Consider the following 554,375-nt stretch of genomic DNA (forward strand, 5'->3'; position numbering starts at 1 on the left):
CTTATCAAGGGATTAGGGGAGAAGCTCCAGGACAGAGAGCAGGACCTACCCACGACCCACAGTGAGCACCCGAGGGTGGAGCCACACACAGACACACACACACCTCAGCCTCACCGCTGTCCCCAGACCCCTACAGTCCTGGGGCAGGTGGAGTCCACACCTCCCTTCTCGATGTGAACAGCTTGCGAGCACAGGGAGCCAGGGCCACCGAGCAGCCTGAGAGCCGGCGTGGGGGCAGCAGGCCTGACTGGCTCCCAGGGGCACCTTGGTAATGCTGCAGGTGTGGCTGGTTGATCCCCTGTGGAGACAGTAAAGATTAAGAGAATCATAAGCTGCGTCCAGCACTGCCCTGGGAGAAACCTCCCCGAGCCAGAGCCGCCACTGTGAGGGGACGTTGGGGCAGCTCCTGCGTTTAGACAGAGGGGACAGGAGACAGGAGCACAGAGAGGAGAGACGAGGGAGAGAGACAGAGACAGAGGGAGAAGGAGAGATAGAAGAGAGACTGGGGCACAAACAGAGAGACAGAGGTTCAGAGAGGGAGGCAGAAGCTGGGGCCTGCCCAGCAAGCCTGAGGTCCCCCCTCAGGCAGGAAGGCGGAGGCTGCCCTGGGACTGGCCAGGACCAGGCCAACAGCGCCCACGAGCTCCAACATGGCTGCAGTGGTGCCAGCGGCTGTGGCTGCCTCCAGGAAGGAGTCTCCAGGCAGGTGGGGCCTGGGGGAGGAGCCAACAGGTACGGCTTTCCTGAAGGTAGGGTCTGGACCCTTGGGGTGTGGAGTGTGGGTCGGAGGTTTGCAGGGACCATGAAAGGAGCCAGAGCCACGCCGCACCAGCCCCAAGGGCTGTGGGCAAGTGTGAGGAAACCCGCTGGCAAACCCAGAACCCTGGAAACATGGGTGTCAGACAGGACAGCTGAGTGGATGGGGGAGAAAAGGAGAGAGAAGGGCCCTCGGGGGTTGGGAGCAGAGGTCCCTAGCGGTGATATTAAGAAAGCTTTTGTGCGTGATGGAGCCTGAAGCCACCTGCAGAGACAGGAATGGGAGGTGGGGCGGAGAGTGTGCTCGTTGAGAACTGGCCACGGAGAGAGGGGACAGGAGAAGGGGTGGGGGGGGTGATGAGGGAGACACGTTCCAGGTGGGAGAGACACAGATGGGCAGGAACCGGAGGACGAGGAAGGGAAGGAGGGTGGAGGGGTCCCTGAGGAGGTGGGGGGGGGGGGCGTGTGGCTGGCTCGGCCCAGCGCCCACCCAGCCCGGGCTGCCCTCAGGCGCGGGCCCCTCGCCCCAGTGCCGCGTGTGTGGGGACGGCAGCAGCGGGAAGCACTACGGCATCTACGCCTGCAACGGCTGCAGCGGCTTCTTCAAGAGGAGCGTGAGGAGGCGGCTCATCTACAGGTGAGGGAGGGCCGGCCGCCCCCCGGGACCCCCGCCAGCCTCCAGCCACGAAGGGCCCCTGGGAGGGATGGAGGATGTTCAGGGAAGAAGGGAGTCAGGACCCTGACGCCCTGGAGCCCCCCTCCACCCACAGGTGCCAGGTGGGGGCAGGCATGTGCCCAGTGGACAAGGCCCACCGCAACCAGTGCCAGGCCTGCCGGCTGAAGAAGTGCTTGCAGGCGGGCATGAACCAGGACGGTGAGTCGGGAGCCCCTCCAGGGACGCGTGGCAGCAGAGATGGGGGCGCGTGGCCCACGGGGTACCCTGACCCTCCCTGCCTCCCCAGCCGTGCAGCATGAGCGCCAGCCACGGAGCACCGCCCAGGTCCGAATGGACAGCGTGGAGTCAGACACGGAGCCCCGGCTGGAGGCCCTGGTGGCTCCCCCGACCCCGGCAGGGCCCAGCCCACGGGGCCCCACGCCGGTGTCTGCAGCCAGAGCCCTGGGGCCCCGGGCCCTTACACCTCCAGGGCACCACCACTTCATGGCCAGCCTGATAACGGCTGAAACCTGTGCTAAGCTGGAGCCAGAGGAAGGTAAGCGGGGAGAGGGCTGAGCTCCTGGGTCCTGCCTTCATCCCACACCTCGGCCCCCGTGAAGCCCCTGTCGCCTGCCTCGGAGCGGGGGCTGATGCACCACCTCCTCCTCCAACAGCCGATGAGAATATCGATGTCACCAGCAATGACCCCGAGTTCCCCTCGTCCCCATACTCCTCCTCCTCCCCGCCCTGTGGCCTGGACAGCATCCATGAGACGTCGGCTCGCCTGCTCTTCATGGCTGTCAAGTGGGCCAAGAACCTGCCCGTGTTCTCCAACCTGCCCTTCCGGGATCAGGTACTCCCGGCGGGGGGCTCACAAGAGTCAGCCGGGCTGGGGGCGCGTATACCTCCTTGCGCAGGTGATGATCGGAGGGGCACGCGACTTGGGGATGGTGACGGTCAGGGACAGCCAGGCTTCAGAGTCAGTGATGGTCAGGGGCACGGATCTCAGGGATGTGACTGTTGGCGGTGCTACATCTCTGGGCCGCGATGATGGCCGGGGTCACCACCCAGGGGAGAGTGACGGCCAGGGACACACAGGGACTAGGGATTTGAAGGCAATGTCTGTGCCCTTCTGGGTCTTCTTTCCTCCTAGACAAACCCTCAGGCCCTGCAGATGCTCCGTATGTCACAAGGCGGCCTGCACACCCTAAGCAGCATCAGTGGGCAAACCTGGGCTCCCTTGGAGCACAAACGCCCCTGACTTCAGCGCTTGTGTTTCAGCCCAGCCTCCTCACCACTAGGACACCCCTCGGGGCGTCTCACGAGCAAGGCGGCCTGTCATGACAAATCCAGGAAAGAGGCACTCTGAGAGTCTGAGTCCTTAGCCGGTGGCTTGGATGAAGCCGCTCAGAAGCCAGGCTGAGTCTGCGAAGTACACTCAGCTTAGGATGCTGGTGGCGAGTGTCCCCAAGGCTGCCCAGCGTCTCACAGCTCCAGGATTTCCTAAATGTTCCACTTGCAGCTTTGGATGGAGCCCGTAGAGTGTCTTGCAGCCTAGGCGCCTGGGCCAGATGGTGCCAAGTCCCAGCGCTCCGGGCCCCTGGCTGATGTCAGGCAGAGGTCAGAATGTTCTGGGCACTCGGGACCAGGCTTCCTTTTCCTAGGGCTCCTGAGTAGGTGGCAGAGGTTCCAGGCTGAGCCAGAGGAGCTGTGTATCAGCCATCACACGCGCCCCCTCTCTGGGCACAGGTGATCCTGCTGGAAGAGGCATGGAGTGAACTCTTCCTCCTTGGAGCCATCCAGTGGTCTCTGCCTCTGGACAGCTGCCCACTGCTGGCCCCGCCTGAGGCCTCTGCGGGCGGCAGCTCTCAGGGCCCCCTGGCACTGGCCAGTGCGGAGACTCGAATCCTGCAGGAAACCATCGCACGGTTCCGGGCACTGGCAGTGGACCCCACAGAGTTCGCCTGCATGAAGGCCCTGGTCCTCTTCAAACCAGGTTTCTGAGTCTTTGCTTAAACCTTAGAGGGAAATGGCTGGGGATAAAGAAAGGGAATTCTGGTGACTTACTCTGCCCCTCACTGTCCCTCCATCGCCCCACATAGACCCACATGTGTGCAGACTTCCCCGGGGGCAGGAGAGGAGGGCTGCAGGGCTGGGCTCACCCCTCCTGAGGCCCTGGCTGATTGTGAGGGAGGTGGAGGGGCTGGGAGAGAAGCTCACTGCTGCTCTTCTCTCCAGAAACGCGGGGCCTGAAGGATCCTGAGCACGTAGAGGCCTTGCAGGACCAGTCCCAAGTGATGCTGAGCCAGCACAGCAAGGCCCACCACCCCAGCCAGCCTGTGAGGTGACCTGAGCCTGTGCCTACCTGCCCATCTCTCCCTTCAGCTCCCCGCCCCCCTGCCCACCTCTCTGCCACCATCTCAGGGCTGCACTGTTTATATGGCACAAGGGTCTCTGTGCTGCCAGCACGTGACCGCCACCTACTGTGAGCCGGGCACAGCGCCAGCCCCGGGAGGAGGGACCAAAGTGTGCATGAGGCAAACTTGCAGCTTCCCAGGGATGTCCGGCGCAGTGACCAGGCTGACGCTGAGGGCCACCCTAGTCAGGCGTTGAGGGCTGCATGCATCCGAAGGAGACAGAGACCCCTGGAGGGGGCGGTGCAAAGCAGAGCTGAGAGGGACTTCGTGGAGGTAGGGCTGGACTTGGAGGAAGGATACGGTCTACAAGGAGAGAAGTCATCATTTACCAAGGGAGAAAGTGAGAGAGGCAAATATTCATATATTACGAGGTCAGGAGCCCAGTTTGGAAGGCATAAGAGATTGCTGCCAGGGAGAAGGTTGGGGACTCAGCCAGAACGGCTCTCTGACACCAGCCTGTTCAGGACTCTGAAGGCCAGCCAAAGGCCAGGTCTGATTTGGTAGGTGGAGGGGAGCCATGGCAGGTTTTTGAGCTGCAGAGCATTGTATACAGAACTGGGCTTCACGCACAGGCACGGCAGTAAGTACAGAGCATCCAACCAGGGAGGAAAGCAGACACGGCTATCGTGCAGGGGAGCCGTGGAAAGGCAGTGACAGATGTGAGAGCCCCTGTGAACTGGGATGGGTCAGACCTGGCGCTTGAATGGATATAAGGAACGAGGGAAGAGGAGCTATTTGGGAGAAGAGGTAGTCAAGAAATAAAAAGGAAAGTCAGGAGGAAACGGCTGGACACGCATGGACAGGAGCCCAGCCCTGGTTAGGTTTGGAGGACAGTGGCTGCTGGCTGAGACTGTGGCTCTGGGGACGGTGGAGGCAGGAGCCAGTGCTCTGGGACTGCCCGGCTCACCCAGGTGCCAGCAGATCCAAAGGAGCCTTGGCAAGATTGGACCACTTGGCCTCCAGGCACCTGTTGTCTATTTTAGACCATATTATGTGCATTCTCTTAGGGCTCCCAGCAGTTCTCTCGGAAGAAGTGAGCTAACAGGGGCACCCTCAAATCCCCTGTAATCTGAGAAATGATCAAAGGAAGAGGTAATTTTCCTTTAGAAAGAGTCAAAGTATACAAGGAATATACCTATTGCACAGGAAGATTTCTGCTGTTGAGGCGCACAGGGAGAACAAGTGTCCCTAAGGCTCAACGCAGCATCCTAAGAATAGTCGTCACAGCCACTCAGATACCAGCAGCCCTCCTTCACCAGGTTTCTGTTGGGATCAGCTCCCAGAGATGTCCAGGCATATTGCTTTTGTGTTAAATTTAAAAATTCTGATTAAGATTTCCCATGACACTCCTATAGTAGCATAGTACCAACTACAGGCAGAAAATGAGTGTCGAATGTTGGGTTCTCTAAGCTGGTGTATTTCAGTTTGTAAAAACTGCAACACCCAGGAAGCAATACACTTTCCATCAAAACCCAATAACACACAGATACTGGACAAAGTTTCACCAAGTAATACCTGCCCTTGCTTTGTATAATTAACTCTGATATTTCTATTTCTAGTTTATTTTCTTGAAAGGCTGGTTGTGACCCACTTCCGGCAGTTTGAAAAACGATTTCTGTACTTGGCTTTATAGTTACTCCTTCCTGACACGCCTCAGATCAGAGCAGCAGAAGAGGGAGGGGCACAAGGGAGGGGTGCATGACTGCTCAGTGCTACCCGCTTGGCTTCCACAAGAGAAAGCCCTTGGTCTGGCAAAACGAGTTCAGCAGATCACTGGGAGGTGGGGGAGACTTCCCGTAGACCTCCGTGGTAGAAGCTGAGCGTGGAGCTGCCTCATTTTGACGTGGCCTCCTTGACACAGGGCACTGATCCCAGCTGTCAGTCCTCCCACCCAAGGAAGGTCCGATGCCCTCTACCTGTCTCTCGGGGCTTCATCATCCACCGTCTCTTCCCTGGGGACCCCGGCCTTGGCAAACGGTTCTTATTTAAAACTACAATTACTTTTTGTCTGGATGAGTATTTCAGCCACAAAAATTGTTTCAATTTCAGAACATTTTCACTAATGGCTACTCTATTATTACAGGTGGCTTACAGAGGAGAATTTATATATATATACATATATATATATAGTTTTTGGTCATGCCAGGCGGCTTGCAGGATATTAGTTCCCCAACCAGGGATTGAACCCAGGGCCCATGAGCGCAAACACTGAGTCCTAACCACTGGACCACCAGGGAATGCCCAGAGATTTGTATTCTTATTCAAATATAGGTGGTATTAATCATCATGTAATCATATTTGATTAATAATAATATACTCACAGCCACTGTTAATATAACTTCTCACTTTATAATCTTTACACATAATAAACGATATTTATTCACTGCTTTCATCACTCCTCAACTGAACATCGGAGGAGGGCCACAGTGGGTCAGGGGTGAGTGAATGGGGCCTTCCCTCGAAATCCCTCCTTCCTCGCCCTGGGCGCCGCCCATCTCTCCTCTCGCTCCCCCTCTGCCTTTCCTGGGAAGACACGGGCCCCTAGGACTCAGGCTCAGAAGCTGATAAACTGATGGTGTCCCCTCTCCTGTTCAGGTTTGGGAAATTGCTCCTGCTCCTCCCGTCTCTGAAGTTTATCACTTCCGAACGTGTTGAGCTCCTCTTTTTCCGCAAGACCATAGGGAATACGCCAATGGAGAAGCTCCTTTGCGATATGTTCAAAAACTAGTGGAGGTGGAAATAAAATGGGTGCAACCACTCTGGAAGACAGTCTACTGAAGCTAAACATCTGCCTGGCCTTCGGTTCAGCCATTGCGCTCGTAGGTATGTGTACCTAGCAGAAAAGTCCACCAAAAGGTAGTACAAGAATGTTCGTAGCAGCTTTTCTCACAACAGCCCCAAACTGTACAATGACAGTAGGATGGATTAATAAATTGTGGTATATTCATATAATGGAAAACAGCAATAATAAGGAAAGAACCATCCATGTTATGTGACAACATGGATACATTTCACATAGACATTGAACAAAAGCATCCAGCACCAGCTCAAGAACAGGCAAGACGAATCCATGGTGGCAGAAGTTGGGGTGGTGGTTACCTCTGGGGTGGGGGGTGGGACTGATTGGGAAGGGGCCCGAGGGAACCTTCAGGTGTCCTAGAAATGTTCTTTATTGTGATCAGGGTGGTGATTTCACCAACTTATTCATTCATAAAAATCAGTCGAGCTGTGCATTTAAGATTTGCACCCTTTACCATATTGTTAGACCTCAAAGAAAAGTGAAAAAACAAAAATAGGACAACAAATGTGGCAAAAGTTCTCCCCTTGAGGACACTAAAGGAGTGAGCACAGGGCCATCTGGTTGCTACTCCGAGTCGGAGTCCAGGTGCCAGGAATCCAAGCCCAGTGAAAAATCTCCCAGAGGATTCAACAACCCAGCTTCTCTCCAGATGGCGTCCCACCACCCCATGGCTTCTCTCCATCCTTCTCCTCCTCATCCTTCCTCACCTCTTGGTAAACAAAGGCAAGCACCTTGCAGCTCAACACAAGGCAGCCACAGGCACTTTTCATGAAGGGGAATCTCCATCACTTGTTAGTTCCTTGCGCAAAGATGAAGTTCAGACAAACCTCTTCCTTTTCAAAGACAGATCCAGAAGACCTAGAAAATAATAATTTTAAAAAATGTTAACATGTATCAGGCACTCGATACACCAGGCAGTGAACAGAGCACTGAATGTGTATTGCTATCTAACCCTCAGATTAATCTGGCAGAGGGACCGATCCCCTTTTATAAATGAAAGAAAGCCGAGGCTTAGAGAGGACTCAAACCTTGGTGTGACTCTGCTCAGCTCTGGCACTGCCTCCTCTCCATGCTCCTCTGCCCCTGGAATCCGCTGAACAATTCTGTTGCGTTTTCTGTCTTCAAAGAAGAAGTGCTTAAAGCCAAGGAGGAAAAGGTCATGTGAGAAATCTGTGAAATCCGAGGGTTCTCTGCCCTTTGGCCTGTATATGAATTCTCCTAGTTATCCAGAGATGTCTTGCCTTGATGGAGGAAGGATGCTTCAGAACACTCTGCTCTGGAAATGACAATAGCTAGACTGGTGCCCAGAGAGCAAAGAGTATGGCAAATACCGCCCATCTTAAGCCCTTCCCACTTAAGCACTCAAACTACTCGAGACTCTTGATCTTCTAAAAGCATCAGAGTTGCCTCAGTTATTTGGGTCATTTAATGTCTATAATGCCATCAATACTATCCAATTCCCTATCCAAAGTTTTATCCATAACGTTTAAAGACCCACATAAAGAAAGCCTGAGCAAAGGCATGCTAGCAAGAAACATGGTGGAAATATGACCAAATAGGCCCTGAACATTATCCTGCAGTCCTGCTTGGGGGAACACAAGGCTGCAAAGGCAGCTTGCTGAAGTTCACAGGCTAGTGTCTGGGATGTGTGAGCACAGCAATTCTGTATTGAGAAAGAGATTGGGATCTCCAGGAAGAAGTCTTGCAGAATTCGAGGCGGTACTTATGCTGAGTTATCTGCTGTCAACCTAGCATTCATACCCACCCCGCCGGCCCTGCCCTGTGCCCCCTCTTAAGGTCTTGTCTTCCTTTCAGAGATGTCAGGAAGTACATTCCCTGGGATCTCCTTCCCCTATGGTTTGCTAATAGAAAGGGGGAACTCACATGAGGTTTGTAGAGTGAATGAGAAGCCATTATTCTCTGGAAGCAGTTGCAGCCAGGTATGGGGAACACGGAGGTTTCACAGCAGCCTCCTGTGAGTTGCAGGAGCTTCCAGGAAAGCTCTTGAGAGCTTTGGAAATTTTGGTTCAGATCTCCTGGCTTTCTCCACCTTCTGTGGGAGCTTTCTCTTATCTGTTTCCCCAGTTCTTCCAATGTTCATGTTAAGCCCCTAATTCCTGTATTAAGTCCTTTGTACCTGAAATATACTAAGTGGCTTCTGTTTTCCTAATACAACACAGCTCTTAGTTGATCCCAGGGTTTATTCAACATTTTGCTGTAAATTGACCCCACTGAAATTCAGATGGGTAACAGCTCTCTTCTGCTGCATTTAGGGCCCTTGCTAGGCGAGTGGATACTATGAAAACTCTTTTCTGCCCTCAATGCCAGAATGTCTTTGGCTGTAAAACACACAGAGGAAGACCCTGTGGGCCTATCCGGGCCTTTCTTTTCAACTGCAGTTTTCAGATCTGTGAGACACTTATCCTCTTTCACCCTTAAGGGAGTATTTAGAGGTAGGAAGGGCAGAGAGAGATTGAAAAATGCCAAGAAGCACCCATTCAAATAAATATAACCTGATAGTGGAACCCAGATATTGTGGATGTCTGGTCTCCATCTTGTGGACATCATTGGTTTTCCCCGCCAGGATGCAAGCTCCACAGGGGCAGGGGTTTTGTTAACCAACATACCCCCACCGCCTAGGACAGTGCCCATGGGTGCTCAGTCAATACTTGTTGAATGAATGGATAAAAGGCTACACAGAACCGGGAAGTGACATACTCCTCGGAGTCCGAGAAGCCTCACAAGATTCAGCAGACGTTACATGTGTCTTGTCCAAGTTCATGGTTATGTCCTGGCTAGGAGAAAGAACAAGTTTTTAAAAAGCAAAGCTCTGGTCTGCATCTTCTTACAACTTTCTGCTCTTGTCTTCATAATTGGAAAGGTTTGTTGTGGATTCAGTAATCACAGGGGCAATTTTTTAAAACAGCATTACTAGGTTTTATTTAGCCAAGTAAGGAAATCTTAAATAATCCACTATCCTTATTTTGTTGCAAATTAATACAAAATGTAAAAATAAACGGGAAGGATGATTTCAGAATTTTAAAACTTCAGTAAATTTGACATTAGGGAAAAATTGATCACGTTAATTTTCTTTCCATTACACCTTAGACTTGGTTTGGCATTTGAGAACGCCTGATCTCAGTCAACCCTCTCAACCAAAATGAAGTGTGGGCACCTTTTGTCAGGTGTTGAGGATCTAAGAGTCAGCAAGTGAGGCTCCCTTCTTGCCTTGGGAAGCTTACCCATCAAAGAGTTTTTTGATGCCACAAATACTGAGAGCTGCTGAGAACACAAGACATCTAAGCCAGTTCAAGGGGGAAGAGGAAATTTCCAAGTAGAACTGCCTTTTACACTAAGACCTGAGAGTCAGTAGGAGTAATCCAGAGACATAAACCTGGGGGAGAGAACACATTCCAGATAGAGGGCAAATGACTTTCCCAAAGTCATACAGTGCAGGGATGCACTAGGGCCCTCTATTAGCAGCTTTTGCTACTTCTTCATGGCCTTTTTTGGTGAGGGCTCGATGTAGGTTTATTGCCTTCCCTGCCCACCTAACTCTAAATTTATTAAATGAAATCTGGCCAGCTCAGCATTCATTCCAGAAAACTCACAGCTTGAATCTCACCTTCACTTGAACTCTGTTGAGTTCCAATAATTACCACCTCTGTACTTTGTCAATTTGGGGCTCATTCCTTTCCTTTGAAAAAAATCACTTTGACAAAAATCATTGCTGTTCCTTGGGTTCAGGTTGGAGTGAGTTGGGGTGGGAGCCAGGATAGTAAGAAAACAAACCACACGTACTGCTGCTTTTGGAAGCTTTGTTCTTTAATGAGCCATGGAGTGACCTGTTCATCAAGCTGCTCTTGTGTAGCCATACAGTGCATATTTTGAGCGACACAAACTGCACTTTACACAAATGATGTCCCCCGCCCCTCTGCCAAAAAAAAAATAAAAATAAAAAAAATTAAAAAAAAAAGAAATTACAAAGTGCCTGTTGATTGATTGCATCAGGAATGTAACCAGTTCTGGGGGTGAGACAAATCATTCTTCATATAGAATTATTCTGTTAAACAGTAAAATGATATTATGTTTCACAGGATATGTCCTTTTACAATACATAGTCTATAAATTTACACTCGGCATACTTATAAATTACTTTAAATCCATTAAAATAATATAATACTAATCTGTAGTCCACACCTTTCCCTTAGTAAATACAATTACTTGGTTCAAAAGGTGCAACTTTGACATGACCTACGAGGGCTGATGAATAGCCATTAGTTATGGATGGAGAGCAAGGGTGATAGACCGCTTGGTGGGGCTTTTTTGAAAACAGTTTCAACCAAGACCTAATAGATCCACCTCCACAATCATTGTTTTGCCCTTTACCACCAAATCAAATGTGGGAGTGGTTCCAGAGAAAAGTGGTTAACAGTATTTTAGGGGCACAGAAAGACAGCGGACTCCCACAAATACCAAGCCTAGCATGGCATTGGGGTACAGTGCCAACTGTCACAAAATTATGGGTAGACAAACACATCTGTCAACACAGAATGATGCTGTCCAGCTCCCCACAAAGGAGGGGAAAAGGGGAGAGAAGAGGATGAGGAAAGCTGTTTGTTTCTTCTTAAACCTCTCTTAGCTTTGAACACATCTTGAGAGTACTTTCTTCTCTCTAGTTCACCAAAGTGCTTGTGAAAGGTACACATTCATTAGTTATAGTTAAAAAACCATGGCCCACAGGCACTGAAGTGGGCCTGCAGGAACCTCCTCGTTCCAGCATGCTTCTGGGACCCTCTGTCTTTGACAGTGAAAACAACTCTATTGTTCTGATGGAAGACAGAAGCCTCCACTCACCCCCCAGCAAGGTAAGAGCTGGAGCTGGTTTCTAAAACATGAGAAGGTGGGGCTCTTGGATCCCATCCCCTGACCTCAGGTCCCTCTGTCTCTGCAAGGCTCGTCCTGAGCTGTATCTCCTTTGTGTTTTCAGAAGCCCAGAGTGGCAAAATAATTAAAACGGCAGGAAGTACAAAGTGCATTACAAACTCAGTGGGCCACCTTCTTGAATCCTTCCTGTATTTGCTGCACTTTGTGATACACAATGTGACCCTAAAATTATATTTCTCTGCTTCCATTACATCTCCATGATAAGAGATATGTTGACTTTAACAGGGAGAATTAAACATCCAGGCTGTGTTTGGGGCTGGGAATGTGTGATTAGAAAAGAATGCTCTGCATTTTAGAATACGGGCTCCAAATGAGGGGCTGCCCCCGCCCTGCCCCCGCCCCCCCCCCGCAGCTGCCACACACGGATTTCCTTTGAGGCATCTGACATCAAAGAAAATGAGCAAAGGAGAAGCAACAGAAAACACAAATTTGACACATATTAAGGTTAAATATCTTCATCATAAGTGATTGTGATACAGCATCACCCTGTGGTAACATAACTAACCACAGGGAGGACCAGTCAAGATCAGAGGGAAGGAGATGCAGCGCTTGGTTCTGACAGTTTTGAAGAGTCATGGCTTCATCTCTTTCCCAGACCAACAATGCCTGTTATCCTATGAGAACAACAGCTTGCTTTCCTTCAGAGGGAGGGTCCCACATTTGCTCTCCATTCTTACAATTCCCTGCATCTCCCTTTCCCCACCCTCCATTCTGGCAGATTGTTAAATGACTAGAAATCCACAAATCTAGCAACTGGAAAACAAATATTTATTTAATTTTATCCAAATTCAGGTTTTAGGTCCCTGAGAAAAATTATAAAGTCTCTTAACATCCATCGCCTGGTTCCTATAAAGTGACCTATATGAGTAGTTTTTTTTAACTGCCAAAAACTTATTTTGCAAAACAACAGCAACAAAACAAAAACTGCACAAAGATTTAGAGGGCAGACCATGTGCCAAGATGGGTTTCCCAGGCCATTCCTCTGGGCCAGAGAAAACTATTCAACAGGGTAATCTCTTTTTTTGTATGATATTCAACCAAGGTTCTGGAGCAAGCGGAGAGCGGTCGTCAACGCCAGCTGAGAGCCACCCTCCCGAGAAAAACGGGACAGACTACGCCTGGCATGGCCACTGGGGCACCCACGCTGACACAACCACGCTGAGGGGTTGGGGTTGACTCTGGGAGACTCTATGAAATTCAGATTTTTAAAGGCTTTACCTTTATTACTCCTCAGGACAGCATGAACAAGGTGGCAGATGTTTGCGGGATATAAAATCTAACATTTACTTAACTAACCATCACCATTCTGGAGATTTAAAAGGATTCCTTTCCCGAGGTCATTTCTGAACCCAAACCAGGGAGAGGTAAGCCTCCTGCTGCCTGTAGCTGCCACTCAGAATGATGTTCCACATCTGGCCTCTGGGGCTCGACACTAACCTCGGAGGCAGTGGCGTGAGGTTCAGTGTTGTGTAACAGGAGAGACTCTGCCTTAACAAAAGTCTTAACAGTTCCATAACTTCACATCAAAGAAGTATGAAAAGGAAGAATAACCAAAATTCAGGTTACAGACAGTAAAGGCTCTTTTTTTAGAACAGTGCATGTGTAGTTAGACAAGATGCATTTAGTAACTTAAAAACATTTTCACATACTTATCTCAAGAAAGGGTATCACGTTTCATTTTCCATATATTATAAATAGCAAAAACAGATTTCTAATCCCACAAATGCTAAGAAGCTTAAAATGCTTTTATAACTCAGGTATATGGAGACACCCAGTGGTGAGAAAAATGGTCTGACTTTTCCCTCAACCCAGGGATGAATGGCGTCTCACCACCACATCCAATGGCCCCTAATCTGTGGGAAGAAATTCCATGGGGAGGAAGGAAGCATAAAGTTAAAAAGAAATATGCATACTATACATATATATATTTACAGTAAACTTCAGTAACCAGAATATTAACAAAAATAGCTTCAAGTAGTCCTTGATTTTATTTTTCATCTGTTTAATACTGATGGTCTGAGGAAAAGAAGATAAAAGTTAAACGGGTCATATTAAAACCTTTTCTCTTTTACTTTTTGGCAGCTTTCTGTAACACTTATTCATGCAGTGCTGTGTGTGAATGTTTGGGGAAAAGTGATTAAATGGTCACATTATTTGTCTGAGCTCGTGGTGTAAATCCACCAGCAGATAAATAGGTTCATATATGATCTTCAGTTTAATCTATACAAAGAGAAAAGCCTGGATGGATTAGGATGAAACCCTCACGTTTAGGGATCACCATGTCTCTGGGACATTTAAAAAATATTAGAGGAACCTGATCCTAGGATCAGGGGATATAAGAACAGTATGGCTACTGAAACTTCGGCCCATGCAATATATTTGGCAGGAACTAACCAGGAGTTAAACCAGTATTGATTATTAAGACATCAAACATCATCAAAAAAAAAAAAAAGTATGTTCTTCTTCATTGTGTAACCACAGATGTCCGAGACATGCTCTGATGGCTTAATGGAGACAACTGCTTTTTTACTTTACCCAGAATATAACATGGAGTGTTTCTCAAAAATCTTAAAATAGAGGGCTTATTTTAGGCTTTTTGTTTATAAATCCTTGGAAAAAAATTATATTCTACCCCAGCTCCTAACTATCCCAAAATAAACCCAAAGGATTTTGCTTTCATGGTTAAGAAAGATTTATATGTTTTCTTCAAATGTCAGAAATTAGTGGGTCCCCCCCGGCCCACAATGTCCCCCTCGTTCCACACTCACCTCTGGGAAGGGAAAAGAGGAGGGAGGAGAGGCAACTACAAAGACCTCCATAACTGACCCAATCCCCAGGCCCTGGGTGCTTTGTTTAGTGAAATCTCTAGTCAGATACAGCAGCCAAGGCACAGCTGGCACCATCCCTAGCAGGCTTCAAAGAGGCCTTTTCGCTTCGGCAGGAGGCCCAGGAATTCAGCACACAAGGTCTTGGTTGTATGCTTGGGCAAGAGGCAGGACCACAACTAGGATAGATATTGTGGACCAGGTGATGAGGCCCCAAAGATGAGATGTGTTTACCACTCTGTAGCCATGAAGGGACACACATCCGCCAGTTCAGACCATAAACTCATTATTTCCAAAGAGAGCTAGCTGTTGGGTAGAGCTGCAGTCTGGGTCCACAGTTTTCTTGCGGCCAGACACAACTGTCCCCTCTGGGGTCTCTTTGGTTTTCTGAGGTGAGTTTTTCACATTCTTTAATTTTTGTTTGCCCTTTTCAGGGTTGAAGGTTCCTCTGCTGATGAATTGAGGCTTGTCTTCTAGGGATTTGGTCTGGCCCAATGGCCCTTCCACTCCTAGGGCCTCACCAGCTGAGGAAGCTCGGTAGAATGGAGATTTGGAATAAATCTGAAATCGTCTTCTGGTCCCATGAGAAGACGCAGTGCTAGATGAACATAAAGAAGAGACTGAAGAGTCCACTGAATCCAGTGAGTCCTGCTGCTTTCTCAGCTGCTTCCGCAACTTGCTTGAAGGTTCAGACTTGCCAGCTGCCTTCAGGGAGATAAGAGCTAAGCTTCTCTCTAATACAAGAAAGAGACCAAAGCTGTAAATGACAGTTCCCTCTAAAGCATATCATCATGTGATGAAGAGGTGTCACTGTTCACGTGTGAAAGTGGGTAGGCTAAGATCTGGAGGGTCCAAGTTGGCCTACTTTGTACCCAGTCATGACTTGAGAAGGGCTCACCACCCACTTCTACACCACCCATATTGTTTCAGAACCAACCCCAAGGAAGTCTGGAGTTGGACTGTGCCATCAGAAGAGGCCTACAGCTGTCTTTATCATTTAAAAAACTGCCAGGATATGTAGTAAATCCCACATCTTGCTGAGACATGCCAGGCAGTTACAGACCTCCTCTGATACAGCCCCATCTCACAGCAGGGCACAGCTCACCCTGCCCACCCTTAGAAAATAGGTCATAGGTCAGTAAGACAACATAAGCTGTGACTGCTGGCTTTCTCTGTGGTAAATAGATAGAAAACATTAAATGACAAAAGAACTGTCTTACACTGAAGGCTTGGTCTGATGAACAATTTATAGAGAAGCTTCACAAAGATCAGTATATTTCAACTCTTTAGGACTTTGTCACCTTTTCATGCAAAGCCAAAGGCCTGCTTAAAAGGGAGTTTGTCTTCAGTTGGGAATCCTTATTCCTTCTTTGCAAAACAAATCTGCAGTCTTGGGTCTAACACGTTCATTCACCTGATTTCTCAGAGATGGCACCTTCGGACTCAACATTCAAGTTTTCGGAGCTATCAGCAGTCCCTATGGAGGCCTCAGACTCAAGGGTTTCCTCATCAGAGGCACGGGGCTCCAGGACAAGCATCTCAAAAGTTAGCTCCTCCCTGTAAGATACAGTCAAGAAATCCATTATCATTTGATAAGAAATGAAAGGAAGACAACGGGAAAAGAGACCTTCCGTGAAAGTCAGGAACTGAGGTCGTAAAAACAGTCACATTTCTTACTGTTCCCTTCCAGGCTGGAGATGAGGACCTGTAAGCACAGTCACAGTGAAGGCTAAAGACAGCAAAGGCTGGGACCTAAAACAGAGCTAAGGGTGAGGTGGAGAAGGAAGCTGAAGCTATGAGATCTTTTGGTAAAATGAACTCTGGTCTGGTAATCAGGAGATCAGGATTCTAAACTCACTCTAAACTCATTCATAATACATTAGGAAAGTACTTTCCTCTCTCTGGACCTCAACTTTCTCATCCACAAAACAAAGAAATTAGATAGTCTCTAGGATTCCTTCTAGCTCTTAAACTATTTTCTACAAAATTTTATTAGCTGGCTACAGACTATATCCTCTACCTTGACTAAGGAGAGACCTCTAGATCTCCTAGATGAAGTAAAACACTGATTGACCTCTTCTGTCCATCTCCACTTAAAGTATTCTCCACCTCTCCTCATCAATCACCCACGTGCCTCTCAGTCATGCCCCCTCATTCTCTGAAGTCTTTGGTACTTGGCTCCTAATCTTGCTTTCTCACTACTGCCTGACACTACCCTGATCTATTTCAGTCAACATCTTTGTAAAAGCTCATGTTAATACCCTAACACCAAAGTTCATTTAGGTACAACTCTGCAACTCCTAACAACCTTTCCTCCACTTTATACAGACAATCTTCTCCAGTGGGCAGATCCTAGAGTTTGTTGATCCAACCCTCCACTCTGTCCACAACCTCCTTATCCTTGCAATTTTAACTTCATTTTTCATCAAGTCTCCTCCCTTTCAGAGCCCCCTTAGCTTCTCTTCCACTCTAACTAGCTTTATTTTTTTTTCTAACTAGCTTTAAATTATTCATCCTTTAATACCTCCAATACCAAGCTTGAAATTTATCGGCAATCTTTTCGAGGATAATCTCACCAGCAACTCACTGCTGCAATTACAACTGTCATAAGCAGTGTGCATTCACACCTCTGAAACTAGGCCCATGTGTTTTCCTTTCTCTGGAAAGACTTTCCTACCTGGCAAATTCCTACTCATCCTTCAATACTTCCAGTGCCACTTTCACCAAAGCTGAATTAGGTTCTCTTTTCAGATGTTTTTCATATCAAATAGCTAGCCCCTGGTCAAAGTAGGCCACTTCTGCCTTATTATGTTCAGCATAGCTGAGCCCAAGCTGCTTTTTTAGCTTGCCCAAATTCTAGAATCAATCCTGAGAGGCAAAAAGTACTTTAGTAGACTCATAACCTCTCACGAACCGAGCTCTCAGATCTAGGATTCTGGGATCCTGGAACGTGGGGACAAAACACCCCTTAAAACTTAAGGGTCATCATTGTCGACCAGAACCAGTACACAGTACCTTCAGGGAGAGCCGTGGGGTATCCGTATTATCCCCACGATGCAGCGTTACCCACCCTTGCTCCAGTGATGGTGGAGGTCACAGAGCGGCTTATTTGTCTCTCTCCTAAATTGCAAGCAATTTCCCTACCCAGTATCCCAGCAGCCGCTAGAGTTGCTGCCTGACCCTGACCGTCCGGTTGCTGGTCCCATGGCTATACTGATCTTCAGATAATAATCTTCCCTTATGGCGCTCTGAATAATCTTCACCTGGGAATCCTTATTCCTCCTTTTTAAGACAAATCTGTTCACCAAGGCTGGTGACCTGTCAGGAATCTTGGCTGAGAATGACACACCCCGTCCCAGTCAACTTCTCCAGCGTCGTTACTGCAGCAGCCTCAGGTCGGTCTCCCAGCTCATGGAGCACCCTCCCCTGAGGTGACAATTTTCACACTGCTTCCTAAGTACAGGCAACACGTCTTTGTCATCTCCACATCCCCTGTGTCACCTAACGCAGTGCCTGATTCACAACAAGGAAGAATAAAGAAAGGACAGAAGGAGGAAATGAAAACAGATAACTGGTTGTTCCTTTTCTCCCTAGAAACTCACTTCTCTTTCTGCAGGTTCTCAATCTGCTCAGTCAGGACTCTCTCCTCCTGCTGCATAGCTGCCTGCTGCTGTTCCGTGATGTCAGTTTCCAACGCTGCCTCAGTAGTCAAGGTCTCTTCTGGGACATCAGATATGGAGGGCAACCGAACTACAACAGGAGAGGATGGGCAGGGATAGTTTCCTCGACGAAGACGCCCCTTGCCCTGCAAAGAAAAATACATGTTAAAAGTTAAACTTAATGACTGCATTGGTTTTACTTGGCCCAATTAGGATAATAAGTGTAATGCTTCCGTCACCCCTTGTCAATGGTAGGAATAAGTGGAAACATTCTGTGGGCCTAAGATATTTAGTGAGATACCATCCGTCGAACGCATTTAGGTTAAGCACTTCTGGCAAGAGCACTGGAAAACGGGTATGTTGGTGGGTGGGAGTGTGAGAACACACTGTGTACAGAGACAAGATTCTTCTTTTAATCTATGCATCCCTTCCAAACTAAATATCTACACATGGCTATTTAACTTTAATTAATTAAAATTAAAAAGAAGTAAAAATTTAGTTCTGCATTCACACTAGCCAGATTTCAAGAGCTCAACAGCCACAGGTGGCTAGTGACTACCATGCTGAACAGTGCAGACATAGAGCATTCCCATCATGGAAGAAAGTTCTGATGGACAACACTGTTCTATAACATTAACCCTGGAATATACTATCTCGCTAGGAAGACTACAGAAACAGGTCCTAAAACTCAGTTTTATTTTTTAAAAAATGTCTATATATTACAGGGTGTTAGTGAGAGATATTCTCTAAGAACAACTCAAGAAACTTCTTTTGTTGAGGTCAAAGAGGAAAAAAATCTCATTGTTTTAATTGGTTACCTTGTATATGACTTTAGCTTCTGATAATGGCAGACTAGATATTTAAAATTAAACCTCCTGCTGAGAACAACTGGACCAAACATAAAAAACCCAACATATTCTTGAAAGCACGAGATAGTTAACAAGGTAGGCCAAGAAGAGGCTAGCCCAGCATTCAGGGCTAATTTAAATTTAAGATGAAGTGGATGAGAGTCTGAGCAGAGGTTTTGAAAGACTATAGCAGAAGTCAGCAAACTATGGCTCCTGGGCCAAATCTGTCCTTGTGCCAGATTTTGTAAATAAAGCTTTACTGAAATACTTTCATGCTCATGAATTCATGCGTTGTCTATGGCTCTTCTGCAAAATAATGGCAGCATTGATAGTTGCAACAGATTCTATGGTCCACAAAGCCTCCAGTATTTACTCTATGATCATTTACAGAAAAAGTTTGCCAACCCCTGGGGTAAAGAATAATAGTCCAAAACCAGGCATGGATGCGAGTTGCTGTCTGGTTTCAGTGTGGGCTACATCCATGTCTGATGCTGGGGCCCCTAAGGTTTGCGTCCTAGATATAAGGGTAAACTGAAATTATTCCAGTCCTTGCAGATACTAAAGCTTCAAGCTTCAAGTCATCTAAATGGTTCAGAAAACTGTAATCCCTAAAATTAGATTAAAGTAATCCCAGATTGCTAGTGCCCGAGGACCTGGCAGAAAAAATGAAAAGACTCTCTGGAGGAAAGTAACATCATCTCAGGTTTCAAAATATTTTTAAAAAATACTATGTCTGGCACACAATAAAAGGTAACCAAGCATAAAAGGAGACAAGACAATGTAAATGAAAACTAGTAAAAACAATAGAAACCCTCAATGACACCAGATATTGTGGCTATCAGAACAGACTTAAAATAACCATGCTGAAAGAGACAGAAAGACATAGTTGAATTAGTGGACCAGAAGTTAGGTCAGAAGAAAATACAAAGAATCAAACAGAGAAAACAAAACAAAACAAAAATTTTTCTAGAAAAATTCAGAAAAGTAGGGAAAAGACAGAATAGAATAAAAAGATCTATCCTATGTAAAAAGATTAACGGGAGAGAAAAGAGATCCTGTAGAAGAAATATCAAAGAGATAATGGAGAACATTTTTCAAAACCAATTAAAGATACCAATCTAAGGACTGAAGAAAGCCTTCGACCTCTAAGAAAGATAAGTAATAAGTCCATATACCTAGAGACAGCTGCTAAAAATTAAAGGCAAGAGAAAATCTCAAAAGCAGTCAGAAAAAAATGTACCTGCAACTATTTGATTCAAAGCTTACCTTTCAACAGAAATATTGGAAGTCACAAAACAATAAACGGTATTTTCAAAAGATGAAGAAAAGAAAGGTAACTGCCAATCCAGAATTCTGTATGTTGCAAAAACAACCTTCAACAATGAAGCTGAAATAAAGACATTTTTCAGACATAATAAGAAAGGAAATCTGTCACCAACAGATCTCCACTAAAGTAAGGGCAGACAGAAAATGACCCAAGAAGAAAAGTCAGGGAGGAAGAAATGAAGAGCAATGTAAATGGTAAATATGTAAGTGTAAATGAATTTGCATAAAACATAAGAATAACGTGTTGAATTTAAAATACACAGATAATTAAAACATAACAAGAACAGCAATTATATCATATAATAGCTAAAGCACATTAAAGTCCTTGCATTATCTGGGAAAAAAATAAAAGTACCAATAACAGACTTTGATAAACCACAGATTTATATTATAAACTTTAGGTTGACTACTAAAAGAAAAGTAAAAAAGTATAAATTTCAAAACTAACAAAGGAAAAAATGGAATAATAAAAAGTAGTCAAAAGAAAAAGGCAAGAGGGAACAAAAAAGGCAAGAAAGAAAAGAAATATATATCAGGTAGGAAAAATTTAAAGCACAAAATATATTTAAATCCAAATATATTACTGATTACATTAAATTAAGTAGATTAAATGCTCTAGTTAAAATCTGAAGATTATCAAACTGTATTAAAAAAAGAAAACCCAAAAATATTGTTCACAAGGCACACATATAAAACATTCAGGGGACCTTCCTAGGTGGCGCAGTGGTTAAGAATCCACCTGCCAATGCAGGGGACATGGGTTCGATCCCTGCCCCAGGAAGATACCACATGCCACAGAGCAACTAAGCCCGTGTGCCACAACTACTAAGCCTGCACTTTAGAGCCTGTGAGCCACAGCTATTGAGCCCATGTGCCACAACTACTGAAGCCCATGTGCCTAAAGCCCATGCTCTGTGAAAAGCAAAGCCAGCACAATGAGGAGCCCGCGCACCACAATGAAGAGTAGCCCCCATTCACCACAACTAGAGAAAGCCCACATGCAGCACTGAAGACCCAACACAGCCAATAAATAAATTTTAAAAATAAATAAAAATAAAACATTCTGAATTCAGAAAGGCTAAACATAAAAAGATTGGCATAAAAGACATACCATGTCAGCACAGAGAAAACAAGTGTGTACACATAAATCAGTAAAGTCATAGAACTGAACAACTTAATAAATGTAAGTGATCTAACAGACAACTACAGAATACTCATTATTTTAAAGCACATACAGCAAACAATAAATTTCTGAGGGTTGAAAAGTACTAGCCTAAAGGAAAAGACTGTTAAGTTAGACTGTATTACAATTAAGAACATCCTATTCATCAAAAGACACCTTTAAGAGTGGAGAAGAAAGCTGCAACAGAAGTAACCAATAAAAGGCTTGTTTCCAGAATTCATAAAGAACTCCTACAGGTCAGAGAAAGACAGACAACCCAATTAGAAAAAATGGGCAAGAGTTTTGAACAAGTCTTTCACAAAAGAGGATATCCAAACTGCCAACATACTTACGAAAAGGTGCTTAAGCACATTAGAGTCACAAAACATAAATTTAAAATAAAACATGAAAATGGCTAAAATTAAGGAATCTGGCAATATAAGTGCTAGGAAGGAAGTGGAGCAATTGGAAACCCTCATACACTGCTAGCTTAGTACAACCATTTTGGAAAATAAGTTTGGCATTGTGCACTCAGGTTGAAGATATATATATCCTGTGACCTAGTAATTCCACACCTATATAACCCCCACAAAAATAATCCATGTGTCCATCAAAATTGCATGTATCAGAATGTTCACAGCAGCATTATTCATAATTTCCCACAACATAAGCCAAACGTCCATCAACACTAGAATGGATGAACTGTGGTATGCACATACACTGGAATACTAATAAACATGAGCTACAACGAAACACAATAATAAGGATAAGTTTTACACACACACACATAAGGTTGAGTGAAATAAGTCAGATATAAAATAATACCTGTTATATGATTCAATTTATGTGCAGCTCAAAAACAGACAAAACAAAACTATAGTGCTCAGGGATACATACTTTAGTGGGAAAACAACAAAGAAAACAAAGTAAGTGATTAACATAAAACTCAGGTTACTGCTTACCTTTGGGGGAGAGAAAGGACTGTGATTGGAAAGAGAAAGAGAAGAGCTTCTGGGGGTGCTGGCAATGTTCTATTTCTTGACCTGAGGGCGGTATGTGGATGTTCACTTCATAGCTCTTTAAGACGTGTATGTGCTTTTCTATATATGTCGTACTTCTCAATAAATAAGAGCTCCTCTTCAAAGTTAGATATTTATGAAAATACACTATCTTTTGAATGGCATGGGACAATAAACTGACAGATTTCTGAGTTGATTTTGGGAAGAAGAAAGAAAGATATGCTGTCTCAGAAACAAACTGCTGAGCTAGCCCAAATGGTAAGGTGAAAGTAGAGAGTAGTTCTAAGGGCATTCAAGCTGACTCTTCCAAATGCATGCCCTCTAAAACACGCAGTGGGATGAAGAGCAGGAGGATGACAAGATTGCTATTCCACTTTTGGTCCTAAGATCAAGGAGTAAAGAATATCCTAAGAAAAAGGCCCTCGAAACAAAAGATCAGTCTGAAAATTTAACAAAGGATGACTCTGGATAAGGTAGCATTGTAGAATGGAGGCAGAGAACAGGGTTTGGAGTTAGTATCAACACAGTGTTAAAGTCCATTATGACTGGTCAGAATTACATTATAAATTCCAAGATATCTTTTCATTACATATGATTTTGACTATTTTAATGAAGCCAAATGAACAACTAAAACTTAAGGTGATATAAAAGCCTCAGGGAGCTGGAAAAATCTGAGCTTATTCCTGGTATTAACTTTCCAGTCTTCAATAAAAGAGCTGCTTTTGTTCATACCATCACCTGGCCACCTAAGTACTTCACCATGGGTTAGCTAAGAATTACTTAACAGAGCTGAGGGAAAATCAAACAAGCTCTACAGGTATCATCTCTCTTAAGATAATATTAAATAAAGATTAAGGAAAAGTTGGAACCCCTACAGCCCAGAGTTCTCTTACAAGGTTAGAGAAAGTAAAATTTAAAGTTATTTACATAGAGATTTTAGAAACACGGGAAAATGCTAATATTGTGTTAAAAATTAGACATAAACTGGTATACCATAGGTTCTTTTAAAATCTGCAAATACATCAAGGTATTTCTTGAGAGGAATAATATCCTTTATTCTCCATACTTTTCTGTACCTTCCAACTTTCCCATAATAAGCATAAATTATTTTTTTTAAATGGGATTTTTTTTATAGCAACATTCACTATATATTCACTTTCAGTGGTTTTACCCACAATTGTTTTTCTACCATCACTGCAGAAGTCAACACAGTGAGAAAGGCAAATACTTTCTTCGAATTGTGATAAAAATAGATTTGACCTCATGGACTACCTAGAAAGAGTTAGCAGTTAAAGCTTTGAGAAATGAATGGTTTGTAGTATCCTCTGTTCATTTTCCACTAGATAGCTGGTCTTTCTCCTACTTATTTATAGGGACTTCTCCTCACTAACTAGGAAAAAGCAGACTTTGTGATGTGAGTTGTACATATTTTCTCATGGTATATCATTTCCCTTTTGCCTTGCTTATGGTCATTTTTATTACCCATTAACACTTGATAACCTCCTCTACTCCAAGATCACAGTATAGTTTTCTATCATAATAGGGATTTTATTTCTTCTGATTGATGACACAGTTTATGAACAATGTGTACCCAATTCTTAATACAAGTACTGAAAAACCTATAAAGTCATATTGTAATCCCTTTCTGAACAGTTATCCCAGTGACTTCTCAGCTTAAACTTTAGAGAAAAATTATTCCTAAAATCAAGCTTTCAACTACGATTATTTTCAAATGGTGATGAGTGTTAGGTCTAAAATCTCACTAATCCATGATTTAATATCATACACAATATTCAAATTTCCAACCTCTCATTAACAGAGTAACTAAGAAAAGCTGGGCTACGATACCAAAGACATCACAGATAACACAGTTAAGACAGAGAGCCAAGATCAAGGAGCAGTTTAAGACATTACTATGCTTATGGAGAGTTAACTATTTTCAGTTTGTAAAGAAAAATAAACTAGCACTTGATTTCACCCTTTCAAAAGAGGAAGAGGTGGAATTCCCTTCTTCTTAAAAAACATGTTTGTAACTGAACTCATAGAAACAGAGAGTAGATGGGTGGTTGCCAGGGGCTGGGGTGTGGGGCAAATGGGTGATAGTGGTCAAAGGGTACAAATTCCCAGTTACGAGATGAATAAATTCTGGGGATGTAATGTACAGCATGCTGACTATAGTTAACAATACTGTATTGTATAATTAAAAGTTGCTAAGGAGAGTAGATCTTAAATGTTGTCACCACCAAAAAAAAAGAAATAAGTAACTACAGGAAGTGATGAATGTGTTAACTAACCTTATTGTGGTAATCATTTCATAATACACACCTATATCAAATCATCACATTGTACACTTAAATTTACACAATGTTGTAGGTCAACTAAATCTCAATATATATAATCTCAATACATATACTGGAAGAGAAAAGAAAAAACCAAAACACATGTATTTAGAGCTCTAAAAAAGTCACATTTAAAAAAATTGATAAAAAAAAATTCTCCTGGATTGTATAAGAAGTGCAATACAGTGCCCACTGACTTGATAAATTATATTCATTTAATCACACTTGGCTTCAGTTTCTCTGTTATCTTAAGATAAGTGTTTTTAGTTTAATGGTTAGCCACTTCAGTCTGTTTTTCTTTTGCTCCCCTTTTTCCTTTTGTTCCTATTCTTTTCCTTGAAGATTTATCTTTTTCCACCTTCTGTTATGCATTGGTTTCAACTTTTGTAGAAAAGGTATAGCTGATAACCTTCTTCATCTCTTCTTGGGCTCTTCTATAACTGCCCTTTCAGCTGAATTAAACTTCTTGGATATTTTGGTAATGTGAAGGTGAAGAGGTGTGGGATGCTTTTGCAGGATACAGGGCAGTAAATAGCTCTGCAAAGCTACACTGCCTGAGCTGTAAGACAGCCCTCTGTATCTGCAGGTTGTGCACTCTTGGATTCAACCAACTGCAGAATGAAAATACTTGAAAAAAATTTCTGCAAAGTTCCAAAAACCAAAACTTGAATTTGCCGTCATGCACTAACAACTATTTACATAGCATTTACGCTGAATTTACAACTATTTACATAACATTTACACTGTATTTACAACTATTTACATAGCATTTACATTGCATTAGGTATCATAAGTAATCTAGGGATGATTTAAAGTATACAGGACACCTATCCTTCTCAAAGTATCCTCACAAACTGAAGAGGAAGAAATGCCTCTGAACTCATTCTATGAGGCCAGCATCACCCTGATGTCAAAACCAGACACCATGAAAAAAGATAATTACTGACCAATGTCTCTGATGAACATAGATGCAAAAATCCTCAACAAAACACTAGCAAACCAAATTCAACAATACATTAAAAGGATCATACCATGATCAACTGGGATTTATCCCAGGGACTCAAGGATGGTTCCGTATCCACAAATCAATGAACGTGATACACTCCGTTAACAAACTGAAGAATAAAAATCACGATCATCTCAATAGATACAGAAAAAGCTTTTGACCAAATTCAACATCCATTTATGATAAAAACTCTCAACAAAGTTGAGTATAGAGGGAACACACCTCAACACAATAAAGGCTATATATAAGACAAACCTAACAACATACTCAATGGTGAAAAGTTGAAAGCATTTCTTTTAAGATCAGAAACAAGACAAGGATGCCCACTCTCATCACTTTTATTTAACATAGTATTGGAAGTCCTAGCCACAGTAATCAGACAAGAAAAATAAAAGGAATTCAAATTGCAAAGGAAGAAGTAAAACTGTCACTGTTTGCAGATGACATGATACAATACATACAGAAAATTCTAAAGATGCCACCAAAAAACTATGAGAATAAGTTAATTCACTAAACTTTCAGGATACAAAATTAATATACAGAAATTGGATGCATTTCTATACACTAATGATGAACTATCAGAAAGAGGAATTAAGAAAACAATTCCATTTACAACTGCACCAAAAAGAATAAAATACCTAGGAAATCTAACCAAGGAAAGACCTGTACTTAGAAAACGAAAAGACACTGATGGAAGGAGTTGAAGACAACACAAACAAATGGAAAGATATGCCATGTTCATGCAGTGGAAGAATTAATATTGTTACAGTCACCATACTACCCAAGGCAATCTACAGACTCAATGTAATCCCTATCAAAGTAGCTATGGCATTTTTCACACAGCCAGGACAAATAATTCTAAAATTTGTATGGAAACACAGAAGACCCCAAATAGCCAAACCAATCTTGAGAAAGAACAACAAAACTAGAAGTATCACACTGCCTGATTTCAAAATATACTGCAAAGCTACAGTAATCAAAACAGTATGGTACTGGAACAAAAACAGACACATAGATCAATGGAACATAAATACAGTGCCTAGAAATAAACTCATGCTTATATGGTTAATTAATCTACAGCAAAGGAGGCAATAATATACAAGGGGAAAAGACAAGCTTCTTCAACAAATGGTGTTGGGACAACTCGACCACTACATGCAAAAGAATCAAACTGGATTACTTTCTCACACCATATACAAAAACAAACACAAAATGCATTAAAGACTTAAATGTAAGACCTGAAACCATAAAACTCCTAGGCAATACACTCCTTGACATTGGTGTTTGCAATATTTTTTTGGATATGTCTCCTCAGGCAAGGGAAACAAAAACAAAAATAAACAAATGGGACTACATCAAACTAAAAAGCTTTTGCACTCTGAAGGAAGTTATCAACAAAATGAAAAGGCAGCCTATTGAATGGGATAAGCTATTTGCAAATGATATATATAAAAAGGCACTAATATCCAAAATATACAAAGAATTCATACAACTCAACTTCAAAAAAATCAAACAACCTAATTAAAAAATGAGCAAAGCACCTGAATAGAGATTTTCCCAAAGATGACATATAGATGGCCAACAGACAGATGAAAAGATGCTCAACATCACTATCATCAGGGAAATGCAAATCAAAACCACAATGAGATATCACCTCACACCTGTCAGAATGGCTCTTATCAAAAAGATAGCATGTAAGTGTTGGTGAGGATGTGGAGAAAAGGGAACCCTTGTGCATTGTTGGTGGGAATGTATATTGGTACAGCTGCTACGGAAAATAGTATGAAGGTTTCTCAAAAAATTAAATATAGAACTACCATATGATCTAGCAATTCTACTCCTAAGTATTTATCCAAAGAAATCAAAACTAATTCGAAAAGATATATACACCCGTATATTCACTGCAGCATTATTTACAATAGCCCATTTATGAAAGCAATCTAAGTATCCATTGATAGATGAATGAAAAAGATGTGGTATACACACTCACACACACACCAGAATATTACTCAGCCATAAAAAAGAATGAAATCCTGTCATTAGCAACAACATGGATGGACCTAGACTAGGGTAAGTGAAATAACTCAAACAAAAAAGACAAGTAACAAATGATTTCATTTATATGTTGGATCTAAAACAAAACAAAACAAACATAACAAAACAGATTAATACATACAGAGAACAAACTGGTGGTTGCCAAAGAGGAGGGAAGTAGGGGGATGAGTTAAATTGGTGAGGGAGATTAAGAGGTACAAGTTTCCAGTTTTAAAATAAATAAGTCACAGGGAAGTAACGAACAGCATAGGGAATATAGTCAGTAATATTGTAATAACTTTGTAGGGTGACAGATGGTAACTAGACTTGTGATCATTTTGTAATGTATAAAAATATCAAATCACTATATCATACAATGGAAATAAAAATAATATTCTAAATCAATTACACTTCAAATAAAAAATAAGGATGTGTGTGGGTTATATGCAAATACTATCCCATTTTATATAAGGAAATTGAGTGTCCTAGAAATTTGGTATCTATGGGGTGGGAGGGCAGGGAAGGTGTCCTGAAAACAATCCTCTGTGGATACTGAGAGATGACTATACTTCTAGCAGTTTTATTTTTAAATTTTTAGACTTTGATTCATTTAGATCAACATTTTAATTTTTCTTGTTTTTTTCTCCACATGGCTATCCTTTTTGCCTTCACCATTTATTGAATAGTATGCCTCTGAAATGCCACTCACTTTAATGTTTTATAATCCTTTTTCTTTTTTAAGGATTTTCTTAGTTTTTCTGCTTCTTTATTTTCTTATTATGAATTTTAGTAGCAACTTATCAAGGTCCTCCCAAATATTCTTTTGTTATTTTTACTGGCATCACATCTGTAGGTAAAATGTTACAAAACTCTTTCCTTGTCTATGAGAATTTGACCTTTGTTCAATGTTCTAGCTCAGGAAACCTAATAAGGCAGCATGTAAATGATGTTACTAGACAACACTGCCTCTGGCAAAAATTACCCTGATTGGTAAATTGCATCTGAAGAAGAAGGAATGATAAATTATAAATATCTGTTTGGAACCTATATATTTAGGCTTCCTTGAGTGTGGAGTCTGCTGTAATTAGACATATCCCTTGCAGGGACCCTGGAACACGTCTGGAATTTTATGAGAGATACTGACTCCTGTGGAGGCACGAAACTTTTAAGGCAGAATAGATCTGCACCCACTAAATTGGATCTCTTTTTCCTTGCACTTGACCTATGACTTGGGAGGCTAAAGAGTAACTAACACCCTGACGGCTGTGTGGCAGCATGGACTGCTACAAGGACTCCAGCACAAAAGGAAGGCCTTATGTTGTCTGCTGGCATGCTGTGCTTCCTGTCCCATATCCTCCTATATGATTCTGATGCCAAGCACAGCCCACAGCAGTCTATTGAGTCTGAAAGTTTAGTTGAGTCTCAACAGATCCTCTCCCCATCCTGTTGGGTGTTAGAACAATAAATGCATAAATTTAGGAAGAACTGACAACTTTATAAATCCAGTCTTGCTTTCCAAATACATTATTTGTTTGTCTTTTGTAATTCTTAGGGTTTAAGACTTTCTATGTATAAATTTTCCACATTTCTTGTTCTAGATTTCTTTGTTAAGTGTATTCCTTGGTATTTTATGTTGCTGTTTTGAGTGCATGTGTGTGTTAATACAAATGGGCATTTTTCTTCCATGATATCATCCAACTGGTAGTACATATCAAAGTTATTAATATACACTATAATTTGTAATTGCTTTTTAGTTGATTTTCTTGAGTTTTGCATATATACAATCATAATGAAAATAGTGATAATTTTACCTCTTCTCCTAAGTTTTATACCTTTGATTCCTTTTTATTATCTAATTGCATTAGCTAGTACCTACAGATTACAATCATATACAGTGAGGATAATGGACAGTGAGGATAACTTTTTCCTAATTTTAATTAGAAAGCTTCCAATGTTTCTCCACTAAGCAGGATACTGGTTTGGGGGATGAAACATATATTTTATCATGGTAAGGAATTACAGATATATCTCTACTTTAATAAGAATTAAAAAAATAATACCTATATAATTATATCAAATGCCTCAAACATCTATGAGGATAATATGATTTTTTTTCCTACAGATCAATTAACATGGTGAATTATGCTAATAGGATCATTCTTGCATTCCTAGGTTAAATCACACTTAATCAAAGTTTATGTTTATGGGCCACTGAGTTATGCTTGCTAATATTTTAACTTGGGATTTTTGGATTAATATTCACAGGTGAAGCAGTTCTGAATTTATATATCAAATGTTTTATTGATATGCATACATATCCATATGTATGGATCTATGTACACACACGTATATATGTGTGTATATTGATTATATATATTATGTATAATATATAAGTATCAAGTGCTGTTCTATGGATTTACAAATATAAACTCATTTAATCCTGTGAGTTAGGTAGTATTAACCCCAATTTATACATGAGACAACTGAGGTATGGAGACTAAATGACCTGTCCATGTCACAATAACTAGTAAACTGGTGCTGGGATTTAAACACAAAAGTTTAGTCCAGAGCCCATCCTGTACTCTGCTGCCTCTAATACTTTTGTGTAAAATTTTTATTAGTTTGTCTTTTGGGGAGGGGGCAATGTTACACTCTTTTCATAAAAAAAGACCTTTTCCCTCTCAGCTCTGGAACAGTTTAAACTGTATTGTAATCATATTTTTAAAGGGTTGGTGAAATTCCTCTGTGAAACTTTATGTCCAGTGCTTTTAAAAGAGGAAACTCTTAGACAACCTTTGATGGCCTTTCAAAGCCTAAAAGGATCAAATTCAAACTACATTCTTGGAATTTAAGAACCCAAAAACTTGTTTGCTAATTCATTGTATCTTATCACTCTCCCCTTCCTTTTTTCTTACCAAGAAATCTGACATTCTAGCCACTGCAGTTTATTCAACATTCTCAGGTATTAAGTTACCCAGCTCTCTATGCTACCCTATAGCTTTTTGCATAGACAAGATGAGATTTAGTAAACTGAACTGCAATTATTTATATCTTAGTTTACTAGACTGTTAATTTATCTAAAGAAGAGATCTTGTCATTTCTATACCTCCAGCACCTAGCACAAGTGCCTAAAACATATCAGAACTGTTAACATTTTTGTTGAAAAAAATTAATGCGAATAAATGAAATTGAATCAATGAGTGGGGTCAGGGGGACAGGCCTCATCTGCAGAAGAGGACGGGAAGGAAAAAAAGATGTGCCTAAAGTGTAGTCTAGGGACTTACATGCTCCCAATGCAGGGGGTCCAGGTTCAATCGATCCCTGGTCAGGAAACTAGATCCTGTATGCCACAACTAAAGATCCCGTGTGCCACAAATAAAGATCCCACATGCCGCAACTAAGACCTGGTGCAGCTGAATAAATAAATATTTTTTAAAAATTAAAAAGAAAGTGTAGTCTAAAAAGAGAAGTACCTCTGAAGAAACATGTATTGAAGGTAGTCTCATTTTTACTTAGTAAAATTGTAAGTTTAAAAATATTAAATGGATTTATAATATTGAATTGAATTCAAGTTTTAGCTCTACAAAAATCTTCCTAAAATAATAAAAGAAACATAAAACTATGAATACCATAGGCGTGTCATAACTTCACTAAATATATATAAGGAAAAAGTTCATGGGAAATATAAGTATTCTAAAATATTAATAGAAAATTGTGATTTTCTTCCTGTTTTTTGTACTTTACCCTACCGTTCAAATTTTTCCACAATTAACATGAAACGAGCTCTAAATATGTCTTTTATGTAGAAACATAAGATCTTAGATTTATCAAATGCCTAATTCTAAAAGACATTATATACTATAAGAGAAGGAAATAATTCGTGATTTGAAAATGATAAATATAAAATAACTTATCTTTCAAGTTTTGTGAGAAATTAGAAAACAGTTTCTTTAAAAGCACTAAGTACATTATTATACAAAAAGAGCTGGTATTAAGTTTCAAATCTGAATTTTTTTAAAAAAGGGAGATACAAGAGTGAAATGAAAATATTTAACAATTTTTTTGAATACAAATGGTAGATCTAGCAGCAAAAAATTGCATGTGGAGCCACCTCCATGCATTCTTGTCTAGTACTTTGTACTTCTTCTTCTCTAAACACTCAACCCCCCTGGATCATTCACGCTTGTTTATAAGTCTTCACCTTCTCTTCTCTCACACATGATCCTATCTTCCCAAGATCACATAATCCTTATATTTCCTTACTAACTTCTGACTTTTATTCCCCCAAACCTAATTTTCAGACCTCTTGAAAAGCATCACATTCCCTTGCCAGATATTATTGTACTTCTTCCACTCCTATGGGATTCTGTCTATAAGAATTCCCTGCGGGTGGGGGTGGGGGGGTTGGTTTGGGGGATGGGATGAATTGGGAGATTAGGATTCACATATATACACTATTGATACTATGTATAAAATAGATGACTAATGAGAACCTACTGTATAGCACAGGAAACTCCACTCAATGCTTTGTGGAGACCTAAATGGGAAAGAAATCCAAAAAGAGAGGATATATGTGTATATATATATATATATATATAGCTGATTCACTTTCCTGTACAGTAGAAACTAACATAATATTGTAAAGCAACTACAGTCCAATAAAAATTTAAAAAAATAGACTAAGACTCTAAAAAAGAAAGAAAGAAAGAAAGAACTGCCTACATTATTTTTCTTCCTGTTTGTCCGCATCTAAGAGAATAAGATGATTTCAAGGCTTCAAAAGAGATGCTTCTTTCACAGCACACAAAAAGAGCACAAATACTGTTCTCCTTTTGCCCACTCTGCCCAAGAGGTCCGGTACCTAATCCTGCTCACCAATGGCACTGCATGTTTCCTGCACGTGCATGGATCTTCAAGTAATACCTCTCACATACCACCATGATCTCTGAAAGAGGGTTTGGGAGGGATAGAAAGAGCAAGGGTCTTCTGGCTGTGGTGTTATCATAGAGAACCGTTCTCATCACAAGAAAAAAATTATAACTGTTGTGATGAATGTTAGCTAAACTTGTGATAATCACTTCACTATATATATATATATCAAATCATTACGTGCTACACCTAAAACTAATACAATTTTATATATCAATTATATTAAAAAAAAAAAGATTAACACTACAAAAATACCTTCTGGTCAGTACCAGAAACAGTCAGAATGGTTCTATATTGTCAGAAAATCTTCATTCTCTGGATCTGATTTTTATTATGTCAAGTCACCTGAATGTGAACAGTAGACTTAGACACCATGCACTAACATAAGGAAATGATAGGACCCTTTGCTAGAGTCAAGTCCACACCTGGAATATCTTTTTCCTTTGGAGCTCTTCAAAGCTGCCACATTTCAATTGATTCTTAACTTTCCAATTATTAATACTTAACTTCTGGAAGGGCATTTGTTGCTTTTTTTGGTGTCATCAACTGCAAAGCTTACCTCAGCAGATCCACATGGATACAGAATTACAGGTATGCCAATTTCTAACAGAGACATGCAGCTAAGTTCTTCAGTAAGCCCAGATGATGCAAAATTCACAAGTACTGCCAACCACTATGAGTGCAGCAAGGAAATCCTGAAAAGACTTAGAGCAATTTTAAAATTTCAAACTAAGTACATAAAATAGCAACTGATACTATTTTTAAAAATTAGAATGTTGTTTCTACAATGCCTTTTTCAGAACCCCTTTTCAACTAGACTCATTAGGAAGAAAGCACTCTACAACTAAAGTTTTGGAAGTGCTACCCATTATATTCTAAACTTTGTTTGGCTATGAAAACCTCTGTGTGTAACATCTTGAAGAGGATAATTTGTGAGGGTTTTACAGATTAGTAAACTTTATTTCAAATTATATTCTTCATATTATATTAGCTTAAATAATACCTAAATCAATACTTATGCTTATAATTATAAATAAGTTACAAAAAAACCCCATTTGTTATAGAAGAGGCATAACTGGATGGACATAACTGTGAGCACATCATATTCTGAAATCCTAGTCTGGGAACAGCCTAGTCAAAGACCATACTCTATAAATCTAATTATGTGGAAAGTACATGGTAGCAGAGACAGATGTTTTCAAAATGAAATGATCAGGAGTCAACCTATTTTAGTGGTGGCAAATATGATTACTTACAAGTCAAGATTCTCCTAAGTGATATATGGCTGCCAGTCTTGCCCATCTTCTTTAGAATGCTACCAGTTACTTTTCTAAAAGAATTGATGGTAACATTCCCCTACTCCAAAATCTTTCCATAGCTCCCAAGTGCTTCAAAACAGGAAAATTCAAAATTCTTAATGCTATGCATCTGGTTCCAGTCTACCTTCCCAAATTCTTCTGCCACTTCTATACTATCTGCCCAGATCTAGCTACACAAGGCAGTCATTCATAGATACCTGTTTCATGCTTCTTTGCCTCTGAAATTGTTGTTCCCCTTTCTTCTCTCCATTTGTTAAATTACTACTCATCTTTCAACACCCAACCCAAATGACTTTTACATGGACAATAATATAACACACTTATCAAAAATTCATTTCACTCTTCATTTCAGAAAAGTCACTATTGTATTTCATTACGGAATAGCAATTTTTTCATCTATGAAGACACGAATACTAGTGACTTTGATGAGTTTCTTTGTAGTGAATATCCTAAAACTCACTGCTCTCTCCTAGATTCAGTTCTCAGAGTCAATCCCTTAAATGCTTAACGAATACCAAGTACGTCCTAGACATGGTCTTGTTCTTAAGTCTGGGCCTAACACCTTTTCTACAGCTAGATGCATATGCAATAGGACGTTAAGTGGGATTTTCCTCTTGTTCCAAAATTGTGACTAAGGCCCAAAGCTGAGGATAATTAAGTACCCCTTCTTCTAGCTTTAAGGAGCCAACAGTAGCTGGTACCAGCTTCTCCTCTCAGGGCTTACTGAGAGTTGCACTGTATTCAACCAACACTGTCATCAGTATTCTAACAACTCTCCCTCAATATAAATCTAAATAGGCTAAAAAGAAAGAGGGTTATTGGACTTTGAGGGGAACACAGAGTTTATGAAAAGAGGATATTCCTTCCCCTCTTACAGGAAAAAATTCAGTGTCATAACTGAATTCAGACAGTAAGAATCAAAGTTTGAGGTCATCTAAGAGAAAGGTAGATCGGTATCTCATTCCCTGTTTCGTTGTCTGTATAGGCAAAAGACTTAACTGATTTGCAACTCTGTTATACGCATAGGGGAAAAGAGAAGTGGGGAGAGAGGGTGGTGGGAAGTGTCAGATAGAAAGGTAGGCAAGACTATCACCCACCTTGAGCTCTTGGCAACCAAGAGGTATAATGAAAAATGTAACCTTTCCCCCAGTGTGCCTGTAGGCCCTAGAACTGGCCATGGGAGGCAGATCTGATTGGGCAAAGTCTTGAGGCAAAAAAAAAAAAAAAAAGGATACATATCAGAGACACATATGAATGCCAACAGTCAGGTTTAGCCAGAAGATGTAACCAAATCTTGCAAGAGATTGCCAATGCCTACGGAAATGGGATAGGCTTCAGGTCATTGTCAGCAGGGTCATCTTCATTTAGCCTATTGACAATGAGTTTGAACAGTAGTGTTGAACAACAAAGAAGACTGTCACCTCAATACTGGTATATCATGTAGAATTCTGCCTATCCCATCAATCCTCCCAGTTTCAACACCAGAGGAAGAAACAGCACAAGAAAGAGGGAGGGCAAAAGTGGGCAACAAAAATCACCTACTCACTCACCCCCAAAGTTTTTAGCCCCAGATTAAGATCTACTTTATCCTGGGAGAAAGTGATAAGTACTGAATCAAGCCTGTGACTGATGTTATAATATGAAGAGAATTAAGTCATAAATACTGGACTGAGACTAAAGCGTTTAAAAATTATGGAATAGTGACAAGATGCTGTTAAGGTAGTTGATATCCAGTAGGAAAGGGGATTTTTGACATGGTAGAGTTGGAAGGTAGTTACTAAATAAAAAGCAAAACTGATTCACATTTATACCCCAGCAAACTGAGATTCTCCATGAACTGGTTACATATAAATGGATAGTCTCTGAAATTAGTTTCCATATATACTGGTGTTCCATCTCTCCATTCTTTTTTTTTTTTGTATGAAATCCTGGTATGAGCTCTATTCTACTATTAATATTTAAGACCAGAACCAGTCCATCAATTTGCGCATTACTACTCATAGCACTGTCTAAAAAATGCTGAGTACACAAGAGTCACACTTCTACATCTAGGAAGATACCATCAAAGTCACATATAAGAATGGGCAAATAAGCATTTCTAATGATGGAGGATGCTAAAAACAGTAATAGGTTTTTCAAGTAATAATGGAGGAGACTGATGAGAACAAAGCTCATAGAGCGGAAATTTATTTGATACCTCAGTGCTTTCAATGTTCACCTTTCAATGATCCAACCAAAGAAGAAATCCACAAAGAGGCTTATCTGACAAAGGGGAAAACCTAGTATATAATAAATGGACATTGTTCAACTGCATGATAAAGAGGAAAGAAAATAAAGGTTCTAAAGACAGAGAGTAAGAGAAAAGTAAGTGAAGGCTGATCAGGAAGTGGGACCTGAGTTGGGGCTGCACATGGAGGGTGGACAGGCATGGATGATAGACAGAGCAGAACAACTCCTGGATGGATGAGAGACAATAATGTAAAGTGGCTGTGACACATTGCAATATTAATACATACCGAGACTGAACTGCGGGTAATGCTCATAAATCTAACTGCAATTAGTACAGGTTTCTGGATTAGGAAGGACATGAAAAGGAAAGCAGAAGGTTAGAATGTACATGTCATTGCCCCTGTACAGAGGTTTAATCTTTCAATGGAATGAATATATCCATCTTCTGCAGCATCAGCAAAAAAGCACAGCTTGTCTACCTGCTTTGAAAAGTAGCCTTATAGTAAAAGGTCTCTCTCTTCCCTTCTTCCCTGGATGGCCACCGCTAACTTGGGCCTCTCAGAACTGAGTTCCTAAAAATTCAGAAAGCGTTTCACTTTTGAACTGGGTTTCTGTTTTCATTTTCTGGAGAAAAGATTTAGAACATGTTCTGTGATGAGCTTTATTTAATAACTTTAACAACTGGAAAAATTCCATGTTTATGTTTGTTTTTAGAGAACACCCTTCACTAACTTAATCTACAGACATTTGTTGAGCACTTGTCCTGTGCCAGGCAGTTTAACAGTAAAGGAAGAAACAGAGTTACTTTAATGCTAATCCAAGTATAAACTATCAAGTAGAGATGAAGGATTGCTGGGCCGCTGCAAAAGCATAGGCCTGATGATGGGGAAGCCTTGCTTCTCTGTAGAGATTCACTGGGGATCTGAGTGGGTGTTCACTAATATAATTTTGTTTTACAATTCAGGGGATGAGTAGTAAATGGGCAATAATTAAATTTTAATGCAGCAGTAGGTTTCCAGTTACTTAGACCCTACTGATTATTGGTCAGTGCAAAATGGAGTTATTTACATATGGGTCACTGGTTACAAAGGAAGATATTAAACAGAAAAGTGGGCAAATGGAAGAAATAAATTATCATTTTTCTAAGGCTTTTTTCAAAACCTAGCAATAAACCCTTAAAGAAATCCTTATTTGATAATAGTAGACTCATAGTGGAATTCTATATCCTATGACTCACATTCTTGCAGGTGATTAAGTTCTCTACATCCCCAAAGCATTGGCAGGACCACCAAAACTGACATGGTTGAGGGTAGAAACAGACAATGGAAGAAAGTAGACTCAAAAGTTAGGGTGGGTTAAGTTTTCACAGAAAGGACAGGAAAAGAAAACAGGGCAAATTATTAAACCACCAACGTTTTATCCAAATACTTGATTTTAAAAATTCTTCCCAGTTAACTGTATATATTTTGTACATATAACTAAAGAGAGCTCAGAGATCAAACATGAGGCATACATATTACCCCGAGATAAGGAGATATTTTTTTCACTTGCCCCATGTGAAAAAGATTTGGAGAATAATCCCTCTATACACATCATAATGTGCACTTAAAATTCAATGAAGGCTCCTATTTCCCGCTGTGATTCCACATCCTGCATCTTACCATTGATCTACGAATCAGTGATAGCCGGGTCTTTGCCTTATTCTCAGCAAATTCCAGGCTACTGATGTCTTTGAGACGAGCCTTATATTTATTCATTTGTTCCACAACAATCAGCTCCACACAGCTGAAACAGGAGGAAAGAGAGAAAACTGTTAAGAGCTGAAGTAAATCAAATAAACTGTAGTACCCACAGACTGTTTTTCAGCTAAGTGTGGTAGACAGTTTGAGGACAGAAGAAAAATCAACATCCCTTATTTTATGAGCTCAGAGACAGGGTTTATAATGGTGGTTCATAGTATCCATCTGAGAAGCAGTAATAAGTCCCCACACCTTGGCCACACCCCCAACCAATTAAATCAGACTCTCTGCAAATGGGATACAAACACCAGGTTTTTTTGGGGAAAAATCATTTTGCACAAAAGGTTAAGAATCGCCACTCTAGCAGGAAATCAGAGGTCTGTGAAAAAAAGCCAAGGTGAAATACAGGAATGTTGAAGTATTAAGACCAAAGGGACTCAGAGCCATAAAACTAGTTAGAATTACAGGAAAACACAAAGTACATGTAATCTGGTAAAAAATTCCTAAAGAAAAGCCAAATTTAAAAAATAAGACTGTTCAAAACAAATGATGCTTCATTTAATAGAACCTAAAGGAATCTTTCACCTTCAGCATAAAAAAGCCCAAAGGTGCCTAGCAATCTTATTAAAAACCTATGAACTTAAGAAATCATTCACTAGGGGAATTCCCTGGTGGGCCAGTGGTTAGGTCTCTTCGCTTCCACTGTAGGGCACCCAGGTTCAATCCCTGGTTCAGGAAACTAAGATCCCTGCAAGCCATGTGGCGCAGTCCAAAAAAAAGAAAAAGAAATCATTCACTGTGTTTAATATCTGGATAAAGTGACAACTACACTGACTCAAAAGTCCCTGGGGTCTTGCAGAGGTGATGGTGACTGGCCTTACGTGGTGGTCTTACTGATGTCCTGTACACTTTGTAGTGGGTCGATGGTGTCAGGGCAGCGGAGAATGCAGGGTGCAAACACAATGGCCAAAGCATTAGCAGACATTCGATTAGTGTCTTCCTGTAGAGCAATCCTAAGGAACCAAAAAAACCAAGTGAAACTGGGATAAAAAAGGAAAATTGCAGGGAGGTATGCAGGAGAGATGAGAGAAAGAAGATGAATGACATCAACTGCATAGTACTGGAAGGATATTCCTATCAGTTGAAGGGAGACACTGTAGACTCTCCCCAAAGTTGTTCCCTTGCCTCTGGAAAGTGTACTTTTACTCTGTTCCTTCCTTGAAGCAATTCACGCAAACAGATAGCTGATTAGGGGAAATTTGTGACTCACTGCCCCCGGTCACCATTACTAGATGAACATGTCTAAAGAATGCAGAGTAGAGACTTTAAGGCGTTTTCAGACAGTCATATAAGATATTTATCCAAAGAGAAAGATGGCTTTCTTCCCAACTACTGCTAATATTTACATTCAGGAGAAGAGAGACTACCCCTGAAGCCTCTTTGGTCAGTCAGTTCCTGAGCTCCATGTGAACCCTCCTCCTGTGAATTAGGTTATGTCAACAGATACACATCCTTTCCAGCTCGGGAGGCAGATAACAGGCTAGGCTACGTGGTACCACCGTGAGTCTGAGTTGTTACACGGCTCAAATAGGGCAGAGAAGTGCCTGCCACGCAGTTCAACTCAGCTGAGGATTTCTGCCCCAAGGAATCATAACCACCGGTTTGAGGCACTGACTTTATCAACAGGAAAAAAAAGATCTGTCAGTTTTTCATATGAAGGAGCTCTTCATTTATTTAACAGAATCCTAGGGAAACTGTTAAGTAATCCTTTGTTTCTTGAAGTTACCTGACTAGATGAAAGATGAGGCGTTCCAGTGTATTGAGATGAGTTCGGGAGAGCTGGTCAATCACAGAGTATACACCACGGATTGTCTCTTTCCTCTCCTGAAGGCCTGAAAGCAGTAAGAACAGCAAATAAGAACGAATATTCTCTCTTATACATGACATAAGAACCATAAGAACAAATATTCTCTCTTATACACTACATCTTCCTTCTAGACAGACATTACGTAGCAAGGCTCTAGGGCTGATTTTTAGGAGTTTTAGCTATACCTAAAGAGCAGAAGAACAACTCAGAGTTACCACCAATCTCCCTTTGCTTGAGTTCTATACTCACTAAGCAGTTGCCTAAGTTTTAGTCTATATCCTAGTAGTTCTTGATTACAGCAAAAGGCAAGAGGTGCCCTAGTTTTTCAGGCATTTTGTGACAAACCAATTCCTCATTAAAATTAATCAACTGCTATATAAGTCAGTCTTATGGGAATTTGAGGAGTCATGCCTCAGGACCTAAATACTTCTAGGTAGGTCTTCAATATCATACACATCTGTAGCACTGAAAAACTAAACCAACATGTTAGGCATGGCATAAAATAGATAGCCAACTTTACACTGAGTTCTTACCTAGATTCACAATTTAAATGAACAAAAACCTTCTATTTAATTTTTAAATTTGTTTACAACCCTAGTCTTTCAATCTCTTTGTGAGAAGCAACTAAGTGATTTGCTCAGAAAGTTTTTAGGACACTGACATTTTGATGAGTCTCTAAAAATGTCAACATTTGAATAGGTGAGAGGGTCACTGGCAGTTCTGTATTGACTGCATTAATTTTGGATCTATATGAACGAAACCAATTGAGAGGATGGCTAAATACTATGAAGATGGCACTCCTTTCCCCAGTGTAGGCCTTCCCTTGAACCCAGGAAGCCTGTGCTTACCCATAGCTCGAAGAAATTCCTCATAGAGTTCAAAGGTCATGAGTGGATTGGGCAAATCACGAAGCCATTGTTTGAATACACTTGCAATGACGTGTATGTTATAGTCATCTAGGTTTACATTCTCAGCATCTGTTCAGAAACAAGAGTTAGATAAGAAAGCCAAAACATGCAGAGAGTCAAATAATTCACTTTAGAAACTATCATGACCAAAAAAATGCCTTTGTGTTCTTAATCAAACTATCTTCTACAGTCTAATTCCATGCTTTGGAACAGTGGTCCTACTGTGGTAAAGGAACAGTTTTTGTCTGTTGTTTGTTTTTCAAATTGTTGTGGACTGATAGATGTGTGAAATAAAAGATCACATGTTTTCATGTCAAAGCACTGTTAAATTGCTATAAATGTTTCTAAATGTTGGTTCTAAATTTCTGTACTTCTCTTGTTGTAGATTGGTCTGTGAACCACACTTCTAGTAGCGATGCTTTAGATGACAAACATAAAAAAGGTGCAAAGAACAGTTTCTAAAAGTCAGACTGATTTAAGTCATTCTTAGAGATGAAACAATGGTGATAACTGAGCTTAGGAAATGTGAAGAAAATCTTTACTCTGCTTTACTTATTAACTCCCTAGGGTTATACATGACATGATTGGGATGATACAGGATGAATGATGCCTGTAGGTAGATTCTTGATGACACAGAGACAAACTCTGCACCTATACGTGATTCAAGAAGATCTATTCCTGGGAATTCCCTGGTGGTCCAGGGTTAGGCCTCTGTGCTTTCACTGCCGAGGGCCCAGGTTCAATCCCCAGTCGAGGAACTAAGATCCCACAAGCTGCACAGTGGGACCAAAAAAAATAATCTATTCCTTTCCAATAGTGGTAAAGAGTAGAAGTTGAACATAAAGCCAAAGTCAAATCTCTGCATACATTCCAGGACTGAGGCTAGAGCTCTACACAGATACATGTTCAATCCACTAATTATCAGTTTAAATAACTATGTCATCAATGTAGGAAGGCAAGAATATGCATCAGAAAGAGCACCACTTGCAGTCAGAATAACAGCGACTAACAGGCAATAGTTTAGATTATGGGTTAAATGCCAGCTTTGTCACTTATTAGTGGTGAGTCTTTGGGCAAGATCCTCTGTAAGCCTCAGTTTCTTCATCTGTAAATAGGAATAATCAATGTTTGTGAAGATTAGTACAAAGATTTATTGTGAAGATTAATATAAAAACATCAGCAGAGTGCCCTGCAGCTCATCAACAGCTCGTTATTTAATTTCCCTGAACCTAAATTTTCTTCTTTGTAAATTAAAGATATGATCTTACCAGACTGTTAGAAAGACTAGATGAGATATGTCTGAAGTACCTAATAATGCCTTGTACAAATCATACTCAATGTATGTCTGCTGAACTGACCACATAAAAACAAAGACTCTTTAGAAAGCTACAAATGATGACACAGGCACCACAGAAAAGACTGCATTCTTCTGGCCGCAAGAAAAGGATCAACATGTAACGAAAACTAAGAGTATAAGATGATCTGTTTAAATAAAAGTATTTGGTCTGGATTTAGAGGGCACTATCTTACCTGTATCTAGACCTTGTCGAAGCTCCTTGATTTTATTAGTTGAACCAGACTTTCGGTAAATACCTTCTGTGTACAATCCATGCATTTCAATGTAGTTTATGAGCTTTTCCACCACTAAAGGGACAGTTCGGTCTTCACTGGTCAAACGGGACAATTCAACTCCAAATTGTCGAGATGATAACTCTGGATCATACTAAATGGAAAATAAATTTTATTTCTAAATACATTCAAACATCGTTAAATATGTTTATCCAATTCTTCGAGAGTTAACTACTTTTTATTTTCCTCAAGTTTTACAAGCATAGTTATGAGAGTTGGGAGGAAAGGGAATTATGGTAAAAGCTGAGAATATAAATAAGGTGTTCGTTTCAATCCTCTTCCACCAGGAATCCCCCCCACCCCCTGCCAAATAATGGGGTAGAATGGAGGCAGTGGTAACAGGTTACTGTTTCCCTTGTTAAAAAAAAAATCTCTTCACGTAAAGATGGGATGTGGGCAAAGGAGAAAGGGGATAGACTTTTTGTGTGTTAAACATCTACCAAGTACCATTAGAAAATCTCTTGATTTGATATGAATTAGTTGTTACTAATTTCTGAAGCATAAGAATGCTTCGGTGTTCCTGTAAACTTTAGGGAAGTTTAACTGACTACTGATGTCAAGCTAAAGGCAGAGGCACGCACAGATTGGCCCATGAGTAGTGATCTGTTTTTTATTTACTTCAATAGTGTATTCTGAGGTTGTGCCTCACTAACTACATGTTATGCGACTGGGAAAAAATGGCTTATCCTTAAGATTATCTGAAGTAATTCAAAGAAAAGAAGAATGCCAGGTATTATCTCTGAGATTGAAAGTGAATGTACACTTCTTACCAGAACCCAAATCAAGAAATAGAATATAATCAGCAGTTATATCCCCCTCAAGACCTTCCCAGCTACTATGCGTTTTACTCTTCACAAATAACCAGTATCTGTATTTCTATCACTATAAATTAGTCTTAACTGCTTTTGAACATTATGTTAATGGTATCCTATAATATGCATTCCATGACTTAAGTTTCACTTATGTTTGAACTTTATTTAAATGGAATAATACAGTAGTATATACTCTTGTTTCTGGCTTTTTTCATTCAACATTATGTTTGTGAGTACCAACAGTTTAATCTCATTGCCATATGGTATTCCATTATACAAATATACCACAATTTATTTATTAATTCTACTGCTGATGGACATTTAGGTTTCTTTCAGTTTAGGGATATTTCAAATAGTGCTGATGTAAATGTTCTTTTCTCTTTTGGCACAGATACGTACGTATATCCATTGGGTATATACCTTGGAGTGGTACTGCTAAGTCATGAGAAATACTTATGTTCAGGTTTGAGGAGTACTGCCAAACAATTTCAAGAGCAGTTAGGTTAACTCAGACGCCTACCAGTAATGTATGGAAGTTCCAACTGATTTATATCCTTGCTAAGATATTTTTCATTTTAGCCATTCTAGTGGGTATATACCTCCCTATAATTGCAATTTGCATTTCCCTGAAGATTAATGAAGTTGGGCACCTTTTCATATGTTTATTGGTCTTTTGGAAACCCTCTTTTGTGAGGTGCTTGCTTAAGTTATGTGCTCATTTTTCTATAGAGTTGACCATCTTTCTTACTGATTTGTAGATGCTTTTTAGATATTGTAGATCCAAACTGTGAATATCTTCTTCCACTCTGTGGCTGATTACTTTCTGTTTGAATAGTGAGTGGTTTTTGAATTTTATCTAAAACTTTTCTTGTATTTATTGAAATGACCATATTTTTTTCTTTATAAATTCAACGTGTTGAATGACATCAACTGATTTTTGAATGATTTTTTTCAAAAAACGGGTTGGTTTTTCCATAAACCAACTTTGCATTTATGGATTAAAAACCAACTTTATCATGAAGTCTTTTTTTTTTTCATTTATCGTTAGCACAGACTCAATGTACTAGTATTTTGGTTAAGGCTTTTACATCTAAGCTTATGATACAGACTGAACTGCAATTTTCCTTTATCCTTTTCATGCTTGACTTCAAGGTTTCACTATCTTCATTAGTCACTTTGGGAAAAAAGTATTGAAGTATTTACTCTTTACCATTCTTTGGCAGGGTCTGCAAAAGACTGGTGTTGTTTCTTCCTTAAACACTGGGAAATATTCAATGGCAAAACCATCGGGGCCTGGAGATTTCTTTGTGGGAAGATTTTTTAATTACAGATCTATTTTAATAGATATAACTCTTCAGATTTTCTATTTTTCCTCGACTTAGTTTAACTAAGTTGTGTTTCCGTGGGAATTTGCCCAATTAATCTAAAATGTCAAATTTATTAGCAACAAGATATCCATAATAGCCTTTTATTTTCCTCTTAATGTATGCAGTATCTGTGGTATATATTTTTCTTCTTGTGAATGATTTTTTTAAATTCTCTTTATTGATCACCCTTGCTAAGAGTTTATGCATTGTTTTAGTCTTTTCAAAGAGCTTAAATTTAGCTTTGTAGCTTTTTATCTCTTGTATAAATGTTTTTCATTTCATTTATTTCTCTTTATTATCTTCTTTCTATTGTCTTTGGGTTTAATTTGCTGGGTTTTTTTTCCTCCTACCTTCTAGAGATGAAAGTTTACATAATTTCTATCCTTGTATCCTTTCTAATGTATACAATAATGTATTACACATTAAATGTTACTATTATTAATGTATATTAATATATACTTAAAGCTATAAATATTCCACTAATCACAAATTTAGCTATACCCACACTTTTGTTGTATCATACTTTTAAAAAAAAAGTACTTTTTTGGCTGCTTTGGGTCTTTGTTGCTGTGTGCAGGCTTATCTCTAGTTGCGACGAGCGGGGGCTACTCTTCGTTGTGGTGCAGGGGCTTCTCATTGTGGTGGTTTCTCTTGTTGCAGAGCACGGGCTGTAGGTGCATGGGCTTCAACAGTTGCAGTACATGGGCTCAGTAGTTGTGGCTCATGGGCTCTAGAGTGCAGACTCAGTAGTTGTGGTGTATGGGCTTAGTTGCTCTGCGGCATGTGGGATCTTCCTGGGCCAGGGATCGAACCTGTGTCCCCTGCATTGGCAGGCAGATTCTTAACCACTGACTGAGCCACCAGGGAAGTCCCTGTTGTGTCATACTTTCATAATCTCATTCAAAACATGTTTACATTTTCATTTGAGGATTGCCTAGTTATCTTTATATTGATTTATAGCTTAATTTTATTCTGATCAAAGAATACACTCTCAATACATTAAATCCTCTGAAATTTGTAGGGATTTGCTTTATGGTCCAATGTATGATCAGTTTTGTCAAGTGTTCCATGTGCACTTGAAAAGACTGTGTATTCAGGCAGTTGCAGGATGCAGGATTCAATACACATCAATTAGATAAGATTTTTAATCATGTTTTTCATATCAGTTGCATTCTTACTGAATTTTTGTCTTCTAGGTATTGAAGCTATAATAATAGACTCTTCTAAAGTTGGAATTTTTATAGCTCCCTGATGACTTGAACATTTTATCATTATGTAACACCTTTACCTGAAGTAATGTTTCTTGTCCTAAAGTACATTTTAATATTATTGCAGCTATACTACTTTTCTACTGGTTAGTCTCTGCATGCTTTATCTATCCTTTTGCTTTCAACTTTTCTGTATTTTTATATTTAAGTATGTTTCTTGTAAACAGCATATCATTGAAATTTTTCAGTTGGTTTGATCCTTGTCTTTTAATTGGAAGTATTTGGCCTCTTAACATTCAATGTAATCACCAATATATTTGGACTTCTATCTATCAATCCATTATTTCTTTGTCTGACCGGATTTATGAATCTGTTTCTCTCATTTCTTATCTTCTCTTAGATTAATTACGTATTTTTTTGTTTTTCCATTTTCCCATCTTTATTAGCTTTTTAGCTATATATTCATTTGCTATTCTTTTATTGGCTGAAGACTACAGCAAATATTCCTAACATATTTAAGTCAAATATCCTTTCAGCACTACCACTTCTCAGATAATCTAAGGACCTCAGAATAGTTTAACTCATTTACCCAACCACCTTGGTATTGTTGTTGTCACCCATTTTAATTCTCTTTGTATTTTAAGCCATAAGACATTATTATTGTTTTTAGTCAATATTCATTTATATTTACTCATATTATTTACTTTCTCCATTGCTCTTCATTCCTTCCTGTACTTCTGTTTCCATCTGAGATCATTTTCCTTCTGCCTGGAGAGCCTTTAGTACTGCTTTTATTGCAGGTCTGCTGCAAATTCTGAGTTTTTGTCTGGAAATGTTTTCACATCATTTTCACTTTTGAAGGCTACTGTCACTGAGTACAGAATTCTGAGTTAGCTTTATGTTCTTATAACACTTAAAATATGCTAAGCCACTGTCCTTTTTGGCTTCCATCATTTCTATTGATAAGTCAGTGGTCAGTCTTTTCACTGCTCCTTTAGCAGTGGTTATTTTTTCCCTCCTCTGACTGCTTTTAAGAAATTTTCTTTTTCTTTCATTTGGAGAACTGTTAATCTGGTATGATTTTCTTTGTATTTATCCCACTTTAGGTTGAAAGTGGTTCATGGATCCATGACTTGATGTGTTGGCCATCGGCTCTTAAAATGCTGCTTCTCCCTTGTTCCCTTTTCTCCCTGGACTCCAAATGCACACATTTAAGAAACTTCCATCCTTTCCCATATGTCTCTCATGTTTATCTCTGTATTTCCCTATTCTTTTTGCTCTCTATGCTTGGATGTTTCTACTGACCTATTTTTCAGCTCACCAATCTTCTCTTCTCCTATGGCCAATACATTGTCTTTTGAATTTATAATTTCAATTGCATTTTTTATTTTTATAATTTCCATTTGGCATATATATATATATATATTTCAGTTTTGTGACAGAAAAGATATTTCAATCTTTTTATTTAACATTTGAACATAGTAATTAAAATTTTTTAAGTACATGTTTGAATTCAGTAATAGGTCATCTATGAGTCTACAAATATCTGTTTATTTCTTAGTCTCATTTCTTAATGTCTGATTTCATATGTGAACAAATTGTAAAGGCTCTCAACAATGTTACCTCTCTTTAGAGAGAGTTTACCCTATTCTCTGCAGGTGGGTAGCTAGAAAAAGGAAGAGCTCATCTTAATCCAATCAAGGACTGCCTTGCTGTTTTTATAAAATTCAGTTTATCAGTGCTATCAATGCTTCATTCCCCTTCCTGGGGTATAGTTCTTCACAGGTCTCAATGAAGAGTCTAGACTACTGACTAGGGTTCCTCTTCAAAGGTGGGTCATACAACTCCAATTTTTCTCTCTTTGACCCTGTGAGACTGCAAAATACTCTAATCTGCTTTTCTGTTTAGCTTCTTAGCCTCTTGCCCTGTGCAGCTTAAGAGTTCAGAAAACACCTTGAGAGGAAAACTTCAGGCTCACTACTCTGTATGTTTGGATCATGGTCCCTCAAGTGCTGGCAATCCTAAACTCCAACTTTTGTCTCTATAACTGTATAAGATTTCTAAAAGCTTTACTGGCTTTTCTGACTCTTAAGTGTGGTCCTCTGCCCAGAATCTTGGTTTCTTGCCCTACAAGAAAAATTGGCAAACTCCCAGTAGGAGAAAAACATCTCACAGATATAGATTCACCAATCTTTAATTCTCTTCTCTGTAAAATCTAGGCCCCTAAGTTCCAATTTTCCTGGGCAGCTTTCTAATGCTAGGCAACAGACCCTTTTCAGTTGTTCTCAGCATGAGTATTAGTCTGCCACAAGCTACTCCATCTTAGCTGGAAGCAGATGCCCCACCTTCATTGTATTTTAAGCCCTAAGTCAAATTTCTCTTTGTACTTTGCAACGATTTGTCTACTAATTTGGAACAGATGCAAACTATACACATGGGCTGTAAACATGCACACACATTTTATTATAGTTCAGATTTGTAGAGTATTGTTAAAATTATATGTGACTAATAAACAAGAAAATGTGATTATACACCAATAAAAGCCTGAAATATTTCCAAAATGACTGCTTTGTTGAAACATAAAGATAGCAGAGTACATGTTCAGTATCATTTAGATCTGTCTGTGTATCCAGGTAGAAATACGTAAAAACACCAACTATGCTGGTGAATTTTACTGTTCATGCTAAAATCTTTAATTGTAGTGTACCACTTTCAAGACAATTTCTAGGAACACTTATGAATGCTTAAAGAAGTAGGAAACCTTAAAAAGAGTTGTTCTAATAAGTTGTGCGTTGTGAAATCAGTTTAGTAGCTGCCATGCAGGAAAGGTAAATATAGTTCCAGGAACATGAATTCAGTTAAATACACACCCCTCTACATGTGTCTGCTGGGTTATGATATAAAACGTATTTTTCACGTTTTGAAAAAACGGCCCAAAAGTTGGAAAACCGCTGCTCTATAAAATCATCAAAGAGGCCTTGATTTCTTTCCACAAGACACAAAAAAACCAACAGACCTGTTATTTATTATTCATAGATGATAACTTCTTACCTTTTTAGAGCACTTGGCTGTGGTTTTCAGACAGCACTTCTTATGACAAGCATACTTGCATACTGAAAAACGGGGTAAGAATGTAGCGTTTTCAGAAGTCTGTACATCAGTGCAAGAAGTCAACAAGTTTACTGCTTTATTTTGAACATAAATTTTTTTCTTTAAATCTGAGACTGCTAGAGTATCACATACTTACACTTTCTATGGTATTAGAATGAAAAATGGTCTTAACCCATTCAATTCAGAAAAATGAAGTTGAAAAACATGCCTAAAATTTCTAACCACTGTCTATGAAAAAGCTTTTAATTCTTTCAAGATTGCCTGCCCCTCCTCCCTGTCCCCACCATATTCCAGCAGAATATTTATCTTTGTGGTTTGATTCACAAACTAGTGCTCATGTTCCCTTCTTATTATTTACTCTATGATCCGCTAAAATGCAAGAAATACCTATTAAGAACCGTTCCAATAGGTAAGAAAAGTATTACTGTCAAAGACCTTTACTAAAATAAAAACAAATTTGGTAACATATTAAGATATAAGAAAGGCCTTATTTACTATCCTAGAAGGTCCAGAATAGAGCTCTGAGGAACCAGAACATAAAGAGTATCAGTAGTGGTTGGGAAGATGAGAAAAAGAAAAGGTTCAGAGCAGAAACAAATTCTTGGAGCAGGAGATAACAGGGTGGCTAGGCAGCAGTAGGTGCAAAGGGCATGCTGAGAGGAGGATACTGACAAGATACTTGGCCTGTGTCACTTTGGTACATCAGCTCTGGCTCCTACATATCAGCACCTGAATATCCTTTCTGAGCTTCTGAAGCATGACTTCAGGGGTTTTCAAAGCCAAGATCAAGGAGGGGAGGCCATATCACTGCACCAGTGAAATCACCAGTATAATCGCAAAAAAAGTTAGCTAATGCTAATAATAAATCAAACCAAACCCATCCAAGTCAAAAAAAAAAAAAAAAGCAGATACTTTACATTTTCAGTCTCAGATCACAGAGAAAATTATACCAAACCCACAGGAATCAGACTAACTTTAAACAGTCAAGTACATGGCAAACTACTCCCTATTTCACTCTCACTACAATTTTTTTGGACTACTGATAATAAAACAAAAAAGAAAACCAGTACTGAACCACAGCACAAGTGAACACATCCCAGTGCCGATTTCGCTGTGGTGAACATGATTTTCATCCTTGCTGCTCTACTGGACCCAGCCCTCCCTAATATTTCTTTCATTCAAGTCTCGGCCACTAGGAAACAAAGCCTCACAGATTTATTAAAAGTATCAGAACAGATGTATGGAATGACAGAGAGTGGAAGCTAAAGCTCTTCTGTAAGCCAGAACCAAGTTGACCTACAAAAAAATCTCTACTCACATTTTAGGATTTAAAGGTTCTCATGAAAGGATTATCGTAGAAAAAAGTACGTTTCTGGTTATAATCTAAGAATTTGTTCATTAATTCATCCAACCATTTATAGGTCCATCTACCCAATAAATATTTACTAAAACTTACAATGCGCCAGAACTGTTCTAGGCACTGGTAATACAGAAGAGACAGATAAGTTTCCTGACCTTATAGAGAATACATTCTAGTGGGACAGACAAGAAAACAAATGAATACTTAATATCATTTTGGGTGGTGATAAGTACTATAAAGACTAGAAAAGCTGAGTAAAGGGATAGAGAATTGGGAGACAGGGTGGCATTTTAGACAGGCAAGTAAGGAAAGAGCTATCTAACATACAAATGGAGACATGAATTAACTGAAGTAGTAAGTCATACTAACATCTGGGAGAAGAGTATTTCAGACAGAGTGAAATGCAAGTACAGTGACCAAAGAACACCAAAATATCTTATTTGCCTACAAAGAGCAGATGAAAGTGACTATAATAAGAGATGAGGTTAAAGAATTAGGGCATGTGAATTCTTAATGTTAAATAAGATGTAAGAAAACTCATGGAAACAGAAATATCAAGTGGTTAAAAAAATTCCTCAAAGATCTCTCATACTTACATTTGCAAACAGAGGCTCGGTCCATTATCCATATCAAAGAAGAACAGTACTCACAGTATGTAGGGATGCTATACTGGGTGGCCTTAAAGATGTGACCATTGTGCTCTTCTACCTAAAGGAAAAAAATACCTATTTATGTTAAAGCCAACACAGTAAGTGCTGCCCTAACATGTCAGGCAATGGGAAAACTTTCACTTCCTTGTTGTCTTCATTGCCATTTACTCCAGAAGGTGAAGTATGATATTCTGAGAAATAAAATAAAGGTAAAATACATGGTCCCTGCTTTCAAAAAGTTAACAATCTAGTAGAGAGACAAGACCAACTTACATGAAAATCAGAAAACAATGCTATAAACATATAAGAGCTGTCTTATGCAACTCTGAATCAGCATGTTAAATTAAAGGCAGCAGTTCTTGAATTTTTATTTTTAACCTAAAGAACTGCTCACACTTTTGAAAATTATTGATGATCTCAAGAAACTTGTTTATATGAGTTATGAGTTACAAATTAAGACTAAAAAAATACTTAACTATCCAATTCCCTTAAAATTAGCATTAAACATATTCCATGTTAACATAAGTAACATTTTAATGAAAAACAACTGTATCTTTAAAACAAAAAAAAAGTACTGACAAGAGGGGTATTGTTATACATTTTTGTAAATCTCTTTAATGTTTGGCTTAATGAAAGACACCTGGATTCTCATATCCACTTCTGTATGCAATCTGGTGGCAGTATGCAGTTCAGTTTGAAAAATAGGAAGAAAAGTCAGCTTCATACATAAAATTGGAAATGGAAAAATAATTTAATTGTCCTTTCAGAAAATGACACAATATTAAAACTCGGCAAATGGTAACTTAAAGGTTAATTGAAATATGGAATCTAAAACCACACCCATCAACTCTTCATATTCTGTAACATTAAAATCCCCTGTTCTAAACATATGGACACTGAGTGGGGAAAGCAGGGGGTGGGGTTGGGGTGGGATGAACTGGGAGATTGGGATTGCCATATATACATTACTAATAAAAAATATCAAATTGTACACTTTAAATATATGCAGTTTATTGGATGTCAACTGTATCTCAATAAAAGTTCTAAAAAAATAATCCATTGTTCTGGGCTTCACTAAAATTTACAGCTTTTACTCCAAAGTACCATTAAGAAAATAAAAAGATAAGCCACAGACTCAGAGAAAATATTTCCAAATCATATATCTGATAAAGGACTTCTACCTAGAATACAGGCAGAACTACATTAATAAGAAGACAACTCAATTTTTTAAATGGGCAAAATATTGAAAGAAATATAAATGGCCAACAGGCACATGAAAAGATGCTCAAAAAACATTAGTTATCAGAGAAATGCAATTAGAACCATGATGGGAAACCACCTCATGTCCACCAGAATGGCTGTAACTATTAGACAAAAATAACTATTGCTGAGGATATGGAGAGACTGGAACCCTCAGATACACCAGGAGGGATTGTAATATGGTATAGTTACTTGAAGAACTGTTTGGCAGTTTCTGAAAATGTTAAACACAGAGTTACCACATGATCCAGAAATTCCACTCTCAGGTACATACGCAAGAGAACTAAAAACACATGTCTACACAAAAACCTGTACATGAATGTTCATAGCAGTACTATTCACAAAAGCCCAAGAGTGAAAACAACCCAAATACCCAACAAATGACATAATGTGATACATCCATAAAATGGAATAGTATTTCAGCACTAAAAAGGACCAAAATTCTGATATACAAAACATGGATGAACCTCAAAAACATTATGCTAAGGAGCCCTATGCAAAAGACCACACATTATACGTTCCATTTATATGAAATGTCCAAAAAATGCAAAACTATAGAACTAGAAAGTAGATCAGTAGTTGCCTAGGGCTGGGGATGGCAAAGGGCAATGACTGCAAACTGACACAAAAAATCCTTTGGGGCCAATGTAGATGTTCTAACATTGGATTGAAGTGATGGTTATAACTGTGTAAATTTACTAAAAACCATTAAATTGTACACTTAGAAGGGATAAATTTCATGGCATTACCTCAATAAAGCTGCTTTAAAATACCCCTTGGTCTATCCTGCACTTTAAATGGACTATTTTATCTATATGTGATTTTATAGTATTACATACCAGTCATTTAAAAAATACTGGTTCACTGAGTTGTGCAGCTCTTCCAAATGTTGACACATTTCATACACAATATCAAAAAGTCACATTCCTTCATATTACCACAAGTCTCACGAGAAAACTCTTTACTGGAAAACTGTCATGCTCACAGTGGCCAATACAAGCTTTCCACAATTCTAATTTTTGCTTGAAAGCTCAAACTTTACCACTGATAACAAATATTTTCAGGTGATTTCCTTGATTTCCTTGACAGGGTCACTTTGTTCATTTTCAGAAAATGTCTGCCAAATACTGAAGTCTGAGTAAGTACAGCTTGTTAATAAAGTAAAAGTGATGTTCTTTTAAAAAAGTGGCTTGAAACACACATTGACATAGAAAGTTGTACACAAATGTTCCTAACAGCATTACTCTTAATTGCCAAAAAGGAAAAACTCAAAAGTACATAAACTAATGAATGGATAAATAAAATATAGTATATCTATACAATGTAATATTATTTGGTCATAAAAAGGAATGAAGTACCATACACGCTAAAACATGGATGGATGCTGAAAATATTATCGTAAGTGAAAGAAGATAGACACTAAAGGCCAATATTGTATCTTTTTTTCTTTTTTTTTTTTTAACCAATATGTAATGTCTCTAATAGGCAAATCTAAGACAGAAAGTAGACTACCAGTTGTCTAGGGGTGGGGGAAGAGGGTATGGGGAGGGACCGCTTAATGCCAAGTTTCCTCGGGGGGGGGGAGGGTGATGAAAATGTTCTGGAATTATATAATGGTGATAGCTGCCCAACATAGTGAATATACTGTAACCCACTAAAATGTACACTTTAAAATGGTTAAAATGGTGAATATTACGTTCCTTGAATTTAGGCACAATTTTCAAAAAGGCAAGATAAGCTTACAAGTCAATTGTACAAGTGATTTTTTGTAGACAACCATAATATGCAGCTATCACATCTTCATATTCCCTTAATTAAACTTTCCAAGTCCCTTTACAACAGGACCTAGATTAGTGTCTGAATGAATAACCAGGGGACAAGAACCTTAAGGGGGACTTCTTTAGGATTCCGTCTACCAGAGACATAGAGGGATATCCTGAATACTGTTCAATGATAAGAGCAAGGAACAAAAGAGTCTTACGGTGTTACAATATAAAATGCTGAAGTTTATGTTAAAAAGGAAAGAAAATAAGCATATGTCTTATTTATTATTCTGGATAAAGAAACATTGGGAAGATAAGAAAGAAACTAACAAAAATATACCTCTAGAGAACAAAATGGGGAAAAGGGCAGTTAGACTTCTCAGTACATACATTTTTTTAAAAGTTTGAATGATATAAATTTATAATTATTAGAAAAAGAAATATATGAGTGTGGACTCAAAGATTTTTATTCAATGGATTATAATTTTTTACTGTCATTTATTTTGATGCTCAAGTTGTCACGAATTTGGCCAGTGGGAGCTCCTTTGAGCTATAAATCAGAAGGGAATACTTGTCTTTATAGCAAAAATTCAACTAATAAATGCAGACTGAATGATAAAATTTTAAAAACTATTATTTGAGAACCATCACAGTAATAACTGAGTTAAGAATCACCAAGGAATACTAAAACTGTGAGTAAGCATTTAAGGAATAAGAAGATATCTATAGTCTCAAGTATCTTCCCAAAAGATACTCATTAATTACAAAGGAAAATAATGGTAACTTTTCTGGGTTTTCTGAAACACCCTTGTTGACATCAAATGTAATGGGACACACAGATATCATATACCTACTGACATCAAACACTGAAAAATCACAGTATCTCTTCTGTGGTAATCCATGCCAGAAATGAATCTAATCATGAAGAAATATAAGACAAACTCAAACTGAGGAATATTCTACAAAATAACGGGCTTATGTTCTTCAATAATGTCAATGTCATGAAACCCAAGAAATCAAAGGAACTATTCTAGATTAAAGGAAATTAAAGGACATGACTATTGAATGCAACAAAGATCGTTTGCATATTGGGACAATTGTGAGATCTAAATAAATCTGGGTGAGGGATTCTTTACTTCTCCTGCAACTTTTCTGTAACTCTGTGATTATGTCAAAATGAAAAAGAAGAGAGGGGAGGGGAGGGGAGAAGAAAGGGGAGAGGGAAAAGAGGAGGGGAAGGACCTAGGGAGGGGAGAAGAGGGGAAAGGGAGAGAAACAGAATGAAACAAAAAGCACTGGTGCAGGACAGCGAGAAGATTATGATGGCTGGAAACAGCTGGTGGAGGATAGTGAGAAATAAAAATGGACAGGCGTACAAGAGAGACTGTGCAGCCCTTTCAAATCACTCATGCAGTCACTCATTCAATTAAATATTTATAGAGATGCCTACTACATGTCAGGAATTAGAATAAGCACTTGTTATAGAAAAGAATGCTACCAGCATCCATTAAAAAGAAATTCTTTTAATATAGTGTTGCCAAGCTCTACATGGGCACATGACTATCTATCTAAAGTTTACATATTCCAGCTCCTTTTGCATCTATAAACCACCACATGAGTGGCTCTGGACAATGAAATGTGAACATAAGTGATGTGTGTCACTTGCAGGTCATGCCTGGAAGTTACGGCTCTTCCACCCTTTCCCCATCCCTGCTAGCTGAGATGCAGTCAAGAGATTGTGACCTGAAGCAGTAACTTTGAAAGAATATATTGAGGACAGCAGATGGTAAAAGTTTCAAAGTACTATGGAAGCAGAAAGCAAGGAGTAACTAAATGCTTCTGTAGAAGAAAAGGTGTCACGGAGGAGAGAAGAGGGAATGTCTGAGTTGAATACACAGAATTGAGCAAAGGCACACACACAAAAATGGTATGTTGACGGAAAAGTAAGCACTTCTACTTATTTAAGCTGGAAAATATGCAAGAATAGCCTTTAAGACTTTTTAGAGTCATGTGTATAGATGAGTATGCATGTACAAGTATTTGATAAAATAAAAAGCAATTCAAGAGTTTTGATACATGTCTAAACAGATCAGTGAATAAAAACAGGTAATTCGAAATTACATTTGGAATTGAATATACATAAAAATGGTATTTCAAATCAGTGAAAAAAAATGTATCATTCAACAGTGTTCAGACAACTGACATGCTTTTAAAAATAAATGAGGACCACCCCACATCCAGAGACAAAGGAGAAGCCGCAGTGAGATGGTAGAAGGGGCGCAATCGCATTAAAATCAAATCCCATAAATGCTGGGTGGGTGACTCACAAGCTGGAGAACAGTTATACCGCAGAAGTCCTGAGGGTTCTGAGCCCCACGTCAGGCTTCCTAACCTGGGGGTCCAGCAGCAGGAGGAATCCCCAGAGAATCAGACTTTGAAAGCCAGCAGGATTTGATTGCAGGACCTCCACAGGACTGGAGGAAACAGAGACTCCACTCTTGGAGGGCACACAAAACAGTGTGCTCACCAGGACCCAGGGGGAAGGAGCAGTGACCCCACAGGAGACTGAACCAGACCTACCTGCTGGTGTTGGAGGGTTACCTGCAGAGGTGGGGGGCAGCTATGGCTCACCGAGGAGACAGGGGCATTGGCAGCAGGGGTCCTGAGAAGTGCTCATTGGCGTGAGCCCTTCCAGAGTCCACCATTAGCTCCACCAAAGAGCCTGTAAGCTCCAGTGCTGGGTCGTCTCAGGCCAAATGACCACCAGGGTGGGAACACAGACCCACCCATTGGCAGACAAGCAGATTAAAGTTTTACTGAGCTCCACCCACCCAGCCCAACCCACCATCAGTCCCTCCCATCAGGAAGCACCCACGAGCCTCCGAGACAGCTCCTTCCACAAGAGGGCAGACAGCAGAATCAAGCAGTATCAGCAGTATTTCAACTTGTGGAACTGAAAATCACAGCCACAGAAAGACAGAGAAAATGAAAAGGCAAAAGACTTTGTACCAGATAAAGGGACAAGATAAAACACCAGAAAAACAACTAAATGAAGAGGAGATAGGCACTCTCTGGAAAAAGAATTCAGAATAATGATGGTGAAAATGATCCAGGACTTTGAAAAAAGACTGGATGCAAAGATCGAAAAGTTGCAAGAAAAGTTTACCAAAGACCTAGAAGAATTAAAGAACAAACAAACAGAGATATGCAACACAATAACTGAAATGAAAAATACACTGGAAGGAACCAATAGCAGATTAACTGAGGCAGAAGGGCGAATAAGTGACCTGGAAGACAGAACGGTGATAATCACTGATGCAGAAAAGAACAGAGAAATAAGAATGAAAAGAAGTGAAGACAGCCTAAGAGACCTCTGGGACAACGTTAAACGCACCAACATTCGCATTATAGAGGTCCCAGAAGGAGAAGAGAGAGAGAAAGGACCTGAGAAAATACTGGAAGAGATTATAGTTGAAAACTTCCCTAACGTGGGAAAGGAAGTAGCTACCCAAGTCCAGGAAGCACAGAGAGTCCCAGGCAGGATAAACCCAAGGAGAAACACACCAAGACACAGAGTAGTCAAATTGACAAAAATTAAAGACAGAGAAAAGTTATTAAAAGCAACAAGGGAAAAATGACAAATAACATACAAGGGAACTCCCATCAGGTTAACAGCTGATTTCTCAGCAGAAACTCTGCAAGCCAGAGGGAGTGGCACAATTTATTTAAAGTGATGACAGAGAAGAACCTACAACCTAGAATACTCTACCCAGCAAGGATCTCATTCAGATTCGAGGGAGAAATCAAAAGCTTTCCAGACAAGCAACAGCTAAGAGAATTCAGCACCACCAAACCAGCCCTACAACAAATGCTAAAGGAACTTCTCTAAGCGGGAAACATAAGAGAAGAAAAGGACCTACAGAAACAAAAACAAAACAATTAAGAAAATGGTAATAGGAACATACATATCGATAATTACCTTGAATGTAAATGGACTAAATGCACCAACCAAAAGACACAGACTGGCTGAATGGATACAAAAACAAGACCCTTATATATGCTGTCTACAAGAGACCCCCTTCAGACCTAGGGACACATACAGACTGAAAGTGAGGGGATGGAAAAAGATATTCCATGCAAATGGAAATCAAAAGAAAGCTGGAGTAGCGTTACTCATATCAGATAAAATAGACTTTAAAATAAAAATGTTACAAGAGACAAGAAAGGACATTACATAAAGATCGAGGGATCAATCCAAGAAGAAGTGATAACAATTATAAATATATATGCACCCAGTATAGGAGCACCTCAATACATAAGGCAAATGCTAACAACTATGAAAGAGGAAATCGACAGTAACACAGTCATAGTGGGGGACTTTAACACCCCACTTACACCAATGGACAGATCATCCACACAGAAAATTAATAAGGAAACACAAGCTTTAAATGACACAATAAATCAGCTGGATTTAATAGATATCTATAGGACATTACATCCCAAAACAGCAGATTACACGTTCTTCTCAAGTGCACATGGAACATTCTCCAGGATAGATCACATTTTGGATCATAAAAATAAATGAGACCTTGGGGCTTCCCTGGTGGCACAGTGGTTAAGAATCTGCCTGCCAATGCAGAGGACATGTGTTCAATACCTGGTCCAGGATGATCCCACATGCCATGCAGCAACTGAGCCTGTGAGCCACAACTACTGAGCCTGTTTTCTAGAGCCCACGAGCCACAACTATTGAGGCCATGTGCCATAGCTACTGAAGCCCACGTGCCTAGAGCCCATGCTCCGCAACAAGAAAAGCCACCACAATGAAAAGCCTGCGCGGCACAATGAGGAGTAGCCCCTGCTCACCGCAACTAGAGAAAGCTTGTGCATAGCAACGAAGACCCAACACAGCCAGTGAATAAATAAATAAATAAATTTATTAAAAATAAATAAATAAATCAGACCTTGATCCCTAGCTTACTCCTTTTTTTTTTTTTAAAGAAACATATTTATTTATTTATTGGCTGTGTTGGGTCTTCGTTGCTGTACACAGGCTTTGTCTAGTTGTGGCGAGTGGGGGCTACTCTTCATTGTGGTGCATGGGCTCCTCGCTGCCGTGGCTTCTCTTATTGCGGAACACCCTCTAGGCGTGTGGGCTTCAGTAGTTGTGGCACATGGGCTCAATAGTTATGGCACATGCACTTTGTTGTTCAATGGCATGTGGAATCTTCCTGGAGCAGGGATCGAACCCATGTCCCCTGCATTGGCAGGTGGATTCCTAACCACTGCACCACCTAGGAAGTTCACCTAGCTTACTCTTGAGACTGAAATCAATTACAGATGATTAAAGATTTTTATAGGGCAAAAAATGAAATAATAAATGTATGAAGAAAAGGCATGGAAAAAGGAAAGGAAAATTATCTGTAATAGTTACATAATTATTTGTCTAAGAAAGATAAAAACTTCAGGAACGTAAAAAGACTAAATAAATAATTCTGTCCTAAATAAATAAATCAACTATAAACAAAGTAACAAAACAATTCCACTTAGGCTATCCTGGAAGAGGAGGGGTAATGTATACATACATTTAAATGCTTGTAAGGGCACAGGGTAATTCTGGACCACCACCAAAAAGCTGGTTATTTCTAGGAAGAATGGCTGGGAAAGAGGCTGACTTTATAATGAATATAATTTTAAATTATCATGTTTGGCTTTTCCAATTGAAAATAAAAACTAGTTAAAAAATTTAAAAGCTTATGTTGATAAAACAGAACTAGACCAACAACAGCACTGATTCTGATTAGCAACAATGCCTGTATTAAAATACATGGCAGGAAAGTTTGTATAAACTTCCAGTTATAAAATAAATAAGTCATGGAAAAGTAATGTACAACACGGTGAGTATAGTTAATAATACAGTACCTGCATACTTGAAAGTTGCTAACAGAGTAAATCTTAAAAGTTCTCATCACAAGAAAAAAAATTCCATACCTATACAAGGTGATGGATGTTAACTAGACTTATTGTGGTGATCACGTCACAATATATACAAGTACTGAATCATCATGTTGTACACTTGAAACTAGTATAATGTTATATGTCAATTATATCTCAAAAAAATAAATACATATATATACACATATACACATACATATATACATATAGGGGAGTATTAGTAGTCATTTTTGTCTTGATAACGTAATCAAATAACCAATTAACTAAATGAAAAACATTTAACTCACAGTTCATCCAGCCCACAGTTTTGTAATATGGCCTTGTCTGTGATGTCTCAAATATTCCTAGATATTGACATTTTATCACACAGATATCCTTTTATTTAATGAAACTGTAAATCACACACATGCACATTCTTTTCCTCTACTGGAACTCTAATATTAAGTTAGTTTCATTAAAAAATTACTTTATTCTAAATGGATCAAAAGGTACAAAATAAAATACAATGAAAACCTTTCTCTTATCTCTGAATTCCAACTGTTTAGTTCCTCTTACAGAAATAATCACTGATACCAGTTTCCTGTGTATGCTTTCAGATATCTTATGTGTGTGTGTATGAGTACAGATATAAATGTATTTTGGTTTTTTAAAAATATACAAATAGTAGCTTTCTACATAGTGTTTGACTCTTTGCTCTTTTTAATTAATAAGACATCTTGGAGAATGGTTTCTTTTACTTTAGTGCCAAGCAGTATTATATTATATAGATGTATCTAATTTATTTAACCATTCCCTTACTGATTTAGGTTGTCTTCTGTTTATTTATTACAAATTCCTCTTCAATAAAGAGCCTGTACACGTTAGTGTGAACAAGTTGATATGTCCACTGGATAAATTCTAAGATGCGGGATTGCTGGGTCAAAGTTTTTCTGGTTTTGTTTTTAATATTTTAAGGCTTTTAATATACCATTATTAAAGTACCTTCTCCAAGAAGGTTATACAAATAACCACCCTATTTGCAGTATTGAAAAAAATCTATATATTTATCTTTCCAAACTAGGTAACTAATTTAAGTTTTGCTCATAGACAAATACTATTAAGTATAAACATTTATTTGTATATTTCTTAACATTTCTTTCTATGACCTGTACTTATCACAGGCCCTGAAATATAATAGCTGTTGAATTAATGAATTTTCCTTTTTTTTTAAATATCATATGTTTTACTCATTTTTATCTTGAGATATTGTTCTTTCCCACAGAGACATGAAAAAGACTATTCTTACAAGGCTTAAAATGTATAAAAGGCCTAAACACTACCTGTTAATAACAGGTACCTTCCTGTTATTCCTCCACCTTCCCTACCCTTACCTTCATACACAACCTCAGAACTCCTCAGTGGTGGGTGGCATTACTCCTATTTTACTCCTACCTTATATAATGTATACTCCTATTATATACATGTGGACATTGAGACTCAAGGATTAAGTTGTTTAAGGTTTCTCCACTGGTGTACAAAAGTAAGCCAGACTAAGGGCTTAGATATCCTACTTTCAGGATTCCTTTTCCTTCCATAAAAAGGAAGAAACTTTTTAACAGTTAAGATCATGCTAAAATAGAGTCAGATTACGCTTCTAACACACACAGTGGAAAAGTGACAAGCAATGATCTAAAAAACCTCAGAATCTGGTTTACAAGTGATAGGGGATGATTCATAATCCTGACTTATTAATAAGATTAACAATAAATATTCTAGGATAAGGATGAATTCAGGTTTTATAGATCCTAAAGCTTTAACACTTTCAGGAGAAAGGAAGATAGGAGGAGGAGGGGAAACAACTCGGGGAGAAGGAGGAGAAGGTGGTGGCAGCAAAGGCAGCTGAAGCAGAGGGAAAGGGGGAGAGTGGGAGGCGATGAAGCTTAGATAGGTCAAGATCAAGATCATGTCAAGTCTTGTAGGCACGGTAAGAACTCTGAGTTCTTATTTTTGGTTTTAAAGCTCTTTATTGGAATATAATTGCTTTACACTGTTATGCCAGTTTTTGCTGTACAACAAAGTGAATCAGCTGTATTTATACATATATCCCCACATCCCTTCCTTCCCACAACTCCCTCCCACCCTCCCTATCCCATCCCTCTGAGTCATCGCCCATCATCAAGTTGATGTCCCTGTTTTATGCAGCAGTTTCCTACTAGCTATCTGTTTTACATTCGGTAGTGTATATATGTCAATGCTATTCTCTAGCTTCGTCCCAGCTTCCCCTTCGCCCCCCCACCCCGTATCCTCAAGTCCATTCTCTAAAACTGCATCTTTATTCTTGCCCTGTCACTAGATTCATCAGTACCATTTTTTAAAATTCCATATATATGAGTTAGCGTACGGTATTTGTTTTTCTCTTTCTGGCTTACTTCACTCTGTATGATAGACTCTAGGTCCATCCACCTCACTACAAATAACTCAATTTCATTCCTTTTTATGGCTGTGTAATCTCCGAGTTTTATTCTGAGTAACATCGGAAGTCACTATAGAGTTCTGAGTAGAGGAGGAACATGACCTGATTTTTGTTTTTAAATGGTCATTATGGCTATTATGTAGAAAACTGTAAGGGGAGAAGAATATAAGAAGGCAGATCAATTATGAAACAATACATAGTGTACCGGACTTTTCTAATAGCAGTGGATGCGGTGTGAAATGGTCAGATATTAGATATATTTTGGAGGTAGCATGCTGACCAGAGTTCTACCTACTTTTCCCGCCACCTCCATATAAACATGCAATACTTGAGCCTATTAAAGCTACTGGCTCAACACACCAGGTTTTTCACTCATGTGTCTCTGGATATACTTTCCCTCTGGCTAGATATTGCCTGTCTAAACTACTACTCACTTGATAAGAACTAGCAAAAATATCTTTTCTTCTATAAAGTATTCCTTCATTCTCTCTGTATTTCAACATCACTTTGTACTATTTCTACTATAACACTTACATCTGAAAGTAGTAATTTTTTAAATGCCTGCCTTCATGAGCAGATTATGAGCTCCTCTAGGGCTTAACTCATGCCTGTAATTACAGAGATTATGGTAAAGTATGCAATAGAGATCTATAATACAAAAGGTAAGAACATGAACAATGGTAAAATATGCTCAGATGCCTTTGGGAATGTCTTTTGAATTAGAAGGGCTAATATTTGTAAAACCCTAAGTAGTCCTCATATTCTTTAGAAGGGAGAGAGAGTGCCTTAAAAAACTCCTTCCCTACCCCTACTTCTAAAAAGGGATCATATTTGTACCTTTCATGAGTAAACATTTCAGTTTTCTACCATTTTAGGAAGCCACCATTAATAACAAGTCAAGTCAAAGAATTCAAGCCATTTGTCATTCTAAATTTTTGTAAAAATATAAATGATTACCCCCAGGCATCTGATAAACTTATTCCTTAAATATATCCACAGAAATACTGTATGATATACTTCAGACTGGTGGTCTAAAAATTACTTTTTGATAACATAAAAAAACAGATTATAACTTACTAAATCAGTTTCTTTTTTCCTTCTTTTCTTTCTCTCTGTTTTTGGCACCTGGTGGGAGAGAAATACAGAAACTGTGATATAATAAAGCCTAACACGCTTTCTTAGTTCTTTGCAAATGCTGAGATATTTTGCTCAACAGGTAATAAAACAAGCAGCTCTTTATTCTTCAAGAGGAAATGTGCAGTGCTAGTAAGCAAATGTGAGAAACAAAATTTAAGTTTAGTAAAACACAGTGCTCATAAAAGCAGCAGAATGGAAGGATACTTTAGAAATTGTGTTTTTAAACCTCAGTTCTGCCCAGGAGCCACACCATTATTAATTTAAATGATTATTTTATTTTAATCATTAATTAACTGATTATTAATTTTAAAGATTGCACTTTCCACATTTTGGTTCTAGAAAACTCTCCATGCCAGAGCTAAATATAAAAAGGTATCATCTGGGACATGGAAAAACTCTTTTACATATGACATTTCCTGATAGCCATAGTAGAGGACAATCTAAACCTAACCTTTTAAAATTATAAACAAAGGCAGTATAAGCCTCGTAAGAATATTCTTCTGCATAATATAAAGACCTTAACTTAGATGTAGAACAGAAGAATTTTCAAGGATTTATTTATATCTGCTTAATTCAAAATGATTTCAGATGTTTTATAAATCTAAATATACATAAACCAGAATAACTGAAAATAAAATGGGACATAATCAATAAAAAGGATTAATAGTATTCCTGCTACCCAATGACTACATATCTAATTATTTCACCTGGGGTACTGAAAGGAAATAACTTTCTCTAAGCCTGCTTGCTATCTCTTCTGTAATAAGGATTTCATAACAGTTATTTAACAGGGCTGAAGCAAGAAGTATAATCTTAATGGCACAACATTATATTTTAACTCAGTGAAGAATGTATTCATTGCAGAAGACTTAATACAGTATGATGAACTTTTAAGACAGAATGCTGGATCTAAAGTAGTGCTAAGTTGACATGTTCACTGTAATGTTTTTCTCAAATACCAGATGTCCCAGACTCTTAAGAAGAATTTATAAATGAATCCTTTTAGAAATCAAAATATATTTACCTTTGTGGGTATATATTCCAAAGTCTTGAATTCATTCATATATTCATCTAAAAACACTTTAAAAGTGTTGACCCAAACTCTGACTGGAGATTCACTCCAATCACGCTGCTCAAGCCTCATGGTCTTTTCCAAAATCTGTTCAAATAGTGCGTAGAGGTCTTTATACCGTATGCTTTTCCCGTCATCTATCTAAAAAGCAATAAGAGAAGAAATGTAAGGTTTTATGAAGAAATTCTTTATATATAGAAGACTAATTCAATTTTTATTGGGTAGTATTTTGAATAAAAATTAGAATCTTGATATACTTTCTAATGGGCATGCCCATGAGGTCATGTTGTATTTGTAAATTTCCACTCTACTATGGAATGTCCGCAGAATAAAACCTGCTAAATTTTAGTAAAATACCTAACAGTTTAAACAATGTAATAATTGGAGAAAGTCCTGGGAATTTTTAACTATATTTAGCTATAAGGATTATTTGCATCCCTCTTAATTACCTATCTCCCCAGAAATGAACCTTGTTTAGATAGTTCCACTGTTAAAGTGAAAAAGTGAATACTTGATTTCTTGCCTAGTGAAACATTAGGTAACCTTTACTTTGATTCATTTTTCCAAAGAAGAATGACATGCCTAGAATAACATTGTATTTCTTGCAAAGGAGTCTACATGGAATCCCTTTTAACTTATTTAAATAAGGTGTGGAGTGTTCATGAGAAAGAAAATAATAGCATTTAAGTGACCAAAACGTGTTATATACATTTAAAATTTATTTCTCTTTCACCTCCTCAGAATTAGAAGTTGAACTTCTTTGACCCAGGGTTAGAAAACCACTATTAAGCTCTAGTTCATAATGTTGGCTCTTCCCACATGATTCAAAGTATACTGGTTCCTAATCTAGAAAATACAGCTATAAGTAGTTGGCAGGATTAGAAAAATATGGCCAACACTGTCTCTACCCAAACCTAGTCATTTGCCATAGCCTGATTACTACTTTATTAAGGTCTTGAAATTACTGGTCTCTAAGACTGTATGGTTCCTATCTTTAAAACGCATAAAAATCTTACACTGAGTGCAAGATACTCAGGACAGTTCCCCTAATTTCTCTTTTCACGTTAAATTACAGGTTAAACAAAGAAAAACCAATTAAATACAAATTATTTTTATAGAATAAATATGACAATTCAGAGACACTAATAGATTCTATATATCAAAAGTATTATTATATACTTTAGCACCAATAATAAATTTTCTAAAATATGACAAACATCATATGAAAGTATAAGGTAAATTTGAAAGTGATACAAACTCATATATAGAAATCAGTGAATATATACCTCTAATTCAACTGAATAAAAAAGTATAATAATTCCAACACAAATGAGAATTAGAAGCTGGAGCCAGAGCTAAAAGGATCATGAGAAGTCAAAACAGTACAGAGCCACTGGGTGAAAAAGAATCGTACCTAGAATATCTGAATTCAGTATCTTAAGAAGATGAAAATATATCCATAATAGGGGGAAAAAAAACTACTCAAGGAAATTTGAGGATGCTATTAATCTGAGGTCAGGCAGTATGCTTTTCCCTATCTATCCCTAAAGCAAAAAGATGACACTGGAGAAATCTCTAGTTGAACATGACCCCTGTATTATTTTTTATGGCATTGTGAAACTGTTCATATGTTGAACTTCTGAATATCTCCCTACACAGTCTAACTTACCGCCAATGCAGATGAATAAAAGCTGAAGATATTCTGCCGAAATTCTTTCAGAGCTTTTTTAAATACAACATCCACTAGTGTGTCTTTCTTGCTGTCTTCATTATCTAGGTCATTCATCTGGGGACCACAGAAAGAGTTTTTGTACACAATCAACTAAATTGAAAAGAAGTGAATGCCACACTGGACACATACTGTTGCTTCAACAATGACCGTCCTGAAAGGGCAAGCTACCGTGTGACCCAGGTAAAAGCATGACTAGATAGCCAAAGTTTTATTACTATTAGATGATTTCTAAGATCCCTTCTAACACTGTATGACTGCATAGTTCTCCCACCAGGAAAACAACCCAAAGTGTGCAATGACAAGCCTCACCTTCACATACGGAATACAACATGACAGTAAAATTGAAATCAACAATAAAGCCTAAAACCTTAAATCCTGTCTACCCAGTCTGACTCATGCATATCTTATTATTTGCACCTTTCTGGTAAAGAAACAGACCTTCTAACTTACTGAAGCATATATACTTTAGGGAGCATATTCTGATATATAAGCATTCTACAGTGAAAGCTGCTCAGTGGCCTAACTGAGTAGGCAAAGTATACCTTTTTCAGAAGAAATTCATCCATGCTTTTTAAATCACTGGCACTTGCTATGATCTGGACAGAGTCATTTTGCCAATGCATAGACTCCAAAGCCACGCTGCTGATCTTCACACTTCGCTTGCGCCTTGCCTTTGGAGAAGGCTCTTTGTTCTCTTTGAACTCCTTCCGGCAGCTCCCAGGCAATTCTGGACTCAAAGGAGGTGTTGGCTGATTCTGAGATAATTCTATAAATCAAGATAGAGTATCCAACAAAAAATTTTTTAGTAAAAATATTGAAATCTCCACATCCTTCTTTTTAAGTTAAAGTTCCTTTAGTAAGTCACTGAAAGAAACATGTAAATATCTGAAAAGTAAAGTAACATTAATGTTTGAGGTCAGGCATTTAGGCAGTAAATCCAGATTGTATATTTGTACAGAAAATGTATTTAAGAATTGTCACTTTTCAATGGGAAATGCTATCTTCCCAAAGAGATGAGGTCTGATACTGAAAACCTGGATGTCTTGTAGAACTGAAGCCTGGATCCCAAAGACCTCAGTTCCAAAGAAAAGAAAGAAGAGTACACAATTACATTAGCATGTTAAATGCTGACTGTAAACCCAGTCGTAACTTTACTAAATCTCTTTGGAAGAACATCCAGCTATATACAAATCCAATAAGCCAGTGAAGTTTGATAATTATTATTATTTGTTTACTAGGGTCCAAAGCCATAAATGCTTCAGTGACAATATCTTGTGTTAGGCTGGCAACCTCTATTTAGGGAACCATGTAACTCAACTGGTTCACTTCTGCTTGGGTCTCTTTACTATTTAGGATTTTCACATATATTTCCCAAATAACTATATGAATTTCTTGGACAACTCCTGGAATTAACTAGCTCTGTATATAATATTGGAAAACACAACAAATTTTCTCTGCAATTGTTTACACCAGAGAAATTGGGTTCCATGTAGTCCATTATAGTCTAGAACTACACTGGATATGCCAACACCTACCTGGGTCTTGATATGAATATTGGCCCCATTTCACATATGTTTCCCCCACATACATTTACCCCACCTTCTGTCCAATGGCATATCCTCATTCCATCTAAAAGCAAATTCTGATAATAAAGGAAAAAAATAGCCTCCTACATGCTAAATGCCGCCTTAGGCAGGAAGTGAGACAAACTCAATTTTAGATGTGGCACCAGAATAAAAATTGTAAAACTACAGGACATAAGTATATTCAAATTGGTGTCAACTAATATTAATTCCATTATATAACCTAGATATACAAGTAACTAATTGCTTCATTTAGCAAAGTCAATATTTCTTTATACTTAAAGATATAATGGTTACTAAAGAAATTGTCTATAATCCCATTTCTGTATTAAAAACAAGGGCCACCTTAATAAATTTGTACCCAAAGATAAATAAAGAGAATACAATCTTAATTTTTACACGTGTGTCCTTATTAAGCAAACACACAATGAAGTCTGCTAGTAATATATTCTTCAATCAAAGAGCTTCCTAATTCCTTCTTCGAAATGAGCAGTAGAGAATATAACTGTGAAATATGAAAAATTTAGAATGACTACTGCAAACCAGATAAGATACAAAAAATTGATCCTCTTAGGAATTTCAAATTTTCCAAACTGACCCTGTAGCATTCACTTAATTTACTACTGGTTTATTCATATCAGTTTGCAAAGTGACAGGAGCAAAGCCACAAGACAGAAAAACTGTTCTAATTAAATTTCTACCAGTTTTCCCTCGGACACACAGGTGCTCCACTCTGCCTGATCCATTTCTACGTGAAACTTGATCTTTCCTCCCTTTATCTTATCCTTATCTTATCCTTTGTCCCTTTATTTTTATCTCATCCTAGATATGAAAAGTTTTGTTTACTTACTTTAACTGGGTCTGTTCTGTCTCTACTTAGAGATAATAGCTTTCTTCCTAGGGCCTCTTTCTATTTTATTCAATACTGATATTTTACCCACCCACCAGTATTTTACCCACTCATTACTATATATCCACCTCTGATGTATGTCCCTGTTGAAGACAGCTGGCATCCTTACATTGTAATTAAAAATGCTCATACATACTTGAGCAAAGGACTTGGGAAAAATGGGCTAATCTAATACTGGGACTATTGGAATCCTTGGAGATCCCAGAATTTAGAAAGGTCATATCACAACAGATAAACTGTTGGGTACTTTCTAATGTGCTGTGATTGATGCCCCAAAAGTTAAAATAACTGCTACCACTATAAAGTCCCAGGAACATACAGTAGGTACTTCAGCACAATGGTTACAAACATGGACTCTGCAGCTCGATTGCTTGAATTTAAATCTCAGCTCTGCCGATTGCTATACATGTATAAGCAAGTAACTTCTCTGTGCCTCAGCTTTCTCATCTATAAACTAGGACTAATAATCATACCAACCTCAAAAAATTGTTGTGAGCATCAACTGAGTTAACACATACAATATGCTTAGTGCTTTGCACATAGTAAGCACTCAAATATTAGCTGCTATTATTAACTTTTACTAGGAATATACATTTGTTTAAGTGAATGAATGATGGCTAGATTTTTACACTTTAGAAAACTGTGGCTAATCGAAGATTCACAATCGTTCTTGAAGTTGTTACTTCACTGTTTCGTGCCACATTTCCTTGAAACTTCTATTATAGGTAAAATTTAATTTTATAATTATCTTTTAGTTAAGGACAGGTTTAACAATCTTGGTCGTATTTCATTAGAATATCCAACAGGATTACCATTACAAATACTAAAGGGATAGTAAACTTTCAGAAAGAGTAACAGAGATTATGAAGACAATCTGCACCCTTTGTCCATTTTTACCATCTGGAAACTGGTGAGCTGGAATCATATCTGAGCCAGCAAAGAGTGCCGAGACCTCCGAATGGATAGCAGGTTTTGCTCTGGTAGTCTTCTTCTCCCCTTGTTTCCCTTTGGCCCAGAATCTCATCTTAGCTCTCTGAGGTCTGTTTACAAAAAAAAAAAAAAAAAAGGTAACAATGGAAATCAGCATGTCCTATTGACAATATTTATACATCAATCACTTTACTTTTCATGTGAATTAACTCATTTAACCTTCACAGTTACGTTTAGTCCTTTTAATCTTCAATTGTACATTTGAACTTCATCTGGAAGGTAGATGATAGTTTCCTCATCTTGAATACAGAAATAATGAGACCCAGAGGTGTTAACAAAAACCACCATTTATCTCAGTTTTTATTGTGCTCCAGGCACAAGTGCTTATATAGAATTACCTTAATTAACTATAAGAACAAGTTTACATTCAAATCACAACATTTTTCAGGTGAAAAACTGGTGGCTTAAACATTAGGTAACTTTCCCAAGGTTATATAGCCAGGGAGTAACAAAGCTGAAAATCACACCTACTATGCTCTATTGCCTCCTTCTTAGTGTTCATGTACTCTCTCCCAACACATAAATCAAAGAAACATCCTGAGACAATAATAGCTCACATTTACTGACCATATATCATGTATCCTAACCTCGTACTAGGAGGCTTACTTATACATTAATTTGATTGCTCCTTTGTATGTTCATTCAGTCCACCAAAAAAAAAGGAATTTTTTTTTTTTGAGCACCTGCTAGGAGCCAGGCACTATGCCTTATTTATGATGCCTACTTTTCACAACTACCATCATAAGCAGGTATTTTTTATCATAACTTTACACATGAGCAACCTGAGGGTCAGAGGACTGATGGAGATGGAAATTAAAATCAGGTCTGTCTGCCTTTTTTATTTTTTACAATAAACTGCATATATTTAGAGTGTACAATTTGGTATCCCAATCTCCCAATTCATTCCTCCCCTCAACTCTCCCTGCTTTCCCCACCTGGTGTCCATATGTTTGTTCTCTACATCTGGGTCTCTATTTCTGCCTTGCAAACTGGCTGATCTGTACCATTATTCTATATTTCACATGTGCTAATATACAATATTAGTTTTTCCTTTTCTGACTCACTTCACTCTGTATGACAGTCTCTAGGTCCATCCATGTCTCTGCAAATGTCCCAGTTTCATTGCTTTTTACAGCTGAGTAATATTCCATTGTATGCATGTACCACAACTTCTTTATCCATTCATCTGTTGATGGACATTTAGGTTGCTTCCATGTCCTGGCTATTGTAAATAGCGCTGCAATGAACATTGGAGTCCATGTGTCTTTTTGAATTATGGTGTTCTCTGGGTATATGCCCAGCAGTGGGATTGCTGGGTCATATGGTAGCTGTATTTTTAGTTTTGCAAGGAATCTCCATACTGTTTTCCATAGTGGCTGTATCAATTTACATTCTCACAAGCAATGTAAGAGTGTTCCTTTTTCTCCACACCCTCTCCAGCATTTACTGTTTGTAGATTTTCTGATGATGCCCATTGTAGCTGGTGTGAGGTGATACCTCACTGTAGTTTTGATTTGCATTTCTCTAGTAATTAGTGATGTTGAGCATCTTTTCATGGGCCTCTTGGCCATCCGTATGTCTTCTTTGGAGAAATGCCTATTTAGGACTTCTGCCCATTTTTTGATTGGGTTGCTTGTATTTTTGAAATTGAGCTGGATAAACTGTTTATATATTTTGGAGATTAGTCCTTTGTCTGTTGATTCGTTTGCAAATATTTTTTTCCCATTCAGAGGGTTGTCTTTTCATCTTGCTTATAGTTTCCTTCGCTGTGTAGAAGCTTTGAAGTTTCATTAGGTCCCACTTATTTATTTTTGTTTTTATTTCCATTATTCTAGGGAATGGATCAGAAAAGATCTTGCTGTTATTTACGTCAAAGAGTGCTCTTCCTATGTTTTCCTCTAGGAGTTTTATAGTGTCTGGCCTTACATGTAGGTCTTTAATCCATTTGGAGTTTATTTTTGTGTATGGTGTTAGGAAGTGTTCTAATTTCATTCTTTTACATGTAGCTGTCCAGTTTTCCCAGCACCACTTATTGAAGAGGCTGCCTTTTCTCCATTGTATATCCTTGCCTCCTTTGTCATAGATTAGTTGACCACAGTTTATCTCTGGGCTTTCTATCCTGTTCCATCGATCTATATTTCTGTTTTTGTGCCAGTACCATACTGTCTTGATCACTGTAACCTTGTAGTATAGCATGAAGTCAGGAAGCCTGATTCCACCAACTCCATCTTTCCTTCTCAAGGTTGCTTTGGCTATTCGGGGTCTTTTGCGTTTCCATGCAAATCGTAAGATTTCTTGTTCTAGTTCTGTGAAAAACGCCATTGGTAATTTGATAGGGATTGCACTGAATCTGTAAATTGCTTTCGGTAATATAGTCATTTTCACAATGTTGATTCTTCCAATCCAAGAACATGGTATGTCCCTCCATTTGCTTGTGTCTTCTTTGATTTCTTTCATTAGTGTCTTACAGTTTTCTGAGTACAGGTCTTTTACCTCCTTGGTTAGGTTTATTCCTAGGTATTTTATTCTTTTTGTTTCAATGGTGAATGGGATTCCTTAATTTCTCTTTCTGATCTTTCATTGTTGGTGTATAGAAATGCAAGAGATTTCTGTGTGTTGATTTTGTATCCTGCAACTTTACCAAATTCATTGATTAGCTCAAGTAGTTTTCTGGTGGCATCTTTAGGATTTTCTATGTATAGTATCATGTCATCTGCAAACAGTGACAGTTTTACTTCTTTTCCAATTTGGATTCCTTTTATTTCTTTTTCTTCTCTGATTGCTGTGGCAAGGTCTTCCAAAACTATGTTGAATAGTAGTGGCGAGAGTGGACATCCTTGCCTTGTTCCTGATCTTAGAGGGAATGCTTCCAGTTTTTCACCATTGAGAAGGATGTTTGCTGTGGGTTTGTCATATATGGCCTTTATTATGCTGAGGTAGGTTCCCTCTATGCCCACCTTCTGGAGAGTTTTTATCATAAATGGGTGCTGAATTTTGTCAAAAGCTTTTTCTGCATCTATTGAGATAATCTTGTGGTTTTTATCCTTCAGTTTGTTAATATAGTGTATCACATTGATTGATTTGCGTATATTAAAGAATCCTTGCATTCCAGGGATAAACCCCACTTGATCATGGTGTATGATCCTTTTAATGTGTTGTTGGATTCTGTTAGCTAGCATTTTGTTGAGGATTTTTGCATCTAAATTCATCAGTGATATTGGTCTGTAGTTTTCTTTTTTTGTAGTATCTTTGTCTGGTTTTGGTATCAGGGTGATGGTGGCTTCATAAAATGAGTTTGGGAGTGTTCCTTCCTCTGTAATTTTTTGGAAGAGTTTGAGAATGATGGGTGTTAGCTCTTCTCTAAATTTGATAAAATTCACCTGTGAATCCATCTGGTCCTGGACTTTTCTTTGTTGGGAGATTTTTAATCCCAGTTTCAATTTCATTACTTGTGATTGGTCTGTTCATATTTTCTATGTCTTCCTGATTCAGTCTTGGAAGGTTATACCTTTCTAAAATCTGTCCATTTCATCCAGGTTGTCCATTTTATTGGCATATAGTTGCTTGTAGTAATCTCTTATGGTGCTTTTTATTTCTGCGGTGTCTGTTGTAACTTCTCCTGTTTCATTTCTAATTTTATTGATTTGAGTCCTCTCCCTCTTTTTCTTGATGAGTCTTGCTAGAGGTTTATCAATTTTATTTATCTTCTCAAAGAACCAGCTTTTAGTTTTATTGATTTTTGCTATTGTTTTCTTTGTCTCTATTTCATTTATTTCTGCTCTGATCTTTATGATTTCTCTCCATCTACTAACTTTGGGTTTTGTGGGCTCTTCTTTCTCTAGTTTCTTTAGATGTAAGATTAGATTGTTTATTTGGGGTTTTTTTTGTTTCTTGAGGTACGATTGTATCACTATCAACTTCCCTCTTAGAACTGCCTTTGCTGCATCCCATAGGTTTTGGATCATTGTGTTTTCATTGTCATTTGTCTCTAGGTATTTTTTGATTTCCTTTTTGATTTCCTCTTTGATTTCTTCAGTGATCTCTTGGTTATTTAGTAGTGTATTGTTTAGCCTCCATGTGTTTGTGTTTTTTACAGTTTTTTTCCTGTAATTGATTTCTAATCTCATAGCGTTGTGGTCAGAAAAGATGCTTGATAAGATTTCAATTTTCTTGAATTTATTAGGCTTGATTTATGACCCAAAACGTGATCTATCCTGGAGAATGTTCCATGTGCACTTGAGAAGAACGTGTAATCTGCTGTTTTGGGATGTAATGTCCTATAGATATCTATTAAATCCAGCTGATTTATTGTGTCATTTAAAGCTTGTGTTTCCTTATTAATTTTCTGTGTGGATGATCTGTCCATTGGTGTAAGTGGGGTGTTAAAGTCCCCCACTATGACTGTGTTACTGTCGATTTCCTCTTTCATAGTTGTTAGCATTTGCCTTATGTATTGAGGTGCTCCTATACTGGGTGCATATATATTTATAATTGTTATCACTTCTTCTTGGATTGATCCCTCGATCTTTATGTAATGTCCTTTCTTGTCTCTTGTAACATTTTTATTTTAAAGTCTATTTTATCTGATATGAGTAACGCTACTCCAGCTTTCTTTTGATTTCCATTTGCATGGAATATCTTTTTCCATCCCCTCACTTTCAGTCTGTATGTGTCCCTAGGTCTGAAGGGGGTCTCTAGTAGACAGCATATATAAGGGTCTTGTTTTTGTATCCATTCAGCCAGTCTGTGTCTTTTGGTTGGTGCATTTAGTCCATTTACATTCAAGGTAATTATCGATATGTATGTTCCTATTACCATTTTCTTAATTGTTTTGTTTTTGTTTCTGTAGGTCCTTTTCTTCTCTTATGTTTCCCGCTTAGAGAAGTTCCTTTAGCATTTGTTGTAGGGCTGGTTTGGTGGTGCTGAATTCTCTTAGCTGTTGCTTGTCTGGAAAGCTTTTGATTTCTCCCTCGAATCTGAATGAGATCCTTGCTGGGTAGAGTATTCTAGGTTGTAGGTTCTTCTCTGTCATCACCTTAAATAAATTGTGCCACTCCCTCTGGCTTGCAGAGTTTCTGCTGAGAAATCAGCTGTTAACCTGATGGGAGTTCCCTTGTATGTTATTTGTCATTTTTCCCTTGTTGCTTTTAATAACTTTTCTCTGTCTTTAATTTTTGTCAATTTGACTACTCTGTGTCTTGGTGTGTTTCTCCTTGGGTTTATCCTGCCTGGGACTCTCTGTGCTTCCTGGACTTGGGTAGCTACTTCCTTTCCCACGTTAGGGAAGTTTTCAACTATAATCTCTTCCAGTATTTTCTCAGGTCCTTTCTCTCTCTCTTCTCCTTCTGGGACCTCTATAATGCGAATGTTGGTGCGTTTAACGTTGTCCCAGAGGTCTCTTAGGCTGTCTTCACTTCTTTTCATTCTTATTTCTCTGTTCTTTTCTGCATCAGTGATTATCACCGTTCTGTCTTCCAGGTCACTTATTCGCCCTTCTGCCTCAGTTAATCTGCTATTGGTTCCTTCCAGTGTATTTTTCATTTCAGTTATTGTGTTGCATATCTCTGTTTGTTTGTTCTTTAATTCTTCTAGGTCTTTGGTAAACTTTTCTTGCAACTTTTCGATCTTTGCATCCAGTCTTTTTTCAAAGTCCTGGATCATTTTCACCATCATTATTCTGAATTCTTTTTCCAGAGAGTGCCTATCTCCTCTTCATTTAGTTGTTTTTCTGGTGTTTTATCTTGTCCCTTTATCTGGTACAAAGTCTTTTGCCTTTTCATTTTCTCTGTCTTTCTGTGGCTGTGATTTTCAGTTCCACAAGTTGAAATACTGCTGATACTGCTTGATTCTGCTGTCTGCCCTCTTGTGGAAGGAGCTGTCTCGGAGGCTCGTGGGTGCTTCCTGATGGGAGGGACTGATGGTGGGTTGGGCTGGGTGGGTGGAGCTCAGTAAAACTTTAATCTGCTTGTCTGCCAATGGGTGGGTCTGTGTTCCCACCCTGGTGGTCATTTGGCCTGAGACGACCCAGCACTGGAGCTTACAGGCTCTTTGGTGGAGCTAATGGTGGACTCTGGAAGGGCTCACGCCAATGAGCACTTCTCAGGACCCCTGCTGCCAATGCCCCTGTCTCCTCGGTGAGCCATAGCTGCCCCCCACCTCTGCAGGTAACCCTCCAACACCAGCAGGTAGGTCTGGTTCAGTCTCCTGTGGGGTCACTGCTCCTTCCCCCTGGGTCCTGGTGAGCACACTGTTTTGTGTGCCCTCCAAGAGTGGAGTCTCTGTTTCCTCCAGTCCTGTGGAGGTCCTGCAATCAAATCCTGCTGGCTTTCAAAGTCTGATTCTCTGGGGATTCCTCCTGCTGCTGGACCCCCAGGTTAGGAAGCCTGACGTGGGGCTCAGAACCCTCAGGACTTCTGCGGTATAACTGTTCTCCAGCTTGTGAGTCACCCACCCAGCATTTATGGGATTTGATTTTAATGCGATTGCGCCCCTCCTACCATCTCACTGCGGCTTCTCCTTTGTCTCTGGATGTGGGGTGGTTTTTTTTGGTGAGTTCCAGTGTCTTTCTGTCGATGGCTGTTTAACAGTTAGTTGTAATTCTGGTGCTCTCGCAAGAGGGAGTGAGCGCACGTCCTCCTGCTCCACCATCTTGATTCTTCCCCTCCAGGTCTGTCTGCTTTTGAAACCCATGTTTTTTTTTATCCATGCTTCCTTCTTTTTTTAATAGCTTATTAATAAGCTTATACATCCATATGAGCAATTGTTCTACAAGGCTTATTACAAATGATAGCATTTTCCTGCCATTCTCATTCCTTTTCTGCTCCCTAGAGCAACTCTTTTGAATTTATTTAACTGATTTTTTAAAATATTTACCATGCTTATACTGCTATCACACTTGTAATAATTAAGATAATAATTAAGCGTATTCCAACACTCCAGTTATATACCCTCCACAATCAGATGTTCTCCCAACAGAATATCATAATTGTAGTTAGGTCAATATATAGTATTTTCTTTTAGAAGTATTCACTAATTATTTGTACTATGTAAATAATATTCACAACTGAGGCATATACTACCCTCCATAACCTACATTTTTTTAGAGTCAGTGTTTTGTGTTACATTTGCTCACTTTCCTATCTAATTCACCTTCAAGTGTTTCCGCATTTGTGAATATCTCTTCTCAACATGTTGAAACATAGTAGGTACTCCATCAGTTCCATGTTCTTGAAGAAATCTTTCCCAGAGCCTTCTAACGTGCTCTAATCTGGCATGGTTCCCTCAGTGACTGCTGTGCAACAACCATCACTTGAAAAGCAACTTTCACCACTGTAATACAGATTTCTTTTGTCTCTATTGTTTTATGATGACGTGTCTTCTGGTATGGGTCTATTTTCATTCATTATGTTGGCCCTCAGGGGGCCCTTTCAATCTATAGAAACTCAAGTCCTTCGGTTCTGTGAAGTTGACTTGAATTACTCTATTTTTCTTTGTCGTATCTTTCCAGAGCTCTTATAAGTGGGTCACTGGATGCCCTGAATTGCTCCTCTAATTTTCTTATCTTTTCTTGTCTCTTCTATCCCTTTGTCTTTCTGCTCAACTTTCTGACAGATGTCCTCAACTTTCTAACTCTTCTAACTTCTTTAGGCACTCACAGTTTCAATTTTCAAATGCTCTTTTTTATTACGAGTGTTTCTCTTTCAAGTATTCTGTTTGGTTTCATGAATGTAGTTGTATTTATTTATGCAGAAGGTCTATTGATAGTTTTATTTGTCTTGAAGTTTTCTTTCCCCTGTATAGGTTATTGTTTACAAGTTATATTTTATTCATTAGTTTTAGTTTCTTTCATTTAAGATGTCTCCTCAAATGTGCGGTGATCAAAAGTAGGGTATAAACAAGCTGCTTGGAAGCTCTAGTGTGCATTGGTGGGGCTTTCAAACTGTGGTCATCCTTGTAGGGTTATCTGGCTGTCCAGTTTGTAGGGAGAGCCCCGATACCAATATCGTTAGGTCTTTCCTTGAGGGTTGGACAAAAGTCCCAAAGACTCTTTGAATCATCTGTTTAGGGGGTATGTGAAATGTGGAAGCTGAATACAGAAAAAAATCTGGGGGATATTAACATTCAGCATGTAAACATTCATTAAACCCCCCTGTTCCAAATATGTACCTCAATCCTCAACTATATCTGGTTACCTCCAAGTGCAGAAATCTTCTGTTTTATCCTTTCCAGAAAATAAATCTCCTGTTTTCTGCTGGGACTGGGGAAGACCAGGGGGCCAAATACTTCTTTCTCAGCTCTACCCAGTTGGTTAGGATTCAGTTTTCCTATCTATTAAGATATTTAAAATCTGTCTATTTACTTTTCGGATTCCACATTTTTATTATTGCTGTCTCCTGTTGTTTTGTTGTTGTTGTTGTTTTTGTCCTGTATAGGTTTTGTTATTTTAGGAGGATGTGGAAATTAAATTTGTATAGTTAATCTGCTATCTCCACCTATATGTTTTTTCTACTATGTTATATTTTGTTTCCCGAAAATTTGATCTCCAGAATTATCTACTCTAGATTTGTGTTACCCTTGGATTATGCCTCTATGGTCATTGAGAAAGTGATCTTTAATAGAGTTATGAACCAGATAAATTTCAATGTGATATTCAAGTATTCAGTGAGGGCCCAACTGCCTTACATAACACCATCAGGTACAAAGATGTACTCTTGACAAATAAAAACTTCATATACTCTCCTAAAGAGAACAGAGTTATTTCCTGAAAGTCTTTTCCAGTTCCATTTGTAAAACACTTAACTCAGAACAGAATTCTAGTCCAAAACTGGAAAATATTTTCAATCTCATCTAGTCTAATCTCTTCTTTTACAACCAAAAATCTTAAGTTATATAATGATGTAAAGACTTTGCCCAAATCACAATGCTGAACATATAAAAAGACAAAGCTCATTATATATATCTGAACTATTTCTGTTTCTGTCACACAGTAGGTACTTAGTATTTGTTGAAAAATAAATTTCAAAACTTTCAATATTGATAGCTGTTCTATCAATTATGCTTTTAAAAAGATGCTCAGTATTTAACTATAGTCTCTTAGTAAATAAAATCGTATTACCCCTATTAACAGTCAGTGTATGCTTTATACCTTATATCTGAATCTGAAGCCTTCTGTCTCACTTCCAACTTCGTAATCTCTCCTTGAGACATGGTCTTATGAAGCTTTGCTTCTTCATCAACTGAAGAAAAACGCTGTGATGTCTGTAATAATTACATATGTAAAGACTTTAAAACCAAGTAATTATATCATAGCGCTATAATTAAAACTCAGGTTATAGAATTATTTGAGAATTACACCTATTAAAAACATACAAAAATAGTCATATTATTCAGAAATTCATTAAAATAAAAAAACCTACTAAAAGCTTCATTAACTTTGTACAGTAATCTGAAGTAAGGAGAACTTTGGTCAATAAAAATGCTAAACAGGAACTGGTAGCTCATGTTTTCCGACAATTTAACAAAGAATATCAAGTAGGGTGAAAGGAAAAAAAAAAGAATATCAAGTGGAAAAGTAAGAAAAAAATCAAAACCATCTAAAGATAGAGACAAAAGATCCAGGACATGATAAATCTAGAATACTAAGTATAGTTTTTCATACCTCCTTTTGTCCCTAAAAAAATGATAACTATTTTTATGGCTTAACTTGCTATTATAGATTCTTATATCCAGTTAAGGATTTAAAAGAGCTAGAACACAGGAAGATAAATAAGAAAAACCAAAGGACCAAAGAATAAAAGATAATTATTCTCACTAATAGCCTAAATTATGAACAACTTACATGGCTATAAAAGTGGAACCTGAATTTCAATTGATAATTCTTGCTCCATTTGTTTACAGTGTGCCCCTTTAAAGACAATACTATTTGGAGGACAGAATTTCTTGTTACCTATCCAAGTCAGTTTCTAATATTTCATTTTTCTACAGTTACAAGCTTTTCTTTAACCTTTTGGTCTGCACGACTATGGCCTTATCAACAGAAATAGCAAATATCTTGAGTTGTTAAAATTTAAAGAACAGACTTCTGTGCTTCTGGCCAAGATGGAGTAACAAGAACCTGTTTTATCCTCTTGCCTGAAACAAAATAAAACAAAAACCTAGACAAAATAATATGAAACAGCAGTTATCAAGATAATGAACAGTTATCCCTGATAGAACAAAAACCGGGAAGAAATGAAAGGAGAGTTGAATGAACTCAGGAAAGAAATAAAAAGACAGTGAAATGAAGATTAACTTACAAGATGCCTAAGGCAGAAAAGGCACAAATGGAGAATTTAAAGGGGACAAAGGCAGGAAGATAATAAAACATATAAAATGACATAAAGAAATAAGTAAAAAGGGTCAGAGAGAAGGTAGCTGAAATGGGAGATAGGAAAAGAAAAAAGCTTGTTTGTAATTGCAGTCCCTAAACAAGAAAAACAGAACAATGGAACACAATATTTAAAACTATAATCCAGGAAAACTTTTCAAAAATAAGGCAAGACCAAAATTTATACATTGACAGAGTCCTGCAGATATACAGGATAATTAATCTGTTATGATCAACTTAAAGACATATCCAAAACTTTAAATATAAAGAAAAAATTCTGAAGGCATGCAAGTAAAGAGATCAAATAATTTATAAGGGCAAGAGATTTAGACTGGCTACAGACTTACCAACAGTAACAAAAAAAGTAAGACAACAATAAAACTGCATTTTCAAAAGACTCAGAGAAAGAAAATATGAATCAAGGACTTTATATGTAGCCAAGATGGCCCTCAAATATCAAGGCTATAGAAAGCTCTCAGGGAATACTGATGGACCTTCATGAGTAATTTACTAGGGGAAGTAAATTAAATTAATTTTAATTAATTTTATTTACTTTAAATTATTTAAGTTAATATTATTTATTTAAAAATGACTGATTAGAGTATAATTGTTAGATTAAAATAATATTAAAGGCATTTTTTAAAGTCATAAAGATAAACAGTCAACAGAACAAGAACACAACCTTTCCTAAACATCAAAAGAAATTTAAAAAAATAAAAGAGCAAAAAAATGTAACAAACACAGCAAATTTAACATAATGTAATAATAACAAAATTATAAGAAGGAGTGGAGAATTTATCAGTTACATCAATAATATGAAGAGATTTAACTCACCTATTAAGGGAAAAATTTTTTAATTTGGCTCACAAAACAGGGCCCAACTATACTGTGTAAAAAACATACCACTAAACAAAAGGATCCAGAAAGGCTAAAATTAAAGGGGTAAGCAAAAGTATTCTAGGCAAGTGAAAATAACAACAAAACAGAGGCTGTGATATTATTGTTTATGTTGAATTCAAGCAAAAAACATGGAATCTGACAAAGGACACTTCTTAATACTAAAAGCCTACTACTTAATACTCAATTCACAGTGAATAATAGGAGACATTAACACATTCTCTGCATAAGACAGATCAAAAATAATAAGGATATAGAAGACAAATAACATAATCAATAAGGTAGAGATTATGGATATACACTGACATTTTATACTCTGAATAGAGAATACACCTTCTTATCAAATACACATTCAACAAACAACAAATGTTGGCAAGGATATGGATAAAAGAGAACCCTTGTTTATTGTTGGTGGGCATGTAAATTGGTATGGAGGTTCCTCAAAAAATTAAAAATAGAACTATGAAATGACCTAGCAATTCCACTTCTGGGTATTTACCAAAGGAAAAAACCCCCACTAATATAAGATATATGCACTCCAGTGTCCACTGAAGCATTATTTACAATAGCCAAGCTACAGAAGCAACCTAAGTGCTCATCAATAGGTGACTGGGTAAAAAATATGTGGTATATATAAAAAATGGAATATTACTCAGCCATTAAAAAAATTAATTCTTGTCACTTGAGACAGCATGTATGGATCTAGAGGGTATTATGATAATTGAAATAAGTCAGTCAAAGACAAAAATTGCATGATCTCACTTTTATATGGAATCAAAAATCAAAACAAACAAACTGAACAAAATAAAAACAAACTTATCCATACAGAGAACAAATGGATGGTTGCCAGAAGGGAGGAGAGTAGGAGAGGTGGGCGAACTAGGTGTAGGGGATTAAGAGATACAAACCCTCAGTTTAATAATAAACAAGTCATGGAGATGTAGATACAGCATAAGGAGTATGGTCAGTAATGTTATAATTGCTTTGTGTGGGGACAGATGATTCCTAGACGTATCATGGTGATCATTTCATAATGTATACAAATACCAAATCATTACATAGTACATCTGAAAGTAACAATACTGTATGTCAACTGTATTGCAATTTAAACAATGCACATAATACACTCACAAAAATTGATCATATACTAAGTAACAAAGAAAATACCAGTAAATTTGATCAAATAGAAGCATTATAAATACTTTCATCAGAATACAATAAAACGAGAAACTAACAAAAGTTAAAAAACAGACTCTTCATCTGAAAACTAAAAAATTTTTATTAAACAAGTTTTGGGTAAAAAGAGAAATATAAACTAAAATTACAGATTTTCTTAAAAAATAATAAATCCTTTTCTCCTTAGAATAAACGAGATACATCTTAAGTGTGATCAGAGGAAAATTCATAGTCTTACAAACCTGTACCAATAAAAATAAATAAATGAATTAAATTACCCACTCAAAAGCTAGACAAATAAGAAAGTAAACCAAAAGAAAGCATAATAAAATAAATAATAAAGGTAAAAGCAGAAATCAGTGGAGACTGAAAAAAAAAGGAGGTATGATAAATAAACCAAATTCTGTTACTTTGGGAAAAATTAACAAAATAGACAAATGACTGGGTAAAGAAAAAAAATCTACAAAATAAGAAATGACAGAAGGGAAATAACCATTGAAACAAAGAATTTTTTTAAATCATGAGACTACTTTCCAGACCTCTAGGCAAGTAAATCTGAAAGTTAGATGAAATGGAAAAAACTAGTTGCCAAAATTGACCCCATTAGACAGAAAGCTTTAAAGACTAATTTTCCTAGAAGAAATAGAGGAACTTATCCAAGAATTATGCCACAAAAAAAGTATTAACCCCAGATGGTTTCACAGGGAAATTCTACCATATCAAATAGCAGAGTTGCAATGCTATGAACTGTCCCTGACTTTTGGGGGGAATAAAATACACATATAAATACTAAGTGTAGGGAGTTCCCTGGTGCCCTAGTGGTAAGGATTCTGGGTTTTCGCTGCTGTGGTCGGGGTTCAATCCCTATTCAGGGAACTGAGATCCTGTAAGCTGTACAGTGCAGCCAAAAACAAAACAAAACAAAACAAAAAAGAGTAAGAAAACTGAAAACCAGAGAGACCTAACAGGCTTGAAGAAATTAAACAAAATAAAATAGAAAACAGTATATTAAAAAATAAGTAAATACTAAGTGTACTCAATACTGTGGCTGCTGTGGCTGCTGTACTGGCCATCAATCTAAACCTTTTATGTCATAAACTCTGTTCAATTCACCCGGTTTTCCAACTTGCAAGACCCACCTCAAAATCACCAGCCAAGGCCCTAAAATCCTATAAATATCCTTTTCTTTGAAATTACTTTCCCTTTCTGAGAAATTACTAAGACCTAGTCAAGGCAGATTTTCCCTTACTGCAAAATAAGCTAATAAACTTAGCCTTGCTTCAATGGGTTTTTTTTTTTTTCTGGCAGTTTTTGGTTCAGTGGACAGTAAAGAAAATTCAACACATATAAAGATTGAAGAGTATCTGAGAGAAAAACAAACAGAAATAGGAATATAAGAAGTAGAGCAGTTTGGGGGGAAAATGAAAAACTTTGTTTTATCATACTGGAGATAAAGGCAACATATTCTGGAGAGCTGTTTGGGAGTCATACCCATGGGGATGACTGCTTTAAGTGCAGTGAATGACAGAAGAAACTATACAGAGAAAACTATGTTACCTTTACCAATCCTACAAATAAGGGATGAAATGATTTTATTAACTCACCATCCAGATGATTCAGAGACTAAGAAACTATATGAAAGCCACTTAAAAAATATTGCTTAGCAGAACTTGTTGTTCTTGGGTAAAAATCAACATGGTAGGTATAAAAACTAAGTGAAAGCAGCATACAAAGACTAAATAGTTACTCAAACGACAGAGTTAAAAGTAGGAAGTTAAAAAATAAAAGACTAAAGTCATAAGGAGAGAAACTACTGCTCTCACCTCCACTTCTCCACAGCAGGTAACAAACTAATTAACAATTTACCAACTTAGAAGGGAATGCTTATCAAACCCCCTTCAGGTACTTCATTTCTGTCTTTATCTCATTGGATCAGTTATTTCACAACTGGAAAGGTCAGTGGATGGTTTCCTCTAAGACTGAATGACACACTTCTTAGCAAATGTCAGAGTTATTAAAACACTTTGTCCAGAAAAAAACAAAAAACGAAAACTATCCATTTTTTAAAAAAATATCCAGTGCCCAGAAAATCAAGCCCATTTGAAATCCTGAAGCTATTTGGATTTTGACAATTCAGTAGATTCCATTTAGAAACAATTAGTCTTCATTTTCACAATATCAGATAACATTAGAACATGGCATATTTTCAAGATAAACAAACAGAAACACACTTTAAAACTGTCCCTACCCTTCCCACCCCAACCCCAATAGGTATCTATCAGCATATTCTAGAAAGCAAAGCTTCTTCATGCAAGTGTCCACCAGAAACGAAAACCACCACCTGTTCCTAAAATAGCTAGCAATGAAACAGAAGGACAGTGAGAAAGCTGAGAGGTGACTAACACACTGTGCAGGAGGGTGCTCTACAACTACAGGCATGCAGTGACCGTCAAGCAGGTGAACAGAACCACAGGCAGAGACTACCAGCTAGAACCCTTACAGGGGCTGAGTGCTCCAAGCAGAAAGCCCAACTTCCTGGTTCATCTCAGTAAGAGTTCTCAGTGCGAAAGAATTCTACCACCAAAAGGACTAAAGTTTGTAACAAAGGAAACTCTCAGGAACAAAATAGCAGTTACAAGTGCTAAATTCTTTGACAAATGAAAAATCTACGTACACTTTGGAGAATAATTTAAGTATGCTCCCTATTTACACTACAAATATAAAGCAGTGCTTTTCATTAAAATTAGTTTGCTCCATTACATAATTTCATTTTTAACAACTAAGCATATGATAGAGTATGTTTCATTATTTATAACTCAAAAATAGGGTACCTCTAAAGTGGAGTTATTTTATCCTACACTGAAGAGGAGGCTTTGGCTCTAATTACATATATCAATGGATATACAGGCTGCAACTTTTACAATCCTACAGTTTGGCTCACGGTAATGACATTTGTCTAATTAGAGAACTGGTCATTGCCTTTTTCTGTTTTTGTGGTTTTTATTTTTTCTTTCTTAGAATATAAATATTACCATTTAAAAACTGGGTCTATCTCCAACAAAGGTTAAAGACAATGAGAATATTCTGGAACTCTGCAAAAATTTTAATTACCTAGGTCTTTGGCATAGACAGCTTAAAATAGTTCAAAGATAAAATATGCAATGAGTCAAAAGAACACCATCCTAAAATGCTTCTCCCATAATGAACAGATACTAAAGAAGAACATTAGAGACCCAACTTAATTAAGGATATGCATGGAAATGAAATGCATATCACCCCACTTCCTCAGTGATAATGTTTTAGTACATAATAGACATGTAGGGCACTCATATTGTATTTTCCAGGACAACTCCAAAATCAAACACTTTATATCCATAAATACATTCATACTTATCAAAGTATCTATACCTAATTCACGTTGAGATATGATAATAGTTATTTTTTAATGCAGCTTTATTTAAACATAACTCATAACTCCAATGTTGTAATTTGTGATTAATACAAATTCAAATTATCTACAGCTTTTTAGTTCGCTGGGTTGGTCCAGGGAAACATTTTTGGCAGTGCTTATTAAATTTTAAAAATTCATGTTTATTTTCTATTACTAAAAAATGCAGAGGGGAAGCAAGTTTAAAGACAAAAAAAGAAAAAAAGAGAGAGAATATCATTTCAGTTAAAAGCTACTGGATTATTTAACATACACCCTATTCACTAGACCACGGAGGGATCAGGAAACCATGGCCAGCAGGTCAAATACAGCCCATTGCCTGTTTTTGTAAATAGTTTTATTGGAACACAGCCATGAACCGTTGTTTACTTATTGCCTACGGCTGTTTCCACTCTACAGTAGTAGAGTTAAGTAGTTGCAACAGAGACTGTATGACCCATAAAGTCTAAAATGTTTACTATCTGGCCCTTTACAAAAAAAAATTCTGGGGCTCCCTGTTCTAGATCTTTTAAGATATAACACAGAAAACATCTACATTAGTGCTAAGTTAAACAGCTTTAATATTTTTTGCCTAATGTATGATTTGACATAAACTGTTAAAGTGCCCTTTATCCAAGTCCTATTAAATTAAGGTTTAGCTTTAGTTGCTGTGTTCACTGAGGTTTCCTATGTACAAACCATTATATGGAGAAGAAGCTGTGAAGGTTAGCTTTAGATTAGCAAAGGCTATTCCCATCAGATTTGCTTGTTGCCTATTTTTCATATATTGCTGTAAAATTACCATTTCGGAGTCACTGTGAGAGGCCTGACCCAGGCTGGGTGCAGGCCCTAGCTCAGAGTGAGAAGCTTGGTCAAGGGAGAGAAGGGGCTCAATAATGTCATCGTAATCATCTTCCTCTGTATCCCCCTCCCCATCGGCAAAAGTACCTCTAGTCAAGAAATCGGAGCGCGTCCGCGCCATTCGAGCTTTCTTTTTATGGGCCGGTCTGGCAACCTGCTTGACCAAATGATAAAACAAATAACACAACAATGTTTTGTTTTGGTTTTTGGGGAGACGATGCCAATGAAAGACATCATAGAGCTCATGAATTTCTTGAAACCTCCCCTCCACCCCTGTGCCCTTTCCACTAGAAGTGACAGCCATAACCAAAAGCAATCCATATTCATTACTCTAGACAAAGAATAAGAATGGAAGCTAACCCTATCCTGTTTTTCTCTCTAGCCAAGGAAGTCATCTTTCACTGCCATAATAAGTCACCAAAGCCACTTGCATAAATTGCCTTCTTTTCCTCAGCAACTTCTTTTTTGTAAATATAATCTGGATTTTTAGGCACCCTTCCATGCCTGAAGTACTCCTCCTAAGTATAACAGATTACTCACGGCTTCCTTCTCTATAAATACTTGGGAGTAAATGAGTAGATGAGGTGCTCTACCTACAAGAATAATAATTTCCAAAACAGCATGCATTTATTTTGCATAGAAGATACATAAAACAAAATTCAATACTTACCTCTCCTTGGCCCGGCCCAGTTAACTTCACAGATTTCCAAGCTGGTTCATCTTGTTTATGGAGCTGAGGATTTCCACTGTTTAAAGCTTCCTTGGTGACACTTAAAACAACAGGATTACATTTCAATTCCTAGCAGATATCTCATGGCAGCAGTCTTAAAAGTACATGAAAAACAGTCTAACAAGCCAGGTCAAAGAAATGGATTTGATGATGGGAAAGGGAAAATACAAAATTCCCAAACTTTTAGAATTAGTCTTAGAAGGGGTCTTTAATCATTATAAAATACCTGATAAGTAGCCATCCAATGATGAGGACCTCATTACTTTGTTTTATACTGAGATGGTTCTATTGATAAGCAAATTTTCTTTCTGCAGTCTCTCTGTAGCTTTCATCTGTTGTCTTAGTTTTAAAATTTGAAGTTTTACAGAATAAAATCAACACTGGCAGAATAAGAAATTGTTATCAAGCTATAAGACGTATGCCCCAAACCATAAAGATGGTACAGTGTTAATTTGTGAAAATTTAATTTTGTTTGAATAACCACATGATATGACTGCTTTATCATTAAATTCTCTGTAGAAATGAATGTCTGTGTCTCATGAAAATCTGAACAGAACCTGTACTTTTATGGCCCCAATTATTTATATTAACTCAGAACCATGAGTCTTAAAAGTTGTCAATAACATATTGCTGTTTAATAGTGAATTGTTTAGTCTCCATGTGATTGTATTTTTCGCAGTTTTTTTTCCTGTAACTGATATCTAGTCTCATGGCACTGTAGTCTGAGAAGATGCTTGATATGATTTCAATTTTCTTGAATTTGCCGAGGTTTGATTTGTGACCCAATTATCTATATTAACTCAGAACCATGAGTCTTAAAAGTTGTATAACATATCACTAATCTCTTCTTAGCAGGCGGTAAACTTAAAATCATATCTTACCTTCTAGCACACTGCTAAGTTTAAAGTAGACACTAACATAATATCATTCGGCAGACTAATTGCCCTTGCATTCAAAATCTTCCACTTAATTTTTATAAATGAAGGCCTAGGTTATCTTGTCCTTTGCCCTATGCAATAATCCCTAAACAAACCTAATTATATGCCAATCTTTCTTATTGTTAAAAGTTTCTCAGAGATCTCCCTTTCTGACCAGTGTATAATCAAGTCCAGCAAGCCTAGGTTGTCCTGAAAGATTCCCTTTTGCTTATTAAAATCTCTCTTGCCACAGTTGGGCCATTTATCTTTGATTTGTTCTCCAAAAGAGAAACAATTAACAGGACCTCTGATAGCCCCTGACCATCCTAACTAACTTTTAAACTCACAGCATTTTTTCTAAGTTTCTCCATGACTTCTTTGTTCTCCCTTACTAACCAGATGAAGACTACTATGTACTTATCACCACTATGGCATAGAGAAAACACTAATCTAATGTTACTTCCTAATCATGACCCCCAATGCTGATTTCTAATTAGGAAACTCAAATTCTGGTCTCAGCTCTTTCTCTAAATATGAGACCTTTTACAAGTTATTTCACCCCCATGGGCACCAGTGACCTCATCCATAATATATGTGGGAACTAGACTAGATATTATAACTTGGAAACACTAACATTTATGATTCTATAAAATGCAAATGTTTCTAGTATTACTTATAGAACAAGAGAAGATGTGAAGTATGAATTTTACTTAAGCTTTCATGCTGATACATAATCATCTGGAAGATAAACCGATGTTAATAAGGTAACGCAGGCTAGGTCAAGTAGCTGCAAGACTTTATCTTGGCAAGATGATAAAAGGAATCATTCACAAGGATGATTAATGTTTTTGAAATCTGTAAGTCTTCTACAAAACAGATTCATGGATGTAACAACTATACACATGCACACACAGACACACACACACCCCCTCACATAACTAAACTTAATCAGAATGACAAAATAATATGTTTCAACACTGTCTGAAGGGCTTATATGCTACACAGAGTCTTTGAACTTCTGGGCAATCTCTGTGTTAATGGGCAGGACTAGGATCACAAGTTGTCACGTAGTCCAACTGCATTTCATAATCCTCTATAAAAATTATTAGTGGAAAAATAAAATATCAATGATCTCTTGCCCATATTTACAAAGAGATTCTATAAAATCTGCATGTAATTTTAAACATGGAAAGATTTAAAAGTTCAGGTTATGATGAGAAAAAGTTATTTTTATAGTTAATATTAAATTTAACTTGTTTAGCCCTAAGATATAGCCCTCCTTTCATTTATACAGTGTTATTCTCCCTCAAGAGCTGAAAGAATCCACTGTATACATAGCCTTAATACAAATATCTTAAATTTTATCAAATTTGTTTTTAGGTACCACTTAAGAAATGCTTTCTCACAGCTACCACTAGTTAAGACAACTTAAAAGTATAAAGAACTTCCACTTATATGAGGTATCTAAAATAGTCACAAGGAATTTCCTGGCAGTCCAGTGGTTAAGACTCCACACTTTCACTGCCAAAGACTCCGATTCAGTCCCTGGCTGGGGAACTAAGATCCCACAAGCCACGTGATGTGGCCAAAAATAAAAATAAAAAAAAAATTAAATTAAACTTAAAAAGAGGTCACATTTTTAGAAACAGAAAGTAGAATGGTGGTTGCCAGGGGCTGCGGCCAAGGGGAAAAGGGGAGTTGCTTTCAACGGATAATTGAGTTTGTTTTGCAAGATGAAAAAGTTCTAGAGATCTCTTGCACAGCGATGTGCACATAGTTAATATTACTGAACTGTACACTTTAAAATGGTTAAGATGGTAAATTTTATGTGGTTTTGATCCCACCTCCCCCACCAAAAAAAAAGTAACAAGAACTCAATGAAGACCATAAATAGGCCAATAGCTGTGAGAAAGCACATTAACTTCAAAGCCCGATACTAACAAGCTTGGACTGCTACACCTAACAGCTCTAGGGCAACCAGCAATTGCTGAATGCCTACTAAGTTTCCAGGCACTGTACAGCCCTTCACAAATGCTATCTCACTTAATGGAGGAACCGAAAACCCTGCTTTCTGTGCTTAGTCAAAGACTGCTAGGGTGTAATTATTTCCAATTTCAGGTGGCTGGTAGAGTCAACAATTAGGAAATTTTTTTGCATACAGAAAATAGCTAATTTGAGTAGCACCCATACAAATAGTTGAGGCAGATCAAGGCACCTCAATGAAAATTTCCCCAAAGTTTCCCATTTATACACAAAAGTAAATAAAGACTTCACTTACAGAGAACTACTCATATTTTCCTTTGGCGTGAAGAAAATGGCCCTAGTACTTCCATCTCTGAAAGGGTCATCAGATTTGTGGCTACAAGGCTGAGCCAGCCTAAGGTGTTCTCTTTTTGAAATGCGATTATTAGAGAGTTTACAGGCTGCATTCAGTTGGGTGGAAACTCTGTCTGCTTTGGATAATTCCTTGACAGCACTAGATTGGCATGGGCCTCCTTTCCTTTCAAAGAAGAGAGTGACAGGTCGGTCCCTCAAGGGTAAGTGAGTAGAGTGACTGTCTTTTGGGGCAAGAGCAGCATCTTTTACAGTTACTGATGGAGTCCCAACTGCACTGGGTTCGTCCTTATCTGGGGTATTCAGGATGAGGAGAGAGGATGGCCTCTCTAGTCTTTGCTTTGACTGACGGAAAGATGATACCAGAAAAGTCTCCCCAGTTCTCGGCTTTTCAATTGTCTTAAAGGCTTTACGCTCCTTTTCTAAAATATCTGTTTGCTGGCGAATCTGTTCCATCATCTCTTTCTCATTCTGCTGCTGCAACTGTTTTTGCCTTTCTTCCTTCTCAGTGTTTAGCTTTTCTAACTTCTTAAGCACAGTATTAGAAGAATCTGTATTCAAAGAAGCAACAACTTGATTTTCCCCTGGGAAGTGGTACTTTCTGGCTTCCCTGTTGATATCCAAAGTAAGAGATGGAAGTGTTTCTTCACTTTCCAATAGTTTGTTTCTCTGGACACTTGTGTCTAGTTGGGAACTTGTTTTCAGTGGGTCTTGCTGGGGAATATAAAAAAATGTAGGCAGACTATTTGAAATAAAGGAGTCTCTCAGCTGTGGTTTACAGGTAATAGATTCAGAACGGCAAACCAGTTTTTCCTTCATAGCCCCATTCTTTAAATGCACTGAGTCAGAAGGTGCCCCCTTTTGAATCAACGTATAGTTAGTCTCACTTGAGGTACTGAGGGCATTGTCCTGTAAATCAAAACTGGGACTGCTAGATATCTTAGGTGATAGAAACGGCAAGTCTCCTTCATCTAGAATTATGGGTTCCAGTTTGCTCTTTTGGCTTTCCTCACAGCTCAGAAGTTCCAAGCTTCCTTGAGAGCTTTCACTATCAGGTGTACCCTGTAAAGACTGAAAGCCCTCAGGCATCAGTTCCGTAGACCACCTACGTTCTTCTGAAGGAGACACACCACCAAGAGAACGGACTTTAAGCAATTCTAAACTAAATATAGCTTGCTCTAGTTCTCTCATTCTCCGACTTTCTCTTTTGGCCCGACCCACTTTTTTCTGGTGGAGATCTTCCAAGGACTTGGGTCTCTCTCTGACAATCACATCTCCCTGCAAGTCCACACCACTGTGACTTCTGGCTCTCTCCTGCCGCTTTTTTGGGGACTCGTTCAAGCGATCCACTGAACTTTCATGACTAATTCGATTACTCTCTATCACAGATTTACATTCCTCTATGGCTTTTACTCTGTTGTCAAATGAACAATCCTCCCATTCTGAAGGGTCTGAACCATGAATTTCCAGAGTTCCATATGGCTTGATATTTGCCAATCCAAGTTCTAGCTTTGTTTCTTTTAATCTTTGTTCTTTTAAAGCTTTAAATCTACATATAAAAAAAAATAGATTAGAGATATCTCTTGGTTACCACTGGAGAGAATACATTTACTGAGAATTTTTTTAAAATTGGAAAGTCTCAAAAATTTTCTTTTTATAATATTATTTCTTAAACCAATTTGGATACATATTTCATAATTCTATTTCTATGAGTGAGATGATATTTTATTAAGTGTATTATTCCTAATTGGGCATTCTAGTCAAAGCATAAGTTAACTCAGAGGCAAAGCTCTCATTTTAATAATATATTATTTTAAGATAAACTTTAAAAATGAAATTAAAGTTTCTTAAGGTAAAAACAATTGAATTTTTGAGGATTCAACGCACTGTGAAAGTTAACTCTTAGCAGTTATAACCAGAGACCATGTAGGTTTTCAATCCAATTTAACTCAGTAAACACTTACTTAGCTTCTATTATAGACTGCACAATGCGGTTTAAAATTGCTGGGAGTATCACAGTCTAGTGGAGAAGACAAACTGTTCATAACCAATTCTAACGCAAGTTAGGCACATGTTAGAGCAGACATATAAGCAAAGTATCTTGAGAAGTGAAGAGTTAATTATTATAGCAACAAAGAGTACCTTTGTCTTGCTTTGAATCCTCTACATAGTGATTGCAAAAGGATAATTTTGTTCCTTTGTTCTTGATACCTCTTACTTTCCCTGTAACCTTTCCATCTCGCTTGTATGCAGATAGCAGCCATGTGCCTCCGCCTACAGTGCTCCCTCCATCTCTGCTGGATGACGACGGCTGCAGTTCGGAGCTCCAAATACCGCTGCCTCTCTAAGTGAGCGCGCCAGGAGGCTTGAAGAAGAGTGGCTGCGCTAGCCATAACTAAAGCATCCTTCTGCACAGCTGCATCTCTGACTTGCTTCTGATTTAGGTAATTCCTCCAGAATCGCTGTGAGGAAGACAAAATAATGAAAACTGTAGCCATATAACACATTTTCACAGAAAAAAAAGGAAAAAGAAAAAATTGCTTACGTCGTAACTGGAGGTTAAGGGGCTAAACAGCTAAATTGTGGGTGCTTAAAGTAAGAAAAAGTTTCCTTTTCCAGATATGCCTGACTAAAGTAACTATTTTAGATAATATAACCTTGATGAAGTTAATTATACAACTTAAAATAATTTAAAATCTCTTGATGCTTTCATGCCCTACAAATTAATTTTAACAAATTACATTATATTCTCACCTACACTTGCCAGTACTAATGGGTTTAACGTCAACATGGATACATTTCAAAGATTAAAATATTAAAGGTTTTCTTGTACAAACAGAAAAGGTCCTGTGGAAAACAGCTGTCATAGAAATCAATGAGGGAGAAAATAAAAGATAAACGTAAGATATGATACCTTTCACCCAAAATGAACACATAACAACAACAACGTACATATAATTCTCAAATATCACTCAGAAAACTAAAAATAACTTGTCAACAAAAATTAAGGCACATAACTCCTCTGCCCCTAATCATACCTCGCAAGACATTACAACCATACATTCAACTTAATTTCAAATGAACTCCATTAATATTTACTAATAGTCTATTATTAATATGCCAGGTAATCTGTTGGATGCTGTGAACACTTAAAAAATGAGTAGGGCACATTCTCACCGCTGAAGAAATTTACATTCTTACTTAAATGTTTCACAGTAAAACAGCTCTAGCTACTAAAACACAGCCTAAATAAACTAGCCAATCTCATGCAAACAATCCTTTGTTTCCCACCTGGATGGTAATGGATGCCTGTCTCAGATGGAGGAAATGCTGCCTACACAGCAAGACCCTGAACCATTGCTGCAACAATATAATTCTGCGGAGCACCTCTTGGTGAAGTAGATCTTGTAGGTGTTGTCGTTCCCGCTCCTTGAGGAACACCTACCAGAAGGAAAAAAGGAGAGGAATACAGCTTAGGAAGAAATGAGAAATTTACTTCATGCGTCATTGTTCCTCTGGCAAGCTTTTCTAGAGGTACAGTGGCAGACATGTACAAGCAGTGCTGATACATATTTCTATTGACTTAGTTAAAGAAGTCATTCTCAAATTGGAAAGGAGGCATTAGGATATAGAAGGGGAACTGGAAACATGAGCATCAGTACAAAAATCCCAGTAACAGAGACTGTGATACATTATTCTCTTGGGAACTTCACCGCCATCAGGAGCCAAGGTAGTGCTGGTAACATTAGTATGTCCTATTTTTCAAGCATGTTGGAGTGGGGGAGAAAAAGATGACAACCATAGATTTTAAAGTTTGATCATAAAAGGAATAAACCAATAATGATAGTCTTTTTGAAACCCAGTATGCATCAAAGCCTTCTTGCTGTCTAAAGCTATTAATCAGTTTACTTATTTACTCCTTCATTCTATTATAAATCTTTAGGAATTTAGGGGGATACAAAGATAACTTAGACATAGTCCCTTTGGAAATAGGATTTGCACTTCAACTTTAAGAGCAAGTAGATATTAAAAATTGTATATATTTAAGATGTGCAAAGTGATGTTTTGATGTATGTATAAACATTTTGAAATGATTACCACAATCAAACTAATTAGCATATTCATCACCCCTCATTTTTGTCAAAAATAAAAAAGGATTTTTAAAAAGTACTGATAGATACGCGGTGGGTCAAAAATTATCCGCACTCTGGCTGTAGAATTTATTTTAATTCACTTTTAGAAAAGACAAATACATCATTTTTCGACATAACATCCTTGCTTTTCAATACGCTTTGTCCATTTGTCAACAAGCTTTCGTATTCCCTCATTAAAAGATGTTTCAGGCTGAGCTGCATGCCATGAATGCGCCATTGTCTTCACTTCTTCATCAGAAGTGAATCTTCGTCCTCGTAGGGCTGCTTTCAGGGGACCAAACAGGTGAAAGACTGATGGAGCAAGATCAGGACTATAGGGAGGGAGGATGCTCTAACACCTCAAAATGAAGTTTCTGCAGAGTGTTGACAGTGTGGGCAGAAGTGTGCAGATGTGCATTGTCATGCAAGATCACAACGCCCTTCGATGGCAGTCCTCTGCGTTTAATCCAAAGTTTAGACTTCAGCACAAATTTTTCGAAACCTAAGTCTGTCATGGATTATTTCATAGGCAGAGACATGGCTGATTTGCAAATGGTTTGCCACATAATTCACTGTCACTCGTCTATTCGACAGAATCATTTCAGGTATATGCTCAATGTTGCTACCAGCCATGGACGTGGATGGGTGTCTGGCTCCTTCTTGATAGCTAACACTTGTGCAACCTTCCTTGAACTTCTCTATCCATTTATACATATTTCTTTGCGACAAAACACCTCCTCCATACTGAGCACAAAGTCTTTGATAAATAATGGCACCAAGTACACCCTCAGACCACAAAAAACGAATCACTGCACGCTGCTCTTCTTTTGTGCAAATCACAAGTGGGGCATCCATTTTTACTCGCACCACAGTTACAAATGAACTGATGTAACATGTTCACACCTACACAGCAGTGACTGGGGAGACAGTAGCCTTGAACCGAAAGCTCTGATAAGACAGTGCAGCCAACAGAAGTTTTAATATAACCAGAGTGTGGATAATTTTTGACTGACCCTCATATTAAATACCCAAAGAGAAAAACAGTAAGCTTACAAGGTCAAAAGACAGAGGACCCCACCTGAGCAAAACAAGAAATTGGAAATAAGAATAAAGGGATATACTGGAGACAATGGAACAATTAATAGTGAGAAGTCACAACACGGAGGTTCTTGAAAAAGAGAAAGATGTTTAGATTCAATGAGCAGGTTATCGTGGGATTATTATTGAACAGAAAGCTGACATAAAGAAGTATATTCAGATGATGATTTTGATACTATGGGTAGAATGAGTTAAATGGAATAACAAATAGACTGGCATCAGATGATGGATCTGTTTACTATAAGAGATGTGTGAGAGCTACAAAACAGAACTAAAATGGAAACAGTAGGAATGAAGAAAAAAGGAAGAGATGTGAGAAACACCTGTAAGAAAAAAACAGAACTTTGTAAAATGATTAAAGTAAAGGGTAAGCCAAATATGATCATGGTTTCTAGCCTAAGAAACTTGAAGAAAGGTGACAGAGAAAAGGAGTAGCTGTTTAGTTAAAGACAGTAGGGAAATCTGTATAAGGTCACTTTGGACAAACTGAGTTGCAAAGTACCTAGGAAGAGATGCTTTTTAAGCATTAAAATTATAGGCAGCTCTAGAGTATTGGCCATATGTTCTTTGATTAATACTGACTATATTATTAAGTAAAAGTCTTGGCCTAATCAATTTTCTTATCATATCTGGTATATTATCTTTCTTATAAACATTCTCCTAGGCAAAGACTGCCATATTACTTAAATACAAAAATGCACTCAATTTTGACAAGAGCTGTATGTACTATATTTACCATGGATTTTCCAACTTGATAATTATCTGGATTAAGATTTATTTTCCTGAAGAAATCCTTAATGTTAAATTTGGATGGAATAATATTTCGGGGAAGAAGTACGTGGAAATGGCTCACAAAATCCTGAAAAATGAAAAGAAAATGTTGTAAAATCACAAGAGAATTATATGTAAACAAAATTCTAAACTAGCTAATTGTCCTTTTATTGATCCTTTTCCTCATTATTTTAAACAGAGTGAAACTAAGAAATTACTTGTTAATTTAAAATATTACAAAGGTTAATTAGTAAAATGGGGGGGGGAGACTGAGTTCTATATATTTTGTTATCAAAGGGGAATGAAAGAAGAAAAGAAGGGCAGAAACTAATTCTCCCTTTGAGAAAGCTGTACTAAAGAGCAACAAAAAAGTTATTTAACAAGAATCTGAATTTTTTAGCAGAAAAATAAGCAAAGGTGGCAGCTATTTCAGGGTATAACTGAGAATAAAGCTTTCCCTCAACGGTAAAGACCTGCTCAGCTGCTGAAAAGCTTCAAAATATTCTCATCAGTAGCTGATAAGAATAGTTGTGAGCCTTGTTGGCAGCCTCCTATGAAAGAAAATCCTGCGAGAAAACTTTAGGAAAAATCAAATGGGATCTTTTCTTTTGAACTAGGTAGCTCTGATGGAAGTATTTCAATTACTGAAGTAATCAGTGTGAAGAACTGCCATGTTATGAGTAAATTTATATTAGCAAACATTCAGATCAAATGAGAATAGCCAAGTAGTGGATTCTGCTACAACACAAGCTTAATGAGATTGCTGTCATTCAATGGAAATGAGTATTCTCTATCCCTCTTCAATTCTGTATACAAAAGATAGAATGGAAAGGAAGAATTAAGAGAAATAAACGTGAGCCCCAAATAAAAAATAAGCAAGACAGGAATAATTTACTTGACGTACATATATATTTAAATATCACTATAAAAGCATAACCTGGAAAGAATATTTGCAGCTGTATCCTGATTGGCGAATTCGAACTGTCTCCAGCATCCCAGTGTACCGAAGCTGTCTAAGTACCAACGCATCACTGAACCTTAATGGCAACTAAAACAAAGCAAATGGAAAAAAGATTAACCCCAGAAGAATGGATCTCCAAATAAACGTTTGTCTTATAAGTGTAGTTAAGTTTTGAATCTAGGAATTGACTGGAGGCTGTCTGGTTAAGATACAGCAGAGGTGACGGGACAATCTTACCTCCCCAGCTGGAAGCTTCAGAAAAGTTCTAACTGCCTGACCAAAGGGAAAAAAAGAGACACCAAACTTCCAGGTTTCTCTACTTGCAGAAAAAGAGGGCCTTCAAAGCACAAAAGGAATGTAGCTGCCCACAGGCCACATAGTCTAGTCACTATAAAATTTGTAACAAGATTAACTTACTTATACATAGTCAAGACTGTATTTTTATTAAGATTTTATCCACGATCTCACTCAGAAACCACTTAACTTCACACTCTTCCAGCTGCTTTGGTTAACTTGAGAGCTGACAGATACTTCTTGTATGATTAGTACAAGGTTAAAATAGTTTACTTCCCTAGTTTTTGCTGATGATACTGGTATGACACATTGAAAAAAAAAAAATTCGTATAGTCCCTGAGAACTGATCTCTCATTGTATAGGCATCGACAGGGAAGAGGCTAAAGGGAGGTATTCACTCATCACCGCAGTCACGACACAATCACTCCTAGGTATCTCACAGGCATGTTTTTAGACATTCAAAAGAGAATGTATTTGCAACTTCTGATATTTCTTCCTATTCTTTAAATACTACTTTCAATGATCCACAAAGGCAATCCCAAACATTTTCCTGCAAAAAGATGGGGTATACCAGCTGTCAAGAAAAAAAAAAAGTCAAGTGGACAATTTATGTTAAATAATAACAGCAGTTAACATTTATTTAGTACTTATTTTGTTCCCTTAAATATTGTATTAACTGAACTCTTTGTATAGGAAGGTCTCAATAATAGGGACTCAAACTTCAATTTAACTGTAAATAAAACGGTTTCCTTTTTTGTCACTGTGATAGAATAGCTAACGTTTACTAAGCACTTAGTTTGGGCCAGGAGCATTATAAGTACTTTATAGGTGTTGACTGATATGTGTCCACAAAACACTATGAGTTTGGTCCTACAATTACAGTATATTCTTACACAGATGAAAATATTTAAGGCATAGAAAGGTCAAGTAACTCATCTAAGTTGGAGACTGATTCTTAAGAATTAAGAAAGCCGAAACTAATTCCCACTACATTTTAGCAGCTTGGGCTAGAACTATTTTTTTCCTATGATGACATAAAGACGACAACTGTTTACACGTAATAGATATATTTTGCAAAGTTCTAATTAGCAGAACTGTCATATAAAACAAGGGGAATCAAGAATGTCGAGTATCTTCCCTATTTTAAAGAGACAAGAATCTCTAAACATGAGAAATGCCACATAAATTCTGTAAGAATGACTGATACCTTATATTTAAAGTAGAGATTATTCTTGGGGGTAACAAAAGTTGCTTAAAATTCTTTTATATGATGGAATTTCAAGAGATTTTCCTTCTGTAATAGATGATAAATTCTCCGAGATGCTAACTTGAACCCACATAAATACTTTACAGGCAGGTTAAGTGCGGAAATTAGAAGGATATTCATAGAAAATACAGAACACTGTTTTCCTTACAAAGATTATAGATCACTCTTGCCCTCTACTTATTCTCCTTAGAAAGAATTTAAAGCTTGGTTTGAAGTAAACTGAGCTAGAAGCTCAATCATTTACAGACATTTTTACCTTTTCAGCATTAGAGCGAATGCATTTTACAAAATATGGTTCTGCTTGACCAAGTGTTTCCATCAGCTTGCTTAATGAGGCCTGCAATACAAAAGAACATAATTAGCACTTCCTCTCATTCCAAACTGGCAACAAATGATTTACAAATATAAACAACAAAGTTGGTAAAATATGGAAAAAAAAAGTGGTATACATAGAAATAGGTTTGTTTCTGAAAAGCAAATTGTGTACCTTGCCACACTGATTAAACTGAGGACAGTTAAGGACGAGGACGGCAGTTTAACATTAAAGCTGACAGACTGGCAATGGTAAATATTGCAGATATATTTTATAGGAATTTAAAACTACAATAAATTCTTTACTTTTCTTCACATTTCATGAAACAACGTTATTGAAACTCATGCAGTCTCAGAGCAACTTTGGGAAACACATCCAGTAGGGTATCCAGGAAGGTACTGGTCCCCTGCTTCAATTTTAATGTTTGAGTATGTAGCGATGTTCCCTCTTTCATTCCTAATGCTGATAATCTGTGCTTTGCCTCTTTTTTTCCAGATTAGTCTGACTGGAGGTTTATAAATTTTCTGATATTTTCAACAAACCAGCTTTTTTAATTCACTGGTTTTTCTCTATTAACTTTTCTGTTTTTGATTACACTGATTACTTTATGATTTCACACCTGCTTACTTTGGGTTTTAATGTTTTCCTTTTTCTTGTTTCTTAGGGTAGATGTTTAGATTACTAACTTGAGGCCTTTCCCCTTTTCTAATAAGAGCATTTAATGTTATAAATTAACCTTAGAATACTGATTTAGCTGCACTGCACAAATTCTGGTATTTTATTTTCATTCCCTTTAAAATATTTTTTAAATTGTTCTTCCTCTTTGACTCATGTATTATTTAGATGTCTTTTTAATTTTCCAAATATTTGGGGATTGTTATCTTTTTTTAAATTGACTTCTGGTTTAATTACGGTCAGATAACATGTTCTGTTTATTAGTATTCTATTTATCTACTGGTTTTTCAGCTACATCTCTTTGTACTGCTTTTTGTGTGTGTGTCTGCTTTATGGATAACAATATACTAACCTAACTGCACAGTATACTTAGAGTCAATATTCTATGATTTCAAGTAAAACTTAGAAGCCTTACAATCATATATAGACTCCTGTTACTGCTGTCATATATACTACATCAATATACACATTCTTTTACTTTTAGGTGTTCTTTTTGTGTGTGTTACTGTAGTATAATATACATAATATAAAATGCTTAAATCATAAATATGATGAATTTTCACAAAGGGAATACACTCTTGAAACCAGAGCCCAAATCAATGAATAAATTAGAACCTCAGAAGTCCCTCTTTGCTCCATCCCACTGAATTTAGCAAGATAACTGTACATAAGCTACCTGCCTCCACTCTCCACACCTCAACCAAGAGTAATCGTTATCCTGACTTCCAAGATGCTAAGTCAGTTTGCCTACTATTAAACTTTATATAAAAAGAAAGATACACTATGTACTATTTTGTATTTGTTGCATACAATTGTATCTTGTCATTTTCAGGACTATATAGTCGTGATTCATTATGTGACTAAACCACAATTAAATTATCTATTTAGGATGGATATTTGGTTGCTCAAGTCTGGGCAGTTAGGAATAAAGTTACTATGAACAATCTTCTACATGTCTTTTAACCATTTTTCAAAATGCCTACATTAATTTATATTTCAATAGCAATATATAAAAATCCTGGTTGTTCCACATCCTTGCCAATACTTTGCATAATCAATCTTTGTTATTTCATCCATGCTGGAAAGTGTATAGTATTATTGCCTTATATGCAGTTTTAATTTTCATTTCCCTAAGGAATAACAATATTGAAGATGTATTTGATAGGCTCATAGGCCTTTTGGATAATATCTTTTGATATAAGAGAGTTTTGCTTGTTCAAGACCTTTGCCCATTTCTATTAGGTTGTCTTTTTAAGAACTGATTTGTGGTTTTTTGTATATTCCACATATAAGGTGTTTTTCAGATGTACAGCAAGTATATGCAAATACTCTGTAGCTTGCCCTTTCATTTTCTTATTAGTGACTTTCTGTTTTTAACAGTTTTATTGAATTACAATTTACATACTATAAAAATGTATCCATTGTAGTGTATAGATCAATGACTTTTTAGTAAATTTATACAATTGTGCAACCATCACTACAATCCAGATTTAGAAATCTTCCACCCTTCCCCTCAAAAGGTCCCCTCCTGCCCATTTGCAGCCAATAACTGCTCCCGCCCAGAGTCTTAGGCATCCACTGGTTCACTTTCTGCTGCTACAAATAAATCACTTTTGAAAAAAATACTCCTCTTTAGATATCTTTTTCACTCACTATAAAACCAATCTGTATCTACTGTAGAAAACAGAATACTTAGATACATGTTCAAGAATAAAAATCAGCTTGGTTGAGTTTGGGTAATGACTTAATTCCTAGTTCCAGAGGTAGAACCAGAAGTAGGTTATTTTCTTCAAACCAATGGGCCTTTATGCAGAGAACTCAAACTTCTGCCAAAAAACCCAAAGTTAGAAAAACCCTTAGGCCAAGGAAGAGAAACACTTAGAATTTCCACCACTCCAAGAAAAGGACTACACTGACTAATGATGTAGTGGTGGATATACTTCCCAGCAATCTGTGGGTCTCTGAGCAGCTAGGCATGCGTGCCTTGTCAGGCCGAGAGAGGGGCAGCAGTTTTATCAGCATATTTCAGCAGCTTTAACAGCAACAGTATGTGCATGACCTATTATCCTAGGAGAAAGCCACAAAACTCCTTTTAAAGAATTAACTGAGCAGACACGTGGTGCTTATGAAGTGGCCTGCTTTCACATACAGTGCTATGCGTAAACAATGCATAGTTTTTGCCTTGTTGATCAAGTTGTACCAGCTCACTCATAACTTAAGACTTTAGCTACTTTATTCGGCAGTCTTGTGGCTAAAAGGATAATTTCATACTAACATTTGCTTGCAGTAGACAAAGCCTCAAAAGAGAATAATCCAGAGTAGGGTGAGGGTAGATATTTACCTAACCATTGAAATAATCAAGAAAAACATACATATGGTCTACTACCTTGTTATTTCTCTCTATTTGTATAATCTGCTCTTTCTTTTATCCTGTCTTTTTAAAATTGAGTATACAGTTGACCCTTGAACAACATGGGGGTCAGGGGTACTGACGCTCTGTGCTGTTGAAAACCCACATATAATTTTAAAGTTGGCCCCCGGTATACTTGGTTCCACTCTACCTGGAGTTCCAAATCCTCAGATTCAACCGGCCACTGATTGTGTAATACTGTAGTGTAACTACTGAAAAAAATCCATGTATAAGTGGACCCATGCAGTTCAATCAAGGATCACCTGTATTTTATGATTCCATTTTAGTATTGCTATTAGCTCATTATCTATGATAAGCTTTTTTTCTAAGGATTTCTCAAGGGTTTACATCTTTAACATATTACAGTCTGCCTTCAAATAATGTTACACCATTACCTGTATAGTGTACAGCATACAGATAATGGTGTAACTTTACAAGAGTATGAACTTTACAACAGTATAAACTTACATTTAGCCCCCTCCCTTCTTTTGTGCTACTTTTGTCATATGTTTTATTTCTACCTCACAATATATTATTATTTTTTCTACAGTCAATTATCTTTTTAAAAGATTAAAAGAAAAGGTATTTTTTATAGTTAATTAAACTTCTATCATTCTGGCAATCCATGTTTTGTATACATCCAAAATCTGTGGTTTTCTCATCATTTGTATTCCTAATTTAACATTCTTATATTGTAGATTTCCTGGCAATGCATTCTCTCATCTTTTGTTTGTCTGAAAAAGTCTCTATATAACCTTCGTTACTCATGTGCATACAATTTTAGAGTGATAATTTTTTTCCTTTCAGTCTTTTAAAAATACTACTCTTGAATTCTGGCTTTCAGAGTTTTTAATGAGAAACCTACTGTTATTCTTATCTTCATTTCACTGCACATAAATAAATTTGCCTTTTTTCTCTGGATGTATTTAAAATTTTCTCCTTTTAACTCACTTTAACAATTTTATGAGATATGTGTTGGTGTGTTTAGGTTTGTTCTGCTTGGGATTTGTTAAGATTTTTTGACCTTTGAGCTTATACTATTCATAAAAATCAGGAATTATTTTAGTTATTATTTCTTCAAATTTTTTTCTGTATCCCCCTCTCTTGCCTTTCTTTCTGAGATGCCAATTACACCTATGTTCAATGACCTAGTATTCCCCCACAAGTTACTAATGCTTTTCTTCATTTTTTCCATCTCTGTGATTTCTCTCTGCACTTTATTTTAAAGTAAATGTAACTTCTAACTCACTACTTTGGCAAATAGGTGTTAATCCCATCTAGCTTATTTTTATTTTCAAATATTACATTTTTAATCTTTGAAAGTTTCATGTGAGCCTTTTTTGTATCTTTGTTATTTTTTTCTCATCATTATTTATGTTCTATCTTTAGACATATTTATATGATTTATAATAGGTATTTTGAGATCCTCATCTAAATACTATTTCCATCATTTCTGTCATTTTTCGATCTGTTTCTAATGACTGATTTTTCTCCCTTGTTACGGGTTGTTTTTTCCCTGACTCTTCTCATGCCTAATAATTTCAGATTGGATGCTAATGTGATTTACATTGTTGGATTTTGTTATATTCCTTTAAAGAACGACAGACATTTTCCCCTGGGGCTCTTAAGTTATATAGAATCACTTTGATTCTTTCAAGACTTGCTTTTATTAAGCTTTGTGAGGGCAGGTCCAGAGCAAAACCTTGGCATTTGTTTGGATTCCCTCTCCCTGGGCTATAGCAAACTGCCTTTAAGCAGTAACCTGGGACTTGCCTCATTTATTTCCCTTTTCTCAGGAATCATAATCTTGCAGTGCTTTTGGTCTAATATCTAAAACGTTCTATCTTTTGTCCAATTTTCTAGTTGTTTATAGCAGAAGGTCAATTCAGTTAATCCTTCATGAGTTCTATGATTTCATTTTGAGGAAAATAAACATTCATTCACAAGAAGTGTGTGAAGTCAAAGACACCTGGGTGCCATTTATCTTTATCACTTCTAATTTCCTCACCTGTACAATAAGAACGACAGTACTTATCTCACAGAATTGGAGGAAAAATAACGTCTATGTATAAATATTTGGTAAAAGACCTGGAAAATATAGTACATTCACCACTATCTTTGGATGGTAAGTGATTTTCATTTGTTTTTGTTCACTGTATTTTCTAAATAATCAAAAATTAACTCATTACTTTTGTAATATTTAACAATGTATTAGAAACATCACAGATGACTCTTTTTGCAAATATTCAACACAATACATGAATTTAATTTGAAAATATCCATAATTCCTGAATTTGGGGGATTTTAGGGGACATGATAGGATTGTAATTATAACTAAGTTTTTATTGTAGTCGTAATAATGTGTACTCTTCAGATTAAAGTCTGAGTTTGGTATACAGGCACCTGTAAAAGATCCAAGGTAACAAAACAAAGGACACAACAGCTTAATGGTTCTACCCTTGATAATTATGAGATTAATGCTTCTTTTTCAGATACCAAGCTCACCAAGTTACCTTTTGATCCGAATTTGGCTTTCCACCTTGGTCTGCTAATCAGGGAAATGTGATCATGAACTAACAATTATAACAACTCTGCTTATGACTCACTTCTTGTATATTAATAAACTTTAATACTGTTTTATAGCAGTGTTTATGGTTTTCAGTCAGCATGATTTTTTTTTCCTGTAACCCATTCATTTTTGAATTTCTAAACCTACAAAGTGAAAAGCCAAAACTCTGGGATGTGAAGACAGTACCAAGGTATAGACAGACCTGTCTGGCCAAGCAACATCTCTCTCTCTCTCATTTTTTAAATAATCAAATACCATTAACACACAACATTATGATTTAAAAGGATTTTTTTAAATTCATGGCAGAGCTTCCGTTATATACTCAATTGTCTTTCCTTTAACTTTATTAGCACCTAATAATTATTTGACTTTTCACATCTTGTTTTTTTATTTTTTTAATTTTTTTAAAAAGCACCTTGACCAGGTAGCTTTTATAGAATCAGATTTTTCTCTAGGCCAATGGTGAAAATTGTCTAAAATAAAATGACATTTCTAGCCTATAGTTTCAAGGATTGTGCTTATAAACCAAACAAGATCATATCCAGTGATATGTTAGTAGATAATTTACATTCAGATATCCTGGATTAAAGAGGAGCATTGAAGAAAGTGATATCATATAGAAATACTGCTATCGGCAAATAAAGACATTTTTAGTTAACAGTGAATGATGCTTCTGTGATAAAAGCATGAGGTAGAGTAAAATTATATAAAGCACTGTTACCCTTCAGATTTTCGGTTCATTTTCATAAACACCTCACAAATGAAGAGAATGTTAGAGATGATTTGAGAAGAACAGGAAGGATTAGAAGAGAATTTTGAAAAGTTATTCTGGTTATTTGGTTAATTTATTAGGATCATATTTATTCCTAAATGCCCAGTCACAATAAAAGGAACTGGAGTTCTATACACACAAAACTAAAATAAACAATCAAGGAAAAACTTACAATTCCATTTAGATAAATGCTGATGGCAGTAGCATGAGGTTTAAATATATATAGAAAAAAGCATACCTCATTATGTTAACAGTGACCATATCTGGGCAGGCAGTTTTTTGATGCTTTTCTCCTCACATTGAAAATAATGAATTACTCTTTGGGATGCACTATTCAGAGATACAAAGATGAAAAAGAAAAGCACCTGACTTTTTTTCCATCTTTGGTACTTATAATCAAAATGGCCATTATAGTATGGCATTTTAGTCACATGAATTGTATCTCATTCAGGTATCTTGTAGATCACTTTGACCTTACAATGTCAATCTGAACAAAACAGATTCCTCTTTGTTAAAAATAAAAGGAAAAAAAAGTAAAACAGGAAACTACCTGAAACTGTGCACTGATGCTGGGAGGTTTCTTCTTCTTGTGCAAATGAAGAAGAGACTTGGTAATGCGATCCTGTAAGGTCAGTCTTGTCAGGTGTTTTAAAGACTTTACTTCTAGTAAGTGCTGAAAAGCAGGAGGAAAAAAATCAAATTCTTCACGTAAATTTATCTAAGAATAAGAAAAACAAAATTATAAGCCAGTTTTCATTACTCCTGTGTATAATGACTGTGGTGAATATGGGTAATTAATATTCAACATCCATTTCTACCCTCTTTCTGCTTTCCTGCAGAAGCTTACCAGCTAAAAAAGAAACTACATTTCCCAAAGTCTCTTACATCTCAGGTTCTGGGTGTGACATAAGTTCATCAGTTCCCACACATGAAACTGGGAAGGTCTAACTGAGGCAGAGGCTTTGGCTACTAGCTTGTTTCTGCTGGCAAACAGGTACACAAAAGTACTTTAGTATTCTGTGGTCTCAGTGTCCAGCACTACTTTTTAAAATGTTGTGAGGCAGAGTGCAGGGCATTTGTGTTGTCATTGCAACTTTAGTAAAAGCACCTTAGCCACGAAGCCAACAGCTGTAGCAGCTTCTTCTTGATTCCTGTTATTACACCACAGGTGGTATGAGCCTGGAAGCAGCAGCAATGATAGCAGCTTCCTCATTTCCTAACTTTCTGCGTACAGCTGAGGTCAGTTCTGCTCTGCTTTGTTGTTTTTTAATACTCTGAAACTCTAAGGCTTCTGATGATTTCTGTAAGCACCTCTTTGAATTAAGTCCCTTTCTACTTAAAAAATATGTACGGTGGTTAGTTATCTGCAACTGAATCCTGACTCACAGAGACAATAAATTAAATTCAATCCCTGGGCTATACAATTGGTAAGCCAGGAACACATATACAGAAAAAAAGAAAACATAGTCCCTATCAACCCACATCCTGAGGTCCTAATTATTAACCTTAAAAATAAGATAGGAGTTACATATAAAGCAACTGAAGAATACAAAACAGGACATTAATAAAGTACTTTGGAGCTTTTTTAAGCCAATCGCTAATCAATTTTTTAAATCCTAATTTATGGCAGTGAGTTTGTCAATGGAAAGAATGTATCCATATAGATGTGCAACTGTATGTTACTTAAAAAGTAGTAAAAGTTCTGTTGTATGAGAAGCACAGAATTGAGTTAAAAGTATGACAAATTCAAAAGACTAAAAAGTATTAATTTTGACAAGATAAACATTAAAAAATAAAACCTTCCAAATGGCAATAAGTACAATACACATTTAAGCAATTCCACCTAAGAAAAAATATTTCCAATAATGACAAAGACTTATCATCTGTATATAAGAACTGTAAAAAATTCTTAAAAAAAAATACATCCCATGATAATGAGAAGATCTCAACAGGCAATTCTCAAAATATAATAAGTAACATAATGACAATCAACCTCACTTTTAATCAAAGAAACACACATTTTCTTTTAAGGAGATTTTCTGCACATCAGATGGGCAAGCATAGCAAAGACTGATAAAACTCAGTATACATGAAACAGGCATATTTATGCTCTGTTCTTAGGAATGCAAATCATTATAACCTTTCTGATTAGCAACTTCCTGTCTATGTATTTATCTAAGGAGAGCTCTGAATGTTATTTCTGACAATGTACTTCAAAAAAACAGTGAAAAATTCTGAACAGAGATAAGGAATTTCATGGAATTTTTTTTCATAAAGTATGCTTCATTCACACAACTGAATACTATACAGTTTCTAAAAATACTGTAACCTGTATTTATTGACACGGGAAAAATATCTGCAAATACTCATGACCAAAAAACCCCACACAAAACAATAATATATATGTATGTTGAATTTTGAGAGTTTTTACTTTATTTTTATTAGCATTTTTGAATTCTTACAAAAAGATTTATTGTATATTAAGAAAAAAATAATTTTACATACTAGTCAGGACTCGATTAGAAGAATTTTGTGGTTCATCCGTAAGTAAAAACAAATTGCCACTGAAGTCTAAAGTAATTTCCCCCCAAACACTTATGATACCTCTGATAAAAAGACCTCAGAGGGATTTCCCTGGTGGCGCAGTGAATAAGATTCTGTGTTCCCAATGCAGGGGGCTCGGGTTTGGCCTCAGGTCAGGAACTAGATCCCACATGCACGCTGCAACTAAGGAGCCTGCCTGCCGCAACTAAGACCCAGTGCACCCAAATAAATAAACATTAAAAAAAAAAAAAGACCTTGGAAATGGTTTTCATTTTATAAACCATACCTAAAGCGATGCTAAAATTAATTATTAAATGTCACTATGTGAAAAAGCGTCATGTGGACTGTGGAAAATATAAGCAACTATTTTTTTTTAAATATTAATAAGTCCTTCCCTTCAAGGAATTTAATTGGAAAAGTCAAACAAACAACAACAAAAATCCACATTCATTCTTATCTCAAGGTCTTTCCAATTTTTTCATTTGCTTGGAATACTCTATAGCTAGACATTTACATGGCTTGATTTTTCTTAGCATTCAACTTACAGCTTAAATACCCAAACTTTCTCATAAAGTTATTTCTTAAATATCCCAAAAGTAGGCCACCTCTAAGTCAATAATATTTTCCTCTATGCACATAATATCATCTAAATCCTCTATTGTTTACTTGTGTATTTTTTTCTCTTTCTCTAAAAGAATCCCCATGAGAGAGCAAGGATTCTCTGACTGGACTGTTTATCTCAGCACCTCCAATGCCTAAAACAGTGTCTGGTACTGAGTACTCAATAAATATTAGTTTAGATAAATGAATGAATGGTTAGCAAGTAATGATTTTTGAGAAATGTTTCCTCAGCAACTGGAGACCAGACTTCTGCCCATAAGACTCACCATCATTAGGTCCATCAACAAATATTCAGTGATTACTACAGATCAGGTTATGTTCTAAGTGCTAAGAATACACTGCAGTCAAGTACAGGGAAACAGACTATAAGGACATTAAAAAATAAATGATAATCTGAGGGTTACTAAGATTTATGAAAAAGATATAACAGGGCAAGGAAGAAAGGAGAAACAAGGCAGAGCAGAAGAATGTGGAAGACGGGAGGCTAAGGAGGCAAGAGAGAGAGAAATCCACTTGAGGGACAGCTTCAATAGCCAAGCATGATGTGACAAAAAACAGGAAATGAAATGTGGGCCCAAGATCTAGCAGAAAACAGATACGGAGTTAATTCCTTTCTTAAATCTTCTGTTCAATATCTACTTTATTCCTTTCTTAATTCCATCTTCATTGTTTAGTTTATTCAGATTAGTCAGTCCATTCTTTTTTAAACAATTATTTACTGCTTGCTGTGCAAGGTGCTGTAGACACAAAGATTAAGAAGACATTGCTCATGCTGTTAAAGAGAACCTAAATGGCTAAGAAAATTAACTTCAGTAGGGGAGTGACAAACCAAAACTGCTTTGCGGATCAAGTCTGAGAGATGAGCAGGGTGTCAAAGTAGAAATGTATAACAAGGGAACTGTCAGTAAAAGACTGAAAATTTAAAGATAGATCATATTAGAAAGGTATACTTAATAGAAGTGACGGTTTCAAGGTATGAGAGGGAAAGTACCCTCTTGGAAAGAAAAGTACTGTCAAAAGAGAATTACAGTAGCGGACGGCTAAGGGCTATTGGAGGTTACATGTGTTGAATATTTGCCTGTGTTTATTCAGAATTGTAATAAAGATAAAGCATTCTAAACCCTACCTACGTCAGTAAAATGAGATGCTAAGGGTGTCCTTAATACAGGTGACTGAATCTTCTTTCCAGTGGCAATAAAGGTTGTAGGGATGCGTACAATAAGGATTCACACTCAAGGCAAGAACGTGGCAGCAGGTCTCACAGAAGAGCAAAGGGGGAAAAGTTCAGGTTACCTATACTTCTGGTGCTTCCTTCCACATCACATATAAAACTAACCTAATGCAACCAAAATATCTTAATCAGCAAGTGACTATAGTCAATGAGGATACAGGACCAGACACTTTAATTTTATTACTATACATTTGTTTTGCCTTGGCTTGAAATGGACTGAAAGAAACAAGCAAAACATTCATTAAGCATAATTAGAAAAAATGAGGCATATTTAAATAAGGGTAGGAAAGTAAGATGAAGAGTTAGGTTACTAAACAAACCACACATCATGCATACATATATGTACACAGATAAGCCACAAATTCAGCTCGAACATTCTGGTAGCAAATACGAAGAATATACTTATTATTTATTGAATACTAATCATCCACATAGCAAATATAGATCTCTCATCCTAACATATATTAACCCCCACATTACAAACGAAGAGCCAGAGGTTAATACAAGTTAGAGAACTTACTCCAAAAATCAAAGAGCAAATAACAGATCCATCATTTGAATGTAGGTCAGTTTGACTCCAAGGTCTATACTCTCACAGACTATGCTGCCTCTCTGATGTTAAATATATGTACTTGAATACACAAGACACACTAAAATAAACAAAAAATTAGCCATATTTAATTTTTTTTCTTTTAAAAAGGTTAAGAAATAGGTGTGATTCCTGTGATTGATGATTGAATGGAATTATTTACTTCAGATGAATCCAACATATTCTTGTTGGCTAACATGCGAAGTTTAAAAAGTTATAAAAGAATGTGTATGTATATATATATAACAGTCACTTTGCTGTACAGCAGAAATTAACACAACATGGTAAATCAACTATACTTCAATTAAAAAAAATAAGTTCTCCATTTGAGGAGAGCATTCAAAATACTAAAAGGCTAGAGAGACAGTGAAGGAAAAAAGAAAGACGAATGATGATAATATTTGACAATGAATGTGGTCTCCTTCTCTCTACATAAAATCTTTTCATGGTAAGACCATAACCACAAACCACTTGAGTAAATTTTCTTTGTATTTGCCACTACCACAAACCACATCAGCAGTGTATTAAATTTTCTTTGGAAATATAAGGTGACTTAAGTAGAAGGAAAAATTATAGACAGATTCATTTCCGTCTTTCTTGCACTAGAGAATCATGAGAACAGCTCTTTTTCAGTTCTTTTAGAATTTTGAAATTATGTTCATTAACAAAGTTACAAAGGACAAGACTCCTTTGGGAGAGCACAAGAAAAACTCAGTAAGACTTTTCTTTCTTTAGTAAATTTAATAAATATTTTGGAATGTAGATTAGAGTAGTAGACAAATTACAACCCCTGGGTCAAATCCTGCCCACTGTTTTTATAAGATTTATATGGTTGAAAAAAAATTAAATAATATATAATGGCATGTGAAAATTATATGAGATTCAAATTTCACTGTCCATAAATAAAGTTTTACTATAATACAATCACTCTCATTCAGTTACATATTGTCTACAGCTACATTTGTGCTACAATAGCAGAGCTAAGTAGTTATAACACAGATCAGATAAGCCAGCAAGTCTAACTGGACCTTTACGGAAAAACCTGGCTAACTAATGCTAATGATGATGAGAGTTAGGTAAGCACCACTTAGAAATTATTTTTAAATCAGATAAAATTCAGAATTTTATCTTCACCTGACTCAAGGAGTAATGAAAAGATCTTATGCAAAGAGGCAGTTACTCAACAAAAATTTACACTTATATTCAGAAGCTTTTAAAACACTACAAAATGGGATATATCACAAATATTTATCTGAACCATTAAGCCTGGCCATTTCATAACATCTAACATTATTTCTAAAATGCTTTCAACTGAATATACACAATTAACCTCTATTTTGGGTAAAAATAAGATACTTCTTATTTTTGTTTATAAAGATTGTTTGCATGAATAATAATAAAAAAAATATTAAGTGGGGCACTAACAGAAAAAAGTTTTTCATAATACTCACCTTTGGAAGGCCAGGCTTGGATTTGAAATTTTTGTTTCTCCTATAGAGACAAATCATACATTAGGAAAAAAAACAAAACAAAACCCACCGTAAAGATGAATGATTTCAAGGTCTGTACTAAAACAACAGATTATATACCCATTTCCAAGTTAAAGGTCCTCTAAATGAAAATACTGTCTAATTCAACTAAGCAGGCACGTTTGGGAAGGAAGGATAAGTGAAGAAAAGTAATGCCTGATCTGTAATACAGGTACAAACAGATTTAAGCCTGATTATCAGTAACATAATATACACTCAAAGCTAAAATTTCTTTTTCTTTTGGATGTTAATAGGGCTCTATGTTCTTAAACCTACAGAGGCTTTGTTTCTGTCATTTTAAACTCAAATAGATGCCTAATGTCACGAATTTTTAAAATGTACTTTTCACTAAGACTTATGATCTTCCATTTTTAGAAATTAAAAATTCTCTTCTGTCCTTTTTTCCATTATTCATAATTCAATATCACACATATCAAATCTTTTTTTTAGATGGTTACATAAAGGGAATAAAGTTGATGCTTATGAACATGGGCTGAGGAGTCAGGAAGACCTGGGCTTGAATCTAAGCTCTATCACCTACTAATTCTGGAGTATATCAAGGCATAAATTGGGCCTATTAACACTGTTAAGCGATGACTTAGGGGTTAAGGAATCCAATTCAGTCACAAGTCTAGCTAGTGGTCAAAAAATATGCTTTGGAAGTGTTTGAAATATGTTGATACAGGCAGCTAAGAACTTTTTACTGGTCCACCATGCATAGTTATATCTATGTCCTCAAACCAGTTCTAGATGGAGGAATGGCAGACTTTGATAAGTGTTATATATCACCATACAGGTGCCCCTTGAACACAGGTTTCCACTGTGTGGGTCCACTTATAAGTGGAAGTTTTTCAACAGTAACTACTACAGTACTACTTGATCTGAGGTTGGTTGAATCTGTGGATGTGGAATCAAAGATACCGAGGAACAGTGGCTATGGAGGGCTGACTATAGGAAATACACAAAGTTTCCACTGGGTAAAGGGTTAGCATCTCTAATCCATGACGTGTTGAGGGGTCAACTGTATATGGTCCCATTCCCCATTTCATAAGGGATTTTCCTGCCCAAACTGGTATGACTGCCAGAATTAAAGGACAACTGCAGTTAAAGACTAGGAATTCTAAAAAGAGCTAACAGTTTTTGCTTTCTCTGATGTAGGGTCTGTTAAAGAGCAATAAAGAATCATCTCCATTATAAGTATATTCAGTCATGATTCTCCAGGTGAGATGAAAACAAGCAAACAAACACCAGCTTTATAATACATGAGATTGTCACAGCTCTAAATCCTGACTACTACTGAGTCTTGTTTCATTCAAAATTCTACTCATGAAAATAAAGCTTCATGATCACCTCTCTTCTTTTTTTAGCCAGAAATTTAAAATCAGTCATAAAAAAGCAATCCATATTATTGATCAATACTAACGTGAGAATTCCATGGGCTCTCTCCAAGAGTTTGCTGCTAGCTGAGTTAGCGAATATCCCATCTTTATCAAGCAAAGAGGTGTTATTTGACAGTCTGCTCTGACGAATCCCAGTTCTGCCATTCCAGGCAAAATCAAATGTTTCACTGTAAAAATTAAATACAGTACAATTTGCTTTGCTAATTGAGACATCCCTAACACTCTATAAATTTCTTTAAAAAGTAAAACAAAACTTTAAACACAGAAGTTAAAATTTAGAAAAAATGCTAAAGCAGCAGAAAATGGTTTTATCAGAGAGATTATTGGTCAATTTGGGCTTATCTTATACTCTTTCACAACAAAAAATTTCTATGGGTTCTAGCACATTCACATTTAAATGTGCAGGTAGATGAGCAAATCATATAGCTAATACCTTTAAATATACCATTTAACAAGCAGTAAATAATATAATGTATTATAATATAATGTCATGGCTTTTGATTTGAAGCCCAAATCCTTTTTTCCTTTTTAAAAAGGATGTATTAGTCCCTGAGTGTAACCACTTCTTTGAGTTTCACTTCTTTTCTGAGAATACTCATGTACGTAAAATATTAATAAAAACTGTATGCTTTTTCTCCTGTTAATTGTCTTTCATTAGTTTCACTTACAGGCCCACAGCCACTGAACCTAAGAAGGCAGAGGAAAAGTGTTTTTCTCCCTGATCGTTTCATACTATATAATTTGATTTATATAACATTCTCAAAATAACAAAACTATAGAAATGAAGAACAGATTAGTGGTTGCTGGAGGACAGGAAAGGGACATGAAAAAGGATAATACAAATAAGCAGCATGAACAAATTTTTTTACAATGATGAAAGAGTCCTGCATCCTGATTGTAGTGTTGGTTACACAAATCTATACATGGGATAAAATCGCAAAAAAAACACACATACACACACACAGATTTTTTTAAATGGTGAAAACTGCAGTCTAGTTAATATTGATGTACCAGTGTAACTTTCCTGATTTTGATAATGTACTACCACTATATAAAATGTCATTTAAGGAAAACTGAGTGAAGGATACATAGGACTCTATGAATTATTTTTTTCCTTTATACTATTTTTGAAACTTCCTGCTTTTGAAAAATGGAATATAACCTTAAAATATTTGTTTTCCAATTAGTTCTTTACTTAAACTCTATTACTTTTTAGATAGCCAGAACAATATCTTTAAAATCCTGTAATAGCTTTGCTCTGTCCTCCTGGTTAAACTTCTTACTAAGAACAACATAAGAAAATAATCAAACATGCAAAACTTCATCTACAAAAATTTTCATCAACATCAAGAGATAAGAAACAACCTAAATAACCAACACTTGGAAATAAATGAAAGAAGTTATGTTATAACCACTCCAACGGAAGTCTATAAGGTCATTAAAAATTATGTTGTAGATCAGTATTTAATGGCATAAAAAGCTGTCTGCATAAATTAGCAAATCTAAATAAAGTAGTTGCATGATACAGTTTTAAGACAATTATATTACATACATGGAAAGAATACATACCAAAAAAAATTTTTAATGGACAAAGTACACACTTATTCAAAGAAAATATATGAATCATCAAAAAAGATATACAAATCATCAATAACCACATAAAGATGCTGAACATCATTAGGTATTAGGGAAATACAAATCAAAACTACAATGAGATACTACTGCATTCCCACTAAGACAGGCAATAACAAAATGACAAAGATGTAGAGAAAATGGAACCCTTATCCATTACTAGTGGGGATGTAAAATGTCCTAGTCACTTTGGAAGATAGTTTGGCAAATTCTCAAAACGTTAAACAAAACAGAGTTACCACATGACACAGCAATTTCATTCCTAGGCATGTACTCAAAAGCACTGAAGACATATGTCCACACAAAAACTTACACATGAATGTTCAGAGCAGCATTATACACAATAGCCAAAAAGTAGAACCCAATTGTTCATTAACTGATAAATGTGTAACCAAAATATCCACACCATGAGATGTTATTCAGCCATAAAAAGGAATGAAGTACTGGTACATGTTATAACATGGATTATTGACAACGCTATGCTAAAAGAAAGAAGTCTCACACAAAAGGCCACATATTATAGATTCCATTTATACAAAATTTCCAAAAAATTTTTTTCCAGAATATGCAAAGGTATAGGGACAAAAAGTAGATTCGTATTTACCTACAGTGAGCGACAGTATGAGGAAAGGAAACAAACTAGTAAATAGGAAATTTTCTTTTGAAGTGATTAAAATGTTCTAAATTAGATTTTGGAATAGCTAACCAACTCTTAAATATACCAAACCCCACTGAATTGTATACTTTAAATGGTTTAAATTTTGTGGTATGTAAATTATATCTCAATAAAGCTATTTAAAACAAGACCTTAGAAATCAGCAATGCTGGAACTAAAAGGCAATGTAGCAGTGTCTTCAAAGTTCTGAAAAGTTATTTCCAACCAAGAGTCTATACACAATCAAATTTCCAATCAAGTGTGAGGGCAGAATAAATGCATGTTTAGTCATGCAGGGAAGCAAAAACATGTTAGTCCTATATATACTTTCTCATGGAACTTCTAGAGAACATACTCTAAAAGTTTACAAAGTAGATCTAAAAAAGGAAAAAATGGTAGAAAAAACTGTTGATACAAAACAGAAGAATAACATAAGGAATGACCAATACAAAGGTAAAGAAGATACCAATGTGACAGCTATGTGACAGATCTAGAGAACAAATCCTTCTAATAAAAAAATGCCAGGAGAGATTTCTATAGGAAGATGAAATTAATTCAAGATGCATCTGTTCATGATCAGAGGAAATTAGAACAACTGGCAAAAAAGCTTAGGGTTGAACTGGTGATAGGCACCACAAAAGTTTAAAAGAAAATCTGGCTGAATAGAGGATTTTGGACTAAGGAAACAATTCTTTAAGTTATTAAAAGGACAAATAATAGAGAAAAATTAATATATTTAACTACATTTACCACTTTAACCATTTTTAAGTGTATAATTCAGTGGAATTAAGTACATTTATTGCTGTGCAACCATCACTACTATGTACCTCCAGAACTTTTAGCCAAACTGAAACTTTGTACCCATTCAACAATAACTCCCCATGCCCTTTAATACCATATAATATTATATAGCAGCTAAAAAGAACAAATTACATGCCACAAGATGGATGAATCTTAGATACATACTGTTGAGAAGAAAAGTCACAGCGACCACATAGCATTTAGCATTTCTAAAAACTCAAAAACTAGGTAAGCCAAACAACTCTTTGTTTAGAAAAACATACATTTAGGGACTTCCTAGGTGGTGCAGTGGTTAAGAATCCGCCTGCCAACGCAGGGGACACAGGTTCGATCCCTGCTCCAGGAAGATCTCACATGTCGCGGAGCAACTAAGCCCACGTGCCACAACTATTGAGCCTGCACTCTAGTGCCTGTGAGCCACAACTATTGAGTCCATGTGGCACAAATATTGAAGCCCACACACCTAGAGCCCGTGCTCCGCAACAAGAGAAGCCACCACACTGAAAAGCCCATGCACCACAATGAAGAGTAGCCCCTGGTCTCCGCAACTAGAGAAAGCCCGTGTGCAGCAACGAAGCCCCACACAGCCAATCAATCGAACAATCAATCAATAAATTTATTTAAAAAAAAGAAAAAGAAAAACATACGTTTATTGTAAAACTATTTTATAAACATAAAATTCTGGATAGCACTTACCTGTGGGGAGACAGGGTGAATGATCAGAAAATATAAAAAAGTGGCTACAGTAATACTAATAATCTTCTGGTTCTAAACTTGGGTGGTAGATTTATTTTATTGATATGCTTCCTAATGTACATGTATGTTTTGTATATTCTCTTGTATCAAATGCTATGTTAATATATAAAGACTGAATCAAAGCTTCCAATTAACATGTATACTGCACACCTCTTATGTACCACTTCAAATCCCATAAGTCTCACCTTTTATTCTACCTACTGCTGTTGCAAACAGTACTGTAACTAGTCATACATACAAATTTTGTCCAGTCTCAAACAGATGCTACTGGCAGCACCTAGCTTCACACTCCAGATACTTGCTTCTCGTCTGATGTAGGCTTCAGCTCTGCACTTACACAAGCAGAACTCTCTGTAGGGCTAGCAACCCCTAAAGCAGTAGATAAGTACTTCCTCTTTTCTTCCCAAGGCAAACAGATGGTCATGAGACACAAATCATTAAGCTTCTCAGCTGGTCCCATGGGGCTGAGAACCCAGTGGCCAACTCATTCACTGATTCTTGTATGGATTCTCCATCCTTCCCTTTTTTATTCCCATATCCCCAGTTGGTTATTTCAATGAAATGACTTGACATAGGTATCTGTCTCAGTTTTTCTAGGGGCTTCCCTTAGCTTAGCACATTGCTATTAAGATTGATGGCATACACAAAGTCTTTCTTCTCCATATACAATGTACTCTTTATATATTCATTAGATCACTGCAATATATTTATTGCATACATATAAAAATTATTTGCACAAAGTATAGAAAATCCAATACACACTTCTCATAAACTCTGAATCCTCATAAAATAAGATGAGAGACATTCAGCTTTTCAATTTTCTCCTTAATACAAGTCCACATCAATGTACACCCATGACCACCTAATGCAAGCCATCATCTCTTGCCAGAACTGCTGGTCTCCCTGTATTCAATCCAGTGCCTATCCAAATCTTTCTCCATAAAGCAACACATAGAGATTCTCCTGAAATATTAGTCAGTCCTCTGCTTAAAACTGTTAAATAACTTCTTTATCCTTAAGAAGTCCAACCTCTTCAAATACGGCTAACGAAGCCCCACATGAACTAGTCCGTATCTTTTTGTCTTTCTAGAGTCAACTCTCATCATTTCTCTCTTCTTACTCACATTCTTTTAATTCTTTCTTTTTGCCATGCTCTCTAGAAAGAGCTCTCATTTTGCTCCTGGAGCATAATACAAGTTGTTCCTCTGCCTGTAATACATCACCATCCTCTTCAAACGGCTCACCCTTACTCTTCACTCAGATAATAGAAAGATTCTTCTTCTGGAAAACACTTCTGATGCATCTGGCCCCATATCCAATTCTTTAAATATAGTATTAGTATAAAAAATTTAAAGGTCTTCCTATATGTTTCCATAGTATCCTATATTTCTCCAATCATATCACTTATCACATCTATCTTACAAAGTACTGAATCTCCAGTTTCCACCACGTGACCTGGCACTAAGTACTTGTTAAATAAACAAAGGATCTGCCAGAACTAGAAGTTGTATTTGTCTTAATTTATCTCTTTATTTTTCTCTCAAGAACAATCTGACTTTCAGGAATGGATGTTACATGCAAATAATGCTCCAGTAAAAAAGCCACTAATTTTTAAAACAAACAAAGGACCAACAAAACTATGTAAAAACACATGAATATCATTTAGGATAACCAACATACTATATTTTAAAGTGAAAAAACTTAGAAGAGACTTTTAAAGTAACTACATAATACTTAATGTTTTAAATTTATACTAAAATATGAGTATTATTTTGTAATACTAATTTGCTATTATTATATGAATTGCTAATCACATACACCTGCTTACATTAATATCCAAGTTCTGTATTTTTCCATTAGGGTAAACAAAATACATTCTAAGACATGATCCAATGCCATGAGATTTATCTGGCTGTAACATATGAGAAATTACTCCAAGTTGTTTTACATGACTTCAAATCATATTGGTTCTAAAGATCCAATCGTTAAATATAATTCCTTTTAAAACCCTAGTAATAAATTATTTGATTTATCCTTCAAAAAAAGTATTTATTTTTGTTCTCATTGTTGCATTTTATAATACAATGCCTCAGATGGTAAGCAGTGATTTGCCCAGATCAAGAAGAAAAGTTGAATTTAAACGAAAATAATGCTTTAGACAATGAGTTTTCAGCTACATTAAGAAAAGAAATCAGGATCCACACACGCTACATAGTCAACTCTTAGAGGACAGGTTTATCCCAGTTCTCAAATACGTGGTTATCAATATATCCAAAGCCCTAAAAAATGGTGTCATAACCCAGGAGTTTTAATGAGATTTATTCTAGTTATTTAATGCCCTGGGATTAGCATGATAGTACAACAGACACCATTTAATTATAAAACCTACCATATACTTTCATAATGTACAAAATTCATTATGTACTTGTTGACAATAAATTCTGATAATACTTTTCCCTTCAAGACAACAAGTTTCCAAAGGCATATGTTCCCAATATAGGGTGGCATATTTTATTTTTCACACATTCTGCTCTATTCAAAAGACCTCATTTCACCTAGGGATGAATGTGTCTTTGGATACCAATGCAGTCTTTAGTTATTCATATTAACGGTCATTTCAGCAGCCTCTATTTACCATCTCGGCTTCACCATATGTGATTACAGGCTTCATATTTTTTTTCAAATCATGTTTTGATACAAAGACATTTCTTTCCAGTTTCTACTGCTACCAAAAAGCAACTGCCCACTCAACAATAATGAATGTTTTATCTCTCACTTGAGGAATATTTGCTATAAAAGTATAAAAATAGTTTTATATTTGCATTTCCTTGTTATTATACAGACTACATCAATTCTTAGCCCTATATCACAACCATATTGGATGTTCCACTCTTTCATTTAAGTGTCACTTATTAGGAGTATTTCATAGGGAAGGTCCAAAAACTCCACTTAGTAGATACAAGCTAATGATTTCATGACTGATTTGATTTTCTAAGTATCTATTATTCTGTCCCCTCCATCTTCTCACCAATTTTCTCTAAAATATGTCTAAAATAAACTCATCAATACAACAAATACAAGCTGGAAGGATCTCTTGTTAAGATTGCTAGCTGGGACTTCCTAGGTGGCGCAGTGGTAAAGAATCCACCTGCCAATGGAGGGTACATGGGTTCGAGCCCTGCTCTGGGAAGATTCCACATGCCACGGAGCAACTAAGCCTGTGTGCCACAACTATTGAGCCTGTGCTCTAGAGCCCATGAGCCGCAACTATTGAAGCCCACGCGCCTAGGGCCCGTGCTCCACAACAAGAGACGCCACTACAATGAGGAGCCTGCGCACCACAATGAAGAGTAGCCTCCACTCACAGCAAATAGAGAAAGCCCATGTGCAGCAACAAAGACCCAACGCAGCCAATAAATAAATTAAATAAATAAATAAATTTATTAAAAAAAAAAAAAAGTCCGCTAGCTGGCCTTTTCCTGATAACATGACTTCAATGCCATATATCTTTATTGTACGCAAAGGAAAAGAATCAAGCTGATGTGATCAATTTCCCTGTGAAGAAGGATCTCATAAATGAGCTTATACACACAACGTTACAAAATTAGTCATTCCATGAGTGCCTAAAATCAGTTAACTGCTTGAACCCAGACTAATCAAATCTTTTTTTTTTTAAATTTTGAAATTATTTTTACTTCTCCCAACATTGTTACTCTCTTTGAAGAAAAAAAAATCATTTGCCCTTAATTTGAAAGGTGAACTCTTTTATAATAATTGGTCATTTAGGAAGAGTTAAAAGGTCAAGAGGTATCTAGATAACAGTTATATTTTTAGAATTTAGGGCATACAAGTTTGTATGCATAGTGGCCACACTTAATCCTTTTAACTTTTGTTCCTCTGTTTTCCTTCAGATTAGCCATGGTTCACAAACATGCTCCCCATTTCCCCACCTGTGTATCCTTGCTTATGTTCAAACTTGTATTTAGAAAAGAACCCTCCTCCATCACTTGCTCTTCCGTGTTCTCTCTTGTGTGGGTGCTCTATCATGCTTTATTAGCAATGACTACTTTTTAATGTCTCTACAAAGCCAGACACATTAAATACTTTATCTCATCTAATCTTCACAACAACCCTGCAAACTAGGTATTACTATCCCCATTTTAAAGATAAGAAAACTGATCTTTTAGGAGGTTAATTAAAATGCACAATTACACAGCTTTAAAATGGCAGAGTTAGGATTTCAACCCAGGACAGACTAATTAATCTTAAACCAAAACATCAAACTATCCCAACTGATATATAAAAAACAGAAGCCCATATACATCACTTCAGGCATCCAAAATTGAAAGCAGTACAAAGAAACACAATTGAGAATTCCCTGGCAGTCCAGTGGTTAGGACATGACACTTTCACTGCCGTGGCCCAGGTTCAATCCCTAGTCGGGGAACTAAGATCCTGCAAGCCGCACAGAGTGGTCCAAAAAAAAACAAAAGCAAAAACAAAAAAACTACAAACTAAGAATTAGGAAAGTTATAACCATTAAATTGCTTTGGGAAATGCATTAATGACCAGGATGAGAATACTGCCAATAGACTGAAATAAAGGTACACAGGTCATCAGATTAATGATCTACCTTGTTCTTGGGTAAAATCTAACAGGCGCACATAATGGTGATTTTCATCATCAGCCAAGGATCATTGTTAAAAAAACAAAATGCACACGCAAGTAGTTCAATTTGCTGACATTAAAGATAAGTATAGTTGAGGCTGGATACTTCGGCTCTAACAGTGCTTGCAGGTTAAAATAGTGAACCTAGATTTCTTATAATAAGCAATAAAGAGTTATAAATAAAGTTATGGAACAAAGAAGTGACAATATACATTAGAAAGACAGTAACTCAAAATGGAAAACCTGATTGATGAAGAAGTCATGCTTTAATTTTAAATGATGTATCATCCTAATCTTAGTATCTTATCAGGACACTAAGAAGCTCAATTCTCTTGATGTTTAAAGTGTACACAGCAGACTCTAGACATTAAACAATGCTCTTTTGCTCATTTAACATACAATCTTTATAAAACAGTATGTGTAAAGGAAAAAGGAGCTTTATTTACAAACTCAGAAAATTTCAAATCCTACTCAAGAATTCCTCATTGAAAATGGTAAAAGGTAAGCTTTGATTATCACACTCATCAAGAAAAGGTATCAGATGGTTGGATGTAAATCAAAATATTCAAATATTACTTACCAATAAGACTTCTCTATGGAAAGCAGAATACCTATTACTTTTGTAAAAGACATAAAATGCAAGAAAGGTCTCAGGAATTAAAACACATGTGCTCATTTTTAATTATTCTGGGGAAACTTTTTTCAAACTGTACAATCATTTTACCAGAGGCAATATTAGATAATTTACTCTACTGTTAACTCTAACCTTATTAACTTATTACACTGTTTACAAAATCTTTAAGAAATAAAAAAAAAGGGCTGATTTTCTTCATATTTTTAAAGCCATAGAAGTATTAATAAGAATTCTAGTTATTTCTTCTTTACTTCCTTGAAAACTTAAACCAAACATACTTACTGTTGGTTTTTTTCATTTAGAGTATTCATGCCCTGGAGGTCAGAAAGAGGTGTTCTGGGATTTTTCCGAGTTATATCTAGGATAAAGAAAGCAAAAATTTTCAATCAATGCTAAGAGAAACTAAACATGAAAAATTTTCTAAGAACAAATGAAATTAATATACTTCAATAGTACATATTTGCTAAACATATCAGAAACATCTAAATAATAATAATATGAACCAAGTCCCATGACTGTTACTTATAAATCTGACTTAGTCAACAATGAAACCACTTAGGGAATTTAATAATAAATACTTTAATTTCTTTTCTCATTTAAATTATTATCAGGAAATACAAGGGTAACTGGGCTAAAGGTCTAGACGTGTACAAGCTCATTTCTTATTTTAATATTCAAAAAATTCCTAATGATTCCTTTGCATCATTTTTCAGCAATAGTATATTGCTGACATAAACTATAGATTTTAGAGATCAATTAATCTTATACACAAAGACACTAAGAATCAGAGATGACGAATTGCTTCCTCAATAATTACCAATATTTTTAAACATAAAATCTAATTAAAAATGGGCCAAAGACTTGAATAGACATTTTTCCAAAGGAGACACACAGATGGCTAACAGGTGCATAAAAAGATGCTCAACATCACTAATCACAGCGAAATGCAAATCAAAAGCAAAATGAGATATCACCTCACACCAGTCAGAATGGCTATCATCAAAAAACACAAATAAGAAATGTTGGCGAGGATATGGAGAAAAGGGAATGCTCATACACTATTGGTGGGAATGTAAATTGGTACAGCCACTGTGGAAAACAGTATGGAGGTTTCTCAAAAACTAAAACTGGAACTACCATATGATCCAGCAATTCCACTCCTGGGTACACATCTGGAAAAAATGAAAACACTAATTTGAAAAGATACATGCACTCCAATGTTCAGAGCAGCCCTGTTTATAATAGCTAAGACATGGAAGCAACCCACATGCCCTTCAGCTGACAACTGGCTTAAGAAGATGTGGTGTATATATATATATACAATGGTATATTATTCAGACACACAAAAAAATGAAATACTGCCATTTGCAGCAACGTAGAGGGACCTAGAGAATATTATGCTTAGTGAAATAAGCCAGTCAAAGGCAAAAACTATATATGACTTATATGTGGAATCTAAAAATAATACAAATGAATGTATATGTAAAACAGCAACAGACTCACAGATACAGAAAACAAACTTGTGGTTACCAAAGAGGAGAGGGAAGGGGAAAGAGACAAAACAGGGGTATGGGATTAACAGATAGACACTACTATATTTAAAATAGTAACTCTATTTGAGATAACAATCTTGTGTATGAAAAATCCTAAGTAATTCACGCAAAAAAATTAGGACTATTAAACAAGTTCAGCAAAATTACAAGATATAAGATCTATATTCAAAAATCAACTTTGTTTCTATGCAATAGCAATGAACAACTGGAAAATGAAATTAAGAAAACAATTCCATTAATAACAGCATCAAAATAATATAAAAGGAATAAAGTGAACAAAAATATAAAATGTCTACTGAAAAACTACAAAACATCATAAAAATAAATTAAAGGAAACCTAAATAAATGGAAAGCCATCCATGCTCTTGGATTGGAAAACTTGACATTGTTAAGATGGCAATGTTCCTGAAATTAATCTACAGACCAATGCAATCCCTATTAAAATTGCTTCTGCCCTTTTTTTAACTGAAATGAATAAGCTGATCCTAAAATTAATATGCAAATGCAAAGTATCCAGAATAGCCAAAACAATGTTGAAAAAAAAGAACATGACTGAGGGAATCATACTTCCTGAATTCAAAACTTACTACAAAGCTCTAGTAATGGAGACAGTGCAGTAACTGCATAAAGATAGACAAATAGATCAATGGAAAAGAAGTGACAATACAGAAATAAACCTTTACATTTATGATCAATTGAATTTTGACAAAGGTGCCAAGACAATTCAATGGGAAAAGAATAATCTTTTCAATAAAAACTGGTAAAACGAGATATCTACATGGAAAAGAATGAACTTGGATCAAAGACCAAAATACAAATGCTAAAAGTATAAAACTTACAACACTGGAGTAAATATTCCTGACACTGGATTAGGCAATGGTTACTTACACATGACACCAAAGGCACAAGTAACCAGAGAGAAAAATTTATAAACTACACATCATCAAAATCTAAAACTTCTATGCTTCAAAGGACACTATATCAAGAAAGTGAAAAGACAACCCACAGAATGGTATCAATAGAAAATGGCAAATCAAATATCTGATAAAAAACTTGAATCCAGGGACTTCCCTGGTGGTCCAGTGGTAAAGAATCTGTCTTGCAATGCAAGGGACACGGGTTTGCCCTGGTCTGGGAACTAAGATCCCACATGCCATGGGGCAACTAAGCCCATACGCCACAACTACTGAGCTCACACACCTCAACTAGACAGCCCACACGCTCTGGAACCCGTATGTCACAACTACCGAGCCCACGTGCATGGAGTCTTCATGCCACAGCTAGAGAGAAGCCCGTGTGCCACAACAAAAGATCCCTCATGCCTCAACCAAGATCCCATGTGCCACAACTAAGACCCAACACAGCCAAAAATAAAAATAAATAAATAAGGGCTTATGTGATTACATTTGAGCCCACCTGGATAATCCAGGATAATCGTCCCATTTTAAGATCCATAACCTTAATCACATCTATTCTCTTTTTCCAAAGAATACAAGAACCTTCAAATCTTTGGTTCAAGTTATCCCCTTCCTATCACAGCTATTGTTTGTATTTATTTATTTTCAGTATTTATTTTCACCTTATGTTCTTCCCATTAGTCAAAGCAAATCAGGCATTAAGTTTTATACAATAATAACTTTAGATTTACACACATATTTACAAGTTCCTCAAATCTTCCTAGCGAGGTCTTACCTAGTGGCGCAGTGGTTAAGAATCTGCCTGCCAACGCAGGAGACACGGGTTTGAGCCCTGGGCCGAGAAGATCTCACATGCCGTGGAGCTGCTAAGCCCATGCGCCACAACTACTGAGCCTGCACCCTAGAGCCCTTGAGCCACAACTATTGAGCCCACATGCCACAACTACTGAAGCCTGTGAGCCTAGAGCCCACGCTCCACAAGAGAAGCCACTGTAAAGAGAAGCCCAAGCACCATCACTGAGAAGTCCCTGCTCATCACAACTAGAGAAAGCCTGCACACAGCAACAAACACCCAATGCAGCCAAAAATAAATAAATAAATAAATAAATAAATAAATTTATTTATTTAAAAACAGAAAGCTTTCTAGTGAGTTCAGCTTCTGTCCTTCTCAACTAAATCTTTTTATAAATTCTACTGATGAAGGTCTGCTCAGATTACTATCTAGTTTTATTTACTGCTATTGTTCACCTTTGCCTGACATAGCTTTCTCCATCCTTTTATTTTTATCATTTTAAGAATCTAGATATTATTTAAAGTTTTTGAAAAATTCACTTTGAGATTCTAATTGGTGATGTTAATTTTTTTATTAACTTAAATCACAGTACTTGTTTCCTGTATTTTGTTTCACATTTATTTCACTCTTTGAACTCATATTTTCCCTTGTTAGTTTTCATTTGATAGATAACAGTTTCTCATGCTACTTTAAAAGACAGCAATTTGGGGAACTTCCTGAATCCAATGGTTATTTAGGACTCCGTGCTTTCACTGCCAAGGGTGCGGGTTCAATCCCTGGTTGGGGAACTAAAGTCCTGCGAGCTGCACAGAGCAGCCAAAATAAAAAAGATTCGAGATGGTCTAATGTGTCATTTAAAGCTTGTGTTTCCTTATTTATTTTCTGTTTGGATGATCTGTCCATTGGTATAATTGGGGTGTTAAAGTCTCCTACTATTATTGTGTTACTGTCAATTTCCCTTTTATGGCTGTTAGCATTTGCCTTATGTATTCAGGTGCTCCTGTGTTGGGTGCACAGATATTTACAATTGTTATATCTTCTTCTGAGGACTTAGAGAGGTGGGATAGGGAGGGTGGGATGCAGTCGTGGGAGGGAGGGGATATGGGGATATATGTATAAATATAGCTGATTCACTTTGTTGTACAGCAAAAACTGGCACAACAGGGTAAAGCAATTATATTCCAATAAAGAGACTAAAAAAGAAAAGATTCAATTTTGTTATTACTGTGGTTGTCTGTAAGGCAGACATTCATATATGTTTATCCATGTTGATTTCCTAAATTTGATAAACAGCCACATTCTACCAATTCAATAGAAACAGCTCCCTGGCTTTCTTGCAGGCTTCACCAAAATAAGTACTGGCATATGCCGTATTTATTTCGGTCTACCATTTTCCAACAAGAATTCTGATCATATAACATTTTTTTTAGAATATTTAAAATTTTTTTAAAAATTATTTTAATGCAAATCTCTGCAGTAGGTAGTAGACAAAGGGCTTTAGCATTCATTATCGAATTGCCTATCGAAGAGCCTCACATTGCCCCTGTGCAGTAGGGATTACCTTTCAGAGAAGGAAATTGAGCCTCTGAGAAACAACATCTTCCATACTCAGTAATACAGGGGCTAAGTGGCAGAGCCAGAATTTGGGTGCCAGATATAAATTCTGCCTGTCTCCAAATGCCAGGTTGTTTTTCATCTCTCTTTTGAGAGTAACATGGAGGTTTCCACCTCAGAATCTATATTTCCTGACACAAACCTGGCAAACAGCAAAAGATGGTCAAGTCTTTCTGGCACTGGAGCCTTCCCCAAGATCAGGCAAGCTGGCTGGTTCCCCCTCTGGTCCCTAGGAGGCCCTCATGAGTAAGGTGTGGGCATTTCCTGGGGTTCCCATATTTTTATTTTTGATAAGCTTAATTCCACATGAAAAACAGTCTCTTCTAGATATCTATGACTTACGTCAGGCTTCATGACATGCAATTAATTTTTTAAATTGTGGTAAAATTTACATATTGTAGAACATTTTCATCATAAGCATGTAGTTGGTTAAGTTTAGACAAAACTGTCACCAAAAGAAGATATAGAATATTTCGCTGGCAGTCCAGTGGTTAAGACTCCAAGCTTTCACTGCTGGGGCACAGATTCAATCCCTGGTCGGGAAACTAAGATCCCCCATGCCATGGGGCGCAGCCAAAGAAAGAAAAAATAAAATTCCATCAGCCCCCAAAGTCCCCTCATGCCCTTTCTTGGACAATCCCCCACACACCCTCCTGGGCTAAGGCAAACACTAACCTGCTGTCCACAGAGATCGGTTTGCGTTTTCTGGAATTTGATATAAATGAAATAAAACAGTATGCTCTTTTGTGTATGGTTTCACTCAGCATAACATTTTAGGGACTGATCTATAAAAAGTCTTCATGTGAACAAATGTGTTCATTTCTCACGTGGAGAGAACATAACATATGGAAAGCATATCTTACCTTTATAAAAAACTGACAGTTTTCCAAAATAATTGTACTATATTTCACATTGCCAGCAAAATGTATAAGCATTCCAGTTGCTCCACATACTCATCATCAGTATTGTCAACTTAAATTTTAGCCATGACACAGGGTGTTAATGTGACTTCACTGTGATTATAATTTGCATTTCCCTAATGACTAATAAAGTTGGTAATCTTTAATGTGCCTATAGATCATTCATATATCTTCTTTTCTAAGTATATGCTTAAACCTCTTGACCATTTTTTAAAAAATATTTATTTATTTATTTTACTTATTTATTTATTTTATTTTGGCTGTGTCTGGTCTTAATTGCAGCAGGGGGGCTCCTCCTTGCGGCATTCAGGCTTCTCGCTAGTTGTGGTGTGCAGGCTCCAGAATGCATGGGTTCTGCAGTTGTGGCATGCGGGCTTAGCTGCATGTGGGATCTTAGTTCCCCGACCAGGGATTGAACCCGTGTCCCCTGCACTGCAAGGCAGATTCTTAACAACTGGACCACCAGGGAAGTCCCTTGACCATTTTTTTTTAATCAGAGGGTAACATTTCATTTTTTTTACTTTATTTTTTTAATTTTATTTTTGGCTGTACCACATGGCATATGGAATCTTCCCCAACTAGGAATCAAACCCACGCCCCCTGCAGTGGAAACACTGAGTCTTCACCACAGACTGCCAGAGAAGTCCCCCTTGACCATTTGTTTGTTTTTATCATCTATGTATTTTTCCAGCTAATTTACATCTATTAGTTAAATGCTTGAGTTAAAATTTAAACTTCTGAAATAGACAGTTTTCAAAGTAACTAAGATAATATAGAATTTGAAAGAAATGCAATTCCCTTAAGAGCAATAATATAATTGCTACACATTTTTGGCTGGTTATCTAGAGCTACAAATATATTTGGACTTTTAAAAAATACATCATAAAAGAGTGGATATATGGATATGTATAACTGATTCACCTTGCTGTACACCTAAACTAACACAACACTGTAAATCAACCACACTCCAACAAAAAATTTTTTTAAATACATCATTAAAATCAATCTTTAAAGCCTTTATTTCTCCAAAGATTTATCTATGCCTCCTATCTCCACCTTCTCACCTCCCCCACACATTTCTCAAACCCCTGGAATTTGGCTTCTGCCCCATTGTTATCATCACCAAGAAGCTCCATGTCACTAATTTCAACTGATATTTTTCAGTCCTTGGATTACATTACTTGATCTTTCACAGTCTGCAAACAGTTGGGCCAATCACACTCTCTCTTTTTTGGATTGAGTCTGCCCTCTCCTGTGAGCCTCCTACCTTTCTAACCACTCCTTCTTATATCTTCATTGCAGGCTTATTCTTTTCTACCTGGCCATTAAATGTTGGAATCCCCTCAATAACAGTCTTAGATGCTATCTTCATCTGACTCCTCACCTTTTTTTTTATACATCTTTATTGGACTATAATTGCTTTACAATGTTGTGCTACTTTCTGCTGTACAACAAAGTGACTCAGCTATATGCATACACACATCCCCATATCTCCTCCCTCTTGAACCTCCCTCCCACCCTCCCTATCCCACCTCTCTAAGTCACCACAAAGGATGGAGCTTATCTCCCTGTGCCATGCAGCAGTTTCCCACTAGCTATCTATTTTACGTTTGGTAGTAAAATACACGTCAATGCTAGTCTCTCATTACGTCCCAGTTACCCCTTCCCCTCTGTGTCCTCTAGTCCGTTCTCTACATCTGCATCTTTATTCCTGCTCTGCCACTCTGTTCATCGGTACCATTTTTCTATATTCCACATACATGTGTTAGTATACAGTATTTGCTTTTCTCTTTCTGACTTACTTCACTCTGTATGACAGTCTCTAGGCCCATCCACCCCACTACAAGTAACTCAATTTCATTCCTTTTTATGGCTGAGTAATATTTCATTGTATATATGTGTCACATCTTCTTTATCCATTCATGTGTCCATGGACATTTAGGTTGTTTCCAAGTCCTGGCTATTGTAAATAGTGCTGCAATGAACACTGTGGTACATTTATCTTTTTGAATTATGGTTTTCTCAGGGTGATATGTCCAACAGTGGGATTGCTGGGTCATATGGTAGTTCTACTTTTAGTTTTTTAAGGAGGAACCTCCATACTGTTTTCCATAGTGGCTGTATCAATTTACAATCCCACACAACCTCTCCAGCATTTTCTGTTCCTGGATTTTTTGATGACGGCCATTCTGACTGGTGTGAGGTGATACCTCATTGTGGCTTTGATTTGCATTTCTCTAATGAGTAGTGATGTTGAGCATCTTTTCCTGTGCCTCTTGGTCATCTGTATGTTTTCTTTGGAGAAATGTCTATTTAGGTCTTCCACCCATTTTTGGATTGGGTTGTTTGTTTTTCTGATATTGAGCTGCATGAGCTGCTTGTATATTTTGGAGGTTAATCCTTTGTCAGCTGTTTCGCTTGCAAATGTTTTCTCCCATTCTGAGAGTTGTCTTTTCATTTTGTTTATGGGTTCCTTTGCTGTGCAAAAACGTTTAAGTTTCATTAGGTCCCATTTGTTTATTTTTGTTTTTATTTCAATTACTCTAGGAGGTGGGTCAAAAAGGACCTTGCTGTGATTTATGTCATAGAGTGCTCTATGTTTTCCTGTAAGAGTTTTATAGTGTCTGGCCTCACATTTAGGCCTTTAACCCATTTTGAGTTTTTTGTGTATGGTGTTAGGAAATATTCTAATTTCATTCTTTTACATGTAGCTGTCCAGTTTTTCCAGCACCACCTATTGAAGAGGTTGTGTTTTCTCCACTGTAGATTCTTGCCTCATTTGTCAAAGATAAGGTGACCCTATGCACGTGGGTTTCTCTCTGAGCTTTCTATCCTGTTCCATTGATCTATATTTCTGTTTTTGACCATTTTTAATTGAACTGTTCCTCTTACTACTGTAGGAGGTTTTTTTTTTTAATATATATTTTGTTTTCAAGTCCATTATCACTAATGTATTACAAATTATTATGAAAATTGTTTCCCAGGCTGTGATATGCTTTTTTTTTTTTTTAACAGTATCTTATTTAAAGTAGAAGTTTTCAACTTTAGTGACCTCCAGTTAATCAATTTTTTCCTCTTATAGTTCATGCTCTTATGTCTCATCTAATAAATTTTGTCTCAAGATTGCAAGATTTTCTCTCAGGTTTTCTTCTATCAATTTAATAGTTTTATGCTTTGCAAAGAGCTGTATGACCCATTTCAAGTTAATTTTTATGTATAAGGGTCAAAGTTCTCTTGAACATATGGATATTCAGTTGTTCCAGTGCCATTTTTTTTTTAAAGTCTATATATACTTCACCCCCACTGAATTACCTCAGGGCCTTTGGGGAAAATCAATTGCCAATATTTGTGTAGATCTTTTCCTGGACACTACTTGGTTCTATTGCTCTTTTTTTTTTTCTTTTTTCTACAGAAGAGGATTTTCACTTCAATTTTCTAAAATTAATAATTTTTTTATTGGGGTATAGCTGCTTTACAATATTGTGTTAGCGTCTACTGTACAGCAAAGTGAATCAGCTATACATATATCCCCTCTTTTAATTCCCTTCCCATTTAGGTCACCACAGAACATTGAGTAGAGTTCCCTGTGCTATACATTAGGTTACTATTTATCTCTTGATGCTTATACTAAGAGAACAATGTCATGATTATTTTAATCTTAAAATCACATAGTGTAAGATCTCCAGCTTCATTATTCTTCACAATTGTTTTGGTCATTCTACATATTCTACATTTCTATACATATCTTAGTTATAAGCTTGTGAATTTCTACCCCCAAATCTGCTGTGATATTCCACTGGGACTGCATTCAACCCAAAGATCCATCTAGGGGAGAACTGACATCTTAGAAATACAAAAACATGTATCGCTCTTCATTTATTTAGGTATTTTTCAGTTTCTCTCAGTTGTATACCGGTCTAACAGTATTTTGTTAAATTTATCCCTAAATATTTCATGTTTCGATATGTTATATTATAATCCATTGCATATCAAATCACTCCAAAACCTAGCACTTTAAAACAGCACATCATATCACAGACTTTGTAGAGGAACAGGTTTCAGAAGCCACTTAGATGGGTGGTTCTGGCAGCGTCTCTCATAAGGTTGTATTCAAGCTCTCAGCCAAGGCTGTGGTCTTTTCAAAACTAGAATGGAACTGAAGGATCTGCCTCTAAGGTCACTCATGTAGTTCGTGGCAAGCCTGAGTTCTTCACTGGTTTTGACTAGAGGTTTTTTTTTTTTTTTTTGCCTTTGACTAGTGGGATTCTCAATAGGGCTACTCAAAATGACAGCTTGATCCTCCAAGAGACAGTGATCTAAGAGAGAGCTAGCAAGTGAGAAGGTACCTAAGATGGAAACTGTAGACTTTTATAACAATTTTGGAAGTGACATACTATTACTTCTTCCATGTCTTACAGGTCACATAGACCAACACTGGTAAAATGTGGGAGGAGACCACACAAAGTTGCAAATACCAGACGAAGGGGATAATTGGGGAATATCTACTGTGGCTGGCTGCCACAGATATATAAATGGAATTCATAAATTTCATTTTCCAAGTGTTCATGGCTAGATCATTACATTTTTTTTCACATGCGCTCATATGTGGAATCTTTTTAAAATTTTTTTTAATCTTTATTGGAGTATAATTGCTTTACAGTATTGTGTCAGTTTCTGAAGTACAACAAAATGAAAAAGCCCCTGAAGAAAACCATAATTCAAAAAGATACATGTACCACAATGTTTACTGCAGCATTACTTAAAATAGCCAGGACATGTAAGCAACCTAAATGTCCATGGACAGATGAATGGATAAAGAAGATGTGACACATATATACAATGAAATATTACTCAGCCATAAAAAGGAATGAAATTGAGTTACTTGTAGTGGGGTGGATGGGCCTAGAGACTGTCATACAGAGTGAAGTAAGCCAGAAAGAGAAAAATACTGTATGCTAACACATATATACAGAATCTAGAAAAATGGTACTGATGAACCTAGTGGCAGGGTAGGAAAAGAGATGCAGACGTAGAGAATGGACTTGAGGACACTGGGGGAGGGGAAGCTGGGACATAGTGAGAAAGTAGTATCGACACATACACACTACCAAATCTAAAATAGATGGCTAGTGAGAAGGTACTACAGAGCACAGGGAGATCAGCTTGATGCTTTGTGGTGACCTAAAGGGGTGGGATGGGGGGGTGGGGTGGGGGGGGTGGGATAGGGAGGGTGGGAGGGAGGCTCAACAGGGAGGGGATATGGGGATATATGTACACATGTGGCTCTTTCATAGAATATTACAATTTAATTTTCTATATTTACCTGGTATATTGTGAGACTGTTAAATTCACTTCTTGGATTAAAGAAGCCTTTTTAAACCCCTTACTATTTTCTATGTAGATGATCATGTTGTCTACATCTTCTTTTTCAATCTATGTATCTCCTATTTCTTTTTGCTGCCTTATTGCACAATGACCTTTAGTACAATGTTAAATCTGAGAGGTAAAAGCAGATATTTTTGCCTTGTTGTCAAATGTTAGGGAAGAAGTGTTCAATCTTTCACCATTACACATGAATACTGCTGTAGAATTTTCACGTGTATTCTTTACAAAGTTGAGGAATTTGCCTTCTATTCCTAGGTGGCTAAAAGTTTTTAAATAGGAATGGGTATAGAATTATGACAAACTCTTTTTATCTACCTTCTAAGATGATATTTTTTTCTTTAGATGATTATATATTATAAATTATGACTATACACACACACACACACACACACACATATATATAATACATTATTTTGATTTTCTATATTAAACCAACCTTTCATTCCTGGATAAATTCCACTTGATCTTCATGTATTTTCCTTTAATATATCGCTGAATTCAGTCTGTTCTTATTTTGTTAAGGATTTTTATGCCTATCATTGTGAGGTATGTTAGACTGTAATTTTCTTGTAATGCTATCTAATTTTGGTTTTAGAGTAATAATAGTGGCCTCATGATATGATTTGTATAGTATTCCTTGCTCCTCTGTTTTTTGAAAGAGTTGAGTAGAACTGGTATTATTACTTTCTTAAACATTTCTTAAATAAAATTGACTATTGAAGCTATATGGGCCGGAACTTTTTTGTTTTCATGTGTGGGATAATTTTACTTATGAATCCAATCATTGACATAGGACTACACAGATTAACAGATTCTCTTATTTTTCCTTGGGTCAATTTTGTCAACTTGTTGACATTCACGGAATTTGTCCATTTCACCTAAACTGTTGAATATATTGGCATAAATGTTCATCATCTTTCCTCAACCTTTTGATATCTATACCATATGTAACCATGTCCACTCACTCATTTCAGTGATAACAGTATTTGTGTCTTCTCTCATATTTCTTGATCAGAATAGCCAGAACTACACTATCCAACAGCCACTTGCTGTATGTGGTCATTCAAATTTAAACTGATTTAATTAAAACTTCAGTTTAAAAACTTTCTTTTTTTAAGAACTTTAATTGAGATATAATTGACATACGATAAACTGCATGTATTTAAAGTGTACAATTTGATTTTTTTCTTATTAGTAATGTATATATGACAATCCCAAATTTAAACTGGTTTAATTAAAACTTCAGTTTAAAAATTTTCTAAAAGCTTCAGGTTTTTAACCACATGTGGCTAATGGCTACAGTTTTGAACAGTATAGTTGGAGAACATTTCCATCCTCACAGAAAGTTCTACTGAACAGTGTTGGGCTCAAGCCTTATTAACTTTACTGCTCTTTTCAAAATACCAGCTTTTTTTGTTGTTGTGTTTTTAATGTGGACCATTTTTTTTCAACTCTTTATTGAATTTGTTACAATATTGCTTGTTTTATGTTTTGGTTCTTTGGCCCTGAGGCATATGGGATCCTAGCTCCCCGACCAGGGATGGAATCCACACCCCCTGCATTGGAAGGCAAAGTCTCAACCACTCGACCACCAGGGAAGTCCCTCAAAATACCAGCTTTTGGTCTCCACTGATTTTCTCTACTGTTGGTCAGCTTCCTATTCTGTGATTTTAGCTCTTAACTTTATTAATCACTTCCTTCTACTTATTTATCACATTATGCTCTTCTTGTTGTAGCTTCATAAAGTAAAAGCATAGATCATTGATTTTTTTAACCTTATTTCTTTTCTTAAATAAGGATTTAAAGCTATCGATTTTCCTCTAAGCACTTCTTTAGCTGCATTATACAAGCTGTAATACGTTGTGTTTGCATTATCATTCAGACCAAAACATTTTCAAGCCGCCCTTCTAAGTTTTTCTTTAACTTATCAGTTACTTATATATGTTATTTTCCAAATATGTAAGGATTTCTCAGATGTCTTCCTGTTACTGATTTCTATTTTAATTCCATTTTGGTCAGACAACATACTTTAAATTTTCAATCATTTGTGTGACCATACTGATGCCTGAGGTCATGGACATTAAGGCAGGCACTGTCGGGAAGGTGACAAGCCCTTTTCTGACAGTTGCTGGTCCTTTATCTTGCTCATGAACATCACAATCTCCATTGTCCCAAGAAGGTCAGAAAGTATGGGCTTAAATTGAAGGGACATTCTACTATTCCACCCTCTCTCTCTCTTTCCCCAGCATCTTATTCTTCCCCTTTTCTAGGACTCCTGACCTTTGTGGAAGTGGGGCAGCAGCATGTGCTCCCAAGAACCCTAATTTCTCCCCACTCTTCTGATTTCCTCCCTGCAAATCTCAGAGAATAATCACTATAGAGAGAAGGTGGGAGTACCAGAATGAAATGAAGGAGGAAGAACCACAATACCTTTTATGTCTTAATCTTGAAGGACACACACTGTCATTTCTGCTATACTCCATCTCTTACAAGCAAGTCACTAAGTACAGCATATGCCTTTTGAAGGGAGGAATATCAAAAAATTTGTGGACACGTTTTAACCACCAGAACAATGTCATAATTTTTACCCCAAATAATAATATATCTTTTTAAAACAACTAAGAGAGGGAAAGAAAATACGTATAGTTGTTTATTTTTATACATATGTATTACCTCTGGTCTCTTTATTCCTTCCGATAGTTCATGGATCAGCAAACTAGAGTCTACAGGCCAAACCAAACCCACAGCCTATTTTTGCATGGCCTGTGAGCCAAGAATGGCTTTACATTTTTAAATGGTTGAGGGAAAAAAATCAATCGAAGAATATTTTTGTGACACGAAAATCATATGGAATTTAAATTTCAGTGTCTACAATAAAATTTTATTGGAATGTAGCCATGCTCATTTATGTATGTATTGTCTATGGCTCCTTTCATTGCAGAATTGATTTGTTTCAACAGACCATGTGACCCACAAAGCCTAAAATACTTACCATTTGTCTGACCCTTTGCAGAAAAAGTTTATCAACCACTAATATTCCATCCAAATTACCACCTGGTGTCATTTCCTTTTAGCCTAAAGAATTTGCATTATCATTTCTCATAGAACACATATTATGGTGACAAATCCCCTCAGATTATCTGTTTATCTGAAAATATCTTATTTTCAGCTTCTTTTTTTTTTGGCTTCATTGGGTTTTGGTTGCTGCATGTGGGCTTTCTCTAGTTGTGGGAATTGGGGGCTACTCTTTGTTGCGGTGTGCGGGCTTCTCATTGCGGCTTCTCTTGTTGTGGGCTCTAGGTGCGCACGCTTCAGTATTTGCAGCATGCAGGCTCAGTAGTTGTGGCTCACGGGCTCTAGAGCACAGGCTCAGTAGCTGTGGTGCAGAGGCTTAGTTGCTCCGCGGCATGTGGGATATTCCTGGACCAGGAATTGAACCCATGTCCCCTGCACTGGCAGGAGGATTCTTAACCACTGCACCACCAGGGAAGTCCTCAGCTTCATTTCTTTTTTTTAATATGATTCCATTTATTTGTAATGTTTAGAACAGACAAATCCATAGAGACAAAAAGATTCATTGCTTAGGCTGAGAGCAATGGGGCACAGAGGATAGAAGGGTGATGGCTAAAGGGTATTGGGTTTCTTTTTGAGGTGATGAAGATGTTCTAAAATTGACTGATGATGGTTGTGCATATCTGTGAATATAGTAAAAACTATTGAATTGGATGAACTGTAAATAGGTGAATTATATCTCAATAAAGCTGTTAAATTTTTTTAAAGGGGGAAACAATCTTTTCAAATCCTGTAAATATATACGTGTAGATATACAGACATACTTCAATGTTATTAGGGGGAAGCATGAAGCAAAACAGCTTAATTTTTAATGATCTATAATAAAATATATATAAAGTATTTTTCCTTTACAGATTACATAATCTTCAACAAATATTTCTGTGCATAGCTTATGCCTGGCAATTTGATTTGTACCATTACTCAGCTTCATTTTTGAAAGATACTTTTCCTAATTAACGATTGGAGATTGTGGATAATACATTGTAACAACAATGAATTCTGTTGTTTTCTGCAGACTTGATTTTTCTTCTAACAGACAATTAACTTGTCTGGAACCAAACTATAAATTAAGAAATTGCCTGAACATTACTTTTGTTTTTTGGGTCTTGTATTGTTTTGTTGGATTTTTATTATGATTTCTGAATATCTTTCAGCTTCCATTGTTTTTAATGAGAAGACAGGTGTTAAAATCATATCATTATAGGTAAACCTCATTTGGTTGCACTTCACTTTTACTGTGCTTGGCAAATACTGCACTTTTTACAAATTGAAGATTTGTAGCAAGCCTGTGTTGAGTATGTCTATCAGCACCATTTTTCCAACAGCATTTGCTCACAGTGTCTCTGTGTCACATTTTGATAATGCTTGCAGTATTTCAAAGTTTTCATATTATAATATTTGTTAAGGTGATCTGTGATCAGTGATCTGTGATGTAACTACTACTCTCTGAAGGCTCAGATGATGGTTACAATTTTTTAGCACTAAAGTATTTTTTAATTAAGGTATGTACATTCTTTTGACATAATGCTATACTGCAAACTTAACAGACTACAGTGTAGTATAAACATAAGTTTTATATGCACCAGGAAACCAAAAAATTCATGTGACTCCCTTTACTGTGATATTTGCTTTATTGCAGTGATCTCAAACTGACTCTGAAATTGCTCTGAGGTATGCCTATATTCCCCTGCATTTAATGTACCATATTTTCTCTGGGCTGCTTTCAAGATTTCCTTTCTATCTTTGGCATTTAGCGATTTGCCTATAATGTGTCTAGTTGTGGTTTTCTTTCGTATTGATTCTAGCTGGAGGTCACAGATTGTCTTGAATCTCCAAGCCAGTTTTTCTCAAACATGAGAAGTTTACAGCCACTATTTCTTCCAATATTTTTCTGCCTCTTTCTCTCTCACTTCTACTTATGGGATTCCAACTAAAGACAGTATGAATTCAGCTATCCCCTAAGAGGAGCTACGCAGAGATACAAAAGGCCCTCAGTTAAAAAAATTCAGTAAACTTACAAATCTCACCTACTGCACTTGTGTCTTTCAAAGGTTATCTCCTATTTGCTTTGCATTGCTCTTTGACAGAGCTCCTACAGTCCCCCCTGAATACCCACAAGAGTCAGCCAGGTAAAGATGGCAGAATTTATACTCTAACTTCGGGTTTTAGCCTTTTGGCAACTCTCTCCGTTCCAGGATTTTCCTCCTAAATTTCAAGCTTCTTTGCCAGTCCTCAACTTTATTATCTGACACGTCAAGCCAGCATGCTTGTGGTTTTCTGTCTCTGGAGCTCTGGGAGTTGGGGAGCATCTCGTGCAAAAAGCCACAAATTCACAATTCTTACCCACTACTTTACTTACTTTAATTTAAAGAATAAACTCCCCACTAGTTTCTGCTTTTTTTTTTTAGTCTTTTTGAGTCTGTTAGTCGTTTTGGTCTCTTTTCCAGTGCTTTCAAATAGTTTGTTACCTTACATTTTTTTCCAGGTGTTATCATTGTTACCTGTGTCAGGGTTCATTCACCTCACCAATTCATCATTACCTAAGGCTAGTAGTCCCTTGGTTTTTTAAAAACAATCTACCAAACTTGAATTTATAATTTTACATATTATAAAATTTTAATTATTGGTGGTACTGTAATGGAAAATAGAATAAACTACCTAAGTAATGGAAAAGACCAACTTCCACAAACGTAGAAATAAATTTGCATGTACACAATGTACAATATCCTCATGCAGCTCATGCTGAAATTGGTGCCTTCCTATTCTACGTGCATATATACTTAACTGGAATACAATCAGGTCTGGGGTTGTCAGGCTGAGAGTCGTGGAAATCAACAAAGCAAATAAACTATTTGCAATTATCTAAAGGTTAAAAAGAATTAAGTTTCCCCCAAAAGATGTGCAGACTGTTTTCAATAATGTCCCCTGAATTAAAAGACTTAGAAAAAGAAGATGGATATTTGGAATAAGGACTTGTATACCTTTTAGAAACAATAGCCATAATTAAGAGCAACATTTGAAGGTGTCTTTTTTAAATGAAATACTTACCTTTGTTCTTCTAAAATGAGAAAATATTTTAATAACATTTTTCAAAATTCATTACACATTTTCTTAGACCAAGACAGCATAAGTAAGAATAACTGAAGAAAGAACCCACAACCTTTGCCTTTAGGAATTCTACGTATATGCCCCTTTCAGTGATACTTAAATACTAATATTTCATGGAATTTCAATCACAGAACTGTGAAGTTAGCAAAGTAAATCTGTGATCTGTAAAAAGCACAGAACAGAATGCATAAGTTATTTAGGTCCATTATATGCAAACTGCTGAGTTAGGCTTTGCGTATTCTCAAGGATCCCTTTATTCTCACTATAGCAACAGCAGTAGCCAAATAACTGTTATCCCACAACAAGCAAAAGAACCATTTTCATGCAGAATGAGTATAACAAACAGAAAAGGAGAAAATGGAGACCAAGGGCATCTTTTTACACCAACTTTATAAATAAAAAAAAAAAAGAAAAGAAAAGAAAAAGAAAAAAGAGAACACCCAATATGATTCCGTCATTATTCCTTAAGCCAAAACATTAAGTAGTGGCTTTGTCTAAACCAGACACGGTAAAGTCTGATAGGAAGACTACAGTCAAACTAAGTAGATTTGCCAATGATACACGAAAGCAACACTGCTGATGTTGAAATTCAAGTATAAATAAGCATAAAAATCAGCAGGAATTTGAAAGAGACAAAGGAAACTGTTGGTAGTTTTAGACATGTTAATTATCTTGATTATGATGAGTTCATATATATGTCAAAACTTACCAAACTGTATGCTTTGGCATGCAGTTTATTCTACCTCAATCAGATTTCAAAAAAGTTATATAAAACAACAGGAAAGAAAATCATTATTCATTTTTACTCATCACTTGGATACTTTAAAGACAAAAGTGGAAGCCAATTCAAAGTCTGTAACCAAATATAATTAACAACTCAAGGATCACAGACAAATAGTCATCCAAGTTAAAAGAACAGGTATACCAACTTTTTCAAGAAAAAGAATGAAAGTCTCAATGGAAGTATCCTGAGACTCACTGGTCAAAGGATTACAGAGGTCGCATTGCCTGTGCTATTTACGTCCCACCCAGGTGTAGAATGCTCCTGGTTTCCATTTCCAAATGGATGTGATGACACACAGTTTATTTATCAGGATTTGCAGCCTTACTGTACTTCTCTTCCTTGCACCTCTGCAGAATCTCTAAGCTCCTCTGGTGGACTGGGTGTTGGAGAAAGCTAATACTATCCATACTTTTCAAAATTGCACATGGCGCTGTATCATCATGTCCTTAGGAAGCAAAAGAAAAACAAAAAAATGGAGAAAAGAAAAAGACATTATATAAGCCCAAACCAATAGAGAATCAAGGACAATGCTGCCAACTACCTTAGGAGTAAATAAAAATGCATCAAGTAACTGGGGTTAAATGTGAATAATTTTTCCAATTAATTTGAGGAAATTATACCAAAACAATAGGAAAAAATAAAGGTCCTGCTTAGGTATTCAAAGTATCCTTTTTTCAGTACTCAAAGTGTTGTGAGTTAACACCATACTAAAAATTTCTAATTTAAAATACTAGGGAAATTTCAGAAACAATTTGTATGGTGTTATTTTTTTTTAATGGACTCATTTTTGTCTGGTCTGAAATACAATTAGTATATAGTTGGCAACAATGCAGGAAACACTGATGGAATCCCAGAGAGAAATATACCCAAAACAATTTAATAAAAGTTAAATTTTCACAAATCTTGCAATTAACCACACTTGTAGGAATTCCAAGTGTGTCAATGTTGAAAGAGTAGGAAGAAAAGCACCATAAAGCAGGAAAACCCAGCAGCACTTCTGTATTTATAAATCTGAAAACAAAGCTGGAAAATCTGAGGGTACATTCAAGCAAGGACCAAAGCCCCAGATTGGTGCTACTGAAATAGTGAGTCACTTGAGCAGTAAAGAGGGAAGGAAGATTGTACCATAAATATTAGGAATAAATGGATTTAAAAGAGAATTCAGGTTTCCCAGGCTTGGGAGGAGTTGAGTATCATTTACACCTCTAGAGTTAGGACATTAAGTTCAAAGGTATGTAGGTTTGCCTTTAAAAAACAAAAGTGAATAGTTTAACAATAGATGGAGGCAAATTAAGCAACACATAATTATGAACTAAAGTTCTACTAGTACATATTTACTGTATAATTAGGAATAAGACACTATCTATGAATAGTTCTCAAGGCAGAGTCATTTTAAAAGTTAAGCAGAGGCGGAGTAATTCGAAGAGGTTTGCAAAGCACAGCTTAATCAAACTATAATTCCTTAACTGCATATCTACGCCCAGAGAATAAGCATCTATGGTTTAGCTAAGGAGACAGAATCTCGTGATACCATAATATCAGATTATAGATAGATAGACAAATAGATAGATAGATAGATATGGATACAGATATCTGACATAGATATAGATATCTGATATAGATATATAGATATATAGATGTAGATACAGCAGGCTTTTGTAAAATTAAAAAAAAAATTCGTATCCTATAATTAAAAAGTAAGCTAATAAAACACTATCTCATTTATCCAGTATGGTGACTCCATAGCTGCAAATGTTCAATGTTTCAAAAACAGACAAATATTGCCAAGTTACCATCATTTCTTAGTCAAAAGATACCTCAATAAAAATATTCTATTCTCAATAATTGCCTCCCCCCATAGGCTGCTTAGAAGAGGAATGCTTAAGCTCAGAGGAGCCTGCGCTTGGTTAGTAACAGGGTGGGGTAGGGGTTGGGGTGAGCTATCATTTGCGGGGGACCATTTGACGAAAAAAACACCTGGTGAGTTCTACTTATACTCCATCCAGATTGTAATTTTTGAAAGTTATCACCAGACTTTCAGGCCCTTCAATAGCTAATGATATATTGTTAGTCACAAACAATTTAAGAATATCGTGGCATGAGAGTGTTTTATGTAAAAATTCAGAATACTAAATATACTAAATTATTCTGTAACCTTAAGAAGTTAAAACTTGCTCAACATTACTACAGCCACTGTACTCAATTTTCCGTTTTCTCTAAATAAACTGTGGCAATGCCATTTGGATATGGGTAATTTTGTATCTGTGACTGTTTTGTGTCTCACCATCATAGCTGCAACTCAGGTTTTTTTTTTAACTTCTGTTCTTTCATTCTGCTTTCTATGCCTTCTTTTAACACTTTACAAATTTTAAACACTGCTTTACAAACTATAATACTATTTGCAAACCTTGAAGTGATCTTCTTCTCTGTTGTGTGTACCAACTTCCTGTCGAGGTGGTTTGGTTTCCTAGGGTGGTTTTACAAGTACATTTTCCAGTGGAATCTCATACTCTTAAAAGAGATTTATTTAGTGTTTGCTTATGCTAGTTCCTATTCTAGTTTTGATAATTTCTTAGTGTGCAATTATGCACCAAATAAACAGCATAAACACCCATGCACGGTGAAAAGCCATAATGCATACATGGTGAAGATACAGAGCACTAATTTTTTTAGGCAACTTTTTTTTTCAAGCTTCATCTAAGGCCTAACACATATTGATAAGATTCTTCTTGCTTCTCTAGGCAAGGCCAACAGACAGAATTTTACAATTATCTTCTCAGTGACAGAAAAGTTCAAGCTCTTTGAAGCTCCTACACCATATAACAGGGACTCAATCCCAGCTCCACTGTATCATTCAAACCTGAAGCCATGTCTCTGATCCTGTAACAGTTTCTATAATGTTAGCTCCCAGGCCTTAAAGCCATTTTTTTAAAGATATATTCCACACACCGTAAAATCCACTAATCTCAAGTATACAGTTTGATGAGCTTAAAAAGATAGTTACATCATGTTAATCCTCAATCAAGATATAGAACATTTCCATCATCTCAGCAAGTTATTTTATTTCCTTCCAGGATATACCACCCCAACCCCAGAGTCAATCAAGTAATCATCTATATATTACTTAGCCTGTTCTTAAATTAAGTGAAATCATACAGTACGTATTAAGTCTGACTTTTTGATAAATATTTTTTGTGACTCATTCATCCTGAGTATCACTAGTTTGTTCTTTTTTATTGCTCAATAATGTTACAAGGTAGGAATGTATCACAACTTGGTTATCCATTCTCCCACTTGATGGATATTTGGATGTTTTCATTTAGGAGTTATTAAAAATAAAGCCACTACAGACATCCTTTTCTTGTGTGTTTCTGTATAACAGCTTCATAGAAATACAATTCACCGAGCACACAATTCATCTTTTAAAGTGTACAATTCAATGGTTTTTAGCATAATTCCCAAAGCTGTTTAACCATCACCACAATCAATTTTAGAATATCTTCACCATATCAAAGAGAAACGCTATACTTTCATTTATTTTTGTGGGTTTTTTTTATTTTTTAATTTTATTGAAGTATAGTTGATTTTCAATGTTGTGTCAATCTCTGGTGCACAGCAAAGTGACTCAATTATACACATATATACATTCTTTTTAAAAATTCTTTTCCATTCTAAATGTAATAGTTTGCACCTACCAACCCCAAACTCCCAGTCCATCCCTCTCCCTCCCCCTCTTCCCTTTGGCAACCACAAGTCTGTTCTCTATGTCTATGAGTCTGTTTCCATTTTGTGGATAGGTTCATTTGTGCCATATTTCAGATTCCACATGTAAGCAATATCAAATGGTATTTCTCTTTCTCTTTCTCACTTCCTTCACTTAGTATGATAATCTCTAGTTGCATCCATGTTGCTGCAAATGGCATTATTTCATTCTTTTTTATGGCTGAGTAGTATTACATTGTATATAAGTACCACATCTTCCTTATCCATTCATCTGTCAATGGACATTGAGGTTGTTTCCATGTTTTAGCTATTGCGAACATTAATGCTGCTATGAACATATAGGTGTACATGTATCTTTTTGAACTATAGTTTTGTCTGGGTATATTCCCAGGAGTGGGATTGCTGGATCACATGGTAATTCTATTTTTAGTTTTCTGAGGAACCTCTATACTGTTTTCAATAGTGGCTGTACCAAGTTACATTTCCACCAACAGTATAAAAGGGATCCCTTTTCTCCACACCCTCTCCAACATGTGTTATTTGTATACTTTTTAATGATGGCCATTCTGATCAGTGTGAGGTGGTATCTCATTGTAGTTTTTATTTGCATTTCCCTAATAATTAGTAATGTTGAGCATCTTTTCATGTGCCTACTGGCCATCTGTATGTCTTCTTTGGAGAAATGTCTATGAAGGTCTTCTGCCCATTTTTCGATTGGGTTGTTTTTTTGTTGTTGAGTTGTATGAGCTGTTCGTATATTTTGGAGATTAAGCCCTTGTCTGTCGCATCATTTGCAAATATTTTCTCCCATTCTGTACACTGTCTCTTCGTTTTTTTAATGGTTTGCTTTGCTGTGCAAAAACTTGTAAGTTTGATTAGGTCCCATTTGTTTATTTTTGTTTTTATTTCTATTGTCTTGGGAGACTGACCTAAGAAAACATTGGTATGATTTATGTCAGAGAGTGTTTTGTGTATGTTCTCTTCTAGGAGTTTTATGCTGTCATGTCTTATGTTTAAGTCTTTAAGCCATTTGAGTTTATTTTTGTGCATGGTGTTAGGGTGTGTTCTAACTTCATTGATTTATATGCAGCTGTCCAACTTTCCCAGCACGACTTGCTGAAGAGACTGTCTTTTTCCCATTTTATATTCTTGCCTCCTTTGTCAAAGACTAATTGACCAAAGGTGTGTGGGTATATTTCTGGGTTCTCTATTCATATGTCTGTTTTTGTAGCAATACCATACTGTTTTGATTCCTGCAGCTCTGTAGTATTCTCTAAAGTCTGGGAGAGTTACGCCTCCTGCTTCGTTTTTTTCCCTCAGGATTGCTCTATCGATTCTGGGTCTTCTATGGTTCCATATAGGTTTTTGGATTATTTGTTCTAGTTCTGTGAAAAATATAATGGGTAATTTGATAGGGATTGCATTAAATCTGTAGATTCCTTTGGGTAGTATTGCCACTTTAACAATATTAATTCTTCCGATCCAAGAGCATGGATATCTTTCCATTTCTTTGACTCTTCTTTTATTTCCTTTATTAATGTTTTATAGTTCTCAGTGTATAAGTCTTTCACCTCGTCAGGTTTATTCCTAGTTTTATAATAGTTTTTTTTTTTGGTATGATTTTAAAAAGTATTGTTTTTTCACATTCTCTTTCTGATATTTCATTGCTAGTGTAAAAGAACGCAACTGATTTCTGAATGTTAATCGTGTATCCTGCTATTTTGCTGAATTCATTTATTAGATCTAGCAGTTTTTGCATGCAGTCTTTAGGGAGAAACTCTATACTCCTAACCTATCAGTCTCCTTATCATCTCCCAGTCTGCCCACTCCAGCCCTGGGCAAACACTAACCCACATTCCATCTCTATAGATTTGTCTATTCTAGAAAATGCATATAAATAGAATCATACGGTATGTGGCCTTTTGTGTCTTACTCTTTCCCTTAACAAAATACTTTCAAGGTTCACCCATGTTGTAGCATGTACTGGTACCACATTCATTTACATGACAGAATAGCATTCCATTGTTTTTGTTTATCCATTCATCCACTAACGAACATCTGAGTTCCTTCTACCTTTTGGCTATTATGAACATGTTGCTAAGAACATTAGGTACAAATTTTTGTTTGAACACCTGTTTTTCAATTCTTTTAGGTATCTACCTAAGAGTGGAATTGCTGGGTAAAATGTAACTACCAGGCTATTTTACAAACTGGCTGCACCATTTTACATGTTCACCAGCAGTATATGAGGCATCCAATTTCTCCACATCCTTACGAACATTTGTTATTACCTGTCTATTTTATTGCAGCCATCCTAGTAGATGTGAAGTTGTATCTCACTGTGGTTTTGACTTGCACTTCCCTGATGACAAATTATATTGAGCATCTTTTCATGTGTTTTATTGACTATTTGTATATCTTCTATGGAGAAATGTCTTTTCAGATCCTTTGCCCATTTTTTAATTGGGTTATTAGTTTTTTACTATTGAATTGCAAGAATTGTAAATATTTCAGATACCAGTTCCTTATCAGATACATAATTTATAAATGTTTTCTATCATTTTGTGAGTTGTCATTTCACTTTCTTAATAGTATCCTTTGAGGCACAAAACTTTTTAATTTTGATGATGTCTAATTTATCCATTTTTCCTTTGGTTGCTTATGCTGTAGGTGTCATACCTAAGAATCCACTGCCTAATCCAAACTGGGAAATGTGAATCCTCCAACTGTTGTCCTTCTTGCATTTCTGGACTCCTTTACATATCAATTTTAGGATTAGCTTGTCAATATCTGCATAAAAGTAGGTGTGGTTTTCACAGGACTATGCTGAATCTGTAGGTCCAGTATTGCCATCTTAACTATATTAAGCCTTCCAATCATGAACATAGAATATCTTTCCATTTATTGTGGTATTCTTTAACTTTTTTTCAACAATATTTTGTAGTTTCAGTGAACAAGTCTTGCAATTCTTTTCCTAAATTTATTAGTAAGAATTTTATACTTGTTGGTGCTCTTGTTATTGGAGCACCAACTTAATTTTGTTTTCAGGTTGTTCATTGTTAGTGTGTAGAAATACAACCGATTTTGCATATTGATCTTGTGTCTTGCAACGTGATGAGCTTACTTATCGCTAGTAGATTTTTTTTGGAAGATTACTCAGGAAATTTTATACACAATATGTCATCTACAAACAAAATGGTTTCTTCCTTTTCCATCTGGATGTCTTTTATTTCTTTTTCTTGCCTGATTTCTCTTACCAGGATCTCCAGGACAATGTTAAATAGAAGAGGTGAAAGCAGATATCCCGTCTTGTTTCTGATCTTAAGGGAAAATTATTCAGTCATTCACCATTAAGTATGATATAAGTTTTGGGTTTTTCACAGGTCCCCTTATCAGGTTGAGGAAGTCCCTTTCTGTTTCTAATTTGTTCAGCATTTTTATGATGAAACACATGAAAAAGTATTCACTCCTGTCAAGTGCCTCTTCTGTGTCTATTGAGGTGATGATGTGATTTTTGTCCTTTATTCTATCAATGTGGTGTTGTTACATTGATTTGATTTTTCTAAGTTGAACCAACCTTGCATTCCTGGGTAAATTCCACTAGATAATGTCATAAAATACTTTTCACATATTGCTGGACTCAGTTTGCAAGGATTTTGTTGAGGATTTTTGTTGAGGAATATTAGTTTGTGGTTTTCATTTTTGTGATGTCTTATCTGGTATCCTGGTAATACTGGCCTTCTGGAATGAGAATCAAAGTATTCCCTTACCTTCTATTTTTTTGGAAGAGTTTATTTATAAAGGATTGGTGTTAATTCTTCATTACGTATTTGATAAAATTTATCAGTGAATTCACTGTTCCTTGGTTTTGCTTTGTGGGAAGATTTTTTCATAATTAATTCAATCTCTTTTCTTGTGACAGGCCTCTTCACACTTTCTATTTCTTCTGGAGGCAGTATAGGCTGTTAACATATTTCTAAGGATTTTTTCCATTTCCACTAGGTTCTAATTTGTTGCCACACAACTGTTCATAGTAGTATAACCCTTTTTATTTCCATCAGTTCAGTAGCAACACCCCCCTTTCCCAAAATTAGTAATTTGAGTCTCCTCTCTCTTTTTCTTGGTCTGTCTACCTCAAGGTTTGTTGACTTTATTTACCTTTTTAAAAAAGAAATTTTTAGTTTTATTTGTTTTCTTTATTGTTTTCTACTCTCTATTTCATTTCTTTCATCCACTCTTTATTATGTCCTTCCTACTGCTTGCTTTGGGTTTAGTTTGCCCTTTTTCCCTAGAATCTTAAGGTGGGGCATTAAGTTACTGATTTGAGATATTCTTTCTTTTTTAATAGAGGTATTTGAGGCTATAAATTTCCCTTTAAGCACTGTTTTAGTGTATCCCATAAGATTTGGGTATATATTTTCTTCCATTCATTTCAAACTATTTTCTAATTTCCCCTGTGATTTCTTCTTTGTCCCACTGGTTATTAAGAAGCGTGTTATTCAGTTTCCACATACACCTTAGGACATATTATTTTTGTTCCTCTATTCTTTCATTACTCTACTCTCTGCTTTTGTATTGAATAGATGTTTTCTAGAATAGTATTTTAATATTTTGGTAATTTCTTTTACTATATTATTTTTTAGTTATTTTCTTAACACGTGCCAAGAGAATTAAAATTAGCATCTTAACAATTTCGTCTGGATTAAAAACTACTTAACATCAACAGTATATAAAAACTTTCCTCCTATATATAGCTTCATTCCCTTCCTCCTCCCTTTTGCTGTTATTGTCATGCAAATTACATCTTTAAAATGGCATGCCCTCCAAGAGAGACTTATAATTATTGCTTTTTAAAGTTGTCTTTTAAATCAGATTGGAGAAAAAAAGTTACAAAATGTAAAAAATACATTTATACTATCTTTTATATTTAACTCTCTAGCTGCCTTTAATAGTGATCTTTATTATTTCATGTGCTTTCAAGCTTCTGTCTAGGGTCCTTTCCTTTCAGCCAAAACTCCCTTTGGTATTTCTTGTGGGGCAGCTAGTAACGGTCACTCAGTATTTGTTCATCTGGGAATGTCTTAATTTCACGATATTTTGAAGGATAGTTTTAGTGAATATAGAATACTTGATTGAGAGTCTTTTTTTTTCTTTCAGCACTTTGAATATGCCAAGCTGCTGTCCTCTAGCCTCAATGGTTTCTAACGATGAATCAACTGTTAATATTACTGAGGATACTTTGTGCATGACTCATTTTTCTCTTGCTGCATTCAGTATTCTCTCTTTACCTGTAGACAGTTTAATTATGATATATCTAAGTTGGAATCTCTTTGAATTCACCCACCTTGTAGTTTGTTGAGCTTCTTAGATGTGTAGATTAACTTTCTCATCAAATTTGAGGAGGTCTTGGCCATTATTTCTTGAAATATTCTTTCTGTCTTTTTCCCTCTTTTCCTTCTGGACTCTCAGAAGTTTATGTGCTTCATGGTATCCCATAGGTCTAGAAGTTTTGTTTATTTTGCTTCATTTTTTATTCTTCCTGTTCTTTAGCCAGATCATCTCAACTGATCTGTCTTCATGCTCACCAATTCTGGCTTCTGCTTGTTCAAATCTGCTGTTGAACTCTTTCCTGAATTTCTAATCTCAGTTACTGTACATTTTTTCCTCACTTCAAAATTGATGTGTATGTGTGTGTATATATACAGATAGATAGATATGTATCAATCTATATATACAGATATCTATCTATATAATTAATATTCTCCATTTGGTGAGACATTGTTCTCACACTTTCCTTTTGCTCTTCATATATGGTTACTTTTAAGTCTTTAAATATAGTTAAAATAGTTTAAAGACTTTGTCTAGTAATATCAATGTCTAGAGTTTTCCAGAGATAGTTTCTATTGATTCCTTTTTTTCCCACATATGGGTCATATTTTCCTGTTTCTTTGCATATCTCAAAATTTTATGCAGGACACCAGACATTTTAAATAATATAACATGGCAACTCTGAAAATCAGATTCTCTCTTCTCCCCAAGATTTTCTGTTGTTGTTTCTTATAGTTGCTGCTATGTGTTTAGGACATTCCTGAGCTAATTTTGTAAAGTTTGTCACAGGTGACCAAGGAAATCTCTGCTCAGTTAGCTTAATGGTCAGTTATTGATAGGAGGCAGATATCTTTACATGCCTGAAACCAGAAATTCTCCCAGTTTTTGTCAAGGGTCACTGAGTGTGTATGTTGGTACATGCCTTCAACACTCAGCTAGGCAGTTTACGACTTTGCCTTACCCTGTTTGCACAGAATCTGAAGGTTATCCTGAAGTAAGAAATTAGGATCTCCTCAGGTCTTTACTGAACATATGCACAGCCCTGGGCACATACACTGTCCTGTGCATGTGCAGAGCTATCTAGAGTCCCATGGATATATGGGACCTTTTCATAGCCATTACAGAAACCTCATTCCCCAGACTTTCCTTTTAAATGTTTTGGTTAGTTTTTGCCGCAAATGTTATCTACTGCATCAGGGAGTTGCAATGTTCAACAACTGCTTCTGATTGTTTTGGACAAAACCCCTAGGTAAAAGGTCACTCATACTGGGCAAACTCCAAGTCAGGTTAAAGGATAGCCTTGTAAGTGGGGTCTTCCAGGGAACTACCAAATACGTTGAATAATGAAAACTCTCTGGGAATGGGGCTTTGAAGGAGCACCAACCCCTTTCTTTTCTCCCCAGTGGTTGCCACACTGCTAATTTCCACTGCGCTTCCAGACTATACCTTTTTAAGGCTACTCTAGAGCTCGGGAGGGAGGGAGGTGAGTAGTGCAAGTTAAAACACTACAAAGTGCACTGTCATCACCATTATTCAGCTTATATTCTCTTCCCAGATTACAGCAGGCCTTTGATGAATTTATGGAGCCCCAACGAAGTTATTCTGACAATTTTTGCAAGTGTTCTTGTTGCTTTTATGAAAGAGAGAATTTTCAGAGGTTCTTACTCCACCGTTTCACTGACATTCAATCTAAAACCCTTATTCTTAATCACCACACCATAGTGCCTGATACAGAAGTGATTTATAAATAATGGTCAGGGTTTTGTTTCTTAACAAAAATGCACTTAATTGTCTTAAGTACTGGGTAGAATTGTGGGTACAGTACCGCATAGAGATCCTAGACCCTGTTTAGGTGACATCTAAATTAGTTTTAGTACCTGGTCATTTCTGGAAATAGATGGTCACTGGAATCCTCCCATTTGCAGAACAAATGGGAATACATTAGAGTTATGCAGTCCATTGTGTGGGATGGGGAAGAAGAACAGGTTATGTGGGAACCATTAAAACTCTCTATCTGCAGTCACTATATAAATGGCTTCTGATTTTCTCCCTGTAGATAAAGAAATTGAATGACACTTTGTATTTTCATTCTTGCCTCTTATGCCAATGCCACAGCTGAATTCCCTGTCTCTGCCTAGTCTTTTCAGATGGATAAAATTCCTGTTTGGCTATACTTTTATTTGACTCCGAAAGAACCAAATAAGCATCACTGCACTCACATCTGCATATTGCATAATTCATGGTCAAGTTATGATCTCCCCTGTACTCTTTAGTCCAGGCTCCTTCTTATTCAGGAGGAGTAAATCAGAGGCAAGGTGGATGATACCACTGGAATATCTATTCTCCAGTACCTCATTGCTGACCAGAAAAATCATTACCATTTAAAAATTTTTAATTCCACCTCCCAGCAGGGCCAACATGTAGCTTCACTCAGATTGCTTATTTATATAACTCTACTAAGAGCATTTTATGATTTCCTGATAACCTGCCACAGTTATAACATACCACAACTATAACAAATTTATTCTTTAAAAGGATAAATTGAATTAATTTTTATCTAAAGACCTTAAAATGGCACTGTGTCCTCTAATTTGGAAGTCTATAAAAAAGAAAAAATAACAATCAAAAGTAGATTTAAATTTTATATTCCCATTTGTGTTCAGCTGGCTTGATGAAGAAAAAGAATGTTAGGAAATTCCTTAAGAAAATCCAGGATTTTTTTGGTTCACCATCGAGGTATTTGTTGACAATTAGCTAACAGTCCATTGAAATTTTTTATAAAGATAGTCTCAAAGGAAGTGAAAATATGCTGCACTTCTGCAGTCTACATCTTCTTTCCTTATTAGAAATATTATCTTTGACCTCTTCTTACTCTCATTCGAACTTGGTTACCTTCTGCCTTTCATATATTCTACTTCTGCTTAAATAATTTCCAATTCCTGTTTCACTCTGATATGTCTACCTACCACTTATGGTCATTATAAACATTCTGAATCTACTACTTAGTCCATTTCCACAGTTATTCTGTTAGTTCTCATTTTGCAATACTACAATGTTCTAATTTTATAATATCCTTTTATTCTAAACCCACCAGAAAACAGGTGGAGGAAAAATGCTAAACTTTGGCCTTGTAATATTCCCTGTAACAAATCTGTGGTCACTGCCTCAAAATGCAAATGAACTATCGCTTTTCTTTTTCTTGGTAAAAAGTGATATTTTAAAAGTTTATACAAGGGGGCTTCTAGCATGTTGGTAATAGTCTCTTTCTTAACCTAGAAGGTAGTTTCAGGGATGTTTTCACTTTGTGATAATTCATTGAGCTATATGTTTTTGTTCTGTGCACTTTTCTGTATACATGTTATATCCCAGTATAAAGGAGTTTTCAAATAGAGTTTCTTATATGGAAGCTCTATGCTGGCCATAAAGAAAAACTAGATTAGAAAACAAGAAGAATCTAGAAATTATCAAAGTAGAGATAATACAGGTTCAGTGGTTGATCATTGGTAACACTGCATATCTTTGTACTAATTAATACTAATATACATAGAACCAGCTTTCACAATATTTTAAATGCCAAAGGAACATACAATGTGAATAGTTTCTACAGACAGGAATGTATTTAATAGTAAATATAAGAGAAGTTTCCACATCTTAGCAGGATATGTATCAATTTTCAAAATTTTCAAAATTAAGTCCATTGTAATAAATAAGAATGGATCTTAAAAGAAAAAACTTTTCCTTAAAGCTTTTTGCTGGTAACTGTAGTCAATAATATTGCAGTACGGTACATATTTGAAAGTTGTCAAGAGATTAAATTGTAAAAGTTCTCATCACAAGAAAAAAAATTTGGGTAACTTTGTATAGTGATGGATGGTACCATTTGGCAGTATACACTAATACTGAATCATTATGTTATATACCTGAAACTAATATAATGTTTTATGTCCATTATACCTCAATTTAAAATTTTTTCAAGCTTTTTGCAAAGATAGCCTCTTAGAAATAATTTTGGCAAAGGCAAAGCAGTTTTAAGATATTCCTTTTATTTTCAAAAAAACAAAAACAAAAAAACCCCCAAAACTAGAGTTCTATCCACAAAAGCCAGTTTGCACATATTATAATCTGAAGTACAGAAATGAAATTCAATTAGCTTTGCCACTTATTTTAGAAATACAACCTTTCAAATATTTTAACCATTTAAAATACACAAATTTTAATATTTAAAATCTATAAAGCTGAATTTAAAGTTTTACTGCTAGTGCACATGCCAAAAAAGTCATATGAGTAAGTCTAGGAGTACTGAAAGCATAAAGCGTGTCCTCCCACACTTCTGCTGAAGCTTCTTGGCAGAAAAAATTATTTTAAATAATCACATAGGTACTAGAAAATCCTGACTATGAAGCAATGGTCTATCTAAGGCTAGAGCAAGTGTCGTTTCAAGTAGGTAGCAAGTGCTTTTGAGATGCCGCTTCCACAGAATGTGAAATTTTATGATTTAAGGAAGAGACACACAAAAGTATCCTGCTTTACCCATTTCTAATTTTTAAAATAAAAATTCAGCTAATTGAGTCAAGCATAAGAGGAAAAGAAAATTAGCACTTCATAAACAGATACTTTACATGTATTATTTGATTTTATCCTCATAATATTGAAGGCAGTATTAACACTCCAAGAAAAACAGCTAATGGTCACAAAATCAGTTGAGAGAAGAGATGGTGACTGATTACTGAAGCTGGGTTATCCCACTATACTCTACTACTTCCATCTTAATTTTTCTGTCTCCACATTATATTTCATTTATAGTAAAAATTATGACGTAAGAAAACAGAGGAAAGTATCAATATTAAATTCTATATAATTAAATAACAACTTCATTTTTGTTTAAAAATCATACCAATGTCTGAATGCCTAATAAATACCAGGTGCTTTGCACTCATTATTCCCATCAGTATTTATTAATAAAAATGTATGAACATATATATACACACACATACACCATATATCCACCTAATCAAATAAAGTTCAGCAGAGCTCATTAGATCTGAAACATGATGTTAGGGCATGGTAAGAAAACAGGCAGAAGCATGGTAGGATACTGATGTCTACTGCTTACCAGTTTTTCTCTGAATGTGTCTTTTCCCAGCTTCCCTGAAAGCAACCATGGCTCTGAAAAAAGCTCGGAGAACTGCCCATCGGAAAACAGCTACAGGATCAATTCCAATCATCCCAGAGATAAATGCATTCTTGCTACTTCTCAGAAGAGCTACAATGTCAGGGCGCATATGATCTGTATTTTTTTCCCGGAAATCCTACATGAAAAAAGTACCAGTGTCATTTCTGAAAAAATTATTAAACCAAGAAGATAATGGGTGACATATCTGAACAGTGGTTGAATAGAGCTACAGAAGTGATTTCTGTTCTAGGCAGCTAAATGGACCAGATAGATAACCTCTAAAAAGTCCCATCCAATCCTAAAACTATTTAATTCTATAATTCATTTAAATTAGAATGAACATTCCACAATCTTATTGCAGCTTGTTAAACACTAGTCAGGGAGAGACTCTCTAAAGGACTATCACATAAAATGACAAGAGAGTTGAATAACAAAAAGCAGCCAGAAATGAAAAGACCAAGAACAGCATTTCAAGCAAAGGGAACACCTATTACCTACAGGTGGTAATGAGTTGGACAAGTTAGGAGAAAACCAGTAAGACCAGGGGCTGGAGCATTCTGGGCAAGGGTGAGAATGGTAAAAGAATAGGCAAATAGGCTATGTAGGCTATGTAAGCCTGAGTCAGGAGTTTGGATTTTATTCAAGTGTAAAGGAAAGCCACTGGAAGGATAGTGACATGAGCTAACTGGTGTTTTATAAACATCACTGGTTGCTGCAGAGGGAATGAATTGTACAAAGAATGGAAAAGGGAGGCCACCTATCGCAGTATTCCAGATAAGAGCTGACAGTGATTTGGACACATTGATGGTACTAGTGGAAATGGAAAATGGTTATCATATCTGGGATATGTTTTAGAGGCAAGGACAAAGGACTTGCTGGTGGACTAGCGCATGGTGAGTGAATGAGGAAATTAAGTTAACACCAATACTTTGGGTTTGAGCAACAAAATGGGTAGAGGTGCCATATGTGGAGAAGGCTAAAGGGAAGAGAAGGTATAGGGATAGAAAATGATGATCAAGAGATAAGTTTTGTCCAAGTGAAGCTTGAGATGCTGAGAACAATGATAATATCAAGCGATATTTACTGAGAGGTTTCTAAGTGTATGACACACTTCTAAACATTTTACATGTGTTGTCTCACTGAAGTTCATTTCATCACCTTAACAACTCCTTGAGGTAGATATAATTATTCCTATTTTATAGATGAGGAAAGTGAGTCACAGAAAGCTTAACTATCTTGGCCCCTATCACACGGTAACTGGAAGAACAGAGGTTTAAACACAGCCACTCATAACCAGTATATACTATGTCTGCATACAGACATCAAGTAGGCAGATAGATATATGTGTCTAGAGTCTTACAGAGATTTCAGGAAATACATTTGCATATCATCAGCATATAGATTTGTAAAGCTGGATAAGGTCACCTAAGGACCAGTTAAAACCAGCTGTCAGTGGAGGTTAGCATTTAAACACCCCACAGAACGACAGGGAGTGCAAGAATCTTACACTCCTGGAATAAGGTCCCAGATTGATACATATAGTCTAGGCATTTGGAAGGATTAAAACTTGGTGAGTAAATCATTCCATGTCAGTGCAGCTTCGCAGAACAGCTCTAACTCAGAATTCTATGAGGATCATATGTAATATGACATCATCTATCCTCATGTCCAGAAGGCAGCTTGGACTCATCCTATTATCTTTGGGGCTTTCCTTTCCTAGTAATTCTTGGTTCTCCTGAGAACAGGGAAAAATGGGTAACAAGCCGAAAGTCTTGGTGCTTAGTTTGTCCCTAAGTACCCTTTGAGCAAAAGTATATATTATAAAAGTTAGTAAAACTGAGTAAGAATTTTCAAATCAAATCACCAGCAGTAGCAAATACCTACTGAGGGCAGACAAATGTCAGGCACTAAGTTAAGCACTAACAATTACCCGATAAAGTAGAATCAATTATAAACCACACTTTACTGATAAGTAAACAGAGAGGTAAAGAAGTTCATCAGAGGTCAAACATAAGTGCCTATAACAGGAACTAAAACATCAGTCTGCCCTATTCCAAATATCATCCTGTCCTATTAATAACTACACCGTAAAACCTAAAATTTTAGATTTCTTTTCCATGATGATGTCAAATGTTGACAGAGACCTTCCTTTTCCAAGTGTAATGGTCTTTTCTGTCTTTATATTTCTAGATTTCTAAGCACATTTCATAAATTCATCACATCATCCTTGAAACTCTCTTCTATTGGTTTCTGTAACAATGCACTTCATGATTTACTACTTACCTCTTGTGCAGTCTGTTCTCAGTCCCCACTGTTGGTTCTGTATTGAAAATTCTTAGGGTTTCATCTTGTGCACTCCTGTATTTTTCACTCAATCATCTTACATCAGCTGATCTCGACCACAATTATGGCTTGAAACACTATCTAAATGATGAAGCCCAAATCTACATTTCCAGCTCAAATATTTCTTGTTATGTCAGAGATCCATTTATACATCTTAAATGTATCTCAAACTTGAAAGAAAATACGTAACACTAGTATTGCTTACATGTTTGAACGCATTCACCAGTGAAACCATGTGGGCCTGGAATTTCCTTTGTGGAAAGTTTTAAACTACTGATTCAAATTACTTAACAGACATAGGGTATTTAGGTTTTCCTATATTTTCTGGTGTCAATTTTGGTAGTGTGTTTTTCATGGAATTTTCCATTTTATCTATGCTGCCAAACTTATTGGCAAAATACGTTCATATCTCTAACATCTGTAGAGTATGTAGTTAAATCCCCTTATTCATTTCTGCTATCTGTAATCCGTGAATCTCTTTTTTTCTTTCATTAGTTATTTTCTATTACCTTTTACTTACACAGTTTACCCTTGAACAACATGGGGGTTAGGGATGCCAACCCACCCACGCAGTTGAAAATCTCCGTTTAACTTTATAGTCAGCCCTTTATAGTAACTACAGTGCTGTATCCATGGAGTCAACCGATCATGGATCATGTAGCACTACAATACCTATTTATCGAAAAACACTTGTGTATAAGTGGACCCCCACAGTTCAAACCTGTGTTGTTCAAGGGTCAACTGTATTATTTTCTGTTATCTTTTCAAGGAACTAACTTTTGGCTTTGTTAATTTCTATACTGTATGTCTGCATTCTATTGCACTGAATTCTGGTCTTCCCTTTATTATTTCTTTCTTCTAATTCTGGGGGGGTTAATTTGTTGTTCTTTCCTTAGTGTATTTTCAACTAGTCTTCCTTTCTAACATATGCTTTTTTTAAAGTTATAAATCATTGCTTTAAATGCATCCTACAAATTTTGAGATGTTTTCTCTTCATTAATGTTCAGTTTAAAATATCATTTTAATTGCGATTTCTTTTTTAACTCAGGCATTATATAGAAGAATTTTACTTAATTTCTAAACACCCAAAAAATATCTAGTTATCCTTATGATATGCCAATGAGGTCAGTTGTTAAGTAGTGCTGTTCAATTTTTGTTTTATTGATTTTTGTCTGCATATTCTGTTACTGAGACATATATATTAAAATCTACAACGTTGATGGTTAACTTGTCTAGTTCTACTTTTGCTCCCCTTTTGGCTTATATACACTGAATGGAAGTCATTAGGTACGTACAACTTTTGATATGTCTCCTGTTGAACTAGCCAAACTGGCCCCTTTTATTGTTATGAAATGTGCTCCTTTATCTCTAATAATAATTCTTGTCTTAAAGTCTACCTTGTCTGAAAATAATGTAATTATACCAGCTTTCTTTTAGTTAAGGTTTGCCTGGTGTGTCTTTTTCCCATCCTTTTATTTCCTTTCAACCTATCTGATAGTATGAATGAATAATCACAGACACAATTGCATATATTATATGATTCCATTTATCTGAAATTTAATAACAAGTAAAAAAAACTAAGGATAAAAAAATTAGGGTAGGGACTTCCCCGGTGGCGCAGTGGTTAAGAATCCACCTGCCAGTGCAGGGCACATGGGTTTGATCCCTGGTCCAGGATGTTCCCACATGCCACGGAGCAACTAAGCCCAAGCACAACAACTACTGAAGCCCATGCACAGCTGCTGAAGCCCGTGCACCTAGAGCCCATGCTCTTCAACAAGAGAAGCCACCACAATGAGAAGCCTGTGCACCATAACAAAGAGAAGCCTCCACTCGCCACAACTAGAGAAAACCTGTATGCAGGAACAAAGACTCAATGCAGCCAATAAATTAATTAATTTTAAAAAAATTAGGGCAGTGTTTACCTCTGGGCGAGGAAGAATGAGCTAGGAAGGGGCATGAAAAAAATCTGTACACTTCAGATTTCTGCACCTTATGCGCCTCGCTATATGATTGTATAGTTTGAGTTTTTTTTGCTTTCATTTTATATTTTTAAATTGAGATATAACTGACACATAACATTGTTTAAGGTGTACAAAACATTGATTTGATATTTATATACTGCAATTTGATTACCACTTTGGAGTTAGCAAACACCTCTATTATGTCATATAATCATCATTTCTCTGTGTGGTAAGAACACTTAAGGTCTGGTCTCTTAAAAACTTTGAAGACAATGCTATAATCAGAATGCTAACTATAAATACAATGTTTACTTTAATTACAATGTTACACATTAGATCTCCAGAACTTAACTGCAGGTTTGTATCCTTTGCCAGCATCTATCTCCTCAATTCCCCTACTCCCTAGTAACCACTGTTCTACTCTGTTATTCTTAATGTTTGTTCTAAAATATGTTCCTTCCCATTTTTTCCATCTCAGGAAATAGCACCTCAAATTCACCCATCAGCTACAGTCAGAAGTCACTTACCTGGAATCCAACAATAAGGTTTACTGACTGTACCTCCAAAAAATATCTCATAATCATCTAGATCTCCTCCATCTCTACTGCCAACTCCGTGGTCCAGTTTACCTTAACATTTCACCTCAACTATTTTAAAAAGCTACCTAATTGATCTCCCAGCTCCCAACCTCTCCCTCTGCTATTCCTTCTCCTCCGAGAAATCAATCTTTTAAAAACACATATCATATCTTCTGCTTAAAATCTTTTCATGGCTTCTCATCTCATAATAGTTTCAACAAAAACAAAACTCCTTTAACTTGGTCTAGAAGCCCTGAAGAATTAACTTGCTGTCCATTCTCTGAATTCATTTCATGCCACTATTTTCTTTGATCACTATAATCTAGTAACACTGACCTGTTTTCAATTATTTTAATGTATTAAATTGTCCTATCTCGTGGCCTATACCATTCATCAACCCAACCCCTCACCAAGGTAACATTTACTTCAGGTCATCTCTTAAATTCTGAGTTTCTCAAAGAGGTGTTCATAGATCTACAAATTCAAAATCCACTGTTTCACTACTTTCTCTCACAGAACCCATTTGTTTATTTATACACACAGCCCCACTTCTCTATATTAAACACACACACATGCGTATATGTATATATGTGTGTATATGTATATATAAAGCCAGAAACATGTCTGCTAATTTATCACTAGATCATTCTAAACACAAGGCACAGGGTCTGGCATGTGTTCTGTGCTTAGTAGATATCAATACTTCCTGAGTAAATGAATCAGTGATGAATGAATGAGTGATCTTAATTCTGACTCTCACCTCAGGATCCAGGAGAAAACACATTGCTCCACCATTCTCCATATCGTCAGTGCCTTACTGTCTTAAATGTCTAAACTGTCTTAAATGGCAGGCTTAAACATCAAGTGGTTGAAGGTTAATGGGCTCATCAATTACAAACAAGGAATGGGCACAATTATGAAGAGTCCCTTCCATGGGAGATAAGAGTTTCAACATACTCATTAGGAGTACAAGCTCACAAATACCCAGTGGTACATGAAGACACAGCCTGTCAGGCCTCATGGATGTACAGAAGAGAAAAACTCAACCAACTACGTAGATAAACTAGTGGGTTTAAGACTTACTGATGGTATCTATTCTTTCAGATCTAAAAAGGCTATTACAATTCTGGAATGACCTATATGGAAAAAGAACCTGAAGAAGAATGGATATGTGCATGTATAGGTAAAACACTTTGCTGTATACCTGTACACCTGCTGTACACCTGAAACTAACACAACACTGTAAATCAACTATACCCCGATATAAAATAAAAATCAAATTTAAAAAAATTTAAAAAAAAAACAGAATATAAATAAATAGGCTATTACATATAGAATGGACTGACATCAGTTTTAGCTGCAGGAGGAAACAAACAAAACCATCTCCTAGTGACAGCAGAATACTGCAAAGTAGAGTATGAATTTTAGTAGTATCCTTATAAAATGTCTCCCACTGTTACTGACCAGCTGTAAAGGGGGTAGTGTGACAGGGATGCTGATGTAGTTAAGAACACTCCTCTGCCCTAAAGGCATATTCAATGAGAAATTTACTGACCTTTACCCCATATTTTACTTTCCCGGCATAATGCTTTATGATGAAAGCAGGCTCCATCACAGCTGGAAATTCAATGTAAGAATTCTCTTCATGCTGATGCTTAAATTTGTCCAGCAGTGTTTGATTTGTAGCCTGTGGAAAGCTGAATTAAAAATAAAAACAAAGGGGAGTCAAGGAAGGGAGGGAATACGGGGATATGTGTATAAAAACAGTTGATTGAACTTGGTGTACCCCCCCCCCAAAAAAATAAATAAATAAAATTTAAAAAAAAATACAAAAAAATAAAATAAAATAAAATAAATAAAAACAAAAACACTAAAGAAAGATGCAGCAGTTAATACAGTATTTTTTAAAATACATTTTAATTATATTTCCAACACATTTAGCAAATTACAGAGAGTTTTCATTTAGATAAATTTTCATAACAAGCTGAAAAAAGAGTAAAACAAGAATTGGTATTCCTATTTTGTACATGAGAGCTCAAAAGTTGTGATTTGCCTAACTCACGCTCTGCAAGTAGCAGAAGTGAGAAATTAACTCAGGTCTTTGGCTGTTTAATCTTAGGTCGCAGTGTGCTGCACTACCATAAAACCCAAAGGATAATAAAAACAAAATCATATGTTCTTTGGGGTCAAGAACTTGCAATAAGGGAATGATCTCTCAATTCGGACAGGTCCTTTAAATCACTGTCATTTTTTGTTTTTTCTTCATGTATGAATTAAGTAGTAATTTTCTTACCTACACCAGTTACTGCATATTTTTATATTATATCTATTATTATTTCAAATATATATCAATGGGTTTATACTCACTGATGAGCATTTCATATCCGGAAATCATTCAAATAATATTTATTAGGAAGTAACTATATAATAGTAGTACAGGCATATCAAACTTCAGGAGAGAAAAAAATCACTACTGGTTGGGAACAATGGAAAGGTTCACAGAGACTACAGGAGGCAATTATGAGCTAGATGTTAAAAGTTGGGTAGGAGTTTCAAATAGAGAAAATAATCACTGACAATAAAAAGGAGAGGGCAAGTATCTTTCAGAGAATAGTTTCATTTAACAGTAGCTGAAATAATGAAAAATAATATGACGAGACTGTAAAGATGCTGAATATGATATCTAATGTGTAAAGATGATTCCAAAATTATAACAAAAATGGTTAATTACATAGTATGTATTGAAATCAGGAAGGAGAATGATCTTTGATGTCAAATGGTCATTGCTTAAATTTCCAATTCTGTCTGTGACCTTGGGCAAGCTAGGTACAACCTTCTTTAAGAACTGGTTTGTTAATCCATGAAATGAGTAAAATGAGGTATCACAGTGCTAGTAGAATTAAACACTAGTAAAAACACCTAATAGTAGTTGACATCCTATTGGGATGGTATAAATGTTACCTACTTCTTTATGTTGCCAACACTGCCATTTTCCTAGTCAACTAGGCCTGCTTTTACATTCAAATACTACCCCTTCCTCAAACACCTCCACTATCTAGGCTCTTCCCTCTCCTTCCCAGAACTCTAAAACCATTCTAGAATGGATTACAATTCTTAAACAATTTCAATCAGCCTCCACAGTAGCCTCACTGATTTTAATTTTACCTTACTTCATGTCACCAAACAGAACTATCAAAATAAATTTTTCTACAACAGTGGTTTAATCGTGTACCTCCCCTACTCTGGAAAATTGAAATCCAAGCTCCTAAGCCTAGACCAACCCAAACTCCACAAACTTACCCCTCACTACTGCACAGAATGCTTCTTTTCAAGAAGGATGCTCACCTCATTGTCCCTAGGCAAAGGTTTATTTACCTTCTAATCCTCTGAGTAATCAGAAAGCTTGTGATTTGTTTTTCTCTTACTTTTAAATGGAGAAAAGAAATTTTGAAAGGAAGGAGGACAGAAATGAGAACAATTTTTATTCCAAACAAGGAAAGATGGAAAGAAAAGCTCCCCACATGTCCTGCATTCAACAAACATTTGTGGATACATCCTACATTATCAAGCAAAAGGGCTGCTTGGCACAGAGGCAGAGCAGACATTATTGTACATTTCAAAGCTCTTCATCTAGTGTTCCCCAAAGGCTACCTGCAAGGGCAGCCTTAGATTAGTGTTTCTTTGCATATAAGAAGTATCTCTGGGGCTTTCAAAAATACCAATGCCTGGACCCCATCTCCTGTGATTGATGCTAGGCCGGTGACATACCAGTACTTTTTTACAAGTTTCCCCAGGTAATTCTTATCAACAGGCAAGACTGATAAAATGCTGTCCTAAATGAATGCTCTGATGGTAACTTCAGTTTGTTAAAATGCAGATTCTGATTCAAGAAATCTGGGGTGTAGGACTTCCCTGGCAGTCCAGTGGCTAATACTCTGCACTTCCAGAGCAGGGGGCACGGGTTCAATCCCTGGTTGGGGAACTAAGATCCCACATGCCGCATAGCCAAAAAAAAGAAAGAAAGAAAAAGAAATCTGGGGTGGAAGTATGAGATTCTGTACTTACAACAACCTTCAAGGTGCTGCCAGTGCTGCTGTCAGAAGACCACAAGACTGATAACACTCCTAACTTTGCTTACACCATTCCTCCTTTCTAAATTCCACACTGCATCCTTTATAATCTAGTCTATAAAATTTGAACAGCCAGTAGACAGCAAAGACAAGATTAAATAAGACTTCTAACTTCCAACCCATGCGCCTAAAGCACTATGAACACACTGAATGAAGCAGGAACACCACTAAGGATATACTTCATGTAACATATTCCCTATAGAACAAAATATCTTTAGAGGAAAAATACTCAAAGTGATTCCCAAAACAGCTCTTTCTAAATGAGACTAATTTATTTTCAACCCCTCTTTATAGGTATATGACAAAGGGAAAATATTTCATGCCTTTGCATCTTCTGGAATGTTAAAGCACAGTGACAAAGGTGGTCCATTTACAAGGGGAGGTTATAATAGGACTGACATAACAAAAGGAAAATAATACTATGGTTTACTAAATTTTTTTTTGAAGAACTAATATAGAAGCATAACTGAAGCGACAATTAACAGGTTACTCAGTCCAATCTCCTACCTACAATAATACCCTAACATATGATGCAAAATAATTACTATAAGGGGAAATTTTACTACTTTATGAAGCAGCTGCTAATCAGCTCTAATGATTAGAAAGTTCTTCCTTAAACTGAGCCAAAGTCTGTCTCCCTGTAATCTCTGGCCACTTGGCTTAACCCAAGAAGCTTTTGGGTAACAGCAAAGAGGTGATATTCTCTTCACTGGGTAGTATTTACATTTACGTGAGGTAGTAACTGACTGGGTAAAGATGGTCTTTGTATAAATAAGATGTGCACTCAATGAAATTCTGCTTAAAGAATAACAGACCAGACAAAACCCCTTTGCTCTATTCATGTTTTAATTATATATCCACTAGCTCATTTGCTGCTTACAACCCCCATAAGATATACAGCAGACGGCATTATAATTTCTCATCATCACTTCCTTTTTGCATGCAAGAAAACTGAGGGCCAAAGATATTAAGCCATTTGCCAAGGGTAGTTAATAGAGTTGGAATACAACCCTGAACTGCTGACTCTACAGCCTAAGTATTATGGTGAAGCAATACAGGATAATACTTCAAAGCAAAAGCTTATTACTCTGCTCTCTGTATCTACATGTTTGTTTTTGTTTGGTTTATTCACTTATTTTGTTTTTGTTTGCTTACTCGTTTTTTATATACCAGCGCGGACGGGGCAGCGGGGAGGGCAAAATTGGTAAAAGGGATCAACTGTATGGCAACAGAGAGAAAATAAATTTTTGGTGGTGAGCACACTGTAGGGTATACAGAAGTAGAAATATAATGTTGTAAACATGAAACTTATATAATGTTATAAACCAATGCTACCTCAATAAAAAAGGGAAACAAAAGCTCAAGTAAAAGGAAAAACTAAAGCTTAGTCAGAAATACCTGGAGCATTTGAATCTCAAGTCTATCATTTACTATATATATGATCTTCTTCTCGATTGCTTAAACTTTCTTGTTCTTCTTTTACCATAAAAGAGCTCAAACAAAAAGAACTGCTTATCATTTCAATATCTAATCCTATGGATCTCAACACTAAATACAAAAGCTTTCCAAAATAAAATACACTAGAAGTCAGGTATGCAGGCTGAGTCAAGAACCAATAACCTTACAACTTTATAAGAGACAATATGTTTCAGGACATACAGAGCAATACAAGAAACTTTTACAACTCTGGACATAAAATTAAAATACTTTTTGTGTTAGCTGCATTTTAATTCATTTACATTAATGGAAATAAATGTGATAGGCTGGTGATAGAGTGGGTAGATGTAACTGTTAGCAGTCTCCTTTCCATTATATTTTGCATTCTGCCATATTACCTTGTAATTCTATGTAGCAATTCTGTGTGTTTATGGCATATTAATAGGGTGACATATAACTTACCATACATACCAGGAAATTCTGAGAGTAAAAGTAGGCACCTTTAATAACTAAAGTGAACAACAGGCATAAACTTTACATTGTCCCATGCAAACCTGGTATATAGTCATCCTATCTATGATAGTACATGCTTAATATTTTATATTGTAGTTTAATGGGTATAATACTAAGCTAGGGATCAGGTGACCTAATTCAATTTCTAAATATTTTACTAAATAGAAAACCAACACACCACCACTTTGGTTTCTCTAATTCTAGATCTGCCATCTCTTAGGATAATTAAACTATAAATAATACTTATAGAGCACTGAGAACTCTCTGGAGGATGCTATATGAAGCTTTAGTTCTGAAGCATATATATAAGTTTAGTATATTGAACAGTGTTATCAAGAGATGGCAAATATCTAGCATATGTTGCCACTTAAAACCTCCACAGCCATGGCAGATATCATGAATCTATTATTCTATTCTCTGCTAAACTGAAAACCTACAAACACATCTTATAAAACTTTTTAAAATTCATTTTTATTGGAGTATAGTTGACAACTACACTCCAATAAAAATGAATTAAAAATAAAAAATGAACCCATTCTTTTTTTTTTGAATCCATTCTTAAAACACATACACATGCATACACACACACACACACACACACACACACACACACAAACACAAACTTAATTCAAGAAGAGAGGAACACAAAACAAAAACAAAAAATAAATATATACCAACAAATGTAATATCAAAGTGACTCTGTAGAAGAAATCTGGAAAAACTCAAGGAAAAAATGAGTTCAACAGTGAAGTCCATCCAATTTTCTTTAAAAACACACAAACAGGGCTTCCTAGGTGGCACAGTGGTTGGGAATCTGCCTGCCAATGCAGAGGACATGAGTTCGATCCCTGCTCCAGGAAGATCCCACATGCCGCGGAGCAACTAAGCCCATGTGCCAAAAAAAACAAAAACACACAAACACACAAAAAATGCATACATGGGAAACTTTGGCTCTTTACTTAATAATGTTAAGAAGAAAGTTTAGGGCTTAAGAAGATGTGAAAAGCCCAAAAGGCCAATAACAAAATTGAAAAGAATCATACTCACTTGCTTTCTTCATCCAAAAGATGGAGCAGGCCTGTTGGTTTCTTGCTAATAAGATTTATGCAACAGGTATTATCAATATAATCGATATTGTGCCAGCTGATACCTTCAGCTCTATACTCCTCCTAGGAAATAACAAATTAACAATTTATTCATCTTGCAGAAAATAACAGGTATGTGAGAATAAGGACTAAAAAGCTTTTACCAGGATTAAAAGAATAGCTTAAGCTTTTCTCTTCTAAGTCATTACTCCACACAATGGAAGAATGTACAATTTCAGTTGTATAAAATCTTGATATAGTTCATGTCTGTTTTGTTTTTTTTTTTAAGTACATGCAACCAAATTTTCTGGTTAGAATCCTATTTGTGATTCCACTCAGATGAAAATTTAGGGCTGGATTTGTTTTTGCCACACTCTCCAATGACTGCACTAAGGAAAAATATAAAATAAAAAAGCCTAATTTCTCCCACACGACTCTAAGACATCAAAAGGAACTGCTGGATCATCAACAACGAATTTAATGAAACAATGTCTGGGAAAAGTGGAAAACTATCACCTCCAGTGATCACTGACATAAATCATATGGAATTCACACACACTGAACTTCGGCAAAATAAAACTCTTACAATATCTTTCAAAAGGTAGGGGCAGGGGCAGGGTAGTTTCCCAAATTTCAAGACTAAATAACTCAAAGTTCACACACTGAGCAACTATTCAAAACTCTCTTATGGGGACTTCCCTGGTGGCACAGTGGTTAAGAATCCGCCTGCCAATGCAGGGGACACGAGTTCAAGCCCTGGTCCGGGAAGATCCCACATGCTATGGAGCAACTAAGCCCGTGCACCATAACTACTGAGCCTGCGTGCCACAACTACTGAAGCCCATGCTCTGCAACAAGAGAAACCACCACAGTGAGAAGCCTATGCACCACAATGAAGAGTAGCCCCCACTCACCACAACCAGAGAAAGCCCTTGTGTAGCAACAAAGACCGAATGCAGCCAAAAATTAATTAATTAATTAATTAATTTAAAAAAAACTCTCTTATGAAGCCCTCATTGTTCCTTCCTCAATCTCTATTCTAGGAAATATTCTTTTATTCATCTCTGCGATGCTTTTACTTTTAAACTATTTGTCAGAAAATGCCCAGAGAATAAAGAAGTTTCTACATTGCAGTGATATTGAGGCACCAAATAAATATCCTGTTTATTTGATGGTTTTGTATTCACTGATTACAATTGCATACTTCTCTGCAAATACAGTAGTTTTGTGAAATAGTGATTTTGTAATTTTATCATTCTTTCTGTATTATCATTATCCATTGAAGTGAACCCTAGTATAAACCATAGTTACTCTAATTGGGAAAGGTAAATGCTTAATTGTTTCCTCTTAACTAACAATTTCACAAGTAAGTAATGCTATATAAAGGTCACCTCCAAACAGTGGTAAGGAAGTGTTTTACCTATTCTTTTTCATAGCATGGATAAAAATCGTACTAGATAGTACAAGCATATGGATTTTTATAGACATTACTAGCAGTCCAAAATCCCTTCTCATCCCCTTCTCCCAATGATGATTCAGACCCTCTTGCCCAAAGTTAACTATTATCCTAACTTCTAATACCACTGATAAGATTCACTTGTTCATAAATATTATATAATTAAAATCATATAATATTCTTTTCATCTGACTTTCACTCAACATTACGTTGTAGGATGCATCTGAAGTTCATTCACTTTAATTGCTGTAGGGCAGGGGTTGTGAAGTGCTGCATTTGCTCATTTATGCATTATCAAGGCTGCTTTCTCAATGTAACAGCAGAGCTGAGACCATATGCCCACCCCCCAAAACCTAGAAGACTGATTTATCCGGTCCCTTTACAGAAAAAGTATGCCAAAATCTGCTATGGAGATTAAGTCTCAAACTTTAATATACAACAGAATCATGTGGCGGGCTTGTTAAAAACAGAAGCCTCAAACCCAGAATTTGTGAATAAGTGGGTATAGGGTGGGATCCTATATTTGCATTTCTAAGGAATGCCTAGGTGATGCTGATGGTACCAGTAAGGTAGAAGAAGAAGAACTCTTTGAGAACCAACACTGTAGAGTATTTACATACAATGTATTCACCTATTTACATACTATGGATAGGCATTACACTTATTTCCAACTTTTGGCCATTAAAAATAATGACATTATGAACATTTCTGTACAAACCTTTTGGTGAACATTTATATATGTTTCGCGAGTGAAACCACGGGCTCATAAATTACACATGTATAACCTCAGAAGACAATGCCAAACAGCGTTCTAAAGTGGTTGTACCAATTTATACGCCTACCACCAGTGTATGCGACTTTCTGGTGCACAGTATTTCTCTAATACTTGTATTGCCAGTCTTTTTCATTTTAGTCATTCTGGTGAATGCCTAGGAATATTTAATTATGGTTTTAATTTTATCTTCCCGAATGACTAATAAGTGAAAAACCTTTTTGTATTTTACTTCCCATTTGGCTATCCTTACATGTCTATGTTGATGATAAAAATTCTTAGAAAACATCCTTGCCTTGTTTTCAGTCTTACGGGAAAATCATTCAGTCTATTTCCATTAAGTATGATATTAACTGCTGGGTTTTTTGTAAAAAATGCCCTTTATAAGGAAGTTCCCTTCTATATGTACCTAGTTTGCTAACGGTTTTGTTTTTAACAAGAATGAATATGTAAATTTACCAAACGTTTTTTATATTTCTATTGAGATCACCATGAACTTTTTTCTCTTCTGTTTTGTTAATACATAAATGAAACTGATAGGTGGTTAGATGTAACACACACGAGGAAAAACTCCTCTTGGTTCTGATGTTTCATCCTTTTACACATCTTGCTGGATTTAGAATATTTGTTTAGAATTTTTAAATCTACATTTATGAGTGAAATTGGAAATTTCCACTTCTAATAATATCCTTCACAGATTTATATATCAATGTTATCCTGGCCCCCAAAAATGTGTTGATAATTGTCCCCATTTTTACTATTCCACATAAGAACTTATGTCAAACTGAAAATAATTCTTTGAACGTTGGCAGAATGCATCAATGGTGCCATTTTGGCTTACAATGTTCTTTATGGAGAGGTTTTTAATTACATATTCAATTCCTTTAATAGAGAATTAAACTTTGTATTTCATCTGTGTCAGTTTTGAAAAGTTTTTTCTCATATCATTTGATAGGTCTACTTACAGACATAAAGTTGTTTAGTGTATCCTATTATCTTTCTAACACATATAGGATACACAATGATGCAGTCTTTATCACTGCTGTTCTGGCTATTTATATCCCTCTCTGTCTTTGTGTGTGTGTGTGTGTGTCTCTTACTCTCTCCCACCAACTTCTTGAGGGTTGTATCAATGTTATTAGTCATTTCAAAACATTACTTTTCACTTTATTGATCCTCTCCCATAATATATGTTTTCACTTTTATTTAATCTTCTCTTTTCTCTTTATTATTTCCTTCTTTCCACTTTCCTTTGGTTTAGTTTGCTAATCTTTTTCCACTTTGTTACTCATTGCTCTTCAACCTTAAAATCATCTAACAGCTATAAAATTTTCCTGTAAGTAAATCATTAGTCACATTTCTTTAGTGACTAAAGTGCACCTTTAGTCACAAGTTTTAATATGTAACATATGAAGTTCAATATATTTTCTAATTTTTTCAACTTCTAGGCTATTTAGAATTTCTTAATTTTTAATCATATTTTCTAGTTATCTTTTTGTTGTTGGTTTCTGATGTGACTTCATTATGGTATTGAGATCTGTGTGATTTCAAAACTGAAATCTGACCCTTGTTTTATGGTCCAGTACATAAACAAATTTTATAATCTGCAACTATATATATATATATATCAGATAAGTATTTGCTGTAAAAATCTTCTGTGTACTTATTTGATATAGGCCTCAAACCCAGGGAAACTGGCATTCTAATCAAGGCCAGGCAGGACTAAGTACCCTCAAAAGCACCCACCCAATCCTCTGGGTGCTTTAAAACATCTTCTGTATCCTTACCAACTTTTTGTCTACTTATTCTATCAGCTATTCAGCAAAGTACGTTAAAATATTCCACTAAAAGTGCAAATATATGTTGGTTTTTAGTTTTATCAATTTTTTGTTTTATGTACTTTGAGGCTGTATTATGAGGTACCTATAAGTTTGGAATTGTACACTTTCTGATGAACTGATCCTTTAGAATTATCAAATACTCCTTTTTATCTCTAGCAATGATTAAAGTGTGATATTAATATAGTTACATCAGTTCTTTGGTTTTTGTTAAGGTTTCCTAAATAGTTTTGCATCCTTTTACTTTTAACCTTTCTGTATGCTTACATTTAAAGAATCTCTCTTAGAAGCAGCAATTTAGTCTTATTTTCTATCCAAACTGATAATCTTTGGCTTCTAGCCAAAGTAATTAGTCCATTTATGTTTAATGTAATTACTGATATTGTGGGATTAAATCAACCATCTTACCATTTGTTATTCGTCCTACTTTCTTGTTATTGCTCTTATTTCTCTTTCTTGCTTTCTTTTGTATTACCAGAGTTGTTTTTACTTCACTTGCTTCCTATATTAACTTGACAGTTTTATATTCTTTTACTACTTAGTGGTTATCCTAAAATCATAAGGTACATTCTTAACTTATCAATGTCTAACAGAGAAAAAAATCTTCTATCACTTGGCATTTAATACAAAGATCTTAGAATGCCTTAAATTCTGTATCCCTTCCTGAATTAAATGCTATTGTACTCATGTGTTTTAGTTGTACATAGACATTAAGCCACAAAAGATATTTTTATTTTTGTCTAGTTTTGTTAATATTCATTTAGAGTCACCCACTTTTTTACATTGTTCATTGCTTTTCATTCCTTCCTGCATCTCTGAGTGACAATGGAAATAATTTAGTTACTGCCCAAATAACATACTTCAGTTTTAAGGAAAATACCCCACTGTCTTCTGGCACCCACTGTTTCCCCTGAAAGCCTAACTTCCAATCTTATTATTACTTCTTTATAGGTACTGCTTCACCCCATCTCTGGCTGCTTCTCAGATATTGTTTTCATTGTCTTTGGCTTACTATCTGGCTGTCTTTGCTATAACAGTTTGTATTCTCAGGGCTTCTCTTATGTGTGCTTGTTGAATTTTTTTTTGTTTTGTGTTTTAAGTTTTGGAAAATTTTCAGCCATCATTTTTTTCAAATACAGCTTCTATCCTACTCTCTCTCTTTCACATACGTCGTTCCAGAATTCCTGTTACACATGTTATACCTTTTCACTAAGCCCCATGTCTCCTACATTATTTGTATTTTCCTCTTTTACTTTATTCATCAGGCTGTTATTTCTTCTGGCTTATCTTCCAAATCACTAATTTTCTCTTAAGCTATATCTGTGAAAAACTAATATTATGTTTTTAATTTCATTCTACTTTTTATTCTAGATTTTCTTAAACTCAGGATTTTTTAAAACAGTTTGTAGTTCTTTAATAAAATTATCACTTTAAAAAAATTTCTTTAAACCATTGTTCTTTAAAGTTCATTTCTGGTAAGATTATTATCTGGATCCCCTATGATACAGTCTATTGTCTCACTTCTCTTGGTTTTTATTCATACTGGTTTCCTTCCTTGTACATCTTCAAACAAATTTATCAGTTAAGAAACTGAATGCTTGTATATAAAAAAGTATAGAGATAACTTTAGCACTAGGATGATCTCATCCTCCACTGGAGACTGAATTTGCTCTTGGTAGGTGGCTAAGAATACTGGAAATTCTACACTATTTTAACCCAATCAAGAACTGAGGTTATTTTGAACTGGGCTTTAGCCCCTATGATGTCTTCTCTATTTCTGCTTTACCTTTACTCTAAGATATTACCCTTTGGGGTCTTCAACCTAAAGCCTGTGGAAACTGCCAGTGGGTTCCTCCTTGTTCTTTAATCAGAAGAAAACCCTTTTAGGCTTCTCAGATTCTCAAGCCCGACTCTTTCAGAATCTGGCAGCCCTCTACCAGAATAGAAATGTCTCTAGGGACAAAGCAGTCCCCAAATGCTGGGCTCAACTCCCTGGGTTTCATGCTTACATATCTAAGCCCTGTAAAACCTCACTTATTTGAAGGTATTCCAATGCTTTCAAATATATTTGTTCAGTATTTTTTCAGGTGTTCTGCAAGGCAAGTTTGATCATAATTTCCTAGTCTGACATCCCCAGAAGTGAGACAAAAGAACAACTCACTAGATTATGAACTTCACAATAGGATCTGTGAACTCTAAATTGTATATCTTCAATGCCTAACAGTGCCTGATACATAATTGCTATTTGATTTACTGATGAATCACTGACCTCAGGAATAATTCTGAGCAAGTAAAGGAAATAAGAGCAATATTACAAATGATAACAGGAAACAGATTTTCAAATCACAGAAACCTCTTTTCATCTGTCTCTTATTCTACATTATCTCTATAAACACCTTGATTCAGGACTCAGAATCATTCTTCCATACTACTTCAACTGACTCATAGATTATGTCCTTCTCTCCAGTTCACCTCTCTTCAATCCATCTTCCACAATTCCAATTCAAATCCTCTGCTAAATATACTTTAAAAAGCTCCTCAGTCTCTAAAAGAAAAATTTTAATCTTCTCCGCACAACTATATGACGTTAGGTTATTTCATCAAACTTATCTCCTTCCTGCCTCCATCCTTATATCTTATATTTTAGTTATACTGAATTATTTCCAGTTCATCAAAAGTGCTGTGCTATTTTATGCCTTACCATTTTAAAGATATTGTTACCATTGTTTAAAATATCTTTTCCCCATTGACAGTCTGGTGAGCTCAACTTTCTATTCAAAACTCTATTTCAGAATCACCCTCGGGAAATCTTTGCAGACTTTCACTAAGTTCTAATCAATTTCATCCTTTATTTCACTACTTTACCTTATATCTGATTATGGTACCTATCAACCTGCATGGCAATTATTATATCTCTCTGCCATCCTATGTGCATAAGTACAAAATCTGGGCAAAATTTAGAAGTGAACTTCAGTAATCAAGGTTTTCAATATGTTTCCTCCCAAGACATCTTTGGTACTTTTCTATTTCTTTTTTTTTTTTTCTTAAAAAAATCTAATCTACTTAACTGACTCTGTATTCAATTGAATTTAACAAATAGTCACTGGGTACCCATCTCATACTAGGTACCAGACCAATGATACACAAATAAATAAAACACTCAATATTTAAACTGACTTAAATCTCTTATTTCCAGCAAATCCACTTTAAGTAGAAAAACATGAGGAGGGAGAGAAAAGAAGAATAAATAGATGCAGTGGCAAAAAGTATAAAGTCTCTAAGCTTTCCATAAATTACATCAAAAGCATACCCATTACATTACAAAGGACAAAAGAAAATACTGAGACTTAAAAAGAGAAAAAAAAAAGATATACCTTAGTATCTATGTCTTTTGATCCATAATTCCACCATATTGCCTACAACTATGATAACAAAGGGTAGCAAATAAATGAGGATCACCACCCCCAAGTAGTTTTGAACACATTTTCCATCAACTGTTAAGTAAGGCATTTCTCATGACTCCTCCATGGCTAATCTAGACGTCTAAATAAGGTAAGAATAATTTCAGTTCACAATAAGAGAACACCTTTCTTCTTCAAAAGCAACTAAATCAGTCTTCCGTTTAATGATTGACAGAGTAATTGATGCTTTACTTTGAAAAATTCAAAACACTGTCAACAAAATGCATTCCTCCACCCCTCCAACACACACACTCATTTCAGGAGATAAAAATATTAATTTAGCATGATCTAGTTAAAAGAACACTAGATTAAGTAAAGAGACCAATCCCAGCTCAGCTTCTGGTTAAAAGCAAGAATCATAAGGTCTGAATACAGGCTTTAGGCATCATCCATAACACCAGAATAAAAATACTACCCACCTAATAGTAAGAATTACATATATGTTAGGTGATATTATAACAAATAATACTACCTTTTAACAGCTTTATAAAAGTCTAGCTAAAAGGTCATGTGTTAAAAACTTTAAGGATTCATCAAAATGGCCAGGACTAATGCTGCTTGTGCTAATACTAATTAGTCCTTATAACTTTTTAAGTGAAATAGAGGTGCTTAAAGCCAGGACAGAGGACAGCAAGCCCCAACGATAGGAAAGACCTGTTGTGGTTTTCTGTTCATTTATTTTCTTCACTACTTCCTTTGAGTTGAATGTGAACCCTGCTTCTTTTTATACAAACTTCATATACAAACTGAAATTCTGGGCTACAATCTCAACTCCTTACTGAATTCAAACTTGGCTTGGAGAAAGAGCTCACATTTCCTTCGACCTTGCATTTACCCTAAAAATTCTCATGGAAACTGATGCCTTGCTCTTTCTACGCTAATTCAATAAATTTGAGCTTCTCACAAGAAATACCTAGTTACTCATTTTGGTATCTCTATACTGTCTTATTTCTTTGCATCCACATTCTGAGCTGATTTGAGGTTCTATTAATATGCTCCTCTATCCCATCTTTGAAGTAAGAGACCAAAGAAATCAAACAAGCATATTTAACATTACACACAGTGACCAAGCCCACAGCAGCAATTAAAAATCAAAAGCATCAACAAAAATTGAAAACAAACCCATGCATCTTTTCTTTCAAAGGTGCAGTCAAACAAGCACATATTATTGATTCTAATACTTGAGGCTTGTTAAAAAAGAAAACTCTGCGTGATAAGGCCCAAAAACTATGCTCTGATCTGTCATTTGCTTACACTAATATGAAGTCAATAATATCTTCATTGAAATACAATGCTTAAAATACTTACCATGACTATGACCCAAAAATTTACGTGTGTGTATATGAAGGTGGGGGTGGGGTTCAGGGAGTGGGAAGGGGGCAACTGAACACACATTCAGGTACTCACTTGCTCCAATTTAAAGATATGCTGATTAAAGTAGTGTTGTAAACGTTCATTAGCAAAATTAATACAGAACTGTTCAAAGCTGTTATTTTCATAATCTTCAAACCCAAAAATATCAAGAACACCAATGGACAAAGTCTATGAAACAGGAAAAGGTTATGGTTAAAAAAATGATGCTCAAATTTATTTCATGAATAATATTTACAACATAAGTAACAAAATGTTCAAAGTTCTTCAATAGCAGTAGAGAAGAAAACTTGGGGGGTCAGTATTCAACCAAAATATACTACAAATAAAAAGCATTTTAGTTCTCTTTATCTTCTTTTTCTTTTTATCTTAATTATAAAAATAGATCCAAAATCTTAACACATGTAATTCATTGATTACTTTACAGAAATGTTCAAAGCAGAGTTAATGTTCTGTTACCTCAATATCACAAATCTCTAAAACACAAGAGACAAAGGAAGCGAAAAAGCAGGCTACTGGAAAGTCAAAAGGTTACTAAAGTAAAGCTAGGTTATTCCTGGCTATGCCTGGTTATGCCAAAAGGACCATGTAATTTTTCCTAGTTTGACTTCTCTATCCCAATAAAATTCTGCTTTAAGAACCAAGCTAACAAGTATGTTCAATCAGCCTACGCAGGTCAGAAATGAAACTGGGTATCAGAATATGTAGTTTCTTAAAGTTAAAACTTTATTTTTATCAAAAAAAAACAAAAAACAAAAAACCACCCATACAAGATTTATGACATTAAACAGTTCTAAAAGGATTATAACAAAAAACAACAATCTCTTCTCCATCCTCAATTTCTGCTCCCTAAAGCCAAAAACACTCAAATCTTTGTAGTTGTTTGCTACAAAATAGAATAATATAGTAAAAAATGTTTATTCTATTTCTTGATATTTTACCTTCAGAAATTACCTTCTAACTTCTTCCTATGGATGATAAATATTCAATTCTAATATCCCAAACCAACATTTTTCTCACCACCCCACCTCATTCTTAAAATACAGTTGTATGACAATTTTCATTAAATGAAAACAATTTTTCTCCACTGGTGCTAATAGAGATACTGGGCAAACTGATGTAATGAATGATAAATAGTAAGACACTTTTAAAAGTCTCCATTAAGAGTATTTTGTTTGATTAATACTGCTGACTAATTCCAAGCCCTTACAAAAAACAGTAAAAATAATGATCTTCAAAATAAGTCAACTAGGTAAATTAGATTAGAATTAAAATCAATTTTCTACCTGTGGGCTTACTCAAAGCATGAGAAGGTCATGTAAGAGCAATTTTACGTTTAAATATTTACATTTTAAAAACAATGAGGTCCAGATATATTTCAAGACATAACCAAGGAAAAAGAATACAAACTAGAAACAATGAGGATAGCATGATCCTATTTTTATATTTAAAAGCAACTCTGTACATGTACATCTGTTGGAATTTAAGTACATAGGAAAAAAGCTCTGGAAAGACACACAAAACAGTTTCGCTGAAAAGGGTCATAGAAACAGAAATAAGGAGAGAACCAGCAGAGAATATAGAAAAAGGTGCTACTTACTTATTACTCTATATAGTCCTATGTTTTTAAATTGTATACATTAACCATTTTATTAAAACACTTTTCAGGAAAAATATATTATAATCCAATATATGTCTACCTTGGTATTTTGCTCCAAATCTTTACTATTCATAAGTGCGTGATTAATCCGAAAAACTATCCAGTCAAATAGGGCACTATATAAAGACTTAGCCATGGAGTTCCTTACTGTCACAGCCTAGGGAAAAGAAAAAAAAAAGTTAGGAGTCTAAATGAAATTGGCAACAATCTGACTAAGATACTATATAACAAAGTGTTTTGCTCTCATTCAAGAAAGAAAGCTTATTATCCTGAATAAGAAATTACTTTTTCTCTCAATATGAATAGCCTATAATTGAAGTTTTTTATACAGACTCATTAATTTAATCCAACTAAGGGAAACTAGCCTAAAACTGCCATGGAAGATAAAGGAAACAAAATGTAGGTCATACAAGTCAAAAAAGTTTTACTGAAAACTGGGATATACATTTCACCTAGTAAGGAAGGTAGAATAGGAAGTTTATAAAAGAATAAACTTTGCCAGCTAAAGTGGGGAAGGATATTCCAGGCATAAGAATAAATCTGTTAACAAAAAAGCATCAGCTATCTATGGAATCCTAGTCAGACTCTTAAAACAATCACAATACCGCCACAGTTACCTTCCTCGCTATCTTCAGCTTGTCACCCACAGTAACCTCCAAAATTTCTCCATCCCTAACAGTAACAATTCTTCCATTATAGAGTTAAGTGATTTACTTTCTTCCCTCACCTCAAGCTTTCCCCAGTTTATGGACGCTCTCTGTACTATCTGTTCACTTTTTGTGTAAATCTGAAATTAGTCTAAAAAATGAAGTTTATTACTTAAAGAAAATCCAACATTTAGAAAGTACTACAACCTAAAAAGAGGGTTGGTGGGGCACGTATCTTAGAAAATTGAGTCCTAACACTTAAAAGAAGAAAATTTCTAATAATTTATGTACTTACTATCTAGGGACTTATTTTGAAGCTTGTATATTCAGGTACATATTTATATCTATGTTCTCAATTTTAGAGGAAGTAGAGAGTGTTGACTGAGAGCTAAACCACCTTCCAATCCCAGTTTCTTTACTTATTCCAGCTATCTGAGCTTGGTCAAGTTACTTAAAGCTTTTTTTACGTTTGTAAAATGGAGACAGTACTATAACCAACCACACATAGATGATGAACGAATTTCTGAATTTCAGTGAAAAGAAAAAAAACCCTCAAGTTTCCAGAACAAAAAATAGCTACCTAAACTTTTACCTACACAGGAAAGAGAAGACAGGTATCAAATTCTCTGTCTTCAACACTAGACACTTGAAAATAACTGGAAAATGTTTAGACATTCTGAGAGAAAAAAAGGATATGGCCCTAAAATTCTATTCTCAGGCAAGTTATCAACAAATTATCTTTAAAATATCAAGAAAATCAATAGTAGAATATATAGAGAATAACCATTCTATTTTCCCAGAGGGGGCAGAAAAAGAATAAAGACAATCTGACTAAATTCAGCAAAAGCAAAATATTTTAAAACACAGAATTAGAAAACATGTTCGTTATCGCAATGAATATAAATGAGTTGAATTTTTTAGTTAAAAGACAAAACTTCATATCAAATTAAAAGATTCAGAGAGAATCCAAATATACCAAATATAAGAATACAAGGCCTACTTACATCATAACTCCCAATATTATAGTTTCAGCTTCTTTTCTCTGAAATGCAGTCCTGCCTATCACAGCTTAACCTCAATAAGCCCAAATAGCAATCAATTATTTTCTCACTCAAACAGGACCTCGTTCAATGTTTCCCATCTCACTGAATGGTACCAATATTCTTGGAGTTGTATGCACCAGAAAATCAGGATCCACCTTTGACATCTCCTTCTTCCTCACTGCTTCCCACTAAGAAAATCACTGTCAAATCTTGTTAATTTTACCATCTAAATTTCTTTCTTTTTAAATATATCCCATTTCTCCCTATCAGTATGTCACCATTCTAGAAATAGCAGCAAGCATCCTTCTCCTCAGGAGTACTAACTACTACAGCCTCCAAACTCATCTTTCTACATTCACTCTCGCCCTTTGTGTTAGAATCCTAAGATGGGTCCCAAGATTCCCACCACTGGGTGTATAGGCTCTCCATATCCCCTCCCAAAAAGTGTGAGCGGGACTGTAAAAATGATGGATTTCACTCTCATAATTATCTTATGTTATATGACAAAGGTGAAGGGATTTTACAGATATAACTGTGGCCCAAAATCAGCCGAATTTTTTAGTTAACCCAAGAGATACTGTCCTGGGTAAAGCTGACTTACTTAGGGACTGAGCCCATCCAGCAGATTCTCCTGCTGGCCTTGAGGAAGAAAACTGCCACACTGCGTACAGGACCACATGGCAGGAAATGGCAAGTAGACTCTAGCTGCTGAGAACGGCCCCTAAGAGCCAACAAGAAACTATGGATCTCAGTCCTACAACTGAAAGGAAGTGGATCCTGTCAACAACCTGCACACCTGGAAGAGGATGTTGAGTCTCAGATAAGATCACAGCCATCATGACTATCCTGACTTCAGCCTGGTGAAACCCTGAGCAGAGGACCCAGAATGATGATCCATGGAAACTGTCCGATAACAAATCTGTGTTGTATTAAGTCACTAAGTGTGCTACACAGCTATAGAAAACTAACACACTCCTCCAATTTATTTTTCACACTGCTGAAAGATGGTCCTTAAAAAAAAAAAAATCTAAGGCAACGTTTTTGCTTAAAACACTTCTTCCCATTGCCCTTCAGATGAAATACTGAAATCCTGCTCTTCATTTCACCCACAATGCCTAGCACAACTCTAGGCACAAAAAGCTTTTTCAAATATTTACTAAACAAATAAATATACCAAACAAACATAAACAAAAATAAAGCAAGGTCTACAGAAATTATCTCAGAAAGTTGAATTTAAAGTTAAAATGTAAATAAACATAAAGAAACATTTAATAATGTAAAAAGTTGAGAAAGAAAACATAAAAGCATGGAACCTTTATGGTAAAAGACAAGCAAAACTCTTCAAACAGTTTGGCTATTTCTGTTTTTAGAAAGATGCTCTCAGAGTTGGTGACTATAAAGTATGACATAAGATACCTGACATAATGAAGACATGTGGACTTGTAGGTACAATTAGAAGAGACCCAAAAATGGGATAAATGGATCAATGGGATAAATTTCTGCCTAGAAAGTATTCTCTACGGTTAAATCACTATTTCCCCACCTCTGTGTATTCCAATCTCATATTCCTGTCCTATCTTTATAATAATTGTCAGTTTGATTTCTCATCACTTTCATAAAATTTCACCATAAAATAGTAGGCTTTTCAATAATTTTCCTACTCCTATACACCTGAGTGGTATAATAGTAATATTGGCTCACTATAACAATAAAACTTACCTGGAAGCCTTACTATACAGATGATATTTAAAGCCAGGGGACTAAGTGAGACGATTTAGATAAAGAGTATAGAGAAGAAAAGACAAAGACTGTCCTAGGGCACGCCATCTTTAAGAAGTCATAAAGAAAAGAAAAATCAAACAAAAAGAACTGGAAAGGAGTGGCCAACAATGAAAAAGTAAACCTAAAGAGCACGGTGTGCTGGAAGATATGATGTGCTCAACAAGAAATAATCTTTTGGGTCAAATACTGCTCATTTATAATTCTACCTACTATCTACTTATCCCATATTAACAATATGAAATTTAAAAATGGTGATCAGATTAAGATCACTGAAAAAAACATAAGTGTATTGCTTAAAATCAAATTCAACATTAAGTTTCCAAGTTGACTAAAAGTTCATGATCAAATTTCAAGAGCCCAGAGAATATTTCAATCAACACTGTTGTTATTTTCATTCTGTTAAGAGAAAGAATATAAACCTAAACTTCTAAAAATGTTCAGTTTCTTGATTTCAAAGAAAATCTATTCATACCTCTGCCAGTTTGTATGGTAAAATAAGCTTTTCTCCCACTGTCACAGTCTTCCTTGTAACTAGTGCTTCAAATAGCATCTCTTCTTTAACCTATACAGCAGAAAAGTAAGATCAATATATGAGATTTATGACTATGGCTGAATTAGAGAAAAAAATTAACGAGATTAGCAAACATGCAATAGAGAAAAAACAAAAACAAAAAGATAATACACTGGGCAATTTAAATATTGGACAAAGTGGAACTTAAGTGTCCCACTCACCCCACTTCACCATAAAAAAGACACAAATGGTAAATAAGACAGATGGGTCTTTTTAAAGTAAAGTTTTCTTTCTGATCATAATACAGAAACATGTTTCATTGTGCAGAGTCCAAAAAATACAGAATAGCACAAAAAATATAAGACAATCAACCATAATCCCACAACCTGCGGATCATGACTAAAAAGTGACACTACTTCTTAAATTCCAGGAACATTACAATGGATACTCACTGATGTTTCAGATGTTTATTTTCACTTACAGATATTAAACGTTAAGGTAAAACTGATGCTTCCTTTGTTCTTACTCTCTCTCAAGAGGCCAATACAATCATGAATTTCACATGTATCATTTCATATTTTTATACACACATACATACATACATATATATGCATCAGTTCATGCTTTTGTATTATACACGTTTTTGAGATCTATGCTGATAATCTAGATCAAGCTTACTCATTTTAACTACTATACAGCATTTCACTATATAAATTATCACCATGCACAATCCATTCTCCTACTTACAGACGTTTACACTAGTCACAATTTTGCACCATCAGAAAATAAACTGCAGTGAATATTCTTGCATCTGTGTTCAAGAACATCTCTGAAGCACACAACTAAAAGTGGCATTATCAGGTTGTAGAGTACACATTTTCAGCTTTACAAGATATTGCCAAACTCCTGAACGTGGTTTTTACCAATTTGCTCTCTTAGCAGAAGCAGTGAGAATTCTAATTTCTTCAAACCTTGACTATACTTGTTATTATCAGCCTTTTGATTTTTGCCATGCTGATGGACATGAAATGGTAAACAAGGATGTTTTATAAAAGCATCCATACATAATAAAGCTTTAACATTTATAAAATTTTATGTGTACGATATGATATAAAATATATCAAGCAAAAAGATTTGATTGCAAGGAGAAACTGAGTTATAAAACAATAGAGTAGGGCATTACCCTGCTACCAGCAAATTCATGATAGGTCAATCATCTCTTAAAATACGTTTACACTGTAAAGAAAATACACCTTCTTTTGGAATGTCCATTGCTCAATATTCAAATTCCAAAAAATGAATTTTTGGCAAAATTTGAGGCACATTAACTTCACAAAATGAACAGCCAAAGTTTAAATGTAAAACCTCAACCTTTCAGATATATTTAAAATATTTCAAGGAACAAAAATAAAATAATACCAGATTACACAAAATGACAAAACTAAGGAAACTAAGAAAAAACATATGTGATAAAAAAAAACCACTGTAATATTCTGAGGTATATTTCTTCATGTAAGCAATTATTATTAAAACATTTAAAAATAAATGACCTATGCAGTAAACTCAAGAAATTTTTTTTTAAAGGAACACACAAGTGTAAGCTGGTAACAACACAGAGCACAGGTTACTTCCACACACTTGTATAAATTGGTACAAGCACTGTAGAGAGTAATTTGTCAGTGTCAGCAAAGCTCAATATGTGTATATACCATAACCCAAGAATTCTACTCCTTGGACTATACCCTACAATAACTCTCACACAAGTTAACAAGGAAACATGTACAAGAATGCCTATCATAGTATTACCTATAAATGGAAAACTATGAACAACCTCATTCCCAACTAAAAAAGATAAATTATGTTTTATTCATATAATAGAATTTTATACAACAGCTAAAAACATGAACCTAGACTATATAAACCAGCACTGAAAAATCTAAAAAACAAAATATGAAGTGAAAAGTCAAGTTTTAGAATGATACATACAGTATAACATTTACATAAAGTCTGAAAACATGCTGAACAACAAAACTATATATTCCTTATGGAAACATCTATCTATTCTGAAAATGTAAAAACAAGAAAGGGAATGATAAAAACTAAATTCAAGTCAAAAGATACAAACTTCTAGTTATAAAATAAATGTCAGATGTCATGGGGATCTAATGCACGGCATGGTGACAACAGTTAATAAAAACCATACTTCATATTTGAAAGTTGCTAAGACAGTAGATCTTAAAAGTCCTAATCACAGGAAAATAAATTTTTTGTAACTATATATGCTGAAAGATGTTGACTAGACTTACTGGGATCATTTTGAAACATATACAAATACTGAATTATTATGCTTTATACTTGAAAGTAATGTTGTATGTCAATTATAACTCAAGAAAAATAAGACACTGTAGGGAAATCATAAAAAAAGAAAGAAAATCTGAACACTATATATCTGAGACTAAAAATCACCTGTTAATTATTTTTAGGTGTTTTAATAATATTGTGAATTTTTAAAAAATTTTTGTTGTAGTTGATTTGCAGTGCTGTCTTAGTTTCGGGTGTGCAGCAAGGTGAATCATTTATACATATACATATATTCACTCTTTTTTTAGATTATTTTCCTATATAGGTCATTACAGAGTATTGAGTAGCATTCCCTGTGTTATATAGTAGGTTCTTAATTATTGTGAATATTTTTAAAAACATAGCCCTTATCTTTTAGATAATTGGGATTTTATTTTTCTTTTTTGGAATTTGTTTTAAAAGAATTGGGAAAGAACAGAAGTGAAGATACAGATGAAGAGAGAGAGGCCACATTAATAAGTGATAAAGCTTAACAATGGGTATTTGGGTTATGTTCATTATATGATGGGTACTTGGCGTTCTCTCTGCTTTTGACTGCTTTAAAATCTCAACTAATAAAAACTGAAAAAAAAATAAATTCATAGTGTTGTTTACTTCTGTTGGGGGCAGAGCACACAGGACTTCAATTGCAATATTTTATTACTTGGATGAGGTTTCAAGTACACAGGTATTTATTATACTGTTTTCCATATATACTGTATGCTGAAAACATTTCATAATTTAAAAGAAAGAAGAAAATATGTTAAAATAGAAATCAATAGATAATAAGTAAATAAGAAATGAAAGACAAATCTCACAAATCAAAAGAAAAAATTAAGAAACACAAAGTTAACACCATAGAGTAAAATTTTTAAACATCAACAAAATATTTACAAAGAATGCAAAAGTAATAAGTTTTAAACATTTAATCAACAAATTACTTCCAAGAAAAACACAAGTTATCAAAATTAACTTGAGCCAGATTTGAAAATCCTGAAAAATCAGTCAACACAAAACTAACTAGAAGAACATCAAATGTAACTGGTCAAAGGGTTGATATCGTTCAAATCTTTAAGGAACATATTATTTTCTGCTAATGATTCTTCTTTTAAATGCAGAAAAAAAATTTTAAAGAATGAAAAACCACCCAATTTATTTTAAGGAGCTGATTTAATGCTGGCACTAAAACCTGACAATGATCATATACAGATCTACACACATACACACAATCACACAAAACACACTAATCTTGCTTGTATTTGATAAACATCCTAAAAAAAATTACTGAATTCATATTTTAATCAGCTACCTCCATAGTTTTCCAAATAGTCTTAGTTGTACATATGACTTTAAATTTTTTAAATAAACTTTATTGGGGCAGTTCCCTGGCAGTCCAGTGGTTTGGATTTGGCACTTTCACTGCCAGGCCCCGAGTACAACCCCTGGTCAGGGAACTAAGATCCCTCAAGGCACATGCCAAGGCCAGTAAATAAATAAATAAACTTCATTAAAACAAAATAATTAGAAATGGGCTCAATATCCAATCTACAATGTTTCTCATAGTCACCTAATTGAGAAACTGATATATATGTTAAAATTTCATTCTTTACATTGTTTCAACAGATGTTAAATATACTCAAAACATATAAATTTACTAAAAACTGAAGGATTCTTGGTAATGATGATGGTTCTAATATCTCACAACAAAAACATGCTTCACAATTAAATACAGCTAATCTATTGGAGCTTGTTTGACTTTAATAATTTCACAAGTATCTATCCCAAACAGGATTTAGTACAGAGAAGACTCAAAACATTCACCACTGCCTGAGGTAAACACAAAACATAACTGGAAAAAATAAATAAAATTAAACCATTATTTGTTCTTAAAAACTAAATCTATATTTATTATTGAATTGAGTCACTTTGGGAAGGAGGGAAATCAAATTAAATCTTGCCTAAAGAGTTTACATTTTAATTAAACCAGTTATTGTGCCTTTCAATCTTATTTTAATGACAGCCTTAAGGCTGCAATTCCCATTATCAATGTTAATCAATTAGAGAAAATCATATTTAAAAATAAGATCTAACTATGGGAACTCCCTGGCAGTCCGGTGTTAGGACTCCATGCTCTCACTGCTACGGGCCCGGGTTCCATCCTTCGCTGGGGAACTAAAATTCCACAAGCCACACAGCTAAAAAAAAAAACTTTAAATAAAAAAATAATAATAAATAAAAATAAGATCTAACTATAGGCAGGATACCCTAACCATCTTCTCTAGCTCCTTAAGTTTGAAGATTATCTTCTTTCTACTTATTACTAAATCTCCATTCCTAGAACCTGTCCAAATTATACATTAACAAGAAGGAATTTGAGAAGCTGGAGTTCCAAAGTGAGATATGCTATCAAATCACATTTAGTTGTTAGTCTAACTTTGACACTGGTAAGTCCAATTCTCAGAACTGTATCTGAGTTCCTCTTTAAATTGCCTGAAGTGCTCTTACTAGTCTCTCACCAAAAAAGGAATACTGCACTAGGACCAGAAGCCTTGGGTACTTGTTGAATGCCTAAACTTATAAGAAAGACCACTAACCACAATGCTCTGTATTACCACAATACCAAATGTATGACTAAAATATCACCTGAAATGCCTGCCTGAAATACCACCTGTTTTCTGACCCTCATGACCTTCAAAATTACAGCTTTCAGATACCACACTCCACACCCTGAAACTTCTTTCCAATGAGTGAGTCTAGTTCCAATTCAAGGTACATGCTCCTGTCCCTTCTGCCAGGCTAACTCATTCATTTAAAGTTAATAAGCAACACCAAGCTATGTACAAAATAATAAACACTGTAAGGTTAAATAAATAAGAGGCATCCAATGCTCTCAAAGAACACTGCCGCCACCTTATAATGGACACAAACTGGTAAATAATTAACTATATGCTACAAAGCCAATACTGAATTATGCTGAAGAGAAGCAAATGTTCTATGCTGATGGAGTCAGTTTAGACAATTTAATATGGTTAAATTCCATGAAGTAGTAATATGAACCCAGATTTGAAAGATAAGTGATATTTTAATAGGAAAAAAAAGGTTATTCATAATTGCAAAAAACTGGAACAATCAGCATGCTCTTCAACAGATGAATGAACAAACTGTGGTACATCCACGCCATGGAAAATTACCCAGCAATAAAGAGAAATGAGCTATCAAGCCAGGAAAAGACATGATGCATCTTAAATGTACATCACTAAGTGAAACAAGTCAGTCTGAAAAGGCTACATAGTATATAATTCTAATTGTTACATTTTGGAAAAGGCAAACCTACAGAGCTAGTAAAAAGATCAGTAGTTTGAGGGGAGAGGTTGAATAGGTGAAGCACAGGGATTTTTAGGGCGGTGAAACTATTTTGTATGATACTGTAGTGGAGGATACACGACATCATGCATTTGTCACAATCCAAACAGCAAAAAGAGTGAATCTTAATGTATACAAATTTTAGAAACTTATTTAAGATGTTGTGGGAATCTTAGGAAAGAATTCAGACCATGACATGAGAACTGTATGACAAATATATGGAACAATCTCAATGAAGGGGATGGGAGGAAAAGGTGCTGACCTAAGTAATTTCGGAAATAAATGGAATCTGTAAAACTAGGCGCAAAATGACTTCATAAAGTTATTTCCCACAAGGATATGGGTTAAAAATTCTAATAGTGCTTTACTATTCCAATATGCCTGGAATAATACTATCCAATATACCTATACTGGAATTGAATACTAAAATGAATGGCAGGTTGATGGGAGACAGCTTCCTCACTGTTAAAGAGTATGAATTTACAGACAAGCAATGGGGGAAGGCTAGAATGACACATGTGCTAAAGGATTAGTTAGAAACAACATGATCTCATGTTTGTCTTTTTCTTTTAATTTTTTTTATTGACGTATAGTTTACTTACAATGTTTCAGGTGTACAGCAAAGTGACTGGGTTTTATTTATATATATATATACACACACATACAATACATATAATTACATATTCTTTTTCAGATTCTTTTCCATTATAGGTTATTACAAGATACTGAATACAGTTCCCTGTGCTATGCAGTAGGTCCTTGCTGTATATCTATTTTATATATAGTAGTACGTACCAGTTAATCCCAAATTCCTAATTCATCCCTTCCTCCCACTTTCCCTTCTGGTAACTATAAATTTGCTTTCTATGTCTATGAGTCTATTTCTGTGTTGTAAACAAGTTCACTTGTATCGTATTTTTAGATTTCACATATAAGTGATATCATATAATATTTGTCTTCCTCTGACTTACTTCACTTAGTATGATAACCTATAATTGCATCCATGTTGCTACAAATGGCATTATTTCATTCTTTTTTATGGCTGAGTAGTATTCCATTGTGTACACACACACGCGCGCACATGTGTGCACAGGTGAGTCAAAAATTCTCCGCACTCCAGTTATATTAAAACTTCTGTTGGCTGTACTCTTACCAGTGCTTTCCGTTCAAGGCTACTGTCTCCCCAGTCACTGCTGTGCAGGTGTGAACATGTTACATCAGTTCATTTGATGGGAGCAAAAATGGATGCCCCACTTGTGATTTGCACAAAAGAAGAGCAGGGTGCAGTGATTCATTTTTTGTGGTCCGAGGGTGTGCACATATGCACACTTCTGCCCACACTGTCGACACTTTGCAAAAACTTCATTTTGAGGTGTTAAAACATCCTCCCTGTAGTCCTGATCTTGCTCCATCAGACTTTCACCTATCTGGTTGCCTGAAAGCAGCCCTACAAGGATGAAGATTCACTTCTGACGAGGAAGTGAAGACGAGGAAGTGAAGATGAGTGCGTTTGTGGCTTGCAGCTCAGCCTAAGACATTTTTTAATGAGGGAATATGAAAGCTTGTTGACAGATGGACAGAGTGCATTGAAAAGCAAGATTATGTAGAAAAATGATGTATTTGTCTTTTCTAAAAGTGAATTAAAATAAATTCTACAGCCAGAGTGCGGATAATTTTTGACTCACCCTCATACATACATCACATCTTCTTTACACATTTATCTGTCAATGGGTACACTTTTGTTGCTCCCATCTCATGGCTACTGTAAATAGTGCTGCTATGAAAACTGGGGTGGATGTGCCTTTTCGAGTTAGAGTTTTCACTGGATATATGCCCAGGAGTGGGATTGCTGGATCATATGGTAGCTCTATTTTTAGTTTTTTAAGGAACCTCCATACTGTTCTGCGTTGCAGCTGCACCAATTTACATTCCCACCAGCAGTGTAGGAGGGTTCCTTTTTCTCCACACCCTCTCCAGCATTTACTATTTGTAGACTTTCTGATGACAGCCATTTTGACCAGTGTGAGATGATACTTCATCCATGGTTTTGATCTGCATTTCTCTAATAATTAGCAATGTTGAGCATCTTTTCATGTGCCTGTTGGCCATCTGTATGTCTTCTTTGAAGAAATACCTATTTAGGTCTTCTGCCCATTTTTTGATTGGGTTGTTTGCTTTTTTGATATTGAGCTGGATGAGATGTTTATGTATTTTGGAAATTAATCCCTTATCAGTTGCATTGTTTGGAAATATCTTCTCCCATTCCAGTTGTCTTTTCTTTTTAATTTATTAATTAATTAATTTATTGGCTGTGTTGGGTCTTCGTTGCTGCATGAAGGCTTTCTCTAGTTGTGGCAATTGGTGGCTCCTCTTGTTGCAGAGCACAGGCTCTAGGTGCACAGGCTTCCATAGTTGCGGCACATAGGCTCAATAGTTGTGGCTCATGGGCTCTAGAGCACAGGCTCAGTAGTTGTAGCACACAGGCTTAGTAACTCCACGGCATGTGGGATCCTCCCAGACCAGGACTCGAAACCGTGTCCCCTGCATTGGCAGGCGGATTCTTAACCACTGCACCACCAGGGAAGCCCCTGGTTGTCTTTACATTTTGTTTATGGTTTCCCTTGCAGTGCAGACATTTATCTTTATATAAATATAGATGGTTACATAAATATCTGTAGATATGTGAATACACTCAGGTAAGTATACACACATATATTTCCTGTTCTGTCAGAGGAGGCGGCCTATAAAAAATTGTACCCCTTTTAAGATGAGTAGTTACCTAGGAACACATGAGAAATCATCACTCCAAGAAGAAAGAATAAGGTAATAAGGACCTTGATATGGGAAGAAAAGTTACAGGAGATGAAGACCTCTGGCTCCAATTTAGCCATGAAGAAAGAAAAAGTAGTTTTCTTTTCTCCACCCATCCAGATACCGCATCTTCAAATAAAATAATCTAACCAACATCCTACTGTGGGAAAAAAATCTCAAATACAGAAGGAGAAAAATGACAAAGGCCTAGGACATGATACAGTATAGAGTGAAATACTCATCGTATTCAGCAAATTGAGGAATTATGGATATCTGAGGCAAAGGGAAGCAGAAAAGAAAACCCAAATCATCTAAAGATTCTGGCATACACAACCGCAAAAATTCCAACTTTTGGAGTAACATTATTAATAAAAGTATTAACCCATTTATACCTACAAAAGTTACACAAAATAAAAACTGAAAAGTTACCCAGTATTTGAAATGACAGCTAAGAATGTAATTACTCACTTCTAATAATTCTGAGACAACAGGAAGAACTTCAGGATTACAGATATCTATGGAGTCATCCCGGTATGTCTTCTTTTTATAACAGATATTACCCAAATGTAGTATTGCTGAGAGAAGAGAGAAAATCCTGTGAAAATAAAACCATAAATTACAACTTACTTATGTGCATTCTTTAAGCTTATTTCATTTCAAAATTCTAATCAAGCAAATTAACCAGTACAAAGTATTTAGTCTTCAGAAAAATAAGAAATATAAGGATAACAATGACTATGATAGCTAAAATTTACTGCGTGTTTACTATATCGGACACTGTGCAGAGTGCTTTACATAACCCTACTTTCAGAACTGTACCACCTGTCAGATATAGCTGTTTGAAGAGGACTTCTTACTATTGTCTGAATCTGCTGTAGTGTTTCAAAAGTCCATGGGCTTTCTACATGCTTTTCATCCTGCCTGGAATGTCCTTTCCCTACACTGTCTATTTCAGATCTACTGAATCAGAATCTTTAAGAGAAAGGTCTTAGAATCTGTATTTTTAACAAAGAACCTAGATGATTTTTTATTATTAGTTATATTTTTTTAAATGCTTTCTGCCCATCATATTATAAATGCTTTTTTTAAATAGTAGGAGGCCTGTGGTATATTCTCTAATATCAGGCCCTTAATGTGAAACATCTACATCTGGACTGACCTTCCTTCCTGTCTCAGAAGAACACACGCCCCTCTTCTGGCCAACAACTAATCCCTACACTTGCACTCTATACCTCATGAACTCGGTTTACTCTGGAACATTATTATACCTATTTTCTATCTCTCACTTGAACCTGACAAGAACTTTCTATCAAAATAATCTCATTTCTTTTTTACTTTAAACAACCCATCCTAGACCTACATCTCCTTCCCATCACAAATAAGCTTATTAAAGTGTTAACTTACACTCCTTGTCTTCAGTTTGTCATTCTTCACTTGCTAAAACATTCTGGCATCTGTCTCCCAGTAACTTAACTGGGAGAACCTCCAAGTAACTTAAAAAAGTATATTATGTCCTGGAAACTTCCCTGGTGGTGCAGTGGTTAAGAATCCACCTGCCAATGTAGGGAACACAGGTTCCAGCCCTGGGCCGGGAAGATCCCACATGCCGTGGAGCAACTAAGCCCATGCGCCACAACTACTGAGCCTGTGCTCTAGAGCCCATGAGCCACAACTATTGAGCCCACATGCCACAACTACTGAAGACCACATGCCTGGAGCCTGTGCTCTGCAACAAGAGAAACCACCTCAATGAGAAGCCCTCACACAGCAAAGAAGAGTAGCCCCTGCTGGCTGCAACTAGAGAAAGCCCGCACACAGCAACGAAGACCCAACACAGCCAATTAATTAATTAATTAATTATTTTTTAAAAAGTATATTATATCCTTAACTTACGTGATATCTCAAAGGTATTTAACACAGTTGAACACTCCATCTAAAAGCCCTTCCTAGAAATCTGTGTATATACACATCTTTGTGCCTTGTCCAGTTATTTCCTCAGAATAAGTCTGCTGTACTGGTGAAATTTTAACTATGCGTTTTCCTAAAATCAGGAAGCATTTTAAATAAAACAAAGGTGTTGCTTTAGGAACCTAACAGCTATACTTTCAGACGTCCAGCAGAAACATCTAATTCATAGCTGTAATTTTTCAAATAACTTAAAATTTTTAAATAAATGAGTCACTAACACAACTCAAACAAAATACAAGTCAATTATAAAGGAATATTTCATAAAAAACATTTTGAGTTAGAGAGGAAACTCAGTATCAACTGAAATATAAACACTACTGAAAGCCAAAAACATAAAAACAAACTATGAGCCATTTTTTTAAAAAACTATCTTTAGTAGTATTTTATACAGTTGCAAATTACACTATTTCAGAATTTTGGGTTCAATAATCGGCACAATAATGTTTCTCACACACAAATACGTGATGCATAGTCTCCAGCAATAATAAATGTCTTATAAACAACTGAATATACTATAATTCAATATAAAAAGATTAATAAATATGAATTAAGAATACCTGCTCTCAGAAAGCTTATAAAGTCAAGGTTATTTGTGTCTTTAATTTTAAGTAGTTTGTTTTATTTTAAATATAATTTACTTCATCTTTACCTCAACCTTTTCACATTTCTATTTTGTTTATACTTATAATAAAAAAATATGTTTAATACAATGCTACAGACATAAATTTACAGTTGAGATACATGGAAAATTATGTTTTACTTAAACGTATGCATGTCTTCATAAGATTAAAGATCAATGATACAGAAAACAAGGAGTTATAAAATTGTGTTATAAAGCAATGGTTTTTAAGTAAGGTACATGGAGAGGTTTGGGGGCACCATGAACTCTCTCAATCAATAATATGCAGTTGATTATGGAGTACATTTTTACAGGAGGAGGAGGTCCAACTTTCAACAGACTCTCAAAGAATTTATGACAAAAGAAAGCAATTCAAAACAAGTCTTTTAGAAAAGTAAATTTTCTAATTCTAAGTAAGGCTTAGGGTGGAAAAGGCACTAGATCAAGAATATAAGAAAATTGTTTCAAAGAATCAAGGAAGAGAAATTTTTGAAACACACATTATGATTTATTCTCTACTGAGGATATAAAAATACAATAAATAAACTCACTGTCTTCGTGTCTTGGGAAGAAATCCTACCATTTCCATGGCTAGCTGTAAGCGTTCAAAGTCATGCCTCAAATCTTCCCCCTCCACTGTGAAGCAATCCTGCTTTTTTAGGAAAAAAAGGGGAGAAAAATCAAGATTACCTACTGAAAAGTAACCTAAGCCACTCAGAAATATAGTAATTTAGGTAAGCGTACCTATGTATAAAAATTAGAGCTGGTGAAATATTTAGACAATGCCAAATTCATTAGACCTCTCATCTTACTATAAGTATGCAAACTAAACACATACATACCAAAATACCAGTAAGTTACCTTTTCTCTCTTTTTCACAATCACCCAAGCAAGGATAGCAAAAGTAACTTAAGGTAAAGAGCTAGCAATATGTATAAAATGTTCTGATACCAACTTTCCTTTTGACTTGTTTTGAAGAGTCTTGGAGATTTAAAGCACTTAAGAGAGCTCAATTCCACAAATGTTATTTATTCAACAAATATTTAATAAATGCCTACCCACACGCAAGGTGCTGAACTAGATCCTGGTACACAAAAATAAATTTTAGAAGAAGCAATAATTTAGCAGATGAGTGGAGCCTAAACTTTTATAATACAAAGATGTTTATATTATAGCAATATTAGATATAACATAAATAGTTACTAACAAATAATATAAATAACATGGTAATCAATCAGCAAAATGAAGTATATGTGAAAGTATAAAAGCCTGCAAAGAACAAACATGATATGAGTCAGTAAAAATAGTTACGGACTATGAAATAAAATTTAATTTTCTAACTATAAAATTTTTGGTAAGCAATTTTAAGACATATTTCTACAGACATGCCAACATTCTACCCACTAAAAAATTTTAAGTTAACACATTTTTCTTTTACCTATAGTAAAACTTTTTTTTTATAGTAAAACTTTTTAAAAGCTCTTGCTTTTCTTCCCCCTCAAACCACAAACAGCTCACTCATTTTATGATTTAGTAAAAAAAAAAAGTCTATAAACTCAATGATACAGTAATGATTCTCGTAACTGACAGCTGCTCTTATCTACCCCAAGAATGAATAAAACAATGTGTATAAAATATTGAGAACATAAATTTGAAAAAGAACTAAAATATAAATACATTTATACTTGCTGTTATCTATAATCAAATTGTTCTTCAGAAATATAAAGTGGTCTCAGTGAAGACCAAAATCATAATTAACTTTTAAATACTTATACTTAATGTGTATTTCCCTGATGACAACGGTATTAGAAAAACTAAGGATGGACAAATCTACCAGATCAGAAATACCCCTATCTTAATCTGGGTTTCTACAGAAGCAGACCATGAGAGCAAGATTTAGTACAAGTAGTAACAGAATGTAGAGAAGGCAATGTTGCCTAAACAGGGTATAATATTAAAGTAGCTACCACAGTGGGTAACTGGATTTTAATTCCAAAGTAACCTCTGGGAAACAATATAAAAAATAGAAAAGTGAAGAAGCCATAATACTTATATACCATCTCCCATCAGTTATTGGTTGTGGACTTCTGGAGATAAGCTGTTAATTTCTAGGCATTTCTAGAGGGCCAAGCAAGAGCAAAGGCCTTCCAGGGCTCTGAGAAAAGCCTTAAAGCACCAAGATACAAATACTGGCTATTAGAGGTTATTTACAAAACAATGAAATAGTAAGGGTCAAAGAGTAAGGCGGGGAACTAACCAACAACTGTTAACTCTTTCCACTGAAAGAAGACAGTTGATTCCTCTCGTCAAACTCAGGTCCGGCTCTAGTCTTACTTGGTAACATGCCACTGCACACTCCCCACAAATACACCAAAATGTTCTTTCATGCTATCAGCTTTTTTCCCTTTGTATGAGATGATGGGAACACTTCCTCATTTACAAGTACCCACAATAAGCCTGGCATGTAGTAAGCATTTATGAGGGAGAGAAAGTGAAAAGCAGAGTCAAATTACACATTTTTTTCCTAATCTGTCTATATTTCTTAGAACGGTGTTTATAAAAATCATACTTTTTTATAGCTACCAGTTGACAACACAGGACATAAATCTAAATAATTGACATTGAAAATTAGTAAAGATGCTGAAGAATCATTTAAGAACAAAGAATATAAAGAACATAGCCTGATGTGAATCCCAATTACACTATTAACTTGCTTCATCATCATAGGGAAGTCACTTAAATTCTGAGCCACTGCTGCTTCTTTTGTGAAAGGTAATCATACGAACTACAACCAGGGGTTTTATAATGATCAAATATAATATGGATGTTAAAGTGGTTTTTAAATGGAAAAATATATGCAAAGCAAGTTATGCAGTATGCAGAGACTTTCATATTGGACTGGCATAAAGCCAAAAAGGCAGTATTTGAGGGAGTGACCACAAATTTATAAACTGTTGGAGGGTGAATAGCATTAAGAGTGTTATGCTGTAAAAATACTTAAAATAGGGAGAATGGAAACATTATGGATTCAAAAGTTCCTGCCCAAGTTGTATCAGGATTCCTGCAGCAGGTCTACCTCATGGGAAAATGGGAGGCCAGCTATTATACAAATGGTTGGGTTCCTGTAAAGGCAGTAATGACCAGGATGGGAGCTTGGCCTCACTGAGATAGTAAATTCTAATCCCTCTGCAGCATGGTGGAATGTCAGTACCCTGAGACCTATTCTGGCAATTCTCACTAAACTCGCCTGATAGCTGGACCCTAACAAAATCATTCAAAGCTTAGTTCAGAAAAATTTAAAAATCAGGTGAAACTAACTGTTTACCTTGAAGTTATTCAGAATCAGCTTTAAGGCAAAACTGTTTGAACAGGTTATTACCTTTTAAAGCAGGGAAATTAGCATTTACGAAGTATCCTTTACGTATTAGTCAATATGAGTCACTTACCATATATAATCTCTAAATCCTCAAAACACAAGGAGTTAATTATGCATATGTATATTTAATTGTACGTACATTTACAGGGAAGAAAGACTCAGAGGTTAAATACGTCACTTAAATAACAGGAGTGGCCAAATCAAAATCCATCCAGTTCTAAATCCTCTGTTATCTCTCATGAAATACTAGCTGCTTGAACTTGTATTAATAGGATAACCCTTAAAAGGAATTAAATTACCATACAATAGGCAACAACAGCTCCCTTGTTAAAAGCAATTTTCTCACTATAGTTCCTCTTGGGATCATTTATACAATTCCATACATTGTATGTTAAGTAATATAGCACAAATTGCAGAACCCTCCTTAATCCTCTCTTCCTATAATGCTGGTCACCTAAGTTCTAATAACTCAGAGTGAAACAAATTTAGTTTGCCCCCAAGTATACTATGAGGAGAAGCTAAGAGGAAAGAATAAGAGGACTGCTTACTTCCATTAATTACCTTGCAAGAAAAAGCAACAGAAATTAATCAAAGTTCCAATTATAATAGATTTGAAAACATAATAAATGGGAGGATAGTGATGAAAGTTATGTTAAGGAAGTAGGCCAGTATGACTACAAAGTTCTTCTAAAAGGAAAAGATGGATAATGATGCTTTCAATGGTGGCAGCAATGGTGGAAACATTCACTGTGCACTTGCTAAGTATTAAGCAATCTATCAAGCTCTTTAGATGCACTAATCTAATACAAAAGTTAAAAACTATTATTTCTCCCTTAAATAGGTGATGGAAGCAAAAGAATAAGTGACCTGCTTGGGTTCTCAAAACTAGTAAGTAGATAAGCCAGTTCTGAAGTCAGGTCTATCTACTTCAGAACCCAAAAATTCTTAAGCATTACTTAGACTGCCTAGATAATAGCAGACCAGCTGACAATTTCACTGTAAGTTCCGTACAGGCAATCAAGTCTTATATTCACCTTATGAGCTTCCCAGTCTCCTACCTACTTCCCAATGAGACGCACATAGTCACTTGGTGTACTAAGCGAAAGATGAAAGCTTCTCAAGACTGACAAAACAGCATAAAATTTTTCTACTAAAAGTTATCAGTATCTATAAATTTAAATGCCTAAAACTTATTTTCCAAAATATTAAATCTGAAACCACAAATTACTTGATTTATTATGAAATGGTAATGCAATTAAATTGAAGGAAGAAGTTAATGTCATAATTACTAATCCTTCTCAACTCTGATAGTTTTGCAATTAGTGGAGTTTGTAATGACATGCAGTGAGAACTAAAGTGACGGTTACTTAAAGCAAGGATTAAGACATGTTATGTTTCCAGGAGGAATGGTTAACAAATTAGTTCATTAGTTAATGAATATAGATGAGTACATGTTTTTGGCCTTTCATATCTGACCTAATTACAAACTGAAGTAAAAGAAAAAGATTGTGTTCTTTTTATAATTACAAACTTGTTTTTATAAAATATAACAAATAAAGCTAAATTTTTCAATTCTTAATTTTTGGAAAATTACATAAAGGTTATAGCATCTCTTGCTACTTAAAAAAATGCATTCATTCGTCATGTGAAAAGACTGTTAACTGACACATAAAACAGGAAGGACGTAACTTTTTAAAATAAACAATAAAGACTGCCCATAATACGTAACTAAACTACTAAAAAAGAAGTGAAAAAAAATAAGTCTCAAGGAAAAAAAGCCTTGTACTTCATAAAGATCCATAACTATGCTGAAATCAGGAATGCAATCAATTTATTTTGTCAAACTGAATACAGTCTAAACATCTGCCAAAAAAATTCAAAAAAGGTAAATTGACTGGTTTTTAATCAACAAACCACACACATACAAATATATCAATTCAAATAAATTAAACACTGATTTATTTTCTTTCCTATATTCTTTGTATTTCAGCTGATTTTCTTCCTAAGTCACAAGATAGACTGCAAATGAGCAAGGTGAGAGTCCTTTAACAGGAACACAGGATAATTTAGGCACTTGTACTGACCGGCTCAGAGTCATAGCAAAAATCATCCCAGCTCTGTCTGAGAGGTTTCTTTGTTATCTGAAAGTAAGGCAGATTAGTTAGGTAGAAGTAATGATTATTACACTTTTCTAATCATCTCTTACATGTAGTGTTCAGGTAGCACTGCTGTTATGCAAAGAAAGTTATCTTGTATAGCAGTATAAAACAAGAAACAACTAAGCAAACATTCGGATACTGGGAGATCATATATTATTATAACCAATCCACACCTGCTATTGTTCAGTTACTCTGAAATTCAGAGTTAACTGCTGAGTCCCATAGTCTTTGAATACTGATCTTATGACAAGAATATGTATGGTATGGCCAGTGATTACAAAAAAGACCTGGAAAAGGAGCAATAAACTCTAGATTTCTCTAATGTTAACAACTATTAGGTCATTATAGGCAATGACTACTTTTTAAAAAGGAAAATATTTAATTGCCCAAATATAAGGCAAATAGTTTAAACAGGGAAGGGAAAAAACTCAGAAGCTAAATCAATGATTTTTTAAATATACTTAATTCAATACATAAAAATGCCTAGCATTATACCAGGAAGAGGTATTTTAAATAATTCTGAAATTCTCAATATAGTAATACAGAGTTATGTTAGCTTATATAAATATGTAGTTTCAAAACTGGGAAATATCAGTTATATAGCAAGCTCTATATCCTGCAAAAAGTCTGAGATGTACCTCTCATAACCCTAAATACATACAATAATCTTTGAGCCACCATCGAAGTGTCAATTTCCTTACAAAACCCTCAAAAGAATTTTTTAAATCACCATAAAGGAATTTCTTTCCATAGACATTACATCTTGCCTCAAACAATTAAATAAATGAGGGGAGACAATCTGTTATTGTTATCTAAATGATCTACTGTCAGACCAATTCCAGTATTATCGGTTCTAGAATTTTTGTTAAAATGAGAAATAAAACTGGAGAAACCAATGCAGTGTAAAGTTGTGAGAATTACTCCTTATGGAAGCTTAGGAGTGAATTTTGAGTTTCAAGCTAAGATACAAATTCTCTAAGTCATGTCCTGTAATGAATTTTCATATTTAATATATAATACTTTCATAGGACAATCACTAAATTATTAAAAATAACCATACTCTAAGTCAGTATCATAATATCATGCAAAGAGGTATATGTATGAGACTTCAAAGCATGCAAATAAAGTTTCAGTAATCCTCTGTCAAGGGCAAGCGTTAATCATTAGTAACATTTAACATGCTGTGGTCTGTAAAAGGTAAATCACTTTGGAAAGTATAAGCCATTTTTCTAAATTGGAGGTATCTATAAACAGTTTATTATTCTCTTAAAGAGTCTCACAAAAAGCAAAAGGCACACATACAACTAATCTTTTACAATTCATATAAGAATAATAATAATTTTTAAATTTGAGAACTGCATCACATAAATTTTTAGACAGTATGTATGAAAATGCTAGTTAATATCCACTACCAACCAGGCTTCAGAAACAAAGTACTAGGAAAAAAAACTTTTCTTTAAGGCTAAAATTTAATAATGCCCTACATTTCAAAATGCTTTTCATGAACTCTCACCTGATTGAGATAATGATATTCTTCTGGTTGTTTAAGATGGAATGCTAATCTCTCTTCTTCACTTGCTCCTGCCAGAAGGTAATAGAATACATGATAGTTCCTATTGGAAAAAAAGAAATATAGCTTTATAATGAACATGGTCTATGGTTATCATTTAACAACAACAAAAAAGGAAAACATTAATTAGTAAACTGTTTCAGCTTTGCTTCATTTTTTTAATACACAAGTGATAAACTCAATATTTAAGTACTACAGTGGAGATCCCTGGTGATCCACTGGTTAGGACTCAGCACTTTCACTGCTGTGGCCCGGGTTCAATCCCTGGTTGGGAAACTAAGATCCTACAAGCCAGGTGGTGTGGCCAAAAAAAAAATTAAGTACTACAAAATAAAACATTTTGTATGCTGAATTCAAAAGAGAAGGTGAAGCCAGCAATACAGTAAAGTTAAGACCTCTAAAAATTCTCTCCACAGAACCAATTAGAAAACTGGCAAATTTGTCAGAATCAACTCTAGAAATTAACCAAAAGTTTATAGCAATCCAGTGAGTTTTTATACAAGAAAAACAGCCGAATCTCAGTAAAATCAGAAGCCTGGAAGTGTTTTAACTTGCCCTATTCCCTCTCCTGCTTACCAGATCCACGGTAGCTTTCAATATTAACAGCTTATAACTGAGGTGGACACCAGAAGCCTGGCAGGCTCCAGAAGAGGGCAGGACAGGGTTGGGGCACATTCAGAGCCTCCTTCCCTGAGAAATATCATTATTTGAACTGTCTGGTAGGTCCCTGGAAGAAGCCATTTTCAAAACTATCCTTATTTGACCTGACTTAGAGTTAGCCCGGTACAAAACCTTTGCCCCAGAGATATTTGTGAGAAACAATCACAGACAAGTCTGGAAGGGCTGCTGCGGGAGTCCCCAGGTTTCCCTAGATGCCAGTTAAAATTCCTTGTCCTGACTGAAGATCATCTGTGAAAACCCTGGCCATGGCATCCGTATCAGATCCTATTACGTTCAGAGAGTTCTTCCCTTTGTATTATCGCCTCGGTGCCATTCCCACAAAGATCCAGAAGGGGTTCCGCTCCATGGTGGTCTACCTCACAGCCCTCAACACCAATGGGGACTACATTGCCGTGGGCAGCAGCACTGGCATGCTCTACCTATACTGCCAGCACTTGAATCAGATGAAGAAGTACAACTTTGAGACTGTGAGGCAGCATCTTTGTTTGCATCCTCACAAAAAGCACAGTGAAGCCATCCGTAAACACTTAACTGCTTAAATCTACTTCAACGTCCATCTCATTTTATTTTATTTTTTTTAATTTTTTTTTTATTGGAACTTCCCCAGTGGCACAGTGGTTAAGAATCCATCTGCCATTGATCCTTGGTGGATTGATCCTTGGTCCAGGAAGATCCCACATGCCACAGAGCAACTAAGCCCATGTACCACAACTTCTGACCCCGAGCTCTAGAGCCCATGAGCCACAACTACTGAAGCCCTTGCACCTAGAGCCTGTGCTCCTCTACAAGACAAGTCACTGCACTGAGAAGCCCACGTACCACAACGAAGAGTAGCCCCAGTTCGCCACAACTACAGAAAGCCTGCACACAGCAATGAAGACCCACTGCAACCAAAATAAATTAATTAAATAACTGACTTGAAAAAAAGAAAAAACTGAGGTATTTTATTAAGTAAAAAAAAAGAGTTTTGGGAAGATGGAATTATGAAGTTGACTGAAAAGTGGCAGAAGGTAGTGGAACAAAAGGGTGAATACATTGTTCAATAAAGTTCTTGGTGAAAATGTAAAAAAAGAAAAGAAACAATTACAGGCAATTTTTGAACATATTGGCTACCTGAAGCAATGAATAAATGTTAGGGCAAACAGTAGACTAACCAAAAAACTTAAAGGGAAAAGCTGGGAAATGAGACATCCACAGAGGCTTTGAAAAGCTCCAATATGTTCCTGGGACTCTAGAAAGCTATATGCATGCATAAGGTTGTGCCCATGTCCAGGGCTGCAAGTCTACTCAGCAAAGATAAGAGGAGATATTAAGCTCTCACCTATCACTAACTGTGAAAGTTTGCACAAGCAGGAAGTAAATACTAAGGCAGGATTATAAAATGCCTACCAAGGTGTTAAAAGTCATGGCCCAATACCCAAAGAGAGCCCTGAAGCAAAGACTATGAGACTTATTGTTACCAACCATTTAAGGAACTCTGTTCAATCATTAGCTGACAACTAAGCTAACCAAGCAGATATTTCAATGGCTAAACTTGAAAAAGAATACAGACTTCAGATTAGCTCAGAAAATTCACAAAACAAACAGCAGGAACAAAAGTAACAACCAGAAACCCTGGGAGGGGGAGGAACTCATTTCTAGAGCTACCACATGACTATTTTAAATGTCCAATTATTATTTAATATGTCCAAAAATTTATGAGTCATGTAAGGAAACCAGAAACTATAGCACATACAAAGGAGAAAAAACAATCAATAATAACTGTTCCTGGGGAGGTCCTGACATTAGACTTACTAGATAAGACTTTAATCAGCTGTTTTAAATACATTCAAAGAACTAAAGAAAACCACGTTTAAAGAACTAAAGTATGAGAATGATGTCTCATCAAAGAGAAGCTATCAATATATATACAGAACTTATTAAAAAAAATCAAAAAGGAATTCCAGAATTGAAAAACATAACAACTAAAATGGAAAAATATTTAGAGGAGCTCAACAGCAGACATGCAGGCAGAAGAAGGAATCAGTGGACTTGAAGAAAGGTCAGTTAAGGCTAATGAGTCTGAGGAAGAGAAAGAAAAATGAATGAAGAAAAACTATCAGTCTTAGAGGTCTGTGGGACACCATTAAGCAGACACCAACAAATGCACAATATGGAACACCAACATATGCACAGTGGGAGCCCTAAAAAGAGAAGAAAGAAAAGAGCAGAAAGAGTATTTGAAAAAATAATGCCCCCAAACTCCCCAAAGTTGATGAAAAACATTAATCTGTACATGCAAGAAACTCAATGAACTCCAGGAGGGAAAAACTCAAAGCAATACACACCTAGACAAATTAAAACTATTAAAAGACAAAGAAAAAATTTTCAAACCACCATGAGAGAAGTGTCTCATCAAGGGATCCTAATATATTTAAAATTACCACCTGATTTCTCATCAAGAACCATGGAAAGGAAACAGATTCAAAGTACTAAAAGAAAAAAACAATCAAGAATTACATATCCAGCAAAACTATCCTTCAAAAAATAAAGGGGAAATCAGGATATTCCCAGATCAACAAAAACTCATATATCTCATATACTTTATGGGCCCCATAAAAATGCTATATGGAGTTATTCTGGCTGAAATGAAAGGAAACTAGAAAAGATTCAATTAAGCATGAAGAAATAAATAACATTAGTAATGGTAACTACATAGGTAAATATAAAAGATAATATAAATTTCCATGTTATTTGTAAGGCTTTTTTCCCTTCCTGCTAGATTTTTAAAGACACCTGCAAAAAGCAGTAATTATAAAACTGTATTGATGGGTCTACTATTATAAAGATGTAATTTGTACAAAATAACAGCACAAAGTAGGGAGAGAGAAACAGACCTACCTAGGAGCAAAGTTATTTATATGCTATCAAAATTAACTTGTTATTAATTCAAACCAGATCATTAAACTTTTAACTGTGATCACCAGGACAACCATTAAAAAAATAACTCATGAAACATATAATAAAAGAAATATCAATAGAATTTAAGTGGTACACTAGAAAATATCTATTTAATACAAGATAAGGCAGTAACAGGAGAACAGAAGAATTCAAACATACACAAAACAAACAGCAAAATAGTATTCATAAGTCCCACCTTAGTAATTATTACATTAAATGTAAATCATTAAGCATTCCAGTCCAAAGATGGATAACTGGAAGAATGAAGTTTTGTTTTGCTTTTTTTTAAAAAAGGATCTAACTACATGCTGTCTATAACAGACATACTATAGATTCAGACATACAAATAGGTTGAAAGTAAAAGGATGAAAAAAAGATAAAAGTAACCAAAACAGTAACCAAAAGAAAGCTGAAGTGTCTATATTAATACCAGACAAAACAGACTTTAAAACAAAAATTGTTACCAGATGCAAAGGCCATTTTTTAATGACAAAAGGGCCAATCTCAAGAATATATAACAATTCTAAACATAAATGCATCTAAAAACAGAGCCCCAAAATACATGAAACAAAAATTGAAATAACTGAAGGAAGAAATAAACAGTGCAACAATAGTGCTGAGATATTTCAACATCCCACTTTCAATAAGAATACAGCAACTGAGAACAATCAAGATGGCAGAGTAGGAGGATGTGCGCTCACTCCCTCTTGCAAGAACACCGGAATTACAACTAACTGCTGAACAATCATCGACAGAAAGACACTGGAACTCACCAAAAAAAAACATCCCATATCCAGAGACAAAGGAGAAGCCCGCAATGAGACAACAGGAAGGGTGCAATCACGTTAAGAATACAGCAACTAGACAAAAGATCAACAAGGAAAAAGAGGACTTGAAACTTTCTAAATACCATCTAGAGCGAACAGACATCTGTAGAATACTCCATCCAACAACAGCAGGATACATACTTTCTCAAGTATTCATGTAACAGTCTCCAGGATAGACAATGTCAGACTATAAAACAAGTCTCAGTAAATTTAAGGGGATTGAAATCATACCAAGTATATTCTCTGGTCTCCTTAGAAATTAGAAATCAATAAAAACAGAATGGACTGGAGGACACGAGGTTGAGGGGGGCGGGGGATGAAGGGGAAGCTGGGACGAAGTGAGAGAGTAGCATAGACATATATATACTACCAACTGTAAAATAGATTGCCAGTGGGAAGTTGCTATATAACAAAGGGAGATCAACTCGATGATGGGTGATTCCTTAGAGGGCCAGGATGGGGAGGGTGGGAAGGAGGGAATATGGGGATATGTGTATAAATACAGCTGATTGACTTTGGTGTACCTCAAAAACTGGTACAAGAGTGTAAGGCAATTATATTCCAATAAAGAGATTTAAAAAAAAAAGAAATCAATAAAAGAAATTTCCAGAACTTAGGAATACGTGGCAATTCAATAACACACTCCTAAATAATCAATAAGCCCAATTACCTAGGAAATTAGAAAATACATTGAGATGCATGAAAATAAAAATACAGCATACCAAAACATGGGAAAATAGTTGAAGCAGTGCTCAGTGGGACTTTTACAGCTGTAAACCCATATTGAAAAAGAAGATCTCAATTCTATAACCTGACATTCACCTTAAAAAACTAGGGGAGGCCTTTCTCACCTTCTGAGATAGCCCACACTCTGTCTGCAGAGTGTGTTTCTCTCTAAATAAGTCTCTAAATAAACTTCTTACCTATCACTGTCTCTCACTGAATTCTTTCTGTGGTGAGACATCAAGAACCCGAGCTTCATTAAGTCCTGAAACCAGGTGTGTGATCTCAGTTGGAAGACCTTGGGTTTTGGCCAGGCTTGAGTCCCGGTCTCATGGGTTCAAGTCCCAATCAGGGTTTTGGCTGGGTGTGAGTCCCAGCCACATGGGTCCATGTCCCAATCAGGGTTTTGGTGAGGTCTGAGTCCCAGCCACATGAGTTCAAGTCCCAGTCAGGGTTTTGGCCGGGTTTGAGTCCAGGCCGCATGGGTTCAAGTCCCAATCTGGGTTTAGGCTGGGTTCGAGTCCCAGCATGCAGGTTCAAGTCCCAATCTCAGGTGCATGGTTTCAGCTGGCGACCATGAAGTAAACAGTGATAAGGTAAGAAAATACCGAGAGTTAGGTCTTGGTTCTAAAAAGTCCCCTGGAATGCCCATGAGCCAGGTATACTGGGGGGGACGCTCTGCTGATGTCTGCTCATTTCTGACAGGCAGATGAACCCTGTATGCTTATATATATCCAACAGCAGGTCCAGGATAAAATTTTTCATCTCTATACTCTTCTCCTTGACTCTGTGGTTTTTCGCCTATATTCTTGCATTCTTTCTGCTCTATTTCTTTTTTTCTTTCTTCTGTTAACCCCAAAAGACCTGTGTGACCACCAAGGTGTACTTTTTATTGCTTTTACTCCCCTCCCTCTGACCCTTACAAATGCTGACCCTTTAGTCCCAGCTTATAGCTGGACCAACTCCCACTCATCATCAACACTGTTGGAGATGTCTTCTGTGCCGTTTCTTTGTGACAACTTTTTGGGCACTAACAGCTGGTTGGGAGACTGCCTTGGAAGGGATAGCATCTAAAATCATATTTTGTACTCTGGCCACCTGTTACAAAAAGTGCTTCATCATCAAGGAGGTTTACAGGAAAGCTATGGAAGCAGTTACAACAGTTCCACACCAAGATGATGGCTATGCGAGGATTCCAGCCCATACTGACTTAAAACAAGGAGCTGTCCTGCCCCTGAGGCCCCTAGGTCAGGCATCCAGAGATTTTTATTTTCTGACAGGCAGGGTCAACACCCCTACTCAGCCTTGAAGCAGTTACAGAAGACGGACCATCGCCCTTCTGCTTCCCATAAGGATATAGGAGTAAAATCTCTGAGGGGGGGAATGAAACAGGAGGGAAGAGGGCAGGGCACAACCTCTGAAAGAATGACATAGCCCAAGGACATAACATAAACTGATTAGAACCAAATGGGTCCAAGATGGCAGACAAGTCAAATTCTAGGAGCCATGACAGTTCCAAGGCCGATCAAGAGGATCAAAAAGTGGGCAGTGGCCCAATTCTGTGATACTCCGCCCACTTGTTAGCCTATGAAATTACCCACCCTTACAAAAACTGACAAGCCCCATACCCTGGTGCCTTTCTCACCTTCTGAGATGGCCCATACTCTGTCTGCGGAGTGTGTTTCTCACTAAATAAATCTCTAAATAAACTTCTCACCTATCAAAAAAAAAGAAAGAAAGAAAAGAAAAAAGAAACTAAGGGCGAAAAGAGCAAACTAAACCCAAAGTAAGCAGAAGGAGGGAATACATGTGAGAGCAGAAATAAAACAGGGAATACGAAAAAATTAAAGAAAAATCAATAAAACCAAAACTTAGTCCTTTGTAAAGATCAACAAAACAGACAAACTTTCACCTAAACTAACCAAAAAGAGGGGAGAGGTTGCTGTCTCTGAATGTGTACCCCTCAAATTCCTATGTTAAAATCTTAACCCTAAAAGGTGATGGTATTAGGAGGTGGGGGTCTTCGGGAAGTGATTAGGTAATAATGGTGGAGCTCTCGTGAAAATAAAAAAGATTACAAGGGAATATTATATTTTTTTTCTTCCAACAAATTAGATAACTTAGACAAAATGGACAAGTTTCTAGAAAGATAAAAACTACCAAATCTGACTAAAGAAGAAACAGAAAATCTAAAGCAATCTGTAACAACTAAAATGTCTGAATCTGTAATCAAAACTTCCCACATATTACTCAGCCATAAAAAGGAATGAAATTGAGTTATTTATAATGAAGTGGATAGACCTAGAGGCTGTCATACAAAGCAAAGTAAGCCAGAAAGAGAAAAATAAATACCGTATGCTAACTCATATATATGGAATCTAAGAAAATGGTACTGATGAACCCAGTGACAGGGCGAGAAGAAAGATGTAGATGTAGAGAACAGACTTGAGGACACGGGGTTAGGGGGGTGGGGGGCAAAGGGGACACTGGGATGAAATGAGAGAGTAGCACTAACATATATACACTACCAAATGTAAGGAAGTTGCTGCATAACATAGGGAGATAAACTCGATGATGGGTGATGACTTAGAGGGCCAATATAGGGAGGGTGGGAAGGAGTCGCAGGAGGGAGGGAATATGAGGATATATGTATAAATATAGCTGATTCACTTTGGTGTACCTCAAAAACTGGAACAAGAGTGTAAAACAATTATATTCCAATAAAGAGCTTTAAATTAAAAAAAAAAAAAAATCCCAAATAAAAACCCACAACCAGATGGCTTCACTGGTGAATTCCATCAAACATTTAAAGAATTAACCCAATCCTTCACAAACTCTCCCTATTTCATTCTAAGAGCCAGTATTATCCTGATATCAAAACCAGATAAAGACATCAGGAGGAAAAAACCTTACAGTAATATCCCTTATGCATACAGACACAAAAAAATCTTCAACAAAATAACTAGCAAGCCAAATCCATCAACATGTAATAAGGATTATACATAAATCTACAAATCAAATCTAGCAAGATAACAGAGAATCAGTTTATAAGCTCTGGATCTTCTCCTGCTGTTGATTCTTCAAAACTAAGGAAACCAGGCTTATATCACTACCACTCCATTAAAATGTTAGAAAAAGTTACTAATAACCTTCTAATAGCAGTACATGTTAGCTCTGCTATTCTCTTCCTGAAACTCTTCCCTTCATTCTGAAACACCTCTAATTCAGATTTCCTCATCAGCTAGCCACAAAACCTCACAGGTATCTCATTATGATAATGTTTAATGAACCTTTATTATATACAAGGACTACACTAAGCATTTTATAAATGTTATTTCATTTAATCCTCTAAACAACTATAGGGTAGTCTTCCATCTGCAAAATGGGAAGAAGTATCTAAGAAGCAGAGAAGTTAGGTGAGGTGCCAAAGGCATACCCAATATTTGAATGTAGGTTTGTTTAACTTCAAACTCTTGCTCTTTATTTTGTCTCATTATAACATGAAGCAAATCATTTGCCTCTCTAAAGGAAGTTACAATATACATCATTTCTGAAATTCCACATACCTCAAAGATTATAATGAAATTAAGAGCTTTATTAAAAACTTTTCTCAAATTAGAGAAAGAATACTAAGATGTGGCACAAGGTCCAACGGCAAAACACTCACAAAAAGCTAACCAAAAGATACCACCTGAGATACCACTATTTTTCTGTTCTGATAATTTACCTAGAATTTAGCAAGGACAACAGTTCTACATACTCATTAAAAAAAATCTCCTAGCAGCTTCTTAAAAAGTACTGTACTCTACCCAAGACAGAAATAGCAATTATAAGTAAAGCTATGCATGGTATAAACTGAATTAAAGGTCATAATATACAAAGATCTGAAAAAATCTGCATGATACAAATGTTAACTCAATCTAATTACACAAATTAAAATATGTACCGTTCATTATGCTCTTGATAAACGAGTCTGGACTTCTCCAGTAGATACTTTTCGACATAGGCACTAGAAGAAAAATAAAATTAGCTGATATAAATAATAAATCTTAATATAAGATTGACAAATATTTTATCAGAAAAGATGCAGAAGTATAAAGAATACTATCCAGAGTACATTTACCACTGACATTAGTGGTATAGTGGTGAGCACAGTTGCCTCCCAGAGTACATATACCAGTATATTGCAATAATTGTGTTATGGACCTTGTTAGTATTATCCATATTAAATTCATAAACTCCTAAGTCTTTTTCTTTTTTTTGCTTTCAGTAAAGCAAAATAAAATCAGAAGTTCAAAACATGGCACACAAGACCCTCCCATTACACAGACATGATAATATTAATAGATCCAAAAATGAAGATCAGGCTAATTACCACAGATGTCGAAAAGGCCTTTAATAAAATGCAATAGCCATTACTGATGAAAACAGTCAAAGAAAATTCAATCAATGCTTAATTCATTAACATGATAAAATGTCCCAAAGCCAGTATTTTACTTAGTGAAGAAAGTAAAGGCAATCACACAAAGCTCTGAAACAATATTATCACAGTATAGGAGATATGTAATCAAATAAGATAGAAAATAATCAAAGATATAGAAACAGAAAAAAAGTTGAAATATCTATTTTTGCAGATATGATAATATACCTAGAAATAAGAGAAACAACAGTAACACTAAAACAAACTATAAAATAATTTAGTAAGATAACAAGATACAAAATTAATATAAAAATCAATAGCCTTCACACATACAAATAATGTTCAATTTTAGAAGATACAATACAGGAGAAAGATGACACTTTTAATAACAACAAAACATTAAAAATAAAATAAAATATTTAGGAATAAACTCAACAAGAAACATTTAAAAACTAAAAACAATTTCTAAACAACATAAAGATGTCAATTATCCCAAAATTTATTAGTCCAATAAAACCAAGCCATGAAAGACATGGAAGATGCTTCAATACATATTGCTAAAGAGGAAAGAATCCAATCAGTAAAGGCTATATACTATATAATTCCAACTATGTGACATTCTGGAAAAGGCAAACCTATTAAGATGGTGAAGAGATCAGTGGTTGCCAAAAGTTAGTGTATGGGAAGGGATGAATAGGTGGAGCACAGAGGATTTTTTGGGCAGTGAAACTATTCCATATAAAATTGTGATGGTGAACACATACCTTTATACATTTGTCAAAACCTATTCAATATACAACACAAATGGAACACACTAATGCAAGATATTACTAATAAGGGAAACTGGGAGTAGGGTGAAGAGATATATGGGAACTCTGTACTTTCTATTCATTTTTGTCATCAACCTAAAACTCTTCTAAAAATAGTCTATTAATTTTTAAAAAGTTATAAAGAATAAGAATATTGCTGGCACAACCAGAGGACTCTGATCACAGACTGTATAATAAGAATTCTTAATATGACAAAATTAAATATCTTAAGCGTAAAATAGTACTAGGTAGGAAAATGTCACCGTGGTTGCTTTTGGAAATACAGTAATTAGGGGGTCAAGTTACCTGCCGAACTTACTCAAAAACAATTTTTAAAAAATGAATGTATGTACAATATAGAAAGATAAAGCAAATGCATATAATTGTTAACAATTTATAAATCTAAGTTAAGGGTGTATGGGTGTTACACTATTCTTAGAACTTTTCTCAGGTTTGAACTTTTCCAAAAAAAAAAATTGAGAAGGAAAAAATTTAATATAAACACTAATGCCACTATTCTCATTAAAGAGCAAATGAACAACCTATGGCTTAAGAAGGGGCAATGGCAAAAATATAAATATGCTCCAAAGCCTGCTACTGCTACTTACCCAAGTACGGTGCCTGTTTCTTGGTAATTTACTTGAATAAACTTGCCAAAACGACTTGAATTGTTGTTATGAGCTGTCTTTGCATTTCCAAAGGCCTGTCAAAATAAGTAATTCTCATTAATTTTATTTTTTAAAAATGGAAAATCCTGCTTAGATCAGCTCAAAGAGAAAAAAATGCTACAGAGATAGCAGAAAAGCAATTCACTTATAGCTTCAGACTCTCATAGTTCAGCTAAAGTAAAAGAAAGCAACTAATATTTGAAATAAAACCAAGTAGATTGAATTTTACTCTACTCAGTAAAATATATCTTAACTTTAAAAACTTATTGCTCATTACAAATCAGATTTCACTTTCATATTCCAGGGCCAACAAATTTTCTTAACATATTTATACATATATATTTTAAAATCTTGCTAAACTGAAATAACAATGGGCTAGGAAAAGAGTAATTACATCAAAATAATTATGATTTTAGAACAGTATAAATGAAATAAAGTCTCATTACCTAATGTACTATGCTTTATTACACCTACTTAAAACAAAACTACAGTACTACTTTAGAAAGAATAAAAAATATATAAGCTTCCTAAGCTATAACCCAAAGTATACACCATGCAATGAAATACTATCTAGCAATAAAGATGGAATTAATGGTACAGACAACAACATTGATATACATTAAACACTACACTAAGTGGAAGAAACCACACACAAGAGTACATATTGCAATATGAAATTCTAGAAAAATCAAAACAAGAGTAACAAGAGGCAGATTAGAAGCTGTCTGGGAATGGGGGTGGGGGTGGGAAATGTCTACCAAGGGACACAAGGGGTAATGAAAATATTCTATAGTTTGCTTGTATTATGGTGGTTACATGGTACATATATTTATCAAAAAATCACTAAACTATACTTTTAAATAGCTATATTTTATTTCAAGTTATATCTCCATAAAATTAAAACTGAAATTTAAAAGAAAGAACCCACTGTTGAACTCACATATTCAACAACTTAAATGAAATCTAAGACATAATGCTGAATAAAAGCCAGTCAAAATATTACATACTGTATGATTCCATTTATATGACATTTTGAAAAACAAACAAACCAAAAAAACAACAGTAGTGAAGAGCAAAGCAGTTCCTATAAGTTATAGGAGTATAGGAGGGCAGAGAGTATGAAGATAAGGAATAGCATGACAGAGTTTTATGGCTTAGTGGAACTACTCTGTATCCACCTTGTATATAGATGGTTATACAAATTAACATTTTACAATTCATAGAATTTTACTGTAAAGTTATTTCTTTTACTTTTAATATCCACTTTTTAAAGTAAATCATTAAAAAATAAAGGCAAATAAAAGACAATTTCAGATATACAAATCTGAAAATATTCATCATAAATGAACCCACACTACAAGAAACAAAGGAAGTCCTTCCTGCAGAAGGAAAAGAATATCATGTTCAAATATGGATCAACATAAGAAATGGAGAACAGCAGAAACAGTGACTACATGAGTAAATCTACAAAATACATTTTATTACTTAGATCTCTTGAGAAGTTTACAGTGACATCCCTGGTGGTACAGTGGTTAAGAATCTGCCTGCCAATGCAGGGGATACGGGTTTGAGCCCTGGTCCGGGAAGATCCCACATGCTGCAGAGCAACTAAGCCCATGCGCCACAACTACTGAGCCTGCACTCTAGAGCCCGCGAGCCACAACTACTGAATCCCACATGCCTAGAGTCCATGCTCCACAACAAGAGAAGCCACCACAATGAGAAGCCCATGCCCCACAATGAAGAGTAGCCTCTGCTCACTGCAACTAGAGAAAGCCTGGTTGCAACAAAGACCCAACACAGCCAATAAATAAATAAATAAATTTATTAAAAAAAAAAACCTATTGAGAAGAAACATGGTGGCGAAGTAGAAGGATGTGGAATGCATCCCTCTCCACAGATGCATTAGGAATACACCAAAAGATGCAATAATTCCCACAGAGAACCAGCTGAACACCAGCAAACGACCTCAGACACCAGAAAGGACTGCAAGGATCCCGACATAACCAGCAGGGAGGCATTTGCCACTGTTCAAAGAGGGTGAAGTGGCTGAGCTGTGGCAGACGGGAAAGAGGGAGAAACACACGGAGGGTCTGCACCACAGCTCAGTGTGCCCAGACTGAGACAATTCACAGCTGAACAGGGGGTCTGGGAGAGGGAGTGTGGGAACTGGAGACCTGGTTTAGGGTGAGAAACATTGTTGGCGGTGGGGAGACTGACCAAGGGTACAGGAAGGAAGAGGTCCACAGTGAGGAGTGCCTACCGCAGAGAGCTGCGAGGCCATGGTGGTGGCTGGATACTGCTGACCCACAAGCAGGGCGGAGAGCCACGGGCGTAGCCTCTCTCTTGGCGCCTGCGACAGGCAGAGGAAGGACCCCTGTGGGCCAAGCACTCAGGGGTAACAAAGGCCCCCAGGTGGGGCTGGCTTAGAGTGCCTGCAGCCAAGAGCCAAAAGCCCACAGAGTGGCCCAACTCTGAGACATTATGTTTACACCTGAGCCACCGGCGTCCCTCTGAACAGGCACCGCCATGCCCAACTGAACCGCCATGACCCAGACAGGGCACCACTGCTCACTCACTCCCAGGGAAAGGAGCCACTATTGTACCTTCTCTTTCCCCACACACCAGCGCTTACAGATGAACAATAAAGGAAGCTTTGCTGGTCACAGAATAATACAAAAAACCCAAGGCGGGTAGAAGGACTCTTACAGCTGAGACCCCAAGGAAACAGAAATATTAGTATTAATTCTATTGAACTGGTCCATTCTGGGGTCAGTTCTAGTTTTGTTTTGCTTTCTTTTGTTTTGTTTTGTTTTTAATTACGATCTTAGTCCTAAGGGATCTACTACAAGTTTTATAACATTTTTTTATTCTATTTTTATTTTTAGCCTTTTTATATATTTTGATTTCAAGCTAAGCTTTTTGTAGTGCTGAATGTATCTCTCCTACCTTCTTTTCATCTCTATCTTTTATAATTTCTATTTCTTTCTCTTTTTTTTCATATTTCCATTCACACTATGCTCTTCTGTTGCCCTGTCTTCTATCCTTTTATAGTTTCCTTTATCTTAATGTATTTATCATAAATATTATCGCTCGCTCTATCTCCTTGCTTTATTCTCCAGATGACACACTGCTGTCTTTATCTCAGTTCTAAGTATAATTGTCTGATTTCATTCTGAGAATCTTCAGTCTGCCTGGTGGTATGCTAGCTCTTTATTATATTTGATCCTAGCTTTCAATATCTCCCTGGATTTGTGTGTGTGTGTGGTGTTATTTGTTTGTTTGTTTTTGCTTTTGTTTCCGTTTTGTTCTGTTTTTGCTTTGAATTTTTGTTGGCTTTCTCTTTGAATGTCTGATAGCATACTGGGGTTCTTCTGTCAGGACTTTCTAGTGCCTTATGTTCCATTGGATTCAGTACTTGTGTGTCTTATACGTGTATGTGTTTCCTTGAATTAGTATTTGTTTGATTCAACACTCTGCCATTAGTCTGGGGCTTGGACAGTCTTCTTTAAACCCCTTTATTGCTGGGACAAGCAACCTCTGAAGTTTGGACTACCATGAGAAAACAAAGAAACACCATGCAGGTAAAGGAGCAGGAAAAAAATCCATAAGACCAAATAAATGAAGAGGAAATAGGAAAAATGCCTGAAAAGGAATTCAGAGTAATGATAGTAAAAACAATACAAAATCTCAATAACAAAATACAGAAAATACAAGAAACAGTTAATAAGGACTCAGAAGAACTAAAGAACAAACAAACAGCAATGGACAACAAAATAACTGAAATTAAAAATGCTCTAGATGGTATAAACAGCAGAGTAACTGAGGCAGAAGAATGAATAAGTGAGTTAGAAGATAGAATGGGGGAAATAACTGCCACAGAGCAGGAAAAAGAAAAAAGAATAAAAACAATGGAAGACAGTCTCAGAGACCATGGTGATATTAAGTACACCAACATTCGAATCATAGGCATCCCAGAAGAAGAGGAAAAAAAGAAAGGGTCTGAGGAAATATTTGAAGAGGTTATAGTGGAAAACTTCCCCAACATGGGAAAGGAAATAATTAATCAAGTCCAAGAAGCGCAGAGAGTCCCATACAGGATAAACCCAAGGAGAAATACACCAAGGCACATATTAACCAAACTAACGAAAATTAAACACAAAGAAAAAATATTAAAAGCAGCAAGAGAAAAGCAACAAATAACATATAAGAGAAAATCCATAAGGATAACAGCTGACCTTTCTACAGAAACTCTGCAGACCAGAAGGGAATGGCAGGATATACTGAAAGTCATGAAAGAGAGAAACCTACAGCCAAGAAAACACTACCCAGCAAGAATCTCATTCAGATTCAACGGAGAAATCAAAAGCTTTCCAGACAAGCAAAAGTTAAGAGAATTCAGCACCACCAAACCAGCCTTACAACAAGTGCTAAAGGAACTTCTCTAAGTAGGAAACACAAGAGAAGGAAAACACCTACAAAAACAAGCCCAAAACAATTAAGAAAATGGAAATTGGAACACACATGTCAATTATCCCCTTAAATGTAAATGGATTAAATACTCCAACCAAAAGACACACACTGGCTGAATGGATACAAAAACAAGACCCTTCTATATGCTGTCTACAAGAAACCCACTTCAGACCAAGGGACACATATAGACTGAAAGTAAAGGGATAGAAAAAGATATTCCATGCAAATGGAAGTCAAAAGAAAGCCAGAGTAGCAATACTCATATCAGACAAATTAGACTTTAAAGTAAAGACTATTACAAGAGACAAGGAAGGACACTACATAATGATCAAGGGATCCATCCAAGAAGAACATATCACAATGGTAAATATCTATGCACCCAACATAGGAGAACCTCAATATATAAGGCAATTGCTAACAGCCATAAAGGGGGAAATCAACAGTAACACAATAATAGTAGGAGACTTAACACCCCACTTACATCAATGGACAGGTCATCCAAACAGAAAACAAATAAGGACACACAAGCTTTAAATGACACATTAGACCATTGTGACTTAATTGATATTTATAGGACATTCCATCCAAAAACGACAGACTACACTTTCTTCTCAAGTGCACACGGAACATTTTCCAGGATAGATCACATCTTGGGTCACAAATCAAGCCTCGGTTATTCAAGAAAATTGAAATCATATCACGCATCTTCTCTGACCACAACATCATGAGACTAGATATCAATTACAGAAAAAAAACTGCAAAAAATACAAACACATGGAGGCTAAACAATACACTATTAAATAACCAAGAAATCACTAAAGAAATCAAAGAGAAAATCAAAAAACATCTAGAAACAAATGACAATGAAAACACAATGACCCGAAACCTATGGGATGCAGCAAAAGCAGTTCTAAGAAGGAAGTTTATAGCAATACAGTCCTACCTCAAGAAACAAGAAAAATCTCGAATAAACAACCTAACCTTACACCTAAAACAATTAGAGAAAGAAGAACAAAGAAACCCCAAAGTGAGCAGAAGGAAAGAAATCATAAAGATCAGAGCAGAAATAAATGAAAAAGAAAGGAAGGAAACAATAGCAAAAATTAATAAAACTAAAAGCTGGTTCTTTGAGAAAATAAATAAAATTGATAAACCTCTAGCAAGACTCATCAGAAAAAAAAGGGAGAAAGTGCAAATCAACAGAATTAGAAATGAAAAGGAGAAGTAACAACGGACACCACAGAAATACAAAAGATTATGAGACTACTACAAGCAACTATATGCCAATAAATTGGATAACCTAGAAGAAATGGATAAATTCTTAGAAAAATACAATCTTCCAAGACTGAACCAGGAAGAAATAGAAAATATGAACAGACCAATCACAAGTACGGAAATTGAGACTGTGATTCAAAATCTCCCAACAAAAAAAGCCCAGGGCCAGATGGCTTCACAGGTGAATTCTATCAAACATTTAGAGAAGAGCTAACACCTATCCCTCTTAAACTCTTCAAAAATATAGCAGAAGGAGGAACACTCCCAAACTCATTCTATGAGGCCACCTGATCCCAAAACCAGGCAAAGATGTCACAAAAAAAGAAAATTACAGACCAATATCACTGATGAATATAGATGCAAAAATCCTCAACAAAATACTAGCTAACAGAATCCCACAGCACATTAAAAAAATCATACACCATGATCAAGTGGGGTTTATCCCTGGGATGCAAGGATTCTTCAATATATGCAAATCAATCAATGTGACACATTATATCAACAAACTGAAGGATAAAAACCACATGATCATCTCAATAGATGCAGAAAAAGCTTTTGACAAAATTCAACATCCATTTATGATAAAAACTCCCCAGAAAATGGGCATAGAAGAAAATTACCTCAACATAATAAAAGCCATATATGACAAACCAAAAGTCAACATTGGCCTAAATGGTGAAAAACTCAAAGCAGTTCCTCTAAGAACAGGAACAAGACAAGGGTGTCCACTCTCACCATTATTATTCAACATAGTTTTGGAAGTTTTAGCCACAGCAATCAGAGAAGAAAATGAAATAAAAGGAATACAAATTGGAAAGGAAGAAGTAAAATTGTCACTCTTTGCAGATGACATGATATTATATATAGAAAACCCTAAAGACTCTACCAGAAAACTGCTAGCAATAATTGATGAGTTTAGTAAAGTAGCAGGATACAAAATTAATGCACAGAAATCTCTTGCATTCCTATACACTAACAACGGAAGAGGAGAAAGAGAAATTAAGGAAACTCTCCCATTTACCATTGCAACAAAAAGAATAAAATACCTAGGAATAAACCTGCCTAAGGAAGCAAAAGATCTGTATGCAGAAAACTATAAGACACTGAGAAAGAAATCAAAGATGACACAAACAGATGGAGGGACATACCATGTTCTTGGATTGGAAGAATCAACATAGTGAAAATGACTATCCTACCCAAAGCAATTTACAGATTCAACGCAATCCCAATCAAATTACCAATGGCATTTTTCACAGAACTAGAGCAAGAAATCTTATCATTTGTATGGAAATGCAAAAGACCCCAAATAGCCAAAGCAATCTTGAGAAGGAAAGATGGAGTTGGTGGAACTAGGCTTCCTGACTTCAAACTATACTACAAGGCCACAGTGATCAAGACAGTATGGTACTGGCATAAAAACAGAAAGGAAGATCAATGGAACAGAATAGAGAACTCAGAGGTAAACCCAAGCACATATGGGCACCTTATCTTTGACAAAGGAAGCAAGAATATATAATGGAAAAAAGACAGCCTCTTCAATAAGTGGTGCTGGGAAAACTGGACAACAACATGTAAAAGAATGAAATTAGAGCACTTCCTAACACCATATACAAAAATAAACTCCAAATGGATTAAAGACCTAAATGTAAGGCCAGACACTATAAAACTCCTAGAGGAAAACATAGGCAGAACACTCTAGGACATACATCAAAGCAACATCCTTTTTGATATACCTCCTAGAATCATGGAAATAAAATCAAGAATAAACAAATGGGACCTCATGAAACTTAAAAGCTTTTGCACAGTGAAAGAAACCATAAACAAGACAAGAAGACAGCCCTCAGAATGGGAGAAAATATTTGCCAACGAAGCAACAGACAAAGGATTAATCCCCAAAATATACAAGCAGTTCATGCAGCTTAATACCAAAAAAGCAAATAACCCAATCCACAAATGGACGGAAGACTAAATAGACATTTCTCCAAAGAAGACATACAGATGGCCAACAAACACATGAAAAGATGCTCAACATCACTAATCATTAGAGAAATGCAAGTCAAAGCCACAATGAGGTATCACCTCACTCCGGTCAGAATGGCCATCATCAAAAAATCTAGAAACAACAAATGTTGGAGAGGGTGTGGAGAGAAAGGAACTCTCCTGCACTGTTGGTGGGACTGTAAGCTGGTACAGCCACTATGGAAAACAGTTTGGAGGTTCCTTAAAATACTAAAAATGGAACTACCATATGATCCAGGAATTCCACTACTGGGCATATACCCAGAGAAAACCATAAACCAAAAAGAAACATGTACCGTAACGTTCATTGCAGCAATATTTACAATAGCCAGGACATGGAAGCAACCTAAATGCCCATCAACAAATGAATGGATAAAGAAGATGTAGCATATATATACAATGGAATATTACTTAGCTATAAAAAGGAATGAGATGGAGCTATATTTAATGAGGTGGATAGACCAAGAGTCTGTCATACAGAGTGAAGTAAGCCAGAAAGAGAAAAACAAATATTGTATGCTAACTCATATATACAGAATCTTAAAAAAAAAAAAAAAAAAAAATGGTACTGATGATCCCAGTGACAGGACAAGAATAAGGATGCAGACACAGAGAATGTACTGGAGGACACGAGGTTGGGGGGATGGGGGGTGAAGGGGAAGCTGGGATGAAGTGAGAGAGTAGCATAGACATATATATACTACCAACTGTAAAACAGATAGCTAGTGGGAAGGTGCTGTATAACAAAGGGAGATCAACTTGATGATGGGTGATGCCTTAGAGGGCAGGGATGGGAAGGGTGGGGAGGAGTCGCAGGAGGGAGGGAATATAGGGATATGTGTATAAATACAGCTGATTGAGTTTGGTGTACCTCAAAAACTGGTACAAGAGTGTAAAGCAATTATATTGCATTAAAGAGCCTAAATAAAATAAAATAAAATAAAATTACATATTTCTGCAAAAAATAAATAAATAAAATAAAAAACTATAAGAAAAAGTTTACTGAGGCTGAGATCAGAGAAAATGGTAAAGATCTCTGAAACTCCTCTCCCCTTCATAAAAGAAATGACTAACAAAAACTGTCAAAATCAACTTTTTGATAATTCTGGAAATTAACAAAAGGTGTGGAATAATCCTTTGTGGAAGAACATTTAATCAAGGAAAACAGCTGATCTCGGTAAGAAAAGCAGGCATTAGTGGCATTTTAACTTACCTGATTAACAATTTCCTCTTACTAGCTCCACACTGAAAACCAACACCCTACAATTATAACCTTTTTTTTTTTTTAAGCAGTCTAGCCTAGAAGCCACTGGAAAGATTAGACTAGGGTTAGAGTCAAAGCCCTGTCCCATAGATAACTGTCAGAATTTGACCTATTTGGCATTTTCCTAGAAAACCTCATTCTAAGGACTATCTTCAGTTGAGCTGACTGGAAGATCACTCACTGAGAACAGTCTTTTCCCACAGATGTGTTTGTTAAAATCAAACTAAAAACAGAGTTGCCATATGATCCACCAATACCACTCCTGGGCATATATCCGGAGAAAACTCTAATTCAAAAAGATACATGCACCCCTATATTCATAGTGGCACTACTTACAATAGCCAAGACATGGAAACAACCTAAATGTCCATGGACAGATGAATGGATAAAAATGTGGTGTATATGCATAATGGAATACTACTTGGCCATAAAAAAGAATAAAATAATGCCATTTGCAACAACATGGATGGACCTAGAGATTATCATACTAAATGAAGTCAGAAAGAGAAAGACAAATACCATATGATATCATTTATATGGAAAATCTAAAATATGACACAAATAAGCTTATTTACAAAACAGAAACCAACTCACAGACATAGAAAACAAACTTATGGTTACCAAAGGGGAATGGGGGTGGGAGAGGGATAAATGTGGGATATGAGATTAGCAGATACGCACTACTACATATAAAACAGATAATAAACAAGGACCTACTGTATAGCATAGGGAACTAACTATAGTCAGTACCTATAATGGAAAAGAATATGAAAAATAATATGTATATATGTATAACTGAATCACTTTGTTGTAAACCAGAAACTAACACAACATTGTAAATCAACTATACTGCAATTAAAAAAAAAGAGACAAAAAAAGAAAAAAAAAAGAAATGGGTGAGAGCAGATATCTGGATATTCATTCTGATCAAAGGAAGAAAGTTTTCAGTCTTTCACCATTAAGTATGTTGTTAACCTATGTTTTTAACAGGTATTCTTAATCAGATTGAGAAAGTTCCTTCCTATTCCTAGTTTGTTGACAGTGTGTGTTTTCATTTGTTTTGTTTTTTTAATCACGAAAGAATGTTGTTTTTGTCAAATGCTTTTTCTGTATCTATTCAGATGATGGTGTGGCTTTTGTTCTTTAATCTGTTGTATATTACATTTATTTTTGCATTGTTTAGCCAATCTTTCATTCCTTAATATAAATCCTACTTTACCATGATGTATACCTCTTTGTACATTTTGCTGAATTAAGTTTGCTAGTACTTCCTTGAGAATTTTTGTGTTTCAAGGGATATCAGTCTGTAGTTTTCTTTTGTTATGGTGTCTGTCTAATTTTGGTATCGGTGAAATATTTGGGATCTTATAAAATTAGAAGGTGTTCCTCCCTCCTGTTCAATTTCTTGGAAGAATTTTTGAAGGATTTGTGTTAATTCTTCTTTAAATGTTTGGTAGAATTCAGTGAAGTCACCTGGTCCTGGGCAATTTTTTTTGTTTTTGGAAGTTTTTTTTGTTTTGTTTTTTATCTTTTGGCCACGCCACACAGAATGTAGGACCAGGGATTGAACCCTGTGTCCCCTGCATTGACAGCACAGAGTCTTAACCACTGCACCACTTGGGAAGTCCCTTTTTTGGGAAGTTTCTCACTGCTAAGAAACAGACTCATAGACACAGAAAACAAATTTATGGTTACCAAAGGGGAAAGTGGGTGGAAGAGGGATAAATTAGGACTTTGGGATTAGCAGATACAAACTACTATATATAAAATAGATAAACAACAAGGTCCTACTGTATAGCACAGGAAACCATATTCAATATCCTGTAATAAATCATAATGGAAAAGAATGTGAAAAAGAATACATATGTACATGTATAACTGAATCACTCTGCTACATACCAGAAACTAATACAACACTGTAAATCAACTATATTTCAATAAAAAAATTTAAAAATAAAAAAATTTTAATTTTAATTTTAAAAAAGAAAGGGTTAAATCTGGGAGAAAATGTGTATATATTTTCAAAACATATGTCTGATAAAGGATTTGCACCCAGTATACACAAAGAACTCTCAAAACACAACAATAACAAGTTGGGCAACAGATTTTGACAGACACGTCACCAAAGAAAATATATAGGTGGCAAATAAACACATGAAAAGGTGCTCACATCATTAGTCATTACAGAATGCAAATTAAAATCATGAGACACCATTGTATTCCTATTTGAATAGCTAAAAAAAATTAGAAAGGATGACTGTATCAAGGGTTAGCAAGGATAACTGGAACTGTATACACTGCTTGGTGGGAATACAAAATGGTATGTACAATTTATATTTAAGTTTGGCAGTTTCTTTAAAAGTTAAACATATACCTATCATATGACATAGTCATTCTACTCTTAGCTATTTACCCAAGAGAAAAGACAGTGTATGTCTTTACAAAAACTTGAATACTTTGTGTGTAATAGCCAAAAACTGCAAACAACCTATATGCCCATCAAAAAATGAATGAATAAACAAAGTGTAGCATATCCATACAATGGAATACTGTCTTAGCAAAAGGAATCAATTATTGACACACACACAAAATAACTATACCAACTGAGAGAAGTCAAACATAAAACAGTACATACTATATGATTCCATTTATGTAAAATTGTAGAATGTACTAACTAACCTACAGTGACAGAAAGCACATAAGTGGTTTCCTGTAGATGAGTGGGCTAGAAGGGGTGAGAAAGAGGTATTACAAAGGGATATGAGAAAACTTTAGGGAAAATGGATATGTTCGGCATCTTGACTGTGGTGGTGGTTTAATGGGTATATACATATGTCAAATTTATCAAATTGTACACTTTAAATATGTACAATTATACCTCACAAAATCTCTTTTAAAAAAATAAGTAATATTATCTTTCCTTTCAGCTTTAAAACAAAAATACTGTATTCTCTTTCCTTTCCATCCTTGATGGTATTACTTCTAAAACATAATAGAACTAAAAAAATTTTCCCATATCCTCTACATTTTCAAAAATGAACCCTTAGAATTTCAATCGTAGTCACAGATTTTAAGGCTGCAAAGATAAAAATATATTGACAAGAGTATTTTCCCAACTACCTATTTCCACAATCCAATTACAGGCAGGAGTCCGGCCCCTGTGAACTCCCTTTACAAAAGGATACATCTGACTCAAATCATCTCTTTCTTTTGCATCACTATGGCCCAAAGATACTCTTTGAAAAAAATATTGCCACTGTCACACTGCCCTTTTTGCTTTCCTATCGTCCAGTTTTCCTTGGTAACTAAAAATGATGTCTATACTTCTATTTAGTTTCATTTCATTTTCTCACATCTAACATTTTAATTTTTTTTAAAGATATGTTTAAGAGTAAGAAAAGTATTTCTCAACACTTACCTCAAGTACTGGTCCAGCTCCAAGAATAATTTGTTCCACTCCACTGGCAAATCCTTTCTGACTGAGGGCAGTAAGGTGATGAATAAGAAAGTTTGTGCTTTGAGTCTTCCCAGAACCACTCTCTCCTGAAATCACGATGCACTGATTCTTTTTGCGCTGAAGCATGGCGTGATAAGCTACATCAGCCACAGCATAAATATGAGGCTCAAGTTTTCCCAATTGGTGGTTATCATACATTTTGACATATTTGGGGTTATAAATAGGAAGAAACTTGAATGGGTTAATAGCTATCAGAATACTGCCAACATAGGTATAAATTTTTTCATGCTTAAAGCGATTTCGTAGGTTTTCTAAGAGAGTTTTCTCATTCAAATCAGGTAAGCTACATAAATCATCAAAGTCTTTCTGCTGAGGCTGTGGAAGAAAACCCCGCTCCATCATCCTGCGACGCTCTTCTGTTACCCGCAGCCATGACTGAAGACTGCCATAATGGATTGATCCATCAAGGTTTTTTTCTCTCAGAAGAAAACGGTAGTCCTCTCCACTCAGGCGATTTTCCAGAGCCATTCGGGGCCACAACATCATTCGCTGAACTGGACAGTCTGTCGGATTGAGTATCCATTCTTCTCCACCAAATTCTTTTACCTCTGCTAGAACATAACATTTTGTTTTATCAAGATGAAGTCTGTTTATAAGAGAGTCAATCACCTCAGCGGCTGTGGAGTTTTTTCTGGCAGGAATTGGACAGTAGATTGTCCCTTCTGAAATTGTCCCAGGATATATACGTAATGTGTGTTCATTATCCTCAAAGCGTCGTCTTCCTCCATCACTTATATTCATATTGGATCCTGTCCCATCAGCATGAATAGTATGTGTTCAAGACTGCGCAAATCATTTTCATGGCAAAAGAACTGCAACATAAAAGATGTTCAACATTAAGAAGTCATATTACACAATCACTGCTTTCTGATGCTCAAAAAAAGTAGCTTAACAATCATGTTGATTACATCTTTTAAAACAAAAAAATCCTGACTCTTCTAACTGTATAGGAACGGTTCTTGAAAACAGTCTCATTGAGACCGCATAATGTATTATGTTATTGTCCATATATGGACACTTTCTAAAATAGCCAAAAATTTTTTCAATGTTTTGCTATATTAATAATTCACAACCCAAAGAGTAAAAATAAAAATTACTTTGCTCTGTATTATATCTTGAATGTTTCTAAGGTACCTGGGATTAGAGTCAATGAAAAGAACCTTATTGAAGACTGGATTAAGATGGACAGAACAATCACACAAATCTAATCACCCCACACCCAAAAGCTCTTAAAGGTAAAGCAAAACCAAGAAAGACTGTCATCAATAGAGGAAAAATTTGTGAAATTAAAAACAGTGAGAAGATGAGATCAGATAAACAGAAATTAAACTAGATGAAGTTACAACCAAGAAAACAATGAGAGAAACCTGCTATACAACAGACATATTTTCCAGGACTTCTGGACTCTGTCCTCCTTAAGGTGAAGATGTAAAGGGAGAAACAAAATTGGTCCTGCCCCTGGTGCTTGCTGAACAAAGCTGACAAAATTATGCAACTAGGCACCATTACAAGTTTTATTCAACCTTCCCTTTTCCTCCAATGCTACCTTTTTTATCTAACTTTATTTCATTTCTTACAAGTATTCTGCATATCCTTTCAATTTCCTCAAACCCCACATATATCATACCTCTAGAAGAATGATTTCAACTTTTACACCTCACTGAGAAAATAGTGATTTCTTTTAAATGACTTCTCCAACTCAAAATGTATTCCTATTTTCATCTCATCTCAGTTCTTCCATTCCTGTCTATAGAGAAAATATGTTTCAGATCCTTCCCGTGGCTAATAAAACCCATTTCTTAGCACCTCCATCAGTAACTTGCCCCATCAAAAAACTGCTCCAAGGGACTTTCCTGGTGGTCCAGTGGTTAAGGATCCACCTTACAACAGTGGACATGGGAACTAAGATATCATATGCTGCAGGGCAACTAAGACCACATGCTGCAACTACTGAGCCCGCACTCTCTGGACCCCTTGTGCCACAACTAGAGAGAAGCCCGCCCACCTCAATGAAGATCCCGTGGGCTGCAACTAAGACCCGACACAGCCAAATAAGTAAATAAATTTTTTAAAATGTTACTTTAAAAACAAAACCGCTCCCATATGTTATCCATCTTTCCCTTTTTACTTATTGCATCCCTTAACATATAGATTCTATTTTTTTAATAAAGAATAACACCTTCAGTTGCTTCTCTCATACTACTACACTACTGTTGTCAAAGTCCTCTCTGCTGAAGAAACTCTGCTTACCTCTTTCCTAGATGATCTTTCAAAAGCAGAGAATACTACAGAATATATAAAAAGCAGCCATGTATCTACTACCCACATTCAACGTTTGAAAATTGCTATAATCGCTCCAGATCATTTTATAAACAAACAAAATACTAGAGAGATAATTAAAGCTCATTCCTTTGCTCTGCAGAGGTAACCATTATCCTAAGGTTGGTATTATTCCCATACATGTTTTTATATTTTTACTACATATGTGAGTCTCCATAAATTATAGACAGTATTGTTTCCATTTTTTAAGCTTTATAAAAAAAAGTGTCATACTAAATAGTCTGCATCTCACTATAACTTAACACTGTCTTTTCTATCTATAAATGGTGATACATGTAAAGCTCATTAACTGCCAAGAAATATGACATTGTATGCAGGCTCACTAACTGTAACAGAGGTACCACTCTGGCGGAGGATGCTGATAATGGGTGAGGCTATGCATATGTGGGGGCAGGGAAATCTCTGTACCTTCCACTCAATTTTGCTGTGAACCTGTAACTGTCCTAAAAATTCCCTTTGTATGGCTATACTACAATTTATTAATCTACTATTAATTATATCACAATTTATCAACCTACTACACCAAATCCTTCCAGGGAACACAAAGTGTTTCCAGTATTACACTATTAAAACAATGCTGCAATTCTCATACATGTCTCTTCATGTACCTTTGCTAGAATTTCTCTGGGCTTCATACCTAAGAATGGAATTGCTGGGTTTTGAGCACCTTCAACTTTACTAGATATGAACAAAATGCTCTCACAGCCTGTGTAGGAAGAGTTCGTGTTTCTCTGCCTCCTTAACAAAAGTCAGTATTATCGGACTTGAGTTTCTGCCAACATAAGAAATGTAAAAAGGTATTTCATTATTTCAATTTGTATTTCCCTGATGACCATGGATGAGGGGCAACAATTATCCTATCATTTGCCACTGGGGCTATGATTGTTTATTCATTTTCCCCTTTTTGACTTGTCTTCCCCTTATTAATCTGAATGAGTTTTTCATATATCCTGAATATTAATTTTCAGTTGAATGAATGAGTGTCAAATCTCTCCTACCATTCTGTAGCTTATCTTTCTATTTTGTTCATGTTGCCTTTTGTTATAGAGAAGTTTTATTTTTAATACATTTATCAATCCTTTACAGGTTATTATTTCTTTTTTAATAAGCAACATTAACAACAATTGCAGTTAACTCTTATGTGCTTATTTGTACTAGTCCTTTTTCTAAGCATTGCACATGGATTATTTACCTTAATCCTCACAATTCCTGAGGACTGTTTTCATCATCATTCTCATTTTACAAATGAGAAAACACAGAAATTTTACATAACTTGACTGAACATAATAAAGTTGAGATTTGAGGCAGGCAGTCTGGCTCTAAAACCTACATAGTATTATCTCCTAGTGTATATTTTTTTAAATCTTCCTTTATCCAAAGGATATAAAGTTATTATCCTATATTTTCTTCTAAAAGCCCTAAATTTTGCTTTTCTTATTTAGGTCTTTAATGCACACAGAACTTATTTTCATGTATGCTGTGAGACAGTGCTCGTGATGATTTTCAAATCAATTCAGATTAGCAACTGAATCAGCACCACAACTAAGAATCTACTCTTTCCCCACTGACTTATAATGCCACCTCTGTCATGTGGCAAATTCCATATGTGTCCATCTGTCCTGGGCTCTGTAATCTTTTCTACCAGTCTATTTATCCATCAATAAGTCTATCTTAATTATTACACCTCTATAATAAGTTTTGATATCTGGAAGGCATATCACCTCAATTTGTTCCTCTTTAATGTTACTTTGGCTATGTACCATAAAAATTTTAAGATCAGCGTATCAGCTACAATGAAAAAACCTTTTGGCATTTTGATGGGATACCGCACTGATTTTATAGATTAATATCGGAAAAAACTGACATCCTATTGACTTCCCAATTCATGAACACCATGTTGTTTTTTTTAATCACACTGTTTTCACTTCTAAGGTTTCTGTCATTTTCACATTCACACAATCTTTTTTCTATTTAAATTTCATAATTGTTTTAAGAGATAATACTCACTTACTTACCTCCTTGAAAATCCTAAATATAATTTGATATTTTTCAGACTAATATTTTAATGTCATCAGAGTGAATTGCTCTTCTGATTGTTGACTTTATTTCATATTTTTCTCAGAATTAGATGACAATTTGAGAATTTAGCTTCACAGGTGCAGAGTGAATTGCTCTTCTGATTGACTTTATTTCATATTTTTCTCAGCATTAGATGACAATTTGAGAATTTAGCTTCATAGGTGCATTTTTTTGATGGAAGACTTCTGTTTTTCATACCAATATTTACTAAGAACCCACTATTTACTGTTTTTTTAACACAACCACAATACCATTAATCACACCTTTAAAAATTAATATTTTAATACAACTGTCAGTGTTTAATTTCCCTAGTTATCTCATAAATATTTTTCCTACAGTTGATCTATTCAAATCAGGAGATTTGTCCTGCAGTAACAGTAAGGATATGCTTTAATCTAGGAGGTTTCTAGCTGTAAAGCTGTATTTGTGTTCTCCTGAATCCCTAGATACAAGGCCTCATATAAACTGCGGCCTCTGGCAATAGAAAGCAGCAAAGCTACTCCTTACAGTCACACAGGCTGTGCTCTGTACTATTCCAGGAGATGCACTGCGTAACTATAGTCTGATCGATAAAGGCAAATAATATGGCAGCCCCAGAATTAAACTCAGAAATACCTTTTTCAATAGAGGAACCCTGGCCCATGGTTACCAACAACGAGCCCAGTTCCAATGACACTTCCACATTATCTCAAAGAGGCCTTTTGGCTCTCAGTTGCTTTCTCTGCAAGTTCCCGGCCATAAGTCTCTCTCACTCCTCGTGTTCTATTCTCTTTCCAAGATAGAAATGTTTGCCTTTTTTTGAGCCCCATTTACGTTAGTTCGGTTTTCTCTTTTTGTAACTTTATCGGTCATTGCTTTGTGCTTAGAAAGAAGGGGTTGCCTCAAAATATCACTCATAGGGAATTCCCTGGCAGTCCAGTGGCGAAGACTCCACGCTTCCACTGCAGGGGGCCCAGGTTCAATCCCTAGTTGGGGAACTAGGATCCTGCAAGCCTTGCAGCACGGCCAAAAAAAATTCCTCACAAATACATCTTGACAGCAAGCCATGAGCGTTTATCAGAATCATCTGGGGAAAGTTTTAAAAATATACTCTAGGCCCAATAATGGTTCTGAGGTTGGGAAAACTAGGCGATTCTTTTGTTGCTGGTCCGGAGAACAGCATTTGGGAATCAATGGTCTATATTTCCACTTTCCACTCCCTTACCACGCTTTCCACATAGCAAGCTACAGCCAATGTTCTTTAAAAATATCACCAATTACCATAAAGTTGCCAAACCCAAAGGTAGCTTCTCGAGCCTCATCTTAACACACCACACTGTAGCATCTGACTAAGGTAGCCATCTTCTCATTCTTAAAACAGCCCTCACATGACAGTTATTTTTCTTATAATCTTCCTGACAGGTTCGTTCTTTTTCTGAATCACTCTTCCAGTTTCTCTTCCACTACCTCACTTTAAAGATAAAAATATTCTCCCAGTTTCTGGTCTCAACACAGTGCTCATCTACCTGGATGATTACATCTAGTCCTCTATAATTTATACTGTTACCTATTACCTATGGATGCTTTTCCACTACAATGGCAGAATTAAGAAGTTATGACAGAGACCATATAGTGTACAAAGCCAAAAACATTTACTATGTGGCCCTTAAAGAAAAAGTTTGCCAACTTTGCAACTACTGGAATGAAAATATGGAATGATTAAAAAAAAAATCAATTCAAAAGAAGGCGGGGGGGCGCATTTAGAACAGATGGAACAAATGGAAAGCAAACTAAATATATAAGTAACTGTATTAGGTGTGAATGCTCCTATTAAAAGACTAAGATTGTCAGAGCAGACTTTTTAAATCCACCTATGTGCTGCTTTCAACAGACACACACGTATAAATATGAGGATACAAAACCTAAAAGTTAAAAAAAAAAAAAGATACACCATGTAAATTCTAGCCAAAAGACAGTTGGCATAATCAAAATAACCTCAAGCAAAATGGAAAAAGTTGAGTTAAATAACTCTAAGGCCCTTTTTAGCCCTTACATACTGTAATACTAGGTTTTACACCTAAAAAGTAGAAAACAGGAAAGAACTATAAGAAGTTAAACAGGGGGACTTCACCGGTGGCACAGTGGATAAGAATCCTCCTTCCAATGCAGGGGACATGAGTTTGATCCCTGGTCTGGGAAGATCCCACATGCCGCGGAGGAACTAAGCTGGTGCGCCATAACTATTGAAGCCCACGCGCCTAGAGCCCATGCTCCGCAACAAGAGACCACAATGAGAAGCCCGTGCACTGCAACAAAGAGTAGCCACCGCTCACTGCAACTAGAGAAAGCCCGCACACTACAACAAAGACCCAACTCAGCCAATAAATAAATAAATTTATTAAAAAGAAAAAAAAGAAAAGATGATGGAAGAAATGAACTATCATATGACACATTATAGCATAGGTATCTTATGGACATCTATCAGTTTAGTCTTCCCAGTAAGTAACCTATACCTTCTTCTGTTGAAAGTATTGTGTTTTCCTTTGAAGAACTACTCCTCCTTCCTCGTCATTTGACACAGTTTGAATGGACTGACCTCATCCCCCAGTTAGTTGTGACCCAGGCCCAGCCAGTTTATTCCATTCCCCCTGCTTACTGGGATTCTCCACTGGAAATGTGCTGTAACTATTACGAAAGAAGCATTTTTTTTTCCCCACTAGGGCTGCTACTCTAGAAAGATGTAAATCTAGAACTGCTGGCAGTTGACTTTTCTGAATGCACAGAAGCCTCTCTGCAATAAAAGAAATTTTACTGCAAAACACAGCAAAACTTTATCAACACTGAGCCATTGAATCCAGCTGCGCCTCAGATAAACTCAACCACTGAACTTCCTTGTTAAGTGTGCCAATCAATCCCTTTTTATTCCCTGAGCCACTCTGAGTTGGGTTTCTGTTCTCTGTCATCAAAAGAACCCTCTGCAACAGGTTTAGTACAATATCCTTTGATAATATAGGTATCCCTGTTATACAAATTCCTCATATCCAAAAATCTCACAATCTCAACTCAGGAACCAAATATATCCGAATATACTTTTGGATACGTCCTTCACTATCACGCTATTTGCTATCCACTTGGGTAACCAAATAAATTCAAATAAGGCAGTACCCCTCATATATCCAAATTCACTATCAAAACTGAAGAATTAAACAGATTTGGATAGTGAAGGATATTTGTAGTAACAACTATGCAGAAATATGGCAAAGGATGTACAATATAATGTTGAATTAAAAAACATAAACTATAAAATTGTATTAAAAGGTATACAGGGACTTCCTAGGTGGCGCAGTGGTTTAGAATCCGCCTGCCAACGCAGGGGAAATGGGTTCAATCCCTGGTCCAGGAAGATCCCACATGCCATGGAGCAACTACGTCCATGTGCCACGACTATTGAGCCTGTGCTCTAGAGCCCATGAGCCACAACTATTGAGCCCTCGTGCCACAACTACTGAAGCCCACGTGCCTAGAGCCTGTGCTCCACAACAAGAGAAGCCACTGCAGTGAGGAGCCCACACACCACAATGGAGTAGTCCCTGCTCACCACAACTAGAGAAAGCCTCTGTGCAGCAAGGAAGACCCAATGCAGCCAATAAATAAATAAAGTTTATTTATTTTTTTAAAAAAGGTATACATATATTAAAAAATGGACCAAAATATTAGTCTTTGGGGAAATCTTCAAATTTTCCTTTTATAGTTTTCATCAAAATAAGTTTGGCGTGCATTACTTCTTTTGAGTTGAACAGCAATTCTCTGAGACAGGAAACAAAGTATTACCTTTCAAAACAGAAAATTAAGGCTTAAAGAGAAAAAAAAATCTATAATTGATGATATTTCAAATCAGCAGAGAAAAAGGGACTACTCAATAATGATGTGGGGATAAATGACTAACTGTAAAAATAAAATAAAACTGCATATTAAGAATTACTGGCACTTATGTAGAAATCAGACATTACTATATTTTCATAAAGAAAATTATTTAATATTCTTCTTATGCCCTGTCCCAAAGCAGTTATTTCAAAAGTATATGCTAACAGAGAAAAACAGTGTGGTGAGACAGTTGCTGTGGTCAGTAGGGTGTGGTTCAGAATAGGCTAGCTTATGATGTTATTCACTGGACTGAGTTAGAAGAGACTAATTATAGAGAAAAACTATGGTGAAGGAAACAGATCGGAATACAGTTTCCTTTAAATCAGAAGTTCAGTAAAAAAAGATAAAAGGAAATAACTAAAGATTTTTTATATATATTTTTTAATTTATTTATTATTTTTGGGGGGGTACACCAAGTTCAATCATTTGTTTTTATACACATATCCCCATATTCCTTCCCTCCCTTAACTCCCCCCCACCCTCCCACTAAAGATTTTTAATGCAGTTTTGTGTCTTTGAGCTAATAAAACTTAATTTTCAAAAAATATGCATTGTTGCTATTATTTTATCAAGTTTCCCAAAGTTGTTTTTTAGGAAGAAAAAAGAGGTGTCTTTTCTCTTTATACTTGCTTTAATCATAGGGATCCATTTATGAACGTCAGCAAGCAGGATCATATATTATCACTCAGTAGCAAGAGGATTAGAAGGATAGAATCAGGCAAACGTGTACCTGAAAAATAAAAATCTAGCTTTGCTACAGCTTCACTCAAAGCAAAAGCCTCACCAGCACATTTTGAAAGGAGAGCATTCTACTAACAAGGTAGGGTCCATTTGAGAAAACATTACTTGTACTGCTTCATGAGGAGAGAGCTTTTAAACATTTGAACTTACTTTAGAAAAATGACTCTGAGAAAGCAGTATTCATAATACTCATGTTTCTTCATTTTTTAGTATTTACAATTGATATGCTTTACAAGAAATATATTTATTACCATACTAGTGTATAATCATATGCAGGCACACCTTGGAGATACTGCAGTTTTCCACTCCAGACCGCAATAAAGCTGTATCTCAATAAAGCAACTCACAAAGATTTTTTAGTTTCCCATAAAATCTATATGCTATAAAAGATATGTTTATGCTATACTATAGTCTATTAAGTATGCAACAGCATTATGTCTAAAAAATGTACATACCTCAAATAAAAAATACTTTATTGCTAAAAAATTGCTAACCATCACTGAAGCGTTCAGCAAGTTGTCATCTTTTTTGCTAGTGGAGGGTCTTCCCTCAAGGCTGATAACTGCTGATTGATCGGGGTGGTAGTTTCTGAAGGTTGGGGTGCCAACTTCTTAAGACAACAATGAAGTTTGTTGCATCGACTGACTTCCTTTCATGAACGACTTCTCTGTAGCATGCAATGCTGTTTGATAACATTTTACCCTCAGAACTTCTTTCAAAACTGGAGTCAATCCTCTCAAACCCTGCCGCTGCTTTATGAACTAAGTTTATGTAATATTCTAAATCCTCTGTTGTCATTTCAATAATCTTCACAGCATCTTCATCAGGAGTAGATTCCACTTCAAGAAACCACTTTCTCTGCTCATCCATAAGAAGCAGCTCCTCATCCAATCAAGCTTTATCACGAAATTGCAGCAATTCAGTCACATCTTCAGGTTCCACTGCTAACTCTAATTCTCTTGCTGTTTCCACCACATCTGCAGTTACTTCCTCTATTGAAGTGTTAAACCCCTCAAAGTCATCCATGAGGGTTGGAATCTGCTTCTTCCAAACTTCTGTGTATTTTGCTATTTCAACATCTTCTCATGAATCACAAACATTCTCAATGGCTTCTAGAATGGTGAATCCTACCCAGAAGATTTTCAAATGACTTTCCCCAGAACCATAGAGGAATCACTAACTATGACAGCTACAGCCTTATGAAATGTTTTTCTTAAATAATAAGAGTTGAAAGTTGCAATTGCACCTTGATCCACGGGCTACAGAATGGATGTTGTGTAGGGGGCATGAAAACATTAATCTCACACATTGCTATCAGAGCTCTTGGATGACCAGGTGCATTGTCAATGAGCAGTAATATTTTGAAAGGAATCATTTTTTCTGAACAGGTCTCAACAGTGGGCTTAAAATATTCAGTAAACCATGTTGTAAACAGATGTGACGGCATCCAGGCTTTGTTGTTCCATTTTAGAGCATAGACAGAGTAGATTTAGCATAATTCTTAAAGGCCCCAGGATTTCTGGAATGGTAAATAAGCACTGGGCTTCAACTTCAAGTCACCAGCTGCATTAACCCCTAACAAGAGAGTCAGCACGTCCTTTGAAAACAGGCATTGACTTCTCCTCTTAGCTATGAAAGTTCTAGATGACTTCTTCTTCCAATAGAAAGCTGTTTCAGCTTTTCCGGCAAGCAGCCTGAGGTGACCTCTAAAAATGGTTCGCTATTCACTTGACCCAGAAAACCCCACAAAGTCATGCAAGTCAAGAGGTTCAAATCTTCGCGTTCACTTTAAGAACACTCGTGAAACTGCCCAGGCCATTAAGGGTATGCATATCCAAGAAGCCACCAAGTATCTGAAGGATGTCACTTTAAAGAAACAATGTGTGCCATTCCGTCCTTACAATGGTGGAGTTGGTAGGTGTGCCCAGGCCAAACTGTGGGGCTGGACACAGGGTCGGTGGCCCAAAAAGAGTGCTGAATTTTTACTGCACATGCTCAAAAATGCAGAGAGTAATGCTGAACTTAAGGGCTTAGATGTAGATTCTCTGGTCACTGAGCACATTCAGGTGAACAAAGCCCCCAAGATGCGGTGAAGGACTTACAGAGCTCATGGTCAGATTAACCCATACATGAGCTCTCCCTGCCACACTGAGATGATTCTTACTGAGAAAGAACAGATTGTTCTTAAACCAGAAGAGGAGGTTGCACAGAAGAAAAAGATATCCCAGAAGAAACTGAAGAAACAGAAACTTATGGCCCGGGAATAAATGCCACAAAAAAATAAATGCAAATGTAAAAGCAAAAAGAAAGAAAGAAAGAGAGAAAGAAAGAAAAAGCAAGCAAGCAAGCAAGCAAGCAAGCTGTTTCATCTACACTGAAAATCTGCTGTTTAGCATAGCAACCTTAGTTAATTATCTTAGCTAGATTTTCTGGATAACTTGGTGCAAATTCTACATCAGCACTTGCTGCTTCACCTTGCACTTTTATGTTATGGAGACAGCTTCTTTCCTTAAACCTCATGAACCAACCTCTGCTAGCTTCAAACTTTTCTTCTGCTGCTTCTCACCTCTCTTAGCCTTCACAGAACTGAAGAGAGTTAGGGCCTTGCTCTGGGTTGGACTTTGGCTTAAAGGAATACCGTAATTGGTTTGATCTTGTATCCATAACACTGAAACTTTCTCTTTATCAGCAATAAGGCTATTTTGCTTTCTTATTCGTGTTGCTTACTGGAGTAGCACTTCTAATTTCCTTCAAGAACTTTTCCTTTGCAATCACATCTTGGCTAACTGGCACAAGAGGCTTAGCTTTCAGCCTATCTCAGCTTTCTACATGCCTTCCTTTCTAGCTTTTGATTTAAAGTGAGAGACATACGACCCTTCCTTTCACTTAAACACTTAGAGGCCACTGCAGGGTTATTAGCTGGTGTAATCTCAACACTGTTATATCTCTCAGGGAACAGAGAGGCCTGAGGAGAGCAAAGAGGGGAATGTCCAATCGGTAGAGTAGCCAGAACACATACAACATATATCAATTAAGTTCATCGCCTTGTATGGGCATGGTTTCTGTCATTCCAAAACGATTACAATAGTAACATCAAAGATCACTGATCACCATAACAAATATAATAATAATGAGAAAGTTTGAAATATTGAGAGAATTACCAAAATGTGACTCAAAGACACACAGTGAGCGAGCACATGCTGTTGAAAAAATGGCGCCAATAAACTTGCTTGATGCAGTGGCCACTTCAATTTGTAAAAAATGCAGTATCTGTGAAGCACAATAAAGCAAAGTGTGTAAAACTAGATATATATGTATACAAACATACATGTAACTTATTTAGATACGTAAATATCCGTACTTTTAAACTCTGCAAACTATGAGTTTGTGATGATTTTTTTTTTCCAAAGGTCCCCAGATACTCTTCTTACAAACCCATTTCTTCCTTTTCCTAGACTTTATTTCCCAACCTTCCTTGCAGTTAGTTACATGTGACCATGTGGTCAAATCCCATGCCAATGATATGTGGGCAGGGGTAATGTACATCCCCTTCAGGCTGAGCCAATAAAAGCCCCTAAAATAAAGGTCTGCCTTTCCTTGTCTCCTAAAAGAATGCACAGGGTCCAGGGAAAAGCTCTAAGATCCTAAGGGACACAGAGCCAATAGATGGAAGGACCCTAGGTCCCCGCTGACCACGTGGAGAAGAGTACCCACCATCACCCCAATCCCAGCCACCTATATTGGATTGTGAAGTAAATAAGAAATAAAATTTTATTGAGTATAGCCACTGATAGTTGGAGGTTGTTTAGTTACAGTAGTTTAGCCCACCCTAACTAATGCATTACCTTTAAATTTTTCCAACCCCTTTCCTGTAAGGAATTTTGTAAGGAAGTTCCTCTTAGAGTCAATCCATCAATAATTACTATTGGTCTGCCTTTAAAATATATCCTGAATCTAACCAGTTTTTATCATTTCCATCTCTATCACCTAGTTCAAGCCCATCTGAACTTGAATATCATTCTCTCATCTGAGTGACCTGAAGTGTGATATCTTTGCTTCTATCATTGCTCCACTATAGTCTATTTTACACACAACAGAACAGGCAATCACCCTTTTTAAAGGTAAATCAGATCTTGCCACTCCCCTATTCAAAACCCTGAATGGCTCTCCATAACACAAATAGAATTGAAACTTCTTACTGTGGCCTAACCATCTTTCCCTCACTCCACTCCAGTCTAGCCTCACTGGTCTTTTTTCTGTGTTTAAACTTATACCTGAATCAGCACCTCTATGCTTCCTTCTTGCTCTCTCTGCCTGAACCTTCTTTCATATCACTGAGGTCTATGCTAAAATGTCAACTCCTCAGAAAGGCTCTTCTTTACTATGCTATCTAAAATAACCCTCTTTCCCCACTCTATTGTCCTTGCCCTGATTTATTTTTGATCAGAGGACTTGATGCACTACCTAGAATATTATTTATTTGTATTTTTATTGTCTGACTTTCCCATTAAAGGGAAAAGACTTGTCTTCTTTGCCATAGGTATCCACAGCTCAAAAATATATTTGTTAAAGTAATAAACAAATGCAAATCCACATTAATTCATGTATTTTACCAATCATTTTTATTGCTTAAGGTAGCTATTTTATTAAATTTCACTGTAGCTTTCTCCTACTAACTTTCTCATCTGTTTTCATGTATATACACCATTTTATTTGACTTCTTTGAGAGCTATTTTCAACAATTTGACAGTGTGTGGCTTTAAAAATGAGCAAGTAATCAAAGTCCTTTCCTAAGGAGGTAATCAATGTTACAGATACACTAAGCATGCCCAGCAACTATATATATATGTGTGTGTGTGTATATATATATGTGTGTATATATATATATTATACACATATATATATAGAAGAGTGACTGTGAAGAAAATACCCAAATGGCCAATAAAGACATGAAAAAGAACTCAACATCTGTGGTAGATTACTGTTCAAAAATATTCACTACCTACCTTCAGTGTCCATTGGGGAAGTATACCTCCCCGTTCCTTGAATTTAGGCTAGGACACATAATAATTTAGAGTGGGAGGTCAGCAGCCATGATGTAAACAAGGTCTTGAAATATGTGTGGTAAGCTAGATAAGCCTTCTTGCACTTTGTGCCACCACCATGAGAACATGCCTCAACTAGCCTTTTAGTCCCACTAGGAAGATGGGGTACACAGAGCAGAGCTGTCCCAGCCGACCCACAAAATCATGACCAACAAATGAATGCTTACTGTTGTACACCACCGGCAGTTTTCAGGTTGTTTATTAAGCAGTAATAGTTGACTAATACAACATCATCAGTCATCAGAGAAATGCAAATTGAAATCACAATGGAATACTTCAAACCTCCATCAAAATGGACTATGTCTACTAAAAGATTTGTACAAGAATGTCCATTGCCACTCCATTCATAAAATAGCCTCCAAAATGAAAACAATCAAAATATTCAACAATAAAATTAATAAATGGAATACAACACAGCATTAAAAAAAAGAACAAATTACTGATATAACATGAACTCACGGACATATGTTGAGTGAAAAAAAGCCAGATACAAGAAGATACATACTAAATTATCCCATTTATATGAAGTTCACAAACAGACAAAATAAATCTATGGTTATAAACTTCAGAAGCATGATTCCCTTTAGGGGAGGAGGAGTTTTGGAGGCAGGGCACAAAAGGAAGCCTTATGGGGTTTTATAAACATTCTCTATCTTGATTTAGATGGTACATAAGCAGGTATACACATGTAACTTTTAAACTGTGAACACCGAATACTTGTACACTTACTATATGTTACATCTCAATAGTCAGTGGGAAGTTGTTGTATAACAAAGGGAGTCCAACTCGAGGATGGAAGATGCCTTAGAGGACTGGGGCAGGGAGGGTGGGGGGGAATCGAGGGGGGGCGTCAAGGAAGGGAGGGAATATGGGGATATGTGTATAAAAACAGTTGATTGAACCTGGTGTACCCCCCAAAAAAAATAAAATTAAATTAAAAAATAGAAAAAAAAAAAAAAAAAGAGGAAAAACTTTAGCATAACTAGTGAAGTTGGTTATTTGAAGTTAAAATGGTACTCCATGTAATAAATATCAATCTGATATTGCAAGTACTATTGATAAGAATGTCTCAAAATTACACTTACCATAATCTCTAAATACCTGAGGAAGTACAAAAATTAGCATCTAAATTAAATATTATTCCAAAGATTTATTTTTTTATTGAAGTATAGTTGATTTAAAATATTCTATTGGTTTCAGGCATACAATGCAGTGATTCAATATTTTTACAGATTATACTCCACTTAAAGTTATTACATAATAATGGCTATATTTCCCTGTGCTGTACAATATATCCTCATTGCTTATTTATTTTTTAATAAATTATTTATTTATTTATTTATTGGATGCATTGGGTCTTCATTGCTGCACACAGGCTTTCTCTAGTTGTGGCGAGCAGGGCTGCTCTTCATTGCGGTGACTCCTCTTTGTTGTGGAGCATAGGCTCTAGCTACGTGGGCTTCAATAATTTTGTGGCATTCAGGCTCTGGAGCACAGGCTCAGTAGTTGTGGCGCATGACCTTAGTTGCTCCGAGGCATGTGGAATCCTCCCGGACCAGGGATCAAACCCATGTCCCCTGCATTGGCAGGAGGATTCTTAACCACTGCGCCACCAGGGAAGTCCCTGCTTATTTATTTTATACACAGTGGTTTGTATCTCTTAATCCCTTACCTCTATCTTCCCCCCATCCCCCACTGGTAATCACTAGTAGTTCTCTGTATCTGTAAGTCTGTTTCTGTTCACCCATTTGTTTTTTTAGATTCCACATATAAGTGATAACATACAGTATTTATCTTTCCAACTTATTTCACTAAGCATAATACCCTCTAAGTCCATCTACATTGTTGCTAAAGACAGGATTTCATTTTTTATGGCTAATATTCCATTGTATATATATACCACATCTTCCTTAGCCACTCATCTGTTGATGGACACTTAGGTTGCTTCCACATCTTGGCTACTGTAAATAATACTGCTACGAACACTGGGGTGCAATGTTTTCAAATTAGTATTTTCATTTTCTTTGGATATATACCCTGGAGTGGAATTGCTGGATCAGACAACAGTTATATTTTTAGTTTTTTGAGTATCCTCCATACTGTTTTCCATAGTGGCTGCACCAATTTACAACCCCACCACGGCATACTAGGGTTCCCTTTTCTCCACATCCTTGCCAACATTTGTTACTTATAGACTTTTTGATGACAGTCATTTTTCAGGTAGGAAGTGATACTTCATTGGGGTTTTTTAAAAAAATATTTATTTCATTTATTTATTTGGTTGCACTGGGTCTTAATTGCAGCAGGCAGCCTCCTTTGTTGCAGCTCACAGGCTCCTTAGTTGCAGCTTGCCTGATCCTTAGTTGAGGCTCAAGGGCTCCTTGGTTGCAGCAGGTGGGTTCCTTAGTTGCAGCTCAAGGGCTCCTTAGTTATGGCATGAGAACTTTTAGTTGTGGCATGCATGTGGGGTCTAGTTCCCTGACCAGGGATTGAACCCAGGCCCCCAGCATTGGGAGCATGGAGTCTTAACCACTGCATCACCAGGGAAGTCCCCTCATTGTGGGTTTTTAATTTTTTATAATTAATTTTTATTGGGGTATAGTTGTTAGTTTCTATGGTACAGCAAAGTGAATCAGTTATAGGTATCTCATTGTGGTTTTGATTTGCATTTCTCTAATTATTAGCAATGTTGAGCATTTTTTTCATGTGCCTCTTGGCCATCCGTATGTCTTCTTTGGAAAAATATCTATTCAGGTTTTAATCAAGTTGTTTGTTTTTTTGGTATTGAGTTGTACGAGCTGCTTATATATTTTGGTTATTAACCCCTTACCAGTCATATCATTTGCAAACAGTTTGTCCCATCCAGTAGGTTGTCTTTTCATTATATCAATGATTTCCTTTGCTATGCAAAAGTTTTTAAGTTTAACAAGCTCCCATTTGTTTTTGCTTTTGTTTCTTCTGCCTTAGGAGACAAATCCAAAACAATATTGCTATGATTCATGTCAAAGAGTGTTCTCCTTATGTTCTCTTCTAGGAGTTTTATGGTTTCAGGTCTTATATTTAGGTCTTTATCCCATTTTGAGTTCATTCTGTTAAACTATGCATTGTTTTGTAACTGAGTAAATTTGAAGGAGTTTCTACAGAGTAGAAAATTAGCAGAGTAAAACAATGTAAATCAAGAATATGTTATACATCTCAGCAGTACTTCACTTCTCCGAAGTGGAATTCTGCAACATTTCCTTTATTTCATTCACAGTTTTAAGAAAAGTATCTCCTCCTTATTGAGAATATACAGTTAGACACTGTGCTGTGTTTTATATGTATTACTTCATTTAATAAGAAACGTATGCTATAACCCTCATTTACGGATGAAGAAACCAATTCCAGAGAGGTTATGTGATGTTTCCGAGATAATATAACCAGTACATGGATGACTTGGAGTTAGAAACCAGGTCCCAATTTCTCAACCAATTTGCTATACTTAGCATAAACAAGAAACATGATGATAATTAATAATAATAGCAATAAATACTCATATAGCATTTACTATGTGCTTAAATCACTTAATCCTCATAACAATCCTAATTAAATGTATACTATTAGTATCCCTGTTTTAAAAAGCAGGAAACTGAAGTACATGGAGGTTGCCACTTGTCTAAGGTTACAGGCTAGTAAATGGCAAAGCCAAGATTTGGACCTCAGTGGTCTAGCCATAGAATTTGGGTTCTTAACCATTATGCTACTTTGTCTGTCATAAACTGCCTCATATTATAGTTGACAAGGGATATATCATATTTCCTCTATGAAACCAAATGCTCTTAAAGAGCAGAGATCAAGTCTCAGTACTAGGTTTTCTCTGGCATAGGGACTGGTAAATAATAACAGGAGACTAGGAGGCGCACTGGGGTCATAAGAAAGGCTTCTTTGCAATAGTGATGTTTGAGCTTAGCCTTGCCATTGAACTCCAAATGGTATACCTAAATGCTTAGTTCATATTTGGTAGTCTCCCCTACTAGTCTATAGGTTTGTTAAGGGCAGAGTACTTTTTTGTCTTTATATCTGCTACACAACATTTAGTACCTAGTAGAAACTCAAAAAAAGTTTGTTGAATAATATGTGAAACAAAGGGTTATACCTCATGATCCCCACTATCAACAGAACCAATAATATAATAGAGATTCATAAGCAATTATATGATTTGTGATAAACCACTATCTGGCTGTTAAAGCAGACAGGAGAGTAGGTAAAGAATGTGATAAAAAGTAGAAACATGTATTACATCCAGCAGTAAATACGGGAATGAGCAAAACAGAGAGACTTCTTCCTTTTCTTAATTTATATATTCATAAATTTTTATTCCTTCCATTTCTTTCAAGATATGCTTCATATGAGCCCCACTCCCTTTGACTTTCAATAAGAATCAGATACTAGGGAAGTTCATCTATAGGCTGATCCACTTAGGAGCTCCATAGATGTCTGCATATCTTGGAGGTCTTATTGACAAGATATACTCAATCACTAGAAAATGCACATCAAAATACTGAGACTCAGCATTACTTTCCACATGCTTAAGCCTGTGCAATCAGAATTCAGCACTTAATTTGGCCTTGGAATCTTTCAACTCTACTATACTTTGTCTACGGAACACATGCTTCCATAATATGATATCTTCCAGGTACTTAGTGACCTTTCGGATGTGCATACTCTCAAGCACTTCAAAGTATACGTTTCACACATACACTTTAAGCTCAGATTTGAGTCCTCCATATTCTGAGGGGCTTTCACAAGCAGTAGATCCTTTGAACAGACTATGTCTTCTTGTCCACTCTGAAAGAAGCCCACAGACACTTTAGTCTTTGTCCCTACTACATTTTTTATGTGTCCTGCTTTTCTATCCTTTTAACAATGATTCTAATGTTCCTTTCATTAACTATTGTTGGTCAATTCCTTAACCAATGTTCCAAAACTCTTCAACAATTAAGCATTCTGAGAACAACAACAACAAAAAATTACCAAGGAAACAAATGAACAAAGTAATTTTTTATAGCTAGAAGTTCTTTTCCTGTGAAGGGCCAGATAGTAAATATTTTATGCTTTGTGTATCACATATAGCCTTTGTCACATACTCAGGTTTTTTGTGGGTCTTCTTTTACTCTTTTAAAGGTTCAAAAATGTAAAAACCATTTTTAGCTTTCAGACAATACAAAAACAGGCCACCTGCCAGATGTGGCCTGTGGGCAGGAGCTTGTCTATCATTATACTAGAAGGCTTGGGTGTGTTATTTTAGTTATCAGTAGCACTCAGGGAGCTTCTGGGAGGTGGTAAGAAGACTATTCGACAATGAAGGCGCCAACTATGCTACATATGGGAGAAATACTCCAAGCTAAAGAGGAACAGACAGTACAAAATCAGAAACAAACTTCACATGGTTGATGAACAGAAAAGAGTTTAGTGTGGCTGAAGCAATCTATTCAAGGAAGAAAATGATGAGAGATGAGGTCAGAGGTAGGAAGGGACTGGATTGTGTAGTACTCTGCAGTGGGGGTTTTATTCTAAATGTAATAGAAAGCCTAGGGTATTGTATTGTTTTGTTTTGTTTTTATATACAGGGAATGATACAACCTGATTTATGTTTTTAAAAGATTATTCCACTTGCTTGAAAGAAAGTGGATTAGAGGAGAGAGGGAGGAAGGGGCAGAAGCAGGGAGGGATACCAGTTAGAAGGTTGTCGTAGCAGTCCAGGCAAAAGATAATGGTTGATGGACAGAGTAGCAGCAACGGAGACAGAAAGATGTGGTCAGATTGGGTATGTATTCTGGACTCACTGATGGATTAGATGTGGGAACAAACACAACACCCTGGTTTATTTGACTGAAAGCAGCCGGGTAAATAGTGGTTTTATCTACTAAAATGGGGGAAAGGGAGTAGAACAGGTTTGTTTACATGCATTTGTTGGTGTTGTTTTTGTTGTTGTTGTTTGGGAGGGAACAGGAAATATGGCTTAGACTGTATTTGGCCATATTAAATCTAAAATACCTAGAGGATAGGCAAGTGGAAATATCAAGTAAGCAACTGGATATACAAGTCTGTAAAAGAAATGAGGAAAGGACTAGAGATCTGGTACTTAGCATATGGATGGCATCTGAAGCAATCAGACTAGATGAACTCACATACACAGACTGCAGATAGAGAAAAAGGACTATGACCAAGCCCTTCAGTCGCCAATGTTTAGTGATTCAGCAGAGAAAAAATGAGAGTCAAAAATAGAGCAGCTAATGACTTAAAAACATATAGTAGTTAACAGTAGTAGTAATAATAGTAATAATGGTTAACGCTTAGAATACTTATTATGTGCCAAACTATTCATTTCAGTCATTAAATCTTAGAACAACTTTGTGGAGGTAAGCACTATTATCTCCATTTTCAAATGAAGAAGAACTGAGGATAAACAGCCTGCTCTAGATGACACATCTAAGTAGAGGAAAACCACCAGAAAAAATGAAGGGTCATGAAAAGAGAAGTATTTCAAGAAGCAGCAAATGAAGTCAGATAAAGATAGAGAAATGACCTATGGATCTGAAACCATGGAAATCATTTGTGACCATTTCTGTGCTTGATTCATGATTGCAGCTGGTTGAGTCTGGGAATGTACCTCAATTTCCTCACAGGGTTAGTGTGACAGATAAATAAGTTAACATGTGAAAAGAATTTAAAACAATATCTGGTACATATAACAGCCTATAAATTTTGGCAAGTATTCTTATTATTATTAAGTATTCCATTACGTACCTGTTACCTAAAGCAGGCATCTTATCTTTCCTATTACAAATCATTCATGGTTAGTAACCTATTTTTATAGTATCATCCTCTAATGATATGAATATTTAAGACATTATGGATATATAGGAAACCACTCCTTCCTAGAAGTTAAAGCTAAACCACTGCTAACCACCTGCCAAGTATGACCTTCCATTAAATTAGCATTTACCTCTAAAGACCACAAGACCTATAACAGATCAACAACTTGCAACATTTGCCTCAGATATTTTAAAGTCATTCAAGTGGCTCCTGTAACTAGGATGAATCAGAAAGTGAAGCTAACTCAACCAATTACCACTGCAATTATCAGGGTCAATGGAACACTGAAAAGTCATAACCAGGTAATGTATTTGGCAACAGCCATTAGATCTAGGCATAACCCCTGCTCTAGTAAATATATTCCATAGAGCTAACATGGTGTTTTCAGAGACACATCTCAAGAGAATCTAAATTAAAATATCATTGAACATCTCATAAGAACAAAGAAGAAACTTAGATTAGGAAGAGCCACACTTTGAAAAAAAAAAGTACATAAACTATAGCTGGGATTAACTGTTTAAGCAATGGTTCACCATGGCAACAATTTTACAGGAAAAGCCCCTTGGAGAGTTAAAAACAGCTAACGCAAAGTAGCTATGTGACCTGGGACAAGTTATTTAATTTGCAGTGTTATTCATTGCCATTTAATCATGGTTTAATGCAGGGGTTCACAAACTTTTTCCATAAGGGGATAGATAGTAAATATGTTAAACTTTGCAAGTCATATAGTCTCTTTCCCAAAAACTCAACTCTGCCCTTATAGCACAAAAACAGCCATAAACAAAAATTTATCCACATATCACCTGCCTTTTACTCATAAAAGCTGAAATCCAGAAAAAAACTTAACTGATCGAAAGTTAGATTCGACAGACATTCCTGTCCTAGTATAATAAAAAATTAAACATGCTCCATATTGTTTATATAATCTTCAATGGGAACAAAAAGGAAAGCAAAGCTTAAGTCACTTGGACATGCCAGCAAATCTGTTGACGCTATTAAGAAATTAATAGCACCACTTTTTCAAACTGTACAAATAAATAAACTAATATAATTTCTAACAAATTTTTAACTCAACTAACCAAATAACGTTGTGCTGAGGCTTTTTCTTCTCATTAGAATATATAAGGTCACAAGAGAGTGATTCCCACCATAAATAAAAGAAAAAAATCTGAACAAACTACTACTAAAAGTTGGACAAAATTAATTTTTAAAACCCATTAGAGAGCTGAGAACACAAAGAAGCCTAAAGAAACTCAAATCAATAGAGGGACAAGCCATTTTTAGGTAAAGAGACAAGTGACCAGTTTCAACTCTAATGCCATGGTGAACAAAGAGGCAAACAACCCCATCAACCGATATGATGGACTGAAATCCAGAGGAGTCCCACAAGTAGAGCTAATCAACACAATCTGAAAATCCTTCCCCAGGGAGCTTCAGGGAGTATGGCACATCATGCATAAACCTAGGGGGAGACTAGAAGGGCAGAGTGGGATCTTCTGGACAGCAGTAGGCCAAGCACAGGGCTATAAAGAAATGTCCAGACTCTAGCTGTACTTAAATTCCAAGCTCTGTTGTAGGGTGGAGACTGAATCCATCCTCAAAACACTGGAAACCAAAATACTATAGCTATAATCCAGCCCAGTTATAATTCAATTCTATGTCAGAATGAAGACATTACCCCCTCACCCTTTTCGTCTGTCTGAGGAGTCAGTATGCCTTTTTTCCAGGAGGAAGCAGTTATAAACTTCATTCCAACTGTTCTTTTTATATATAATATTCACATGCAATAAAAATTATAGGATATTCAAAGAATCATGAAAATGTGACCCACAGGCAACAGAAAAAATTCAAAACAAATCCACACATGACCCACATGTGGGAGTTAGCAAAGACTTTAAAATAAATCTTACAAATATATGGTTGAGAAAAATATGGATTTAATATATTTTGGCAGAGAAACGAAAACACTGGAAAAAAAAAAGAGCCAAATGGAAATTCTCAAACTACAAAAAGACAATATCTGAAACAAAAAGTTCACTGAATAGGCTTAAAAATAAGATATAGAAAAGATCACTGGATGCAAGAAACCAACAGAAATTATCCAAACTAAAGCACAGAGGAAAAAGAAACAAAAAAGTTCAAGATTAGAGCCAGATATCTGGTAAGTAATATCAAACAGTCTGGAAAGAGATGAAAAAGAGAATGGAGCAGAAGAAATATTTGAAGAGAAAATGGCAGAATTTTTTCAAAATTGATATAAAAATAAGTCCACAGGTCCAAAAAACTCAGCAAACCACAAACAAAATAAACACAAAGAAAACTGCATCTAGGCTCATCATAGGAAAACTGCTTAAAATCAAAAATAAAAAGAAAATCTTAAAAGTATCCAAAGAAAAAGGACAATTTATATTCAGGTTAATAAGAAGAATGACAGCTGATAATGTATTTTAAATGCTGAAAGTAAAAAAAAAAAAACAAAAAACTATCAACCTAGAATTCTAAACCTTGCAAGAAATATTCTTTAAACATGAAGGTTAAAGTAAAGATATTTTCGGACAAACAAAATCAGAAAGAACTCATCACCAGCAGACATACAAGAAATACTAAAGAAACTTCTTAAGACTGAAAGAAAAAAATCTCAAACAGAAGTCTGGATCTGCAGGAAAAAATGAGGAGTACCAGAAAATACTGGGAACAAGAAAGGTATGTCCACTCTCACCACTTTTATTCAATACTATACTGGAGGTACAAGAAGCAAGAAAAAGAACTGAAGGAATAAAGATTGAGAAGGAAGTAAAACTATGTTTATTCTCAGATAACATAACTATACACAGAGAATCCAATTTAATTTACCAAGTTCAAATGACACAAAGTCAATATATACAAATCAAGTAAATTCTAACTACTAGCACAACATAATTGGAAAAACAAAGTTAAAAAACAATACCATTTATAACAAAATCAAAAAACAACAAACACTTAGAAATGAAGTTATTAGCAAAAAGATGTGAAAGACCTTTAAAATGAAAACTATGAAACTTTACTCAAATAAATTAAAGACAATCTCAATAAACATAGAGATATACCATGTTCAAGAACAGGAAGGCTCAATATTATTAAGACGCAAACTCTCCCCACATTAATCTACAGATTTAACATAATCCTAATAAAAATCCCAGCAAGTTATTTTGTGGATATAAACATAGTGATTATAAAGTTTAAATGGAAAGCAAAAGACCCAGAAGAGCCAACAATAATATTGAAGGAGAAAAACAAGGTTGGAGAATCAAACTACAGTACTTCAAGACTTATTACAAAGCTACAGTAATCAAGACAGTTGGAATTGCTAAAAGAATTTATGGACAAATAGATCAATGGAATACAAAAGAAAGCCCAGAAATAGACAAATATGGTCAACAGATCTTTGACAAAGGAACAAAGGCAATGCAATGGAGAAAGGATAGTCTTTTCAACAAATGGTGCTGGAATACACTATTTACAATAGCCAGGACATGGAAGCAACCTAAATGTCCATCAACAGAGGACTGGATAAAGAAGATGTGGTATATATATACAATGGACTATTACTCAGCCATAAAAAAGAATGAAATGATGCCATGTGCAGTGACACGGATGGACCTAGAGATTGTCATACTGAGTGAAGTAAGTCAGACAAAGACAAATATCATATGATGTCACATATGTGGAATCTAAAAAATGATACAAATGAGCTTATTTACAATACAGAAATAGAGTCACAGATGTAGAAAATAAACTTAAGGTTACCAAAGGGGAAAAGGAGGGGAGGGATAAATTGGGAGACTGGGATTGACAATATACACACTATTATATATAAAATTGATAAGTAATAAGGACTTACTGTATAGCACAGTGAACTCTACTCAATACTCTGTAATGACCTACATGGGAAAAGAATCTAAAAAAAGTAGATATATGTATATGTATAACTGATTCACTTTGCTGTACAGCAGAAACTAACACAACATTGCAAATCAACTATACTCCAATAAAAATTAATTTTTTAAAAATGGTGCTGGAATAAATGGACATCTACATGTAAAAAAAAAAAAAAAGAGTATAGACATAAACCTCATGCCTTTCGCAAAAATTAACTCAAAATGGATCACAGCCCTAACTGGAAAAGAAAAACTATAAACTTCCTAGAAGACAACATAGGGGAAAACCTAGATAACCTTGAATTTGGTAATGATTTTTTAAATATAACACCAAGTCATGAAAAAAAAAAAAAGACAGTTGTACTTCATTAAAATCAAATAGAGCTCTGCGAAAGACACTATTAAGGAAATAAATAGACAAGCCACAGACTGGGAAAAAAATCTTTGCAAAACACATATCTGATAAAGGACTGGTATTCAAACTACACAAAGAACTCTTAAAACCTAACAATAAGGAAACAATCCAATTATGATAGTGAAACAGGAAAAAGATCTAGACACTCAACCAAAGAAGATATACAGGGACTTCCCTGGTGGCGCAGTGGTTAAGAATTTGTCTGCCAATGCAGAGGACATGGGTTTGATACCTGGTCTGGGAAGATCCCACATGAAGCAGAGCAACTAAGCCTGTGAGTGACAACTACTGAGCCCATGAGCAGCAACTACTGAAGCCTTCACGCCTAGAGCCCATGCTCCGCAACAAGAGAAGCCACTGCAATGAGAAGCCCGAGCACTGCAGCAAAGAGTAGCCACCACTCACCACAACTAGAGAAAGCCCCTGCCCAGCAACAAAGACCCAATGCAGCCTAATTAATTATTCAATTTTTAAAAAAGAATATAAGTGGATCGAGAATTGCAAGTAGAGAATAATTTTTTAAAGAATAAAAATAAAATAAAAAGGCTTAATACTGTGTGATTTTAATTATATGAACTCTGGAAAAGGCAAAAATATAAAGACAGTACAAATATCAGTAATTGCCAGGGGTTCAGAGAAGGGATGGAGGAATGAATAGACGAATGAAGCCCAGGAGATTTTAGGACTGTGAAACGATTCAGTATGATACTATAATGGAGGAGAAAACACAAAGAATGTACAATAAAAAGAGTAAACCTTAAAGTACACTATGGATTCCAATTAATAATAATGTACCAATACTAGCTTATCATTTGTAACAAACAAACCTCACTAATGCAAGATGTTAATAATAGAGGAAACTGAAGGGATAGGGTAGAGAGGTGTATGGGAATTCTATACTTTCTGCTTAATTTTTTTGTAAACCTAAAACTACTTTTAAAAACTTCTCTTAATTAAAAATAAATCTGTAACAAATTTGCATAAAGTCAACCTATACACTCTTAAGATTTAGTCATTTTAATCCATGTAAATTATACCTTAATTTTCAAAAATGAAATAGATGGTTCTTTAAAACTTTTATTTGAAAATGGGTATAGAACAAAGGACATATGATACATTTCTGTTTTTTACAACAAGATGATATATGTTCTACAAGTGCATATATATGCGTATAAGTAAATGCATAGATAACTATCTGAAAAAATATGTATCAAACAAAACAGCAGCACTAGGGAGCTAATTGTATGGGAAAACAACACTACTGTGAAGGGAACAGGATGGAAGGATGGGGGTGGGGGGTACACCTAATCTGTGTGTCTTAATCTCTGTTAGGAAAATCTACATTAATTTTTTAAATTGGCTACTTCTAGGTTTTAAATGCAGGCTTCAGAATTTGAAGAAAAATTTCAAAATGTTTTCTAAATCTTTAAGAATAAACAGGCTTGGAGTAAATTAACATTGGACATAGATCTTTATTTGTAAATATTTTCACACCTATGAGGAATTTTAATTCACTCAACTGTGACTGACCAAACTAGGAACAAGTATTCTTTGCTGATTCCTAGCTTATCAATAATTCCATCCCAACAATGACTACAGTATTTCCACTGCACTCTCCTCTTTCACTACTTAGCTGACCCCAGACCCCTTCCCCCACAAAAAATGTAATGCACAGTCTGACACCCTCATGGACATTAGTGAAGCTCTAACACAGCATTCAACAGCATCCATTATTTCAGAATGCAAAAGATTGCTCTAAGATATGCTATTACAGCACTGATAAACTAACAATGTACCAATCCCTCAAAACTATCCCAGGCTTGTCTTTCTTATATTCTTTTCCACTATGCCTTTCTCTAGACAAAATTCAGCTTCTATTCTGTTCTGCTGTCTGGGTACTACTGCTGTTACAGATTAAATTGTGTTCCCCCAAAATTAATATGTTGAAACCCTAACCCCCCAATGTGACTATATTTGGAGATAAAACCTTTAAAGAGGTAATTATGGTTAAACAAGGTCATCAAGGTGGGACCCTAATCCAATAGGACTGGTGTCCTTATAGAAAGAGGAAAAGACTACAGAGATACACAGAGAGAACAGACCATGTGAAGACACAGCAAAAAGGTGGCCATCTACAAGCCAAGGAGAGGCCTCAGCAGAAACCAAACCTGCCAAAACCTTGACCTTGGACTTTCAACCTTCAGAGCTGTGAGAAAATAAATTTTTGTTTCATAAGCCACAGAAATTTTGTTTATGGTATTTTGTTATGGCAGCCCTAGCAAACTAATACAACCATACAGCAGTCTATGGTACACAATTACTAATAAATCTTAACTTGACACCATATTATAAGGAATTCTACAGGATACTAACTCTAGTTTTTCTCCATTGACTAATAAGTACATCATCCTCTGTGCTTAGTGTCATATATGTATGGCTTTCTTTTTTTTACCAACAGAGCTTCAAACATTATACTCTAGGTCCTTTCTGTTCCATCCCTTCAACTATGATCATCTTGGATCTCTACTGTTAGTATCTGCCATTGCCAGAGGTCTATTTGCCAACACACTATCAAATTTGTAACCTGCCATATTTGCCACCTGCCACTCTTGACACCTTTCCCCCTCCCCGCAACTCACTCCTTTACCAGCTGCTTCATGTATACTTCTCAGCCTTGGTACTACTGACCTGAGGCAAGAAGCATCACCAACCAATGAGAGTACTTCTGGTCACTGAATAAGCCAATAACATGCTGGTTTCTGTTGATTATGTATCCTACTGCTCACACCAGTAGGTTATTTTTTTCTGACCGTTACACCTATCCTCAAGTTGAGAAAATTCAAATGTTAACTTTATGTAGCTGATCACAGTGAAAATCACTGCTCTTCACGTGACTATCTAAAGAGAGTCCAGCTTTGTTGCTTTCCATCAACAAAACACAAGCTAAGAATTTTTTCCACTTACAATGATATGTCTGTGCTCACTTATCCACAGTCATCCAGCCTCCCTTCTCTGACCAATGACGTACATTTTTGCAAAAACAAGTCTTCCAAAGGTAGGAGTATGATCAGCGAACAAAGTATCCCTTACTCAATAAACTTACTCAATAAAGCCTAAAATTTTGTTCTCATTAAAATGGTACAGTGAACAACAAAGTTAATGCTTCAAAATATTAATCGAATATTGCCTTACTGCCTCGAGTCAAAACATTATTGAAAAATTGATCATTTTTATTCCTTTAAGACCTTGATATTATCAACAGCAATGCTGCCCGATCATTTACAAAAAAGAACTTCAATCTTAAAAGTTTTCTTGGGTTCTGGTCCTTAATTTTTAAAAGGTGCCATCATTCACTATATGTCAAAAACTACATTATATGAATGACTTCAAGTGGGATTCTAAACAATCTTATCTCTCTTTTGTTAAACTGTGAGATTAAATGCTAAATTAATAACTTGTGAAGACTGAGTATTTATGAAAAGTTACTAGTTTTATGTAAAGTAAAAGTGCAAGTTAATCATTATTTTACTGTATAATAATTAGCATCAGATAGATAGCAAGTACAAATTATTTATTAGCACACCAGACAGTTTTCAGCTATTGTGAACTTTTAGAGAAGTCATTCTAGAAATCCAAGTTTCCCGACAAACTGGAATTTCAGCTCTCTAAGCGTTAGAAGTTGTTTTCAAACTCTCTGGATGAAATTATTTCTACAACACATTTCTAGCCTTATTATCCTTTTAAGCAGAGCACAGTCAGCCCTCAGTATCCATGCATGCAGAACCCACAGATACAGAAGGCCATATGTAAGGAACTCAAGTATCCTCAGATTTTTTTTTATAAATTTATTTATTTGTTTATTTATTTATTTATTGGCTGCATTTGGGTCTTCGTTGCTGTGCGGGCTTTCTCTAGTTGTGGCAAGCAGGGGCTACTCTTTGCTGTGGTGCGTGGGCTTCTTATTGCAGTGGCTTCTCTTGTTGCAGAGCACGGGCTCTAGGTGTGTGGACTTTAGCAGTTGTGGAACATGGGCTCAGTAGTTGCAGCTTGCAGGCTCTAGAGCACAAGCTCTGGTTGTGGCGCACGGGCTTAGTTGCTCCACAGCATGTGGGATCTTCCCAGATCAGAGATGGAACCAGTGTCCCCTGCATTGGCCGGCGGATGCTTAGCCACTGTGCCACCAGGGAAGTCCCTATCCTCAAATTTTGGTGCCCACAGCTGGGTGTCCTGGAATCAATCCCCGTGGATACCAAGGGACAACTGTATACTGAATATAATTTGTGTTTGTTAAGAATTTGGACTCCTGTAATAATTGTCAATTTTTATGATAGTGATACTCATAGAAACTACTAATACATAAAAGTAAGGTTGTCTGTCCCTATCCTCAGTATCACCAGATTGACTTACATTTAGTTTATAGAAAAAATTTCATCCTATCAGCATAAAAACCTACAAATGCCCCTCTGTTCTCATTGCTGCTTCTAATCCACGTGACCTTCGAAACCAAATACTACTTATCTGAATTGTCTAAAATAAGACTAACCTCTAAATGAAAGCCTAAGGGATTCTCATATTATTATAGAAATGTTAACCACATATTTTCATAAAATATCCATTAACCATTTAGAGACTAATTTTTTTTACAATATAATTTTATGGATAAAACATGGGCTTTATAGTCACAGAGGAGTTCAGATCCTACTTTTAGCACTTACTAGCTGCATATCCTGGGTAAATAAATAATAAACCATCTTCCCTAAATGTCTGCATACTTGTTAAATCAACACTATCACCTAACTCACAGTCGCTATGAAGTTGAATGTGATACTATATATATAAAAAACAATGACCGCTACAAAGTAGGTGCAAAATTAAAAGGCCTATTTTCATCTTTGATTCATATAGTTAACGTGGTAAATTTACTAAATTTTACTGTCTTTTATACAAAAAAATTTTCCATTTCTTTCTCAACATTTTTTATTTCTCGAATTTCTACATATGGTGCTTGTTTTCCCTGCCAAAGAGCTTATGAGTATTTTATGCTTTTCTTATCCTCTGTAACTAAGACACTTCTCCTGCCTGGCCCAAGTAGCAGAAATCCTAAAGACTGTATTGGGGACACGGGAAACAATGTACAATCCTAACTTCTCACACTCCTGGATGGTAAATAAGCTTCCTAAAGTCAAAGTTTCTGTCAGCTATTTACCTGTAATATAACTTTTGGGCTAACTACTCTATTTCTCTGAGCTTTAATTTCTTCATATTCCAAAAGAATATCAATCTCCAATAATATGGTCAATTATTTAGAACAAAACACCACTGAAATGTCTTAAATTAATAAAATAGAAAATATATATTCTAAAAAGTATCAAAGAGGTGACAAGATGGTAAGGAATTATAAGGCCAAAACATAAGAATTATAAGGCCCAAACACTCAGGTAAGCAGAATGGCAAAGCCAAGTTAGCGCCTGACTGAAGCCAAGGTTAGGCTTTGGTTTTTACAGTCTTATAAAGATAGAAGCCAAACCCAGAGCCCTCCCTTAGGACGTGAGTCAGTCTGACAGGAGACCCTATACGATACAACTGGAACTCATAAAATAAATCAAACTAAATCTGTCCGAGTCTGCCCTATCCCTCAAGAACTGCAAGGAAAGTTGCACTGGCGCTGAGCTATAAAGTTCCTGACAAGTTGTAATTTTTCTGTAAAGGGCCAGATATAAATACTTTAGGTTTTGGAGGCCATACTGACCTCTGTTGCAACCACTCGATTCTGTGGTTGTAGCATGCAAAGAGCCACAGACAATACAGAAACAAATAAACACAGTTGTGGTCCAATAAAACTTTACTTATGGACACTAAGATTTGAGTTCCATATAATTTTCCCATGTTGCAAAATATTACTCTTTTTTCCCAATCATTTAAAAATGTAAAAACCTTTTTAGCTTCTTGCAATCTTACAAAAACAGGTGGCATAGGCCACAGTATGCTTTGAATTATAACCACAAAACACACCGTCACCTTAGCTATTACTACCCAACACGCACGCATGCACACAACACTCACACACACATTTTTGTTGCCTTAACTCAAATCACCTGTATGACATAAAAACCCCCAGGTTATAGGTATGCAGAAGATGCATATGCAAATACCACAAATAATGTTCCAAGAAAGTCATTATTTAGACCAAGCAAGAAGGAAACAAAGCACCATGAATGAGAAGAAGCAAAGAATAGAAACAGATCTGCAAAACCTTCAGGTATTGAAAATGACCACACCGAAAATATAGTTGCTTACTAATGTTTCAAGTGATAAATGAGACTGAAAATATCTGAAAGCGGCAAGAACCATAAAAAATGACTGACTATTTTAAAAAGAACTAAAAAGCACCTCTAAAATTATAAAACAACTGAAATTTAAAATGGAATGGCTAAAATGAGTGAACTAAAAGACACATCTAAAGAAATTCCTCACAGTGAAAGAATAAAAATATAGAAAAAAAGTTAAGAAATGTGAGAGAGAAAATCTAACACACGTAAATTGGAGAGCCAGAAAAAGAAAAGAAACAGCACTGAAATCATGACATCATGTTCTAGAACAAACAGAAATCAGTAACAAAAAAAATGACTAGGAGGAACAAATAGTATCTTTCACACCAATATCCATCCCATCCCACATACACTTTTACAGTGTGATGTTTACACTTTTCCCTATGTTCCCTGCCCTTTGAACTTGGATGGACCTTTGTAACTGTCTTGACTAGCAGAATGCAGTGAAATGAAGCTGAGTGACTTCTGAGGCTAGATCAAAAACAGTAACTTGCTTCTTCCTGGTGCTTTCTCCCTCAGGAATTCTAGCGGTCATACCTTAACAACACTTAAAAAGCTCCATGGAAAAATCCACATGGAAAGGAACTCAGGTAAAACTGCCAAGCTGAACCATTCCTGACCCACAAAAACTGTAAACAATAATAAGCTACTAAGCTTGGGGCTTAACTTGTCATGCTGCAATAGATAACTAACACAGTAGGAAATCCTCACATACAAGCGTGAGTCAAAAATTATCCACACTCCAGTTATATTAAAACTTCTGTTGGCCGCACTGTCTTATCAGCACTTTCCGTTCAAGGCTACTGTCTCCCCAGTCACTGCTGTGTAGGTGTGAACATGTTATATCAATTCACTTGTAACTGTGGTGCAAGCAAAAATGGATGCCCCACTTGTGATTTGCACGAAAGAAGAGCAGCGTGCAGTGATTCGTTTTTTGTGGTCTGAGAGTGTACCTGGTGCCGTTATTTATCTAAGATTTCGTGCACAGTATGGAGAAAGTGTTTTGTCACGGAGAAGTATGTATGAATGGATAGAGATGCTTATTCAAGAGCTGAAGCCTAAACTTCAGATTAAACGCAGAGGACTGCTATCCAAGGGCAGGGCGTTGTGATCTTGCATGACAACACACGTCCACACACTCCTGCCCACACTGTCGACACTCTGCAAAAACTTCATTTTGAGGTGTTAGAGCATCCTCCCTATAGTCCTGATCTTGCCCCATTGGACTTTCACCTGTTTGGTCCCCTGAAAACAGCCCTACGAGGATGAAGATACACTTCTGATGAAGAAGTGAAGACAGAGGTGCATTCGTGGCTTGCGGCTCAGCCTAAAACATGTTTTAATGAGGGAACGCAAAAGCTTGTTGACAGATGGACAAAGTGTATTGAAAAGCAAGGATATTATGTCAAAAAATGATGTATCTGTCTTTTCTAAAAGTTAATTAAAATAAACTCTACAGCCAGAGTGCAGATAATTTTTGACTCACCCTCGTAGTTGTAAGCTTAAAAATATAGTCCTAAATAATCCATGTGACAATAAGTAAACAGAACATATTCTGAATAAACCTTAACAAAAATATTACATTTCAAAACTTGTGCAATGCAGCTAAAGCAATACTTTGTAGGGAAATTTATAACTAAATAGGTATAATAGAAAAAAAGCAAAAATTAGGGAACTGTCTTTTCAAGAAGACAGAAAAAAATAGCGAAGTAAAACTAGGACAAGTAAAAGGAAATAACAGAAATGAAAAATAAAAAAATATATAAAATAAAAAGGGTCAACAAAGCCAGAATTGGGTCTTTGAAAAAACTATAAATTGGCAAAACTCTGAAAAAAGTAACGAGGAAAAAAAGAGAAAGGGATCAGGGATGGAAAAAAGGGCAAAACTATCAATGCTGAAAACGTTAAAATGGTAAAAGGATTTTTTTAATTTAGATGAAATTGAAAATATCCTAAAATATATATATAACTTAACACAACTTACTCAAAAAAACTGACTGCTCCCATTTAAAAAAAAATCTTAATGACCCTAATTAAAAAATCTCCCCAACAAAAAAACTCCAGAGCCACACTGCTTGACCAGCAAATTCTCCCAAAAACTCAAGGAGTAAATAATACAATCTTAAATAAATTCTTCCCAATTCTTTTTATGAGGCTGATATAATATTCAAACCAAAAAAATCTGGCAAAGACCAGACAAGAAAGCAAAATCATAAGCCAACAGTACTCCAGAACTTGCACACAAAAATCCCAAACAAATACTAGCAAACAAAATCCAACAATGATAGGCAGAACACTCTTTGACATACATCAAAGCAACATCCTTTTTGACCCACCTCCTAGAATCATGGAAATAAAATCAAGAATAAACGAATGGGACCTCATGAAACTTAAAAGCTTTTGCACAGCAAAAGAAACCATAAACAAGACTAAAAGGCAACCCTCAGAATGGGAAAAAATAATTGCCTATGAAACAACGGACAAAGGATTAACCTCCAAAATATACAAGCATCTCATGCAGCTTCATACCAAAAAAGCAAATAACCCAATCCACAAATGGGCAGAAGACCTAAATAGACATTTCTCCAAAGAAGACATACAGATGGCCAACAAACACATGAAAAGATGCTCAACATCACTCATCATCAGAGAAATGCAAGTCAAAGCCACAATGAGGTATCACCTCACACCAATCAGAATGGCCATCATCACAAAGTCTGGAAACAACAAATGTTGGAGAGGGTGTGGAGAAAAGGCAACTCTCCTGCACTGTTGGTGGGACTGTAAGTTGGTACAGCCACTATGGAAAACAATTTGGAGGTTCCTTAAAAAACTACAAATAGAACTACCATATGATCCAGTAATCCCACTCCTGGGCATATACCCAAAGAAAACCATAATCCCAAAAGAAACTTGTACCATCATGTTTATTGCAGCACTCTTTACAATAGCCAGGACATGGAAGCAACCTAAATGCCCATCAACAAATGAATGGATACAGAAGATGTGGCATATATATACAATGGAATATTACTCAGCTATAAAAAGGGATGAGATGGAGCTATATGTAATGAGGTGGATAGAACTACAATCTGTCATACATAGTGAAGTAAGTCAGAAAGAGAAGGACAAATATTGTATGCTAACTCACATATACGGAATCTAAAAATGGTACTGATGAACTCAGTGACAAGAACAAGGAAGCAGATACAGAGAATGGACTGGAGAACTCGAGGTATGGGAGGGGGCGGGGGGTGAAGGGGAAACTGAGAAGAAGTGAGAGAGTAGCACAGACATATATATACTACCAACTGTAAAATAGTCAGTGGGAAGTTGTTGTATAACAAAGGGAGTCCAACTCGATGATGGAAGATGCCTTAGAGGACTGGGGCAGGGAGGGACTCGAGGGGGGGGGCGTCAAGGAAGGGAGGGAATACAGGGATATGTGTATAAAAACAGTTGATTGAACCTGGTGTACCCCCCAAAAAAAAAAAAAAAAAAAAAGACCCAATGCAACCAAAATAAATAAATAAATAAATAAATAAATAAATAAATAAATAAAAATTTAGAAAAAGTAAAAAAAAAAAAAAAAAAAAATCCAACAATGTAAGTACAGGATACTATAATCAAGTCAGGGATCCCAGGAAAGCAAAGATAAATCTGATATTTATATCAGAAAGCCAATTAATATAATCAACCATATTTTAAGATCCATAAAAACTCATTTATTTATTTACATCTCAAAAGCAGTCTTAGCAAACTAGGAATAGAACAAAACTTCATTTGATAAAAGATATCTACAAAAAGCTACAGCATATTTAATGGGGAAAGGATGAACATTTTTCCTTTGAGATAGGAAACAAGAAAAGGATGGCCCCATTTACTTCTATCAACATTATACAGGAGACAGCTGTATACTGTAGGCAGCACAAAAAAGCAAGAAAAAAATAAAGGATATAAGGATTAGAAACAAGAAACGAACTGTTATTTGCATATGACATAATTGTATATACATAAAATTTGAAAGAATCTACAATCTCTTATTAATTGTTTAAGACACAAGTTGAGATTAGCTTTATATAGCTCTATATACCAGCAACAAACAATTAGAAAATAATCTTTTAAAGATATCACTGCTTACAATTGCATCAGAAAATATGAAGTGCTCAGGAACAAATCTAACAAGTAATGTACAAAACCTCTACTGAAAAATTAAGACTTTATCATGAATCATTACAGAAATGGAAGGATATCCACGTTCATAGTTTGGAAGACTCAATGATGGAAAAATGTTAGCTCTCCCCATATTAATCTAAAGAATCAGTTCAATCTCAATAAAAATCTCAAATGTTGAATTATTTGTTGGGTTTTTTTTTTGTGAAATTTGACACAGTTATTCTAAATATTATGAAAGTGTAATGGGCCAAAAACAGCCAAGACTCTCCTGAAGAACAACAGCAAAGTGGGAAGACGTGCCTTACCAGGTATCAAAACTTCTAAAGCTATAAGTAGTTAAGATGGTGTGTTACTAGTACAGTAACAGACAAACAGACCGATAGAACAGAGAAGCAAGTCCAGAAACAGAAGTACACAAATATGGCTACTGGACATATGTGAGATGTGGCACTGCAGATAAGTAAAGATGACTTTTTCAAAATCAATGCTGGACCAGTTGAGTATCCGTTTGGGGTGGGAGAGAATAAGATTGGACCTCATACTATCCATAAAAATCTATTCCAGGTAAAGACCAAATTTGTGGAAGGTTAAAACTTAAAAGCTCTTAGAAGATAATACAGGAGAACATCTTCTATACCTCAGACTACAGAAGGGGTTCTTTAAAAGGATTCAAATAGCACTAGCCAAAGTTAATAAATTCAACTACATTAAAACTGAGAAATTCTGTTGATCAACAGGCACCACAGAAAGTGAAATAACACACCAAAAACGGGTGTCATTATCCGAAACACATATAGGGAATTCCCTGGCAGTCCAGTGGTTAGGATTCCACACTTTCATTGCCATGGGCCTGGGTTCAATCCCTGGTCAGGGAACAAAGATCCCACAAGCCAAGCAGCATGGCCAGATACACACACACACACACACACACACACACACAAATATAGAATTTCTAAAACTTAGTAAGAAAACTACAGACCACCTAACAGAAAAAAATTGGGCAAACAACTTGGTATAGCATAAGAAAACTCAAATGATTACGAAAAGATACTCAACTTCATTAGTAATCACAGAAATGCAAATTAAAACCATGAGATACCATCACACCTTTCAGATTGGTAAAAATTAGAGCCTGACAATACCAAGTGTTGAGAATGTAAAACAAAGGGAACTTTCATACATTGTGTTGTAATTATAAATTGAAGTAATTCTGAAAAACACTTCGTCATTATCAAAGTTGAATGTGTGCATACCTTGCGACCCAGAAATTCCATTCCTAGGAATTCTAGAGAAATACCTGTGCACTTGCAAACATGAAACAGTTACAAGAGCACTCACCACAGAATTATTTGTATAACAGCAAGAAATTGAAATCAACTCAAATGTCTATCAAAACTAGAATGAGGGGACTTCTCTGGTGGTGCAGTGGCTGGGAATCCACCTGCCAATGCAGGGGACACAGGTTCAATCCCTGGACCGGGAACATCCCACAGCTGTGGAGCAACTGAGCTGGTGTCCCACAACTACAGAGCCCACATGCTGCAACTACTGAAGCCCAAGTGCCTGAAGCCCATGCTCTGTAACAAGAGAAACCACTGCAATGAGAAGCCTATGCACCACAACGAAGAGCAGCCCCCACTCACCACAACTAGAGAAAGCCCTCGCAGAACTATGAAGACCCAACACAGTCAAAAAACAAATAAGTAAATCTTTAAAACAAAAAACTAAAACGATTAAGTGGTGGTATACGTTGGAATACACTGCCACAATGAAATCTAATGAACAACAGCTAACAACTTGGAATTAATTTCACAAGTGCTGAACCAAATTTTTTAAATCACATAAAATCTTCATATGAAGTTCAAAAACAAGGAAAACTAAACTACGATGCTTAAGGGTATATGATCTGGGATTTAAAATTATGAAGCAAAGCAAGAAAATGACAGTCACAAAAGGTCAGGATAATAGCCACCTCCACAGAGTGGGATATGTTGACAAGGGTAAGGGGAGGATGAGGTAATGGGGAGGCAATTCTTGTTTGTTGGCCTGGGCAATGACAACACAAATATTCACTTCATAATATTCTTTAAACTACACTGCATACGTTTTATTCACTCTCCTGTATATTTGAACAAAAAGAAAAAGTAACAACTACATATGATTGCTATAGTAATTTTTTTTTTTTTGGATGTTCTGTTTTTTTGGTGGTGGTGGTGGTTTTTTGTGGTGGTTTTCTGTGGGGGTTTTGTTTTGTTTTGTTTTTTGGCCACACCATGCAGCATGCAGGATCTTAGCTCCCTGACCAGGGATGGTACCTGTGCCCCTGCAGCGGAAGCACAGAGTCTCAACCACTGGATCCCCAGGGAAATCCCTGCTATAGTAATTTAATATGATAAAGCAATTTATATAAGCCATGGAGCTTGAATTCCTTGTATCCTAAGCAGGTACTCTTCCCTCTCTCTTCCATATTCCTATCTCTTACTCTTTACATTCATAGTATACGTTTATGCCTTACTAGACTCTAAGTATCTGTCCACTGAATGCTTGGATAATCTGAGAGATTTAGGGCAAAAAGAGGAAGAAGGCTAAAGTTAAGGAGAGGGGAAGTTGTGGGGGGAGAAAGTAACGAAAGAATCTGACTTATGCTTACACGAAAGCACCCAGGACATCAAATTTTTAGTTCCAATGCTTCAAGGAGTCAGAAGCAGGTTTTTAGTTCCAATGCTTCAAGGAGCCAGGAAGCACAGGAAGAGAAAGTAGGTAAATCATCTCGTGCCCCTTTTGACCCAGGTGCCATAAAACAAAGCAGATTAAGATCACTAATATCAATCACCTAACATTTAGGTGCAAGAAAGTATACCTATGTCCCAAAATATATCTACTTCTCCTGAAATCCTCGTAACAACAACAAAACAGAATTACAAAGCCCCTTTGGGGACCTCCCTGGTGGTCCAGCGGGTAAGACTCCGAGCTCCCAATGCAGGGGGCCCAGGTTCAATCCCTGGTCGGGGAACTAGATCCCACATGCATGTCGCAAAGAGTTTACATGCCATAACTAAGAAGTCTGCATGCTGCAACTAAGACCCAGAGCAGCATAGATAGATAGATAGATAGATAGAGATATTAAAAAAAAAAATCCCCCGTGGACTATAATGCTCTCTGGAACAAATCAACTCTTTCAAGTAATTACTTGAGGAAGAAACTTTATTTTTTAATTAATCTATTCAGTATGTATTACTTATTCATAGTTCAAAACAGTAAACACAAATATCTAGCAGATACAGACTTGTTGATAAAATTATAGTGTATCAACACAACAGAATATTATGCCTCCATAAAAAAGAATAAGATCTGTATGTACCAATATGGAGTATTCTCCTGAATATATTGTTAAATGGGAAAAAAAAAAGACGAAGAAGAGATACAGAACCATGCATATGGCATGATACCTCTGGTGTATGAAAGGAGAATACATACATACACATACACCTAACTTGAAAGAAAAAAAACCTGGAAAGATTGATCAGAAACTTACAAAAATGGTTATCTACAGGGGAGCAAGGAGGAAACAAAAGGCATGAAGATGCAAATAAGACTTCTACATATTCCTTTACATTTGGTTTCTCCTTTTGAACTATGTATCTTACATATTCAAAGGGTAACAGTAAATTTAAAAAAATAGAGGAAGCAAACCCTAAAATGAGAAACAAATGGACCTAAATACACACCAAACTGGTAATAATCACATTGAGAAAATAATGATTTCAAGTGACTTTTAAACACAGTACTAACAATAAGTATAACCTTGGTGGGATACATTCTAAGAACAAAATGAAATGCAAAGAAATCAAACTTTACAGAGTAGTTTTGTTTATTTTTTAACTACTTTAGCTATACTTAGGGAAAAAAACCAATGTTAATAAAAACTAAGATTTTCAATATAAAAGAGATTAAAACTGAAGTACTTTTTTTAAAAAAAAGATGAAGAAGCATGCAATGTTAAATCTGAATTACAATTATCAATATGACCTCATGCCTTTTTTTCCCTCCTGACAAGGCCTAGAAGTGATGACAGCTCCACAAAAAGGAGCATACTTAGCATCCAGATGTTGTGTTCGAAATATCCTCCTCCACTATAAGGAGACAGATCTCCTTGGAAAAATTGCTGATTCCTGTCTAAAACAGGAGAAGTTCTTGGTGAGCCAAGATATCTTATATCCAAAAGTAAGGAATCACTCAAAGACTAATAATAGGTTTATGCAAAAAGAACTCAGGTGTCTGCATGAAGGGACTCCCAATATCCTTATTTGAGACAATCTGAGCATCAAAAAAGAACAATGGGAGGGAAGGAATGGGAGTTTGGGATTAGCAGAGGCAAACTCTTACACACAGGATGGATAAACAAGGTCCCAGTGTACAACACAGGGAACAATATTCAATATCCTGTGACAAACCATATGGAAAAGAATATGAAAAAGAATACATATATGTATAACTGAGTCACTTTGCTATATAGAAGAAATTAACATGATATTGTAAATCAACTATACTTCAATAAAATCTTTAAAAAAAGAACATCTATAACTAATTATAATACAACAAATAAAAATCCAAGAGACCATTAACAAACTCATTTGTCACCACTGTAGATGACTATTAGACCAACTCCTCACTCTGAAAATTAGACAAGAAAAAATTAAGCATTTACTTACTCTTCCCTTTTAGGAAGAACTGAAGTTCACTCCCAGGTGATGAAGGTTATAAACCTTTTGTTAACAGAAGAATGACAGCTAATAAGTATTAAAAAACTATAGAATTAGAAAAATCACCATTTTTCAACCTTCAATTAAATAATTTGCCCAAGGCTCACAAAAGATGCTAAAATCACTAGGTAAAGAATATTTTGAAGAATGGAATATTTGTATGATACCAAAGTATCACCCCCACAGATTACTGTACTTGATGATAAGAGGAAAAAATATACTTTTACAATGGAAAGATTCAGCAAAGACCACTTTAAATTTCATAAAACTTAGATCACTAATAGTGACATCACATATTTCCCACAGTATGCAATATTAAATATAACATCACCTGTGAAGTATTCTTGCCAAAACTTTTTAACATGCATAATCAAGCCTTTAAACTGTAACTTTCAGTGTACAAGATATACATGGAACAGAGGAACAAGTCAAGCAAAAGCACAAAGAAATAATTAGGTAACTAGAAAACAGGCCATTTTATAAGATAATGATCTAGTATTGTAAAAGAAATTTCAATATCATAAGAAAAAGGAGTGGGATAAGAAACTTTTCTAGATTAAAAGAAACTATAAAAAGATAATCAAATGCAATGCAAAAATCTTGACTGAATTCTGGTTTGAAAAACTGGGAAAATTTAAATGTAGTCTGAATATTAAATGTTATTAGGAAATTACTGTTATTTTTCTTAGGTATTGGTAATGGCACTGTGGTGATATGGAGAATATTTTCTTGCTCAAGTGTTTTGAGGTAAAAGTCAAAATGGTTGCAACTTTCAAAAGGTTCAGTATACACACATACACATAGAAAACAATAAAGCAGGGACTTCCCTGGTGGCACAGTGGTTAAGAATCCGCCTGGATAAAGAAGATGTGGCATATATATACAATGGCATATTACTCAGCTATAAAAAGGAATGAGATGGAGCTATATGTAATGAGGTGGATAGACCTAGAGTCTGTCATACAGAGTGAAGTAAGTCAGAAAGAGAAAGACAAATATTGTATGCTAACTCATATATACGGAATCTAAAAACGGTACTGATGAACTCAGTGACAAGACAGGAACAAGGACACAGATGCAGAGAATGGACTGGAGAACTCGAGGTTTGGGGGGGCGGGGGGTGAAGGGGAAGCTGAGATGAAGTGAGAGAGTAGCATAGACATATATATACTACCAACCATAAAATAGATAGCCAGTGGGAAGTTGCTGTATAACAAAGGAGTTCAACTTGAGGATGGATGATGCCTTAGAGGACTGGGACGGGGAGGGTGGGAGGGAGTCGAGGGAGGGAGGGAATACGGGAATATGTGTATAAATACAGATGACTGAACTTGGTGTACCTCAAAAAAATAATAAATAAATAAATTAAAAAAAAAAAAAAGAATCCGCCTGCCTAAGAATCCGCCTGCCAATGCAGGGGACACGGGTTCCATCCCTACTCCAGGAAGATCCCACATGCCTCGGGGCAACTAAGCCCAGGCACCACAACTACTGAGCCTGCGCTCTAGAGCCCGTGAGCCACAACTACTGAGCCCGAGTGCCACAGCTACTAGAGTCTGCGCGCCTAGAGCCTGTACTCCGCAACGAGAGAAGCCACTGCAATGAGAGGCCTGCGAACTGCAACGAAGAGTAGCCCCCGCTTGCCACAACTAGAGAAAGCCCTCGCACAGCAACAAAGACCCAACGCAGCCAATAAATAAATAAATAAATGATTAAATAAATAAAAATAAATACAAAGATTAAAAAAAAAAGATTAAAAAAACAATAAAGCAAATATGGATGGCATATTGTTAACTTTTGAATCTAGGTGGCCGACTTATCAAAACAATGTTCTTTGTCCTATTCTTTCAACTTTTCAACTTTTTTTTTTTTTCAGCCACACCATGCAGCATGCAGGATCTTAGTTCCCCAACCAAATACTGAACCTGTGGGAGCACAGAGTCTTAACCACTGGACCTCCAAGGAAGTTCCTCAATATTTTCTAAATATTTTCATTATAAAGAAAAGCAGGGGGAAGGCAGGAAGAGAACTAAAACAAGGTAGAGCTGCAAAAGAAGGTAAGGAAAAAACATGATCGCAAGATCATTTATAAACTCATATCCACACAGTTATCTGAAGAACTTTCTTCCCTACATTAAAAAAAAAAAATCTCAGGAATTTCCCAGTGGTCCAGTGGTTAAGATTCCGAGTTTCCATTGCTGGGGGCCTGCGTTCGATCCCTGGTTGGGGAACTAAGATCCCACAAGCCACGTGACGTGGCCAAAAAAATAAAGTTACTGTCCTTAAAAAAAAAAAAAATCCAGAGACTACTCAGACCACTGTCATCTAATCAATATAAGTAAACAGATTTCAAACAAATACTTACACACTACAAACAGCAATAGTACTACAATCTGTCAATGATTTAAGGAATGTTTGTCATTGGCAAACACTTTGCTATGATACCTCACACTGAATCAAAATACATTCCAGCATCCATTAATCTGATATACTAAGACAGCAAGAAAAGCATTTCTTCAGAGACTTTTTGAATTGAAAAATATGATCACACTTGAAAGAGAGCTAGCAGCTAGCACACTATCCTTCTAGAAAATTTACTTCTGCTAGCAACAGACATTGATGGCCATTTATTATTGCCACACAGCGAAATTCTTTAAATTGTTGATCTCATATTTAAACATAACAAGAAATAGATATATTCAAGGAGGAAAATGAAGACTTGTTGAGTATCAACCATGTGCCTGGTGCTTTAGATAAACTGTTTAATGAAAATCTTGTGAGATGAACATTCTTGAAGCTCAGAAATGTTAAGTGACTAGCCCAGAAACGGCAGCTTGTAAGTGATGAGGCAGGAAGCTGCATCAAGGTCTGTTGGAAAGCCAGGTTTAAAAGTCTATTCTATTTTTTCCACTTAATTGGCCTTAACAAATTTAATATTTACAGATAGAAAAGTCCATCTAAGGAAAAAGTATGTTTAAAAGAATTCCTTCATATTCAAAGAGCCACATAAAATTTAAGAAAAATCAGAACTGAGTAAAAGAAAAAGTATGCTCTAAAATTACTGCAAGTTGTAAAAAAAAAAAAAAAAAAAAAAATTCTTAGCAAGCCAGCTGTCTATGACACAGGACAGCTAGTCCTTTCCTCACTGTACATGTAAAATTATACTCTAGTTGCCCGTTGGATGACCCCACTGTCAAAATATGCTAGCAACATAATTCACATTAAAACCCAGAGGCCAAACACCATTTGGAAAGTGCTTTACATGTTTACTATACCCATCTCAACCACGTTCCCCACTCAAAACAGGCAATTTTCAGCAAATATTCTTTGTTTTATCATATTCTTTTCCACTACTCTAAAATATTAAACTTACAACAAGAAAACCTACCTAAATACAAACATCCCATAACTGAATATTAACAATTATGTAATTTTTAATTTACCTATTGTCCAAAAGTATGCCAAAATTGCATTGTCTAATATAAATTATGTATGTTCCTTCTATAGGATCAAAATTCTAATACCTATGTCTCTTGTATATCTAAAGATACACACAAAATATGTAGAGAAATCTATGTTAAGGAGTTTTCCACTTAAAATTAAATCCTCTTTGAACTGGACTAGTGACCAGAAGAGGGCATAAGCTGGCTTGTGAGGCTGTACTGATAGTAATATCCTGTTATCGTGCTTGATATGGGTGTTGGTTACATTTGTGTATTCACTCTGTGAAAACCTATTGAACTGCACATTTATGATCTCTGTATTTTTGTACACATTATAATTTACAATAAGCATATTCTTTTTTAAAAATCCTCAATCTAAAAACCTGCCTTACTATATTACACTTATACCAAAGACGCTACAGCCCAGTGAAGAAAATAGACAAGCTATTAGGAATTTCATTACAGAACTGTGAAAAAAAGCAAGCACCACATACTACAGGAGCACACAGGAGTGGCACCTAATTTAACCTGGAGGAAGTAAAGGAAAGCTTCCTGAAGATACACATGAACTGAGTCCTGAAGATCAGATAGCAGATTACCAAGCAAAGAAAGGTGGAAGGGAAAGATGGGAAAGGGAAAAGGGAGCGCAAAGACCTACGTTCAATAAGTGGATCAAAGAATTTCAGGAAGAGAGCAAGGAAGGAAAGCCTAAAGAAGTTAAGAGTCAGATCACAAAGGATCTCACACACATGCCATGCTATAGTTTAAGCTTTATCCTGAAAGCAATGGGAAACCACTGAAGATCTTTCAACAGGAAAGGATATGATTAGATTTGTATTTGTACTTTGTCAATCATGGTGCCTGCCATATTTGCAACCCCATTTTGTGAGAAGTTAGCCTGTATACTGCCCCATGTTTTTCATCTGGGGTGGTGTGCAGGCTATGATCCTGCCCCACACCCACATGCACAAATAAACACACAGTCAACACTAAATGGCCAGAAGTGGTCACATGACCCAAGTACACAGGCTTGCTAGCAGCCCATGATTAAAAAGCTGAGCCAAAGAGATTGTTTCTTTGGAATTCAAACCAGAAAATCCTAGGAAGGAAGAAGTTAGTAACAGGAGCTCAAGTTAAAAAGACAGTAGCCAGGAGGCAAGATGTTGGCACGGGAGTGACACAGTAGTTGTAAGGAGGCAGAAATTAGGAATAAATGGAAGCTATGAGATGGGGGGGAAAGGGGGAGGGGAGAATAGAGAGAAAAAAATAATACAAAATAGAAAAAGTAGCTAAGACAAGTTAACAGCAGAGCACTAGAATGAAATCTGTCTTTTCCTGCTTCTTGTTTTATTTTCAAGCTCCTGTTCTTCCTGAGAGCAAGTTGTTTAACTTTTCCTGGGTTCCCTTGTATGTTTTCTTTCAATAAGCACTCCACTACCTAAGGTAACTTGAGTCTCTTCCTTGCAACTGAAAAAGAGCATTTTATTTTATTCATTTTTTTTTTAATTTGGTTGTGCTGGGTCTTGGTTGTGACAGGTGGGTTCCTTAGTTGTGGCTCAAGGGCTCCTTAGTGGCAGCTAGAAGACTCCTTAGTTGCAGCTGGTGGGCTCCTTAGTTGCAGACAGCAGGCTCCCTAGTTGTGGACAGCGGGCTCCTTAGTTGCAGCATGAATGTGGGATCTAGTTCCGTGACCAGGGATTGAACCCAGGTCCCCTGCATTAGGATCACAGAGTCTTAACCACCACACTGCCAGGGAAGTCCCTAAAAGAGCAATTTAGAACACTTATTCTGGCAACAGTGCAGAGAATAAACTAGAGGGTATGGCAAAACAAGAGGCAAACAAGAAGACAAGAAGACCAACAGACATTTGGGATTAAAATAGAGACAACACAAATAGCAATCAGGAATGATCTGAAATATCATGAGGGAGAATGTGCTGGACTTATTGACGTTGGTAGTATGATACAGAATGGAGTGGAGGATGATTCCCAGCTTCCTGAAGGCTTCATCAAGACAGGAAACTAATAAAAGAAAAAAATTTGTTGCAGTTTGTCTCCCTCTACCCCTACCTTTTTGGAGGGAAGAGAGGCAGAGAAGAGTTTTATTTTGTACATGTGTGACGTGCTTGTGAAATGTGAATTCAAGTGGAAATGTCCATGAGAAGTGATTTACAGGGGTCCAGAGTAAAGGCAAGAGCTCTACACAGCAGCTCGAGACTTAGGAATAAATACATTAAGTCAACGTTATGGTTTAAAAACATGACTGAAAAATCTTTGACTAATCTTTATTACTAATATAACTAGAAATCATACAAACTAAAAAACTTAATATTCTTGGCAAACCACATTTTCCAAGCTCTTATACTTCTCTGTAAACAATGAAGATTAAACAAACTTTTACAATAGTATAATCTAAATGATTAGAAAAAAATGGGGTTTATATTGCTAATTTCTACCAAGGTTTTTCCCTTTTAAAAATCTAAGTTTATTTCATTTCCCTCAGAACTATACACCACTCAGGAAAAACACTGTTAAAAAGTCTTGTCAGACAGTGAACCTATTGAAGTTTAAACTATAACAAGATTTTTTAGAGAACTTAATCACATAATTTACTAGCTTAAACATTCAACTCTACCTGTACTTAAAATGTTGGATTCCTATCCTACAGCCTCTTCTCCTCTCACCTGTACCTTTTGCACCCAAATCTATTACTGTCAGCCCAGAACTTGATAATGAGCTTAAGCCACAAATCCAGCTGCCTACTGGCTATCTACATCTGACAGAAGTATAATCACCCAAACTCAACATGTCACAAATTGAATTCCTCTTTCTTGACAAAAATTAAAAGTCCACGGCTCCCTCATATGGATCCCCACCTCAGTGAAAGGCACAAGCTAGAAGCCTAGATCTTATCCTCTATGAATCCTCACCCTAATCCCAAATCCCATGAAATCACCAAATCCTGTCTACTCTCAAAACCCAAATGAAGAGGGCACCATCATAATTTACCCTCCCGTACATTTAGTCTATCTTTCAATCCACCCTCCTCAAAGCAGAGTGATGTTTTAAAAATGCAAATCTTATCATTTCAGTCCCCTTCTTTAAACCCTTCAATAACTTACTTGATAAACATTATAATCTCTCAAAGCTAGTCACTCCATGGAAGCTCAGAGGTTCAATGAGAAATTTACTTTAGTTATACCCTTTTTTTGTAGGTTCTCAAAAGAATCTCAGGAAATTTTTCAAATCCTGAAAATTACTTAAAACATACATATAAGAGCTGATACATTTAAGAGAAACACATGGAGCACTGTTTGCAAAAACAAAGACTGAAAATAACCTCAAGATCACCAGAATGGAATACTATCCAGACAGTAAATGAGGCACTTCCAAATGTACTATTATTGAATGAACTCTAGGACCTATTATTAAGGGGGGGGGGGAGAAAGGCGTGGGGAGCTATATCCATAGTGTACAGTATGCAAGCATTTGTCTGTGGAGTGTTTTAAGAATATAAATGTATAGACTTTTATTCATACTCTTTTGAACCTTTTGACTTTTACACTTATGATCTATAATTTTAATATGATTTTCTGCCTCAGTTCCACACACACAAAATAAAAATTTTTATTTTAAAATACTGACTACAAAAATCTCTCTATACTTCATCCCTATACCAACACTAAAATTATGCACTGATCATTTGGTGTAAAATTACCTTTCCTTCTTGACAGTTCAGGAGCTCAACAAACTATATTTTATTCAATATTTTACTACTGCTGAGAAGGCTGCTGGTAATGACATCGGTGAACACCGCATAATTGTACCTGCTCCCTGGAAAACCAAGACAGCAGCACCAGGTAGCAGAATCTTACTATTAAACAGACATTAAAATCCTCAGAGATTAAGGAAAGCAAGAAATCTTATTTTTCCAGCAAATTCGAAAACAGCAAATCAAAAAAAAAAAAGCACCCTGGTATACTTCAAAAACAGTGCAAAAGATCTGTAAAAATCTACAAAAAGGTGAAGCAAATGATACCACATGGAGACAGTTACATTCACTAGTGTTATGTGATTTAATCCCTAAAATGTCACAATCTGGACTACCTCACACGTTCTACAGATGAGACAAGATGAGAAGCAGGCTGTGTGACCTTATAATAGCACACACCCCCTGCCCTGGGCTTCCATGCTCTTCCCTCTCCCTCTCTCTAGCCATCAGACTAAACGCTCCAAACATGGGCGTCACTTGGTCCCCTTAAACTCCACTGGAGGGAATACACTAGGTTACGCAAACACCCCTTCAGGATTTCATGGCAAAGCCCTTCCAACCAAAGAAAGGATCACGAGCGGGGAGGAAGATAATAAGGTCTGCCTAAGAAGAAGAGGTCTGTGGGAGAGGCTACAGTCGGAGTGGGGAGAGAGGCCGCTGTTGATGGTGTCTAAAGAGGGGCTGACACCAGATCTCCTGGGAGGTAAGATCATCACGAAATAGACTATCTGAGAGCCGAGTTGGGTAGGGGAAGCGCTAGTCGGCTGGGCGGTGAGCGAGTTGGGGCGGTGTGTGAGGAGGTCCGCTCGGAAGAGGGGTGGGCACGGTGGATCTGCACTAGAGCTGGGGGTCGCAATAGGTTACGGGATACCCGTAACTGGGTCTGAGGAACTGTGATCGGGTCGGCTCACGGGAGGATGTAACAGAGTCTCGAGGCCCCATTAAGCGTCCGAAGAGAGTCCAAAGAGGGTTCCAGTAGGGTGTGCTGGGGTGGGAGGCCCGTGACAGAACCCCAGGAGAGGTTGGAGGGCCAGAACAGTGTCTGGCCAATGGAACATACGATGGGTGGGGTCTACTGGGGACCCGGGGCAGCGATCGGGTGTCAGGGAGGCTGCGAGGCAGACCCGCTCGCGGGGCGTCTCCGCTGGGGCGGGGCGGAGCGGCCCCGCAGGAGCCAAAGAGAGAGACTGAGACGTGGGCCGGGCCGGGCGGCAGGGCCGCTGGGCGGCTTGGGCGGGTCTTACCTCGGGCTCCGCCGCGGTGGCCACCGCAGCCCCCTCCTCTTCGGCGGAAGCCGCCTCCCAGCCTCGGCCCCAGGGCCAGGCCGGAGGAGACAGCAGAGGCCGAGACCACCGAGGGTCGGACGGTTCCGGGAGGGTGGGCCCAGCTGCCTTAGGGTCCGGGCGAGCGGCCGCCGCGCATCCCCCGCCCTGTCAGAGAGACTCCGCCCGGCCTGGGAAGGCACATCCCCCGCCGCACCCGCCCAGAGAGCACGCGTTGGACCGTCGCCTCAACCGCTGTCGCCTCTTCTGCCGGTGCTGCGGCTGCCTCCGCCGCCGCCTCTCAGCGTCCTGGCTGGACTCTCAGCAGCCACAGCCAACCGCCGCCGCGTCCCTGTCCGCTCCGGCCCGCGCGCCCCCGACCCCGCGCACGCGGCCCCGCCCCGCGCGACTCCCCGGCTGCAGACGAGCAGGCGCGCGCGCACTTACCTCCCACGCCCCCTACAGCCTGCCTGAGCCGACCCGCCTACCCCGCCCCGCCCCCGCCCCCGCACGTGACGCCGCCTGCTAGTATAGCATGCGCTTGCGCGGACACGCCCCATTTCTTCCGCCCCTGGCGGCCCCGCCCAAACTTTTCTTCCTCACCTTACGGCAGAGCGGGGAACTCTGCCTTAGATTTTTCTCTCTGCTAGAGAGGAATGTCGCAATGTTGGGATAGAAAACTCTGGGTTTGCGACCGTAGCTCTCGCTTTCCGGCCAATAGAGAGCTGCCTGAAGGCTGGTTGGGGTGGTGAGGCCTGAGGCAGGTAAGAAGCCTGCCCCCCTCTTCTTCGGTTTGTTGGGCCGTGTGTCCGGGCAGGGGACCGCTTTGCCGCCCACGCAGATGTAGCGTATCCGTGCCCCCTCCCCAATTCTGGCGCAGGGTTCTTGGCGCCACCCCGTTTCCACACGCACGCCCCCTCCCCCAGCATTTCCCCGCCCCCGACCTCAGTTTCCTAGTCCTTTCCATTCATTCCTCAGACTTTTCGCTAAGTGATTTCCGTGCGTTAGACTCCAGAAAGTCAGAAGCAAGTGAGTCTCAGCCTTCTGAAGCGTTCTGTTATGTCGAGACGTTGAGAGACTCCGCAGTGGTAGTAAAGTAAAACTGTGATAGAAAAAAAAAAAAAGCACAGGATGGTCTGAGCATGATTGTGTAGAAGGACTTGAGAAAACCCTTTCCAAGGTGACTTTTGGGTCAATTTGTGTTAAAAGGCTAGTGAACAGTAGCTGGTCAAAGAAATATGAGAGGGTATAGAAGCAGAGGGAATGACGGGTACGAAAGCACATGCCACTACCGGCTGGAAGAGGTAAAAGTCGTAGAATATAGCTGGTGAAAACCATACAGGTGTAGGCTGCCCTTTAAAGAAACATTGTTGTAAAGTGATGAGATGAGGGGCACGCGTGTGGGCCATAAGAACGTTTTCGTTTAAAATGGGAGATTCTTAGGCATAAACGTGTACCACGGAACCAAGAAGTGGACAGTTTGTGGGTGAGAATAGCTAATTTACAGATCCGAGAACACTAGTGGAACTCAAGCTTGTATGCACATTAGTGTCACCTGGGAAGCTTTTTAAAAATAAAACCAATGCAGTTGCTCCATCTGAGGCCAGTTAAACAAACCCAGGCATCAGTATTTTTTTTAAAGCTCCTGAGGTGACTCTAATGCTGTGGGACTCTAATCCTAGAGCAGAGGAACAAATGGAAAGTAGGGGAGGGCGGAAGGTTGATGGATTTGGCTCTGTAACGTTAAGATGGGAGTCATTTGATGAGAGTTGGGGATGGAATGGGACGCTTGGTCAGAGTGATGAAAGTTTTGAATAACTGCTCTGGGAAATGGGAGGAGTCACTCCTGTCTTTCCCTTCAACATAATTCCATCCTTCAGTCTTAATCAGGTCCACCTCTGTTACTACTCTCTTTCCTTTCCCCTCTATCCAGGATTTATCAGCTGGGGATCCAGCCTGAGAGCTCAAGGGCATCCTCATTTCTATCCCCAAAAAGATCAGAGCTAGGCCAATTTATGAGATTCAAAGACTAACTTCACTGCCTTGGAGATTATTACTACACACAGTGCCTTGCCAATTTAGAATCTGTCTTTTATTATTCATTTCATCAATCATTTAAGTTAGGAATAAGAAAGATTTAAGATTCAGCCCTATTAGGACCTCATAGTATTAGAGAAAACAAACCTTTAAAAGAATTCACTTGGCAGGCAGAGAAGGTCTGTGTAAGGCAGAGCCCAAGCCAGTGCATGGCTACTGTCTATTAACTAGGGTTAACTCAAAAACCTATCTGCCACCAGATAAGAGAGCGTCACTATTGTCTGGTATGACTAGAGTTTAGTATGAAAAGTAGGGGTGGGACAGAGATAAAGATGATAAAGTGGGTGTGAACAGATAATGAGGAGCCTTGAATTCCATGCTGAAGTGTTTATAGATTATATACAATTAATAGGTGTAATAACAAAGGTAAAAATAAAATAACCTCTTTTATGTCATGGACCACTTTGGCAGCCTGGCCTGTGGACTCTCTCTCAGAGTAATGTTTTTAAAAGTATAAAATAAGATACATAGAAACATGAATGAAATTATTTTTATTGAAAGTTTTAAAAATATTAAAACGTGTGATGTAGTTATATAGGTGCTTCCTTACACATTTACTAACATCTGGCATCAGGTCTAATTATGTAATTTCAAACTAATGATGAGTGTAAATTATATTTTGAGATACCTGCAACAACAATGTGATATGAAAATATATTTCTATTGGTGACAGAGACATAGGGACTGCTAATACAACTGAGGATTATTTCCTACGCTTATTGAAGAAAATGCTAAATTTCAGCGAGAGTTTATTGAAAAGCTGCAATTTTTTTTTCCCAATCCAAGTTCATGGAACCCTTAATTCTAGCCACCTCCTGGCCCATGGATCCTGGATTTATAAAAAGCTCGCTGTAATGGTTTTAAGCAAGGGCATGACAGATCACATCTGTGTTTCAGAAAGGTACTTGAGCAGCGTTCACTTCTTAACCCCTCTGTTGGAGTGGGAGTGGGGAACTGGCTATTCTCTTTTTCTATACCTTAGTTGGAGTAACCAGTACTAATCCATTGTTGCCTAATAATTTGGGCCTGCAGAACTGAGCTTCTGGCTATAAATGTGGGAGAACTGCAAGGAAATAAATTGGGAAAGATAGGTTGGGGCTATTTTTGTGGAAATTATTTAATGCCATGCTGTAGTTTGTACTTTATTTTGGTAGACAATGGAGAAATGTTTAAAAATTTGGAGAAGAATAGTGAAACTAGAGTTCTGTTTGAAAAATAATCCAGCAGCGATGTATCATCAAAAGACAGGAATGAAGAGACTAGACCAATAATTAATTTTTTAAAAAAACTAAACTTTATTATAAAGTGATCTCTAATTAAAGAGTCTGCTTAGTTCTTTTTTTGCCCCAGTGTGACCAATCTAAAAAAAAAGATTGGACTAAATTACATACCTTTCATCAAGGATGCACACACCTGTGTAGAGATCAGTTAGCATTTTACATGGTTGAGAGGCTGGCCCGTTTTTTTGTATTATAAATGATAATGTTAGAACTTCTGATAAGTAATGACTTTACCACATATCTAAGTTCCTGGTTGTTGCTAAGGCCTTTCTTGGTTAAATTCCATCTACACGTGTAAGTCCTACATTTCTGACTTTGTAAGGTCAAGACTCCTCTCTCCTTGCCAATTCCTTAAACCTCTTGGATGGAACTTCCTAGGTGGTGCAGTGGTAAAGAATCCGCCTGCCAATGCAGGGGACACGGGTTCGAGCCCTGCCCTGGGAAGATTCCACATGCCACGGAGCAACTAAGCCTGTGTGCCACAGCTATTGAGCCTGCGCTCTAGAGCCCGTGAGCCACAGCTACTGAGCCCATGTGCTGCAATTATTGAAGTCCATGCGCCTAGAGCCCCTGCTCCACAACAAGAGAAGCCACGGCAATGAAGAGCCTGCGCACCGCAATGAAGAGTAGCCCCCGCTCGAAGCAACTAGAGGAAGTCCATGTGCAGCAATGAAGACCCAACGCAGCCAATAAATAAATAAAAATAAATAAATAAAAATTAAAAAAAAAAAACATCTTGGATGAGTAAAATGTATTAGTAAACAAAAAGGAAGTCCTCAAGGCCCAGATAACCCATCTCTTTGGAAACTGACCATATATATAGCCAGACTATATAAAACTTACCGCTCATATCCCAGCTACTCCCCAAATTATGTGCTTTTTTAACCATATTATTCAAAGAACTGAATTTGAGGTCTAAGTATTACTAATCCAAATGAGTAACGTAAACTTACTTATCTGAACCAGATTCTCTTGAGAGACTGCCTTCTTCAGTATGACTAGTTTATATGCACTTTGTCCATCTACCCATTGGAGACCATTTGGGTAATGATATGGCTCAGTACAGATTGAAAATCAAGTTTATGTAGACCTTGAGTTTCATCTATCTGTCTGCTTTTTTAGGGAAGGGGGGAATGGGTGAATACCTGAAGCTTATGAGGGATTTTAAGCATTTTTATTACTTACAGAAAATCTCTGAAAGTTCCTTTCTCTGGCTTCCAATTAGATGACTACACCTTCACACATCTGTTATAAAAGCACCAGAACACCGTCGTGATACTGAAAAAAAAATTGTCCTGGTTACAGTTATTATTTTTGAGTGTCTGTATTATAGGTTTAAAAATCTTAAGCCTGCCTTCCCTAATGGCCAAAAAATACATAAATGCTCTCTTAAAGCAGTGTGATAGGTTAAATTCCTTCAAAACAATAGCTTGTGGATTTCTGGCCTTAGTTGGCTATAATTTTCCCACTACTGTTTGTTGCAGCAACTTGGCACTTTATATTAACAGCTAAAATACGTAGTTGCTGGAAATTTTTAGTCCTACTTAATAATATATAATTCGAACCTGGTCAGATAAGTCACAAATACTCGTATTAATTAACATTTAAAGACAAATTGCTAAGAGAATTCTATATGTCATATTTGGGTGCCATCAGATCCCATTTTCCTGTCAGCACAGTACAGTAAAACAAATTCATTGTTTCTTTCATTTGTTCATTAAATATTTATTGAGCACCTGCTGTGCACCAAGTAGTTTTGAAACCCATTGAAGAGGAGTTTGTAATAACAATTTACCTCTTAACTATCTATGAAAAAAATAACTTACCAGGCTTTGAGATCTACAAAACAAATAAGAATGAGATGATGGCTTTTTCATACCCTTTCAAACAAAATGTCTGCGTATAGCTACTGTGTGCTAAACACAGTGATGATTTATGAAACCAGGCAGGTTATAACTTTAGCTTGACCATATCTTATCAGCTAAGGTATATTAGCTATATAGTAAATAAAATTCTGTCAACTCCTTTGTAAAATATCTTACTCAGACCTCTCATTAAATCCAGTGCCCTCCCCACACACTGTATTTATAATCCTAGTCATTTCCAATTTTGCAATTGTGTTAAGTCATTTCTCAGAAAATTTAAGCAAAACAAAATCGTTTTAAGAAAAGGCTGGTGTTTACATCAAATGTATAGTAAAGAAAAATAATTGTAGCATAGTTATAGATGGAACCTTTGAAGTAGAAATGGTAGACTAAGAATAAAGTTCTTTTTCTGGTCAATGACCCCTTAGCCATTGATAGCCATGCCTAATAAGTAACAGAACAGTAAATGGAGAGCCTCACCGCTAGAAGAAATCCTAAAAGATTACTTAGTCTATCTCCCTGACCTAAGGTAGGGCCAAATGGAATTTATGGCTGTAGAGTCACCAGGCATCATCATCATACCAAATGGTTTTTGTGCTTTGAGAGCTGAATGCTTCTATTTGTAAAATATTCACGTTAGAGGTATATTGTTCACTTATAAACAATTTATAAAATTGAGAATTCTTCCTATGTTTATTTTGTGTTTTCAGGAACTGAAGAGGGTTGAATAAAATCTAATCTCTGTCTTCAGTAGGGATATAAAATCTTGATGGTAATTTTTATATGCCACTTCACACAAATCTCTGGATGGTTTAGGCTAGCATTAAAAGGAAACATTTAATTAGGGGAAATTGAAACCAAAAAATAAGGCTTCAGCTTCCTTCCTGAAAATTTCTCTGCTTTGCTGCCATGAAAAGCACATTTGGTCTTGGAAGTGATTCTTTTTTGTGAAATTGCAAATGATATCGTACATTAGAAGTTGATGTAATCTAATTTTAATGAACATCAGATTATATTTAAATCTTGTGCTCAAAGTTTTGTAGAAGAGAGATTAGACTTACTGTTTTTCCCAGAGGACAAAAATGAGACCAGTGAGTTGAAGAAACAGGCATATTTTAGGTCAGTGTAAGAGTGGGAGGTGGTACATTTATTTTTTCTTGAGTGAAAATAGCTGTGTTTACTGGTTACGTGCTCATTATAAAAAGAAAGGGGAAAAAAATAAAGCAGTCACTATCAAAAGTTAGATGAAAAAAGCTTAAAAGTATTAAAATCCTATTCTTTAAGAAAACTGTATGTAACTTTAGATGACTGTCATTGTTGACTATTTTTGTGTATATTTTTGTACAAATTTTTATATAACCTTTCTTTTCATAGCATATTATGAATATCTTTCTATGTCAATAACTTTATTTCTTCAACTTCATTTTTTAATGGCTGAAAAGTATTCCACTAAATGGAAATCCTATTATTTAAATTTACCAGTCGTCTTTAAACTTTGAGATTGTTTCCAATTTTTCTGTTATAAAAATTAAATTTTTATAAAAATTTAAGTTTTTGCACATATTCTAATGTTTCCCTTCAGATAAATTTCTGAATGTGTAAAACCTACTTAGAGACATTTCTTAAGTATTAAAATGAAATGGCAAGTTATCCTTCAAAAAACTTGCATTTGTTTACACTTCTGTTAACAGAAAGAATGCCCATTTTCACAGTTACTCAGGAGTGCTGGTTATTATCGGTTTTCCACATCTTCGCTAATTTGACAAGTGAAAATGAAATCTTACTTCGACTTACATTTCTTTGATTACTAGTAAGGTGTTGAATATCTTTTCATGTGTTTATTGATCAGTTGTGTAAGTGTTTTATAAGCTCTTTTAATATTTTTCAGTTTTTAACATGCGGTCTGAAGTAGGGCTCTAACTTCATTTTTAATTGAATGATTAACAACTTGTCCCAGTGCCATTTATTAAATTACCCAGTTAGCATATCCCAAACTTCACAGCACAGACAATAAGGTGTTAAGAGATATTATACCGAAACAAAAACAAAAAGTATTTCATTGGTCAAATGAGTTGGGAAAAAATCAGACCAAGAAAAGCTGAATTTCTTTATTATAGAATCTCCCATAGCCTCTAATATGCTTGTGTGCATCATGAATCAATAAAATGGAGTTTTAGGGTACAGCATTTCCGTAACTTATTTAACCATGTAATCTTTTCTTCTTTCCAGAAATACCTATGAAATCCTATGGAATTATGCTGTCCAAAATAGTAGCCACTACCCACATGTAGCTGTTTAAATTTAAGTTAATTAAAATTAAATAAAATCAGTCCCTCAGTCTCACTAACCATTTTCAAGTGCTCAATTGCCACATGTAGCTAGTGACTATATTGGACATTGCAGATAAAGAACATTTCCATCATCACTCAAAGTCCTACTGGACAGCACTGCTATAGAACATAGTGTCCATTGAAAACATGGAATAATCCATAAATTTCTCCCATTGGTTTATGTCTTCATCATCATATTCAAAATCTCTAACATGCATGGATTTGTTTTTGTACTGTTCCATTGATTTATCTATTTCTCTTCTAATATTACACAGCTAGTTGTAAGTCAGGCTCCTGCACATTTTTCCCTGATTGCAGAATGAAAAATTCTTGCATGGAGTAGGAAGTTAGACTAGAAGGGAGAGTAAAGGCCTTTACATTTCTAAGACTCTATAAAGGTAAAAATTTCTCTGCAGAACATGATGTGTATCATGTGAGGATCCATACTCCACAACTCGTTCACTTATTCTCAACTCAACAATTATTATTTATTGAGTGTCTGGCCGACAAGTTTTGTTTTAGGCCCAGGGGACCAGGATGGTAAACAAGTTTAGGTCCTTTTTCTCTTATGTTCATGGAGCTTACATTTTTGGCCTGGGGAGGGGGAGTATTAATCGAGAAACAAATAAATGAAAAAGAAAACTGTCAGCCACAAGTGCTATGCAAGGACTTGAAATTAGAGGACAAGAGAGCAACTGGTGGCCTCTAATTTTGGCTGGTCATGGGAGATCTCTGTGAATAAGTGACATTTAAACTGAAATCTGCCCAACACATGGAGCCAACCACTGGAAGGTTCAGGCACAGCTAGTACCCCAGCCCTCAGGAGAAAAAAAGTGTGGTGTGTTTGAGGAATAAAAAGAAAGTTGGTGTGGCTGGAGCTTAGTGGGCAAGAGGAGGAGTAATGGAAATGAGATTGCAGAGGTGGCTTGGGCGGTGTGATCATGCAGGGTGTTTGTAAGCAGCTACAGCAGGGAATTCACATTTTTTCTGAGTGTGATAGTGCACTACCAGAGGTTTTTAAACAGGACAGATGTGACCTGACCTAAATTTTTAAACAGTTACTCTGACAGCTGTATGGAGAATTTACTGGAGGGGTCAATAGAAGTAAGGAGACCTGTTAGGCTGTATCAAGATAAGAAATGATAATGGACTGGACTAAGGGGATGGTAGTAAAAATGGAAAGCATTGGACAGGTTCAGAACATTTTGGCTGTAGGATCAATAGGACTTATCAATTAGGAGGTATGAAGAAAATAGAAAGCTCAGGGATGATGTCTATATTTCATTATATAGTATTAGGCTCCATTTCTGGTCTAATTACAGGCAAAATTGGCACACAGAAAACACCAAAAAATGTATTTTGACCAAATGAATAAATTTGCTTCAATAATTGTCTCGCTTCTATGCACATTTAAGCTACTAAAGCATAAGCTTTTGCTCATGCCTTTCTTAATTGTTAGGGAATCTGGTTCCTAAGAATCAGGGGGTTATGTTACAGACCTAATCAAGTGTGGAGAGTAACTGAACTGTTCCCCTGAAGTATCCAAGCCAGCAGAGTAGGGCTTCATTCATGAAGCAGAGAAAATTGCCTTCCCCAGGTGCAAAAGTTCTCTGGAAATCTCTTATTTAAAAACCTATGCTGATTTTGCATTTTGTACATGTTTATGTTAATTAAGATGTAAATTACTGATTAAAATATTTTAAGTATTTAAGATATTAACAATATCAATATTTAAGATTAAATTACTTAGCCCTTTCCCCCCAAAATTAGTGAAATTTTTGAAACTCTAGGCAGATGCACTGGGATTAGTCTGTGTTTGATTTTTGGTGTGTGTGTGTGTTTGTTTTGTTTATCTGTTGATACCTGCTGGAGCAGAGCCATGTGTCTAGTTGAGGTGCACAGACCCATTTGTGAGCATTTGCAGTTTGATACAATTTAAAACAAAAACTAAAGGGAGTGAGGAGGGGTAAGGGGAACTGCATTTAGAAACTGTTGTAATCTTCACTTAAAATGAGTAAACAGCTGCACTTTGCACTTTGTAGTGTTTAAAAACATAACTAAATAAGGCTGTTCCTTTTTTTTTTTCTTTTTAAGGAACCGTTACTGAATAATTAGGGGGAAAAATGAAAAAAGGTCACAATTCTGGGATAGTATCTTTTCTTTGGGGCTTAACAGTAAAACTTATCTGCATCACTACTGTGGTTTCAACCACAACAGGCATATTTTCCCAGAAGTTATGAGAATTGATGCATACCTTATGAAATGCTTGTTAATTAAAATCCTCATATATATTATTGATCTTATAAAATGAATATTTACTTATGCATCAATAAAGTAGGCAATTCTTATTTATATCCACTGTAATCAGTATTTTTAAGCATTTCCTCATCAAAAATTCCAATTGAATCAGCAGTAACACCTCTAGTTAAAGGTTAATCTACTTGGAAACTGCCTTTAAGATATTTTAACAAATAGCCCCAATGCTTTATTAGACCTCTGAAAGCTCCTAACACTAATTCTACCTGGACATTTACAATAGGTTACCTTATAGTGGTCTAGAACAGGGATTAGTAAAGTTTTTCTCGAAGAGGCCAAACAGTAAGTATATTAGACTTCGCAGGCTGCTCAGCTCTTGCAGCTCAAAAGCAGCCATAAAGAATATGTAAACAAATGAGCGTAACTTTGTTCCAGTAAAACTTTAAAGAGGAGGGGAAGATTTTTAAATTTGCAAAGATGAGAGCTTAGAATTGTACAGCCCTAGAGTTAGAGGAGTCTTTTAGAAATCATAATCACTTGGAAACATCTTTAAAGTACAGGTGCCCAGACCCTCCCCCACAGAGATAGATAATGTGTGTTTTTTAAAATCTCCATAGATGATTCTGACACGCATCCCTGGCTAGAACCACTATTTATCTAGTCCAAACCTCACTTTACAGATGGTGATGCTGAGACCCAGAGGTTTAAAATGTCTTCTCCAGAGTCAAACAACTGGTTGATTGCAGACCTGAACTGAATCCCAAGTGTACTGACTCCTAGCCTAGTTTTTTTTCTACCAAACCTGCAGCTTCTTGCCTTACTTATATCAGCAGGAAATCAGAATGGTTCCTATTGAATTATAAATTTTCCCTTTAAGATTTTTTTTGGGGGTGCAGGCTGTGTTGGGTCTTCATTGCTGCATGCAGGCTTTCTCTAATTGCAGTGAGTGGGGGCTACTCTTCATTGTGGTGTGCAGGCTTCTCATTGCGGTGGCTTTTCTTGTTGTGGAGCATGGGCTCCTCGTGCATGGGCTTCAGTAGTTGTGGCGCACAGGCTCTAGAGCACAGGTTCAATAGTTGCGGCTCAGGGGCTTAGTTGCCCCTCGGCATGTGGGATCTTCCTGGACCAGGGATCGAACCTGTGTCCCCTGCATTGGCAGGTGGATTCTTAACCACTGCAACACCAAGAAAGTCCCAAGATAATTTTTATTTTTATTTAATTGACCTATTTTTATAACAAACAGAAATGTTCAAGTAATATGCATTTTAAGGATTTTAAGATTGATATGAAAAATAGTCTCTTCCTTTTGTTAAAAATTAAATATTTGGGAAGTGTTCTCTGAATTCAATATTCACTTCATTTAGTTACAGAAGTTGGAAGGTATAATAAACTTAACCCTTTAACCACAAGGTTTGTGTATGCTGACAACACATTAACAGCATCGCTTCACCCAGGTTGAGAGACTACTTTTCTCTGGAGTTAGCATTCACTCTGCTTATGCCAAAGGTAAAGTGCAAGAGTGCAGAGTCATGCCCTGCTTAGATCTATCCTTGATGATTTTGTGGCTTTATATAAAGAGGCAAGCAGGTGCTTTATATTCAAGAAATCTTTAAGGTCCATTATTCCCATCCTAAATACATAGGGAACAGGAAAAGAAACTTTTTTTTTTGAGAGCTTGCTACCAGATAGCAAGCTCTCAAAATGTGCTGAGTCTTTTCACTCATGTTTTTAATTCACAAATGTGCTGAGTCTTTTCACTCATGTTTTTAATTCACAAAACAACTCAGACAGGTTTTATTATTACCTCACTTTACAGATGAGGAAAATAAGTCCGGGAAAGAGGATGATTAACTTGCCCAGAGTCACACAGATAACAATTAGCAAAGTCAGAGCCTGAACTCAAAGCCTCCTGGCTCCAAAACATAGAACTATACTAGATGTTGTAGGACTTTACAAATAGAACCATGAGGAGGTCATTGTCTCCCCAATATTCCTTACCATCCACCAAGACCAAATACATAGATCTTTTAATTCTGAAGGAATTTACTACTAATCAACAGAGGAAAATAGACAAAACGCAAAACCAAAGCAAAAGTGGGATCTTACAGAAAATACAAAAATCTTTAAATGCCTTATTTCCCTTTTTTCCCCAATCTGTATTTTCTGACTCCCTTTTTAAAATGTTTCATTCATCTGACAAACACTTATTGTACCTCAGATATGCCAAGCACAGTGCTCACTATATAGAAAGGAGATAACCCTAGGATGGTTCTAAATGGCCCCCGGTTCTTGTGCTAGGTCCCCTTCCGTCTCCTTTTCCCTTACCCCATTAATGATGGGGCCATTGTTCTTCCAGTCACTCCAACGAAACCCTGCAGACCATTTCTTAATTTTTCTCTGTTATCTACCTTCCTCTGGTCCCTTATTGATACTCTATCTATAATATGTTTTCCTCCTTGCCTCTCTCCTACTGCCATTTCCCCTGGTTTAGGTCATGTCTTCCTACCTTTACTTTCAATAAAAATCTAGTTAATCTCTACCTCCAATTTCTCTCCCTACCAATTAATCCTATACACTATGCCTGAATCGTTATAACAGCTGCACATTTCCTCCAGTATAACTTGTAGACTTTACACCTGAAAATCAGTCTATCAACATTTATCTTCTAATAATCTTCCTCCAACCTTCACCCTTCTCCCACTTCATCCAGCCAGACTGGACTACACACCTAAAGGCACTTTCCTTGCCTCTCTGCCTTCTTAATGCCCTTCTCCATGCATCCAACTCTACCTTCCTTTCAAGAGCCCACTTTTATGCACTTTCTCCTTGAAGTCATTCCCGATCTTAGCTCTCCATCCATTTCCCTCTTTTGAATTCCCATTCATTTTGTTTGTGACTTATGGGTTTTTTCTTTGAGTATAAGCCACCTTACGTATCTTTGTTTCTCCCACGACACCTAATATTAGGTATTGACTAGAAGAGATGTGTACGTTCATTATGTGTTCATGATAACATAATAGGCTTAAGCTCAGTGATGGTAGGAACTATGACTATTTTATTCCTGTTCTGATTTTCTAGCCTCTAACACATAGGAAGCAATAAACATTTGTTCAATGTGACACACTACAGTTATCAGTTGTTAGGATATAAATTTCCTGATGACCCAGTAGATATCTGGAAATACTACTTTATGTTATATTTTTTTAAATATTAGTTACCTATGTTTCTTCTTTTAATATTGACAAGTACCCTGTGGTAAAGGTCATGTATTAATAGCCTCACTTTACAGAAAAGGAAACTGTGGCTTAAAGAAATGAAGCACTTTGTTTATGATCACATAGCCAATGAGTTACAGAATGGAGTCTAAAATTCAAGTCTTCAGATGTGAAGCTTAGTGTCCATTTTCTTGGCCAAAGGCCAGTTTGGTTCCATTTACTTAAGAATTGTTGAGGTTAAACTATTGCAATCATGCTGTATGGAACAGAATTAAGTCCTCGACTGACCCGTTGTCTGTATGTTGGATGTTTTCAAGATCAAAACACAAAAACTGTTTTCTGAAGAAATTCTTGGCCCTGCCTTTGGGCCCTGCCTGTGGACACTCCCTCCAAGGTGAGATGCCTATCTATTCAGGCTCTCTTCTTGTGGGCTTCTACCCCTAGTTGGATTTGCTGTTAAGGTGTGGGTCTGATTTCAGCTGGCAGCACAGAGAGTAGGTTTCCAGGTGTTTGCCAGGCAGTACAATCTGGCACTTACCACTCCTAGTAGTCATTGAAGACATGAGGCAGAGAGTCAGGGAGCCTTGCTCAATGCACGTGCAGTCATACTCATATATTCTTAAATCTAGTCACATCCGGAGCCAGCTGAGCACCTAGCTTCCCCACAGCTGCTTTTAATAGATTGCTGTTTGTTCATTTGCCATCAGGGTGGATATTAAGAATAATTATAAGAAACAATCCTCTGAAACGATTTCATCTTTATAAGGATATCATGGGACATTCATTATACATACCATGTCTTTTATGAAAATTTCTTGAGCAAAATCTGTCTGACCTTAATAGAAAGAATGCTTTTACCTCTCCTGAGCAGTTGCTTTGTTTTTACCTTATGGACATTGTGAATGTTTAACTTAACACTCTCTGGTTAGCTGCCAGAAAGCTAAGAGCCATATTTGTGGCCCACCCATAACAAATGTGCTCTATGCCTCGTTAACTTCGTTCCTGGCTCCAGTTTATGTCTCTGCTCAAGTTATTCTTTCTTCTTAAGAAAATCTTAATTCGTGCCATCTTATTTTATATAGATAGCTGTAGATAGATACACACACTTATCAAACAGCCTTGTATTACTTCTGAAATAGTTCATATTGTGATATATCACATGCACAAAAAAAGTCTTCGGTGCTTCCTGGTTACCTCATTACTTTAGCTTTTTTTCTTCAGGGGTATATTTATTTTTCTGTGTGGGTTTTTGAAGGGTTCTGATTACATGAAAATGGTTGTGTCACAAAATTTTATTAGTGTAACCAAGTAGTAAAGTAACTGGTCTAATGGCCAGAACTGATTAAACTGATGTCACTCTTCTAGCCCAGTCTTTCATGGCAGTGTTATTTTCTTACAATATGCTTTGCCTTGTACTCTCAATCTGCATGTGACAGTTTATTGCTTTATGATTTTTAGAAATACTGTTATGCTGCCAAGTGAGTGCATAGCAGTGAACTCTGTTAGGTTCAAATATTATATCACCATACTTATCAGACTTCTTGTCTCTGCTAGCACCTTACCTCAGGTGATCATGAGCATATTAATCTTACTACGACTTGTCTTTCTCCCACTCTAAGTCCGTCATGCCTTTGTTTGAACAAGATAATATGAATAGATATTTTTTTCCAAATCTCATTTGCTTTATTTGGTTTAGAGCTCTATCCAGGTTGTCTGATCATCTTACTAATGTCATCCAGTTAATAACATAAGTACTATTTGTACAACATTTTATACTCTTTTAATACCCTTGAGCAAAATTATTTGGCCTTTTCTACAACTCTCTGGGGCCTTTTTACAGATGACCAAAAACAAGGACAAAATCATTTAAATGACTTGCTCAGGATGATACCAGTAAATCAGTGGTAGAACTAGGGCTAGACCTAGGTCTGCTGGTTCCTGTGCCACACTACCTTTCAGTGCCAAAAGAAATTCTAACTTACATTATAAACACTATACAGTCTTTATCTTACCCCTTGAGGTTAAAGATGGGAAAGACTATCGCTCATGTTCATAACTGGGCAGAATCAGGAATGAATTTCATTTGTGATACTCTCATGATTTTCTGTTCTTGAAATTACAGTTCCTTTTAACTACAGCTCTAATCACTGTCACTTTCCATTATGGAATGAGGAAGCAATATTTTATCTTATCTCTTGAAAATTAATGTTGAAATGGAAACTATTTCCCTTAGTAATTAGTAACATTTAAATTGGACTCTAAAAATTCATCTTTAGTATGAAAACAATTTGCCATTCTTATCATGCATATTCATTAAAGGGCCAAATATATGGCTAATGCTATAAAGTTTGGTAAAATATTAGTTATAATTTTAACCAATTTGTGCACTTAAAGAGGAGATTTTAAATCTATGCTTACTATTTCAGAGGGAGAATTTCCAAAGTTTTCATTCTAATTGTTAACGTAAAGCACATAAGCTAGTGGTTTTTTGAATGTTTACTCTTAGCCAGACATTGTTGCTAAACACTTTATATTTAATCTTTACCCAAAACCTTGTAAGAGTAGTTGTTATTTATGATCCCCATTTTACAGCCAAGTATCATATTCAACAATAAATATTGTCTTCTGCCTCTCCTTCAGCTTCTGGAATTTCTGAGCAGCCCTGGTCAGTACAAGATGGACCCAGTAGTCTTGAGTTACATGGACAGTCTACTGCGGCAGTCAGATGTCTCACTATTGGATCCTCCAAGCTGGCTCAATGACCATGTTATTGGGTTTGCCTTTGAGTACTTTGCCAACAGTCAGTTTCGTGACTGTTCTGACCACGTCTGCTTCATCAGCCCCGAAGTTACCCAGTTCATCAAGTGCGCTGGCAACCCAGCAGAGATCGCCATGTTCCTTGAACCCTTGGACCTCCCACACAAGAGAGTTGTATTTTTAGCCATCAACGATAATTCCAACCAGGCAGCTGGGGGAACCCATTGGAGTTTGTTGGTTTATCTTCAAGATAAAAATAGCTTTTTTCATTATGATTCTCATAGTAGGAGCAACTCAGTCCATGCAAAGCAGGTAGCAGAGAAACTGGAGGCTTTCTTAGGCAGAAAAGGAGACAAACTGGCCTTTGTGGAAGAGAAAGCCCCTGCTCAACAAAACAGCTATGACTGTGGGATGTACGTGATATGTAACACTGAGGCCTTGTGTCAGAACTTCTTCAGGCAACAGCCAGAATCACTACTGCAGCTACTCACTCCTACATACATCACAAAGAAGAGAGGAGAATGGAAAGATCTCATTGCCAGACTTGCTAAAAATTAGCCATTGAAATATATTTGTGACTTTTGAAGTCTCTTTCTGCCTGTCCCCATGTATTGGATGGCTGCAATCTCAGTGCCTGAGGGAAGACGCCTGGTAGAGTAAACCTTAGAATTCTTACTTTTTCCTAAGAGAATATTATCCTCTGCATTATCCTAATGGAAAGTTTCACTTTAACCCTAACTTGAGAGCAATATGTTCTGTGAAAATGTCTTCAAAATATGCACTAAAACCTTAAAACCAAGCTATCCTAACACTTGTTACTTCCCTTTTGGTCTCCCTTATCCACATTGGCTTATTCCAAAGGAAAAGCAGTGATCTGTAAAACAAGTTAAGAATATGTGAAATCCAGAGAAATGCAAGAAGAAAATTATAGAAGAACCAAAAATGTATTGCACAGCCCACATATTTCAAGAGATCAGCTGGCTGGAGGCAGATCAAGACCTAAGCTAATTCAAGATCTAAATATTATATGAGAATCAGTTACTCGGTTCTGTGAGTTCTCTTCCATTCACCATGCAAAGGCTTTCCCAGCTCTAACCTTAGCCAATACTTGATAAAGATGGTGTTAGCCCATCTTCCTCCACCTGATTCCTGGAGTGCTTTAAGAAAGGGGGAATCTTAAATAACTTCGTTAAAATAAATGTCTTGGTGGACCTCTTAGTTTGCTCAGTGAGTGAGCCGCCTTGCTACTGTGGGTTTATAACGCGCTTTCCTTCACTTTGCCTATTAGCCATGCACACACTCTTTCCTTATATCCAGAGCTCTGTGATTTTAAAACTTATAGCTGATAACTTCCCAAGGTTACCTGTTTTTTCAGATAAGTATTTCTGCTTTCTGATAGTCATTTTTCCTCACCTCTCTATCCTTAATCTGGCAGAATTGTTTTCAGTTAGTCATGGTGATTTGAGGACTATTGTTGTATCTGAAACTTACAGACTAAAAGTTGGTTTGTTTTTTAGATATAAAGGAGAAAAAGTGACCTTTCTCAACCCTTCCACTTAATTCAAAATGCAGACAATGTAATTTTTTAAATGTGGAACCAAGAGTGAAAAGAAAAGCTATCCCTCCTAAGTCACTGATTTTTTTTTCAGAGTTCTTTCAGATAATTAACAATTTAAATGATATGTTAGATACATATATTCTTTTCCTCATGAGAATTAGATACATATATTCTATTCCTAATGAGAATTAGGTTGGGATGCATATGGGACTTGAAAGCCAAAGATTAGCTTCAGCCATGAAACTTACTTCAGCTACCTCCCTACCCTGACCCTTCCCCCAGCCCTCACGGCCCAAAATAACCTCACCACTTAGTAACCACAGAGGCAGTAACCCAGTTCCTTTTAGTCAAGAAGGGAAAACCCAGTAAGTGTAAATAAGTACAGGTCACATAGAAGGCCTCAGTGAACACAAGTTGAAACTAAAAGTCAAAGAGAAAGCTACCAAAAAAGTTTCCCTTTCCAGCCAGTATATTTGGGATTGAAAAAAAAAGGATACCTAATAGAGGCCAGGAGCAGGGGAACAAGATTAGGAACTGGCATTCAGCCATAGAGGTGAAATAAGGATGGAGGGAGGGAGGGATAGCAAAAGGACACAGGTTGCTGAGGCCAGGAGTGTAGATAATGATAAGAAAGCAATATTGTTTCAATAACTGTTGACTTAGGCATCTAGTCTAGACTGTGAAAGGGTCAAATTCTCTCTGGGAAAAGTTGTCATCTTTCTGATAATGATAGTGTAAAGTATGTCTGTTTAAATGTCAGATTGTCTCCCTCTTAATACATATGGAAGCAATCTTTCCTGACTCCCTAAGATTCGTGCCAGAAATAAATTATTTTTTGAACTAAAGTGGTAAAGTCTTAAATCTAAGGTTTCCTTTTCTAGATACACAGCATGATTAGATTGTGCCACAGGTTAGTCTACTTCTGTAAAGGTTTGAATATTCCATTTGTAAGCGTTAGCATTGTAAATGACAGGAGAACTTAAGAGTCTACTTGTAATATTTCTCTAGATACTATAACAGCCTATAAGTTATACACCTGCTTGACCACATACCATTGTTATTGCATGGTACCCAATAGGAAAAAGATCTTTTGTTGGTATTGTGCTCCCTTCTTTTAGAGTCAAAAGAATCCAGTGTGCAAAATTTAGCTTCAAAATATTCAATGGGTAAGCAGGTTATTCACAATTGAATTGAGCAGTTATCACACTGAACCACTCTGCTTTCAAATACCTTGTTGTATTGGCCCTTGAGTATATTGATACTTGTCCAACCTGTGTCTCATGTGGAATTTAGAGAGGTAACCATATATAAACTGAGCTGCAGATGGTGGTCAAAAAATATCACTGAGTTTTCTATTTAACAGTGTCCAAATCATAAATATTTCTACCCTTTGGCTAGGTAGTTGTTGAAGTTCCTAAGCACTAGACCTAACTGGATCAGAATAATTTAAAAACCACAAGTGGATTATATTTCTGATTTGTCTTATTATTTTTATCTGTAGTTTTTACTATATCCATAGTGACTATATGTTTTGTTTTGTTTTTTAATTAATTAATTTATTGGCTGTGTTGGGTCTTCGTTACTACACGCAGGCTTTCTCTAGTTGCGGTGAGTGGGGGCTACTCTTCATTGTGGTGCATGGGCTCCTCATTGCCATAGCTTCTCTTGTTGCAGAGCACGGGCTCTCGGTGCGTGGGCTTCAGTAGTTGCAGCACACAGGCTCAATAGTTGTGGCTCACGGGCTCTAGAGCACAGGCTCAATAGTTGTGGTGCACGGGCTTAGTTGCTCCGCGGCATGTGGGATCTTTCTGGATCGAACCCGTGTCCTCTGCACTGGCAGGCAGGTTCTTAACCACTGCGCCACCTAGGAAGCCCTGACTATATATTTTAATAATAGGTATTCTGTTGAAATGGCAAAGTAGAATTTCTCAGTCATGGTTATTTACTGATATTGAAATTTTTTTCTTCCATCACTTAGAAAAGTGGAAAATATTTACAGAAATTTAATGCTGTGGTGTGGGAAAGAGCATGAATGTTCTAATCAAAAACAAGCACTATCAGTTATAAACTTACAGTCTTGGGCAAGTGTGAGATTCAGTAGCCTCATCTGCAAAATGAAGTTGTAGTCTGTTTAAGCAGATACAGTGAGGATTCAATATGGTACATAAAGCATGTAGTACACACGAAAATAAACCTATTTCTCTGTCCTACTACCAGTCCATTTTAAGACTAGAAGCAAGTTTGACAACTAGTTTTATATTGCACCCATCCAGCTGTGTAAAAAACAGCCTGGTAAATACTGTTACATCAAAAGAGAAAACTTATTCAAGGGTGGTAAATGGCAGCTAATCTTTGTATCACTCTATAAAGTGTGAAGTACTTTATATATGTTATTATATGTAATTATAATCTCATTTGATTATCATGTTTTTTTCCAGGTTATTATTTTCTTATTGAAGTATAGTTGATTTACAGTGTTTCAGGTCTACAGCAAAGTGATTCAATTATACATTATATATATTCTTTTTCAGATTCTTTTTCATTTTCCATTATGGGTTATAAAAAGATATTGAATATAGTTCCCTGTGCTATACAGTAGGTCCTTGTTTATTTTATATTATAGTAGTGTGTATCTGTTAATCCCAAATTCCTAATTTGTCCCTCACCCCCACTTTCCCCTTTGGTGACCATAAGTTTGTTTTCTGTGTCTTGTGAGTCTGTTTCTGTTTTGTAAATAAGGTCATTTGTGTCATGTTTTTAATTTCCGCATATAAGTGATATATGATATTTGTCTTTCTCTGCCTGACTTCACTTAGTATGATAATCTCTAGGTTCATCTGTGTTGCTGCAAATGGCGTTATTTTATTCTTTTCTATGGCTGAGTAATATCCCATTGTGTGTGTGTATGTGTATCACATCCTCTTTATCCATTCATCTGTTGATGGACATTTAGCAAATATTTCCTCCCATTCCATAGGTTCTTTTTGTTTATGGTTTCCTAAAGTTTAATTAGGTCCTTTTTTTTAAATTTTATTTTATTGAAGTATAGTTGATTTACTACATTGTTAATCTGTTCTGTACAGCAAAGTGATTCAGTTATACACACACACACACACACACACACACACACACACACACACACACACACACATATTCTTTTTCACATTCTCTTCCATTATGGTTTCTCACAGGATATTGTATTTTATTTTTTAATTTTTTTTCCTTATAAATTAATTTATTTATTTATTGGCTGTGTTGGGTCTTTGTTGCTGCACATGGGCTTTGTCTAGTTGTGGCAAGCGGGGGCTTCTCTTCATTGTAGTGCGCAGGCTCCTCATTGCCATGGCTTCTCTTGTTGCAGAACACGGGGTCTAGGTGCATGGGCTTCAGTAGTTGCAGCACAAGGGCTCAATAGTTGTGGCTCACAGGCTCTAAAGCACAGGCTCAACAGTTGTGGTACACGGGCTTAGTTGCTCCGCGGTATGCGGGATCTTCCTGGAGCAGGGATTGAACCCGTGTCTCCTGCATTGGCAGGTGGATTCTTAACCACTGCACCACATAGGAGGTCCCTCTCACAGGATATTGAATATAATTCTCTGTGCTATACAGTAGGACCTTGTTGTTTATCCATCCTATATATAATACTTTGCATCTGCTAATCCCAAACTACCAGTCCTTTCCTCCTCCACCTCCTTGTCCCCTTGGCAACCACAAGTCTGTTCTCTATGTCTGTGAGTCTGTTTCTCTTTCAGAGAGAGGTTCATTTGTGTCTTATTTTAGATTCCACATATAAGTGATATCATATGTTATTTGTCATTCTCTTTCTGACTTACTTTGTTTAGTATGTTAATCTCTAGATCCATCCATGTTGCTGCAAATGTCATTATTTCAGTTTTCATGGCTGAGTAGTATTCTGTTGTGTATGTGTGTATATCACTTTTTTTTAATCTATTCATCTTTTGATGGACATTTAGGTTATTTGCATGTCTTGGCTATTGTGAATAGTGCTGCTTTGAACATAGGGGTGCATGTATCTTTTTGAATTAGAATTATGTCTGAGTATATGCCCAGGAGTGGGATTGCTGGATCATATGGCAACTCTGTTTTTAGTTTTTTGAGGTATCTCCATACTATTCTCCATATTGGCTGCACCAATTTACATTCCCACCAACAGTGTAAGAGGGTTCCCTTTTCTCCACACCCTCTCAGCATTTGTTCTTTGTCGACTTTTTAATGATGGCCGTTCTGACTGGTGTGAGGTGTAACCTCATCATAGTTTTGATTTGCATTTCTCTAATAAGTAGCAATGATGAGCATCTTTTCATGTGCCTGTTAGCCATGTGTATGTCTGTATGTCTTCTTTGGAGAAATGTCTCTTTAGGTCTTCTGCCCAATTTTTGATTGGATTGTTTGTTTTGTTTAATATTGAACTATATGGCTGTATGAGCTGTCTGTATATTTTGGAAATTAATTCCTTATCAGTTCCATCATTTGCAAATATTTTCTCCCATTCTGTAAGTTGTCTTTTTGTTTTGTTTCCTTTGCTGTGCAAAAGCTTTTAAGTTTAATTAGGTCCCATTTGTTATTTTTGCTTTTGTTTCCGTTACTGTAGGAGACAGATCCAAAAAAATACTGTTGCGATTTAGGCCTATGTTTTCCTTTAGGAGGTTTATAGTATCCAGTCTTACATTTAGGTCTTTAATCCATTTGAGTTTATTTTTGTCTATGGTGTTAGAGAATGTTCTAATTTCATTCTTTTACTTGCTGCCGTCCAGTTTTCCTAGCACCACCTGTTGAAGAGACTGTCATTTCTCCATTCTATATTCTTGCATCCTTTATTGTATACTAACTGATCGTAAGTTCATGGGCTTATTTCTGGGCTTTCTATCCTGTTCCATTGATATATATGTGTTTTTGTGCCAGTACCATACTGTTTTGATTACTGTAGCTTTGTTATATAGTCTGAAGTCAAGGAGCCTAATTCTTCCAGCTCCATTCTTAAGATTGTTTTGGCTATTCAGGGTCTTCTGTGTTTACATACAAATTTAAAACTTTTTTGTTCTAGTTCTGTGAAAAATGACATTGGTAATTTGATAGGGATTGCATTAAATCTGTAGATTGCTTTAGATAGTATGGTCATTTTAGTAATATTGATTCTTCCAATCCAAGAACATGGTATATCTTTCCATCTGTTTGTATCATCTTCAGTTCTTTCATCAGCATCTTACAATTTTTGGAGTACAGGTATTTTGCCTCCTTAGGTAGGTTTATTCCTAGGTATTTTATTCTTTTTGATGTGATGGTAAATGGGATTGTTTCCTTAATTTCTCTTTTTGATATTTTGCTGTTAGTGTATAGAAATGCCACAGATTTCTGTATGTTAATTTTGTATTCTGCAACTTTACCAAATTCACTGATGTTCTCTAGTAGTTTTCTGGTAGCATCTTTAGGATTGTCTATGTATAGTATCATGGCATCTGCAAACAGTGACAGTTTGGATTCCTTTTATTTCTTTTTCTTCTCTGATTGTTGTGGCTAGGACTTCCAAAACTATGTTGAATAAAAGTGGCAAGAATGAGCATCCTTGTCTTGTTCCTAATCTCAGCAGGAATGCTTTCAGCTTTTCACCATTGAGTATGTTGTTAGCTGTGGGTTTGTCATATGTGGCCTTTATTATGTTGAGGTAGGTTCCCTTTATTCCCACTTTCTGGAGAGTTTTTTTCATAGTTGGATGTTGAATTTTATCAAAAGCTTTTTCTGCATCTATTGAGATGATCATATGGTTTTTATTCTTCAGTTTGTTACTGTGGTGTGTCACATTGATTGAATTGCAGATATTGAAAAATCTTTGCATCCCTGAGATAAATTCCACTTGATAATGGTGTATGATCCTTTTAATATATTGTCAGAGTTGGTTTGCTAGTATTTTGTTAAGAATTTTTGCATCTGTGTTCATCAGTGATATTGGCCTGTAATTTTCCTTTTGTGTGATATCTTTGGTTTTGGTCTCAAGGTGATGATGGTGGCCTCATAGAATGAGTTTGAAGGTGTTTCTTTCTCTGCAGTTTTTGGAATAGTTTCAGAAGGATAGGTGTTAACTCTTCTCTAAATGTTTAGTAGAATTCACCTGTGAAGCCATCTGGTCCTGGACTTTTTGTTTGTTGGGAGTTTTTAAATTACTGATTCAGTTTCAGTACTGGTAATTAGTCTGTTCATATTTTCTATATCTTCCTGGTTCAGTCTTGTGAGATTGTACTTCTCTAAGAATTTGTCTATCTCTTCTAGGTTCTACATTTTATTGGCATATAATTGCTCATAGTAGTCTCTTATGATCCTTTGTACTTCTGTGATGTTGGTTTTTCATTTCTGATTTTATTAATTTGGGCCTGCTCCCTTTTTTTCTTGATGAGTCTGTCTAAATATTCATCAATTTTGTTTATATTTTCAAAGAACCAGCTTTTCATTTCATTGATTTTTTTTCTCTATTTCATTTATTTCTGCTCTAATATTTGTGATTTATTGCCTTCTACTAACTTTGGGTTTTGTTTGTTCTTCTTTCTCTAGTTGCTTTAGGTGTAAGATTAGGTAGTTTGAGATATTTCTCTTTTCCTGAGGTAAGCTTGTATTGTTATAAACTTCCTTCTTAGAACTGCTTTTGATGAGTCCCATAGGTTTTGGATCATTATGTTTTCATTTTCATTTGTCTCTAGGTATTTTTTTTATTTCCTCTTTGATTTCTTCAATGATCCATTGGTTGTTTAGTAGGATATTGTTTAGCTCCACGTGTTTTTGTCTTTTGCATTTTTTTTTTTCCTTGTAGCTGATTTCTAGTCTCATGGTGTTGTGGTCAAGAAAAAAAAAGATGCTTGATATGATTTCGATTTTCTTAAAGTTACCAATGCTTGTTTTTTCGCCTAGCATTTGATCTATTCTGGAGAATGTTCCATGTGTACTTGAAAAGAATGTGTGTTCTGCTGCTTTCAGATGGAATGCTCTATAAATATCATCTGGTCTAATGTGTTATTTAAGGTCTGTGTTTTTTTATTGATATTCTGTCTGGATGAGCTGTCCATTGATGTAAGTGGGGTGTTAAAGTCACCTACTATTTTTTAAGGTATTTTTATTTTATTTATTTTTAATTTTTGGGGGGGTGGGGTGCTGCTTTGAGTGTTTATTGCTGTACACAGGCTTTTCTCTAGTTGTGGCAAGTGCGGGCTACTCTTTTTTGCAGTACTCAGGCTTCCCAGTGCAGTGGCTTCTCTTGTTGCAGAGCACAGGCTCTAGGCGCGCGGGCTTTAGTAGTTGCAGCAACAAGGCTCAGTAGTTGTGGCGCACAGGCTTAGTTGCTCCATGGCGTGTGGGATCTTCCCAGACCAGGGCTTGAACCTCTGTCCCCTGCATTGATTGGTAAGTGGATTCTTAACCACTGTACTACCAGGGAAGTCTCTCCCCTACTATTGTGTTACTATTGATTTCTCCTTTTATTTCTGTTGATATTTCCCTTATATATTGAGGTGCTCCTGTGGTGGGTGCATATATATTTACAATTGTTGTATCTTCTTCTTGGATTGATCCCTTGGTCATTATGTAGTATCCTTCTTTGTCTGTTGTAACAGTCTTTATTTTAAACTCTATTTTGTCTGATACAAATATTGCTAGTCTGGCTTTCCTTTGATTTCCATTTGTGTGAAATACCTTTTTCCATCCCCTCAATTTCAGTCTGTATGTGTCTCTAGATCTGTGAGTCTTTTGTAGGCAGCATACGTGCAGGTCTTGTTTTTGTATCCATTCAGCCAGTTTGTGTCTTGGTTGGACTAAACAGCATTTAGTCTGTTTTGTATTTAAGATAATTATCAGTATGTATGTTCTTATTGCCATTTTATTAATTGTTTTGGATTTGCTTTTGTAGGTCTTTCTCCTCCCCCTTTCTTCTTTTGTTCTCTTCTTTTGTGACTTGATGACTCTTAGTGTTGTATATGGATTCCTTTTTCTTTTTTGTGTGTTTGTCTAGTATAGATTTTTGGGTTTGCCATTACTGTGAGGTTTTTGTATAGTAGTCTGTTATATACGTGATCATTTTAAGTTGCTCATCTCTTAATTTCAAATGCATTTAATATACCCTGCATTTGTACTCTGCTCTCCTCACAATTTCTGTTTTTGATATCATATTTTACATCAAATTGTTTTTGTGTATCCCTTAAATGTTTATTGTGGATACAGATGATTTTACTACTTTTGTCTTTTAACCTCCCTACTAGCTTTGTGTGTGGATGATTCCCTACCTTTACTGTATGTTTGCCTTTACCAGTGAGCTTTTTCATTTTGTAATTTTCTTGTTGCTAATTGTAGCCTTTTCTTTTTCACCTAGAGAAGTTCCTTTAATGTGTTGTAAAGCTGGTTTGGTGGTGCTGAATTCTTTTAGCTTTTGCTTGTCTGTAAAGCTCTTGACTTCTCCATCAAATCTGAATGAGAAAAAAAAAAAAATCTGAATGAGAGCCTTGCTGGGTAGAGTATTTTTAGTTGTAGGGTTTTCCCTTTCGTCACTTTAAATATATGATGCCGCTCCCTTTTTGCCTGCAGATTTCTGCTGAAAAATCAGCTGATAGTCTTATGGGAGTTCCCTTGCATGTTGTTTGTTGCTTTTCCCTTGCTGCTTTTAGCATTCTCTCTTTATATTTAATTTTTGTCATTTTGGTTACAATGTGTCTTGTTGTGTTCCTCTTTGGGTTAATCCTGTATGGGGTGTATGCTTCCTGGAGTTGGGTGACTGTTTCTTTTCCCAGATTAGGGAAGTTTTTATTTATTATCTCTTCAAGTATTTTCTCAGGCTCTCTCTCCCTTCTCCTTCTGGGACCCCTATAATGCAAATATTAGTGAGCTTGATGTTGTCCCAGAGGTCTCTTAAACGGTCCTCATTTTTTTTCTTTTTTCTGTTTAACAGCAGTGATTTCCACTACTCTTGTCTTCCAGCTCACTGATCTGTTCTTCTGAATCATTTAGTTTACTATTGATTCCTTCTAGTGTATTTTTCATTTCAGTTATTGTATTGTTCATCTCTGTTTGGTTGTTCTTTATATTTTCTAACTCTTTGTTAAAAACTTCTAACTTCTCACTCTGTGCATCCATCCTCCTCCCAAGTTCTTTGATCATCTTTACAATCATTACTCTGAACTCTTTCTCAGGTAGATTGCCTGTCTGCACTTCGTTCTTCTTCTGCAGTTTTATCTTGTTCCTTCATCTGGAAGATATTCTTCTGCCACCTCGTTTTGTCTGATTTGCTGTTTGTATTTTTATGTATGTTGTAGCTTACTTACATTTCTCGCCCTTGGAGAAGTGGCCCTTTGTAGGAGGCATCCTATGCATCCCAGCAGTGCACTCCCCTCTCGTCACCCAAGCTATACGCTCTAGGGGGTCCCACTAAGACGGTTGCATGGGTCCTTCTGATGTGGTGGGCTGATTATATGGGCAGTCTGGTAGGCTTGGTTAGCCCTGGTCTGTTTGGTTGCCAGGCCCTGCCTTGTGTGGATTCTGCTGCTTGTTGTTTATCAGGGCCTGGTCCCAAGGTGGCTGGTTACAGAATCCTAGGGGGCCACAGGGCTAGTGCTGTCTCACTGGTAGGCAGAGTCAGGGTCCTGAAGATGCTGGGGCTGTTTGCCACCTACTGGCAGGTGAAGCCAGATCCTGCGGTTGGTGCCAGACTACTGGCAGGCAGAACTCGTTCCTGAAGTCTGGCTGCAGAGCCCAAGGATCCCCAAGCTCATTTCAGATTGTTGGTAAGAGGGGGCCAGTTCGTGACATAGTTGGGTATGGGGTCTGGAGTGTCCTGAAGATTGTATTGCCCTGCTAGTGGGCAGGGGCAGGGCCCAGCTAGTCCCAGGGTAGGGTCTGGCCTGTGTTGCAGGATCATAATTTTCTTGCTTCCGACATCTGCCGCCTGGTGGGTGATGCTGGTCTAGATGCTTGTGCAACTTTCCTGGCAGGAGGGGCTGGTGCCTGTCCGCTGGTTTGTGGAGCTGGGTCTTAGCCCTCTGGTGGGCTGGGCCAGGTCTAGGGGCCTGTCTAGAGGTGGCTGTGAGCTTGTTAGTCTAGGCTGCCTGTCTGCTGATGGGTGGGGTTGTGTCCCCACCCAGTTAGTTGTTTGTCCTGAGTCATCCCAGCACTAGAGCCTACAGGCTATTGAGTGGGGCCAGGTCTTGGCACTAATGAGCTAATATGGCAGCTGCCAGGAGTGTTCTTGCATGTTGAATGTTCTCCAACATGTCTTGAATGTTCCCCAGTATGTCTGCCACCAACGTCTATGTCCCCAGGGTTATACAAAGCCACTCTCCAACCTCTGCAGGAGACTCTCCAAGACCAGCAGGTAGGTCTGGCCCAGGCTCCTATCAAATTACTGCTTTTACCTTGGGTCCCAGTATGCATGAGGTTTTTTGTGTGCACCCTTTAAGAGTGAAGTCCCTGTTTCCCCCAGTCCTATGGGGCTCCTGTAATTAAGCCACACTGGCCTTCAAAGCCAAATGCTCTGGGGGCTCATCTTCCTGGTGCCAGACTCCCAGGCTGGGGAGTCTAATATGGGGCTCAGAACTCTCACTCCTGTAGGAGAACCTCTGCGATATAATTATTCTCCAGTTTGTGGATCTCCTACCCAAGGGATATGGGATTTAATTATATCATGAGTCCACACCTCCTCCCCAACTCATTGTGGTTATTTCTTTGTCTTTAATTGTAGAAGATCTCTTCTGGTAGGTTCCAGGATTTCTTTCATCAATGATTGTTCTGCAGATAGTTGTGATTTTGGTGTGCTTGTGAGTGGAGGTGAGCTCAGGGTCTTTCTACTCCACCATCATGGTCGTTCTCATTATTCTGATTTTATATATAAGAAACAAACTTAGAGGAGCTCAGTCACATGACTTCAAGTGACAGGGCCAAGACTCAAGTGCAGGGCCTTCATTTTCTCTTCTCACACTCTTTCCACCTGTACCTTTTTCCCTCTTCCATAAAATAACAAAAACTCCTTAAACATTTTAAATGTAATCTTACCTCACTTTATAAATTTCCTAAATTCAGTAGGTATATTACAGAAACCAGTAGTGAGAAACTGTCATCTCAATTAATTGCAGAACCTGTATAATAACTGGCTTTTTTTTAAAGCCCTTTATTGGAATGTAATAGCTTTACACTGTTGTGCCATTTTTGCTGTACAACAAAGTTAATCAGCTGCATCTACACATATATCCCTATATCCCCTCCCTCCTGCAACTCCTTCCTGCCTTCCCTTTCCCAGCGCTCTAAGTCCTCACCCATCATCCACTTGATCTCCCTGTGTTATGCAGCAGCTTCCCACTAGCTATCTGTTTTACATTTGGTAGTGTATATACGTCAGTGCTACTCTCTCACTTCATCCCAGCTTCCCCTTCAACCCCCACCCCATGTCCTCAAGTCCATTCTCTACATCTGCATCTTTATTCTTGCCCTGTCACTGGGTTCATTAGTAACATTTTTTTAGATTCCATATATATGAGTTAGCATACAGTATTTGTTTTTCTCTTTCTGGCTTACTTAACTCTGTATGACAGACTCTAGGTCCATCCACCTCACTACAGATAACTCAGTTTCATTCCTTTTTATGGCTGAGTAATATTCCATTGTATATGCGTGCCACATCTTTATCCATTCATCTGTTGATGGGCATTTAGGTTGCTTCCATGTCCTGGCTATTGTAAATAGTGCTGCAGTGAACATTGTGGCACATGGGGTTTTTTTTTGGATTATGGTCTTCTCAGGGTATATCTGGCTTTGTTTTATATATTAGGTCATATTTGGATCAGCTCCTGACATTGATGTGTTGACCTAAAGCATTTTAAAAGCCCTGCATTGTACTTTCTTTCAGATTTCATGTATATGAAAGATGAGAAGTAGAACAAGGGCAGCAACCGGGCAAATCTCATACAAAGGAGAGGACTTAAAGGAATTGGGTCAAATAAATGGTACTAAGCAGAGATGGCATGCTCTGTATAAAACTGGGGATATTGGTCACTAAGTTTCAAAACGAAGCAAGTGAAACTCCACCAAGGAAAAATCAAGTGCCAAATTCATTTAAGTGACATTTTCTTATGTAAGGAAAACTAACATGTCAGTGTCAAAGGGAGTGGTAGCCATCTAAAGTGTCAGTACTAGGGAAAGAGTTACCATTACTCAAGAAAAAAATTAATCTAGGATTCTGCAGTTAGGGTTAAAAACCAAAACAATTACTACCTGGCTCTTTTCCCTCCACGTACCAAAACAGAGCAATCTGTATTTAGAAGAAAACCTTTCCCCCACAACGCAGGCTAGGACAAGGTTCTCTGCACTAGGCCAGGCTTTCCTTGCCAGTTCACACTCTAAACTCTCCACAGCTGCTACCTCAGTCTTTGTTCCTCAAACCTGCAAAGCCCTCACCTCCTCCCACACTCTCCAACTTCGCAGAGAAAATAGAAACTGTCATCAACTTCAACTTTCCTGACACCAAATCTACAAATCTAACTATATCTGTACCCACCTCTGAGCCTTCCTCACTCCTGTTGCAGTGACTCTTGTAGCGGTGGCTAATGCCTTCTTCACCTGTGCACAGGGATCTTGTGCAGATAGTTCCTTCCCACACAGCAGCAGCAGCAGGAGCCTCTCTCTACTGGCTCCTTTCCATCAGCATTTAGATGTATTAAATCTCCCCATCTTTAAAAATAAATGAAAGCGTGACCTCATGTCTCCCTCTAGATACTGACCTTTTGCTTTCTTCCTCTTTACAGCCAGATCTAAAGTGTCACAGTTTCACACCTCCTGCCCACTTCTCAACCCACTTTATTCTAGACTCTGTTCCCACCACTCTACAAAAAATTCTCATTAAGATCATTAATGGTTCTCATTTTACTAGTCCTCCTAGCGACATTAAATCCTCGTTTTCAAACAACTCTTCCTTTAATTGATGTGATACCTAGTTTTTCTAGTACTCCTTTGACCACTTTTATTTGCCAGTTTCTTCTCTAGTCGCTGTAGATTCTCAGGTGTTTGTTCCCATATCCCTTTTCTCATTCTGTACACACTTCCTAGGCTCTCCCATCCTTTCCTCAGGCCAGTGATAGATTTGGGCACATCAGACCTATACTCCCGTCCTGAACTCTCCCAGACTTCTACCTGAATATCTATTTACCAGCCGACTAGACATCTTCCCTTGGATATTTCACAGGCAACTCAGATGCAACAGACACCAAAGCTCAACTCATCTTCCCCCATCAAATCTGCTCTACCAGTATTTCCTACCTCAGGAAATGGCACCACTGCCCCACCCAATTCTAGCCAGAAATCTAGGAGTGATCCTTGACTTGTCTCTCTCTCACGCTTCACATCTACCAATCTCCTAGTCGTGTTGATTCTACATCTTAAATATCCTTTAAATCCATGTATTTCTCTCACCAGTGCCACCACTCTCATCCAGACAACCATCGTCTCTGGACTGCCACAATAGCTTGTAAAGTAGGCTTCCAGTATTCACACATACTGTTCATCCCCCAGTCCATTTCATATCCTGCCAATATCTTTAATAAAGCTCTGCACAACCTGGCCCCTTCCTGCTTCTCCTGCCTCTTTATGAGCTAGACTTCTCTTGCCCTAGTTTACTGTGCCCCAACTCTGCGAACCTTCTTTTAGTTCCTCCAGCACGACACATTCTTTTCTCTCCTTAAAGCCTTCCTACTTGCTCTTCTCTCCGCCTCATCAGGGAAACTCCTATGTGATATCTTCCTGATGCACCAGACTAGTTAGCTTTCCTTGTTAAGCAATATCCTACAATCATGAACCCTTTCATTGTGCCCAAATCACATATAATTTTTGGTGGCATATCGCTCTTGCCACTAAACTGGAAGCCCTGGAGGCCAGGGACCATGTCGGATCACCTTTGAATCCCTGCTGCTTAGTACAGTGCCTGGAACATAGACACTTAGAACATATTCAACATTTGTTAAATAAATAAATACAAATATAGAAGCAATTTATCAAAAATCAGCCCATCATCATTCCATGGTATTAAAGCAGAAATCAAAATGTCCTGTTAAATCAGCATAACTTTTCATGCTTGTGTAAGACCAAGCTATTGTGGGGGGAGGGTTTGACAAACTTAAGCAACCTGACAAAACAAGGAACTCACTAAACATGTACGTGGACGTCTCTTCAACTTATCTGCTGATTTTTTAGAGATTTTCACATTTTACATAGTTGTAATCCATGCATAAGCACTATTTTAATTCTGCTTTTTACAGATTTCCTCCCTTAATCATTGTCTACTTGTTATGTTTAATGGTAACCTGGGGTTACAACAAGTTAATAGATCACAACTTTCTTAGCCATTTCCTCCCCAATGTTAGTTTTTTTTTGGTTAGTTCCCATGTTGTTTTGAAGAGCAGTGCTGCAGACCCTCAAATAACTTTTCCATCCCAGATTATCTCCTTGAGGAATATAAAAGTGGAGTTGAGTTGTCAAAGGATATGAGCAATTTATATCCCTTCATACAGATATCCAGAGAGTTCTCAAAAGAGAATCAATGTGAAGTACCATTCAAATTGTATAATAAAAACCTGTGTTTACTTCTGTGTAGCCGTATCAACACTGGGTTTTATACTCATTTAAGTTTATTTCTTGAGGTGTAATAGATAATAACTAACATTTATTGAGCTCTTTCTATGTGTCAGGGACTTCTAAGGATTTGATGTAAATTTTCCCATATAATAATAACCATAAAACTCTAGGGTAGATACTATTATCCTCCTTTTAGAGATAAGAAGACTAAAGCTGAGAATTGCCCAAGTGAATTAATGAGGTTTAAATGTAGTTGTGCTGATTCCAGAACCTCTGCTTTTAAGCAGCATGGTACGCTGCTGTACGGTTTGTTAGTGGTAGTGTTTTTTTCTGTTTTATTTACCCAAAGGGAAAAACTACTATTAAAAACAAAAACTGAATGTAGCCTTTCTGACTTCAGGAGTGTCGCATAATTTATTGCTAGAGAGCTCATTGTTTTGTTGAGGTGAATATCTAGATGGACCTTTTTGATTGAGAAAGGTCAACTTCCTGGGTTTAGCCTAAGTGGGCCAGGAGGATACAAAGAGAGATCAGTAACTCTAAATAATAAGAAGAAATCTGAATTTTCATTGGATGCCCTAGAAAAAGAGAATGAGGCCTAGGAAAGAAAGAAGTGGAGGGAGGTTGGTGAAAAGAACTGAGATGGGATACATGCCAGAAACATGGCAGGAGGCAGGGGCCTGCTGGAGGACATGGCTGGTGGGAATATTCCTGAGATAGTGGAGAATGGCTGTCAGATGTCTATAAGTAGTCACATGTGCACTGAATTTGAAGTTGTTTTTGGCTTTGTGCCATAGCCTTCCATTAACTAAATCTTTCGTGCAATTTGGATACATCCGATTATCTTGGTGGTGGACCATTTGGAGGAGTGAAGGATGAGGAGTGGCACATCATGAGCAAGAGGGCAGTAGCTACAGGAACAGGAGACACTAGACAGCAGACTGCATCATGGTCTGACCCAGGAGACACAGAAGCAACCTTGGAAACGCTTGCAGAAATTGAGTCTCAGCACTGACCACAATGGTTGGAAATGGGGCTCAGGCCATTTTTGTACTGAAAGAATAAGTCCTAAACATTAAATTATTTGGAGTTGTCCAGGTTGGAAACTTCTGGTTTATATTCAAGTGAAAAAGAACTTTTGTTGAGCCACAGTAAACGAAATTGGTTTATTAGCAGCCTTTGTCAGTCTCCTCCTTGCCATAAGGTAATTAGTTTCCAGAATACTATTCCAAACTCTTCTGGGTTTCCTCCTGCTTTATCAGGCACTCATCAGCTTCCTTTGCTAGTTCCTCCTTTTCTTCCTGACCTCTTAATGACAGTGTGCCACAGGGCACAGTCATCCATACTTTCCTCTATCAACAGACACTCAGTCCCTTGGTGATCTCAACCAGTCTCCTGCTATTAAATACCATCCATATGTCGACAGTTCCCAAATGCATACCTCCCAGACTTCTCTTCTGAACTCCAGGCCCATGTATCTGTTGCCCACTTGACATCCCCACTTAGGTGTCTAAAACTCATATCAAACTTTACATGTTCAGTAGTACATTTCTGATCGTCCTTCCAAAAAGTGCACCACTCCTGGCTTACTCCACCTCAGTTGATGGCAACTCTGTCCATCCTCTCAAGCCATAAACCATGAGTCATCCTTTATGACTTTCTGTTATTCTCCATCTCTAATTTGACAGGAAATTCTGTTGTTTTTACCATCAGAATATATCCAGAATCTGCCCATTTCCACCATCTCTGCTTCTACCACCTGAGTCAGAGCCACTGTCATCTCTCAATGAGATTGCCCCAAAGTCTCCTAAGAGTGACCTCCCTTCTTCCACCTTTCCCTCCCTCACAGCCAACCGTGATCCTTTTAAAGCCTACATAATAAAAGCTTATTATTCACTCCTTTGCCTCTCATTTCATTCAGAGTGAAAGCCAAAGTTCTTACAGTGGTCTTATCTGATCTTCACTGATTCCTGCTTTAGACAAAGATACATCTTGGTAAACCATAGCTCTTCATTGCAGGCCAGGCTCTATCCATCCACTCTACCAATTGCCAAAAACAAAATGTTTAAAAGGTGAATGCAAGCCTAGCAAAATTAGAGATCAGTAGCTTCTCTGCCTGTGGACAGATTGGGCATTCCTTATTCAAAATGGTGGCTAAGATGTGACTCGGAGGTGAGGGGCAGAGAGAGAAATCCTGATATCAGCCACTTTCTCGCTAATGAGTCTGAAACACATCTGTAGTTTTGGTGCATCCTCTAGAGGTTTCTAATATGCAGAATGATCTACTTCTGAAGCCTCTTTAGGCCATTAACTTCTTTGGCATTGATGACGAATTTCCTGTGGCAAGGAAATCACTGGTACTTTTGTCAGCTATTCTAAACATCAATAGATTGATTCGGTGAGTTATGAAAATACTTGCCTAACATTCTGAGGTCGAAGCCCTTACCTCCTGCCTTTTAGACTAATGATTCTCGGTCAGGGGCCACATTGCCCCCAGGGGACATTTGGCAATGTCTGGAGATGTTTTTGGTTGTCACAACTAGGGGTGAGAGGTGCTACTGGCATCAGGTGGGCCAAGGATGTGGCCAAGCCCCCTACAATGCACAGGGTAAACCCCCATAACAAAGGATTACGCAGCCCAAAATAGCAGTAGTGCTGAGGTTGAAAGACCGTGATCTAGACTATTCTGGTGACTTTTAATCTACCTTGTACTCCATTGCCAAGCCAGCATTCTTTTTTTTTTTTTAAGCTCTTTATTGGAATATAATTGCTTTACACTGTTGTGCCAGTTTTTGCTGTACAACAGTGAATCAGCTGTATTTATACATATATCCCCATATCCCCTCCCTCCTGCGACTCCCTTCCACCCTCCCTATCTCAGCCCTCAAAGTCATCACCCATCATCAAGTTGATACCCCTGTGTTATGCAGCAGCTTCCTGCTATCTATTTTACATTTGGTAGTGTATATATGTCAGTGCTGCTCTCTCACTTCATCCCAGCTTCCCCTTCGCCCCCCACCCTATGTCCTCTAGTCTGTTCTCTACATCTGCATCTTTATTCTTGCCCTGTCACAAACAAGCATTCTTAAACCATCATGTTTATCCATCACTCCTAAGCTCCATTAGCCCCAGTAGCTCTTCATTGCCTGAAAGATCAAGTCTCTCCTTCTCATCCTGGCATTTAGATCCTAAGGGGTTTTGCACACTTATGTATCCATTCCCCAGCAGGAACTCTGCTTCTCCTAAGCTTTCATCAACACCATCCTCTGCACCACCATCCTTTGACTGATGTTACCCCCAAACACACATCCTGTGAGGATCCTCCCCACAGCTCTCCTCTGATCCAAATCTTACTCATCCTTTTTAAGTCCACACATGCAGCACACCCCTTGCCACTGAGTCAGTCTGTACCACTCCCTTTTGTACTTACCAGGACTCACATCTTACACTGTTATGTAGCTATTCCCTCTATCTTGTCTCCTCCATAAGCTCTTTGAAGGGGTCCATATTGTATTTCTGGCCTATCGATCTCAGTTTCCACAGCGTAAGGTGTGAAAACTGTGTTGTTGTATTGAGAGTTTCTTGTTGTGAGAGTCAAATGAGCATAAAAAGCACCTTGTGCAGGGCCTGATATCCAGTTTGTTGCTCAGAAAATTATAGAATCATAGTATCTAAAGAAGTATACATTCAGGAGTCCATAGAAAGTGCTTAGTAAATCTTTTAAATGTAATTACAGACTGGAGAGAACATGCGTTCAGACTAGCCTGGTGTTTGGAACTAACAGCAAAGAAAAAGTTCCATCAGAAATCCTACACCAATTAACACGCCTTCATGCTAGAGTGAATCCAGGAGCAGTGGGTGTCACATTTCCCCAAAGTGGAGCCTAAGCCAGCCTTTCTGCGTTTAACAAGTTAATGAACAGCTTGTGAGTAACACTTTGCCCACCCTGGCCCAATTTAGAAGGTTGCCAAAAGGATAAGATGGCAGTGCCACTCTCTGCCGGGGTGCCAGCTGCGTCCTGCCTAAGTGCTTCTGCCCTCAGCCACTGGAGAGTCTGCTGTCCTCAGAAACATCGGCTCCAGTAGGATGAGGCTGCAGCAAGGGCCTGGCCTTTCCCCGAGCGGAAGGGAGCCTCGTCTCAGATCCTGTGAGAGAGCGAGTGGGGCCTGGTATTCTGAGCAGCCCAGGTTTGGCTTTGGGCCAGGCACTGAGTGGCAAACAAGAAGGAACACATTCCGGGAAGGCAAGGAGTCCTGCCAACGTGAAGGCGGGCCAGCCAGCAGGGCCTGCTGGGCGCCAGGTGCTCCTTGGCTCTGTGGAGGTCAGGCACGCAGAGGATGAGCTCGGGTTTCTCTGGATTATTGTTTCAGAGGCTTAAATGCCTCCCTCCCCCTCACTTTCAGTGGGCAAAGCATGTGTAGCCATGTAACCGTTAAATTTGAATCCTCCCTGCTCTGGGGTCCAGCCCCTCATCTCTAAATGCAGGTAGGCGGAGAAGGAGTGAAATCACACCTTGCAGGACCCAGGTTTTTGTAATTCTGTCACTCAGAGAAGATGCTACTGACAGCAAGGCAGAGCAGGGGAGAGCCAGGGGTTTCTGTGCCCTTGTGGAAGCTGAGCTCCCCACTCTCCCCCAGGGCCCCCCCACCACACACACACACACACACACACACACACACACACACACACACACGTACACGTTCTTCACACCTGCCACTTCTGCCTTCTGACTGACCTGACCTCGGAAGATCTGCAAAACCCTTGGGAATGCTTTCTTCTCAGAATCACCTCAGGCCTTTTCCCCCGGGTATGAAAGAAGAGGGGAGAGGAGAGAAAGGACCAAAGGGGACCAGCGAGAAGTGGCCACAGGAGCCTGCCCAGCTTCCCCTCTGCCACTGCCAGAGCCTGGGGACGGTGAGGCGGTGGGGGGGGGGGGGGGGAGGCCTCTTTTTGAGAAAGAAGAATGACGTCTGTTCCTCGCTGCCTTGGCTCTAGTTCCCGCTGGACTTTGCTGCCACCTAGTGGCCCAGTGGTATCTTGCCCCCCACCCCCCCACCCCATGCCCAGTGAGATCCGCCTAGGGATCTGGCCTGTCCAAGCCTGAGGCTGACAGGAGAGCCTTCTCTGAGAAGCTTCTCTGCCCTAGGATGCCCTGATTCCGCGGTCCAGCTGAGAGGAAAGAGGAGCAGCTCACAGGGTCACCACCTCACCTAGCTCGATAGGTGCCCTAATGTCATGGCCACCAGGTGAGAGGGCCAGGGCTGGCTGGGTGGGCGCCTGGGAGTGGGAGTGGGGGCAGTTTCTTACTCCCAGGATGTCTCTGGTGGGATGCTGTTCTCCCAGAGCCCACCTCACTCCTGAATGCCTTTTTCACAAGAACTCCTGCCCACTCCCACGACTCTTCCTCATCTGGCTAAAGCCTGTGTTGTAAACGGAGTCTCCCGCATGAAATATGTGTACAGCCCTCCATTTCTCCAAGTTTAAGGCTGTTGTTGCTCCCCTATAAAGTTAGCTCAACTTAGAAAATATACGCCCTCCCTGTGATGCTGCTGCTGTGAACCACCCCCTGGGAATAGTGAAAAGGAGGTGTACGATCATATATAGAAATTCAGCCGTATTTTTCTGCATGTTACATCCACATGTTTATTTCCTCTAGCAAAAGAAAGCACTTGGTTTCAGTAACCACTGATTCTACCAGCTCCAAACTTTCGGACCTGAGCTGCAGTACCCAGGGAGTGTATAAAATCCAATGTGTAAAATACATATAAGATTTATCATCTTAATCATTTTTAAGTGTGTAGATCCACAGTGTGAGGTACATTCACATTGTTGTACAACAATCATCACCATCTCCAGAACTCTGTTTATCTTGCGAAACTGAAACTCTATACACATTAAACAATAACTCCTGTTTCCCTTCCCCACAACTCCTGGCAACTACCGTTCTGCTTTCTGTTTCTATGAATATGACTGCCATAGGTACCACCTATAAGTAGAATCATACAGTATTTGTTTTTTTGTGACTGGCTTATTTCACTTAGCATGATGTCCTCAAGGTTCATCCATGTTGTAACATATGTCAAGATTTTCTTCCTTTTGAAGGTTGAATAATATTCCATTGCATGTATACACTACATTTTGTTTATCCATTCAGCTGTCAATAGATACTTGGGTTGCTTCTACCTTTTGGCTTATTGTGAATAACACTGCCATGAACATGGGTGTACAGATAGCTCTTCAAGCCCATATTTTCAATTCTTGTGGGTATATACCCAGAAGTGGAATTGCTGGATCATGTGGTAATTCTGTTTTTAATTTTTTGAACTGCCATACTGATTTCCACAGTGGCTGCACCATTTTACATTCCTACCAATAGTGCGTAAGGGTTCCAATTTCTCCACATCCTCAGTAACACTTTTGCTTCCCATTTCTTTGATAGTAGCCATCCTAATGGATATGAAGTGGTACCTAACTGTGGTTTTGATTTGTGTTTCCCTAATAACTAGTGATGTTGAAATGTCTATTCAGGTCCTTTACGAACTTTTTTTTTCTATTTTATTTATTTATTATTTTGGGGGGGAGAGTACACCAAGTTCAATCATCTGTTTTTATACACATATCCCCGTATTCCCTCCCTCCCTCGACTCCTCCCCACCCTCCCCATCCCAGTCCTCCAAGGCATCATCCATCCTTGAGTAGAACTCCTTTGTTATTCAGCAACTTCCCACTGGCTATCTATTTTACAGTTGGTAGTATATATATGTCTATGCTACTCTCTCACTTCGTCTCAGCTTCCCCTTCACCCCCCGCCCCCCCAAACCTCGAGTTCTCCAGTCCATTCTCTGCATCTGTGTCCTTGTTCCTGTCTTGTCACTGAGGTCATCAGTACCGTTTTTAGATTCCGTATATATGAGTTAGCATACAATATTTGTCTTTCTCTTTCTGACTTACTTCACTCTGTATGACAGACTCTAGGTCTATCCACCTCATTACATATAGCTCCATCTCATTCCTTTTTATAGCTGAGTAATATTCCATTGTATATATATGCCACATCTTTTAAATAGATTGTTTTGTTTTTGCTGAGTTGACCTCTGCAGCCTCTTTTCATGTCACTCTCCCATTGACTAGTGTTCTAGGCTCATGCAGATGGTCTCTCTGTTCCTCAGAGACATATATATGTGTTCTTTCCTACCTTTCACAGTTGCCAACCCTTTGCCAGGAATGCTGTTTTCCCAGCTTCTTCCATGACTGGCTCCTCATCCTTTAAGCACCAGCTTAAATCTCCCTTCAGAGAACATTTCTTGACCAGCCGTCTCCCTATTTACAGTATCTCATATCACCATTTCTTTCCTTCGTGGAACTTAATCACAGTCTGTAATTACCTTGTTTGTTCAGTTTACTTGGAACTTATGTTTACATGGAATGCAAGTGCCTTGGAGGCTGCAGAGATATTGCCTGACATGTTCACTGCTCTATCCTCAGTGCCTAGCTTAGTACCCGCTCATAGTCTGGGCTCAATATTTGCTGAATGAACAAACCAATACTAGAGGGGGCCTCCCAGGGAGAAAGAAAGGTGATGTGGCCCAAATTGGAATTTAATCTCCATAATCTAGGCTTGATGTCATAGAAAAGAACAGAGGCGTTTTCTAGCTCTGAGTTCCAGACTTTAATTCCTGAGTCAAGAGCACAGTACTACTCAAACCAGGGACATTGCTTTGGAGGTGCCCAGGAGAAATGGGGAAGCATTCTCAGTGTCCGCTCAACAGAGGCTGTGGTGGTGTGCTGTGGCCATCCTTACCATTCCCCATATACCTGAAGTATGAGTCAGCTCAGCTAAAGTCCTGTGAGATTTGCAAAGTACTTGGGATTCTGAGGATGACTTGGGCTCCATGAGTCTCCTTGGTGCCAAATATGTCAGTAAGAGTACACTTAGCAAGTAGTCAAAAGATAAAAATGAACTTCCCATACCACAGAACACTAGAAAAATTGGATTTTTTATTTTAAAATATTTTCAAAGGCTAATACCATAGTGGAACAACTGAAGGATAGTTGAACTAAATTCTCAGGATGTTAGAGGAACATCCACCAATGCAAGCAGGTCTGTATAAATACACATGGTTTATAAATGAGCACAACAGAAGGTACGCTGGCCAGAGGACCAGGCCGGGGGATAGAAGGGAGAAACAGAGGGCCCTCCAGAGAGCCATATATTCCTGGCACTCAAAGCCCTGGACCCCAAGAGGGCCCCCAAAGCCACCTACTCTACCGCACGCCTCTTGCCATCTCTGAGCCTGGGGGCATGGACACTGGAGACTAGGTTCACCAGCATGTTGGCATGGCCACCCATGACTTGGCACCTCTCATGGCCTCTGGCTCAACCCAGAAAGGCTCAGAGAATGGACCTGTTCTCCCTGCCCTTCAGCGAGGATCAGGGAGGGGAGGCGCTGGGGCAAGTAGGATTATTTCCCTGAAAATATGATGGAAAGCAGTGATTAAGAGGGCTGGATCCAAAAAATGGACGGGAATTCATCCAGTGTGGCACTGTGGGGAGAATGGAGCAGTGAGTTTCACCTGAGACATACAGATTTACTGCATGTATCCCACAAGGCCAGGCTCTAAGCCAAATGCTAGAACCTGGGATGGGAAGAGAATGAAGAGACCTCCAGTCTGAGTTTAGGAAGTTGTCACCTCCTGTCAGTTCCTCCAGTCTTCATTTGGGTTTGTCATATATAGGACAGTAACAGCTCTACAATAAATAGTTTCCACCTGGATTTCTCCCCAGTTAACCTCTCAGGTGTCTGAAGAGGGGAAAAGTGACTGTTTCTGACACCGCCCACCCCATCACCAGTGACTTTCCCTACTACGTCTGGCCGCCTCACCGAGGCCTTTCCAGAACCTCAAAAGGCACTGTCTTAGCAGATCAGAGTTCCCAGGGAGAACAGACCAGAGTTTTAAGGCACAGAGAAGCTTTTTAGAATTGAAGAGACCTTGACACAGAAGGAGGAATCTCTAAGGCAAAGCCACCACCATGTCCACTCTTCCTATTCTCTACCTCTCGTCCCCAAAGATATCAGACAGACCCCCTTGGCTAGGTCCCTGCGCTGTCCCAGGCCCACCTTGGACACCTGCATCATACTCATGGAGAACAGAGCCTGAGGAGTGGAGGACCCTCCTGCATGGCCTGCAGGTGACATAGTGAGCTCTGCCCTGTGATGGCCCAGCACCATCATGACCAGTGCCCAGCCAAGCCCGACAGGTGGCCGTTGGCCACACCCACAATCCAGGCAGTCAGGCAGACTTCAGATGAAAGCCACCATCTTTCCCATCCACCACTTCCCACCTGGGGCACCTAGGAAATGTTTGAGCACACCAGAGAACAATTCAGTACCTGGTCTGCGACCACAGTGATCAAAAGGCCCTGCCTGCTCCGCCTGTCTCACCAGGAAGTAGCAGCTGAGGACACAGAATGCTGGACCTCTGTTCTTCACAGCCACTGCCACTGTCCCCTGCTGTTGGTCACGTCCTCCCAGATTCAGCCAGCTTCCTCATGAGGGGCCCGGACAGAGCCTCTGCACAGAGTGTGAACACTCCTCTTGCGGGAATCCTGGCCACACGCCCTCCTCTCCTCATTCATAGCTTACTTCCCTCCCTCCAGTCTGCCCTGCAGAGAAGCCCTTTGGGCCCCAGTTCTCGGGGGTCCAAGTGAGAGCACAGTATGCTGGAGAGAGCAGAGCCCACACTGGTGGTTTGGGTTCCGGCCTCTGTCCCACCACTGGCGTGAGCCATGTAACAGGTATCAAAGCATGGCCTTTGTCCCTTGTGGTGGCCCCAACTGCTCTACCTGTGTGTCATAACTGTTTCCAAGGCTCAAGTTAAAAATTTTTTTTCATGTAAGTGGTTGCTGAAGCTTAGTGTACAGAATTCCTCAGCTAGTTCCAATCTGGCTTTTTGTCTGAGTCCCAAAATTGTAGGAGCTTTGTAAACACATACTTCAGATCACTCATTAAAGGAGGGAGAAGAGTTGGGGTGGGGAGGAGGAATCGGGAATATTTTCTTTCAGACTCAGTCTCTGCGCAGCAGCAGCATAAACCAAGGGGATCGTTGGCACCCAGAGCATTCTTCTTGGAGGAGTGGAAACAGGCCAAGTCGCTGCTACCTGCACACAGGAGAGATGGCCAGGTCAGACAGAGGGCCTCGAAGGCAGACAGATGAGTCAGTGAAGATTTTCTCCACCCATGAGAGCGGGTCAGTGTGGGGTCTGTGTACCGGGCATGCCCTGCCCAACCTTGCTGAGGGCCATCAAGCTGAGGACAAGGCCAAGACCAGCCAGACTAACAAGCAGCCTGGCCCTAGGTTTTGGCTCCTGTCCTTAACCCTCAATCCCAGAAGCATGAGAAAAAGAAAGGGCATCACCTGTGCCCAGGGACTGAGCTGCCCCAATTCAGGGAGCATAACTGCTGTTCTAGCCGGGAGATGCGGAACGCCAGATAGGATGAAGACATGACCAAGAAGCAGATCCTGGAGAAAGAGGGGTAAGGAGGAGTTGAATCTCTCTTATAGAAAAGGGGCATTTTTATAGGATCACCAAAAATAGGAGTGGGACTAAGCTAGTTCCTGCAGTTGGAGGAATTAAAGAACCCTTTGCCTGCAGCTATGTTCAGACCTGGTCATCTCTCTTCCCAGAGGCCAAATGGGGGTCCTGAGACTCGTTCCCATGGAGCTGTCCTTCAAGCCCAGCAGGAGTTCTGGGTCCTTCAGCTGAGCCCACCTTCCCTCTGACCAGCCCCCTCAGCAAGGCTGCTAAGATCACCCCCTAAGGCGGTAGCCCTTCCCCTGACAAGTGCTGAGGTTCACAGTCAAAACCCAGCCAGCAGAGACAGAGGAAAGTGATGAGGTAAGGTTAGGGAACCCAGAGGCTGGCTGTTCATAAAACATCCCACCATGCTCATTGCTCTGCTTAGGCAGAATTACAGGCAGTCCTGGGCTTCCAGAAAGCACGCCAGCGGTGGGCAGTAGGAAGGCTGTGGCTCTCCCCTAGTCTATCTGATGAGCCTCTCAGATTTTGCCAACCCTCCTCCTCCCCAATCCCGTGCAACTTTTTCTTTCTTCAACAGTTTCATATCTTGCCCTCCCCATAGCCTTAACCCTAAATTACAAGGTTGTAGGGATTTTAAACTGGAGATACTTTGTCTTGCTCCAGAAGGGCCTGCTGCATGGCCGCCAGACGCCACCTGGGAGCTTGCAGTTGACTCAGAACCTTCCCCTTGCTCCGAACACTGACCTCCTCACACACCAAGACCCTGGCTCTAAACACCCAGACGCCCATATGGGTCTGCCCGCCCCCCAAACAGTCACCTACAGCACGAAGAAGACCTTCAGGAGCCGGTAATCCCAGAGCCTCAGCTCCCCGTTGCTCTTGGGCTCCTCCTCCAGCTTCTCCTCCTCACAGTCAGCATTCTCTGCAATGGGACCGAGTTAGGCATCTTCCTGGAGCAGAAGGCAGGACCCCAGCCCACTCCGCTACCCCTGTTCTTTGAAGTCACTTGAGCTCTTGGCTTTCCATTATGGATTTGGAGAAAGAAAGAAACAGCTCTCAGAAGCCCTGCTGGCTGTGATGATCTCTTTTCACGGAAGTGGGAGGAGGGAAAGCCTGGTCTTTGCAAGCAGTTGCCATGGACCAGCACGCTGAACTCACCAGACCCCGTGGGCTTTCTGGAGGGGAAGAAGCTGTCTGTGGAGTCCATGGATGCCCGAGGGATACAAGGGATGTTGTCTTGGAGGGACAGGGACCTGGAAGCAGGGCACACTTTTCTCCACTTCATCTCAGGGATGAGGACCTCCTGCAGGGAAGGCAGGAGAAGCTATCTTACCACGGCCCTGGGGATCTCACTTGCCCTAAGGGGTCCACACTAGGGTTATCAAAGCCTTTCCAGATATTATCAATATGGATGCCGAGCAAGCATGAAAGCAGGTACCCAGAAGCAGGGAAACTACTGCCACAGCAATCACGTCTCATCTGCTCCCTTGCTGTGACCAGCCACTTCCAGGGAACGGTGTCTTTGAAGACTACTAGTGTAGAACCACAGTAGAATCTAAGACATGAACTAACCCAGGCACATGCTGAGTCCAAGAGAGCTTGGCACTGTACGTCTTAGGTGGGTTAGTCATGATTCCTGCTAATCTGGGCTCTAATGCTAAGTACGTCACTGACCTGGGCAGGGGCACAGAGGGTCCCCATCAATAAAAATGGGAACATCGCCTTCCATCCCCTGCATGGCATTGTGCATATTTTATGCTTGGCTAAACTCTTAATAGTTACAGAAGGAGACTTCAAACACCCTGGGGTCATTTCCACCCCATCGCCCACCCCTGCTCTAGAAACTCTGCTTACCCAGGATCCCAGGAGCAAAGAAATGGCTGGGATTTCAGCAAATCTAAAATGAGCCTGCCTGGGTTCTAGAATGATTGCCTTCAGAGCTCTTCCTCAGGGACATCTCCAGCCTCTTGAAGGCCCTCCTGACTCCACTAAAGGAAAGAGGATGGGTTTCGGGCTCTATACCCGTGAAGGTGTGGGGTCCAACCTGGGCAGCGTTGCTGGGGCTGGACGTCTGCTCTGCTCAGAAAGTCGGCAGCTCTGCCCGGGACATAGTGGCTCTGCATGGTATGGAGCGTGGCAGGTCTAGGGGACCCCCTGACACAGAATGGCCACTGGCTCCTGAGCCTGATGCGCCAGTTCCGCACTGTGGGCCCCTGCCTGGGAGGCCCTGAAGCCTCGGAGCCACGGGCAATCTCAGGCCAGATGCTTTTGCTCCCAAGCTCAGCTCTCACCAGAGACTCGCACTCAGGTTCCTCTGGAAATTCTCTTACACTCAGACTCTTCTTGCTGGAAGGCTGAGGAGGGAAGGGAACAGGGATCACTTGTCCATCTGGAACAGCCAAAGTCAGGCACGGGGAGGTATTAGCACTCTTCAAGAGAGCTTTACTTCCAAACAAGCTGCTTTGGGTCAGATGGAGCCTAAAGCTCCCAGAGTTTGCAGGGGGATCCCTAGTTAATGCTGGAGAAGAGGGCAAATCTAAGGCAACATCCTCGCCCTTCCTCACCATAGGCCAGAGAGGGTTGTTGGCATATTGGGAAGCGGCCACATGTTCCTATTTGTCTGTGCACCAAGGAAGCACAAGTGAGGGCTATACACGGGGACACACAAGGGTCCAGTGGCCCCAAAGAGACAGGCTCACAAGTACAGACGCATGGTCCAAGGACTGCCTCTGATTCACTGAGCCTGAGCCTGTTACTCCCCGTTCCCTGTACTGGAGAGATGGGCCAACCTCCCCCCCCAACAGCTGTGTCCCGAAACCTCAGTCCAGGCCTGAGCAGTCTCCCCAGCCCCAGCCCTGGCCCCAAGCTCCATACCTGTAGGTGGGTGCAGACCCTCCTCAGCATGTCGTATACACTGTCCCGGGAGAGCAGTGACACAAAGACATACTAGAACATAGAAAGAAAACAGAAAGGGGTGAGGTACGTAAAGACTTGGGAGAGTGCCAGGGTCAAGCTGTGGACTCCTGGGACTGGGATGGGGAGACAGACAGGGAGCGCTGGCCCAGAAACTCACTGACCTTCTGGCTGGTGGTGGTGGTGATGGTCAGGCCATTGGGAAGGAGCCGCGCCATCTTGTGTTTTTTGATCATTTGCACAGACACCACGGGAATGACCACCTGAAGCGGGGCAGAGGCGTGCTTCTCTCAGGACTCACCCCCAAGGACCCAGTCCCTTTGCCCCCTGCTCAGGGCCCCAGCCACAGCTGGCAGTGAGGCAAGCACGAACACCATGGAGCGTGTTCTGGCCCCACATGGGAGAATATCTGAGCCTCCCACCTTCTCATGCAGGCTCCCTTCCAGTTATCCCCCACCCTTCGGCAGCACACGCCGCTCCGGTCTCTCACCCCATCCCCCAGGAGGCAGGGATGGTTGCCCTGGTGAATCCTATACTCCAGTTAGAGTTCCCTGAGCCACCGCCTGGCCACTTCCTGGCCCCCATAAGTGTGACACCCACTCTGATTCTGAAGGCATTTTGGAGGTACCCGTAGGCAGGATAATTTGGCAGTGAGCTGTTCAGCTCATTCAGCCCAGATGTGAAGTCTAGATTGGGGCCCCTGCTTGGGAGCTGTGGAGCTACTGCCCTGGACACCAGGTGGGATGCCCCACAGTGAGAGGCCTCACCAAGCGGCATTGTGTGGAGGGACAGGCCTGACTTTAGGTGTGCCCACAGGGCGAGGGCTTCTCTTCCCTGGGTGGGGCCTCATTGGGCTGTGGCAGCCCTTCACTTATTCCTACCTTAATATCCTTGCCAAAGAGGCTGGCATGGAAGCAGAGCCAGTTGGGGGAGATGTAGAGCCGCCCCTGGAGAAGGAGGTCCCTCTGGAGGGCGCAGGAGCACACTGGGAGGTCACAGGAAAGAGACTGCTGTGAGCAAGACCAGCCCGGGAGCCCCAGGGCCTGGGTCCTCCCACGCACGAGTCCAGAGGCCAGCCTCAGGGACTGTCCTGCTCAGTCCCCTTCCCAATCCCAGGCCCCAACAACCCATTCCCCGAGCACCCTAGTGTCCTTTCCTGAGAAGCCTGACTGCCCCCAGCCCACCCACCCCCACCAGACGGGCAGATGTTTCCTCTTCTCCACCCGTGCCCCAAAAGGTCCGGCAGTGTTTCTGCCCTGGTCCGCCAAGCCTGGATGTACACGTCTACAGGAAGAACTCCTTGCCCTGCTCGGCTGCGGAGAAAGGACCTGGGTTGTGCAAATGCTTCCATATACTCCCTGACAGGCCTGAGCAAGAAAGAATAGTCATTCATAAGAGCAAAAGAGAAATAAGATTTGGACATTTCCTCAAGAAAACTTTCATGAATTCAACTTCATGTCTCAAATCAGCCCAGTCTTCTCACACTTTGAAAGAAAAAATGACCAACAATATTCAAGGGGCAGCCGGTTCCCATATCTGATTTGTGCCTGGAGGCTCCAGAGGGGAGGACCTGGGCCTCGGGCACTGCAGGCGCCTGTCCAGCTACCCCAGGGAGACAGCTCACCTTTGAGAACCACCTCCTCCAAGGGGATGTCCTTAAACAGCTTGTGATATTGCTGGTTGTATTTACTCAGTAGTGTCTGCAAACACATGAGCTGGGTCTGAGAAGTCCCGGGAGATCAGACCACCAGAGGGCCCTGCTCCAGCCACCAGGAAATAAGGCTACAGGGGCGGGGTCCTATGGGGACTTAGTGTGAAGCAGCTGGTAAAGCAGTCAGTGGGGGTGGAGGGCTAAGCTCCCAGCACAGCTGGCCTCCTGGTGATGCAAGATCATGACAGGCAGCCGATGACTGGAAGCGGACACAAGTCCCACCCAGGAGGGGACACCCTCTAGGCTTCCTGGTGACAGGCCTGTGGCCAAGGAGCCAACAGTCACCAAATTCAGGCAGCCCAGGATCCCTCCCTTGGTGGGCTGAGAAGTCGGCCTCCACACACTTACCTCTTCTCGGCCACACTTCTTTAGGTCTTCACCCTTCAAGCCTTCTGGCCAGTGCAGACTGCAAAGGAGACACGCCATTCCAGGGACAAGGTACCCTCAAGTCCAACCCACGCATCCTTAGTGCCAGTTCTGCCCTGGCCTCAAGCCACAGGCTCGGGGCAGAGATTGGACTCGGGGGCCCTTTTCTGGGGGCCACAGCAAAGTCGTAAGCACAGCCAGGGCGTAGCTCGCCCTGGGGAGGGGCACTCCTGATGCAGGGAGAGGTGGCTGAGAGCCCTCCTCCCCGACAGCTGCGAGCAGCAGCCCCAGGAGGCATGCTCAGCCTGAGCCTTGATCTCCCGCAGACACTCAGAGCTACCAACACCTGGGTGTCAAAAACTCCCATTTTTGTAGCCAAGGGGCAAGCAGAGGAGAGACCCCAAAATGAATGAGTAGGAGGCGCAGGGATGGGGACCAGTTTGGGGAGCGGGTGGGGTGGAGGTGTCAGACTCACGGTTCTAGGGCCTGGCCACGGGCCATGATCCCAGCAGAACTGCCCTCCTTGCAGCCGCCTCCCCTGGGCCTGCAGCTCTGCAGTGAGGAGCCGGGCAGACTCACCTGACCTGACAGAGGTTGCTAAGGCTGGCAGACAGGGGGTAGTGCTGAAACGCAAACCTTCGCCCTGGCCAGGTTGGCCTGAGTACAGGTGGGCAGGAAAGAGGCTGGTAACCTGAGAAGCCTGGACTCTGCTAGGTCCCAGTGCACTAGGACAGGCCTGGGAGTGGGAGGAAAGGGCCCCGGGCAGCCTATGCCCAACCTGCCCCCCGACGCAGCCTTAAGGCCCCCTGTCTAACAGGTCACCTCCAGAGGGCTTCCCACCCCCAATCTGTATGTATACCTGATTGGAAAAGGGGCCTCACCTGGAGTCTCGGGGTCTCTGGACCCTGCCTAGTTTCTCCGTGCTCTTCAGAGCTGTCTTTCCATGCATCTGTTGGTTGCTGAGGAGAAACAGGCCCTCATCAGGAAGGGGGGACTCTCCGCGGACACCTTTCCCAGCCAGCTCCACCATGCCTAGGGCAGCTGCATCTGCCCCCAACCCAGGACCAGCCCTGCTGTTCAAGGTGAGCTGAAGATGTCACAGTCCAGAGGCAGCAGCCCAGGCCAGGGTTCCGGGCAGCTGATGGAGAGAGGAGCCTCACTCACTGTCTTTGCTGGAAGCACGAAGTCCGGTTTATGCCTGGGTATGCTGTTATCCCAGGCAGTTGTTAGGCCTCCGGCCCCACCCTCGAGAAGGCAACTAGGAGGGAGGACCCTGAGACTTGCGCGTGACCGAAAGCAAAAGTTCAGAGGCGCCCAGGCAGGATTACCATAAACCGTCAGCTTCTGAGAAAGGATTCTGAGCACAGGAGACGTTGTCAAGGCTGAGCAACTGATGCAGCACAGGTGTGGACATGAACGTCCGCCCACAAGTAAGTATGGGCTGAGGGGGCGGGGCTGCCCCACACCAGGAAGTGGCCTTGACGCCTTCGGACCGTCAGGGTAGCTCGGCCCTGAGAGCCAAACCATCTCAAAAATGTCCCATAGAAAGAGCCCAGGAGGGGAGAAACACCTTCTCCCTAGGCAGGTGGGGCTCCCCAAAGGCTTTTGAGTTCATGCCTCCACGAAACAGCTCCAAAACCTAGGGTTCTCCCCTTCCTGCTCCTCCAGAGCAGAAAGACTAGGAACCAATAATGCCAGAGAGACAAACTGGCCACAGCTGAGTGGGCCCAGGGTTGATGGGAAGAAAGCGTGGCCAAGAAGCAGGACCAAGGCAGGGCAGTGTGGTAGTCATGAATAAGTAACAGGGTCTGTGCACTGGTTTCCCGGCAGGTAAAGAGCCGGAACCTGGAACCTGCAGCTCCCAGCGCTCAGTCCCTCTCAGCAGTGTAACTGTGAAAAGTCAAAGTTCTCTTCTTCAGGAACAGAGTTACCACCTCAGCTGAGATCTGGCAAACCCCTCCAAGATTATTAATCTGACCCCCTCCCCCCCACCACTGTACAAATAGGAAACTGAGATCTGCCAAGGGACAGGCTGTACCCAGTGTCACACGGCAAAGAGCCAGGTGATCTCACCCATCAAATGAGCCCAACCACAGCCATCTGGTGACCTCTGTCCTCAACCTTACAGAGTTTTGTGCACATACCTGAATCTTGCAAAGTGACAGGTTGTGCTAGTGATATGACCCTTTGACTCCTAAAGTTAATTTCTGAATTTATTTGGGTCCATCATTACACATTTCACAGAGATGTCCCCCCCGCCTTGATTTTTCAAATGCTTATTATAGAAAATATGAGAAATATAAAATATATAAAGTATGATGATCAAAAATCACCCATAAGAAAAAATCCCTCCCAAATCACCCAAAGAAAACATTTATGCAAAAATATATAATTTACGTAAGTGGGATTACATATCATATAATTTGTATGCCCTATTTCTGTTGCTTAACATAATTTCATGAGAAATTCCCCATGTCCCTATTCACTCCTTACATTCTCAGAAGTGAAATTAGTGGATGGAGAATGAGCAGTTTTCAGGATCCTTAGACCCACTTCCAAAATGCTTTTGAGGTGCTGTACCAATGAGCACGGCCATCAGCACTGTATGAGGGTACCCATTGCCCTACATCCAGGCCCTATGCTGGGTATTATCTTTTTCTCACCTTTGCAAATATGATAGGCAGAAAATATATTGTTTTCATTTCTATTTCTGCTTACTAGGTTAGGTTGAATGTTTTTGCCAAATACATATTAACCATTAGGATTTCATCTGTGAATTGTCTATAAGGATCTTCATGTCTTTTTTTTTAATTTGGTTGCACTGGGTTTTAGTTGCAGCACGTGGGCTCCTTAGTTGTGGCATGCGAACTCTTAGTTGCAGCATGCATGTGGGATCTAGTTCCCTGACGAGGGATCGAACCCAGGCCCCCTGCATTGGGAGCATGGAGTCTTAACCACTGTGCCACCAGGGAAGTCTGATGCCTTTCTTATTGATTTGTATACCTTCTTTGTTGAGATTAATCCTTAGTTTATCATTTTTGCAAATACTTCCCCCATTTGCCTTTTAGTACTTTGTGTTTAATTTTTGTGTGGCAGATCCCATCCCTCTCTTCCATCTCTCTGCTCCTTTTTTGCTTTGAGTGCTTTGATAGGAGACACCCCTGAGGCAGAGGGTGTACAAGTCAAACCACTGAGCCTTAGAGAGTTTGAAACCTGCAGCCCTGGAGCCCACTGGGCTGCGAGGGCAAAAGATGTGGGCTCCGCTCTAAGGAACACACTCCAGCCTGGAGGACCAAGGATAAAACAAGACCCCAAGAGGAAGGAGGAGCTTGACCATGCTTTCAGAGGCAGCGAGCCTGTCACTCAGGCACAGGAAGGTGATTCGAGTTGTCAGGGTTGCAGGAGCTCAGAGGACACACAGAGTGAAAGAATTACAGCAGGTTTCCCAGAGAAAAGGAAGCTGAGCCTTACCGACTGGGTGGGACCATAACCCTCCTCGACTTCCATCATTTAACCCTGCAAGATAATCATGCCTTTGCATGGATTCTAAACCCAACTCATTCTTAGGTTCACATGTGACCTCAGGGAGACGTTCCTTCCCTTGGTCTTTCCCCAGCCTAGTGAAGAGCCCTGCTTCATGTTCACAGCCCTGAACCCCGGGCTTCCTCTCAGGCACTTGTGGGTGAGCTCTAAGTGCCCATCTCCAGGGGCCCCAGGATGCCTCCTCCATCACCGCAGCCCCTGAGCCTGGGGCAACACCAGCGTGCAGCAGGCACTTGTGACATATCTGAGGAAGGACTGTGTGGACAGCGTAAGCGAGATCAAGAACAGAGGCTGGAGGAGAGACAGGCCATGAGAATGGCAAAAGAAGGCTGTCGTGGGATTTCCCTGGTGGTCCAGTGGTTAAGAATCCACCTCCCAATGCACCTGCAAGGGACCCGGGTTCGATCTCTGGTCAGGGAACTAGGATCCCACCTGCTGCAACTACTGAGCAAGCACACCACAAGTAGAGAGAAGCCTGTGCGCTGCGACAAAGAGCCCGCGTGCTGCCACTAAGACCCAACACAGCCAAAAACAAACAAACGAAAGAAGGCTATCTTGATTCCCATAGCATCTCCATGAAAATAATGACTGTAAGGAAACAGGAGTCACTTGGGGTAAATGACTAAAATATGTTTAAACTCAAAGCAACCCCTTTTCATGTGATGAACATGATAGTCATAGGCCAACCCTTCATGTCCATCCATTCAAACCAGCCCCGGCCCCGGCGATCCTGATAATGCTGTAGATAGAGACCCTGCTTATGGCTGAAACACTGCTTTCAAAATCACCTTCAAATCAGACTTTCTACTAAGTCATCTTCTTTCCTGTACTATTTGCTTAGATGAGTGAAAATAAAGAGATGGGAGCAAAGTAAGATGAAAAGATAGGTCTGGGGCAATGGCCATCAAGAATTCACCAACAGAACTAGTCAGGTGGGGTCCACCCAAGGGCCAACAGGGCCCTGACCCAGAGGAAAGAGGTGGCAAGAGCAGGGTGCTGGAGAATCGGGGGCCAGCCTGGGTCCCCCCACCCTGCTGGCAGCCTCTGTCCGTTCCCACAGAGACTTCCTTGACCTAGTTGCTCTTGCTCTGTGGGCTGTGAACTATACCCCCTGCCAATCCACCCCCATCACACCCCCACGTGCAGACCGTGGAATTAATATCAAGTGTCTTCAAAACCATATGTATTTTTTCAATCAAAGCCACAACAGGGACTTCCCTGGTGGTGCAGTGGTTAAGAATCTACCTGCCAATGCAGGGGACATAGGTTCAATCCCTGGCCCAGGAAGATCCCACATGCCACAGAGCAACCAAGCCTGTGCACCACAACTACTGAGCCTGCACTCTAGATCCTGCGAGCCACAACTACCGAGCCCGCGTGCCACAACTACTGAAGCATGCACACCTAGAGCCCGTGCTCGACAACAAGAGAAGTCACCGCAATGCGAAGCCCAAGCACCGCAATGAAGAGTAGCCCCTGCTCGCTGCAACTAGAGAAAGCCTGTGCGCAGCAACGAATACCCAATGCAGCCAATAAATTAGTTAATTAATTTTTTAAAAAGCCACAACAAAATGTCATTATTGTCATGAGGGTGATGGAGCAGGGGAGGCTCAGTATTCTGAGCATTGAAGGGGGTAGAAAAGGTTTGCGAATTCCTCAGCTGAGGCCCTTTCACCTTGCCGAGCCTGGTCGGAAGACACAATGCTGAGAGGACACAGCTCACACCTGCCCTGCCCTCAGGCCTCGCTGGCCCAAATGGGAACTCAGGCTACCTGCCCCTTCTTTCATTCCTTCCATGAATACTTACTGAGCTTATCACCCCCTGAGCCTGGTATGAGCCTGCCCAGCCCGGGGGGCTGCTGAGAGGGAGGGGATGGGCAGCTAGCACTGAGAGACATCGGGAGAGGAGCCAGGCCCGTCAGGAAAGGGGAGACACAGAGGTTAAGAGAGGGAGAAAGAGGCAGTGCAGAGGGGACCTGGTGATGCAGAGTCTAGCTGCTTTCCACGGACCCCGGGGATGAAGCCTCATGGACACCTGACATAGGCACTCTGCTCTGGATGCCTCTCCCAGGCTCAAAATATCCACCCCAGGCTGATACTCCCCGATCTAAATTCCTAACCTTGACACCTCATCCCTCCTGAGCGGCAGGCCCTGCCATCTAGATGAATCCATCAAAGTGAGCTCAGAATCATGTCCCCAAATCTGCTTCCCCTTGAAAGGCCCCATCCTCCAGAGTTACCCAAGCCAGAATCCTCAACTCATGCTTCTTCCCCACCCCCACAACCAGGCAACCCCCAAGGCCCCGAGAGCCTTGCCACTGCCTAACCCGTGATACCATCTACTCTCTCCACTCCTGCTGGGCCAGGCAAACCTAGGCTACCATCATCTTTTCCCTGGATGCTGCCAACAGCTTCCTAACTACACCTGCCCCCAGCCTTGCCCTTCCACCTCTGGCCCTCTCCCACATCCACACTGCCAACAGGGCCATCTGGGCACCCCCTCCTGCTGACTTTCCTCCTGTAGTTCCCTCTTGCCTCCTCAGCTGGCGTTCCCGACCTTCTTGCTGCCTTGCCAGCCTCACCTCTGCAGCTCAGCGGCAGCCCTTCACCTCTGCGTGTTTGCTCTTCCTGGAATTCCCTGCCATGCTTACCTACCTAGGGAATTCCCCGGTCATCTTTCAAGGCCCAGAGCAGATGTCACCTTCTCTGTGAAGCCTTCCTGCTTTTCCCCCGTGCAGAGCTGGTCATCCCTCCTCTGTGGTCTCTTGTCCCTTCTTTTGTGCTGCTGTTCCAGCACTTACCACCCCAGACTGTGCTTGTCTGTTTAGACATCTGAGCTCCGCAGGGGTGTGTCTTCTACATCTCTGTACTCCCAGAACCCAGCAGGCACCCAGTGTTTGCTAAATAAATGAGTGAAGGAGAAAAGAAAGTGACATCATGACACTTCAAGATGGAGGAGGGGAGAAAAAAGCCAGGCAGCAAGAGTGAAGGAGGCACAGAGCATGACGGATGCCCAGCAGTAAGGGGAGGGAGTGGTGGACAGGAGCCGATGGGGGTCACCCACAGAGGGGCCCTTCCCTCCAGGAGCCCCAGCCTGTGCAGTAGGCAGACAGCCCCGCCCAGCAGTGCCAGGCACTCAATCTGTGCTGGTTGACTGATCAAAGGGGGGGCTCAGATGGGAGGTAGAAAACATACAGAAAAGAATAAAGTGGCTCAGAAGAGATGGGATGGGGTATTTGGGGAAAAGCACAGGCTGGGTCCCTCCTGCTCCCACAGCAGTGCTCACTGGCTGTACACCCTTGGGCTGTTGCAGCAATGCTCCTCCAACTTTCCCAGCCTCTCCACCACAGCCCTCCTTAACCACAAGGCAAACCTCCCCCCATGGCTCCTCAAGCCTTGGGCAGCAGTAGTGCCAGCCAGGCCTGTCAGCCCAAGCCAGCTGGGCCTTTGTAGTCACAAGCAGGTCCCCTTGGGCGTCTCCTCCCACAGGGGGATGTCCACACTCTCCCAGTTGTCTTCTAGTGGACATCTGAGATGCAAGAGCGTCCTGTGAGTCCCATCAGCTCTTCTCAAGGCCAGGGACAGCTTCACCCCCTCCTGCAGGCAGCCAGGACGCTGGGTCCCAGTCAGCTCCAAGGAGAGACCTTCTTTTCGAAACAGAAAACACACCTTAGGGAATTCCCTGGCGGTCCAGTTATTAGGACTCTGCGCTTCCATTGTCGAGGGCCGGGGTTCAGTCCCTGCTAAGGGAACTAAGATCCTGCAAGCCGCGTGGCACGGCCAAAAAAGTAAGAAAACACATCTTAGCAGCAAGCCTCTGAGAGTGCAAAGCCAGAGACCACGGATAGAGCCATCTAAGGACAGGAAATGAGGGGGCACGTCCTGGAAGGAACGTCAGCCACTGGGGCTCAGTGGCCTGGACCTTAGGGCACCTCAGAGTTCCCCCAGGCTCCCCCACCCCACCCCCCTCCACCTCTACATCTCAGCACACAGCTCACTACCTACTTCAGAGAAAAGAGACTGTCCTGTTAACTCTAAAGTGTAGCCTGCTGGGTACACACTAGAATCACCTATAGAGCTTTTTAAAAAACCAACCAACCAAAAATGATGCCTGAGCGGTGTTCTCAGACCAATTAAATCAGAATCCCTGGGGGTAGCATTTAGGTAACTATATATTTTTCACTTGTTACTGACATGTAATTTACATATTAAAAAGTGCACATAAAGTAAGTGAACAGTGCATTTCACAAATGGAACATACCTGAAAACCTGCCTCCCCCCCCCCCACCACCCGCCAAGCCCCTCCTGCTCCTTCTAGTCTCACTGTCCGCTGCCCCCGCCCCGGTCGGGGATAACGACCGGCCCGACTTCCTACAACACGGATTGTCTTTTCCTCTTTGGGGACTTTCTGCGGATGGAATCATATGGTGCGTGTTCTGCTTTTATTTGGCAATGCCTTGTGAGATACGTGCACAGTGCTGTGTGTGGCTGCAGACTGCATTTTCACTAATGTTTAGAATTCCATTATCTGGACATATTGCAATTGATTTACAGTATTAATTTTACTGTTGAGGGGCATTTTACTATTGAGTTTCCAGTTTTTGCCTATTACAAAATTGTTGCTATAAACATTCCAGCACCTGTCTCATGGACACAAGTATTCATTTCTATGAGTAAACACTTAGCATTGGAATTGCTGGGTCATGAGATTCAGCTTCAGGCTTTTAAAAGCACTTGAATGATTTAAAACCCCTCCTTTCTTTGGGGCTCAGAGGGAGACTCATACCTCCTGGTCTCCAAGGCCAATCCTCCCCCCAGGCTCTGGACCTGACCCTTCTGTGCCTTCACCCAGCCCTCTGGAGTTCCAGGAACATCCTTGGCAAGACAGGGAATCACACTGTCAACAGAGATTTCCTTCATCTGTTAAGGTCGCAGAGTTCATTTACTGAGTTGTGCCAAAGAAGTAAGACCAGCCTTTCCGCGTGGCAGCGGCCAGCCCTGAATCACACTGTGTCCTTCCCAAGAGCCTCCCTAGCTTTCTCTCAGGGCCACTGTCCTGACATAGAGCCCAGAAACAGGTTGACAGGACCTCTCCCCAAGGGAAACTGGAATAATGTGGACAGATTCGTCATCAATACACTGAAACTTGAAGGTGAAAGGCAATCTCCTTTTGCAAAAACAAAACCCAAAAAAACTATTATTTCTTACATAGAAGCTGCACCTCACTTTTTATTTTCTAAGCTGATATTCCATATCCAGCATAACAACAGCTTCGCCCTTTCCACCCACTGGGAAAGGGGAGAGGATCCCATAACTGAATTCCGTACTGAGTGTAAGGGGCTGAGGCTCTGAGTTGGGGGCCACATGCTGGGCCCCAATCCACCTCTCTGGCTCAGCAGCCCCGGCAGAGGACCCAGGGTGGGGCAGGCGCCCAGCCTAGTCACAAACCCCTGAGAACCCCTGGGCCAGGAATATGCTCTGTTTCCCTTTACTACCTGTAGCACCTTTGAAGTGACGGGGGATGTGGAGGGCCAGAGGCCCGGCTTCCCAAGACAGCCTAGTTTGTACAGATGACCCTAGCCACAGGACCGAACCGTGGGGGTGCTCCAGACCCAGGCAAAGCCACCCACAAGTGACCCGCGCCCTTTTTTTTAATGAAAAGCTGAGCTGGCCCATCAGGTTCCCTTTCTGATGAATTCTAACTGGGAAATACAGGATGTGGAGGTGGGCGGCCAGAGGCAGTGAACAGGCAGCAGCGAGCCGCAGGTGTGCTGGGCCAGAGTCACCAGGTGCACCTGGAGATTGGGTCTAGAATGAGGAAGCATGAAAAGAGAAGCAGGTGGGCCGTGCCCCAAGGCCCCCCATCTGGTAGACAGCAAAGAGGGTCCGCACCCCTCTGCCGCTCCTTAACTTTCCATTCTGCTTCCAGGGCCCCGGCCCTTGCAGCCAAAACCAAAACCCCCCACACCTGGTTTGCCTGAAGACCACTAACAAGGGCGCACATATGATGTCCTTTAAGACATGATGTGGGGCAGGTGGTACAACTTACGTTTCACCCACAGTTGAAGAAGGGAGGCTCAGCTGGGCTCACCGGCAGGGCCAGGACTCCACAGAGGTCTGATAGCCACACCTGCGGGTACCATACCTGCAATGAGCCTTCAGGGCCAGGAAAGGGAAGAGGACTCTGAGGAAGGTTCAGACCCCGTCTGGCCCTATTAGCGAGGGAGCCCCTGGGGGGAAGGACCTGCCTCACGATCTGCTCTAATCCCAGTCCAGCTCTAGTCGTGCAGAGGGGATGCACCATCCCCCTGACACAGATGAGGAAACTGAGGCCCAGAAAGGTAAAGCACCTTGCTCCGGACCACATAACTGGAAAGTAGTGGAGCTCGAATTCAAACTCCAGTCTCGCTGGAAGTGTGCACCCTTTCTACAGCGGCACACTGCCTGCAGGGCTCAAGGGCCCCAAATTCTGCCCTTTCCTAGAGCCGTTCCTGCTGCAGGGCCAGGCCGCCACCCTCCCCACAGGCCCAGTAGAGGGAGACTAGGGGAAATGGAGGGGGGGTCTATTGGGTTGAGAGGACCACGTGGGAGCCCCTCTGGGAAGTGGGGTTCCCTAGATCAGAACCCCCCAGCCTTTGTCTCCCCTACTCCAAGAACGAAACAAACTGGGTGAACTAGTTGCTCAGCAGATGTGGGCTGCCCCAGTCCTCTGGGGGCGGCTGGATCTAGCCTGAACAAGGACCCCTTTGAGCTCTGGTGCTAACAAGAACTCCTTCTACCTACAGAGATCTCAGAAACCCTGGGTCCTCCCATCCAGTGGGAGCTGGGAGGGCCAAGAGCTAGGCTGGCCCCATCTCCCACTCTCAGAGCCAGAGTGACTGGTTGACCGGACCAGCCCTGGTTAAAGGGCCCCGACCCCTTTTCCCTGCTCCTGACCTCCCACCCAGGCCTGGGCTCTCAGCACACCAGAAAGGCCCTGCTCCTCCTGGGGACAGAAATCGGCAGCAAAGTGCTCAGGCTAACTCCTCTTCTGCCCCCGGGAGCTGTGCTAATGAGCCGCCCCTCCCAGCTCTGCCTCTCATCCCCCAGCACCTCTCCTCCCTGAAACCTGGCTGGCCTGTACCTCTGGGGAAAGAAGACCCTCCCTCCCTGTGCCCACGCAAGGTCTGCTCTTTGCTGCATTGCCTGGTGATGTGGCTGTCTCCCCACTAGACTGTCTTATTCATCCCTTACCCCAGGGCCTCGCACAACCTCAGGCATACAGTAAGTGCTCAATAACTGTTTACAAATGCTCCCTGTGGAAGACCCCTCTGTGTAGTTTGTTTAGCAGTAGTGGGGCCTCAGAAGGCAAACATAAGACCTGGAGTGAGGGAATTCCCTGGCGGCCCAGAGGTTGGGACTCCGCCCTCTCACTGCCAAGGGCCTGGATTCGGTCACTGGTTGGGGAACTAGAGTCCCACAAAACGCGCGGCACAGCAGGAAAAAAAAATGACCTGGAATGAGAACAACTCGCTCAAGTTTGCCTCTGGCTCCCCCGACCCTCTGCGTGACCCCCAGGCATCTCCCTCGGAGTCTTCTCCCTCCTCTATAAAATGGGAAGCATTCCCTCTCTGGCCTGCAGATGGTCAGGGCTGCTGTGAGGATCTGAGAGAGGTCACGGCCCAGCCCTGGGGAAGGAGCCGGTTCTCACAGTCTTGTCCACTGAGCCTCCCAAACCTCCCTGCACCACTGAGAGCTGAGTGGCTCCCGCACCTGTCCCATCACATCCCTTGAAGGATGCTTGGAGGTGAGCTCTTCCCAGGAAGTAGATATGGGGGCACCACCAGCCACAAAGCTCCATACATGTCCTGCGTGACTGAATCTTTCCCCTGGGACAGCGGCTGTGGGCAGGGCGCTCTTTACACCTGGGTTGCACCCACAGACTGTCTCCCACCCCCTCAGGCCCAGAGGTCCTCCCACAGCTCAGGCCCTACCATACTGAGGACCCCGCCCTCTCTTCTCCCTCCAGCAGAGGTTTGAGGCCAGCAATTGCTGCCCCGTTCCTGGCCGGAGCTCAAAGACCTCCAGAGTGAGAACAGTCACCAGGGAGACAGACAGACAAACGGCTGAAACCTGGAAGCTTTGCTTCTGGGATGTCCAGGATTTCCTACAAAGCCCGGGCTACGACGGAGCAGGGAACTGGTCGTGCAGATAGTGACCCGCGGGTTGCTGGCCCCGCCCCACAGTGGCCGCTGCTGGCGCAACCTCTGTGTGAGCTGGCGCCCCTGGACCTGGTTCAGACCACTTTTTCTTGGCAGGCCACTTGGGGCCTGGCCGTTTCCAGACAAGAAGCTGGTCCTTCAGGTCTAAACACAGGCTTGCATTCACTAAGAAACAGAGCACCCCTGTGCTCCTGGGGGCCACCCTCTGCCGGGCCTGCGCAGGGGAGGGCCCACCGACACCCTCAGAGGCTCACCCCTACTCAAGGCTTCCAGGAGGTGTGGCTCCTCCCGGGACAAGTCAACCCTGTCCATCCATGGCTAACACCCTGTGCACACTGGGACACCCACCTAGGAATCACTCTGGCTTTGGGGACCCACCTGGCTCTTCTCAGGGCACAAGCAGTCTTGAGTGGTCTCGGGGTCCTGCAAGAGCCTGGGCACGGGGACAGGAAGACAGGGAGGCAGGCCTGGAAGTACCTCTCACTGCTGAGGGGCCTCGGGAAGCCACTCTCTCCTGGGCCTCAGTTACTCCTCTGCAAAGGGGCAAGGACGTCTCAGGCAAGGAGGAAAAGCAAATGCCGTCTGAGGAATAACAAAGCCCGGCCAGGAAATGGGTGAGTGGCGGAGAGGCCGGTGGCCACTGGCTCTCTGTGGTCAGAAGAACCCCGGTCCCAGGAGAGGCTGGCGGGAGCACAGACCTCAAAGGGCCGACAGCCCCTCTACCTCTGTCCTACAAACGCCAATTGAATGCCCGTATTCGCTCGGCTCTGTGTAAGTGCTGTGTATACAAAGAGGGATAAAGCAAGCTACTATACCCAAAACCCCTGGAGGGAGAGGCAGACGTGAACCAAATATTTATAGACATCAATACATAATTATAGCTGTGCAATGTATGCTATGAAGGCAAAGCACAGCGTCCTAGGAGGACCTCTACCAAGAAGTCCTGAATCAACCGCTGAGAGCGGAGAGAACTTTGAAGAAGCAGCAGCAGCATTTGTGCTGGTAGCCAATAGATGCTAATCAGACCTAGGGGCTGACGGGGTGGGGGGTGGGGGGGATTGGAGGGTGCTGGGGTTTATTAGAGAGTTTATACAAAAGCCCTGAGGCCAGACGTGTGTGGCATGTATGAGAAACATAAACAGAGCCTTTGTGTCTGGAGGGTAGAGGTGAAAGTGGTGAGCAATGAGGCTGGGGAGGTTGGCAGGGTGAGCTCATACAGGGCCCTGTGGGCCCCAGTAAAGGTTTTTATCATTCTCTTAAAAGCTATGGGGATCTTTTGTGCTGCGGAAACGGAGAGGCTAGATATGGCTGGTTACGCCCGCAACTGGTTTCTTCTAGGGAGTTTGGACCCCCAGGTTTTGATATCTGATTTTCAGTATATACAGGAATTGGCTTTTTCTGGAAAATGTGAGATTGTGTTTTTAATATCCATCACTTTTATACTTACATGAAAATTCATAAATAAAGTCGTTTATAGTAAAAAAAAAAAAGCTATGAGGAAATGGGGAACGAATGAAGGGATTTAAAAGGGGAAATACACTCAACTTTGTATGTTAAAGGGGATGGATAGCACGTGTTGGAGCTGGCACCCTTGCACATGGTCACAGTTCACGCTAATGCACATAATTATTTCAAAGAAATCCAAAGGGTGTGGGGCAGGGCGAGTAGAGGATGAGTATTGATGAAATAGGGACAATCTTATGTTGATCATTATTGTAGTTGGTGGTGATGGATACATAGGGGTCCCTCCTACAACTCTCCTCTTCTGTATATATTTAGGATTTTCCATGGAGACAGACCAGTTAGGAGGCTGTACTCCAGCAGAGAGAGATGATGTCTCAGACTTGGTGACAGTAGTGGTGATGGAGGTTGAAGGATGGAGTCACAATATATAATTCTAAGCAGTGCCAACCTGAACTTGGTGATCAACTGGAAGTAGGGTATAAGGGAAAAAGTGTCAAATATGACTCTAGATTTCTGACTTAAGCAAGTAGGATGCTGCTCTGTTTTGCTGAGACAAAACAGGGGAAAATATAGTGGAAAAAGAACACATGTGAAGGAAAGAATCATGAGTTCAGTCTTAAACCTGTGAGAAACACTTAAGTGGAGATATCAAGTTACACATGAGTAAGAAGCTCAGAAGAAAGGTCCAGGCTGAAGGGATACATTTCTGAGTTATTAGCCCATGGATGAGTACAGGAGCTAGGAAGATCCCCCATGGAAAGTGGGTACATAAAAAAGAGAAGCTATTGACAAGGGTGCCAAGACCAACTCAATGGGGGAGAGAATAGTCTTTTCAACAAATGGTGCAGGGACAACTGGATATCCACACGCAAAAGAATTAAGTTGGATCCCTATCTCACACTATGTACAAAAATTAACTCAAAAATGTCAGAGCTAAAACTCTTAGAAGAAATCACATGAGTAAATCCTTTTTTGATTAGGCAATGGTCTCTTAAGGTATGGCACCAAAAGCACAAGAAAGAGAAGAAAAATAAATTGAACTGCATCAAAATTAAAAACTTTTGTGCTGCTAATGATATCGAGAAAGTGAAAAAGCAACTCATAGAATGAGAGAAAATATTTGTAAATCATATATCTGATAAGGGACTAGTATCTAGAATATGTTAAAAACTCTTATGACCTCACAGATATTACACTAAGTGAAAAAAATCAGTAACAAAAATACAAATGCTGTATGACTCCACTTATGTGAAGTACCTAGAGTAGTCAGATTCATAGAAACAGAAAGTAGAATGGCAGTTACCAGGGGCTGGAGGGAGTGGGGAATGGAGTGTTATTTAATGGGTATAGAGTATCAGTTTTGCAAGGTGAAAAAGTTCTGGAGATTGGTTGCACAACAATATTAATATGTATATTTAACTACTGAATTGTACAAATGAACTTAGAAATGGTTAAGGTAGTAAATTTTATGTTTTTATTAACCACCATTAAAATTTTTTTAAAGAACTCAATATGGAACAATAAAAAGACAAATAACCCAACTAAAACTGGACAAAAGTTTAAATAAGCATTTTTCCAAAGAAGATATCAAATGACCAATAGGTACACAAAAACATGCTGAACATCATTAGTCATCAGGGAAATACAAATCAAAACCACAATGTGATACCACTTCACACTCCCTAGAGGCTGTAATTCATATAAGGGTTGGTGAGAATAAGGAGAAATAGGAACCTTCATATACTGGTGGTGGGACTATAGAATGGTGCAACTGCTTTGGAAAACAGTTTGGTGGTTCCTCAAACAGTTGAACATTTACTATATGACCCAGCAATTATACTCCTAGGTATATACCCACGAAAATTGAAAATATATGTGCACACAGAATCTTACACAAGAATGTTCATAGCAAAGAGAAGCCTCCTACACTGTTGGTGGGAATGTAAATTGGTGCAGCCACTATGGAAAACAGTATGAAGATTCCTTAAAAAACTAAAAATTGAATTCCCATATGATCCAGCAATCCCACTCCTGGGCATACATCCAGACAAAACTACAATTCAAAAAGATACAGGACTTCCTAGGTGGCACAGTGGTTGAGAATCCACCTGCCAATGCAGGGGACACAGGTTCGAGCCCTGCTCTGGGAAGATTCCATATGCCACGGAGTAACTAAGCCCGTGCGCCACAACTATTGAGCCTGTGCTCTAGAGCCCATGAGCCACAGCTATTGAGCACATGTGCCGCAACTATTGAAGCCCATGCACCTAGAGCCCATGCTCCACAACAAGCGAAGCCACTGCAGTGAGGAGCCTGTGCACCACAATGAAGAGTAGCCCCCACTTGCAGCAACTAGAGAAAGCCTGTGTGCAGAAGCGAAGACCCAACACAGCCAATAAATAAATAAATAAAATAAAATAATTAATTAAAAAAATAAAAAAGATACATGCACCCCTGTGTTCATAGCAGCACTATTTACATAGCCAAGACATGGAAACAACCTAAATGTCCATTGACAGAGGAATGGATAAAGAAGATGTGGTACATATAGACAATGGAATATTACTCAGCAATTAAAAAAGAGAATGAAATGCCATTTGCAGCAACATAGGTGGATCTAGAGATTATCATACTAAGTGAAGTAAGTCAGAAATAGAAAGACAAGTACCATATGATATCATTTATATGTGGAATCTAAAATATGACACAAATGAACTTGTCTGCAAAACAGACTCACAGACATACAGAACAGACCTGTGGTTGCTAAGGGGGCGGGGAGGTGGAGGAGGGATGGATTGGGAGTTTGGGATTAGCAGACGCAAACTATTATATACAGAATGGATAAAAACAAGGTCCTACTGTATAGCACAGGGAACTATATTCAACATCCTGTAATAAACCACAGTGGAAAAGAATATTAAAAAGAATGTCATACATGTATAACTGAATCACTTTGCTGTAGAGCAGAAATTAACACAACATTGTAAATCAACGATACTTCAATTTTTTCAAGTTTTTAAAAAAGGAACGCTCATACCATTATGATAATTATTACCATAATGGCCAAAAAATGGAAACAACCCAAATACCCAACTGATGAATGGATAAGCAAAATGTGGGATATCCATACAGTGGAACATAACTCAGCCATACAAAGGGATGAAGTACTGATACATATTACAACATGAATGGACCTTAAAAACATTATGCTAAGTGAAAAGCCAGTCACAAAAGACCACATATTGTATGATTCCACGTACAGGAAATGTCCAGAATTGGCCAATCCACAGAGACAGAAAGTAGATTAGTAGTTGCCAGGGTTGGAGGAAGGGGAAATGGGAAGTGACTAATGCACACAGGGTTTCTTTTGGAGGTGATGAAACTGCTCGGGAATGAGGCAGGGGTGATGGTTACACAACTTTGTGAATACAGTAAAAGCTACAGGATTTCACTTTATAAGGATGAATTCTATGGTGTGTGAATGATATCTCCATGAGGAGGATGGGGAAGGGGGGAGGGGAAGGAGAGTGGCCTGGGACCTCAAGAACCACAACACTGAAAGGCTGTGTGGAGGAGGAAGAGGAGTGCCCCAAGAGATGAAGAGAGGGTGGCCCAAGAGGTAGGAATAAAACCAGGTGTATAGGTTGTCATGGCAGCTGAAGAAGCACTTCATAAAGGAGGAAGGAGAAAGCAGTGAAGTCTGCTGAGAGGCCGAGCAGCAGGAAGACTGAAAGGCAGTCTAAGTGACTTTAGCAACAAGGAGAGGAGTTGCAGCTTCAGCCAGGACCGTTTCGGTGCCGTAGTGAGGGGTCTGAATCCAGACTCAGGTACTGAAGGCCTGCTCCTCCTTCCTCCCTCCCACGCTGATGACGGCATCTCAGGGAAGGACAGTGAGGACAGGCCTCTGAGCACAAGCGAGGATGCTGCCAAGCACAGCCGGAAACCCAGGTCACCGGCCAGCTCAGCGCCACACCAGCCTCGGAGCCTGCCTTCCTCCCAGTGAAAGACCACGGAGATTCCGGGGGATGGGAGGACGGCGCTGTACCTCCCTCTCCTGGTTCCCTGAGGGGGTTGTCCACAGTCGCGGAGGGAGGGGGTGCTGCGCTTGACCACAGCCTCCCTGCCTGCTGCAGCCTTCCCCAGCCATCCTCACCTGACGCTCCGCCGCCCCTGATGCGTCTCTGCCGCAGCCCGAGAACCCCAAGTCCGTTTTCTGTGCCATCCCTTGGAAGGGCTGGAAAGCCCAGCGCCACCCGGCGCCGAGAGGGCAGCCACACCCAGAGTTGCAGCACCGCACGTCCCCGCGCCAGACAGCCCGCCGGCGTGGCCCTGCCTACCCCTTGGTGGGGGCCCGTGGGTCTGTAGGCGGAAGAGCAAACGCTTGTGTAGACTCGGGGCTGGTGGAAGTACAGCAATCGCGCCCGCACCTCTGCTCCCTGCAAAGGGAGCCCGCGCCCCATCCAAGACCCAAAGCCGGTAGCTGGCTCGGATTTGGGACGTCCCAGGCAGGGTCTAGCTCCCCGCAGTGCCGCAGGCTTCTGCTAACTAGCTGGTCTCTAAGGGTTCAGATTCCCGGGTGATGACCTACTCTTAGAGAGCTTACTGGGTCCTGGGGCCGCTTCCTCCAGGGAGAACCCCAGATTGTCCCAACTAGTGGAAACCCCCTAGGAAAGCCTGTTCTCGCCACTATTATTCAACATTGTTCTGGAAGTTCTAGCCATTGCACAAAGGCATGAAAAAGAAAGTGTTCATATATTATTGGGGTTGGCCGCAAAGTTCGGGTTTTTCGTAAGATGGTACGGAAAACCCCGAACGAACTTTTTAGCCAACCCAATAAAAAGAGAGGATTATTGTTTGAAGATGCTAAATAAACTGCCTAGAGACTACATAATCAACTGAAAAAATCATAATAAAGTGGCCCAGATATTCTTATATTTGGGCACTGGGAGAGGCAGACCTGTGATATGGACAGACACATAAAACACTCTCACAGACTTAATTGTTATTCTAGTGGTTACGAGACCAACATAAAACCCAAAAGTTTCTCAGCAGGTCTGCAATAAACAGTTATAAAATATATTTGGGGAAATGATTTTATTCATATGGCAACAACACATATAAGTTACCCAAGAATAAACTTTTAAAATGTAAAAACATCTATGAAAAGACAACCGTAGACATTTAAGACTTGAATAAATGGAGAGATAAACTTGTCCCTGAGTGGGAAGATTGAGTTTTAAAGAAGCGAATTTATCCCAAATTTCATGCAAAAAGCTGGAGCAATTAAAATATTTACTAGTTTAGGAAAATTTGATAGACAAATAGAACATAAGAGGGAGTCCAGAACATGATCTGTGGGTACCTGAGAATTTAGTATATAAGAAAGAAGCTGTTTCAAATAAGTAAGAGAAGAACAGATTTTCCAATAAGTGCCATTGGGGTAACTGGCTACCTCACACCATTCACAAAAATAAATTCCAGGTAGATTAAACATGCAAATATTTTCTAAATCAATAAAGAACTAAAATAAAATAGAAAAGAATATTAACATATCAAGAAAGGTCTTCCTAAGCAAGATATAAAACCCAGAACATATAAAAGATTTAATTGCATAAAAATTAAAAACCTTTGTACATCAAAATTTAAACTAATAGAGGACTTCCCTGGTGGTCCAGTGATTAGGACTCCACACTTCCACTGCAGCAGGCATGGGTTCCACCCCTGGTTGGGGAGCTAAGATCCCACATACCGCCCAATGTGGCCAAAATAAATAAATAAATAAAATTTTAAAAGGTGAAGTAAACAACATTTAAAAAAAATCAAACTGACATACGATTGGTGTTTTTAAATGATAATGGCTCATCCAAGTCAGTAAGAGAAAGGTAAACAATCTAATAAGAAAGTGGGTAAAGAATGTGAACAGGCAAGTCACAAAAGAAGAAATCTCTCTTACATATCTTACTGGTAAACACTAAAAAATTATAGTGCTCAATATTACCAAGAATGTGGAAAACAAGCATTCTTATTTTCCATGATGACTTAAAACTGAGTTAAACTTTCTGACATATATCAAATGCTTTAAGAAATCCTTTGATCCTACAACTCCATTTCATGGAACTTGGTATAAGGAAATAAATGGACAAGTAGGCAAAAATTTATATTCTTATAGTTAACAAGCATGAGGAAAAAGGTGGAAATACCAAAATAATATTTTATCAATATAATAGACTCCTATGCAATTGACTAAAAGACTTGAGTATAGCTGCATGTGCTACTATGGAAAAAAGTCCAAAATGTGTGTTTAAAGTATATATAAGTAACCAAGATATAACGCATTTATAAAATTAAACATTCTATATCAAACAATAGCGATTATATCTCAGGGAAGAATTCACTCTCAGTAGTTTCTGTTTTGTTTGAACTTATTACAACAGGAGTATAATACTTTTAAAGTCAACAAAAACAATAAAGATATTTAAAAATAAAAAAGTAGAAATGATATCTTTTTTTACTTCCTGAATTTCAAAGGCTTAAAAGTTTAATAACATCAACTGTTGATCAACAGGTTGGTGAATGGGCAGTCTCACACACTCCTGTGTGGGAGGGCAGTGTGTGAAAAGGTACATACATTTGTACGTAGGTACCCAACAGACACACAAATTCCACTTCTAACAATTTATCCTTAGGAAATAACTGGACGCAAATTTAAATGTATAAGAATGTTCACTGATATGTAGTTAGAAGAGGAAAAAAAACAATAGGGCATGAACAAATTATGATTTATTCATAGAATGAAAGGCTATGTAACTATTAAAATGATATCATTATTCAAACTTACTTATTAAAAATAAGCCTAACACAAAGGATAGCATTATTTAACATTGGAAAAAGCATTATGTAGAACAGCATGCGTTATAAAATATATTGGCAAGGATGCGCACAAAATTCTAACACTATTTTCCTCCTTGAGTTGGGATTATAGGTGTTTCTTTTCTTCATTATACTTTTCTGCAGTATACTTTGCCTAAATTTTATGATCACAATAAAACTATTTTCATTTGGTGAAAGAATGAAAAAGGAGAAAGACACAGAAAGAAAAAAACTGGTTCCAAAGGCACAGCAATATTAACTAATAGACACTTCTTAAATTCCAAATTTCGAAAACATGCTTCTTACATGAAAACCCTCAGAATCCAACAGAAAAAGAAACCTTGACTTTAAAAATGAACTTTGCCAAATTCCCACATGTAATAAAACTGCACAAAACTAAACATACACACACACACAAATGAATGCATGTAAAACTGGTGAATTCTGAATAAGGTCAAAGGGATTATATCAATGTCAATTTTCTGGTTGTGCTATTGTTGTGCAAGATATTACCACTGGGAGGGAATGGGGGAAAGGTACATGAGATCTATTATTTCATACAATTTCATGTGAATCTACAATTATCTAATGATTAAAAAGTTTATTTTTAAAAAATGAACTTCGCACCTTGAATAGGAAAACAGACCAAGCTTTTCTTAGAGCTGGGACTGAATCATCAGAGAGGCCTGGTTTTTGGTGAGCACGTACTCTGTACCAGGACATTACACAGCCCAAGAATCTTTGAAGTAGGCCGGGTGTAACTCTGTTTTATAGATGAAGAAATGGAGGCTCAGAGCCAGTAGTAACTCAGCAGTAACTTGTGGAGCAGCGATTTGAATCCAGGTCTCTCTGAAAGCTCAAGCTCTTCCTATTATTAGATCACAGTAACTACTAGATTTAAGTATCTGAGAATGACTTAAAAGGGAAAAAAACAAAAAACAAACAAAAAAAACTTATTCAGTGTTATTCATATCAAGGAACTTAGTGTAAGGAAACAAATATGAAAGTGGGTGAAAAAAGGTGAAGTTGCAATTCGGCACAAGAAATTTCAAAATGTGCACCTACAAGTAAGTAACTATGATCCATCAGGTATGTCACTGAAACTCTGATTATTAGAAAGTTCTTTCCAACACCCAAAGGGACCTCTCTCTATCTACTGATCCTTCACCAAAGAACAAACTTTTGACATCATGTTCCTTTCTTGATAAAACCAGATCTTCCGTGCTCGTGTGACCAGTGCAGTGTCTGGGCCATGACTGCTACTAATCTCTCTTCTCCTGTGTCTGATACTGCAAGACCCATTAGCTTTCGCATTCACTGCTTTTACATGGGGCCAACTGCTTATTTCCAGTCCTCCCAAGTCTTCCTGCATCATCACGGAGCCCAGTTGATAGTCTAATGGACCCTGGAATCCAAGAAAGGATTGCAGAGCAGGTCTGTGAACTCCTGGAACCTGGGGCAAAACTGTTGTGTCTGAACAAAGGGAGTAATATTTCACTTTCATTAGATTTTTAATATAGCTTGTGACTCCAAAAATGATAGGAAATGAACTTTAATTTGATCAGCAATAAAATGGGTTTAACACATAAACTCCCAAACTGATTACTTAAAAAAATAAATACTCAGCTAGCAATGAATACTCATGGTGCTTAGATTATGGTCACACCATTTCCCACTAAAGGGAACCAGTGTACCTTAGAGAAATGGCTGGTTCCAGATTTGGGGCAGGAAATACACAAATGAGTCCAAAATATCTCATCATACCAGAAAGCAAGGAAGCCATCAAAGACTGAGGTCATGGCACAAGCATGCAGGAGCCAACCTGAAGATAGGACAAGATGGGACAACTTGAGCAACAATAAGAATGATGTCTGCAATGAGCTAAAACATCAAATATGTTTAAATCCATGAGATCATAATAATACAAAAATGACTCATTGGTCATCTTTGGTGATTACAAGGGACCCATCTTATTATTTTGAAAACTCGTAAATAAAAGGAAAGCATTGAGGATTTATTCTGCCTTTCTAGTACTAGCTACACCTCAGGGTAACCAACTAGTTGAAGAAGGGACATTTCTCTTACAGAGATATTCAAGCTAATAAATAAGGAAAGAGTGATAGAATTGGAGTTCTACCATTTTGCAATCCCTAATGAAATAATGGGTCTACATGAAATAATCATCAATGGCTGTTAACATCCCCCAGAGAGAAAGAACCAGATCTTACATGTTTTCTCAGGTGTTCAATACCTCCCAAATCTGGGCTTCCTAGGTGGCGCAGTGGTTAAGAATCCACCTGACAATGCAGAGGTCACGGGTTTGATCCCAGCTCCAGGAAGATCCCACGTGCCACGGAGCAACGAAGCCCGTGTGCCAAAAAAAAAAAAAAAAAACCTCCCGAATCTGACCAATGTCTAGCTCCAACTGCCAATTTACAGGCAATACAGGTGTCAGGGGGACATTTTTGAATGACACCAATAAACTGGGGAATGGTACAGGAAAAATAACCTGATTTTTTCCCGACAAATAAATTACAAGGAAAAAAAAAAGAAGAAATGGGAGGGGAACTTATAGATTACAAGAGACTTACAGAGGCACAAATATATAGATTCAGTGTTTCAGCCAGTTGTATAAAGCTCACTTGGACCCTTATTAAAAACTATTTAAAATGGCACAAACACATTTATAAGATGATGGGGGAACTTTAAATGCCGACTAGCTATCTGATGATTTTAAGGAGTGATTGTTATTTTTCAGGTATGAAAATGTTTATGTGTTTAAAAGACCTTATCTTTTATAGGTATACACTGAAATAGTTGTGGATGAAGCAATATTTCTTAGATTTGCTTCAAAATAATCCAGGAGGGAGGGAGAGGGGAGGCCCATGACTTGATCATTGCTGAAGCCGGGCGATGGGCACATGCTGCTTATTGGACTACTCTCTCTTCTTTTGTATGTGTTTGAAATTCTCCGCGACAGAAAGATTTAATGATTAAATATATAAACATTTTCAGCTTGTTTGGTAATCAAAGAAGCCCAGTATGAATATCAATTCCGAGGTATTGCCACTGGGTTATTTTAAAATAAAATTGCTGAATAGTCCTTCAAAATTCAAAAATTGTTTTAAAAATAACATTTTGTGTGGCCCTGGTGATTATGAGCAAGTTTCAAATAATTTGATTAATGTCAACATAAATTAGAAATTTTTTTTTTTATAGACGAGGGAGTGAAAAAACCATTCTTAAAACAAGTCACAGCCATTGGCTCAGGCAACCCACCCCTGCTGCTCCTCTGACCCTGAGCCACCAATGACCCTAAGACAGCAATGAAATGAAATACCAGTATGATTTTGACAATTATTTAATATACCATGATGTGCCAGGTCAACACGTTAAAAGGAAAGGCAATTCGTGTTTGATTTAAACTAATTCTTTACATGCTTTTTAGTTCATATTTTTAAAAATTAGTCCCAGCCAAAACCAATGTCCTGTTTAAAAAGTAAAAATGTGATTTTGTAGTGGATTTTAAACATTGAGGAAACACTAATTTAGGACAAGGACTTAAAGATTGGCTCAACCTCCATAGGTTACTAAAACACTCCAGTCCTAAATTATGACCAAGCATTTGTAAACTAATGAAAATGTGGTTGTGGTGGGGAGAAGGGAGGCACGAGCCTGCCCTGTAGAGGCTTACATTCACCGGAACAGTGTCTTCCTTGGGTGCTGTGGCCAGCAGGGACTCCTGGGAAGGCAGGTACTTCGTAATTACAAAGGACGCTCCGTTCCCAGATGCTTCTGCCCTCCCTCTCCTCCTTCCTTTCCTATGTAAGCAAACAGCTGGGGAATTAATCAAAGCTTCAAAAGTTGGTTATAACAGGTGGTGACAGATTGGTGCCCTGCAGCCCAGGTGAATAGCAGCACAGTGGCCAAGACTGACTTCATGCCAAACTTACCCTTGCATAAGAGATGGCTGCAGAATTGGGGGGCATTATTCTCACTTCTCGGGAAAGGAAAAAGCGAATTATTTTCTGGTGTCTGGACTCAGACACTGGACACCAAAGTGGAATGCTGCATGGGTCTCGACTCCATGGGCTTTCCACAGGTAGTCATAGCAATGAAGTAATTATGTAAAGAGATAAGAAATCAAGGGGGAAACAGGCTAGTTAGCATAATCGCTGAATGTCTGCATGGAGGAGGCCTTTAAGGAGCCTACAATCCAATCTCCTTACCTTACGGTGGCAAAGCAGGCCCTGAGAGGGGACTCGACTTGTCCCAAGTAACAGCAAAATAGGAACTTCTGATGAGAGGCTCTTCATGCTGGTCTGATAAGTATGGTATGTGGCATTCAAGGGCCAAAGCCATAACCAGGTTAAGGACTAGGAGGGGCCACCCAAGCAGGCACATGGAAGAGCTTCAGGGAGGCTGACTGGTGTACCCATCTTGAGTACTACTGACCTCAGCCTCAGGGGGTCATCGTAGGTGGACAGATTGGCACACAGATCCTTCTGGTCTGCACTAAGGATTTGAAGACTCGTGTAAGCTCAGAAATTTCAAAGCAACCAGTAACATCAAGGCATGGATAGGTCCTGGGCTGTCCCCTGTAGGCTATTCAGAAAATTCTCCCAAAGGCAAGTCAGGAAGGAGAATTTGATTTGGCCTCAGCAGAAATACTCCTGGAAGCTCAGTAGCAGCTTCTGTCAGCTTTGTGCTCTAGATCTGCCCATTTGCCCCAGAGATGTTCACTGTTTAACTGGTCCTGTCGACCCATAACCTCAGACCCAAGAGTGTCTGTCAGCGTGGTCAGAGGACTACAGAAGGAGCATACTGGCCCCCTCACTGCAGGATGGGAAAGACACCCTCTACTCCACCTCTCCCTGCAACCCCATAAATCTTCACTCTGAAAGGAACTGGACTTCAGAGCCAGCTAGAGGTGTATATTGGGGCAAAGGCATCACGGATGGTCAGGACATTCTCTCATTCCCTAGGAGCCTGATTCCTGCAAGGATGGGTGGGGCAAGCAAAGCAGAGAAGGGCAAATGCCAGCAGTGTAAGGCCTCAACAGCCTCTTTGAAGACAGGACAGAGGGAGCCCTTCAACATTCCCCCAGCTCCATGCACTTGTGTGGATTGGGTCCTGGGCTCACACCACATTCACCCTATCTGCCCCAGTGCTAAATGGCCAGGGCTGCCAGGCTGCCCTTCAGAGCTCAGGCTGTGGGGTTTGGGACCTGGGCAAGAGCAAGAACTTACAGCTTCATCCACTGGCTCTGTCTTCCCCCAAATAATCCTACCCGCAGGGCCTCAAGACTTAAGGGGGCAGAGGCCACAATTCTTGGTGCCGCCTGAAACACCACCCCCTGCCTGCCCTGCCTCCCTGCTCCTTGCCCAGCTGCAAGAACTTTCCTTCCTCCGAGGGTGACTGTAGAACAGATCTCGAGGCTGAGAGACTGGCCCCAGCCCGCCCGACGGGGACGGGCCTGACTCACGGGTGCGGCCGAGTCGTGCTGGGACAGCTCCACGCTGCCTCCCAGGCAGTCGAGCGCCGCTACAACTGCAGACCCAGTTAGAAGAGAGAGGCTGACCCTCTCGGGGACCAGAAGGAAAGGGCCAGCCCTTGGGTGGGGGGCAGTCAGGACTGAGGGTCCGTATGGCTGGAGAATGAATGAATGAATGGCCAGCTACGGCGGCGGCGGAGGGTGATGGTGGACCACGGGAGGTATCCCGAGGAGGGTGCCCTCCACCTCCCTGATACCGCCCGGACGTCCCTCATCCCCCAGGTTCGAACCCCTCGCATGAAGCGCCGACAGCCTGACATCCCGCCCCCGCGCGAACACCTCGTAGCCGGGGAAGTGCCGGGGCCCGCGCGGCGCAGCTCTGGAGCGGAGTCCGCATTCCGGCGGCCCGGGAAGTGCCTGCCCCGCGAGGATAAGGCGGCGAGGCGCAGTGGCCGCCGGGTCCCGCCGGGCAGCGGCCCTTCGGGGCGGCCTCTGGGCCCCGGAGCCCGGTCCACAGGTCGCAGCCCCTTACCTGCCCGCCTTGGCGGCCTCGCCCGGGCTCAGAGCCGTCATTGCGGAGCCTCCTGCGAGCGCCGGGGACCGCGCGGCGGGACCGAATGCCCACTCCAGACCGCCTCGGATGACACGCCCCCGGCCGTCTATTGGTTGGTCGCGCGGGACGCGCGCAGCCCATTGGCTGTTCCTCCCTCTCTCCAGATCCAGGTGGGGCCGCAAGCTCTGCTCAGACCCTACTGCTCCGTCCACGGCGCCCGGACTGGAAAGTCCCGGAGGCCCGGGCTTGGGTCTGCACCGTTTGCCCTTCCCAGCGAGGGCCTCGGGTGCCTGCTCCAGATTCTTCCTCTTTAGCGCTTTAGTTTCGGAGCCCGATGCCCTCTGCAGCAACCCACTCCCGCCGTCCTCCAAAACCTCCCAACGCTAAGCTCCAGGGCAGTTTCAATTTCTCTCCACACCAGAGAAGTGAGGACATGAGTACGGAACATCAGAGGGGATTTTGAAAAAGAGCCCGATATCGGACAGCTCCGGAGCTGGAATGATTTTATGTGCTTTCCCCAGAGTTGGGGACTTTACAGTGTCTCCCCAGGCTTTTGCAGGTGTCTGGAAAGGGACTGCAGATGGCCAGAAATCGAGTGGGAAAGCACAGACAGAAGAGCTCAGATTGGTGGGGGTGTGACAATGAACCTGGCCTGGTGGGCCCCTTCCCTCTTATCCCCACCAGGAAAGCCTTGGTCCTTGGGAGTGATTAGGAGAGGAAAGGTGCAAGCCAGATTCAGTTCCATGCCCAACCCTCTCCCTGCTCCTAGGCCCTGCTTTATCAGGAGGGAGGGCATTGGAAAGAAGGGGCACAAAGGGAGCCCAGGGTTCCACAAATATTCTGTGTACTTGGAGCAGAACCTGATCTCGTATCAGGGACCTCTACTACAGGAAGACCTAAGGGAGAGGGGCAGGAAAGGGCCACTGCATTCCTTCCTGGTTTACCCAAGAGCAGGAGGGAGGGGCCCTTGTTGCCACCTTCTCCAATCTTGGGTCCAAATAAGCTGTTAAATTTTCCCAGCTGCAGGAGCTTTTAGACCCCAGGGTGCCGAAAAGGGTAACCTATATTCTCAAGATGGTCAGCCACTGCTTCCCCAGCACCTCCGCAACCTGGGGGACAGGATGGCAGGCAGCTTAAGCTGTTACACAGGAGTACTCACCAGGAGCCACAGGGCTCTTGCCATTTTCACCCCACTCAGAGGGCAGGGTTCAACCCCCCTCCTCCCCATCAGAAAAGAGAGGAAACAGGTGCTTCAACTGTTGTTTATTGACATACAGGTAGGCTCTATAGCAACAGGCCTGGAGGCGGCTGCAGTAGGGGGGGAAATGGAAGGTGGAGGGTGGAGTGTGTGTCTGCAGTGACAACCGAGTGGAGTGAAGGAACAGAAGTGCACGGTGCACAAGGTGGGAGTGAGGGAGGCTGAGGGGGTCAGAGAAGCAAGTAAGGGCCAGGGCCAGAGTCTGCTTAAACTGGAACCTCTGCCCTATGCCCTGAGGCCACTACTCTTAGCCGACTATCTCCTGACCCCAGGCCAGGGTTGGGAGTTCTCTGGGTATCCATTTTCTACAGGAACTGAATTGAGTACACAAAGGAAGAGAAGCAGGAGCTGTTGCCCTCTGTGTGAAGCTCTGGGGCTTCCAGTCCTGCCTGCACCCCTCCTTCGCCCCTTGCTTGGCTGGGGCCACATGACGGGTGGCCCAGATCTGAACTACCCCCCACCAAGCAGGGTCTTAAAAATAGCCACGTTTCACAGAGGCGTTCATCTTCTTTCCTGGCGTCCCAGCCCACCAGTGCCACCCCACAGCCCCAAGTGAGCACTACAAGCATTGCTGGCCTAATGGATGGGTTGGGGAAGGGAGATGGGACAGGGGCTGGAGGAGGGGCTTCTTCGGAGCCCATCACGGCACAGGAACCACACGCATGGTGTTGGTGAAGCCGGAACCAGGGCGCCACCCGGTCAGCACGATGACCACGTCTCCCTTCTTGAAGAAGCCTCGGGCCTTGCCTGGAGAAAGAAAAGAGACGCTGGTGAATAAAAAAATCAAGCCAAGAAGGTATGCACCTGGCAGACTGCTCCACAGTGGGAGGAAGCCCAGCAGGGCTGACGGGCCTTTACTTCCTTAGGCCACCAGGTGGCGCCAGCCTCACAGTCCAGGCAAAGGGGATGGGAGAAGCCTGGATATCCTTATCACTCAGATGGCAGGGCTGGCAGGGACCTTTGGACATCATTCATTTTCTACTCTAGAGGGTGGAGGGCCCAGCCCAAGGTCACAGCTATCTGCTTCCTCTCATCCCGTGACATCCTACTCTTACATTGGGACAAAGGCCATACAGTACATAATCTGTACTGTGCCAGCCCCACATGTAGAAGCTCTGACTAATTTTATGAAAAACCTCAATAACGAGCAGATGCCAAAGAATGGATAACCCTGATTATCCAGGATCCTTTGCTTTGGACTCCAGACTGGAAGAGAGTGAGGAGAGAAGCTTGGGTGCTCAGCCCCACAACTCAAAGGCCCCTCTCCCCTCCTGGACTCAGCCCAGGACCAGGGAATGGGATGAAGGATTCAGAGAACATCCCCAGTGAGGACAGCTAGGGCTCTTGCACCCAAAGGCCGACATGGTCCCCTCTCTACAGGAACTCAGAGAGGCCAGTACTCATCAAGCCCCTTCCCCAACCCTCCACCTCTAGCCCTTGCTCCCAGACACGCACCAACATTCATGGCGAAGTTCACCCGGAGGTCCACGTCCTCGGCCCAGGCCTCCTGCACTGGGTCCTTACAGACCACAGGGAAGATGCCGCGGTACAGGTGGGCCTGGCGAGCTGTCTGGCGATTCCGGGTCACAGCAATGATGGGGGCCCGGGGGCGATATCTGGCCACCTGATGTGCAGACCTGAGATGGGAGACAGGCAGATTCGAGACCATTAAACAGTGTCCCAGGAAGTCCCTCAGGGCCTTCAGCAACAGCTCATCCGCTAATCCGACTCACTATGTCAGCCTGAGGCGCTGGCCATTTCAACATCTGCTCCCAAGACTGGGGCGGCCCATCCTGTATCTTCCACGGCATGTAACTCTTCTCCACCGCTATGGTACCCATCTGCCCTGCACCCTCCAGACAGGCCAGGGCCCCAGGACCATGCTGACGCAGCATGGTTGGTCTCACCCACGTACCCCGCAAGGCCCATACTTGGCAGAACCCCCCTTCCCTGAACTTTTCCATTCTGGCATTGGGAAGCAGCCCTGCCCAACCTCACCACACCCATTTCCCCTGCTGCCAGCAACAGCCACAAGCCAAGCAGCATGTGAGTAGCACCTGACTCTTGACATCTGCAAAAAAACAAATAAAACAAACAAACAAAAAAAACCCAGGAGCAGAGCCCACCAGCCCCCCTGGGAATCTGGAATGCAAGACTTCCCTATTGCTGTGCCCTCTCCCGACCCCACGTGACACCCCAGGTCCCTGAAACAGCCTCAGCGACTGGACGATAAAGCCCCAGCATCAAACCTGAGTATCTAAGTGAGGCTTAGAAATGTAGGTGCTACCCAGGAGGCGAGAGCAGGAGATGGGAGTGTCAGTGGAGGAGGCTCTGCCTGTGAAGGCTCCTCTAGAGGGGAATGGACCCCTTTAAAGCCCCAATGCCAGGTGCTTCCTTCAACACTGACACTGTACACGTGTGGCTGCAGATGTGTCTCGGGAGTTGGAAGGGCCTGCAAGGGGAACTGGGGCCCAGAAGGCAAGCTATGAGGACACTCAACAGGTGTCAGGGAAACTTAAGCCGTGTCACAGCAGAGGATGCCCTGCTTAAGGCCTGGCCTCCATACAAGGCTTGCAGAGGGAAGCGCTGAAGTCAGGACTGGCTGAGAGTGAGATCCCAGAAGCCTGGAGCTAAAAATAGCCAAGTAGCAAAGGTTGGACTTTTTCACAAAGGTCAGCCCTAACGGTTGGAGCTTTTTATCCTGAGCCCTCTGCTGAGGGTATCTGCACTCATCTCGTGTCCTGGTCCTACAGGCAGTCCCAGCGGCTGCTCCTTGGTGCACAGGGGCTGCCTGTCTGCTCCTCGCCCACCCGCCTCCTCCAGGAAACCCTAGCTGCCCTGCGGAGGAGCAGCACACCCCCAGGCCCAGGGAGTGAAGGACAATAACTCAGGGATTTGGAAGGGACCCTGAGCCTGAGGCCAAGCAGAGGCCTTAGCCTGGCTGCTCGGCCCAAGTGCCAGCAAGACACCATGGTGACCTTTCCTGAGTAGCACCCACGTGTCTTTGGGACTCAAAGCCGGACGGGATGGGTGCACCAACCAAACGGCACGTCAGCAAGCAGCACTAGTTTTCCAAACTGAACCTGGTAAAGAGCACTCAGTACCTAGAATAAGCAAAACTGATTATCCTTTACTTTTTGAGAAGAACCGCTTTTAAATATCAAATAACGGTGTGTCATCCGTCTATCTGTAGTTATGTCATTAAGTCTCTAGTTCATCATAAGGATATAAACCTGCTTTGGACCCAAATGGTCTGACACGGCTGTGCGTGCTGCCTGGGGTCCTGGCCTTCAGGCCCAGGGCGGGGGCTCTGCTTGCTCCCAGAGCCTGGCCGGGGGGCCGGGGGAGCTCCTTCCCTGCAGGGTCCCGGGTGCAGGCAGAGGGGTCTTACCTTGGCTCGGCGCCACCTGAGCACCGTTCAGCGCACTGCTCCCAGGACCCTCAGGGAAAGGTGCCACCGAGCAGGGCGTTCCCAGGGAGCCGCTGCCCCCTCCTACCTGCCAGACTTGGTGAGGACGATTATGGCCCCACTGCAGCACTTGAAGGACGCCTCCACGGCACCCACGGCGGCGGCCTCGGTGGGGTCGCTGGTAATGGGCGACAGGCGGCGCAGTTCCTCAAATAACTGCAAATGGTAGATGGCAGCCTCTGCCTCACGGGCGATCTACGGGGGCAACACCCGTCCAGAGGGACGAGAGGAGGACAGAGCTTTGTCAGAGCCATGTCACGCGGGAGAGGGAGGGGAAGAGTCGCACAGACAGCTGGTGAGGGGCACGGCCCTGGGTGCAGAGGCCAAGGAGAGCCTGACACCGGAGGTGCTGAGCTGAGCGAGATCAAGACCCGCGGGAACCAGCCCTTCACCAGGTGCCTGTGACACGGCTGTGCCTACCGAGCTGAGGGACCCTGTGGTCCTGGCCTGCCCTGACCTCCCTGGCTGGCTTCCTGCAGATGAGAGAAGAGGTCCTGCGTGCGGGCCCCCGATGCAGGGCGGGGCCCTGGCTGTCTTCTAGAGCAGCTGGAGCAAAAAGCTGGTTATCCTATAGAGTTACCTGCCCTCGGGGCCCTACCTGCCAGACTCCGTCAGAACTATCAAAGCTGCTGCTAAACACTTATAAGAAGCCTCCACGCTGCCCATGGCCATGGCTTCCATGAGGTCTGTGGAGTGACTTGAGGCTCGCGCAAGTTCTTCAAACAGCTTGCGGTGGAACATGGCTGCCTCAGCCTCACGAGCTATCTGTAAGGTTTAGAGGGGAGGGGAGGCAAGGAAGAGGGAAGGAGGAGGGGGCAAAAACAAGAGACAACAACATGGAAAGACAGAATGGGGAATTAATCAGAGAGGAAGGTACCTTAGGTTAATTGGCTAAGTCTGTCCCTCAGGCAGATGCAAAGAGGCAGGGTGATGAAAGCCCGCTCAGGGATGTGTGGAGGATTTCAAACATCAACTGCTACTGCTTCTCCTCCAACAGAGGGGACATTGGGTCTTCCGTTCTGGAAGTAACTTTTGATCCTGGAAGGACTTTTTGATTGGGGGTGGGGGTGGAGGGAGACAATATGGCGGCAGGCTCTAGCGCCTGGGCAGGGAAACACGCGGAGGCTGGGCCCCCGTGGCTCCCAGGCCCCCACGGCTCCCTGGCAGGACTTGACCACACTGCCTCATGACACAGCTCACAGGAAGACACAGGCCTCCCTCCTCACATGGCTGTCTGCTTACCCCCGGGCCTCATGCCTGGCCTCCATGCACACATGGAGTGCCTGCCTGGCTTCAGACACACAGGGATGCTACCAGCCCGTCCAATGGCCTGCCATGGAAGCACAGTGAGCAGCGCTGGAAAGCTGGGGTCAGACAAAGCCCAGGCCACGCGGCTGGACTGCATTCTAAGCAGCTAGGTGGAACACTGGTGAGCTTGTGAGGGGCAGGCGGAACAGCCACGTGAAGAGACAGGTGCCTGTGGGAGCACTCAGGTATGTGTAACAAGACATTTGATTAAATTGAATGATTAAAACATCCACAAGAAAGCCACTGAGTTATTTACAGACCACCCGCTCAGGTAACACCAAGAATTAGACACAAAATGTAGGCTTTAGAGGGTTATAATGCAATTACCAGCATCTTAGAGAATGATGGGCAAGGGAAGAATCAGTAACACCACCTCATTAATTTGAGAGGAGAAGCAGATGAGTGGCAGAATTTGCTAGGTTAAAGGTTTTCTTCCTGCAAGAATGGAATGCATGCAGCCCAAAAGGACAGGGGACGTGAACAGGAAAGAGAACCATACCTGGTACTGCCTAGCCCTTAGTTAAGGAGCATCAGTGTGATATAGGAGAAACCAGTGGACAGTTAAGAGGGGAAGCTGTTGGCCACTGTTAACTGGTGACGTGGACAGGAGAGGCCTGCACCGCCCGGCCCAGACCCCAGAACTGATCTCCTGAGCAATCCCGGTCTCGCAGTTCTAAGGTGTCTGTCCGTTCAAAGCAAAGACTGGGGTGTGGAAAAATAGACATGGGTTCAGAGCCCAGAGCCTGGTTCTTAGTTTCTGTCCCCAGCACAGGCCCCACACGGACACCTGTCCTGATCTCCTGCTAGAAGTACCGTGTTGCAGGACAGAACACTGGCTTCGGAGTCAGCAGATCTGGGTCCAAACTCGAGCCCTATTACCATTTACCCTCATCTATAAAATGGGGTGACATCTATCTCACTGAGGTTATGAAGATTACATCAATCTACACAAGGACTTAACCAGACACTATGTAAAAGAGCAGTGAAATTTAATGCTAAGGCTATAAATAAACACATCCCATCGAATTCACTTCACAGATGAGGCCTTGAGAGGTTACATTTGGTAGAGACATAAAAGTCCCTGCAGTCTATGTGGTTTTGTGGTTCCATACATCAGGTCAAGGTCACTCTCGCATCTCAGTGGCCATGGGGCCACACGACGAAGCAAGGCAGTTATAGAGAAGGGATGTGTGGAGACCCATAAAGGCAGCCACTCTAGAGGGGGCGGGTTCAAGGTCGACTGTCTCCCAGGAGAGAGGAAGCACGCACCACTGGGGCAGCTGTGGGAATGGCCACGCGTCCAGAGTATGCACTGGGCATCAGGACAGCAATCATGTCACACACACAGGGTGGCATATCAGCCAGGAAACACAGCCGTCCAGGGACAGGGGTTGGTCTCTACCAGGGCAAGTCTACCTAGGATGCCAAGGACAGACCAGAAGACATCTGTACACAAGATGTCTTGTTTCACCCCTGAAAAAGTACTTAATATAACTGTCAAGGTCTTCTCTAGAAGCCATTTAAGCCTAATAATCACATAGAAAATGGAGGAGAAAAGGACGCTATCTAGTCCAGAGGTTCTTTTTGGTGGGTTGTTTTAAATTTGGGGGAATGCAGGGGAGGGGGTGTCACGCAAAGGGCTTGGGGTCCTTTGTTGGCTGGAAAGTGAATAGGAAGGTTAAAGAAACACCATTTCAGGCTAAGAGGCAAGTTTGCTGAGCTATACATTATCGACAGCGACCCAGGACTCTTGTGAAAGTTCATCTGCAACACTCGTTCTCCTAGGCCTGATGACCCATCCCTGTGTTAACGCTTCGGTTAAGCTCTAGAGCAGGAGCAGCCAGGCTGTGGGACGTGGCTGAGCAGGAGACCCTTGAAAAGCTAGAGGAGTGGCCTCCAGGGCTCCCCCAGATGCTCGTACCCCAGGGCCAGCAGGGATCAGCCAGCCTTCCACCTGTTTCTATTTGTGGGCTTGTCACCCGTCACTTAAACCCCACTTTTTAGCCTAGGGTGAGCGCAACAGCTCAGCAAAGCAGGCGCTGCTGCAGGCACCATGCAAGGCCAGCTTGCAGCCAAGTCAGCGTGGGCAAAGCCTCCAGTGCAGGCCCAGAGGCCCCCGTAGGGGAGGCACCTGGCTGGGGATGGGGACAAGATGGGGAACCAAAATGGAAGCCAAACACAGCACAGCTGGGAGCAGGAACCCCTGGCCTTTCCCAAAACAGGGCAGAGGTACTCAGGTCCTCTAGGCTGTCCAGAGGAAGAGGTACAGATATCCCAGTACTGGAGCCAAGGGAAGGATTCACCATCCTGAAGACAGGCGTGAACTGTGTGCTACATCTGATGAAGGAGGCCGCCTCCAGAACAGAAGGAGCCAGGAGAGGGGTGTGGGCAGGAAGGCAGAACAGGAAAAAAAAAAGCACAAGACACCTCCACGCCCCCGGCACTCCTCCTCTCTCTGCTTGTGACTTGGAGGACAATACAAGATCGTGGGCACAGAAGCCTAAAAGGTGCCTCAGAGCTCGCCCCCATCCCAGCCGCAGCCCGCGCCGGGGAGAGGGGCAGGCCCAAGAACTCACCAGGTGCTGCATGCGCACAGCTTCCAGCGGGTAGTCTCCTTTGGCCGTCTCTCCGGACAGCATGATGCAGTCGGCTCCATCCAAGACTGCGTTGGCCACGTCACTGCCCTCTGCCCTGGTGGGGCGGGGCTTCTTGATCATGCTCTCCAGCATCTGGGAGGGGACAGAGCACTTGTGAGCCGTGGCCCGGGCTGTCTGCAGACACAAGCGGACCCCCTGGGTAGCACGTATGTGCACAGAGTATGACTTTGTGTAGGTAGGGGCGTGGTGGTGAGGGGCTATGGGTGTGTCTGTGTGTGACGTGGGGCAGGGTCCACGGGAAGAGACCGGGTAGCCTCCACAGCTTCCCTGTGCAAGGATGCAAACTCGGAGGAACGCACCTGAGTAGCACAGATGACAGGCTTCCCAGCTCGGTTGCACCGCCCAATCATCATCTTCTGAGCAAGGAAGACCTTCTCTGCAGGAATCTCAATGCCTAGATCACCACGAGCCACCATGATCCCATCGCTGGCTTCCAGGATCTCATCAAACCTAACAGGGAAGTTGGAAAGAGAGAGAGGTTATCTGGAACAGGGGCCACAAGTAAGGTGACACAAAGGAAGCTTTCCTGGGAGTCTCTGACTTGGCTGTCCTTGTACCAGGACAGCCACACGTGACGTCATCATGGGTGCATGGAGGTGGTGGGGTGTTCCAGCTACCTCAGTCCCCGCAAAGGGGGCCAACAGTTCTGCTTGCTGGGCTTCTCTGGCACCAGCACGGACACATCACGGGGAGAGGGGAGGGGGCGAGGTCCCCTCCAAAGTCCCATGGGCTCACTTCCTCTCCATCCGCATCTTATGAAGCCCCTCTTAAGGCGTCTCTCTACCATCTTCATTCTAGTTGGCACTTTCGGGACAGAAAGGGAACCCGAGGCGGCTGACTGCTCCTGACACAAAGGTCCATGGCCTCTTCCAGCCAAGGACACTTGAGGCCCCCTCCGACCTGCTGAAGGCAGGAGGATGTGGCTTTGCCTGGCCTGGAGCCAAGGTCAGCAAGTACCCATGGCTTATCAGGACGGCAGAGGGAGGACCCCAAATTTCCCGGTACAAAGGACAGCAACACAAAGCTAAGGATGGCAAGGACACAACAGGATGGCGGCTCCTCCCACTCCTCCCAAGTACACACCTCCTCCCCACAAGTAGGTGTGGGCTGTCAGCAGTGCTGGGTTCTAGTAGGGAGCCAAAGAGGAACAGCTGTCACCCAGCTGGCCCTGCTCACATGGCTCTATCTGCTGAGCACTGGGAGACGGTGGACCTGCACTAGGACAACGTGGACCTGGAGGAGGACGGCACGCTTCCCCCTGACGACACCACGCCAGAGCTGGCCCGATCACCAAGCCAGCTGCTTTCCAAGCGAAGACTAGGAGGCCACACGCTTCAGTGTCAACACCAGGCCCTGAGCTTCCACCACAGGGCTCCCAAGTGGGGAGCCCCTTCCTGAGAGCCTGCTGTCTTCCCCCCTGGTGGCCCCCAATGCCAGCAAACACAGGCTGTGTTAGGAGCACAGCATGATGGCTCCTGAGCCTGGCAGCAGGGACCCTGTCCTCTCCAGTGCTGGTCCCTGGCCTTATGGAACAATGTCAAGATGCCGGCACCCCAATCACCAGGGAAGCTTTTTTTTTTTTTCCCTTAAAATACCAATGTCTTCTACTCCCCCAGGTAGGATACTCTGATTCAGTGGGTCTGAAATAAGCTTGAGAGTCTCATTCTGACGGGCAGGTAGCCAGGTTTGGGAGCCAAGCATTCACAGGATATGTTGTGCTCCTCAAGAGCGCTGGGCTGGGGCTGAAGGAGGCAGGGGACAGGCGGAGGGGACTTACCTTCGAACTCCCTCATGATTCTCAATTTTGCTGATTATCTTGATGTTCTTTCCTTTCTCTCCCAGGACCTTCCTGACTTCATGGACGTCAGATGCTTTGCGGATGAAAGACGCAAACACCATATCCACATCCTGCTCTACCCCGAACTTCAGATCCTGGATGTCCTTTTCCGACACGGCAGGCAGGTCCACAGCAGCCCCGGGGAGGTTCACACCCTTCTTGCTGCCCAAGGAGCCACCATTCTCCACCTCCGTCACCAGGAAGTCAGGACCTGTGGAAATGGAGAAGGTAGGGGAGGCAGAGCCGCGGGGGCGCGTGTCCTCACCAGGAAGCAGGCTCTCCCCAGTATAGAGAACCGGGAAATAGCATATGGTGGGGGCTGGAGCCACGCTGCCAGAGTTCACAGCCCAACTCCAAACACTGTTTACCTGCAGGCAAGTCAGTGAGCCTCTCTGTGCCTCAGGTAAATAGGGATAATAACATCTGCTCATAAGGTTGTTTTAAAATTTAAACAAATTATCATGTAAAATGCTGAGAACAGTGCCTGGCACTTCCATGTTCACTGTCACTCCCAGGCACACTGGGGTCCTGTGCACAACATATGGAGGGGATGGAGGAGGGAAGCAGAAAGCCTAAAGTAGTGAGGATGGCTAAAAAAGAAATCGTCTCAGGAATTGCCTGGTGGTCCAGTGGTTAAGACTCTGCGCTTTCACAGCAGAGGGCCCAGGTTTGATCCCTGGTTGGGGAACTAAGATCCCACAAGCCAAGCAGTGCAGCCGAGAAAAAAAAAAAAGAAACCTTCTCATGTGCTCCCCAAGAGCATGATTAAGCTGGAATGAAATCTGTTTTTGAGGATAGGAGTTCATTATAAAAGGATTCTCAAGAATAGAGAGACTCAATCTCGCTGCCAGCCAAACAAGCTATCTTCTGCCAAAGAAATTTACAGACAGGAGCTGGTTCTAGACAATTAGATCCCGACTCCTGTGCATACCTTTCTGCTTCACCAGCAGAGAAATAAGTCCGTCATCCACATAGATCTTGCTGCCCACATCCACCACCTTGCAGATGTTCTTGTAGTCCAGCCACAGGATGTTCTCGTCACACTTTTCCATGTAGGCGTTATCCAGGGTGATCTTAAGCGTGGCTCCTTTCTTCAGCTCCACCTCGGCGGTGCCGCTCTGTAGACAAGAAAGTAAGCCACAAGTCCAAAGAAGCTGGGCCCTCCTGGTAGGAGAAGAAAAGCTCTTTCCTCCAGGGAATAAGGATCACATCTCAGCTAGAAGTAACAATAAAGTCTCTTCCTTCAGAAAGAAATAATCATAATGTCTAACTTATACTTTCAAGGAAATAACCCAAGAAAAACCTACAATGTTTTAGTTATACTATTTAATGACAGGGAAAGAGAGACAAAGGAATTGCTCCCCAAAGTTAGACTTGGAAGTAGGTTTTATGTATAAAAGAGGTTCCTTTCTGGTATTGTTTCTTAGCGAAGCAGATCAAATCAATACTTTTTACAGTGACGGATACAACTCTCATTTATAGACCTAAACCCTGAGAAACATGGCTTCCAGGTGGGACAAACTGCTGAGGATGACGTCTCTGGGGTCCCCTGCGCCTTCCCTCCTGCTTTTCCCCAGGATACTCACGCCCTTGATGAGCCCGGTTCGGATCTCAGGTCCTTTGGTGTCCAGAGCCACAGCCACTGGCCGGTAGAGAATGGGGTCTGAAGCAAAGCTTTCTGTGGCTTCACGCACATTCTTGATGGTATCTGAGTGGTACTGGGGGAAATGAGGGGAGATAAGTGTCCTCCCACACACTAGGATCTAGGACCAGTGCTGAAGCTGGTCACTCAGGAAAGAGCTGTGGATGTTCTAGACCTCTGCCTCCAGCGTCTATCTAGCCTCAGTGCTGCCCACTCACTGAGCATCCTCTGCCTGCTTATATCAATCTCCTCTGCCTCCATCCACTTGTACCACAGCCTTCACCCACTCTAAGGGCTAATCTTAGGAACTTTAGAGTATTTTACACCCATACCTTTAATGGTTTTGGGTGGCAACACACGTCAACATAAAAGAGGCTTGTCTCCTTTTTCCCCGCCTAGGATTCATCAAACACCCTTAGCAAATAACGCAGACGACTGGGGTGAAAGACCTAGGACTTGTATCTGGATAACACTGATCGGGCCATCAGTGTCAGACTGATAAGTATAGTAATTCTGAGCTTTTCCTCTATTGACTGCAACTGCAATCCAAACTCAGTTATTTACTTAAGCGAACAGTGGCCCAAGCTAAATAACTCATTGCAAAGGTCACACAGGCCTGGTTCTGACAATCACTTCCTCGAGTCTGGTTAGAAGTGGACATGGAACGGGGAGAGCTGGGAATACGCCTTTCTCTGAGCTGACCTTCGCTAGTTCTCACGTGCAACAAATCTGACCAGGAGAGAATTGCCCACGAGAACTGCCAAAAGTGGGGGCTACAGACATTGTGGCAAAGCTGTCAAAAGATCAGATGCAATAACAGAAAAAAAAACCCCAGAAGATCAGATGCAGATGGTGTCAAAGTGAGGGGGAGAAAGCAATTCCGAGTTCTGCTTCGAAGAGTATTTCAAATTATCAAGAGCTGGAAATGCGTGTCCCAGGCACTTGTCAAACTAAGACTGTTTCCATTATATAATTAATATTAGAACAATTTCAGATCAGTTTCCAAAACCCTGATCCCAGGGACAACACAATTTTATCCTGGTCAAAAACCTCAAATTAAACCCACAAGAGGGACTTGGGTGTTTTGTTTTGTTTTTTTAATCTCAACTCTAATCTGGGAAGAAGAGTTAAAGCACAGATCATCTCCAAATGCCTCTTGTAGTTTAAAAAACCCCAAATGCCTGAGCCAGCCCTGCTCCAGCAGGTGCACATACCACTCGTCCTTGCCATTTCAGAGCTGTGTGGTATTATTTTACTGGGTGGAAAAGGCCATAAAGCCTAGTTAAAGGTCAACTTCTTAAAATCTATTTCTGCTCCTTCCCCTGCACCCAAGAGACTCTGGCACAGGCCAGCAGTAGGGATCAATTGTGAGATGACCTTCACTGATGTCTTTAGCTCTCTCTTTGGGCTAAGCTAACACTTGCAGGAACGCCTGGTGACTCCTGCTGAGGGCTCCCCGCCTTTGGAAAATTACAGAATGCCATTTGCGGGTGTCTTAACCTGCCTAAGGTGCCTGCTGAGCACAGTTCCTCTGAACTTGGTCAGGCCCCCATGACATTTGGAGGCCGGACACCTGCCAGGCCATAGGCTGTTTATGGAACATGGGTTAGAGAACCTACGATGAAGATTCTCATGTTTCCAGAAAGGAGGAATTCACCTCTTGGATTGCGCTTCCTGAGGGTTTATTTTTAGTTTAAACTTAACACCAACTTCCAAATGCCAGAGGGCAACCCCTGACCACTTGACCTTACAGGGTAGCATTTTCTTTATCCTGAACAGGAAATACAGAGGTCAAGAGGAGGGAACGTTTGCCTCATCCATTACTCATCTATCAATGACAGTATGAAATCCCATGGCCTAGGGTTGAACCTGAAGGTTAGGCACTGTCCCACAGGCAGCCCCCACGTTCCTCAAAGTGAGTTTGTTCTGATCTTAGGAACAGAAGCACGAATGGAGCACATCCCAATAGCTGCCACCTGGTCCCTGGGTGAGGTCCGACAGGTCAGGTCAGCTCATGAACAGCCCCAGCACTAATACACCCCTACCAGACTGCTGGGGAAGTATGCTGAGGTTATTTGACTTTAACGTAAAAGCATCCCCTCGCAGGGACAGGCTGGGAATACAATGCTGATGAAGTGGCGTATCACATGCCAGAGAGGGCTAGTGCATTAGACCCAGTCCTTCACTTGCAGTAGTGGAAACCTTTCTCCTGGGCCTGCCCAGTTTACCTTGGGTCTACACTAGGCCTGAATAATCTGCAGGGTGACTTACTGGTTCATCCCTGCAATCATGAGCTGTAACAGAAACCCTGGGGCAGGAGTGTCAAGCCCACGGCTTAGAGGGGTTTCCAGGAGAACCCTTGTACACTCTCCTTAGGGAGGGCTAATGGAGCACAGGTGTGGGGAAGAACCACGGCCAATGACAAAGTAGGTCTTCTGTGCTTAAGGAGACTTGGCCACTTGAGAGGGCAGGAGAGGGGGAAAGGAACGCAGGGATGGGCTGGTGAAGACAACCTTCCCGCTGGCTGTAGACCCCACTCTCTCTTGCCTGGTCCACCGTGGCTAAAGGAACACAGCATCCCCAGCCTATTTCCTACAAGCTGCCGCAGTGGCCAAACTGTCCAGCCAAGGCGCACCTCGTGAGTTCCGTGAGAGAAGTTCAACCGAGCCACGTTCATTCCAGACTTGATCATCTCCTTCAACGTCTCCACTGATCGGGAAGCTGGGCCTAGTTTAAAAAAAAAAAAAGTGTTAATTATCCAAAGGAGGAATAGCATGAAGTCTGCTTCAGTTTAAAGAACTCTTGATGTTTTTCTCCCCCAAAACTTTTCTTCCCCCAAATAACTCAAAATTCTTTTAAAAACATACACATGACTATTACTGTGCTAGCCCGCTTTCTTAATTTAGAAGGACACATCTCCCATTTCCTTCACATTCTACAGGCTCCACCTAATTAGGAGAGCCTAAGATTTGGCTAGCCCTGTATGTTCTCCCTGAAGCCCAGATGGATGTCCAACATAGAGAATTTTAGTTGTACAGAGCATGTCAAAAATATCTTCCCAGATGTGGCACATACATACAATGGAACATTAGCCACAAAAAAGGAACGAAATTGAGTTATCTGTAGTGAGGCGGATGGACCTAGAGTCTGTCATACAGAGTGAAGTAGGTCAGAAAGAGAAAAACAAACACTGCATGCTAATGCATATATATGGAACCTAGAAAAATGGTACTGACGAACCTAGTGGCAGGGCAGGAATGGAGACGCAGACGTAGAGGATGGACTTGAGGACACAGGGTGGGGAGGGGAAGCTGGTATGTAGTGAGAGAGTAGCATTGACATATATACAGCACCAAATGTAAAATAGATAGCTCGTGGGAAGCTGCTGCAGAGCGCAGGGAGATCAGTTCAATGCTTTGTGAAGACCTAAAGGGGTGGAATAGGGAGGATGGGAGGCTGGCTCAAGAGGGAGGGGATAGGGGGATATATGTACACACATAGCTGATTCCCTTTGTTGTACAGCAGACACTAACACAATACTACAAAGCAATTACATGCCAATAAAGATTTAAAAAAAAAAATCTTCCCTAGGTCTCTGAGATGCTCCTACAAAGAACTGCTAAGGAAGATACCCTCTAAATTTCTAAATTTTACCTTTAGCAGAACACATACAGCAAATGAATTCTTTATTGCAAATTCCTATGACCTCACTTCCCATGTTACTCTCTGTAACATCTTGCTCAGCATCCGGTTTGCTACATTTATTGAGTCTTTTCAGGAAAGAAAAGATCCTTGTCTCAGGAAGCCCTTGTTTCACGGCGAAGGGGCACCCCCACTCACCAATGGTACAGATGATGCCAGTGTTCCGGGCCGTGATGGGTGGCGAGTCAATGTCCAGGCGGCACATGTGCTCCAGGAATGTGTCAGCCATGGCCGCGTGCAGCTGCTGGGTCTGAATGAAGGCAGTTCCGGCATCACTATGGGGCTTCGACATGGCTTCTGAGGTCTTGGGTCCAGAGGGACTGAAGAGAGAGTGATCAGTCTGAGAAGGCTGGGGTGGCTAACGTACAGCTTGGCACAGGAAGCTGTTTCCTGCTTACACATTAACTCAACAAGCACGCTTTGTGCACAAGCCACAGGGAGCCCCGCCACGCTCTGGCTACATGGGTGCTCCTCAAGTCGGGCCACAGGCTCACATTATTGTGAGCAAGCGGAAAAGACCTCAAAGAACAAGTTAAAACCACGTACCCAACATGTGTACGTCCCAGGCATCCACGGTAAGCACACCTCCCTTACACTGGGCTAATATCTACCTAGACAGCTTCCCAGCTAACTCTATAGATAATACCACTTTACATGCACTGAAGGAGCTTCCTCAAAAGGAAACTGCAACCAATCTTCCAGGGAAATAAACAACTCGCCCCATCTAGTACCTTGGTCAATCTAGATCTTTGTATGAAAAGTTGTCTCAAAACTACAAACAACTGCTACGGGGTGGGGCACTCACACGGCCTCTTAACAATACACACCCAAACCCAAAGTGACCTTTCTGGTCATGGAGAAAACCATTATTCAGGTAGTCCTGCTAGTTCTGGAGTCCTAGGTTTTCATTAACCCACAGGGCCACATAAGTCCATTCACCCTAGCCTGGAGAGTAGGTCCGACCCTATTGAGAGGCAATAAAAACTCGTCCCTGGATAGGAAGCAAAGTTCAGCCAGAAACCTGAATGCAAAATCTTCCATCCCAGGAATCTGTACCTAAAAACTACATCTGGTACTTTTGGTCAGAAGGACTTTAGGACGTGCAAAGCAATTTGCATCAAACCAAGGATAACCATAATGGGACTAGTCTGGTTCTAAAATTATTACAATTGCATGAACAGGACAATTGCACCGTGAAGAAATTAAATTGCTTGTCAAATCCTTCCCCCAGCTGATCTTTCAATGCCCCACTCCATCCCCTTTCTGAGTCTGACAAGCACACCACTCGCAGAGACAAAGGCCATCTGTTCCAGGTAATTAGTCAGCCCAGGTCACAGTGCTGACCAGGGGCACAACTGCCCTGACCTTTGCTTTTCCTCATTACTGACTTTACAACTAAACTCACTCAGCTGGTTAGTTAGCTGATTACAGACAGAGGCTTGAGAAGCTTCCAGGCAGTGTCTGAAGAACCGTCAGGTAAGGATGTGAGCCAGAAGCTTGACATGCCTTATCAGAACGCCATTCCTTTCCTCAAGTTTTCAGACCAAGGGCTATTCCATCTCAAATCCTTGTGCCTAAGGGCTTCAGCCCAGGCTCAGCAACAAGCACTTCTTTTGCCCTGTCCCACCTCCTCCTAAATCTCAGGGCTCCCAATTAAGGCATCCCATACATGTAACCCTTACTCTTTCTCCTCCTTCATCCCCGACTTTGTGGCCTCTCTGGGTGGCTCGAGCAGAGCATGCATCTAAACCCATCTCTGCCACCTTCGAGATGTCCGGTAAAGCCCAAGAAGCTTTGTGACCAGTTGTGAGTGAATCTCCTGTAAGCTACTGAAAACCGATGGCTACAAGTCCCCAACTACAGAATCTAAATCTTTAAAAATGAGAAAATAAGATACCAGCTAGCTATTCCGCATGGCATATACACTGCTCCTTTCAATGTGTATTTCTTAATTTCCTACAGCATATCAGGTACCAAAATGAAAACAACATCCTCTCCTCCATGACCTATTTGGTTTTGTATCTCTTAGCACCAAGTACCTGGAGGTATTCCGGTTGTTTACTAAATGACATTTCAGAGTATCTTAATGCCTCTTTGTCAAAACAAAGTTATATCTTATGCCCCTTTCCCCACCAAATCTGAGGAACTTCTGAATCACTGACAGGATGGCCTGGGAAGCCAGGGTCCCTTTACCTGTACTCATGCTTGAAGGAGGGCTTACATAGCTCCAGAGCACCCGGGCTTAGGTGAGTCTGGCTGAAAAGGGAACATTACTGAAGAGATGGTACCCGGTGGCACACCAAGGCAACTGGAACACAAAGGCCTCACTGTGGCCTCCAGGTGAAGGGAGTCATCCAGTCCGAGGACTAAACTGTGATCTCCATGAGCGGGTTAAAGGAACTAACCCAACTCTTCCTAAAAATCATCAGTTGGATCTTCTCTAGACCTGAGACATTAGGGTCTCCTTGCAAAGACCCGGCTGGGGCCACTGATTATTGTGTCATACCTTGTGTTCTCTGGGCTTGGGCTTCCGGTGACATAATGCTCTTTTTTTGGCTCAGGGTGGCTCCTTGGCCCCACTTGCAAAGACTGCTCGGAGCTGAGAAAGGTTTGCCCTGCAGAGCTGTACAAGGATTAAGGTAAAAGCTGAGCGCAACTAAAGCTCTTTGGGATAATGGAGAAATTACCTTAATAAGCAGGTATCCAGGTGGTAGTAGGTAGCAGCTGTTCCTAGAGATTCAGCTATGTTACAAATGAAGACACAGACGCCACCCAAGAAAATACTAAGAAACTATCAACAAAATTCGCAGGTAAAACAGTTCTTACTGGCTCCTGTGCAATGCTCTCTCCCCTCCCCTAATACCCCAAAGATTGCCTCCCTTTAAAGTCTCTTTAAACCTTGGTTTACTAACATTTCACTATTCTATAGGAGAACCTGGTCCCTCCCCCTTTTCTTTGGGGGAGGGGGGCACTAAATTAAACATACATAACAGGACTGGAAGGATATCTAACAAGTGTTATTAGCATGTTATCTGGGTGGTAGGATTACTGCAAATTGCAAATTTCTTTCTTCATTTTACCAAAAAATTTACTGATCCTAAATTTACTGATGCCATTAGCAGATACAATTATACTGGGTTCAAACACTAACCCTATTTCACCCTCTCAAATTAAATCTGAGGACGACAAGATCTGATCTTTTGCTCACCCAGGCTACTAAGTACAAAAAGAACAAGTGAAATTTTGTTTGGCGTTTGAGTGCATTTACAGACCAGCAATCCAAAAAAGCTGGCTTGTCAGCAAGTCTGTCCAGATTCCTACAAGATCTCACCATGTCCTTAAAGCCCTCTACCGAACCAGACGTCTCATGTCTCATGCCCAGGTCACCAACTTCTTTTCTATCCCCTCAGGCCCTGCCCCAGAGCCTCCCTTGAGGGATCAGGGCTCTCCTGCCCGTCTCTAAGGTCCTCCACGAGCCTCTTTTCCCAAGCACAAGCTGTACACCCCACCTAAAACACCCTCCGGACTCTCCCCCAGCCCCTGGGCAGCAGCCTCAGCGCCAGTTTCTCAGGGTGGGCCTCTGGGAAGGGCTCGCCTCCCTCCGACTGGCCGTCTGGACAGTGCCTGCCAGCACAGGCAGCCCAGCTTGTGCCAGCCTGACTCACTACTGCAGCCTCCTCCTCGGGAGGCACAGACATGCAGAGCCAACCTGCGGCCAGCACTGGAAGCCTGGCGCATCCACTGACGGCGGCAAACGCCGTGCCCGGGTACGGGAGCCTTATTCTTGAGCCCGAGGGCATGTGGGCTGAAAGGACAGAGCAGGCAGTCACGGCTCAGCTCTGGGGGCCCCTACTCCCACCTTACCTTTTTCTCAAGTGGCTCCTGGCTCCCTAAAGCTAGTTTTGTTTGTGCCAGACATATTCTCTGGTCACTCTTCAAAAACCAGGGGGTGAAAATCATAAAAGAAAAAATACCCGACATGTCACTTAGAGCCAGTACTGTTGGCAGGTTGTGCTGGGAAAGATTCACGCTTCACTCCACTGATTCTAGCTTTCACAAAAGCCCACATCATTCTGCCCTAGTAAACCAGCCTGGTCTGTGAGCCCGTATTTGCATAAGCCAATCTTTAACCAGCCAGGGCTCCCTGCACCAATTTTTGCTCTGATGCCAATCTTACCACACAGACTAACTCAACAATGATGGCACCTGGCACCCATGATTGTGTTTCTCAGGCTGACATCAATTTGCTACCTACACCTCCAAGTCTCCAAGCCAGCATGAAGGTCGGATTCCCAAATCTTCAGGACACCAACATCCATTAGAAAGTTTGTATCACAATATGCTGGACAAGATATTCAGGCCAGCCTGCTCTCTAGGAGCTCTGTTCCTAGATGATGCAGCAGAAAAACATAATTCCCAAGACTGGCCCTAATCGGCCTATGGCAGTAACAAGATCAAAATGGGTGCCGGGCCAGCCTCAGAATCTAATAAGGCTGTTCATCCGCATACAGAGTTAGAGAAATGACAACAGTGTATTTGCCTATGGAATGGGGCGAAGACAAGCAGTTTTTAGAGGTGAAAGTATTAAGTCCATTCTACCCTCAGCAGGCCCCATACCAGAAAGCAAAGTCTGGTGTCACCAGTTTACACAAAACAAAATGAACCCACCTGCAGGTTCAAGTAAAATTCCCTTGCTCTTTTATTCAGGGCTAGAACTAAGTGACTTAAACATTATAAGCAGCAGCCCAAGGTCCTATTTCAAATCTGAGGGTGCAACAGGGCACAAAAGCTGATGCTAAATGAGCCTACCCCCTCAAAGGACCACCCAACTCCAAGGCAGGAAGTCCCGACAGAGAAACCTCTACCATCTCAGATGCCGAGGATTGCCTGGTTTGAACACAGGTGCTCAGAGAAGAGAGCTCGTTTCAGTCTGAAGGAAGTTTAGATGAAGCTTTTGCTGCCTTGTGCTCCTTACTAGGCTTAAAATTATGAGGCAGTGCTTCAGGGCATGATATGTACACTTAGAAAGCAGCAAGGGACCTGGGACACTGATTTAGGGCCCTTCCAAGTCAGGTACAATACCAGGATGGGTGATGGTCTCAGGAAAGGGAGGCACTGGCTCAGCATTTAAAGGAGGAGCTGCCCTGCATCACAGCTGCAGGGAGAAGGGGGGATGGAGGGAGGAAGGGCAGTGCCAGCTCTCCCAGAACTCTGACCTAGTTAGTATGCCTGGTCTTCCTACAGTGACCATTACAGGTCTGCTTCTATTTTGTTTTGTTTTGAAATAAAGAAAACAAAGAAATATTAATATCTGTATTTCTACCACCCAGAAGTGACCATTAAATTTATCCAGGGAGCTCCCTGGCAGTCCAGTGGTTAGGACTCTGCGCTTTCAGTGCCAAGGGCCTGGGTTCAGTCCCTGGTTGGGGAACTAAGAACCTGCAAGCCGTGAGGTGCGACCAAAAGTTAAAAAAAAAAATTATCTAGATTTTATTTGGACTTAAAAATTTTCCATTATATACAGTTCATTTTTCCTCCACCCCCAGGTCCCTCCAACCCTTCCACATCCCATCATAAACTCTGTAACCCAACCAGTGTCATGCATTTTGTATCCTTCTCGTTCATTTAAGGGTGTCTGTATCTATACTGAACCCTAAGATACTGCTATCTTCTAAAATACCCTAAGGAATATACTGTAAGGCATCACCAAACAACTTGTTTTTCCAGCACATTTAAGATCTATCCAGTTGGTACACAGATCTAGTTAATTCAGATCACCTGCTATACTAGTTCAGTGCATGACTAGACCATTTATCTATGTGTTCCCTTACTGATAGATCATTTCCCCATTGAACCCAATTTTTCCTCATTAATCAATACTATAACAACTCTCCTAGTACATGTCTCCTTGTGCAGATGTGAGCTTCTATATCCAGAGATGAATTCCTGGGCCACAGGGCCTGTTTCACTGTTTAGTAAAAGAGTGCTGCATTGCTCTCCAAAGTGGTTATGTCCATTTACAACCAACCAGTAAAGTGAGTTCCTGCCTTTCCACACCTTTGCCAACACTTGATACTGTCAGACTCTTAAATTGTTTGCCCATCTGATGGGTGACATGTGTTAATCTGCTCTCTAATGTAATAACAAAAGAGGGATATCGGTTATCATGATAGTTTTGTTTACCAAGTCTTTATTTCCCTGCCTCTTAACTAGATCAAAACTCCAGCGCTCCTCCAAAATGTGTAAAATTTTGTCTCATGTGCCATGACTGACTCAGCTGACTAATTATTTTGCATCACCAGAGATAGGGGCAATACCAAATGTCTAAAGTTAAATAAATGTTACTGATTAAATGTTTGGAAGGGTGGGACTCCTTTCAGAGAATTTTTTAAATTTTTTATTTTTTTTTTACTTCATCGGCTGAGCTGGTCCATACTCTGAAATGCTAAGACCAGCAACCTCTCTGCCCTATCATAGCTGGTCTTGGCATCTCCCCTACTAAAGCCCTTATCTGACTTCCAAACACAGCTTGCTGGCGTCAGGACAGAGAGGCTTACAGCTCCCCAGGAGTCCTGCCTATAGACAGAAGTGGGGGCGGTGAGTCACAGAGGCCACCAGAAGTATTGCAGGCTGGCTCTCCCTCCTACGTGCAGACCGGCACAGACCAGTGAAGGAAAAACGGCTGTAGGGGCGAGGCTGCACCACTTGGTGGCCCTGCCAACCTCCCCTCCTAAGCTGAGCAGTCATAGCAGGAGCCCAGAAGGTCCAGCAGAGGATGTACACCGCCATTCACCACCCACCCTGGCTCACCTTCCCAAAACAGCTTCTTTAACAAAGCCCCAAATAATCAGCCTACTTATTTATCTAGTCTAAGGCTGGCTTGTGGTTAAAGAAAAAGAAAAAAAGTTCCCAGAAGTATGGTAGTATTAAGAATGGTCTTCACTGGGAATTCCCTGGCGGTCCAGGGGTTAAGACTGCACTTTCACTGCCCAGGGCCCAGGTTCACCCCCTGGTAGGGGAACTAAGATTCCACAAGCTGTGCTGCGAAGCTCCTCCAACCCCCCAAAAGAATCGTCTTCACTTAATTCTACTCCTATCTGTACCAGAATTGATGCTTACAGTGATGGCTCCAGGTCCTGAAAGACCCTTCATGAAATAAATCACCTGCGTCACAAGATCCTCAACAAGACTGCAAGAAAACTGTGCTCACATGATGGACTCATTCTCGCGGTATACAAGGTAACTGGGATTTGACTGCAGATATTTTGAATGATTCGGAAATACAGATAATGTCAAATGAGTCATTTCTCCCTACCTTCACCTCAGTCTTAGCTCTTAGCCAAAATAACACATCCTGGCTTGCCTTCATAAACGCTGAAGAAAAATAAATGAAAACCCTTGAAGTGCAAGTTTGTAATGCAAGAGTTGCATTTTTTCTACCTTCCTGCTCTCAGCCATTTCCTCATTTCTTCCACTGCCTCAACATTAAGAAATAAACAGCTTTAAGAAATAAAAGGGCTTTTCCTGTGACCCCACATTAATGTCACAATATTCAAGGCACAGAAGCACCTCCCAGAATGTGCTAGCTGTTTGGAGTAACAGCTATCAAATTTGCCAAATCACTGGGGCCGCAATTCTTAAGACTCAGTAATCCTCTTGGTTAAACTGTGAATTCGACACTAAAATCATTTACTTCTAATGCAGTGCTTAAAATGAGAGCAGTGGTCCTAGACAGAAGCCTAATGTCCATATATTTTGGTTCAAGTCCAGTAACTCAGAAATGAGTTCAAGGATATCGTTTAAGTCATCGTTATTCAGGTCCACTACAACCCTTATTTCCAAAAGGGCAGCCATGCCCGCTGCACAGGGCTCAGGAATGCAGGTGCACAGACTGTATCAACTGGGCATGAGGCTCGGCCATGCTGCACCTGAGCACTGTACAGAGAGCCTGGGGACCTCCACCAACCATCTGTCACTTAGCTGAGACACTTTTAACTGGGGGAAATACATGCTTCATTATTTGACTCACTGAAAGGGGAGAGGGGATTTTTTAAGCCTGCAAAGACCACAATGCAGTTTCCTCACTCACCCAAAGAAGAGAGTTCTCTTAAAAGCGGATACATTCAAAGGTTGATTCATCTTCCCCACAGCCTCCCCCACCCACACACAGACCTGGTGATGGGTTACATACTCTTCTCCCTCAGAACCCCACTGCATTTCCAACAGCATCCTCAGGCAACCTGAGGACGAATTATTTGCTAACAATGCTGTAGAGTCCTGACCTAGGCCCTCCTCTGTACCCCAGGGAGTGGCCACACCCTCAGTACAGCCAACAAGGAGCTACTTGTCCTTTGCCTCTAATCCTCACCTCACATTTTACCAGCTGGTTGAGCAAATCCCAGAACCCTATCTGGAGTGGGTGGGAATGGAACTGGTGAAGATTTCAGTCTTGGGGTTGCAAGTTTCTTTCTACTCTTGTAGCCAAGCACCAAAGGCTTGCAAATCATCCCTCTCCCTGCCTTCCTTTGTCTAGAGGACCAAAGAGCCCCTGCTGTAAGTGGAGAGTTGCAAAGTAACATTATTAGTTACTTTGTAAACACTGTACCAGGATCCCGCAGGGGATTGGTTTCCAGGAGATGTCTGCTATTTAGAGAGCTTGACTCCCAAAGATTAACTATGAGTATGTGTTTGGGGATGACAGAAGAGGAGCCTTTACGTTCAATTGTGGATTAAGCAATTGGGCTCAGTGACCAAAAGAACACATTTGGAGGCATCTCACCAGAGATTAGACACTGCACTGAGTATCCAACACATACCCATGTAGGTGTGCATATATTGACCAACCCTTTCAACAATCAAGAGGGAAAATGTTACAAGTTACACACACGGGAAACTGAGGTCCGGAGGCTGAACTCCCTCTACTATTCGCATAAGTATGTTAATGAGTTAAACCTGATTCTAAAAGCCTGTTTCCAACTTCCCAATGCCTCTGTTCATCATGCCTGGACCTCAAGTATCAGGCTGATTTGTACAGAGGAAGATCCTGGGCTTGAATACTGATAACAAGCCAGGGGATGCCTTTCCATTACTGGGTCTTTAAGCTTCAGACTGGAAGGTACTTTCCTGCTTCTTCAAACCCAGAGTGATGCCACCTTGTGAAACCTCCAGCAGCCTTCACCCCTCAGCCCCCAGCAGGAAGTGCGTACCTTCCTCACAGCTCTTACCGCTGATAACTTTCAAGTTCGTTCCCTAATTAGACGGTGAGTTCCGTGGGCTGTGACCATTCTAGTCATCTTGGTCTCCGCGCCGCTCCCCTGAACAGCTCTTTGCACACGAGTTTGTACTGAATGAATGCCGGCACGTGGCACCAAGCTCTTGACACATTTCTACACTCCCCATAACCTGCTCCCACCCCAACCCGTGGCCCCCCACGCTCTACAATCGGGCTCATCTGTTAAGTAACGCGAAGCAGAAGCGGGGAGCCAGGTGAGTGCCTCGAACGCGAGGAGGCCTCTGAGCAGCACGCAGAGGCTTGTCTGGCCAGAGATGGTGCCTGGCCGGTAACGGGCCCGACGGTCAGTGGTCCGTGACCCCGCGGGGCGGGCCGCGGCAGGGCGGGTCCCGGGCCGCTACGTGCAGCCCCGCCTCGGCGGGATGGAGCCTAGTAACCCCCTAGGAGCAAGCGCGGCGCTGCGGCCGCCCCATCGTATTCGGGGAGGCACAAAACAGGAACGCGCCACAGGAAAGCCACGCTTTCTTCCTCTGCAGCGGCGAAGACCAAGGGTTATGCAACCCTCTGGCTGCGCCCCGGACCGCCGCTGCATCTCCTGGCCGCATGGGAGCCAGCCCGCCCATCCGCAGACCACTGCACTTCGGGCGGTGACCCCGGGACGCGGGCCAGGGCTGCAGGAGAGCCCGAGGCTGGGAAATCCTAATGGAGAAGGGAACAAGGCTGTGATGAGAGACCGAGGGGCGGGGGCGAGGGAGCAGGCGGACGTGACCAGAACAGAGGGGGAGGGGCGAGGACGCGGGTGGCGCGAAGGAGGGTGCGGAGGAGAGGGATGCGGCGGAGCGGAGGGGGGCGGGGGCGGGTACGAGGGGGTGGGGGTAGGTACGAGGCGGGGGACAGAATCTGAAAGGAGGAGGGACGGGGGGAGCAGGGCTAGAGGAGTTTCAAGGAGAGGTTACAAAGAAAGCATCAGAATGAAGGGGGCACGGGCAGGCTGCAGACGAAAAGCGAGTATTAAGGATGAAGGGGAGGAGGCGAGCATGGGAGCAGAGTGGGGGGGGGGGGAGAGACTGAGGAAGGAAAGTATCAAATTAGAAGAGAATAAGGAGAGGAAGACGAGGATGTGACCAGGTGGACGAGGGAGGTAGAGGGAGGCGAGGATGGGACCAGAAAGGGCGTGGGGGAAGCTCAGGGATTGGGACAGAAAAGGGGCTGGCTGACCCATCTGCCTTCTGAAGAAGCAGGAGCTGGGGGCCTTTGAAGAGGAGGCCCTAGGCGCCAGCAGCCTCTCTCTACTCTTCCGACCCAGCCGGGTGAGTCCAAGATGCCCAGGATCCTGCGCCACCCTGAGTACGCAGGCGGGCCAAGATTCCGCACCGGCCGGGGGGACGGAGCCCAGTGGGGACGGATGGCCCAGTCTCTCTCCACGCTCACCTCCGACGTGGTCCGGCTCGGGATGCGCTGCTACCGCAGAGAGACCCGGAGGCTCGCGACGCGTCGCTCCAGTGCGGGAACCGGCTGCCTCAGCCTCAAGGTTATCCCGGCTGCAGGGCCGCCGCAATCCCTCCGCCGCCCCGCCCCCCCACCCAATCCTGGCTCCCGGCTCGCGGGGCCCCGCCCCTCTGCGTCCTCGCCGGGCACAGTCACCTTCAGTAGGAAGTGCCGCGGAGGCGGGACGGGCGGTCAGGTTGCCCTTTGGGGGAGGACTACATTCCGTGGCGGACGGACACGTTACATAAAACTCGCAGCGTTGACGCCCTGTAGTGCCCAATGGGGAAGCGGCGAGGCAGCAGGAACCGCCCTCGGAGGTTCGGGGACCTCCCTCCCAGACCCCCCGGCGCCCGGGCCACCTGTTGCCGCCAACTTGGAATGCTGGACCAGGGCTCTCCTCTTGACCCTTGGCCCAGGCCGCCCCAGCTGAGCTGCCCTGGCCTACCCAGATGGTGCCTAGATTTATGGGTCCCCGGGCAGCATTCCCCCAGCCCTGCCCTGAGACTCCCCGCCTCCCCCCGCCCGGATGCCCGACCCAGCTCACACCCCCGAGACTGAGCCGAACTGGAGGTTCGGGAGCCCGAGGGGATCTGAGGTGGGGAGTGATGGAGAGGCGTAGGATGGCTGGAGGTCCCGGCCGCCTTCGGAGGGACTCCGACGCTGGAAAGGGGGTAGGGAGAACCAGGGAGGGCGGAGTGTGCATGGAGCGCGAGCACGAGGCCCTTTTGTTCTAGGGCTAGAACAAAGGAAGACAAGTTGGGGCCCCGTAAATACTTTAGTAGGGTCTGGAGTCCTGCAGAGCGAGTGCCTGAGGTATTATTAGTGCAGAACTGACCATTACGAAATATCAGAACGTTACAGGCCATAATCTCTGCCGAAGTAAGCACTTGTTTCCAACCTTGTGTATTTAAATCAGTATTGTTGGAGATTTTCTTACATTTTCCTCTAAGACATTTTCTGATTTCCCAGTGATTAGCCCACAAGTGATGAAAGCAGTTATCAACGAAACAGCTGTTAACTCTTGCCTTCTTTCAGCCAAGTTTTGAGAGCTGGTACAGTGTTGCCTCGTTAAAAACTGCGAATACTATAATCTTAAGTTCTTTCCTTTTCCTGGAAAATGAGACTAAAGGGTGTGACCTGCTCAGGCAGACACTCTGCCTGCAGCTAAATCACAGGCCTTCATATGCTTTCCTGTTAGCTCAGATAAGCTGACAAGGAAAAGGTGACGACCTGAATTTGTTTGAGATACAGTATTTTAATTTCTTCTGTAAGTCGTTCCTGGTCCCCTTAGTTGCAGTCAGGAAGTAAATGCTTGGTTATTGAGGTGGTAAGAGCACATGGAGTTGCTGAGAAGCAAAAAAGCCATGTCTCACCAGGGAGAATGATTTCTCCCTACCCAGAGAAAGAGGGATAGCATAAATGGCCGCATCTGGCCCCTGGGCTGAAGATGAAGTAAGTACAGTGCGGAACAACACTGGAGGGGCAACGATCTGGCCAATGCTGGACTATGTTGCATTTTAAAGATCTAAACCTAAATACATTGCCATGATTGAAAAGCACATGTATTACACTGGAGAGCTGATGGCAGCCTACTGCTCTTCAGCTGCAGATATTGATCATCCAACAGTTATACAAATGCTGTCCATGAAACTTTGGTGGAGGCTAATCCACCATGTTTTTGCTCACAAGGGTGGTTGTCATTACTTTGCTGAGCAGCAACACAGTCCAGAAGCTAGCGTGGGTTCCATCACATTAATTCTAATTCCACTCACTAGCCCTATGACCACATCCTGTAATTTAATGAGTCCAGTTCCCTAAAAGTAAATTGAAGACAATTCTTGCTCCACAGGCTGGGGTTTGATCAGATAATGTATGTGAGTAAGTACAGCACAGGGCCCAATAGGCATCCTCTTTGAGAACTGATTAGTCCTGGAGGTATTTCCTTGTGACTAGTGCCAGAACATCTTTCTCAATTCAGGTAACTCGGTTTGCCCTTCTCTGAGCCACCTTCCTGAACTGAATCTTCATTCCTTTGACCCAGCAACAAGCAACCCCAGGGCTACGGAAACTGGGGAGGCTGAGAGAGGACACAGACTCCCTTGGAAGCTAAGGTCCTCCTCCACGAGCCAGCCCTTCCACTGTGCTCACAGACCTGGCAGGACAGGAGGGGAGGCTGCTTGGTTCACTGGACCAAGGTGTGAATAAGGGCGTAGAGTGCTGTGCTACCTGTTTGGATTTTTGACCATGGAATCACAGAATCTGGAGTTTAATGACCGAACTCTTGATGGTCACTTGGAGTCCCTGGTGAGGTAGGTGTGTCAGCAAACAATACCTGACCGAAACTTGGAGCCTAAAGCCATGCTTTGGCACTGGTGAAGAGGGTACAGTTACAGGTTTTACCATTATGTGACCTCTTGGCCTCTGCCTGACACAGCACCGTTACTTCTCTCAGGCAAGTACACACTTTGGGCAGCCCAATGGCCTGAATGTCACATTTAGAAGTGCTTATCACTTTGGACTTTATATACCCTTTCCAGAGCCAGACCAAGTAGACTTAAATTTCTTCTATATCTTCCTTCAGATTCCCAAGGTCTCTTCAGGCCCACCAGGGTGGCAGAAAATCTTAATTCCAGAGTTTTCCCCAGACAAATCCTGGAAGGAAGAGAAAGCTGGCCTTTTGGAGTTAGGGATAAAGAGAGAACAGGTTGTCTCTGAGGGAAAGAGAAAGATTCATGGAGGGGAGACTTGGAGGGCTGGCTACCATAGAGATGGGTGTGGGAAGACCATTCCAGGGGAAAGGAACAGTAAAAAAAAAATGTTTTCTGAATGCAACTGTGTATCTAGGTCCCCCCTCCTGAAGAAATGCCTCATCAGATTCTTGAGGGGTCTTTGTTCATTCCAGCCCAGGAAGTACTGCCTCAGCCATCGTGACCTCCAACAATTTTTCTGTAGCCCAGAACAACTAGGGCTCATAGGACAAAGCCTCCTTAGCGTGGGTTAGACCTACCACCAAGCCACTCCCGTGGAGGCCCATGCTTTCTCCCTTTTTCCTACAAGTAGAGCCAGAGCTCAGGCTCCCTAAGATGCAAGTAGAACTGTAAGCAGACCCTATTCCCCCAAAGTAATCAAGATTTAGAAGACCAAGAAAGGCATGAGGGAGAATTCCCTGGCGGTCCAGTGGTTAAGACTCTGCCCTTCGACTGCAAGGCACACGGGTTAATTCCCTGGCTGGGGAACTAAAAGATCCCACGTGCCGCATGGCATGGCCAAAAAATAAAATAGAGAAGTTTTACAAAAAAAAAAAAAAGTATCAGCAAACAATAGATCAAATGTCCCCTTCCCCAGGAAGTCATCCTGCTATAGTTCAACCATAATCCACATTTTCCTTGGCACCATACTTCTAGTCTCTACCTCCATGCTCACTGGCTACCAGCTAACCTGACCCACTTATCCCAGGAAGGACAGCTAGAACAAGGAAGACTTTGGTTTTTTTCTCCTAGATAAAATAATTTCTGTAGGCAGTGCTTTCAGTTAAAGGGTGACACCTTTGGGCCCACTGCAGGCTGGCTCCGAAATATCTACACAGTACTGCAGAGAGATGAATGCCCCTTCAAATGAACTACGTTATTCTACCCTCCCCCACCCCCCCTTGGGGAGAAGGGCTCTGAAGGAATTATGTGACCCTGAAGCTTCCTCCTCGCCACTCCCAAATTGATCCCAGAAGCTGAGACATCACTGCCCAAATGTCCCGGAATCCATCCTGTGAGAAGCTGGTAAGTAGCCCAGTTATGACTCAGCACCAGACTCTTCCCTCTCTCCCCTCACTGGCCAGAATGAAAGGCAGAATCTAGCAGAAGGCTCCTCCCCTATGGATGGCCACATCCTCACCACAAACTGAGTCATGGCCACACCCTGCCTGGATGGAAAATTACCATGAGAGGGAAGGGGAAGTTTAAACTCCAGGAGTTTTAAGTTCTCAATTCAGAAATCACAGCCATCTACTCCACACCTGGAGCTAACGGAGGAAATTATTTTTCCCACCCTAGCCCTAACAAAGCATGTCCAGGTCTAAATGAGTAAGGCTGCTTGAGCCCAAGACTATGTGAAAGGTTGGAGGCTACCGTCAACCTCTGTGCGTAGTATTTGTTCTCCTGGCTTCCGTGAAGGATGATCTCTTGCTCGGACCTGGCTTTCATAGGTTCTACCTCCCCACCTCCAAGGCAGCCAGGCCTGGGTGGGAGAAAGGGGCAATCCTCCTTAAACTCCCACTCCAAGCTGTAGGAGGACTTCCCTCCAGAAACTCAGGGCCCCGTGCAATTTTCCCTGCAATGAAAGCATTCTTGTTATAGGAATGCTGCGGGTTTTAATTAGATTTGTTTTACACTATACATGTTCTGAATTTTTTAGATATGGTATGGCTTTCAAACTTCTTAGATTCAAAAAGTCCTATTGCTATTATGTAGAACACTATAAAATGGCATATTTAATTTCATTACAATTTTATTGGCATTGAAAGACTATTATGCATATGCTATTAAAAGTGATTCCCATGAGGCCAGCTCAGGTTTTTTTGTTTTTCTGGTAACACACACTATCTCTTCATTACTGCTCATTCCATCATTTGCTACTGCTTGCTATATCAGATGCCACTGATAAAGAGAAACTGTAAGAAATGGTTACAAATGAGAAAAATCTATTAACAATTTCTGAAAATTGAGCAAAAATGTTGTTATACCATTGAGTAGCCAAGCACCTACGTTCAACTGCTGGAACAACAGTGGGAGCAGTTGGAGAACCCCTGGGGAAGTAAGAGTCAAGAGCTCAGGCCCTGGAGTTGAGCAACTCTGGTTAAAAACCCAGCACGGCCACTAACCAGTTGTGAGACATTACCACATTATTTAAGATCTCTAAGAAAAACCCATCTTCCATCTTTATTGTCAGGATTAAATGAAAAAATATTTGTAGAGTTTGAAAGGCTATATAGCATAGAACCAGAGTGGCAGTTCTGGAGTTGGGTTGCCTGTCAGTCACTAGCTGTGGAATATGGGCAAATCACTTATCCTTTGTGCCTGTTTTCTCATCTACAAAATGGGAATACTGGCGTCTGCTTCATAGGCTTGTTTTGAGAATTATATTAGTCAACATGTAGAGAGCTTACACCACCACCACCAAGCACATAGTAAGTAACCCAAGGTATCAGCAAATTATTAAAGAGCTCAGCAGAATGCCCAGCACCTACCTAGTAAGAACTAAAAAATGTTAGCTATCTCTGATACCATACAGGTGAGCTGCAAGGGTCCTCCAGGGAGGCAGGAATTTCAGTTAGCGTGGACTCCCTGATGGGGTCATTTACTTAGAGAAGAGATATTTCTCCTAGACCTGAAACCAGAATGGGGGAAGAGACCTGTAGAGTCAGAATGTAGCAGTCTTTATCAAGAAGGGGTAAAGAAGTTTAAGAAACAGCTCTTGGGGGGATGGACCTTAAGAATGGTACTTCCATGTTAAGTCCAGGCTTTGTAGTCTTAACTACAAAGCAGGTAAGGTACCCAGGCAAAGAAGGTTATCTCCAAAGTAGGCTGAAGGTAATGAAAGACAACAGGTAGTCTAGCACAGGCTTTATAAATCAAGAAGCTATGACAATTTAAAAAGCCTATACTTAAAAGCTGTGCTTGTTTAATGCTTTTTGTAGTCTCTGTGCTTATGTTCCTGTTTTTCTTCATTAATAGTTCATAAAATATTTGGCAATATCCAACCTGTCTCTTAAAACTAACTTAGGGTTTTAGGTACATGGAGCACAGCGTAAAGGCCAGCAGAAGGTTGGCAGTGGGAATTTCAAGGATGGAGATGGCTTTCACTGAAACAATTAGGTCTCCTAGAAACAGCTGTCTTCCCTCACATTGCTAACCTTGGAGAATCTGGATTTTGTTTCATTAAGGTAGGCTCTGTTTCCTTAGGATTTCTTTATAGATTTCAAGTTAGAGACCAGCCTATTTCCTGCACCTACCAGCTCTCCCCTCACCTCCCTTATCCCAAAGAAATAGCTGGGAGGAGGAAGAGAGTAGGGCCCAGCCCCTGAGATATAGAGCAAGGGAGAGTGGATAGGTTTTGTGCAGAAAGTAGAGGTCCTAAGGATAGGAAATCTGAGCTGCTTGGATAGGTTTTGTGCAGAAAGTAGAGGTCCTAAGGATAGGAAATCTGAGCTGCTTTGGCCTTAATGGTCCTTTTAAATCTTGAAGAAGAGTTACCAGTGGTATTCTGTATCCTTCTCAGTTTGTGTCATCTGCATAAGTTTTCTTTATCTAATCCATTGATTAAAATGTTGATGCACCTGTAGTATACTATACCAGACGGACTCAGCTTTGACTCTATCCAACATAAATAGTCCGAACCCTCATGATATTCCACTCTCCCCACTCCCACCCCCATTTGGGGGCTTGGGGCAGGTGCTGGGCCAAGGCTAGTCAGACCACAGTGATCATATCCAGTCCACAGCACCTTCCATTTTATTGTTTTATTTACAAACAGGGTGAAGTCAACTGGGAAAATCAGGGGTAAGGAGTCAGTCTGGGCCATCCAAATGTGGAGTGGTTCCTGGGTCAGTCTCCACCATGAAGGCTGCCTCTTCTATCCTTTTCCTGCCCCTTGGTAATGGCCCCTTGATTCCTCAGGGCAGCCTTGTTTGCTGCTCCTGAGCCCTTTTACGAGGGCAGATGGGTCCTGGGGAAATGGGGGTGGTACGAGGGCTGGGGCCCCCTCAGTTTGTGTAAACCTGAGTTCCGATCACACGCATGATTTCCTTCTGTATCTTGGGGTCCTGAGTATTAATGTTGGCATCGCCCACCTGACCATCCTCATATCTGCCAAAGATAGGGCAAGTGTGAGCGTAAGAGGGAGGATACCATAATAATGTCAATCAATGGAACTCTCAACATCTGGAGGTATGGCCATCCCATCCCAGAAGTCAAAACCCTTTCTTGCTACACTTTAGTGTGGAAGAGATTCAGCTTATCTGGTTTCCTCTAAACAGACCTTGATCTGTACCCATCACCATCCTCCAAGGGCAAAGTCCCAGTGGCAGCGCCACTCAGGTAGCCAGGGACCAGTCTCCACTAACAGAAACAGACTTTCCTAGTAGTCACATACCATCATGCTCCCACCCTCACTCCTCCAAGTAACTCCCAAGGTACCCTCCTAGACTTACACAAAGAAGAACCGTGTGCAGACATGGTCGGACACAGGGCACACCCAGATGTTCCCATGCTTCTGGAGGTCCTTAGATGTAATCACTGGGAAGAGAAGGGCCAGAAATTATAGATACAAAACTTGGGTGAGAAAGTCCAGGCAGGGCAGGGAAGGTATGATGCTTCAACATCACCCTTGGCTGGATCATGTGCCAAAGCTGCACCAGAAGTAAAGGTCGGGGACCCAGAAAAACAGGAACTGGGTGAGCTACCTACCTTCACAAAGTGCTATACAGTTCAGATTCCGACTCTGCAGGAACCTTGACTGAATGGATCGGGCCTGGAAGAGGAGAGCAGAGCCACGCAGATGGTTACAGCTTTCTCTAGAGAGGCTAGTTGGCTGGTAATGGTTGTGGGTGGGGATTGGGATATCCTGGGCTCCCAACCACCCTCCAAAATTTGTGCTTCTCCATAATCAGTCTGGATGAGTCCAGAGCTCCATCTTTACATTTTCATGTCACTGGATTTAAACTCAGTCTCTGTTTTCATACTTATGACTGAGGCCACAAATGACTCTGGAAATGTGTTCATCTTGGAACATATCTGATTCCTTCAATTGATCTTTAAACCACCACCACCATCACCACCACCATTGTTTCCCATCCATCTCTGTAGCCTAAACTTATCTCAGAGGAAGGGTCCTGCCTCAGTGGAGCAAGGGCAATAATACCTGCGGGATGGTATTCATTCTGTTATATCTCTGGACCAGCTCGTCCTTGGAGGGCATCCTGTGCTGTCCTTTTCCCATTCCTGTCACAGAAAAACAAACCAGCTTATCCACCCATTCCTTAAGCAAATATTTATCAAAGTGCCTACTATGTGCCAGGCACTGAGCTAGAGACACTTGGTGATACAGCAGTAAATAAAGCAAACAATATATCTATCCTCACAGATTTAGTCTGATGGAGATTACAAGAAAGGAACAAATAATTACAACACAGCATGGTAAGAGTTATGATGGGGAGAATATAGAGCACTGTGTGAGCCAGAGGAGGGGAACTAGCCTAGCCCAGGGCTTTGAAGAAGGCTTCCTGGTGACAGCTAGGCTGAGAACTGTAGAATTAGGAAGAGTTAGCTAGATGAAGAGGGAGGAAGTGTTCTAGGCAGAGATAATAGGATACAAAAGGCCTGGAGGAAAGACAAAGCAGTGTGCCTTAGTTTGTATGGAGTACAGTCCATGGCAGAGAAGTGGTGAGAGAGGATATGGAATAGGTAAGCTAAGCTAAGATCAAGCAGGCCTTGTAGGCCATGGTAAGGCAACTAGAGTTTATCCTGAGAACATCAGGGAATTGCTGAAGGGTTCTAAGATAGGGAGTAACACATGAAATAAGCAGGAATGAGGGACCTAGGAGAGTGGTGACATCAACACCTTGGGTCAAATGCCAGGCTGAGTGAAATGAGTGGAGAGGAAGCAGGCAGAGCAAGTCAGATCTGCTCTAGTTTCAGTTACATAAAAAGCTCTGTCATAGCCATTCAGAGAAAAGGGAGAAAGCAGAGCAGTTAAGTGATGAATAGTTTTCCACAGGTAACCACGATGGCGACTACCTTGAGGAGTCCGGCTTCCTTCAGAAAGTCTTCCCAGACTTGAGGAAGTGGTGTCAATTCTCTCATTTTCACCCTATCTAAATCCATAAATCCTCCTCCACCCTTACCCCTCACTGAGTAGCCCTGTTTATAACATTTACAGACTCACTCCGGATTTTCCTATTTAGATACGCAACGGTGCTTGCGTGCCCCTATCCCCAACTCTTTCTGGCCTACAATTAGGACTTCAGTCTCTGTATTCAGCTTCATCACAGGCCCAGCCTCATCACAGTTAGGGATGAGTCTGCATGTGTGTGTATGAGCCCATGAGACCCAAGAGGGAGATGGATGAAGATGGGAAATGATGCTATCATTGTAGGCCATAAGCAGGGGCCCGTATCTCACCAGTCCACCCTGGAACTTTCTATTATTAGTCACTCCACTCTGCTGCAAGTCTTGGTTTTGTAATGGCCATGGTACAGAAGTAGGGATGATAACCACTGGACTGACACGCTTCACTGCTCAGGCTGTCAATTCATCATGCACTCACACTGAAGCCCCATGACAGATTCACTGCCTGAACAAAATTTAGGGCAATGAGAGCCTTAAGACTTGAATTGCAGCTTTCTCCTAGAAGACACCCACCACCCCTCTGTTTCCAGCTTCTCCATTACCCGTAACTAGGTTTAACTCTGCATCCAAACATGATGGCCTTCTCGGCCTGGGTATTTCAGTGCATGGTTCTGAGTGAAATTCCAACTTAGGTTCCACCCCAGAGGCTAAGAGAGAACAATCTGATTTCTATGGCTAGTCTTAGAGATGGCCCTGATGATAAAATCCAAACCTTGTCCCATCCCAATCCTGCTGCACATGGTCCTAACCATAATGATCCAATCATCTTCTCTCAGTTTCCCGAGACCAGACACCCTGAGAACCTGGAGGCCGGAATAATCCCTGCATGCTTTGTGTCCAGAGTATATACTTGTGAGAAGTTTCTAAACATGACTAAACGAACAGATGGAGTTTACCATCTCCTTTCCCACTGTCCCTCATTTTAACCTGCACATTATGGCCAAGTCGTTAGAGGCTCCGTTAGTTAAATGATGCTCTCTATTTACATTGACCCCCAAAGGGCACCTAATGTCACTAGGCTACAGATACCCTGAGGAAAAAGAGAGAAAACCAGAGCAGAAAGGAGTGGAAGGAAACATACAAAGAAGAAAGAGTTGGCCAAATGCTAGAGTAACTAAAATAACTAGGACATTTACATACATCTCACTCAATGTTAGAGAGACTCACATATTTATGGGGCCCTCAGAGACTCAGTCATTCAAGCAAAGCCTATCTTGTGAGTCCAATATAATAAGAACACTGGCCCAGAAGTTAGGAGAACTGGATTCCAGTCCTAACTCTGCTACTTAGATCTGTGTGACCCCAAGAAAGTCATTTAACTTTTCTGTACATCTACTTTCTTACCTGTAAAGTAGTAAGAGATTGGACAAGACGACCTATAACTCCAGTCGTAAAAGCATACGGTATTTTGTATCTATAATCAAATCGACCTTTGGGGAGAGAAGGATGGTGCCATATGATGCTTTTACATAATCAGTAAATGAAGAAGAAAGCTAAGAAGTTAATAGAGATTCCTGATAACTAATGGTATTCAGGCACTCAGTAATAAACAAAGGCTAATGGCAGAGGAGAGAGGGAGAGAATAGGGAGAAAACAGACAAGAAGAATTTTGTGGGCACCAGAAATCAGAAGAATCTCAATACTTAGAATAAGAGCTTAATCAGAGGGAAGCTCAGGCTGGGATAAACATAAACATTGTGGAACCTAGACAAAGTCAAAAGACTACCCCTATCCCACCCCCACTTTGGACCCCAGGCACACAGAATAAGATTCATTCACATATTTAATAAATATTCACTGGGCACTTACCCTCTGTGGATCAATCATAACCTTTGGTTCATGACACACTATCATTTATTTAACAGGACAAGGAATACCTACAGACCTAAGAACTAAACCCAAGAACTAAAACATTAGCAGTGACTTACACCTAAGTGCTCCTAACTCTATCCCAACTATCTACCTCCACTTGGGTGGTATCCACTACCCTGAAATTTAGGTTCTTTTTTCCTTCTGTTTTCTTTAGTCTCATCACATACACATAGCTAAATAATTTTCATTTTTGATCACTATAAAAAAGGCATCACACAGTAGTCCTCTGGGCTTGCATTTTTTTTTTTTTACTCAACTTTTACTCAACATTTTTTCCATGTTGCTGAATGCCACTGTTGGTTCATTTTCATTGCTGAATAATAATCCATCGTGAGAGTATACTAAAATGTATTTATCCATTCTCCTGATGATGAGTATTTGGGGTGTTTCTAAGATTTGCTGTTGCAAGCAAATATTACTCTGAACATTCATGTACACACCTTTGGGTGCACATATGCAGAAATGAAAATGCTGGGTTGCAGGGATAAAATTTCTCAGCTTTATGAAATTTAACACCAAATTGTTTTCCAAAGTGGTTGTACCAATTTATATTCCCATAAGCAATAAAAGAGATCCTGCTGATCCATAACCTCTGGTACAATCAGAGGTATTATCAGATTTTTAAATTTTTGCCAGTCCACATAGGTGCTAAATGGTAAGTCATTTTAGTCTTGCTTTTACTTCCTTGATTAATAGAGGTTGAGCAGCTGCTCATATTTTTTGGTCATTTCTTCAGTGAAATGCTTGTTCATGTCATCTGCCTATTTTTGTAATTGGGTTCTTTTTCTTATTTGTAAGAATTTTTAAAATGTATTTCTATTACTAATCTCTTGTAGTTATATGTGTTGCAAACGTCTTCTCCTGCTTTGTAACTTGCCTTTTCACTTTCTTAAGGTGTCTTTTAATGAATAGAAGCTTTTAGTTTTAATAAGGTCAAATTTACCAATGTTTTGTGATTTGTAATTCCATCTTTTTCTATTCTCTGGATGATTTTGTTTAAGATTGGGATAATTTGTCCTTTGAAAGTCTTAGGGACTTCCCTGGTGGCACAGTGGCTAAGAATCCACCTGCCAATGCAGGGGACATGGGTTCAAGCCCTGGTCCAGGAAGATCCCACATGCCACGGAGCAACTAAATAGTTATTTTTTTCTAGGGATTTTGACAAAGTCTTCAAATCACTGGCATAAAGTTGACAGAATTCTCCTATTAGCTTTTAAAATGGTGCTATGTCTATAGTTACGTTCCCTTTTTCATTCAGAATATTTAATTGTGCTCTTTTTCTTCTTAATCTAGTCAGGTTTATCTGTTTTGTTAGCTCTTTAAAAGAATCAACTTTTGGCTTTTTTGAGCCTATCTATTGTACCTGTTTTTATTTCATTGATTTTGGTTCTTACCTATACTAACTCTACTTTGTTTAGTTTATTCTGTCATTAGAGACTTTTCTAGTTCTGCTTTTCCGGAACTACGTGTTCTTATCTTTACAAGAGTTACAATTAGTGGAGAATACTACATAGTAATTTATAAAGAATCTAGCACTGGTCCCTTCATATGGTAGACATGCAACTATATGGTGGCTCTCTTTTATACAGATACTACACAATAAGAACAAAAGATGACTGAAAAGGAACTCAGACATAAACTTGAAACTATGAGAGAGCTAAGTCAGATTTGTTTTCTGAGCTGGACAAAGCTGAACTCTCCTGACTAGAATCTGGACGTTGTTCGTGCCTTGTCTTTGGAATAAAATGCTTCCTCCTGCATTCAATGTGACTAATATAATAGTGTGTAATTATAGATACATTTTAAAAGGTGGTTGACAGGGAAGAGAACGACGTCTTCAGAAATGTAAGCCAGTGGAAGGGGCTCAAGCTTTCCAGTGCATTCGTATACAAGCACGTATGCACATGTGCACATCACAATCTGTAATGACAAGTTATTGCCAACACCAAAAACGTGTTCCCCAAAGAGCCTAGTTTCATCTCCCAGTTATTCCTTAAACCAGGGCCAAGACCCCATGGAGAGGATACCTAAGAGAAAAGGGAGATAATTGGCCTCACCTTGCAAAGAATCTAAATTCCTAATGAGAGAAAATAGAGAAAGACTATGTATCCATGGTTGGGGAGAGAGTTGACACAGACCAAGTGTCCATGATGGAAGAGGAGACAGCATAGGGTTACGTATTCACAGAATGGATGCAATGTAATAGAGTCAATGTGGCCAAAGATTATTTCTTACCTGAGTATCCAAAGGAAATACTGGAGATGGGGCTCAGGTAGATGCCTTTGCCATAGGCTGCTCCATGCAGCTTGCAGGGAAACACCAGGATGAGCACTATGAGCCTGGGCCCTCCCGTGGCTGTGTGCCAGGCAGCCACAAGGCTTTTCCAGCCCTCTGTCCCTCCATTTAATCTTCTCACTCATTCAGATAACTTTAGGCACCTACTCTTGAAAAGCTGACTGGCTGAAAAGTGGACGCGGGTTAACCCCTCTGCCTGTGAAATACTAGATATTGATGCCTTGGAGAGTGAAGAGTGGCAGAGCCACTGAGTCAGTCCCTCAGAATCCATGCTCCTGTCCCTGGGCCTTGGTGCATATGCAGATCCCCTCCCTCCAAAAGGGAATACAGAACAGGCAGCCAAGAGGAGGAACAATAACCATTTCTTGGAGTCTGGCAGGGCAAAGAAATAAACCTGCTATATCCACTTTCTGAATGAATAGTCACATATACTGAAAAGCTCTAACAGGTTAACTGATCACAGTGGATGCAATCAGCAATTTATATTTCTGCCTACAGCTACATTCCCATTCCTAAAAACACCAAGAAAACACAGCCTAGGGTCAAAATACAACAGCTACATTCATGCTATACATATAGTTTCAACTTCCTCCCTAGGGAAGCCTCGCGGAAGGCTAGGTTTGAGGATGCTGAGGCAAACAATTGAGTACTCTAGAGTTCCCCAAAACTGAGTGGGGCAGGGAGCGGGGTGGAAAGAAAGAGAAATGGGGCACAGCCTCACCTGCAGTTTGGTGTAGGATGCATTGACGAGCCCATTGCGCAGGATCGAATGCCAGTTCTCAATGTGGGACCCACTGTAAGGCAGGGTAGAATACATGTCTCCTCATGGAATGGGGCTCCCAGGAGCACTTCCAAGACTGCCATTCCCACCCATTCTCACACACACAGGACATGAAGATGGACACAGATAAACCTAGCGATGGACGTGCACATGGAGGTAGTCACAGGCATGCAAGATGTGTGTATGTATGGCTAACCCTTACAACTTAACATTCAGTCCCTTCCTCTCTTCCACACTTCAAACAGTCCCATCCTAAACCCTCAGCTGCTGGTTCAATATGTTCATTTGCCTATTATCCTGATATTTCAAATTAAACAAATTCATCTCAAACTCAACAAGCTTATCACTAATATGGCTTCTTATCACCAAATATGGCTTCTAGTCATGACTTCACATCTCTTTTAAGGAACAGGTACCACCAACTCCCTTTAAGTTACTTTTAATCTTTTTCTCTCTCTCCTCTCACAATTAGGCATAAATTGCTGATTTCCTTCAAAGTAGCTTTCAAATCTATCCCTGCCAATCTGTTCCTTCAACCACATCCTTTTATATGTAAATGTCATTTCTCCTTAACTACATCATAAGTAGCTTGAGAGTAAAGACCATATCTTATGTATCTTTATCCTCTACAGCACCTACCACAACAGCATTGAGTATCTGGTAACTGACTGGTTGATGGACATAGGTAACACAAACTCATATTCCTCAATGTGAATATGACCTCCCATCCCCCTACATTATTTCTGCCTTATCCAGCACCCACCCCCCCAGCCCCACCCCACTCCTCACTGGAAGGCAAAAGTGCTGCCATAGAGCTTCTTGGCGGTCCGGAACCGAGCCTCCTTGGCAGGAGGGCTGCTCAGCAGGAGGAACTGGTGTGAGGTGTGCATGAACTTCAGCTGCTGCCCAGGGTGGGGGTTGGGTCAGGAAAACAGAGCAGAAATGGAGATCAGGGAGGGAAGGGTTGGGGGTAGGGAGCAAATTAAGCTTGTACTGACCCCAAATAAAGGAAATATGCGTAGGCCCAAAGACTATCATTGATGGACAAACCCAACCAGGTCTAGGACCAATTCGGTTAGCTGGTTTGGAGCCCCTCCCTGACCCTCACCAGAACTTTAGAGTTTAGAGGGAGAATGGTCACTTACCCTGCTGAGAGGTAGTTTGACAATGTGTGACCTGTTGCTAGAGATGATCCTAGGACAAAAGAGAGAAAGAGCAAAAAGGATAGAATAAGTGTGTGGTTAGGCCATCCTGAACAAAGTAGCAGGCTTGCTCTGCCCCTGGGAGAACAAGCAAGGATTCCAGGGCTGTTTGAATCCAGGACACTATCTGGATATTCCTGTGGGTGGTAATGTTTGCATATAAAAAAGTAAAAGCAAAGTTACTGACAAGAGACCAGCAAGTTACTGGGTAAACAATGGATGAAAGAAAGAGAGGGGTGCGTGGGCTGCTATATCTAGGGAGAGAAAAGGACAGATCAAAAAGAAGAGCACAAGAGGTCAGCTCCCCAAAAAAAATTACAATGGTGGGGTCTGTATTAGGATGGTGACAACTTACACTTGGGATTTAGAAATTTACAGCTGGGGCTCAGGAGCCATATTGCCTGAGTTCAAAGGAAGGCTGAAGGTTCTCAGAGATGGGGGGAATAGAAAGTTACTTTGAGCTCCAGGAAAAAACAGAAGAAACCAGAACAATTTCCTGAGGATTCGAGAACAGACTGTGCTATGTGCAGGCTGAACTTGGAAGACGAGAGAACAAAGGTATAAACCATTGAGGGCTCAGCAAGGGAGCACTGTCTCCTATAGTGGACATGTGTTTTTTTCTTTTGTGCTTCATTCATGTACCTGTGATGTGATCCTGGATGGTCTATGCCTAGTCATTGCTCGTGCTAAGAGGGAGCATGTTGCACTGAGAAAGTACTCACGTCAAAGGCTGACCAGACATAGGGAAGTAAGCTAGAAGGCGAAAGCTAGGTCAGGAAAAGAGAACAGAAATCAAGATCAGGAAGGGAGCACAAGGGATGGAGGGAAGCAGAGAAAGGTCAGAACCTTTGCTCAAAGGGAGTAATAATAGTGCTTCAAGGCTCTGGACAGTCAACATCAACAGGGAAGGGCATGAGATACAGAAAAGGAGTAGAAGGGGGAGACAGACCTCTCTGTATGCAGAGAAAACCTAACTGAAATGAAGTGTTAATTACTACATACAAGCAGCACTCAAAAATCTATTGGGAAACAAGAAACATCTAAAGAGAACTTGAGACATCATGTTAGAATTTGTGGGCTCTTTGCAGGATCTGAGCTCCTGCCAAGGCCAGCTGTATCAATAAAACCCAAGAAAAAGCAGCCATAATACCTATAACCTTGGGAAGGATGCTGAAACCATCTCTTAGAGAAGGTGTAGGCTCCATGTCTGATACTACTTCCCATCCCCCCACCTGGCAAAGGATGAACCATTCTACTCATACCATTGCAGGAGAGGATGGGCCAGGGGATCCAGTTTGTCCATCTGCTTCTTGATTTCCAGATATGAGCCCTGTAAGACAATGACCGTAAGGTTACCTCCCAGGAGAGGTGGCAGCCCTCCCACTTTCCACAGACTATCAGGGCCCAGGGCAAGGTAGGCACTGAAGACCACACCAAACCAAGAAGAGATGGGGTTCCCACCCTCAAGGATCCGAGTCAGGTTGGGAAGACTCATAAATATGAAAATGACTGAAGATGCTTACAAAACAACATGCAGGTGGGTCTCCCTCATTTTATGCAATTCCTACAGCCCTAAAAAGCTGATTATAAATCAAAAAAAAAATAAATAAAATCAATGTCCCAGAAAGATCAGGCAAAGGAATCCTGTGGTAAAACTTTACATAAAACAGAGTCCTTCTGACAAGTAAATCATCCCTCCTAGGTGTAGGTTATATGTTAATCTGAACTGTGCTATATAGGATTTGCTGAGAAGAGGCCCACCTGTAAATGTGAGTACAAATGAATGTCTATTCATGCAGAGATTGCAGACGAGGGGTGGGGAAGTCTGGTGAGGGACAGCCTTGAGTCAAAGGATGGTCACTGCTCCATGTGGCTGCCCCACCCCTAGAAGGATAGAAGATGTAGGCCCCTGGGTCTAGTTCCTTACCTCCAATCCCCCCTCCTCACCCTCCCAACCCTGTAGAGGTCTTTCCCTCACTTCTCTAATGCCCTAAGAATTATGGAAAAAACATTACATAAGAACAACCTGTGAAGGAATTAGCAGCAAAGATAAAGGTTGAGAAAAGACATAAGCAGTGAGAAATAGGAGTAACAGCTAACAAAACAGAGAACAGATTGGGAAGGCTAAAGAGGGAAAACTAGAGAGAATACAGTAAGGGATTTGAGCAGCATCTCTAAACCTTCACTCCACTCCCATGAATTTCAAACAGAATAGGGCACTTGAGCAGGCAGGCAGGGGACAGGCAGAGGGCAGAATACCTGGGTCATCTCCCGGATGGACATCACACTATCCAGAGCTTTCTGAAGTCGCTCATAATTCTTCTTCTGTGGGGAATCAATGGAAAGAGAAGAACCAGATGAAGAAAAGTGGAGGAGAATAAGATGTGATGAAAAGGAAGGCCAGATGTACAAAAGAAGTCTAGGCCCCAGGGAAACAGCATAGTACGTCATGGAAAGAACACAGATCTAATGTCGAAAAATTCTAGAATCACATGCTAGTTCTTTTTTGCCAACTGAGAGTAACAGAGTAAGTTACTTAACCTCTTAGAACCTCAGTATCCCTGTATGTACGTGAAGATAAAAATTCCCACAACCCTCACAGAGATGACCTGAAGATTAAATAACACATGTAAAGAACCTGGTATAGGGCCTGATACACAGCAATGAGAGGAATAGCGAAGCACTGTGCTGGTTAATTTTGTGATGGTTAATTTTGTTAACTGTCAATTGTGTCATCTGGGCCATGGGTGTGTTTGGATGTGTCTGTGAAGGTGTTTCTAGATGAGATGAACCTTTTTTTTTTTTTAAATAAATTTATTTATTTAGTTTAGTTGCTGCATTGGGTCTTCGTTGCTGCATACAGGCTTTCTCTAGCTGTGGCAAGCGGGGGCTGCTCTTCATTGCAGTGTGTGGGCTTCTCATTGCAGTGGCTTCTCTTCTTGTGCAGAACGGTCTCTAGGTGCATGGGCTTCAGTAGTTGTGGTACATGGGCTCAAGCGTTGTGGCTCACGGGCTCTAGAGTGCAGGCTCAGTAGTTGTGGCCATGGGCTTGGTTGCTCCATGGCATGTGGGATCTTCCCGGACCAGGGCTCAAACCTGTGTCCCCTGCACTGGCAGATGGATTCTTAACCACTGCACCACCAGGGAAGCCCTAGACGAGATTAACCTTTCAACAGCAGACTGAGTAAAGGAGGCCGCCATCCCTATTCAGGTGGGCCTCATCTAATCAGTTGAAGGCCTGAATAGAACAAAACAGCTGAGGAAGAGGGAACTCCTCCGGACTGACTGCCTGGAGCTGGAACTTGGTCTCTTCCTGCTTTCAGACTGGAACTGAAAAATCAGCTCTTCTTGGATCTCAAGCCTGGTGGATTCTGGACTGAAACTTCAGCTCTCCTGAGTCTCCAGCCTGCCCATTACAGATCCTGGTACTTCTCAGCCTTCATAATCACATGAGCCAATTCCTTACAATAAATTTCTTTCTCTATGTATCTCCTATTGGTTCTGTTTCTCTGGAGAACTCTAACTAACACAATATTTTATATATATTCTCTCTCATTTTTTAACAATAGATATTATCCCCTTTTCATAGATAAGGAAATTGAGGTTCATAAAGGCTAAGTGATTTGCTTAACACCATTCAGCCAGGGAGCAGCAGAACCTCACAAGGAATCAAGGTCTGTCGGCTCCAAAGTCTATTATTCCCTACTGTAACATAACTGATATTAATTCTTCTCCCCTTCTTCTGAGAAACTCATAAGTTATTATTTATCTTATATTACTAGTCACGTTTAGTTATTCCAAGCTGTTATGTACACTAGAATGACAGCCCATGGTTTCCCACTATCTTTCACCATTTCTCTTCCTTAGTCCTGATTTTCTTCCCAAGCAACTGTACCTTAGGGTTAAAGGCCAGAGTCTTGGGATCAGTGGGGTCCACCACAGAGGGATAAGGCTCAAAGATGATGCTCTTTCTAGGGGACTCCAAAGCTGCCCTACACATGGCCACCAGCAGATCCACCACCTTAGGAAAAAGGAGAGAAAGGGGGCAAAAGCTAAATGATTTCCCAGTGCTGGGAGTCACACAGTATCCAGCCTAGGTCTACCTTCTGGAAGCTCTCAGCATTTCTTATTTTAAAAGCAAATATGAGGGGTGGAAGAGGGATGGATTGGGAGTTTGGGATTAGCAGATGCGAACTATTATACTAGAATGAATAAACAACAAGGTCCTACTGTATAGCACAGGGAACTATATTCAATATTCTGTGATAAACCATAATGGAAAAGAATATGAAAAAGAATGCATACATATGTATAACTGAGTTACTCTGCTATACAGCAGAAATTAACACATTATAAATCAACTATATTTCAATAAAATAAATTAATTTAAATGATTATGATTTTTTTCATTAGAAAATATACACCAATTATAAAAATTCAAGAATAATGTTTAAAAGAGTGATTAAAAAAATAAAAATCCTCCCCTTGCCCCCAAATCTCATTCCTCACAGGTAACTAGGGCTAAGTTTGATGTATATTCTTCCAGATATTTTCCCTATATAAACTGTTATTTTATTATATAGGCAATAAAAAAAAAGAATTGTATTACACATACTGTTGTATTTTTCTTTTTATATATGTTATAATTTTCTAACCAAAAATAATAGCTATATAGTATTTCCACTGTAAGGACATACCATCATTTCTTTAACTGGACACTGTACAGATGAGCTTGTATCCATTTTTTCTTTTTTTGTTTTTTTAACTATTATAAATAATACTAGGGAATTCCCTGGCAGTCCAGTGGTTAGGACTCTGCACTTTCACTGCTGAGAGTGTGGGTTTGATTCCTGGTCGGGGAACTATAAGATCCTGCAAGCTGCATGGCATGGCCAAAAAATAAATACATAAAATATTAAAAAAAAAATACTATAGTGAACATCCTTACATAGGAATGCATTTCTGGAGATTAAATTCCAAGCAGTGAAACTGCTGTGTTCCCCAGCCTTTCTTGAGCCCAATTACCCAGCAGCTTTTCCCTCCCCATACCTCTGCTCCAGTGGCCACCTCCTCTGCAGCTCCAGACATGACTCCCAATGTGTAGAAGGAGAAAACGCACAGTTCACGAGTACAGACGGCTGGCTGAATGGACATATTAAAGAGATGATGGTGACAGGAGATGTCCAATAAGAAGGTATCATAGGGCAAGTGGGACAAGAGGGTTGCCTGACCTCAGACAACTCTAGACTGATATTCACATATCCTCATCTTTCCAAACAGGACTGCTGAGGTTTGTTTTCTGAAAACATAATTATTTCTAGGGTCTCAAGAAGTATGGACAGAATTCTACCTTTACCATAGACACAGAAAGAAGGGGAAATGGAGAGATGAGGAATTAATGGGCCTTAGCTAAGGGCGCAAGAAAGAGGGTCACAAAGTAGAGGCATATACCTTGAGCATGGACCCATTCTGGAAGACATGCTGCTCATCGCATACCACACAGTACTCATTCAACGTTGGAATCCTTTGCTCTGCATATTTCATGATCTGGGGAGAGAAGAGAGTCTATCTATCTTTTGGAAGTCCAGACCCAGATATAGGAAATAATCTGAACTTCTTTTCCAGTTACTCTCCTAACCTCCCAGCCCTATGCCTAAGGTAGAATCTATTCTTGGGTCCTGTACTTAGTTAAACTGATAGCCTAACTCCAGAGCTAAATCTATGTAGTATAATAAAAATAAGACCCGCCATGTAGAAGACCTGAGTTAAGACTCCCCCCTCTACTACTTAATACCATATATAACTTTCGGCAAGTCAATTAACCTGAGCCTTGGTCTCTTCATTTACAAAGTGCACATTATTTACCTCATAGAGGTATTGAGAGTAAAGAGATGATTTCTGTAAAAGTAGTTTACAAACAATAACAAGTACTAATCAAATTATTAACATTAGTTGTAGTAATTACAGATTTCCCCCATGTGACAAGTGAGTATTAAGTCCACGATCACATGGCGGGGGTGGGGGGTGCCCTGAGAAGCCATTTTAACTACCTGGAACAATCAGCCCGTAAGCTGATCAAGATCACAGATAAAACTCTGTGCTGGAAATACAGCACAAATTCAGAGCTCATGCAGCAATATCCTAAAGTATTTTTTATATACTCTGTCTTAACATGGCTTTTGCAACCACGTACACTTTGTGTATAAATCAAATTGTTCCCACTTCACAAACTTTTGGGATGGTAAATGGACATGCAAGGGCTTTTATTCATTCATTTAATGCAGATTTAATGAATGCCTACTATGTACCTAGCTCATTTAAAGGTCTCCTTGATTATTCAGTAACATAAAAGACTGTCTTCTTAGACCCTATAGTCCAACTGGGAAGATGTGGCATGTATACAAATTAATCACAATTCAAGGCAGCATATGGTACCTGACACATCAATGCCATATAAAACAAAAAGCATCAAAAGAGTTCAGTGAGAGGAGACACACTTCCAGCTAATACATTTCAGTAACAGAGAAGATGTTATGGAACAGCTGGCATCTGAGACTCAACTGCAATAGGCAGATACAGCGAGGCAGGTCAGTGAAGGGAATGACATGAACAAAGATATTGGAGATGCAAAAGTGAAGTCATGTCCAAAAACTCAAGAGGGTTTAAAAAGAAGCAAATGACCAGTAGTAGCTAAGCAGTGAAAGTTTGTGAGGAACAGTGAAGCCCACTTGAGCAAGGATGTGACGGATCATCAGAAAATAAGTGTCAATCCTTCTCTCATCTTGGCACCGGTGCACTTAAAATTTGCAACATCTCATTTGGCAATTGATTATAAGTGGTCTGTAAGCGTTGTCTTCCCAATAATGCTATAGGCTTCTTGAGGGTGGGAACAATGCCTTCTTTTCTCTTATCTACATGACATTCACTATAGTTCTGGGAGCAGAGTGATTCAGGAAATGTTTGCTAATGTTGACTGAAGAGCTGGGAGATATTAGGTGATCAGATGGGTCAGATAACAGGGGAAAGGCTTTGGAATGAAGCTTTGGACTTGATTACCTGGACAAGGAATCCGTATTCCAGAGTAGGGATGTTCTTGCAGTGACCACTGACCTGATGAGAGTAAAAAGATAGACTCTATGAACCTCCCATGGAGCTGGTGACTAGAAAGACCTCACTCACGCCCATTACCTAAAATTCTCCTGAAGTAGCTAAGCCCTAGCTCTGATCAGTCTAAGTAATCCTCAAGCTGCAGAGAAGACCTTTCAAAATTTTTGCCACAGGCTCTTTAAAAAGGCTAACCTGTCCTTAACCCTCTTCAAGGTAGGTGAAATAGGTCTGTAAAGTAGCCGACCACCAACCACAACCTAACAAAATCATACATGACATCTCCCTGGGATGCCCAACCCCAGACTTTCTGCTTCATGACATATTATCAGTGAAGCTTGCCAGACAGTTTAGATGTAAGTTCACAACTATTAAAAAATGTGTTCCATTCTACTCACTCATGATTCATGCCCAGGTTTGGTTTATGATGCCTGGACAACCAGACTCCCACCCCATTTTGAGAAGCTGTATTCCCACATTTCCCCTCCCACCCTCTGACACCCAAGCCAAACCCTCCTCAGCCATGTACCAAAGGAGAGGTCCGTGCTGGGGGAGGGAGGCCCATGTGCTGGGGACACAGGAGACCTGCCTGGGGGCTGGGAGGGTAGCCAAACACCTCCACTTTGGGGTTCTTCATGGTGCAGGAGATGGAACGGTTCATGAGGCGTCCAACTCGAAGTTCTGGTACACCCAGTTTGCCTTTCAGCATGGAGTCCTGTATGATAGGGAAACTGGGAGACCTGAACAGAGAATGAAGAGAAGTGAAACTAAGGATTCAGTATGAGCTCTAGAAGTGGCCTGAAGGGACTTCCCTGGTGGTTCAGTGGTTAAGATTCCGCGCTTCCATTGCAGGGGGTGCAGGTTTGATTCCCAGTCAGGGAACTAAGATCCTGCATGCCACGTGGTGCAGTCAGGAAAAAAAATAAACAAAAAAAAAAAAACAAAAAGAAGAAGAGGCCTGGAGATAAGAATAGATGAAATGACCTAAGCCAAAGAGCAACTCATATCTGAGGAACGTTCCATTGGATCACACTGTCAAAACACGTAGATCACTACACATCTGGTTTGATTTTTATGTCATTATCTGTGTGTTCTTCAGATTGGAACATAAAGGGCAGGCAGAGGCAAAGCCTAGGTTATTGTCTACAGCATCTAGGCCAGGTAAGGAATGATACCTTGGAAAGGATGCCTGTTTCACTTACTCAGTGTGTGCATGCGTGCATGTGTGTGTGATTAAACTACTAGGCAAGAAATAGTTGGACCCCAAAGAGCCTAATGTCTGACTGTCTGTCAGTAATGACACCTAGAAAACTACATATCTGGGTTTGTATTTGCCTTTGGGAAGATCAAAGGCACCAGGGGGGAAAAATGTAGGCCTGGGATCAAGGAATGGAGCAATATTTATTTCCAGAACCTAGGTAATAAATCAATGTGCTCTTCTATAAGAGCGAGCAGTTGGGGCCTATTAGCTCTGACTCTGCCTCCTTAGGATAGGGAATAAGGATGAGGGTCAAAGAAAGGAAAGATGGAGCAATTAGCATACATTTCTCCAAACACATACCATGTGCTAGGCACTGTTTTTTACATAAAGGACTAGGTATGAGTAGAAGGATAAAGACACATGGGGATAGGACCATGTGGATGGTATTAGTAGTTAAAGGTACAGAATTCAGAGGACCTAGGGAGAGGATAGAATAGTTTATATAATCAAGAAGGTGGGGTGGGGGCTTAGATGAGATTACAGTGATTAGAGATAATCAACTCATGGAGAAACACTTACTTGGGGATGGGTGAGAAGATGCTGAGGCCAGCTCGGAACTTCTTGATGGTACCACTTGCCTTGAACCAGCTGTGCCTCTTCTCCTGTTGGGTCTTTAAGAAATCGTTGCTGAGATGTTTCCATTGTTGGGATGTAAACATACCCAGAATCCTACAGAATTGAAGAGGAACAGGCTTAGAGAAGCTCAGGCAGGGGAAGCCCAGGTCAAGAAAGGCAACTAATCTAAAATTCAGATCCAGGGACTATAAAGTTAGCTGTTGTGGGGGAATGTGTGTCTCAAGACCCCTTTGATATAACCTTAGCACATGGAAATGTGCAGTCCTAAAGTACCTCTTTACCTTAGTGGGTAAATTCCTACTCCCTGACCTAGTACCACAGACTAGAAAAATTCTTAGATGCTTTGTCTTTAGAGGGAGATTTCAAAGGTGAGTCTTCAAAGGCTGTGAACCTGGCAATTTACTGCCAAGAATAGCTATACCGAAAGTGGAACAGAAGTGGTGGGATGGAGGTGAGTACCACCCTCTGCCTTGTGAATAATGAAAAGGACAAGGGACATGGAGGGTACTGACATTGTTAGGTAAAACATTACACCCCCAAATTTATGGTTTCCAACTTGGGCTGGGCCCTCAGCTAGTTTTGTCAGTCCTTTAACTTGTCCTTGGTTAGTCTCTCCAGTATCACTCTACATGATTATGCTAAATCCTTACCACTTTCTTTAAGCTCCTAACTTCACCTACAACTGATTATCTCTCTTCTCAACAGAGAAAACTGAAGCCATCAGATATCAACGTCTATAATTTTGCAACCCTACTACAAAATCTATTTCCATTTCTACCCTTCCTTCCATTCTTTGGAGACAAGGTGACCCTCCTATTGAGGATTAATTGGTCTCTTTGTACTCTAGATCTCAGCCCCTCTTTAGGGACCCTGATCAGTCAATCATCCCCTGCTCCTGTCAGCTCCTTTACAGAAGTCTACAAAAAGTTTCAAGATTCTTTACCTCAGCCTAGCTACCTCTCCCTGTTCCCCTTCTTTCTTCATCCAGATTTCTGAATCCACACTTACTGTTTCTATTTTGTTGCCAATCACTCACTTCTCCAGAATACTTACTGTATTCCTGTTTCTACCTTTACCACTCCACTACAATTGCTCTCACCTCGATGCTAAATCCAACAGAAACTCCTAAGTTCTCCTTACTCATTCTTTCTAGCATCTGACCCTCCTTGTAGAAACACTCCTCCTTGCCTTCTCTGACACTATACACTTCCCGTTCTTCTCCAACTTCTCTGATCTACCTTCAGTGTTTCTTCTTCCTCTACCTACTCTTGGCATTTTGTCTGGGTTAAAGGGTGTTCTGCCCTTGATTTTGTTTTCTTCTCATTCTATCATGCTCCCCTTTAGCAATCTCATATTCTATACGGGGTGCATTTCTCACCCACACATTGCTATAGATCTTCAACCTGAACCTCTCCTGTAAGTATCAGATCTACATATCTAACTCTCTACTGAGCATCTCCACTTGAATATCCTAAAGTTACCTTTAAACAACATGTTTAAAATGAAACTATCTGTCCTCATCCCACAAACTTGCTCCTCTGTTAAATCCCTATTTAAATGAGTGGTATTACAATTTACCCAGACATCTAGGCTGGAAACCTAAGAGTAATATTTCATTATTCCTTACTCTTATCATATGCAACATACCCAAGACAGTCTTCAAGTCTTATTGATTTTAAACCCCGCAAATCTCTCTAGTTTATCTCTCGTCTCTAATCTTACCTGTACTTTGGTTCAGGCCTTCATCATCTCATGTATGGACTTCTACAATTGCCTATTAAAATAGTTCTGGTCTCTTGTCTCACCCTTCCTACCTATTTTGCACAATGCTATCAGAATGGTTTTTTTAAAACTAAAACTGAGAAAAAAAAAACAAAAAAACAAAAAAAAACCAAAACTAAATCTGACCATGTCCTTTCTTTGCCTAAAACCTCTCAACACTCCCACTGCCTACAAAATAAAAGCCCAAGATCCTCTCTGATTTGGACTCCTTCCTGCTTCTCTGGCTTTACCTTTAGTTCCTACCATTCTCCCCCTGCATTTTACCAGCAATATATAACCACTTGAAGCTTCCTACACACATGCTGCTTCACATCACTGTGCCTTTGCAAATGTTATTTACTCTCAGAGTCTGTCTACATGGGCAACTCTCATCCATCCTTGAAAACCATTAATCATCTCCCTTTCACCTTTCATTCATCCACCTGCCACAAGACTGAGTTACACCTTCCTCCGCGTTCTTTCTAAATCTTACATATTCCCTTGTATTAGAACTTGTATGCACTGGACTCTACCTGGAACTTGACTGAGTTCACTTCTCTTTGTATATCAAACACTCAGCGAGGTGCTCAACACATTCAATAAACTGAAACTGTCTGAAACCCGAGCGCCCCACCCTGAGGAAATGTGACCAGCATTACTCTAACTCCAGGGCTGTGCTTCTCCTTAAATGCTACGTGCTGATGAGCTTCCCCTCCCACCGCCAGGAAGCCTCAAGGCCAGATACCCCAGAAACATATGCTGCCCCACCTAGCCATAAATTTAGCTCCCCAAACTTGTTTTAGTCTTTCTTGGGCACATCTCAGAAATACACTTTTGGAAGGAAACATTCCATCCAAGAGTCTGCCTGTCCATCCACATGTCCATCTCTCTTTCCCTCAAATGTTCCGAACCAGAAAGATCAAAGTTCTTACTTTTTCAACTGAAGACCCAGCCCAAATCCTTCCTTATTCGATGGCTGGAAAACCTCAATTGATGGTTCTGCAAATAGAAGAGAAAGCTCCTACTATGTATACGGGTCTATCCTGCTGGGAGTCCAAAGCCCCAGTTCAGTGGATTAGCTTCCTCAGATTCTAAGGGTAGTCTAAACAATAATGATGGAGAAGGAAAACATCTGAGGCAGAAGGTAGATTCTGGGAACTGTCTGAGCAATTTCAAATATCAATTTCTATAAGGAAGTTGAGGGGAAGGGGAGGAATAAATAATATCTGGGAACTAGAGAAAACAATTTCATTAACCAAGAAGGCCTTTAAGGCATGACTATTAGGTGACAGAGAATGAAGACACCAATGAGAGGAGACTGAAAAGCTCCTACTAATGGCCTGCAGATTACACCAAAAGGCTTTGTTCCTAGTTTTTCTCTACCTCAGTTAACTTAGGACTTTGGATTAGACCACACTTAGAGTACCCAGGTGCCCAAAGTCACTGCCTTTACCCGGTCCATCAAGATACTGGGAGAGAGAAAATCGCAGCCTCAACACAATAGGTTCTGTCCGGAGAACCTTCCAGGCTGTAGAAACTTCCTCCTAAAAGAGTAAGGGAAATAGTTTCTAGTTTAGCAACAGAGAGGAATGGACTTGAAGTTTTCGCTGTATGACACCCACATGCACACAGCACTGTCTACTGATGGTCTAGGAAAGATAGGATTAAAGAACATGTGCTTCAAATACAGCACTCAAGAACAAGACTCCAGGCCTACATGGCAAAATCCACAAGCCCAACTAGACATACTGTTGGCAGGTACTAGCACCACTTACATCGAGGAAGCTGATGTTGATGTGGAGGTCAATGTCCACGTCATCGATAGTTCCATATTCTCTACAGAGATACAGGTGACCATAAGTGAGACTCATTGAGAGAGAAAGAAGGGAACAGAGACTGAGGTGGAGGGAGAACTGAGCCTGGGGATAAGGGAGAGGGAAGGGTGTAAGGCAGCTTTGCATTTTGGTTCTTAGCTACAGCCTGAAGCCACTTTTATGATCAGGGCCTTTGCCAGGCCAGAAGTCCTTCTTACCTCAAAGGTGAAACTATCAGCCTGGAGGAGTCTAGGATAAGAGGGAACTTTTAAGAAAAGTGGCTACACTTTCCTACTTACTCCTGTGAGCCAACCTTAAGTAACCTGAACAACTGCCACCATCATTAAGCTCAAAACTTATCAAGGTCCACAGAATACCCCACCCATCCACCCCGCAATCACAGCATGAAGAAAAAGCCTCTACCCTTTTAACAACTCAGAAAGAAGTGGCCGAGTCCCCTGCCATCCCTGAAGTAGAGTCCCACCTGATGGATACAGAGTTCTCACTGTAGATCTCCTTCACGGCTTCAATGTCTGCATCAAGCTGTGGGTGTCGATATAGGTCAGCTGCACAGCTCCCCTGAGTCAGCAGCAAAAATGATGGAGGGGGAAGACAGAGGGGAAGAGAGACAATGAAAAATATAAAGAGACATCAGGAACAGGGAAATCAAACTACAGCAACACATACAAGCAAAAGCTGCTTATATGAAGGGGCTCTTGGTAGTGGTCCTAGTTGGGATTTCACTGACAAACAAGTTTCCTTCCATCACCACCCTAAGAAGTTTCAGTAGACCAACTGCAGGCTTTGCTTAAGGAGTTCACATCCTTAAGTCTCAGCTTCTCTCAACCTTGACCAGGACACTCAGGTATCCCTTCTATGAGAACTGCGAACAGGCTGCAGAGTACAGAATTTAACTCAGATTGGTTCTGTCTGAAGAGTCCAACATTCCTGCTCAGGATCACGCCTGGGCAATGACAGCATTAAATGATCATTGGTAGAATAATCTTTTAAAATTTTGACATTAATGAATAAAATGACTCCTGCTGGCTAGCGAGGGAATAGTCACAAAATAATTATTTTCAACTAAGAACATATGGGTAACCTCCATGTACAAAGGGTGTAGTCTACACTGGGAAAGATACGCGTCCCAGGCAAGAGCAAAGATGTGAGATCAGCTCTGACAACACAATCCTCAGATTACACTGACAAATCTTCATCTCTGCTCCAAAATAATCTTTCACTCCTGCTGTATCCAGAGAAAAGCACACGTTTAGACCATCTAACATAGGTTCTGGGGGCTGTAACCTCACCTGAACTCCATAGAGAAATTCTTCTGATTCATTATCTCCCTCCGAATCATCATCATTCCAGAACTGGCCTTTGATGTCCTAGTGATGAGAAATAAGGATACAACCCTTTGTTGGGTCTCTGTTATCCCATAGAACAGAGTGGGGTTAGGATGAAAAACAGGTTTCCACAAAGAACAGGAGGTCCCTTGGGATAGAATAACTGAGGCCCTAATCCCTTTGCTCCCTTCCCCTCACCCTCTGGAAGCATCTCAGTTGCTTCCTGAATCTGGTCATATTATCCATGGTCTAGCACTGACTTGGTGGCATGGAGGAAAACAGTAGGGAATTTCAACCTTCTAAGGTATCGAGTATGATGACTGAGGCTCTGGTAGCCAGTGGGGGAGGCATGCAGAAGACTTCAATGTCAAGGTTGATTCCCAGGCATATCTAAGTTCTAGTACAAGCTGGCCTCCTCTGGAGGCCATTACCCAAGGCAGCTCTCAAGCATACCTAGCTCTTTTGTCTCATAACTCCCTTTCTATCCCGTATTTAACTCTCTCCTTCCTTCCCAAGAAAACTCCCTATACACACACCAAGTAGTACTGTTTCCATGTCCCTTTCTCCTTCCTTTAACTTCAAATAGCCACTCTATTTTCCAAAAGGGTGGGAGGGAAAACACCAGGAAAAGGTGAGGTCTGCACTTTGTCCCATCTACCCCTTGAATGATCAGGTAGGCAGTCAGTTCTCACCATTGGGTCAGTGGGTCACACACACTCCCAGGTCAGTGCTAGGCAGCACCCCTCCATACCACCAGCTGAACCCAGGCCAACGAGATGGGCATTTAGGAGGCCACAAAGGGAGATAAAGTTGGGGGGGGGGAGGGCAGCGATGTCAGGGGCTGACTGGAGATCTGCTGAGGAAGGCAGGCTCTGCTGTTGTGGTGGTAACAAGTCACTGTCCTGCAGAAAGTAGACAACAATCTCATCACCACTTAATAGCTGGATGGCATATACACAAGCACACAAGTTTATGGGTACACTTTTATTATACATATGTATAAGTACTTGCACATAGAGACATACTTGCATGCATGTACACAGTAAAGATAATGAACCATGAAAACATTATACAAACATAAGACACTACTGAACTCCAGCTAGAGAGTTGTGACTGAAGCAAGTCCTTGCTCTAGTTCATAATGCTATATCAACTGCTGAAGCCAAAAATGACGACAGGACTGGATGCTTATGCTATTCATTCTAGTCAATTCATTTTAGAATATTCTCCATAGCACCAACCACCATCAGAAGCAGACTCTTTTTTGGAGTCTCTACCCCTAGTTATTTCTCCAAATTGAGTCATCATCTCTTATTTAACATCAGTATCCCTAGAAGCCTTTATGTAACAATCATAGCTAAGTTAAAAAGTCATCAACAGCACTGAACATTCTCTGGCAGATGTAGTTTTAGTTGTCACAGCCAAAATAATGCCCTGGACTCCTCTCGGAACCTACTCCCCAAATAATGTAATAATGATCCCAAGAAATGCTCAGAAAAACAATAATCCCCAGGCCTTTCACAAAATCAAAAACCACTGTCCTAGGCCTTCTTGGCTCTGCATTTATCTCAGTTTCATCCACTCCAACCTTAAATAGAGGTGTTCCTGGTCTTTAATACGGTTCTAGTGACTCTTAGGTTTCTAGATCAGTGGTTCTCAAGTAAGGTGTGCAGCATTAATATTACCTGGAAACTTGTTAAAAATGTAAATTCTCAGACCCCCTACTCAGACCTGTTGAATTAGAACTCCAGAGGTCTAGTAATGTGTTTTAACAAGCCTTTCAGGTTATTCTGAGAACCACTGTTCTAAATCCTTGTGTGTTCCAAAGGCCTGTGGTCTGTTGCTCAGATACCAACTTAAAGCTAGTAACTGACCCAGAATGGAGACATAAAGCACAATGCCAGGGCAAACAGCACAGTAGTTCCCCAGCTGGCAGTGCTGCCTGACCCACCAAATACAATACGCAAAATGAAACTGCAACTGAAGTTCTTAGAGGTGAAACGGCCTTATATCTGAGATCTGCTTTTAAATACAACTCTAGCACAAAAACGGGGGGGAGGGAGGCAGGATGGGGAACAGATGAAATAAACATGGCAAAATGTTGATTACTGATGAAGCTGAGTGATGAGTACCTAAGGGTTCCTTATACTCTCTACTTTTGTATATAGTTGGAAATTTTCATAAAAAGAAAAAAAAACAAGAGGCTACTCTTATTCTCTTGTAAGGGCTATCTTTAAAAAGTTAACTCTAAATGTGAACAGAAAGATTATCACTAAGACTCCATAAATGCCTCCTTGCTGTTCTTCAAACATATCAAGCATATTCCCACCATAGAGCCTTTGCCTCTGCTGGTCACCATTCTTGGAATGCTTTTCACCCAGATATCCACATGGCTTACTTCTTCACTTTCAGATTTCTGCTTGAAGGTCACCTTGACTATCCTATATACAACAGCAAAACCCCAACATACAACATACTAGCACTCTCCATCCCCCTTCCTTGCTTTAATTTTTTCCACAGCACTTACCATGCTCTTACATACAAAATGTTTGTTTATGGTATTTCTCTGCCACCAGAATGCAAGCTTTATGCTGGTAGAGGCTTTGACTTTTCACTGTCTATGTTGTCAGCCCCTCAACACATATTTACTGAATGAGTGAATGAACGAATAAACAGTCTGCTGGAGACCTAAGCCAAAGCGGAAATACATACAGGAACTGAAACACATCTACATAGACAAAAATCACACAAAAGTTATTTTAAAAAGCAAGACTCCATTCACCTTCAAGAGCAGCTGAGAACCAGACTATGAAGATTTCAGGGCTGGGTTTGTGAGACTTTAAAATAAACAGTCAGGTGCTGATCTGGATGATCACAGAGGAATAAAGAAGGAGGCACTAATGTCCAGCCTGGGCTGTCTTGGGCTGGGTGGTCAGATGATGGCAGCGTAGGCCAGAAGTACCAACTTCCACAAGCTCTTTGTCACTGTAGAAGTCAAGAAAACTTTGTCTCTCTCCAAGGGCTGTTGCTGCTTGGTTTCTGCTGTTATCACAAGAAGAGAAAGGTAGTTCAGGAGGAATTTTTCCTGTGCAGGAAAAAGACAATTCAGAAACTACCATCATTTTCAAACCAGGCTGTTTCAGTGAAATGAACTGCAACCTTCTACTCTCAAGGTTCACTCCTCTGGAGAGATGGAGAATGGGTTTAAATGGTGAAGAGTGGGGAAAGGGGAATGGTGGGTGGTTATGGAATTCATGGAATCATAGACATTTTAAAGAGGAATAAGCCTGAAAGATGGTCTATTTCAAAGCTTTCATGTTATATATAGAATAGTCAGGTGTAGGGAGGTCAAGCAACTTGCTTAGGGTCAGGAGTAAAGTGGAAAGGGACTTAAGCACATTTGACAGTTCTAATTACACCCACTCTTCCTGTGATGTGGTTACAGCCAATTAAGGGCGTTGTTAAAGATTTAGGAAAGACCTATCTAACTTATCTAAAGGAGGTAAAGGAGAGAACCTTTCAAGAAAAGCTAGGCCAAATATAGACCGTGTGAAAAGTGCCCAGAGAAGGGTGTGTGTCTTTCAGTGCTTTGGATGATAGCAGCTAACAGAATTTGCATGGGAACAGGCCAAATGTAAATAAGCCTGAAGTCCGGATCACAAAGGTCCTGCCCTAAGCCCAAGGGCGCTTCTCGGTGTAACAACTTTACATCTATCTAGCCAAAGAAGCCTCCGATCTCAACGTTTAAACTCTGGGTTTGACTCCCAGCTTTATGGTCCTGGGCAAGGAGATTACTCCGCTCTACAGCGAGTGCTCCTCTCAGAAAGCCTAGGCCACGGAACAAAGAGTGCCGGGGAGAACCCACGGACCCGCGACTCCCGCAGCCTAGCGCTGTCCCGGGTACCCAGCGGAGGACGAAGGTTGAGCCCCGGAACACTGGCTGCCACCGCGCTTCCAGGACAGGCCCTGAGGCCTCCCTTGGGGGAGCAGTTAAAGCTCTTCTCCGGTTTCCTCCGGAGACCCCGAAGACACCCAACACCTGCCTCCCTGGGAAGAAACTCTGTGCCCGATCTGTGTCGTTAGCCGCCCAGCCTCGAGCGAAGCCTGTCAAGTCCAGGAGGGCCCCTCAGAGCCAGCCGGCCCATGCCCCTCACTTCATCCACCCCGGCCGAGGCGGGGCGCACCCCGCACCCTTCCCGCGGCCCGGCCGCCCCGCCCCGTCCCCGTGGCGGCCGCCCCACAAGCCAGCCTCGCGAGTACTCACGGCGACCCCGGGCCGCGCGCGGCCGCCGCCGAGGGGACAAGCGGCCCGGGACGCCCCGCGGGGGCGGAGCTGCAGGCCAAGGGGCGGGGACCGGGCTGGGCGGGCGAGGTCGCGCACCCCCACGCTCGTCGTTCCGTCACGGCCGCGCTGGCCACTCTGCGCACGCTCGCGCGGCAGCACCGTGGCCACGTGGCCCGCTCCGGACCAACTGCCACGCGGCCTGCTGCTGGGCGCGCCTTTGCCCCCGACGCCAGGCTTGGGGCGCCTGCGCAGTGGTCGCTGGTTGGGAGGCGGGGGGGGGGGGTGCGGAGCGGGGATGGCGCCTGCGCCGTGGGCCGGGGCGGGTGCGTGTAAAAACAAGAGGGGCCCGGCGGGTGCGCGGAGAGCCCTCTGAATAAGACTGTTGGCGTTTGGCGCCCCTTGTGGTTGGGAGGAAGAAGCAGGGAAGGCGGTCCCGGCTGCCCCTCTACTTTGGAGCCCTGGTGGCCGATAAAGATTGAGAAGGTCCACCGAGACTCTGCTGACTTCAAGAATCTCTGGTTTGTAACACCTCAGGGTCTTTTAATTCTTAAGTTTAACTCTTTTGCTCCCCTAGTAGCTGTGGTGTGCTGGAAAGCAGTCTGGCCTTCTATTCAGTTAGTCTGTGTTCAAAGCTAGGTTTCGGCACTTACTGATTGCTCAGCCTTGAACTTCCACTTTCTGAGGCTTAGTTTTCTCATCTGTAAAGTGGGGACAGTGATATCTGTTTAATGGGGCTGTTGTGGTGAGAATGAAATGAGATGGTTTGTCAAACCGTGTGAGTGTGCAGACATTTGACTCTATATATTACAAAACGGAAGTTTCATATGGTTCAACCTAACGCATATAAAGTAACCAGCAGAATACCTGGGAAGAATACCTAGGAAGTATCCCATAAATGGAAGCTGTTAACTGTGGTTATTATGTTTATTGACCTCAGACATGGCCAGACCTCCCATCATCCTTAATCAGAGTTGTGTGTTTTGGGGCTCCCACATGCCCCTCTTTCCTATCAGTGCTAATGGGGAAAGGCTTACCTTGTATCTACTTACCTTCCTCGTTCCCTCTGTTTAGCTAGACACAGCATACACAAGGAAGGCTTTGGCCCTGAGTGATGTAAACACATGACACATTTATCCCTCCTGAGCTGGCCTCAGTCAGAATTTTCACAGTGATTTTTTTTACATTTGGATAACCTCAGCATCTCCCTTCTCACTCCCTCTTGACACCCCTGCTCTACTCAGCTGGCCTCTCAGTTTGGGCTACAACACTATCTTAATATTAGTTTGTTACACTCGTTGTATATAATAACTGAAAAAAAAGTGAAGGATATAAAATAACAGGACTTGGAGCCTTAGTGGCAGAGTGTAGAAGTTCAGAGTCATTGGGAAAGGAGTTGGCTCTGCTGCCTCAAACAACTCACCAGCAAGGGTCCCATAGCAGCTTTGGAGAGCCAAGCATGCATGGGTGTGTTCGAACAGAAGCACTTTGGATAAGCACGGGAGGTCTGTCCTCGTGAGTGAAATGTCAAAATCCAGTATTCCATAACCTTCAAGGATTTCCCCTGCTCACTTCCTCCCATCTCACTCATTGTGAATCACATGAATCTCAACTGCCTCATAACTGATCAGTATTTTCCTGGCTTCATTTCTTTTCCCATCCTGTCTAGATCCTGTGGTCAGTTACTTTAACCACATTTTTGCTAATATGGGTGCCCTTAAAATCACAGCTGTAGATACTCCAGCCATTTACCTTCTCTGTTCTCCTATCCTAAACCAGGATAAAAGAAATCACCCAGTCCTGCAGAATTGAGCTTGTGAGTGGACACTGCTTTATGTTAGTCCAGCCCACAAGCCCTATTCTTCGGGAATTAAAATTTTCACACTCACTCCCCAGATCTGCAGGCTCCAGGGCCATGTTTGTCATCTGTGACCCCTGGCATCCTGGCTGCAGTTCATCAAACTGTGAGTGGATTCCTAAACCAAGCTGAGCTAAGCAAATGTTCTTTACTGGGAATCTTGGATTAGGGCTGAGAGATTATGGTTCTAACTGGACTGGTTGCTTGAGCAGAAGAGATATAAACTCGACGCTATGGTGCGTCCACCTCTCAGCTACTGTGAGGAGTGAGGAATGGAGAAAGGCTATCTGTAGAGAGAGAATGAAGCCTGGAGAGGCAGAAACTAGCAATCGTGAGACTGCTCTCTGGTCCCTGAAAGTTTCCCAGACCCTTTCTGAGGCCCTCTGACCTTAGAATCTTTGAGACACCTTTATCTAGAATAACTTGTGAAGAAAACTTACCCTGGACCTGACCTACAGCTACGACAAATTCACAGTCTCCTCAGCACGGCCCTGAGTGTACCCAGCAATCCTTCCACGTACTAGGTTCTGCCACCATCCCCCATTCTGCTTCACAGAGAAAATAAAGGCAAGGGAGAAGAAACTGCCTTAATGTTCAGCCCCCTCCAAACATTTGAATCTCTCCCTCCCTTTCTTTCTCAGAGGTAGTGAGATCTCCCTTCAAATCCAAGCTTAATCCTTTCACTGCAATTTATTTTTCACTCTCTTTTGTCTCTTCAGGAACTGTGCCCCTTTATTTACATTTCTCTTTCATGGATAGTCAACTTTCTCCTCTCTCCTACTCTTTGATTTCGGCATATAAACTTGATCAACTTTTGCCCAAACTAAAAAAAAAATCCAATTTTAATCCCACACACTACTGATCATTACACACTTTTTCTTGCCTTCAGCCAAGCTTTTAGAGGGTGCTTTACACTTTCCACCTCTACTTCCTTACGTGTCCCTTAAATTTAGTGTCATCTTACCCCTCCCCCAAATCTCTGTTCAAAATAATTTCACCAAAGTTGCAGATGACTTCTGAGCTGCCAAACCCACTGGAAACTTTGAAGCTCAGCTGACTTGACCATCAATGTCAGTTGGCATCGTTGATCAGCAGTCCTTGCATCCCTTTCCTCTGTTGGCACCTGTGGGCTCTGTTCTTCCAGTTTCTTCCTACACCTCACGTGGCTCCTTCACAGCTTCCTTAATAGACTCCTTTTCTGTCATTCACTATTTAAATAGTAATTTTAAAAAAACAGTTCAGTCAGCACCCATTTCTCATTTCATCACTCTTTCCAGTGACCTCAGCATAGCCTGATAATTTCGGGTTTCCCGGAATCTGATTCCCCTTCCTGTGTTACAAGTCTTCGAGGTAAGCAGAGCCCACCTTCCATGACAGACATTGAAAAGGTTGGGTCTTTGCTTTCCCAGCTTTTTGGCAGCTAAGACAGAGGTATGTGACCTAAGCTTGGCTAAGTAGCCCCCAGAAAAGTAGATTCTAGAGTAAATAATTCGGAGAAATAGAACCATGGAGAATTCATCCTGGTGGCAGTGGCCGCAGTGCAGTCAGCTCTGTCCTGTGCTTGGGGCTATAGTGGTGTGGGTGCTGGTAGTGGTTACATCCAATGTTCAATGGTGATGATAGTGGCAATATTCTCCCTGGGCTGGTCTGGCATCTGATTTTGGCTTTTGCTCTGGTGGACTGGCCTCCCATTGTTCCCGGTTATTTTTCAAGTTTGTACGTCCTGCTTGGCAATCCCATGACCCACCCAATGCCCTTTCAAAAAATGGCTTTTCTAGAATTTGAAAGAGAACAGATACATGTATATGTGAAAACAAAACAAAATGAACTAATAAGCCTGGGAAGTGTTTTTCTTAGAATGAGAGAGGGGTAAGTGAGAACACAATAAAAAGTGTTTCTCGCTCTTTGCTAGCATTAAAAATAAATGGCTTTTCTGTTTAAGTCGTCCTGTGTGACACACTGACTGCAGGTGATGGGGACTCCTGAATATACATCTCCATCCTTTACTTCCTGCATTTCAAGTTGCCTTTTAGACAACTTGTATGTCTCACAGGCAAACTCATCTTCCTCTCAATCTGCATTTCTTTCATGTCCTTAGCTTAGTAAATAGCACCTATGACTTGTTCAGCTGGAACCCTGAGAGGGAAACATCTTAGACTTCTCCCACCCTCACGTAAAAAGAACCAGTTTTACCTCTTAATACATCTTAAATCAATCCCTCCTTTATATTCCTACTCTTCCTCACCAGAACTATTGTACTAGCCTCCTAACTAGACCTGCTACCCCAGTATCTACTCTTCTGATCTCTTCTCCACTTAGCCGCCCAGGGGAATCTTTCTAAAACCCAAATCTGATCATGTCATTCCTCTGTTAAAATTCTTCAATGGCTCCTCACTGCCTCCAGGATACAATTTGTACTGCTTCTATGGCTCTGGCTTCTATATGACTCTCAGCACTCCCTCACCTGCATCCTACTCTCCAGCCAGGTCAGACGACACGTTTTTACAGACCATGCAGGACATGTCTTTACATTCTATGACTGCTTAGTGGGGCTGATAGTCACATTGCCACCTCTGCTCCCTTCCTGCTTCCACTCCACTGAGATGGATATGTGACCCATCAGGCTAGGCAGGGGACGCCATCCCCCTGACCAAAGTGATTAGTTCAGGTAAGGGTTTGTGACCTAAGTAGAGCCAATCATAACCTTCCCCTTAAACGCTCTTGCTTTCGAGGACATGGTATGAGGAGCATACGAGATTGAAGCTGGCACCCAGCTCTGTATCACATGGAGAAAGTGTGTTTATGGCAGGAAAGAGAATGGGACGAGGAATGAGGAGAAGCAGAGCCCTGAGAGATGGAGTGAGGGAGGTCTGATGACATTTTTTGAGCCCTTGAATTCAGCCCTGCCTGAAGGGCTGCACTTCTCAGCTCCCTTCTTGCTTAAGCTGGTTTGTGTTGGTTCCTATCGCTTGTAATTATCAGTCCTGATACACAAATGGAATGGTGTGTGCAGTCAACAGACTCTAGAATATAGAACTGGTGGAATTGAAGTGGAGGCAGTGTGGGGATCTGACAATTCTTGAATGGGGAGTTAGAAATCCCTGTTATGTGGTATCAAGTCAGCTGGCTAAATGATCTTCTATTTCATCTGGAGCTTTGGGTCATGCATCCATCCTAGATGGAGATTTCAGGGACACACTGGACAAATGTCTGGATGTTGGAGTATGCTGGCCTTTCACAAGATTTCTAGTAAGGTCCGGCAATTCAGCTTGCTTCCATGCTGGCAGAACTACACCATATGCAGCTTTGTTTAGAGTTGCCTTTTTTGCCTGTGGCTGGCTAGCTAGACTGCCATGGGTCAGAGAGTCATGTGTCATATAGATGATAAAAGCCAAATCCTCTACCCCAAACTAAAATGAGTGTGAACAAAGGCAGAGAGGTGGGACATCCAGCAGGAGATACTGGAGCTTAGGCCCTGGGAAGTTCTAGAGAAAAAGCCTGATCCTCCAAGCCACACCTGAATGTGTCTTTTTTTCTCCTGAACTAAATAATGTTTATTTTGCTTAAAATTCAGACAGTCCTGGGGGTTCTGGTGCCTGGGCACCTTGGCTGTGAATCCTTTGGGAGAGAGGGAGATGTACTGGTCACAAACCTCGTGCACATTTCTGGACTCCTAGGCCACCTCCTTCTTTCTCTCTCTTGGTTGGCACCCCCACCCATGACAAGTAGCCCCTCCACTTCCGCATCTGTGGTAGAAATGCCACATGGCAGCATGGGATCTGACTTTCCAAGCAGCCACCAGGGGGCAAAGGACACAACTCAGAAATGCAGTGGAGTTAGCCCTCTGTGGGATGCACCTTGGCCAGTAGAAAGCAGGAGATGAGAGGGGAACAGATGGGAAACTTCCCTCTCAGTTCTCCTCTTGGTGAACTGTTCCAAGGTGCAGTTTTTCCTTGCAAACACCATGTGCTTTAGCAGACAGTCCCATCAAGTCATCTGCTCTCTCCTCACGGCTCATGAGAAACAGTGGCCACCACAGCAATACATGGTCTTGTGTTGCTTCAAGTCTTTCTCCCTTGCCGCACGCCTCTTCTCCCCTCTCATCATCCTGGGCTTCCAGCTCCCCAAAGAGTGAGAGCACTTTAGTCCTTGCCTGAGTCCGCTTTCTAGAGCACTTGGGTTAAGGTATGGAGCCACAATCAAAGCCCCCATCCCAACACTGAGTCCCAGCAGTGGGGTAGCAAGAAGGTCCTGAGGGCACAACTGATTTTTCCTGCCCACATGCATGAAATCCAGCCCAGATTGCTGGATTCCGATCAGGGGCCCAGTGCCAAGGTTGCTGGGTCAGGCCATTTCTGACCTACTCCCTAGGAGCAGCTGAGGCTCATTTCTCAGGCTTCTTTCGTGGGTCCCTGCATTTTCTCCTAGGTACCTAAGACTTACCTTTGGAAGAGTCAAACCCAGGCTTGCAGCTGGCTCTGCCTTCTGGGTCTCTGTGCTCTTAGGCCACTAGAGGGCAGGATGCTAGAGCCTGGAAGTTCTAAGTCCCCTCTACAGATGGCCGACCAATCAAAGGCTCTGATCAGCCCAGGCTGCCATACTGTGACGGCAGTGTCTTAAGCGGGGTTGGGGACAAAAAGAGTAGCTCTTCACACTTTCGAATTTGCACTTGGTGCAGACTTGGTCATCTCTTTGTGAACCCCACATAGCTCGAGGGCAGATGCAGAGTCTGCATGGGCTCTGAGTTTCCCGAGCCCATGAGGTTACTTCCTTCATTGGTTCTCCGAAAGAACACAGGGCTGTGTAACATGCTTGTGCAAATATACTGGCCGAGGGAGGCCCAGAGGCCCCAAACAGCCTCTGAATCCCTGCTGGGTTTGGCTGTGTCACAGGGCAGGCAGGTACAGTCAAGACAGTGGGTGCCCAAAGATTGCAATCAAAGCTGGAAAAGATAAAGAGAGATTCTGTGACCTCCCTGACCTTAGTACCCTCTTTTGGAGGCTATTACATGCATGTTCTGTTCCACTGAGGCAGAGGTGAGACCCCAGTTCTGGTCAGAGCACACAGTAGATCCAGAGCTGCTTCTGAGGTCAGAGGTTGTCAGTCCCATCTCAGACCAAAGGTCTTTTCTCTTTATATCCAAAACACTCAGGTTGTATCCAGAGAAATTCCAGGGGCCCTTTGGAAGGCTAAAGGCTCTGTCCAGAGTCCCCAAGTTATAAAAGTTCTCAGAGGGCCCCCCAATTCAATGTCTACTGACAGACTCCCCTTGGGAGTGCTTTGGTGATGTGGCCTTAGTGTAATAATGGACTATGGCCAGAGGGTGAGGAGTAGAGCAAGCTGCAGATTGGCCCAAATGAGTGCTTGTGTGGTCGCCTCACTCCTGTCCTAAGCATTGCGAGGACACTTGGGTTAAGATATGGGCTGAGATCTAGGAGCCAGTACTGCTTAGGGATTTTGACTACCTAGTCAGGGTCACTGGAGCATGAGCCAGCCAGGTGTTATATAGGTAATCTGTCTCTGGGGGCACTGAGCAGATTAAGGTTGACTTATCACAGACAGGCCATTGTGGAAACCGTGAAGCTGAGGGGAAGGGGAATGGGCCAAGTGTGACCTGTTGCTAAGAGACCGCAACCACAAGGGCCAGATCCAGACTCGAGGACAAGAACTCAGCAAGATTCTTGATGATAGTTATAGCTCACAGAGAGCCCAGGAATCAAATCAGTCAGTTTGAAAGGAGTTGTCCAGAGAATCCTCACCTGGCAGTTGGGGATCTGGAAAGGCATAATCTCTTAGGCAATCTATAGGTCTAAACCCATGTCCAAAGGGAGGAGGGATGCTGCATTTCCAGAAGAGGCATCTTCTCAGGGATGTCCATAAAGGACAATGGATAAAAGGAGATATTTCCTGGTGGGAAGGACCAAGAGCAATCAGTTTTGTTGACCAAGAAACTTTCTCCACTGTCCGGAAGGATGTGCTATATGCTGTAGATTAGTGACCTTTTTTTTTCTTCTCTCCTATTCCAAATGGAAGGTGTTTTTTTTCTTTTTTAAAAAATGGTTATCCTATTTCTCCCCACTATTTCATATTGGTTATGTAGGGGTAGCTAAATTTTTCTTTAAGCCATTGATTTCAAAATCACAAGAAGTTATCTCCAGACCTGATCAAGAATTGCACATCACAAAGGGACCGTGGAGTGGACTGAGGGCTCAATAAAGCAACTAGGCGTGGTTCTGTTTTGTCTCCCATTGAACAGTGGGTGAGTGTGTTTTTTGTTGGGCCTAGGAACACTGCATTGTTAGGCACATTTTTGAAAACGTGTGTTTGTGGGGAAAAGCACAGGTGGATGGTGAACAGCAAAGGGAGGGAATACTGTGGGTGCAAATTGCTTATCTGCCCAGCATCCCTTCTTTTGGAGACCCGTTTCTCCCCTCCACACAGTCCTGGTGAGGTTGTCAGTTATGGTAGCCTACTTTCCCCCCATAGAGGTAGGCATATGTCCATTCTGGCCAAAGTCCTCCTAAGGCCTTTAGAGCTAGAACAGTGAGGCCCCCAAGTAGAGGGAAGCAGAGCCAAGAGATGGAGACATCATCATTTGAACCCCTAGATCCAGCCATGCCTAAAGGAAGACACATCCTTTGATTTGTAAATTATGGAAGCCAACTAATTTTCTATTGGCTTAAACATGTTTGAGTTGGGTTTTTGACACTTGCAACTGAAAGGATTTGGACTAACACATGCACACACAACAGAGACACAAACACCATTGTTGTTTAAACTCATTAGACATTATGCAAGTCTTCCACGAGCTTATAGGGATCAGCAAACTTTTTATCTAAAGGACCAGATAAATCTTTTAGGCTTTGTAGGCCACATATGGTCTCTGTCTCATATTCTTTTTTGTTCTATCTTTACGGCCCTTTAAAAATGTAAAAAACATTCTTTGTAGGCCATACAAAAACAGGCTGTAGGCTAGATTTGCCCACATATCATAGTTTGCCAACCCCTGATCTAGATCCTGCCAACCTCTGCAGCATTTATACATGGTCTGCCAGTCCCTAACCATGAAACAAAATGGTTTAAATGCCATTTTGGTTTGTGTTTTGACATGACTTGGTAATGGGTTAAGGTTCAGGGTAGAGTTAGGAATGGGAAAGGGTCTTATCTTGGTGCCGACTGCCTGCCCCATAACAGGCACTGAATAAATGGTAAACGTTATGATTTCTTGATAATAATTTATCAGAATGATGCAGCTGTCCAAATGGCGTTGTCCGTATGTGCCAGTTCACTCTTGAAGACCCTTCCCCTCCTTCATCTTCTTCAGTAAACCTTTCTCTGATCTGCGTTACCAGTCACGTCTGAATTAGGTACTCTTCTTGCTAACACAGACTCTGTGTGGCCCTCCATTGTGACTCCATTATTAGTCTCTCTTTCCCCCTAACTCTGAGTGCTTAGAACACGTCTGCACCCCAGCTCCTAGCACAGTGCTTAGCAGCTAGCAGCGAGGGGCCTCTCTGCCTCCATGTGAATAGCTGTCTGAATGTGCAGGTGTTACATTCCCAGCTGTGTCCAGTGTGGCCAGTCTGTGTGTCAGCGTTGTGCTGGTGTACGGATGCCCTTGACGCTGGCTCCTCTCTCAGTTGGAAATTATTTGTTGATATACACCGCACCGTACCTGATAATGTTATTTTTCATCCCATTCCCTCCAAAAACGAGTCAAAGACAGAGGAACAGGTGGGAACAACTTTTCTTAGAAACTCTTATGAAGGAGGAACCCTCCGACCCCACCCCCACATGGTTTATTGTCTGATGTGATATCAGATCAGAGGCCTCCAGCCTCAGCAACATTTGGGGATCAGAGTGCCCACCACATAGCTGGGGTCCCAGACTAGTTTGATCCAGGTCTGTGGGGTGGAGGGAAATTTATCCTCCTAGGAAAAGTATGTGCAAGGCCCTGCAGGCCCAGGAAAGGCTGACCAAGGCAAGGTGAGTCATGGTGTTCTAAGCTGAATCTTTTGCCCATCTCACAGAAGCAGGCAGGAAGCACCACCATTGATCAGCTTTATATGGCACCCACTGTATACAACAGACAGACAAAGACAGACAGACAGAGCACATACCACTTCTAAGCTGAACACTGCTCACCATCTAGAAGCACCTTGGATAAGCACATGTGAGACACTCTTGCATAGGAAAGATGTAGTTTTCAAAGGAATGAAGAAGTATTTTGGCAAAACATCTACTTCCCTCCCAGGTCCTGGGTAAAGAGGGACCTCTAAATTCTGAAGCTTCTACGTATTGAAAATTATCCCCTTCTCAATGGCAGTATATACAGTAGCGAACCTTCCACGTCTGTTGTCACAGCCCTCTACACATATCCTGAATCTACTTTACAGGTAGGCAAACTTAGACTTAGAGACAGAAGGTGGTCTGGAGCAAGGGGACACTGGGGCTGGCTCAAGGTGAGGGGAAACAGGAGGTGTCTCGGCTCAGCCAAAGGCAGGGCCTCTGTCTATTTGGATGGGGAAAGGCAAGGCTGGAGTGGTCCAAACTCCTTTCTTCCTGCCTGGGGAAGCAGTGGTTCCACGGGAAAGGCTGTCAAGAAGGAAAGGCAGGTTCCCACTCCTGCTGGTTTAAGGGGCCCTTCGGGGTGGTAAAGACCAGGGCAGGCCAAAGCTCCTCCTTGAGGCCTCTCCAGGAATGCTCTCTGAGTCTGGGGATTGTGGGTTCACTGCTTCCATAACTCTCTTGTTACCTGCATATGACCCCCGACCTCAAGTCCTTAATTATTTTTAAAAGGTGGTGGGGTGGGGGTGGGGTGTTAGAGGGAATGAGACACAGAGCAGTCTTTCCACAGCCTTCCTCTGCCTAGGCTGGGGCCTTCAAGGGTCTCCTTCACCCTGTCTCCTAGGGATATTTAAAGGCAGCTTTTATGAGACTCTATACTGTCTTTTTTTGTTTCTCTTGTGATTTTTTTTTTTTGTTTGTCTTTTGTTTCTTTGTTTTAATTTATATTTATATATATATATATATATATTCTTAAAAAAGCAATAGTCCTTTGGTCCCTAAACTCTAAGGAATGATATGATTTTGAAAGAAGTAAATCTGGGCTTCCCTTGTGGAGAAGCCCTTGGCACCCCCAAGGCCCTCTGCTGGTTCCCCTAGACAGTCACTCCTCAGCCAGCCCCTGTGGCCTTGCCAGCCTGAGCTCTACATCACAGGCACAGAACAACCCACTTGGTGAAAACAATCCTTAAAGTGGCCTGAGCCCAGGCGGTGGCCTTGGGTCCATCTCCGTCTGCGGCTGCTCCTTCCGGAAGGGCTGCTCAAGCATTTCTGTGCTTTTCTTTTCCTTTCTTCTCACTCTTTGATTTCCAATGTTGGGCATTAATTGATAAGGAGGGAAAAAGGGAAAAAAGGAAAATAATCACTCTGGAGGGCGAGATAAGAGCAACTTGCCCCATCTGTGACAACTCAGGCGAGTGGCTGGACCTCAGGCTTCCACTGAAGCCAGACCCTGGGTCCTGGGCAGATAACCTCAACCCCGTACCCGCTCCAGAGGGGTCCCTGGGGGTAGCTCAAGTGAGATAGGGTCCTGTGGACCTTCTGAGAAAGTGAATCTCTAAAAGTCGCAGGCAGCTGGCCCTGCCAGAAACCTAAGAGAGTTTGTCATCTCCTTCCCCATCACCACCAGGCCCTGTAGATCCTGCATCTTCAGTATATCTGCTTCTCTCCTTATCTCCATGTTCACTGCCATTATCCCAGCCCTTACATCCTGTCCCTTCTTTGCTTAAACCCGTCAATGGTACTCTACCATCTTCAGGATAAAGTCCAAACTCATGGCCTTTAAGACCCTTCACAAGCTGGCACAAACCTACTTTTCTAGTCTCATTCTCCACCCCCCCCAACCCCCCCCCCCCCCCCAAAACACACACAGGAATTCTCTGCTATGATCCCCTGTGGCTACCTCTGGAGTGGAACAAACTGGCTGGATCTTACCGTATTTGTCTCTCCCAGACTGTGGGAGCAGGAATGTTGTCTAATGTATCTCAGTCCTTAGATTGAAGGAAAAACACAGCCTCAAACTGAGGATTCCTCCCGACTCCTGGCTCTTGTCTCCCAGACTTTTTCAGAGGTGGGTGCCCCCAACACCCCAAAAGGAATATCAAAGCTGAGAGTGCCTCCATCACTCAGGCCCCATCTGCCTGGGGTCCGCCAGGGACTCACCTTTCTGTGGCTGGTCAGTGAGAGTAGATTAATAAGGCCGGTTGGCATCCTTGGGCCTCTTTAGCTGGACCTTGAGCCTCTTCATGCCAATCTGAAAGCCATTCATGGCCTGAATAGCTGTCTGGGCACTGGTTGGATTGTCAAAGCTAACAAACCCTGGAGGGTGTGTGCAGAGAGATTAGCTGGGAACTCTGCCTGGCAGGGCCTCCTTTCTCTATGACCAGCCCCTTCTCCCTGCTCCCTCAGGCCAGTTCCATCAATCATATACTCCTCCACCCTCCAGCATTTGCAGGTGCGCGCACACATGGACACACACTCACACTTACATGGGCAAGTGGCCTCAGTTTCCTAAACGTGTGATTCTTGGAAGGACAGGAGGTAATTCTGAGTGTGTGTTTTGGGGGGTGGGTGGGCAGGTAGCATGTTGGTTGGGGTGTTTCCCTGTCTTTCCCTGGCAAGGGAAAAGCTCTCTCCCTCCACAGCTCCCATTCTGGTCCTCTGAATTAAAGTTGGAGTTAGAGGGGATCTCTGGTCCCAGACCCAGACTCTACCTGCCCTGGCTAGACTCTAAAGCCTAACCTGGTTGAAGATCTACCAGACACCTTGCCCTCCCAGGTGAACCTGAAATAGACTTGCTCCTGGTCTGGGCTTAGCCTCATCACTGATCTGTGACCCTGCTGAGTGTTATACACTCAGTTTGTAGGAATCATTGACTTCTGGAGGCACAGTCTTAGGGTTGGTCGGGAATCTCAAAGTTAGGAGTGGGAGAAGCCCAAAGATGGGGCTCAGCTCACCGAAACACTTGCTCTGGTTTGTGGCTCGATCCACAAAGACTTTGGCAGAGACAACGGCTCCAAAGGGCAGGAATGTCTGGATGAGTTCTGCATCACCAAACTCCTGAGGCAGGTGATAGATGAAGAGGTTACAGCCTTCGGGGCCTGCAGGAACAGGAACAGGCTGGTTCAGGGGAGGAATCCAGAGTCCAGCCCCACCAGGCCCTGATCTCCAGACCCCTGTCCCTCACCTTCTCTTTGCTGCTGGGGCAGGGCTGAAGGTTGCTGGGGAAAAGTTGTGCTCACTGGGGCATAGGCCGACGGATAGGCTGCTGGAGACAGAGGTGGGAGTGGGCGGTGACCCCGGGGAGCCATCCGCCAAGCAGGGCCCCACCTGCCTGGCCGCCTTTGACCAATTCAACCAGTCCACAGAAATCCTCACCCCTTGAAAGGTCGTTCTAGGTCCAAGGGTGGGGGAATGGAGAGTCGACTCCTCAGAACCGAGCCACCCCCCCCCACACACAAATCTCCCTATTACTTTCTGGGGCCCATCAAACCTCCCAGGCCGCGTAGCGCCCAGTGAAACCTGCGTAGTGGTGCATCCCAGCGTAGGCCTGCTGCAGGGGGTCAGCCACGCCGGGACTCTGGGCTGGGGAGAGAGGGGCGCACGGCCCACAGTGAAGGTGGGCTGGCGGGCAGGGTCAAGTGAGAGCTCAGGGAGTGTGGAGGGAGGCTGTGAGAGGCAGCAGGGAAGGAGGAGGGGTCCCTTCTCAGGGAGGCCAGGCCCTGCCACCACCCTCCCCCCAGCTCCCCCCCCCCACTTCATTTTGGGGGAGATTTGGGCGGAGCGGGGGGCCCACCTGGGTAAGGAGAGAGCCCGTTATTGTAGAGACTGTCCGATCCGGGTTGCCCGTTGGTCTGGGGGGTCAGGGGGCCGAATCCATTGACCCCGATGGGCGCTGGGAGACCCGGCAGCGTGCCGGGGCCGCCGCCGGGCGGGGAGTTGGCTGCAGGTGGCGAGGAGGTGGGAGAGTCAGGCCGCGGCCCCGCCCCGCCCCGCCCCGCCCCCCCGCCGCGGCCTCGCCCCCACGCCACCCTGCGCGCAGTACCTGCCGCGGGCAAGAGCGGCGCGGCCACCAGGCTGAAGGCCGCCACGTGCTGCATCTGCGCCGCCACTGCGGCCACCGGGCCTAGGCCCGGGCCCTGCGCCGCCGCCAGCAGGGCCGCCTGGTGCTGCAGGATCTTTGGCAGGGAAGAAGGGCGGATGTGGAGCGCCCAGCGGCGGGCAGCTGCCCCGGCTCCGGACCCCTCCGCCCGGCTCACCCACTGCCCGCCCGCGCCCGCCCGCCCGCCCGCCCGCCAGGGCCAGGCACCCACCGCGGTGGTGTAGGCTCCGCAGGCCCCGAGAGGCAGCGGCGCCGGGTGGAAGGCGCCCAGCTGGCCGGCCATCTGCTGCATCCGCCGCAGCGCGCGCTCGCGGTCCGTGTCCGCCAGCTTGACCACGAGGCTGGACGAGGCGCCCTGGGTAAGGCAGGGGAGGCTGCAAGGACCCGTCTAGACCCCAGCCCTGAACCTGGGCCAAGCGTCTTGCTCATTAGGCCCTATCACCAGGCATGTGGGCAGGACGAGCCCGTCCCCACCCCACTGGCCTCACCCTGGGCCCCCCGGCGCCCACCCTCACCGCCATGGTCCGGCTGCCGTGCAGACTCTGGATGGCCGCCTGAGCTTCCCCTTGACTTCCGAACTTCACAAAGGCACAGCCTGGGGCAGGATAGAGGTGGCTCAGGTCACAGAGGCCAAAGGGTCATGTGGTCCAGAGTGAGGCAGGGTCATCAGAGAATCCGGGGGTCAGCTCAAGTCACCTTTACTGGTGCCATCAGGGCTCCGCAAGACGGTGCATTCCTCGATATGGCCGAAGGGCTGGAATAGGCGTCTGACGTCCTCCTCACCCTGCTGCTTGCCCAGCATCCCCACAAACAGCTTTCGGTCCTCTGGGGACAAATCCAGGAGTCACCTGGGAACCCTAAGACCTCTTGGACTCCCCAGAGTAGCAGGAGGAGCCTAGGAAGGTAGTTAACCACCGTCTAGGTCCGGGAAGAGGTGTAGGGAGTGAGAAAGCCCTACTCACTTGGGGCCACAAGGTTGGATTTCTTTGAGGGGCAGAATGACCCACAGACAGATCTGGAGGAAAGAAACTCCAGATTTCCATCAGGAAAACCTGGGTCCTGGAAGAACTCTGACTCATGTCTGCTCTTGTGGGGTGTGATTCAGTCCATATTTTTGGTTGGATGGATCCCTAAATGCATGATTTTATATGTTTGACCTTTCTGTTCTTAGACTTTGGGAAATGCTATTTTGGACCATTTCAGCCCGATTAAGGGAGAGGGGTCCTCAGAGGAGTCCTTGTATTCATACTGGGTCTGGAGAAGATAAGTACACCCTCCCAATAAGCCTGATGGCAGTGGCTAGAGTCCAGGATTCTGGGTCAAAAAAAAAAAACAGCACAGAAAGAGTTGTCTCATTGTACTGCCTCATCCCCAGACACTGAGCACTGGAATGATGAATCCCCACCCCCAGCATCAAACTCAACCTGGGTGTCCCTCCCAGAGGCCTAAAGAGGACAGGAAGCCTGGGTTCCTGATCCTCCAACACTGGCATTTTCCCTACTACACTTACTCAACCCCTGACCCCTTTCCTTACCTCCCTTATTCCCTCACTGAACTTCCGGGGACCTCACTGAGCCCTGCTTCCTCCCCTCTGACTTCCCGTTTTCCTGCCTTGATCTCTCCTCAGGTGTTCATGCTATGGGAGAACAAGTTCTGCCTATAGACCTGGATGGCCACCTGAGGATCCTTTCCGGTGTCCGCCCTTCCTGTAAGGGTGGTAGAAAGGCCAGGAAAGGGGCTGCAAGCTGGGCCTGTGCCCTTGGAGAAAGCTGGAGAGCTGGGGCTGGAAACCAGAGGTTAGCTGCACCTCAAGCAAGTCAGGCCTTAGGAGCACTACCCAGGAGTGTGTTGTAGAGGAGCCCAGCCCACAGGTCCTGCTGTCAAACCCCTCTCATTTCTGCACCAAGGCAAGTCTCTGAATTTGAGATGGGGCTTCATCAGCGTGACACAAGTTGGGAGAGAAGGAGTGGGTGGGAATCTGGCTTCAGGCTTCACCTTTGAGATCCTGGAGCCCAAGAAAACCCATCCCAAACTCCTTTACTCTTTGACAAGCTTGGCTAGGCTGATAGGAGTCCTTGGATCCTGAGTGCAAAGGAAGCAAGGCTGGTGAAGCTCATGTAGACTGAAGCCTGGGTGACAGTGAAAAGCAAAAACAGACTGACGGAAATTAGCAGTGGAGGGACTCTCCGACAAGGCTATGTGTGTGTGTCCATATTTCACCTGGATAGTGTGGGGTTCAGCCTAGGCTACCCGAGGTACCTTGGTACCTGTCACCTGCCTGTCAATGCTGTATCTGTGTGGAGGGCAGGGGCTGTGGCTTCTATGGGACAGAGTGTATTTCAGTTGAATCCTGCCCTCTCTCCAGCTGATTACTGCCCAGAAACCCCAATGGAGAAGGAATAGATAATGTACTTATGGCCAGAATTCCAGTGGAGGTACCAACCTTCTGTGGTGAGAGTACAAACCAGTGAGTGTACTTCACTCCTGGGAGTGTTAGTCACAGAATAGTGCCTTTGGAATGGATCACTGGTTTCCTAACTTTTTAAAAAAAGCTGTGAAATCCATTGTTCTAACAAAAATATTAGGATGAAGCTCAAAATGTAAAAGAAAAGTAGAACTGTTTGGAGTAAGCCAGAAAAGTAGAAGGAGGACTGGAGTTCCTCTTGCTTCGCCTTCCCCCGGTACTCCCTAGAGGGGGCTCCAAGGAAAGTCCTTTGTAAACCACTGACCTAAAAGCTAGAGAATAGAATTCCACATGGTGTATAAAGAGGGATCTGAGATCATTCTGTTCAGGAACCTGAGAAGACAGGAAAGGTCTTTCATGATTCTCTTGATTAATCTGATGGTAGCTTTGCCTTGACATTGGAAGGCAGACCCTATTTGGTCAGGGAATCAAACCCTCTGAGGTTGTTATTGTTCTGAGCTACGAAACTAAAGTATGCCAATGCATCTATAAGAGGTCCGGGAGGGGCTGGAGAAGATCCTAGGGTCTCCAGAGTTCCAGGGCTTCATGATACCTTAATTTATACTGTAGCTGTGACATTGGGTAAGGTCTACAGGATGATGATAGCACCTAGGTAAGCAGTCATGCCACATGGAACAGCATCCAGGTAGCCCTAGGTAAGAAGAGAGATGCCATGGCTGAGATGGAGCCCCCAGGACAGAAAAGAGGTTTGTGTGGACAGTGGTCTGATCTTTCATCTGCTCTCCTCTTACTGCTTTTTTTGGTCAGTTACAGCTCATGTCACAGACCATGAAATTCTCTGATCCTTCTTTTCCAATGAGAGTCTCCCAAATTAAGAATTTCCATTTCCATGATAGGACACTAACCCTGTGGTTCTGGACTACTAGGCTGTACAGAATTTGACATTGAAATGAGGTTGGGCTATGGGCTGGTCTCTATGCTGCCCATTTCACAGATGTCACCTTGAATCCTGGTGTCCTCTTTTGCCACTTTACAGTGACCTTGATGATTTTGACAGGAGGATGATCTGGGTCACAGTGAATATAAGCATCAGATGATCCTGAAATGGTGGGATAAGTTTCTTAAGAGACCTGGTCAAAGAGAACTACAGGCTAACTCCTGAGAGTGGCCCCCAAATCCACAGTCCCGAAGATTCTGAGGGCTGATGCATGCTCCCAGAGACATGATGATGATGGGATTTAGCCCAGAAAAATTCAGTATCCTCTAGGTCAAACTCTACCAGTCGGTAAAAAGAGGATTCTGTATGAGGGAGGTCAGAAATGTCTGAATAAATTCATTCCGTGAGTGGTGGGTGGGTCCCTTGAAAGATGGAAATATCAAACAGGGAGCTTCAGCTTTCCTGCAGTGCACGGAATTGGAAGTTAGCATCAGTGTGGAGTTGAAGCACAGTTGGAAAGACACACAGTTGAATGGTATAACTGCATTTTCCTGATGGCAACCAATGTGTACTCTTTGCTCTTCTGCCAAATGCGTTTTTGAACCCAAATCAAGTTGTTTGGACTCTAGAGGTTCATCTCCATAAAGCTGCCTTGTGCAGCTGGTCATACAGGGGTTCTAATGTAGCAAATTGATAGGGCTGAAAGCCCAGAGTCAGAGTCAGTCCACTTCATCTTCCTCAGGAAAGGTATCAAGATGTGTTCTAGAAAGAAGGCTCTGTCTCAAGGTGGCCTGAAGGAGTTCCCGAGGTGCCCAAGTTTCTGGCTTCTAGGCCCCTCACAGCCACTAACTTCCATGTTGGTGGGATATTATGATTATAGAAACTGCAGGGACAAGGTTTCAGCATCGGGGTACCAACCACCAAACTGATCCTAAAATTACCAGTCCACCTTTCCATTCAAAAACCAATCCAGGAGATCCTGTTGATGGCAGCATTTGATGCCCTGACGTTCTTAGTGATGACTGCAGCATAACGAGCCAAGGAAGACTAGGAAATGAGTGAAGGAAATATCCAGGGGAAACAAAGTCTCCTGATCAAATCTGAGTATCAAGGAGGGCTTTAATTCCAAAAGAAAACTGTTAGAACTAAGAAACAAGTTCAGCAAAGTTTTATAAAAAAAGAATCAACAAAGGGACTTCCCTGGTGGTCCAGTGGGTAAGACTCTGTGCTCCCAATGTAGGGGGCCCAGGTTCAATCCCTGGTTGGGTACTAGATCCCATATGCATGCTGCAACTGAAGGTCCCATGTGCTGCAACTAAGACTTGGCATAGCCAAAATAAATAAATAAATATTTTTTAAAAAATCAACAAAAAAATCAGTTGTGTTTCTATATACTAGCAATGAACAATCTGAAAATGAAATTAAGAAAACTATTCCACCTATAATAGTATCAAAAAGAATAAAAACCTTAGGAGTAAATTTAAGCAAGCATGCAAAAGACTTGTATCATGAAAACTATAAAGCATAGCTGAAAAAAATTGAAGAAGACACAAATAAATGGAAGACATCTGATGTTCATGAATTGAAAAACTTAACATTGTTAGATGTCAATACTACCCAAAGCAATCTACAGATTTAATGCAATCCCTATGAAAATCCCAGTGGCATTTTTTTAAGAAATAGAAAAACTGATCCTAAAATTCATATGGAATCTCAAGAGACCCTGAATAGCCAAATAATCTTGGGGGAAATAGAATTTTGGAGGCCTCAGACTACCTGATTTCAAAACTTATCACAAAGCTACAGTAATCAAAGTGTGGTACTAGCATAAAGAGAGACATTTAGACCAATGGAGTAGAATAGAGAGGCCAGAAGTAAACCCTCATATATATGGTCAAATGATTTTCGACAAGAGTGCCAGTCTTTTCAACAAATGATGCTGAGAAAACTGGATATCTACATACAAAAGAGTGAAGTTGGAACCTTATATTGTACTGTATACAATAATTAAATGAAAATGGATCAAAGACAAACATAAATGCTAAAACTATAAAATTCCTAGAAGAAACAGGGGGAAATCTTCAGGATCTTGCATTTGGCAGTGATTTCTTGGATATGACACCAAAAGCACAGGTTACTAGAAATTTTGGACTACATTACATTTTAAAACTACTGCACGTCAAGCAAAGGACACAATCAGGGTGAAACGGCAACCTACAGAATGGGAGAAAATATTTGCAAACTGTATTTCTGATAAGAGTTTAATATCCAGAATATATAAAGAGCTCCTGTGACTCAACAACAAAAATACTTCAATTTTAAAAAAATGAGCAAAAGATCTGAATAGACAGTTCTCCAGGGAAGATATACAATGACCAAGTAGTATATGAAAAGATGTTCAACATCATTAATAATTTAAATAGTGCAGAGACTTCCCTGGTGGTGCAATGGTTAAGAATCTGCCTGGCAGGGGGCACGGGTTTGAGCCCTGGTCTGGGAAGACCCCACATGCCACAGAGCAACTAAGACAATAAGCCACAACTACTGAACCCAAGTGCCACAACTACTGAAGCCTGTGTGCCTAGAGCCCATGCTCTGCAACAAGAGAAACCACCACACTGAGAAGCTCACACACCTCAATAAAGACCCCATGCAGCCAAAAAAAAGAAAAAAGAAAGAAAGAAAAAAATAAAGTGTAAATTAAAACTACAATGAGATGTCAACTCACACCCATTAAGATGACTGCTATAAAAAAGTGGGGAGGGGAGAAAATAAGTGTTGGTAAGGATGTAGTGAAATTGTGTATGTATGTGCACTGATGTAGAATGGTAGAGCCACTATGGAAAACAGTACAGCAGTTCCTCCAAAAATTAAAAATAGAATTGCCATATTATCACAATACCAGTTCTTGATGTATATCCAAAAAATTGAAAGCAGAGTCTCAAAGAGATATTTGTACACTCATGTTCACAGTAGCATTATCCACAATAGTCAAAAGGTCGAAGCAACCTAAATGTCTTATCAACCAATGAATGGATAAACAAAATATGGTATATATGTACAATGGAATATCATTTGACTTTTAAAAAGGAAGGAGATTCTGACACTTGCTGCAACATGGATGAACGTGGAAGACGTTATGCTAAGTGATATAAGCCAGTCACAAAAAGACAAATACTGTATGATTTTACTTATATGAGTTATCTAGATTAGTCCAACTCAAAGAAACAGTAGAATGGTAGTTGCCAGGGGCTGGAAGGAGGGAGAAATGGAGAGTTGTTGGTTAATGGGTACAGAGTTTGAGTTTTGTAAGATGGAAAAAGTTCTGGAGGTTGCACAGCAATGTGAATACTGCTAACAGTATTGAACTGTACTCTTAAAAATGGTGAAGATAGTAAAGATTATGTTATGTCTGCTTTACCCCCAATTAAAACAAAATGCAGTGAAGGAGGCCTGAAAAATAGGGACTTAGACTAAGAAAGAACCGAGACTCCACTGTTCCTTCATCCTGATCCAGGAGAGCTAGGAGGCAAGTAAAAAAGGTAGACCAAGCCTGGGCTTTCAGATTCCCTTAAGAGAGAATATCTCAGCCTCCGAGATGCATTTTTCTTTTGTGGGCTATACACCTGTACCTGAAGGGCTTGTCAGAGGTTCAGCCATAACCATGGCCTAAAAGTGTTACAACAATTAGCTTTGGGTAATCTGCTCTGAGTCAAGCCGAAGGAAAGCACCACTCTTTACCTTTGGAGGTGGAATGCATTTCAGGAAGTGAAACATTAACTTGACATTACCAGGTCTTAAGGAGTTCTATAAGAGTTATCCAGTCAGGTTTTAGTTGAAAGAATACTTTTTAGAATAAAATCAGTGTGAAGATCAAAGACACATATGAGTGTCAAGTGACTGACAGAACAGTTGTTGAGATCCGTGTCTGATTTAGGTCAGAGAATATGTCCCAGTATTAAGAAATTTTGAAAATTCTAGCTCAAAATTTAACTTTAAGTCAAAGTTTAGTTTTTAAACACTGAGTAAAATAGAATCCTAGAAAAAAAAATTGGAAAAGATGGCTTAGTTAGATAGTAATGTATATTTATTACTCAAAATCCAGGCTGATATTTAACCAAGCCCTTGCATATTCAGGCAGAAATTACTTAAACAATTATAGGATGGATATAGGAGGGTTGATGTGATGACAGATAATTGGCTTTTGAGTTAAACCAAATTTGAAGATTAAAAAGTAGATGCATCGCCTCAGAGAATGTTTTAAATTATAAAGTTAAAAAAAAACCTTAAAGTGAAAAAATTCCATGGATTTATTACTTAAACTATTTCTGTACCTTAGCCATCTTGGATAGGCATCTTGCTGAGTAAAAAATACAGCCAAGGGACTTCCCTGGTGCCACAGTGGTTAAGAATCTGCCTGCCAACGCAGGGGACATGAGTTCGATCCCTGCCCCGGGAAGATCCCACATGCTGCAGAGCAACTAAGCCCATGTGCCACAACTATTGAGCACATGTGCCACAACTCCTGAAGCCCATGTGCCTAGAGCCTGTGCTCTGCAACAAGAGAAGCCACTTCAGTGAGGAGCCCGTGCACCACAATGAAGAGTAGCCCCTGCTCACTGCAACTGGAGAAAGCCCGTGTGCAGCAACAAAGACCCAATGCAACCAAAAAAAAAAAAAAAAAATACAGCCAAGTTGGGGAAAGGAACAAGCAGAGCAATCACAATTGTGATTTATGAATTTATTGGTTTTATGTTATAAAATTTGAAAGATAGGAAAGAAAATACAGGCATTCAATGCTTTTGAAGATTTTGCCTTAGAACTAAAAAATACTTTTCCTGTAAGATCGGTACTTACAGTTTAACTTATTTTTAGTGTTTCCATAATAGAGATAATCTAAGTTAGGAAAAATCAACCACAGGGTCCATGCTGAAGAGCAAATAAAATAGTTCTATTTAGTTATCATTGTCTGAGGAATTTGGGGATCCCTAGCTCTGACCTCACGTAATTTGAGGTTAACATTTTGAAATACATGAGCCTTGGATTTTCATTTAGGCAAACATTTTAATGTTCACATTCAAATAAATCCAAATGCTGAGGGAAAAGTTTTTTGGCACTATGTATATTTAAGTTAAAAATGGGCACCTTTGCTATATTATGAGATAATTTCATTTTGGAAAATTAGATTAATTTTCCCTTAAGAGTATATTGTTCAATGCCACAGGATGGAAAATAGAGACATGGAGCATGGCCTATATGAATAGTGTTGAACTTGACTGCAGAATTTATGGGAACTGGGATACATTAAACATATGTATAAATATATATGTATAAACATATACATAGGGCTGGCCTACATTAAAAGGCTACTATAATATAGTCCATGAAGACTTGGATGCACTCCGAGTGCCACTAAGGCTACAAGGGATGGCCATGGAAGAGGACCGCAGACCTTCTATCAGGCAGATCTTGTGTGGCTACTATTATTGCATTGTAAGCGCTGAATGTGCAAGTGTTACCAGTAACTTCTAAAAGTAATACAACATACAGTATGTTTATTTTTTTGAGATTTTTTTTGATGTAGACCATTTTTAAAGTCTGTATTGGATTTGTTATAATCTCGCTTGCTTCTGTCTTATGTTTTGTTTTTTGGCTGCAAGGCATGTGGGATCTCAGCTCCCCGACCAGTGATAGAACCCACACCCCCCTGCATTGGAAGGCAAAGTCTTAACAACTGGACCGCAAGGGAAGTCCCAAGTATGTTTAAAACATAGGTTATTTGGAGGTGCCTATGAGGGGACTCCAAGTCATACTGGGAAAGTCAGAGATGGCTTTGCCCTCAGAACTTCTGTTTCCTTATTCAGAAGCTTGGAGGAAATAGTTCTTCCTGCCCTACCTATTCTAGAAGCTTGTGGAGGGAATCAAGTTCATGGGACTATCTGTGACCTATAGAGCTTGGTTATACAGAGAGTCCTATGATCATTCAGATTTAGAAGGAGCTGTTTGGTGTCTAGGAACAAATGTGTGGTTTTAAGAACAATGATGTTATAGGTAATGTTACAGCAGGAAGAAGACAGGACATCTCTGCATCTTTCCAAGGTGTTATGAAAAATGTTTTTATAAATTTGCTCTAAATATTTCTTTTCAGTGGAAACAATTTTACTTCTATTCAGGCTCTCACCTGCTGTGCTAACAGTTTGATTTCTACAACATTGGCTGGAAGTGAAAATAAAACAGACCTATAATAGAAGCTATAAAAAAAAATAGGTTATTTCAACCTCATGTCTGTTGATTAAAAATAAGAGTAATACTACTTTGTTGCATTGGCATGAAAATTCAAGAAATAGAGAGTAAAGTAAAAAAGTTCATGCATGTGTACATAACAGAATACTCCTATATGGCAGATGGGGAGAAGTGGAAGTCTTTGGACCGAAGAAGCAAACCTGATAGGTTTGGTTAGGCTGTCACAATGCTGGCCCACTTTTAAAAACTGAATTAGTTGCCAACATTCAATATAATTAAAACAGAAAATTTTAATTAAATCATGACAGTCTCACACATTTAGGGTTACTTACCTGGCTCCTGTAGCATTTGAGTTAGTGATCCCTGTTTTATTGGAAGAAAAATCAAATAATCCCTTCCAGAAAAAAATGGCAAAATTTTGGAAGATTACATTTGCCTTGATACTCCCTTGATTGTGTCTGCATTGATACTAGTATTTTTGTCAGATGTAAAAATCATTATTAATCAACTCTAAACAAAGGATTTAATTTCAGGAATAATTTTAAAATATGCACGCTCAAAGGCTTAACTGTATCAGGGCAGGTATGACCATTAACTCTGAAGGTTTATAGAATGTTTGGGATCACAGAGATAAGACTTGAATGGGATGAGCTGTCCTACATTGGTGTCAAATGTTACATTTAAAAACCAAATTCAAGGGACTTCCCTGGTGGCCCAGTAGTTAAGAATCCACATACCAATGCAGGGTACACGGGTTCGAGCCCTGGTCGGGGAAGATCCCACATCCCACATGCCACAGAGCAACTAAGCCCTTGTGCCACAACTACTGAGCCTGCGCTCTATAGCCCATGAGCCACAACTAGTGAGCCCACGTGCCACACCTACTGAAGCCCGTGTGCCTAGAGCCTGTGCTCAGCAGCAAAAGAAGCCACCGCAATGAGAAGCCCCTGCACCTCATTGAAGAGTAGCCCTCGTTCACCACAACTAGAGAAAGCCTGCGCGCAACAACAAAGACCCCAACGCAGCCAAAAATAATGAATTAATTAAAAAAAACACAAAAAATCCCAATCCAATACCATTTTAAAAGTTGAGTTTCTAAAGCATTAATTTGTGTTAAAATTCAGCAGAGAGCTGGATTCACTTTTGAAAAGATATATAATAGTATTGAAAAGAAGGAACACCTTTTGATTCATATCTAACACAGATCAGTTGGTAGTAAAATACTTATAAATTGTAAAGACTCAACTGTTTTTTAAGACTTAGTACATATGACTCCTCTCTCTCAAATATGTATCAGGGGACTTCCTACATGGCGCAGTGGTAAAGAATCCACCTACCAAATACAGGAGACACGGGTTCAAGCCCTGCCCTGGGAAGATTCCACATGCCACGGAGCAACTAAGCCTGTGTGCCACAACTACTGAGCCTGTGCTCTAGAGCCCATGAGCCACAACTATTGAGCCCATGTGCCGCAGCTATTGAAGCCCACGTGCCTAGGGCCCGTGCTCCGCAAGAAGAGAAGCCACTACCATGAGGAGCCTGTGCACCACAATGAAGAGTAGCCCCCACTCACAGCAACTAGAGAAAGCCCGTGTGCAGCAATGAAGACCCAACGCAGCCACTAAATAAAATAAATTAATTAAAACAAAATATGTATCAAGGAACATTTGGTGACTATGAGTGTGAGCAGGAAAGAATTGAGAGATCTGGTCATCCAAAACTGCAAGAAGGGTGATCCAGAGATGCCTTTAGAGTATATGCTCCTTAAAAGCCATCACTTGTCAAGAAATATCTATGTTATACATAATTACTAAAATTATGAATTCCACTGCCAGGCAGACCTCTTTTCAGCTAGATTTGCTTCTCCTGCTCTCTTGAGCTGCTCGGAATCTGAACAGGTGTAGAGGTGAAATGCCATATGTACAGAATATGTCAAAGATATTACACCTTAAAAACTTGTACAGAAACACGGAGGCAAATGATAAAACTCACACTGATGCCACCGCTGGGGGCCCAGATGACCAAGACATCTGCACTAGGCTAAGCAGAACCATTATCTGCGTGGAGGCCTCCTTTGGGCAGTGGCCATCACCCTGGCAAGATGTGTCGGACTCCATGCAGCAAGTGTGTCCCCAGCATCCTAGATTTGGTTCTTGAACCAGACTCCAAGTTGCATTATGTTTTCCTGAGCTCTGCACATGCTCTTCTCTCTGCCTGAAATACTTGCTCCCTTTCTCTTCCTTTTTCTATTTGACTACTTCTTGTTCATCCTTGAGATCTCAGCTTAAATATTACTACCTCTGGGAGCCCACCTTGACCTCCAAGACTAAGTTAGGTGCCCCATGTTTGTGTCCCCATGATCCCCCAGGACTTGAAAAGCACTGATAACACTGAATGATAGCTGTAATATCCCCTTAGCTCCAGAGCTCCATGAGGCCAGATGCCAGGTCTGCCTTGCATTCCTAACGTGGAGTAAGTTACTCAAAAGACATTGGTTGGACGGTTGAACAAACTATAGCCCAACCTGTCTGCTTCTTAGCTCACTCAAGTACTCTCGGGTGGCCTCTCAGCTGTGGGACTGTCTAGTGTTTGTGGGCAGGGTTAAGAGAATGGCCAACATTGGCCTTGATGCCTAACAGTTTCCGAAGAAGCAGAAGTTCTTGGGACAAGGGAACCAGAGGCTTGGTATGCAGCCTGGAACGTCTCAAAAACCAGTCTGGAAAGAATGAGATGGAAAAGGAGGATGTGTGTTTGGAGGGGAGAGAGGAAGCTTAGAAATATCTCCTCAAGACAAAGTGGGATGATAACATGTTGACCAGAAGTGGAGAAGCAAAGACCAGAGATCAGAAAATCTAAAAGGATGAAGAATGGAATTCTTGGAGGAAAGAACTCCGCAATGGAACTATGAAGCTACTAGAGTCCCTTATAGGTGTGGACACTGAGCCTGAAGTCTGAGAAGATGTGCAGAATTAGTAGGAGTCAATAAAAGTCTGTCAATTGGGTTCTATTTTCTCCCTGACCTTGCGCAGCTTCTTTTACCAAATAAAGCCATGGCTGACCTTCCTAAGGTGGGGAGTCTTATTCAAGAGAAAGTTAGCAGATGTCAGACAGAGCTACAGGCAGATATCTTGGAATGATTTAACACACAAGGGCAAGAAAGACACCAAGAACTGACACCAGAAGCTAGTATTGCTTTTCCAGCATGGAAGCTGGCCAGAACTCAGCTGGTTGTCAAAAAGCTCGGGCTCTCAAACCCTCCCGTTCTTAAGAAGCATTAGTCTTTCTGCACTAGGAAACAGTGCAGCTAAAAAAAAACTTTTGAAGATTTTCCATGGTCCTCAGCATAGAGTCAAATTCCTTAATATGGCCTACAAAATCTGTCTTACCAGCCGCATCTTTTTCCCAAGGCAATTGCAATGAAGGAATGAGTGGCTCCAACCCAAACTGGACTGGGTTCTCTGTAATCAGAAGAATCTGGAAAAGGAGAATAACCCTAGCCTGGTTCTTCAAGTAAACCCAGAAGTTCCACCTATTAAAATAGGAATGAACTCTCTCCAGGGGCAAGGTGGCAGGAACTCCCTTCCTCTATATCCAGCCTCTGTCTTCTGCCTCTTCTGGGTCTGGGGATGCTGGGGCTCCATCCCTCCTCAGTCTGATCTGGAATGGCTGAGCTGATTCTGGTGCTGAGTACTCTGGTCTCTCCCTTCTTGCCCTCCTTACCCAGGGAGGCTCTAGTAGTAAACCATGGACAGGCCTGACTCCAGGAATGGGCCCACCATCCCCAACATGGATGATACCCTGAGATTCGTCAGGCAGGCAAGTTACCTCCTCGGCCCTCACTGGCAGCCGGCTTCACTTGGATGGGACGATTCATCTGAAAGACATCGGACCAACACACCCAGTCAGCATGACTGCCTGGCCCTGGGACCCCGGCTTCTCCACCCCTGGACTCCTCAGGATCTAAGCCCTCGCCCCTTTGAACTCTACACCCCACCGCTCTCACACAGGGATTATAGATTTCCTCCAAGATCCCTCCCTTAAATGCAGGAATTTAGAAGGTGCTGAAGCCTGAAGGATTAGGCGATAGGAAGCTCAGGGGCAAGCAGAGGAGGGACTGCGGAGGCCAAAGAGATTCTCCTGCCTTGGGCTCTGTGCAGGGACCATGTGAGGCCTGTCCCTCTGGCTCCTGGACTTCCTTAAAGGCTTTGGGTGAGAGGAATTGGGCAGGACGATAGAATTTACAAAACTGCAGGTTTGTATTTTTGTGTCTAAAGCTGAGAATATAATTCTATGTGTCATTTAGATTAAATAATCTGGGAATCAGATTTAGTGCTATCTACCCCCAACTCTGCCATTTAATGGTCGTATGACTTCGAGTAAGCCATCCTCTCTCAGATTCAACTTGTCAAATGAGAAAAACCTTCCCCAAGCTTCTATGTCACCATAATCTCTACACTCACCCTCTCAGTGCCCTCCCTGGGCCCCCCTTCCCCTGAGGATGCTGGAGTTCTCCAGGGCACCATCCTTGGCTCTGATCGTCCCACTCTTCCCTTTCTTCCTGAATAATCTCATTCACACCTACAGCCGCAGCTCCTGTCCCCACAGGGATGACTCAGAGCTCTGCGTCTCCAGCCTATACGTCCCTCCTGAGCTTCAGACCCATGTGCCCAGCTGCTTGCTGGGCACCCTGACTAGAAAGTCCACTGGCACCTTCCACTCAACACACTCAAACCAGAGCTCATCTTTTTGCTCAAACCTGATCCTTCCAGTCATCTAAGCTATAAACCTGGAAAGCAGCTTGACTCCTCCCTCCATACCCTCCCCCACCAACAGATTTCACCTTCTAATTCAGGGGTTCCCTGATCAGGGGTAGATAAGAATCACCTGGGAACCATATCAGACTCTCAAGTTGGGGGACTATATAATTTGTAAACGCCCCTAGGTGATTTCAATAAACACCCCACCCATTCCCAGCCCCCAACCACCCTGAGAGAATTCATGATTGAATCCCCATCTCACCTTCCTCTCATGGGTGTTGTGGGGATCACATGAGATAATGGGGACGCAAAAGGTCTTTGTAAACTGCCAAGAGCTGGGTGCGTAGGATGTGAGGAATTATTGTTGGGGGGCAGACAGCTGAGTGCCGGGAGGATAGAACAGCAGCTTTCCTGTTCATGGAGGAAGGGGTACTGCTGCCCATCTGGCCTGAGAAGGTGATGATCTGACCCCCTCCCCTCAGGAAATACAATGCTTCTGCACCAATCAGGGGCCATTCCATCCCCTACCAATGTGCTCGTTGCCGAGACAACAGGCAGCTTCCTGTTACCATAGCCACAAGTGCTACCCAGTAACCATGGTAACGCCCTGGCAGTCACAGTTGAGCAATTTCCTTTGGATCAAATTTGGGGGAGGGGGAATGAGGAGGGCTTTAAAAAAAAAAAAAAAAAAGGGAAAGGAAAGGAAAACAGGCCAAGCCTGAACCAGCGCAATCCCCCTCCCACCCAGGGCTCAGGTTCTTATGCGCTCTGACACACCCACCCGCTGGTGGTGGAGCACCTGCAGTATACCAGGCTGTGGGTGGGGGCCGAGACACCGACAGGACTCAGGCTGCAGTCTAGAGGGGATGACAGATCAATCCAAGCAGATCAGGGCGAGCTGGACAGGTCTGGACTGGCCTGGACCAGGGACCAGGAGGACAGGACCCCTCCCTGGGCATGGCCACCTGTGATTGTGGAGGAGAGACCAAGAGACAGAGCCATGGAGAGCAGAGACACAGGGAGAGATGAAGAGACACAGGAAGACAGAAATGATGAGAGAGTAAGACAGACCTACAAAGGGGCAAGGAAAGAGAGAAATACTGGTGGAGATGGGAAGGAAATGAAGGGGTAAGGGGTCAGGAAGGGGGCGCAGGAAAGGTAGGGAGGAGTGTGGCAGAAGGGTGGAAGCCTGGGGTGGGGGGCAGTGAGGGTGAGCAAGACCATCATTATTTTATTAGTTCTTAAATAGATCCTAAGAATTTCTCTCTGGAGCCTAGAGTGATGAGCACATGTGACAGCAGTGGTTTCCATGGCAGCTGCCTCCCCAGCTGGGTTTCTGGGGAGATGGAGCTCATCGGTGCTCTGGAGAATGTCCCTTTCCCCCCACACCCACTCCACCACTCTTTGATGGAGAGTGGGCATTAGGTGGCACGTACATGTCCCACGTGGACCTGGCAGAGTCCAGGTCTTAGAGGCTGGGCACCTAGACTTTCCACCACTCAAGTGTTGCCAGTATTTCCAGAACTCCGTGAAGAGCCCTGGGCTGGGCCCTTCAGAGGAGACAGAGATGACCCTGGGACCCTGTCCTCAAAGGCATATAAGAGGGGAAGGTAATGCCAACTTTTCTCGAGTGCCCACTATGTGCCAGGCCCTTCCTGGGACACTTTACGTACATTGTCTCTAAATTCCTTCCAGCCACTCTGCAAGATAATGCCATTGTTCCCATAATAGAGATGAGAAAGCTGAGGCTGAGGGGGTTAAATCACTTGCCTGAGATCTCATGGTGGGGAAGTGGTTGAGCTGGGATTTGCCCCCCAGGTCTGCCTGACATTGAAGTCCATGATTTTTGTATTGTGTCACTCAACTCCGTTCTTAAGACATGAACACAAATAATGAGGCACAGAGGGACCAGGACCTTGGGAGGAATACAAGATAAAGTGCTGTGGGAGAGGCTGACTCCAGCTGGAGAGGCTGGCTCAGGGAAAGCTTCATGGAGGAGGCAGGGTTGGAACTGGGTCTTGCAGCACTGGGGTCATTGGGCCACGTGGAGATGGTGGGAGAGGTAGGGCTGGAGGCTGAGCACTGCATGTGGCTGGGGTATGGCGAGGGAGATGCAAGTCTGAAAGAGCAAGGGTTTTCTGGTGGGCACCTGACACTGAGGGAGCTAGGGTGGTACAAATTGCTGCCAAGTCAGATAGATGTGGATTTAAATCCTGGCCTGGCAACTTCCTTAAGGTCCCTGAGCCTCAGTATCTACATTAGTAGAAGGAGGACTCTTGCTCCTGCCTTGCAGGGTGTGGTGAAGATGACAAAGGCTAGATCTTAGTAGGTGCACCAGATGTAATAAGTTTTTTATTTGTGTATGTGTGTGTGTGTGTGTGTGTGTGTGTGTGTGTGTTTAAATGGAAGGATATGAAATTGAAAGGTAGGCAGGGGCCACATCAGGGCAGGTTATGAAAACCATGACAAGGAACTTTGACTTTGTTGTATTTCAAAGGCAGTAGGGATCCAGGGAAGGATATCACGTAGGGGAAGGATCTGTCTTATGAAGGATCCCATGAGCTGTCATCATGCAGAGAAAGGACCGGAAAGGGAAAGATTAGAGGCAGGAGGATCCTTGATACAGGTCAAGGGTGAGGGTGACCTGGACCAGGGCAGAAGGAAATGGACAGAGTCAGGAGATGTTCAGGGAGAATTAACTGGACTGAAGTTCTGTTGAATGTGGGGACTGAGGGAGAGGAGGGAATTTTGGCTGACTCTCAGGTTTATGGCTTAGGTGTTAGAGAAGTTGGCAGTTTGGGAGTTAGGAGGCTCAGGGGAAGTCCTCAGGGGAGGAGCCCGAGACGGTGATGACAGAGTTGGGAAGAGGAATGCTCCCCAGGCTCTGGGCTTCAGTCTCCACTGGGAAGGGGTTAGGGAGGGCACCCGGGATTTAGGTATATTCTGTGTGGCTGAAGGAGAAAGAGAGCTGCCCACATGAGCTACCTGGGCAACCCTCCCCTGCCTTGTTCCTGCCACAGCCAGCAGAGGGATGTAGGAGCATGGTCAAGTAATCACTGTTCCCCTTTGAAGGAAAGAGGGCATTGCCTTCTTGGCCAAGAACTTGTCATGGAGCTCAGGGAAGCTCTTGCCCTTGGCTGTACACCTATTGCCCTGAGAGTTTTCCAAGTCCAGGCCCATGTCTGCTTCAGGGCCCAGTCCTGGAGGGGAAATCAAGGGAGAGTATATCAGAAAGAGGAGAGGACAACCTACTCCAGGTAGTGGAAGGGAGAAGGTCAGAGGCATCACAGACGTGCACGGGGTCCTGGTCCTTCTGCCTTTCTAAGCAGCAGAGAAGGCAGGACCTTACCCCTTCTCCCTGCTTGACTCGCCTAAAATTCCTGCCTTTGGGCTTCGCGTTGCCCTCTTCAGACTCTTCTGTCCTGATGCCAACTATTCCCTCCACTCAGTACTCATGCCCTCAGCCCCTTCCCCTCACCATGGGAAGAATGTTTATTGGAACCTCCCCAAAGAAGGCACTGTGAGTGGGTCTAAGAGAGGTGTCATTGGTGCAAGAAAGAGTGGAGCAGATAAAAAGGAAACCACCATTTTCAGCACTTTGTTCTACCTCACCCCCTTCCTCTAATTCAGTCTACAACCAAGACCCATTTGTTCTAGAGTCTATACGGATTTCCTAAATGGTTCTCAAGTCCATCCTCTCCTCTCCATTCCTACCCTAACCCCAGCTCCAGGCCAGTATCATCATTCACCTGTGCTCAAGCAGCAGTGTCCAGAGGGTCGCCTGCCTCCAGCACTGCTTCCTCTCCCCTCCAGCCTTCACACTGTAGAGAGTGATCTTTCAGTACCAGTCCCTCACTCTTTCCTGCTCAAAATGCACCCACAGTTCCCCCTGGCAAGCCTCCTGATAAAGCCCGAGATCCTAAGACTGGGAGCCACAACCTGTTGGTCCTGCCTCCCGAGCTGCCCCACATGCACGGTACTCTCCATTCACTTGCAGCCTCAGCTGTCTTTGCTGGACACATCCCCTGACGGTTCTCACACTGTCCCCAGAATTCCTGAAGTGGCCTTTGTCTTTTAGGTTTCTAGGCCCTCAAACATGACAAAGTATGACCATGATTCAGCTCAGAGAGCATCTTCTCTGTGAAGCATCTCCTCTCTCTCCACTCCTGATGCCTCTTCTATGTGCCCAGAGGGAAACCCCACTGAGGTGCAACGAGTTATTTCTGGGCTGGAAACTCCTTGAGGGCAAAGGCACTAACTCATGCACTGGGCAGCTGCTAGCACATACAGTGCCTTTGTGTGAGTTACAAAGAGGCAACCCTGAGGACAAATTAGGAAAAATGTGCCCCTTCCTCTGGGCTGCCACGGTCCTGTGATAATGTGCACGGCTTGGTCAACAGAGCATGGCTGGATCTCAGCTCCCCTTTGCCGTTTCCACTCACGCTGTTTTGTGCAGGGCACGACCTCTGAAAGCAGTGTACCTGAGTACATACTGTTATGTCTGTCTCCTTCACAGTGTTTGAAGGGATGGATGCCCAGGGGAAAGGAGATGATGAGTATGGAGAGAGACAAATGGGGGTGGGGGGGGAGCCTTCTGAATCCCAGAAGGCAGGGCTGAGGTTGGGCCTCTCTTTCTTCAAGTGGATTCTGGAGCCTAAAGTGAGTCTGAAAGAAGTAGTTCTAGCTTCATGGGGAAGAAGCTGCAGAAGATGGGACAGACCACTGAGGTTTGAAGGAAGTCCTGAGTAGGGAGCCAAGCTTTGACAAGTGACTGAAATTAGCAGGGAGCTGGTGGAGGGGGGCTGAGGGTAGGTCCCAGTCCAGTAGACAACATGAAATTTCTTCTAGGGGTTCAGGCTTTCTCTTTGGGTTTGACCCAGCCTTTCTTAGTCCCACAGTGACAGTCTTGCCTGTCTCCAGTAGGAGTCCAGATTGAAGTCTTGTCCCTGCTTCTCCAGCAGATGGCAGATGTGCCCAGGGCCCAGTGCCTACAGAGAGCTGGGCACCCTCCCACTCCATGCTGGCGGGCCTGAGGCCAGGTGACTAAAGCTACTGCTGCCCTGGCAGGCCCAGAGGAGAGATGGATGGCTTGGCCATTGCTGGGGCTGGCCAACAGGACCATTGATTTTCATTTAAGAGAATAATTAAATATTAATTTTCACTTTGTTAAGCTGAGGAGGGTGAATAAAGCCAATCCTGGCAGCGCCGGAGGAAGTCAGGCCATGTTGGAAGCCTGTAGATGAAAGGGTGAGAGGGGACAGATGTAGCAAGTCACCATCCCCTCCAGAACATTAGACCCCTCTCTGCCACCAGCTTGGCTCAGGTGACAGTGCAGTGGTTAAGAGAATGAGTTCTGCAGCCAGATTACCTGGGCTCAAAGCCCAGATCTTCCCATTAGTAGCTATATGACCTTGGGCAAGTCACTTGTTTTCTATGACTCAGTTTCCTCATCTATAAAATGGGAATGCCAATAACAATACCTTCTTCATGAAGGATCAAATGATTTTGAACCTGTAAAGTGCTAGGAACATTGTCTGGTATCAATATGTGTTAGTTATTATCATTCCTCTTTTCTATCCCAGAAATTATCCCAGTAGCGTAGGGCTTTACTGTCATTATCCAGGTGCCTTCACCCTCATAGAGTTCCCCAGGTACCCTGTCTCTTTTGGAGCCCTGTGGCTGGTTGAGAAAGGGATTTTTAAAAATGTTTATTTGTTTCTTTATTGGCTGCGTAGAGTCTTAGTTGTGGCGCACAGGATCTTTTGTTGCAGTGCACTAGCTCTTTGTTGTGGTGTGTGAGCTTCTTTTCTAGGTGTGTGGGCTTTTCTCTAGTTGTGATGCACAGGCTCCAGAGCACACGGACTCTGTAGTTGCGGCACTCAAGTTCTCTAGCTGTGGCGCACAGGCTTAGTTGCCCTGTAGCATGTAGGATCTTAGTTCCCCCACCAGGGATCGAACCGGCATCCCCTGCATTGCAGGACGCATTCTTAACCACTGGACCACCAGGGAAGTCCCTGAGGGGGGGATTTGTTCTCCCAAAGTTCATCTTAATTTTTTTCACTGCCTTCCATTTGCTTTCAGGATAAAGTCCAAACCCCTCAGCCTGGAGTTCAAAGTTTCCACTTCAACCACTGGCCTCTGTGGATCGTCTCTCTGGTCTGGCCGGTGCCATGTGGGGGCCCTCCTCTATACTCCCAGCCCCATTCCACACCCATCTGTTCCTCTTGTCTCTGCATCTTTACCACGATGTCTCCCACATGGAGTGTTACCCACATGAAGTCTCAGCGACTCTTAATTCTAGTGACAGAAGTCATTTCCTCCCAAGGTTGGATGAGTAATGACTTCTATGACTCCTAGTAATGCTCATGTTACTAGTGTTTCTACTACTATCACCAACGAACCTGTATTGAGTACTTATTGTCTGCCAAGATCTGTGTTAAGCACTTTACATGACTTTGTTCATTTAATTATTATAACAACCTTACAAGTTCAGTTTCACAGGTGAGGAAGCTTAGGTTTAGGGAGGTAAAGACTTGTCCAGGGTCATAGAGTTAGTGAGTGGTAGGGCCTGGATCAACACCCAGGTCTGCCTGACTCCAGAACCTGGATACAGAGGATTGATGAGGATGATAAGTTAGTGTTACTTGACACTGAGTCTTCAAGGGCAAGGCTCACGTTCCTTCAATTACAAGGATTGGTTCTAGGATCTGACCCCCCATTAACAGCTTGATCAGCTCTAAGTAAAGCTTGTTTTATTGCTGGAGAGCTCCAATTCAGAGAAATGACTTCTTTATACTGAGCTGAAATTAGTGCGTCTGTTCTTTGTACCCCACTGATCCTGATGCTGCCCTGTGGGGCCGCCCATAGAAAACCAAACCCCTCTTCAGGATCTGAAAGTGGTTACTCACCCCAACAGTAATACATATGCAGATCTTACTGTGTGCCAGGCACGTGCTAAGCCTCAGTTAATCTTCACAATAGTCCAGTAAGCTAAGTGTTAGCATAGCCCACTCCTTATAGAGGAGGAAATGGTCTAGTAATGTATCTGAAGACATAGAAGTGGTAAATGGCAGAGCTGGGATTCAAGTCCAGTCTGTGAGGCTCAAAAACTACTGTTCTTAGTTATTATGTTAGGATGCCTCCCTACTGCAGCCCCCACTACACCCTATCTTCTCCAGCTAAATATCCCCAATTCTTCAAATGATTGTCCCATAATATATTTTATGTCCCCACCCCATCCTAGCCTCTTTCTGGTAGGCTAATGACCCTCTTAAATCTGAGGCCTGGAACTGGATATAGTCCCAGGTTTGGCTTGCCCAGGGCATTTGAATAACATTCTTGTTCTAGACATATCATTCCTTGGACAAGAGAGAATGAGGCTGTGTCGTATGACTTGGTTTTGGTGAACCCACATTAGTTCCTAACAATCACCACTTTCTTCCTTCAACAGTAGGTCTCACTTTGCCTTTTGTCCAGTGATTAGCCATTAGCCAAGGCCACATCAAGTGCCACTGATACACAGTGGCCTGACTATAGAATCAGGTCTCTCTTAACTTTAGCTAAGTGTTTGGGGTATGGAGGGAGAGCAATCGTGGTGAGTCAACACCCCAAAAAACATTACAGGAAGAGGACCAGAGGGAAGTGCCATCAAGGGCTCTAGAGCTGGAGGAAATGGGATCCCAGCCCAGCATACCCTCTCCTCTGTGCATCTGCATATATGCTCACACCGGTGACCAATGACAACTAAAATCATGATTTTAGCCAACACGGACAAATTCTAGCATAGCTCACAACAGTAATGCCTTTCCTAGAAAGATGGGCGTGGTACACTTAGCCCAAGAGTCTTGAATCCATTTCTTTGGACCAGAAGACTGAATATAACACATAACCTGTAGCTGTTAAGGGTACAGGTAAGTCCCCTCCTGAAAAGATGACTCTTCTTCTAGTTGCTGGTCCCAACCCAGACCCTACATGCTGCTTTGGCATGCACATAGGGTGTGTCCCCAGCCTGAGGTGATTCCCAACCCCCCAACCCTGGTGGACTTACCCCTGGCAGGGTCTTCTGCTCGTGCAGTGCACTCTGGGCCTTGAGAGCAGAGTCCCGGGCGCAGTAGGTGAGGAAGGCACAGCCTGGGGAGGAAGAGGCTGGCTCAGGGGGTTTCCTGAAATCCCCAGATACTCTTCCTGGAAAGACCCCATTAAGTTGACAAACTCAAGGCCACTCTCCTTTAAAAAAGGACACTGCTCCTTCTCTGCCTCCCACCTTCTCTGAAGGAAGGGGCTTCACGTGCCTTTGTCCCAGGCTCTGGCTCTCTCTCATCTGCTTGTGGCCTCTTGCTGAGGGAATATGTGTACCCACACCCAGTCACATGCTTATACAATCCCACATCTCCCCTCCCCACTCTAGCCATAAATCCTATTGGGGTTAAACCTCCCTAAGCGGCTTTGCCTTCAGCTTTAACCCCAGCGTTCCCCTCCCTTTTTGGATTCATACTCCCAAAGTCTCTCAGAATCAGCCTCAATTCCTTCCCAACTCAGTTTCAGATGAGAGGAGATGGAAGAGGAGGAGGAAGGTTGGGAGCCAATCCCAGGGCCCCACAACTCCTTCCTAACACCTGCTAGTTTGAGTCTGAGGAATGGGTTAATTTGAGGCTTGGAAGATGGGACTGGTTTAAGAGCATCCTATAGGTAGGAGCTTTTAGGTACTTCCAATCCTATCCAAGGAACTTGATCTGTCAGCTCTCCCAGGACTTCAAGATAGGGCCTCTTAAAGAGTTATTGTGCCCCAAATCTGACTTCTCTAAAAGAACCAGTAGATACAGGGGAGAGAAGGAGTCTGAGCCAAAAGGTCAATCCTACCCCTTTGTCCAGCCTCAGAACCTATAGCCTGCTAGGAAGCACGGGGCCAAGATTTCTTCCTTTCCAAAAGTCACTGAGCACTCATTCATTCAGAAAAGATTTATTGAATACTTAGTTATTATGGTGGGACATTATGACAGCTTGAAGGTACAGTGGCAACAAGACAGTCACATTCCCTGGGGATGGGGATGATGTAAAGGATCATGAGGGGGATGTATCTAAGTCCACACGGTTGAGGAATGTCTCAAAGAACACACTGAGTTCTCAATAACAAATGGGGGTTAACGAGGTGACAAAAAGTGTGGCGATTATTTGAAGCAGAGAGAATAGTACATATGACGACTGAGTGAAGAATTCAGTGAGTTGGGGAAACAGATGGAAGGCTAGTGTAGTTACAGATTGGTAACTAGAGGCAGAATGGCCACTGAGGTATGTAGGAATCAACTCTTCTATCACCTCAGTATGGATTTTGAACTTTTCCCTAAGAACAGTGGAAAGCTACTAAAGGGTTGTGACATTAGGTCTGTGTTTTCAAAAAGAGCCTTCTGAATGTAGGAAGGAGAAAGACTGAATGAAGAGAAAGTGAATATGGGAAGCATTAAGAGCTTGGTGCAGTTTTGCACTTAGACCTCAGCAGACTACAAAAGCAAATGGGAATTATTTTCTCCAACGTCTTCTATGTCGCTGCCCTCTTAAGGTGGTAGATATCTGCCATTCATTGGGTTAAAGCGACCTTAGAGAACTCCTGGGACAAACTCTTATCATACCGATAGGGAAACTGAAGCCCAGAGAGTATGCAAGTAGCACGATAGGGTTTGGAATCTCCAAACTCCAGGCTAAGCTTGTTTTCAAAGCACTGTGGCTGCCCCTCCTTGGTATTCAGCCATCAAAAAGAAAACGAGTCACTCTGGCTTTTGGACGTCACTGTTGCTGGGGAGAAGGTGGAGAATATGTTGACTTGGAGACCCTCCCCAGCGATCTTGCAAGGCAGCCCCACCTTCAAGAGTTGTGAGTTGGTTTGGGGATAAATCACCAAACACCTGGTTCCTCTAACATCTCTGCTCTCTCTTCTGCCACCAAGCCATATTAGCTGACGTCAGAACTGGGCAGGGCTGGGGCCCTGTCTGAAAGGCTCAAGGGCCTAGTTGCTGCCTAAAGAAGCCCTGTGTGACTACCTGGGATAGGGAGTGGAAGAATGGAGGGATAAAAAGACAGAGAAGCATGGCTTAAGGGACAGATAAATGAAAAAAAAAAAAAAAACACCAGGAAGAATTAGAACTAAGTGGAGAGAGAGAAAGGATGAGGGAACAGTTCAGAGAGCCTGATGGTGTTTGAGTAAGAATTAAAGGTATTCTACACATTTCCCTTACTGTACAGATGGCCCAGAAAGATTAGCATACTGAAATAAATGTCTAGAAGATAAGAAAGTAAGTTACTGTGGATGGATGTACAGCTGGGCAGCTGAACTGCATCCAGAAGGAATCTGGATGGTATGGTCTTATCATTTCATGCCCCTTTAAAAATGACCCCACCACAGAGGGTGGAAGATGCACTGCTACATAGCTCATCCTGGATCTTCTATGGGCATTTTTCTGAAGCCTCTATGTTAGTGTGCCTGGGAACTCCCCAAAGGCTCTGAGTTTAAAAGGTGGCAGCCTGATTCTAGCTCTTAGCCCTTCAGAAAGTACGTTTAGCTGTTACCCAGGGCCCACCACTTCTCTCCTGGAAAGATCATGGAGGATAGTTGGGGATCCTTCCCCACTCCCCGAATCCTGAAACTGCAGCATGGTGAAGGTGGGGAGAGAAAAAGGTGTTTCTTCTCAAATAATTTCCTTCCCTTGCCCATGTATGACATGTGACTCTGGCTCTCTTACTCCAGCCCAGCCTGGACAGACTTTTCTGCATGTAAACAAGCCTCCTCCCTCTCCCGACAGGAAGAAAGGGGTGTGGCTGGACAGGACCATGGTGCCTGCCTCTCTAGCAAGGGCAGGGAGAAGACCCTTTCTGCCTCCTCAACCTGACCCACCCTGAGGCTCTGGTCTACAGGCTGTGGTCCAGGACTGACTGTGAGGGAGGGAAAGCAGGGGCTCATAAAGAGGATTGGGAAGGGACAAAAATGTGGCACTGGAGTGGGCAGATTAGAGGGTAAAGGAACTGTGGGTTCAGCTAAGAGGAAACCTGGATGAGGGGGCACAAGGTGGCTGGAGTTCCCAGCTGAGATCAGAGTTCTGGACTCAACTCAGAAGAGGAAGACAGTGTTGGGATTTTGGAAGGGAGTAGGAGAGATTAGGGCTATTGTGAAGCATGAAGGTAAAATTTGGTGCTGAGAGCATCCTGGGAGGGGAATTGGATTTTGTGACTTAGATAGGCTTGGGTTCTGAAGAAGGGGAGAGTTTGGGTCTGAGGGATTTTAGGTTGGCAGTATGAATCAAAAGAAGGCTCTGGGGGTTGGCTGGCCTTGGAGGCTAGAATGAGGGGGTGCAAGTCCAAAATGTGTGCGAAGGTAGTTAGGCCTGAGTGGGGTGGCACCAGATGGGCTGGGGAGAATGGTGGTTCAGGAATGATTGGGTCCAGGGTTTGGGAGACTGAGGGTGTCAGAGACCTAGAAGGTGGAATAAGTTTCCAAATTCCAGGATTTGGGATGTCTGATGGGAGGGATGGAGGGAAGTCCAGCTGAAAGGCGGAGACTGTTGGGATGTGAGAAGTGAAGGGTAGGGAGTTGGAGGTTAGAGTGGAGAACATGTCAGGGGACCACAGTGACGATCAGAGGCAGGATGTCAGGGAGAAAATTCAGGTTTAGGGATTCTGTGATCTGATATGAAGACTGGGCTGAACTGGGCTGGTATTGGACTGGTGTTGGACTGGCTCGAGATATGGCTGGGGCTGGGGCTGGGGTTGAGGCTGGGATTTGGGCTGGGCCGCACTCTAATCGGTTTGGGGCTGGGCAGGGCTGGGCTGGGCTGGGCTGGGCTGACCCCGCGCACCTTTGTGGAGGCCGGTGAGCCGGTCCTTCAGCACCGTCAGCTCGTAGATGCGGCCGAACTCCTCGAACAGCGGCTTGAGGTCCTGCTCGTCCAAGCCCCGCGGGATCTGCCCCACGAAGAGCTTGATGGCGTCGTGGTCCTTCATGGGCACCGCAGGACCCGGGTTTAGCCCGCTCATGCCGACGCCGCTGTCCGCGGTGCTGAAACCCAGGCGCGGGCCGGGGCCGGCGGGCGGCGCAGACCCTCCGGGCGCCGCGGCCATATCCCCGCCCGGTCCGCCCTCCCGCCGGTCCCGCCTGTCCCGCCGTTCCCTCCCTGGACCGGTGGCGAGGGCCAGGGGGGGGAGGGGGCGGGACCCGGGCGGCGAGGGCGGGGGGGGGCTGCACAGGGGGCGGGGTCCGGACGGAGGGGCGTAGAAAGGGTGGGGCGGGCTGCAAAGGGGCGGGGCAGGGGGCGGGGCAGGCCCGGGCCGAGGCGGCGGGACGCTGGGGTCTGCCTTGAGGTCCCCTCGCGGCGCTCTCCGGGCTCCCGCCCGAGCTCTCCCGGAGCTGAGCCCCGAGCCCCAGCCCCCGTGTTTGATGACGTAAGGCAGCTGGCCGCCGGGTCTACGCAAATGATTTGCATAATAAGGAAGCAGCGGCCAATCAGAGATGGAGTTGACCGGGCTCAGCCGGGGGCGGGAGGGGCGGCTGGGCTCTCGCGCTCCTGCTTGCCATGGCAACCGGACCCTCGGAAGCCCTGTGTGTATCCAGGGTGTGCGGGCGTGGCCGTGGATCGCGCGTGTGCGCCTTGGACCGCGTGAGGGGAAGTAGCTTCGTCATGCGTAGTGATGTCTGCGGGAGTTAGAGCGAACCCCCTCCTCACACACAGGGACACACAGGCACATACACCTCCAATCACTGGAGCGTTTCCTGCGGGGGTGGACCAGGGATTCCTCTTCTCCATTCCCACTACCAACGCCAGTTCCTCGGAGCCAATCCCACGCCGCCCCATCACACAGCTCTCTCTTTGGTGTCTTCAGCCACTTCCTTACTCACCAGACTCAAATGCATTCGTCTCCCGTACATCCCCCCAAAAATAAAAATAAATTTTTAAAGAAAGAAAAACAAAACAAAAACTCCAAAACACTCCTGGAACATGAATTCCTCCTCAGGAGAGTGAGGGAACTTATATTAGCCATATTTGCTCAGGTGCCTAGTTCATCCGAATTCCTTGAGATAAGGAGTGTTATCCTCCTTTTCCGGAAAAGGAAGTTGAAGGTCTGAGGGTCAAGGAGGTAGGATCAGGCCCACCCCTAACATCTGCTGGGCCTAGAGCAAGAGAAGAAATGAAAATAGATATACCGTGTATCTAAATATTTAAAAGATATAAATTAAGTTACAATTTGTTAAATAACATGTGTTCATTTATTTCCACAAATACACCTTCATAATAAAAATGAAAAATTTGTGTAAAGCTGTTTTTATATGTCTGAAAGTTGGCGAAATATCAGAGCTAATGGAATTTTATTACTCTTACTCATGTCTGAGTATTCTCTTGATGGGTCAGTGATGTTTGGACAGAGAAATAATACAATAAAGGTAAATTCATAAATTATATGTTTATTTCATTAATTTTTCTTGTCTTATTTTAATAAAATTTCTAACCTGTCTCCATTGACTATTCTGAGAAACTGCTCAAGAGCAGCAGTAGCGATTGAAATCAACAAAATGTGCTTACAACAATATTCAAATTCAGAAATAAACTGTGATTTTAAAAAAATGTTTTTTGACTTTTAATAAAAGTTACTTCTTGTAATTACCTGATTATGGAATGGGTTACCAGAACATTTCATTTTCACTGGGCTTGATGTATATTTTAAAATTTCCTTGAAACTTCCTTTTTAGTTATAAGTGTATTGTTTAGTTTCCAAGTGTTTGGAGATTTTCCTGTTATCTTTCTGTTATTGGTTTCTAGTTTGAGTCCATTGTGGTCAGAGAACATACTCTGTATGATTTCAGGTTTTTTTACGTTTGTTGAGGTTTTGTGATCCTCAGAATATGATCTATCTTGGTAAATGTTTTGTGATTGAAAAGAACGTATGTTCTGCTGTTGCTGCGGGGATTATTCTAGAAATGCTGATTAGATCCTGTTGGTTGATGGTGTTGTTGAGTTCTGTATCTTTGCTGACTTTATAGCTGCTTGTTTTATCACTTGTTGAAAGATGGGTATTGAAGTCTACAACTGTAATTGTGAAATTATCTATTTCTACTTTCAGTTCTATTAGTTTTTGCTTCACATATTTTGCAACTCTGTTGGTTGGTGCATATGCATTTAGGATTGCTATGTCTTTTCAGTGGATTGACTCATCATTATGTAATGTCATTCTCTGTTCTTGACAGATTTCTTGCTCTGAGATCTACTTTATCTGATATTAATATAGCCACTCTTGATTTCTTTTGGTTAATGTTTTCATAGTATATCTTTTTCCATCCTTTTATTTTTAACCTACGCATACTGTTATATTTGAAGTGATAGCATATACTTGGGTCATTTTAAAAATTCAGGCCATCAATCTTTGTCTTTCAATTGTATTTAAACCATTTACATTTAATATAATTATCAATATGTTAGGGCTTAAATCTGCCACTTGATTTTCTGTCTTCTTTTTGTTCTCTCTGTTCTTCATTTCTCTGTTTTATTTTTTCTGTCTTCCTAAGGATTACTTATTCCTTATTCTAGGTATATTATACATACACATCAAAGTTTACTGGTGTTGACATTTTGCTAGTTCAAGTGAAGTATAGAAAATGTACCTGCCTTTAAGTCCCTTTATCTTCCCTCATTTATAATATAATTGTCTTAACTATGTCTTCTACATACTTTGAGAACCACATCAATATTATTCAAAAACAACTTGGAAAACTCAAGAGGAGCAATAAAGCTATTATATTTACCCATATTTTCATCTTTTTTTAAAATTTGATTTGATTTTTAATTTTTTTTGGCTGTGCTGTGTGGCATGCAGGATCTTAGTTCCCTGATCAGGGATCGAACAATGCCCCCTGCATTGGGAACATGGAGTCTTAACCACTGGACCGCCAGGGAAGTCCCCCCATATTTTCATCTTTCCATTGTTTTTTCTGCCTTCCAGATAGTCTAAAATTCATCCTTTTATCATTTCCTTTACATTTAAATAACTTCTTTAGCCATCCTTTTAAGATAGTTGTTCTGGTGACAAATTCCCTAGGTTTTCCTTCATCTGAAAATATTGATATCTTGATTTCCCCTTCATTCCTGAAGGATATTTTTGCTGAATATAGGATTCTGGCTTTATTTATTTATTTGGCTGCACTGGATCTTAGTTGCGGCATGCAGGATCTTCATTGTGGCATGCAGGATCTTTAGTTGCGACATACAGGCTCTTTTAATTGTATCATGTGGGCTCTTTTAGTTGCAGCATGTGACATCTTAGTTGCAGCATGTGGGATCTAGTTCCCTGACCAGAGATCGAACCTGGGCCCCCTGCATTGGGAGAGTGGAGCTTTAGCCACTGGAGCACCAGGGAAATCCCAGGATTCTGGCTTGACAGTTATTTTCTTTCAGCACATAAAAAATGTTCCACTTCTTTATGGCCTCCACAGTTTCTGAAAAATCTATTGTCATTCAAATTATTTTTCTCTGATAGGTAAGGTGTCATTTCTTTCTCACTGCTTTTGCGATTCTATCTTTGTCTTTAGTTTTCAGATATTTGATTATGAGGTGTCTTGAAGTGGATTTCTTTGGCTTTATCCTGTTTGGGGTTTGCTACATTTGGGTAGTTTTCAGCCATTCAAGTACTTTTTCATCCGCTTCCTCTTTTACCTTTTTCTCCAGGACTCTGATGACAAGAATGATAGATCTTTTGTTATAATCCCATTGGTCCCTGAGGCTCTGTTAAATTTCTTTAAGTTTATTTTCTCTCTGTTGTTCAGATTCGGTAAGTTCTATTCTATCTTCGGGTTCACTGATTCTTTCCTCTACATTCTGATGTCAAGTCCATCCAGTGAGTTCTTCATTTTGGTTGTTGTATTTTTCAGTTCTAAAATTTCTACATGGTTCTTATTTATATCTTCTATTTCTTTGCTGAGGTTTTCTATTTTTTCACTTGTTTCAAGTGTGTTTGTACAGTAAGTCCCCTACATACGAACCTTCAAGTTGTGAACTTTCAAAGATGTGAACGTATTATAAACCTATTAGAGTACAGTACTATATAGCCAATTGTGTTAGTTGGGTACCTATGCTAATCTTGTTGGACTTACAAACAAATTGGACTTACGAACGTGCTCTCAGAGTAGAACTCATTTGTATGTAGGGGACTTACTGTAATTGCTTGTTGAAGCATTTTATAATGGCTACTTTGAAATCTTTAATGGATAACTCCAACATCTGTGTCATCTCAGTGTTGGTGCCTATTATTACCCTCTGGATATGTTATTATGAAACTCTGAATATTTAAAATTTCTATTTTAGCAGGTCTCTGACCCTACACTAGTTGAGAAGTTCAAATGTCCTGCTAAATCTCTGCTGAAACCACCCTAAATGGGAGGGAAGGGGGTCTCATTACTACTGGATGGAGGTGGAAACTTCCAGTTGGGCTCCTTTGACAACAAGGAGGGAGAGGAGACCCATGTGGTCTCCACTGAACCCACAGAAAGGGTATTTGTTAATGTTAGGTGGGGATGAAAGTCCTAATTCCCCACTTGACCTTCTCTGACGCTACCTTTGTGGTAGGAAGAAGGAGTACTTTGTTACAGCCACAGCCAGACTAATTGAATCAGAATTGCTGGGGTGGGACCTAGGGATAAGTGTGTTTTAAACCTGCTCTGTTGATTTCAAAGTGCTTACAGACATGATTAAGAACTACTGCTTTTGAAGTTCCTCCAACTGATCTTATTTGAAGACATACATTACCCATTGTTATTATCTCGTGTTCCTTCTAGTTTAATTTTCACTCAGAAATGACTTTTAGTTTACTCTTTTTCCTGAGTTTTGCAAGCTTACTTTTTAAAATCTTAATTTTTTCCAATTATCACATTTCTGAATTTTTCTAATTCTTACTTATACTGATTTTTATTAGCTTCTTTTATTTTCTTAATGGTTTTCTTCTGTGTGTGTGTCTTTTTTCCTCTGGGTAAACCTTTCTGTCATGTTTTCATTGTCAATAGGGACATTGCTGCATTCCTTATACTCTTTTTTTTTAAAGCTCTTTATTGGAATATAATTGCTTTACACTCTTGTACTCTTCTTTTTTATGATGATTATATATGGGATTCAATTGAGATCAGCTTCAGTTGCTCAAGTTTAAGTGCAATGAGTTTTTCTGTTTATAAAGAGCAATGAGAATAGTTTTTTTGGTGATTTTTTAGCTCTAAAGCTTTATAATTTTCTTGTTTTTCTTTAAAGAAGTGATAAAAATATGAACTCTCACTTCTGAGATCTGCATCCTCTAGTGTCCCACCCACTTTTATTGTGCCCTTCTCCTTTTGCCCTTATTGTCCCTGCACAGCTCTATTTGGATTCTACTTTCATCAGTTTCTCTTCAGTTTGGGCTTTGCCCTGGAAGGAGATTTTGATTTGTTGGTATCAAGATATTATAGGTTTCAGAGCACTTCTACATCTCCAGCAATTACTGCAGTTCCATTGCATTCATTTTCTTTCTTTTTTTTTTTTTGAACTTTTATTGAGGTATAATTGACATACAACAAACTGCATATATGCATTCACTTTCAGATTGAGTCCGCATGACTCCTCCAAGTTTTGGTGCTGTTCTCAAATTGTACTTATCATTTACTCCCTGTCAATAATTTGACAGTTCTCCTATTCTCAGGGATACTCTACCCCTCATTGCCCTCCCTTTGCTTTCTCCTGCACAGATGCTGAATACATATTAGTTTTATACACATTGATGATTCATCCTCAAATGCCAGTATTTGGGGATTTATAGGGCAATACCTTGTTCTAAAACAGCTTTATTGAGATATAATTGAATACAATGAAATGCACATGCTTAGAGTATATAATTTGATAAAACTTGACACATGAGCCCATGAAATCATCAACAAATCAAGATAGTGAATAGATCCATCACAGTAAGAGGCTTAATTGTGCTCCTATATAATCTCTCCCTCTCTCCTCTCTGCCTCTCCCATCCCCAAGCAATCACTGATATATTTTTTGCCACTGTAGATTAGTTTGTACTTTCTATAGTTTTATACAAATGGAATCATACAGTATGTACTCTTTTTTTCTAGCTTCTTTCACTTAGCAAATTATTTTTAGATTTATCCATGTTGTTGTGTGCATCAACAATTCATTCCTTTTTACTTCTGAGTAGTATTTCATTGTATTTATATACCACTATTTGTTAATCCACTCACCTTATGATAGACATTTGAGTTGTTTCCAGTTTTTGGCTATTACAAGCAAAGCTGCTATGAACATTCCTGTGAAGTCTTTTTATGGATACATATTTCCTTTCCTCTTGGGTCATTACCAAGGAGTAGAGTGACTGGACTGTGTCATAGGTGTGTGTCTAGGTTTTTAAGAAACTATTGAATTATTTTCCAAAGTAGATGTTGTATTTTACATTCTCAGCAGCAGTGCATGAGAGTTCAGGTTCTTCTACATTCTTAACACGTTATAGTCAGTCTTTTAAATTTTAACCATTCTAATAGGTGTGTAGTGGTATCTCATTGTAGTTTTGATTTCCATTTCCCCAATAATTAATGATGTTAAGAATCTTTTCATGAGTTTATTTACCATCTGTCAAAATCTTTTCCCCATTAAAAAAAAATTAGGTTGTTTGTTTTCTTATTGTTACATATTTGGAATTCTTTAGATATTGTAGTTCCAAGTTCTTTGTCAGTTAAGCTTTGCAAACATTTTTCTCCCAGACTGTGGCTTGTATTTTCATTTTCTTAACAGTGACTTTTCAATAGCAGTTTTTAGTTTTAATTTTTATGATAACCAAGTTATCAATTTGTTATTTAATGGGTTATGCTTTTGGTAGTTGGTAGTATATCTAAAAAATCATTGCCTTAACCAAGAACACAAAGATTTTCCCTTATGCTTTCTTCTAGAAGTTTTATAGTGTCAGGTTTTACATTTAGTTCTATGAATCATTTTTATTTATTTATTTTTTAAAAAGATGTCAGTAATTTTTTTTTAATAAATTTATTCATTTATTGGTTGTGTTGGGTCTTTGTTGCTGTATGCAGGCTTTCTCTAGTTGTGGTAAGCAGGGGCTACTCTTCGTTGCAGTGAGCAGGCTTCTCATTGCAGTGCCTTCTCTTGTTGTGGAGCATGGGCTCCAGGTGTGTGGGCTTCAGTAGTTGTGGCATGTGGGCATAGTAGTTGTGGCTCGTGGGCTCTAGAACACACTCAGTAGTTGCAGCACACGGGCTTACTCGTTCCGCAGCATGCAGGACTTTCCCAGACCAAATCAAACCCCTGTCCCCTGCATTGGCAGGTGGATTCTTTTTTTTTTTTTTTTTTTTTTTGACATACAATAAGGCAGGTGGATTCTTAACCACTGTGCCACCAGGGAAGTCCGTATGAATCATTTTTAGTTAAACAATTTTTGTGTGTGTGTGTGTGTGTGTGTGTGGTGTCTAACAAGTTAGTTAGGAAAAAAAAATGTTTACGTATTGATATCCATTTGTTCCAGAAGCATTTGTTGAGAAAGGCTATCCTTTCTCTACTGAATCGCCTTTGTCAAAAATTAATTGTATGTTTATGTTATGTGATTATTTCTGGACTCTATTTCATTCCATTGACCCATTTCTTTATTTTTATGCCAATATCACACTGCCTTGATTACTATAGTTTTATCATAATTCTTGAAATCAGTTAGTGTTGGACCTCCAAGTCTGCTCTTTTTCAGTGTTGTTTTGGCTATCCTAGGACCTTTGCATTTCCATATAAATTTTAAAATCAGTTTGTCAATTTCTTTAAAAAAAAATCCTGCTGAGATTCTTCCTGGGATTGTATTGAATCTGTAGATCAATTTGGAAGAGAAATGGCATCTTAACAAAACTGATATTTCTGCCCCTTAAAGTATAGGTTTACATTTATTTAGACTTTTAATTTTTCTCAAAAAAATTTTTTGTACAGGTCTTTCACATCTTTTGCCAAAGTTCAAAATTTTGATGTTATTGTAAATTGTAATTTTTTTTTCTGCCATGCAGTGTGGCTTATGGATCTTAGTTCCCTGACCAGGGATTGAATCTGGGCCCTTGGCAGTGAGAATGTGGAGTCCTAACCACTGGACCACCAGGGAATTCCCAAATTATATCTTTTTAAAAATTGCAATTTATAGTAGTTTGCTGCTTGTATATAAAAATATAATTCAGTTGGGTTTTCTCCATAAACAATTGTGTCATCTGCAAATTAAGACAGTTTTGCTTCTTCCTGTTTAATCTTTATGCCTTTTTTTCCTTCCTGATTGCACTGACTAGAATTTCCAGTACAATCTTTTTTTAAAAGGTGTTTTGATACTTATTCCTTGTTAGTTACATTTTTAAAATAATCAAGGAAATAATCACAGTTACAGGGCCGAACAAGGTATAGCTACAACTAGTCCAGTTTTCTTTTTTTATATATTTAAAAAATAAGACATTGATGGAATCCAGATTTCTAACTAGAGTTCTTTCCCCTACATACTGGCATAGTAATCATGTATAATATAAAAGCTCTACCTTAGGCACTTTACTTTGTTTTAGTGTATGCTGTTTGTTTCTGTTGTTGTTATTTTTGCTGCGCTGTGCAGCTTGTGGGATTTTAGTTTCCCAACCAGGGATCGAACCTGGCCCCTCATCAGTGAGAGGGTGGAGTCCTAACCACTGGACTGCCAGGGAATTCCCATATATGCTGTATTTTGAATTTATGTAAATGTCAAAAGTACACATCTTCAGTAAGCAGTACCATAGTTAAATTCAGAAAACTCATAAAACTAGAACATGTGATTCTCCCCCAGTACAATCTTGAATACAAGAGGTGAAAATGGAATTCCTTGCTTTGTTCTCAATATTAAGGGAAAAGATTTAGTCTTTCATCATTAAATATAATGTCAACTGTAGTTTGTTTGTTTGTTTGTCTGATTTTGTAGATACCCTTTATCAGGTTGTGGAAATTCCTTTCCATTCCTACATTTGTGAGAGCTTTTGTCATAAATGGGTTTTCTATTTTGTCCAGTGCTTTTACTGTGACTATTGAGATGAGGATGTGGGTTCTCTTCTTTATTCTATTAATATGCTGTATTATATTAATTGATTTTGGATGTTTTTTTTTTCTGTTTTGCATGTGGGTGTCCAGTTATTCCAATACCATTTGTTTACTATGAGGATGAGTCAAAAATTATCCACACTCCGGTTATATTAAAATTTCCATTGGCTGCACTGTCTTATCAGTGCTTTCCGTTCAAGGCTACTGTCTCCCCACGCACTGCTGTGTGGGTGTGAACATGTTACATCAGTTCATTTGTAACTGCAGTGAGAGCAAAAATGGATGCCCCACTTGTGATCTGTATGAAAGAAAAGCAGCATGCAGTGATTCGTTTTTTGTGGTCTGAGGATATATATGTCCGCACACTTCTGCCCATGCTGTTGACTCTCTGTAAAAACTTCATTTTGAGGTGTTAAAGCATCCTCCTTGTAGTCCTGATCTTGCTCCATCGGACTTTCACCTGTTTGGTCCCCTGAAAGCAGCCCTACGAGGATGAAGATTCACTTCTGATGAAGAAGTGAAGATGGGTGTATTCTTGGCTCACAACTCAGCCTAAAACATTTTTTGATGAGGGAATACAAAAGCTTGTTGACAGATGGACAAAGTGTATTGAAAAGCAAGGAGATTATGTCAAAAAATGATGTCTTTTCTAAAAGTTAATTAAAATAAATTCTACAGCCAGAGTGCAGATAATTTTTGCCTCACTCTCGTAGAATATGCTTTCTCCATTGAATTGCCTTTGTTCCTTTGTTGAAGACAAATTGACTATATTGTGTTGGCTTATTTCTGGGTTCTTTATTTTTTTCTATTGATCTACTTGTCTATTCTTTCACCAAATACTAAACTGTCTTGTTTACAGTGGCTTTATGGTAAAACTTGAGATTGGATATTGACAGTTCTCCAACTTTGTTTTCTTCCAATGTTGTGTTAGCTTTTCTGGCCTTTTGCTTTTCCATATAAACTCTAGAATCAGTTTGTTGATATTGATAAAATACCTTGCTGGGATTTTTTTATTGAGATTGCATTGAATCTATGGATCACATTGGGAACAACTGAGAACAATATTGAATTTCCTATCCATGAACATGGATGATCTCTTGATTTATTTATGTCTTCTTTGATTTCTTCAACAGAGTTTTGTATATTTTGTATATTTTATATTGATCTTGCACATATTTATTTATTCCTAAACATTCAATTTTCTGGTGCTTATGAAAATGGTGTTGTATTTTTAATGCCAAATTCAATTGTTGGGACTTCCTCGGTGGCACAGTGGGTAAGAATCTGCCTGCCAGTGCAGGGGACATGGGTTCGATCCCTGCCCCAGGAAGATACCACATGCCGCGGAGCAGCTGGGCCCATGCGCCACAACTGTTGAGCCTGTGCTCTGGAGCCTGTGAGCCACAACTGTTGAGCCCACGTGCTCTGCAACAAGAGAGGCCGCCTCAGTGAGAAGCCCACGCATCACAATGAAGAGTAGCCCCCACTCGCTGCAACTAGAGAAAGCCCGTGTGCAGCAACGAAGACCCAACACAGCCAATAAAATAAATAAATTTATTTAAAAAAATTCAATTGTTCATTATTGATATACAGGATAGCAATTGACATTTACATATGTCTTGTATTCTGCAACCTTATTATAATTGCTTATTACTTCTGGGAGGTTTTGTTTTGTTTTATTTTGGTCAAGTCTTTGAGATTTTCTTCATAGACAATCATGTCATCTGTGAACAGTTTTATTCCTTTCTTCCCAATCTATATACCTCTTATTTGCTTTTCTTATTGCATTAGCAAGGGCTTCTAGTACGATGTTGAATAAAAATGGTGAAAGAGGACATGCTTGCTTTGTTCCTGATCTTAGAGGGAAAGAATCTAGTTTCTCATCATTAAGTATGATGGTAGCTGTAGGTTTTTTGTACATGTTCTTTATCAAGTTGAGGAAGTTCACCTCTATTCTTGGTTTACTGGGAGTTTTTTAAATTATGAATGGGTGTTGGATTTTGTCAGATGCTTTTTCTATATCTGTTAATATTATCATGATTTTTCTTCTTTAGCATGTAATGGATTATATTAATTGATTCTCAAATGTTGAACTAGCTTTGCATACTGGAGTAAATCTCAGTTAGTTATGGCATATGATTCTCTGTATGCATTATTAGATTTACTAATATTTTGTTGAGCATTTTTACATCTATGTTCATGGGAGATATTGGCCTGCTAGTTTTTTTTTCTTGTAATATCTTTGTCTGGTCTTGATATTTGGATAATGCTGTTCTCTATTTTCAGGAAGAGATCATAGAGAATTGGTATCAATTTCTTCCTTAAATATGTGGTAAAATTTGCCAGTGAACTCATCTGGGTTTGGTGCCTTCTGTTTTGGAACAATCCTCATTACTAATTCAATTTCTTTAGTAGATATAGGCCTATATTTCAGATTATCTACTTCTCTTTGTGTGAGTTTTGGTAGGTTTTGTCTTTCAAGGAACTGATTCATTTCATCTAGATTATTGAATTTGTGGGCATAAAGTTGTTTATAATATTCCTTTATTTTCCTCTTAATGTCCATGGAATCTATAGTGATGATCCCTTTCTCATTTCTGGTAAGAGTAATTTGTCTTCTTTTTTTCTTGGTTAGCTTGGCTAGATGTTTATTGATTTTATTGATCTTTTGAAAGAAGCTTTTGGTTTTGTAGATTTTCTCTACTTCCATTTTTTTCAGTTTTATTGATTCCTGCTCTTTTATTATTTCCTTTCTTTGCTTACATTGGATTAAATTTGTTTCTAGTTTCTTAAGGTGAAAGCTTAGATTATTGATTTTATTTAATTTATTTATTCATTTAAATAAATTTATTTATTTTATTGGGCCTTTGTTGCTGCACGCGGGCTTTCTGTAGTTGTGGAGGGAGGAGGCTGCTCTTTGTTGCAGTATGCGGGCTTCTCATTGTGGTGGCTTCTCTTGTTGCAGAGCACAGGCTCTAGGCACACGGGCTTCAGTAGCTGCAGCGCAGCATGTGGGCTCAGTAGTTGTGGCTAGCAGGCTCTAGAGTGCAGGTTCAGTAGTTGTGGCACATGGGCTTAGTTGCTCCACAGTATGTGGGATCTTCCTGGACCAGGGATTGAACCCGTGCCCCCTGCATTAGCAATGTGGATTCTTAACCACTGCACCACCAGGGAAGCCCAGATTATTGATTTTAGGTCTTTCTTTTTAAAAAACATATACATTTAATACCATACATTTCTACACTGCTTTTACTGCATCTCACAAGCTATAAGCTGTGTTTTCATATTCATTTAGTTTAAAATATTAAATAAATTTTTCTTGAGTTTTTTTTTAACCCATGTGTTATTCAGCAGTATGTTATTTAATTTTCAAATATTTGGGGATTTTCTGGCTGTATTTCTGTTATTCTAGTTTAATTCCATTGTGGTCTCAGAGCATATATTATATGACTTCAATCTTTTAAAATTTTTTAAGGTGTGTTTCATGGCCCAGCATGTGGTCTATCTTGGTGAATGTTCCATGAAAACTTGAATGTGTAGATCCAGTTGATTCATGCTGCTGCTCAGTTCAATTATTGTCAGTACTAATTTGCCACCTGCTGAGTCGTGGATTTGTCTTTCTCTTTGCAGTTTTATAACTTTTTCCCTCATGTATTTTTATGCTCTGTTGTTAGGGCATACACAATAAGGATTATGTCTTTTTGGAGAATCGAACTCTTTTTCATTACGTAATGATCCCTTTATTTTTTATTGAAGTATACTTGATTTACAGTGTTGTGTTAATTTCTGGTATATAGCAAAGTGATTCAGTTATTCATTTATATATTCTTTCATATATTTTTAAAAATATTTATTTGGTTGCGCTGGGTCTTAGTTGCAGCAGGTGGGCTCTTTAGCTGTAGCTTGCAGGCTTCTTAGTTGTGGCATGCAAACTCTTAGTTGCAGCATGTATGTAGGATCTTGTTCCCCAACCAAGGATCGAACCTAGGCCCCCTGCATTGGGAGCGTGGAGTCTTAACCACTGAGCCACTAGGGAAGTCCATCTAGTTCATTTTTTTTTCCATTATGGTTTATTACAGGATATTGAATATAGTTCCCTGTGCTACACAGTAGGACCTTGTTTATCTACTTTATATATAGTAGTTTGTATCTGCTAATCCCTAACTCCTAATTTATCCTTCCCTCCCTTCCCCTTCAGTAACCATAGGTTTGTTTTCTATGGCTGTGAGTCTGTTTCTACTGGTAAATAAGTTCATTTGTATTGTATTTTAGATTCCACATACAAGTGATATCATATGGTATTTGTCTTTTTCTGAGTTACTTCACTTAGAATAATAATCTCTAGTTCCAACCATGTTGCTGCAAATGGCATTATTTCATTCTTTTCAATGGTTGAGTAGTATTCCATTTTGTGTGTGTGTGTGTGTGTGTGTGTGTGACATCTTCTTTGTCCACTCATCTGTTGATAGACATTTAGGTTGCTTCCATGTCTTGGCTATTTTAAATAGTGCTGCTATGAACATTGGGGTACATGTTATCTTAACTTGAGTTTTCTCTGGATATATGCCCAGGAGTGGAATTGCTGGATCATATGGCAACTCTATTTTTAGTTTTTAAAGAGACTTCCATACTATTTTTTGTAGTGACTGTACCAATTTAGATTCCCACCAACAGTGTAGAGGGGTTCCCTTTTCTCCACACCCTCTCCAGCATGTTATTTGTAGACATCTTTTTTTTAATTTCTTTATTAATTTTTGGGGGTACACCAAGTTCAATCATCTGTTTTTATACACATATCCCCGTATTCCCTCCCTTCCTTGACTCCCCCCCTCCTCGAGTCCCCCCCACCCTCCCCTGTAGACATCTTAATGATATCCATTCTGACTGATGTGAGGTGATATCTCATTTTAGTTCTGATTTGCATTTCTCTAATAATTAGTGATGTTGAACATCTTTTCATGTGCCTATTGGCCATCTGTATGTCTTCTTTAGAGAAATGTCTATTTAGGTCTTTTGCCCATTTTTTGATTGGGTTGTTTGTCTTTTTTGTTACTGAGTTGTATAAGCTGTTTGTAGAATGTATTTTGGAAATAAGCCTTTGTTGGTCACATCATTTGCAAATATTTTCTCCCATTTCGTAGGCTGTCTTTTCATTTTGTTTTTCTTTGCTGTGCAAAAGCTTACAAGTTTGAGTAGGTCCCATTTGTTTATTTTTGCTTTTGTTTCTATTGCTTTAGGAGACTGACCTAAGGAAACATTGCTATGATTTATGTCAGACAATGTTTTGCCTGTTTTCTCTTCTAGGATTTTTATGGTGTCATGTCTCTTATTTATGTCTTTAAGCCATTTTGAGTTTATTTTTGTGTATGATGTGGAGTGTTCTAATTTCATTGATTTACCTGTGGCTGTGCAGCTTTCCGAACCCCACTTGCTGAAGAGACTTCTTTTCTCCATTGTATATTGTTGCCTACTGTGTCAAAGATTAATTGACCATTGGTGTGTGGGTTTATTTCTGGGCTCTCTATTCTGTTCCATTGATCTATATGTCTGTTTTTGTGCCAGTACCATGTTGTTTTGATTAGTATTGTCTTTGTAGTACTGTCTGAAGTCTGGGAGGGTTATGCCTCCAGCTTTGTCCTTTTCTTCAAATTGCCAATTGCTTTAGCAATTCTAGATCTTTTATGGTCCATATAAATTTTAGGATTATTTGTTCTATTCATGGATAATTTGATACATATCACATTAAATCTGTAGATTGCTTTGGGTAGGATGTGTAATGTCCGTCTTCCCCCGACAATTTTCCTTGAAGTTGGCTCTATCTGAAATACAGCTACTCCAGCTTTTTAAAAAATTTTTTCCAGATCTTTATTGAAGTATAATTGCTTTACAATGTTTTATTAGTTTCTGCTGTACAACAAAGTGAACCAGCTATATTTATACATATATCCCCATATCCCTTCCCTCTTGAGCCTCCTTCCCACACTCCCTATCCCACCCCTCTAGGTCATCACTAAGCATCAAGTTGATCTCCCTGTGTTATGCAACAGCTTCCCCCTAGCCGTTCATTTTACATTTGGTAGTGTATATATGTCAATGCTACTTTGTCACTTCGTCCCAGCTTCCCCTTCCCCCCACCCTGTATCCTCAAGTCCATTCTCTCTGTCTGCACCCAACTTCCTTTTGATTAGTGTAACATGAAACATCTTTCTCCAGCCCTTTACTTGTGATTCATCTGTGTATTTATGTTTAAAGTGGGTTTCTTGCAGACATGTAGTTGGGTCTTGCTTTTTGATCCACTCTGACAATCTCTGTCCTTCAATTGTTTCATTTAGACTGTTCATGTTTAAAGTGATTATTGATAAAGCTGGATTATTATCTAACATATTTGTTACTCTTTTCCATTTGTTGCCCTTTGTTGTTTCCATTTTAATCTTCTACTCTTTTTCTGCCTTTTATGGTTTTGAGCATTTTTAATGATTCCTTCTTCTTTCCTTTCTTACCATATCAGTTATACTTTTCATTTTAGTGGTTGCCCTAAGGTTTGTAAAATACATTCACAACTTATCCAAGTCCACTTTCAAATAACATAAGTAGTACAAGAGCCTTATAATAGAGTATTCCCAATTTTCCCCTCCCATCCTTCACAACATTGCTGTCATTTATTTCACTTATCCATAGGGTAGCATAACCAATAACAATGCTGTTATTATTTTGGACAAAATGTTCTTCATTAGATAAAGAATAAAAATAGTTTGGTTTTAATTGGAATTACACTGAATCTACGGATCATTTAAAACTCTTACAATATTGAGTCTTCTTATTTTTGAACATGTTTTATATTTATATCTGGGTCTTCTTTAAAAAGACACCTGGGTGTCTGAAAATTTTAATAATTTTCTCTATAAAGTTCTTATATGTCTTTCATTAGATTTATTCCTAGGATCACATAATTGTTGACTCTTGTTACGTGAAGCATGCAGTTACATGAGGCAATGTTATTTTTTATTTGTTCATTTATTTTAGCCAGTTTGAGTCATTTCCCTGCAACTAAAGTAGTCTTAACTAATATAGGTAGAGTGTCAGGAAATGATGATGGTGAGCTCAAGACACACATCATCTTGAAGTGGGAGACTAACATACCCTGCTAAATGAATTAGACAAGGGGGCAATTCTGAAAAATTAAAAGCAGGAAATTGACATGATCTGACTTGCAGCTTAAAAGAATGACTCGAGGTAGGTGTATCAGGAACCTATTCTAAGTTCAGGGAAGATGTGATAGGCTTATAAAAAGATGGTGGCAGTGCAGATGGAGAGGAGTGAATGGCTCCAAGAGTTATTGATACAGACTGGGCATGACTTGGTGACAGATTAGAGGGCAATTATGATAGATAGGGAGGAGTTAAAGATGATCCCCAAATTTTGGCTCAAATGAGTGGCAGAATAGTGGTACAGGAGTGGTGTAGGGAGATATGAAGAAAGATGGTGAATTCTGTCTGGCATATGAGCTTCAGGTGATATGAAGTGGAAGAGTTTGGAGCTCAGAGGATATAGATATACCAATAGATAAGTACACATAGCTAAAGATTTGTTTGCATGTAAATGAGATCACAGAAGAAAGTATAGAAGAGGAAAGAGACAAACCCTTAAAAACATGATTGGTTGTGGGATGAGAGTTTGCTGGAGGAGTCAGTGATGCAGGTTGAGAAACAAACATGAAAGATGTAGGAGAAAACTCAGAGAAGGGCGTCACAGAAGTCTGGGAAGAAAGAATTTCAAAGGAGTGATCAAAATCTCAAAATACAAGGAAAGGTCAAGTAATGTTTTAATTCTTATTGAGAAATGTCCCTTGACTCGGCAATATGTAGGTTATTGTCGGACTCAGTGAGAGCAGCCTTCATGAGGACTGAATGAGAAGTGGAGCAATGGAGATGAACCTGCAGTTGTTTCAGGCAACTTGACTGAGAAAAAGCAGGACAGAGTTTTTAATTTGTTTAAAGGGAGACTGTGCACATGTGTGCTGAAAGAAAGGAACCATCTGTAAGGAAGAGTTTGAAAATGGGAAAAAATGGACTCTAGCCCAGACATAGTTAAGTACCCAGCTTTATCTGTGTGTCTGAGTGTGGAGTTCAAGAGCAGGAAGATGTCTGGTACAGTGTGGGGCTGTGGCTGATGGCTGGGCACTGGATATGCTAGAATTAACTAGGTGAGCTTGGATCCATAGTCCCTGAGCACAAATCCTGACTCAGCCTAGCTGTATAAGCATGAACAAATCATTTAACCTGCCTGTCTGTCTCCTTATCTGTCAGGTGAGGATAATAGTGATACCTACCTCACCGGCTGGGATGAGGGTTAAATAAATTAACAGCCAATCAAGTGCTTATAACAGCGCCTGACACAGCAAGCACGTAAAAATGACAAAGCACTTTGGTTCCCCTGGATGGATTTCCACAAACATCTTCACTCAAACTTCTGACTTATGTGAACCCAGATAAACATTTGCATAGTTTTCTCTGAATATTTTCTTCTTAAATAAATATCTCCTTTTATAATAAATTATTACCTGGATGCCCCCAACACACTCTCTTAAATCCAGCAGCACAGTAGCACAGCACAGATGTCCCTCTTCCCACGTCTGCCTGCCAGCTGGTCTATACACACACACACCCCTTTTCCGAGTGATTTCCAAAAACATCCCTTCCTAATTTGCTATGAAGTGAGCCATAAAGAATTTATTAACAAATGAAGAAAAATCATAGCTAAGTATCAGCTATTCCAGAGGAAATAAGATTTAAAATATAAGCTAGAAAGTGGTTATTTTGGGAAGCAAGAGAGTGGAACTGGGAAGGGGTACATATATAATGCTTCATCTCTTAAAAAGAAAACAAATCTGAAACAAATACAACTATTGAGATGTGATAAAGCTGAATGGTGCTTATACTGTGATTATTATTTTATCCTCTACAGTTTTTTTGTTTGAAATATTTGAAATCATTAAATAAAAGTTTTTTCTGTGGCAGGGAAGACCTAACATGGACATGGTTAGAATACAGTAATTACTGTGAAAATAAGCAAGGTTCATGGACATTTTCATTAGAAAAAAAAAAGACACTGAAAAATGCAGGAAAATACACAGACACACACACACAGACACACACACACACAGGGCTGCTTCCAAAAAGATTTTTTAAGACAACTGTAAAGATTTATATACAGTTAGTGAACAGTATTGAAAAAAATCAACAAGTAAATGTTTCACTGAAGTTAGTTAATATGTATTTATATTATTTATATATTTATTAAGGGTATAAAGGGACACTGATTCTCAAGCTTTCAGAGTCTATAAAGGAAAAAATACAGAATGATTTTAAGACAAAGACAATTCCTACTTATTTTCTTTCTTAGTGGAAAAAAAAGTACATGATACACAATTGTCACAGCCTGTACTGACTAATCTTACAAGTGATATTGACAAAAACTATAAAAATCTAAACTTTAGAGGGCTAGTAATGCTGCCACTAGGCGTGTACATCTACACTGATATAAGTTAAATTCAATCTATATCATATAATCTTTTTTTCACCTTTTCCTAGTATCATTCGGCTTTCCTCACCTGTTGCTGTGTCCCCCATCACTAGTGCTACAGAGCACCTGTGCTCCCAAGTCCTCTGCTATCCTATCCCTACCCTAATCCATTGAGGTGCACCTCAAAACACCAGGCTTCCAAGAAGGGAGGGGTACCTGGCACACTGCCTCAACTCCTACCAAGGAGAGGGGCTGCTGAATGTCCTCCCAGCCTCCATTCACTCCTTTACTTACATTCCCATTAGGGCTGCTTTTCATCCTCAGGAGATTCAGAGAAGAGCAGGGGCAGACCCTTTGTGCCAAAAGACAACTAGAGCCAGGAAATCAGTCCAGGCACTTCCCCGCCCCCTGGTGGTGTACAGAGGAGGCTGGCCCTGCGCAGGGTGGGATAGGTGAAGGGAGATGAGGTAGGGAAGCAGTGATTCTGTGCATTGGAACCGACTGGGCAGTTGCTATGGTCACTGCCTCTGACCTATCAGCAGTTTAAGGTCTGATGATGACCTTCAGGTAAATACTCTCATGATCAGTGGGCCCAGAGATGCACTGGTGGAGGCTGGGGATCAGCACATCCCAACGCTTGATCAGGCCACACTGATTTTTTTAAATTGTAAAAATAACATTAAAGAAAATGTTTATAAGAGGAATAAGAAATCATAGAACCTTACTGCTTTCATACAAGTGTTTCCATGGTCTCTTCCTTCATTGACTTAAGACTTATAATTTAGTGTCTGATTTTTTTTTAACATTATCCCAAACAATAGCAAAATTCCAGGAAGCATGGGCACTTGAAGTATAGCAGCATTTCTGCAGGGTCCTTGCCTGGGACCACCCCAAAGCCTTCTCTGGGTAATAGAGAGTAAGGGTGCCCCTTTGGTGGGTACAGAGAATAAAGCCTCAACTTGTGTCTCTCCAGGCCAGAGCCTTGGGCTTGGCTTATCTGGGCTGTGAGAATACCCTTCCCCTAGAGGATTCTGCAGGTAGAAGGTGCCCAACCTGACCCTATGGTAACAGTGCAAGAAGGCCAGGCTGGTGCACGTCCAACCAGATCAAGGGACTGAAGGATGCTATTTAAGGACCAAATTTTACTGAGATTTCCTTCTCAGGCCTGCCTTCCCAAAGTTTCTGTATGTGCTAGATTGGAAACTTTCTGAAAGAAATGCCTGGGACCTCTCCATTGTCCTTCCAGCCCAGGACCAAGTAAAAGAACTTTAAAAATGGTCAAAGATTGGGACCTCCCTGGTGGTGCGGTGGTTGAGAATCCGCCTGCCAATGCAGGGGACACGGGTTCAAGCCCTGGCCCAGGAAGATCCCACATGCGCGGAGCAACTAAGCCTGTGCGCCACAACTACTGCGCCTGTGCTCTAGACCCCACGAGCCACAACTACTGAAGCCCGCACACCGAGAGCCCATGCTCCACAACAAGAGAAGCCACCACACTGAGAAGCCCGTGCACCGCAATGAAGAGTAGCCCTCACTCGCCACAACTAGAGAAAGCCTGCACACAGCAATGAAGACACAACACGGCCAAAAATAAATAAATAAATAAATAAATTTATTTAAAAAAAAAAAAAGGTCAAAGAAATCCTCATCTAAAACAGCTGCTGTCCACTACTGCCACAGCCTCTGGGCTGCACTGTCACTTCTGAACATGAAGCCACTAGGGGGCAGTCTGGGTCCACAATGACCCAGTTCCTCCTAGGGAAAACTGGTCAACTTGTGCAAAGACCCTCTTCCAGAGCCACATACCCACCTCTTGGTCCCCCAGCGGCTTTCCTCTCATGGTCTCAGCTGTGCCATCAATTCTCTGAGAAGATGCTATTGGACTGAAAATGGGTAGGTGGAGGGGTGGAAGTTGCTGGCATTTTGGGGAGTTGACCAGGGCCTCTGGGGACTAAGTCCTTCAAATTCAACACCTACCACAATGCCAAGACCATAGTATGTGTTCAATATTTAATAACACTTGCATGCAATTGTGTGGGAAGACATTCGGGAAACTTTCTGAAACCTTGAAAATGTTAAAGTATGTGGGCCCAGCGATGGGATTCAGAATGTCCTGCTTGAGCAGTGGAGGAGCTGAGGGTGCGGGGCGTGGAGACTAATATCACCCTGTTTGGCCCTGAAGGACAGCTGGTTAGCCAAAGACGGGTAAGATTCCTCAGAGGAGGAACAACCTAAGACAGGCACAGTCGTAGAGGGGCCAACAGGGGTGGGGCACAGACCCCCAATATCTGAGAGAGGTCTCCTGCCCCCAGGGCTGTTTTGCTCTCCAGGCCCAGCTCAAATCCACACCTGCTCAACTCGGACCCAGGAAGCAAACAAAGATAATTGCCTCAGTCATGTGAGGCCTTTGATTGTTTATGAGTGTAACCTGAGAATGTTAGCCGAAGAACTCAATAAAAGCAACCTGGGATGAGTCAGCAGGGCTCTTGATCCGAGAGGTCTTGAGCCCCCCGGTCCCACTTTTCTCTTCAGTCTGTGTCTGTGTCTTCTTCAAGCTTGCGGCACCCGTCACTCACCTCGAGTCGCCGAGCTAGTCTCGGCACAATTGAAGTAACAAGAAACCCAAAGCAGAAGAAAAGCTCTAGAGGAGGGAAGTTTGTGAGTATGCACGATGGAGGGGCTATTCTGTGACCAGGCTAGGGCTGGAGCCCTTGCCGCTTCCCAGAACTTCTTTGGTCCCCTGTGATGTCTTAGCCTTGGAGGTCCAAGTGGTGAGTCTAAGGGTGGGGTACATGTCTGGACTATGTGTGGGTGGGAGAGGCATCATAACTCAGGCGGAGCAGAACAGCACAAAGGCTACGGATTTCATTCCCAGCCCTCAACTTGTAAGATCCCTCCAGGGGCAGATACTGAGCCCAACCTGGCTGGGCCTGCTGAGCCCAATCACCCTCAGGAGCAGAAGGCCAGTCCTGGCAGTCCCCTACCCTAGGGCCACTCACTTTTTTTTTTCACACAGTTAATACACGTTCATTATAGAAAAATGCCACATCACTCTTTATTGGATGCCAGCGTCAACACCAGCCCCCTTGTCTCCAGGCACACGGGCATGGGGGCAAGGGGCTCCGTTCCCCCCAGCGGGGTGCAACAGAAGCCTGTCTTCGCTACCGCTCGCCTAGGGCCAGCACCCTCCTCGGTGCCTTGGGGGTACTTGCTCAGGTTTGTTCAAACTCCACGTCACAGTAGCCTACGCTGAGGGGCTGGGCCTGGACACCCCGCCTGCAAGAGGATGCAAAGAAAGAGGGCAAGATGATCCCCTCAGAAGGGGAGTCAGTCTTAGGCCCCAGCAACATCTTCTCCACCACAACCAACCGTCTCCCTTCCCCCAGTCCAGTGGATTTCAAACTGCCACTAGACACCAAAATTTTTCAGGAATCTCACTTCCAGAGATTCTTGCTTGGGGTGGGGCCATGTGTTGGCAAGAATCTGCAACCTGAACAGGTGCCCCAGGTGATTTTGATACAGGGACACCCCGAACCTTGAGGAACACCTCCCTATTTCTAATTTGCCTGTTTCTTTGCCCTAGCCCCAAATAATTCAGTTCCTTTAGAAAAAAAAAGGTGGATGCCTAAGGGGTGCCCAGTGCTCTTGGCCCACTGAGCCCCCGTTAATGGCTCTAAAATGCTGTAAATGTGGTGGCAGTAGGGGAAACCGAGGCACTGTCCAGCCCATGCACAGGGTGTGGGCATGAAATCCCATGCTTAAGTGTCAGCCTCACAAGTGTTTTGATCTCACCAATCTCCTTAGGGCACTTCTAGGCATGCCTCCTTTATTATCCAAATAAGCTATGTGCTCAGAGATGGTAAAGAAACTAGCTCAAAGTCACCCAGTAAATTACAGACAGTTAAGGCTTAGACCCCAACATGCTTGGCTCTCAGCCTGGGACTCTGCTCTCTAGTAGGCTGTTTCCCCTAGGGTCTCAAGACCTAGTCAATAAATGAATCAGGGCAATGACCATCTTATGCAGGCCCATCCTAACAGGGGCACGGGTGTCATGAGAGCCCGTAAAAGTATGGCCATGGCTAAGAGCACAGATTCTGAAGTCATTCTGGTGCTGCACAACTTTGGGCAAGTTATTTAACTGCTCTGTGCCTCAGCTGCCTATCTCTGAAATGGGCATAAAACTATATCTCCCTTATAGGGTTGTGGTGAAGATTCAATGAAGGAATGCCGGCAGAGGGCTGAGCACAGGGCTTGCCACACAGTGTGCCTCTACAAGTGTTATATATTATTAGTATTCTTTTCCTGTCAGTAAGGGGTCCCCAGCCCCCAACCTGCCCATGGCCTGCTTACCTCAGCAGCTCACAGCGGAAGTGTGCCAAACGTTTATAGGCAAACTCCAGGTCGGTTACCATCTTGTTGCTCCACAGCCTCTCTGCAACAGCCCCTGCTCTAGGCCTGCAGGAAAGGGGACACGCACCAGGTTGGGCCCTGGATTCCCTGCAAGGGTGCTGGACACCCACAGCCTCTTGTTTAGGCACCCTGAACTAGCTCGGGGCCAAGGGACATGATCGACACCTTAATCAGAGTGACAGCCCGCTGGAGGGTTCCCAGGGACTTCTAGGGCCCAGCTCCATCTTCGGTAAAACGGGGACTGAGATCCCGCCTCCTCCTCTCCCAAAGACACGGGGACCAGACTATGTCTTAAGGCACCGTGAACAGTTACTGACAGCAGCGGCTGCAGCTGTTCTCAAAATGGAAACTCTCCACACCCAGCCAGGCTTGGTGAGGAGCTGCAGCCTCTGAGGAGGCAGCACAGAGCAGTCTCATCACAGGGACCCTGTGCTTCAGGGCTGGATCCTCAGCCAGCCACCCCGGGCCTCTTCATCTCCATCTGAGAAGTGGGGACGACAATCTCCACCAACACACCTAATGGGCTGGAGGAGCAAATATGCACGTCAGGCGGGACGTGGCTGTTACACACAAACGGAAGCCACGCTGCGATGCCCCTTCTCTCCCAGGCCCAAAAGGAGGGTACTCGGCTGGGGGTGGCTGGACGGGATGGAGCCTGTGAGGGAGAACCCATGCCCACAAGCCCAACCCTCCACGTCCCCAGAAAGCCCTTACCACAGCCTGGGGACCAGGTTTGTGCTGTCCACATACTCTCCCCACATACAGGCCTCTCCCCCGATCACCAGAGCCTTCTGCTCAGGGCTTCCTGAGGGAAAACAAGCAATAGGCCTCAACCACCTTCCCAACGTGGCCCTCTCCTCAGATAGGTCGTTTCATCTCCTGACCCAAAATGTCCAGCCCAGACTCTCCTGCCTCCTGCCCTGTACCCCCCATCCAGCCACCTTTGGCAGCAAGGAGAACTCCCTGTTCACCTTCAAATGCCAGGGGCTCCACTGTGTAGATCTGCTTCCAGTCAGGGCCATAACTTATGTGGTTCAGGTACCAGGGAGCAGAGAGCAGGGCCCGGAAGCCAGCACTGGTGACCAGTTCCATCTCCTTCATGTACTTTACAGGGATCTCTTCTCGCCACACCTGGATGATGGTGTCTGCCCGAACCTGTCACAAAAGGCCAAATGGTGGTAGGAGATTCCCGGGCCACATTCTTCTGCAAGCAAGCCAGGCCAAGGAAATGTGCCCCTCTGCTCCCCAGCAGCAAAGCATTTCTCTGTGACTCCTAACCATTGAGCCTCTAGCCCAGTGCAGAGGCTGAGGACCCCACAGGCCCTAGGAGAGCTCCCTGCTGCCTCCTCCCCCAGTCCTTTAGCAGCTTCCTTGTCTACACTGACATAGTAACACCAGCTGTGCGCTAAGGGAGGCAAGCAGTGGGGCCCAGGAGACTCATCAGGAGCTACCATGTCCAACCATCTCCAGATGCTTCTCAGGATGGGACAAGTTTCCTGCAGAGCCCCTGATGTGGTAGGAAGCTGGGATCTTACTGGTCAACGATGGAGGAGAAGATAGCCCTGTTCCCAGACCTGGAAAATCCTAGTCTATGACACAGGAAGGAAAACCCAACCCATCATGCCAGTCTCAGGAATCCCAAGGAGCCTAGCAGCAGAAATAGCTCGATCAGTCTGTAGTCAGGGAAGACAGACGGAGGCTGTGACATCCACACCCAAGGTGCAGACCTCTGTACCCACGCGGGAGCAGGGAAGGGATGGGAGACCAGAGGGAGGCACCAAGGGTGGTCTCTTCTCTCTGTCCCTGGCTCACCTTTACTTTATTATCAAACACCTCCTGCCACACCACGTAGCCCTTGCCATAGGCAGAGACGATGTCCAGCAGCCTAGAGAGTAAGGAGAGTGTCTGCTCAGTTCAGACAGGGTCTGGGCTACGGGTGCCAGTGCCTGGGGGCTGAGCCTGGCTAGGGGTCCAATTCTGACTGACCAGTTGAGAACTGACCACTCCAACCTGAAAGGACATGACAAAGGACTCCTTTAGGGGCCCAGAGAGTGTCCTGAAGGGCCTGGCCCTGCTATGGAAAGCAAGACCTCCACAGGAGGTGACCCCCAGGGACCCTGCCCACCCTCCTTCCTTCCTTACGTCTGGATGTAGAAAGACTCCAGCTTCTTGAATTCCTCACCAAAGCCTTTCTTCTTCATAAAGGCCTGGATATCTGGGTTGGACTTCCTGAATCCCAAGAGAAAATGAAGATGAATTCTTTGGACATCCTCAAAGCCCAAATCTCGGGGATTTGTCAAATGGCTTCCCAGAACTTCTCTTTTTCACCCGAAAAACCAATCAACTGAGGATCTCAAGAAGCCACAAATTTGGGGAGGTATGGCTAAACAAAGCCAAGTGAAGGAGGCCATTGACATAGGCTGAGAAAGGCTGAGTCTGGATCTGAAGAGCTTCAAGTTCACTCTCAAAGAGAACACATATCAATCTCTGTGGGCTATGACATGTGGCTCTGAGGTCTTGATGTGGGGCTCCCAGCACAATGGATCCTGGCTTCTGTCTTACCTCCCACACCCTAGGCATATTCTGCTTTTCCCTTAATATTTATTCTTTATTCCAGTTGGATACAAGCATTGCTGTCTGTCACCCACTGCAGCTCCCTTGCCCCACAATGTCTACATTTTGTTTTTCTCCTCCTCCACTCCTTCCCCAGACCCAGCTCTATTGCCCACTTCTCCAAGAAGCCCCTCAGCCTCTTTTGAGCTAAGTAGATCTGAGGGTCAGAACCTTACAATTTAATACTAACACTGTCATATATTGAATTATATGGTTGGAACCACACAATTTAATACTTAACTAGACAGTGTCATATATTAGACACTCAAATTCATGTGTGCCCTGCCTCTTCAACCAGACCATTTTAAGCTGTCAAAAGCAGGGATTGTTTTTCTCTATCCTGATTTTTCAAAGACAATTCTGTGCCTGGAGCTGGCTTTTCTGTAAATATCTCAAGGCTATGGCAAGAGGAAAGGAGAGTTTCACATTCACAGCCTTGCCAAAATCTGGTGGGGCCTCTCTGTAGGTGGAGAGAGGAAAGGCCGAAGACCTGAGCCATCTGGATAGAGACAGATGAAGAGCACCTGAGGCAGGTAGCTTCTCAGGGGCTAACCTCTACTCTGAGCAGGCAATTCATCAGGCCAGGATGGGAAGGTCATAGGGCTCATACCAACAGGTGAAATCAACCTCATCTCCTCCAAGGTGAAGATAAAAATCTGGGAAGACAGAGCTGATCTCCAAGAAAAATGTGCTCATGAACTCGTAGGTATTGTTGAGAACGGGATTCACTGGCCCAAAAGTGCCAGAGGGGTGAGACCCAGAGTAGCAAGGAGTTAATAATCCAGGGATACCTAAGGCAATAGAGAACCTCACACTAGTGTCACAAATACACAGACTCCATTTACAATCATATACATGATGACAGTCGTGTTCAGAGACATTACACGCGCACAGGGAGCAACGCTCAGGCACTCGCAGACACTGGTAATTATGAGCATCTAGCGACAATCAAAGAAACACAAGCATGTCCACAATCATACACAGGCGACTGACACACATACACTCCTGCCGTGACACACTCTTTCAGCAGGGGTCACCCTTGCTCCCAAAGCCTGCTCTCCTCATGCAGCCTATGGGCAGAAAAGCAGACACCCTGATCCAACCAAACAGGCAAAATCTGCCTTCTGCTCCAGGGCACAGCCTACAAGAGCATCATGAGGCAAGGGTGTCTGAGAGGAACTTGCCCTTATTTTAACAGTAAGAAGTGGCCTCCTTCGCCCAAAGTAAATTCGGCCTATCTAAATTCCCAGTGGAAAGAGTTGATGGAAAACATTCTTCTAGAGACCAAGGCTGGGGCATGCTACATCCAAGAGCCTATAATATCCTAAAGCCCTACTGAGGAGAATCAGGAGACTCCTTCCAACTCCAGACATTATTCTTACCTGGTCCCCAGGACTGAGTGTGGCCAGGAGTGTCAAACTCTGCCAACACACGGATACCCCGAAGCCGGGCATATTCAATCACCTCCTTCACATCCTGTGCTGTGTAGATGTGGGTAGCAGGGTTGTAGGACCCCTGAAAGGCACAAAACACCATTCAGGATCTCATTTCCTGAAGACTAGCAGAGGAGAGGACATTCAAAATGTCTTCTGGACCCCCTGGATATCAGAAAATCTACCAACAGCACTTTGGTATCTGTCTTCAAGGAACTTTACCATAATGTCCCACAAGCTATCACATCTATTGTCTTATCTCAGTGCCATGATGCCAGTGAGACGAATAAGACAGTTATTATGCCCATCTAACAGAATATAAATAAATAAAAAGAAGATGGGCAGACAAAGGATTAACCTCCAAAATATATAAACAGTTTATCCAGCTCAATATCAAAAAAACAAACAACCCAATCAAAAAATGGGCAGAAGACCTAAATAGGCATTTCTCCAAAGAAGACATACGGATAGCCAAGAGGCACATGGAAAGCTGCTCAACATCACTAATTATTAGAGAAATGCAAATCAAAACGACAATGAGGTATCACCTCACACTGGTCAGAATGGGCATCATCAGAAAATCTACAAACAGTAAATGCTGGAGAGGGTGTGGAGAAAAGGGAACGCTCTTGCACTGCTGGTGGGAATGTAAATTGATACAGCCACTATGGAGAACAGTATGGAGGTTCCTTGCAAAACTAAAAACAGAACTACCACATGAGCCAGCAATCCCACTGCTGGGCATATACCCAGAGAACACCATAATTCAAAAAGACACATGCACTCCAATGTTCACTGCAGCACTATTTACAATAGCCAGGACATGGAAGCAACCTAAATGTCCATCAACAGATGAATGAATAAAGAAGATGTGGTATATACATACAATGGAATATTACTCAGCTGTAAAAAGCAATGAAACTGGGACATTTGCAGAGACATGGATGGACCTAGAGACTGTCATACAGAGTGAAGTGAGTCAGAAAGAGAAAAACAAATATCGTATATTAACACATATATGTGGACTATAGGAAAATAGTACAAATCAACCGGTTTTCAAGGCAGAAATAGAGACCCAGATGTAGAGAACAAACATATGGACACCAAGTGGGGAAAGTGGGGAGGGTTGGGGGGGAAATGAATTGTCAGATTGGGATACCAAATTGTACACTCTAAATATATGCAGTTTATTTTTTTATTTTATTTTTTTAAACTTTTACTGAGACAGTTAACACACAATAAACTGCATATATTTAGAGCGTACAAAAAAATAAAAAATAAAAATTGAAAAAAAAAAAAATAATAATAAAAAAAAAAGATGGGACCAGGAGAAATTCTCTTCTGAAGGTCACAGAGCAAATTAATGGTGTAGTTTGGACCTGAACTCAGGTCTCCTGCCTCCAAATCCAGTGCTCTCCCCCTACATGTCAGTGTGGCTGGTTAGGAGGAGAGCTGGTATCCTTGCCAGCAGGGCCATCCATAGCCAGGTTCAGACCTCAAGCCAACAACTTGGTCTGGGCAAAATCAAGGCATACCTTTTTGGTGAGGTCTGGAAAAGTGAAGCTCTCATATGGGAAGGAAGAGTCATCGACCAGATGCCAGTGGAACACGTTGAACTTATTGTACGCCATGACATCCTGTAGGTCAGAGCACACACTGTAAACCCAGTACAACTTCTCCAGCTTCAGCCTCAAGCTTGGCAGGTTGCTCCACACACTTTAACAGGCTCGACCTGCCCCAGCTTTGTGCTAAGTGTTCATAGGTTCTCTCTATTAAACCTTCCCATCAGGTTGCACCTGACATGGAGGGAAGGGGGAGACCCTGCACATCTAAAGATGGCTGACAGAAGCAGTATCTCCTCTTTGGGGGATGAGTTACAGTCACATTGAGAGGAGGGCTGCAGCTCTGTGGTACCCTGGCATCTTCAGAAAGCCCCACAAACCCTGAAAACTGATACTTCCTCCTGCCATTTGTTCTGGATTGTCTGACTAGTGTTTATGCAAACTGTGAGGTCTGTGGTGAATTTAGTAGCCCCATAATCCATAAATCTCAGATGCCAAGACTGGTGGATGCATCCACTTCTTTGGTTCCATCAGAAGAGCAAAGGAAAAGTGAGACATGCGAGCTAGATTGGTAACTGTCAGAGAAGGCTGCCCATCAAATTCAAGACCGTTAGGAACATCCCCAGCTAAGGCTTTTGAACATCTCCTTCCTATGACTTTGTACTAACTAAAGTTAGCTCTGCTTGGGTCAAAGAAGCCAATTCCCCAAACCACCTCTTGCATCGCTGGAGATAGCCTGGACATTGGTCCTCAGTAGCCAGTGGGGTAGGCTTAAATCACTCTTGTTATTTTTTTTTAAATCTTGGAGCAGGTCATCTTTTACATTTTTCCTGGGAGCTCACAGTTACATACATTCTGTCTGTAACTCTTTAAGAATATGGTACCTGATCTATCTGTTGTCCCATCACCCCAGAATCCTAAAGGCAAAGAAGGCCTTAAGGCCTGGGTACCAGAGTGTCCAGGATGCTAGCCAGTGGCAGGTAATGGCGAGACGTATCCAACAACAAGCCCCGGTGAGGGAAGCGGGGGAAGTCCTCAATCTCCGTCTTGTTGATATAGAACTGTGTGGACCAAACATTGAACATGTTAGGATTCAAAGGAAATTCACCAGTGGGGTGGAGAGGACGGAGAAAAGTCTTCTGAGATCCCTGAAAAGCCACGTTCTGATTGTTCTGCAGGGTAACAATCTCCACAAACATCCCACACCTCTACCTCAATGACCATAAGCAAATACCTGCCCAGAGAGTAGCTGTCCCATGCCAGCCAAATACAGCTCATTCCACACACCACGTAGCCCACACATTCCAGGTTTTCACTGACTGTTGATATTTTCTTCAAAGCAGTGTGGTCTCAAGGTCATTACTAAATAATGACTCAGGGGAACTAAGTTATACCCCAACTGACAAAATCTACCAAACCAGTTTCCACCCATATCTCCTTGAATACTCTTTTCTGGGGCCATCTCAAGCCACTAGGACTCTAAGGCAAAATAAGATATTTCCAGGACTCTCAACATCGGGAACAAACCCCAGAGATTTCAAAGGAGCCCTTTTTGAGGGCCCACACTCACCGTGCCCTCAGGAGATCTCCACACAAGCTGGCTAAAAGTCTCTAGACCTACAGGGAAGTAGAGAGGCAGAGGTAAGGACTGAGGGAGGTAGGAAAAGAGCTGGAACCATTTGGAAGGTCCCCACGTGACAGAGCACGATGCTTGGGCACACAGGGAGAGGGATCTAGTGTAGGCTGGATGGTTCTCAACAGTTACGAAAAGGGGATAGTAGGAGGCCAGTACCTATTTTTACCCTGCATTTTATTGTGGGAGGTGGCAGTGTACGGGGCCCCTCCTAGCAATACACTAACCCACATGCCTCACACTGATACTTCCTAAGCCTTGAATTCACAAAGGTACTAAGAAGAGAGGCCAAGCTGTGTGCCTATGAGGACAGATGCAGCGACAAGCCAGCTCACAAGAGGTTAAAGCTTTCCATGGATAATACCCATCAAGAGCTAAGGGAGCTGAGAAAAAGGGGCCCCCAATCTGCTGCCCCTTCACTTCTCCCAGACTGAATTGTGAAAATGTGATCATAAACTTGAGTTTCATAAACTCAATGAGATCATGAACTTGTGGGTCCACAACTGAACCTAGAAGACAAAGAAGCACCCACTTTTCCTCTGCAGAGCCTGAGAAGAGAACCAGCTACAGGGAGCTGAGGTGTGGCAGGCAACAACTGCCCCAGAAGACTGGACACAGACTCCCAGATTCCAGTAAAGCCCAAGGGAAGGCATGCGGAGCCCAGAGCACCAGATGTTCACAACAGCTGGGGCCTCACTTCTGAAAATCAACCAGAAATCCTGTGAAGGATTCCCAGAATCCTAAATTTTCAGAATTTAAGAATCTGTGAGACTTTCACGGTCACTCAGTACCTCATATGAGGCAGGTTTCCGGTGTACCATCTGGGCTTCTCTCCAGTCTGACTCTGACGCCTAGCACTTGCGGTCCCAGAACTCCCCTACCTTAACCTAACTGTTAGCACCCGCACAAAAGGTACAAGAGGGCAGAAAGGGGAGTTGGCATGCTATTTCTCCAAAACACAGGGGAGGGGAGGAAGAGCTAGGGAATAAAGGCAAACCAAAACAAGGTTTGGAGTTCAGTGAGAACTCCCCCCATCATTCACTGGCAGAGCTTTTACCAAAAGTGGTAGAGGTATTTGGCTAAGTCTGTATCTAGGCACCAAATACCTCTTCAGTAAATCAAGAGGAAAGGCAGGGGCCTATCACCCGTTAGCTATCAAAGTCCTCATTTTCTCCCCAAATAATAGAATTCTACATATTTTACCACTATTTACCTCTTTTTTGACATTTATCTATTTCTCTTGCTCTAGAGTTTTCCTTTTTAAAGAATCTTTCCAGTCGTGTCTATAGTGAGAGCTGAAAAAGCAGCGTTTGTGGCAGAGGGGCCCCTCTCCCCAGCTGTCTGCCCCCTGCTGGCACCCTGACATCAGCCTGTAGGGACTCCCACTGCTTCCCCAGAGCACCTGCCCGGGGGAGCGGCTGCCCCTGCACAAGCTGACACCTGTCAATTTCTAGAGACAGCTGTAAGGAGAACACTCCCTTCAGGGAGCTGGGGAAACGCTCCAACTGGTCTCCGTTTTAGAGCAAGCTTCCTCAGGTGGGGGTACTTGCCGGGTCCCCAGGCCTGCCCCCGACCCCACCAGTGCCGACCTTCCCACATCACCCTTCTCTCTCTCCCAGCGTCAGCCCCCTCCTGTTACCTCGGAGGGCGCCCCAGACAGTCTCTGAGAGGAGGAAACACTGCTCATCGTTTACGGTCAGGGTGTCTGAAATGACAGAAATGGCCCCATCTGGTCAAGGATTTCTACTCTCAGATTACAATCACATGTTCTGCATAAGTCCTTGAATTAAAAAATAACAAGGGCCTTCCCTGGTGGTCTAGTGGTTAAGACTCCACACTTCCACTGCAGGGGGTGCGGGTTTGATCCCTGGTTGGGGAACTAAGATCCTGTATGCTGGTGGCATGGCCAAGATAAAAAAATAAAAACCCACTTTTTTTTTTTTTATTTCAAAGAGGAGGCATTCCCTGAGCAAGCAGGGCCACACTCAGGCCTGGGGCCAGAGTAGGAAAGTGGTCACCCAGTGGCTCTGAGGCCCTGGAAGATGGTGTATGAGGAGAGGCAGGCTGGCACAGATTCCTCTACAAAGCAGCACCTGCCCTGTGGGTCACTTTCCTCACCTGAAACATGAATTCCTGCCAGGCTTTAGCTCAAAGTATGAAGGGGAGAGGGACGCTTGGAGAGGTGAGTCCAGGTTACAGTGTTCCCAGAGGCTTTGAAATCACCCTCCTTTCCTTTTGTCTCCAAGCTTCAGCTACTCCATCAAGAATGTGAGAAAGAAGCTGAGACCTGAATGCTCACTTTGCAGACTGAGACGTCCCCACGTGCCACTGCTCAGGGAAGATAGGCAGCAGCCACAGGACGAATGACTTGGTATCATCTCAGTTCAAATGGCCAAAAACTCCTTCTCTCCCAGAGTAGGGTCCCTTAGAGAAAATTAGCAAGGTGTACAAGTTCCTAAAATGCTAATAGGATTATATTCAGTCCAGAAGGCAGGTGTCCTGTGGGACTCAGTGAATAGCCAGTGTGATGGTCACAGCAAACTGTCAGATGCTGGTTAGGGTGCGTAGGAAAAACTCACCTTAGATGGCTCTGGGCACTTGGTGACCCCTGGTCCCCACACTCATGGACGGCTCCAGGCCTAGCATCACAACTTAGGCCAGGCCATGCGGAGTTATAGCTCCAGACAAGTGCGTGCCCCTCTAGAACAGGGAACAAGGTGGTACTTACAATTCTCCACAGACTCCAAAGAAGGGAATTGGTCACATCCGGGAGAGACAACAAGGATAACCAACGAGTCCTGTGATGCGTGCCGTTTTTCTGCAAGGACAGGACAATAAACTCAGTGTGGCTGACCCGCCCCCAGAAACAACAGGCAAAAAAGGCCCTACAGGAGGTTCCCTAGCTCTAGTGCCTTCAGCTTGTGTGCCTGCAGTAAGAGGGAAAAGGGGACGGACACCTGCCCTTGGCACAGGCACTGCCGAGTCACCTGTTCACTTCGGTCATGCTCCGCTCGCACCAGCAACCCGCCTTGGCTCGCGTATGACTGACCTGGCAGCAACTCTCTGTAACCGGGGCTCTCTGTGACTTGTAGAGGCCAAGCACATGATTCCAAGACCTCGACAACCACTTCTGAACTAGAGGCGGCTCTAGAGTATTGCCAGTCAAGTGTGGTCTGCAGATTAGCTGCTGATTTGCAAACAGTGTTATTGGTTGGTCGCCAGATAGGAAGTTTATATGACTCCAGAATGTAAGGCAATTATGTCAGAGCAAACACACTGTTTAGGTCTAACAGTTTTTCATAAAAAGGTTTTCTTGTTGAAGGGAACAGTTTTACATTCTGGTGCATATGCTCCTCATCTCATCATACACTGGTACTTGAAGTAGCACTGCTCCGGAGGGCTCCAGATGAAGGCTTCCAACTTTGTAAAAGCTCAGGAGCTAATGTGAGCAGATGAAGCAGATGATAGGAGGATTTTCTATGCAAAGGAGGCCTGAGATGACCTAGCTGGCGCTCCAGCAAAGGTACATGGTCACCAGCCCATCCTGCTTCCTTCCTTCCTCTTCCCAAACAGGTTCTCTGTTCAAGGCAGACTTCTGCCCAACAGTGGAAAGCTACCCAGTAGGAGACAACATACTATCTAATATAGTTCAACAGATTCCAGTCTATACAGGACAAAAAAAAAGCCAAAACCAAAACACTAATGCACTGTCTCTTCCCACCCTCCCACTGGTTCTTCTCTGTGACCTTCAGCGTAGTTCAGATGGTACCGCCCCAAGCCTGAACCTCAGTGGACTCCCTCTCTCTATTCTTTTTCTGGAGCCACATTCATCGCCACTGGCACCGCAACATCCATGAATTCCTATGGAACTACAAAGTCAGGGGTAGGATGATCTGGCAGAAACCAGGGAGAGAGGATTAAGAACCAAACTGGAATCCCAAATGTTATCCAACGCTAGGCAGAAGAAACCCAGGAGCCTTGAACCATCTCAAGGAAGCCCGATCAAATCTCTTGATTACTACACCATAAGGCTACACCTTGGCTTTCAGACCGGCCAAGAAGTAAGCCAATCGGAGTCCCTTTCCTACAATCATAAGCAAACTTATTCTTTCCCCTGCCTGTGAATACCCTGTTGCCCCCCACTAATACTTGCTTAAACCCTGGAGACAGAAGAGAATTCGAGGCTATTCTGGGATAAGCCAACTCACAACTCCATTCTAAACCCTGAAGATTCATCCCCACAACACAGAAGGACAACCAGACTTTCAGGGCAGAGAGCACGCTCAAAGCAGAATGTGAAGGGCCATCCCAAGTTCTTTAAGCAGGCAGGCCATCTCTACAAATCCTAAAGACCAAGGAGGGCTTCACTGAGAGGCATGCATGAAAAAAATTGTAAAAAGACTATCTCTCCTTAAACTACAGCCTCATCCCTTGTCTCCTTGTCCCCACCTGACCCCACACGTTGCAGAACCCCAGTATCATTGTGTGGAGAGCTCATGTGCACATCTACCCAGGCAGGCATGCAAAAGAGGGCAAAAGTCCTGAACCATAAGTCTTAATCCTCTGGACCTCAGTCCACCAAACTGAGGAGAAATCACAACTATCTATTCGCAACTGCCACGGTCACTGTCCTGATGATGAGAGAGGCTGCACAAACACCAGGCTTATCTGAGCTATTACTTAGAAGACAAGTAAACATCTAATTGCTGTTGTTATTATATTTTTGTTTCTCTAAAACACACCCACACTCCATCCTCTATATCTGTGGTCTTTTAGGAGGGAAGGTCACAGACTCCTTTGAAGATCCGACAAAAATGAAAGGATTTTTCCACTCACACGATGCCCCTAATTTAAGGGCTCATCCTTCCCCCCGCCGGCCACCGATCTCACGGTGAAGAATCCCTGTCCTAAGCGCTCTCAGTGACTCATGTGGGTTTGGGCTGATAAAGAAGACACAGTCATGGCTGCTGCTTAAACAAGCTCTGAGGGGGAAGGACCGGGGGAGGCGGTGATGTGAGAGCTGGCAAAACAGGAGGGACAATGGGTCATTTAAAAGGATGTAAATAGAGACCATCATTGTGGTTTTCCGCCTCCAAGTTGCTACTTTGAAGAGAACAGGAAATAGGCAGGGGACAAGCCAGCCACCTCTACAAACACCCACATGCCCTGCGCAGGGAAGAACTGAGGTGTGGGAAGCAGGGTCTGGCAAACAGCCAGATCACCAGTAATCACACGGGCATACTCAGAATGAGCCCGGGCGGGACAGAGGGAAATTCTGAAGACTCAAGTGCTCAGGAAGCAGCATGGAAAACAGAGCACTGAACTGGGAGATCAGGAAGGGTTAGTTCTGGTTCTGGTTCTGCTGTTGCCAAGCAGAGGGAGTCGTGGGGCTCCCACTTCCTTCCTGGTAAACAATATCAGGGTGGGACCAGGTCCCAGCTGCTCGTCTGCAGAGCCAGTACTTCATGATTCCACAGACCGGTCACATACCCTGAGGTCCCATTCCAGACCACTGTTCTGAACTCCGCAGCTACCTCATCGCCCTGCTTTCACGTGAGCCTGCTCTTTTCTTTGGGTTCACTGAAAAGTTTGTTTGTATATATGTTTTTTTAATTTAAGAAGTTATAAAAATTCAAACAGCCTAGAAGTATTTACAGAAAAAAAAAAAAGTTATCTCTGACACCCCTCTTCTCTGAAGTGATAACCACCGTTAGTTTTCTACCCTTGTGCCCTCTCTTTAGCACAATTTAGCTTTATTCATCAGAGGTCAGCTCTGGGTGTGGAACTCTTGAGAACAAGGGAAACTGAGACCCTTTTACCACTAAAATGACACTGTTGAACTTTTTTCAGATGCCAGTACTATGATCCTTCCATTTCCTTTCTGTTATCAATCCTCTCACATCTTCACCTCCTTCACTGCTACCCTAGAAGTGGTACCCATCACCTCAAACACAATCTAGCCAATACTCTCAACGGCCTGTCCCTTTCTTCTGTTGCAAAACCCTCAACCTAGATTAATCTAACACCTGCCTTCCGTGCACCTAATCCTGGTCTCTCATCTTGGTTGGGCCCTTGACGCCATCCTGAAAATCTCCTTCTCCATCACTGCTTTTTTCTATTTTCTGCAACAGCTATTTCAGACTTGTACCACTTTCTCCAAGTCCATAACTGGATCACCACCTCCTTTACTCTCAGACAATCAGAAGGGAACCCTCATCCACTTGTACCTTCCCCTCTCCTCCCTGACAAACACACCTGCGATACACAACTGGTCTTTACCTTTTCCTCTTCCTACCTCGGTGGCAGGGGCTTCCTTTCACCTGTGCTCTGCAACTCTCCTCAGGTGCCTCTTGTATAAATTATTTCCCTTTTCCCTCAAATCCTCAAATTATTTTTGTTGATTCTCTCCCAACATTATTAAAATATTTGCACGTCTTCCTAGTCTCAACTCCATGTCATCTCAAAGAGTCACTCTCTCTCCTTCCTGTCACAAAGAAACTCTAGAGGAAACGTAGCCTGAGCAGCTCAGTGCTGAATTTCCAAGTCAGGCAGATCTGGGTTCAAATCTTGGGTCTCACACTTTCTAGCTGTGGGACCCTGAGCAAGTTATTTTCCCCCTGAGCTGGAGGTTCTTCATCTGGTGATCACGACAGTACCTACCCTATTGGGCTGTTGAGAAGATTAAATGAGTTAAGGTGTGTAAAGTGCTTAGCTCAGTGCCCAGCACATGAGAGGTGCTCACGGAGTTGGCCTTCCTTAGTCCTCTCTTTGTAGCCACTTTCTGACATCCTTTCTACTCCTCCGTCCACTATCATCTGGCTTCCTTCACCATCACTCCTGTGAAAATGCCTTCACCAAGGGCCTGTAGTTCTGCAACTAAACTCAAGGGATCCTTTTCAATACATTCATTCATTCATTCAACAGCTATTTATTGAGCGCTTACTATGTGACAGGCTGTTCCAAGTGCTGGGGATACAACAGTGATCAAAACAGACAAAAGTCCCTGCTGTACAGAGACAGCATTCTACTGACACTCACTTCCGGGATCTCCTGGCAGCTTGGACAGCCCTGACCTTCTTGAAACTAAACTCCCTTAGCTTACGGGACACAGCTCTGTCTTGATTTTCCTTCTAACTCTTTGAACATGCTTCCTCATTCTCCTCTTCCTTCACCTACCCCTACGTGCCGGTGTCCTCAGCATTCCAGATTCTCTTTTTCCACTCGCTTTACACTCTCTCTGGACAATGTCATCCACTACCGTGGTAGACTGATGATTCTCAAATCTACCTTTCCAGGCCAACTCTTCCGGAGCTCTAGACTCCTATACCTCCACTCAAATGTCTCAAAAACACTTCAAATCTTAAATGCAGAAATGAACTAACTCTTCATTCCTCTTCCTGGCTGACCTTCTCTCTCAGTTTGATAACAGCACCATCTGTTGATTTACCCAGACTAGAAACCTCCTCCTTTCCCTGTCTTTCTGAATAGATCACAAGTTCATTCACTCATACTTATTGACTGTCTACTATGTGTCAAACTCGGTGCTAAGCACTGAGAATACAGCAGTTAAAAAGAAAGACCCAACTAAGTGTTATAACTACAAAATCCTAACTGACTCTTGACATCATCACCATCTTCCCACATCCATTGGGTCAATGCCTTAATTTAGTTAGCCTCTTGTGAATTTTCACCTGGACTGTAAAAAAAATCTCAGTTGCTCTCCTTGCCTCCATGTATATCCCATTTCAACCTATTATCCTTTGTGATCTTTTATGAAAATCAGATTATGACAACCTTTGCTCAAAATCCCACAATGGTTCCCCACAGCTTTCAGGATAAAGTGCAGAATCCGCTGGATGATTATACAAACTCTACCCTCGTCCTTCTCTGCTCCTGGGAGGGAACTCTCATGGGAGCAAAATGAACTCTCTACAGAACCCTGAAAATGCCACATTTTCTCCCTTTTTCTTTGCATATATTGCTTCCTCCAGTTAAAGCAAACTTTGCATTGCCTTTATATCTCACCTGATTAAGAAACAAATCTGGTTTTCCTTTTCTAAAACTTTCTGTCAGTCCCCCCATCCTTTCCTAAGAGATCTTCCTATGTGATCATGAAGGAACATATACATACATTTTTCATAAAAGGTATCTTAATATACACTGTTTATTTGTCTGTCTCCTCATCAAGGCTGTGAGTTCCTCAACAGCAGGGACCAATCTCAGTGTCTTTGTATTCCCAGTGCCTGACACACGGTAGTCATTCAATAAATGTTTGCTGAAAAAAAAATGAATGATGCTAGAATTTTTTAATGCATATTTAACGCTATATATGCATAGTGATTGTGCTACACAACAATCAGGTATAAATGGCAAACAGTTAATGCAGAGATTACTTTTACACACCCAAACCTACTACTTCTGAAGTTCTGGGATTGGGATGGGGAACAGTAAAAAGATACTCAGACATTCAGAAAGTGCCTTTTCAGACACTGCTCTGAAGACCCCGAGGGTCCAAGAATCCAAAGATTCAGGTCTTTCTACTTCTCTGGAAGGGAGAACTCATTCCTGCAACAAGGTACCCAGAAACCCCATCTTTACCTTAGTACAAAATAGCCTGTCCCTCGACCCACCCTACTCCTCTCTGAATCAAAACGTTTCCATCATATCAATGTGTTTAATTCACAGAATCTTAGCAGCATGAAGAAAACACCACTCGCTTTGGTTATAAAGTGGCATATGGTTTGGCTTCTGGAGTGGAAACTAGGGAAGTCAAGCCAGCCTTTGGCACATCCCACTCCTTCAGGCCTGTCCTGCCCCCCAGTCCTGGCACTCTCCTTGCTGGGGCCAATGCTGGTTCTCCACGCCTGCTTTGCTCCCTCCCCCTCCCACCTTCAAATGCATGGCATCCAGGCTTCCTCTCTCCATACCTGGCCTAATGAGAGCCCTTGGAATCATTCATTTCCCACTGATTCTAACCAGGATATACGGAGTTCTTACTGTGCATCAGGACCTGTGCTAGGGCACTTAAAAAGGAAAAACAAGCCCTGGTCCCTGCCCTTGAGGAGCTCACAGTTTCATGGGAGAGACAAATATAAACAATTACAAAACACTCTGACAAAGGCTACAGTAGATATTATGGCTGCCTCTCTTTCTGGAGGCAGAGAGGGAAGCTTGACCTTAGAAGCGGACCTCTGAGCAGGACCTTGAACCTTGAGTTGGTGTTTTCCAGTTACCAAGAGGGGAAAAGGTATTTCAAGTCTGGGAAGCAGCTGACACACAAGAGCATTGGTGTATCTAGGGGAAGAGGCAAGGCCACCCCTGTTAAACTTCTCCCAGTAAAGTGGGAGTCTGAGAAGCCAACTGCCCTGAGCCTCCAGCCCCTCCTAGTGCTGCTGGATTCAGTCTGGACCGTGGTGCCTCCTCCCACGACTCCTAAGATTCTTCACTCTTCACAGACTACTAACCCTTACTCAAGAGTATTGATATGATCCAGCTAGCCCATAGGTGAATCCTGAACGTTCTCCCTTCTGTCTTCTTTTGTAAAAGTTGTAGTTAAAAGTTTTCTTTTTTCCTCTACTTTTAAAACTTAATCTGTCCTCCTCCACCCCTCTCTCCCCCTGGAAGGAGAACATCTCTCTCTAATTCTAGATCCTAACAGATAACTTTGGTTAACACTTCGTACATTTTCCAGTTTTTGTAAATATGTAGATTTATTTATTTTTAAAACAAAATGAGATCCTAATACATATTAGTTTGTAACTTTTTTCCACTTACCAAAATGGTCTGCAGGTCTTTTAATGTCAGTATATAGAGATCTACATCATTATTTGTAAGTGTTGAATGGAATTCCATTTTGGAGATATACTTTCATTTTTTTTTTTCCCTTTGGCTGCGCTGTGTGGCTTGTGGGATCTCAGTTTCCCGACCAGGGGACACGGCAGTGAAAGCCCAGAGTCCTAACCACTAGCCAACCAGGGAACTCCCAGATATACTTTAATTTCAAAAAGTTGAAACTCCTAACTTCTCTTTGTGGACATTTAGGAATGCTTCTAAGTTTTCGATATTATAAACAATACTCTAGTAAATATTCATATGTATATTCTTTTTTAAAGCAGTTGTGAGAGATTTTGGTAGGAAAATTCCTAGAGGTGGAAATGCTAGGCCAAAAATCTGAAAGTTTTTAGTTTTGACGCTGCCAATTACTCTTCCAAATTATTGTACTGGTTTATCTGAATCAACACATACTGGCCCATTTTTCTGTCCTTCCAGAACTAGACTATCCCAATTCTTTTTCACCTGTGCCAGCCTGATTGATAAAGAGACACAGCATTGTTTTAATTTCTATTTCTTTAATAATGGTTGAATTTGAGTATTGCTTTGTATTTACTGGTCATCTTCTTTGCACTTTTTTTTCCAACAAAAATTTTTTTATTGAAGTATAGCTGATTTACAATGTTGTGCTAATTTCTGCTGTACATCAAAATGACTCATACACATATATATTCTTTTTTTTTATTCTTTTTCATTATGGTTTATCCCAAGAGACTAGATATAGTCCCCTGTGCTATACAGTACGACCTTGTTGTTTATCCATTCTATATGTAATAGTTTGCATCCACCAACCCCAAACTCCCAGCCCATCCCTCTTCCTCCTCCCCTCCCCCTTGGCAACTACAAGTATGTTCTCTCTGTCTGTGAGTCTGTTTCTAATTCGTACATAAGTTCGTTTGTCTTTGCGCTTTTTTTAAAGTTAATTTTCTTTTATTGATTTGCAAAGCTCTTTCTAGATTTTTAACCTTGTCTTTTACGATTGCAAATATGTGCCTCAATTTGCCCTTTATTTTTTAACCTATGGGCTCTTTTGCTTTAATTTGTATGTAGTCAAATCTGTTAGTCATTTCCTTTATTGGCTTGCTTAGAAAGGCCTCCTCTACCCTGGGACTACATGAATCATTCCTTTGATTCCTTCTAATAGTTTTATGGCATATCTTTAGATCTTGAATACACCTGGAATTTACTTTTGTGCTTGACATGAGATAAAGATTTAAAATTTTTCCAAATGGATAACCAGTCATCCCTACATATTTACTGACAACTACATCTTTTCACTTTAGATTGGAAATGCTTCATTTACCATATATTAAATTCTCGTGTGTGTATGTATATATATATATATATATATATATATATACATACACATGAACTTTTGCTTGTCTCTGGGACTTATTTTCTTGGCAGTCTTATAGTTATGGAAATCTACCGTGTCATACTGCTATCATCTTCTGTCACTCTGCCCAATACATAAATGCCTCTGCTCATTTCGGGGCCTACACTCGCATTCCTATGAGGGTTGTTTCCTCTCCTCCAGCAGGTCACCTGTACTACACATCATCCACCCCTGCCAACCCTCTGGAACCTTATTCCATGGTTATTCAACTACAAACATCGCAGCCTTATCTACTTTCTCCTTAACTGAAGCCTGGTGCTCCCCAGGGTAAGTCCCCTACAACTTGCTCTGAGAGGCAGCTCCTTCTCACATCCTAGGGTTGAGATATGGGGCTGCTTCCAGGCCATCCACCCTCTATCATCAAGTGAAACAACAACCACCACCTCTCCTCTGTAGCTCATGACATTCAGCTGTAAAATCTTGAGCCTCTCCTTGTCACGACACTGCAACTTCCTGGTCACTTCTTTATTTACTCAAGACTTTGGATTCCAGTCTCCAGTCCTCCTCTCCATCTGAAGGCTAGCTATCATCCTAGGTGACTTCTAGACTCAGAAATCTCTCAAGCTTCAGTCCCATATAGTCAACTGTCTGCTAAATAATAGACACCTCACACTCAACAGGTCCAAAATCAAACTGACTTTTAATAATTCCCACCCGCCTCTAACCTCTTAATCAATCTGACTCTTTTTTCACTCCTTCTCTCCTTCCCTTGCTCTCCTACTGTTTGCCCTATCCCCCTCTCCATCATAACCCCCACTTTCAAGTACTCCACTTCCTAAATTTTTTTTCATTAAAATTTTTTTTAAATTTCATATTGGAGTATATAGTTGATTTACAAAGTTGTGTTAGTTTCAGGTATACAGCAAAGTGACTCAGTTATACATATACATGTATCTTTTCTTTTTCAGATTCTTTTCCCTTATAAGTTATTACAGAATACTGAATAGAGTTCCCTGTGCTATACAGTAGGTCCTTGTTGAGTATCTATTTTAAATATAGTAGTATGCATGTTAATCCCAACCTCCTAATTTATCTCTTCCCCCCACCTTTCCCCTTTGGTAACCATAAGTTTGTTTTCTACATCTGAGTCTGTTTCTGTTTTGTAAATAAGTTCATTTGTATCATTTTTTAAGATTCCACATATAAGTGATATGATATATGATATTTGTCTTTCTCTGTCTAATTTACTTCACTTAGTGTGACAATCTTTAGGTTCATCCATGTTGCTGCAAATGGTATTATTTCATTCTTTTCTATGGCTGAGTAATATTCCATTCTGTATATGTACCACACCTTCTTTATCCATTTATCTGTCAATGGGCATCCACTTCCTAAATTTTTCTTCAATCTTTCTAGTTTTCTCTGTCTGTACAGCTGTCAACCCACTTCAGCCACTCTTATCTTTTATCTAGATGACTGTAAGAGCCTTTTAACTGGGTTTCCTGCCTCTAGTCCTATTCCCAACCAATCCCAAATGCAGCCAGTTTAGTCACATCACTTATCCTATTTAATGGCTTTTACTGGCCTTCCTTGACTTTAAGATAAAGTTCATGTTCTTTATCAGGGCTCAGCAGGACACTTCATGACCTTGCATCTACCACCTTGTTAGCTTCAGAACTTGCTGATCCACCACAGAGCTGTGTGCTTCATACTGACCCCAGTGACCTGGAGTTTCTTGAATATGTCATAAAAGCTTCTTTCCTAAAGGCCTTTCCTACATGCATTTCTCTCTGTGTGGATTACTACCTCCACCTCCATTAACTGCTTTCAGATCTTATTAGATAGCTCTTATTGGAAGTCTTCTCAAAATGTACGCCCCCGGAATGCACACACACATCTGGTGTTCCCAGAGCACCTGTCCTTAGTTATCAGCAAAAAATCACACTTTACCATATGTCTGTATTCCCACTTCTAGAGATTATAAATTCTTTAAGTCTTTCAAAAAATTAATTTAGGGACTTCCCTGGTGGTGCAGTGGTTAAGACTCTGCACTCCCAATGCCACAACTAAGAATTCGCATGCCACAGCTAAGGAGCCCATGTGCTGCAACTAAGGAGCTGGCAAGCCATAACTAAGAAGACTGAGAGCTGAAACTAAGGAGCCAGGGTTCCATCCCTGGTCAGGGAACTAGATTCCACGTGTACACCGCAACAAAGAATTCACATACTACAACTAAGGAGCCCATGTGCTGCAATTAAGGAGCTGGAGAGCTGCAACTAAGAAGCCCGAGAGCCACAACTAAGGAGCCTGCAAGCTGCAACTAAGACCCAGTGCAACCAAATAAATTTTTAAAAAATTAATTTAAAAATCTCATACAGGGGCTTCCTAGGTGGCGCAGTGGTTAAGAATCTGCCTGCCAATGCAGGGGACATGGGTTCGATCCCTGCTCCAGGAAGATCCCACATGCCGCGGAGCAACTAAGCCCATGCGCCACACACACACACACAAAAACTCTCATACAACTTTTAAAGATTACTTTCCATTTAAAGTTATTAAAAAATATTTGCTACATTCCCTGTGTAGTACAATATACCCTTGAGCCTATCTTACATTCAATAGTTTGTACCTCCCACTCCCCCACCCCTATTATCGCCCCTCCCCCCTTCCCCACCAGTAACCACTAGTTTGTCCTCTTTATCTGTGAATCTACTTCTTTTTGGCTGTATTCACTAGTTTGTTGTATTTTTTTTATTTATTTATTTTTAGTTAGTTATATATTTCTTGGCTGTGTTAGGTCTTTGTTGCTGTCCACGAGCTTTTGCTAGTTGTGGCAAGCAGGGGCTACTCTTCGTTGCGGTGTGTGGGCTCCTCACTGTGGTGGCTTCTCTTGTTATGGAGCACAGGTTCTAGGCACACGGGCTTCAGTAGTTGCAGCATGTGGGCTCAGCAGTTGTGGCACATGGACTTATTTGCTCCACAGCATGTGGGATCTTCCCGGCCCTGCACTGACAGGCAGATTCTTAACCACCGCACCACCAGGGAAGTCCCCATTATACTTTTTTAGATTCTGCATGTAAGTGATATCATACAGTACTTGTCTTTCTCTGTCTGACTTACTTCACTTAGCATAATGCCCTCCAAGTCCCTCTATGTTGCTGCAACTCACAGAATTTTCTTCTGTATGGCTGAGTAGTATTCCATTGTGTGTATACACATACACACACACACATCTTCTTTGGCCGTTCATCTGTTGGTGGACACTTAGGTTGCTTTCATATCTTGGCAATTGCAAACGATGCTGCTATGAACACTGGGGTGCATGTATCTTTTCCAAAATTAGTGTTTTTGTTTTTTTAGGATATATACCCAGGAGTGGAACTGCTGAGTCATATGGTAGCTCTATTTTTTGTTTTTTTGAGAAAACCTCCACAGTTTTCCACAATGGCTGCACCAATTTACATTCCCACCAATGCTGTAGGAGGGTTCCCTTTTCTCCACATCCTCACCAACATTTGTTATTTGTGTTCTTTTTGATGATAGCCATCCTGACAGGTGTGAGCTGATACCTCATCATGGCTTTGATTTGCATTTCCCTGATGATTAGCAACACTGTGCATCTTTTCACATGCCTTTGGGGTATCTGCATTTCCTCTTTGGAAAAATGTCTATTCATTTCTTCTGCCCATTTTTAAATGGGGTTGTTTTTTGATGTCGAGTTGCATGAGCTGTTTATATATGTTGGATATTAATCCCTTATTGGTCATATCATTTGTGAATATTTTCTCCCATTCAGTAGTATCTGATCTTACATTTAGGTCTTTAATTCATTCTGAGTTTATTTTTGTATATGGTGTTAGAAAATGTTCTAATTTCATTCTTTTACGTGGAGCTGTCCAGTTTTCCCAGCACCATTTATTGAAAAGACTTTCTTTTCTCCATTGTATATTCTTGCCTCCTTTGTCATAAATTAATTGACCATAGGTGTGCCTGTATATTTCTGGAGTCTCTATCCTGTTCCATTGATCTATGTGTTGGCTTTTGTGCCAGTACCATACTGTTTTGATTACTGTAGCTTTGTGGCATGAGACTGTAAATTCTTTAAGGACAGGGACAGCTCGTTAATATTCTTTGGACCAGTGCTACTAACAAATTACAGTTGCTTAACAAATACTAATGGGAGGGAGGAAGCCAGCTAGAATACTACTGGAATCTGAAAACAATGGGCCAGGGATCAAAATATTTACAACCTGAGTGCTAACCATTAAAGCAATTAGATATTAGAAGTTACTATTTGAAGTAATTAACACTAAAGTGTGATCAGAACTTAATCCTACCAGAGGCCAGTAGTTTTCCAGATTGGTAATTGGTACAACGCTTGGTAAAGATATTTATGAGAAGACTGCTCCAAAATCGCACAGCAAAAAGAGCAAGATCTTGGTAGGCAAACAGACCTGACTGGAATTTCTGCTCCACCACTACTAGCTGTGCAACCCTAGACATATTTCTTAACCTCTTTGAGTCTCAGTTCTGAAAGATGAGTGTAACACCGATCTCACAGAGCTGTTATGAATATTAGATGGTATGACATATAGCAAGTGCCAGATACTCAATAAATGCTAGTTTCCTTCCATTTTCTACTTCCCTTTTCCTAAAAGGTCACTTTTACCACTTGGCTGGAGGAGCCCAAGGGCAGGGTGCCTTGTAGAATAATCACACCATAGGAGCAGCTTCCCTGAGGGCTTTTCATGAGCTTCTTACAGGAGCCTAAGGGCTCCATTACTGTGTGATGCCACCCTGTATGGCAAACAGGCTGACACTCCAACATATAAAAGGGACATGGGCTTGGAACTCTGAATCTGCCTTAAACTAGGATTGTGGCCCTAGTCAAAAGACCAAAGCCACCAAGTGGGATCCTAGTTACTACTTACCACCAGGACAAGGTTGAATAGGACAGCAGTTAAACTTTTCATCCAGGGCACAGTGTACCTGGTAAGCCATCTCCCTTGCTCCCATCCCAAAGCTTTACAAAAAGAAAGGGAGGCTGTTACTGATACCTGACAAGCACCCAAACTTTCTGCATCTGAGCATACACTTCCAGAGAAGACAGCTCCACACCAGACCCAAGCTGCAGCCAACCTCAAGATGTGGACACAGTGATAGCACCCCACTGCTGGCCAGAGATCAGGGTTTAGTGCATGGCCAGGGAGCTTAAGCAATAACAGCAGCTTAAAACACATGCAGGGGAAATAAAAAAGAAAAGTTCCTGACCCAGTAGTATGTCTTATTCACTACAGCAAGGAATAGAGAAGAAAAACAAACCTATTTCTCTATTACAACAGACTACAGACCCATAAGCCTTGAGGCAGATCATAGAAAACCCTTCACATATACACCTCTCAACTCTACAGACCCAACCTCCTCTCTTCAGCTGACCTTGTGGTCAGTGGCCCCACAAAGGTGGGAGAAAGCTCCTTATCCAATTGGTTAAACCTCTTGTTGATGCACATTGACTCTAACCTTGTCACTTATTTCCAGGGCCAGCAGAAGAATTTTAGGAAAATGCAGAAACATAAGAGTAACCTCTTTCATTTATTTTCTTTAAAAAATATTTTATTTATTTTATTATTTATTATTATTATTTTTTATGGCTACATTGGGTCTTCATTGCTGTGCACAGGCTTCCTCTGGTTTGGGGATGGGGCGGGGTGGGGGGCTTCTCTTCGTTGCAGTGTGCAGGCTTCTCAGTGCAGTGGCTTCTCTTATTGCAGCGTATGGGCTCTAGGAGTGCAGGCTTCAGTAGTTGCAGCATGCGGGCCCAGTAGTTGTGGCTCGCGGGCTCTAGAGCACAGGGTCAGTAGTTGTGGTACATGGGCTTAGTTGCTCCACAGTATGTGGGATCTTCCCAGACCACGGATTGAACCCACATCCCCTGCATTGGCAGGTGGATTCTTAACCACTGTGCCACCAGGGAAGCCCACCTCTTTCATTTCTAAAAGAAGTACTGGTTGGGCAGGAAAACTCTTTTCCTTCTGTATAACTGTTACCTACAGAATGTCACTTGCCATCCAACTCTACAAGGATTGGGTGATTAGCCACTGCAGTCGCTGACCTTCAACACACCCTGATAGGAGTTCAGAGCAGAGATCAAGTATGAGGCACTCTGTGCTCTGGGAAAACTAGCAGAACAGGCCTTCAGATAGTTAGATATTTTTGGGAGAAAATTTTATTAATCCAATTTCTTGCATTTTTCCATACTTAGAAAAGCACTAAAATCATTAACTAAGATATCTGTTCCCCATGATTAACAGTAGCCGTCTACTGAGATGTGTGCTTGACTGCATATACCCCTTCTCCAAAATCACATATATGCTTGCTGACATCCCCCACTACCTCTTTGGAGCAGTTCCTCAGAGCTATTAGAGAGGCTGCCTCCTGGGCTGTAGTCCTCAGTACGTCCCCAAATAAAACTGAAACTCACAGCTCTCATGTTGTGCGCTTTTATTTCAGTTGACAAGTCATTAGGAAAAGGACTGAGGTTTATGCCTTCAACAGGCTAAGAAATCAACAACATGCCCCAGCAAGACTGAGTAGCTATAAGCAAAAAAAAAAAAAAAAGAAAGAAAGAAAGAAAAGAAAAAAAAGCCCACCCCTGCTGTTAAAAACAAAAACAAATCAAAATAGAAGGTATCACTGGCAAAAATCCTCCCATGCACTGCTTCACTTTTCTGTGTGGAGGTGAGGAAGTGGAGTGGAAAGAGATGGGAGGGAGGCAGATCTGCGACTTTGACGTTTTATTTTTATTTTGTTTCATTTTTAAAATCATCAGCGGATTTCCCTGGTGGCACAGTGGTTAAGAATCCACTTGCCAATGCAGGGGACACGGGTTCAATCCCTGGGTGGGGAATATCCCACATGCCGTGGCGCAACTAAACCCATGCGTCAACAACTACTGAGCTTGTGCTCTGGAGCCCACAGGACACAACTTCTGAGCCCGAGTGCTGCATCTACTGAAGCCCTCGGGCCTAGAGCCGGTGCTCCGCAACAAGAGAAGCCACCGCAATGAGAAGCCCACACACCTCAACGAAGTGTGGACCCCGCTCGCCACAACTAGAGAAAGCCCGCATGCAGCAACAAAGACCCAACACAGCCAAAAAAAAAAAAAAGAAAAAAATCACCAAGTTCTTCCTTCTACTGTGTATCCTCCTTCAAAGTTTGTGAAGACACTCATCATCTCCTTGTTAGCCACAGAAATGCTTGGAATGTAGGCATATTAAAAAAAAAAGTGGCAGTAGCCACTTGCAAATTAGGCGATTTGCCAAAGGCACATAGTTTAAAAAGTGATTAACAAACATTCTCTGGCTGACTCCTGAATAAATCTTGTTTCAGACTCTGAGTCCTCTACTGTGATCGGTCTTCAAGCAGGGGGAGGGGGAAGCAACGATAGCTCCAGAAAATAAAACTGAAATTGTTCATAAACAAGGCCCAGACTACCTACACCTTGTCCAAGCTGAGCTTCTTGGGTTCAGCTGTGAGAAGAGAGGCTGGTTAAGGATTGCAGGCTGAGCTAATCTAAGCCCAGGGACTCTAAATGGAACACAATTACTTTGTCCCTCACTAAAAACGATGCTTCTGCTACCTATTCTTCCCAAAACACTGTATTTCTCCTCTTTATGTATCCCTCCATCCTCCACATACCCCTTCACAAGAAAAATCATTCTACTGAAAAACTCTCTTCCTGGCTTGTTCTTCCTCTTTGCTTTTAAGACAATATATTTAAGTGTCAGTCAAGTCTTCTGCAGGATTATGCCTTGTCCTTGTCATGGGAAAGGTTAAAGCGTACACAGCCACTAGTCCAATTAGAGCAGAGAGAAGTAATCAGCATTACTTTCTCTCCCCAGCCCAGCTGCCCCTTATTGGTTTCCCTCCTACACTTTCTAGATGCATTTCCAGTGCATCTCCAATTCTGTGATGGGTTAAGAGCAGCCTGAGTTAGGACCACAGCATAGTGGGATCCTCCTTTGCATGGAATCACATGCTAATATTCCAAATTTGAAACTTGAAAGGAAAGACAATCAATTCTAAATGAAACAGGCAAGTCATCTTCTTTTTGATGATCAAAGAAATAAAAACCACAAAGCCTTTTTACAAACTTTTATACAAAGTAGCCCTTTTAAGTTAATTTTAATATATCCAACAAATAATTAAGTAGCTCCTATGTTCTGGGCATAATTATAGAAGGAATGGCCAAAGGAGGTATTTTAGGAGATTCAGATCATAATGAATTATGCCACATTAACTTGGTCACTTAATATCTCAGGATAAGTAAATCAAATGTTGACAATGGCTGCAGAAGGATCCAGATACTCATATAACAATCTTCCTTCCATCCTAGAATAAAAGGGCTGGGGAACGGGGGTGGGGATTATTTTGTTCAGGGGCAATGGCATTCTAAGTAACTCATAGGGATGTGTGTATGTGAACATCAGTACAGGATGGGAACTTTATAATAACCATCAAGGACTATAGCTTCAAACAACTAGTTTCAGGAAAAGCAAAGAATGCAGTCAAATGACATAATCAGATTTAGTCACTTTACCTGGGCTTTATCAACTCCATCAAGCATCCCAAAAAGTACGTGGAGCAATGTTAGTTGGGTACAATCCCAAATAATCAGATCTTGATTTGCAAACAGGATGTGGCTTAATAATTAAAACAGAGAACTAGGTTCATTCAAGTATCTACAGCCCAAAATAATCCCATTTAACAGGTTTAACAACATGCAACACACACCCTCAAGTTGGCAGAAACACCTGTCAATTACAAAATAGGTAGCAAATACTAAACACCTCCACAAACCCTTTAGCAATTAATGGACTATAGCTAACCCTTGGAGGCAAATTCAGAATACAGTTGAACCTCAACACCAGACTTGTTTTTTAGACAATGGAAGTATGAACATCACTGAATTCCAGGATCAGATCAAAACCAGAAGTTGTGCTGCATTAAGGAAGACACTGGCCCAAGGCCTACAAGGAAGTAAGTTATCGGGAGGAAGGAGACAGGAAGCTTTAGCTAAGTTTTAACTTGCATATGTTGTTTTCTTTACTAAAATCAACCCCAAAGGGAAATATACTATGGTTTGGGCTTTGTTGATGTTGTTCTCCTCCATAGATTCTTCCTTGTTTTTGTAGAAATAGGATTATGGCTCAAGTCGTCTGAAAGCCTTCCCAGGAAACTGTGTCCCAAAGAGAAGACTCCATAGGAAGAACATCAGAGAAGGAAGTTACTTGTCTGTCTTTGGTAACATTCATCCAAAACAGGTTTTGTTCTCTCTCAGTGGACAAGACTCCTCAACTAATAGAGCAAATTCATTTACAAGGGAGTAATAAATGAAAAATAAACATGTTATTTAGTTTCTTATGCCTCTAAATCTGTTTCATTGTATTTACAGCACAGCATTGTCACATAACCTCCCCACTTCTCTTGATTCAACTGTAGTCCTATAGCAATGGAGGTAAAGGTTTAATTTTTAGAAGTATAGGATTTATCCTAATTTATATAATTGTAGCAAACATTCTACTTACCTTTTATTTTATTTTACTGAAGTATAGTTGCTTTACAGTGCTGTGTTAGTTTCTGGTGTATAGGAAAGTGATTAAATTATATATATGTATGTTCTTTTTCATGTTCTTTTCCATTATGGTTTATTACAGGATATTGAATGTAGTTCCCAGGGTCTATTAAGCATTTTATAACATACTGTGTCCTTTTGCTTCATATCTCCCCAATTGGACTGCAAAGCTTGGGCCTGGGTCATATATTTTTCCTGTAACAACCGAGTGCGCAGCACTGGAATAGGCACATACCAAACCAATTAGGTGACAGATTTAAGTCAGTCCCTAACTTTCCTATAAACATATTCTGAGTGCCAGTGTCTTATGTGAGGCATTCCATCACTTGTCATGAAGGATTCAGAGAAGTATGTGATCGACACAAGAGCAGACCTTTTACCCTCCTTGGCCTAATGCATTTTACCAGTGAAGAACTACCTTTGATGCAATTTTTTCCCTAAATCATCTGTCACATTCTAAGTGCCATCTGTTTAATTAAATGCTTTTAATTCTATACAACAAATGAGAACACTTTTGAAAATAATTTAAGCATACGTGAAACACCAGACAAAATGAAATTACCATATGGCTCAACCATAAATATGGCTTCCCTCTGTAAACACTTGTACCTCATAACCAGAGAACTAGATTCCCGGAGAGTTACAAGAAAACTCTAAATTTTTTTTTTTTTAATTTTTTTTTGGGGGGCACAGTAGCTTAGTTGCTCTGCGGCATGTGGGATCTTTCTGGAGCAGGGATCAAACCCGTGTCCTCTGCACTGGCAGGCAGATTCTTAACCACTGCACCACTTAGGAAATTCCGAAAACTCTAAATTTTAAGCCCATAAAGTAGAATTTTATTTCTTTGCATTGCTGACTCTCTTTGTTACTCTAGCCTTCAATTTGCTGTGAAATACTCATCCTCAAACACAATTTTCAGTAGGCTACCTTGAAGAAAATTGCCAGCCCCTGCTATTTCAGATGAAACGCATATCCAAAGCACTCCTGACTCTTCACTTCAATCCCACACTCTCCCCAACCTCACCCCTCCCCAGCCCCCACCCTCCTTCCACACACCAGCCCAGCCCCGAGCTCAAGCATAACCTTTGTGCCTCCCTTCCTTCCTGGAATCCCCTCCTTTCCATCCTGGCCAATTATATCCACCACCTCACTTCAAGTGGCTGCTGAAAACTCATTTTCTTATGGAAGTGTTCTAAGATTTTTCTCACAGTTTAAACATCTACCTAAAATGTTATGCCAGATACTTTAACCTAATTTTGCATAGGACGATATATCTCTCTGGTCTTACCAATTTTGGGTGTCGGTTCCCGGTCTCCTCTCCCCAGCCCTGGTCACAGCCTCACTAGGACCCTGAACACCTGGACACGGCCCGAGGGATCACCTCAGATGTCTACCGGCACAGTATTCTCAGTAATTTGCTATCCTGGTTGAACCGTAGTCCTCAAGCAGACATTTTTGGTGAAATACGCAGCCCGAGGGCAGGGTTCGGGAAAAGCCCTGGCCGCAGAAGTCAGCTCAGCTGAAGGGGTGAAAGGAGGTGGGGGACTAATCCTTGGGGGAGCTGAGAGGACAGCTGGAGAAAACGGGCAGGCGGAAGTGGAGGCTAGAGGCCTGCGAGAGACTAGAGGGCTGGGCGAAGGGGCGTTTCAGGAGGTCTGGGGGAGTCGCCCCGAGGCAGGCCCGCTGGGAGCCCGGGAACGGGACGGGGCGGGCCCGACTCACCCACGGGGTGGGGAAAGTGGAAGGACACGGCACCGAAGAGCAGATCACGGTAGCGCTGGAAGGCCTCGTCGAGGACGGAGCAGCCCACCTGCGCGGCCGAACTGGCGTGGTACTGGAATTGGAAGCTGTGCGGGAAGATGGTGTAGCGCTGCTCGGAGCTTTGGATGTACTGGGGCCACGGCCACAGGGCCGTCGCCCGCCCGGCGAACGCTGCCGCCAGCAGCAGCGAGAACCAGAGAGGGGCGCCTGCCATGGCCCGCCGGTCTCCTCGCGCGCAGCGGGCCGGGCCACGTGACACCCTGGTCAGGTGGGCGGCGTCCGCGTGACCGTCGGCGGGCCACGTGACCGTCGGCGGGCCACGTGACCGTCGGCGGGCCACGTGACCGCGGGGCGGCTCCCAGCCGGCGACCCCGGAGGCCCGATTCCTAGCCCCTCCGGTCTCGGCCGCGACCCCGGAGCTCCTGTGGCGTGCGGTGGACGGTGCGGGGCGATGGTTCAGGCGCAGGCGCTTCACGGGTCTGGAGGCGCAGTAGCTAACGCACCACCGCGGGTGCCAGGCCTGCGATCACAGAACTGGGAGCGCACCAGAGGGTAGAAGCCCCACGTCGGGAGGCCGGGCGGGCGAGCGAGGAAGGAAAGTTTCCCGAATCGTGAACGCGGACTAGGAGGTCGTCAAGGCCTGCCGGGAGGTAAAGGACATCCCAGGCCCAGGCAATTTCAGAAGCAGAAAAATGGAGGCTTAAAAGCACAGGTCCTTGTGATGTGAAATGCTGTGGGGCAGAAAGGGGCTGGAATTAGTCAGAATGGCTCAGCTAGAGAGGGCATCACAAGATCACAAAAATGACAACTTATGACAGGAAAAAATGTGTCCTTTCAGAGCGAGCTTGAGACCTCCCATTTCCTGCCTCTGTCTGCTGTGGGCACTTCCTTTAATGGTTGATAAGCTCCTAGTAACCACTGCCAAATTCCCTCTTCGCAGACAAAACTCCACAGATGGTAGGTCCCGTACTTACTGCAAGTAGTAAGATATTGCTTGAACTTTGGGTGCAAGTTGGAGAATACCCAGAGATAAAGACAGGTCTTATGCCCAGAGAGAAGTTCCGCAGGGGTTTACGTAGGAAGCCTGAGCATCAGGACTTAATTCTGTGGGCAACTGAAAATCAGCCCAAGGATTTGCATTTTAGAAATCTCATGTTGAACAGTTGGATGGATAAAAAACCAGTTAGGGAGGCATTCTTTTTTTTAAATTGATGGTGGAAGATAATGACATCTTGAACTACAGCAGTGGGAAAGGAAGAGAGCTGTAGATCCAGGAAATAGTGGGTATCCCGAGGGGTTAATACAAGAGAGGCTTGAGGGCTGATCAGTGAGAATATAGATGCTTACTGAGTCAGGGACCCTGTCTTCCTTGCTCACCACTGTATTATCAGAGCACAGTTGCATCCCTCACTGCAAAAGGAGATAAAAATAATGCTGTTGTATGGCATTATTTGGCTAATAGGTAATTTTTATCATAAAATTGCATTTTAGCATTAGAATAACTGTAAAGATCAGGGAAATGAACATTAAAAAATAAAGGTCTCTTAAAAATCATAATCACTTATATTTAGGTTTTAGGTACCTGATTTAGCAGTTATATATACATGGCTCACAGTAGGAAATCAGATAAAGAAACATTGTCTCTCACTTATAACTTTCCAGGATTCACCATGAAATTTCTCTTAGAAGGTTGGTTTATGCTAGAAGGGAGCCTGTAGCAAAGCAAGTAGAAATTAGATCTCACAATCACAGTCAGATCCTAATATTGCATATTTATACTAATTTCTACATCACTTAAACCTAAATTTTCATCACCACTAACAAATGCCTGGGTACTCCATCAGTCAGGAGAGATATTACCCAAGGTACCTAGGGAGGAGATCCCAGAATCATTGTCAGAAGAGCCAAATTCATAATCAGGCTGCTGTCCCACAAGATCAGTAGTTTGGGGAGAGTTCAGAGCAGGTTCAAAGGTGAGAGCAATAAATTGAAGTGGGGTTTCAGGACTGAGCAAGTGCCAAAGCACCCCTTTATGTGATACTCAATGTGTATCAGGAGAGAGAAGTAACTTACATAGAAGAGTCACAAAATGAAGAAACTGGACCCACATAAGGAGACTGTAAAGATTACGAATGAAAATACTTAGAGATTATTTTTGAGAGAATGTTCCAAACATCCTATTCCAGTTATCCTCTCTCTGACCAGTGTATCAGACAATCAGAAAAGTAATGAACAACCATTAGTTTAAAAAAAATCATCATCATAAAGTAAATGTTCAGAGCCTAACATAGAGTAGCAAAAATTAAAATGAACAGTCATTTAACATTATAAACTCTAGATTTGTATATATACAACATTGCCATAAATTTTGACAGGTGAATAACAAAAATAATGACAGATAATATGTAACATTGGGTTGGCCAAAAAAATTCATTCGGGTTTTTCCTAAAGATTGTATGGAAAATCCCAAACAAACTTTTTGGCCAACCCAATATATAATATCTGGTTGTTTTCTCTATTTCTCTGTTTATTACAGACAACTTGTTGAGTGAATAAAATATGATTTAATTTCCATATCTATAGCATCTAATAAAATTATTTTACATAGCAGAAAAAGAATTCACTGTCAGACAATGTGTCCAGACTTTTGGTTCATAAAGTAGAGTCATCAGTGTAGAAGGAGAGAGGAGGGAATGACTAATTTTGCCTGGGGAAGTCTTTCAAAGAGGAAGTGACTTGAGCTGGCTTCCAAACCATGAGTTGGCAGGGAAGGGGAGCATGGGTAAAGCACAGAGGTATGGAAGAAGATGGCATATTGAGCATAGGGTTTGGGGGGATAGCAGGGAGAAAATGTGCCATGATTATCTCACTTCTACCATAGTCCCTTCTCCTTGGAATGCCTTCCCCACCTCCCACTCCCACCACCTACTTGAAGGTCTAAAGTTATATTTTACCACTCCGTAAATCTCTGACGTCTCAAACCTGGGTAAGATTCCACAGCCCTCTGAGTTTTTCTCCATCAGAGCACTTACCTCAGTATTGTAATTGCCTGTCCATTTGTCTGTCTTCTCCACTAGAGTAAAAGTTCCTGAAGGGCAGGTTCTGTGTTCACTGCTGTATTCCGGGCCCTGGGCACAGTGTCTAGCACATAGTAGATTCTCAATAAAGACTTGTTAAATGAGTGAAGGGCTCTGAATGTTGCTTCTATTTAGCATCTACTTATCCTTCAGGTCTTAGCCTAGTCTAGACCAACAAGTATGTTGTGAGTGGAGTACAGGTGTGCTGAGACAGTGACCACCCCTCCTCACTCCTTAGGGTGGCCAGGCAGAGCCTGGGGCAGCTAGACATCCTGGTCAGTCATCTCCAGCCAAGAGCAATCACCTGTCTGTGCTCTGATGTGAGAAACTTTGGGAAGCACTTAGACATCTCCTCTAGGGTGTTTCTTTATGGCGCCCTCATTTTAGCCTGTTTACTTGTCCATGTTCTCCACAGACCACATGCTGAATGAGTGGTATCTTTTTCACAGTTGTAACCTTACTGCCTGAGCTAGGAATCTGCACATAGTAAGTGTTCAGCAAGTATTTGTTGAATGAATGCATGAATGAGGGAGCATTTGCATTAAATTTTGAAAGACAGAATTTCAGTGTGTAGAGGAAAAGAGCAATCCATGGAGAAGGACTGCAACCCAGGAAGAAAACTCCATCTAACTTGTTCACTTTAGGGTCCCTAAGTTCTGGAACAGCACCTGACACATCAGAGTCATTGAATGAAATTGAGTATCATCTACATTTTACAGATGAGGAAACAGGCTCTGACAATGAAAATAACATGACCAAGGCCCCATAGATAGTTGTCAGAACCAGTGTTTGGACCCAGGTTTTCCATGCTAAAATCTATTGCTTTTTTTTTTTAACATGAATTTATTTTTTTTTTGGCTCTGTGTTAGGTCTTCGTTGCTGTGCGCGGGCTTTCTCTAGTTGCGGCGAGTGGGGGCTACTCTTCATCGCAGTGTGTGGGCTTCTCAGTGCGGTGGCTTCTCTTGTTGCGGAGTATAGGCTCTAGACATGCAGACTTCCGTAGTTGTGACACATGGGCTCAGTAGTTGTGGCTCTCGGGCTCTAGAGTGCAGGCTCAGTAATTGTGGTGCACAGGATTAGTTGCTCCACGGCATGTGGGATCTTCCCAGACCAGGGATCAAACCTGTGTCCCCTGCATTGGCAGGTGGATTCTTAACCACTGTGCCACCAGGGAAGTCCCTAAAATTATTGCTTTTACATCTACCATACTTCCTTGAAAGCTAGGCTGAAGATTGCATTGGGGTTTTACTCTTGAGTCTATGGGAAGCTAGTGAAATTTCTTTAGCTGAGCAGTGACAAGACTAGAGCTGAAATTTTCTAAGATTAATCTTTTAACACGTGTTGGAGGAATTGAATGGGGAAAGCCATGTGCAGGTAGATTGGGTCTGCGGCTGTTGGCTCAAAGCTCTCTAAAACAACCTGACCATTCTCATGTGCTATTGGGCTCAGAAAATGCAGACCCAAATTCACCTGAGATCAATGGCTTCATTTTTCTTCTCCCACTTTGGCTAGCTAGACCAGTGACTTAAGCTTTGTTTAATTTGTTAAAGTTTACAGAAGTGAAGATGGCCAAAATTGTCTATGCTCCCTGACTCTCTTTAGACCCATTCCAGTTCACATGGAGGCCTACCTCTGCCATACCCTGTTACCTCCAGCTCCTCCTGTGCTATTTCCAGAATTACAGAATGCTCCCCAACTTCCCAGTACTAAACATGTACAGCATTCCTTGGGGTTACTAAAAGTATTCTGTGTCCAGTTTGTCTTCTTTTTGAGACTTACCCCTCTTTTCTCCTATTTAGTCATATAACTATTCCAGTTATCTTCTCAGGCTTACTCAACTAATTCTTAACAACTTTCCCTAACTCTAGACATGCATTTCTTGCAATAATTGGCCTTGTCCTATATCTGTCCAATCCTAGCCTACACATAGACTTCAAAAAAAAAAATGCCTGGATATTTACAGAGGTCGTTTTCTATGGTCAGAAAGGTAGAAAAGCTAAAGCCCTGAGGGAGCTTTCAACAGATCCGATGGGACTTCCCTGGCAGTCCAGTGGTTAAGACTCTGTGCTTCCAATGCAGGGGGCGTGGGTTCCATCTCTGGTTAGGAAACTAAGATCCCATGTGTTGCATGGTGTGGCCAAAAAATTAAAAACAAAACAAAACAGATCTGAGCAAAAGGAGTGACAGTGGGAGAGGGGGGATATGCATCAAATACAGTAATGTTTCAGATACAAAATGACAGAACTCAGCAATTAGCTGGGTGAAGTAGGGATGGGGACAAGAGAAGGAGGAGAGAAAAAGGTGTACCAGTCTGGTTTCCTGAGGGAATGATGGAGCCGTTAACTGAATACAAAAGGAAGAGCTGGTTTTGGAAAAAAAGATGATGAGCTCCGAGACATGCTTCTTTGGAGGAGACGGAAGGACAGCAGAGTTGGAATGTGCAGCAGGGCCAAGGAAATACAGGCTGGGAGCTCAAAAGAGAGCTCTGGGCATCATCTACTCAAAGATGACAGTTGAGATCATATGAAATAGTCAAGGGACAATGGGAAAAGGGAAGGAAGGCTGAAAATGAGGGGGAAGGAGGACTCTGGTGAGAGAGAAGTTTGTGAGGGAGAAAAAGAGCACAGAGGAGAGAAGATAGCTAGTAGAGTAGGCTGAGATAGGAGATGTAGATGAGGATAAAAGTCTGACCAGATCATTTGACTTGCCTCTTATCTTTAGGTACAGGTCTGTCATAAGAGGCCCTCACACTGTCAAAATATGTTGATTTTATCTCCATGACATGCCTTTTGCTTGCAAGGAATAGGGACTCATTATTTCAAGGAAAAGGAGGTCTACTGAAGTGATAGATGTCACAACCCAGGAAAGCAGAAAACCAAACTTCAGAAAGAGCAGAAATCAAGGGCCTGACTACTCTTGTTACCAAGTCCAAGCTCACTCTGCTCACTGCAAAACAAGCCAATGAATTGGAGATGAGGTGTTGAGACAAAGAATACGACTTTATTCAGAAAGCCAGCAGACCAAAAAGATGGCAGACTAGTCATCTTATTGAGGTTTGGATGCTAGTTTCTTTTATAGGATTAGAGAGGGAGAGGCAGTGAGGAAGTAAAGTAAAAAGGCAGAATAGAGAGGGAGAGGTGGGGGGGAAGTAAAGTTAAAAGGGCTATTGGTCTTGCAAAAGATCTCCTGGAATGGAGCCTAGGTGAGGGGATATGTCAATTTCTTCTTTCTTGTAGCAGTTCACAGGTGGGCAGGGTCAGGTTGTCCCCCTGTGAGCTGAACAGAGTCACTTTAGTTTAACATTCAGGCAGAGGGGCAGAGTTCCCTGAGGCAGGCCATCATGGATGATTATAATAACAAAAGCAGTGAGAAGCAAAGGTTAAAGTCAAAGAAACAGATTGAATGTGGAGTCCGATTTAGCTCTTCCCTGTTACACTCTCTCCTCTCCCTCTCTCTCATGGCTTTTCTGTTCCTCTCTGAATATACTCCTCTGGTGAGTTTTCCTCTTTGCTTGTCAGTTACTTCAACTTCCTTATAATCTGTTCCTTCATGGCTTGGCATTCATTGCACAAGACCCCAAATTTTCCATGACTTTCCAGCCCCAGGGTCCTCTCATTCTCCTATCTATGCCTCTGGAGATCACAGATCTTCCAAAGCTCTGTGCAAATCAAGATCCTTTTTTTTTTTTTTTTTTTTTTTTTTTTTTTTTACCATGCCTTGAGGTATGCAGGATCTTAGTTCCCCAACCAGGGATCTGCCCCAGGGCCCCAGGCAGTGAGAGAGCTGAGTTCTAACCACCAGACCACCAGGGAATTCCCAAATCAGGACTCTTTTGATCTTCCCAGAGGAAACAGTGTGCATGTTCTATAATTTAACCAATTCCCTATGATGCACATTTAGATTGCTTCCAAGTTTTCTCAGTTATAAACAATGCTACAATGACCACTATAGAGGGTACTGGTTGCCATGCCAGCATCTGTTTTCATCCTCTCTCACCATGAATACTTTGCTTTTCATTTGGAAATTTCATCTGTCATTTTGGTAACTTGGTTGAGACTGAGCCCCAGGCCCTCCCTGGTTTAAGCCACCTAATCAGAGCTACTTTCCCCACCCCCTCACTATAAACACTTGGAAACATGGGATAAGATTTTGCATTCCCACCAATAATGTGTAAAAATGCCCACTTCGTCACTCTCTTCCAACATTAGTATTTATTTTTCATTGCTACTATTGATGCCTTGAAATTAATTTTTTAAAAAAGACATCTAATAAAATTGACAGATAGGCTTTAGCAAGATAGAAACAGGATACATGACTTCTACATCATTATAGAAAAAGAAGCTAGATTATTCTGGAAAAATAAGAGGGAGAGAGGAGGAAGTAACATGAATATATAATTAACCAAAAATATGAAGAATAAGACAATAGAAATAAGCCCAATCTATCTAAACTATCACCCTATATGTAAATAAGTTAAATCCCCCCATTAAAAGAGAGATACTCTCAAATTGAGCAAAGAGCAGTCTAAATGTTATTTGGGTTTTTGTTTGTTTTAATTTATTTATTTCTTGGCTGAGTTGGGTCTTTATTGCTGCGTGCGCAGGCTTTCTCTAGTTGTGGCGAGTGGGGGCTATTCTTCCTTTCAGTCAGTGGCCTACTCAGTGCACTGATTTCTCTTGTTGTGGAGCATGGGCTCTAGGCACTCGGGCTTCAGTAGTTGCAGCTCATGGGGTCTAGAGCGTAGACTCAGTAGTTGTGGTGTATGGGCCTAGTTCCACAGCATGTGGGATCTTCCCGGACCAGGGATCAAACCCGTGTCTCCTGCATTGGCAGGCAGATTCTTAACCACTGTGCCACCAGGGAAGTCTCTAAGTGTTATTTGTTGATAAAGAGACATTTTAAATGAAACCAAAACGACAACACTAAAAGAATGCAAACAAAAAGAGAGCAAGAAAGGCATTTATTGACGTGTGAAAAAAACCAAGACACACAAAAATTAAATGGAACAAAGATGAATACTTTTTTTTTAATTCCCTCTTTTTTTTTAATTAATTAATTTATTTTATTTATTGGCTGTGTTGGATCTTCGTTGCTGCACATGGATGGGCTTTCTCTAGTTGCTGTGAGCAGGGGCTACTCTTCATTGTGGTGCATGGGTTCGTCATTGTAGTGGCTTCTCTTGTTGTGAAGCATGGGCTCTAGGAACGTGGGCTTCAATAGTTGCAGCATATGGGCTCAATAGTTGTGGCTCACGGGCTCTAGAGCACAGGCTCAGTAGTTGTGGCGCCTGGGCTTAGTTGCTCTGTGGCATGTGAGATCTTCCCGGAGCAGGGCTCGAACCCCTGTCCCCTGCATTGGCAGGCAGATTCTCAACCATTGAGCCACCTAGAAGTCCAAGATGAATACCTTTAATGATAAAAGGTACAATTCACAAAGAAGATAGACATCATAAACCTAACAACAAAGAAACAAATATATATAAAGCAAAAAACAGAAGACATATAAGGGAAAAGAAAAATTTATAATCATAGTGAGACATATTAACATTTCTCTGAGAATATTTTATCAAGTGCAGAAAAAATAAGAATAGGAGCATCTTGAATGATATCATTAATAATTTAAGTGTAATAGATTTAGAATCTTATAACCTACACAAATATATTTAAAATTTTGTATCTCATACATTGTTATTAAATGTCCATAGGACATTTAGAAAAACTGGCAAAAAGGTAAACATTACTAAATTTCAAAAAGTAGAATTCTTATAATAGGATATCTTCTTTGACCATAATATATCAAAATTGATGGGGAAAAAATCTAAACATGTAGATATACTTTAAAAATTCTAAATAATGCTTGGGCCACCTATAAAAACAAATATTCCTAGAAGTACGAAAGTAAGTCAAAAATTATCCTCACTCTGGCTGTAGAATTTACAGAAGTTTTAATGTGACTGAAGTTCGGATAATTTTTGACTCACCCTCATATATCAGAAGAATAATGTGTCCTGTCCAAACGTATTTTATTACAGGAATGCAAAGCTAGTTAAACAATAAGAAATATATTAAGGCAATATTTATGTTAAATAGATTAAAATAGAAAGGCCATATTCTAGAGGTTAAGAAGGAATTTGATACAGGTATTCTAAATCAGAAATCTTGATGAAGTAGAAATAGAATGAAAGTTCTTTAACAGGAAAATGAATGTGCATATGAAACAAAAAGCAATAGAGTTTGTTCCATTAAAGTCAAGAGTAAGATAAGGATGACCACTATCCTTAATAAAACTGTCCAATCGATGCAATAAGGCACATTTTGTAAAGGAAGAGGCAGAATTTTCATTATTTGCAGATGATAGGATGTTTACTTAGAAAATTCAAGAGAATTATCCAAAGAAACTATTAGAATGAAAATAATTCAGTCGTGTCCTGATAAAAGATAAATACATAGAAAAAGATAGCTTATTTATATGTTAGCAATAGCAAATTAGGAAATAAAATGGAAATTTTTGATTCACAAAAGCAAGTAGGTTAAAGCACCTACCACAGTTCCTAGTAAATAAGGTTATATAAATAAATTGTAACAATAAAATATTGATTTTATAGATTCCTAGAAGTGAAATTACCAAGACAAGAAATACATTTTTAATTCTTGATTTCAAAAAGATTCTCGATATGTGTATCTAAATTTTTTAAACTTTTTATTAAAGCATAATATACATATAGAACTCTCATAATCAGTGCCTAGACCAAAAACAGAACATCTCCAGCACCCCAAAAGTCCCTTGCATGTCCCCTCCTGGTCCCTAGTCATTTTCCTCCCGAGGGTATTTCTGACTTCTGACAACACTGATTAGTCTTGCCTGTTTTGCACTTCATTTGAGTGGAATCATACATAAGTACTCTTTTGTGTCTGGCTTCTTTTGCTCAGCATTACATTTATGAGATTTATCCATACTTCTCGTGTGCTTGTAAATTACCCATATTGCTGTATAGTATTTCCTTGTATGAATATACCACAATTTTCCATTCTTATGCTGTTGGGCAATTGGATAGTTTCTAGTTTGGAGTTATTGTGGAAAGTGCTGCTGGGAGCACTATCATGCACATCTTTTGGTGGACATAAGGACACTGTCCTTTTGCATTCAGCTCCAGCAGATACTGCCAAGTAGTTTTTTCGACTTGATGATGCCAGTTTATACTACCAAAAGAAGTGTGTGAGAGTTGCAGTTGCTCCACATACTTGCTTCTGCTTTTTCATCTGAGCCATTCTGATGGAAGTGTAGTGATACTGTATCATGGTTTTAATATGCATTTCCCCCAATGACTAATGAAGTTAAACACCTTTTTATATGTTCATTGCCCATTTTGATACTTTGCAAAGCCTTAGTTAAGGACTTTGCTCATTTTCCTAGTAGGTTGTTTTCTTTTGTATTGATTTGTAACAGTTCTTGATATATTCTTGCTACAAGCCCTTTGTTAGATATACACATTGCAGTATCTTACCCCACTCTGTGGGTTGTCCTTTTCCACTCTCAATGATATCCTCTGGAGAATGGAAGTTCTTAACTTCAGTATAATTCAATTTATCAAAATTTTCCTTTGTGGTTAATGCTTTTTCATGTCTTGTTTAAAAAAAAAAATCTTGATCTACTTCACAGTGACAGAGATGTTACTTTATGTTTTCTTTTAACCAAAATTGCTTTGTTTTTTAGTACCATAAAATTATTTTAATATCTTTTTCTCTATGACTGAATATACAAAGATAATGGAAGTAATGCATTTTTCTGCTATCAAGATGGGTGGAATATATCAAAATCCAATTCAATCAAAAATTGAATTTTCTTTAAATAGTCCTCCAAAGCATCCTGGAAAAAGGCAGGAAGTTTTCACTTTCACTTTTGTGGAAGGACCTAGTATGTTTAAGTGCAAATGTGCCTGGCTAGTAATGACATATATTATGTCTCTCACATTTTTATCATTGGTTCCTCTGTAGAAAATCCTCTTGTGAAACACCATGTGTTGCATTTTTCAAACACACAAATATCCAAGGGAAGGAACACCGTTCTTCAGCTACTGTGATATTGCTCTTACGTATATGACAACACCTTGTTCTTTTCCAGTGTGACTTGTGGCATCATCTGCACCAAGATCCTTTATACCCAATATTTCTAGTGTTAAGTTAAGAAGAGAGCTCTGTGTGTTTTCTGCATACCTTTCCAGTTTCTGCATATTACGGTGTGCTTTGTCATCCATTTTTTTTTCTCGTGCATCAGTGATTTTTAGAAGCCACTTTTTGGTCAGGTTGTGTACTTTGACTGCAGCTTCCCATCCACGTTTTCTTCTCAGTCCCCCATGTGGGGGCCTAGCTTTCCATCTCACTGGGGCTCTGTGAAGTCAATCTGGGGCCCAGAAACAGGGCCTGCCCTGCTGGTGTGCAGACCTGCCATAGTTCAATAGCCACAGGCTGATGGGGTGGATTGTCACGGTACATATAGTCCACAGTTTTTTTCAAAACTGCATTCACATCAGTCCAGTTGTTTTCTCAGAGACTGAGTCTTTAACCAGCCTGAGCCAGTTCCACATCGAAGGCCCTCAGTGCAAGAGCAGAGCTTTGGGATTCTGCAGGGACCAGCAGGGAACATAAATAGCCATCATGATACCATTTTCGCAGCAGCTCCACGTAGTATTGGTCTGTGCTCAAGGCACTCAGTCCACTGGCTGTGGCCATGATCCTGTGGGATACCACAGGCCTGGAAGTGGAGGTGGTGGCACAGACTGGGAACCCCAAATTGCTTTTTCTAAAAAAAAGATTTATTTTCTTTACTTTTTTTGGCTGCATTGGGTCTTAGTTGCAGCACACAGGATCTTCATTAAGGCAAGCGGGATCTTTTGTGGTGGCATATGGGCTTCTCTCTAGTTGTGGCCAGCAGGTTTTTTTTTCTCTCTCTAGTTGCGGTGCATGGGCTTCAGCGCACATGGGCTCTCTAGTTGTGGCATGCAAGTTCAGTAGTTGTGGCACACAAGCTTAGTTGCCCTGGGGCATGTGGGATCTTAGTTCCCCGAGCAGGGATCAAACCCAAGTCCTCTTCATTGGAAGGAGGATTTTTTACTAATGGACCACCAAGGAAGTCCCCCCCCTCAATTGCTTTTTAAAGTAAGTGAATCACAGCCATTAGATGTGAATAAATGCTTGTTTTGTCATATGCATCCCAGGCCCTAGCAAGTTCCCAGCTGATCTGAACATCTATCTGCCTTTTGGTAGTGCTGAAATAGGCCTTGAAGTAGGTCTGGGAGCTGAATGGTACCTGACCTATTCCTTTAATAGCTACAGGGTTGCATCATTTACCAAATCAGATACTGTTTACAAAATGACTTCCTTACATCAATATCATCTCTAGAATAATGTGCTTGTTTAGTGCTACTCCTGGAGGTGTGAGGGGTGACACATCCTTTCCATTAACACAAGTATTTCATCTGTCTCAGGGTGGCCTGTGCCAAGACCACGCTTGAGCAATCTTGGAAAGACAGTTAAAAAAATACTAATAGATAGTATTTAGCAAGCACTTATTAATTGTTCACCATAGATAGTATATCTATCAATAATATCGATATCCATCAATAATAATATTGATTGCACAGTTATTAAGGCACTGTGGGAAGAGCTTGATGTGTGTTATCTCATTTCATCTTCAAAATAATCTTCAAAATAATTCTATGAGGCAGGAATGATTATTACCCCAGTTTTAGAAATGAGGGAACTGAGGTTCAGGGAGGTTAAGGAAATTTCCCAAAGGAACTTGGCCAGTAAGTGTTGGAAGTAAGTAAGTGCTCAACCCAGATGGAAACACAGGCCTGCCTATTCACAGCCTATAGTAGCTCTCTAGCCATACATGTGTATCTAACAGACATGCTGTACAAGCCAGTTTGATGTGGCTGGAAAAGTCTTTCCTATAATCATGCCTGTAGGGCTAGAGTATTCCGTCAATGAAAACTTCACAATATAATTGCAGAGCATGGCATAAAAGATGCTTTGTAATCTAGCCCTTACCTATATATGCAACCCTCAACCCTTATCTTTGGTTTTGCACCCAGTAGAACCAGCTTGCTTCTAGTGCTCTGAGAACTTCAAGGTATTCGCGGCTTTCTACCTTGAGACATACCATTCTCTTTGCTTCACATGCCCTTGCACTCAATTATTTGTCAAATTCCTTTAAAATTCAGCTAAGACATCATCTTTTCCAGTAAACCTTCCCTAATTTCCCTCTGACAGTGCTAAATGTTCTGTTCTCTGTGTCAGCCTCTGTACTTAATATAAAAATGTGTTGCTCCCTCATTCATTCAACATTAAATGCTATTCTTTTCAGACAATAGGCTAAGTATTAGGAGACAGAGAGTCAAATAATACTTTTGCAGAAGGAGGACTGTGCGCTAAAGCATGGATGTAAACTAACCAGCAGTTCCCACCAGCTGAAATAAAGAGGAGGTTTCTAAAGTTGGGATGGGTGGGGAGAGCGTATACTAGAGGAAAGCGTGATGGGACATCTGATTCAGCCCCAACTTAGGAAAACAAGAGCTGGTAATCCAGCTGGGCATTTATTTGAATCAGCATGCATGCTATGGCACTGGATGGCATCTGTTCAGCATCTTGGATTGATTTTGAGCCCCTGTGGGGAAAGGAGTTAGGACCAACTCTGAGAGAATTGTTTGAAAGGGAGATTTTGAGGTACTCTGGGCGTATGTTGTGCTTCTGTGAAGCCAGGGAAAGGCCAGTCTCCTCACTGCCATACAGAACTCAACACTGCTGCATTACCTTGAGTGGTAGCTTTCAGTACATTGGCCGGTAGTCCCATGGGGTAGGCATGCTGGCATTTTCACAGGGCCCTATCAGCAGTGGCCTTGACAGACACTGTACCTTTGAATGGCTTCATGGGTAGGAGGCATTGAAGAGGGGGTACCAGAGCAAAAGAGGAAGAAAAAGCTGGATGCTGAATGAAGGACTATGGCTGACAGACTGGTTCCTGCATCTATTGAGACATATCTGGGGTCTTCCACTTAAAATTGGGGCAAGAACAGGAATTCTGGGCTGCTGAGATATATCTATATACATAAACATATTCATATTTATATATCTTGGTAGATTAAGGTCATATACATAATCTTAAAATATAACCACAAACTGTTGAGTCCTGGAGACATCAGAGTTATACTTTCTTGTTTGCTTTTAGGGAATTATGTCTTACATCTTCATGTCCCAAGACCTATCACAAAGCCTGACACACAGCAACTGGTGGCAAAATATTTGTGAATTTATTTAATAAAGAAGTTGGGAGGAGTCAGAGGTGGTGGGTGAGGAGGCTCACACACACATGCACATGCTTAAAAACGTGCTGATTTCTTCCTGATCTGACCCGACCCAGAGTATGAAGCAGAAATGGGATCTGTGCCACGGTTTCCAACCCCTTTTGAGTCTGCCAGTGTGTATGAGGATGTGCTGAGACAAGTTCCGTGACAGTTAGAAAGTGAACTGGCTGCCAAGATGGAGAGGAAGGAATCATTAATCTTTACCTTCTACTGTCCCGAGGTTCCCAAAGTCAAGGGGGACCGGAAATACCAAAGGGTGAGGAGGTACCGAATTGTAGTTCAGATGGGAAGAAGAGGACTTATTTAAAGGCGGGTCTAGACAGTGTCCTAAAGATAGGGAAAAGCTGACCCTGACATGTTTGTTTTTTATAGAAGGGGTAGGGAAAGAGATCCACAAGTCGAACCCACATGGGGGTATTTGAGGTTGAGACGAGCAGGCGACCCCAGGGGTCAAGGGTTATCTTTTTGGGTAGGCAATATCTCCCTCATCCCTCATCCTTGTAGCCTACCCTCCCCACCAACAAACATCCGAGTGCCTCGATGCCACCCCAGAGGCGGCAGCAGCATGTGGATCAGACACACACCTACATCCGAATGTTCTGTGGCAGCCTCTGTGGTTTTAGCCTCCTAATGCTGATCTGCGTGTCCCCACTGAACTGGGTGCAGTTCCTGGTGATCAAGAATGGCCTTGAGCTCTACGCAGGACTCTGGATCTCATGCAACCATGAGCTGTGCTGGAGCCACACACCCAAGCCACCCTGTGAGTGCCACTAAATTGAATGCCACAGGCCCCACAGTTCCAGAGTTTTCTGCCACATGGGCTCTTCATCTTTCTTCCTCCAAGATCTTTTGGCCCTCACCTCTCCGAGTCCAGGAGGGATCTCAGCCAGATTGTGAACATGGCCGTTCTTTACTTTGGTGTCCTTGGCGTAACTTTTCTCCCTCTACCTCAGGCTGTTTCCTCTCCCAAGTTATAAGTTGATAGTCTCTTTACTCTCTGGGAAGAACTTGTTTGTCATTTATGAGCTGTTCCTGTGATGCAGTGAGATTTTTATTCTAATGTGGTTTGCAGAAATAGGAGTGGTTGATCATAGCTGGGAGATAAAGCAAAGTGTCTCAACCTCCATCAGATTTAACTTTCAGGGTCAGCTTGTTCTTCTGCTAGCAGTAGAAGAGAAGTTGAATGCATGTCAGATATGTAGTATAACAAATACCAGCTGTTTAGAGAGTACATTTTCCAATTTTATGTGAGTTTAAGTAAATCTGAAAATGCAACACGTAATATTTAAAAATAAGTTTCCAGGGCTAGAAGATAGCATATGCGTGAGGTTTTCAACTAGACCTAAGACTTAGAGGAACGCTACACTAAACAGTTTCCCCAACATCCACAAGAGATTCTTTTACACAAAGGAACAGGTATTGTGAAAGAAAACATACATGAGTAAAGTGTTTATTTCTCCTTCTTAGATAAACAAGAGTTCGGGGAGGGGACACCTAGGCCTGACCCTGAAGTAGAGCATCACTTATTTGGCATGGGCTCATATTTGGTATTTGGAACTAAGGGACAGGATCCTAAAACAGGATCTTCAGAAGAAACTAAAATCAAGGGGAGGCAGACAATTCAACTGCATCTTCAACTAAAAATAAAAACTAGAGAAACTAATTGTAACAAGTATGAAAGATAAAAGGTTAATGGCTTTAATGTGTGTATAAGATATACGAATTATTATTACAAGAAGAGAAATACCCCAATAAATAAAATTTTTGTAAACAATTCACAAACCAGAAATTATAGATGTCTAATGAATGCAGGAAAAATGACTTTAACCTCAATCAGTCATTAAATAATGGCAAATCAAATGAACAGTGAGATAGGATTTTTCAGCCATGACATTAACAAAGATGTGTAAATGGTAATACACAGTGCTGTACACTCCCATACACACTGGGGACAGGTAATGAGGGACAACCAAAGCAATATGATTACGTGCATCCAGAGGTTTACACTCACTAATTCCATGTCTAGAGAAATGGAGTAAGAGATAGAGGCATAAAAATTAAGCTGCAGTTATATTTATGTAACCCAGGCTAAACCTCAGGCCTTGATATTATAATTTAAATCTTTAATGAGTCAGAATCTTGACTTGCTGTCACTTAAAAGCAGTTTATTTCTCAGAGCCTTGAATTCACCTATTAGGCCAACTGTTAATTGTTTGGGGAATGTCAACTGAGTCCTTAAGTACACAATTGTAAGTCAAGTATCCACTCTATTTTCAATGTTAACTAGTCCTAATTCTAGGGTCAGTAATTAGTCTGCAATACAGATCTCATAAGAAGCTCCCCAAATGTAATCAGTATGTCCAGGCCTCATCAGCCTGTGACAATAGTACGTTGTTACTGCCCAAATACATTATTGCCCAAATTCGAGAACTTTAAACTTTTATCAACTGGATTGCAAGAATTTAGCCCCCTCTCCCATGGTGTCCCCAGTCATTTCTGAGAGTTTCTCTGGGGCTATCTCAGGTGGGTTCAAAAACATGTGTGCTCATGTTCCTCTGTCCTGGACTCACTTCAGGCCATTGTTCCTCTGCCTCTGTCTTCCCCTGGTTCTAGATAACTGATAGCCTCTGTGCTGTAGCTATTGTTAATGGGATGAAGAAAGGATGGGAGTAAAGGACACCCTCCTTCACTTTTACTACTAGGTCTCAGTGTGGAACAGACTCTTCTGCTAATTTCCCCCATAGCATAGATGAGATCAGACCATAACGTAAAGGAATGTGTTGCCACAGAGAGTAACTTGAACTGTTTTGCAGAGAGTGGGGAAGAGAGCATAATTCTTTGGTGCAGAGCCAGGACCCTGGGAACCATCACACAATAAACACTTGAAAGCTGTGTAAGGATGTTTTATTCTGGTATACCAACCGGTTACAAGGGAATCTGAATACTAAGCAGATCTCAAAGCTTCCTCTCCAGGGTGCTAGGTATCCATCCAGGGTCTTTTCTATTCCAAAACCACCTCCTTTGGGCACCTTCCCTGAGTCCGGGGGAATTTTGTCTTGACCTTATGCACCTGGAGTGAAAGCACAACGGCAACAGCATGGAGGTTTAAATTTGGCTAAATAAGTGGGCTGATTCCCCGGCTTGTCTGCAGCAGCACTTTCTTCATCCTCAAAATCAATATTTACATCCCACCTCTATCCACTCAATCTGGCTCCTTCACAGTTAAAAGGAGCTAGATCCTTTCAGAGTACTGCTTCCCTATCATGGCTTTGATTTTTGCTGAAGGACCTAGAGTGAAGTGAGGGGAGCCCCTTTGGAAGATCTCAGTATCAGGTGGCTTCTCTCCTCTGCTTCTTTCTTCTTGTGTCATCTTGGCTTCTCCCTTGCTTCTGTGCAGAATGTCAATAGCCTTAGAAGAGCATCTCATGTGAACCAAGCCTATTTGTTCACAAGAGTGGGGTGGCGCATAGCCCTGAACTTCTTACTTTCCAAAAACTCTTGGGCTAAGTTTTCCTTTCATAACCTTGGAAGGGGATCCTGATCATCAGTTACAAACTGCCAAGTGGTTCAACTGAGAAACACTATTCCTTTCTGGTTTGCTAGTGCTCCCTCCTGTCCTAGTAGCTTTTACCTCCTACTTGATGGTGCTCTGAAGTGCAGAATCACTGATTAGGATGATCCTAAGAATACCAGAAAGGATATTACCAAGTTTTTCAAATGATTTGGACTTCTTCCTCTCCAAATTGAAAGTGATGCCCCCTCTCTTCCAGGGTGTTAGCTTCATTGCCGGCATTAACTGGGAGGTTTGCCTTGCTGTTCCTGCAACCTAAGGCCACATCAGTGCATGTCCTTAAAGAAAGCTTCAGAAATGTTTGGATACAGGTGACTCACATGGGTGTTCCTTTATCTAGGGCACTGCACTCTCTGGTCCAAGGCTTCTTACTTACATGTACAAGTAGGGCCTTTTGTAACTCAGGCTTTAAAATTTTTGAAACATTAATGGGTAAGCTGCTATAAAAACTGTGTTTTCAAAGCTGAAATAGGATTTGCTCTTCCAGGAGGTAGAGGCTTGAATTCAGCTTTCAGACCTTTGTTTTGTTTTGTTACATGAATTTTAAAAACTATGAAGTTAGCTAAATACAGCTGTTTTAGACTCTGAAGCTAAGTGTTTAGTTAGTTTGGTTAGATAATTTTTTGTGTATCATTATGACTGGTAGACTTGGTTCCTTTGAGGGGTTAGACTACTGCGCTGCACATCTTTAGTTGTTCGTGTGGAATTGTGAGTGATCTTGTTTATGGAGTTTTCAGGAGATGAGCAGCTGCGACTGAGAAGATTATAAGAGGAATGTGTATGTACAGTCTTCCTCTCATGGTAGAAGAAAGACTAGAGTGTAACATATCTTAGACAGGAGTTGGACCGGATATCTTAGTACTCTTTTGTATTTAAAATATAAGAACCCATTTAAACTAGCATAAGCTAAAGAGTGAACTTCTTTATAAAGATTCAGAAGAGTGTCATAGACTCCCAAAGGCAGGAAGTTTTCTGGACCTCAGGGGATTCCAGAGGAGGCTGTGATCTCAGGCAAGGAAAATCAAGCCAGCCAGTCACTCAGTCTCTCCAGAGCTCCTTTGTCACTCAGCTTTGTTTATGCTTTGTTTTATCTCTACAGCTCAGTTTTTCCTGTTTATTAGTATGTAAGTGCCTGAAAAGGGGGATATCCCAGGCTAGCTTTATATCTTCTTGGTTCAAGCAAGCAAAAGAGGAAATCAGCATCAGTCAGTCCCAAATCCAGATATCCAAGAATCAGAATTAAATTGGTACCCTTCCTTGGTCCTATTAGCTATAGTCAAGGGGCTATAGGAAGGGTCCAGGGCTCTAGACAAGGGCTGCTAGGGCCCATGGGGGACTATGGGCTCAATACTGCAAAAGATGCTTATCACACTGGGCTTCACGCAGCTCAATCTAGGCTGATGGTTTTGACTGGCTAATTCTCAATGACCCAGTTTTCAGAAAACATGCTACCCTTGGGTTATCATGTTTTAATGTGGCTAACTTGTTGGGGCCACATAGCACCTAACCTCTGTAGGTAAGAATGTGGTTTCTCTTAATGGAAATTGCTGTTATTGAACACAGTGGTGTGTTCTAGAGAACAAAATAAAACTTGAGGCAGTTTGTCAACTGGAATAAGCTTGGTACTCTTCTCTGTGGTTTACTTGGAAGCCGGACTTGGATTTTTATGCATAGAATTGCTTAGAGAAATTTCAGTGGTAGGAATGAGCTGGCATTTCTTACACTGAGACAGAAAATAAGCTAGACAAGGAAGCACCCTGTAAAGAATATTGAAGATATTGGCGGATCTGTGGTATCTCAGAAAAGATACATCTACTTGTAATTGTAAGTTATTCTATTTCTTAAATCTTCTGTAAAATATTGCTGGAGAAGTCAAGGGAAAGATCTATTCCATGTTAGGGATATGGTAGCAAAAAGTAAAAGTTGGCATGTTCCCTCTTCTCTCTTACCAACATCCAATCTGAAGGGGCAGAGCCAAAGAGAGCAGAGCTCTGGGGCAGAGAGGTGAGAGAGAGAAGGAGTGTTATGGCACTAGGGTCAGGGCATCAGAGCAAAAGAACTTTAGCAGACCTGTCCTCAAACGCATGTGAGATGGGACCTTGAGAGACTCTCCAAAAAAAAAAAAGAGAGAGAGAGAGATTTGTAGGGGTTAAATTCCTGCAATCCAGTAAATTGGGACTTGAAATCATTACAATATGGGAATTAAGGTAAATGTGACTTCATTTTATAGTCACAGGCTGACAAGGACTGTACATGCTAGCTACATTTGAAAGAGAAAAAACAAATGGAAACAAACTCCCACAATGATAAAATCATTAAAGTATGTTGATATGATAGGCTATCCTGTAGACGATAAATACGATGTTTACAGCAGGTGATCTGGGAAAAATCTTACCATATAATCTTTTAAAAAAATCACAAAATTCAGTATCATATCCACTATGTACAGAGGATAGAAAAATACCAGAAAGAAACCAAATAAAATGCTAACAGTGGTTGTCTCTGGGTAGTGGGATTGTGGCTGATATTCTTCCTGCTTCTTGGTACTCCTGTAGTCTCTTCAGTGCTTATATTGAACATGTGTTACTTTTAGAATTAGAATTAGGAACAATAAAAAGTTTAAATTTGCATTGTGATGTTAGAGTCACACCTCTTATAAGCGGTTTACATCAAAATTAATGTGTTAATATACCCAAACTATTTGTATATTATCTTTAGTTTTACAGTGAAGGTTTTGCCTTCATAGTAAAAAATTCCAGGTATCAGTGAAGAGCTGGAAAAGAAGATCCTTTTTTGGGCCCTGGATGCCACATAGCAAGCTCAGCTTCATCCTCCTCAGTCTTCACTCCCTTCTCTAAGACTCTGGTTTTCTTAGGGAGAGGTCCCCCACTGGACTAACCAAGCCTTTCTTTTCTCCTTTTCCTTGGCAGATTACCTCCAATATTCCAGGGCCTTCTTCCTTATCTCTGTCCTCACCATACTTGTTAGCCTTGGCTGGCTCTTCAGCTCTTGCCTCCCTAGAAGAGGAAGAAGGACTCCTAACTTGGATCTGAAGGTATCCATGCTCAGCTTCATCTCAGGTACAGACCTAGATGGCAGGGTAATACTATGGTAAAATTGTCGAGGGAACATAGTTCCTCTGTGCAGGCTTTCATCCTCTTTTTCTTGTCCCTTTTCACTTCTTCATTATTACATCAGGTTGCCAGCTACCTGCCCTGTCTTACTGTATAAAACACACATCAGTTAACTTATCCCAGGGGAGGGGTAGAGGCCCCTTCTCTCTCCCACCTTGCTTGGCCAGCCCTTACATTTTTATTCTCTTGATCATTTCTATACAATATGGTGTCTAGAAGTGGAAGAAGAGTTGGGGGTGGCTGTCAAGGTAGATTGAAGACATTGAGGGATGTGAAGTATTTTCTTCTGGTTCTAGCCTCCTGCTTGCTCCTCTGCCTCATCCTGTTTCTGGCGCAGGTTCACTGGCATACTAGAGATACCATGGAGTCAGCGCTCCTGTGGACCTACCATCTTAACTGGGGGAGTGACTTCTTATACATGTTTGCTGGTGAGTCAGTCCCCTCCCTGCCTTATGCTAGAACGATGGAAGGGGAAATCACTTCTTGGAAGGGAGGTGGAATCTTGGAGAAATAGAAGCACTAACTGTGCTTATTAAGAACGTTTATACATCGAGAGGCAGTGTGGTATGGTAAAGAAGGCATGGATTGGAACTTCCTCGGTGGTCTAGTGGTTAAGACTCTGCAGGGGGCAAGGGTTGGAATCCCTGGGGGAGGAACTAAGATTCTGCGTGTTGAGTGGTGTGGCCAAAAAGGAAAAAAAAAAAAACAAAACATGAATTTTTGGAGTTTGAGAAACTAGAATTAGTGGGACTTCCTAGTTGGCGCCGTTTTCAAGAATCTGCCTGCCAATGCAGGGGACATGGGTTTGAGCCCTGGTCTGGGAAGATCCCACATGCCGAGGAGCAACTAAGCCCGTGCGCCACAACTACTGAGCCTGCGCTCTAGAGCCCCTGAGCCACAACCACTGAGCCCGCGTGCCACAGCTACTGAAGCCCACGTGCCTAGAGTTTGTGCTCTGCAACAAGAGAAGCCACCACAATGAGAAGCCCGTGCAAGGCAACGAAGAGTAGCCCCTGCCCACTGCAACTAGAGAAAGCCCATGTGCAGCAATGAAGACCGAATGCAGCAAACAAACAAACAAACAAATAAATAAATAGAATTAGTAATCTGTTCTACTACTAACTGAGGCACAGACAGGTTGAGTAACTTGCTCAAGACAACACAGAAAGTAGTGAAACAATGATTTGCATCCAGGGGTTTCAAGCTTTGTTCTAACCATGTAAGAAGTACAATAATGAAATGGGAGCACAGGAGGGTAAAGGAACCCTGCTGGGGGAGGGAGGGTTGTCTTACTGAAAAGAGGCCTTTTGAGCTAAGTATTTACAGAATGAGTTAGAATGTTAAAAGCCAAAAGACCACCTGTCTCTTGAAACTCACCTCAATTTCTTCTCTTCCCCTAGGGATTATCTCCTTTCTCAACCACATGACTTCCAGATCTCCTCCCCTTGATCAAAATGTCACGGCAGTTCCCACGGAGAAGTCAAGGCTGGGGATTGGTCCAGTGACTACAGAATTGCCTGCTGAAGATGATGGGTCAGGGTTTCAGACAGAATCTACCAATGAGAAAGAGAAAAAACTATCAAGTACAGAACTGTGATAGTGATAGGACAGCCCAACTACTGCTTGTCTTGAAAACAGGGGAGAAGCTGAGTCGGGAATGATTGTGCAGATTCAAGGAAAGTCTCCTAATATCATGTCTGTATTACTGAAGGAGACAGCATTAAAGCTGATGAAATGTCCTTTGTGTATGTTGCATCCAAAACACGTATGATGGTCATAAAGAAAATAATGAAAACCCACATAAGAAAAAGTTTCTAAGAGAAAACGTCAGTGTATAGGGTCGTGAATGAAAGAAACTAGCCATAGATGTAGTGTGTGGATCGAGCTCTCTTTGGGCATCAGGGATTTCATACACCAGAATGGTCCATGTAGAAAAAGTGGCCAAATTTTGTTTGAAATTTTCTTCATCACGTGTAGCTTTGGGAATACCCAGGTTGGAAGGCATTTGGACAATATTGTTAAATCTGAATTGGAGATCATTACCAGAAACGGAATGAACACCAATGGAGATAATACCTACCACCCAAAGGAGATGAGAGATGCTAGGTAGATTCTGGGGAATCCATGACATTCCACTTCTTATGAGGATTGGTAATTTGAAACCCTTATAGTCTATTAGGTAAACCAACTGCTTCTCCCTAGGCTGGAGGTTATGTTAACCAGGCATCCGTAAACTCTCTGAAATTCTCTGCAAAACTTGTGTATGCTCTTTTCTGTGAAGAGTGCCATACATCCCATCAGATTCTTGATAGGCCTATGACTCTTTTGATTCCTTAGGCATGTATTATGTTTTACTGAGTCAAATGAAGCTAAAGGGTTTTCTTCAGCCTAAGTATATACGTGGACCAAGTTAAAATTTTTTTCACGTTTTATATATTGTTTAAGACTGAGTAAGGGTGGGGGCATTCAGGCAATCACATGGATCTTTTGATGGCCAAAGATCCCTTTTAAACTCAGACCAGATTCCATGCAGAAGGTCCCTGACATTCATCTTGTCCTTTAGTCCTTTAGTAGCTGCCACTACTCTTCTATTGGTTGAACCAAGGTCCATCCTTCTTCTTCTCAAGCCTGGCAATGGAATGGACTACAGTGCCCAGTTTCACCCCTTGCTGCTTTTAAAGATAAGCTCTGGAGTCCTTTTGCTTTAATTTAGAAAAAATTAAACATAGGATTTCCCTGGTGGCGCAGTGGTTAAAAATCAGCCTGCCAATGCCCGGGATACAGGTTCTATCCCTGGGCTGGGAAAATCCCTCACGCCGCGGAGCAACTAAGCCTGCGTGCCACAACTACTGAGCCTGTGCTCTAGAGCCCGCAAGCCACAACTATTGAGCCTGTGTGCTGCAACTACAGAAGCTTGCGTGCCAAGAGCCCGTGTTCAGCAACAAGCCACGACAGTGAGGAGCCTGCGCACGGCAATGAAGAGTAGTGCCCCCCCACCCCCTCTCAGCCGCCACAACTAGAGAAAGCCTGCATGCAGCAGTGAACACCCAACTGAGCCAATAAAAACAAACAAACAAAGAAAACAAACATACGGTTCTTATCATTCTGGTCCCTGATCAGTAATTCCCAAACATTTCCAGATGTAACTAGAAAACTGTTAGGTTAATACTTCTGCTTTTATTCCTAAAGGTAGGAGTTGAGCAGCACATGCCTATGTGCACCCAGCCATAGAGACACCACAAACACACGTATATACACCCTCCCCATCCCGACCCTACCTTAGAAAACCCTTTTCTCCATTTTAGTTATAGCAGAGTGACTGGTGCCTCCTTACTTCAAGGGGCCTCATTTCAGAGGCTGTTGCCTGGATTTTGTCTGGTTGTAAGAACAGACGTGTAGTCAAGTCTGACTCCCCCTCCTCCCGTAACCACTCACACACTAAGTATACCCCACATATTGGCTCATTAAGAACTTCCTGAGTTCACAAGCTTTATTTATATTGATAATTCAGTTTGAACACTATAATTATAATACAGGGAGCTGAGTCCTGATGACTCTTCAGGGAATGGGAGTTTTAAGTGGGGTGAGAAGGAAGCAGGTATGAATGAGAAGGGAGGATGCTAGATATTCAGAAAGTAAAGATCAAGGCCCCGGCTATTACAGGAGAATAGGCAGTGATTATAACTCAGTTTTCTAACTTTGCTATCAGAGAATGGTCTTTAAGCATAAAGAGTCTTTCATTGCTCCTTTAGAAACTGAGTGCTCTATTTTCTTCTTTTTCTTTGCCCATAGAGAATTCCTTTAAAAAGCTTAAGTAGACTTCCAATAGCTCATTAAATGACCCTTTGATACATCCCCTCTGCTCCAGATACATTACATGACAGATGAAGTGGAAAGGAATATGGGGAGGGGGAGGATGTATATGTAGAGCCAGGTCAAAACAAAATGAGCACTTTCACAGACCTGAAAAATGACCAGAACCACAAAGCTATGGTTAAGTTAAGCCATAGTCCTTAATGGGCTCTAAGTCCAAAAGTAAGCAGAGGTGAACAGGAAGACAGTACCTGTGGGGTGAAAAGGACAAGAAGTCCTTCTCAAGATATGGACTAGAGCCAGGTTCACAGCTCTAGTTCAAAGTAGGGACTTAAGAAAAGAAGCTGAACAAACACTACTGCCAACCACTGACTGGGTCTCTAGTTTGTGTGGAACCACAGACCCAAAGCGGTAAAAGGACACAAGTGCAACCTTGCTCAACCAAGCAGTGCATTGGTTTATTAACTGGGTCATAACAGAACAGGAAATCTGAAATACCATCTTATGAGACGTGACTCTGGACTGGGACCTTTGGCCAGAGCAAGGAAACCCCAAAACTACCAGATGGAATGAGCATAGGAGAGAAAGAAACAAAAAAGCCAGCAAAATTTTTTTGGTGCCTGCAAATAGAAGTTCCAAACATGTAAAGAAATATTCATTCATTTCATTGATTATCTGCTCTAATTTTTATTAAATTTTTATTGATATCTGCTCTAATTTTTATTAATTTTTTTCCTTTGGCTTACTTTGCATTTAATTTGCTCATCTTTTTCTAGTTTCCTAAGGTGGAAGCGTAGATTATTGATTTTAGATTTTTTTCTTTACAAATACATGTATTCAATACTACAAATTTCCCTCTAAATACTGCTTTCACTGCATCCCACACATTTTGGCCAGTTGCATTTTCATTTAGTTCAAAATATTTAAAAATTTCCCTTGAAGTTTCTCCTTTGATCCATGTGTTATTTAGAAGTGTGTTATTTAATCTCCAAGTGTTTGGGGATTTTCCAGCTCTCTTTCTAATGTTGAATTTTAGTTTAATTCCATCATGAGCTGAGAGCATACACAGTATGATTTTTAGTACTATGGTCCATCTTAGTGAATATTACACGTAAGCTTAAGAAAAATTCTGCTGTTTGATGAAGTAGTCTGTAGTTTTCTATTCAGTTGATTGACGGTGTCCTCACTAATGTTCTGCCTGCTACATCTGTCTGTTTCTGATGAAGAGTGTTGAAGTCTCCAACTATGACAATGGATTAATCTATTTCTTCTTGGAGTTTTATCAGTATTGGCTCTTGTTCTGTTGTTAGGCACATACACATTAAGGATTGCTATGTCTTAAGGTATTGACCCTTTTATTATTATGTAACACCCCTCTTTATCCCTTATAACTTTCCTTTCTCTAAAGCCTGCTCTGTCTGAACTTAGTAAAACTACTTCTTTTTTTTTAATAAATTTATTTATTTATTTTATTGGCTGTGTTGGGTCTTTTTTTGCTGTGCGCAGGCTTTCTTTTTAGTTGCGGTGAGTGGGGGCTACTCTTCGTTGTGGTGCGCGGGCTCCTCATTGCCGTGGCTTCTCGTGTTGCGGAGCACAGGCTCTAGGCGCGTGGGCTTCAGTAGTTGCAGCACATGGGCTCAATAGTTGTGACTCACAGGCTCTAAAGCACAGGCTCAATAGTTGTGGTGCGGCATGTGGGATCTTCCTGGAGCAGGGATCGAACCTGTGTCCCCTGCATTGGCAGGCAGATTCTCAACCACTGCGCCACCTAGGAAGCCCAATAAAACTACTCCTGATTTCATTTGATTAGTGTTAGCACGGTATATCTTTCTTCATCCCTTTACCTTTTATCTATATGTGTCTTTTTATTTAAAGTGGGCTTCTTTTAGGTAACATAGAGTTGGGTCTTTATTCGCTCTGAAAATCTCTGTTTTCTAATTGGTGTATTCAGACCATTGATGTTTAAATTGATTGTTGATATAACTGGATTAATATCTACCATGTTTGTTACTATTTTCTATTTGTTGCCCTTGTTCATTGTTCCTATCTTGTCTTCCACTCTATTTTTGTCTTTTTTGGTTCTAATTGAGCATTTTGTGTGATTCCATTTTCTGTCTTTTCTTAGCATATTAATGATACTTCTTTTTTTAGTGGCTATCCTTGAGTTTGCAAAATCCATTTACAACTAATATAACTTCCACTTTCAAATAACACTATACTGCTCACAGGTAGTGTGGGTACCTAATAACAAAATAACCCTAACTCCTCCCTTCTGTTACTTATATCATTGCTGTCATTAATTTCACTCATACATAAGCATATGTGTGTATATATACATAAGCATATATAAGTGATACTTTTTGTTTTGGCTGCACCACCACACAGCATGTGGGATCTTATTAGTTCCCCAACCAGGGATGGAACCCACACTCCCTGCATTGGAAGCCCAGAGTCTTAACCACTGGATCACCAGGGAAGACCACGTGATACATTACTGATGTTATTATTTTGAAGAAATTGTTATCTGTTAGATGAATTAAGAGTAAGAAAAATGAAAGTGTTTATTTTACCTTCACTTATTCCTTCTCTTATGTTCTTCCTTTCTTTATATAGATTAAAGTTTCTGACCTGTATCATTTTCCTTCTCTCTGAAGAACTTCAATGAAAATTTCTTGCAAGGCAGGTTTATTGGCAACCAATTCCATCAATTTTAGTTTATCTAGGAAATTCCTTAGGAAAGTTCTCCTTCACCTTTGAAGGTAATTTCATAGGCTACAGAATTCTAGGTTAGGGTTTTTTCTCTCTCAACACTTAAATATTTCATTCCACTCTCTTCTTGCTTGTATAGTTTCTGAGGAGAAGTCAGATATAATTCTTTTCTTTGCTCCTTTATTGGTAAGGTGTTCCCCTCCTCCCCTCAATGCCCTCCTCCCCCCAATGCCCTCCTACCCCCAGCTCCCTCCCCCCGCTTCTTTCAAGATTCTTTATCTTTGATTTTCTGCAGTTTAAATATGATATGCCTAGGTGTAGGTTTTTTTTTTTTTTTGGCATTTATCCTGCTTTTGGTGTTCTCTGAGATTCCTGGATCTGTGGTTTGGTGTCTGACATCAATTTGTGGGAAATTCTCAGTCTTATTGCTTCAAATATTTTTTCTGTTCCTTTCTCTTCTCCTTCTGGCATCCTGACTTCATGTATGGTACCCTTTTTGTAGGAGTCCCACAATTCTCGGATATTCTGTTCCATTATTTTCAGTCTTTTTTCTCTTTGCATTTCTTTTTGGAGGTGTCTATTGATATATTCTCATGTTCAGAGATTATTTCCTCAGCCATGTCCAGTCTCCTAATAAGCCCTTCAAAGACATTCTCTATTCCTATTACTGTGTTTTTAATCTCTAGCATTTATTTTTTTAATTTTTTCTTACTATTTCCATCTCTCTGCTTACATTGCCCCTCTATTCTGCATGCTGTCTACCTTATTCATTAGAGCCCTTAGCACATTAATCATCATTGTTTTAATATCATCATGTGATAATTCTAACATTCCTGTCACACCTGAGTTTAGTTCTGGTGCTTTCTCTGTCTCTTCAAACTATGTTTTTTGCCTTTTAGTATAACTTGTGATATTTTCCTGATAGCTGGTCAGGATGTAGTGGATATAAGGAACTGTGGTAAACAAGTCTTTAGATGTGGTGATAAGGAGTGGGTGGAAGGGAAGCATTCTGTAGTCCTGTGATTAGGTCTCAGCATTTTAGTGAACCTATACAGTACCTCTGGACTGTGAGCTTCACCAGTGCGTCTCCCTTAGGTGCAACAGGATGGCTTGAATGGGCTGAAGTTGGGAATTTCCCTTCCCTCCCAGGTTAGAGCAGGCTGGAGTTTGACATTTCCTTTCCCCCAGGTTGGTTAAGCTCTGATAAAACCCCAACAGTTTAGGCTCTGATCAGATAGTTTCTCCTCAGGGAAGGCCTTGTTAAGAGGAACAGAATGGCTCTGGTATGTTTTTATTTTATGTTATTTTATTTTTTTAATTTTAATTGTATTTTACTTTTTTAGCTGGTTTGGGTCTTTGTTGCTGGGCGCGGGCTTTCTCTAGTTGTGGCGATCGGGGACTACTCTTCGTTGAGGTGCTCGGGCTTCTTGTTGTGGTGGCTTCTCTTGTTGCAGAACATGGGCTCTAGGCATGCGGGCTTCAGTAGTTGCAGCACTCAGGCTCAGTAGTTGTGGCACACAGGATTAGTTGCCCACAGTATGTGGAATCTTCCTGGACCAGGGCTCGAACCCGTGTGCCCTGCTTTAGCAGGCGGATTTTTAACCATTGCGCCACCAGGGAAGTCCCTGGTATTTTTTTAAATGGTTCTTTTTCCCCTCCACTGGGCCAGAAGTATGCAGTTTTTCTCTAATGTTCACTGCAAGAACGTGGCCAAGCTGCTGGAGGTAAAATTCACTAAAGTGTGGGGACCTCTCTGAGACTGGGTTCTATTGTCTTTTTTTTTTTTCTTTCTTTCCTTCCTCATGGTTAATGATTTATTACAAAGGATATTAAAGGATAGGAATGAACAGCCAGATGAAAAGATACCCTAAGATGAGGTCCCGAGCACAGGAGTTTCTGTCCCCGTGGAGTTCGGGGTGCACCACCCTCCCAGTATGTGGATGTGTTCTTTTATTTAAATTGAGGTATAATTGATTTATAACATTATATAAGTTTCAGATGTACAACATATTCACAATTTTAAAAATTTATAGTTATTATACAATATTGGCTGTGCTGCACATTATATCCTTGTAGCTTATTTATTTTATCCATAGTAGTTTGTAAGGCACCTATAGTTTTTAATCTCTCAGACTTATTCACACTGAACCTTACAGTGTAGATTTTCCTACCCTAGTATTAATTCCTGCAGAGGTTTCTGCTCTAGTAAGTTTTGATTCTCTGTATTCGCCTTTCTGCCTCTCCAGTTCTGTGAGGTCACAGTTTGCTTGTTGCCTCTAAGAACTGTTGATTTTTCAGTTTGTTTAGCTTTTTACTTATTGTTACAATGGAGTGACAGTTTCCAAGCTCCTCCCATGCCAGACTGGAAGCCAGAAGTCCAGTCTTTCTCTTTTTACCTTTTCAATTTTCATTCAATCAAGAAACATCACCTAATTATTATAATGTTCCAAACACTGTGCTAGATGTTGACCATACACAGCTGAATAGAGGATACTTGCTGCCGAAGGGGGTCGCAGAACAGACCAATTGCAAAACTATGTGATAAAGGTTATGAAAGGGCAAGTACAAAGTGCTGTAGGAGCACAGATTCTGGGATTGAGGGTTGGTTTCAGAGAAGGCTCCCTGCAAAAGGTAAGACTAGAATGACTCTTAACTAAAGTTAACAAAGATGTGGTTGGTGGGAAGTGTGATGGGTATGTGCAAGGTAGATATCATTTGTGCCACTTGCAAAAGAAGGACCATGTTGGGTTAGGAAGCTGCAAGAAGAACAAAATTGTTTGGAGCACAAGGTGAGAAGGAGGGAGAGAATAGGCCTAGATATCACTAGGCTTTTTGCTCTATGTCATTAAGGACCATGTATAGCAGGAAACAGATGGCTTGGCTCAAACTGGTAAGTCTGGAAGACTTAAGGGACTATTTAAAAGGTCCCCTTAGAATTGAAAAAGATTTGGGGAAACCATCAGCGGGAAGAGTCATTACCACTCCTAAGCCTGATCACTTTTTAAAATAATTAATTAATTGGCTACGTTGGGTCTTCATTGCTGCATGTGGGCTTTCTCTAGTTGCGGCAAGCGTGGGCTACTCTTTGTTGTGGTGCACAGGTTTCTCATTGCTGTGGCTTCTCTTGTTGCAGACCACGGGCTCTAGGTGTGCAAGCTTCAGTAGTTGTAACATGTGGGCTCAACAGTTGTGGCTCGTGGGCCCTAGAGTGCAGGCTCAGTAGTTGTGGTGCACGGGCTTAGTTGCTCTGCCGTGTGGGATCTTTCTGGCCCAGGGATCAAACCTGTGTTCCCTGCATTGGCAGGCAAATTCTCAACCACTGTGCCACCAGGGAAGTTCCCTGATTACTTAGTGAAAGGAACAGTGACAAGAATAGAAAAGAGTGGCTCTATGGAGAGGGCTGCCTATCAGGAGCTCTACCTTAGGTAAAGGGACATGAACAACCCTCAGTACTCTGGTAAGGAGAGAACCAGTGAATAAACACACTGATCTCCACACCTCTGATCTTCTACCTATGCCTGCCATTGGTCAAACCTAGTCAGAGGCTGGATGGCAAGAAAACCCACTGAAAGGTCCAAATTCGTCAGCCTTCTTGAGCAAGGATGGAGAGTGGATCTGGAGGGTCACATGGAAGATCTCCGACAAATCACTGCACCCTCAGTACCTAACACAGTACCTGGCACAGAGAAGGGATTGAATGCCTGAATGAAGTTGAGTGGTGAGCAGAAACCCCATCTTGCTGAGTTTTACTGACTCATGCTAACATGATTTTACTTCCTAGTAATGGGGAACAATCAGAGTATTTTAAGCAAAGGAGAGACACAATCAGATGTGCATTTTAGAGGCATCAATCTTCATAACTTTGTGGAGAATAAACTGAAGGAGAGCAAATCTGGTAGCAGAGAGACCAGGTACAAGGCCATTGCAGCGATCCAGGACAGAGATAACCGATGTTCTTAAAAAAAGTGGAAACAAAAATACAAGGTGAGCTTGAGAACGTTAAAGAGGTGGAATTAGCAGAACACATTCTGATTGACTGGTGGGAGATAAGAAAAGGGTATGGGATGGGAGTGCAGGATGGAAGAGAATGACTCCATTTCTTAAACACCTCTGTGAGTCTGTGAGAAATCTGGGTTCAGTGGGCAGGTTGCTCTAGGAGTCTGAAGTTTGACAAAGACCTGAGCTGGAGAAAGGGATTGGATCAGATCTGGCCAATGAGACAGAGACATTGTACCCATGGTGTGTGTCCCATGGGGTGGGGGAGGGGCAGGGAACGGTGTTAGAGGTTAAGTTCTACGGCAGTTGAGAAGAGCAGTGAGCCAGAAGCTAAGATGGAGAGAAGAGAAGGAAATGAAAGGACCTTCCCAAATGTTTACAGTATCAGCAGAATGAGCTACCCAACCTACAGGGTGAGGAAGCCTTTCGTAGGCCAGGTAGTAGTAGGGGTCCTTTTGGAGGCAGCAGCTCACGTGTGTCACGGGGAAGGTGTCGAGGTGGGAGAGGCAAAGATCACTCCTTTTTTTTTTTTAACTGGGGACAGGTGAAATGGCATATTTTTTTAATTTGTGGGAGGCTCTGGAATCAGAGGAGAAAAGACCCTGAAGTGTGGAGGGAGGAGTCCCCCCGAGGATGGGATTCAGGGCTTGACTTTTCTGTGAATGCAGATAGAGACGCCTGGGATGAGATTCCTGTCATGATGTCCTCCTCCTTTCCCCCCCACAGCCGATTCTCCCCCCCACGCACCGCGTCTCTTCCACGCCCTCCTACCACTGCCAGCTCCTGCAGAAAAGCCGCAGCCACGTTCGCCGTGTCTGTGCTTGCTTCTCCGTCTTCAACTGTGTCCTGCTGCTCGGCTTGTCCCCTTTACCCTGGGTGCAGTTCACGGTGCTGCAGGACAGGCAGAAGCTCCTGGCGGGGCTCTGGACCGTGTGCCACCACGAGCTCTGCTGGAGCCACACACCGAAGGCACCCTGTGAGTGCTTTGCAGATCCCGGCCCCGCCTTGGGTGGACACCCTCAGCTGCCCCCTGGCTCACCACTCTCCTTGCTCCTTCCCCCGACCCTGCCCCCTCCTTCCCCCCACTGATGCACAAGCGTGTCAGGACAGCTCCTCCAAACAGGGTACCCGTGCCCGAGTTTGTCTCACGTAGGCTCCCCCAGTGACTTAAAAGCCAAAGCCCCTTTGTTGTTGGAAGCTAATGCCTAGTGACCTTTGCACTCACAAACGTCCCTCAGAAAAAGAAAAAAGAAAAGAAGTCATTTTACACCTCTGTATGAAATTTACGTCATAATATACCTCTCAAGGTCATGGTTCTAATTTCCACTGTTCCCTCCTTGTGGAATAGAGTATTTCTTTCCCTGTTAAAGGAAATCCACGTGTCAATGAGGACATGGAGAGAGGGTCCTTACTGGTGTCTGTGAAGCCACCCCCTGGGTGGCTCCTTATTCTGACTGCATTGCATGTAAGACAAGCCCTGATACCCTCTTCCTTCGTCCCTCATCCCTTCCCAAGACCCTGTCTGGCCTCCTTTAAGGGCAGGTCGCCTCTGCTGCAGCCAAGCCTCTCCTCTTCCCCTTCCCCTGGCAGACTACCTCCAGTACTCCAGGGCCTTCTTCCTCATCTCTGCCTCCAGCACCCTCATTGTGATCATATGGCTCAGCATCTCTCTCGCCAAAGGGCCGGGAGACAAAACCTACATAGATCTGGGCATGTCCATCTTCTGTTTCATCTCAGGTACAACATGAGGAGGTTGGAAAAGTGTGTCCCTGAAGTCCTTGTATTTCTTCCCCCACCGGTGCCATTTCCCCTTCTTTCATCCAGTCATTCTAGCCTCACATGACAACCGCTATTATAGGACCCTTGTCTCTTCCCAAAAGGAGGAATGCTTTCAGCAACCTTTCCCTCCTGACAGAGCTATTGCCTCTTAAATAAGGGACCTCAAAGAGATTATGCTGAATCCAACGGAAACATCACTAAGAGTTGTTATCTGGGGGACTACTGGGGAGATATTATAGGCTAGAGGCCTCTCTGGCACCCAGAAAGTTACCATGTAGCTGCTGGCTACCTGTTCTGTCCATCTTATCTATAGGCTCCACCTTGACAACTTTATTCCAGTCAAAGCAGAAGGCCTTTGCCAAATGGGTCTCCTCATGGCTACGGCCATGTAATAGGCCTCCATGGCTTACTTGAGATGGCTGAGGGTGACAGGAGGTGCAAAGACAGGGAAGAGGGTGGAGGCAGAAGGAGGGCTATCATGCATAGTAATAGCTTTCATTCTGATCCCAGGCACCTTCCTACTCTTCTGCCTCATCTTATTCCTGATGCAAGTGAAATTGTACAGTAGGAATGCCTTGGAGCCCCACTTCCTACTAGTCTATCGCATCAATTGGTGGGGCAGTGTCTTCTACATGATAGCTGGTGAGTTAAAGCTCCTGTTAGGTAGTGAAGGCACAGATAAAGCAATTCTAGATGATTCTCTATCTCTTTTTTTCCCTTTCTTTTGGGTTGTTTGGTATATTAGAGTCTCATAATTTGAAAGGGTCCTGCAAGTGTCATTTTTATGTCAATGAGCGATCCTAAAGCAAGGGCTTCCAATTTATCCAAAACTTTTTTTTTTTTCCTGTAATGATACCTGACCCTGAACAGACAGGAGAAAGATTCAGGAAGTAGAAGAAGAAGGCCAAGATATAACTGAGCTACTCATAGTTCTTCTCTTCTTCCAGAAGGCAGCTCCTTCATTTTCCTCTCCTTTTTATCATATCAAAAAAGCTCTCCACCTTTATGGACCTCCAGAATAAAGCAATAACATTGGAGTCTTGCTTGTGTAACACTTCTCCTATAATCCTTCTGAGCCACATCCTTATTTTTTTAGCAAGAACAGTGGTCTCCAAACCATTACATCACACACCTTATTAGTAAGACACTTTTTTTTTCTTTTCTTTTTTTTTTATGGCACACGGGCTTAGTTGCTCCGTGGCATGTGGAATCTTCCCAGAGCAGGGCTCGAACCCATGTCTCCTGCCTTGGCAGGCGGATTCTTTACCACTGCGCCACCTAGGAAGTCCCAGTAAGACACTTTTTAACAATCATCCCCCAAAGATACATGTTTATTTATAAAATTTGTACATGCATTACATTACTAATATAGTCATTACAGTGTAAAATATACTCAAAAATAGAATTTAAAGTGTTATTTGCTAAAAATATAAAAATAAATCATTATTTCCTTCCTCTGCCTCGATAAATTGGCTTGCATACCCTCTGGAAAACACTGTACTACAGAGAAGCTGGGACCCATGTTTTGAATTCCAAGCTCCTAGAAATAATGAACAGGATATTCAGAAATGTATTATTAATCCAATTACATTATAATTAAGCCAGTGTTACTCTTCAGGGGTGTTTGATGACTTAAGATTTTATCTGTTACTCATCTACAATGCTGACCCTGACCTTTTCTTTTTCTCTAGGGTTCCTCTCTGGACTCAATCACATAAGTTCTCAGGTTTCTCTTCCAGATCAAAACCTCCTCCTGATCCCTATCACAAGGACAAGGGTAGGAAATGCAGCCGCAGTGGAGTTGAGTCTATCTGAGGCAAATGTAGGTGTTTCTCCACGGGTGAGTCAGACACCAGAGAAACAGCTAAGTTCAGTGGCACAACCAAGGACCCAGGCAGAGGCAGAGACTGAGACAGAGCCAGAGACACAGACAGGGCCAGAGATAAGAAGTGAGTCAGTAAAGTGGGATAGCTTAATAACTCAGGCAAGGTTGGCTACAGAGGTAGAATCAGTTGACACAGCAGAGCCAAGGCCTGAAGCAGGGAAAACAGTCGGGATTGTGAATACATCAAGCAGTAGACTTGACGTTAATGAAAAGAAAATGAGTGAAGACAGGGGGGATGAAGACAGATTCACCTGAGAAAAATGATGATAACAAGACAGAAAAACTAATCTTAGATACAAGGTAGCAGAGGGCAGGAAACAAAAAGGCCTACCAGAGAGATTTCCCTTCAGGGTTGAAGACATCTTGTTGAGTCTGTATGAAGAGGAGTAAGAGTATCACACGTAATTCTGAGATGACAGTATAATGACTGTTGAATCCTCCCCTAGATTATGCCTCATTCACTGAATAGGTCAATATTATAGATGAAAGAAAGTCAGTTGTATGGTTTAGGTCAGAGACACCGACAACCTAAGAATCACAAATAAAGTGATGAAAAGCTTACTAAAAGGAGTTTCCGCATAGTGTTGTGTGCTGTGACTGGGAAAGGCTGCAAAAAGATGGGGTGCCCAATTCACCAAGTCTTTCCAGATTTCTGTGGCCACACAATGGAACATCGCAGCATAGTGGAAAGAGCATAGGTTTGGAAATTCAGACTCTCATTTGGGGGCCTCACTCCCCTAAGGAGCGAGGCTGACTTTTGGCAAACATTTAACTTTCTTGGGCCTAAGCTCCTTCATTGACCAGCAAGGCTCTGAAATTTCTAGTGCTCTGTTTTGGCCATAAGTGGTGAATAATAGAGAGATTCTTTCTGTTGGCCCATACAACCCCAGGTTATTTTAGTAAGTAACTTATTCTAGTCAGAGTAACTAAATTCAGTTCTCTACCTCCAAGGCTGCTTTTGGCAATTCACTTCTTATTTTTTATTCAGATAGCTCACTTAAAAAATGCAGGTGGTTCCCATGGTTTTCGACTATTTGCAGGAACTGGAAAGGAAGGAAAAAGATAAAGGCAAAAGGAACAGACTCTCTGAAAGAGAGGATGCTGTCTAGACTCAGGGAATTTCAATGAGGTTTTGCGCAAGGGGTTGTGGCCTTTGAAACCGGAAGCTAGTTTTTTGGTTGGCGATATTAGTAGCTCACCATGAAAACCCACCCTTAACTCCTTAAACGGTCGGTATTTTACTATTTTTGCCTGCCTCTACCGCTTACTAGCTAAATTCTGTGGCCCTTAATTTTGATCATCTTGAAAAGCGGCCTCAACAAATAATATCATCCCCATTGCACATATTTTCTTTCTGGGACATTAGATAAGGGACCAAGATTGAGAGTAAAGGATGGACAGGGCAGGGAGCATTAAAAGACATTCCTCCCGGTAAATATGAATCAACAGATGCCCATATTAAAGTACAGATTCTCTATGGGGATAGTCATACCTTAATTTAGGCTATTAAGTTGATTAGATAATTACATAGCCAAATACTACTAAGCAGAAGTTTTGATAGTTGAGAGACAAGGGGAAAAAAAAGGAAACTTGCAAAGAGAAGGTCTAGATGGGGAGGAGAATTATGAGAGCTTCCAGGCAAGATGAAAAGGTTGATTACCTGGAGGTAATTTGTTCCTAAAAGTAGAAACAAATGTGGGAGACTGATAAAGAGAAACTTTACCGCCCTTATGATTTTGCCTAAAACCATGGCAGCATTAGATATTTGACTGGTTTGGAAACCTGTAACCTCCATTTTCTCTTATTCATACCTGTTTTCCCATGCATCATCCATCCAACAAAAATTTAACAAAGACTGGGACTTCGCTGGTGGTCCAGTGGCTGAGACTCCGCGCTCCCAAAGCAGGGTGCCCAGGTTCCATCCCTGGTCAGGGAACTAGATCCACATGCGTGCCGCAACAAAGAGTTCATGTGCTGCAACTAAAGATCCCAGATGTAACAACGAAGATCTCATGTGCCGCAACTAAGAGCTGGTGCGGCCTAAATAAAAAAAGAAATTAACAAAGATTTATTAAACATTAACAAACAGTTCACTATGCAGTGGGTGGGGGGGAAGGCAATATGAGTAAAGGGTGAAGTACAAGTTCTTGGAGCTCTAATAGCACACAAGAAGCACTGCACACCTAGTTCAGCCCAGGGGCTTAAAGGAAAGGCACTCAGAGTTGCTAAAATATGAATGAGCTCATTCTTGAAAAAAAAAATGATGACATAGACTTCTTCTGGGAGAGAAAAAAATCACCCAACAAGTCATTAGTGTGAACCTGACAGTTCTAAAGGTTTTGGGAAATGGGCTAATGCTACAGCAACACAGCAGCTTAAAAGTGTATTTAAATCAACTTATTCTTAAAAAGTAAAAAGCAAAATAAAAACAAAATTTCCTCAGCCATTTTTCTCCTTGGACTCTGGCCTCTTGTCATAAGTAGATATTGGTCTAAAAAAGAATGTCTTTCCATTTGTTTGTGTTGTCTTCAATTTCATTAATCAACGTATTATATAGTTTTTCCGAGTACAGGTCTTTTACTTCCTTGGTTAGATTTATTCCTAGGAATGCTACTCTTTTTGATGCAATTGTAAATGGGATTGTTTTCTTAATTTCTCTTTCTGATATTTATTTATTTATTTGCTGCTTTGGGTCTTCGTTACCCTGTGTGGGCTTTCTCTAGTTGCGGCGAGCGGGGGCTACTCTCATTGCGGTGGCTTCTCTTGTTGTGGAGCACGGGCTCTAGGTGTTTGGGTTTCAGTAGTTGTGGCATGTGGGCTCAATAGTTGTGGCTCTTGGGCTCTAGAGCACAGGCTCAGTAATTGTGGCTCATGGGCTTAGTTGCTCCGTGGCATGTGGGATCTTCCCGGCCCAGGGATCGAACCCGAGTCCCTTACACTGGCAGGCAGATTCTTAACCACTGCACCACCAGGGAAGTCCCTCTTTCTGATAGTTTGTTGTTGGTGTTTAGAAACTCAACAAATTTTTGTATATTAGTTTTGTATTCTAAAACTTTACAGAATTCATTTATGAGTTCTAGCAGTTTTTTGGTGGTGTCTTTAGGATTTTCTGTATATAGTCTCATGTCATCTACAAACAATGAGAGTTCTACTTCTTCCTTCCCAGTATGGATTCCTTTTATTCCTTTTTCTGGTCTTATTGATAGGACTAGGACTTCCTACATTGAATAAAGGTGGTGAGGATGGGCATCCTTTAGCTGTTCCTGCTCTTAGAAGAAATGCTTTCAGCTTTTGACCATTGAGTATGAGGCTGGCAGCTTTAGTCACAATAACCCTAAGCTGGAAACAATCTAAATGTCTTTCAGTGGGTGAATGGTTAAACTCTGCTGTATAAATACCATGGAATATTACTCAGCAATAAAAAGGAACAAACTATTGACATGCAAAATTTGGGTGGGTCTCAAGGGAATTATGAAAAAAAAAACAAAGGAAATTTACTCAATTATTCCGTTTATATAACATTCTTGAAGTGACAAAATTTTAGAGATGGGGGAAAAATGAGTGGTTGCCAAGGATTAGGGATGGAGGAAGGGAGCGAGATAAAAAGCATTGTGGTTATTAAAGGACAACAAAAGGGATCCTTGTGTGGATGAAACTGTTCTGTACATTGACTATGGTAGAGGATCATCAACCTAACCCAACATGTGGTAAAATTGAATAGCAGTAAATACAATAAAGCTTCTAGAAGAAATTATAAGAGAATATCATCCATGAGACCAGAATAAGCAAAGAGTTCTTAAACAGGACACACATATACGCAAAAATAACACTAATCACAAAAGAAAAATTTATATATTGTATTTCATTAAAATTAAGAACATCTGTTCATCAAAAGATACCATTAGGAAGGTGAAAATCCAAGTCATGACTAGGAGAAGATACCTGAGAATTAACTTGAACTATAATGAAGGAGACTGGTTTGTAATTTTTTCTGCATGTGCTGTCCTCTGACTGAGCAATCCTATTCCCAGAATTTATTCTCAACAGAATTGCCTGTGTGTGTTCACTGAAATTCATGAACAAGAGTGTTTATATCAGTTTGTCCATTATAGCCACAAACCAGACAACCCAAACATCCAACAAGAGAAGAATGGATAAATATATTGTAGTATATTCACACAGATGGAACATTATAAAGCAATTAAAAAGTAAGAACCAGGACTTCCCTGGTAGTGCAGTGGTTAAGAATCCACCTGCCAACGCAGGGGACATGGATTCGATCCCTGGGCTGGGAAGATCCCACGGAGCAACTAAGCCCATGTGCCACAACTACTGAGCCTCCGCTCTAGAGCCCATGAGCCACAACTACTAAGCCCACGTGCCACAACTACTGAAACCCACACACCTAAAGCCTGTGCTCCACAACAAGAGAAGCCACAACAATGAGAAGCTGCGCAGCAAAGGGAAGAGTAGCCCCCGCTCACCGCAACTAGAGGAAGCCCGCATGCAGCACCAAAGACCCAACGCAGCCAACAAAAAATTAATTAAAAAAAGTAAGAGCCACTGATACATGCAACAAAAATGGATGAATCTCACAGACACTATGTTGAGCAATAGAAGGCAGACACAAAAGGTTACCTAGCCTAGGTATGATTACATCATATGAAGTTGAAAAACAAGCAAAATCAGTGGTGATAGAAGTAAGATGGCTGGTTACATTTTACAGAGTTACAGTAATAATGGGGCTACTGGAAGTGTACTGTATTGTTATCTTGCTGGCAATTATATGTATGCATTCATATGTAAAATTCATCAAACTAATAAGTGAGTTCATCAATGTTACAGAATGCAAAATCAAGTGTAGTTCTAAACACTAGCAATGAACATTACGAAAATGAAATTAAAAAAACAATTCCACTTGCAATATCATCAAAAGAAAATAAATATTTAGATACAAATTTAACAAAGAAGTGCAGCACTTGTATGCTGAAAGCTACAAAAGATTGTTAAACAAATTAACATCTAAATAAGTGGAAAAACATCCCGTGTTTGTGGATCAAAAGACTTTAATACTGCTTATAAATTATATTTTTACTTACTTATTTTGGCTGCATTGGGTCTTTGTTGCTGTGTGTGGGCTTTCACTAGTTGCAATGAGTGGAGGCTACTCTTCGTTGAGGTGCATGGGCTTTTCATTGTGGTGGCTTCCCTTATTGGGGAGCTTGGGCTCTAGGGGCACGAGCTTTAGTAGTTGTGGCACACGGGCTCAGTAGTTGCAGCTCGCAGGCTCTAGAGACCAGGCTCAGTAGTTGTGGTGCACTGGCTTGTTGCTCCGCAGCATGTGGGATCTTCCCAGGCCAGGGATGGAACTCGTGTCCCTGTATTGACAGGTGGATTCTTAACCACTGCGCCACCAGGGAAGTCCCTTTAATATTGCTTAGATGACAATCTTTGCCAAATTGGTCTACAGATTTGTAATCCTTATGAAAACACTGGCTTGCTTCTTTTGCAGAAATGCAAATTTGATTCTAAAATTCATATGGAAATACATGGTACCTAGAACAGCCAAAATCAACTGGAAAAGGAAGAACAAAATTGGTGGACTCATTGTTTCTAATTTCAAATCTTACTAGAATGTTACAGTAATTGAGACAGTATGGTACTGGCTGAAGAAAGGACATATAGATCAATAGAATAGAACTCAAAGAGTCCAGAAATAAACTCACACATATTATATCATGAAAAAAAAACTCAGAATGTATCATAGACCTAAATATAAGAAATAAAATTGTAAGACTCTCAGAAGAACACATAGGAATAAATCTATGTGACCTTGAGTTAAGCAATGGTTTCTTAGATGTGACATCAAAAGCACAAGTGACATAAGAGAAAATAAATAAATTGGATTACATCTAAATTAGCTTTTGTGCTGCAAACAGTACCATCAAGAACATAAAAAGACAGTCCACATAATTACAAATGGGTCACAGAAAACAAAACCCAACTGGCTCCTGAACATATTAAAAGACGTTCAACCTCATTAACACTATGCTACCATTTTTCACCTGTCAGGCAAATACTAAAAATTTTTATAGCACATTCTTATGCTGGAGAATATAAATTAGTACTTCCTCTGTGGAGGGCAATTTTGCAGTAGGAATCAAAATGTTTAAAATATACTTCTTTTTTTTTTTTTTGACCCAGCAAATCAATTTCTAGGAATTTAATTCTGCAGATCTACTCACACATAAGGAAAGTGATTTACATATGCAGTCAGTCATTCACTATATTTTTATTGGTAAAAATAAACATCAGTAAACAAATATCTGTCAGAGAGACTGAATAAATAACTTTATTCAGTCAATGAAATACCCTTGAGCTATTAAAGAGAATGAGGAAACTCTTTATGAATTAATAGGGAATAATGTCCCAAAATAAAAAATTTTTTAAGGTGGAGAAAGACTGTATGGTAACATTATATATGTAGAACTATATGAGTATATATATAACACATGTACACACATATTTAAAGCAATTAGACATAAATATATAAATGTTTTTAAAGGTAAAAAAAGAATTATACATAAATAATACATTTATATATACATGTTTAAAGATGAATAAATCATATATATAAAAAACTATATACACATTAAAATTTTCAGTTAAAAAAAGAAGTGATAAAAAATCAAGCCTATCCTTTTATCTCAGAATCTGTTCTCTCCAATTCATACTGCATACTACTAGGTTAAATTCCTAAAATTCCAGGCTTCATCAGCTTATGAAAACATAAAATTCTGATTCAGTAGATTCTCAGTGATCTGAGGTTCTGCAATTCTAACAGCTCCTAGGTGATGCTTTTGTTACTGGTTCATGGACCACCATTTGTGCAGCAAAAAGCTAGGATGCTCAGACTTTGAATTCACATGACATTTGCCATTTGAAACTTCATTTTATAGTGTGTGAATATCTTGCCTACTCTATTGCATTCTACATTCCAAGAGAGTTTTCAGCAGCACTTGAATGGCTGATTATTTTTTCCTTCTTAAAACATTTTTCCTTCCTGCTTCTTGTCATTGCAGTTCTCAAGTTTCGCTTGTATCTCTATGGCCTCACCTTTCAGTCTTTGCATAGTATGTGCTTAATAAATAAATATATCTTCTATCCGCTCCATTACGTATTGTTACATAGATATTAATGTAAACACCATGCCCTAGCTCCTGAATGGGATTGGAGAGCCTGTGCCCCTCGACAAAAGAGTTTACAGATTGTATAGGTAGGACAACAGCCATGTGAGTGAAGACTTGATGATAAAGCTGGGGACCCAGAGACTCCAAATTCAGATACTCATTGATTAGGTTATCAAATATAATTTTGCTTTAGTTTGAGGGTTTAGAGCTGGTCACATTTAAAAACAAAGTATTTGTCAGGCTGAACCTCACAATGTTTTTTATGCATGGAGAGTTAGCGTATTTTCAGCTGCATGTAGTAAGGCCTAACTCACTCAGGCTCAAGCAATATGGAATTTTATTATCTCACAAAACAGAAAATCCAGTGGTTAGAATGTCTCCAGCTAGGGTGTAACCAGGTCCTGGCCCGATTTCTATGCTAACCTTTCAGCTCTGCCCTCCTGGGTCTGTTGGGTGGCTCAAATTGCTTCCCTCAAGTGGCTTCCCTCTTGGTCACAGGATGGCTGCCAGCAGCTGTAGTGGTAACATGAATCCTTACTCACACGTGGAGAGAGAAAGGACCTACTCACCTACTATGGAACCTGCTTCCCTTCAGCTTGTGAGATCAGTTTAGGTTCGCCCCCAGACCAATAAGAGTCACCATGAGAATGCTGTGTGCTCACTGCCTTAAGCCTGGCTCTGGAGCAAATAACTAACACAGATGTGGGGGTAGGATTACTAAATTTGCCCTAGTCAAAATAAAGCTCCTGGGGCTAGGGATTAGGTCAGATCCAAAGATACATATAGAATTCGTGAGGGAGAAGGGGATAGTTGAACAAAATCAAGGTTACTTAGGAAGCAGAAGGGGGTGGTGAATTCTGAAATGATAAATTATATAATATAATCATATTTTATATTAGTTGTAGTAGTATAATATCTTTTATAATGTTTATTCCTTATTTTTTACACAACTAGCCTCAGAATGATGTATACACTCATATATTTGATAGTAAAACCTTAATTATAAGTGCCAAGAAGTAAGAGTTCAACTGATTCTGGACACAGAGTTAGTTTAGGGAAAAGTATCATTAAGCCCAGCATCCTGGGTTCAACTTGTTGAGCTCAACAGGTCTTCTGTCTCTTTCCATGTTTCTATGAATACAGCCCTAAATTATGTGAACTGATATCTGTGCCCAGTTGATTGTTCATATATGGAGAATTCCTATTTCCCTGAATAAACTTGAGTCGCGTTTTCTGAACTTTAAAACACAACCTAAGGGACTTCCCTGGTGGCGCAGTGGTTAAGAATCTGCCTGCCAATGCAGGGGACACAGGTTCAATCTCTGGTCTGGGAAGATCCCGCATGCCGCAGAGCAACTAAGCCCCTGTGCTACAACTACTGAACCTGCGTGCTGCAATTACTGAAGCCCACAAGCTTAGAACCCATGCTTTGCAACCAGAGAAGCCACTGCAGTAAGAAGCCCGTGCACCACAACAGAGTAGCCCCCACTTGCCACAACTAGAGAAAGCTGGCTTGCAGCCAAAAAGTAATAATAAATAAATAAATAAATAAATAAATAAATAGAACCTAAAACCCATCTTCATTCTCCTCTGCTTAGGTATCATGCTATCAAGGACTTGTTTATACAATAGACTTTATATTGGAGGTATTTGAGCAGAAGCTGTATGAATGTTATTGATGGGATTGGTGCAGCCGATCAAAGGCTGGACCAGAGAATAATTCTTAGCCATGGATGATCAAGGGAATTAACTGGGTAGTTTTTACCAATACAAATTCCATAACTTGATCATACTGAATCAGAATCTCTGGAAATGGAGCCCACGATATGCATCTCTAAGAAGCACTACTTATAATTTTTTATTGCCAATCTAGTACGAGTTCCTGTGCAAGTATTTAGGAATCCCTGAATCAGATTTTTTTTAAAAGACTGGTTTAAATTTACAAGTTAATAATCTATCACAATGGGAAGAGCATTGCACTAGAAATTAGGCAATTGCAGTTCTAGTGCCAGCTCTGCTGTTGGTCACTTTGGTAACAGGCAAATCAGTTTACTCTGTTGATCCTCTGTTTCTCTTTCTGTATAATGAGGGACCTCTAAGTCCCTTCCAGCTCTACACAGTCTAAGGAACCAACATTCCCAATACTCTCTGCTGTTTAGGAGCGATTATGCATATGGAGATTACGTATAACCCCATCGCAGAAGAAAAGGTCTATCTAGATGAGGTCCATAGAACTCTTAGGAGTGCTATTACTGTTATGGTAACTTTAAACAAATCTCTCTGAAAAAAGTGCTCACAAAATGCCAAAAATACTTGGAGAAAAGCCTCTTTGTTTGCCAACAGTAAACAAGTATGCCTGCAGCTACCACCTGAAATTGTTTTGGCTCTGACTCCCGGACCAAACTTTCTGGACTTTAACTGTTTGATAGGATGTTACAAACCACATCATACTTAGGCCAGCTTTTTAAGAGCATAAAATTGGTTTTATTTTATTTTTAATATATATAACTAATGGCTGTAGGAAGATTTGTCTTCAAGTGTTTCTTAGTTTTATACACTTACTGTCCAATGTCTTGGCTTCATTCCTTCCTTGCACCTGTCAATCTCTCTTTTGCCTAGTTTTCCCCAAAGAAGCCTGATACATCTTCTTAATCCCTTGCTATTTCTATTCACACTTCTGATTTCAGCTCTTTTCTTCAGTTGCCCTGGGCAGATAAGTATGTAAAGGTGGTTCTCTTGCCTTGGCTCAAGGAGCATGGTCTTTGAAGCCTATTCCTGCTAAGATAGTAAGGCTCACAGTTCCACCGTAGCCCACATCTCTACAGAGATTGGATCCATCATTTATTTAAAATTCTCCTAAGGACTTCCTAGGTGTCGCAGTGGTTAAGAATCCCCCTGCCAATGCAGGGGACATGGGTTTGATCCCTGCTCCAGGAAGATCCCACTTGCCACGGAGCAACTAAGCCCGTGCGCCACAACTATTGAGCCCATGTGCCACAACTACTGAAGCTTGCACACCTAGAGCCCGTGCTCTGCAACAAGAGAAGCCATTGCAATGAGGATCCCGCGCACCACAATGAAGAGTAGCCCCCGCTTGCCACAACTAGAGGAAGTCTGTGTGCAGCAACATAGACCCAATGCAGCCAATAAATAAATAAAATAAATTTATAAAATAAAATTCTCCTATGATCCCACTTCCTTCTGGTTATCTTGCTCTAACTCACTCATACCTAGTTTGTTTTGTCTCCAGCCCATGCCCTCTTCTCTCTTCCCAGCCTTCACACACAAATCCAACCTCTTTGATCCCTTGTTATACAATTTTTCAGTCACACTCCTGACTATCATGTTATCATTTTAAAACTCTGTTTACACTGAATAATAAACAGCTAATGTTTATTAAACGCTTACTCAGTGTCAGGCACTGTAATAAGCAGTTTACATATAACATTTCAGTTTTTCACACTTCAAGAAGTAAATTCTACCAGTGCCTCCATTTCACATGTGAGACCCAGAAAGATTAATTGACCTACCTAAAATCACATTGTTAGTTAGGTAGTGGCTCAGAATTTGAAACCAAACACTTTGGCTCCAGAGCCTCTACTATACTGCCTCCTGTAAGAGCAAGGATTAAAGGTAAAAAGCAGTAAATTAAGAAGAAAAAGGCGAGAGTTTTAAGGTGTTTTTTTGGTCACTAACTAGTTAGTAATATCACCATGGGCAAATCATAATCTTTCTAATTTTCTTATTCGTAAAGTAAAGAGATTGAAGTAGAGATAACTAGTATCTCATTTCATAATATCTTGTGATCCTATTGTGTGAAAAATGTATTTTTAGATTTTTTTTTTTCTGGCATGGATGGGCTTTGGAATTTCCTCCTCCTCTCCCACATTCTCGTATTTATTCCAGCACTGGCTTACATACAAACAGTGAAATAGAGGTGTATGTCTATTTCCGTAAAGCAAAATGAATAAAACTTTAGAAACTTTCACCTCATCCCTTTTTATCTGGCATTTTTAGATCTGATTTCTCAGTGATGGCATAAGATATTTAAACATGGAAAATTATTGCAGTTTTGCCCAGGAAATGAGTGTTTATTTGGTATATACCATATAGTTTCCCCAGGTATAACAATTGTTTATTACATGTTGATCTTTGAGTTTTTTCTGATTCCGTGTTTCTACTTATTTCTTGAATTTGTTTTTCCTAATGTTTATAACCCTAATTCCATTTACTTTTAAGAATTAAGGTTGAATTACAAATTTTTACAATTCCAGAACTAAAATTTCTTATTCCTTTAAGCTGAAATATGTTAAGAGGATCAGCAAGTTTGGGGACAGAGAGAGAGAGAGAGTACACATGTGAGTGAGCTCAGGTGGGAATAAAAGAGTAAAGCTCTTTGGCAAATAGGCATACTTATACAAACTGAGAGCAGGTCCTTCAATCTCTGTGTCTTCAGTTCTGTAAGAAAGTATATTTGCTTGCTACCTTTTTTGTTCTTTGGAGAACCTTTTAACTACTATCATAGTTATTTTGGCATTTTGCATCTTCTTTTTTTGGAGAAGTTAGTAGTAAAGGGGAAATTAAATTTTTAAAATTACCAGTTATGCATACCTATTGTAGAAGTATAAGAAAATATAGGTAAATAAGAAAAGAAAAATCTCTTTAACTGAAATGGGATGGGTGCACAACTCTGTAAATGTACTTAAAATCTTTTAATTGCACACTTAAAATGGATGGATTTTTTTAAAATTAATTTTTATTGGAGTATAGTTGACTTACAATATTGTGTTAGTTTCTGCTGTACAGCAAAGTGAATCAGTTATCCATATACATAAATCCACTCTTTTTTTAGATTCTTTTCCCATATAGATCATTACAGAGTATTGAGTAGTGTTCCCTGTGCTATACAGGAGGTCCTTATTAGTTACCTATTTTATACGTAGTAGCATGTATATGTCAATCCCAATATCCCAATTTATTTCCCCTGCTACCCGCTCTTCTCCCTTGGTAACCATAAGTTTGTTTTCTACACCTGTGGCTCTATTTCTGCCTTGTAAATAGGTTCATTTGTACCACTTTTTGATTCCACATATAAGTGATATCATATGATATTTGTCTTTCTCTGCCTGCCTTGCTTCACTCAGTATGACAATCTCTAGGTCCATCCATGTTGCTGCAAATGGCATAAAATGGGTAGATCTTATGATTAGTACATGAAAATTTAATAAAGTTTTAGAAATTTCCCTAACTCACTCATAAAAATGCACATACATAACATAGGACCATCCTTTAACACTGCTTTAAGCTGCCTTTTCTTCCCTGTTTAACTGCATATCATGACCATCTTTCCAGATCAGTTCATAGTTTTCTATCACATAATTTTAAATGGTAGCATAGTTTTAAATTTTCATATTATAATTTGTTTAACCAATTCATTCCTTGAACATTTTGCAGCTAGATTTTGGTAGAAATTTCCTTAGGTTAAGTTGCTAGAAGAATTATTGCTGGATAAAGGGTATGCTCATTTTAAGATTTTCCATACTTATAAATTGCCCTCTAGAAAACTTAACTCCTACAAACTGTCATTCTATCCCTGTTTCTCTCCCATCAAAATCAGTATTAGCATTTCATAAAACCTCTACCATTCTGACAGATGAAAATGAAATATTGTTATTCATTTCCATTTCAGTTACTAATAAAGTTAACCTTTTGGGGTCATTTATCGGACATTTGTATTTCAGTATATGTCTTAGTCTATCCCTCAAACACACTAGTATGTGTACATACGCATGTTTCTTATTAATTCATGTGATTTGTAAATATTAAAGACAAATAACCCTTTGTCATGTATGTCAAATATTTTTCCCAGTTTGTCTTTGTTTTTTATTTATGATGTTGCTTTTATAGAAGGAAGCTTCAAATTACGTAGTCAAAACTGTTAATTTTTTGCTTTATAGATGTTGCTGGTACTATCCTTGATAAGGCTTCTCTCACTCTCAGATGATTAAATATTCACCAATATTTCTTTGACTAATAATGTTTTATTTCCTTATACTTAAATATTTATCTGGATTTTATTTTGATATATGGCATAGGGTAAGGATCTAATTTGGTAGAAAGAATGAATGAGGAAATAAATTACTGTAAGTTAGATCTTTACCTTATTACATGCCTTCTAAGTATTGAAAATTGTGTTATATATGTAGTTTATAGTAATAAACATGACAAGAATAGTCTCTGCCCAACTGTGTAATTTACCAACTCAGAGAGAAGACAGATATACAAGTTTGATGAATGCTATGAAAAAGTGCTAAGTTCTAAGGTAGTGTATAGTCGGTAGACTAACCAATTATTCTGGCACCTATTGAACAGTTGATCATGGAAAAGGAGATATTTTGGTTGGAGTGAAGCAAAGTTCAATTTAAAACAACAACAACAACAACAAACATTTATTATCTCAGAGTATCAAAATCTAGGTGTGGTTTATCTAGGTCCTCAGTCTCAGGATCTCTCACAAGGATTAAACAAGGTGTTGGCCTTGAAACAGGACTGCAACCTCACCTGAATGCTTAAGATTCACTTCCAAGCTCCACTCAGGTGATTGCTGGCAGGATTTAACTCCTCCGTTTGAGCCAACAGTTCTTAATTAAGGATTCAATTCCTTACAAGCTATTGGTTAGAGACCTCCCTCAGTTCCTTGGCATATAGGCCAGGAGAATTCAGTTTTACCCTGGAGTGGTTACTTTAGCTTTGATAAACTGATTTGTGAAGAATGTTCATATGAAGTAAAAATTAGCATAACATCATGTTCTTAGTTCTAGATTGAGGACTAAAATGAATGTGTGTACCCTATGAATTTTCTGGTTGGTATACACTTCCGGCCTGTATATAAATTAGTGTGAGTGATTTAAGAATTCACAGAGAATTAATTACATTTTGCAGATAACAAACACATAATTCTGTACAGGATAGGAATGTCGGGAAAAGTTGAAGATGATTAGAGTGGGCTGAAGTTGAAATAATGTATAAACTTGAGTTTCTGTTTTCCATTTTCTCCTTCCTTTCCCATCACACAGACTATATTGTGAATACACTCCCTTGTAATTACGCAGTGTGGCAACCCTGAGCCCAGCCACACAAGTACTCACACAAGAACATACACAAGTATTGTGTTGGCCAAAAAGTTCATTTGGGAACTTTTTGGCCAACCCAACATTTTATTTTTTAATCTAACAGTGTGGGTTTTGTTTTTAACTCAGGAAATTTAATTTTTAAATTATATTTAATCTTTGGTAGATATTTATCAAAATTCTGAAACTGGAATTTGACTGTCACTCTTAGACTTTGAAAGTGATAGCCTTAGCTAAGTGCATATATTCTCAATGCGGGCATTGTTGCCTCCAAGGGGGCAAAAATTGGTTCTTGGGGATCTGTGTGTGTGGTGAAAAAAGTACTCTTTTTATGTATGAAGTACAGATCTAATACGATACAAAAATAGATATACAGTATATCTATGGTATTAAAATTTCACAAGGAGAGATGCTTAGGATTAAAAGGTCTAAAAAGTTTCCTTAGAGGATGAGAATGAAGAAGAATAGTTGAGAAAACACTGCCTTGTGCTGAGCTTAACAGATAAGCTGCCTTGTATTGTTTTCCTGTAACTGTCATTTCTTGTATTAGACTGTAAGCTTCTTAAGGATAGGAAATGTAACCTGATTTGTATTTTCAATAATATCTAATACAGGGACTGCCCTGGTGGCACAGTGGTTAAGACTGCGCTCCCAATGCAGGGGGCCTGGGTTCGATCCCTAGTCAAGGAGCTAGATCCTGTATGCCGCAACTAAGAGTTTGCAGGCCACAATTAAAGGAGCTGGCAAGCCGCAACTAAGACCCCATGCAACCAAATAAATAAACTTTTTAAAATTTAAAAAACAATATCTAATACAGTGGTTTGTGTCCAATTGCATTCAGTAAATGTATATGTAATTGAACTAATGTGGAATACATCTCCTCCTTGCACCCATCCTATTGCCCAATACAACCCAAATGTGATGATCAAAATGGGTTTAGTAAAGCAAGCAAGCGGACATTAGTCTCTCTCACAAAAATGCTGGGGAAACAATGACAAGCTTTATTAAAAGAGTGAAAAATCTTCAAAGTAGCATAGCAGGAGGAGCATAGACTCTGGAGAGAGAGGGACCAGGGCTTTGATTTCTAGCTCTACCATTTGCACGCTATGGAAGCTTTGGCCAAGTTACCTATGGAGGAAGGGAAGAGAGGATAAAAAAGAATGGGAAAAGGGAAAGGGATATAAGAAGGGTACAGAGAAGGGACAAGAACATTTCTAATAGTCTTATATACACCCTAAATTTCAGGCTTGTTGACATACTGGCAGTTTCCCAAATAGGCCATGGTTCAAATATGTCATATTCTTTCGTACTCATATGTACATACATACTCCCTCTGTCCAGAGCATCATTTATTTTTCTTCTAATCCTCAGCTCAGGCCACACCTCACGCACTGAGATGCCTATCTTCCTGCTGCCCTAACATACACATCATACATCTTTACAGTTTTTATAATGTAATTAATCACTTACACGTTTCCCTCACTAGTCTGGATTTATCTTTTTGTTCTCAACATCTAGCATGGTGCCTGACATACTATTGGTGAACAATCATCTTGTTGAATTAACTACTAAAAATACAAGCATACAAGAAGAGCGTAGCAATATTTTTCAACAATTTGACAAATGAATAATGGTCTGTACTCTTCCAAGGGCAACTGCTTTACAATTGACTAAATAATTATCTGTGTATATTCTCAGGTCTAAAACAAAACATTTTACATTTCCTGTGTCCAATAATGATAATGTAATGAGTCCTTTCCGTTAAGTCAAGGAATTGTCACAATCCAATGAGGAAAATCCTATTTTTCTTCCTTTTTTTAGGTGGGCAAACAGGCTCTGAAGATAAGTAACTTGCCTAAGGTCAAGGGCTTCTAGCTCTGGAGACTATGGGGCTGACTGCCACACAATAGTGCCTCTTAAAGTTAGCTGAGTAATATTCACTTTTGCAAAACATCCCTCTGTTTGACCCTCTCCACCTGCAACCTCCCACAGTCTCCTAGAAGAAAAAAAGACTCATAGCTCATACATGCAGTTTGTTGTTGTTCACAGAAAATGTCTGCAATATACCCGGCTTTGCTTTATGTAAAAATATACTAATCAATAACTGTGGGGTAACCCTTTGGGATTATACCACTTTAATAATATTTAGAGACAATGTAATGATTAGAATTATTTTTATTGACCTTTCAAACTCTTTAAAATGGGAACTCTGTCCAGTGCTTCAGCATATGAGTGTGTCAAAACATGCATCAAACATGCTAAATTATCTTTTCACGAAAGCAAAATGTGAAGCAGACCATAAAGAATTCTGGACAGAAAGTCATATATCACAAGCCCTCCATTATTACTTCAGTGATGACATCTATGAGGGTAAAGTTATAAAGACAGAATTGAAAAACCAGTTCTTGCCACATTACAAAGTAACTCTAAGGAGTGGCATCTGGTTCCTGGAGCTGGAAAAGGTGACTATACCTTTCAAATCATGGTATTGTCTCAAACAAAACAACTGAAAAGAAAAAAAAAAGAAAGAGAGAGAGAGAGAAACAAAAAAATAAAGAAGAAAAAGAGAAAAAATCTTCTTCATCTCTGAATGCTTTGGGGCGAGGTGGACCTGTCAGATGCTGCTAATTCTGGGTTCCCTTGGTTACTCCAATCTTCAGGCCCTTAAGGCTTTTCTATTCTCTTCCTTGCTACAGCCCTTCACTCATTCACAAATGGGCTGCATTGTATCAATTGTGTCCATTGTGCTGAATTCCAACATCAACCCTCTCTTGCCATGAACTATTAAAAGCTGAGGTACCACTGGGGATGTGAGAGGAAAGCTGGGCATTTGCCCTAGGGAAACCCTAGATAAGGGGTGCCATGGAAAACATGTACATCAGGTCCCCTCCTCCTCTTCCACACAACCAAGTTTTCGTGAAGACCTAGAAGAATTAACAGGTAACAATACTAATGTTGATATAATGTCAGCAAGATTCAATCAACATACTTTGAGGTAAGAAGACAATGTCTATTGGTTTATAGCTTTAGGTTTATATTAATTCATTCCAACATTATCAAAAGCTTGGAAGTGTGTTAATAATGGGAGATACATAGACAACTTATGTTCTAGGCATCAAGTGCCAGGTTTGGAATGGCTTAAAAAATAGTAGTCTTGAAGCATATGGATTAGTTTGGGGGTAAAGAGTGATTGGGAAGGATGTCAGGCAGAGAGAACAGCAGATGCAAAAGCACAAGTTGTGAGAAAGTCCAACATGTAATGTTTTCTTAGAACACCTCGGTTTAGTGACTTGTGTCTCTTGTAAACTCCTTAGCACTTACCATCTGCGCCATCCTTCTTGGTTTGTCACAGTTACCACTGTTATAACCTTTAAATTTAAGTCTCTTTCCCTTGAAAAATATTTCTTAGATGGCAGGGTTCTTCTTTCTTAATCTCTCCAGAATGCCTAGCAATGTGCTTTGCACTGAGTAGTCGCTAATAAATAACCATTGATTGGTTGACAAAAAAATTGTGACATGTATTTCAAGTTTTTATTAAAAATGCTAAGGTTGTATCTACAAGATTAAAACCGAACAATTTGAGGATAGCACATCTGTTTATTCACTATTCTATTTTTATTACCTGTTTTCAGGAGGAACAAACATTGCATACAGTCAATGTTTATGCTGCCAGTCTGGACAACAGTAGGCTTGATAGCAGTTACTCCATTATAACAAATACTAAGACACATTTTAGAAAATGAATAAGATCTTATTACAATTACTGAGAATTGTATGGAAAAAACAGTGGACTTGGACTCTGAAAACTTAGATTTGGATCAAAGCTCTGCCACCAGTGGTGAATTTTGGCAAATTACTTTTTGTCTTTTTCCTCACCTATAAAATTAAGAACCTCAATTTCTAAATGCAAACTATTACATTTAGAATGGATAAACAACAAGGTCCTACTGTATAGCACAGGGAACTATATCCAATCTCCTGGGATAAACCATAATGGAAAAGAATATTCAAAAAAGAATGTATATATGTGTAAAACTGAGTCACTTTGCTGTACAGCAGAGATTGGCATAACATTGCAAATCAATTATATTTCTTTTTTTAATGGTTTATTTTATTTATTTACTTATTTATTTACTTATTTTTGGCTGCATTGGGTCTTTGTTGCTGTTGGGCTCTAGCTGCGGCGAGCGGGGGCTACTCTTCATTGCAGTGCGCAGGCTTCTCATTGCACTGGCATCCCTTGATGTGGAACACGGGCTCTAGGTGCACGGGCTTTGGTAGTTGTGGTGTGTGGGCTCAGTAGTTGTGGCTCACAGGCTTAGTTGCTCCTTGGCATGTGGGATCTTCCCGGGCCAGGGATCGAACCCGCGTCCCTTGCATTGGCAGGCAGATTCTTAACCACTGCACCACCAAGGAAGTCCCAATCAACTATATTTCAATTAAAAAAAAAAGAATCCCAACTTCACAAGATCATAAGGAATAAATTTAAAATTTATATGTACCTATTCTAGCGGAGAGTAGACAAGACACTCAGTAATAGATTTGCTCACTTTTTGCCCATTCATCCATTCATTCAAATATATACACAAGGCATGGTAAGCCAGAGAAGCATTTCTTTTGCAAACTTTGTTATAAAAATACTTTTTTTGGACTTTTCTGGTGGTCCAGTGGTTAAGATTTCATGCTTCCACTGCAGGAGGCATAAGTTCTATCCCTGGTTGGGAAAGTTCTGCATGCCTCATGGTTCAGCCAGAGAAAAAAACAACAACAAAAAACACAACAATAACAAAAAAACCTTTTTTGTTCAAATGATAAGGTCTCAGGACAAACATATGTTCACTTCTTGGGGAGGGTGTGATCATTTGATATTTTTTTGCTGTCATATAAGTACACAATTAGGCCAAATAAATGTCTTTCAATTATAGGGGACACAGACACTATGGTTTTGTATATTTGTCTAATTGTACGAGGGCATGTACGTACTCTACTTCTAGATCCAGCATTATCTTACCACACATTGTAGATAATTACTTTTATAAAATCTCTGGTTCAATAATACAGTCTATAATTCTGTATTCTAGGAGAAAGATAAGGTAGAGAGTGTGTCTTAGACAGGAACTGCAGTCAGGAATCTCAGGTTCTATTTTTGGTTACTGTATTACTATTTCTACCAGACTTCTAATGAGGCATATAACCCAAGTTTCTCTAAGCCTTATTATTAATTACCACATAGAACTGGTATGATAAGATCTACATCTCAACAATGGTGTAACACTTAATTGTTGTTTGTAACAAAATATGAAGTACACAGATGTTTCTAAAGAAATGCAAAGTATTCAATTCGCTTATTAGAATCTCTTTGCACATTTGCTAAAATTTAATTTTATATTAAATTTATATTAAAATTTCATTTTCTTACTTCCTGCCTGATAA

The 554,375-nt window shown here is 40.4% G+C and overlaps 9 protein-coding genes, 1 long non-coding RNA gene and 2 pseudogenes across 45 annotated transcripts; 5 read left to right on the forward strand and 7 right to left on the reverse strand.

The window, feature by feature from the left end:
- Window positions 1-597: 597 nt before the first annotated feature.
- Window positions 598-6,772, forward strand: NR2E3 (nuclear receptor subfamily 2 group E member 3). Its single transcript, XM_057724542.1, has 8 exons — window positions 598-732; window positions 1,267-1,393; window positions 1,527-1,630; window positions 1,719-1,967; window positions 2,086-2,264; window positions 3,161-3,407; window positions 3,650-3,755; window positions 6,424-6,772. Exons 1-8 carry the CDS (start codon window positions 651-653, stop codon window positions 6,554-6,556), a joined length of 1,227 nt encoding a protein of 408 aa, XP_057580525.1. The 5' UTR covers window positions 598-650; the 3' UTR covers window positions 6,557-6,772.
- A 3,666-nt stretch (window positions 6,773-10,438) lies between these two features.
- On the reverse strand, window positions 10,439-273,139 carry MYO9A (myosin IXA). Of its 11 annotated transcripts, none has more exons than XM_057723185.1 (44): window positions 272,674-273,139; window positions 223,491-224,401; window positions 210,982-211,076; window positions 209,091-209,153; window positions 199,917-200,016; window positions 198,329-198,385; window positions 193,420-193,517; window positions 190,750-190,876; window positions 181,729-181,818; window positions 177,825-177,941; window positions 176,161-176,295; window positions 167,189-167,310; window positions 161,617-161,758; window positions 155,117-155,312; window positions 141,278-141,397; window positions 123,089-123,164; window positions 113,684-113,827; window positions 112,183-112,222; window positions 106,297-106,464; window positions 99,264-99,344; window positions 97,423-97,533; window positions 96,451-96,573; window positions 93,775-93,924; window positions 92,626-92,945; window positions 90,428-92,032; window positions 87,173-87,272; window positions 86,590-86,656; window positions 86,444-86,508; window positions 78,921-79,033; window positions 69,683-69,825; window positions 66,835-67,058; window positions 66,230-66,346; window positions 64,513-64,701; window positions 63,429-63,476; window positions 50,868-50,979; window positions 48,852-48,913; window positions 42,315-42,507; window positions 40,725-40,853; window positions 39,796-39,901; window positions 38,891-39,022; window positions 37,932-38,055; window positions 18,003-18,205; window positions 15,815-15,957; window positions 10,439-15,134 (listed from the first exon to the last, which is right to left on the reverse strand). In XM_057723185.1, exons 2-44 carry the CDS (start codon window positions 224,328-224,330, stop codon window positions 14,671-14,673), a joined length of 7,854 nt encoding a protein of 2,617 aa, XP_057579168.1. In that variant the 5' UTR covers window positions 224,331-224,401; window positions 272,674-273,139; the 3' UTR covers window positions 10,439-14,670. The 11 variants fall into 11 exon arrangements, with proteins under 11 accessions (XP_057579168.1, XP_057579167.1, XP_057579163.1 ...); XM_057723184.1 differs by having other exon boundaries at window positions 86,590-86,659; XM_057723180.1 differs by adding an exon at window positions 235,814-235,922 and having other exon boundaries at window positions 86,444-86,659.
- On the forward strand, window positions 234,335-234,952 carry LOC130845660 (60S ribosomal protein L17-like; annotated as a pseudogene).
- On the forward strand, window positions 271,985-292,479 carry SENP8 (SUMO peptidase family member, NEDD8 specific). 2 transcript variants are annotated; one of them, XM_057723209.1, is made up of 2 exons: window positions 271,985-272,132; window positions 288,375-292,479. In XM_057723209.1, exon 2 carries the CDS (start codon window positions 288,411-288,413, stop codon window positions 289,047-289,049), a length of 639 nt encoding a protein of 212 aa, XP_057579192.1. In that variant the 5' UTR covers window positions 271,985-272,132; window positions 288,375-288,410; the 3' UTR covers window positions 289,050-292,479. The 2 variants fall into 2 exon arrangements, with proteins under 2 accessions (XP_057579192.1, XP_057579191.1); XM_057723208.1 differs by lacking the exon at window positions 271,985-272,132 and adding an exon at window positions 273,407-273,455.
- Window positions 292,480-314,547: 22,068 nt separating this feature from the next.
- GRAMD2A (GRAM domain containing 2A) lies at window positions 314,548-346,392 on the reverse strand. Of its 16 annotated transcripts, none has more exons than XM_057723195.1 (13): window positions 321,348-322,148; window positions 321,065-321,142; window positions 320,659-320,735; window positions 320,166-320,223; window positions 319,731-319,827; window positions 318,988-319,091; window positions 318,271-318,369; window positions 318,068-318,139; window positions 317,485-317,547; window positions 316,352-316,496; window positions 316,016-316,115; window positions 315,070-315,174; window positions 314,548-314,812 (listed from the first exon to the last, which is right to left on the reverse strand). In XM_057723195.1, the coding sequence occupies exons 1-13, from the start codon at window positions 321,708-321,710 to the stop codon at window positions 314,809-314,811; spliced, it is 1,365 nt and encodes a 454-aa protein (XP_057579178.1). In that variant the 5' UTR covers window positions 321,711-322,148; the 3' UTR covers window positions 314,548-314,808. The 16 variants fall into 16 exon arrangements, with proteins under 16 accessions (XP_057579178.1, XP_057579180.1, XP_057579175.1 ...); XM_057723199.1 differs by lacking the exons at window positions 314,548-314,812; window positions 315,070-315,174; window positions 321,348-322,148 and adding exons at window positions 326,528-326,626; window positions 327,396-327,486; window positions 329,776-329,856; window positions 346,288-346,391 and having other exon boundaries at window positions 315,185-316,496; XM_057723200.1 differs by lacking the exons at window positions 314,548-314,812; window positions 315,070-315,174; window positions 321,348-322,148 and adding exons at window positions 326,528-326,626; window positions 327,396-327,486; window positions 329,776-329,882; window positions 346,288-346,365 and having other exon boundaries at window positions 315,185-316,496.
- Window positions 346,393-347,556: 1,164 nt separating this feature from the next.
- PKM (pyruvate kinase M1/2) lies at window positions 347,557-372,999 on the reverse strand. Of its 2 annotated transcripts, none has more exons than XM_057723212.1 (11): window positions 372,845-372,999; window positions 362,320-362,501; window positions 361,115-361,206; window positions 358,424-358,555; window positions 357,769-357,955; window positions 356,778-357,048; window positions 355,300-355,450; window positions 354,920-355,072; window positions 351,064-351,230; window positions 349,022-349,203; window positions 347,557-348,313 (listed from the first exon to the last, which is right to left on the reverse strand). In XM_057723212.1, the coding sequence occupies exons 2-11, from the start codon at window positions 362,471-362,473 to the stop codon at window positions 348,207-348,209; spliced, it is 1,596 nt and encodes a 531-aa protein (XP_057579195.1). In that variant the 5' UTR covers window positions 362,474-362,501; window positions 372,845-372,999; the 3' UTR covers window positions 347,557-348,206. The 2 variants fall into 2 exon arrangements, with proteins under 2 accessions (XP_057579195.1, XP_057579196.1); XM_057723213.1 differs by lacking the exon at window positions 351,064-351,230 and adding an exon at window positions 351,634-351,800.
- A 4,389-nt stretch (window positions 373,000-377,388) lies between these two features.
- On the reverse strand, window positions 377,389-406,249 carry PARP6 (poly(ADP-ribose) polymerase family member 6). Of its 8 annotated transcripts, none has more exons than XR_009051440.1 (24): window positions 406,075-406,249; window positions 404,593-404,852; window positions 404,338-404,498; window positions 402,503-402,712; window positions 401,775-401,852; window positions 400,949-401,043; window positions 400,426-400,486; window positions 400,104-400,194; window positions 399,583-399,649; window positions 396,833-396,982; window positions 395,582-395,792; window positions 395,005-395,058; window positions 393,400-393,495; window positions 392,998-393,090; window positions 391,844-391,969; window positions 390,208-390,273; window positions 389,211-389,278; window positions 387,892-387,940; window positions 387,536-387,648; window positions 386,687-386,759; window positions 380,813-380,892; window positions 380,359-380,422; window positions 380,103-380,187; window positions 377,389-377,564 (listed from the first exon to the last, which is right to left on the reverse strand). XR_009051440.1 is itself a non-coding variant. In XM_057723224.1 (24 exons), the coding sequence occupies exons 3-24, from the start codon at window positions 402,503-402,505 to the stop codon at window positions 379,656-379,658; spliced, it is 1,836 nt and encodes a 611-aa protein (XP_057579207.1). In that variant the 5' UTR covers window positions 402,506-402,712; window positions 404,593-404,852; window positions 406,075-406,243; the 3' UTR covers window positions 377,575-379,655. The 8 variants fall into 8 exon arrangements, 1 of the variants encoding a protein (XP_057579207.1); XM_057723224.1 differs by lacking the exons at window positions 377,389-377,564; window positions 404,338-404,498 and adding exons at window positions 377,575-379,758; window positions 385,906-385,975 and having other exon boundaries at window positions 395,642-395,792; window positions 406,075-406,243; XR_009051438.1 differs by lacking the exon at window positions 404,338-404,498 and having other exon boundaries at window positions 404,593-404,849.
- Window positions 406,250-417,115: 10,866 nt separating this feature from the next.
- On the reverse strand, window positions 417,116-446,602 carry CELF6 (CUGBP Elav-like family member 6). The gene is made up of 13 exons (XM_057723227.1): window positions 446,322-446,602; window positions 442,526-442,608; window positions 433,547-433,595; window positions 420,813-420,941; window positions 420,632-420,711; window positions 420,328-420,471; window positions 420,060-420,192; window positions 419,811-419,957; window positions 419,537-419,599; window positions 419,202-419,282; window positions 418,972-419,115; window positions 418,178-418,333; window positions 417,116-417,315 (listed from the first exon to the last, which is right to left on the reverse strand). The coding sequence occupies exons 1-12, from the start codon at window positions 446,581-446,583 to the stop codon at window positions 418,206-418,208; spliced, it is 1,443 nt and encodes a 480-aa protein (XP_057579210.1). The 5' UTR covers window positions 446,584-446,602; the 3' UTR covers window positions 417,116-417,315; window positions 418,178-418,205.
- A 21,527-nt stretch (window positions 446,603-468,129) lies between these two features.
- On the reverse strand, window positions 468,130-499,546 carry HEXA (hexosaminidase subunit alpha). Of its 2 annotated transcripts, XM_057723226.1 has the most exons (14): window positions 499,258-499,546; window positions 479,466-479,555; window positions 478,377-478,442; window positions 476,675-476,721; window positions 476,055-476,165; window positions 475,078-475,179; window positions 473,492-473,624; window positions 472,720-472,900; window positions 471,639-471,725; window positions 471,309-471,381; window positions 470,468-470,651; window positions 470,211-470,301; window positions 469,437-469,541; window positions 468,130-468,362 (listed from the first exon to the last, which is right to left on the reverse strand). In XM_057723226.1, the coding sequence occupies exons 1-14, from the start codon at window positions 499,508-499,510 to the stop codon at window positions 468,299-468,301; spliced, it is 1,587 nt and encodes a 528-aa protein (XP_057579209.1). In that variant the 5' UTR covers window positions 499,511-499,546; the 3' UTR covers window positions 468,130-468,298. The 2 variants fall into 2 exon arrangements, 1 of the variants encoding a protein (XP_057579209.1); XR_009051444.1 differs by lacking the exon at window positions 470,211-470,301 and having other exon boundaries at window positions 499,258-499,543.
- Window positions 482,053-497,320, forward strand: LOC130845673 (uncharacterized). Its single transcript, XR_009051445.1, has 3 exons — window positions 482,053-482,290; window positions 496,845-496,940; window positions 497,096-497,320. It is a non-coding gene; the product is annotated as an uncharacterized LOC130845673 (long non-coding RNA).
- Window positions 499,547-510,101: 10,555 nt separating the features above from the next.
- LOC130845672 (NADH dehydrogenase (ubiquinone) complex I, assembly factor 6-like) lies at window positions 510,102-510,957 on the reverse strand (annotated as a pseudogene).
- Window positions 510,958-513,910: 2,953 nt separating this feature from the next.
- Window positions 513,911-522,179, forward strand: TMEM202 (transmembrane protein 202). Its single transcript, XM_057723228.1, has 5 exons — window positions 513,911-513,991; window positions 514,240-514,495; window positions 520,237-520,386; window positions 520,737-520,868; window positions 521,841-522,179. Exons 1-5 carry the CDS (start codon window positions 513,911-513,913, stop codon window positions 522,035-522,037), a joined length of 816 nt encoding a protein of 271 aa, XP_057579211.1. The 3' UTR covers window positions 522,038-522,179.
- The last annotated feature ends 32,196 nt before the right edge of the window (window positions 522,180-554,375 follow it).

Source organism: Hippopotamus amphibius, chromosome 2 (assembly GCF_030028045.1).
Source record: "Hippopotamus amphibius kiboko isolate mHipAmp2 chromosome 2, mHipAmp2.hap2, whole genome shotgun sequence".
NCBI classification, from domain to species: domain Eukaryota; kingdom Metazoa; phylum Chordata; class Mammalia; order Artiodactyla; family Hippopotamidae; genus Hippopotamus; species Hippopotamus amphibius.

Coding starts and splice junctions, on each gene's coding strand:
- NR2E3 (XM_057724542.1), top strand. CDS start 651: ATGGCTGCAGTGGTGCCAGCGGCTGTGGCTGCCTCCAGGAAGGAGTCT. Junction 1,968..2,085: donor TAAGCTGGAGCCAGAGGAAG/GTAAGCGGGGAG, acceptor CTCCTCCAACAG/CCGATGAGAATATCGATGTC. Junction 2,265..3,160: donor ACCTGCCCTTCCGGGATCAG/GTACTCCCGGCG, acceptor CTCTGGGCACAG/GTGATCCTGCTGGAAGAGGC.
- GRAMD2A (XM_057723192.1), bottom strand. CDS start 321,710: ATGGTTTGGCTCTCAGGGCCGAGCTACCCTGACGGTCCGAAGGCGTCA. Junction 320,224..320,658: donor CGTGGCCAGGCCCTAGAACC/GTGAGTCTGACA, acceptor TCTCCTTTGCAG/TCTGCACTGGCCAGAAGGCT. Junction 317,548..318,067: donor GGGTCTGCACCCACCTACAG/GTATGGAGCTTG, acceptor TTCCCTCCTCAG/CCTTCCAGCAAGAAGAGTCT.
- CELF6 (XM_057723227.1), bottom strand. CDS start 446,583: ATGGCCGCGGCGCCCGGAGGGTCTGCGCCGCCCGCCGGCCCCGGCCCG. Junction 420,712..420,812: donor CCCTGATGGCACCAGTAAAG/GTGACTTGAGCT, acceptor ATCCTGCCCCAG/GCTGTGCCTTTGTGAAGTTC. Junction 419,116..419,201: donor GCCCCAGCAGCAAAGAGAAG/GTGAGGGACAGG, acceptor CTGTTCCTGCAG/GCCCCGAAGGCTGTAACCTC.
- PKM (XM_057723212.1), bottom strand. CDS start 362,473: ATGTCGAAGCCCCATAGTGATGCCGGAACTGCCTTCATTCAGACCCAG. Junction 361,207..362,319: donor TGGCATCATCTGTACCATTG/GTGAGTGGGGGT, acceptor TTTTTAAACTAG/GCCCAGCTTCCCGATCAGTG. Junction 355,451..356,777: donor AATCATGAGGGAGTTCGAAG/GTAAGTCCCCTC, acceptor CTTCCCTGTTAG/GTTTGATGAGATCCTGGAAG.
- MYO9A (XM_057723179.1), bottom strand. CDS start 224,330: ATGAATATAAGTGATGGAGGAAGACGACGCTTTGAGGATAATGAACAC. Junction 190,877..193,419: donor CTTCCCAAGACACGAAGACA/GTGAGTTTATTT, acceptor TTATTTTCACAG/GATTTTCTCTCTTCTCTCAG. Junction 92,033..92,625: donor GGATTCAAAGCAAGACAAAG/GTACTCTTTGTT, acceptor TTTTATATGTAG/ATTTAAAGCTTTAAAAGAAC.
- HEXA (XM_057723226.1), bottom strand. CDS start 499,510: ATGGCAGGCGCCCCTCTCTGGTTCTCGCTGCTGCTGGCGGCAGCGTTC. Junction 476,722..478,376: donor TGTCTGGGGCGCCCTCCGAG/GTAACAGGAGGG, acceptor ACTTCCCTGTAG/GTCTAGAGACTTTTAGCCAG. Junction 476,166..476,674: donor GGAGATCTCCTGAGGGCACG/GTGAGTGTGGGC, acceptor TGGTCCACACAG/TTCTATATCAACAAGACGGA.
- SENP8 (XM_057723209.1), top strand. CDS start 288,411: ATGGACCCAGTAGTCTTGAGTTACATGGACAGTCTACTGCGGCAGTCA.
- TMEM202 (XM_057723228.1), top strand. CDS start 513,911: ATGGAGAGGAAGGAATCATTAATCTTTACCTTCTACTGTCCCGAGGTT. Junction 513,992..514,239: donor GGGACCGGAAATACCAAAGG/GTGAGGAGGTAC, acceptor TCATCCTTGTAG/CCTACCCTCCCCACCAACAA. Junction 520,387..520,736: donor CATGCTCAGCTTCATCTCAG/GTACAGACCTAG, acceptor TTCTGGTTCTAG/CCTCCTGCTTGCTCCTCTGC.
- PARP6 (XM_057723224.1), bottom strand. Junction 400,487..400,948: donor GAGAACTCTGTATCCATCAG/GTGGGACTCTAC, acceptor GTATCTCTGTAG/AGAATATGGAACTATCGATG. Junction 389,279..390,207: donor CCATCCGGGAGATGACCCAG/GTATTCTGCCCT, acceptor ATTGTCTTACAG/GGCTCATATCTGGAAATCAA.